The sequence below is a fragment of the Aquarana catesbeiana genome, linkage group LG10 (assembly GCF_042186555.1).
Source record: "Aquarana catesbeiana isolate 2022-GZ linkage group LG10, ASM4218655v1, whole genome shotgun sequence".
Taxonomy (NCBI): domain Eukaryota; kingdom Metazoa; phylum Chordata; class Amphibia; order Anura; family Ranidae; genus Aquarana; species Aquarana catesbeiana.
Window position 1 is genome coordinate 124,172,861 of NC_133333.1, and position 576,716 is coordinate 124,749,576.

Sequence of the window (576,716 nt, forward strand, 5' to 3'; positions counted from 1 at the left end):
TTATCTACACTATATTGCCTAAAGCAGTGATGGCGAACCTTGGCACTCCAGGTGTTTTGGAACTACATTTCCCATGATGCTCATGCACTCTGCAGTATTGTTGAGCATCATGGTGTAGTATGGGTCTATATTCATATAATAACTTTAGTTATTGAATTACAAGAAACTTAGTAATAGTTTTATAAGTAATAACTTCTATCTATATACAACATGTTTAATGCATGAGACATCTGCTTCATTATGCTATGGGAAGTTGGGAACCTTTGACGTTTTCTTTATTACACATGGGAAATGTAGTTCCAAAACATCTGGAGTGCCAAGGTTCACCATCACTGGTCTAAAGTATTGGGACACCCCTCCAAATCATTTGATTCAGGTGTTCCAATCACCTCCATGGCCATAGGTGTATAAAATCAAGCACCTAGGTATACAGACTGCTTCTCCAACATTTATGAAGGACAGGGTCACTTTCAGGAGCTCAGTGAATTCAAGCGTGGTACCGTGATGGGTTGCCACTTATGCAATATGTCCATCCGTGAAATCTCCTTGCAACTAAATATTCCACGCTCAACTGTTAGTGGTATTATAACAAAGTGGAAGCAACTGGGAACAAGAGCAACTCAGCCATGAAGTGGTAGGCCACGTAAAATGACAGAGCGGGGTCAGTGCATGCTGAAGTGCACAGAAGTCGCCAACTGTCTGTAGAGTCAATACACTTCATGTGGCCTTCAGATCAGCACAGCAACAGCGCGCAGAGAGCTTAATGGAATGGGTTTCCATGGCCAAGCAGCTACATCCAAGCCCTACATCACCAAGTGCAATGCAAAGTGTCGGGTGCAGTGGTGTAAATCATGAAGTGATGAATCACACCTCTCTAACTGGCAATCTGATGGACGTTTTTGGGTTTGGTGGTTGCCAAGAGAACGGTACTTCTAACCCATCATTACTTCAAAAATAAAGAAAAAACAAAAATCCTTGGCTTTAGATACACTTTAACCAACCACTAGTGATACTGCAGCTATCCTCAAAGTGGTTCTAAAGACAAAGGGTTCTTTACCTAATGCATGCTCTGTATTAAGGTAAAACCTTTCAATAGCAGCTCTCCCAGACTCCCCCCTCAATAAACTAACATGAGTCTCCTGTAGGAGCATGCCCACCTGATTGCCCTCATAGAAAGTGACTTTCTATGCTGGCACTTAGAGAAGAGGTGCTGAGAGCTCAGGGGGATTGAGGGGGGAGGTTTGAGGTTGGAATCCCTGACCCCTGAAGAGGAGGTAGGGGGCTGCTCTGTGCAATACCATTTAGGCTCCTAGGTGTTTTTGGGTGTTTTTCTGCTGTAAGCCTCAGCTCTAAAAACGCCCAACAAGACAAATCCCATTCATTTCAATAGCCCCTGTTCACATCTGAGCGTTCTGTCGCCTGAAGCAAAACGGCCATCACTCAAAGTACAGGAGCTTCTTTTTAGGCAGATTACAGGCGTTTTTCTGCTTTTTACGTTGGTGACCTTTTGACCTGTACAAGATCGCGGCAAACATTGCGGCAAAATCGCGCGATTTTCTGCCTGAAAACGATACGCTCAGGTATGAATGCAGCCTTAAGAGAGGCCTCAATTATGCATTGGCACCTACTGTATGCACCATTGCTAAGCCATATGATCAATATTGGATAATGGTATAAAAGGTGGCATAAAGCCCTTGTGTTTTTTTTTTTGTTTTTTTTTTTTAATAACGAGATACAGTCTTTACATAGGCTGACCAAGCATCAAGGGTACATCAAGGGTTCATAGAACTCCATCAGGTTACACTTCTGGTAGCTCCTTTCATAGATTCTGGGACATCTCCAACTAGCAGTAGGACGACAGCTAAGTGTAGTATTTTATTGAAAAAACCCAATAAAAAAGACAAGTGGAGAAGTGTGGTTCAAATTTTTTTTAATAAACTTTATTTTTAATACTACACTTCCTTGGAGCCCTTTGGTGTTTGCTTTTCGTACTGAGACACCTCCTGTACTGTTGCATGTATTTTGAATCTTGAGGTCAGAGCCAAAAATGACTAATTGATAGTTGGCCGTACCTTTGCAGTCTAATAATAACTGCACCCCAAAATTTGTAGGTGCCCCATAATCCAAAACCTGTCGTTGAAAGTCCTTATGCAGCATTGCAGACAGACAACAGATGTCTGGACTATGAACAACTCCAGGTAACAAACTTCCTAACAGCTCCAATTCTTGTACTTATATTGTTCAAAGAGACCCTGTCACTAACCCATGCCTATTTAAAGGAACATGTCTAGTTAAATAACTCAAATGAGCTTTATTTGTTTGCCCTTGGTGTGCTGAAGCAGATCATTTATTTTTGAATCCCCTCTGAAGCTACGGAGTCTTTCAGCTCCAGATCCATGGAACTGCTCCCTGTTCCCCGGTCCTAATGTTGGTCAAGGTCCTTGCAGGGTCTGGAGAGGCCCCACACAATTTCCACATAGTGTTAATGCAGATATTAGTCATGAACTAGTTTTCCGATCGCCCTATAGCAGTTTTACTGCTGCAGGGTGGCCGCTCTGCGCAGGATCACGCACAGTGGCGGAACTATAGGGGTCGCTGCAGTCGCACTTGTGACTGGGCCCTGCCATTCTGCCGCTGTGGGGGGGCCCAAGACCCGGCATCTCCCCCTGCACCTCTGGCTTGCCGTTTAGAATGCAGTGGGGGGAGGTGAGAGGCAGCGATCGGCAGATCTATTGTGCCTTTGGGCGGTGGGGTCTTCCTGGAGCTTGTAGTTCTCTTCCCGAGCGTCAGTGTATACAGTGGAGAGAAGAGGGGAGGGGCCTCTGACCCGGGCAGGTATCAGTTTCCCTTTCAGTGAGTCGCTCTGCTTGTACATTGCTGCTGATACATGCCCGGGTCAGAGGCCCCTCCCCTCTCCACTGTATATACTCGGGAGAAGAACTACAAGCCTCATGGAGATTCCCTGCCTGTGGACACCATAGAGCTGCCGATCGCCGCCTCCCACCTCCACCAGCCAGGTACATGGGGAACCTCTTGAAGGAGGGGGGGGGTCAGCTGTCAGGGGACCCTGATGTAAGGGGGGCTCTCTGGGGACCCTGATGTATGGGGGGCTCTCTGGGGACCCTGATGTATGGGGGGGCTCTCTGGGGACCCTGATGTATGGGGGGGCTCTCTGGGGACCCTGATGTATGGGGGGGCTCTCTGGGGACCCTGATGTATGGGGGGGCTCTCTGGGGACCCTGATGTATGGGGGGGCTCTCTGGGGACCCTGATGTAAGGAGGGGCTCTCTGAGGACCCTGATGTAAGGAGGGGCTCTCTGAGGACCCTGATGTAAGGAGGGGCTCTCTGAGGACCCTGATGTAAGGGGGGCTCTCTGGGGACCCTGATGTAAGGAGGGGGAGGGGCAGGACGGAGCTTTCTACACACAGACAGGCAGAGGATTGAACACCGCACCGCACGCCACAGGATTCATCTGTATTGCATGTTTTGGATAGGATGGTGCACTGACGCACCCAAGCATTGTGAGTACCCTCCTGGAGGGATTGTTTTTAGGGCTTTTCAAATAAATTCCTGGCGGTATTATGCTATGAGTCTCCTTTCTTTCATATATGTCACCATTTGAGCGAGATACAGATCATCACCAGCATACCCTGTGTGAGCCCTGGAGTGGCTCTAATGCGTGTTTTGACACTGTTTAGCTACTGTGTCACACGCTCTAAGGTGAACGCATTATCCATTGGGGGTCACTGGAGAGCACTGCAGCATGCCTTAATGTGCACATCTCATAAGAAGAGCATGAGGAATATTTAGCACTTTTCCAAAAAACCAGCATGAGGATTGCCTGCTATTTGTTTGGACACTATTGTGCACTTTGATTTATATACTCTTATGAATGGCTTGAACTGAGATATATTCATTTGTATAAATTGGTTTCGGACACTTTATTTATCAAGTAGCACTTATATATATATATTTTTTTTTTTTTTTAAATCATTTAAAGGATTTTTTTTTTTTTTTCCTCACATTTTTTTGCATGGTGCATGTTACCATTTTTCATAAATTCAATTGTGGATTATAGTCACTTTCTTCTTCTTTTAATATTGTATAGATTTATTATATTCTTTGTTCACGTATTTATAGCCTTTAGCGCATACACATATATTTATTTATTACTGATGTAAGGAGGGGCTCTCTGGGGACCCTGATGTAAGGGGGGCTCTCTGGGGACCCTGATGTATGGGGGGGGCTCTCTGGGGACCCTGATGTATGGGGGGGGCTCTCTGGGGACCCTGATGTATGGGGGGGGCTCTCTGGGGACCCTGATGTATGGGGGGGGGGGGCTCTCTGGGGACCCTGATGTATGGGGGGGGGGGGCTCTCTGGGGACCCTGATGTAAGGAGGGGCTCTCTGGGGACCCTGATGTAAGGAAAGGGGGCTCTGGGGACACAGATGTGGGGAACCTCTTGAAGGGGGGGTCAGCTGTCTGGGGACCCTGATGTGGGGGGGCTTTCTGGGGACATTAATGTAAGGAAGGGGCCCTCTGGGGTCCCTGATGTAAGGGGGGGCTCTCTGGGGACCCTGATGTATGGGGGGGCTCTCTGGGGACCCTGATGTATGGGGGGGCTCTCTGGGGACCCTGATGTATGGGGGGGCTCTCTGGGGACCCTGATGTAAGGAGGGGCTCTCTGGGGACCCTGATGTAAGGAGGGGCTCTCTGGGGAACCTGATGTAGGGGGGGGGCTCTCTGGGGACCCTGATGTGAGGGGGGGCTTTCTGGGGACATTAATGTAAGGAAGGGGCTCTCTGAGGACACTAATGTAAGGGGGGCTCTCTGGGGACACTGATTCAAGGGAGGCTCTCTGGGGACCCTGATGTAAGGGGAGGCTCTCTGGGGACCCTGATGTAATGAGGGGGGATCTGGGGACCCTAATATAAGTAGGGAGGCTCTCTTGAGACCCTGATGTAAGGGGAGGCTCTCTAGGGACCCTAATGTAGGGGGGGGAGCTCTCTGGGGACCCTGATGTAAGGAGGGCTCCCTGGGGACCCTGATTTAAGGGGGGTTCTCTGGGGACCCCGATGTAAGGGGAGGCTCTCTGGGGACCCCGATGTAAGGGGAGGCTCTCTGGGGACCCCGATGTAAGGGGAGGCTCTCTGGGGACCCCGATGTAAGGGGAGGCTCTCTGGGGACCCCGATGTAAGGGGAGGCTCTCTGGGGACCCCGATGTAAGGGGAGGCTCTCTGGGGACCATAATATAGGGGGAGGCTCTCTGGGGACCCTGATGTAAGGGGAGGCTCTCTAAGGACCCTGATGTAAGGAGGGGATCCCTGGGGACCCTGATGTAAGGAGGGATGGCTGTCTAAGGACCCTGATGTAAGGGGGGCTCTCTGGAGACCCTGATGTAGGTGGTGGATCCCTGGGGATCCTGATGTAAGTGGGGGATCCACATTCAGATATGTAACGATAGATAGATAGATAGATAGATAGATAGATAGATAGATAGATAGATAGATAGATAGATATACACACACACACACACACACACACACACATATATATAATATATACATATGTATGCCCGCCAAAGTGTATGACTTTCCTTACTTAGCTGCTATTGGCTCTAGCCCGAGATCTTTTGTAGACCTAGCAACTCCCCTGGTGGGGGCCCTTCATGGTTTCTTGCACCGGGGCCCTGAAGATTCTAGTTACGCCTCTGAGTTGCTGCATATCAAACCTTAGCAGTTTAGTGTGCGGCAGCTGTCCATGCCGGCTGCAGTGGCAGTGTGATGTGTGTTAGACCCCTTTCAGACGAACGGACCATTTAGGTCCTCCTATCAGTTTTTTAAGTGGACCTAAACGGACGCTCCATGCAGGTCTATAGAGTGACGGATGTCAGCGGTGACTAGGGATGAGCTGAACACCCCCCTGTTCAGTTCGCACCAGAACATGCGAACAGGAAAAAAGTTTGTTCGAACACGCGAACACCGTTAAAGTCATGGGACATGAACATGAATAATCAAAAGTGCTAATTTTAAAGGCTTATATGCAAGTTATTGTCATAAAAAGTGTTTGAGGACATGGATCAATGCAAAAAAAAGTTTTAAAAACGGCCGTTTTTTCAGCAGTGATTTTAATAATGCTTAAAGTCAAACAATAAAAGTGTAATATCCCTTTAAATTTCGTAGCTGGGGGGTGTCTATAGTATGCCTGTAAAGGGACGCATGTTTTCCGTGTTTAGAACAGTCTGACAGCAAAATGACATTTCAAAGAAAAAAAGTCATTTAAAAACTACTCGCGGCTATTGCATTGCTGGTCCGACAATACACATAAAAGTTCATTGATAAAAACGGCATGGGAATTCCCCACAGGGTAACCCCGAACCAAAATTAAAAAAAAAAAAAAAAAAAATACATGGGGGTCCCCCTAAATTCCATACCAGACCCTTCAGGTCTGGTATGGATTTTAAGGGGAACCCCGCACCAAAATTAAAAAAAAAAAAAAAAAAAAAAAAAAAAAGGCGCGGGGTTCCCCTAAAAATCCATACCAGACCCTTATCCGAGCACGCAACCTGGCAGGCCGCAGGAAAAGAGGGGGGGGGGGAACGAGAGAGCGCCCCCCCCTCCTGAACCATACCAGGCCACATGCACTCAACATTGGGAGAGTGCTTTGGGGTAGCCCCCCAAAACACCTTGTCCCCATGTTGATGAGGACAAGGGCCTCATCCCCACAACCCTGACCGGTGGTTGTGGGGGTCTGTGGGCGGGGGGCTTATCGGAATCTGGAAGCCCCCTTTAACAAGGGGACCCCCAGATCCCCCCCCCCCCCCTGTGTGAAATAGTAAGGGCATTTCACTAAAAAACTGTCAAAAATGTTAAAAATGACAAGAGACGGTTTTTGACAATTCCTTTGTTTAAATGCTTCTTCTTTCTTCTATCTTCCTTCATTTTCTTCTTCTTCTTCTTCTGGTTCTTCTGGCTCTTCTGGTTCTTCCTCCGGTGTTCTCATCCAGCATCTCCTCCGCGGCGTCTTCTATCTTCTTCTCCTCGGGCCGCTCCGCACCCATGGCATGGGGGGAGGCTCCCGCACTTCTCTTCATCTTCTCTTCTTCATCTTCTTCTCCGGGCCGCTCCGCACCCATGGTGGCATGGTGGGAGGCTCCCGCTGTGTGACGCGTCTCCTCTTCTGACGGTCCGCAGGGAAGTCCCGTCATGTCCCGTGTGTCAGTTATTTAAGAACCGTCAGAAGAGGAGACGCTACCCCAAAGCACCCTCCCAATGTTGAGGGCATGTGGCCTGGTACGGTTCAGGAGGAGGGGGGGGGCGCTCTCTCGTCCCCCCCTCTTTTCCTGCGGCCTGCCAGGTTGCGTGCTCGGATAAGCGTCTGGTATTGATTTTTGGGGGGACCTCACGCTGTTTTTTTTTTTTTTTTATTTTGGCGGGGGTTCCCCTTAATTTCCATACCAGACCTGAAGGGCCTGGTATGGAATTTAGGGGGACCCCCAGGTCCCCAAACACTTTTTATGACAATAACTTGCATATAAGCCTTTAAAATTAGCACTTTTGATTTCTCCCATAGACCTTTTAAAGGGTGCTCCGCGGCATTAGAATTTGCCGCGAACACCCCAAATTGTTTCTCTGTTCAGCGAACTTGCGAACAGCCGATGTTCGAGTCGAACATGAGTTCAACTCGAACTCGAAGCTCATCCCTACCAGTGACCATGTGCGCTGACATCCGATCCACTAAAATCAGACGTATGGCAAATCGGATGAGATCTGATCAAAATGGACATGCTGTCTCTTTTCGTCCGATCCTTCTATAGGAATCGGCGGCGCTCTGACAGGCCCCTCCTCGCTCAGTGAGCAGAGAGGGACCTGTCATCCGCCGTCTCAGCGGAGATCAACGGAGAGATCTCCTGCTGAGCTGGCGGACTCTGCTGAGCGGATCTGCCTCGTGGGAATGAGGCCTTACAGTTCTTTTTTTGACTCAACTTTATTTATAAGTTGTGAACAAAGTGACACTTCATTTATGTCACTGTGCAGCAGACATGTGATCTTGTCCTGTGTGCTGCGATAATGGGCAGCGTGTCTGAATTTTATCACAGCTCACTTTTTTGCACTTCTGGTGTGTCTTGCAGTGTGAATAGGACAGAACTGTCTCAGTGTGTTCTTGCAGTGACTGCCGTTCTCCCCGCGTTGAAAAACGCTGGTCACCACACTTATACGTGAACTGGCCCTAAGGCCTCATTCACACGAGGCGGATCCGTTTAGCGGAGTCCGCCAGCTCAGCAGGAGACCGCTCCATTGATCTCCACTGAGCTGGCGGATGACAGGTCCATCTCTGAGCGGGGAGGGGCCTGTTAGAGCGCCACTGTTTCCTATGGAGAGATCATTTCATCAGATCTCATCCGATCCGCCAAGACAGATGGAGAATGTATCACCATACGCCTGATTTTAGCGGATCGGATGGCAGACGGGTGTCATTGAACACATCTTTGCTGACATCCGTCTCCACATAGGAGTCAATAGATGGGCCGCTCGGATCCACCTGAAAAACGGACAGGCGGATCAGAGCAGGCTTGCCGTGTGAAAAGGGCTTAAGGCTTTATAAAGGTGCCTTTTGTGCTACAACGTATCTCCACGTCAGGAAGTTGATTTGTTTACAACCACCATGAGGTAACAACCTTATGTAACACACAAAAGCAGTCCAACGCCCCCCCCCCAAGACTCATGTGCAGTACAACCCCCCTTCTCAAATTCGGCACCCCACATTTATTTGTAATTAACAAGAAGCAAGAGAGCAGAACACAAAATGGAGCCAACACTGCTTCCCTCAGCGAGCTCACACATCGCACACTCAGCTGGCTGCCGCACAAGTATCGCGAGACTTGCCCTAACCTCTCTCGCTCACTACTCATGCGCCGAAAAACCCCCAGCCGCTCCTGCCGACGTGACCACTGTGCGCAGGCGCCGCTCGCTGCAGTCGAACACCTGAAGACTTCCCGAGCCCAGGAGCGAAGAGCGCACGCGCCGCCGAATCTCGCGTCCCAGGCCACTCGCAAGCTGCGCGAGATTTGCCTACGCATGCGCACTAAGCAGAATGAGTCTTGGAGAGGTGCTGGTACTTAGTACCGGCAGAGCAAAGCCCTTGTTTTGATGGCTTTAAAAGTTTCCTGCCGCAGCCTGTAATTGGTGCTCGAGCTTATGAGCCGCGGCCTGGAGCGGAGATCCCCCCGCGGGGCCCGAGAGCTCACATTTAGCTGGAGATAAAGTACCATGCGAGTGGAGTGAGGTGAGAACTATCCCAGAGGAGCCCAATGAGCGGAACACAGTCTGCGGCCTCGGACAGGTGAGCGAGGGGCACACTGTGCATGTGTCTATGGGACTCCTTCACACACCACACACATGGAGGGTGTCCATCCACTCCACAGCTTTACACAGCTCTGCCTGTCAGGACAGGAGAGCGATTCTTACTCTGCTAGAGGTGAAGCAGAATGACATGAACCCCCTAGGAGCTTTACTCCATAATATTCCAGTGCTGAGCTGTCTGTGTGCCTGCTGGTCACAGGGGGGCGCCATGCCGTCTTCCTTTTGGGTTCACCTACTTAAATGGTCAGCAGTGATGATGTCACTCCCGCGCCTGATCATGGCACAGAGCGGTACTGTAATATACGGTGAGCTGCGCATGTGCGGCGTAGTGTACATTACCGCTGACAGGCGGGGAGAACCTGTTATGACAGAGGTTCAAACACTCTGCCTGTCAGCATTTTTCTTTTTTAGTTCTGTTTAACCCCTTGTGTTCACATTGCTGCAGCTGCGAGTCCGATGTCCCTGCGGCACTTCACAGCGGCTTGTATACCACTTCTTTTAAAATATGTAATATAAAAAAAAAAAAAAAAAAAGTAGTGCAGAAACCTTTTTTCTAAGTCGGAGCGGCTTGAGTCGCACCGATTGGAGCGGTTCTACTGCCGCTAATGGGCTTAACCGTTTCCCGACCAGCGAATATACTGCGGCAGAATTGCTCCACTGGACGAGCCGTCGTAGATGTACGCCGGCGCTTTAAGATGCTGTAGGAGGCGCGCGCACCCGCAGCGTGTCCCCGGAGCCGATGAGAGTGCTTGGCGGGCGCGATGACCACCGGGCATCCACGATCGCTCGTGACAGAGCGAGAACCGGGATCTGTGTGTGTGTGTGTGTGTAAACACACAAATCCTGGTTCTCTTAGGGGAGAAGAGACAGATCGTGTGTCCATACTAAGTATGAACACCGATCTCTCCTCCTAGACAGTCCCATCCCCCTACAGTTAGAACACAGCTAGGGAACACACTTAACCCCTTGATCGCCTCCTAATCTGTGCATTTCTATAGCACCATTTGCTGTATAATTGTCAGTGGTCCCAAAAATGTGTCAAAAGTGTCCAATTTGATCGCCGCAATATCGCAGTCCTGATAAAAACCACAGATCACTGCCATTTCTAGTAAAAATAAAAATGCCATAAATCTATCCCCTATTTTGTAGACGCTATAACTTTTGCGCAAAGCAACCAATATACGCTTATTGCGATTTTTATTTATATATTTTTTATATTTATTTAACAAAAATATGTAGAATACATATCGGCCTAAACTGAGGAAAACATTTGTTTTTTTGAAAAAAAAAAAAATTGGGATATTTATTATAGCAAAAAATAAAAGCTAGTGTTTTTCAAAATTGCTCTTCTTTTGTTTATAACCCAAAAACGAAAACCGCAGAGGCGATCAAATACCACCAAAAGAAAGCTCTATTTGTCTGGAAAAAAAAAAAACGTAAATTTTGTTTGGGTACAACGTCGCACTACCACGCAATTGTCAGTTAAAGCAACACAGTGCTGCATCGCAGTGAACACACTAAACTGTCAGTGAACACAGCTCTGGATTGCTTACAATCATAGAGCTCTGTTCCGTAAATTACTGAGCCAAATCAGTAAGTGCTGGCGGCCAATCATTGGCCGAGACCCACCGATCAGCTTGTGTTGTACAGCCAGGGCGGGCGCTCGTGCCCCCTGCTCTGGCATGTGGATCATGTACTAGGTACGTGATCCAGTGCAGGGAGGCTGCGGCTTCACATCTATGTTAGGCGATCAGCAAGCAGTTAAAGCACTACCACTTCAACATGCTTTTTTGATGCTTCAGTAATGCTTCTTTGAAGCTTTAACCACTTCACCCCTGGAAGATTTGGCTGCTCAATGACTAGGCCATTTTTTGCTATACGGCATTGCAGCGCTTTAACTGACAATTGTGCAGTCGTGCGACGCTGTACCCAAACAAAATTGACATCCTTTTTTTTCCAAGAATAGAGCTTTCTTTCGGTGGTATTTGATCATCACTGCGCTTCCCCCCCCCCCCCCAAAATTGTCACTTTTTTTGTTTATAGCACAAAAAATAAAAAACACAATATTTTGTAATTTTTGCTATAATATTCCCTTCTTTTTTTTTTTAAAGCTAATTTTTTCCTCAGTTTAGGCCGATATGTTTTCTTCTAAATATTTTTGGTAATAAAAATAGCAATAAGCGTCATGGTGGACAGGTTGGACAGTTTTGACACATTTTTTGGGACCATTGGCATTTATAGAGCACTGATTATTGTGTAAATATCACTGGCAGGGAAGGGGTCAACACTAGGGGGTGATCAAGAGGTTAACTATGTTCCCTAGGGAGTGATTCTAACCGTGGGAGGAGGGGACTGAGTGGGTGAGGAGACCAATCGTTGTTCATACTTGGTATGAACAACAGATCAGTCTCCTCTCCCCTGACAGCAGGGAGATCGATCTGTCTGTTTACATTGATAGATCTCCGTTCTGTCTCTGTGTGGAGTGATCACATGGCACGCACGCACCCCCTAGTGGTCAAAAGGCAAACCGACCTACAGTTACGTCGGTTCACCCAGGAGAGCCAACCAGCCGTAGTACAAAGGGGTTAATGAAGCCTGTGTGTGTTGATTTTCTATTTGTTTTAAAAGGGGCCCCAGTAGAACTCCAGCTCAATAGTACCCCTGTTCAGCAGATTCCCAGCTTATTGGTACACTCATTCAGCAGATCCCTTGCTCAAAGTAGTGCTCCCAGCTCTGCTAATCCCCCACTCAGTAGTAACACCCAGCTGTGCTGATCCTCTTCTCTCTCCGGTCCCCGCTCACCTTCTGCTGTATCGTTCTAACGTTTCACACCACGTGTGTCTTCTGTTAGTTGCTCCTCTCTGGTTCGGAGCCTGCTCACCTTCCTGCTGCACACCAGATGTGACATCTGCACCAGACACTTCCAGAATATATACACATGAACCGGAAGTGACTGCTGGTCACTTCCTTCCGGTTCACTTGTTGGTTTCCCAGTGCACCCTGGGATTTCTCATACCTGCAATTCCTCCAAAGCAAAGCTAAAGCCTCTCAGAAGCTGCAGGTGCTTCAAGCAAGCATTATCATAGACTTCTATGGAGGTTTGGAAGCACTAAGAAAGTGACATGGGGTATAATTTTTGAAGCAAATACAATGTGTAAACAGGACTGTACCTTATACTAAATAATACATACCATTGTATTTAGTGACCAGGGACTATGATTAGCATTAGAATGCCTCATTCACTTTGAACACGGCTTTGAAGTTGTGCGACTTCATCTGAAATCGCACAATTTCAAAGCTGCATTGTCTGGTCCGACTTGAAAGACATCTGTGCAGCTTCATGCACATAAATATATTGAAGTCGCACCCAGAATTGGCAAAAGTAGTGTAGGAACTATTTTTGCAAATCGGTGTGGCGCCACAAAGTCAGCATCGCACCGATTGGAATGGTGCCTTTACCAGGAATAGGCTGCGACTTGTATGACAAATCGCTTCAATGTGGATGAGGGCTTAAAAAGTGTGTCCAATGCCACATTTAGAAGTGTAAACAAGCCCTTAGACCCAAAAGCAAATCTCTATTATTTTGCAGCTTACCTATTATTAGATGTGATGGCTTTATTCGTTTTTTTTTTTTTTGTTTTTTTTTTTTTTAGGCTTTCTTTCTTTTATTTTCATCTGGTGATCTGGCCAGTAGGTCTGTTTTTCAAAAGAACAAGCTCTCCAGCAGAATGCATCCGTTACAGGGATGAGACAAACCATATAACACTTTCAGGGATGTTTACAATAATCAGATTTTATATATGTAAAACCTTTATCCCAAAAGGAAAAGAAATTTTTGCTGTAACTGATTATAAAGCGTGAGCTGGAGTTTGGCTTCAATTTGTAGGTGTATCTAAATCTGCTAGTAAATCTATACTCCATTCCCCCTGGCTGACAATGTTACTGTCTGCTGTGCCTCCTGTGCTCCTTCATCCAGAGTGAGGACACTCTAGTACAGGAGGTGTGTAACTGGCCAGATCACTGGGTGAAAACAGAGGAGGAAAAAAAACGAATGCAGCCACCACATTTGATTGGTAAGCTGCAATATATTTCATTTTTGGTTTAATATTGCTTTAAAGTGGAATTCCTGGATAAAGCTAACTATTCAAAACTTTTAAACAACTTTTCAGAATTTCACCAACTGTAAAAAAATGCCCCCTCCTAACACCTGTTCTAACTTAGCTGTGTGAGAAAGATGTATAACTTCCCTATTTTCAGCCTGCTCTGGGTTCAGTTAAGTGATCCGCTCCCCTGTGTCAGCATGTGGTGCCTGCAGGGAAGAGGAGAGATCACAGACAATGAATGGCCCATAGTAAGTTTAAGGTTAGCTTTCGCGCTGCCGCGGCCCCAGTGTGAGCTAGTAAACTAAGTTAAAAAACAAAAACAAAAGTAGCTGGTCCCCTGCAGGTTAATGCCATAGTGTGCCAATATGTACCACATACTTTCAAATGTGGCAAGTGAGCGCTAAGTGCAAAAACAATACTAATAATCAAGCTGCTAGCATTCAAAAGGTGAATATACAATCCTCAGACACGATATAAGAGTGCAGCCCTAGAAAAACTTATAATATGTGAATGTCCAAAGATCAAAAAACAAAACACACAAAAAGCAGTCAACAGTTAGTTAGTGAAAAAAGATTGCTTGTGAATGAGCTTGGTGAATCACTTAAAATAGTTTATCCAGGTATGGAAGTTATCAGGACATATAGTGACCCACAGTAGAACTTAAACCTCCTCTTTAAGGGAAAATAATCCATCACTCTGTGCGATGTAGTAAAACTTTGCGGTGAATACCCATCACCAGTATACATTGCACTCACCAGAAACTGGATGTAAACCAGCCTTGCATAGGTATCCTGTGTCCAAATGATGGTGCCCAATAGATGTGAGTATCCTCAGTCAGCATCCAGGTGGACATGGAATCAGGAAGTTAATCCATCCTCAATACCCCTGGTGGGGTGAGTACTGTGTGGAAAAAAGCTCACCAGGAGCCGAGGAGAAGCTAATATGGTGCAGTATTTATTGGATTCCAATTGTAGTACTTGTACAAAATGGCCAGTAAAAACATGCAAAAAAAAGCCGCTCCTAACGCGAGGCTGCGGCAATGAAAATGTCAGTGTGTAGGACTCTTTGACGCGTTTCATGTTCCTGTGTATGTGACTTGTGCACTTGTATGTGATGATGTTGGAGTTCTTTCCATTGAGATCATCTTCTTTCATTGGCCTTTGGGCAGCCTCTGATCTTCTAAGTCACACGCATGCACACTGGAGTTACATGATTCCGACAACCTGTGCACTGCATGTTAGAGTTGCACGATTCTGGCTAAAATGAGAATCACTATTTTTTTTCTTAGAATAAAGATCACGATTCTCGTGGCGTAACATTATACTAAAAAATTGGGCTAACTTTACTGTTCAGTTTTTTTTAATTCATTGTAGTGTGTTTTTTTTTTTTTTTTTTTTTCCAAAAAAATTGAGTTTGAAAGACTGCTGCGCAAAAAAAAAATACTGATTTTTTTACTTGTATGCAACAAGGTTTTTTTTTTTTTTTTTTTTTTTTTTTTCCCTGTAAACACCCATCTATGTTAGCCTGTGTGTCCATGCCCATGTCAGCGACAGGCAGAAAAAAAAATCACTGGCGCATTCAGGAGGGGAACGTTTAAGCAAAAAAAAATGATTGACACGCATAAACGCACATAAATGCTAGACACTTTTAACACCTGAGTGTTAATGGATTCGATTGGCCAGAATATGTTCATATTCTGGCCAATCAAATCCATTACCTCGTTCCATTAATGCGTCAAACGTTTGAGTGTTCATTCATTCCAGCGGCCAGAATATGTTCATATTCTGGCCACTAGAATGAACGAACAATCAAACGTTTGATGCGCCTAAACGTGTGTGGAATATGCGGCTTTGGGCACGTTTTTTTAAGCAGATTTTTGCTGCCAGCAGTAAAAGGCATTCAGAGGAGAGAATCAAATGCCTCGTGTGCACGAGCCCTTACTGATGTTATTCTTTGTAGAAATTGCAACATTAATATGTTTACATTGAAGAGGGATAGTGCATAATTGTTGTAGTTTGTGTTTGTTTTTATATACATAATATCTAATTGGTGTCTGCAGTGCTACTAATTATTACCAATGGTTTTTTTGCTTTTTTTTTTTTTTTTTTTCCCTGTACAGTATATGGGCTGGTTATAGAAGTTTTGCAGGCACAGAATGTAAAGTGCATGGAGGTTCTTGGGTTTGGTTTCTGCATGACAGAAAATTAGTGTTAGTATTAGTTTTCAGCTTCTATGTCTCACTGGCTGTTTTACATATGATAGATGATCTCCATGTCTCACTATCTATGTTCAGGGCCCCATCTGTAACAGAGTTTCTAAAGTGACTTGCACTGTCCCCATGTCTTTCATCATTAGTCTTTTCTGGGTTAGATGGTGCCCACTGTGGTTTAATCTGCTTCGCATGAGCTACCCCCATAGCCCTGGGCCCCCAGGAAAATCCTTCTCTGCAGGATTCAACATCATCCACTGTCACCACAGAAAGAAGAGATGGAGAACCCTGGTACACTGCCAAAGGGATGCCTAGAAAAAAAGTATGTATACAAATAAGGAGGGAAAAATGTGTGGTGCATTGTGATGCCATTCATTTTACCTTGTACCCTAATGCAGTAGTAATGCGGAGGCATAGAGCAGCGGCTTGGGAGTGAGCACGCAGTGGTGCCCCCAGGGCAAGCGGCTTTCTCTAGGGGCACTGCTGGAGGGGGAGGAGCCAGGAGCGCCAACGGGGGTCCTGAAAAGAAGAGGACTGGAGCTGCTCTGTGCAGAATAACTGGTAAGTATAACCTGTTATTTAAAAAAACAAAAAGTAAGCTTTAATACCACTTTAACCCCCAGTGGGAGAAAAGTTTCGCTTTAGTTATACTTTATGCTTTTATTATTAATGCTATTATCATCAAAAAATAAATATATATACAGCAAGTAAAATAAGATATCTTATCTATCTTATCTTATCTATCCTATCTTATCTATCCTATCTTATCTATCCTATCTTATCTATCCATAGAGTGTGTGTGTGTACAGTATTTTACAAAAGTGAGTACACCCCTCACATTTTTGTAAATATTTTATTATATCTTTTCATGTGACAACACTGAGGAAATTACACTTTGCTACAATGTAAAGTAGTGAGTGTACAGCTTGTATAACCATGTCAATTTGCTACCCCCTCAAAATAACTCACACAGCCATTAATGTCTGGCAACAAAAGTGAGTACATCCCTAAGTAAAAATGTCCAAATGGGACCCAAAGTGTCAATATTTTGTATGGCCACCATTATTTTCCAGCACTGCCTTAACCCTCTTGGGCATGGAGTTCACCAGAGCTTCACAGGTTGCCACTGGAGTCATCTTCCACTCCTCCATGATGACATCATGGAGCTAGTGGATGTTGGAGATGCAGTGCGCAGCTTATGGTCTGAGCACTGACAGGCTGACCTCCCACCCCTTCAACCTCTGCAGCAATGCTGGCAGCACTCATACATCTATTTCCCAAAGACAACCTCTGGATATGACGCTGAGCATGTGCACTGAACTTCTTTGGTCGACCATGGCGAGGCCTGTTCTGAGTGGAACCTGTCCTGTTAAACTGCTGTATGGTCTTGGCCACCGTGCTGCAGTTCAGTGTCAGGGTCTTTTCAATCTTCTTATAGCCTAGGCCATCTTTTTGTAGAGCAACAATTCTTTTTTTCAGATCCTCAGAGTTCTTTGCCATGAGGTGCCATGTTGAACTTCTAGTGACCAGTATGAGAGAGTGAGAGCGATAACACCAAATTTAACACACCTGCTCCCCATTCACACCTGAGACCTTGTAACCCTAACGAGTCACATGACCTCGGGGAGGGAAAATGGCTAATTGGGCCCACTTTAGACATTTTCACTTAGGGGTGTACTCACTTTTGTTGCCAGCGGTTTAGACATTAATGGCTGTGTGTTGAGTTATTTTGAGGGGACAGCAAATTTACACTGTTATACAAGCTGTACGCTTACTAGATTACATTGTAGTAAAGTGTCATCTCTTCGGTGTTGTCACATGAAAAGATAGAATAAAATATTTACAAAAATGTGAGGGGTGTATGTATATAAATTGTGCACATTTTAGGAGATTTTTACAGTACCTATAGGTAAGCCTTATTATAGGCTTACCTATAGGTAAAATTCATGTATGGGAGTTTAAGAGAAAAGCAGCTGTGGAGCATATCTGCCTTTATAATTGGCTACACGTCCCTTTTTTTTTTTTTTTTTTTTTTAACTTTTTTTTCTTTAATCATTTTTCATATATTATGTAAAATGTTTTCTTTTATATGGTAATATTCATTAGCTATGCCTGGGCAAGAGGACAGTTGCATGTGAGTAGCAATGAGATGTCATTCAATACATTGTTTCAAATATCCTAAACCAGGGGTACCCAACCAGTGGCCTGGGGGGCCACATGTGACCCGCAGAGCCTTCTGATGTGGCCTTCAATTTCCTTCTCTGGTATGGTGGGTCAGCAAGCCCAGATTGCGGTTTGCCAACCCGCCATTCCAGAGCATCAGTGTTGTGAATGAAGACAGTGGTAGAGGAAGCACGCAGCTGCGCAGCAGAGCCACCTAAGCGTATGCTTCCTGTATAGCGCCGGTTCCTGTCACAAGCAGAGTGATACTAAATGCACTATGTTTTAACCTGCAATTTTGGTGTGCTTTCAGACAGTGCACCATAGGGCTGAAACAACTAATCGATTAATCGACAACTAATCGATTATGAAATTAATCGATTACTATTTTCATAATCGATTAATCGGCCAGTAACATAATGGGGTTAAAAATAATAAAATTAGCCCTGTACAAAAAGAGCAAATAATCGCTACTGTAAATATTACTTTCACAGTTCTACAGTAAAAAAATGAACCCCTTACAGTAGCTATTATTTGCTTTTTTTGTACTATAAAGGGCTCATTTTAGTTTTTTTTTTTTTTTTTTTTTTTTTTTAACTCCATTATGTTACTAAACGTCTTAGACCTGGTTCACATCTTTGTGTTTTTTGTTGCTTTTTGCAGAAACACACTACAGTTCATTTATATGGTTTTCTATGGGACACGTTCACATCTGTGCTTTTTTTCAGCCTCTGCATATTTGGAAAGGGTCACGCAAAACGGTGCTTTTTTGGTTCAATATACTTCAATGGAGAAGCTGCAGAAAAGCATGTAATGCGTTTTTGCAGCAATTTGTATTTTTTAATCTGCCCAACAAAAAATTGGCCAAAAAACTGTATTTCTCTTCTAATAGTGTATACAGTATATCTCCTCTAATAGTGTATATACAGTAAATCTCTTCTGATTGTTATTCTCAGAGTGGATTCAATATTTTTGCTCCCTAACCATATAGTATGTTTATATTTACCACTGCATAGAGATATTTAAGAATAAATTGCTTTTTTTAAAAAAAACTTTACATATTAACTAAATTATCCAGCACACTTTTTTTTTTTTTTTTTTAAGGTTATTAACCAATTAACCAATTAATCGAAACAATAATCGACCAACTAATCGATTATGAAAAAAGCCCTAGCGCACCACACCTGCAGGATATAATAGAAGTCTATGGCAGAGTGCAGCTAACCTGCTGCACCCGCGGTGTGGGTAAACCACAGCGCATCAGTGTGAAAGCAATCTTAGGCCCTTTCACACGATCAGTTTGACCCAATTGGAACCCTCCATTCACCTCTATGAAGCAGCAGATGTAAACAGGCTTGTGCCCAGTTACACCCACCTACCTCCAATCCGATCCACTATAGAACAGAAAGGTGTCTTTCCCCTTACATACGGGTGGATCGGAAGGCCCATATTGTGGCCCACGACCGATTACCAAGTCACTTAAGTGGCCCTCGCTCTTCAAAAGGTTGGGCATCCCTGTCCTAAACTTTGGGTCCCATATTTTCCTCCTCTTGTGAGATTGGTTGCACTCAAAACTTGCACAACCAAAACTACTGTTGTAGAAATGTTTTTGTTTGGTTATACTGATACTGTGTATCCCTTGAGTCAGGGGAATACCCGATGGCTCTGTTTTTTGTAGTTCTGCTCTGTGAAAACCTGATAGAAAAACTGCCTAGCAAAAAGCAGCGGTTTTAACCAGTTCTGAGATGTAGGCAGTCTGGTTGCTTAGATAATGCTGCTTGGCATAGAAACGTTCAAACATGGGAAACCCCAATTTAGATAGACATGCTCTGTTTGTGGCTGTATATTGTGTGTATCCCTGTAGATTGTGTGTGTGTTTTTTTTTTTTTGTTTTTTTTTTTTTGTGAGTTTTTAGCTTCTATGTAGAATTAACTGACTGGCTAATTTACATATGGCATTATTTCTATCTTCAAGTCTCATTGTCTATTATATGTAGTATGGATGCACCGATACCAGTTTTTTAATGCCGAGTACAAGTATCGATACTTTTTTTTTTTTCTCAAGTACTTACTGATGCCATTTTTGTGTTTTTTGTTTTTTGTGTGTCATGTGACAATATTTTTAGGGCTCTCGTTCACACCATTCATGCATGAAAACTGATGAGAAAACCGCACAGATTTCACTTAAAGACATCAGTTTTAATGTGCAATTTCAGTGACTTTTTACAGCCTGTTTTCAGTGCAATTTTGAAAGTCCTTTTTGTGATTTTTAGTCTGGGTTCAGGTGCGATTTCTAATCTCATACATTACAATTCACATTGCAATCACACCTGAACCGCACCTAAAAAAAAAAACGCACTGCAAACCAGCCCTGAAGATATTGGAGTACATGTACTGGTACAAATGCTTAGTATCGGTGCAACTCTAATATGTAGGGTCCCATCTGTAACAGTTTCCAAATGTGACTTGCCATCTCCAGCACTGTCCCCACTGCTCCCACTGAGTCTATTAAGGAGGCAGAGAGAGGGAGCTGCACCGCTGCTCTTGGGCACAGCGCTGGGTAGAGATCAGGTTTAGGTCAGTATTTGTGGGGGCGGGTTTGGGGGGTGCGCTGCTGCACATAAAGTTTTTTTTTTTTTTTACCTTAATGCAGAGGATGCAATAAGGTAGAAATCCTGAAGCCTATACATCAACTGTAACCTTAAAGGGTCAGGCCATTACAAGTCTTATACAGTTGGGTCCATATATGTTTGGACACTTTTATACACAGTCCCTCCATTTTCAGGGGCTCACATGTAATAGGACAAATTAATATAATCACCAATCCTACTTTTTTAATATTTTGTTGAGAATCCTTTACTGGAAATGACTGCATGAAGTCTGGGATCCATGGACATTACCAAAGACTGGGTTTCCTCCTTTCTGATGCTTTGCCAGGCTCTAACTGCAGCTGTCTTCAGTTGTTCTTTGTTTGTGGGTCTTTTTGCTTTTTTGTTTTGCAAGTTTTCCTTCAAGTGAAATGCGTGCTCAATTTGGTTGAGATCAAGTGATTGACTTGGCCGTTTCAGAATATTCCACTTCTTTTCCTTCAAAAGCTCCTGGGTTGCTTTTGCAGTGTGTTTTGGATCATTGTCCATCTGTACTATGAAGTGCCGTCCAATCAACTTTGCTGCATTTGGCTAAATCTGGGCTGACAGTATATCTCTAAACACTGCAGAATTCATCTGGCTGCTTCTGTCACACCAATAACCCAGTGCCACTGGAAGCTATGCATGCCCATGCCCTCACACTGCCTCCACTGTGTTTTACAGAGGACTTTGTGTGCTTTTGGATCATGAGCTGTTCCAAGCCTTCTCCACACTTTTTTTTTTTTTTTTTTTTTTTTTTTTATTCCCGTCATTCTGGAACAGATTAATCTTAGTTTTATCTGTCCAAAGAATGCTTTTTCAGAACTGGTCTGGCTTATTTAGATGTTTTTTGGCAAAGTCTTATCTGGCTTTTCTATTCAGGCTTATGAATGGTTTACATCTTGTGGTGAACCCTCTGTATTTACTCTCGTGAAGTCTTCTCTTGATTGTAGACATTGACAATGATACGCCCACCTCCTGGAGAGTGTCCTTCACTTGATGGATGTTGTGAATGGGTTTTTCTTTACCATAGAGAGGATCTTGCAATCATCCACCACTGTTGTCTTCCATGGACGTCCAGGCCTCTTTAATTTTCTTACAAATCTTTTATTTTTTTAAAGGGAGTGGTCCATGGACCCTTGACATGGAATAAACAACATATCAATGTGTACAGAACATGTGACAATCAGTACAATAAGATAAAGGAAAATGGTAAGACAACAATTTGTCCAGCTCTAGAAGGATTTGCATTGTTCAGTATGGTAAACCCATGTGACCTTCCCTTATCATTTTAACTTTATAACCATAAACATTTGTAACTGTGAAATCACAGAGCACCAAGGAAGAAGAGAGATAGGATAAAAAAGCTGAGAGAACAGAAAGAGTAGATAGAGGGAGAGGCGGCAGTTGGGGTGCAAGGGGAAGGGGGAGGGGGGTGTGAAGGGGATGGAGAAGCAAATACTGGGGGGGGAGGGGCTCAAATCTCCAGAACTTAGTGTCGTACTACTGCTATTTTAGTCTGCGATCATGCTTCCAAATAGAGTGCGACTTTCATCAGAATAGACAAACATGTTCCAAAGTGACCACGTCTTAGAATAACATTCTTGTTGGTGCTGTGCTGTTAGGATTAGGTCTTCAAATTTTATTGATTTGTTCTACTTTTCTGAGCCACATCTCAATAGTCAGAGATTGTGGGGTTTTCCACTTCAGCGGGACGCATGATTTGGCAGCGTCAAGGAGGTGACGAATAAACGTTTTTTTTTTTTTTTTTTGTAGGATTTCACCGGGGCAGCTGAGACGTGGAGGAGGAAGAGGGCAGGGTCATCTGGTATTTGCTGATCTGAGAATTTCTGGGCAATATTTTTGACCTCTGACCAAAATTGTGCTATGATAGGGCATGTCCAAAAGACGTGGAGTAGTGTACTCCGTTCCTCCTGGCATCTCCACCAGGCCTCTTTTTTTTATGTTGCTGTGCTCACCCGTGGGTTCTTCTTTCCTCAGAATGTATCAAACTGTTGATTTGGCCACTCCTAAGGTTGCTGCTATTCTCTGATGGATTTGTTTTGTTTTTGAAGACTACAAATGGCCTGTTTCACTTGCATGAAACTTGCTCCTTTGAACGCATGATGTTGGTTCACAGCAATAGATTCCAAATCCAAATACCACACTTAACCACTTAACCACTTGACAACTGGGCACTTAAACCCCCCTCGTGACCAGACCAATTTTCAGCTTTCAGCACTCTCACACTTTGAATGACAATTACTCAGTCATACAATACTGTACCCAAATGAATTTTTTTGTCCTTTTTTTCATACAAATAGAGCTTTATTTTGGTGGTATTTTGTTTTTTTTTATTTTTTGCGCTATAAATGAAAAAAGACAGAAAATTTTGAAAAAAAAACGCATTTTTCTTTGTTTCTGTGATAAAATTTTGCAAATTAGTAATTTTTCTTCATAAATTTTGGCCACAATTTATATTGCTACATATCTTTGGTAAAAATAACCCAACTTAGTGGATATTATTTGGTCTTTGTGAATGTTAGAGAGTCTACAAGTTATGGTGCAAATCATAAAAAATTGATCACACCTGATGTACTGGCGGCCTATCTCATTTCTTGCGACCCAAACAAGTCAAGAAAGTACAAATACCCCCCAAATGACCCCTTTTTTTGAAAGTAGACATTCCAAGGTATTTAGTAAGATGCATGGTGAGGTTTTTAATGTTGTCATTTTTTCCCACAATTCTTTGCAAAATGAAGATTTTTTTTTTTTTCCCCCACAAAATTGTCATTGTAATAGGTTATTTCTCTCACATGGCATGTATATACCACAAATAACACCCCAAATTACATTCTGCTACTCCTCCTGAGTATTACGATACCACATGTGTGAGACTTTTTCACAGCCTGGCCACATACAGAGACCCAACATGCAGGGAGCACCATCAGGTGTTCTAGGAGCATAAATTTCACATCTAATTTGTTGACTATCTATTACACTTTTGAAGGCCCTGGAGAACCAGGACAATGACATGTGACACTGACGTGGCACTGATGACAAATGGCACTGATACGTGGCACTGATGACAGATGGCACTAATACGTGGCATTGATGACAAATGGCACTGATGACAGATGGCACTAATACGTGGCACTGATGACAGATGGCACTAATACGTGGCACTGATGACAGATGGCACTAATACGTGGCACTGATGACAGATGGCACTAATACGTGGCACTGATGGCACTGATGACAGATGGCACTGATGACAGATGGCACTGATACGTGGCACTGATGACAGATGGCACTTATAAGTGGCAGTGGGGACAGATGGCACTGGGGACATGACGGCAGGGGCATGATGGCAGGGGCATGATGGCAGGGGCAGATAACAGTGCTGACACTTTTTTTTTCGTTTTTTTTTTATTTTTCACTGACCGCTGCAGCGGTTCGCTCTCCCTCCTCACACGCTGTCTCTGTGTGAGGAGGGAGACCCGGCGATGAGAGAGGATCTCATATGTTTACATATGAGATCCTCTCTCATTGGGACCGCCGGTCGTACTGTAAACGGCCGCTTTCATTGGCCGTTTACGGCGATCTGTGACTGGCTGTGTCCAAGGATCACGGCCAGCACAAAACTTCCCCGATGCGCGCCCGCGGGAGCGCGCAACGCAGAAGTAAACCGGAGGATGTCCAGGGACGCCCTCCCGGCAATTGGAGTCAATTCGAGTACAGCAATTGGAGTACAGTGCGGACGCCTAGTGGTTAAGGACTAGCCTCGTTTTGGATTTTAGGTGTTTACATGTTTAAAACAGGTTTTTTTGCTAGAAAATTACTTAGAACCCCCAAACATTATATATTGTTTTCTTTCTAACACCCTAGAGAATAAAATGGCGGTCATTGAAATACTTTTTTTTTGCACCGTATTTGCGCAGCGGTCTTATAAGCGCACTTTTTTTGGAAAAAATTCAGTTTTTTGAATAAAAAAATAAGACTACAGTAAAGTTAGCCCAATTTTTTTTATATTGTGAAATATAATGTTACGCCAAGTAAATTCATACCCAACATGTCACACTTCAAAATTGCGCCCGCTCGTGGAATGGCGTCAAACTGTTACCCTTAAAAATCTCCATAGGCGATGTTTAAAAAAATTCTACAGGTTGCATGTTTTGTGCTACAGAGGAGGTCTAGGGCTAGAATTATTGCTCTCGCTCTACCAGTCGCGGCGATACCTCACATGTGTAGTTTGACCACCGCTTTCATATGCGGGCGCTACTTGCGTATGCGTTTGCTTCTGCGTGCGAGCTCGTCGGGACGGGGGGTTTTAAAATTTTTTTTTTTTTTTTTTTTTTATGTTACAATATTTTATTTATTTTTACACTGTTTAAAAAAAAAAAATGGTGTCACTTTTATTCCTATTACAAGGAATGTAAACATCCCTTGTAATAGAAAAAAGCATGACAGGACCTCTTAAATATGAAATCTGGGGTCAAAAAGTCCTCAGATCTCATATTTGGACTAAAATGCAAAAAAAAAAAAAAAAAAAAAAAAAAAAGTTGTTTGAAAAAATGACATAAAAAAATATGCCTTTAAGAAAAGTGGGCGGAGCTGACGTAATGACGTCGCTTCAGCCGTCCAATGGTATGGAGACAGGTGGCGGCCATCTTAGCCTCACTTGTCTCCATACCCAGGCACAGAAAGGTCCCGATCGCCTCCGCCGCTACCGACGGCTCCGGTAAGTGGCGGCGGGAGGGGGGGTGGCACCTCTCCCACCGCCAATAACGGTGATCTGGCAGCGAACCCGCCGCAGAGACCACCATTATCGTACACAGAACCGGCTCCTGTAAAGATGGATACCTCGGTTGTAGCAGCAGCTTCTGCCGTTACCGAGATATCCATCTTCAAAGTGCCGACGTATATGTACAGGAGCCGGTCGGTAAGTGGTTAAAGCGGAGTTCCACCCAAAAATCTAACTTCCGCTTTTACTGGTTCCTCCCCCCTCTGGTGTCACATTTGGCACCTTTCAGGGGGGAGGGGGAGCAAATACCTGTCTAATACAGGTATTTTGCTCCCACTTCCGGGCATAGATACCCGAGCCACCTGCGGGTATCTACACCACTCCCCCCCCCCCCCCCGCTGTATTTTGGGAGACACACGGGTCCCAGAAAACAGCAGGGACCAGTGACATAGCGCAGCGCAAGTCGCGGATGCGCAGTAGGGAACCAGGAAGTAAAGCCGCATGGCTTCACTTCCTGATTCCCTTACCGAGGATGGCAGATAGATCGGGTTTGGGTGCCGACATCGCGGGCGCCCTGGACAGGTAAGTGTCCATATTTTAGAAGTCAGCAGCTGCAGTCTTTGTGTAGCGGCTGACTTTAAAAAAACAAAAAAACGACGGAACGTCGCTTTAAGGCCCGTACACACGAAACGAAAAGCGGAAGAAAAATTTAGTCTGACGAATGATCTGCCGATTTTCGGATCGTTTAGTATGGTGCTTTCGACTAGCGATCGACCAACTTCGTTTTATGGTGCCGATACGATGCTGATTTTTCAGCCTCTCAGGTTGACAGCCGATATTTATTTATTTATTTATTTATTTATTATTAAAGTATTGATATCGGCCTCACCAATAATCGGTCGATCCCTACTTTCGACAGCTGATTCGGGTTTTTCTTCCGACAAAAGCTGGATGTGCAGACTATAACATTTTTTGTCGTACATGAACTCAACGTCCGATTTTCGTTTAATCAGTGCGGTTTTCGTACGAAAAAAATTGTAAGGGCAAGACTACGCATGCTCAGAAACGAAATAATGCTGTAGTCAATACATTATGTCCCTTCTGAAGTTGTATTCTGTCCTACGAGAATTTCTGTATGGTGAGTAACCTCTTCACTTTCAACATGAAACTAGCATGCAATAAAAAACGGACGGACGGTCGTCCGAAAATCTGAGCCTGTGTACAAGGCTTTAGAAGCAACTCCAGACCTTTTTACCTGCTTAATTGAGGAAGAAATAATGAGTAGCCCACACCTGGCCATGAAACCTGCTTTTGATTCAATTATCCATTTAATTTTGGTCTCTTGAAAAAGGGGGATGGTTATTCTTAAGAGCTGTAATTTTTAAACCTTTCCTCCAATTTGGATGTACATACCCTCAAATTTAAACCTAGGAGTGTGCACTTTCAGCCCATACCCATTTCATAACTATAGCTTCAATATGTTTTGGTAAATACCTGAAAAAATCTAAAATCGTGCCTGTGTCCAAATATATATATATATATATATATATATATATATATATATATATATATATATATATATATATATATATATATATATATATATATATAATCTATCTTACTGTATGTTAGCTATTGTTGGAGCTTTGTGGAGTGTCGCCCCTGGCTTTTAGCGCTATGTTTAGAATAGATTCCTTGCCATGGATTCTGATTTTGTTTCTGCTCACCTTAGTGTGTTTGCACCAATGACCAAAGCAGATGCAGTCAGGTAGAAGTCTAGTTTTGGATACCAGATTGTAAACGGAACATTGGTGTTTTGGAGAGGGCTCAGATGTGGCATCTAAATTAATGAAATGGAAAATCTTATTTGTAGTAAAATATTAGAACACTTGGTTAGGTCTTGTTTAAAAAAAAAAAAAAAAAAAAAATTGCTAAAGGCAACTTAACCACTTAAGGACCAGCCTCGTTTTGGATTTTAGGTGTTTACATGTTTAAAACCGTTTTTTTTTTTTGCTAGAAAATTACTTGGAACCCCCAAACATTATATATGTTTTTTTTTTTCTAACACCCTAAAGAATAAAATGGCGGTCGTTGCAATACTTTTTTTTTGCACCGTATTAGCGCAGCGGTCTTATAAGCTCACTTTTTTTTGGAAAAAATTCACTTTTTTGAATAAAAAAAAATAAGACAACAGTAAAGTTAGCCGAATTTTTTTTTTTATATTTTGAAATATAATGTTACGCCAAGTAAATTGATACCCAGCATGTCACGCTTCAAAATTGCGGCCGCTCGTGGAATGGTGTCAAACTTTTACCCTCAAAAATCTCCATAGGCGATGTTTAAAAAATTCTACAGGTTGCAGGGTTTGCATTACAGAGGAGGTCTAGGGCTCTACCGGTCGCGGCGATACCTCACATGTGTGGTTTGACCACTGTTTTAATATGCGGGCGCTACTCGCGTCCGCTTCTGCGAGCTTGTCGGGAGGGGGTTTCTTTTTTTTTTAAAAAAAATTTATTATTTATTTTATTTTTACACTGTTAAAAAAAAAAAAAAAAAATGTGTCACTTTTATTCCTATTACAAGGGATGTAAACATTCCTTGTAATAGAAAAAAGCATGACAGGACCTCTTAAATATGAGATCTGGGGTCAAAAACACCTCAGATCTCATATTTACACTATAATGCAATAAAAAAAAAAAGTCATTTAAAAAAAAAAATTGACATTGAAAAAAATATGCCTTTTAACAGGCGTGGCCGGAAGTGACGTTTTGACGTCGCTTCCGCCCAGCAGTGTCATGGAGACGAGTGGACACCATCTTAGCCTCACTCGTCTCCAGGGAGAAGGGAGACGGACGCGATCGCCTCCGCCACTACCGACGGCCCCGGTAAGCGGCGGAGGGCATCGGATCGCGGCGGGAGGGGGGGCTGCTCTCCCGCCACCGATAAAAGTGATCTTGCGGCAAATCCGCCGCAGGGACCACTTTTATCAGAAAGCCGGCCGCTGCACGAAAACTGGGATACAGGGGTTATGGCAGCTAGCTGCTGCCATAACGACGATATCCGCCAACAAACTTTGGACGTACCTCGGCGTGCGGCGGTCCGGAAGTGGTTAAACCTGTTCATATTTAATAACCTTGTATACCAAGGACTGCATTAAGCACCAGGATAGGTTTGCTGCATAAAGACGAAGATCAGTTGATAAGCGATTTCTTTACAATATACAAATGGCTGTGTTGTAAAATTTTTTACTATATTTAGTTTCAGTATTTCAACAACTATAATTAATATAATTTATATAATATAATCTGGCTGTTTTGTATGGGCCATGTACTCACAGCTTCAGTATGTGTACATCAAACTTTATACCATGCACATATGTGTAGGGCTGAAACAACTAATCGATTAATCGACAACTAATCGATTATGAAAATAGTTGTCAACTACTTTCATAATCGATTAATCGGCCAGCCGATTATTTGGCCTGCATACAGAATGAATTATTTGTTTACATATCAGGAAATACAGTGCAGCACACATACAGCTCAGTACACCGTCCATACATGTCAGGAAGTGCCTGAGAACTTGTGACTGTGAATGTGTGAGGAGCAATGCCTCATGGAACATGTAGTCCTGGGCAGGAAGTGAGTGGGTCTAAAAGCAGAAGTTTTTTTACCTTGCTATAGGGGCACACTATACTATAATTTGCAGCTTGCTATTGGGGCACTCTAAAGGCAGGAGGAGCCCGAGGCATCGGTGGGGGACCCCAGAAGAGAAGAATCAGGGCTGCTCTGTGCAAAACCATTACACAGAGCAGGTAAGTATACCATGTTTGTTTTAAAAAAAAAAATTACTTTAAAGACTGTGCAGGGAAGATCAGCATCTAAACCCAGAGAAGGTGGAGGCTGATAGACTGGAGGTAATAGAAGGCATTATTATTACATTTAAAGTAAACTTTTACATGGAGGCAAGCCACATTACGTGGGAGCAGGGCACATTTCAAGGAGGCAGGGCATATTACGTGGGAGCAGGGCACATTACATGTGCCCCAGTGTGAATGGGGTCTAAATAAAAAATGTGATCTCTGAGTCTGATGATATTTACCATATTCAACCTCCAATAGTATATACAGTATATCTCTTCTGTCTGTTATTTTCAGAGTGGATTAGAGATTTTGCTCCCTAATCATATAGTTGATTATTTATATTTACCACTGCATATAGATTTTGAAGAATAAATTGCCTTTTTTTAAACTTTACATATTAAATTATACACCACACTTTTTTTAAGGTTATTATCCGATTAATCTAAACAATAATCGGCCAACTATTCAATTATGAAAATAATCGTTAGTTGCAGCCCTAAATATGTGCTTCAGCTTGCATCAGAGCAGTAAGTTCAGCAACTTCCAGCATCAAGCAGCTTTGCTGAAGCCTTTATGCCACCGCTCAGCTCCTAGTTTGGAAAGGTTAAACACAGATCCTAATGGAACTGCAGTTGAGGAACTGAACTCCAAAAACTCTGCCCAAAAAAGCTAGGCAGAGGCAAATGACTAGTCGCTAGTATCGCTCATGGTCTCCCTGCAACTAACTTTCCCCCCATTACTGACTTACCATGCCTTTTTTGCACTGTCACTGTGCAGAGGTGGCCATCTTGGTACAGACCTGGCTTTACTTTGTCATATTAAAGCCTGTCAGAACACTGACCAGCACAACAGTAGCTTCACCAAATCTCTTGGTACTGGCAGTCAGAGGAAAAGTGCCTTAGCTCTTACCATGCATATATACAGCTTTTAAGATGGAGGTACAGGAGAAGCTTTGGCACACTCTGTTGATGTAGTGGCAGATGAGCCCGGAAATGCATTCATTGACTTTGTATGTTCCTCGAATGGCATTGGCAGCAGGAATAGGAGGATGTTCCCCTTTAATCGCAGCAGCTTTCCAATCCAATGAATGAGGCCCGACTTCTATACAGTGACACTCGGTGGCCAACACCATTTCTTTGGCTGTAACTTGTTGGCTTCCCTCATGGTCAGATGCTGAACCCTGAAAAAAACCCCGGTTCTGCAGGTTTTGTCACTTCCACTTGTCTCCTACTTAATCTTGTGAGTGCAAATTGGTGTTTTAATAATGTGTTTTGTTTAACTACACTATGGTGGCCCTTGTGCCTGTTGTTTTCTTTCACCCCTTGTGTGCATCCTAGATGGAGTATCCCCTCCTGATTTGTGGGCTGTAGCATTTATTTGTGTAGTGTTGGCTACCCACTCAACATATTCCATTTGTGTATTAATTATACAGTGGGGACGGAAAGTATAGAGAACCCCTTAAATTTTTCACTCTTTATTATATTGCAGCCATTTGCTAAAATCACTTAAGTTCATTTTTTTCCCTCCATTAATGTACACACAGCACCCCATATTAACAGAAAAAGACAGAATTGTTGACATTTTTGCAGATTTATTAAAAAAGAAAAACAGAAATATCACATGGTCCTAAGTATTCAGACCCTTCGCTGCGACACTCATATATTTAACTCGGGTGCTGTCCATTTCTTCTGATCATCCTTGAGATGGTTCTACACCTTCATTTGAGACCATCTGTGTTTTATTATACTGATTGGACTTGATTAGGAAAGCCACACACCTGTCTATATAAAACCTTACAGCTCACAGTGCATGTCAGAGCACATGAGAATCGTGAGGTCAAAGGAACTGCCTGAAGAGCTTAGAGACAGAATTGTGGCAAGGCACAGATCTGGCCAAGGTTACAAAAAAAATTCTGCTGCACTTAAGGTTCCTAAGAGCACAGTGGCCTCCATAATCCTTAAATGGAAGACATTTGGGACGACCATAACCCTTCCTAGAGCTGGCCGTCCGGCCAATCTGAGCTATCGGGAGAGAAGAACCTTGGTGAGAGAGGTACAGAAGAACCCAAAGATCACTGTGGCTGAGCTCCAGGGATGCAGTCGGGAGATGGGAGAAAGTTGTAGAAAGTCAACCATCACTGCAGCCCTCCACCAGTCGGGACTTTATGGCAGAGTGGCCCGACGGAAGCCTCTCCTCAGTGCAAGACACATAAAAGCCCACATTGAGTTTGCTAAAAAACACCCGAAGGACTCCGAGATGGTGAGAAATAGGATTCTCTGGTCTGATGAGACCAAGAGAACTTTTTGGCCTTAATTCTAAGCGGTATGTTAGGAGAAAACCAGGCACTGCTCATCACCTGTCCAGTACAGTCTCAAAAGTGAAGCATGGTGGGTGGCAGCATCATGCTAAGGGGGTGTTTTTCAGCTGCAGGGACAGGGCGACTGGTTGCAATCAAGGGAAAGATGAATGCGGCCAAGTACAGGGATATCCTGGACTAAAACTTTCTCCAGAGTGCTCAGGACCTCAGACTGGGCCGAAGGTTTACCTTCCAACAAGACAATGACCCTAAGCACACAGCTAAAATAACGAAGGAGTGGCTTCACAACAACTCCGTGACTGTTCTTGAATATTCCAGCCAGAGCCCTGACTTAAACCCAATTGAGCATCTCTGGAGAGACCTAAAAATGTCTGTCCACCAACGTTTACCATCCAACCTGACAGAACTGGAGAGGATCTGCAAGGAGGAATGGCAGAGGATCCCCAAATCCAGGTGTGAAAAACTTGTTGCATCTTTCCCAAAAAGACTCATGGCTGTATTAGATCAAAAGGGTGCTTCTACTAAATACTGAGCAAAGGGTCTGAATACTTAGGACCATGTGATATTTTCAGTTTTTCTTTTTTAATAAATCTGCAAAAATGTGAACAATTCTGTGTTTTTCTGTCAATATGGGGTGCTGTGTGTAAATTAATGAGGAAAAAAATGAACTTAAATGATTTTAACAAATGGCTGCAATATAACAAAGAGTGAAAAATGTAAGGGGGTCTGAATACTTTCCGTCCGCACTGTATATTGATTTGTGGTATCTTATTTCCTTTTTGAGATTATTACGTGGTATACTGCTACTTTGATATCCTATATTAACCATTTTATTTTTTCCATCTTGTTTTCCCCTAACCATTTAGGGGCTGATTTGTGGAGCACTGAAGTCCAAGTGGATTTCCACTGGGCCATTTTTTTGTCATATCGCTGTGCAGAGGTGGCCATCTTTGTACAGATATGGCTTTACTTTGTCATGTCAGATCCCGTTAGAACACTGAGCAGCACAACAGTAACCACACCAAATCTCACTCCAAATCTCCTGGGACTGGCAGTTGGAGGCACAGTTTCATGGATGTATTTTATGTAGTGAAGTAGCGCTAATATAGCACATAAAAAAAAATATATATAAATATATATAAAGGAATTTCTCAGATGCTCATGGCAAATATAAACTCATATAAAAGTGTTCAAAGTCCTAAAAGGTGCATCCCATAATATATATCTGAGCAATAATGCAATAAAATCCAGTAAAGCTAAACTAAAAGTAAATTGTTTCCCAGGAGTAATCAGCATCCAAAAAAAAAAAAAATCAGGTGACTCAGAGAGATGATCCGTTGCAAAGTTAAAAATATAAATCAGAGTAGATAAGGGGGATAAGGAAAGGTGAAAGAGTCCAAATTTAAAAATGTGAGATGGTAAACATGTCTTTCTGCAAACCTCTCATAGTAGTGCTAGCCTCTCACCTTTATAGATAGACCCCAACGGGTCTAATGGGGCAACAGTGAACAACCAGCCTGTTGTTGAAGCTTTCCTCAAAGCTTTCCAATGGATCACTGCAGCTTTTGTCCGGTCTCCACAGTCTTTTCCTAGAAGAATGTTTTCTCCCAAACCTATAGGTGGGACAACAATAAACAACCAGCCTGTTGAAGCTTTCCTCATAAGGTCCAAGGGATCGCTGTAACCTTTTCTCCGGTCTCCATGGTCCTTTCCTAGAAAAAAGTTTCTCACAATCCGCAAGGTAGAGAATAAAGAAGGCTCTCCATAGTGTAGTAGGTTTAAAAGTTCAAAAGTAGTTTATTAAAAAAAAATCTAAAAACTCCTTTACAATAAAAATGGCAACAGCAGGAGGAGTTTTTTTTAGATTTTTTTTTTTTTTTTTTTTTTTTTTAGGACTTCAAACACTTTTATATGAGTTTATCTTTGCCATGAGCATCTGAGAGAGATATAGATATATATCTATATCTCAGATGCTCATGGCAAAAAAAAAAATAAATAAATATATATATAGATATATATAGATATATATATATATCTATATATATCTATATATATATCTATATATCTATATCTATCTATATATATATATATATATATATATATATATATATATATATATATATATATATATATATATATATATATATAGATAATATATATATCATTTTTTTTTTTTTTTTTTTTTAAGATGTAGGCACAGGGGTGCCCGAGCACACTCCCAAGACAAAATGTACATTTTTCAGGGTCTTACATAGGCACAGCTGGCATACCTAGATGTTCTCTATTACAAAGCAGATCTTCATTTGTTTGAGTTCAGAACTACTTTAAGTAGCTGATTATGCAGAAATATAGATAAGTCCTAAGAGTGGTGATCTTGAGATCAGGGCCCTGTGGAGGCCAAACCACCACTTTCAGAACTCCTTGTTCTTCTTTACACTCTCGAGCACTCCCCCAATAAACTTACCAACAATGTTTCTCCTCCTAGGATTTCAAATGAATGCTCCCTTCATAGAAAGCATATAGTCAGACTCATAGTGTAGAAATCCAGGTTAAAATGGAGTAAAATATTGCACTTACATTTTTAAAAAGCTGATATGCATATCAAAAACCACAAACCACTCCACAGCACTCTGCATGGATGATGTCACTTAGACTCCTCCCTACACATTTCGTCATAGTGACAAAATTTGGTGCAGCTCTGCATATAAACCAATCCTCTTCCAGGTATTTTTTTTGAAAGCTTAATTGAGAAAACTAAAATTAAAAGCTGATTTGGCTACAATGCACAGCTGCTTCTGATTTTGCACCCTCCCAGTTTTAGTAAATCCACTCTATTGTTGAAAAGTTTAATGTTAGAGTGCCTCAGATATCATGGCCGTTATTTATTACAGAAGACTCCAGTGATGGTTGTCTGAAAAGCGTTGCTTGACCGCTCCGCTTTTGAGGATCATCTTCATTTGGTAATAATCCTTGTTACTCACCATTGGTGCCTTTTTTTGGAAGAATATTTCTGCACAGGGCATTACTTTGGGGACTTTCTCTTGCCTAGAGTTCTCCTATAATTCTCTCTTTATATAATTTTCACCTACACTGGACTGATTTTTCACTAATTTGACTGGAGTGTTTTTTCTATGGTCACAGCATACTATTACATTTTTTATAATAGTAATTTTTGATAATCCGTTATAAGCCTACTTTTGAAAATTCTCCTTGTGTTTCCCAACTTTCTGGGTTCTCTGCATGCTTTGTAGTGTCTCCTCTGCCGTTACTTTCAATTTCTTAGGACTACATATCTCAAGGTACCTTGCTGCCTGCAATCAGTGATTCCTATACTGACTCCGCCTCCTGAATCTCCTCCTCTCAGCACTTCTGAAGTTCTGAAGGCAGGCTTTGTGAAATGTTTCACAAATATACAAAGAGGTTGACCGCACTCTGCTATACAGGTTTATTGGTGTAAATCCATGATTAAAAAAAAATCACTGCTCAAACAGGCAGGCAGTGTTAATTTTGGCAGCAAATTACGATTTAGTTTAAGTCTTAGGACTAAAATGGCATTTTAGTTTTAGTCCCATTTTAGTCTTCTGCAATTGTTTTTAGTTTTAGTCATATTTAGTCGACTAAATCTCCAGAACATTTAAGTCGACTAAAACTCATTTTAGTCATCTAAAATCTAATGGGTGTAATTAAATTGTAATGCATTAGTTAACATTTCTCTACAATTTCCAAACTCATTTATATACTGCTGGAGTGAAAAATCTCATATATTATTTAAGGTATTGAGGTATGATCTAGGGCTGCAACTAACGATTATTTTCATAATCGATTAGTTGGCCGATTATTATTTCGATTAATCGGTTAATAACCTTTAAAAAAAGCGTGGTGTATAATTTAGTTAATATGTAAAGTTTAAAAAAAAGGCAATTTATTCTTAAATATCTCTATGCAGTGGTAAATATAAATAACCATCTATATGGTTAGGGAGCAAAATATCTAATCCACACTGAGAATAACAGACAGAAGGGATATACTGTATATACTGTATACCGTATTTATCGGCGTATAACACGCACTTTTTATCGTGGGTGCGTGTTATACGCCGATCCCCGCTATTTTGTGATGTGTCGGAGCGATCGCCGCGATCGCCGCCGACATTCACATAGCTTGCATTTTTAAACATGGCGCCGCGCAGTTCGGAGGGACTCGGGGGCGCTCGTTCAGCTGAACGAGCGCCGCCGAGGACACAGTGACTGGGCGGAGCCGAGATACACATAGCCGAGGGTTCTCGGCTTTTCTCGGCGCCGTTCACAGTCACGCCCAGTCCCGCCATTGGACCTCTGTTATGTCCATCATAGGGACTGGGCGTGACTGTGAATGGCGCCGAGAATAGCCGAGAACCCTCGTATATGTGTATCTCGGCTCCGCCCAGTTACTATGTCCTCGGCGGCGCTCGTTCAGCTGAACGAGCGCCCCCGAGTCCCTCCGAACTCCGCGGCGCCATGTTTAAAAATACAAACTAAACGTTTGTATGTCGGCGGCGACAAGGCTGCAGGGACCACTGGGGACAAGGCTGCACTGGGGCAAAGCTGAACTGGGGGCAAAGCTGAACTGGGGACAAAGCTGCACTGGGGACAAAGCTGCACTGGGGACAAAGCTGCACTGGGGACAAGGCTGCACTGGGGCAAGGCTGCACTGGGGACAAGGCTGCACTGGGGACAAGGCTGCACTGGGGACAAGGCTGCACTGGGGACAAGGCTGCACTGGGGACAAGGCTGCACTGGGGACAAGGCTGCACTGGGGACAAGGCTGCACTGGGGACAAGGCTGCACTGGGGACAAGGCTGCACTGGGGACAAGGCTGCACTGGGGACAAGGCTGCACTGGGGCAAAGCTGCACTGGGGCAAAGCTGCACTGACAAGGCTGCACTGGGGCAAAGCTGCACTGACAAGGCTGCACTGGACACTGGGGAAAGGCTGCAGATGAACATTTAAATGTAAGTTTTTTTTTCCTTATACTTCCCTCCTAAAAGTTTTTTTCCTTAAAATTCCCTCCTAAACTTGGGGTGCGTGTTATACGCCGATAAATACGGTATATACTATTAGGGGAGAGATAGTATATACAGTATATTAAAGAGTGGATCTGGTAAATATCATCAGACTCAGAGATCAAATTTTTTTTATTTAAAAAAAAATGTCATTTTAAGAACGTTCGTTCAATTTTCTAATCATTAGTGGGGTCAAATCGACATTCATTTTCTACCACAGTGATGGGAAAATTTGGAAATAATAGAAAACTTCTTGGTCAAAGGAACTTTCAGACAGTGTATGTGGTTTTCGTTCAGAAGTTACATTCATTTTAAAAACAGACTATTAAAAACAAGTGAAAATTTCATGAAATGAAAAATTCTGTCATTCAGCGAATGTACAAAGATTTTTCGTATGAATATTCTGGTCTGAAAATTGATCGGTGTGGCCAGCATAAGGCTCAGTACACACCTATGCAATTTGCTTTTGATCTGTTTCTGCTGTGCTTTTTGCTGTGCGTTTTGATTTTTTGCGCACATGATTTTGCATTTTTTTTTTTGGACAATTTGTTGTTGGGCAGAATAAAAAACACAAATTGCTGCAAAAACGCATTGCATGTTTTTCTGCAGCTTCTCCATTGAAGTATATTGAACCAAAAAAGCACAGTTTTGTGTAAAAAAAAAAAAAAAAAAAAAAAAAAAAGTCCCTGACCCTTTTCAAATATGCAGCAGCTGAAAAAAGCATAGTTACAGTAGCGATTATTTGCTCTTTTTGTATTATAAAGGGCTCAGTTTTTTTTAACCCTGTTATGTTACTGGCCGATTTTAATCGATTATGAAAATAGTAATCGATTAATTTAATAATCGATTAGTTGTCGATTCATCGATTAGTTGTTTCAGCCCTAGTATGATCATGCACTGCAGACCAGTGTTAATTTTGAAGTCAAATTTCAAATTAGTTTTAGTCTTAGTCTTTTGACTAAAATGCCATTTTAGTTTTAGTTGTATTTTAGTCATCTCAATTGTTTTAGTTGACAAAATGAACACTACAGGCAGGGAACACAATGTATATGAGTTTCATGCAGTATGTATGCGCTTGACCGTAATTGGTTATGATTAAGCGCATACTACGTGAAGCACGTTAACATCTTGTTTCCTGCCTGTTTGAGCTGTGTTTTTTAGCATGGATTTAGACCAATAAACTGTTAGATTCCATGTAAATCTGAGTGGGTCAACCTCTTTGTATATTTGTGGAGTACTTGATGTACGTGAACCGGACCTGCACCCGTCTGCACGGTTTAGGGGCTATATAAGTGGGCAGACCTGGAGCAGTGTTTTGTCTATTTGCTATCTGTGAAAAGTTTGACACAGCATTGCCTAGTAGCTGGGCATAGCGAATACATCACAGAATTCAATGAAATAATTGTGAGATTCTTCATAAAGTTTGTTTACAGACTTCAAGATGGTTCATATTAATAGAAGAAAGTTAGAAGTAATTGAACTACAATGCAGAAATGAATATTCGATTCTACATTTTGGCCATAGGTACACTTTTAACCATTAAAAAAGAGTTTAAAGCAGTAACTGTGAAAGCATCTTTGGTTTTATTTTGGATAGAGTGTGAGTGGTTGGAACCACTTTTAGGTTTTCACTGACATAAAAAAGAAAAAAGTTGTTTGAACCTTCCCCCCTACTCCAAAATAAAAATATAAAGATTTGGCTTTACTATACTATTACTATACTATTACTATTAGGTTACTATGCTAACCTATACTATTTTTAAATTCTACATTAGTTGTTTATGAGGAAGTGTGTAAATTGCTTTAGAGAACTACATACTGGGCCACTTCTTTTTGTGTGTTTCTGCTTACTTCCTTCTAATGAAAGCTGGCTTCTTAGTAAACATATCTTTCCTAAAGTATAACTATCGGCAAAACTTTTATTATTTTTTTTTTTTTTTTTGGATAGAGCAAGGGAGGGTTCCAAACTTTATCGGATTTTTTTTTTTTTTTTTTTGCCATTTGTGTCCCACTGCGGATATTTTCCTTCATTTCCTGTCCCATAGCCAAAAAGGAAGTGAGAGGAACTTATTAATATTATTATACAGGATTTATATAGCACCAACAGTTTACGCAGAGCTTTACAATATAAAGGGGACAGTACAATTAAATACAAAAGAAATAGGAGGGCCTTGCTTATGGAGCTTACAATCTAAAGTAATTCCCTGCAAATTAAGGTAATTCCTCTGGGACCCACTGGAAGATTTCCCTTTTTATAAATTTTTCTAGGGACAACCCAAAATTTGGGATTTTCTTCAATGCTGATGGTAAACAGGACAAATAAAGAAGGTGAATTTTCTTAACCACTTGCGGACTGCCCACTGCAGCTGTACTGCGGCAGGTCGGCTCTATTGCACGAAAAGATGTACCTGTACGTCATTTCGTGCAATAGCCACTGGGAGGCGTACGCGCCACCGGAGGCATGATCCCGCGCTGATTGGACACAGGGGATGCCAATGAGCGGGCCCGGCAGACCTGATGTGTCTGCCAGGCACCCACGATCATTCCGAGGAGAGGCAGAATGGCGATCTGCCTATGTAAACCAGGCAGATCGGTATTCTGCCAGGGGAGAAGATGGAGATCTTGTTTTCCTGCTAAGCAGGAACACCTATCTCTGTCTTCACCCAGCCAAAGCAACCCCCACACAGTTATCAAGCACCCCTAGGAACACACTTAACCCTTTGATCGCCCCTGGTGTTAACCCCTTCCCTGCCAGTGTCAGTGCAGTAACTATGCATATTTTTAGCACTGATCACTGTAATAATGTCACTGGTCCACAAAAATTGTCAATGTCAGTTAGGTGCCCGATTTGTCCACCTCAGTGTCGCAGTCCCTCTAAAAATCGCTGATCGCCGCCATTACTAGTAAAAAAATAAATTAATTAAAATCGATTTTTTTTCCCCATCCCTACTTAGTTGCCCCTCTTTGTATTCGCTCCATTTCCAGTACATCCTTCCTGAGGACTGGTTCCCAGAACTGGACAGCATACTCTAGGTGCGGCCAGACCAGAGTCTTGTAGAGCGGGAGAATTATCATTTTATCTCTGGAATTGATCCCTTTTTAATGCATGCCAATATTCTGTTTGCTTTGGTAGCAGCAGCTTGGCATTGCATGTCATTGCTGAGCCTATCATCTACTAGGACCCCCAGGTACTTTTCCATCCTAGATTCCCCCAGAGGTCCCCCCCCCCCCCAGTGTATAATTTGCATTCATATTTTTGCCACCCAAATGCATAATTTTACATTTTTCTACATTAAACCTCATTTGCCATGTAATTGCCCACCCCATTAATTTGTTCAGATCTTTTTGCAATGTTTCCACATCCTGCAGAGAAGTTATTGCCCTGCTTTGCTTAGTATCATCCTCAAATGCAGAGATCGAACTGTTTTCCCCCATCCTCCAGGTAGTTTATGAGCAAAATAAATAAGATTGGTCCCAGCACAGAACCCTGGGGGACCCCACCTCTGACCATTCCGAGAACTCCCCATTTATCATCACCCTCTGAGCTCGCCCTTGTAGCCAATTTTCAATCCATGTGCTCAGCCTATGGTCCATGCCAACGGACCCTATTTTGTACAGTAAACGTTTATGGGGAACTGTGTCAAATGCTTTTGCAAAATCCAGATACACCTAGTCTACGGGCCTTCCTTTATCTAAATGGCAACTCACCTCCTCCCATAGAAGGTTAATAGATTGGTTTGGCAAGAACGATTCTTCATGAATCCATGCTGATTACTGCTAATGATACCGTTCTCGGTACTAAAATCTTGTATATAGTCCCTGATCATCCCCTCCAAGAGCTTGCATACTATTGATGTTAGGCTGACTGGTCTGTAATTCCCAGGGATGTATTTTGGGCCCATTTTAAAGATTGGCGCTACGTTGGCTTTTCTCCAATCACCTGGTACCATTCCAGTCAATAGACTGTCAGTAAAAATTAGGAACAATGGTCTGGCAATTACTTGACTGAGTTTCCTAAGTACCCTTGGATGCAAGCCACCTGGTCCCGGTGATTTATTAATGTTAAGTTTCCCAAGTCTAATTTTAATTCTGTCCTCTGTTAACCATGGAGGTGTCACCTGTGATGTGTCCTAAGGATAAACACTGCAGTTTTGGTTACTGAAGCCCTCCGATTCCCTTGTGAAGACTGAGGAGAAGAATAAATTCAATACCTTCGCCATCTCCCCATCCTTTGTAACCAGATGTCCTTCCTCATTCTTTATGGGACCAATATGGTCTGTCCTCCCTTTTTTTTACTGTTTACATACTTAAAGAATTTCTTGGGATTTTTTTTTTTGCTCTCCTCTATGTGTCTTTCGTGTTCTATCTTAGCTGCCCTAATTACACCCTTAGATTTCTTGTTGCATTCTTTATAAAGTCTGAATGCTGATGATGATCCCTCAACCTTGTATTTTTTAAAGGCCTTCTCCTTTGCTTTTATATGCATTTTTACATTGAAGTTAAGCCATCCAGGACTTTTTTGTTTGCTTTTTTTTTTTTTTAAATAATTTTTAAATTTATTACCCAATGGGATACATTGGCTAATGCCCTTATTTAATATGCTCTTAAAGCAAACCCATCTCTCCTCTGTGTTCTTTGTTCCTAAGATTTTATCCCAATTCATGCCTTCTAACAAGGTTTGTAGTTTAGGGAAGTTGGCTCTTTTGAAATTCAGTGTCTTTGTATTCCCCTTATATTTCCTATTTGTGTGATTTATACTGAAGCCAATTGACCTGTGATCGCTGTTTCTTAAATTGCCCCGTATTTCCACATCCGTGATCAGGTCTGTATTGTTGGTTATCAGTAGATCCAGTAATGCTTTATTTCCAGTTGGTGCGTCTACCATCTGAACCATGAAATTGTCCTGCAAGACATTTAGGAACTGGCGAGACTTATGCCCCGTACACACGGTCGGACTTTGTTCGGACATTCCGACAACAAAATACACACGGTCACACAAAGTTGTCGTAAAATCAGATCGTTCTAAACGCGGTGACGTAAAACACGTACGTCGGGACTATAAACGGGGCAGTGGCCAATAGCTTTCATCTCTTTATTTATTCTGAGCATGCGTGGCACTTTGTCCGTCGGATTTGTGTACACACGATCGGAATTTCCGACAACGGATTTTGTTGTCGGAAAATTTTATCTCCTGCTCTCCAACTTTGTGTGTCGGAAAATCCGATGGAAAATGTCCGATGGAGCCCACACACAGTCGGAATTTCCGACAACACGCTCCGATCAGACATTTTCCATCGGAAAATACGACCGTGTGTATGGGGCATTAGACAAATGTGTGGTTCCCTCCGCCCAGTCTGTCTGGATAGTTAAAATTCCCCATTATGATAACACTTCCCATCCTTGCTGCTAATCCAACTTGTGATAGGAGATCAGTCTCCCCCCTCTTTCCTCAGGTTAGGGGGCCTATAGCAGTTAAGTTAAGAAATGATTTATCTTTGTGTTATTTTTTTTTTTGCATCACAGAAACCTGACATTTTAACAGGGGTGTGTAGACTTTTTATATCCACTAAGGGGAAGAGAAGGAAGTGCCAGCTCAGTGCAGAGGTTTAGCAATCCATTTATTTGTAGGTTAAAATGCACTTACACAATGCAAGTGGGTATTCAGCTCAGTAGATGGAGGGTCAGTGGAGGGGAGATCTGTCCCAGTCAGTTCATCGATGTGGCACCATCCGTGGGGATGTATCTTCTGATATTCGGCTCCATGGACGTCCTGTGGCCCCCAGGAGGTGGAACGCGGGCGGAAATGACGTCACCGGATGGACGGGATCAGAGAGGCAATACAGGCCATTAAAATGGATATTAAAAAAAGGTAGTATTCTGGCGCAAGATCAGTAGCTATGTGAACATACAGGAAAACCCATTAAAAAATGTAATATATATCACATGAATTAGGTTTCATTTTTTTTAACGGGATTTCCTGTATCTTCACACAGCTACTGATCTTTCCCCAGAATACTACCTCTTTTTTATATCCACTAGATTTGTTGTTTTTAAAAAAAAAGTGTTTACAATATTTATGTTTACCTGCATTAGTATGTAGCTGGTTAACTTGCCAATAACTATTTTGCATACCTAAAATGGTTCAGATTTTACATTTTTTTTTTTTTTTTTTACATTTTTTTTTACATGTTTTTAAGGACTTTTAAGGTTTTTAATTAGTACACTGTTTTAATACTTTTTTGCTCATGTTCATATAGTAAGACTATGGCCACATTTTTACTATTGTGCATTAATGAGCACATGTAATTCCTGATGAAGCCCCAATAGTAGCAAAAACATGTTTTAGTTGTTGTTTCTTTGGGTGAAGATGTGAATTTTCGGTTAGGATATGCCAAAAAAGGAAAAATGAAATAAAATATTAGAAATAGGGAACCTATGGAGATTTGCAAGAATAAAGATAAAGGTTTCAAAGGAGAGATAGAAACATTAAATGGAATGTCGAAGTCGGAAAATACGACTTAAAGTTTATATAAGCCATACCAAAACAGGAATTTTAGAGACCACTAGCTAGGCTCTATAAAGGAGGAAACTGATGAAAAGGGGAATTGAAATGTGGCATCTTGTTCTAAATAGGAGTGAACTGCACATAAGAAAAATAATAAAGACATCTGATAAAAATTGGAAAATAATTTTAATAACAATAGGTTGGGTTTTAGTTCCCTTTGGTGAAGTGAATATGCTATTGTTACAAATTGGATGTAAAAACTTATTACCCATTGTATGAATTATTTGAAACTCCAATTACATTTTATATAAAAAAAAAAAAAAATAATTTATAAGAGACTAAACGATTCCATAGAGCATCATTTTTAGTTGGAGCTTTTATTAACTGTGCCCATTAAATGTCTTTTATTTAAGTTTATACCTTTTCAACCTTCATGTGCTGCACCAGCAGTGTCATTACACCAGTTAGTTCTAAAGTTGAGTGATTATATTATGGCTTTATTTGAGTAAAATGTTAAAGTAAATAGGCCTTTATGTTTTTTAAAGGATCACTAAAGATATTTTTTTTAAATAACAAACCTCCCACTGTGCAGCTCGTTTTGCACAAAGTGGCCCCGAACCTGGTCTTCTGGGGTCCCTCGGCGGCTGTCTCGGCTCCCCCCCGCAAGGACTCAACACCTTCATGCGAGCTCCCTCGCATGGTGTTGAGTGCTTGCGGGAGCGCTCCCATGATACAGCCGGAGGCCATAGCCGCTGACTGTATCACTCGGCCCCGCCCCCTGGCGCTCCACGTCATTGGATGTGATTGACAGCAGCGCGAGCCAATGGCTGCGCTGCTTTCAATCCATCCACTCTAGCCAATTAATGGCTAGGCTGAGCTGTGAAGAGGATGTCGGGGGCGAGCGCGGGACTTTCGAGGGGTCAGGTAAGTAAAACGGGGGGGGGGGGGGGGCTTAATTGTCGGATGTTTTTTCACCTTAATGCATAGAATGCATTAAGGTGAAAAAACGTTTAAATTTACAACCTCTTTAAGTCAATAACATTCTGTAAACTAACCAGAAAATGTTTTTATTAATACAACCTTAATTCTAAAAAAGTTGGGATGCTGTGTAAAATCTATATAAAACAGAATGCAATGGTTTGCAAATCTCATAAACTCATATTTTATTAACAATAGAAAACCTAACAAATGTTTAACCACTGCCCGCCATATAGCAAAATGATGGCCGGAAAGTGGTTAAGGTAGTTGTAAACCCTTACAGACCACTTTTTGCTACAGATATGCCTATAATGAGGGTTTAAGAGATATCCCCTGTATTTCCTTGTGCCGACGTCATCAGCACGTGCGCACTGAAGCAATGGCACGTACGTGCCGTTTGCTTCAGTAAATGTCGTTACCGGCAGCTCCCGCGGGAGTGACGTCATCGCGGCTCTGGCCAATCACAGCGCCTGAGCTGCGATACTCAGAAGTAACCCCCGGGAGTGATGTCGCCGGCCGGTGCTGTGTATGGGCACAGCTCATTATGCCTTTGTCTTGCAGGTGTTAGGTTTTTTTTTCAAAGTGGGTTTACAACCACTTTAAGTTATCTTGACTGGATGTCAGCTTTAAGCCTCCAGTCTAATTCAGTTCCTCCAATCCTTACACAATATAATGCTAAAAAAAAAAAAAAAAAAAAACTGAATAAAATGCCCTTTATCTTTTATTTTTTTTTTTTGTGTAAAAATAGTATTCGTGTAAAAATAGTGTTTTTGCACATTAAAATGTGTGCATTTTATTCCGTTATTCGTCCTGTTTAAAATTACACTAAAATTATGATTCTAATACAAAGCACTGCAAAGTTATTTACAAATGAAATAAAGTGTGGTTTTTATTTAATTTTTTCAGTTTTGTGCTTCTTTAAAAGAAAAATGTGTAAATCTATGTTAAAAATAAAAATATAAAACCATAAACTAAAAGGTTTAAATATTAATAGTTAAAAAAAAAAAAATAGAAACCAACCAAAAATAATTCAGCAGGAAAAAAGTTGCAGGGAGAAGGAGAATAAGTAGTTAAATAGGGATGATTAGTATAAACTAAGGGTTAATAAAGAGGTTAAAGTGGAAGTAAAGGCAATGATTTTATACCTACAGGTAAGCCTGTAATAGGTACAGTAAATATCTCCTAAACATTCACCATGTAGGAGATATTTACTTTAGCGTGCCGGTAATTCCAGTGGCACATGCGCTCTCAATGAATGGCGTGCCGTCCATAGAGAGTTGTGCCACTGCTGTGACTTTTGCGCACATGCACGGTAGTGACGTCATCGTGCCGCAGCCTGGAAGGAAGACCAGGTGAAGATGAAACCCCCAGGGGAGCCGTGACAGCGCTCTGCTGGAGGGCTTTGTTTTCAGGTAAGACCTTTATAATGTCCTTGCATGCGATGCATACTAGCACATTATGCTCTTAACTTGCTGGGATGAAAGTTTCTTTGTTTTTGTTTTGTTTTTTCTCCGTTTACTACTGCTTTAAATTGAGAAACCTTTTGTTAAAAAAAAAAAAAAAAAAAAAAGCATTATTTTTAATTTTTTGTCAGATTGCTTTGCCTAACATCTTTCACAGAGCTAAGTTCATTTCTTTTGATCTGCAGATGAATGAACAAAGTCATACAAAAGTAACATTATCCACTTGCCGACTGCCCTATAGCACATTCACTGCTACAGGGGAAGGCCACGCTGTGCAGGATCACAATTATACACACACACACCACTGCCACCGGAGTTAAATTAAAACGAAACAATCCAAATTAATTTGAAGTGCAGACTTTCAGCTTTAATTCAAGGGGTTGAACATGAATATCAAGTACAGATTTTAGGAACTGCAACTATTTTTATATACCCCCCACCCCATTTTCAGGGTCTTACATTTTATTGGACAAAAATATATAATCACAAATAAAATGTTTATTTTTAATATTTTGTTGAATTCTTTACTGGCAATGACTGCCTGAAGACTGGAACCCAACTGTCTTCAGTTGTTCCTTGTTTGTGGGTCTTTCTGCCTTTTTAGTTTTGCCTTCGGCAAGTGAAATGCATGCTCAATTGGGTTGAGATCTGTTTTGCTTGCGTCTATCTAGCAAGGTTACTCTGTGGTATAAGCAAGGAAGCTGAGATTTCTGCAGTGTGTAAATGTGCTTTTTACTATACAAAGATGCTGTACATACAAAACTATTACAATCTTAGGAATACAATACAAGACTGACAGATATCTATAACAAGCATAAAGCCTATCAAATGAACAGCCTATAGTCTATATCGGTACAAATACACTTAAAAGTTACTTATCTTCTGTTACTGTATGTTCGTGATCTCCACTGGCAACGATGCTTCTTGGACACCAGGCAGTGTTCTTGTATCATGAGTGGCAGCTTCTGATCTTCAAAGCATGATGGTGTGTGTGTGTGTGTGTGTGTGTGTGTGTCCCTACTCACCCCTTTTATGTGTCAGGCTGTTTACCATAATTACCAAACAACAGAAAACATGCCTGTTTACTGTAGCTGTAGAAACAACGGACTGTTACAAACTGTCAATTGAATACAAAAATGATATCTACGTGCCATTGTCTAATCAAGCCAACACCTGACGGTAATCTAACAGTCATTCTTTAAGTTTGAGAGCTGAAAAAGACGTCAAACAACTAAATCTTTCTTGTGTACTGTACCAATAGAGACAATAGCCTGTTGAAAACTGTAACAATGATATCTACCCCATTGTATAAAACAGCATTTGTTTGAGAATACTACTCAAGCCAAAAACTGGCAATATCTCTATGACCAACCACTATTGTATAATGTTATGTCCCATGTATTGTAAGTCAGATTAAATAAAAAAAATCATATTGTAACAAACGCAACACAAGATCAGGCGATTGACTCGGCCATTGAAGAATATTCCACTTCTTTTCCTTCAAAAACTCCTGGGTTGCTTTTGCAGTGTGTTTTGGATGATTGTCCATCTGTACTGTGAGGTGCCGTCCAATCAACTTTGCTGCATTTGGCTGAATGTGGGCTGACAGTATATCTCTAAACACTGCGGAATTCATCCTGCTGCTTCTGTCTTCTGTCACATCATCAATAAACACCAATGACCCAGTGCCATGCATACCCATGCCCCATGACACTGCCTCCACCATTTTACAGATGACGTTGTGTGCTTTGGATCATGAGCTGTTCCAAGCCTTCTCCACACTTTTTTTTTTTTTCTTCCCATCATTCTGGTACAGATTAATTGTAGTTTCATCTGTCCAACGAATGCTTTTCTAACACTGGTCTGGCTTTTTTAGATGTTTTTTTGGCAAAGTCTAATCTGGCTTTTCTATTCTTCAGGCTTATGAATGGTTTGCACCTTGTGGTGAACCTTTTGTATTTGCTCTCTTGAAGTCTTCTCTTGATTGTAGACTTTGACAATGATACGCCCACCTCCTGGAGAGTGTCCTTCACTTGTCTGGATGTTGTGAATGGATTTTTCTTTACCATAGAGAGGATCCTGTGATCATCCACCACTGTTGTCTTCTGTGCATGTCCAGGCCTTTTTATGCTACAGAGCTTACTGGTGCATTCTTCTTTCCTCCAGAATGTACCAAACTGTTGATTTGGCCACTCCTAATGTTGCTGCTATCTCTCTGATGGATTTATTTAGTTTTTGAAACCTTACAATGGCTGGTTTCACTTGCATGAACAGCTCTTTTGAATGCATGATGTAGGTTCACAGCAAATGCCACACTTCGAATCAACTGCAGACCTTTTACCTGCTTAATTGATGAAGAAATAACGAAGGAGTAGCCCACACCTGGCCATTTCACTGGTCCCCAAAAAAGTGTCAGTGTCTGATTTGTCCGCTGCAATATCGCAGTCCCGCTATAAGTCGCTGATCGCCGCCATTACGAGTAAAAAATAAAATAAAATTTCCATAAATATATCCTATAGTTTATAGATGTTATAACTTTTACGCAAACCAATCAGTATACGTTTTATTGGGGTTTTTTTTTTTACCAAAAACATGTACATTCATGAAGAAATTAGTTTTTTTACATTTTTTTTTTTTTTTTTTTAATTGGAAGTGTTTTACAGCAGAAAGAAGGGGGAAAATAGATATAGATACAGTTGTGCTCAAAAGTTTGCATACCCTAGCAGAATTTGATTTCTTGGCCATTTTTCAGAGAATATGAATAACACAAAAAACATTTATTTCACTCATGGTTAGTGTTTGGCTGAAGCCATTTATTATCAATCAACTGTGTTTACTCTTTTTAAATCATAATGGCAACAGAAACTACCCAAATGACCCTGATCAAAAGTTTACATACCCTGGTGATTTTGGCCTGATAACATGCACACAAGTTGACACAAAGGGGTTTGATTGGCTATTAAAGGTAACCATCCTCAACTGTAATCTGTTTGCCTGTGATTAGTGTGTGTATAAAAAGTCAAAGTGTTTCCAGACTCCTGACAGACCCTTGCATCTTTCATCCAGTGCTGCACTGACGTTTTTGGATTCTGAGTCATGGGCAAAACAAAAGAATTGTCAAAGGATTTGCCAGGAAAGGTAGTTGAACTGTATAAAACAGGAAAGGGATATAAAAAGAGATCCAAGGAATTGAGAATGCCAATCAGCAGTGTTCACAACTCAACTCTAATCGAGAAGTGGAAAATGAGGGGTGTGACGGATCCTATCCCACACTCCACTGAGTGCCTCCGTCAATAACACCGCTTACTCCAGTATGACCATCAGACAGATATAATATTATAGCTGCAGTAAATACAAGTCTAGTCGATAATAGCTTGTAGAATCTTGACTGCTTTATTGGACAGAATACAGCCTTTTTATACACATTTAACACAAGGGGTTAGATAACGAGGTAGGGCTGACTCATGGACACTCCCCCCTCCCCTCTAGCAAAAACTTAAAAGACAATAATATAATTAACATGTTAATTAACACAACACTTAAGGTAGACCTGGTGACCAGACAGTTCGTCTCTGCAGGTTAATGTGATCAGCTCTTTCAAGAATCATGTATTGGGCAAGTTCAAAAAAAATAAAAGATTAATATAGAAATACCAAATAACAGGGTGAATGTGGACAGAAAAAGGTCCTTGCAGCCAGTGTCCGCGACAGTGCCCCCCCTGTCCCATAGTCCGGCAGACCCAACTAGATCCACCACGGGTCAGCTTGGGGCTGTCCGGGAGAGTTTTATAGTTCCGTTTGCCGGGAAAGTCCATCAGCATTCCCATTCTGCTTTCCTGGCCGATACTGTATGGTAAAATTGTAGGGCTGCAGTGCCAAGCTCCATCGTAACAAACGTCCATTATCCCCGGAGACCCGATTAAGCCAGATTAATGGATTGTGGTCGGTGAGCACCGTAAAAGATCGTCCGTAGAGATAAGGTTGGAATTTCTTGAGAGCCCACAACAGCGCCAAACACTCCTTCTCCACGGCTGCATAACCGACTTCCCTGGGTAGCAGCTTCCGACTGATGTAGGCCACTGGGTGCTCACCGCCATCAGGTCCTACTTGGCTCAGTACTGCCCCCAGACCGAATGTAGAGGCATCTGTGTGGACACAAAAACGTTTGGTTGGGTCAGGGGCAGCTAGAACAGGAGCTGAAGTTAGTGCATTCTTTAATCGTTGGAAGGCAGCTTCACACTCGGGGGACCACAGTACCTGTCGGGGAAGGTGCTTCTTAGTCAGGTCTGTCAGGGGCTTAGCGATGGAACTATATTGCGGGACAAATTTCCTATAGTACCCAGCTGTGCCGAGGAACGCCAGGACCTGGGTTTTAGTACGGGGGGTTGGCCACTTGGCAACGGCCTCAATCTTAGCAGGCTCAGGTCGTTGTTGTCCACTGCCTACTCGATGTCCAAGGTACTGTACCTCGGACATCCCTATGCTGCATTTCTCTGGCTTAAGGGTTAGTCCTGCAGCCTTGATGCGGTCTAGCACGACACCCAGATGAACCAGATGGTCCTCCCAGGTATCACTGTAGATCGCAATGTCGTCCAGATATGCACAAGCATAGTCCTGGAGGCCATCGAGGAGTTGGTCTACCATCCTCTGGAAAGTCGCCGGTGCAGTCTTCATCCCAAATGGCATTACTTTAGACTGGTATAAGCCAAATGGGGTAATGAACGCCGATTTCGGAATAGATTCCGCATCCAGAGGAATTTGCCAGTATCCTTTGCATAGGTCAAGGGTTGTCAGGAATTTTCCCCGAGCAATGCGATCTAACAGATCATCGACCCGGGGCATAGGGTAAGCATCAGTGGTGGTGCACTCATTTAATCTGCGGTAGTCTACACAGAAGCGAGTTGTGCCATCCCGCTTCGGTACAAGGACCACCGGGGAAGCCCAGGGGCTGCTGGATGGCTCAATGACTCCCAATTCAAGCATCTCCTTAATCTCATGACGCATCCCCTCTCTCACTGCGTCAGGTATCCGGTAAGCTGCCTGTCTTAGTGGCAGTTGTCCCGGGGTCTCCACACGGTGCACTGCCATAGTAGTGTACCCAGGGACTGTGGAGAACATTTCCCTTCTCTGACTAAAGACCTGTCTAGCTTGTTCTCTCTGCGTCGGCCCTAGCTGGTCGTCAAGCTTTATCATCTCTATCCCTGCAGTAATTCTATTTAGCTCCGGGAGCACCAGCAGGGGAAGATTCTCAGAATCTTCCACAGCTGGAGCACATAAAGCGGCTACCTCTCCTGATCTTTCCCAGTATGCTTTCAACATGTTCACATGAAAGGTCCGTCCGACTCTTTCATCCGAACATTTAGCCACTAGGTAGGTTGTGTCACAGAGCTTTGCCACAACCCGGTAAGGTCCCTGCCAAGTGGCCTGTAACTTGTCCTGCTTGGTTGGTCTGAGGGCAAGAACCTTCTGCCCAACCTCCAGAGTGCGGTTCCGAGCAGTACGATCGTACCATCGTTTCTGCCGCCTTTGGGCAGCCCGAAGGTTCTCCTGGACAGTGTCCGTGAGCTCCTTCAGTCTGTCCCTAAACTCAAGAACGTATGCTACGATAGAGGACCCTTGGGGATCAAATCCCCCTTCCCAGTGGGCTCTGACTAGATCTAGGGGCCCCCTCACCCGCCTCCCATACAGTAACTCAAATGGGGAGAACCCCGTAGATTCCTGCGGCACCTCCCGATAAGCGAAGAGAAGGTGTGGCAGATATCTCTCCCAATCCCTGTGAGAGGTTGCAAATGTCCTAAGCAGCTGTTTCAGTGTTCCATTGAACCTCTCACACAGTCCGTTGGTCTGGGGGTGATAGGGAGAGCTCTGTAGGGGCTTTATCCCACACAGCCTCCATAACTGCTGAGTGAGCTCAGCAGTGAACTGGGTCCCCTGGTCAGAGATGATTTCCCGAGGGAAACCCACCCTGGCAAAGATCCGGAGCAAAGCATCAGCCACAGTTTCTGCATGGATATTTGCCAGGGGAATGGCCTCCGGGTACCGGGTGGCATAATCCACCACAGTAAGGATATATCTCTTCCCAGAAGGACTAGGTCTGGGCAATGGTCCAACCAGGTCTACGGCAACACGGCTAAAGGGTTCATCAATGATCGGTAAAGGGTGTAGGGGAGCTTTCAGCGGGCCCCCATGCTTACCCACCCGCTGGCATGTGTCACAGGTCCGGCAATACTGTCGGACATCCCCTGTAATCCCCGGCCAAAAAAACGACTGAGTCAGACGGTGGAGGGTCCGGGACATCCCCAGGTGTCCGGCTAAGGGTATGTCATGCCCAATGCGCAGCAGGTCATGACGATATTTCTGCGGCACAACCAGCTGCCGCTTGGGTGGATGGGAGGCTGTCTTTCCCTCAGTAACCCGATAGAGTAATCCCTGGACCCACTCTATTCGCTCCCTCTCCAACCCCCCAGGGTCCAATCCTGATCTTTCCCTATAGCTAGCTAAGGAAGGGTCGCTAAGAGTTGCCTGAGCAAATTCTTGGGGAGAAGCCCAAGTCGGGATAGGGTTAGTTGGGGTAGTACAGTCTAGGTCAGGGGTGACAGGTCTTACCTGGGTCCCGTCCTCGAGGGAGCGCACCTCCATCCGGGCTTGCTGGCGGGTGGTAACAGGATAGGCTTCCGGGGATACATCCAGGGAGAAGGCTGAATTTAAACATCCCAAATCGTTGCCCAACAAAACCTCTGCAGGTAAGTTCTGCATTATTCCCACTTCCACTTCTTTGGCCCCCGAACCCCAATCAAGGTGAACCCTGGCAGTGGGGACCCGCATAACATTTCCCCCGGCCACCCGCACAGCCACAGACCGTCCCGTCTGCTCTGCCGGGTTTATCATTCGGGACTGTATCAGGGTAATAGTAGCTCCCGTGTCCCGCAGTCCCTGGGCAGCCCGACCATTAATCCACACGGCTTGTCGATGGTGCAAACGATTATCTGTAGTGGCAGCTTGCACAGGGTCTGCCTCATGTAGAATTCCAATATTCTCCTCACTTGGGTAAGTCACATCATCTCTCTCCAGACAGTGTGCAGCAGCCCGGGCAGGTCCAAGGGGCCTGTTGTTCCGCGCGTCCTGGGAAACATTCTGCGGACAATACCTCCTAACATGCCCTGATTGGTTGCATCTGTAGCAGAGGTCCCCTTTTCCTCGTGAAGATGGTAGCTGAGTGGGGCCGGGGATTGACGGCTGGTGTGGAGGGGCAACGCTCCGTGGAATGTTGGGGACAGGCCGAGCTGGGGTCTTAGGCTCTGGTTGTACAGTCCGCCTTGAATCCACGTATTGGTCAGCTAGGGTGGCAGCTTCATCTACTGTGACTGGCCGCCGATCCTTTACCCAGTCTCTAACTTCATGTGGGGTATGATCATAGAATTGTTCCAGGAGGATTAGCTGGAGCGCATCTGCCATGGTAACAGCTTGGCGCCCGGTCATCCAACTCTCCGCTGCTCGGGTCATTTGATGAGCCCATTCTGTGTAAGGCTCTCTCTCCTTTCGGCGGAGGTTGCGAAACCTCAAATGGTGTGCCTCTGGAGTAATGCCGAAGCGAGCCAATAGTCTTTCTTTTACCCGGTCATAGTCCTGGCTGATCTCATCAGGGACATTATTGTACGCCTCTGCAGCCCTTCCTGTGAGACGGCTGACCAGGAGCGTGACCCAATCTGCTTTATTGACACCTTGGAGACCGCATTGACGCTCAAACATTTGCAGGTAAACATCCATCTCATCTTCACCATCTTGAAACATGCGGAAGGCGGCATAGGGTAGCTTTTTGCGGGCCGCTGGAGCTTCCCGGTTGAACATAACTGACGCTCCTTGGTCCCGCTGGAGTTCAGCCATTCGCAGCTGGGACACCTCTGTTAACACTTGACTGATAACCTCCTGCGGGGGGTGAGTACCATACAAGGCCAGTCGCCACTGGACGTCACGCTGGAACTTTGCCGCCTCTGAGGTGTCTGCTGGTGGGTTACTGGCCTGGTCAATCTCCATTAGTTCGGTGATGAGAGTCGCTTTGGATTTGTTGCTGGAGACTTTTCCACGGGCTTCCAAGAGATCCTTCAAGGTGCTGCGCTTGAGTCTGGCGTAGTGATGTTCCATCTGCTGTTAGGAGCAGGGGGTCCCGGTGGTGATTTGGGTGTGCCTAGGCAAGAGGAGCATCCCAGAGCTTGCCACCAATTGTGACGGATCCTATCCCACACTCCACTGAGTGCCTCCGTCAATAACACCGCTTACTCCAGTATGACCATCAGACAGATATAATATTATAGCTGCAGTAAATACAAGTCTAGTCGATAATAGCTTGTAGAATCTTGACTGCTTTATTGGACAGAATACAGCCTTTTTATACACATTTAACACAAGGGGTTAGATAACGAGGTAGGGCTGACTCATGGACACTCCCCCCTCCCCTCTAGCAAAAACTTAAAAGACAATAATATAATTAACATGTTAATTAACACAACACTTAAGGTAGACCTGGTGACCAGACAGTTCGTCTCTGCAGGTTAATGTGATCAGCTCTTTCAAGAATCATGTATTGGGCAAGTTCAAAAAAAATAAAAGATTAATATAGAAATACCAAATAACAGGGTGAATGTGGACAGAAAAAGGTCCTTGCAGCCAGTGTCCGCGACAAGGGGTTCTGTTGAAACCAAACCACAGTCTGGTAGACCAACTAAAATTTCAGCCACAACTGCCATGAAAATTGTTCGGGATTAGAACTGCGCGATTAATCGTCAAGAATTGTTCTCGCGTTCTTGACTAAAGTGTTTCCCGATTCTTTCTATGCAGAGAATTCTCTCTGCTCTTCTGAAGCCACAGCTGTCGAAAGGAAGGAAAAAACCGGGCAGTCTGCCAAGAATCAAAACATTCTTTATCAGTTGAACTTAAGTATAAACATTTGTCAATGGAATAGACTTCGCGTGTAAGTGAAAAATGTTTAAACACTAAACCTTTTTCTGACATTTGTTGGTTATGAGTTAAAATATTTTTTTTTTTTGCTAGAAAATTACCCCCCCCAATTTTTTTTTAATGTATTATAATATTAGTAGACACCCTAGAGAATAAAATGGTGGTTGTTGCAATATTTTATGTCACACTGTATTTGCGCAGCGGTCTTTCAAATGCATTTTTTTTGGAAAAAAACACTTTAATGAATTAAAAAAAAAAACAAACTAACCAGTAAAATTAGCCCCCCTTTTTTTTTTTTGTATAATGTGAATGATTTTACGTCGTGAGAATCGTGATCTTTTTATTTTAAGCAAAAAAATGGCGATTCTCATTTTGGCCAGAATCGTGCAGCTTTATTCTGGATGCAAGGAAAAATCCACAAATAACTTCAGGTGAAATACAGGACTCTCTGAAAACATGTGGTGTGGCTGTTTCAAGATGCTCAATAAGGAGGCACTTAAAGACAGATGGGCTGCATGGTCGGGTCACCAGAAGAAAGCCATTACTAAGTAAATGCCACAAAGTATCCTGCTTACAATACGCCAAACAGCACAGAGACAAGCCTCAAACCTTCTGGCACAAAGTCATTTCGAGTGATGAGACAAAAATTGAACTTTTTGGCCACAACCATAAATGCTGCATTTGGAGAGGAGTCAACAAAGCCTATGATAAAAGGTACGGAAGTGGATCGCTGATGTTTTGGAGATGTGTGAGCTACAAAGACACAGCAAATTTGGTCAAAATTGTTGGCAAGATGAATGCAATATGTTATCAAAAAATACTGGAGGAACATTTGCATTCATCAGCCGGGAAGCTGCACATGGGAGGTACTTGGACATTCCAACATGACAATGATCCAAAACACAAGGCCAAGTCGACCTGTCATTGGCTACAGCAGAATAAAGTGAAGGTTCTGGAGTGGCCATCTCAGTCACCTGACCTCAGCATCATTGAGCAACATGAGTTCATGCAAGACAGTCCAAGAATTTACAGGAACTGGATCCTTTTGCCAAGAGTAATGGGCAGCTTTACCTGCTGAGAAGATAAAGAGCCTCATCCACAAATACCACAAAAGACTTCAAGCTGTCATTGATGTTAAAAGGGGCAATACACGGTATTAAGAAGTGGGGTATGTAAACTTTTGATCAGGGTAATTTGGGTAGTTTCTGTTGCCATTATGAATTAAAAAGAGTAAACACAGTTGATTGATAATTAATGGCTTCAGCCAAACGCTATCCATGAGTGAAAAAAGTTTTTGTTATCATTCATATTCTCTGAAAAATGGCCAAGAAATTCTGTCAGAGTACGTACACCTATGAGCACAACTGTATGTATAGATATTTTTTTATTTCAAAATTGTTGGTTGTTTTATGTTTATAGCGCAAAAAAACTGCAGAGGTGATTAAATACCACCAAAAGATAGCTCTATTTGTGGGGAAAAAAAGGACATTTTATTTGGGTACAGTGTTGCATGACCGCGCAATTGTCAGTTAAAGTAACGCAGTGCCGTATTGCAAAAAATGGTCCTGTCAGTATGTATACTGATTCAGACTGCTGTTTTGGCAGCTGCCTAAATCTTCTCTGAATATACAGTGATCCCGGCTTTGAATAATCAAAGCCGACAATTGCTCTATACTAGGGGTGGGGGGGGTGGGGGGGCGGCAGCAGAGCAGAGAGATTGAACTGACTGCACATGTCCTGTGTACAATGATGGAGTTTTTTGGTCTGAAACTAGTTAAACATTTGTTTTCTATTGTGAATAAAACATGGCTTTGAGTTTTGTAAATTTATTGCATTCTGTTTTCGTGCAGATTTTACAGAGTCCTAACTTTTTTGTAATTTTGGGTTGTATGGTTGCACTAAACTGCCACAAGTTGACTTCTGTTTGCGTTCTTAGATCATTGCTTTTGCATAAAGAGTGTATGTTTTTTCAAGTGCCCATATAATTATTACCAGAACTGGGTGACTTCTATTGGATTAGACAGTGATCTTCATATGTCTGGATAACAACAGACATCTCTAGCCAATTGGGAACTAGCGGTTGGCCGGATTAAAATTTTTGGCTGACATCTTAATAGGCCAGCACAAGAGGTGTTTAGTTGCTCTCCTCTGTTCTGTATCTGTAGATATGAACGTTAGACTTTTTTAATTTCATTTTTAGAATGTTCAATTGGAATTTTAGTCTGCTACTGTCTTTATGTCTGTGGCTGGCTTTTGATTTGTAGTTTTATCTTTTTCATAAAAGCGTTTGTAGTGGAGAAATCTTGTTCTTTCTTTCTGATCTAAGCTGGTGTTCTTAAAACAATGTGCACTTAAGTGTAACATATTTCCCTGACACCACCCAAAACCTGCTTACAAACTATGAAATAACTCAATATCCATAACAAGACACATTCTGCTTATACATAATTATTTCTGAGACTGGAATTTGTACATTTTTGTCATTTGCACAACATGAGTGATGAGATATCTTACAGTTTTGTAAGGCTGGAAGTGATTTTCTGGTCTATGAAGGATGAAGTTTTAATAAAAATTTGTTTGGTTATGTGGAGATGTAATCTGGCTTGGTGTGTGTTTTGTAAAGAATGTTGATATGACACTTATTTTGCACTTCTTGGTTCTAAGCTAAATTGAACCGTGCATAGGTGTGCAAGGTCTGCCTAGCCCCCCATTTAAATAAACACAAAAACATTAAAGGACCAGTATATCCAAAGCTTTTTTTAGCCATACCTCTGTGGTGGGGGCCAGCAACCCTTCGATCGAGATTGACCTGTGGACCGCATGTGGGTGACAGGTAGATTGTCAACACGCCTCTGCTTTGCCGACCCCCGCGCCAGTCTTCCCTTCAGTTTCCTCTACTGCATTTATCTCTCCTCACAGCAAGCACAGCAGAAATCGGCAGGCAGCACAGCTCAAAACAGTGGGCGGGAGCTGGCCAAGTTAACTTTTTACGTTAACCTGCAGGTGATTGGTTGCTAGGCGGTCCTAGCAACCAATCACCAGCTTGTTTAATATGGAAGGTTATCTCGGACATCTCCAGCTACCGCCCTCTGTTCAGAGCTGTGTCCTGCTTCTGATCTGTGTACACCTGTTTAGGTAGGAGAATTATGCCACTGCTGTACTGACATCGACACTGCTATGTGTTGGGCTTGGGGGAGTCGGGGTAGTAGTAAGTGATGTAAAGAGGCAGAGCACATTGGGGGGGGGGGGGGGGGCAGCAGAGGGCACTACTGTGGTGGAAGGGGTGATGTAAAATGGGCACCATTCACTGCTCTACTGCCACTGTCACCTGCCCTACTGACACTATCCACTTTTAAGGTAGGCTAAGTTTTTATATTTTTACTGTGAAATTTGTTTCATTATATCTTTTAGCCGTGGTTCACATTGATGCGATTTGACATGTCAAATCGCATGCCAAATCGGCAGCTATTGCCTGCAATGGAACCGTCCGAATCGGTGTGACGCCGCATCGATTTCCAAAAGTAGTTTCTGTACTACTTTTGATGATTTTTCAGTTGCGATTTCAATAGACATCTGTGCAGGAAACCACACAGATGGCTCTGAAATCGTCGGACTGACATGTGGGAATGAAATTGTGTGAGTTCAATCCCACATAAATGTGAACCAGGGCCTTGCTAATGTTGGGGGTGGCGAACACCGGTGATCTTTGCTCTCTTTATGTTCAGGTAGATCTCCAACTCTCAAAGGTTGCCTACCCCTGCTCTATATATTACAGGTGTGCAGTGACCCATTTTCAGCCAACAGCTGGCTAAAGTCTGCTGTCAAATGACGTCATACAGACGTGGACTGGCAGCTGGCTCATCCTCTCAGAGATCCACTGAGAGACTGAGCCAGCCCCTCCCATCCCCTCCACAGCCCAGCACACCAGTGAGCGCTAGAGGGGCTGAGCCAGTGACTGACAGTTACTGCTTTCTGCTCAGAGAGGAGGGGGAAACTGAGCAATCAGTGGTGTTTGATCGCTTACTTCTGGATGTAGAGCTGGCGGGGGGACAGATGCAGCTGGCATCAGTGCTGCAGCCATCTAGATGAGTGTGAATTATTTTTTCCCCCATTCCCGCGCTTCTCTTTTAAACAAATTAAACGTTAGAGAAAAAAATATCTGATTTCCATCTTGGCATTTGGCGGTGATGTTTTTAGGCTTTCTATCAAAATTCTGAGAGAGTTGAGTATTCCATATCTTGTGAGAATCTAGTCATGCATAGTTTTGGAGCGTCTTCTCATGATTCTCATCTTTCTAAGGACAATTGATGTCACCACCTCCTTTACGAGGAGCACCAAAACCTAGGGTTGTAAAGTATTTCTTCATTAGTTTTCTCCTAATGTTTAATTTTCCAAATGTTTTTGTATGTGAAGGGGTGGAGTGCTAGGCACCTTCCTTTTTTGTGCTTTAAAAGATGATTTCTTGCAGTGCTGGAGTCCTGGGTTCAATTCTGGTTAGGAACATTGCTTGCATTAGTTGTGTAGACTCACCCCATATTTTGTTTTTACTCTAGGCTCTTTGGTTTTTAGATAAAATCACGTTTTGGATAGTCTAGTCACAGTATCCAAAGTGTGTGTGTGTGTGTGTGTGTGTGTGTGTGTGTATGTGTGTATGCTCAAATGCAAAAAGCATCAAACGCATTAGTGTGAATCCAGCCTAATGCCCTGTACACACGGTCGGATTTTCCGACGGAAAATGTGTGATAGGACCTTGTTGTCGGAAATTCCGATCATGTGTAGGCTCCATCACACATTTTCTATCGGAATTTCCGACACACAAAGTTTGAGAGCTTGCTATTAAATTTTCCAACAACAAAATCCGTTGTCGGAAATTCCGATCGTGTGTACACAAATCTGACGCACAAAGTGCCACGCATGCTCAGAATAATTTGAGACGAAAGCTTTTGGCTACTGCCCCGTTTATAGTCCCGACGTACGTGTTTTACGTCACCGCGTTTAGAACGATTGGATTTTACAACAACTTTGTGTGACCATGTGTATGCAAGACAAGTTTGAGCCAACATCCGTTGGAAAAAATCCATGGATTTTGTTGTCGGAATGTCCGATCAATGTCCGACCGTGTGTGCGGGGCATTAGACTGGCCATACACCTAACGATTATCTGCAGATTTTCTATGGTCAGATGGAAAAAGTGGAACAGATTCCTCCATCTACGCTGAACTGTGTGGATGGAAGAATCTCCCGCTGGCCCAAGCTTCCATATCTTGCTAGTCGGCCCTGCTTGGCTCTCACAATACCTGAAGATTCTGATTGGGTGCAGGCATTGTTTAGGTTGAGAGCCAGTGGGGCTGACTAGCAAGATACTAAAGCTTGGCCCAGTGGGGGGATTTCTCCATCCACACAGTTTAGCATACATGGAGAAATCTGTTGCACTTTTTTCCATCTAACCATAGAAAATCTGCAGATAATCTATAGGTGTATGGCCAGCTTTAGGGACATTAGGTTGTAAGTTCCTTTGGGGCAGGTGCTGGTTCATTAGCAGGTACTCTGGAAAATACCGTGCAATATATTACTGTTATGTAGGTAAAATAAATACATTTTTTGATAGGTAGTTATATCATTCCTAGCACAGTTATTTTTGTGCCAGACAAACAATGCATAAAGCCACTTTTTGCTTTTTGGGCAGCATTTTATTCTAATTCTTAGTTGTATTTTTAATGTGAAATATTTTAACAGTACAAAAGATTGTTTACCCAAGAATAGAAAATGGAAAATTTTTAGACAGCAAGCAATTGGGTTTTTGTTTTCTTCTAGTACAAACATAGAGAGATGCCCTATCTGGCACTTTGCCAGTGTACTTTGCAGTTCTAATCTATCTTCAGAAGTAGTCTGAGCAGGTTTTTCTACTATTAGCAGTGCATATCTTTAGTAAATGTCATTTTCTAGGCCTTGCAAAATGCCTCTCCTGTATTTGCTTGTAGATGCAGGAAATGAAAACTTCCTGCTCTTAGAGTGCTAAAGGGCATTGTCCTACACATGGCAGACTTTTGTCCAGTGATTGCACAACAGAAAGCCTCCATAGATTAAATACACTTCGGCTGAGTTCACACTGATACGACAAATGCTCCGACATTGGGAGCACATGTCACATGATGTGGATAAATCAATGGTTCCCTATGAGAGCCATCTTAACTGGTCCGACACAAGTCGGTCCGACTTTGAAAAAGGTTCCTGCACTACTTTGGTCCGACTTTGATTCTATTGAATATCATTTAAAGTCGGATCATCATCTTAACTGATCCAACTTAGGCATGTGACTTGTGCTCTGAGAAACTTTAGGGGAACCCCCCGCCAAATAAAAAAAACAGGCCCATCGTGCCTTGGGTAGTGATGTCACAAGGGGGTGGGGCATCCGATTGAGGTCACTGGGTGGCTACGCCCCTTGGCTATATAAGTAATGGCACACGGCGGACCCAGCATTATAGCGGGAGAGAGCTTCAGGAGAACACAGGGAGAAGACAGCGGAGGGAGGAGAACCAGCAGCAGAGGTAGAAGATGTCATCAGTGGAGGGAGAAGAACCTGGAGGATGAAGACATCGCTGGAGGGAGAAGAAATTAGAAGGAGAAGGGACGCCGGAGCTGCTTTAATAAATTACTTTGTTAAAAACCTGCTGTTTTTTTTATTTTTGAGACTTTTTTTTTTTAAATGGGTAGGGGTACAATGGGTGGGTGGCTGGGATCTGGGGGCCCCCTTGTTAACCGCTAGCCGACCAGCTGCCGCAGTTATACTGAAACAGGTTGGCATGGCTGCGCAAATGGCCTTAGCCGTACGTCACTTATCTATGACGTCACAGCAGGCGTTCGTGCCTGCTGCGTGTCTCCGGGGCCGATGCACGTGCCCAGCGGGCATGATGACCACCGGGCACCCGCGATCGCTCGTGACAGAACGAGAACCCGGGATCTGTGTGTAACCACATAAATCCCGGTTCTCTCAGGGGTGAGGAGAGATAGTATGAACACACAAAGTATGGACACCGATCTCTCTCCTCCCCTAGTCAGTCTCAGCCCCCCTACAGTTAGAACACACCTAGGGAAAGCAGCTAACTCCTTGATCACCCCCCCTAGTGTTAATCCCTTTCCTACCAGTGACATTTATACAGTAATCAATGGCTATTTTTAGCTCTGATGGCTGTATAAATGTCAATGGTCCCAAAATACTGTCAAAAGTGTCTGATCTGTCCGCCGCAATGTCGCAGTCCTGATAAAAATCGCAGCTCGCTGCCATTACTAGTAAAAAAAAAAAAAATAAATAAAAATTACATAAATCTATCCCCTATTTTGTAGACGCTATAACTTTTGCGCAAACCAATCAATATACGCTTATTGCGATTTTTTTTTTTTTAAATTTAGTTTTTTTTTTTTTTTTTTTTTAAATAATTTTGTGATATTTATTATAGCAAAAACTACAAAGTATTGTGGTTTTTATTTTTTCAAAATCGTCGCTTTTTTTTTTTGTTTTGTTTATAGCGCAAAAAATAAAAACTACAGAGGTGATCAAATACCGCCGGAAGAAAGCTCTATTTGTGGGGAAAAAAGGACATATTTTGTTTCAGTACAAGGTCGCACGACCGCGCAATTGTCAGTTAAAGCAACGCAGTGCCGTATTGCAAAAAATGGCCTGGTCAGGAAGGGGGCAAATCCTTCAGGGGCTGAAGAGGGCTTCCAGATTCCGATGAGATCCCTGCCCACAGACCTCGACAATCACCAGCCAGGGTTGTTGGGAAGAGGCCCTAGTCCCCAAGGTGCTTTGGGGTGGGGGGCGCAGGGCCCCCCGCCCCAAAGCACCCATCCCCCCCCCCCATGTTGAGGACATGTGACCCGGTATGGTTCAGGGTTGGGGGGGGGGTGCTCACTCGTCCCTATCCCCTTTCCTGACCTGCCGGGCTGCATGCTCGGATAAGGGTCTGGTATGAATTTTGGCGTGGGGGTATGGTCTTGGAGGGGGAACCCTATGCCGTGTTTTTTTTTTTTTTTTTCATTTTTGCATGGAGTTTCCCCTCAAGATTCATACCAGACACAAAGGGCCTGGTATTGTTGGGATCAAAGTTGGATCCCGTTCATGAAAGTCGAACTTTAAGTCGCAGGGCGAAGTCAGGTCCACTGTCGTACGACTGTCATGCCATACAAGTGTGAACCCAGCCTTAGGGGGTGATTTGCTAAAACTGGAGACTGCAAAATATGGTATAGCTTGTGTATGGTAGCCAATCGGCTTCTAACTTCAGCTTGTTCTATAAGCTTTGAAAAAACTGGAAGCTGTTTTTTATGCAGAGCTGCACCCAATTTTGCACTCCAGTTTTAATAAATAACCTCACAGTATCCTGTGCGCCTCGTTTGTTCTCTAGTTGTCAATATCATCAAACACTTATCAAAAAAGAGAAGAGCACAAGGATGCTTGTGTGCAAACAACATAGTTTGAAATCTCTGGTAGCTTACAGAGAAATGCTTCCCATGCATATATGTTTTGCTTCCAAAACGAAAAGGAAGCTTGTGGTTTAGTTTAACTGGTAATTTTGTAATTTAAAGTCCTTTTTAGTGACCATATTTACATGACATCTAACCATTTATTTCTCCCAGCTATGTTATCGGTATCTAATCCTGTTAGGGGTTGGAGAGGTTGGTTATTATAATATAATAATCTGATGATTTGACTGCTTTTACAGTGTATATATACAGTCTTTTACAAATCAACATGACAAAGGATTGGCAAAGGTAGCACTATTTTATTTTGAACTGTAAACTACACCACCCAGTAAAGGGAAGAATCACTGTAATAAGTAGCATTGCACCGTTATTGGTGCCGGTACTAAGCATTTGCTCAAGTACTTGTCCTCAGATACTAAAACCAATAACTTAACATATGTTCACATTTGTGTGGCCAGTTTGCAGTGCAGTTTCAAGCCCCGTCCAGTGCAGCTTCATTCAGCGGTTCAGGTGCGAATTGTTAGTGTATGACATTGGAAATCGCACCTGATTGGGCTAAAAAATCGTACTGGGCTCTTTTTTTTTTTTTTTTTTTTTTAATTGCACTGCGGCTGGCCTGCACATATATGAACTGGCTCCTTAGACAAGCCTTTTGGTTCACGTCATGTTAATGGGATGCGGTTCAAAACAAATCCAATTTAACCGGGGCTGAAAATATCCACCAGTACTTGGGGAAAAGTATCGGTACTCGTACTCAGTCTTTAAAAAAACTGATATCGTTGCAGCCCTAGAGATGAGTGATTTGTGTGTAAAGTTCAGTTTTGGTTTGATGTCTGATAACTGTCAGTTCACAGCAGGCGGTAAAGTGTTTGTGGTTAGCACTTATGTAAGCCGCGATGGGGTTCCTCTGTATCTTGGCCAGGGCACTATCTGCCTGTGCTCCTCATGCTTGCCTGGGTTTTCTCCGGGTACTCCAGTTTCCTCCCACACTCCTAAGAAATGCTAGTAATTGGCCCTAGTGCGTGCACAAGGCTAAATTACCAACTGAAGGCTCCTATGGCAGAACCTGTTAACACTTTTTGTTGAAGTTCTGTTGAGTGGCTAGTGCAGCTCTGGTACATATTTTCAGGCATTGAGCCACAGTATGGTTCCACGGTCAGAAGTGCACGTAAAGCATTTAGGAATGGGGTAGAATGTACAAAAATTGGTATACATTCACTTTAGAGGTTTGAAAACTCAGGACCTGGCAAGTGACATGACCATGGATTTAGGGCCTTTAGCTTAGGTTTTTTTATGTTTGTAATCGCTGTTCGCATCTAGCGTGTTTTTAATCTCAAGTCTTAAAGCAGAGTTCCACATGTTTGTTAGTTTATTAAAAGTCAGCAGCTACAAAAGTGTAGCTGCTGACTTTTAATAAGCAGACACTCACCTGTCCCACGGTCCAGCGATGCGGCCGTCCGGAGCCTCATTCCACCCCGCTGGTGCTGTCATAGCAACACACGGGCGTGACAGCTTTCGGGTTCACAGCTGGGCGCGCACTGCACATGCGTGAGTGCGTGGCGCTCTGCTAGTGGCCAGGATATCTTCTGGGACCTGTGACATGTCCCAGAAGAATGCAGAGAGGGAGGGGCCGTCTGGGGGGGGGGGGGAGTAGTCGCTTAGGCGGCCAAGAGCAGGAAGGAGGAAGTGGGACAGGAAGTCCCACTCTAAACTAAGTACCCACCCCTCCAAAAAAATGACATGCCAAATGTCGCATGTCGGGGCGAGAAGTGCTTAAAGCGAAAGTTCCATTTTTGGGTGGAACTCAGCTTTAAAATGCTGCCAAAGCTTCATTCACCCCCCTACAATAATAAAGGTTATACTTACCTGTACTTACCTGCTTTGTGCTCTGTACTTACCTGCTGCTGATATTATGCCTGCTTTTTTTTCTACCTGTTAGCAGATTCATTTTCTAAATTAACTTGCCAGGGAGGATGGCGTCTTGACAGACCAGCTTCCCAACAGGACAACACAGGAAGATGGAGCAGACCATATATATTTTTTTTCTGACTGTATATCCAAAGGACCAAGTAGAGCCATATAATAGCCCATATTGTGATAACCATCAAATCTACCAGACACGCCTGTCCTTGTTCTCCTACACAATCTGTGATTTGCGACCAATTCAGTGTGGGGACCTCTGTGGGACACCCTGTTTTTGGCCCTTTTGGGCGGTGTCGTAGATCTCCATTTGATGCCATCCTATGCAGTGATCCTTGTGATTTCCCACTTGCATAGCTCATAGAACATTGCACCATTGCCTGTCTTATCCAATTTTGACTAATATTTGAATATATATTCTCCTATCTAATACCCCTGATGAAAGGCTTGAACCTGAAACGCGTCGGGTACTGAAGAGTTGTTTTCGGACATTGGAGCATACCACTATCTATAGTACTATTTTGTATGCTTGCAATGAATCTATCATTTGTATACCTGCACCGTTTTTAATTAGATCATCACTTCTGTGACTGATCCATTTTATATGTATCAATAAGCTTTTCTTTTTAAATATATATCAGTGTTGTGTTTGCGGTTAAAATCCCAATTAGGGAGTATTCCTTTTTTCTTTTTCCCATTTTCTAAATGTGACACAATCTTTTATAGAGGAACATCCCCCCCCCCCAAACATATTTTTTATTTCAATCTTTTTTGGGGGTTAACCACAATACATACTTGCATGCTGGCAAATCCAATGGTGTTCTGTATCGATCAGTTGTTACACATCCAGGACCGTGCCGCCATCTTCTCTGATGTCTATTAGACTTGGCTACTTTATCTGGGTTCATCAGAGTGCTGGCTGAAAAAAAAACGGAAGAAACAGACTTTACTGCAGTGCGTGCATTGTAGAGTACCCTGATTCCTCTTATGATAAATTTTGTGAGCATCCCAGAAGGCTATGGGCATTCTTGCCTAAATAAGAATCCTGTAAATGTGCGGGGTTCCCTCACATAATTATAAAAAATGTGTCATTGTTGGGAAGGAAGGGGGGTGGGGGTAGTGGTGAAGTGATGAATAATGGGAAGGTCCGCTTCAAAGTGGTCACCTTTAGACCCCTTTCACACTGGGGCGGTTTGCAAAACGGTTTGCACCAACATGAGGCACCATTTCTCCCACTAAAACCAATAATGGGGCACTAGTCCTCCAAATAATGGCAATGATGGGGGTACTATTCCTTTCCCTAACACCAAATGTGGCCATGTTTACGCCAATTGATGCCAGGAAAAGTTTCATTCCCGCTGGCCACAGTCTGAAGGACAATAAACTGGCCCTTTGTTTAGAAAGTTAGGAGACCTCTGCACTATATGATTGAACCATATATTAAATTTTACATTGAAACGCTGCAAATATTATTGTGTAAATGTGACCTAACACTGGACAATCCCCACCCAGTCATCGCTTTACGTACCGCCAGCAATCCTCAGCTGTCGTGGCTCCCACAGCCAATCCTCCAGGTCTCTCTCTTCTCTGTCCTGTGCTGCCAGGACAGACTGGATAGATTCTCATTGGTCAGCACCATCACATGGCGTTAGACCACCTCCTACAGTTTTTCTGTAAAGATGAACTAACGCTTTAGGCATATAGATGTCTTGAAAACAAAAAATGTAATTCCCTAGAATTAAAAAAGAAAAAAGAGGGGCGGGGGGACGGGAAAATGTGGGACTTTAAATGAGACGCAGGAAAACTTACATCTCCATCCCTAATGAAATGTAAATAAGCAGCAAATTGGGACTTCAAATGAGGCATGTTCAATGTGGCCAAAAATTTAGTCAATAATAAAAATATATATGAATTTATTATCTGGACAGTGGAAAACTGTCTCATACTGAATATAGCAATTGATAAACATACAAAAAATATATACATTAACTGCTGGCTAGCCGTCGCAGTTATACTGCGGCAAGTTGGCACAGCTGCGCAAATCGCCGTAGCTTTACGTCGCTCCTTTCAGACGTCATAGCAGGCGCGCGTGTGCCCGTTGGGCGCAATGTCTGCCGGGCACCCACGATCTCTCGTGAAAGAACGGGGATGTGTGTGTGTGTGTGTGTGTGTGTGTGTGTGTGTGTGTGTGTGTGTGTGTATACACACAAATTCCAGTTCTCTCAGGGGGGAGGAGACCGATAGTGTGTTCCGACTAAGTAGGAACACCGATCGGTCTCCTCCCTAGGCAGTCCCATCCCCCCTACAGTTAGAACACAACTAGGAAACACAGGTAACCCCTTGATCGCCCCCTAGTGTTAACCCTTTCCCTGCCAGTGACATTTATACAGTAATCAGTGGCTATATTTAGCTCTGATCGCTGTATAAATGTCAGTGGTCCCAAAATGGTGTCAAAAGTGTCCGTTCTGCCCGCCGTAATGTCGCAGTCCTGATAAAAAAAACGCAGATCTTCGCCATTACTAGTAAAAAAAAAAAAAGAATAATAATATAAATACCATAAATCTATCCCCTATTTTGTAGACGCTATAACTTTTGCGCAAACCAATCAATATACACTTATTCCAAAAATATGTAGAAGAATATATATCAGCTTAAACTGAACATTTTTTTTTTTTTTTTGGGATATTTATTATAGCAAAAAGTACAAAATATTGTGTGTTTTTTTTTTTTTTTTTTTTTTTTTTTTTTCAAAATTGTCGCTCTTTTTTTGTTTATAGTGCAAAAAATAACCGCAGGTCATCAAATAACACCAAAAGAAAGCTCTATTTGTGGGGGAAAAAGGACATACGTTTTGTTTAGGTACAACTTCGCACGACCGCACAATTATCAGTTAAAGTGACGCAGTGCCATATCGCAAAAAATGGGGCATATCCTTCCGGGGCTGAAGTGGTTAACCACTTCAATACCAGGCACTTTCGCCCCTTCCTACCCAGGACAATTTTTGGCTTTCAGCATTGTCGCATTCTGAATGACAATTGCGCGGTCATGCAACACTGTACCCAAACTAAATTTTTATCATTTTCTTCCCACAAATAGAGCTTTCTTTTGGTGGTATTTGATCACCTGGGGTTTTTATTTTTTTTCTAAACAAACTAAAAAAGACCTACATTTAAAAAAAAAAAAAAAAATTTTTCTTAGTTTGCCATAAAATTTTGTTTTCTCCTTCACTGACGGGCACTGATTGGCACCGATAAGGAGGCACTGATATGTAAAATTGATGGGCACTGATAGGCGCACTGATGGGCACTGACAGGTGGCATTGGGCAGCACTGATGAGGTACTGACAGGTGTTACTGCTGGGCACTGATTGACACTGTGGTGGGCTCTGGCACTGTGTGGGCACTGACAAACTTTATTATTGGGGCACTGCTGGCAGCTGTTGGGCACTAATTGGCAGCTAATGGGCACATCTGATAGGGTCTGTGCTGATTATCCGATCGGCTCTCCCTGTCAGAGGGAATGAAGGAATATCGTTTACCGTCACTTCCTGGTTCACGCGATGATCAGCTGTGATTGGTCACAGCTGATCACTTGGTAAGAAGCCTCTGACAGAGGCTCCTTACCACGATTGGAGACACGCCACACTAGCGATTGCCCCGCTGCACGCCAGCATGTTATCCTGCTGGACATCATATGACGCTCAGTCAGGATAACAGATCCAATGCCCGGCCGTCAATATGTTATAGGCCGGGGCGGGAAGTGGTTAAAGACCATTGTCCTAGAAATGGATCATAGCATAAAATATCGTCCTCCATGTTTGTGACTTTCAAACAGAGTGGTATAATAATAAATCCAACTGAGCTAAAATCAAATAGACCGTCTATATAAGACGCATCCAGAGATATGCCCCTCTCTGGATGCATATTATGTCTTTTATATAGACGGTCTATTTGATTTTAGCTCAGTTGGATTCATTATTATTATTATACCACTCTGTTCAAAAGTCACAAACATGAAGGACGATATTTTATGCCATATTGTGTAGTGTACTTTTATGCTTTGATCCATTTCTAGGACAATGGTCTTTGATGTATATATATTTTTTGTATGTTTATCAATTGCTGTATTCAATATGAGACAGTTTTTCGCTATCCAGCTAATAAATACATATTTTTATTATTGACTCATTTTCTGGCCATATTGAACATGCCTCATTTAAAGTCCCATTTTGCTGCTATTTTTATAGTTCCCTAGAATTGCTAAACAAAATTACTTTTAAAAAGGTTGAGGTAAACGATGTATTATGACTTGAATATAGTTAGAGAGCACTTTGAACACCTGAGTGTGGAGTTAGTTTTGCCTTGTTCATGTACTGCAACTCGAGCTTGAAATCATATGAGGAAGGCATTCAAAGTAAGAGAATGTTATCTAATAAAGTACATATTTCCTACAATGTTGTCAGGTCTGGTATGTGTGCGTGCGTCTAGCAATGCCAGACAACAGTTTAAAAATTCTTATACTAATATTTGAAGAACTTGTATGTACAGAGGGTGGACAAAATAACAGTGATACCATATGGAAAAAGAGTTTAACTTTAAAAAAACTAAATCACAACGGCAAGGGTGAGCCCCAGAATGTTGATTGACAATATTGGCTTATTGCTTTAAAAGTTCCACAGATTTCAAGTGACATCGATATTACAGGTGCATTTGTCTGAGTAACTGCAGAGAAGTCCATTTCAAGTAGAGCCATCTCAGATATTTTCTTCCTTATGCTGAACATGGACAAAAATGTGTCAGAGGAGGAAGCTTCCCTTTCTTAATACGAATGCCAGATTGTCAGCAGCAAGAATAGTTCCTGAAATGTTCTTTTTGTAGAGTCTGGCTCTTACTATTTGTTGTCCTAATCATACTACTAGTGGGAGTGAGCAAACAGCTCTATGACCACCTATTACTAACTCTTGTGTATATATATTAATAATTAATATATATATATATTAATTTTTTTTTTGAAAAAATAAATTTTTAATGAATTGCAAAGCAAAAAAAAAACATGATATATAACCCTATTTTTTGGTGAAATATCAAAGCTCTTATGCCGAGTAAATGGGTACCTAACATGTCACGCTTTAAAATTGCACATGCTCATGGAATGGTGGCAAACTCCAATACTTAAAAATCTTCATAGGTGACACTTTAAAACATTTTTACAGGTTGCCTGTTTAGAGAGAGTGCTAGAATTATTGCTCTTGTTCTCACGTACGCAGCGAAACCTCACATGTGTGGCGCAAATACAGTTTACGTATGCATGCGCGACTTGTATATGCACAAACATAGAGTGATGGGGTGCTTAATTTTTTTTTTTTTTTTTTTTTTCTTATTTTATTTTACTTTTTTTTTTTTTTTTTTTCACTTTTATTGCTGTTACAAGGAATGTACACCTTTCTTGTAATAGAAATAAGGGATGACAGATCTATAAGACCCCAAAATCTCTCCTCTACCTTTTAAAAGAAAAAGATCAAAAAAAGAAAATTGATTTGTTTAAAAAAAAAAAAGTTTACTTCTGCCTCATGATGTCATCCGGTCCTTCCAGAGCCATAGAGGTGATCAGAGACTATCTGGTCCCTGTTCACCTCTATGGCCAGTCGCACAAACCGTCGGATCCTTTCCCAGGCTTGCCGCTTTTACAATGACCCCTCCCGCCGCTTCTGAAAGCGATCCAGAGGCTAAATAGCTGTTGAGACCGTATTCATAAGCGAAAATACTAGGGTTATGACTGTTGGCTTCAGCCACAACCCCGGTAAACCACTTCCAAGCCGGAACGTCTATATAGGTATTGCGGCCAGCATATGGTTAAAGCAGTATTAAATTGCAAATCATCAATATGAACCTACATGACGTACACACAAAGGTAGGGATAATAATTATGGAAAAATTGGGGTCTAACACTAGTCCAATAAGCAAAGATTTGACGTAGATGCAGTAGCGCAGTGTCAAAGTTAACCACGAGATGTCACTATGTGGGCACACAGAACCAGTGAATTATAGGGGATACACTGTACATTGTTTTTGTGAGCTGATTGGTTTTTCTCCCATCTTGCTTGTCACTTTCACACTTTCCCATCGTCTGAGTACTTTTATAGCTATCCAGATGTTTTCATTTAGTTCAGAATGTGCTTTCTGCTAAATGTGTCATAGATTAATTGCAGCATTACATAGTTTGTGTTGTAGGAAAACACAGTAGTGTTACAGCTGCTCAGTTTTGTTACTTTAGCAGAAAAAAACACTGATTTATGTAAATATTCACAGAATGTTCTATAACCTTCTAATTCTGTCTGGCACTCCTCTACAGCTGCAGGCCTGTAGTAGCAGACAGTTTGATGGTTACAAAGGCTTGCTGCACCGTTGAGCCTGTCACTGTGATGTGTTTCCTCCTATGCTTGTGTTTGTGATTTCTTATGCATCCTACTCCTAAATAAGCTTAAAGTGATTGTAAAGTCTCGTTTAAAAATAAAAGGACAAAAACATTATACTCGCCTCCTCTGTGCAGTTGGATTTGCACAGGGCAGCCCGGATCCTCCTCTTCTCGTGTCCCTCTTCTGCTCTCCTAGCCCCTCCCTCTGGTGAGTGCCCCCTCAGCCAACAGCTTGCTACAGGGTCACCCAAGCTGAGTCAGAGCTCCGTGTATCCATTCAGACATGGAGCCCCGACCTGGCCCTGCCCTATCTCTCCCCTGATTGGCTGACCAATTTTGATTGACAGCTGCGGGAGTCAGTGGCACCACTGCTGTGTCTCAGCCAATCAGGAGCAGTGTCTGTGACAGCCTAGACACTCGTGGACATCGCTTCAGAGAGAAGGGGCTCAGGTAAGTGATTTGGGGGGGGGGGAGGGGGGCGCTGCTACACACAGAAGGTTTTTTATCTTAATGCATAGTATGCATTAAGATAAAAAAAATCTTCTGCCTTTACAACTCCTTCAAGGTGAGCTTGTACTTTGCCCAATACGGGTAAAGTAACTGGTTATCATTACTGGAGGTATTGTCAGCAGCATTTACTTTCCATCTGTACTGTTCCCCAACACCCTAATCTGCTTCAAGGGAACCCAAAGTCTGGTGCAAATTTCTACTTTTTGAAAGCATGCAGATAACCCAATCTGATTCTACTTTTACTCCCATAGGGGGGTATTGCAATCTGTACTAATATGGGGGAAATTATTTTACTTATTTAGGCGGAACCTGATGTGTTGAGTACCCAGCTGTCTGTTGAGGTTTCAAGTGGTGAGCTGCCTCCAGCATAGTTCACAGCTTACGTCTGCCCACCTTGGAATTCTGTGCTTCACCTGTCCTTCAGTTACATTACCTATAACCTCAAATTAGAGAACCAACAGGGAGAATGAAATGCCACTATAATTGCTGCATCAGCTTTGTAGTCCTTTTGAACTGACTTTAGGAGTCCCTGAGAAATATTATAAACATAGGGGGCTAAACAGTAAAATGTAGCAAGAACTGATATGTCTACATTTTCTGAGGACTGACAGACACTAGTTATTTCTGTACCAGTAATAAGTATAATGAATTTCTCCTTTTAACGTAATTCAGAGAACCATGATTTTGTATTGGCAGATAGCGGCCAATCAGTTGAACGTTAATTCTTATTAGGTGCTATGCAATATTTTATTTATCACATCGCTTTTTGCTCTAACATAAGCTGGCTAATAAGTGTTTTCAAGTATGTACATATGTAATCAGATGTTTGTCTTTTTTTTTTTTTTTTTTCATTTCATGCACCTTTTAAAGTGGCTCTAAAGGCATAAAGTGATTGTAAACCCTCACCTTGTAAAATGACCTATTCAGTTTAAAATAGGGTTGAAAGGCTCGTTTTGGCTTGACTTCTCCTATGGGTCACAGGAGTGCAATTAGTTTTGCATCCCTGTTACCCGTTTTCAGCAGAGAGCGGACAGATGCTCACATCACCCATATCAGTCCAGGCACTGTGTCATCCTGACAATGGAAGTCTGGATCCGCCAGGTGCCTGGACTTATAGCCCTCTCAGCAAGCCGCTGAGACACCCGCTCCCCGCCCCTCCACAGCTCAGCGCTCCAGTGAGTGTGGAGGACAGGCAGCAGCTCTCTGCTCGGAGAGCCGAGAGAACCGAGCCATGTTCAATCACTGGGTTCTCAGTGTAGAGGCGCTTCTCCTTTTAAGTGGTTAAACTGACCTAATTTACAGACTGAAGTTCATTCATTTGATCAAAGAGAACAGAAGATGCAATGTTTCTCTTTATGTTCTGATTAGTGTTGTCACTTTTTAATAGGACAGCAGAGTGACTGGCGGGAACACTAGGGATTTCACACAAATGAAGCAATACAAAAAGAAAAGAATACTTTTTCATACATTCAAGTACATGGCACAGTAGGCACATATCAGGATTGTGAATGTGTGCGATAGCATTGGATCTCTCAGCTTTCTGCCTCCTCCCAGTACAGATCGATAGTAGTGGGAACCGTTCGCTTTGTTAGTCAAATCCTCTGATGAGGGGACGGGGCCGAGCTGTGCTGTCTGTGTTTATAGACAAAGACAGTGTGGTTCAGAAATGAGCCCACACAAGTGCCTCCATAGAAAGTGACTTTTTATGGGTCCGCTCATCAATGAGGTAATGCCAGAAGCACTGGCGGGGACCCCAGAAGAGGAAAATCGGGGCTGCTCTGTGCAAAACCATTTCACAGAGTAGGTAAGTATTGACATGTTTGTTTAAAAAAATAAAAAAATAAGGTTTACAAATTTATTTTTGGACTTGTGGATGTAATTTTATTATAGATTAAAATTGTTTTGTTTGCTTTTTTTTTGCAGGTTTCATGCAAGAAAACCAACCAGGTAATTCAAAAATGTTATTAGTTAATGTGGTTTTTTTTTTTGTTTGTTTTTTTTTTAAATGTTGATTCATTATATACAAAGTTGAGGGTAAAAACTGAAGGGGCAGTGAGCTCACCCTAGTTTGTTTAGACACAATTCCTCCCAATTTATTTTTTTTAATTTTCTGCTGAAAAAAATAGGAGGCTGACATTACTGAATTCTAGATGCCTGTCTGTCATGGTGGTCCTTTAGCTGCAATAATTTGAGCCACTAACACAGAAAATGTATGCATAAATTCTTATTCCTCTGTATGATACATACCTGTTCTTGATCAGTGACTCAATGTAATGATAGCTTTTTTTCTCATTGCTTTCATTTTCTCCACAATCGCTCCAAACACAAACACCTAGAAATGAGCTCTTTAAAGAATTCATTCTGGGTGGCATTTTCCTTTAAAGTGTTGGATAAAGTTGTGAGGGCTTAGCAGACCTGTTAGGTTATTATTGCTGCCTATGGCTATTCTAAGGAGACTCACTCTCACAATTTCTTTTTTCCCAGTAATCACTTGCGTCCTGGCGCCTGGGCATTTGTCAGCCCCAGTGGAATAGCCCGGTGGGGGAGGGGCAGCCGGGCACAATGGGAGTCAAGGAATGGACGACAGACTTGTCATAGCCAGGCGGCCGGTAGGCAGGTGTCACTGTGCCTCATGTGCGCATGAGGCCAGGGGTGGCGCTGTGAGGGTGGGTTAAAGGAGGAGAGGGGTAGGACTGTAAACAGCGGAGCCCCTGGCAGGAAGTGTACCCTGTGTGACTCTGTGACACCATGGCAGTGTCTCTTCCTACAGAAACACTGGGTGCGGGTCCAGGCTGAGCTGTTCTGAGAGACTCGGCCTCACCTCGGAGAAGGAACCTGCAGCGCTAATTGCACTCTGCAATCCCTTAGCCAGACATGCCCACTCAGGGGACCCCCCCCCCCCCGGGCGCTGGCCAGCCCACCACACCCTGGACAGCCCAGAGCCAGTGTGGCCAGCTATTTAGCAAAAAAATTAAAAAACCCAGTGGTGATTAAATACCAGCAAAAGAGCTTGATTTGTGTGAAAAAAGTTATAAAAATTTCATATGGGTACAGTGTTGCATGACCATGCATGGCTCCTAACTTTTTTTAGACTGGATCCTAGATTCTGACAAATGTCACTTCCTATTGTGTTTCCACAAGTGAAGGGAATGCCCCCCAATACTTGGGAACCCCCCAAAGTCCTAATGGGATTTTAACCCTTCCCTACAGTACCCACATTAAGTATAGTGTTTGGGTGCATTTCTATGGCATTGTTATCCAAGACCATGGCTGTTGGTAGGATTATATATTTTATACAAGATTTTATTCATGTACTGTAAGATAGTATATTAATACAAACTGGGTTCTTTTCAGGCAGGGGAGCATTTTGAGCAGCGAAACATCAGCAGACAAGAAACAGAAGTTTGAGCGAAGTGTCAGCTCATCCCATGACGTTTTATCGCATGACTTTGATCCTACAGGTAGGACCTCTCTTTTCACTACCATTTTACTTTTAAATCAATTCTGCTAAAGTCAGACAGGGTACTATGAAGATAAAAGCATGTTTAATGATAATTTCCATGCTAGTCTTGGGTATAAATTAAATTGAGATGGTGAAACCACACTATCAAAAAGTAAAGCACCATAAACCAAGCAGTTTGATTTGAATAATTTATTAATGAATTCTGTGTAAATGACAAACTTCCTGTAGCCTTGGGTATATCCAAAGTTACTTATACTGTGTTTTAAAATCTACGACTAAATTTTAGATTCATATTACTGAACAATGGAAGGATGTTATAAAGGATGCCTTACAGAAAAGTGTCTGTGTCTCCTATAAGAAGCACTTAGATCCAAACTGAAAAGTAGATCCTGGTGGTTACGATCAACTCCTTTTTCTATTAGACATTGTACCTACTGTGTTTTCTTTTATGGAGATGGTTTAGTACATTTGCACACATATAGAGATATAACACCTATAGGTACTGTAAATATCTAATAAGCGTGCACTGTTTAGGAGACATTTACTGTACAAGCAGCCGGTGACATCACAGGCACATGCATTTGGAATGAACGGCCACCCAGGCAGTTTCTTCGGAGTCTGGTGCCGTAGATGGCGGCTCTAGCGGGAATGACGTCATTGCGGCTCTGGCCACTCCCACAGATCGGTCCCCTTCTTTCACAGTCCCCAATCCATTTCATGATAGAACAGAGCCTTTGGGGACACTCTGTACATGCTCAGTTTGGTGTGTATTGCTAGAGAGTTTTTTTTTTGGAAAGGGTGCATGTGATACGCACAGGGCCAATCAACACTGTCCAGACAGAGGATCAGGGGTCCTGCAGCCTCATAGAACAGTTAAAGGAGAATGAAAACTCCTACAAGCTTTTAACCAGTGCTCAGCCGGACACTGATAGAAATCACAAGACTGCTATATACTGCTGATGAATAAAGGTATTTAGCAGTTTATATTTACTAAAATATTGCATTTTCATGTTCTGTGTACTGTGGGAGGCCAGATATGGTGAATGCAGGGTCCTGGGTTTAGTAACACTTTTAGATTCAACAGTGAGACACGCCCCATGTACTGTGCTGCAATCAGTAATGCTGCTCAGGGAGCATTAATGTTATTGATTGTAGAATGGGAAGGGAACATGTTGTACCAAGAGATCCAAAGCAGAAAGATGTAGACACCAGTCCACCACACTCTAGCCCCGCTTCCCCATGAACAGGTGCTGGTCCAGTTCGCAGCCGTGAAATGTAGAGCAACATTTTGCCTGTTGTGTTTTTACATATGGATTTTCTTCAATAAAGCTGCTGGATTTCCCATTAAATAGCATGCGGTCACCTTCCTCATCTTGTCCGTTGTACCAAGACTCAGAGTATGGAACTGTGTGTGGGAGCATTGGTCCAGATCTCCAGTGTGCTGACACAGGGCAGCTTCATTTAGCATGAACACATAATACCTGACTACATAACAGGAAAAGAATTAAAATTGTAAAGTCAAGTCTTTGGGATTTAAACCTATTTTATTTCTCAAACTCTTATAGTATGCAGTTTTCAGGGTTGAATCGAAGGACATAAACCTGCAAAAAGAATTGAGACTCTTGCTTTTAGATTAATACAGTATTCTTGTAGTAATATTGCGGGTTTTCAATTTGAGAGCTGTTTTGGTTCCCTTTTTCGCTAAATAACAGCCCCCACTTGTAATACTTTTGCACCATGCAGCAGGCTGTTGGGTTACTCAGAGAGATTAGCTTTGCTCCCCCCCCCCCCCCGCCCAAACGCCTCCATAATTCATTGAACATTAAAGCCCCAGTGCTCTTTTAGGGTGCTATTAAAGCTTTATTTTTTATTTTATTTGAATTACTGGTGGGTTGGGGATTACATGATGATAGAAATTCCAGGAATTTCACATAAAAATGGTAGTAGTAACTTTTTTTTTTGTCAAGCCAAAATAAAGCCGTGCCAGAGTAACCTGGCCTTATATTTAAATTTAAAGTGATATTAAAGTCTTGTCTTCTTTCTTTTAAAATAACAAACATGTTATACTTACCTGCTCTGTGCAGTGGTTTTGCACAGAGCAGCCCAGATCCTCTTCTTGGGTGCCTCGCTAGCATTCCTGGACCCTCCCTTCTGCTGTGTTCACCCCCCACAGCAAGCAGCTTGCTATGGGGGCACCTGAGCCGAGTTGCTGCTCTGCGTGTCTATTCAGACACAGAGCCATAGCTCGGGCCCACCCCCTCTCTCTCCTCATTGGTTCAGTGACTCTGACAGCATGGGAGCCAATGGTGCCCACTGCTGTGTCTCAGCCAATCAGGAGGGAGAGTCTCTTATGCAACATCGCTGGATCGAGATGGGGGGAGGTTGCTGCAGTCAGAAGGTTTTTTTAGCTTAATGCCTAGAATGCATTAGGCTAAAAACCTTCTGCCTGTACAACCACTTTAAGAATAGTTATCTTGAATTCAGGTGAAAATTACAATGAAGCCACTTACTGAATGGGAGAAGACTAAAATTTGTTCTACCACAGTGGCAGCAGATATTTTTCAGTCATTATCCAGCAGGTCATGAGAGATGGAGGCAGGTTGGAATTTTCATCTTGTCACAGAATATTTTGTAACTTGGACAACAAGGGACTTGGAATGTTCACCATCTACTTCATCAGTACTTATTTCTTCAGCAATCGGAGGACCCTGTGGAGCTTAAAGGAATTGGATACCCTGATCATGATTATCTAATTTTTGTGCTGTCCAGCATTGATACATTCCTCTCATCCTAAGAGCACTTCTGCTCAACACTTTGAAGAGCGAGGGCCACTTAAGCGGTTTGATTTTGTAACCGGTTGTGGGACACAACTGACGTCAGTGGGGGAATCTCGACCCGGCCCGCTGCATCTGTCAGAAGGGAGAGGAGAGAGGCGGCGGGTCACGTGAGTGCCGATCAGCACTCTGAGATAAGGTAAAGAACAGCTTTTTTTAATAAAACGCACACACACAGGGGGACATATCCTTAGGAGATGAGGAGGATTATATAATGAATAATATGAAATGTGGGTTAACAACCACTTTAACTTATTGAGAAAACACAGTTGAGTGTGCAAACTAAGTGTAGATGTTACACGATTTATTAAAAAAATGACTATTCGCACCTCGCATAAGGATGAATGTAAATTGCTTGCCCTCAGTCAGGAAGGGATCTCGTACAGAAGGGGCATCAGTGAATAGGTGGAACAGGAACACTGGCAGGAGAAACACCTGTAGAAACTGGAAAGATAGCAAGAAGGTGCCAATCTTAGTGCAGTGGGTAAGGAAAGTAAATTCACACAAAGCAATTGGCAACTCGCTCTTTTAGTTAAAAGATTGCTTGTATGTAGTGTTATGAAGGTTTTGTCCCGGTTTAGTTTGCCGCTGTAGTTTTTCATTCCAGTGGTTGATAATGTCACTGGGAAGTGGTGGTATAGTGTCCTGGTAGACCAGGCAGCTTTGGGGAGGAAGCACCATGCTGAGATTGGTGGTGTGTACCCAAAACCAAAAGTGACAAAATCGTCTGGCTTGAGAAAGGCAGGAAACGCCTCAAAACTATAGCCATGCCCACCCCTGCATTTCTGTTGACAGGTATTGTACATCCATCCTTATGTGAATTGCTATTTGTCTGTTTTAATACATTTTTTTTTTAACCGGTGCTGTGCGAAGTGTAATGGATTTATGACACCATGGACTTGATATTCTAAGAACTTGCCCAGAGGACTTGTTTTCCATTAACTTTCTGCCCCTATCTATTGAATCCTCTTCTTGCCAACTACACTTCTGCCCTATATTACTACCAATTTACTAATTAACTTATTGAAGTTTTGGTATGTCTGCTAGACTGTGCTGTCACTGACACCTCTGTTCTAATCTTAGTAATAGACTGCCAATCTGATTTGTACCAGAACATGTGATTACTATGATGACCAATCGTAATGGTCACATGGGTCCGTTTACAAATAAACCTATAGGCTCAGCTGCAATGCCTTCTAAAGAGTGAGGCACTCTGATAGCTGATTGTGGCTGTTAAATTGAAAAACAGAAGAGAAAATGTTTAAAAAAAAAAGTGAAACATGTATAATCCAATTTAGTTTTATTTATTATTGTGAGGTGTTAAATGAAAAAGTGTTTTTTTGTTAAATTAAAGCGGAGTTACACGCAAAAGTGGAACTTCCACTTTGACTCCTAACCCCCTGACATGTCACATTCGGCATGTAATTTTTTGGGGGGGAGCACCTATTTTTGACAGGTACCCAGCTCCCACTTATGCTCCGGCCACCTAGGCGACTGGAGCGGAAATTCTCCCCATCCCTCCGTGCAATCTTCTGGGACACGTCACAGGTTTCAGATAATTGCCCGGTCATTGAGAAGGCGCAGCGAGACTCGCACATGGCGCAAGCTGTCGCAGCCGGGTGCCTACACTTGTGATGCTGGCGCCGGAGAGAACCGAGGGTTCGGGCGGCCGCATCGCTGGACCGTGGGACAGGTGAGTGTGTGTTAAGTCAGCAACTCCACTTTAAGCAGGGAATTTCTTTGTCCTTACACAATGTAAAAATTATTAAGGTAGCAAAATTGGTTAGCGTTAATATCAAGTTAAAGTTTTGACCTAAAAAAAAATAAAGATCCTGTTCCTTTAAAGCATGTTATACAGCACAGCACTTGTGCTGTGTCATTTGGCCCCCTGTAACAGCTGACATACCTGGCTGATTCGGCCTGGTTCTGCCCTTTGTAAACTGACCTCGGTGTATCATGGCTGCTAAACCCTGACACCGTGGTCAATTTACGTGCCTCCGTCATCCACAGCTCTCCTCTGTCCTCCTCTGTGCTCCCCTCCATCCTCTCCCCCTTCCCTCCCTGCCTGTCAGCTCCATATATGTTACTGCCCCCTCCACTCCTGCTGCTCAAATTATCGTTATTTTTTTTTATAACATCCTCTGTTTATTCATGTAATCTGCCCTGTTTCGGTGCCTTATAGAAAAATAAATGCAGCTATATACCTCCATTTCAGAGTGCCGATCGGCGCTCACGTGACCCACCGCCCCTCTCCTCCTGACTGACATCAGTGGGGGATCCTCAGCCCTGCCCACTGCAGCTGTCAGGCTAAGAGAGGGGAGAGGTGGTGGGTGACGTCTTTGGCGATCAGCGCTCTGAAATGAGGTATATAGCTGCATTATTTTTATACGGCACAGACACGGGGCAGATTACATTATTAAACAGAGGATAGTGTAATTTTTACTTGGTGGGTTAATAACCACTTTAGCCAACACATACGGACACTGCTAACTTTGGTTAGGGCATCAGCCTTCAATGGTCTCCTGTAGGGTTATTGACTTCTGAGTGTTGCATCATTTCCATCACTTAAAGTCTGTCTTAAAGTGGTTGTAAACTCTGTACAACCACTTTTTCTACAGGTAAACCTCAATATAGGCTTACCTGTAGGTGCTGGAAATATCTCCTAAACTGCACGTTTAGGAGATATTTGCAATATACACATGCGCTGACTACATGATTGTGCCGTTTCTAAAGGGATCGTGCCGTGACTAGTGGCTCCCGCGCGCATGTGTGGGAGTGACATCACGTGACTCTGGCCAGTCACAAAGCCAGAGTCCGCGGCCCCGGAAGGAAGAGGGAAGAAGGTGGACGCTTCCGGCCAGCGGGGACAGTGATTACATAGCAGGCTTCGTTTTCAGGTAAGAGACACATAATGGACTATTTGCGATACATAGTAGCCCATTATGCTTTACCTTTGCAGGGAAATAAAGAGGAAGTAAAGCCCATCAGGGGTTACTTCCTCTTTAAGGTGAAAACAGACCTGAGAAAATGTTTGCAGGCAAACTAAAATCTTTTTCTGTACAAATGATGAACTCTTAGGCCTCACTCACACTGGCCATGACAAAAGTACATATGATTATAGGACATTTCTAAATACATGTACAACATAAATGCATGTAATGAATTAAAATAGTATAATTCACACTGAACATTTACCCGTGTTTAAGTGCATTGAGTTTAGTTGCGTCCAGAGAAAATAGAATTCTGCGCATCCAGGGCATACTACTATGGCTGCATCCAAATGCATGTAAACACATGTAATGCAGGAGAACCTGAACCTCCAGGAAGAAAAAAAAATTGTTGTTTTCAATATAATTTCTGCATTTAAATAAACCAAACACAGGAGACCATTGTGAAATATAGCCTTTAGATATTGAAACACCTGTCCTTATTTTTATTATTAATTTTGTGTTTATCCCCTTCCCGCCGACCGAACGCACATATGCGTCCTCGGCTTTCCGGGGTTATACCGGGATGATGCCCGCAGCTGCAGGCATTATCCCGGTACCGTTGTTTTCAGCGGGCGATCGGCTACCCGAATATAACAACCGATGCGGCTAAAAGCCGCTCGGCTGTTATACCGGAGGAGCGGGAGGGGACATCCCCCCCCTCCCGCCGCCTCCCGCCGCTGTTACCGGGCCTCCCGTGCGATCGGGAGGCCCGGTGTCCATTCGGGAATCTCCGGCGGCTGGGGGCGGGCTGGAACGAAGCTGTGAGCTGCTTCGTTCCAGCCTTCTAATTGTAAACGCGGAAGCGACGTCATGACGTCACTTCCCGTTTACTCGGCTGCCAATGGCGCCGAATTTAAAAAAGTACACAGTATTCAGAATCGCCGTTTTCGGCGATCTGAATACTTTGAAGTGTAAAGGAGGGATGGGGGGTCTTTTAGACCCCCCATCCCTCCATAAAGAGTACCTGTCACCACATATTACTGTCACAAGGGATGTTTACATTGCTTGTGACAGCAATAAAAGTAAAAAAAAAAAAAAAAATTTTTAAACACAATTTATAAAAGTACAAAAATAAATAAAATAAATAAATAAAAAAAAAATAAAAAATTTTAAAGCGCCCCCGTCCCCGCGAGCTCGCGCAGCGAAGAAAACGCATACGGAAGTCGCGCCCGGATATGTAAACGGTGTTCAAACCACACATGTGAGGTATCGGCGCGATCATCAGAGCGAGAGCAATAATTCTAGCCCTAGACCTCTGTAGCTCAAACCTGGTAACCGTAAAAATTTTTTAACCACTTAAAGACCAGCCTCGTTTTGGATTTTAGGTGTTTACAAGTTTAAAACAGGTTTTTTTGCTAGAAAATTACTTAGAACCCCCAAACATTATATATTGTTTTTTTTCTAACATCCTAGAGAATACAATAGCGGTCATTGCAATACTTTTTTTTGCACCGTATTTGCGCAGCGGTCTTCTAAGCGCACTTTTTTTGGAAAAAATTCACTTTTTTGAAAAAAAAAATAAGACAACAGTAAAGTTAGCCCAATTTTTTTTTATATTGTGAAATATAATGTTACGCCAAGTAAATTGATACCCAACATGTCACGCTTCAAAATTGCGCCCGCTCGTGGAATAGCGTCAAACTTTTACCCTTAAAAATCTCCATAGGCGACGTTTAAAAAATTCTACAGATTGCATGTTTTGCGTTACAGAGGAGGTCTAGGGCTAGAATTATTGCTCTCACTCTACCGGTCGCGGCGATACCTAACATGTGTGGTTTGACCACCGTTTTCATATGCGGGCGCTACTCACGTATGCGTTCGCTTCTGCGTGCGAGCTCGTCGGGACAGGGCGCTTTAAAAAAATTTTTTTTTTTTTTTTATTATTTATTTTATTTTATTTTATTTTATTTATTTTTTCACTATTTTTAAAAAAAAAAAAAATTTGGATCACTTTTATTCCTATTACAAGGAATGTAAACATCCCTTGTAATAGAAAAAAGCATGACAGGTCCTCTTAAATATGAGATCTGGGGTCAAAAAGTCCTCAGATCTCATATTTAGACTAAAATGCAAAAAAAAAAAAAAAAAAAAAAGTCGTTTAAAAAAATGACACTAAAAAAATTTGTGCCTTTAAGAGAGTGGGCGGAGCCGTCGTAATGACGTCGCTCCGGCCGTCACATGGTATGGAGACGGGTAGGCGCCATCTTGGCCTCACTTGTCTCCATACCTCAGCAGGGAAAGGACCCGATCGCCTCCGCCGCTACCGACGGCTCCGGTAAGCGGCGGAGGGTGTGGGAGAGCGGCGGGAGGGGGGGTGGCACCTCTCCCGCCGCCGATAACGGTGATCTCGCGGCGAACCCGCCGCTGAGACCACCATTATCGTGTACAGAATCGCTCACTGAAAAGATGGATATCTCTGTTGTGGCAGCAGCTGCTGCCGTTACCGAGATATCCATCTTCAAAAAAATGACGTATATATACAGTGAGCGGGGCTGAAGTGATTAAAGCGTCGCCTATGGAAATTCATAGGTACCGTAGTTCGTCGCCATTCCACGAGTGCGTGCAATTATAAAGGGTGACATGTTTGGTATCTATTTACTCGGCGTAACATCATCTTTCACATTATACAAAAAAATTGGGGTAACTTTACTGTTTGGATTTTTTAAAATTCATGAAAGTGTCACTTTTCCAAAAATTTGCGTTTAAAACACCGCTGCACAAATACCGTGTGATAAAAAATATTGCAACAATCGCCATTTTATTCTTTAGACTCTCTTCTAAAAAAATATATATAATGTTTGGGGGTTCTAAGTAATTTTCTAGCAAAAAATACGGATTTTAACTTGTAAACACCAAATTTCAAAAATAGGCTTAGTCATGAAAGGGTTATCAGAGATCTTCCAGCATCATCATTGTCCTCAGATATTCTTAGAACAATCTAATGGGTCTGTGATTTCAGAAATTGACTCGGTCACTTCCCATGACAAATCTAGATACTGGTTCACATTGGTAGAAGACTACCCACAAGACACGTGTGGGTATCGAATGCCTGTGTGTCCTGCCATGTATTGTGGCTCCTTCTGCTGGCCCGTTTCACTACCGAGTCCTTTAGTGATGTATAGAAATGAACCAAGGAAGACTCTGGCATTTGACTCTCCTGGAAGTGTCAAAAGTTGAAGACTGCCGGCAGCGCTGGGAAACGGAGCAGATCATATTCCTCACTCAGTGCAGAATCCTCTTTTTGTATTGGATCTGTAAATCTGATGACCTGACTGACATGAAAAATCAGTTTTCCAAAAGGGTACTGTATACATAATCTTATTGTTAACTTAAAGTGGTACTAAACACTAGAGCTGCACAATTAATCGTTAAAAAATCGTGATCTCGATTCAACTCCCCTGACGATCTCTCCTGCAGAGGTTGCCGATTCTTTCATATAAACAAGTGGAGAGATTATCTGCTCACTCAGCTGTCAAAAGAAAGCATCCGGGCAGTCTGCCAAGTTTAGAACTTGAAACATTGTAACTAACTTCCTTCTTAGATCAAAGGGATAGAACTTCTCTGTGTAAACAAATAACCCGGGCAATCTGCCAAGTTTTTTAAACAATGTGTAAATGCAGGAAGTTCAACCACTTAAAGTCTAAATCTTTTTCTGACACTTCTTTCTTAAGTTAAAATCAATATTTTTTTCTAAAAAAAAGGGACGTACTAAACTGCATATTGGGATGATGGGATGATTGGATTATTGGCTGCAATACTGAGAACTCTCACTAGATGTCAGTGTACCATATACACATATATATGGTAATGACTCTGTTGTTTCTCAAAATATGTTATTCTTTACTGCAGTGCTTGATACAATGTTGCAAGAAGCAGTTGCTAATGTTTAACTCTTCACTTGCTGATATATATGCAGCTGTACAACAGTTGCTGATATATATGCAGCTGTACAACAGGATACAGAAGTAATATAAAAATTACATTTGACCTGTTTTTGATGGGAATATGGGTAGAATTATTATTGCTCATGGGGATTATTGGAGGAATATCATGTTAACACCCGACAATGAACATATTTAATTAACAATAATAATGTGCATATACTTTTTCTACATAGGGATTATGGGTGGAATATTGTAGTTAGACATACATAGGAATATATTAAACCTAATTCTGATATAAATATGTATATAATTATTTTTCTACATAGGGATTATTGGTGGAATATTGTTTAAAAATATACATAGCAACATATTAAACCCATTTCTAATGAGAATATGCATATAATTATATTTCTACATGTGGATTATTGGTGGAATATTGTTTATAAATATACATAGCAACATATTAAACCCATTTCTAAAGAGAATATGCATATAATTATTTTTCTACATGGGGATTATTGGTGGAATATTGTTTATAAATATACATAGCAACATATTAAACCCATTTCTGATGAGAAAATGCATATCATTATTTTTCTACATGGGGATTATTGGTGGAATATTGTTTAAAAATATACATAGCAACATATTAAACCCATTTCTAATGAGAATATGCATATAATTATATTTCCACATGTGGATTATTGGTGGAATATTGTTTATAAATATACATAGCAACATATTAAAATCATTTCTAATGAGAATATGCATATAATTATATATTTCTACATGTGGATTATTGGTGGAATATTGTTTATAAATATACATAGCTACATAATAAACCCATTTCTGATGAGAAAATGCATATAATTATTTTTCTACATGGGGATTATTGGTGGAATATTGTTTAAAAATATACATAGCAACATATTAAACCCATTTCCGATGAGAAAATGCATATAATTATTTTTCTACATGGGGATTATTGGTGGAATATTGTTTAAAAATATACATAGCAACATATTAAACCCATTTCTAATGAGAATATGCATATAATTATATTTCTACATGTGGATTATTGGTGGAATATTGTTTATGAATATACATAGCAACATATTAAACCCATTTATGATATGAATATGCATGTAATTATTTTTCTACATGGGGATTATTGGTGGAATATTTTTTATAAATATACATAGCAACATATCAAACCCATTTCTGATGAGAATATGCATATATGTTGCTATGTATATTTATAAACAATATTCCACCAATAATCCCCATGTAGAAAAATAATTACATGCATTTTCATATCAGAAATAGGTTTAATATGTTGCTATGTATATTTATAAACAATATTCTACCAATAATCCCCATGTAGAAATATAATTATATGCATATTCTTATCAGAAATGGGTTTACTATGTTGCTATGTATATTTATGAACAATATTCCACCAATAATCCCCATGTAGAAATATAATTATATGCATATTCTCATTAGAAATTGGTTTAATATGTTGCTATGTATATTTTTAAACAATATTCCACCAATAATTGCCATGTAGAAAAATAATTATATGCATATTCTCTTTAGAAATGGGTTTAATATGTTGCTATGTATATTTATAAACAATATTCCACCAATAATCCCCATGTAGAATTATAATTCTATGCATATTCTCATCAGAAATGGGTTTACTATGTTGCTATGTATATTTATAAACAATATTCCACCAATAATCCCCATGTAGAAAAATCATTATATGCATATTCTCTTTAGAAATGGGTTTAATATGTTGCTATGTATATTTATAAACAATATTCCACCAATAATCCCCTTGTAGAAATATAATTATATGCATATTCTCATTGGAAATGGGTTTAATATGTTGCTATATATATTTTTAAACAATATTCCACCAATAATCCCCATGTAGAAAAATAATTACATGCATCTTCATATCATAAATGGGTTAAATATGTTGCTATGTATATTTATAAGCAATATTCCACCAATAATCCCCATGTAGAATTTTAATTATATGCATATTCTCATCAGAAATGGGTTTAATATGCTGCTATGTATATTTATAAACAATATTCCACCAATAATCCCCATGTAGAAAAATAATTATATACATATTTATATCAGAAATAGGTTTAATATATTCCTATGTGTTTTCACCTGTACCCTGACGGATGCTGCATCTTGTGTGATCACAATTATAAGGCGATTTTTGACCCTCTGTAATTAAAGGGTCCATTCCCCCAGGTGAGAGGCCATCTTATCCTTTGGTGGAGGGCTGCCTGAACCACTTCTCTACCTACGGGTGTTCGTTCGCACTTGAAGACATTTTATCTCCTGTATGGACTGAATTTATGTTTTTACATGTTGTATTTGGATTTTAGCGCTGCACTATCTGATATTATATTCCTATGTATGTCTAACTACAATATTCCACCCATAATCCCTATGTAGAAAAAGTATATGCATATTATTATTGTTAATTAAATATGTTCATTGTCGGGTGTTAACATGATATTCCTCCAATAATCCCCATGAGCAATAATAATTCTACCCATATTCCCATCAAAAACAGGTCAAATGTAATTTTTATTCTACTTCTGTATCCTGTTTTACAGCTGCATATATATCAGCAACTGTTGTACAGCTGCATATATATCAGCAAGTGAAGAGTTAAACATTAGCAACTGCTTCTTGCAACATTGTATCTAGCACTGCAGTAAAGAATAACATATTTTGAGAAACAACAGAGTCATTACCATATATATGTGTATATGGTACACTGACATCTAGTGAGAGTTCTCAGTATTGCAGCCAATAATCCAATCATCCCATCATCCCATCATCCCAATATGCAGTTTAGTACGTCCCTAAAAAAAATGACTTGGAACCCCCAAACATTAGATAGATAGATAGAGCGCTCTATCTATCTATCTATCTATCTATCTATCTATCTATCTATCTATCTATCTATCTATCTATCTATCTATCTATCTATCTATTTTTAGCAGAGACCCTAGGGAATAAAATGGCAATTGCTGCAATATTTTATGTCACACTGTATTTGCCCAGCTTTCAAATGCAAGTTTTTGGGAAAAAATACACTTCAATAAATAAAAACGAAACAGTAAAGTTAGCACAAATTTTTTTTGTTTTAATGTTAAAGATGATGTTACGCCGAGAGAATCGTGATCTATCCTCTAAGCAAAAAAATTGTGATTCTCATTTTTGCCAGAATCGTGCAGCTCTACTAAACACACACTGTTTAATTTACAGTATCCCTTTTATTTCTGTATGTGGATGATGGCACTGTAGTTATTTTAATCCAAAAAACTATCTACGTAACTTTTTTCCCAATCAATAAACAGCTGTCACATGACCCAGCTCTTTCCCAGCCTGTCCGCAGGGAAACAGGAGGAGCTTCTAGTTCCCTTCTGCAAGTCACAAACAGCCTTGGAATACAGTGTAAAAATAAGTAATACCAATAAACTTTTTTTTTATTATCATGCAAATATATATTTGAAATCCAATCTCTATTTATTATTTTTGGCAGTAATATGATGCGTGCAGATTTCTGCCAGTCTCAGGCTGTGCACAGCCCTCCAGCCTGTGTCTTAAAATAAGGGGTGAAGCCACCATTAATCTACTTTTTATATCTTACCCTTATTGTGTTTAGCCGATTAGTGGGCATGGAGGAGGGAGGGAGTGGGCAGTCATTTACCACTGTGTATACGCCCACATGTGTGACTCTAGAGTCACATGGACTGCTCAGATGTGATGGGGAGGAAATGCTCAGCATAGAAACTCGCTGAAAAATGGAGCATGTGCACTAGCTGCCAACACTGCTTTGCAAAATCCCCAACTGCAGTGGGAACATGGACAGAAATTGGAGATGGAGAACAGCAGCATCATCCTATTTTTGCAGAATACAGAAAACTAATCTCGTAGTGCCGGTGTATGAACAGCATGTAATACGCCATTTATTGATAGTTTTTAAAGTGGATGTAACCCCACTCTCATAATTTCTAAATTACTTATATAGTGCAGATCTATAAGGATATACATGCCACCTGTATGTATCCTTACCTGTCAAATATCTCCCCTTTAGCTGTTTGGAGCCCTGCAATACTCCAGATTCTGTGGGCAAGTCGGTTAGCCAGGGCTCGGTGGGTGGCGTCGTGATGTCAGTAGACTCCCCACCCACCTCTACACTCCCCTTGGCCAGGCATTGATATTTCTTACACTTAACTTCTGCTGGTCTCGTGGATTATGCCCTATGATCACTAACATCCAGTCAGGGAAGTCACCACATGACTTCAGTATGCCCAATCATGCTGAGGTGTGGAGCAGCCAATCCTGGGAGAGCTGGAGAAGAAAGGAGAGGGGGTGTGTGAAGTACACAGAATGCCTCTCTCACATAAGGAAATCACCTGTCACTAACAGCAAGGGGGAAGAAACACACACCTATTTCTCTGTGTGTCAATTTTTGTCTTACTGAAGAAAGATAAGAGGATTGCTCAGAGCTGGATTTAACTATTTGTGGTAAGACTGGGCACAGATGAAATAACATCCTCTGTTGTAACAGATATGAGTCTTAATTAAAAAAAAAATTGGGGTATACATCTACTTTAATGATGGGTTTATGACACTTTGAATGTCACATTGTCTGATTTTCTACAATAAATGCTTAGTATGTGTTTTTTTTTTTTTTTTTTTTAACCAGTTCCCGAGCAGCCACTGCAGTTATACTGGGCGAGCCGTTGTAGCTGTACGTCAGCCCTTTAAGACGCTGTAGGAGGCGCACGTGTCCCCAGAGCCAATGCGAGTGCCCGACGGGTGCGGTGACTGCCGGGCACCCGCGATCGGTCGTGACAGTCCGAGAACCGGGATCTGTGTGTAGACACACAAATCCTGGTTCTGTCAGGGGAGAGGAGACCAATCGTGTGTAAATACTTAGTATGAACATCGATCGGTCTCTTCTCCTAGTCAGTCCCCCCCAGAGTTAGAGCAAACCTAGGGAACACAGTTAACCCCTTGAACGCTCCCTAGTGTTAACCACTTTCTTGCCAGTGACATTTATACAGTAGTCAGTGCATTTTTATAGCACTGATCGCTGTATAAATGTCACTGGTGCCAAAAAGTGTCTGATTTGTCTGCTGCAATATTGCAGTACCGCTAAAAATTGCAGGTCGCCGCCATTACTAGTAAAAAAAAAAAATACTAAAAATGCCATAAATCTATCCCCTATTTTGTAGCCGCAAAGTCCAGAAATCAAGGAAGGGAAGGAAAGGGTGTCACCGCCCCAGGTGGGTCTAACAAAAGTAAACCTCTTCACCAGTTTAGAAGCCACAGGTGCTGACAATGCATATAGCAATAGATAGAAAGTAGTTCTGGACTGCCGCACTCCAAAAAAAAAATTTGCCTTTTTTTCAAAATGCAAGATCAAAAATACATGTCACAGCAACAGACAGAAGAGCTGATGCGTTTCACACTACAAACAGTGCTTAGTCATAGCTTAAGCACTGTTTGTAGTGTGAAACGCGTCAGACAAATTTTTTTTTGGAGTGCAGCAGTCCAGAACTACTTTCTATCTATCCCTATTTTGTAGATGCTATAACTTTTGCGCAAAGCAATCAATATCTGCTTTATTGCGATTTTTTTTTTTTTTTTTTTTTTTTTCTTTTTACCAAAAATATGTAGAAGAATACATATCAGCCTAAACTGAGGAATGCAGGGAATCCCAGGACATCATATGACGCCCGCCTGGAGGGGCAAAGGGTTCCTGCGGGCGTCATTTGACAATAGAGCGGTAGGGAAGTGGTTAAAGGCACATTGGATGATATTGGATAAAAAAAATGTTCTATTTTATTGATAACAATTCATTGTGCAAACAGAGCAAAAAAGTAGAGAGTTAAAAAAATAAAACACACATTGAACATGAATACATGGTGCAGAGAGCATGTATGCACCGTAAAAGCAACAGTGAGCCTCTATGCGTCAACGCGTTTCACTGTTTTGCTTCATCAGTACACATTCAGGGGTTCTTGGAAGAAAAAGGTCTCGCTATCTAAGATAAAACTCATAGGTAGTTCTTTGTATGATAACATATGCATAAAAGCATGAACCATTGTCCTAGCCGAGTGACATGTACAACACACATACAACTACCTTGTCAAAAAATCTGCAGAAGATAATCTCCCCACTGGGCATCAAACATCACCATATAGATAAGGTATCATAGTGTTTAGATATTTGTGACCATATGGTAAGCTAGAATAATTTACCTGATGCACATTAACATCAAAGCAAAACCATATTCCGTATTTAGTTAGAGTGGAAGCGATGTGGGTGTACTTATTGACTCAAGATGTCACTCCAAGCAGATATATTAAACACATATCCACAGAAGCATTAATAAATGCAGGTACATTCCACAGACCAAAAAGTGGCTAATAATACATCCAAACAAAGGCATAATTAACAGCTTCAATCTATGGGATTAGGCAGCAAAGTGTAGCCCACATGCTACCCAGATATGACAAAAAAGTCTCAGGGAAAAAAATGATTTGCTCGATGCCATCATTGCTTCATAATAAATTGATACATATTATTGTCGTCCAAAAACGTATACTACAACATATTCGATGATTTATACGCTAGATTTTTATTGAACTATCGACCTATTTATTTCATATATAATGATAATGTAATTAATAACTTACTAAATTGAAGTGGACCCAAACAAGGCAAAACAACAATAGGAGGACTACAAGGAGAGATAAACCAAACCTGGAAAAAAAAAATATATATATATGTGTATATAAAGATATGCTCCCAACTTGGTAACTACAAAAATGATCTAAAACTCCAAACCTCGTTTAAACCTGGGAATGATGTAGCATGTAAATCATATACCCATTTGGTTTCTCTTTGTACAACTTTTTGGTCAAAGTTGCAAAGTGGCTCATTGTTGCTCTTACGGTGCATGCATTCTTTTTGCATCGTATGTTATGTTTTTAACTCTTTACTTTTTTGCTCTGTTTGCACAATATATATATTTTTTATCCAATATTGTCTAACCCAGGGCTGTTCTTTGCCTATTTTCTTTTCAATAATTCTAGCACTAGACCTCCTCTGTAACTCTAAACTGGTAACCGTTAAAAATCTACATAGGCGAGGCTTTAAAGAATTTTAAGTACTGTAGTTTGTCGCCATTCCACATATGTGTGCAATTTGAAAGTATGACATGTTGGGTATCTATTTACTCGGCGTAACTTAATCTTTCACATTCTGCAATACAGTGTGACAAAAAATATTGTAACAATCACCATTTTGTTCTCTAGGGTCTCTACTAAAATATAATGCGTTTGGGGGTTCGAAGTAATTTTCTTGCAAAAAATAAAAATTTTAACCACTTCCGGACCGCCGCACACCGACATACGCCCTTATTTTGCCGGGAGATATCATTATTTTGGCAGCAGCTAGCTGTCATAAACCCGATATCCTCTTGTTTGGCCGGCAGTCCGCTTCAAGATAAAAGCGGTCTTTGCTGGGGATTCGCCACGCAATCATTTTTATCGGCGGAGGGAGAGGGCCCCCCTCCCGCCACGCTGCTCCGGTGCTTTCTGCCGCTTACCATAGCCGTCGGCAGTGGCAGAGGCAATCGGATGTTCCTCCTTCCTTCCTTCTTTGGCATGGAAACGAGTGAGGGGAAGATGACCAAAACGTCACTTCCGCCCATAGCTCTTAAAGGGCCATTTTTTAAAATTAAATTACTTTTTTTTTTATTGCATTTTAGTGTAAATATGAGATCTTTTTGACCCCAGATCTCATATTTAAGAGGTCCTGTCATGCTTTTTTTCTATTACAAGGGATGTTTACATTCCTTTGTAATAGGAATAAGTGTCACAATTTTATTTTATTTTTTTTAAAAAAACAATGTACAAATAAAAGGTAAAATAAATGAGAAAAAAATAGAACTGTTTTAAACATGCCCCGTCCCGCCGAGCTCGTGTGCAGAAGCAAATGCATACGTGAGTAGCACCTCTAATTGTTGCCTATGGAGATTTTTAAGGGTAAAAGTTTGTCGCCATTCCACGAGCGGGCGTAATTTTGAAGTGTAACATGTTGGGTATCAATTTACTTTACTTAACATTATCTTTCACAATATTAAAAAGATTGGCCTTACTTTACTGTTGTCTTATTTTTTAATTCAAAAAAGTGTATTTTTTCCAAAAAAAGTGCGCTTGTAAGACCGTTGCGCAAATACGGTGTGACAGAAAGTATTGCAATGACCGCCATTTTATTCTCTAGGGTGTTATAAAAAAAATGTATAATGTTTGGGGGTTCTTTAGTAATTTTAGTAATTAGTAATTTTCTAGCAAGAAAAAAGTTTTTTAACTTGTATACAACACATCTGAAAAATCTAGACCTATGGTTATTGAATTGAGTCTGCTCGCCTGGAATTAAACGTCTGCCTTACAACGAAGGAGGGATAACAACTGCGTTGGACTCAGGAAAAATTTTATTCCCAATTGGGTAAACCAGGTAAACTTTTATCGACAAGACTGGCCCCCATGCGCCCCCCTCCTCATGTCCCTAAGATCAGGAAATCTGACAGTTCCTTCACTCAAAATCCTAAATCAGTTCTGCAGGGATTCCAAACTTTCTACAAAAATTTTTATAACGATGACAAGGTCACAGGCCAGCAGGAGTTCGATGAGTTTGTCGAACACTTAACCATTCCGACCTTACAAGATGAATATAGAGCCTTTCTAGATAAAGATACCACTGTGGAAGAGGTTGTGGCTGCTATAAAACAGACCCCAATAGGCAAAGCACCGGGCCCGCATGGGTTCACAACCCTATATTACAAACAATTCTCAACGCTACTGGCCCCCTCCCTAGCACACTTTTTTAGGGACATGCAGAAAGGCGGTCCAATAGACACTGATTCCAACAGAGCCTTCATCACTTCTTCCCAAACACAAAGATCACAGTGATGTAGCCAACTACCGACCCATATCCTTAATTCGTACGGATCTGAAGCTATTCACGAAAATCTCGGCAAACAGGATGTTGATGTGTTTTGGCTGACTACATTCACTCCGATCAGGTGGGCTTCCTGCCATACAGACAGGCTGCTGATCAGGTCAGGAGAGCGATTGACCTTATATTTTTATTACACTCATCATGGGATGGTGGACCACATAGAAAGGGAATGTTGTTATCTATTGATATCTGCAAAGCATTTGATTCGCTATCATGGCCTTTCCTCTTTCGGGTGTTGGCTAGGTGGAATTTCGGTCCTACGTTTTTGGCCTCGCTGCATTCAATATATAGCTCACCCTCGGCTCAGATACTCTTAAGGGGTCATAGGTCAGACTCCATATCCATCTCATCGGGCACTCGACAGGGATGCCCATTCTCTCCTATACTATTTGTGATATCCATTGAAACCCTGGCGACAGCGATCCACCACTCTTAGGAATAGAAAGTGGGGGGTGGGGGGAAGAGTCATAAGTATGCTTTATTTGAAGACGATCTTCTGTTGTTTATCACGTCCGCCCATACCTCATTACCAAATCTTCTGGCCCTATTAAACCGATTCGGAAAAATTTCTGGCCTGTTAGTCAACCATGATGCATCAGAGGCGCTGAATGTCAGTTTACCAACTTCAACACTTCAGAGTATCAAATCTCAATTCCCTTTTTCGTGGCAACAGTCGTCCCTCTCTTATTTGGGTATCCAACTGACTTCTGATGAAACCTCACTATACAAAGCCAATTACCCGCCCTTGTTTGCTTGTTTATTGGAAGAAGTGAGGGCATGGTCTGATGCAAGTCTGTTTTGGATGGGTAGAATCGCATCAGTTAAAATGACAGTTCCTCTAAGGTTACTATATTATTTTCGAACTCTGCCTATCCAAGTCCATCGGAGCCATATGCTGCTTCCAATCTAAAATCCTCCATTACATCTGGGGTACTAAGGGTCCTAGAATAGCCCGAGCTTCACTGTATGCTCCCAAAGACCTGGGGGGTATGGGTGTGCCCGATTTTCAAAAGTACTATATAGCCGCACAGTTGGCCCAATTACTCCAACTTCACAGCTGTCACTATTGCCCTGAGTGGGTGCCACTGGAGTCTCAGGCTTGCACTCCACTAGCAATAAACCTTATCCTTTTGGACTTCCCCAAAGCACCATAAAGCTGTTTTGAGTCCGGCGCTCTATCATTCCATAAGCATCTGGGATGTGAGTTGTAGAAGATGGTCTCTACGGTCTGCACACACCCCAGTGGCCCCGCTTTTTGGCAATCCTCTGTTCCCCCAGGCAAACAACCCAATAGATTTAGTTGGTGGGTGAACAAGGGACTGTACCGTATAGGCGACTACCTAGATCAGAGGAATACGTCCCTCCTCACATTACACAGACCGTTTGGAGATGCCCCTCCCCGCGGAGAGCTTCCCCCTACAACAAATTCAACATTTCCTTCAATCTGTATGGAAAGACGGTCTGACCTGGTAGTGCGCACCATGTTTGAGAACAGGTGCGTGCAGGATGCTGCTCTCTGGTGGGGGGCAGCATCTCCGTGCTCTACAAATAGTTCACTTTCCCTCTAGCCAGACTAGCACACAAATCCACAAAGGCATCCTCAATGTTGCCCTGATTTGAGGCGGGGGGTGTATAAAGTATATACCAGGTGGTACCTGGTACCAGAGTGCCTCTCCAAAATGTATTCAGAAACCTCGGCCTTCTTCTTCAGGGGTTGTAGATAGGTGGGTTCACCACTTCATATATGGTGGACATGCCCCAAGATTCGTCGTTTCTGGATGAGGGTTCATTCATATTTTCGATTACAGTGGTCGGTATTGTTAGACGCTTGTGTCGCTCTCCTGAACAAACCAGTTGAAAATATCCCTACATACTCAGACGTTAATATATTTTATATTCTTGGCGGCAAAAATTGCCATTGCGTCAGCTTGGAAAAGCCCTATTATAGACGTAGCATTGATGAAAAGCAAACTAACTTGGATCATGTTGAATGAAAAAATAGTGCGCATTCTGCATGACAAACAACCTCTTTTCGAGAAAATATGGTCCCCCTGGCTCACATACCTACAGGCCCCTGATGCATAAAGTTGCTTACTTGGATGACCGACCACAGATTCCCGGATGGACTCGCCTTTGTTTCTTCTCTCTATTTCCTTTTCTTCTACCATATCTTTATTTCATGCTTACACCTGGAATTGTGTTTCTATAATTTTCTCGCTTCTCTTCGGTTAACCCGGACACTCCTGGGTATATTGTTGGGGATAGGGTCCCCTATAGGGGACAGTTATGTCAAACAATTGCTGAAAGAATCTTACTAGAGAGTAGAGTACAGGTAGATTCAACTTTCTGCCAGTATCTTGGTTACTGTCCTGCCTCACATTCTAGTTAAAATATGTTGGGGGGGGCCACATAACCTACCTAACCTGCGTGTCGGGTCTTCACTTGTCTGCATTAAGCCCCACATTTGTTTATTTGGCTGTTTGTTCTCTTGTTCATCTGTTTATTTGATACACTTGAAGCAAGCGAGGGTTGTTCACTGTTCTACCGACTGTTCTTTATTGTTTTACCAAAAAAATTAATAAAAACCATTGAAACAGAAAAAGCTCAGTACAGCTTTTTTATTATTATTATTATTATTATTATTATTATTATTATTATTTTTTAATGAGCTAAACTACAGACCATTAATTGTAATGTGCCTATGCACACAGACACGTAAACGAGCCGCGCATTCTTCATTAAAAATAAAAATGGAAAAATCTGCATTTCTGGTCAGTAATTTACGCCTCATGTGCGTAAATATGTGCAATTGCTTGCAAAATGTGTGCAAATGGGAATTTATATATTGTGTAGAACAAAAATGCGAGAACAAATTTTCGTGCATGTGCGAATTTACGTGAAAATTGCGTGGAAACGGCGCAAACACATAGAAAGAAAAAGTCTAAAAAAATAGATGCTCAGACAGGAGTATCGTGTGCAAGAGGCCTAATGCAGGGAATTGCATTAAGGTAAAAAAACTCTGTCCTTTACAGCTACATTAAGATTGAATGGAGCTGGTGTTTCTTGTTTGCTGCTTGGTCACAAGATCAGTGATCGAGATCCATGCGTTATCCGTCTAACACTGGCACTATAGCAGAATAATTGAAGTGAGGCTATATTACATAAAGCAACCACCCAAAGATATAACTGCGATAACCAGTTTGGTTTACAATTGATCAGTGTATGTGTAAAGACTGAAGAAATTAAATGTTCAGACAGATTATTCCCCACTAGCAACAGATTTAACTTGTCAGTGTCCAATAAATAACTGTGTTGGGTGGACTAATCCTTTTATTTGTTTTTAAACTGTGACCAAAGATGCTTTTTTTTTTTTTTTTTTCCCCTCAAATATGTTTGAAGATAAATAGGATAATAAATGACTCTTGTCAAAGAGGTTTTGCAGATATTTATTTGTTCTTTTTATGCCGCGTACACACGACCGGACTTTCCGGCAGAAAAGGTCAGACGGAATCATTCCATCTGATATTCCGATCGTGTGTTGGTTTCATCTGACCTTTTATTTCGAAAATTCTGACGGACCTAGAAATAGAACATGTTTTAAATCTTTCCGACGGAATCAATTCCTATCGGGAAAACCGTTCGTCTGTATGCTATTCCGATGGACCAAAAACGACGCAAGGGCAGCTATTGACTACTGGCTATTGAACTTCCTTTTTCTAGTCCCGTTGTACGTTATCGCATTCTAAACGATCTGACTTTGGTGTGATCGTGTGTAGGCAAGTCCGTTTCAGCGGAACTCCGTCGGAAAAAACGTCAGTTTATTCTGATGGAAAAAACGGTCATGTATACGCAGCATTAGCCTTTTATGTGCTATTTTATGTTGCCTGCTGTTTTTGAGCATGTGTGTTTGGGAGTATTGTCATCTTAACTGAATGTTAAGTTTGGATCAGCTGAATATATTCTAGATGCATCAAAACAAAATCTGTGCAATGTCTTAAGCCAGCCATACATGGATTGAAATTCGGTCAGTTCAGCAGGGACCGGCTGAATTTTGATCCATGTATGGGCAGGCTGATTGTACCCAAGTTGATCCATTCATCGACTTAAGTTCAACCAGCCTGTCAAATTTTTCTACATATGCTTACTGTCAGCGGCTATAGCCACTAGCAGTAACCATTGTATTCTGCTGGCCGGGAATGCTCCCTGCCGTCCCCCACTGGCAGAATACAATAGCGCTGTGGGAGGTGTCAGTCAGCTTTGATGGGGGAATATAGTGACTTTTCAGCTAGGGTGGAAGGCAAGAAAATTGTGTCATCACTTTTTGGAAAAGTTTCCTGTACTGCTTTGGTGCCATTCCAACATGATTTTGGTTCCATGGACTTTTTTACAGCACTGTTGCAGATTTAAACTGAAAGTTCAGGTGGGCTTTAATATGCCAGGTAATATATTTTCCTGTGAATACTGTGAATATTTTTAATTGTATTAAACACTGTTAACTGCTATTTTTGCCCATAATAAAGGTTTTTTTAAATGCATACTGTATGTATACATTTCATAAAAACTTGTCTTTCTGTTAAAAAAAACAAAAAAAAGGAGTGATGATGTTGGGTGAGTTTCAGAAAAAAACAGGCGTTTAGAGCAGTTACCTTTTTTAAAATTGATCGAATCCAGCAGGGGACTAAGCAAAAAAGCTAAAATCCTTCTTCTCTTTTTTTTCCATTTTGGATAGACCAGGAAAAACTTCTATCCTGTGTTTTTTTTTTTTTTTTTCCCTCATCTGTTCAGGAGATTTCCCTTTTACTACCTGTCTTATGGACAGCAGAAAGTGAGAGGAGAAATGTGAGGTCAACTCGGTTGCTACTGGAACAGTTGATCCTATTGGAAGATTTTTGCTCTCCTCCTGTTCTGGTGACAACTTGGTGACAACTTGGTATTTAAAATTTTACTTAATTTTTATTTCCAGTGACAGTGGTCACTAGGAGGATTAAATAAGAACAAATCTCCCTAGCTGGGACAAAGACCTGGCACGTGATTGGGTTCTGACCTCTAATGACTCTATAGGGGAAAAAATAGTTGTGGCCTCCTATATTTAAAGCTGCACTCTAGGCAGACATACTGTAGACACCCATGATTTAAAGCAGTATTAAACTCAAAACCAAAAATGCAAAATATTGCAGCTTACCATCTCACACTTTATTAGCAGTTACAGCAAACCAATTAGTTCCTTTTATGGGATAAACGTTTTACATAATTAAATAAAAACTGATAGTTTTAAGCTCCCCTGCCAGTGTTAAATGTTTTGTCTCATCCCTGTAAGCTTGAGAGAGTTTGTGCTTTTGAAACCAGACTTACTGGCTGGATCACCAGATGAAAACAGAAGAAAGCGTGAGCCTATAGACAACGAATACAGCCATCCCATCTAAGCATTGGTAATCTACAATATAAGACATGTTTGATTTTGGGTTTAAAGGTTAAGTTCACCTTTACAGAAAATCTGTAAGGTGAACTTGCACGTGACCCTCTCCCCATCTCCCCTTGGTCCTGCTGATCTTGAGTGCCACGATCTCCCACTGTAAGACATCGTATAGCCACTTTAGCGGTCTGGGGATTTGAAATCTCTGCGGCTTTTTCTCCTCTACTCCCCACTGACAGGGCGGGCTGCACAGGTTCTGATTGGTCGGCGCCATCCATGCAATGGTGCTGACCAATTGGAATGCCTAATACATAGCTTTACGGGGTACGTTTAGGAGGTTAAGCGGAAGGGATTTCAATCTCCTAAACGTACTTTATACTTTGCCAACCAATCAGAACCCACGTAGCCAGTCCTGTCAGCGGGGAGAGTAGAGTAGAGTAGAGTAGAGTAGAGTAGAGTAGAGTAGAGTAGAGTAGAGTAGAGTAGAGTAGAGTAGAGTAGAGTAGAGTAGAGTAGAGTAGAGTAGAGTAGAGTAGAGTAGAGTAGAGTAGAGTGCAGAGATTTCAAATCCCCAGACCGGTAAAGCGGCTATACCATGTGTCAAAGCGGGAGATCGCGGCACTCAAGATCAGCGGGACCAGGGGAGATGGGGGAGGGGGTCCAGTGTAAGTTCACCTTTCAGATTTTCTGTAAAAGTGAACTTAATACCTTAAAGTGGTTGTAAAGGCTGAAGGTTTTTTACCTTTCTGCATGAAGGCAAAAAAACCTTCAGTATGCAGCTTCCCCCGCAGCCCTCCCTAATGCTTGAGCCTGATCGCCATCCAGTGATGTGCATGAGAGTGGCTGCTTTCCCGGGTGTCTGCCTCATGATTGGCTGAGAGACTGCCATTGGCTCCCGCTGTTGTCAATCACAGCCAGTGGGAAGGGAGCATGGGGCAAGGCCGAACCCCAGGTCTGTATGTCTTATGGACACGCACAGCAGGGCTTGGGAGAAGAGGAGGGGGAGCACCAGCAGGGGACCTGAAAAGAGTAGGATCTGGGTTGCTCTGTGCAAAACCATTACACAGAGCAGGTAAGTATAAAATGTTCGTAATTTAAAAAAAATACCATTTAATATGACGTTAATATTACTTTAAGTAATGCACTTGTTACAATAAAATAACAGTGACCTGCCCCGGCAGCTGGATAGGTAAGTATTTAACTGTGTTTTTTTTTTTTTTTTTTTTTGCTTTTTTTAAATAATAGGTACTTAGATGTGTAGTTATGTCTTATTACTACTAACATTTTTTTCACTGGGGTAGATGTTTGTCTTTTGTCTTGGGATCTTGCTAGAATGGTTGTGCCATCTGTGACATGCTTTTTAATAGTACCTAATTTATGTTGTGATTGCTGTTACTGTTTTGTTTACATTTTACCTGTGTTGTCTCCACATCTTCATATTTCATTCTCTCTCCCGCTATCGTGCAGAGTGTTCATCCAGGAAGACAAAATCTGCTTGGGATGAGAGTAGGCACGAGACCTATGGTAAGATCTTGGTGCCAGCGTGGATCTTTGCCACCTGCACATGCATTGCTGTGTCTTTTACCTGTGTGCATTTGCATGGCATCTTTTGTCTTGGAGTAAGGGACTTTGTGGCTTTGAGTTCTCCTGCTGTCGCTTTACAGCATGCTCTTTTATAATATGCTTTTCTGTGGCGATCACATTCATAGCTTTACAAACTGTCTACTGAAATCATTTGAAACCTAATTGACTTTAATTGATGATTTTTTTTCTGGATCCTGCAACTCTGGCTAAAAGCTTGTAGGGTACTCTGAAAATCCTAATCTTAAAGTGTAACCAAAGGCATAACTTTTTTTGTTTTTGTTTTGAATATAGTGGCATGGATTGATTAGAACTGCTGTCAGTTTTCAATTTAAAAATGTAATCAAATGAGCCCCAACACAATCACCAAATCTCACCAGAAAATATGTATGTGTATCTATGCTGCTGCTGACACTGTTATGTGTTTCTTTTTTAATTATCAAATGTTTTTATTGTGCACAAAGTCAAAATTTATACAATACATTCGATATGAAGTGACGTACAAATCAGAATCGAGGTGTACATTGAACAATTAACCAGCATTAATAAAACATACATATTTCAATGCTTGTACATGTAGGTTCCTGAGTTTTCCGTCTTTATCACTCATTCAGTATATGTGCTTTTTTTTTTAAACCAGAAAAAGAACAAAAACCAGTATAGTACAACCAGTAACTTCTCCCATCCCACCCTCGCCCACCCATAAGTCTGTCTTCGGTAGAACGGCCCATAAGATAAAAAGAACCAAAAAAAAAACCCCTCATCACCCTAAACAGAAGATTTGAGTTCACTATCGCCCACCCTTTGCCTATTCACTTCCTGGGATAGGAACAACCTCCCAGCAAAATATTTATCCCTCGCCTTCCAGGGTATCAGCAGAGTCAACCCAACTAAACCATACTTTATGAAATTTCTTAGAGGCCCCCCTAGCTTCATAAGTCATTTTATACATCAGAGTTAATTACTTTTTTCCACATCCCCAGTGTCAGCAGTTCATCATGTATCCATCTTCTGGCAATAAGCTTTCTTACTCCAGAAAATAAAATTCTCAGAAATAACTTTGTGTGTGCGCTCATTTCTTCTTGTCCAAATACCCCTAAGAGACACCTTAAGGGAGAGCAAATATTGGGCAAGTCAAACTGTTCCGAAATGAATTCTGTTACCTGTGACCATAGTGGTCTTACCTTTTCACATTCCCAAGTCATGTGTAGGAAAGTACCCTCCGCCCCCCTACACTTATGGCATATAGCCGATTCACGTCTATGCATTCGATATAGTCTAGTAGGCGTATAATACTGCTGATGTAGGAACCGAAATTGAATCATTTTATCCGTGGAAGAAACAACAGATATTAAATACGTATCCAACACCTCCTGCCACATTTCCTCCGACAACTCAGGGATAATCGTGACCCAACGTTTCATAGATCTAGAGGTTGTAGTCACCACCCCTGGACCCACTGCCCCATAATATCTAGAAATTTTTTTTTTTGGGTCCGGATCTATCAGAACCTTCTCCAAGTCAGTATTCTGGACTATAATTTCATCCGCGCCAAACTGTGCGAGCGCAGCATGATGTAATTGGACATACCGAAAATACCAGTTCCTCGGAATTCCAAAATTCTCTCTCAACTGTGCAAATGTACAGAAGCGATTGTCCTGATATATATGATGTAGGTATTTTATGCCATGTCTAGCCCAAGAGTTATGTCTGTCTGGTAGTTTCAAAAACTCTGCAAGTGTCTTATTATACCATAGGGGACTATTCGGTGACAACCACAATGGATCATCCTTCCTTCGCTTAGAGCATATATAAAACACTTTCCCCGGTAGTGCCATTACGGATCCCACCTCTCTTCCTGGTATCCCCTTCCTATACAGCATATTTTGAAGTGTTTCCTGCGAGGAGGCAATAGCAGCCTCCAACAGGGCAGTAGCATTGGGTGTTAAAGGGAAGAGTCGCCAGTGCAGAAAGGATAATTGTGACGCCAGAAAGTAAGACCGCAGATCTGGTAGAGCCATCCCACCCATTGTAACTGGCAGTTTTAAAATCGCCAAGGAGACCCTGGGTGCTTTTGAGCCCCAAAGGAAACCCACAATAATGGAATCTATATTTTTAAAAACCTTCAGAGTCACAAAAACCGGAGAGTTCGAAAGAATGTAAAGAAATTTAGGCAGGAAAATCATTTTAAATAAATGTATCCGTCCCAATAGGGTAATCGGTAAATTCTGCCATTTCCGTACCTTCTCCCGAAAGTTTTGTAAAACCGGCATCAAGTTTTTCTCCAAAAACGTAGAGATGGGAAGCTGGATTTCGACCCCTAAATACCTAAAAGAAGTGGAGAGTGGGATGGGACAGTCCCTCGGGATCGCCACCCCCCCATCAATAGGGAAAATAGAGGACTTTTTCCAATTAATCCGGAATCCAGAATAATCACCAAATTCTTGAATCAATCGGAAAGCCTCTGATAGTGAGGGCCCTGGATCCTGTAAATATAGCAACATGTCGTCCGCATAGAGCGATACTCGCTCCTCAAAATCGCCCAGTCTCAGTCCTACCAATTGCGGTGTGGCTCTCAATCTGACTGCTAAAGGCTCAATTGCCAAGGCAAACAGGAGGGGCGAAAGCGGGCACCCCTGCCTGGTACCTCTAAAAATAGGGAAGGAGTCCGAAACTATACCGTTTACCCTTAATCTTACCAGCGGGTCCGTATAAAGTAACTTCACCCAAGAGATAAAACAAGGGCCAAACCCGTATGACTCGAGGAGGTGAAACAGATACGTCCACTCTACGGAGTCAAAGGCTTTCTTTGTATCCAAAGAAGCCACCACTCTAGTCCCTGAGTTGTCATGGGCTGTCTGAAGGTTTATAAAAAGTCTCCTAATATTCATCTGTGCACAGCGGCCTTGTATAAAACCAGTTTGGTCAGCATCCACTAAGTTTAGTATGACTGATTGCAATCTACCTGCTAGTATTTTTGCAAGGATTTTTGTGTCCATATTCATCAATGAAATTGGACGATACGAATCACATTCTCGAGGGTCTTTACCCCCCTTAGGTATTAGTACAATCAAGGCTTCCCTCATAGAAGCAGGAAGTCCACCATCCGATCTAGCTGTATTGAAAACTTTTAATAGGCGTGGGGCCATACCGTATCGAAAAGTATTGTACCATTCCGAAGGAAGGCCACATCCAGTCCTGGTGCCTTCCTAGGCGGAAAGGAGGCAATCGCCTTCTCTACCTCCTCCACCGTACTACCCGCTTCTAGAGCAGTACTGTCTTCTTCTGTCAATTTAGGTAATTCAACATCAGCTATGTAGGTCCCCAATTTCTCCAGTTCCAAGGGAGCACAAGAGCTATATAGTTTTTTATAAAACCGAGCAAAAATATCTAGGATAGCGGTCGAGTCGCATATTTCAATCCCAGAATCATCATACACCGACTTAATATAGACCGGAACATATTCCGGTCTCGCCAAGTATGCCAGAAGCCTGCCATTCTTGTCTCCAAATTCAAATATGCGTCTACGTTGTGCAAGATTTAATTTTGTGGTACGATCTGTGAGGATCGTCTTGTACTCCCTTGTTCTGGTTTGTAAAGTCAGTAGCCTCTCTGTAGTGGTTTCTCTAACATATTCAGCTTCCGCCAGTGTCACCTCAGTCTCTTTGAATTGTACCTCTGAGGCCAGTTGTTTTTTAAACCCTTGGACTTCCGTCATGAACACCCCTCGCAGCGTGGCCTTAAAAGCCTCCCATTGGAGAAGTGTGGATGCGGAGCCATTGTTTTCTGCCCAAAAATGTTTGATCGTCTCTGTACATTTGATTTTAATATATTCCTCCTGGAGCCAACTCGCCTACATTCGCCATAGTTTTAAGCCCGGCTTCGGTCCTAAGTTAAGTTCCAGTAACATAGGGGAATGATCTGATAAAGCTCTGGGCAAATAGGAAACCCCCTGAACCAATTGCATACCGTCTCCCTCAGTCAGGACGGTGTCTATCCTGGACAGCGTCTCATGCGTTTCGGAGTAGCAGGAATATTCCCGCATCCCAGGATGATGGAAACGCCAGGCATCTCTGAAACCATGTGCAGACAACCATCCCCCTAAAGGAGCCGCCGTGCCGGATACCGCCCCAAGTCTATCCAGAGCTGGCTCTGCCACAGTATTGAAATCACCTAATATATAAATCCTCCCCTCCGCTACCTCATAAATTATTTGTAACATATCATTTAAATGAGCTAGCAAAAAAGGAGGAGGTACATATAGATTCACTATCGTTAGAAATGTATTCATCACTTGGACTACTAATACCACAAACCTCCCTTTAATATCAGTCCGAACCGCATGTATTGAAATAGGCATAGCCTTAGTAACCAGAGTGGAAACTCCCCGTGCATACGAAGAGTAAGTAGCATGGTAGGCCCCAGCAATATGTGCTCGTTTTAATGAAAGAACCCTGGAGCCCTGTAGATGCGTTTCCTGGAATAATATTATATGGGGCTTGTATTTCTTAATATAGTCAAAAATCAAAGAGCGCTTGAATTTAGAATTGAGACCTCGCACGTTCCAGGCCAAAATTTTGAGACTAACCGCCATATCTATAATTGTAGTAGTAGGCGGACCTCCCCATTTCACATGACCAATCCAGCCACCCAGATGGGCTCCAGGCCTCTCCCAGTGCTCGCAAAGGGCGATACAAGCATAGCATTGGAAATGGTTTCCTGTAATCATAGCAAACATGAACCATCCTTACCAAAGACAGGCGTGCATTTGTATTCTGCCATCTTTACTCTGATACCCCTAACTAAGATCTAGTGGAACATATTGCCTTCAGAAGTCATCTAATTATTAAATAGAAGCAGAAAAGGTTCTTAAAAGCGCTTAGATCCAGAAATAAATGAATGACTGCAGTTAGCCAACAATTGACAGAGTAAATGCAGTCTCAAATGTATTAAAATTGTCAGGCAAACATAAACAACATGAATCATAGGAAAGCCACTGAAATGATACATACAGTAAAAAATGTCATTACACGTATCATGGTATAAAATGTACATTGCAAAGTACACAGGCATGAAAAGTATCCCAACACGCTTCGCAAGACCATGATCGCTTCATCAGGGGTAGATGCATGTGTAGTACATTTGTAGGGGGTATAATGAACCAAATAAGTATCAACACAGAGATGGTATTGTGATAATTAGTCAAGAGGGTCCAAAACGCATGGCTCTATACTCACCATAGGGTGGATCAGCCTGCCAAATACTGAATACCCAGAGGCGGCAGTAATGAGTATCCGGCTCAGGAGCTGAGGAGGCAAAGGAAAAACCAACCCAACGGAGCACAAACGGGGGGCAGACATGGCCGGGATGGGGGAATGTGTCACCAAAGATCTCCCAGTATCCATTAATAATGTCAACTGAAACATAAATGCATGTGTATCAATAGATGCTGTCATAACAGAATAGAAGTATAGTAGTATATGATATAGGTATGTATATGCATGAACCAATCTGGTTGAATAATGGTATGGGCTTAGAATCTAGGGGACAATAGAGAAGAATAAGTAAATAAATAAACAAATGTATAAATAAAAAAATATGACAAAACCAGTGTGGTAGAGTGTGTGTCCCACATCGCATAGCATGTATCCAAGTCCATTGTATATGTCAGCTAGTATAAGAATATATGTATATCAGTTGGTACTATAGCAACAGAGTTACTATGAAGTATACAATGTAATGAAAAATTATATATATATACACACACACACATGCATACATACATAGATACACACACACACACACACACACACCCCAATGTTGTTCAAAGCTTGATGGGCTTGGAAACTCGGAGACAGTAAAATAAATTAGATGAATGTGTAATGGTGTGTGCATGAATGATCCATGACAGTGAACATAATAATGTGTGAGACAATATATATGGCAGACCATGCTAAAGTTAAGTGCTCAAATGTGAAGGGAGTGAATGGATGATTAGCATCCATTAAGGAATGTGGAATCACTTTTCCTTTTTGTCCACCAATAATTGTTAGGCTGCTGGATGTTTATTGAAAAGATGACCAGCCAAAAGTAATTTTGGCTGGTCATCGCACAAGATAGCTAGAGAAATATCTCCACATGTTTTGGGTGTTTCTTTTTCCAGTTTATTCTTCTCCAGTGAAATAACCTGGATCCGAGGCAAATACTTTCTAGTACTTTAGTGATACCTGTATAGATATAGTCTTGGATAACGTAGGCAAAGAAAATTCAGAGATACAACAAGTGACAGATTATCTCTCCTAATTGAGGGGAGATCACCTCTTTCTGTGGGAAGATTTACTCTCACTTCCCATTCAGATTGAAATGGTAAAATTTTGGACTTCCCATCACTTTCTACCCTGTACCCAGTGAGGGCACAGATAACGACACCAGAGATCCGAGGCAAAGAACCAGCCCAGGTGAACACAGCATTGGACTCCTGGGCTGGTGAGTGGCTATTTATTACATCAGCAGCTACAGTATTTTTTATTTATTTCAGGTACTTATATAGTGCCGTCAATTTACACAGCGCTTTACATATACATTGTACATTCACATCAGTCTCTACCCTCAAGGAGCTTACTATCTAAGGTCCCTAACTCACATTCATACATACTAGGGACAATTTTAGACAGGATCCAATCAACCTACCAGTATTACTAGAGTTCTTCTTTAATAGGGACACAGACAGCAATAAACAAAAAACACTAGTTCTAACCCCTTGTCACATTATCAATATGCTAAAAAAAAAGCACTTTTGCTTTTAGTTGTACTTTAATTTTCAATAAGGGGTTACCATTGCTGATAATCTTCTATTTTGTCTTGTATTTTTTTGATACTCCCAACAGTGAGATCTCCCTGCCATATTTGCATTTCTCGTCCTGTCCTCTTAAGTCCTACTTCCCATTGGGAACTTCAATCTCTGAAATAGTCTCTGGGAAATATTAAAAAAAGTGTTTTAAAGTGGAACTACACTATAGTCGTAAAGGGATGGACAGCAGCAATACTCAGGTAGTCCGTGGCATTTAAAAGATGCTCAATTGGTACTAAGGAGCCCACAGTGTGCCAATAAAATATCCCCAACACCATCTATGCTTTTATGTTGTTTATGCCAAATTCTGACCCTATCATCTGAATGTCACAGCTAAATTCGAGACTCATCAGACCAGGTAACTTTTTTCCAATCTTCTATTGTCCAGATTTGGCAAGCCTGTACGAGTTGTAGCCTCAGTTTCCTGTTCTTAGCTGATAGGAGTGGCACCTGGTGTGCTCTTCTGCTGCTGTAGCCCATTTGCTTCAAGGTTCGATGTGTTGTATGTTCAGAGATGGTATTCTGCATACCTTGGTTGTAACGAGTGGTTAATTTAGTTACTGTTGCTTTTCTCTCATCTCTAACCAGTCTGCCCATTCTCCTCTGACATCAACAAGGCATTCTTGTCCGCACAACAGCCGCTCACTGAATATTTTCTCTTTTTTGGACCATTCTCTGTAAACCCTAGAGATGGTTGTGCATGAAAAAAATCCCAGTAGATCGCAGCCCATCTAGCACCAACAACGATGCCACGTTCAAAATCACTTAAATCTCCTTTCTTCCCCATTCTGATGCTTGGTTTGAACTTCAGCAAGTCTTCATCATTTGTAGATGCCTTAAATGCACTGATTTGCTGCCATGTGATTGGCTAATTAGCAATTTGTGTTACCAAACAATTGAACAGGTGCACCTAATATCTGCAAGTCCTAGTTTTTGTTTTCTTCGCAAGTAAGGTTTTTCTATTGTTTTCAGAAATTGACCCGACATGTTTATTTATATGAGCCAATTTATCAATTTAAAGGAAAAGTACAGCCAGATCTCATTTGGCTGTACTTCTCCTGTGGATCACAGGACTGCAGTTAGTTCTGCACTCCTGTGACCCATTTTCAGCAGACAGTGGGCTGAAGTCACAGAACTGTTCCAGGCTCATGAAGAATCGCGACCATATGATTGGGATCTACCCACATGCCTGGACCGGCACTCGGCTCAGCCTCTCAGCCAGCTGCTCCTGCCCCCACAGCCCAGCTGTCCAGTGAGTGTGTGTGTGTGTGGGGGGGGGGGGGGAGGCGGGCAGAGCAGAGGGCTGTGAGAACTGAGCAAACGGCATCGGACCGATGCTGTATCCACCTAGGTAAGTATGATTCTCTTAAAAAAACCCGAAAAATCCAATACTTCTCTTTTCAAATCACTGTGTATATCCTAGAGTGCACATCCTAAAAGTTTCTTACGTTTAATTAGCACTTGTCAATGTGAATTAGAGCATAACTGAAGTTATAGGAATAGATAGGTGTTAGCATGGAATTATACTTTTACTAACTAGTCACCAAATAACACCTATGCTGACTAACCTCTGTAAGAAGGATGTGTATACTTACAGTGGGGAAAATAATTATTTAACCCCCTGCAGATTTTGTAAGTTTGCCCACTTACAAAGAAATTAAGGATCTATAATTTTTATCATAGGTATATTTTAAATGAAAGAGACGGAATATCAACCAAAAATCCACAAAACTCATGATACAAATGTTAGAAATTTTGTTGAAATTCAGTATTTGAGTATTTGATCCCCAAGCAAAACATGACCTTGTGCTTGCCAACAAGGGTTTTTCCACCAAGTACTGAGGTAAGACGTTTCTTGTAGCTGATTACCAGGTTTGCATATATCTCAGGAGGGATTTAGATCCATTCTTCTTTACAGATCTTTTCTAAATCCTTAAGGTTCCTTGGCTGTCGCTTGACAACCTGAAGTTTTAGCTCCTTTCATACATTTGCTATAGGATTAAGGTCTGGAGACTGGCTAGGCCACTCCATGACCTTAATGTGCTTCTTCTTGAGCCACTCCTTTGTTGCATTAGCAGTATGTTTTGGGTCATTGTCATGCTGGAAAACCCATCCATGACCCATCTTCAGTGTTCTGGTTGAGGGAAGAAGGTTCTCATCCAAGATTTTACAATACATGTCCCCATCCATTGGCCTCTCAATGCGGAAAAGTCAGCCTGTACCCTTTAGCAGAAAAAAGCCCCAAAGCATCATGTTTCCACCTTTTTGTGCTTGACTAAATGTAGGGATGGTGTTCTTGGGTTCATAGTCAGCATTTTTCTTCCTTCAAACGTGGCGAGTCAAGATAATGCCAAAAAGTTCATTTTTGGTCTCGTCTGACTACAACACTTTCTCCCAATCCCTCTCTGAATCATTTAGATGTTAATTCGCAAACTTTAGGCCTGTGCCTTCTTAAGGAGGGGGACCTTGCGGGCACTGCAGAATTTCAATCCATGGTGGTGTATTGTCTTACCAATAGTTTGTTTGGTGAGATCATTCACAAGCTCCTCCTGTGTAGTTTGGGCTGAGCCCTCACTTTTCTCATCATCATCCTTAACCCATGAGGCGAAGTCTTGCAAGTCTTCCAAGCTTCTTGCTGGTGCTCTTGTGGCCCATTCCAGCCCTGTGCAGGTCTACAATCTTGTCCCTGGCAGCTGTCATTTGATTGATATTTGCCTTGCCCATAATGGTGAGGAATGAATGGAAGAAAGATTCTGTGGACAGGTCTTTTTTTACACGAGTTGTTTTTAGGAGCACCTTCTTAAATTGACAGGACTAATCTGTGTACCACATGAGCACATATGTATCCAGTCTGCGGGAGCCATATTTATTGTTTGTTGGTAGGGGATCAAATACTTATTTTACTCACTGAACTGCAACTCAATTTATAACATTTGTATTGTGTTTATTCTGGATTTTTGGTTTATATTCCGTCTCTATCATTTAAAAACACCTATGATAACAATGATAGACCCTTCATTTCTTTGTAAGCGGGCAAACTTACAAAATCTGCAGGGTATCAAATAATTTTCAGCCTGCTCCATTCCAGTCATGTGATCACCAGTGTCAGGCAGCTGCAGGGAAGAGGAGAAGGCACTCAATAATTAGTTAATTCTGCAGCGTTGATGTCACCCATGGGTTTCCAATGGCCCATCTGTACTTTGTTTCCCCCCCACCCACCGCTGACTCATTCATGAGAGCCAAATCATGATTGGACTGGAGTGGGCTGACAATAGGTGACTATATGCATCATTCTTACAAGGGTTAGTCAGATTCAAACTGTGTGTGGGCAGGCTGAATGTACCAAGTTGATCGATTTTAAAATGGGTACAACCAGCCAGCCGGATTCACTTGCAGTTGTCACCAAAGGCTGCTATAATCACGGTGTTCTCCTGGCGGGGACGGCTTCCCCCCGCGTCTCCCACCAGTTGATGGGAGAATCATGAAAATTTCTTTCCTGCAACCCGTGGTAACAGTTTTAGTATCACCCCCTAACTTTCTCTATAATAGAAGTATGTGTGAGGTCTCTTATCCAGAGGGATGTGGCTGTTACTCAGATATGTCAGTGCAGAACTCTGAATGGGGGGGGGGGGGTGTACAGGAGATGCAGCTTTACTGAAAGATGAAGGTATTTTAAAGAAGCATTTCTAAGCATAAATGAACCAAAAATCCTAATATATGGGGGGGGGGGGATGCAGGACAAATGAGTCTATATACCTGATCTATCTGCTTGTTTCACAGCCAACTACACAAACTTTAACTGGCTCCCAACCAGCCGCCGCAGTTACGGAGCCGATGCACGTGCCCGGGGGTTGCAGTGTCCGCCAGGCACCCGCTATAGCTCCTGAGAGAGATAGAATGGAGGTCTGTGAATGTAAAGAGACAGATCTCCATTATGTCAGGGGTGAGGAGACTGATCAGTTGTTCCTAATGTTTAGGAACAACAGTCGGTCTCCTCCCCCAGGCAGTCTTATCCCCCCCAGTTAGAAACACTCCCTAGGTAACACATTTAACCCCTTGATCGCCCCTAGTGTTAACGCCTTCCCTACCAATGACATTTATACAGTAATCAGTGGCTATTTTTAGCTCTGATCGCTGTATGAATGTCAATGGTCCTAAAAAAGTGTCAAAAGTGTCCGATCTGTCCGTCGCAATGTTGCAATCCTAATAAAAATCACAGATCGCCGCAATTACTAGTAAAAAAAGAAAACTAATAATAAAAATGCCATAAACATATCCCCTATTTTGTAGATGCTATAACTTTTGCGCAGACCAATAAATATACACTTATTGCGATATTTTTGGTAAAAATAAAATATAATGTAGAATACATATCGGCCTAAACTGAGGAAGAAATTTGTTTTTTTTTTGTTTTTTTTGGGGGGGGGGAGGGGGGTGTATTTATTATAGCAAAAAGTGAAAAAATATTGATCAAGTGATCAAATACCACCAAAAGAAAGCAGTATTTGTGGGGGAAAAAAAGGAAAATTTTGTTTGGGTACAGCGTCGCACGACAGCGCAATTGTCAGTTAAAGCGATGCAGTGCCATATCGCAAAAAAGTGGAATGTAATCACAAAGTAAATGTTCTTGATCCATGGACACATTCTACCAATTAAATATTTTGCATTTATTTTATTAAAAAAAAATGAGTTTAGTGTCACTTTAGCCCTTTCACTGCCAGATCCGTACGCCGTACAGTCCTAAAAAAGTGCCCGCAAGTGGCCAAGTCCATATGCCGTACGGACCTTATACCTCATTCCTCCCTCTCTTATAAGCCTAAGGTCACTTCAATGGCTATAAACTTATATCAGAATTGTTCAGCAGACTCTAGAACAATTCTATAACTCTGATCGGCGAATTAAAATCCGCAGATCAGAGTTATTAACCTGTGACTGCCCCCCCCACCCATACCGCTTCTCTGCCCCCTGCTTCTCCACCTCCCGTCACTAACTTTCATCTTAAACTGCCCCCCCTCTGCTTTTCTATCACCATTACCCCCTCGCTCCTATATCCACTGACAGCTGATAAATAGTAAACCATTGTTTTACTATGTATCAGACTGTCAAAAAGGGTTCTTCAAAAAGATTCCGCAGTTTAACTTTATTAACCGCTTGCCGACCAGCCGCCGCAGTTGTACTGCGGCAACATAGCTCGGCTGCACGGATCGCTTCATGTTACGTTGGTAACATATTCAGCCACTAGGGGGCGCGTGCGCGCTGCCGGGGGGGGCGCTTGCGCCCTCTGCTCGCCCATGGAGCTGACGCGAGTGCCCGGCGGTCGCGATCACCGCCAGGCTCCTGCGATCGCTTGGGGCACTCCGAGAACCGGGATCTGTGTGTGTAAACACAGTTTCCGGTTCTCTGAGGGGAGAACAGACAGACTGTCTGTTCATACAGAGTATGAACAGCGATCTGTCACCTCCCCCACATAGTCCCCTCCCCCCTTCAGTTAAAACACGATAGGGAACTCATTAACCCCTTCACTGCCAGTGACATTTTTACTGTAATCAATGCATTTTTATAGCACTGATCGCTGTAAAAATGCCAGTGGTCCCAAAAATGTGTCAAAATTGTCCAACGTGTCCGCCATAATGTTGTAGTCCCGATAAAAATCGCAGATCGCCGCCATTACTAGTAAAAAAAAATGTATAATAAAAATGCCATAAAACTATCCCCTATTTTGTAGACGCAATAACTTTTACACAAACCAATCAATATACGCTTATTGCGATTTTTTTTTTTTACCAAAAATATGTAGAAGAATACATATCGACCTAAACTGAGGAAGAAAAAAAATTTTTATACATATTTTTGGGGGATATTTATTATAGCAAAAAATAAAAAATATTGCGTTTTTTTCAAAATTGTCGCTCTTTTTATGTTTATAGCGCAAAAAATAAAAACCGCAGAGGTGATCAAATATCACCAAAAGAAAGCTCTATTTGTGGGAAATAAAGGATGTCAATTTTGTTTGGGTGCAACGTCGCACGCCGTGCAATTGTCAGTTAAAGCAACGCAGTGCCGAATCGCAAAAAATTCTCTGGTCAGGAAGGGGGTAAAATCTTCCGGGGCTGAAGCGGTTAAATATAAAAAAGTGCGGAAACTTTTAGAAGACTTTCTATTTTAACCTACTGGGGATCATTGACTGTGTAGTCAATTTCTTTTAATAGTCGAACATACTTAGTGATGGGACATAAAGGCTATCTCCAACTGGCTGTACTCAAGTGATTTACCTGTAGAAGTTTTCAAAATGTAAAATATTGGCATAAGTAACTGCAAAAAACTACAAAAAACCCTAACTTCAGAAATTCTTAGACTGTGCACCAAGTGTTTGAAAGTCATTGGTTTGTGCACTTGTCTCTCGGCTACACCAGCCCCTTCATAGTAAAGTCCCTTCAAACTTTTGTTGTAAAAGAATGTTTAAGGTCCCTTTTACGCATACGGAATGCTTGTCCATTTTTCATCTATCCGTTGATGGATGAAAAAACAACATCAATGGAAAAACGGGTGATTATCTATTTTCATCCGCTTCCATCATCTTTTTTTTGAACAGATGAAAGCCCTATTTTTCATCCGTCAAAAAGACTGATTGGATGGAAAAAGATGTAAACTGACAAATGGTCAGTTTTTCATTAGATTTTTGCATTGGTTGTTAGTCACCAATTACTGCGGGGGGACGGTTGTGGCAGAGAAAGGCAAGTATATACAGTGAGGGGGCAGTCTGTACAGACAGGCACCCTCACTTCCCGGTGCTGACTGCCACTGTCAGCTTTTGCTTTCCTTAGGTTTTGGAGCTGTCATTTTGTGGGGGGGGCAGTGTTTGCAAGGAGAGGGGGAGAAGCGATATACATATAGTGAGGGGACAGTCTGTACAGACAGGCTCCCTCACTGATTGTCATTGTCAGCTTTTAAATCAAATTTTTTTTTTTTCTATAAACCGCAGAGCCAGAGCTGTAAAAAAAAAAATACACTCCTAAGCACAGAGAGATAATGAAGGGATGCAATGTATCTCTTGGTTCTTAGATCAAAGGAATGAACTTCAGTCTGTAGATTTGGGAAGTTTAACCACGTAACGACTAAACCTTTTCATGACACTTGTTGGTTACAAGTTATTTTTTTTTTTTTTTTTAACAGAGACCCTAGAGAATAAAATGGCGGTTGTTGTCACGCGGTATTTGTACACCATTTTATGGCAAAAAATACACTTCCATGAATTAAAAAAAAAGGAAACCGTAAAGTTAGCCCAATATTTTGTAAAATGTGAAAGATGATGTTACACCGCAAGAATCGTGATCTTTATGCTAAGCAAAAAAATTGTGATTTTCATTTTATCCAAAATCGTGCAGCTCAAAACCAAAAATTTGACTCGAGTGGTTAAGTGGATGTAAAGAACTGATGTTAACTGATCCATTTTTTTCTTTGAACGTGATTGAACTAATGAAACAAACTGAAGGCATGTGTGAAAGGGACCTAAAGCTCTCTGCTTTCCCTACCAGTTACATAGGGTAAGTGTAGTCTGAATGCCCCTAATGTGAGAAAAGCTTGAGAATAAACCAACATGCAGAAGGTAATTTCTCAGCATAAAAACGAGAATTCTAGGAGAAAGCGCTCTCCTCTCTGCTTTGTCACTGCTGTATTCCTTTTTGTCAAACAGCCTCTTCACAGCCAACAGGCCTTATATGAGCATTCACTAGGATACTCTTTACTAAAAACAGTGCTTCTCTTTTGGTCTGGATGTTTGTGGATGGATTTTCAGCAGGCTGGACAGTCTCCTGTGATTGGTCCTTGATCTTTCCCCCTTTTTTTTTTTAACCAGAAACTTCAAGATATGTCTGTCTTTGAAGACCTCGCCATTCTTCCTTTTTTGTTTTTTTTTTTTTTTTTAATCTAAAACCTATACTGTGTTTGTATAGTGTGATAATTATTCCCTTTGTGGCAAATCAAACCTACAGCTTTTTATGTGTTAGTATTTCAAAAACATTGAATATGTATATTGTATCCAGTCTCCGTCTCCTGTTAATGTCTAATAATTTATTTTCAACTTTAACATTTTACAGTTCATACACACTAGGGGCAGAAAAAATAACAGGACCTCTGGCAAAAAAAAAATTGCCCATTTGTGATGGTTTTTTTTTCTGCCTGAAAACGCTCCTCTGCAAATATACCTCTAAACACTCAAATGTGCATGGACACCTAGGCTAACACAGGCTTAAACAGGCTGAAGAATAAAAAAGCTAAAATCCTGTATAAGCAGCTCTGTTTATGCCCAGTGTGCATGAACCCTTATAGTGCTCACTTATTTTCCATATTTTACCCGTTTAAGTAGATTTGAATATTGTCTTTTCTGTAATCTGTTTTTTTTTCTGCTCCTCAGGTTTGGTACAGCGATGTGTGATAATTCAACGGGATGAGAATGGCTTTGGGTTAACCGTTAGTGGGGATAACCCTGTTTTTGTTCAGTCTGTTAAAGAAGGTAAGTCTGCACTTTATTCACCATGAAACGCATTGTACAACTCCTCAGCTTCTGTCTGGATTTTTTTTTTAAGCTCTAGGTATTTGTGAGTTATTGTATGTCAGGGCAAAATAAAAAAAAAAAAAAAAGAAAACATATACAGTACATCTCTGCAGTGCCTGCAAAATTGTTCATGTTTTATGCCTTTAATGACTCAATTACAGAAAATACCTGTTGATCTGTACTAAATGCATATTCAGCTCCTAACATTAGTTGTGAACTGACAACACACATCATTTTGAGGACTGTGTGGTGTTGACGCTGCTCAGTTTTGCTTTGCTAAGCCACTCAAACATTCCCACTATCCCATCTCTACAACTAAAGCCCTGTACACACGGGCAGAATGTCAGGAGCCATTTGTGGGTACAAAAAATACTGGCTGATATTTTGTGTATGTCGGTCTGTCTAACAGAAGCCAGCTTCTGTCAGACATGAATGCAGGAAAACCAGCAGCCGACTGACTCCCGATCAGGGCTCTCTGCCAATGGCAGAGAACTTTGATTGGAGTGTTCTGGCGGAGGGGCCGCCCCCCTGTCAGAATACAACAGCTCAGCGGGGGGAGATTGCTGGACTAACCTTGCATGTTTAGTACAGTGGCTCCCGACTTAGAGCTGGCCAGTTTTTTTTTCGTGCAACCCTGCGGTTGCACTGTAGTGTGTGCTATTCTTCAGTTCCAAGATAATACATAGGAGGGCTAATTACTCCCCTTGAGATGACACTGAAAGTGTGCACAAGACACAGGACAGCTCTACATTTCTGAAATGATCAACAGGTTTCTCTTTATCATCAATTAGGGGTGCAGGAAGTGTGGGCTATACTACTGTCTTCATGAGGTTTAGGAGCAATGTATAACCCGGTTTCCAACCAACATTTTTGCTAGTATCCTAGGATGTTCCTCAGCTCTGCTGAAAAATAACTCTAACACCACTGGACGGAAGATTGTAGGGCTAACTTGAAATGTGACCTTCGGGCGTGGTCTCTGTATTATGAATCTTCCCAGACCTCTCTGTATTGTGCGATTTAGCCACAGAGCACGCTCCAAGTCTTGAGCTGTGGCACAACCCCTGGTGTGTCCAATTCGATGGCTTGCATGGTCAGTAAGGCCAGCCAGGCTGAAGCACTGGGAGCTACCACCATTTTAAAATTCCTGTCACCACCAGTTTACAGCAGTCACTGTTATCACTAAGTGAACTGTACACTGACATTATTTTCTTGGTGAAATGTTTTGCACCTGCATTACTTTTCTCCCACCATTCAGCTTAGAGGAAGCATCTTCCCACTGCTGTCCCTGCTTCTTTTAGGTCCTTCATGAGCTATGCAGCCTCCAGTTCTATTCCACTGCCTGCCTATAGTGAGTTCCTCACCTCCAACCACCTGTGACCCTCATCTTCACCAGCTGCCTGGGATTGTGAGTATGCAAGGCTTTCCCGCCCACTGGTCTACACGATGCAACATGTTATTGCAAAGATGCACAGAGGACTGTCCCGCTGCAATAGGTGATATCCGCCAATACTCCTCTATTGTTGACAGAGGTGACTTTCCAGTATTCCCAGAAGGGGCTGATGGCTGCAACAATAGACTCTTGGACTCCTGTTACTACAGGGCTGTCTTTATCAAAGTCTTTTACAGCTCTACAGCATGAGGCTAAGACTTCAAGAGACAACACATCCTCAAGACCTTTTAATATTCACATTGGAATGGCAGGGGTTCTAGGTGCGCTCCGGTTCCATCTACAACAAAATTCAGTTCTGCTCTCACTGGACCTCTATCTCTTGAGTGCTTGAGTCCCCTATTAATATATGTTGTTCAGATTCTTCACAGTCTTCCACTGAAGTGTCTTTTGTCAGTTCTTGATCCTTTGGATTCTGTGCCTTCTACTCTGCAGTTGGAGGATGAGCCTGCTTTCTCTTTTCTTCATTAACGGACACAGCTCTTCACATTCTTGACCATAGGGTTATATCACCACCCTCAGGAGTAGGACTAGGCAGAAAAAAGAACAAGCACATCACTGCTTATGGACAGTCCTAACTGGTTGTTAACCCCCTCTCTGCTATAGGCAGCTATTCCAGGCATAGGGACTTTTAGAGCTATTGCTACAAAGACCTACTGGAAACAAGCTGTGGAATCGTGGCTTCCTCCTGTCAATGTTAAGGAGCTGTATTTCGCTTATTTGGCTTTTTTTGCTTAGCCTTTCCTTCCACTTTAAGGTTAGGTGTCTCTTCTGCCTTTAAAACAGTTTTCCCTGATGCCTCTAGAGCCCGGGTTACATGCCTGTCTCATTGCAGGAGATCTTGGGATTTGACAGAAGTACCCAATTCTTCTTCTACTGCTATAGTAGTACTTCAAAGACATTCCCAGTCTACCTCATACTCAAACAGCAAATCTGACTGGCAGATGTCCTCTGTCTCATCTGGTCATCCTCAACCTAAATAATACCCCTCCACTTTTGCAAAATGCAGACTATTTGCATGTCCTGCTGGTTCCCTTTCTAAGTTATCTTCTAGTACATTCTCAAGCTTCCCCTTGTAGTTCTACCCTATTTGATTTGAATTAAATCACTACTTTCTTGCTAGTGATCGCTTCACTCTTCAGTGTTTTCTGGAAATGTTTATACTTCTTGCCTGGACCGATCCTCTGCCTGTTTGCTAACCATATCTCTGCCTGTGGCCTGAATTAACCCATTTGTATGTCCGACTGACTATGTTCCTGTGAGACACCAGTCCCAGCCATCCCCTGTGGACTGCTGCACCCCCAGAACTACAGGAACTCTTTCGTTCTTCCTCTCTTCAGCCTTCTGTACTTCATGGCCACTGAACATGGCATTCCTGGGGGCAGCCATGTACAAGTAGGCTAAGCTTACTTGGCTTATAGGAACTTGGAATACTATAGGTGACACTACACTAAGCTATATTCCATGACCACCTATTTAGCGGCAACCATTACAGTACATTTGGTTTGGTTTAGATACAATTGGTTGATTTGTGTCCATACACAAATCAACCAATTGAAGAATGCGTTTTTCGGTGTAATTCTAAGTATTGCAATGCTGTGTGTGAGAAATATTACATTGACAACTTTGTGTAAAAAAAAAAAAAAAAAAAAATCATTTTTATTTTCCTTCTGCACTTTACAAAAACTTGTGGCAAAACAATGAAGTCTTCAAAAGACTCATGATACTGCTTGAATACCCTGGAGTGTTTGCTTTCCAAAATGTGGTCATTTTGTAGGCGTTTCCACTTTCCTGGTGCCCCCCCCAGAAATGTTAATTTATGTTCCTAGACTGTCTGAAGGCGCTCCTTGGATTTTGAGCCCCTCTTTGTGGCTAGGCTGTGAAAAAGCTTCATATATGTGATATCACCATACTCTGTAGGAGTAGACAATCGGAGTTTAATTCTAAATATACCTATATACGTACATATACCTAACTATACCTATGATGTGTGTTAGAAGTATCCTGTTAATTGACATCTTTGTTTTTAAAAAATCATTTTAATGTTCTTTCTTGCATTTTCCAAAAACTTAAAGCAAAAAATGACAATTTCAAAAGACTTGCTGTGCCTTTCAGAAAATACCTTTGCGTGTTTATTTTCCAAAATGGGGTCATTTTGTGGGTGTTTTAACTGCCCTGGTACTCCAGGGCCTCCAGAAATGTAGTCAGGAAGCTATATGTGTAATTACTGCTCCTTGAAAGCCCAAGGGTGCTCCTTGGATTTTGGGCACTTCTGTATCTAGACTTTGAAAAATTCTCACACATGTGGTATCCACATACACTGGAGGCATAGCAGAATGTGTTTTGGGGTGTAATTAAAAGTATGCCTATGTGGTATGTGTGTGAGAGAAAACTGGTTAACATGACAACTTGACCAACAAAAATACATTTAATTTTTTTTTTTTTTAAAGACAGAAAATTTACAGCTTCAAAAAACTTGCTATGCCTCGTACTTTTTCTAGTTTGTGAACACTATAACTTTTCATACAAAGACCCCTCTCACACCGAGGTGCTTTTCAGGCGTTTTAGCGCTAAAAATAGCGCCTGAAAGGGGCTCTCAAGCCACCCCAGTGTAAAAAGTCGAGTGCTTTCACACTGGGGCAGTGCGCTTGCAGGACGGGAAAGTCCTGCAAGCAGCATCTTTGAATGGACAGCTCTGCCGAAACGCCCTTTGTTCGGCCACTAGCGGGGGCTAATAGCTCCCCCTCTAGCGGCGCTTTACCGCTAAGGCTCGCACCGCTCCAGTGTGAAAGGGGTCTAAATAATATACACGGATTTGGGTTATTTATTTTTACCAAAGAAATGTAGCACAATACATTTTGGCCTAAACTTATGAAGAAAAATAAAGTAGTTTTTTTTTTTTTTCTGCCATTTTTTGGCTTGTGTATATAAAAAACCCAGCAGTGATCAAATACAACCAAAAGAAAGCTCTGTCTTTAAAAAATAACAACGTCATTTGGGTAATTCAAAGTGTGAGAGCACTGAAAGCTGAAAAATTGGCCTGGCCAGAAAGGGGTTAAAAGTGTCTGGTCTTGAGGTAGTTTAATTTATTATTGCAATAATGGCTACATATGGAACAGAAAATTGTATCAGAATCTATTGCAGCACATGTGTTTAAAGTGGTTGTAAAGGCAGAAGGGTTTTTTTTTTTTATCTTAATGCAGTTCTATGCATTAGGATAAAAAAAATTCTGTGTGCAGCAACCCTTAGCCCCATCTCTATCCAGTGATGTTTCGTGAGAGACTCGGCTGGCTGAGACTCTTCCTCCTGATTGTCTGAGACAGCTGCGGAGTGTCATTGGCTCCCGATGCTGTAAAACAGTCAGTTAACCAATGAGGGCAGGGAGGGGGTGGGTCCGGGCCGTGGCTCCATGTCTGAATGGACACACACAGCCTCTGCTCGGATGCCCCCATAGCAAGCTACTTGCTGTGGGGAACAGGAGGGAGGGGCCAGAAGTGCTGAAGATGGACCCAAGAAGAGAAGGATCTGGGCTGCTCTGTGCAAAACCACTGCACAGAGGAGAGGTGAGTATAACAAGTATATTTTCAAATGGAAAAAAAGGAGACTTTAGTGTTACTTTATTGAAGGATAATTGGATCAAAGGAATTATTGATAATTTTAGTCCTTTCAATTAAATTTTGTTAAAGAGGAAGTCTCCTTCGCATTGAAAAATGAAACGCTGATCTATGGATCGATTTAAAAATGTTTGTCCATGTTTCAAAGAAATGCTGACTGATTGTAAAGATAATCCCTTCTTTCTTTATAGTACATCATAGGACACAGAGCCTTAAGTATTTACTTAGTGGGTTATAGCTACCTTCAGGTGTTGACACTGGCAGACCCAATACAGGAAGTTGACTATATAACCCCTCCTCCTTCCAGGAGTACCTCAGTTTTTTGTCTAAAGGTGTTGGCACGAGTCAAGATGTGCCAGGAGGGATCCATGCTGGATTTAAAAAGCCTCCACAACTGGATCCATCCCGCCATTGTGGCTCCAGGATGGTACCTGGGCCTCGCATAGAAGAACGAGGTTTTGCCTGTAACGCTCCTCTTTGAGGGCTGGACCCTAGAAACCAGGACTCTTCTTGGTCTTGCTACATTGCCTAAAGCTGTCCTGAGGGGTGCTATACATGGTCAAAAGGAGTGGAACCCCTTTTAAAAGGGCTCCAGTCTTTGAAGGTTTAAACACGCTGCCCGCGGTGATGGGTGAAGTTTGGATCTGTCTGTTTACTCAGCAGTATCCTGAGGAAAAGGTAAGAGGAAAAGCATAGGAACTGCAAAGTCCACCTATGACTTTTCTTTCAATTATATTGTAAAATGCCTTAAAAACTCCTCTAGAGGGAGTAATAGTGTATAGACCCTGTTTAAACCTGTGCTAATACAGCGTGTCTCAGCAGCTGGAGGGGGGGGTCTCCTCTCCCCCTAAATGGGGAAACTGAGTGGATAGAGATACATGTTATGTTTAAACAAGCATAAATCTGAAAAGTTGATAAAAAGGCTGTGTAAATCCCCTCCCCTCTGAGGTGACTGTTGCTGAAGCACAGGAAAGGGTGCGGCACATAGACAATCAGGTTCACACCTGAAAAAGCTTAAAGCTGATACTCTGGGAAACAGACAGTGTCTTTCAGAGCAGCTGAAGCAAGGCTGCCACAGGACACAGAAGCGCTGGTGCACGTGAGGGGTTTACCCAGGCATTTGCAGTACAGGAAAAAACGTTTTGTTTAGCATTAGATCATTCTATGCTACCACTGTTTTTCCTATTATTGTTCAAGTAAATATAACAGTTCTTAGAGTACCTTTTGCTTTTTGTGCTTTGTACTATGGCTTCAAGGCTTACTACTAAGGCATCAAAAGCACCCCCAGGCACTGGGAACTCCAGACATGCTTCCACATTGTCATCCTCTCCTGAGATACCTGACATGGCAAGCCAGGGTGAGTCATTGGAAGCAATTGGTGGTGCAACTGCTTCTCATACTTAAGCCCCTGTATACATGACTGAAGATGCATTTTCCTCTGCCCTGCAGGGCTTAGAAGGAAGATTAGCAGCTTTAATCGCATCGCCCTCCATTAAAGGGGATAAGAAAGGTGCTAGATCCCTCTCTCCCACTCCAAACCCCCTACCAGGGGAACAGTGGGGAAAGGATGAGGTATTACCCTCAAACGATTGGGAAAAACAAACCGATTACTCCTCTGTGGAGGAAACAACAGTTGAAGTTTCAGCTTCACAATCTGAGGTACAAATCCTTACGGACATGGTTTGCTCCACTTTCATGCTACCCCTAACAGAGTCAGCTGAAAGTCTGGTTTCTTCTTTGGGTTCCTTGAAACCTTCACAACCAGTGCATGCGTTTCCAGTCCACACATTACTAGAGAAGCTTATTCATACCTAATGGGATCATCTGGATAAGCATTTTCTCCCTCCAAAGAGATTCTCAGTTCTCTATCCTATGGAGGAAAAAGTTGCCAAAAAATGGAAAGTTCCAGCAGTAGATGCTGCGATTTCCAGTGTGAATAAAAGTTTAACTTGTCCAGTGGACAATGCACAAATGCTAAAGGATCCAGCAGATAAAAAGTTGGAATTCCTGTTAAAATCCTCTTTTTCTTTAGCAGGTACTGTTGCTCAGCCTGCAATTGCAGCCATAGGCATCTGTCAGTCCTTAAAGGACCAGTTCACAGAGGCCCTTAACGAGCTCCCTGCACAACAGGCCAGTGAGTTGGCCGATTTACCAAAAGCATTATGTTTTGCCATAGATGCTATAAAGGATTCTTTTCACCAGGTGTCTCGCCTAGCACTTGTGCTAGTACACATGCGTAGGACCCTTTTGGCTAAAGGGTTGGTCTGCCAAAGCACCCTGCAAAAACCTACTGTCTAGTTTCCCATTTCATGGGGAGCAACTATTTGGCGATGATTTGGATACATATATACAGACAATTTCCAGTGAAAAAAGTACTTTTGCCAGTCAAAAGAAAGTATAAACGTCCTTCATTTAAACGGAATCTCTCTCCTGCGCCAAGCGCATCCGCTTCTAACCAGTGGCTACAGCTTCCACCGTCAGATTCCAGAGGAAAATCGCAAGGACAGGCCCAGGCTCAAAGGAAGACCTGGAGCCGCAAGACTACAAAGCAGAATACTAAGACCTCTTCATGAAGAGGCGTCTCCCCTCACCTAGGTGGGGGAAGACTTCCGCATTTCGCAGAAGTCTGGCAGAGGCAAACTCAGGACAGATGGGCTCTCTCTCCACAGTGACTCTAGGATACAAACTAGAGTTTTGGGAATTTCCACCATCTCACTTTCTGAGATCAAACGTTCCCAAGGATCCAGGGAAAAGACAATCCCTGTTTCAAGCATTAGACCGATTATTGACTCAAGGGGTAATCATACAGATTCCCACAAAAGAACAAGATTTAGGTTTTTTATTCAAACCTGTTTACGGTACCAAAACCGAATGGAGATGTCAGGCCCATTCTGGATCTAAACAATCTAAATCGGTTCCTAAAAATTCGCTCATTTCGAATGGAGTCGATCAGGTCAGTGGTCTCCACCCTACAAGGCGGAGAACTTCTAGCGTCCATCGACATCAGGGATGCATATCTGCCTGTCCCTATATTTCCCGCTCACCAAAGGTTTCTGCGATTCGAAGTAGAACAAAGGCACTTTCAGTTTGCTGCCTTACCCTTCGGGCTAGCCACAGCACCACAGGTATTCACAAAAATACTGGCCCCACCTCTAGCCAGGTTGAGGGCACAGGGCATAACAGTGTTGGCGTACCTAGACGATCTATTGTTAATAGACCAGTCAGTGACTTGCTTAAGGAAAGTCGTACGCATTACAACCAGTTACCTGGAAAGTCTCGGTTGGATCCTCAACCTAGAGAAGTCTTCCTTAAAACCAGTAGGAAGCCTGGATTACTTAGGCCTGATCATAGATACAGCCCAGAAAAGGGTGTTCTTGCCTCCAGCAAAGTTCAGCTCCATACAAGAGCTGGTACGGATGGTCAGGTCAAAAGCAAATCCTTCAATTCGCCTTTGCATGAGGTTGTTAGGAAAGATGGTAGCTTCATTTGAAGCAGTCCCCTATGCCCAGTTCCATTCAAGACTGTTGCAAAACAGAATCCTCTCTGCTTGAAACAAGACGATCCAAGCTTTGGACTTACCAATGCGGCTGTCCCCAAGAGTGTCTCAAAGCCTCAGTTGGTTACGAAGCCAGAATTTGCTGAAGGGGAAATCCTTCAGACCAATAATCTGGAAAGTAGTAACAACAGATGCCAGTCTCTCAGGCTGGGGAGCGGTACTGGAGGAGACGACTGTCCAGGGACAGTGGTCAAAACTCGAAAGAGCCCTGCCCATCAACATCCTAGAGATTCTGGCAGTGTATCTGGCTCTGAAAACCTGGACCTCCAGGTTAAAGAATTGTCCAGTCTGGATTCAATCCGTCAATGCCACGGCTGTGGCCTATATCAATCACCAAGGGGGCACCAAGAGTCTCTCAGCTCAGAGAGAGGTGAACCATATCCTAACATAGGCAGAAAGGAATGTCCCATCCCTATTGGCAGTTTTCATTCCGGGAGTAGAAAATTGGCAGGCGGACTATCTAAGTCGCCAGAAGTTATTCCCAGGGGAATGGTCTCTTCACCCCAAAGTGTTTCGGGCTGTTTGCCAAAGATGGGAGACTCCGGACATAGATCTTCCAGCGTCCAGATTCAACATGAAGTTAATCAACTTTGTGTCCAGAACAAGGGATCCACTCACATACGGAACAGATGCGCTGGTAACTCCATGGGATCAGTTTTCACTGATCTACGCTTTTCTCCCGATTCAGTTGCTGCCTCAACTTTGCAGTCTTGATGTAGTGAGAGCAGTGAAAATCTATTTAAGGAAAACTGCTCAAATTCGTAAGACTGATGTCTTATTTATACTGCCAGAGGGTCCTCAAAAAGGACAGGCAGCGTTGAAATCCACTGTTGCTAAGTGGATTCGGCAAGTTATAATTCAAACTTATGATTTAAGGGGTAAGATTCCCCCTATTCAAGTTAAGGCGCACTCTACCAGAGCGGTTAGTGCTTCTTGGGCAGTGCGTCATCAGGCCTCCTTTGCTCGGATCTGCAAGGCCGCAACTTGGTCTTCAGTCCATACATTCAAAAAATTTTACCAAGTGGATGTAAGAAGGAATGAGGATATCGCCTTCGGGCGCAGTGTACTGCAGGCAGCAGTATAAGTCCTCAAGGTCTGGGGGTGCCCTACGGGTTGTGTCTCCCTCCCCTCAAGTAGCATTGCTATGGGACGTCCCACTAAGTAAATACTTAAGGCTCTGTGTCCTATGATGTATGATAAAGAAAATAGGATTTTTAAAACCGCTTACCTGTAAAATCCTTTTCTTGGAGTACATCATAGGATACAGAGGTCCCGCCCCTCTTTTTATGGGGTGTAAGTATATTGCTTGGCTGCAAAAACAGAGGTACTCCTGGAAGGAAGAGGTGTTTTATAGGGGAGTCAACTTCCTGTATTGGGTGTGCCAGTGTCAACACCTGAAGGTAGTTATAACCCACTAAGTAAATACTTAAGGCTCTGTGTCCTATGATGTACTCCAAGAAAAGGATTTTACAGGTAAGCTGTTTTAAAAATCCTGTTTGCTCTCCAGTCCAGCTGTTGACCATGCTAGCTCTCATTCTACTGCACCAATTGAAATAGGACAAAGTGCTATATCGGTGATGGCGAACCCTGGCACCCCAGATGTTTTGGAACTACATGCATCATGGGAAATGTAGTTCCAAAACATCTGGGGTGCCAAGGTTCGCCATCAGTGTGCTATATTATCTTTGTGCCATGGTGGGCAGGATCAATAAAAGATGTAGGGTAAGAATTTTTCTTTAACTGTTCATCATGGCCATTATATAATAGACAGCATGCTAGATTAATTTAGTTTTAAGGGTCCATACACACAGGCGATTTCCCTGTGAGATTTTTTTGATTTCCAGCAGCAAGAATCTGACAGGTTCACTGGGTATTTGCGGCACTTTGTAGTGGTACTTATCTAATGGGAGATCATAATTCTACTAGAGCCTTTTCCCCCAAACCCTGAGATTTATTTATTTATTTATTTATTTATTTATTTATTTATTTATTTTTTCAGAGATGTCCGTTTTTTTTACTTTTGTAGTCTGCTCTAATATATGATACAATATGGGTATTAATTTGGTGGGAAAATTGGATTTTTTTTTTTTTATCGACATTTTTTACTTGGGTGCAAATTTGATAACTGTTAAGAAAAAAAACAAAACAGAACGGATTTGTGCAGCTCCATATATTTACTCTGAATTATAATAAAGCCATCTGACTAAAATCATACCCCACAGGTTTTTGTGTACCGGTGTAGAATGCTACTACTAAATAATATTTCTCTTGTGATAAGTAATAAGTCATAAGGACAGCTGTACCTCACAAGCAAGTAAGCGCAAATAACTTCTGTAATTTTGCTTTGCTTTTTTTTTTTTTTTTTACCCAAGTTTAGCCAAAAATATTTGTATCATATGTCCGATTAGTATTGCTGTTTGTGTTCCCAATGGGGAGATGTCTTGGCACTTCCAATCTGACCCAAATTTAACTCCCCCCTCACTCCAGTGCATGTGCCAACATGATTTCTTTTTTCTTTTACCTTGTTCCACTTTTATCACTCTGACATCATCACCAGGCGTCCAATGTCTCTTCCTGTTGTAGGCACGCCCCCAAAATGTTATCTTCTAGTTAGTATTTCCCTACGCACAGTATGCGAGAACTCTCTGGATTTAAAGCGGGGTTCCACCCAAATTTTGAACATTATCTCTATGCATTCTCTTCCTTGCCTAGATGCTGACATGCTGTGTAAAAAAATTTAAATCGCCGTAATTACCTTTTTTTTCTAATCTTCTTTGCACTTCCTGGTTTTCCTCCCATGGGAGTAGGCGTGTTTCTAGCCTCTCCCAGACCTCCCACAGTCCCTGGGAGCTAGTCTCAGGCTTCCCAGCATGCATTGTGCAACAGCGTCATCACAACATCTCTGCTCCCAGCATTCACCGCATCCAGGAAATACATGCTTGTGGGCTTCAAATGCCCACAATGAAGATGGAAACCACCTTCAGTGAATTTTAAGTTATTCTTTACAACGAAATCGGACACAGGCGGACTTATTACACAGAACATGTGAGTAGATAATCATGAGAAGAAAAGTTTGTGAATGAACTCCAAAAAAAAAAGACGATAGATAGGTGGACCCCCGCATTAAAGTGTTCACCTTTTCAGAAATAATGAATGCGGGGTGATGCACTGTCAGTGCTCACGCAGCTGGTATAGTGGTCCAGGGATTTAAAATCCCTACTCTTCTCCCGCTTCTCTAGGGCTTTTAAGTCTCCATGGAGACTGGGGGGGAGGGGAGTGTGGGGCTTTATTTTTTTCATTTTTTCTCAAACCCTTTAAGGCAGCAGCATTGCTTTGCTGAGAAAGAATTCAGTATATGCATTTATGCTAGGTTCACATTTAACTCCTTTTCTGCGTGCCGTGTTTAAGTGGTCCCAGCAGCCTAGTCATTTGAATGGACTGCTATACCTGCAGGAAACGCAGGAAAAAGGTCTCTGCAGCTTTTCAAGATTGCAGCCGCTGCATTTTTAGATGAACAAGGGTGCCAATAAGATATAATAGCATCTTTGCACATTTGCTAAAGAACAGAGTATTTTGACTGTAGGTGCAGGAACGCCTGCGATTTAAACGCATACCCACATAAGTGTGAACATAGCCTAAGAGAATATCAGCAATTAGTTTTATAAACAAGCAGGGGAGAACTCGATCATAGCTGAAAACGCTGCTTGGAGTTTCAGTGCAGCAGAGGCAGCGTTGTCAACAAGCTGCAGGAAATTAAAAGCTTATTCAGTATTTTGCAGAATCAAAAAGTTATGTATTTTTTAGCATTTTATCAAATTGATAAAAAATTGCAGAAATGTGCATGTATTACAGAGATGTGCTGCATGTGTTTTTTGCCTAATTAAGCCACTTCACTTTTTTTTTTTTTTAGGAAAAAACTAGATTTTTGGGGCATACATTTTCAAACACTGCCATATTAAAGCACCTCTGCAAAGTGTGGTTTCTAACTCAAAACTACTAAATCTGACCTTCCAACCTGAGGCCCATACTGTATATAGCAATAGTCAAACTTGTCAAATAAAATGGCAGCCACTCACACACCATATATCACTAGCATAGGAAAGGTGTACATGGGCAGGACAGAACATTGAACTTTGCAAACATCCCCAGCACTTCATTCAGCTAGTTGGCAAACATTTTTCACATTTAGGTGAAGAACAAAGATTTGTGCTGCATACAGACTGGTGTCAGATAGAACAAGAAAGGAGGAATGTGAAATGTTGACAGTGATAAAAATCTAACAGCTTTTCTAACCCTTCCCTACACAGTCCAAAACTGGAAAATAAATATTCTGGAGATGTGCTTTTAATTCCAGGATGTGGCTCATAGTGGTCAAATTTTTTCTTTGCTTATAAGTTACAAATTGTTGGGATGTGTTTAGATATTAGTTGTTATTGAACAAGATGACTGTGGGTCAACAAAGACTCTTAAAGTCCCAGTTAGCTGATAATGGGGACTTCCATGGGCTGTGTAAGTTACACATGATAGGCCATAGTTAGTACTGTGTTAATTCCAACAACAAACATTATTAAGGTGCATGTTCACTTTTACTGCTATTAATGTGCTCCTCTTTGCATTAGATGGCGCTGCCATGCGAGCCGGAGTGCAGACTGGTGACCGCATCATCAAGGTACAAAATATTTTGATACTTGAAAAAGTTCTCCTGCTTATTTATGTATTTGAATCCTTCTGACAATGATTGCTCTTTTTTTCTGAAGTAGAGCATCACTGGTTTAAAAAAAAAAAAAAAATCTATTTCAGTATGTATTCTTAAAGGAGTTGTAAAGGCACTGTGTGTAGCAGCCCCCCAGCACCCCCCTAATTACCTACCTGAGTCCCTTCTCTCTCCAGCGATGTCCACGATCCCCTCAACCATCCAGGACACTCCTCCTGATCGGCTGAGACACAGCAGCGGTGCCATTGGCTCCCGCGGCTGTCAAAGTCAGTCTGCCAATCAGGGGAGAGAGGGGGCAGGGCCAGGTCAGGGCTCCGTGTCTGAATGGATACACGGAGCTCTGACTTGGCTTGGGTGCCCCCTGTAGCAAGCTGCTGGCTGAGGTTCACTCAAAGGAGGGAGGGGCTAGGAGCAGCGAAGAGGGACTGGAAAAGAGGAGGATCAAGGTGGCTCTGTGCAAAACCAACTACACAGAAGGAGGTAAGTATAACATGTTATTTAAAAAAAAAAAAAACAAGCCTTTACAATAACTTTAACTCAAAAATGCACTTTCTAGTGCTCTCGGCCGCCTTAAAATCTCTACATTCCTTTTTTTTTTTATTTTGCTACTTTGACCTTCCTGTTAGATGGTGGCTACATTCGTTCCCATTGTCCCACTTTATGTAGGAATGTAGCCACCCTGTAGTGTGCCAAGTAAATGGCAGAAAGGAGGAATAGGAGAGTTTTGGTAGCTTACAGACTTGGTTATAAGGAAACAGAAAAACACAGTAAGAAATGATTTTAAGAAAAATAAATTACAGGACTATTGAGTAGTAAGTGTGTATGGATTTTTTTTTTTTTTGGGGGGGGGGGGGGATACGGATATTGTTTAATGTCATGTTAATGTTCACTGTGCCATACTTGTTGGTTAATGTTTGTGACCTTTTGCCTTTCTTTGCAACTAGGACATGCATCTCATCTCCATCTGTATTTTTTCAGGTTAATGGAACACTGGTCACACATTCTAACCATCTGGAAGTGGTAAAGCTTATAAAGTGTGAGCATCCTTGATTTTCATTTACCGAAATCATTGTCACAATGAAGGTAGTTTCTACAGTGAGGGAACATACGCTGTTAAATTTTGCATACTTTATATACAGCTGCACAGGGGTAGGTAAAGAGAGGCAATCGGGGGAGGTATTAAGGAAGCATGTGTTGGGTATGCAGGATATTAAATCGGTTGAAAAGCCTTGAAAATACCCAGAGAAGTGACTAGCCTTAGGTGATGCACAGAGATGAAAAAGATCCTTCTACAGAAGTTGTGCCGGTTTATTTGCCGCAATTTCTTCTCTTGTGCCAAAGTACACAGATCAAAGGCTATTTCTGAGCTCCAGTAGACAGGGGGCAGAGCTATCATTTCACATACTGCACAGCAGGGAGCTGAGTGTAATCTGAGATCTAAGTGGAGGGAATGAACACAACCCCTCCAAACAGTCCAATAAGGAAACAAGGAAACATACACAGCTGAGGTTGTCAGTTGCCTGCTGTGTGTTGTGGGGGGTGGTCATGGCCTTCTCCCAAGATTGTGTGCATGGCAACCACTCAGCTTCTATCTCCGGTTTGTTCAGTTAAGCATTAAAAAATGAAAGATAGGCACTGATTGGTTGCAATGCACAGCTGCTCTAGATTCTGTCAGCTACAATTTTGATAAATTTCCCTGTGTAGTTCCTGTCAAGGTAACTGCGGCATGCTCACACTACTACATTTGGTTTGAGCATCTACAATGCTGTGAAAATGTATTTGCCCCCTTCCTGATTTTTTTTTCTTTTTATGCATATTTGTCACTCTTAAATGATTTAGATAATCAGAACATTTTTTTTATACAACACAAAGATAACCCGAGTAAATTCAAAATTCAGTTTTTAAACGATGTTTTCATTTATTAGGGGGAAAAAAATGCTGTCCAGATCTGCCTGGCCCTATGTAAAAAAGTAATCCCCCCCCCGATAAATCATTTATGTACCGTGATTAGCCTGTTTAATCAATACATCTGACACAGTGATGCACACTAAAAGATCTCAAAAAGCATCATGTCACGATCTAAAGAAATTCAAGAACAGATGAGAAACAAATTAATGCATGTATCGGCTTGGAAAGGGTTACAAAGCCATTTTTAAGGCTTTGGGACACCTGTGAACCACAGTGAGAGCCATTATCCACAAACGGAGAAAACTTTGAACAGTGTTGGACCATCTCAGGAGTGACCAGCCTAAGAGCACAACCACGACTCATCCAGGAGGTCATAAAAGAACAACATCTAAAGGACTACAGGTCTCAGTTTAAGGTCAGTGTTCGTGATTCAACAATAAACAGATTGGGCAAAAACGGCATCCATGGGAGCGTTCCAAGGGGAAAGCCACTGCTGTCCCCAAATAACACAAAATCTCATCTCACATTTGCCAGAAAACATCTTGATTATCCCCAAGACTTTTGAGCAAACATTCTGTGGACTGATGAGACAAAAGTAAACATTTTTGGAAGATGTGCCGTTACATCTGGCGTAAAACAAACACTGCATTTCATAAAAAGAACATTATGCCAACAATCAAACATGGTGGAGGCAGTGTAATGGTCTGGAGCAGCTTCAGGACCTAGATGACTTGCCATAATTGATGGGACCATGCATTCTACTCTCTACCAGAAATTCCTGAAGGAGAATGTCTGGCCATCAGTTTGTGACTTCAAGCTCAAGCACACTTGGGTCATGCAGCAGGACTATGATCCGAAACACACCAGCAAGTCAACCTCTGAGTGGCTGAAAAAAAAAAAAAAAAATTAAGGTTTTGGAGTGGCCTAGTCAAAGTCCGGGCTTAAGTCTGATTGAGATGCTATGGCATGAGCTTAAACAGTATAAAGTCAAATAATAGTGCGTTAGTTCAACCTGTGAAACGTGAACCTGTGCAAGAAAAAATATGTGAATAACACACTGCTAATTACCATCAATAGCTAGTGCTGATGAATGACTTTATACAGTATGTAACATATAGTAGAAAACGTCACTACCATGATGAAAAAATAAACCACAAAAAATGTAAAAAATATAAAATAAAGTGAAAATGTGAAAAAAATCCCAAACAAATTTTAAAATTCAAGGCAAGAGTCCACTTCTCAGGGAAAACTTGTTCGAATATGTGCCATACAGCAAAAATCCAGTGATTATGTTCACCACCACCTCTAGGTGAATTGCCTGCTCACCTCAGGGGGACCCCCTACAGGTCAATCAAGCCTTGAGTATAAAGATCTTCCAAGATCATAAAACACGCACTGTATCCAGGTGCGCCTGCAGTCCTTGTAGCATACAGTGGAATCTGCTCCTTAAAGATTACTCAAAATACTATAGACAATCTTAGCGCAATACTGCTTCAAAATAATATTATTTATTATAAAATCACCCATTCACATTTACAGCATCTTGTATAATTGCATGTAATAAAAAAACATCAAGAGCTCGCTGCCTCACTGCTTACTTCCTGGTTTACGAGACACCGAAAGTGACGTCACTGGCTCCTCCCAATGCGTTGCATCACTGGTCACGTGGCTTTCTCTTGGGACCATTCCCTGGAGAACGTCACGCGACCAGCGAGGCAAAAATTTGGGAGGAGTCGGTGATGTCCCTTCTGGTGTCTCGTAAACCAGGAAGTAAGTGATGAGGCGAGCTCTTAAAATTTTTTTACAAAATAGAAAAAAAATCTAGCTCAAGGTTTGATCTAAATCAGGTGCTTGGATCAAAGGTCAGGGTCAGTGTTTTTTGGACAGGATTTTTTTTTTTTTTAATTGGTATCGGTGTCAGTCGGTGTGTTTTAGGTAGGATAAAAAAAAAAAAAAACAAAACAGCAAAATGCGCATTATTGTTTCTGGGCTGTACTACGGGTACAAACAAAAACCAACATACACACATGCGCTATCGCTGTGGTTGTCGGGAGCAGGAGAATTTATTTTGGTGGTAGGTTATGGTAGTAGCAAGAATAATGCAGTTACATTTTAAAAAAGGTGTTTTTTTTTTGTTTTTTTTTACTATTTTGGGCCAGTTTCCTTAGATAATAAAAAAAAAAAATTAGGAGATATCCGTAACTGTTTACCACCAAATGAAAGCCCAATTTGTCCTGAAAAAAATCAAGGTATAAATCCACCCGGATGCACAAAGTAGTTGCGATATGTATGGTTTTACTAACTCGTGTCAAAGTTGCAAAATTGAGCTTAGGCATTAAGATTGGTTTTACCTTTAGGCGTGAAGGTGTTAAAATTTGTTAGATGATTTGAATCACTTTAGTGTGACAAATATGCAACAAATAAAAAGATCAGGAAGGGGGCAAATACTTTTTCAGCACTGTAGGTTTCATTTACCTCTGGTCATGAAAGATTTTCTGACCTTATCTGAAAAGCAAGCAGACTTCAATAAGCGTGTAAGGTCCAAGCAGTGCTCATAATTTAATATGTTGTGATAATTATGAACGTATAATGTACTCCCTACATGTGAGGGTAAGTTAACTTTCCCACAGTTGTCATGCTTGCTGGAAAATATTGCATGTAAGCACTTGCAGCTGGTAGTATTGGTGCCGGTACACACAGGGGCGGCTTCAAGTCATTTGACTGTGAAGCCACCCCTTCAGAGCGCAACTACAGCATGGCTTGCTGAACGACTTCTATATAGATGTCAATGCAGGCCGCTCTGAAGTCGCTCCAAAGTAGCACAGGAGCCTTTTTCTAGGTTTGAGCAACTTGAGTTGCTCCTATTAGAACAGTTCCATTGCAATGCATGGAGGGCGACTTGTCAGGCGGCTAAGTCACCTGAAGGGTTGCCCCTGTGTAAAGCCATAGCCCAACTCTGGGTGTAACCCCTCACTGCCAGCATACCTCCATTTTAGATATTGTCCTTAGGAGGATAAACATCTATTTTCAGCTCTGCTGTTTTAAAGACGAACATATATTTCTTGCATTTTATATTTCTTGCATTTTCTTTTCTTCTTCAATCAAGGCTCTACTCTGCACTGCTGCTGGTGTTTCTCACCAACTTGCAGCTATTGGGTGTGTTCATCCTCCGACTGACTTTTTAGACCATACTGCATTGGACCTTGAGCAATTGTCCCTGGCTCCTACTCAACACTTAGCATATCTAAGATCTGGTCCTTAGTACTTCCGAGGCCAGAGTGTTCAGTCCCCAATCCAGAAGTCACCTGAACTTCTGCTTTTATATTAAGGACTTGGTAGCCTCCAATTATTATTATTATTATTATTATAATACAGGTTTTATATAGCGCCAACAGTTTGTGCAGCGCTTTACAACATGAGGGCAGACATTACAGTTACATTACAATTTGGTACAAGAGGAATCAGAGGGCCCTGCTCGTTAGAGCTTACAATCTGAAAAGGAAGGGTCAATTGATACAAAAGGTAATAGCTGTAGGGGGATGAGCTGATGGAGGAAGTCAAACAGTGTTAGTTAGAAGCAGGATAGACTTCTTTGAAGAGAAGGGTTTTCAGGGATCGCCTAAAGATGGATAGATTAGGGGACAGTCGGACAGATTTGGGTAGGGAGTTCCAAAAGATGGGAGAAGCTCTGGAGAAATCCTGAAGGCGAGCATGGGAGGAGGTGACATGGGAGCTAGAGAGTAGGAGGTCTTGGGATGACCGAAGAGATCGGCTTGGTTGGTATTTTGGGACTAGGTTAGTGATGTAGCTGGGGGCAGAGTTATGGATGGCTTTGTAAATTATTGTTAGTACTTTAAATTTTATTTGTTGGGTGAGTGGAAGCCAGTGGAGGGATTGGCAGAGAGGGGTGGAGGACACTGAATGGTTGGTAAGGTGGATGAGTCTTGCAGCGGCATTCCTTATGGACTGAAGGGTGGATAGTCTATGTAAAGGTAACCCAATGAGGAGGGATTTGCAGTAATCAAGGCGAGAGATGACCAGGGAGTGAATTAGAAGCTTGGTGGTGTCATTTAGGTAAAAAGGGGCATATTCTGGAAATGTTGCGGAGGCTAAGGCGGCATGATTTGGACAGGGATTGTATGTGGGCCTGAAAGGACAGTTCAGAGTCTAAGGTTACCCCTAGCACTCTGGCATGCAGGGACGGACTGATAGATGTGCCATTGATCTTGACAGAGAAGTCAGGGGAAGGGCACGTGGGGGAGTAAATATTAAGAGCTCAGTTTTAGATAGATACAGTTTGAGGAAGTGGTTTGACATCCAGGCTGATATGTCTGTTAGTAGATCAGTGATGCGTGAGGAGATTGATGGGGTGAGCTGACGGGCAGAGAGATAGATTTGGGTGTCATCAGCATATAAATGGTAGTGAAAGCCATGGGAGGCTATCAGCTGACCCAGGGAGGATGTGTAGATCGAGAATAGTAGAGGTCCAAGGACAGAACCTTGGGGGACACTGAAGGTGTGATGAGATAGGTAAGACTTGAACCAACGGAGAGTGCAGTCATGAAGACCAAGCAAATTGAGTTTTTTGAGGAGGAGGGGATGGTCAACTGTATCAAAGGCAGCAGAAAGGTCCAAGAGTAAGAGTATGGAATAATGACCATTGGTTTTGGCTGTTAGTAAGTCATTTGTGAGTTTTAGGAGGGCAGTTTCTGTGGGGTGCTGTGGGCGAAATCCAGACTGAAGGGGATCAAGAAGGTTATTCTCATTGAGGTGGTCGCTCAGTCGATTGTAGACTTAAACGTTCAAGGAGTTTGAAGACAAAAGGGAGTAAGGGAGTGACTAGCGCATGTTTTAGATGGTTTAGGAAGATGCCAGTAGAGAGGGAGAGGTTTAAGATATGAGTTAAGGAGTGTAGGATTGAGTCAGATGGTGACCGTAGTATTTGAGAAGGAACAGGGTCCAGGGGGCAGGAGGTTAGGTGGGCATTAGAAAAAAAGTTTAGTGACTTCCTCTTTAGTAGCTGGGTTAAAAGAGGGAAGTATTGATTGTGCAGAAGGACAAGGAGTGTAAGGTGAGGGAGATATCTGTAGAGCGGAGATCTCGATACAAATTGTCTCAATCTTATTTTTGAAGTGATTAGCAATCTCCTGGGCAGTAAGTTAGTGGGTGGGGGTAATGGAGGACGAAGTAGAGTGGTAAAGGTAGAAAAGAGTTGACGGGGACTGCGTGAGAGGGTGTTAATGAGAGTGATAAAGTAGGTCTGTTTGGCAGTGTGGAGGCAGGAATGGTATTTTTGGAGGGCAGACTTCTATTGGCTGAAATTTTGCTGTGACTTAGTTTTACGTCACAGACGCTCAAGAGCGCGGTTATGTTTTTTGAGGCTTCTGGTATTGTCTGTCTGCCAGGGTTGTAGCGGTCGGGGCCTGATTCTGTGTGTAGTGAGGGGGGCGAAGGTATTCAGGGTGGATGACGGTGAACTATTGTAGACAGAAGTGGCCAAGTTGGGGCAGGACAAGGATGAGATTTTGTCGTAGAGACAATATGTAGCAGAAAAAAGAAGAGAAGGGTTAAGATGGTGAAGGTTTCTACGGGTAATGGTTTGGTAGTTGGAAGGCAAGGAGGAGGCAGACAAGGAGAGAGTGAAACTAATAAGGTGGTGATCAGAGAGAGGAAAAGGAATATTGGAGAGGTGATGCGGAGTGCATAGGTAGGAGAATGAGGTCAAGGCAGTTGCCAACAGAGTGAGTAGAAGCGCTTGTCCATTGTTTTAGGTCAAAAGAGGAGGTTAGGCTCAGCAGCTTAGACGTAGCGTGAGTGTTAAGATTAACAGGAATGTTGAAGTCACCAAGAATGATTGTTGGAATTTCAGAAGAGAGAAAGTAGGGTAGCCAGGCAGGGAAGTTGTCAAGGAAGTTTGATACCGGTCCAGGGGGCCAATAGATCACAGCAATTCTCAATGAAACTGGAGAAAATAGACGAATACAGTGAGCTTCAAATGAAGAAAGGGACAGAGAGGGGGGTGGATGAAGAACCTGAAAAGTGCTTTGAGGGGATAGGAGGATTCCAACACCACCTCCTTTCCGTCCACTAGGCCTGGGAGAGTGAGTCCACAGGAGGCCACCATAGGAGAGAGAAGCAGGAGAAGGAAGGTCAGATTCTTGAATTCAGGTCTCAGTAATTGCAAGTTTGTTCAGGGAGTTTGTAACAAACTCATCACCGTCCATGACCTATTTATCACAAACAGAGCGGCATTCCAAAGGGCACAGGAGAAGGGGAGGCTGGTTCTAGGCTGAAGAGGAATATAAATGAGATTGTGTGGATTGCAGCTGCTATCAGAGGATTGGGGGTGCTGGGTATGTTGGCCGAAGGTAAATGATGGCGGTCAATGCAGTTCCTTTTCCAATTCCACTCCAGACATTAGCAACAGAATATTTTGTCATTATGGCATACATTAGTGATGTCTCTGGAGAGACCGATCGGGTTATCTCCCAAGACCAAGGCTGTCCCTGGTGTGTTGGCTCCGGGTTCTGGTGTTGTGTGGGGGAGGTGCTTCTTTTCTTGTTTCTTCTCTTTATATGAAAAATAGATGGTCTTTTTCCTGCCTAGCCCCCACCCTCCAAACAAAACTAGCAACGAGAAAACCTGTAAAAATATAGATTTAAAAAAAAAAAAAAGCTAAAAATACTCCCCTCCTCCTGGCTTCTGGGAGGCATGGAGACATCACCATGCCTTACCACTGCCTCCTGGAAAAGCTGGGCACTTGAAATCTGGCGAGATTGCATTCTAGCCCATTGCAGGAATGTATTCTCGCAGGATTTCAAGTGAGGAGGAGGAATCAGTGAAGGGCGGTGACTTTACCCACACTCCCCAGAAGATAGGATTGAGGTGAGTAGTTATTTTTTGTGAAATCTTTATTGTAAATGTTGTAGTTGAAGTGATATTAAAGGCTTACTCTTTCTTCCTATTATAAAAAAAGCTGTTATAGTCCCTTGCCTCCTCTTCTGGATTCCCCTTCCATCACTGTCCACTCCTCCTGTTCTGTGAGTGCCCCCCGCAGCAAGCCGTGTGCTGAGAGGGCACCGGTGCAGGCATGCTTCCCAGAGGGGCTGTTTGCATCCATAGACACAGCGTGGCTTGGCCATGCCCCCTGCTCCCTCCTCACAGTATTTGACTGACAGCATCAGGAGCCAATGACATTTTGCTACGGAGTTTCCTTTGAAACCAGGAAGAGAGAACAGCGCCATTGCAGGGGGGCACAGCGCTGGATAGAGCGAGGACTAGTTGAAGGTATTTTACCTTAACACTCAAAATGCATTAAGGTAAAAAAAAAACTTTGAATTTAAAACCACTTTAAGGCTTATTTGTTTCAATGGTAGTTGGCTGGCAGGAAAGTAGAACTCTTGATTTTCATGGGGGGGGAATGCATTAAGACTCCCTGTTGATTCGCAAAAGGCTTCAGTATACTGTATATTAAAGCCTGTTATTCAAGCCACTTCTAAAGTTGCTAATATTTTTTTATCTACTTGATTAGGAAGGTTACACTGTCTAGTTGGTGCCCAGGAGTTGGATTTGTATTAGAACATGGATCAATAAACCAATACTCTTAAGTGTTTTACTTAAGAATGTCCTTTTTTATTATATGAATTGAAGGTAACAAGCTAATAATGGTAACTGTAACTTCTGATTATTGATTTGACCTTTTTGTTTGGGTTCAATTCTCGTCTAATCTAGCTTGCAGGCTTTTAAATAGGAACTCTAGATCCAACCAAACTGCAGCATAGATTGTGCTGACATGCAATAAATATGGGTAAAATATATTGCATTATAAACATGTGTTATCTGCTAGATGTCATGGCTTCTCCTTAGGGAGAAAGGGAGTTGTATAAGTTCTAGAAGTTCCAATGTCTCTTGTATTTAATGTTTTTTTCCTTTTTGGTGCTGAAGCTCATATTCTTTCCACAACTAGCACTGCAATCTCCCTTGCTTGAGAAAGGTGCCTTTTAAGTATGCCATTTGAAGGTGAACTTCTCTTTGGGAAATCCCTTGAGGCAGTTAGAGGGGAAAGAGGTTCCTACCCCACTATCTCAAATTTCACGTCCCTATTGAATTGTCATCCTCTTCCTTATGTGTACAGTCTGTTTGCCCCTCCATGCTTCATCTACTGCAGGTTCATCCTCTTGTAGCAGGCCTTTCATCTTTTAAGCTTAGGGAACCTGCTCAGTAAGTGGAGGTGAGAGGGGGACATTGCTGACATTTACTCCAGAGATGCCCCAGAATTGTTTTTATTTTGCAGAGGTACACAAAAAAGTCTCTATTGCTGTTATCTCTGTTCCTTTCTACTGTACGTTCCTACTTGCTTTTTTGCTTTCTTGCTGTCTTTCTACTTCACAAAAAATAAAGCATAAAAATAATTGTGCCTGCGCTGAAAAATAAACTAAAATAACGTGCAAAATCGGTAAATTAATCCACTATAAATAAGTTGTAAAACCATATATGTGTAATATAATAATTGTATATAAAAGTGCAATATATAGCCTCAAAGTGCATATAACATTGTGCAAAAAGCAATATAACCCATTGAAAGTGCACCATACATAAGTGAAAAACAACAACAAGTGCACAGGTATCCTGTGTATTGCAAGTGTCCAGCTCAATCCACGGGTTAAAACCTAAAAAAATGTGTACAAACAGTGTCCATAAAATAGGAGTTCCTCAGAAATCTTCTGAAAGGTGCTCAAATCACAGCAAACAATACGTGCTCTCCCGTGACACCCCACATGTGCTTGCGCTCACCTCTGCTTGTGTGACCCAGTAACTAAACTGTGTCAAACACGCAATGGGGCCACTCCTGGGCTCCCTCAGGATGGAATGATATGAATACAATCCTCACAGGTGCAGTCAGAATCCACATGTATAGGAGAGAAGTAAGAACTCCATAGTGTAATAACGCAGGGATATTTTATTTATTTAAAAGAAAATCCTCCAGGAGGGTACTCACATTGAGTGGGTGCTCCAGTGCACCAAACTTTAACAAGCGTAAAAAACTGCAATTCAAATGGCGTGCGGTGTGGTGTGTAATGTCTCCTCCACTGCTGACAGCTCCGTCCTACCCCTCCCCGACGCGTATTCGGCACAGGGATCACGTGCCTTCCTCTGGAGGATATCATTGCAATGATCCAATGATATCCCCCAGAGGAAGGCACGTGATCCCTGTGCCGAATACGCGTCGGGGAGGGGTAGGACGGAGCTGTCAGCAGTGGAGGAGACATTACACACCACACCGCACGCCATTTGAATTGCAGTTTTTTACGCTTGTTAAAGTTTGGTGCACTGGAGCACCCACTCAATGTGAATACCCTCCTGGAGGATTTTCTTTTAAATAAATAAAATATCCCTGCGTTATTACACTATGGAGTTCTTACTTCTCTCCTATACATGTGGATTCTGACTGCACCTGTGAGGATTGTATTCATATCATTCCATCCTGAGGGAGCCCAGGAGTGGCCCCATTGCGTGTTTGACACAGTTTAGTTACTGGGTCACACAAGCAGAGGTGAGCGCAAGCACATGTGGGGTGTCACGGGAGAGCACGTATTGTTTGCTGTGATTTGAGCACCTTTCAGAAGATTTCTGAGGAACTCCTATTTTATGGACACTGTTTGTACACATTTTTTTAGGTTTTAACCCGTGGATTGAGCTGGACACTTGCAATACACAGGATACCTGTGCACTTGTTGTTGTTTTTCACTTATGTATGGTGCACTTTCAATGGGTTATATTGCTTTTTGCACAATGTTATATGCACTTTGAGGCTATATATTGCACTTTTATATACAATTATTATATTACACATATATGGTTTTACAACTTATTTATAGTGGATTAATTTACCGATTTTGCACGTTATTTTAGTTTATTTTTCAGCGCAGGCACAATTATTTTTATGCTTTATATTACACGGTATGAAACGTGGTTGAGTGTTTGCTGCTAATTAATTAATGATTGTCACCCCTTAGAGGCATTGATCCATTTGTGGCTCGCAGGAAATTTCTATTTTTTGTTTACTTCACAAAAAAGACCATTTCCTTTACTCCTTTCAGATTCAGTTACAAAGGTGATCATCTATTTCCCTGTTTGAGAAGAATTAAAAGAACTTTCTAAATGTTACACAGGGACCCTTGTCCATTATGGATGCATGTCCCATCATGCCTCTAAAACATCTTTACTATTACAGCAGTAGCTGTGGTCCTGCACTGTGTCCTGTATATCTGCCAGTATGTCTACTGCAGTAGCTAGGCTTCTGCCTTGTCTCCTGTACACATTCATTATATCTCTCATATGAAAGATGTTATACCTTTTAATAGCAAACACAGCATGATGGGTTATACGTCCGATTTATTCACACCAATGTAGTCCACATTGAGCTGTTAATTTATTAGACCCTTAAACTCAAGCTTAAACTCAGCCCAAACATTGTTATCCCAGTGTGCCTTGGAGACCATTTCCTACAAGGGTCCATAGCAAAATTCTTTGAGCCATATGCCTAAATTCTGATGCTCACACATTTCTTCTTTTGAATGATTTCACAGCCTTCTAAGGCATCTCCCTGCTTAAGGCCCTTCTCCCAAAGATTTTGGGGTTCTTGGCTTTTTACAGCATCTAGCAGCTGTTCCTTACAAGTTGCATATTCACAACCTTTTTTTCCTTTCATGCTTTAAAAAAATGATAATAAATATAAATGCAGCGCTATTAAGTGGTATATGAAGCGAGGTGATAGCATATCACCCCGGAAGTGATATGAAGTTGCTAATGGCTTGATGGTAAAATACAAGCAACTATAAACGAAAACAAATAAAGTGAAAAAATCAGTCTCCAATTATTAAAAAATAGTGTCCGTGGTAGAATAAGTGTTCTTGAATAAATAGAAAAAATACAAAAAAATATATTTGTCATAGAAAGGGAATATGTGTGAATGATGCCTTTCAACCAATAGGTAAAGCGAAACCGTAGTCCTCATGTGCTCAAGGTCCACATACAGCTATGATGGCAGAAGAAATGGATACGCTTACCAGAAGTGGTGAACACACTCAGCCATACGGTGGTATGTCAATCGGGCATTTGGATCAATCAATCCTCAGGGTGCTTGATGGAAGGCACTGATGGTGGGAGGATGCCTACCAATGGCTTCATCGGGAGAAACCATGGATGGATGGTGATGCTTTGGTTCCCAGCGGATGGATGTGCTCACATTCACAGAGAGCAAACAGCTGGAACATGCAGACTCCACAGCAAAGGATGCCACATCATAAAGGAGAGAAGAGAAAGTCTTGAGTGCATGAATCCAGCATAAAAGGTTTATTAAAAAACGCCAGAAAAAGGAGGATATAAAATCCCCTAAAACAATGAGTACAAATAGTGATTACAAATGGGTAAAAAAATTGCGTGGTGACAGGGCACAAATGGCTCAGCAACCTAGGCTTATTCTACCACGGACACTATTTTTTAATTATTGGAGACTGATTTTTTTCACTTTATTTGTTTTCGTTTATAGTTGCTTGTATTTTACCATCAAGCCATTAGCAACTTTACATCACTTCCGGGGTGATATGCTATCACCTCGCTTCATATACCACTTATTAGCGCTGCATTTATATTTATTTGTATTTTATTGCACGGTTTTCTACACTGTTGATGCTGGCTGCTATCACTTTTATATTTTGTTGTTTTTAGTAGTGCAATTTTGTTTGGTTGTTTTTTTTTTTTTTTTTTTTTAAATGTTGACTACAGTTTGTTTGTTTTTTATTTTCTTGTTGCAGCTGGCTCATATGTGGCTCTCACAGTTCAAGGTCGGCCTCCGGGGTCTCCTCATATTCCCCTCTCAGAGGGGGATCCATTTTCTGCAGCGCTTTTACCTCCTTGCTCACCAATCAGTCATGGGCACCTTGAAAGAATTACTAGCCCTATACCCATGGGGGTAAGTACTTCAGGTTATTATTAGTTTTACTACAAAAAAAAATTAGAATGTCAGATACTTTTCTTTAACTGTATATATTTTGATTTGTAACCTAAAAAATTTTTTTTTTTTCTCTCCTGTTGAGGGAGTCTTAAACCTTAGGGTTATACTACTGTATACAGGAGGACTGGATACTGGTAAACGAAAAAAAAAAACTGTATGCCAGCACAGGATAACCCCCCTATTACAATCATGCCTCAGCTTTTCTGCTAGTATAGAATTTTTTGTAGCATTTTTTTTCCTCTGATTTTGTTCTTAAATTAAAAAAAACAAAAAAAACTCACTGCTGCTGGAGCTTTGTCTCTTTGATTGCAGCTATCCAGCATGGTTATCCTCAGCCTGGCTTTTGGAGTACCCTCATTGGACTGGACATTGCAGGGATAGCCTGGAAGTGACTAAACTCCAGTAAAAGTTTACTGCTGAATGCCTTCTAGGTCCAGAGCTACTGGCATTGCCTTGTCTCTGTGAAGATAGGATGGACATTCTTTTCAACTCTGCTGTTTTAAAGACCAACCTGTGATATTTCCAGCAATTTTTCATCTTCAATCAAAGCTTTTCTCTACACTACTGCTGGTGTTTCCCACCAGCTTGCAGCTATTTGGCACAGTCCTCCTAAGACTGGCTTTAGACCAAAAGAGGTTAACGCTATGGGATGGAGAGCTGACTTAATTGACTGGGTTGAGTGCTGTGCTCTTTCCCGACAATATAGCATTAAGGAACATCTCCCCACTGCTTCTTCTGCTTGCAAGAGCCGAGTAGAGTTTTGATACATACCTGCTGCCCGCCTACAGTGACTTTGTACACCTTCGGTCATCTCACCCTCATCTGCTACATGCTGTTTTTGTTTTGGAAGCACCAGATGCCTTGCCTTTTTGTGTTAAGCCTATACATTGTGTTACTGCCATGTAGTCACGACATGTCTGATTCTAGACATGAGTTCAGCCCCATTGTATGGGTCTCACTTTCTACTAACAGCTCCTGGACTTTTTGCAGTGTGTCCACTGACGGTACCAACGTCTGTAGCCTGGAGGTATGTTGCCCTCTGTACTTGGAGTCTATCCCATCCTTGCACTGCTTTTCAGCTTCATCAGTTGATACCTGCATAATCTGCCCTATCATGCAAGGCCTTCACGAGGGTCATGGAAAACTTTATGGCCAAATCACTCATTTTGCTGACTGTGATTGCAGAGGCCACACTTGCACTACCACACCTTTCCCTGCGACTTGTATATTTTGTCTATGGCTATAGTGGCTTCCAAGCCATTGGCCTCAGAAGCTTTGTCTAATTCTAAGTTGATCCAGTCCTAATGAGCTTGCCCATGAGGAGTCGCAGTCTAATTTGGAAGCATTAGCCGTAAAAGAGACCGTTTTGGCTCCTATTAATAGAGTGTGCACCACTCTGAAACTAGAGGATCAGCCTGTTGCTTTTACCAGTCTTCAGCCTTAGATCAAGTTTCTCTTTATGCCTGCTTTTCCAACTATTTTTCTATGGAGATTGGAAGCATCCTAATAAGTTATTTGCTCCTCCCGAGTGCTTTTAAGCCTTGTATCTGTTCAGTGAGGATTTTGTACCAAAGTGATTCATTCCCACTGTGAATCTGGCCATGTCCTGCCTTAAAGTAGGGGATGTGCCTATGTTCACTGACCCAACTAAAATGAGGCTACAAGCCTTTTCTAAAGTGCAGTTCTCTCAGGTGTACCCTTCTGGTTGAGACTTTATTGTATGATTAATCAAAATCCCTTAAAAGAAATTAACTACTTCTGTAGTTGATCCCTTACTGATTAAATGAGCAGCCTGGCTGTTGCGTTAAACTTCAGCTCTGGTTTGCTGGAAGCCTCTGTTGTGATTTCCTATGTGCGTCTCATGTTGGTTCATATGCGTAGGCACTTGGGCTTAAAGCAATTGTAAAAAAAAAAAAGCACTATAACAAACATGTCTATACTCACCTGCAATGGAATTGCATAGAGTGGCAGCAAACCTCCTCTTCTCGGGTCCCCCCGCCAGCACTCCTGGCCCCTTCTCTCTGTCTAGTGCACTTGTGCGTGCTCACTTCTGGGCATGCCTCTTCTTCCTCATCACTGACATTGGCTCCCAGTGCCCCAGCAAAGCAAAGCCAGCAAGGCCCGAAAGTGAGGGGAGAGAAGAGCTGCAGACATGCATAGCGCTGGATCTGCGTTTGCCCCATCCTGGATCTTGGAGTTCTGAATATCTTCATTTGGGTCCCAAAATTTTGCATGAAATAGGGAAAATCTATCATCACCTCCCTTCTCCAGGGAGGCTTTCTAGCTTCTGTGTACATCAAAGATGCTTACCTTCACCTCCCCAATCTTTCCAGCTCATCAGTGATTCCTATGCTTTTCTGTGGGGACTTTGCACTACCAGTTTGTGCCTTGCCTCGCTTTTGCTCTTTGGTTATTCACTAAGGTGCTTGCCGCAGTATTAGCTCTGCTGTGCTCTCATGGCATCTCTGTTGTGGAATATGTAGACTTCCTGTTGAGGGAACAGTTGGCTCGGGCACTGACGGGCATTTCTTTGACTGAACAGACATTATAACTGATGGATTTTGAGCCTTTAGAAATCATTACTGTAACATACATCGTTTGGAGTATCTGGGTCTAGTCCTGTGTCTCTTTCACAAGAGAAACTTCAGTCTCTTCGGTCTCAGATTTGAACTCTGCAGTTCAAGGATCATCCGACTCTCCACTTTTGCATGGGAGCCCTAGTCATGATTGTACCTTTTGAAGCAGTTCCATTTGCCCAGTTTCTTTCTTGACCTCTGCAATGCAACATTCTGTTGTCGTGGGAAAAGTCAATCATCTGGTTTCTGGACATGGATGGAATAGTTTACCATCAAAGACCAGGATATCCCTGGCTTGCTGGCTCAGGAATTTAGCTAAAATTTCTATGTTACTTCAAGTACAGTGAACATTAAAAAACAAGTTAGGTCAAAATGAAAGAAAACATATTCAGCACAAATCTGTAACACATGCACATTTCCCCATGAGTAAACTTTGAAAAAGGCTCTTGGGAGATCTAGTCCTCGGGGAGTGCCAACGTCTATAGCAACTTGTCTTACAAATGCTGCCCCTGCAGAAATTTTACAAGCCTGGTAATGATGTCACAGGGAGTAATAAAAGCAGTTTCTCATTGTAAGAACACAGTAAAAGAAAAAATACTGGGGTGCTCTAGAGGGAAAGGTATGGAGGTACATATGGGTAATTGCTAGACGATGCATTGTATTCATACTAACAAAATATAAGATCTGGACGACGAAACAAAGATGCAGAACACTGGGGCAAAGAAATTTTTGTTTAGTCACATATTTTACTTCTTAATTTAAATTGTTAATCAGGTTTTGGAGGCCCCTGGCATGCACAAGAAGGGCGAGTCTATGCGTGCACACAACATACTTGCCTTCTCACTTTGCTGCCCCTACATCCATGACTGCAACCAAGAATGCAAAGTCTATATATATAATTTTTAAAGTTATGTACGCGTTTCATAAGTTGACAAAATAATGTATTTTATGTACAGCTTTTTATAAATATAAAAGTCTTTGATCAGTAAAATAAAATGTTATAAACCATACAATTTTTTTTTTTCGAAGTCTGCCAATACCAGGTGATAAAAAAGAAAGTTGCAATCCTATATTTGGAATGTTCTCAGATCTATAATATTGTGTCAGTAACCAGAAGCAGGAGTCAAACTAATTAAGTAGCATATAAACAACAATATAGTGCAGCGCTCTTCTGATTCCTTTTGTGCCAAATTGTAATGTAACTGTAATGTCTGCCTTCATTTTGTTAAGCGCTGCGCAAAGTATTAACACTATATGCAGTTGTGTTCATAAGTTTGCATACCCTGTCAGAATTTATGATTTCTTGGCCATTTTTCAGAGCATATGAATGCTAACACATGAACTTTTCTTTCACTCATGGTTAGTGTTTGGCTGAAGCCATTTATTATCAATCAACTGTGTTTACTCTTTTTAATTCATAGTGACAACAGAAACTAGCCAGATGACCCTGATCAAACGTTTACATACCCTAGTTCTTAATACCATACATTGCCCCCTTTAACATCAATGACAGCTTAAAGTATTTTGTGGTATTTGTGGATGAGGCTCTTTATCTTCTCAGATGATAAAGCTGCCCATTCCTCTTGGCAAAAAGCCTCCAGTTCGTGTAAATCCTTGGGCTGTCTTGCCTGAACTGCACGTTTGGGATCTCCCCAGAGTAGCTCAATGATATTGAGGTCAGGAGACTGAGATGGCCACTCCAGAACCTTCACTTTATTCTGCTGTAGCTAATGACAGGTGGACTGGGCCTTGTGTTTTGGATCATTGTCATGTTGGAATGTCCAAAGACTGTGCAGCTTCCTGGCTGATGAATGCAAATGTTCCTCCAGTATTTTTTGATAACATACTGCATTTATCTTGCCAACAAGTTTGACCAAATTTCCTGTGCCTTTTGTAGCTCACACATCCCCAAAACATCAGCGATTCACCTCCGTACCTTTCATCATAGGCCTTGTTGACTCCTCTCCAAATGTAGCTTTTATGGTTGTGGCCAAAAAGCTCAATTTTGGTCTCATCGCTCCAAATGACTTTGTGCCAGAAGGTTTGAGGCTTGTCTCTGTGCTGTTTGGCCTATTGTAAGCGGGATATTTTGTGGCATTTGCGTAGTAATGGCTTTCTTCTGGCGACTCAACCATGCATCCCATCTTTCTTCAAGTGCCTAATTATTGTGCATCTTGAAACAGCCACACATCACATGTTTTCAGAGAGTCCTGTATTTCACCTAAAGTTATTTGTGGGTTTTTCTTTGTATCCCAAACTATTTTCCTGGCAGTTATGACTGAAATTTTAGTTGGTCTACCTGACCATGGTTTGGTTTCAACAGAACCCTTCATTTTCCACTTCTTGATTACAGTTTGAACACTGCTAATTGGCATTTTCAGTTCCTTGGATATCTTTTTATATCCCTTTCTTGTTTTATACAGTTCAACTACCTTTTCCCGCAGATCCTTTTGACATTTCTTTTGCTTTCCTCATGACTCAGAATCCAGAAACGTCAGTGCAGCACTGGATGAAAGATGCAAGGAGTCCAGAAACTCATTGACCTTTATATATATATATATATATATATATATATATATATATATATATATATATATATATATACACATGCACACATTACAAGCAAACAGATCACAGGTGACGATGGTTACCTTTTTAACTTCTTCAGATCCGCGCTATAGCCGAATGATGGCTACAGCGCGGACCTGCTTTGCCGGGAGTACGTCTATTGACGTCCTCCCATGCCCGAGCGGCATGCGCGCCTCCTGCAGGGCGGGTGCGGTGCACTCTGTGATCGGCGAGTCTGAGACTCGCTGGATCACAGATCGGAGTAAGGGGTCGATCCTGACCCCTTACCACGTGATCAGCTGTCAGCCAGTGACAGCTGATCATGTGATGTAAACAGAGCTGGTAATCGGCTATTTTTTCTCCTCGCGCCGGCAACGTGAGGAGAAAAAAAAAATCTGATCACCAGCAGCCGTGAGGGACATCAGTTCCGACCCTGGAGAGCTGCCACCAGCTCCTCAGTGCCCACCTGTGCCACCTGCTAGTGCCACCTAGCAGTAGACAACAGTGCCACCCATCCGTGCCACCTATCAGTGGCCACAATCAGTGCCTCATCAACAGTGCTGCACATCAGTGCCACCTATCGGTGCCGCCTTAACTGTGCCTATCAGTGCCCACCAGTACCGCCTCATCAGCGCATATCAATGAAGGAGAAAAATGACCTGTTTGCAAAATTTTATAACAAACTATGAAACATGATTTTTTTTTTTTTCTCAAAATTTTCCATCCTTTTTGTTTAGCAAAAAATTAAAATCCCAGCTGTGATTAAATACCACCAAAAGTAAGCTCTATTTGTATGAAAAAAATTATAAAGATTTCATTTGGTTACTTTGTTGTATGACAGCGCAATTGTATTTCAAAGTGCGACAGCACTGAAAGCTGAAATTTGTCTGGGCAGGAGGGGGGTTTAAGTGCCCAGTAAGCAAGTGGTTAATAGCCCTTCAAACCCCTTTGTGTCAACTTGTGTGCATGTTATCCTGCCAAAATCACCAGGGTATGTACACTTTTAATCAGGATCATTTGGGTAGTTTCTGTTGTCATTATGATTTCAAAAGAGTAAACGCAGTTGATTGATAATAAATGGCTTCAGCCAAACATTAAACATGAGTGAAAGAAATGTTTGTGTTATCATTCATATTCCCTGAAAAAGGGCCAAGAAATCATAAATTCTGCCAGGTTATGTAAACTTATGAGCACAACTGTAAATCCTGTATAATAATATAATCTAAAGCACTCCCCAAAATCAGTCATTGTGCTAAACCATATAATCAATCTCAAAAACATGCATTTGAAATGTGCGTTTATACAAGCATAAATATCCTTTGGGCACAACATAAGTTAACTTATGTGTCCATACAGTGTGTAGAAAAAACAAGTTAAAAAAAAAAAAAATTGTGTGTCACACAGGAACTCTGTGAAACGGCAGTGTATTACAAAAAAAAAAAAAAAAAAAAAAAAAAAAACCTCCAACAATGCTATGATTTCATCCACATCAAATTTAACACATCAGGTCACCCAGGGGCACTTTTAGACATGCCCTTACCTATTGCGGTGGACCTCAGTATCAAACAGGAGGCCATATAAAGCTTTAAAAAAAAAAAAGTTTTCCCTCTTGTATTGAGGTGGTCTATTGCCAATCATCAAGTTGGGCGGTCCCTCGGCGATACCAAGGAGTTTTTTTAGCCTGGTAACTGAACTCGAGATTACATTGTGAAAATGTGGGTATGTGTGTATATAGAGCTGCACGATTCTGGCCAAAATGAGAATCACGATTTTTTTGCTTAGAATAAAAAGATCACGATTCTCTCACAATTCTTGCGACTTAAAATCTTTCACATTATACAAAAAAAAAAAAATGGCTAACTTTACTGGTTAGTTTTTTTTTTTTTTTAAATTGCATTTGAAAGACCGCTGCGCAAATACAGTGTGACATAAAATATTGCAACAACCACCATTTTATTCTCTAGGGTGTCTACTAAAAAAAATATAGATAATGTTTGGGGGTTCTAAGTAATTTTCTAGCAAAAAAAAAAAAAAGATTTTAACTTGAAACCAACAAATGTCAGAAAAAGGTTTAGTGTTTAACCACTTGCCGCCCGCCATATAGCAAAATGACGGTGACAAAATGGTTTCAATATCCTGACCGAACGTCATATGACGTGATCAGGATATTAAGCCGCTGCACGCCCCCGGGGGCGCGCATCGCGGCGTTCGTTGTTGCAGTGTGTCAGTCTGACACACCGCAGCTCCGATCTAGGTAAAGAGTCTCTGGCGGAGACTCTTTACCACGTGATCAGCCGTGTCCATAGGAAGAGCCGGTAAATAGGAAGAGCCAGTGATCGGCTTTTCCTCACTCGCGTCTGACAGACGCGAGTAGAGGAGAGCCGATCGGCTGCTCTCCTGACAGGGGGGGTCTGTGCTGATTGTTTATCAGCACAGCCCCCCCTCGGATCCCACCCAGGACCACCAGGGAAGCCGCCCAGTGTCACCAGGGATGCCTATCAGTGCCGCCTATCAGTGCCCAACAGTGCCGCCTATCAGTGCCACCCATAAGAACCCATCTTTGCAGCCTTTCAGTGCCCATCAGTGCCGCCTATCAATGCCCATCAGTGCTGCATATCAGTGCCACCCATCAGTGCCCATCGTCAGTGCCTGCTCATTGGTCCCACCTCATCGGTGCCACCTTATCAGTGCCTCCTTATCAGTGCCCATCAGTGAAAGAGAAAACATACTTATTTACAAAATTTTTTAACAGAAACAAAAGCAAAACTTTAATTTTTTTCCAAATTTTCGGTCTTTTTTTATTTGGTTTAGCAAAAAATAAAAACTGCAGAGGTAATCAAATACCACCAAAAGAAAGCTCTATTTGTGGGAACAAAATTATAAAAAAAATTTAGTTAGGGTACAGTGTAGCATGACCGTGCAATTGTCATTCAAACTGCGACAGCGCTGAAAGCTGAAAATTGGTCTGGGCAGGAAGGTGTATAAGTGCCCTGTATTGAAGTGGTTAAACTTTTTTCACACACACACTATTCCATTGACAAATTGTTACAATGTTTATACTTGACTTCAACTGATAAAGAATGTTTTGATTCTTAGCAGACTGCCCAGTTTTTCTCTTCCTTTCTTTTGAGGGCTGTGGCTTCAGAAGAGCAGAGAGAATTCTTTGCATAGAAAGAATTGTGAAACATTTTATTCAAGATCGCGATAACGATTCTTGACGATTAATTGTGCAGCTCTAGTGTGTGTATGTGTGTATGTATATATATATATGTGTGTGTGTGTGTGTGTGTGTATGTATATATATATATATATATATATATATAAAATATAATATCGTATTTATCTGCGTATAACATGCACCTTAACTTTAAGAGGGAAGTTTCAGAAAAAAACCTTCAATTTTAAAATAAGGGTCAGTGCTCTGCAGCCTCACCAGTACCCATCAATGCAGCCTCAGATATGCCCATCTGCATCCTCTAATGTGCCCATCATTGCAGCCTGTTTAGTACACATCTGCAGACTCGCCTTTGCCGATCATTGCAGCTGCGCCAGTGCTGGATGAGACAGATCCGCGTCACTCACAGTCCCGCCCGGCTCATATGATTAACCGAACAGTGGTCCAATGCTGGGCCAGGGGGGCTGGACTGTGTGTGACTGAGCGCCAGATGCACAGGAGATCGCGCCTGTGTGTAATCCAGCTGCGCTCGTCCCCTCCTTCCACTCCGAGGCAGCGGGGATCGGCTTATAACACGCATACGATTTTACCCTGATTTTCAGGAGGAAAAAGTGCGTGTTATACGCCAATAAATAGTGTGTATATGTGTGGCCCAGCATTGGACCACTGTTCTGTATATATATATATGTGTGTGTGTGTGTGTGTGTGTGTGTATGTGTGTGTATATATATATATAATATGATTAGTGGATATAGAAAGTCTACACACCCCTGTTAAAATGTCAGGTTTCTGTAATGTAAAAAAATGAGACAAAGATAAATAATTTCAGAACTTTTTCCACCCTTAATGTGACCTATAAACTGTACAACTCCATTGGAAAACAAACTGGAATCTTTTAGGGGGGGGGGTAAAAAAACTAAAAGAATGTGGTTGCATAAGTGTGTACACCCTCTTATAACTGGGGATGTAGCTATGTTCAGAATTAAACAATCACAATCAAACTCATGTTAAATAGGAGTCAATACACACCAGCCATCATTTAAAGTGCCTCTGATTAACCCCAAATTTAGTTCAGCTGTTCTAGTAGGTTTTTTATGACATTTTACAGCAAAAGCCATGGTCTGCAGAGAGCTTCCAAAGCATCAGAGGGATCTAATTGTTAAAAGGTATCAGTCAGGAGAAGGGTACAAAAGAATTTCCAAGGCATTAGATATACCATGGAATACAGTGAAGACAGTCCTCATCAAGTAGAGAAAATATGGCACAACATTACCAAGAACTGGACGTCCCTAAAAAATTGATGAAAAGACGAGAAGAAAACTAGTCAGGGAGGCTGCCAAGAGGCCTACAGTAACATTAAAGGATCTGCAGGAATATCTGGCAAGTACTGGCTGTGTGGTACATTTGACAACAATCTCCCGTATTCTTCATATGTCTGAGCTATAGGGTAGAGTGGCAAGGCGGAAGCCTTTTCTTATGAAGAAAAACATCCAAGCCAGGCTAAATTTTGCAAAAACACATCTGAAGTCTCCCAAAAGCATGTGGAAAAAATGTGTTATGGTCTGGTGAAACCAAGGTTGAACTGTTTGGCCATAATTCCAAAAGATATGTTTGGCACAAAACCCTGCACATCACCAAAAGAACACCATACCCACGGTGAAGGATGGTGGTGGCAGCATGATTATTTGGGGTTGTTTTTCTTCAGCTGAAACAGGGGCCTTAGTCAAGGTAGAGGGAATTATGAACAGTTCCAAATACCAGTCAATATTGGCACAAAACCTTCAGGCTTCTGCTAGAAAGCTGAACATAGAGGAACTTCATCTTTCAGCGTGATCACGACCCAAAGCATACATCCAAATCAACAAAGGAATGGCTTTACCAGACGAAGATTAAAGTTTTGAAATGGCCCAGCCGGAGCCCAGACCTGAATCCAATTGAAAATCTGTGGGGTGATCTGAAGAGGGCTGTGCACAGGAGATGCCCTCGCTTTCTGACAGATTTGGAGTGTTTTTGCAAAGAAGAGTGGGCAAATATTGCCAAGTCAAGATGTGCCATGCTGATAGACTTATAACCAAAAAGACTGAGTCCTGTAATTAAATCAAAAAGTGCTTCAACAAAGTATTGGTTTAAGGGTGTGCACACTTATGCAACCATATTATTTTAGTTTGCTATTTTTACTTCCCTCCACCTAAACGATTTCAGTTTGTTGTTCAACTGAGTTGTACAGTTTATAGGTCACATTATAGGTGGAAAAGTTCTGAAATGATCTATCTTCGTAAATTTTTGACATCACAGAAACCTGACATTTTAACAGGGGTGTGTAGACTTTTTATATACTGTATCTTACAAAAGTGAGTACGCCCCTCCACATTTTTGTAAATATTTTATTATATCTTTTCATGTGACAACACTGAAGAGATGACACTGCTACAATGTAAAGTCGTGAGTGTACAGCTTGTATAACAATGTAAATTTGCTGTCCCCTCAAAATAACTCAACACACAGCCATTAATGTCTAAACCGCTGGCAACAAAAGTGAGTACAGCCCAAGTGAAAATGTCCAAGTTGGGCCCAATTAGCCATTTTCCCTCCTCCTGTGTCATGTGACTCGTTAGTGTTACAAAGTCTCAGGTGTGAATAGGGAGCAGGTGTGTTAAATTTGGTGATATCGCTCTCACTCTCTCATACTGGTCATTGGAAGTTCAACATGGCACCTCATGGCAAAGAACTCTCTGAGGATCTAAAAAAAGAATTGTTGCTCTACATAAAGATGGCCTAGGCTATAAGAAGATTGCCAAGACCCTGAAACTGAGCTGCAGCATGGTGGCCAAGACCATACAGCAGTTTAACAGGACAGGTTCCATTCAGAACTGCTCTCGCCATGGTCGACCAAAGAAGTTGTGTGCACATGCTTAGCGTCATATCCAGAGGTTGTCTTTGGAAAATAGACATATGACTGCTGCCAGTATTGCTGCAGAGATTGAAGGGGTGGGGGGGGGTCAGCCTGTCAGTGCTCAGACCATACTCTGCACACTGCATCAAATTGGTCTGCACGGCTGCCGTCTTGTGCATCATCTTCTAAAGATGATGTACAAGAAAGCCTGCAAACAGTTGCTGAAGACATACAGACTAAGGACATGGATTACTGAAACCATGTCCTGTGGTCTGATGAGACCAAGATAAACTTATTTGGTTCAGAAGTTAATCAAGCGTGTGTGGCGGCAACCAGGTGAGGAGCCTAAAGACAAGTGTGTCTTGCCTACAGTCAAGCATGGTGGTGGGGGTGTCATGGTCTGGGGCTGCATGAGTGCTGCTGGCACTGGGGAGCTACAGTTCATTGAGGGAACCATGAACGCCAACATGTACTGTGACATACTGAAGCAGAGCATGATCCCCTCCCTTCGGATACTGGGCCGCAGGACAGTATTCCAATATAACGACCCCAAACACACCTCCAAGACGACCACGGTCTTGCTAAAGAAGCTGAGGGTAAAGGTGATGGACTGGCCACGCATGTCTCCAGACCTAAACCCTATTAAGCATCTGTGGGGCATCCTCAAATGGAAGGTGGAGGATTGCAAGGTCTCAAACATCCACCAGCCATAAAAAATATTGACACTTTGGGCCCAATTTGGACATTTTCACTTAGGGGTGTTCTCACTTTTGTTGCCAGCAGTTAAGACATTAATGGCCGTGTGTTGAGTTATTTTGAGGGGCAGCAAATTTACGCTGTTATACAAGCTGTATACTCACTACTTTACATTGTAGCAAAGTGTAATTTCTTCAGTGTTGTCACATAAAAAGATATAATAAAATATTTACAAAAATGTTTGGGGTGCATTTACTTCTGTGAGATTGTGTATGTGTGTGTATGTATGTATGTGTGTGTATATATATATATATATATATATATATATATATATATATATATATATATATGTATATATATTTAGTATCCCTTTTTTTTTTTTTAAGATGTGTTTTAATAAACAATTAGTGAGCACTATAGAGTCTTTTTATGTTCCCTTGTAATTGTATGAGCTCTCAAACGGCATTAGGAGGACCCAATACAAGAGGGAGACCTGGGGGAACTGTTTTTTTTAAAGCCGTATGTGACCACCTGTCCACAGAAATAGATGAGGGCTCATCTAAAAGTGCACATGGGTGATATGGTGTGTTAAGATTTGGATGGCATCACAACACTGTTGATTTACAGAGTTTTTTTGGAATACACTGCTGTTTGACAGAGTTCCTGTGTGGTCCACGATTAATATATTTGGTCTTTTCAGCTATTTTTCTTTAATCGTACATCATGGGACACAGAGCCATAGTAATTACTATGTGGGTTATAGTCCACCTTCAGGTGCTGGACACTGGCACACGCTAAACGGGAAGTTGCCTCCCTATGTAACCCCTCCCATACCGGGAGCATCTAAGTTTTTTCGCCAGTGTGTTGGTCACGAGTGAAGATGTGCTGTGCTGAGCTCCACTGGAGCAATCCTTGCTGGGTCTAGCTATGCAGCCGGATCCATTCAAAGTGTCTTTTAAGCCAAAATGGTGCCCGGCCCTTGTATCCAGAAACAAGGTTTTGCTTGTAAACTCTTCTTTTTAGAGAGCTGTACCCCAGGATCCAGTACTTTTGGTATTAAGGCCATAAAGTTTTACCGGTGGGGTGCTATTACAGGTCCAGGATTGTGGGTTCCCCGAGGGTCCCCGGTTCCTGAAGGTTTGTTAATGGAACCCACCGTGATGAGTGAAGATTGGGTCTGTTGGTTTTACCACAAAAAACCCTGCGGCGGGAAAGGTAAGTGGAGTTATCTAAGGAATTTTTTAATTTTCTTATGAGATGTCTCCTTTAAAATAAATGTTGTCATGCCTAAGTGTCACCACTGGGGGCTGTATCGAGCACGTACCTTCTCATGCTTCCTCAGAGATCAAGCTGTGTCACAGAAGCAGCAGACTTTTTTTTTCCTCCAGCTAGCAGGCATATTTGGGGGGTTTTGCTTCCTCCAGACACCCCCACCTGGGCTGAACTCTTCCCCCCTTCATGAGGCTGAGTATAAGAGAGAACTGAAAATGATCAGCAATGCCGTTTTCTTTCACCGCCCCTACTCGGCGGCGGCTTCCATGTCTCCTCCTCGCCGTCCCTCCCTCACACACAAGCTGATCCCGTCGGATCGGAGGCCCTTGCTTGCGCTGTAAAACTATTTTTTTGAAAGAGAAAGGAGGGGGGGGGGGCTTATTGCGGCATTGGCGTCCTCCAACACGGGAGTGTATTTTAAAAAAAAAAAACCTCCATTTGTGCTGGCTGCAAAATTGTCGGATAGTCATAAGAGCAAAGAGGAGCATGAAAGAGGTTTTGGTGACACAGACATTTCCTATTTGACACATTTACTATTTGCATCAGGCTGAGCATTAATAGCAGCAGCAGTGGCTGACTATTGCTCAAGCAGTGGATGCGATTTCTTCTGGTAGTACCTCTGCTTTGTGCATCGGGCTAAGGTCAGAAGGGGGGGGTTGAAACACCCTCAAAAAAGAGCTAAAAGGGTCTCCCTCAAGCTCTGGAAAGCCTACTCATCTCTACAAATGGCATCCTCTCCTGAGAGGGGGTGGTTGGTCAGAGTGAGCATCGGGGCCATGAAATATTTGCAACTGTTTTCAACTCTGCAGCCCCTGTTTATTTTACTAAAAAGATCTTTTTTCCTCAGCCATGATAGGTTTAAAAAAAAAAAAAGTTTAGCGACTTTAATCGCATCCCAGTGTGGGTCAAAATGCGACAAGTTCTCTTCCATTATCGAGGACCCTCAAACTGAGGAACTAGGGGTGGGAGAAGATGAATTCCCTCAGGCGACCGCGGTGAGGCTGATGACTCCTCTTCTGAGGTGTCAAATGCTGGAGAATCGGCTGTTTCAATCTTAAGATTGATGGTGCAATTTCTTGCTGAACGATCTGCTCCACATTTATGTACCAATAATTGAGTGTTTGAGTTCGCTAAAGCCTCCTCAAGCTGTGAATGCGTTTTCCTGTCCATTCATTGTTGGAAAAGCTTTTTTTTATCTGAGAGGATCACCCAGATAAGCATTATTTTCCCACTTTATCCTATGGTAGAGGAAATTCACTATGTAGGGTATACCACCAATTAACGCTGCTATATCCTCTGTGAATAAGAGCTTGACTTGTCTGGCAGACAATGCTCAAATGCTTAGGGATCCAACGGATAAAAAGTTGGAATTTCTATTAAAACAAAAAAACACTTTTTTTTTCTCTGGCAGATTGAGTGTCTCAGCCTGCGCTGACAGTAATTGCTTAATCGTTGAGAGACCAGTTTAAACAGGTGTTCAAGGTTTTCCTGCTCAGCAGGCCCAGGATCTGGCAGCTTTATTTTTGCCATAGTTTTATATGAGAGATTCTATCCATCAGGCCTTGCGCCCTTCGCTAAGCACCTTGCAGAAGCTCCTGGCTAGTCTTCCTTTTTGTGGTAAAACAGCTATTTGGGGATGTTTTGGATAATACGTCCAAACAAATTCTAGTGGAAAAAGTACCCCTTTTGCCATTTAAGAAAAGGAGTAAATGTATTTTCGTTTTAAAGCTCCTTCTTTTGTGCCAGGGGCATCAGTCTCCAGGCAGTCACAATGGCTTCCACTGTCATGTTCAAGAGATAACCCCAGGGACAAAAGAGGTCTTGGGGGAGGAAGCCTACAAGATACTGAAGCCTCCTTATGAGGAGGCGCCCCTGCTCGCTCAATAGGGGGAATTCTTCTGCAGTTCTCAAGGATCTGGCAGGAAGAGTGTCAAGACGAATGGGGGACTTCCTCAATAGCTCCAAGGTACAAACTGGAGTTCCAAGAGTTCCTGTCTCCTCGTTTTCTCAGATCAAATGTTCCTAAGGATCCAGAAAAAAAAGTCTTTCTCTCAAGCATTGGACCATCTTTTGGCAAAAAGTGATCATGGTAAGAGCAGAGGTTGGGGTTTGGTTAAATCCAAATGGACATTCTGAATCTCAAAAATTTAAATTCAATTCCTGAATATAACCATTCTTTTTTTGCATGGAGTCAATCCATCAGTTATCTCCATCCTTCAAGGAGGGGAACTTCTGGCGTCATACCTCCATATGCCTATTTCCTCGCACGCTAGTAAAATCTACTTTTCAAAGTGGAAAATTAAAATTCAAAGATTAAGGGCCCAAGGTATAACGATTATGGTTTATCTGGACGATCTGTTCTTGATAGTCCAGTCGGTAGCCCGCTTAGACCAAGGTATGGTCACCACATTCAACTACCTGGAATATCTAGGTCGGATTCTCAACCTAGTGGAAGTCTTCTCTAAATCCATGAAAAAGGCTAAAATACTTGGGTCTGATCATAGATACACCCAGAAAAGGGGTATTCTTGCTCCAGGCAAAGATCAGCGCCATGAAGGAACTGATTTAGGTGGTCGAAGCAAGATGAATTCTTCTATTCAGCTTTGCATGATGTTGTTGGGAAAGATGGTGGCTTCATTCGAGGCCGTTCCTTATGCTCGGTTTCATTCAAGACTGCTGCAAAACAGTATCATATCGGCTTGGAACAAAGGGTTCAAGCTCTAGATTCCCAATGTGTCTGACTCCAAAGCCTACGGCCACATCACCCTGAAAGCGCCCAATCTCTGATTTTGGAGGCTAAGCAGGGTCGGGCCTGGTTAGTACCTGGATGGACCACCTGGAAATACCAGGTGCTGTCGGCTGGGTACGACGGAGCCTCATTTTATGTTAGTATCCAAAATTCTGCAAAGGGGAAAATCCCTCCTTCAGTTACCACGGAAGTGGCCCAGATCAGAAATGGCCTTGCCCATTATCATTCTAGAAATTCAGGCAGAGCACTTGGTTCTGAGGGCCTGAATGTTCAGTTTACGGTATTGTCCTGCCAGGATTCAATCCGTCTATGCCACAGCAATGGCCTATATTAATCACCAAGGGGGCACAAAAAATTGTGCGGCCCAGGGAAAGGTGAATCATAGCCTATCTTGGGCAGAAAACAATGTACTTTGCCTATCGGCGGTCTTCATTCCAGGAATAGAAAATTGGCAGGCGGACTACTTGAGTTGCCAGCAGTTGTTCCCGGGAGAATGGTTCCTTCTCCCCGATATCTTCATGTCAATATGTCAAAGATGGGGGATCCCAGACATAGATCTGTTCATGTCCAGGTTCAACAAAGAAATCAACTTTGTGTCAAGAACAAAGGATCCGCTAGCATGCGGAACAGATGCCTTGCTATTCCCGTGGAATCGGTTCTCACTGATTTATGCATTCCCTCCTATTCTGCCTGTGTCCGTGACTTTTTCGCAGGATCAAGCAGGAAGGGAAGTCGGTGATTCTTGTGGCCCCCAGTGGGGCCCAGGAAATCTTGGTATGCAGAGATCGTAAAGATGACAGTAGGGGACCCATGGACCCTACTGCCACGGCCAGACCTTCTTTCGCAAGGTCCGGTATTCCATCCTAATTTACAAATGCTAAATTTAACAGTTTGGCTATTGAGACCCACACTCTGAATAAACGTGGGCTGTCAGGTTGAGTGGTTTCTATCTTGGTTAATGCAAGGGAGCCGGCCTCCATAATTATATATTATGGAGTCTGGGAAGCACATGTCTCCTGGTGTGAAACCAGGGGTTGCACCCCAGGAAATAGGTCAAAGGTAGAATCCTTGACTTTTTGCAGATGGGGGTGAGAAATAAAGCTGGCCTTGAGTGCTTCTAAGGACAGGTCTCGGCCTTATCTGTATTATTTCAAGGACCACTTGCTTCGCTTTCTTTGGTTCGTAACTTTATTCAGCGGGTAACGCGGCTTAACCGCTTGACATCGGGAGGACGTCATATGACGTCCTCAACGTTCGGGGCTTATATCTGAATGATGTCTGAGGCTACAGACATCATTCAGATACCGGCATTTTCAGCCGGCGATTCCGTACACCATAAGAACGATCATAGCGGCTGTTCCGCCGCTTGATCGTTCTTACGGGCGGCGGGAGGGGACGTCCCCCCCCTCCCGCCGCCCTCCGGTGCTACTACCGACTCACCTCAGCGATCGGTGAGTCAGATAGCGGATCCGCCAGCGCCGGATGTTCACCATAGAGATTTCCGGCGGACCAGATGGTCGCCGGAGTCTGTATGATCGTTCGGAGGCCGGGCGCGATGTTATGACGTCACGCCCGGCCTCTGCATTCAAAAAAACGGCGCCGCTTCAGCTGTGAAGCGGCGATCGTTTTATTTATTTTTTTTTATTTTAGGCTTCCCAGCCTAGAGGTGAGATGTGGGGTCTTATTGACCCCATATCTCACTGTAAAGAGGACTGATCGTGTCATATTCCTATTACAAGGGATGTTTACATTCCTTGTAATAGGAATAAAAGTGATCAAAAAAAAAAAAAAATTTTTTAAAATGTAAAAATAAAAATTTTTAAGTAAAATTAACAATAAAAAAAAAAAAAAAATTTTAAAGCGCCCCTGTCCCCGTGAGCTCGCACGCAGAAGCGAACGCATACGTAAGTCCCGCCCACATATGAAAACGGTGTTCAAACCACATATGTGAGGTATCGCCGTGAACGTTAGAGCGAGAGCAATAATTTTGGCCCTAGACCTCCTCTGTAACTCAAAACATGTAACCAGTAAAAAATGTTAAAGCGTCGCCTATGGGGATTTTTAAGTACCAAAGTTTGGCGCCATTCCACGAGCGTGTGCAATTTTGAAGCGTGACATGTTAGGTATCTATTTACTCGGCGTAACTTCATCTTTCACACAATGCAAAAAAATTTGGCTAACTTTGCTGTTTTGTTTTTTTTTAAAGCATGAAACAGTTTTTTAAAAAAAAAAAACGCGTTTGAAAAATTGCTGCGCAAATACCGTGCAAGATAAAAAGTTGCAATGACTGCCATTGTATTCTCTAGGGTATCTGCTAAAAAAACATATATAATGTTTGGGGGTTCTATCTAATTTTATAGCAAAGAAATGATGATTTTTGACATGTAGGAGCGTAGTGTCAGTGTCAGAAATGGCCTGGATGCGAAGTGGTTAATCCCCGGTTAGGTCACCCCTGAACCCTTGGGACTTGAATTTAGTTTGGGCGGCATTACAAAACAGACTTTTTTTTTTTTTTTTTTTTGACCGATACGACAGATTCCCTTGGTCCTTTTTTGACAAGGAAACTATTTTTTCTGGTAACCATATCTGCTGCAAGAACGGTATCAGAATTGGCTGCTTTTTCTTGTAAAGAGCCATATTATTATTCACAAGGATAAGGTAGTAATTCTAACCTCATCCTAACTTTTTACCAAAGGTAGTATCAGGTTTTTATCTAAACCAGGATATTGTTCTATCTTCATTTTTTCCAGAACCCTGTTCTATGGAAGAAAAATCACTACATTCTCTTGATGTGGTGAGAGCAGTCTACTTAAAGACGACTGCTCAGATTCGGAAAAACTGATGTTTTGATCGGATTGCCTGAAGGTCCTAAAAGAGGACAGGCAGCATGGAAATCTACTATTTTAAATGGAATCGACAAATAATTGTTCTAGCTTATGGTTTAAAGAGGTATTTTCTACCCTCTCAAATCAAAATGCACTCCTCTAGGGCCGTTAGTGCTTCCTGGGCAGTGCATTAGCAAGCCTCCATGGCTCACATCTGCAAGGCCGCAACTTGGTTTTCAATCCATACATTTACCAGATTCTATCAGGTGGATGTAAAAAGACATGAGGATGTCGCCTTTGGGCGCAGTGTACTGCAGGCAGCAGTATAAGTCCTCTGATCTCATGGTACCCTACTTTTGTTGTGTCTCCCTCCCCTCAGTTGGCATTGCTCTGGTACATCACACGTAGTAATTACTATGGCTCTGTGTCCCATGATGTACGATTAAAGAAAATAGGATTTTTATAACAGCTTACCTGTAAAATCCTTTTCTTTTGAAGTACATCACAGGACACAGAGGTCCCGCCCCTCTTTCTAGTATACACATGTATTGCTTTGCTACAAAACTGAGATGCTCCCAGTATGGAAGGAGTTATATAGGGAGGCAACTTCCTGTTTAGGGTGTGCCAGTGTCTAGCACCTGAAGGTGGACTATAACCCACATAGTAATTACTATGGCTCTGAATCCCCTGATGTACTTCAAAAGAAAACGATTTACAGGTAAGCTGTTATAAAAATCCTATTTTTTTTTCTACATATTGCATGGCCACATGAGTTGAATTATGTTGTGCCCACAAGACATGTATTGTTGTATGAATGGACATTTTAAATTGATTATTTGGTTTAGCATAATTGGTTTTGGGGGGGGGGGGGGGGGTTGGCTATTAATACTCTATTACAGTGATGGCGAACCTTTTTGAGCCCGAGTGCCCAAACTGCAACACAAACCGACTTATTTTTTTCAAAGTGCCAACACTGCAATTAAACCTGAATACCGAGGTTTTAGTTTAGAAAAAAACAACTCGTATAGTTGTCCAAATTAATTAACAGCTTTTGTTTAAAAAGAAAAACACAATAACAGAGCTTTCCATTAAACATTTTTTTTTATTGAACAAAAAACTGTACACGTGCATGTATTGGAAAATGCCCAGCCAAGCCATCTTTACCAATGCCCAGCCAAGCCATCTTTACCAATGCCCAGCAAAGGCATCTTTACCAAAGCCCAGCAAAGGAATCTTTACAAATGCCCAGCAAAGGCATCTTTACCAATGCCCAGCAAAGGCATCTTTACCAATGCCCAGCAAAGGCATCTTTACCAATGCCCAGCAAAGGCATCTTTACCAATGCCCAGCCAAGCCATCTTTACCAATGCCCAGCCAAGCCATCTTTACCAATGCCCAGCAAAGGAATCTTTACAAATGCCCAGCAAAGGCATCTTTACCAATGCCCAGCCAAGCCATCTTTACCAATGCCCAGCCAAGCCATCTTTACCAATTCCCAGCCAAGGCATCTTTAAAAATGCCCAGCCAAGGCATCTTTGAAAATGCCCAGCCAAGGCATCTTTGAAAATGCCCAGCCAAGGCATCTTTGAAAATGCCCAGCCAAGGCATCTTTGAAAATGCCCAGCCAAGGCATCTTTGAAAATGCCCAGCCAAGGCATCTTTGAAAATGCCCAGCAAAGGCATCTTTGAAAATGCCCAGCAAAGGCATCTTTGAAAATGCCCAGCAAAGGCATCTTTGAAAATGCCCAGCAAAGGCATCTTTGAAAATGCCCAGCAAAGGCATCTTTGAAAATGCCCAGCAAAAGGCATCTTTGAAAATGCCCAGCAAAAGGCATTTTTAAAGATGCCTTTGCTGGGTATTTTTTAAGATGCCTTGGCTGGGGGCATTGGTAATTAATGTGATCTTTACTGTTGTATGCATGCTGATAACTTCTCAAACCTTGGCTCATACTCTGTTAGTTTGAGAGCAACACATACAGCACTTAGTTCATCTGTTAGTCTATTTCTGGCATCACATTTTATATAATTCAATGCTGAAAACAACTGCTCGCAAGCATAGGATGACCCAAACAAAGAAAGCAAAGGAATTCCAAGTGTTTTCATTGACTTAAAATTATTTGGCAGGGAATTCTACACTTTAAGGATTTCTTTTTCCGAACTAGCAACTGCGCCGTCCTCTGTCATCCCTTCACACTCCATCTTCTCAAGTGTTGCACGCAGGTCATAGAATTTATTTTTCCAGATAGAGCTTTCTTGAAATTCCAGTAGCTCCATTTAAAGATTTTCTAAATCTAACCAGTGTAAGCAGGAAAGATCAAGTTCTTCACACTTGGTTTTATCTGGAGACGTAAGAAAACACAAGGTTGTCTCCATCTTACGGAACTGTAGAAATCTGTTACTAAAATTCTCCTTTGCAACTGCTATAGTGCTCGAAAATTCCTTGTAGATTTCTTGATGATTTGGATTGTCTGTAAATGTTGTAGAATTTTCCAAATGCATTTTTAGATTCGGAAAATATTTCAGCTGCCCACTTTCAAGGTCTCTTTCAAAAACCTGCAGTTTTCTCTCAAATGTTCTGATATCAGAAAACATCCTTTCTGCTGTTTTCCCTAAACCTTGCAGTTTTTTGTTCAGTACATTGAAGTGTATTGTAAAATCGGTAAAAAACATGAGGTTGGTGAGCCAGGTCATATCAGTGAGCTGTGGATATTCCTGCCCCTTTTCATTCATAAACAGCCTAATTTCATCCAAGCAGGCTACAAATCTCTCCAAGACCCGTCCCCTGCTTAGCCACCGTACATTATTGTACATAAGTAAAGTATTATACTGTGCCTGTACCTCATCAAGAAGTGCTTGAAATTGTCGAAAATTAAGAGCACGAGCCATGATGTAATTCACCATTTTTGTGACATCCTTGAGAATATCGTCTAATTTTTTGCTGCTTTCCTTGGCACAAAGCTTCTTGATGTATAATACAATGAAATTGAATGACTGGATGCTTTGCTTCTTTAACAAAAAACTGTATGAAACCAGATGTTACCCCCACCATGGAAGGTGCTCCATCACTAGTAACTGAAACCACTTTTTCTGGCCTTATGTCTTGTGACAAAAACGCCTCCATCACAGCATTGTAGATATCTATCCCTTGTGTTCTTCCAGGCAAAGACACAAGTTTCATGAGCTCTTCTCTCATGGTGTCACCAACAGCATAACGCAAAATTACTGCTAGCCTTGCATGATTATTTATATCTGTGCTTTCATCCAAGCACATGGAGTAACAGGCTGCCTTTTGTAAGTCAGTGGTGAGCTGCTGACTAACATCACTTGCCATACGCAGGACTCTATCTTTAACAGTATTTCTGCTAAGTGGCATTTCAGAGATTCGTTGCTTAATTTTGTCCTTGTTTGGGAAATCATGAAAAAGGGAATTACTCACAGCCAACATGGCCGTTTTGATAAAATCGCCATCAGAGAGGGGCTTACCATGTTTTGCAATGCACAGTGAAATTTCAAAGCTGGCAGTTGCCAGATAATTTGTTTTAGAAAGATAGTTGCAAAAACTACGATACTGGCAGTGATATTTTCTCAATTTCCCATCAAGAAACTTTTCTTTCAGCTTCACCAAGTTCGGCAACACTTTTGTGGTTGGTATCAAAATGACGTCTGACACTTGATGTGCGAGATACAACACTTTCACTACACAGAACACATAACGCTTTCCCATTCCGTCCAATCACTCCAAATGACTGTGTCCAGGCCTCTTGGAATGATCTTCCACTATCTCTTTTAAATTTAGCTTTCTTTGATATACTCATTTTTGTGTGTTCAAATCTACAAAAAACACAAAGTTTACAAAATAAAGACGGATGAAGCACCCAATACAAATCTATCCCTACCTACCTACCTACCTATACCAAAATTATTACTGCAACATTTCACAAAAAAGGTACATAATAAACACAGAATTGTAGAAGAGCAACTCACGATTTTGTCCAATGTCCTGTGAAACCGCCGACACCGCTCTGCTGGGTCCGCTGTAGATACACAGGCCTGGAATAAAAAACATTACTTGTCATTGTTGTCCATAGGCCAGGACACAGGTTCAAAGTACTGCAGACTATGAGCAGAGTATGGACATTTCACAAAAAAAGGTACATAATAAACAAAGATTTGTAGAAGAGCAACTCACGATTTTGTCCAATGTCCTGTGAAACCGCTGTCACCGCTCTGCTGGGTCCGCTGTAGATACAAAGGCCTGGAATAAAAAAACATTACTTGTCATTGTTGTCCATAGGCCAGGACACAGGTTCAAAGTACTGCAGAGTATGGGCAGAGTATGGGCAGAGTATGGGCATTTCACAAAAAAGGTACATAATAAACACAGAATTGTAGAAGAGCAACTCACGATTTTGTCCAATGTACTGTGCAACCGCTGACACCGTTCTGCTGGGTCCGCTGTAGATACACAGGCCTGCAATAAAAAACATTATTTGTCATTGTTGTCCATAGGCCAGGACACAGGTTGAAAGTACTGCAGAGTATGGGCAGAGTATGGGCAGAGTATGGGCATTTCACAAAAAGGTACATAATAAACACAGAATTGTAGAAGAGCAACTCACGATTTTGTCCAATGTCCTGTGAAACCGCTGACACCGCTCTGCTGGGTCCGCTGTAGATACACAGGCCTGGAATAAAAAACATTATTTGTCATTGTTGTCCATAGGCCAGGACACAGGTTCAAAGTACTGCAGAGTATGGGCAGAGTATGGGCATTTCACAAAAAAAGGTACATAATAAACAAAGATTTGTAGAAGAGCAACTCACGATTTTGTCCAATGTCCTGTGAAACCGCTGACACTGCTCTGCTGGGTCCGCTGTAGATACAAAGGCCTGGAATAAAAAACATTACTTGTCATTGTTGTCCATAGGCCAGGACACAGGTTCAAAGTACTGCAGGGTATGGGCAGAGTATGGGCAGAATATGGGCAGAGTACTGCACAGTATGGGCAGAGTACTGCAGAGTATGATCTGTAGTCTACTCTACTGCATACTCTGCAAACGATCTCTCTCCCTCCCCCTCTCCCCTCACACTGTAGGGCGCGCAGGTGCAAGATTCTGGGAGGACGTCCATGGACGCCCTCCCAGAATAAGCCGACCACGCTGTAGCCGTCTTTCGGCTATGGCGGGTCGGAAAGTGGATAATAACTCACTGGGCTGCAGCGTGGGGTCAGTTCCCGGGCGCTCCGGTGCGGCCGATGAAGAGGTGTGTCGGCAGGGAATGTCAGATGAAGAGACGTCAGATAAAAAGAATGGGGGGCGTGTCTTCAGTGCTCTCGTTTGGCGCGCTTGTGTCACGCCCACTGAGACACATCACCGCTAGCCCAGAGAACTATGGGAGATGTAGTTCGCGGGCGCAGTGTAGACGATTTTGACAGTGTAATTCTCAATTGTCACGGTGTGCCCACAGAGGCGGCACGCGTGCCACGTCTTCGCCATCACTGCTCTATTATATTGATTTGGTTCAGGTACTTGGAGGAGTGCTGCACTTTTTTGTTTATTATTTGTTTTTGCACATTAGGGGTAATTGCTATTCAAAGATTTATTTACCTTTTAACGATACGAGTAGTGTGGGGATATTTACTGATTAATTTAGTTATGTAGGATAATTTATAGCATGTCAGTTATTATAACTTTTTATTTTTCTTTATAAGGAGGAAAACAATATTGTGCACAACCAGAAACTAATGATACTAAAGAAAATGTTACAACAGGAAAAAGAACAATTACAGGTCAGTATAGACAATAAAATATAAACCTGCTTTGCCCATGCAGGCAGAATAATCAGTTTCAGTTAATGTTGCCCTTCCCAGGAGTACATACTAACCTCTCCTTCACTTCATTCAGCTGCTGGAAGTGTAGAGAAATTATCCAGTACTTGAGGTAGGTGATTCACTCCCTTTCCTCAGATGTGACAACCTTGGATTCTGATGATTGACCAAGGACTGTCACATAGGTGCAGCGAGACAGTGTGTAAGCCCAAAATTGCTTTAGTCAGAACTTTCAAAGTACTAACTGTCAGCCTACGCCATGTATTTATTCTTGGCCAACTACCACTCCCTCACTTTCCTCACTCTCTATGGCTGAGCCAAAATGATGATGAAGAAAAATCCAGTATGTGCTACTACGGAAGGGCACACTATAGTGAACCTGTTGCTTTGACCTGCAGGGGCTTTGTTCACATGGGCTACAGCTTGTAACATTGACACCGGGGGCAGATTGCATGAACAGAGTGCGATTTCAGAGTGCACTGCATATATGTGAACCAAGCCTTACAGGCTGAAGCTCATGTGAGCAAGGCCTTAAACTATTGTTGCATCGTGCATTTTTTAATTATGCTTTTCTAGACCTCTAGTAAACCAGTTTTTCATTTTAAATAAGCCATGCAACAAGTTCTGGACAAAATAAAGGACATTGCCCCATGTTTTGTAACTGACATGCAAATAAATATGAATTTTAGCTATGCTAGACTTTTATAAATCCGAGAATATTCCTAGAGCTGAGCGATCAGTGTGCATAACATAAAACAGTAGGGCAAAGTTTTTTTTGGTGGGGTTTTCCTGATTTCTGTGCTTTCCTGCTTCGATTAAACTTTACATTTTTTTCAAAATGAGCTCTTCTGTTAGAAAAATTACATTTTTTTGTCTGTTTTGTCTACTCCTGTAGTCTTCCCAGGAGGAGTACAGCAACTCCCCATCCACACGGCTTTACAAGGATATCAAAGACACAAAGAAACACATACAGCAGCTACAGGAGCAGCTGGATAAAACCAAGTCTCCAATGCAGGTGAGTAATAGAGGGAATGACCATGGTAATTAAAGATTATGCTGGCATTCTCGGTGGTTAATTTTTTTATATTAGGACCCTTACACGGTATTGTCATTTCTTAACTTTCAATGTGTTCATCAAAAAAAAAAAAGTGTGCAGAAAAGAAAATTACTTCGGGGTCTAGTTATATTTATAGAGAGTAATCACTGAGCTTAAACTCTAAGGAGCAGCTAGCATAGAATTATAGGTAACAATAATAACACTGAAAAAATGGGTATATGTAATGCTGAAAATGTACAATATATAAAGGTCCGCAAACATTGGCACAAAAGTCCATGTTTCTTTTCTGGAGTGACCCAAAGTGTAAATCAGACAGACTAGAGTGAATAATGATATCCTCCACTGAACGTCAGCACACTGGGCCTCTTACCCCAAATAGTGGACCACTAGATTATAGGTGGTCAAACAGGCATAGTGTATATCCACAGGTTGGTCACGTCTCTACTAAGACAACAAGCAACTGGATCTTATGTAGCCCTCACAAATGGTAGATCCACATGTTCATGTATAGAAATAAGAGAAAATGAGTTCTCGTATATCAAATCATTGTATAATTTTTTCCAAAAAGAATTCCAGAGTACTCGCATTTAAAACGATAAAAACGAGCATGTCATGAGGTATAAAACTAAGAGATTTTTCCAACCCACAAAATGGCCATGCATATAGCGTCTTGACATCAGATCCCAGGCTGTGAGTAAGAGGCCCGGTGTGTTGATGTTCGATGGAGGATATCATTATTCACTCTAGTCTGATATACACTTTGGGTGACTCCAGAAAAGAAACATGGACTTTTGTGCTAATGTTTGCGGACCTTTATAAATTGTACATTTTCAGCATTGCATATACCCATTTTTACAGTCTAGTTATATTTAACCAAAAAAAACAGTGCTGTACTACTAAATAAATATGTCAAAATGTGTATAACATAAATATATCAATTATAAATAAACAAATCCACTACTGCAAAAAAATATTGTATCAAAAGTTTGTGTAAATAATGTTTGAAGACAATCCTGCCGTAAATCAATTCACCCAAAGTAGAGACAAAGATGAGTGCTCTCCACCACCAGTTTCACAGGCTACTCACCTCGTATAAGAGTAAAATCAGCAGTTGTCCCCTTTGGGGAAAGTGACACATGGCATACTATGGATACACAGACCTCCTTAGGTAAATGGCTCCTTAATAGGGTTCCAAGAACCCTGATTGTCTTGCCCGAATGGATTTTATATGTAAAAGAAAAGTAACATCTAGTGCTCTCCATTTCCAGTAATTTAATGATATAAAGGTAATGGATACACTTACAAGTGAAGCACAATCGGCTTGTGCAAACTGCAAGGCATTGCAAACATCCAATTTTCGAGATGGCTGCAGTGTGACATCAATGCCTAAGCTCTGCCCCCTAGATGCATGTCCATCAGGGCGTTGACTTCCTCAGTAAGAGGTGGAGCTACAGCATCACTGCACTGATCTACATACTCCCCTTCACCTAGTACAAACGTGAACAGCTTGTCTGCAATCAATCACGCTACCCGACGTGATATACAGTAGTGTGCACAGGAAGGGGTTACTCAAAATTTGCTGGGGACATGACAGCGCAAGTTGCCTCATACATACTGCCACAAATTGAATACAAACCACAATATACCACACCACAGCCATCTTTACAAATCTATGCAATAATAATGAACCACCAAATATAAAAATTTAATAAATGAATGTGACAATTAAAAAATATATATTAAAATTAAATGAAAAATCAAAAATCAAATTAAATATAAAAATAATGAACAAAGTTATTTAAAATGTATTCTAAACCACAGGAGATATAAATCTAAAATCCTCTATCACTAATAAAGCAATTCAAATCAAAATCAACTTTAAGACCCTTCGGAACAAGGACCTTGGCCTCAAATTAGTTATGTTTATTCGCATTCTTTTCACTCTACAAAATGCAGGACATTTCTTTAAACCCTTGGCGCTGTGCCTGCATTTTAAATTTTAATTATAAACACTCAAGATGCATAACAGCGATGTCCTACGTCATGGTCTTTGCATTCCACAGCAGTGAACACTTGCAGAGGGAGAACAGAGTCATGTGACTGGAGGAGGTCAATCTGCTGCATTTTCTTGAACCATAGCAGCAAAGTCTGTCAACAGTGGAAGTATGAAAGATTGTGGGTATTAGTGTTCTATAGGGCAGCTAAATTTTTGCACTGCTGGGATATGCTGTAATCCAACATCAGTGCAGTAAAGACATATTCCTTTTAATCCAAAGAAAATGAAACAATCTTCAACCACTTACAGTGATTTTTAGCAAGGTTGAAATTGTGTGAGGCAATTTCCAGTCATTGCAGGCACTCAGAATCGCCCTCATGGGACCTCTACGTGGTTATTGCAAGTCATGTGGAAAGCCGGTGATCACTTGCAAAGACTGAGCCATGCATTGGCACCCTTTTATAAATTTTCGTATATACAGTACTGCTCAGCATTGTATGACATGTACTTTTTAGAATTCTGCTTAATTCTGTCCATTTTCTTTACCATGACAACCCTGATAAAAATAGTACTTTGGTTATGAACATTTTGAGATTACTAGGCCCTTTAAGTTTGATTGTGAGTACTATCACAAGGCCATTTCAGTGTGATTTAATTTTCTATCACCGAGAACTTTGTTTAATATGCTGTGTACTTCTTTTTTTTTTTTCTTTATGGTAATGCTTTTTCTTGTTCACACATCACGGGACACAGAGACTTGATAATTACTTAGTGGGTTAGATGGTCACCATCAGGTGTTTGGACACTGGCAAGCCTAATTACAAGGCGAGTTCCTCCGCTATATAACCCCTCCCATATGGAGAGTACCTCAGTTTTTTCGCCAGTGTCTAAGGTGGTTGGTCACGCTAGAAGATGTGCTAAGAAGAAAGCTTTGCTTGATGGTCTCTGTGGGGGGCCTAGGAGCTATACAACCGGATCCATACCTCAGGCCAATATACGCCTAAGATGGATGGTACCCGGGCCTCGTGTGTAGAGAATTGAGGTTTTGCCTGTAATGTCTCTCTTTGAGGACTGGGCTCTGGGATCCAGTGCTTTGGTGCACAAATTAAGTGCATGAAAAGTTTTTCTGGCAGTGTCTTCTACAGGTCCAGGGATGAGGATCCTGTGAGTAGGAACCCAGAACCCTGAAGGTTGGCACAACGCTACCCGCCATGATGAGTGAAGGTTGGATCTGTCTGTTAACAGCAGTCCTGCGGCGGGGATAAGGTAAGTGAAGACAATCCTGAAGTATACACATTATGGATTATCGTCTTTTAAGTAGTTGTATGTCTTACCTGGTTTCCGCCACTAGAGGGAGGAAGGACATACCTGGTGTATACTTGCATGCCATCCAGGATACATACTCAGTGAAGCTGGTATAAGAAGCTGCTCACCTCCTCCGCTGCAGGCTCTGCCACATAATATAGAAGAGGGGGGATCCCACGCTGTCCGGGGGTCCCGCGCAGTTCTCAGGGAATCCCCTTTCTCACCCTCGGCCGCCGCCATGTTAGTCCTACGCGCGCGCAGGGGGCACACTTTTATGGTGATTTTTTGGTGGGGAAGGAGGGGGGGGGGGGCATGATTGCGGAGCCGTGCACACCGTACCAGTGCGCAGGCCTGAAGCGTCTATGTTTAAAGACCAGTATGCCAGAGCTCCTGTAAGCAGTGGGACACAGAGCTGTGGGCAGTAAGCATCTCAGTGGATTCGGATCTAGGCATACCTAAGACACCTACTCGGCGTCAGGTTGTGCAGACTGAGCTAATGTTTATATTGTAAGACCAGGGCACAGCAGTGATTGCATTTGTACTAGTACCTCTGCTTTGCAGCTTAGGGCTATGTCTTCATGTAAGAGTGCTTCAGGGGGAAGTAAAAAAAGGCACTAAAAGATCACTGCCTACTTCTAGGTGTTCTGGGCATGCCTGCAGGATTCCATCCCCCCGAAAGACTGGAGGCAGCCTCACAGGATGAGTCTGTGCCCCTGTCAGGCTTTGCAGCCTCTCCCAATGTTACAGTCCCTGTATATGTCACTGAAGACAATATAAAGGCTGCATTGAATGGTTTGGAAGGTAGGATTACTACTTTTATTACAGCTTCCTTAAAGAGTTGGAGAAAAAGGGGTAGATCCCCTCCCTCTGCTTTAGGTTCCCTATCGGATAAGCATTCTGATGATGAAATATCCCTATCTGCGGATGGGGATCATGAGCAGTCGGGCGATTCAGGGGAAGAGCTCTCTTCTGCCTCCCAGGCCCTCAAAGTACAGGTGCAATACTTTACTGAGTTGGTGCGTACCACATATAGATTGCCCTTTGCTGAGGCTGCCAAATCCTCTGTTTCCTCCCTGGGATCCCGGAAATCCCCACAGGCTGCATATACCTTCCCGTTTCATCCCTTATTGGAGAAATTGTATGACGACTGGGGTCACCCTGATAAACTATTTTCTCCTCCTAAGAGGTTTTTCTATGCTTTATCCGGTGGAGGAAAAATTCACCAAAAAATGGGAGGTGCCAGCAATAGGTGCGGATATTTATTGTGTGAATAAAAGCCTGACCTGTCCTGTGGACAATGCTCAGGGGTTTAAGGATCCAACTGATAAGAAGTTGGAAACTTTTTTTAAAGCCTCCTTTTCTATGGCTGGCACTGTGGTCCAGCCCACGGTTGCAGCAATCGGCATGTGCCAGTTCTTCAAGGAACAAATGAAGCAGGTACTTAACCTCCTCCCCACTGAGGAGGGTGAGGTTTTGCAAACCTTCCTAAGGCCTTATGTTTTGCGGTTGATGCCATTATGGATTCTGTTCAGCAAGCATCCCGCCTTTCCCTCCTGCTTGTACACATGCATAGGGCCCTTTGGCTTAAGCATTGGGCAGCTGAAGCTTTGTGCAAAAGATATTTGACTGCGTTCCCGTTTTATGGGGAACGCCTGTTTGGGGATGACCTGGACAAATACATCCAGAAGATTCCCGCGGGTAAAACCACATTGTTACCGGTCAAAAGAAAGAGTAAACCTCCCACATTTAGACGTTCTCTGTCCCCAGCCCCTGGAGCCTTGTCCTCCAGGCAGTGGCGACGGCCTCCCCAATCAAATACTAGGGGAAAGGTCCAAGGGCAAAAGGAGTCTTGGGGTTCAAGATCTGTTAAGCAGAACCCCAAAACCTCCCTATGAAGGGACGCCCCCCGCTCAGCTGAGTGGGGGGAAGGCTGCTGCAGTTTGCAGGTGCCTGGCGGGAAGAGATTCAGGACAGATGGGTAACCTCCACGGTGTCTCCGGGCTACAAGCTGGAGTTCGGGGAGTTCCCGCCTTCTCGCTTCCTAAGGTCAAGAGTCTCCAAGGATCCAGAAAAAAGAAGACCCTTGTTTCTGGCCTTAGAACGTCTACTATTCCAAGGCGTGATTATAGAGGTGACCCCAGAGGAGCAAGGCTCGGGGTTCTACTCAGACCTCTTTACGTTTCCAAAACCAAACAGGGATGTCAGACCTATTCTAGATCTAAAAGACCTGAATCAGTTTTTAGACATTCATTCTTTCCACATGGAATCCGCTCAGTAGTTTCCACCTTTCAGGGGGGAGAATTCTTGGCATCAATAGACATCAAAGATGCATATTTACATGTGCCAATATTTCCCGCTCACCAAAGATTTCTGAGGTTTGCGGTGGATAAGCGCCACTTCCAATTTGTGGCCCTACCTTTCGGTCTTGCTACAGCACCTCGAGTGTTCACAAAAATTCTAGCCCCACCCTTGGTAAAACTAAAGGCTCAGGGCATAACAGTGACAGCTTATCTCAGGGGTCCTCAAACTTTTTAGAGAGGGGGCCAGTTCACGGTCCCTCAGACTGTTGGGGGGCCGCACTATAGTTTTAAAAAAATATAAACTAATTCCTAAATTCCTATGCACACATCTTTTTTGTAGTGCAAAAGAATAAAAGAATGAATAATAAATAATAATATATATAGGGGATGGACAGGGGGACAGAGGGATGGACAGTGGGATGGACAGAGGGGTGGACAGGGGGACAGGGGGACAGAGGGGTGGACAGGGGGACAGAGGGGTGGACATGGGGACAGTGGGGGTGGACAGGGGGACAGTGGGGGTGGACAGGGGGACAGTGGGGGTGGACAGGGGGACAGTGGGGTGGACAGGGGGACAGTGGGGTGGACAGGGGGACAGTGGGGTGGACAGGGGGACAGTGGGATGGACAGGGGGACAGAGGGGTGGACAGGGGGACGACAGGGGGACAGTGGGGTGGACAGGGGGACAGTGGGGTGGACAGAGGGGGGGACAGTGGGGTGGACAGAGGGGTGGACAGGGGGACAGAGGGATGGACAGGGGGATGGACAGGGGGACAGAGGGATGGACAGGGGGACAGAGGGGTGGACAGGGGGACAGAGGGGTGGACAGGGGGACAGAGGGGTGGACAGGGGGACAGAGGGGTGGACAGGGGGACAGAGGGGTGGACAGGGGGACAGAGGGGTGGACAGGGGGACAGTGGGGTGGACAGTGGGGTGGACAGTGGGGTGGACAGTGGGGTGGACAGTGGGGTGGACAGTGGGACAGTGGGGTGGACAGTGGGACAGTGGGGTGGACAGTGGGACAGTGGGGTGGACAGTGGGACAGTGGGGTGGACAGTGGGACAGTGGGGTGGACAGTGGGACAGAGGGGAGGACAGGGGGACAGTGGGGTGGACAGGGGGACAGTGGGATGGACAGGGGGACAGTGGGGTGGACAGGGGGACAGTGGGATGGACAGTGGGGTGGACAGAGGGGGGGACAGTGGGGTGGACAGGAGGACAGAGGGGTGGACAGGGGGACAGAGGGGTGGACAGTGGGGTGGACAGGGGGACAGTGGGGTGGACAGGGGGACAGTGGGGTGGACAGGGGGACAGTGGGGTGGACAGTGGGGTGGACAGGGGGACAGAGGGGTGGACAGAGGGGGGACAGGGGGACAGTGGGGTGGACAGGGGGACAGAGGGGGGGACAGGGGGACAGAGGGGTGGACAGGGGGACAGAGGGGGGACAGGGAGACAGAGGGACAGAGGGGTGGACAGAGGGGGGACAGGGGGACAGTGGGGTGGACTGGGGGACAGTGGGGTGGACTGGGGGACAGTGGGGTGGACTGGTGGACTGGGGGACAGAGGGGTGGACAGGGGGACAGTGGGGTCCTCACTTGTTCGTAGGCTGTTGCTTGAAGCCTCCGCTCTCTCTGTCACTCTTCGCGCCTCCTGTCTCCGTGCGGGACTGTGCTGGGAACTACACTTCCCAGCATGCAGCGCGGCACACGGAGCACTCCATTACTGGTGTGGGGGAGGCGGCTTGAGCGGAGCGGAGCGGATATGCTCCCTGCCGAAGCCGAGCCAACCTGGCCCCTGCCCGAGCCTGGATTGTCGGGAATCCGGCCCTGAGTGGATTGGGCCGGATAAATGTCCTCGGCGGGCCGCATGTGGCCCGCGGGCAGTAGTTTGAAGACCCCTGGCTTATCTGGACGATTTGCTTCTTGTTGAACAGTCTGTAGCACGCTTAGACCACAGTGTGCTCGGCACAGTGGAGTACTTACAGTACCTAGGCTGGGTCCTCAATCTAGAAACATCTTCCTTAAAGCCCCTAAAAAGGCTGGAGTATCTGGGCATGGTCATAGACACAGTCCAAAGCAGAGTATTTTTACTCTCAATCCATAAAAGATTTGGTCCGGGTAATCATGGCAAGGAAGATTCCATCCATTCGGCTATGTATGAGACTATTAGGGAAGATGGTGGCCCCTTTCGAGGCTGTCCCTTACACTCAGTTTCACTCAAGGCCTTTGCAGAGCAGCATCCTCTCTGCCGGGAGCAAGAGGGTACAAGCCTTGGATCTCCCAATGTGCCTGTCTCCTTGGGTACGCCAGAGCCTAAATTGGTGGCTGCTGACCAAGAATCTGTTAAAAGGAAAATCTTTTGTTCCAGTTACTTTGGAAGTGGTAACCACAGATGCCAGCCTAATAGGCTGGGGAGCGGTTCTGGAAGAAGCTTCCAGCCAAGGAAGATGGTCCAGAGCCGAAAGGCTCTTGCCCATCAACATTCTGGAGATTCAGGCAATTCGACTAGCCCTCAAGGTCTGGACTTGCAGGTTGCAGGGTTGTCCTGTCCAGATACAGTCCGACAATGCTATGGCTGTGGCATATGTCAATTACCAAGGGGGCACCAAGTGTCTGGATGCCCAAAAATCACATTTTTTTTCATGGGCAGAGACATGTTCCTTGCCTGTCTGTGGTCTTCATCCCAGGGGTAGAAAATAGGCAGGCGTATTTCCTGAGTCGCCAGCTGCTGTGCCCAGGAGAATGGTCTCTACACCCCAACATATTTCAGGCCATATGTCAAAAATGGGGTACCCCGGATGTGGACCTGTTGGCCTCCAGGTTCAACTAGAAACTGGACAACTTTGTGTCAAGAACAAAGGATCCACTAGCACAAGGATAAGATGCCTAAACGATTCCATGGGATCAATACTCTCTGATCTATGCGTTCCCTCCAGTTCCACTTCTCCCACGATTCCTTCAGAGGGTCAAAAGGGAAGGAAAGCCGGTTATTCTGGTGGCTCTGGCTTGACCCAGGCGACCTTGGTATGCGGAGATCATAAAGATGGCAGACGGAAGATCTTGGGTTCTTCTGCTCCGCCCAGATCTACTCTCACAGTGTCCAATATTCCATCCTGCCTTACAAAGTCTAAATTTGGCGGTTGAGACCCACATTTTAAAGTGTCATGGCCTCTCGGGGCCAGTCCTGTCCACCCTGGTTAATGCTAGGAAGCCGGCTTCCAGGCTCATCTACTACAGAATCTGGAAGGCATATGTTTCCTGGTGTGAATCCAGAGGGTGGCATCCTAGAAAGTATGCCATTAGCAGAATTCTTGCCTTTCTCCAATTAGGCATAGAAATGAAGCTGGCCTTGAGTACTATCAAGGGCCAGATCTCGGCCTTGTCAGTATTCTTTCAAAAACCGCATGCCCCTCATTCCCTCGTACGGGCCTTTGTTCAGGGAGCACTACGCTTGAATCCACCAGTTAAGCCTCCTGCGTGCCAATGGGATCTGAATTTGGTTTTGTCTGTTTTACAGGAACAACCTCTTGAACCATTGCACCAAGCTTATTTAAATCTATTAACAAAGAAGTTGGTGTTTCTGTTAGCCATATCCTCGGCTAGAAGGGTGTCCGAATTAGCAGCTCTTTCTTGTAAAGAGCCATATTTGATTATACACAAAGACAGGGTGGTGTTGCGCCCTCACCCGACATTTCTGCCTAAAGTGGTTTCAGGATTCCATCCCAATCAAAATGTGGTCCTACCGTCCTTTTTTCCAGATCTGCAGTCCGCGGAAGAAGAGTAGTTACACTCTTTAGATGTTGTGAGAGCAGTCAGTATCTATCTGCAGGCAACCGCTCAGATACGAAAGACTGATTGTCTCTTTATTCTGCCAGAGAGCCCCAAAAAGGGCCAGGCAGCATTGAAATCTACTATCTCTAGCGGATTCGATAGGTTATTATTCAGGTTTATGGTGTAAAGAAGAAAGTTCCTCCTTTTCAGGGTAAAGCGCACTCTACTAGAGCGGTTAGTGCTTCATGGGCAGTGCATCACCAGGCCTCCATGGCTCAGATCTGCAAGGCTGCAACTTGGTCTTCAGTCCATACATTCACTAGATTCTATCAGGTGGATGTAAGAGGGCATGAGGATTCTGCCTTTGGGCGCAGTGTGCTGCAGGCAGCAGTATAGTTCCTCTAGTCCGTTGGCGGTCTGTTTTTTTTCTGATCTGTCTCTTCCTCCCCTCAATTTGGGCATTGCTATAGGACATCCCACTAAGTAATTATCAAGTCTCTGTGTCCCGTGATGTGTGGACAAGAAAATAGGATTTTTTAACTACAGCTTACCTGTAAAATCCTTTTCTTGGGAATACATCACGGGATACAGAGTTCCCGCCCCTTTATTGCTTTGTTACAAAACTGAGGTACTCTCCATATGGGAGGAGTTATATAAGGGAAGAACTCGCCTTGTAATTAGGCTTGCCAATCTAACCCACTAAGTAATTATCAAATCTGTGTCCCATGATGAATTCCCAAGAAAAGTATTTTACAGGTAAGCTGTATTTTAAAAATCCTATTTTTAAAGCATGTTACTGAAGCCAAAACATTTATTTTGGGACTGGCATAGTGTGTGTGTGTACTTATGTATGTTTCGGTAAATGGTTGCGGATGACCCTGCGGGGGATAGAGTGGGGTTTACTTTGCACCCAGTTTGTTTATAAGATACCGGCTTTAGATAGCAGTAAAGGCCTCATGCACATTGTATGCTCTTGATGTTTGTTTTTCTCCTACAGATGTATAGCAGCATCAAAAATGCAGTAAAAAGCAACAGTTTGCATGGGCATTAATCCATGTTCTCACGTTTGGCATTAAAACATTCTTTGTTGGTGGGAGGTGGTGCTGTCTCAAAAGTGGTTGGTAGGTAAATGCTCCCCCCCTTCCTCAGGCATGATGGTGGACTGTGGGTGCTCCTTGGGGCGGTTGGCTTTGCGGGTTCTCCTCCTCCTCTCTAGACTTGGGTTGCTGGGCCCCGTCCTCCCTCCACTCCCACCTCGCATCCTCTTTCCCACCTGCCTGGTGTCCTGGCCTGGGTCAGCAGGGCTCTCACTGGCCCCTGGGCAGGCTTGGGCATTTCCCTGACCAAGTGGCGGAAGTGGCTGGTAGGGAAGTGCAGGGTTCCCCTGTTTTGGCAGGGAACGTGTGGCAGCAATGTTTGTATAGCTGCGTGATGGCCATGTTTGTATAGCTGTGTGACAGTGGCCATTTTTGGGGCCCTAGCACTGGGCATTTAATGTGGGGGTGAGGTTTCCTTTTGGCTTGGACCAACTCGGAGCACTTATAGGAGGTCTTCCTCTGCTATGGCTGTACACAGCACTGCTCTCAGTCGACCTTGGTTTGGTGGCGAGTCCTACTGAGGTCTCCCTCTCTCTGCCACTGCCCCTTAGGGGTGGTTTTCATCTTCCTATTCGTGGATTTTGGTCCTGGTGGTGCCTGGTCTGGGAAGGAATGCCCACACATGGAGTCTAAGGAGCATTTCTTCTATTCCCTTGGGTGCATTTTTGGTGGTCCTTGAGTCATTCGGTCACAAGCAAGTAAGAAACCCCCCCACTCACCCCATCTCCCTCGTATGATTCCAAGCTGGAGTTTGGTTCAGTCGCAGTGAGTCTCAATTTTCCTGTGGAATCATGGGATGCGGTCCCTGATCCTTCTGATAGCGAGAATGATTATTTTGCCTTGGCTGCCACGCAATAAAAGGCATGGCTGTCTGCAGTTATTACTGAGGTGTGGGAAACCTTAAAAATTGAGCATCCTTCTGGGGCAGCCGTGGAGGTGGCAGACCCCTTTCGTACTCGCAAGCTGGCACATTCTGGTAAGGTTTTTCCTTACTCCGCCTATTTTGACAAATTTGTTTTGTCGTCGTTTGGAAGGAGCTGCGGTGCAAGTAGGGTCCCTCCTTTGCGCACAATCGGCTTTTTTGTTAGCCAAGCTTGCCAGCGCACCGCCTCTGCATTGAAGGTTTGCCTCGCCTGTTTCCAGGGTTGGGTGGCCAACTGGGTTCACAAACTGATTCAAAGAGGCCTCGTGGCTTCCTCTACCACTATTTCTCTATTGATCGGGTAGACGGTCGCCCAGGCTAATGCCATTAAAGGTCAGTCTACTCCTTTCCCCATTAGGGCACACACTACCCGAGCGATTTGTGCCTCCTTGGCATTCTAACATCAGGCATCTGTGCCTCAAGTTTACAAGGTGGCTAACTTTGTTGTCTGTGCACACTTTTACCAAGTTTTACGAATTTGATGTTTTGGCATCTTTGAAAGCTTGTTTTGGTTGCAAAGTTTCTTATTCCTCTTTTGGGTGGGTTCTCAATGTTGCTGTGTGCATCTCTTGTCACCCACCCCTCATTAGGGCACTGCTTCCAACCGGTACAGTCATGAATATGGAAGAGCTGTGTCCATCAATCAATGTAAGCAAAAACAGGGTTTTTTTTTTTTTTTTTATAGCTACTCGCCAGTTCATTGACCAACACAGCACCCACTCCCCCCTTTTTTTTTTCTACTTGTACTGCTTTGTGATGCACTGAGCTTCCTATAGCAGAGCAGGGTTTACTACCAGCGAAGACTGCCCATAGGCTGTGCTGTGTAATTTTTCTGCCTATTTCTCTACTCTTGAAGGTGGTGCTATAACTATAGGGTCAAGAGTATGGAAGAGTCCATCAATGAACTTGGAGAAAGGGCTTTTACGGTGAGTAACAAAAAAATCCAGTTTGTGGTATGCTTTCTGTAGCCTATAGTACTGGTTTAAAGGCCCCCTTTACACCATTATAACACACGTGTTAATGTGTGTTTTAATTGGGACAGTCTACTTAAAATGAATGCATCACAGTATCCCCAAAGCCAGGCTAGCCCCCCCCCTTTTTTTTGCACCACATTTGAGCACAAAGATGTTTTCTACTTGTGCATTTTTGGTGCACTACAACACATTGGGGGTTATTTATTAAAATTGGAGAAATCTGGTGCAGCTCTGCAAAAAAAAAATAAATAAAACAATCGGCTTCCAGATTTTATTGTCAAAGCTTAATTGAACAAGCTGAATTTAGAAGCTGATTAGCTATCATGTACATCTGCGCCAGATTCTGAGTGCACCAGTTTTAGTAAATCCCCCCCCCCCCCCCCCAGTTGTGTGCATTTTGACAAGGTGCCTTATAGTGCTATTCAGAATAAATCAGTCTTGCTGCAATGCGATGGTATGAAGCTGGCCTGTTGTGTGTGAGGTTTGTATTTTCTTCCTATTTAGGTATGTTTGCATTATAACTGTCGACTTTTTTTTTCTAACAGATAAATGAACTTGATGCAGATTGCTATGACCAAGAACGTTCTGATTATATCATTGGGGATGGATCATGTCCAAGCATTAATGTTATGGATGTACGTATAGTTACTAGTTTGTGTCTATATCCATGCTCCTCTATCAGATATTCACTTTAAGGCATTGCATATACCACTGCCTGTTTACCATTTATAGCCTGTACTTTTACAGAACATTTTTTCCTCCATCTAATTAGTGCTTGGATAAAGAGGTGGTGGCATTGTCAGGCAATGAAAGCAGTGTCCCATGTAGTTAAGAAAAATTAGAAAAATCAACAGGACAGAGGAGCTTTATGCTTCAATTACAGTGCATCCAGAAAGTATTCACAGCACTTCACTTTTTTCACATTTTGTTATGTTACAACCTTACTCCAAAATGTATTAAATTCATTATTTTCCTCCAAATTCTACAAACAATACTCCATAATGACAACATGAAAGAAGTTTGTATGAAATCTTAGCAAATTTATTAAAATAAAGAAAAAAAAAAATAACATTTACATAAGTATTCACAGCCTTTGCCATGACACTCAGAATTGAGCTCAGGTGCATCCTGTTTCCACTGATCATCCTTGAGATGTTTCTACAATTTGATTGGAGTCCACCTGTGGTAAATTCAGTTGATTGGACATGATTTGGAAAGGGGTACACCTGTCTATATAAAATCCCACAGTTAACAGTGCATTCAGAGCACAAACCAAGCCATGAAATCCAAGGAATTGTCTGTAGACCTCCGAGACAGGATTGTATCGAGGCACAGATCTGGAGAAGGGTAAATAAGCTTGGAACCACCAGGACTCTTCCTAGAGCAGGGTGCCCGGCCAAACTGAGCAATCAGGGGAGAAAGGCCTTAGTGAGGGAGGTGACCAAGGACCCGCTGGTCACTCTGACAGAGCGTTTTTCTGTGGAGAGAGGAGAACCTTCCAAAAGAACAACCATGTCTGCAGCACTCCACCAATCAGGCCTGTAAGGTAGAGTGGCCAAACGGAAGCCCGTCTGGAATTTGCCAAAAGGTACACGAAGGAGACTCAGACAATGAGAAACAAAATTCTCTGGTCTGATGAAACAAAGCTTGAACTCTTACGCCTGAATGGCAAGTGTCATGTCTGCAGGAAACCAGGCACCGCTCATCACCTGGCCAATACCATCTCTACAGTGAAGCATGGTGGTGGTAGCATCATGCTGTGGGGATGTTTTTCAGTGGCAGGATCTGGAAGCCTAGTCAGGATCGAGGGAAAGATGAATGCAGCCATTTACAGAGATATCCTTGATAAAAACCAGCTCCAGAGCGCTCTGGACCTCAGACAGAGGCGAAGGTTCATCTTCCAACAGGACATCGACCCTAAGCACACAGCCAGGATAACAAAGGAGTGGCTACAGGAGAACTCTGTGAATGACCTTGAGTGGCCCAGCCTGAGCCCAGACTTTAACCCAATTGAACATCTCTGGAGAGATCTCAAAATGGCTGTGCATCGACGCTCCTCATCCAAACTGATGGAGCTTGAGAGGTCCTGCAAAGAAGAATGGGAGAAACTGCCCAAAAATGGGTGTGCCAAGCTTGTAGCATCATACTCCAAAAGACTTGAGGCTGTAATTGGTGCCAAAGGTGGTTCAACAAAGTATTGAGCAAAGGCTGTAAATACTTATATGTATTTTTTTTTTTTTTTAATAAATTTGCAAAGATTTCAAACAAACTTCATTCACATTGTCAATATGGGGTATTGTTTGTAGAATTTTGAGGAAAATAATGAATTTTAATCCATGTGGCAGGTGGACTGGCCTGTAACTTTTGATTTTGAGTTTAGTTAGCAACAGGGTGCTATACAGGTCAATACTTGGTCCATTCTTATGTCACCCAGACCTTTTAGACCCCTTCGAGGGTGTGCCCACCATGATGGGCAGAGCCTAGATGAGGACAGGGTAAGACAGGGTTTCCTAGCGATATTGACAAGGAATGATGGAGTATTCTTGTACCCTTATACATACTGGTTCCTGACTTGCCTGTCTATATGGCTCCTGGCAGTGCACTTCCGTCTGCCATTTTCCATTGACAAATGTAAGCTAACGAGACACAGACATTGGAACTTGGTTAACGCCTGGGTTGACTCAATTCCCTCATCAGAAAATCAGAACCCCCTTAATTGACATCCATTTTGTAACCAGCAAGGGAGGACCCTCACTTGGCAAAGGAGGATTACAGGAGGAGGAAAACACATAAGACACACCAGCATAGAGTCTGCCGCAGGCCCCAAGCAAACTCCCAAGTTTTCAGCGGTCACCTTGTTTCAGAGCAATGTCCAACACCAACACCGTTTCAGCCAACTGACTCGGGCTTTCCTTACAGGTGTGCAACATGCGACTTGTCTGACTAAGCTAGAATCTACTGCCACTATATATGTTTATGGGCTAAAAGTATAATTTCCTGACAAACTTGCTGTGGCAAAAAGCAAGAGGGATGCAGACATTCTGGCAGGAGGTGGCTCAAGAATTTTCATAACCACAATATGGAAGTTACTTCATAGGCCTCTAGCCATGTGCTGTCTACTGTGAACTAATTGATCGAGGCAGTGCGTACTAGTCTTTGGATAAATACAGTTGTGCTCATAAGTTTACATACCCTGGCAGAATTTATGATTTCTTGGCCATTTTTTTGAAAATTTGAATGATAACACAAACTTTTCTTTCAATCATGGTTAGTGTTTGGCTGAAGCCATTTATTATCAACTGTGTTTACTCTTTTTAAATCATAATGACAACAGAAACTAGCCAAATTACCCAAAAGTTTACTACATATCCCGGTTCTTAATACCGTGTTGCCCTCTTTAACATCAATGACAGCTTAAAGTCTTTTGTGGTATTTGTGGATGAGGCTCTTTATCTTCTCAGATGGTAAAGCTGCCCATTCCTCCTGGCAAAAAGCCTCCAGTTCCTGTAAATTCTTGGGCCGTCTTGCATGAACTGCACGTTTGAGATCTCCCCAGAGTGGCTCAATGATATTGAGGTCAGGAGACTGAGATGGCCACGCCAGAACCTTCACGTTATTTTGCTGTAGCCAATGACAGGTCAACTTGGCCTTGTGTTTTGGATCATTTGTTGAATGTCCAAGGACATCCCGTGCGCAGCTTCCTGGCTGATTAATGCAAATGTTCCTCCGGTATTTTTTCTTAACATACTGCATTCATCTTGCCATCAATTTTGACCAAATTCCCTCTGCATTTGTTCACACATCCCCAAAACATCAGCGATCCACCTTCGTGTTTTGCAGTAGGAATGGTGTACCTTTTTATCATAGGCCTTGTTGACTCCTCTCCAAATGTAGCGTTTATGGTTGTGGCCAAAAAGCTAAGTTTTGGTCTTATCGCTCCAAATGACTTTGTGCTAGAAGGTTTGAGGCTTGTCTCTGTGCTGTTTGGCGTATTCTAAGCGAGATACTTTGTGGCATTTGCGTAGTAATGGCTTTCTTCTGGCGACCCAACCATGCAGCCCATCTTTCTTCAAGTGCCTCCTTATTGTGCATCTTGATACAGCCACAACACATGTTTTCAGAGAGTCCTGTATTTCATCTGAAATTATTTGTGGGTTTTTCTTTGCATCCCGAACAATTTTCCTGGCAGTTGTGACTGAAATATTACTTGGTCTACCTGACTGTGGTTTGGTTTTGATAGCACCCCTAATTTTCCACTTCTTGATTAGAGTTTGAACATTGATTGTCAGTCTTAATTCCTTGGATATGTTTTTTTATATCCCTTTCCTGTTTTATACAGTTAAACTACCTTTTCCTGCAGATCCTTTGACAATTCTTTTGCTTTCCCCATGACTCAGAATCCAGAAACGTCAGTGCAGCACTAGATGAAAGGTGCAAGGGTCTGTCAGCAGTCCAGAAACTCATTGACCTTTTACACACACACACACACACACACACACACACACACACACACACACACACACACACACACACACACTAATTACAAGCAAACAGATCACAGGTGATGATGGTTACCTTTTAATAGCCATTCAAACCCCTTTGTGTCAACTTGTATGCATGTCATCAGGCCAAAATCACCAGGGTTTTTAAACTTTTGATCAGGGTCATTTGGGTAGTTTGTTGTCATTATGATTTAAAAAGAGTAAACACAGTTGATTGATAATTAATGGCTTCAGCTAAACGCTAACCATGAGTCAAAGAAAAGTTTTTGTGGTGTCATTCATATTTTCTGAAAAATGGCCAAGAAATCATACATTTTGCCTGGGTATGTAAACTTATGAGCACAACTGTATGCTTAGCACCACACGGCCCCCACAAGTTCAAAAAGTGTATTTTATAGAAAGCCCTTTGATACTCTGAATCAGGCCAGTTGGGTATTATACGATTGGCCAAACTCTGAGAAATGAATTATCCCTCCTGACAACTTTCAAGCCTTGTATCCGATAGATGCAGAATTAAAAGATGGTCTATCCCCACAGTGGATCCAGCCATTCTAGCACATTATATATATATATATATATATATATATATATATATATACACATATACACATATACACACACACACTTATAACCATGTTATAAATAGGAAAGTTCAAAATTATGTGCTTGCTTAAAATACACTACCATTTCTTTTTAACCTTTCATAATGGAAGATTATTCAAATATGTACTATCAGTAAGTCGAATATGATATTTTGTATATGCTTAATTAGACCCAAACTTTTGGTCTCCACAGAGTCCATGCAGCAGACAGCAAGAAAAAAATTCTGTAGAAGAAAGCCCAGAAAAAACTGAATATCAGGACACGGTATGTGTGAAGGCTTTTTATTAATAATCTAAAACCATAGCGACTAGACATTTAATTATGTGGGAAAACAGAAATACAAAATGTGAATATATATATATATATATATATATATATATATATATATATATATATATATATAAAGCACCACTCCAACAGATGGGGATAGTTTGATAAGCGCACCAACATATTTTATATTGATTTCATTATGTGGGCCACATCAAATATTTTACAGATATTTTCAGGCCAAAAAAGATGTTTATGAATGCATAAAATTTAAATGAAATAAGCCCCCCTTTCCATACAGGGGTGCCTAGCAGAGTCCCTGTCTTACATCCAGGAGTGCCCAGCAGAGCCCCCATTACCTCAGACAGCAGAGCGGAGGAGGAAGGCCGCTCCTCCTGTAAAAGCTAGGTGCATTGGTCTCTGTAATATTATGATATGCATTTCTTTGATCGTACATCACAGGACACCGAGCCATAGTAGTTACTATGAGGGTTATAGTCCACCTTCAGGTGCTGGACACTGGCACACCCTAAACAGGAAGTTGCCTCCCTATATAACCCCTCCCACTACTGGGAGTATCTCAGTTTTTTCTCCAGTGTCTAAGGTGTTGGTCACGAGTGAAGATGTGCTGTGCTGAGCTTCTCTGGAGCAATCCTTGCTGGGGCTAGCTATGTAGCCGGATCCATTCAGAGTGTCTTTTAGGCCGAATTGTATGGTACCTGGGCCTCGTATCCGAAGAAACGAGGTTTTGCATGTAACACTTCTCTTTTTAGAGAGCTGGATCCCGGGATCCAGTACTATTGGTATTAAGGCCATAAAGTTTTACCGGCGGGGTGCTTTTTACAGGTCCAGGATTGTGGGTTCCCCGAGGGTCCCTGGTTCCTGAAGGTTTGTTAATGGAACCCACCGTGAAGGGTGAAGATTAAGTCTGTTGGTTTTACCACAGAAAACCCTGCGGCGTGAAAGGTAAGTGGAGTTTTTCTAAGGAATTTTAAAATTTTCTTATGAAATGTCTCCTTTAAAATAAATGTTGTCATGCCTAAGTGTCACCACTGGGGGCTGAATCCGAAGGTCCCCGTCTCCTAGGAGCACGTACCTTCTCATGCTTTGCTCAGAGTCACGCTGTGTCACAGAAGCAGCAGACTTTTTTTCCTCCGGCTAGCAGGCAGACCTCTGGTAAGTTTGGGGGGGTTTTGCTTCCTCCAGACACGCCCACCTGACTAAACTCTTCTCCTCTTCAAGAGGCTGAGTATAAAGGAGAACTAAAAATGATCGCCAATGCCATTTTCTTTCACCGCCCCTACACGGTGGCGGCGCCTATGCTTGCCCGTGAAAACTCTTTTTTGAAAGAGAAAGGAGGGGGGGCGCGATGTGATGGTGGGGGCGGGGCTTAGCGCTGCGTTGGTGTCCTCCAGCGCGGGAGTGTATTTTTAAAACAACACCTTTTATTCTGGCTGCAAAATTATCGGAGAGACATAAGAGCAAAGAAAAGCATTAAAGAGGTTTTGGTGCAACTGTTTTTAACACTGCAGCCCCTGTTTATTTTATGATATTTAAAAAAAAGAAAAAAAAAAGTTAAGCTTTTTTTTAATCGCATCCTGTGTGGGTCAAAATGCCACAGGATCTTCCATTACCTAGGACCCTCAAACTGAGGAACTAGGGGCAGGAGAAGACGAATTCCCTCAGGGGACAGTGGTGAGGCTGATGAATCCTCTTCTGAGGTGTTAAATGCGGGAGAATCAGCTGTTCCAATCTTAAGATCGATGGTGCAATTTCTTGTTGAATGATCGCTCCACATTTATGTACCCTTAACTGAGTGTTTGGGTTCATTAAAGCCTCCTCAAGCTGTGCAGGCTTTTTCCTGTCCATTCATTGCTGGAAAAGCTTTTTTGTATCTGAGGGGATCACCCAGATAAGCATTTTTTTTTCCCTCCTAAAAAGTTTTCACACTTTATCCTATGGTGGAGGAAATTCACTAAGTGGGGTATACCAGCAATTAACACTGCTATTTCTGCTGTGAATACGTTTGACTTGTCCGGCAGACAATGCTCAAATGCTTAGGGATCCAGCGGATAAAAAGGTGGAATTCCTATTGGAAAAAAAGAAAAAAAACAAACACTTTTTTTTCTCTGGCAGATTGAGTGTTTTCAGTCTGCACTGACAGTAATTGCTTAATCATTGAGAGACCAGTTTAAACAGGTGTTCAAGGTTACCCTGCTCAGCAGGCCCAGGAATGCAGCTTTGTTTGCAATAGTTGCTATGAGTGAGTCTATCCTTCAGGCCTTGCACCCTTCGCTAAACGCCTTGTAAGAAGCTCCTGGCTAGTCTTTCTTTTTGCGGTGAAACAGCTATTTGGGGATGTTTTGGATAATACATCCAAAGAAATTCTAGTTGAAAGCACCCCTTTTGCCATTTAAGAAAAAGAGTAAATGTATTTTCGTTTTAAAGCTCCTTCTTCTGTGCCAGAGGCATCAACCTCCAGGCAGTCACAGCGGCTGCCACCGTCAGGTTCAATCGAATAGGAGGAATTCTTCTGCAGTTCTCAAGGATCAGGCAGGAAGAGTGTTGAGACGAATAGGGGACTTCCTCAATAGCTCCAGAGTACAAACTGGAGTTCCAAGAGTTCCCGTCTCCTCGTTTTCTCAGATCAAACGTTTCTAAGGATCCAGAGAAAAAAAAAAAAGTGATCATGTGGGTCCCCATGTAAGAACAGAGGTTGGGGTTTGATTCAAACCTCTTTTTTTTTACGATGCCAAATCCGAATGGACATTCTGGATCTCAAAAATCTAAATTAATTTCCTGAATATAACCACTCTTTTTTTCGTATGGAGTCAATCCAAATCAGTTATCTCCATCCTACAAGGAGGAGAACTTCTGGCGTCAATAGACATCAAAGATGCATACCTCCATATGCCTATTTCCTCGCTCACTAGTAATATCTACTTTTCAAGGTGGAAAATCTTCATTTTCATTGTGCAGCTCTGATTTACGGTCCAGCTACTGCACCTTGAGTGTTTACAAAGGTTCTAGCCCCTCTTCTAGCCAGATTAAGGACCCAAGGTATAACGATTATGGTTTACCTAGTCGACCTGTTCTTGATAGACCACTCTGTAGCCCGCTTAGACCAAAATATGGTCACCACATTCAACTACCTGGAATATCTAGGTCGGATTATCAACCTATGGAGAAATCTTCTTTAAAATCACGAAGAAGGTCATAGGTACACCCAGAAAAGGGTATTCTTACCCCAGGCAAAGATCAGCGCCATCAAGAAACTGATTTAGGTGGTCGAAGCAAGATGAATTTCTTCTATTCAACTTTGCATGAGGTTGTTGGGAAAGATGGTGGCTTCATTCGAGGCCGTTCCTTATGCTCAGTTTCATTCGAGGCTGCTGCAAAACAGTATCCTATTGACTTGGAACAAAGGGTTCAAGCTCTACATTCCCAATGTGTCTGACTCCAAAGCCTACGGCCACATCACCCTGATAGCGCCCAATCTCGTCTGATCTTGGAGGCTAAGCAGGGTCGGGCCTAGTTAGTGCCTGGATGAGAGACCACCTGGAAATACCAGGTGCTGTAGGCTGGGTGCGCCGGAGCCTCAGTTTATGGTTAATGCCCAAAAATCTACTAAGGGGAAAATCCTTCCTTCATTTATCTGGGAAGTGGTAACAACATATGCCAACCTTTTTTGTTTAGGTTGGGGAACAGTCCTGGAAGAGGCAACTGTCCAAGAGAAGTGACCCAGATCAGAAATGGACTTGTCCTTTAACATTTTAGAAATTCAGGCAGAGCTCTTGGTCCTGAGGGCCTGAACGTTCAGTTTACAGTATTGTCCTGCCAGGATTCAATCCGACAATGCCTATATTAATCACCAACATGAAGTTGTGCGGCCCAGAGAAAGGTGAATAATATCCTATCTTGGGCAGAAATCAATGTATTTTGCCTGTCGGCAGTCTTCATTCTAGGAATAGAAAATTGGCAGGCGGACTACTTGAGTCGCCAGCAGTTGTTCCCGGGAGAATGGTTCCTTCACTCCGATATCTTCCTGTCAATATGTCAAAAATGGGGGATCCCAGACATAGATCTGTTTGTGTCCAGGTTCAACAAAGAAATCAACAGCTTTGTGTCAAGAACAAAGGATCCGCTAGCATGCGGAACAGATGCCTTGCTATTCCCGTGGAATCGGTTCTCACTGATTTATGCATTCCCTCCTATTCTGCCTGCGTCCACGATTTCTTCGCAGGATCAAGCAGGAAGTGATGTCATTGATTCTTGTGGCCCTCAGCGGCCTTTCTCACCCCTTTCAGCATTTCTGCAGATGGGGGTGAGAAATAAGGCTGGCCTTGAGTGCTTTCTAAGGACAGGTCTCAGCCTTATCGGTATATTTTCAATGACCACTTGCTTTGCATTCTTCGGTTCGTATCCTTATTCAGGGGGTAACACGGCTTAATCTCCGGTTAGGTAACCCCTGAACCCTTGGGACTTGAATTTAGTTTTGTCGGTATTACAAAACAGCCTTTTTTTGGGCTGATACGACATATTCCCCTGGTCTTTTTTTGACAAGGAAACTATTTTTTCTGGTAACCATATCTGCTGCAAGAAGGGTATCAGAATTGTCTGCTCTTTTTTGTAAAGAGCCATATTTTTATTGTTCAAGGATAAGGTAGTATTGCGTCCTCATCCTAACTTTTTACCAAAGGTAATATCAGGTTTTTATCTAAACCAGGATATTGTTCTACCTTCATTTTTCCAGAACCCTGTTCTATGGAAGAAAAATCACTACATTCTCTTGATGTGGTGAGAGCAGTCAAAGTCTACTTAAGGCGACTGCTCAGATTTGGAAAACGGATGTTTTGTTCGTGTTGCCTGAAGGTCCTAAAAGACCTTCATTGAAATCTACTATTTCTAAATAGATTTGACAAGTAGTAGTTCAAGCTTATGGTTTAAAGAGGTAGTTCTACCCTCTCAAATCAAAGCACACTCCTCTAGGGCTGTTAGTGCTTCATGGGCAGTGCATCACCAAGCCTCCATGGCTCAATTCTGCAAGGCCACAACTTGGTCTTCAATCCATACATTTACCAGATTCTATCTGATGGATGTAAAAAGACATGAGGATGTCGCCTTTGGGTGCAGTGTACTGCAGGTAGCAGTATAAATCCTCTGATCTCATGGTGCCCTACTTTGGTTGTGTCTCCCCCCCCTCAGTTGCCATTGCTCTGGGACATCCCACATAGTAATTACTATGGCTCTGTGTCCCGTGATGTACAATTAAAGAAAATAGGATTTTTATAGCGGCTTACCTGTAAAATCCTTTTCTTTTGAAGTACATCATGGGACACAGAGGTCCCGCCCCTCTTTCTAGTATACACGTGTATTGCTTTGCTACAAAACTGAGATACTCCCAGTAGTGGAAGGGGTTATATAGGGAGGCAACTTCCTGTTTAGGGTGTGCCAGTGTCCAGCACCTGAAGGTGGACTATAACCCACATAGTAATTACTATGGCTCTGTGTCCCATGATGTACTTCAAAAGAAAAGGATTTTACAGGTAAGCTGTTATAAAAATCCTATTTTTTGAAAATTAAAAAGCCAATAGTCAACTACTTGCTGTTATACATGGCATAATGTTAATCCCCAACTGTGATTCATGCTGGATGAGGCCTATTGGACTGGAGGATGGATTCCATAGAATTTTGGTAACCCATTTTATTGATCAGAACCAAAAATCACATGACAACTCTTCCCTTACAACGGAACAGGGCCTGATTCGAACACTGGTATCATCTACCATTTCTAACTCTTTTTTCAGGCAGACAACAAGTGGTTTACTTGACTAAAGCAGATTTTTTGCCAACTGTCACAATTTCTCGGACAAATAACGGATTTATTGTGGCTATTACTGCCTATGTCTCAAAAATGCCAGACTCCTTCTCCAGCTCCACTGTCTCTACCTGAGTCGAAATATGATATGCCTGCCCTGGAAGAGCAGATAGTCACCATCCTCGCTCTCTCACAGGGGTATCCCGGTGGGACAGTTCCTCCGTATACAGAGGAACTGCTCCACCAAGGAGGATTACCGCTGCGAATCAGAGTCACTATGTTGCATGTTTCGCGAGCGTGGCTATTCGCTAAAAAGTGCCAAGAGGCTTGCTGGATGGAGGACTAGGGCTGACCTCCTTGTACCCCAGGAAAGAAATACTAGTCATTTGGGAGCGCCAATAAGGTTCATTACTCCTTTTGGGGTGCAGTGGCATCAGGTCAGCTCTATCCTTTTTGACCATTGGCACATCCTCACCTGTTCAGACACTCTAAAGAGAGATTTAGGTGACAGACCCCATATGGTGGCAAAGAGAGCAAGGAATCTGAAGGACGATCTGGTTGAATCTGAATTCAGATGATCTGTAAATAGAAACTGGCTGACGGACATGCCCAGAATAAGGGCATGTTCTCTTGTGGCCACTGTGGCACCTGCAAGTACGTTGATCACTCAAAAACATTCTGTCACTCGAATTCAAAGAATGAATTTGACATTAAATCATTTATTAATTGTGCTGCATCAAAGGTTTTGTACACTCTTAAAATGTCCCTGTCACAAGTTGTATGTTGGCAAAACAAAACGCCAGCTACGTGTCAGATTTGCTGAACATTTAAAAAGTATCAGATTAAAGGAACACACCCCAATGGCTCAGCATTTTCTTGAATTCCATCAGGGCAGTACATGTGGACCTAAGATAAAGGGCTTTTTTACACTTAACCTGTCTGATCGAGGGGAGATTTGGATACTGTGCTCCTGAGGAAAGAAAAATTATGGATTTTCAGGCTTCAGACCCTCCAGCCGAAGGGCCTGAACACGGAGTTAAGCCTGAAAATATTCTTGGAACCCTAGATAGGAATATATTTTATGGAGTCGCAGCAGTGCACTCAGCGCACATAAGAGTGTGTGAGTTTTCTGCATTGTTGTGTACTCCATACAACTAATCATTGATTCATGATCTACTAGTATTCATGCCCTGTACTCTAAATAATTGCCATCTTACCTACATGATGAGCTTTATTATTATTTCTTCCAGGAGGCTGTGATTATTGGTGGCAGTTCTCCTTCCTTCTTTCTCTGGTATTTTGGCTGGTGGTTTTTATGTAGGGAATGGAATGGAGGATGGTTTAAATGTATTGTATGTATGTAATGATCCTTGAAAAAGTCACGTGACCGTGACGCAACGCGTGGGAGGAGCCTAGGACGCACTGTGCAGTCTGTCAGCATCTAGCTGTGTACTGCAGTGACTCTGCTCTCGTCCGTGGCGGCTGACTGCTTATCTTATCTGCATATGCCTTTCTAACATGGGGCGCACGTGAGTGGTTCTCATAGCGAGTTTTTGCTGGTGTACCGTTTGTATAGAGCATTGCGCAATGAAATATTTTTCTTCTTTTCTTGCTTTATATATGATTGCGGATGGAGAATATAACATCTGATGAGGTTGGAGCTGAATAACATTGTCATTCAAGATTGATTAACAAGCACTCCAATTAAGCAATTTTTAAGCGATTTTAGAACTTTTAAATACTGGCACTATTGTGACTGCTCTTTTGTATATTCCTTCTGGACTTGGCTGTCTTAATATTTATTTAATAAGTGTATCAGTAGTGTGACCATTTATTTTATTATCACTCTAATAATTATCTTTAACTGATCTATTTTACACACTGAGACACCAGTTATATATTTTTTACATGTGTGATCAGCATTTTAGTTACAATCCTCTTCCTGCACAACTATTTTAGTTACATTTTTTCGCACAGTATCTTTTCTGCACAATATTTATAATTGCTGAATGATTTGTGTATGGGGGTCTTATGGATTCATGCAATTATCATTGATAACATAGTGAAGCGCATCAATTTCTTAATTTATTTATTTATACATTTGAGTGATTCTGAACACTTTTGGTTGATAGCAGCCTCACATAATTTATTTTTTGATTCATACTTTATTTTTTGATTCTTGATTTGTTTCTTCAATAAGTATCACAGCGCTTTGTGTTTTTATTCACTTTAAATGTATTATCCATTTTTTTGATGATTGGGTGATTGTGTTTAACATGTTAGATCTAATTTTTTGAATTGCCCCTTGATCATGTCGTCCCTACGGCCAACTTGGGATTCTCACCTGGTATTTTTCTTAAATCAACTGTAGTTTTGAGTTGTTACCACAAGATGGCGATATACAATGTATGTGCGATTTTTTTAGATTTAGCTGAGATGCCCTGTTTAAAGACTGTGATTACATATGGACGACGTCCAGATGAAGTGCTTGTTTAAAGCACAAAACACGTTGACGTAGCGATGCCATAGACGCTGGCTGATCCCCTCATTCCTGAGTGATTCCATATCTATGACCGCAAGATGATTCCTTCCGCCTGAACACCAAAGGACAAGTGTTGTTGCAAATTTGGCAGAAAGTATCTCCTACTGGCTACCGTATCTGTGCTCCTTGAATGCTGAACCGGAAGTAATCAGGCTCTCTGCTTCTCACTCTGTTGGGTACACGGAACCTGCTATGCTCCAAGTATTGCAGTCTGTCTCCGCTTGACCTACTGGCACCTGACACGAGGAAGACACCTATACAATGGCTAAGCAGCTACAGTAAGGGAAGGGTAAGAACCCCTTGTGGACCGGTGTCATTCCTTTACATGTACAAATAAGATATTTGGGGGGCACACTCTAAAAAATGCATTAAAGATGGTGCAGCCATAAGACCATACAGTAGAAGAAAATATTACAGCGCACACATGCAAAAAAGACATTTACCTCAAGCAAGGCTAGTTTAAAACACCTAAGCATTTCTAGAAAAACATTATCAAAAAATATGGGGATTTGGTCACACCATATTGCTATATGGTGCTAAGCCCACTTACTGTGACAAAGTACCCCATAATCAGTGGGTCCTACACTATTTATTCCTTTACATGTGTGTCCTCATGAGTGTATATGCCAAGACTGACTGCTGACTTATTGACAAGAGCTTTAGAGGTTCCGGGCTCTATACAACCAGCAACGGTCCCTGCAGCTGGCCACACTATTTGAATTGAACATCCTCTGCTTGAGTGTGTTCCGTTACATTACTGAATAACTGGAGACCCGTATGCTGTATTGTGTATAGACAAATTGACATTTGATTTATATCCACCTTTTGCAGGATTAGCAGTGCTGTCTATATATTTTATTTGATTGCATGAGAACAGCAGTAACGGGAAGCAGCCTCTTGTCTGTTCATAATGACTTCTGACTATTATCATATTCAAGCCCTAGTTAGGGCACAATTTACTCGGGACTAGTGGGAGAGGCTTTTTGTTTAGCGTCTATTTTTAAACAATACAATGTTTCTTTTTCTACAGTTTATAGTGTTTTATAATTGCTAGTAGATATTGTGGAGGACTACGTGTCCTACCCATGCGACCTTTGTGCTGCATTGGTGGGATTACTTTTATATATTCATGCATTCATCAATAAAGTTAACAGCATAAATGATTAGAATACCGTTGTTGATTCTCCCCTTGATTGCTATCCTGGGACTAGCTTTGTTCCAACTCCTTTTTTCTTATACCTGAGAGAGTCATACATAGGAGGGAATGAAGAACACCCAGAGACGGTGCTAGAGGAAGCTTTGCATTTTCACACTTGAATCTCCTCCGTCTAGCCAGGCACTTTCGGTTACAAAGAGACCCACCAAATTAGAAAAGACATTCCCTGTTCTAAAACAAATAAAATGCAATTCTTGGCAGTTGGGTCAATTCAGAAAAGATTTTCAGCCCTCCAATGATCATTACCGAATGCTGTCAAAAGAAAAATTAGTTAGAAAATGCTCTATTCCAGTGGTAAACCCTGCCATCTCTGTCTTAAACTCACTGTACAAATTGAAGATGCTTCTTCTTTCAAAGATTCTGCTGATAAAGTTTGAGCACAACTCCCCCTTCCCCCCACACTACCACTTCTCTCAAATCATTAAAAATCTGCTTAAGGACAGTCAGATTTGAAGAATGTTTAGAACCACCACTTGTAGTGTTGTTTCAGTACCTCTAGACAGGTCCAAAGGCCTGTTCATGGTACCAAAACCCAACAGGGGTATTCTTCTGATCCTAGACCTAAAATCTCTAAACAAATACCTGCAAATTCCAAAATGTTTTAACTGTATCTATAAGATCAGTGATTGCCTCGCTGAGACAAGGTGAATACTTGGCACCTGTAGACATCCAAGATGGCAATCTTCATATTTCCATTTATCCTCCTCATCAGCGCTTTTACACTTTGGTATAGGAGACTATTCTTTCCAGTTTTTTGCACTGCCCTTTAGCCTGTCGTCTACTACCAGAGTATTCACAAAGGTACCTCTTCAGGCCCTTCCAGCCCTTCACAGGCTCTAAATGACTTCTGAAGGATTCATCCCCTTTCCAGCTGTCTGCTAATTTTGCGTGGGTGGTCTAGTTCCAAAAACCTCTTTTTTTCTCCTGGAATATCTGGGCCTGATTCTGGATCCGGCCCAAGTAAAAGTCTTCCTTCCAGGGAACAAACTGCTTTCCCTCAGATCTCACTCTTAGGTCTTGAGGTCAAAGAAACACCCCTTTTGTGAGATTTCTCCAAAATAGTTTTGGGCCTTATGGTGGCCTCCTTTCGAGGCTGTCACATTCACCTAATTTCCTGTGACCTACAGTACACCAGTCACCAAGGAGGTACCAAGAGTCATGTAGCCTTAAAAGAAGCAAGCCAGATATTCTTATGAATGGAGAAATATTGTCCTGCGATCTCTGCTGTCCACATCCCAGGAGTGGACAGTTGGATGGTGGATTACCTCAGCCGTCACTGCCTGGACCAAGGGAAATGGGCCCTCACCCTGACATCTTCAGCTTTGATATGTCAGAGGAGGGGGACTCTAAATGTGGGCATTCTGGCCTACAGATTTAACACCAAGTTACCTCTGTTCGTGGCCTGGCCAAGGATCTTTAGCACTGATATTGGATGCTCAAATAATTTCCTTGACTCCATTCAGTCTAATCTGTGCTTTTCCTCCAATGTGCATTTTAACTCAACTGCTCCACAAAATAGAGCAATAGAGGAAACTGGTGATTCTCAAAGCACCAAACTGGCCCAGAAGAAACTGATACTCAGGCATAATCGGACTTCTAGGAGACGGCCCTTGGCCTCCTTCCAACAGGCCAGACATGATGCCTTAAGGCTTTCTATTCCAACCTGCTTCTCGGTCTCTACTTCCTCATTACATTCTGTGTCTGCCTCGGCTCACGCCCTATGCGTTACGTCACTTTGAAGTCACGTGACCATGACGTAATTCGTAGGGTGTGTGCGGAGGCACACACGGACCAGAAGTGACAACATGCAATAGTAAAATCCGGGATTTTATGTATATAAGCATTTTTTTATGTTTTAAAGTGTAAGTGCATTTCGTTTGTAATAAATATTTACTTTACTAACATACTACATCATAAGAGGCTTGTTGGTATCTTTCCCTCGCATGGGCAAGGCAAATATGGCAGCATGAATAAACAAGAACTTTTAAAGGTACCATACTCCTCTTAAAACCAGAGCCTTCAGGAAGTATATGTGGAGAGCCCCTAGAGGTCTGGAGGTACAGGATGAGCTTGATACTGTCCAAACTTGGGACGATTATCATATACAGGCTATATGACACCAATCTGGAGGTGAGCGTTCTGTGAGCACAGAGGTGACACACATTGTGTAAAGTCTAGAGGCACAGCGCTTATGATATTGGGTGCTTGGATAATCAGAACAAGATTCTTATCACCACTATTGTTTTGATACCACCAACTGTATGGACTGAGCACTTCATTATTTGTAATTGGACTGGATTTTTGGTTATAGATGCACTTTATTGTATGATTTAATCTTTTATGTGATCTTCATCATATTTATTTTCCTTGTAATGTACATGGGGAAAGAAAGGTACACATACAGAACTTCACTTTTGGTGATTTTGTTGTTTTGCTTATGCAATAGAATCTAGCAGCGCAGCATCACACACTTTCATATTTAAACACAGATTTTTAAGGCCTCCACCAGGTCATTTGTTCATACCATCTCAAAGTTTTCCAGGTGGACGTCCAATAGTCTGTGGACCCCTATTGTTGTCCCTTTTGTCAGATATCTGTTTTACTAGTTTGTTGCCCACCTTCTCATTCAGTGGTTTGGGGCGTCCCAGGGTCTATGATTATTCAGCCTGTGTTCTGTAGTGTACGATTAAGAAAAAATGAAATTTGACTTATCTGTAAATTCCATATCTCGGAGTACAGTACAGGACACCGGCCATGATCACTTCTTATCCTGTGTTGCTCTGCATTGCTTGCTAGAATGCTAAGAACTTGTGGAGTTGAATAGTGATATAGGGGGTATGCCCAAGGGGGCATGTCCTCAAAAGCTTGACATTTTCCAATTGCCTGAAGGTACCAGGGCCTATGAATGTTCGGCCTGTGTCCTGTACTCAAAGATATAGAATTTGCACTTTATTCTAATACATTTACACTGAAGTGGGTTTGCACATTTTTATTTTGTATGTGTTTTTTTGGCATCTTGCACACATGCTTTTGTACATTTTCTTATGATTTTATTATAGTTGCACAGAAGATTTGAATGACTTTGTTGATGTTTGCAAAGTGTTTTTTTTTATAGATTTTATGGGCATGCTCTAATATTAAAGTGACTGTAAAGTCTGTTTGTTTTTTCTTTTTTTAGTTAAAAATAACAAATATATCATACTTACCTGCCCTATGCCGTGGATTTGCACAGAGCAGTCTGGATCCTCCTCTTTTTCGGGTCCATCTTTGGCTCTCCTGGCCCCTACCTTCTGGTGAGTGCCTCCACAGCAAGCAGCTTGCTATGAGGGCACCCGAGCCGAGCCAAAGCTCTCTGTGGCCATTCGGACACAGAGCCATGGCCAGGCCCCACCCCCTTTCTCTCCTCATTGGCTGACTGACTTCAACAGCAGCTGGGGGGGGGGGGGGGGGGGGGTGGCAACGATGCAGCGCTGCTATCTCAGCCAATGGGGAGGGGAGTCCCGGGCAGCCGAGACAGTCTTACAACATCACTGGATCTAAATGGGGCTCAGGTATTTATCAGGGGGTTCTGAGGGGGGCTGCTGCACACACAAGGCTTTTTATCTTATTGCATAGAATGCATTAAGATAAAAAAAAACCTTCTGCCTTTACAATCACTTTAATACAACTGTTATTATAGTGCCCAGGACTATTATAGGTCTGAACATTTTGTTGGTGCAGAGGACTTGGTTGTTGAAGACATCTTGTCTCCCAATAAACATCTAAGCATTTCAGGCAATTTGGCTTTCAATTCAGCTTTGGACAACCTATTATAGATCCATCTGATCTGGATTCTGTCAGAGAATGTCACTGTGATAGCATACGTCAGCCATCAGCAAAAGAGGTAGAGTGGAACCTTTCCTAGGCAAAAATGTCATATTTCTGTCTTGTCAGCCATTTCAGGCATGGCCATTGGCAGGCATAATTCCTCAGCCAGCAGCATCTGAGCCAGTAGAGTGGTCTCTACATTCAGAGCTGATCCGGAACCTGTGTCAAAGGTGGACCTCCTTCAAGAATTAATTGCGCATGTTTGTACTGAGGTTCAGGGTCTTCTAGTAAAAGCAGTGGATGCTCTTGATGGTTCTGTGTTATCACTACATTCTGATTTTCTTCCACTGCTTCCCCGACTTCTCTGCAGGATTGCTTTGAAGGGCATTTCAGATCCTCATTGCTTTGGACTACCAAGTGGTTGTGGTATTCTCTCCATTGCTTCTAAGGAAAAGGCGTCATGGTTGATGCTAAGAATTTATGAAGAGTGTCACATTGGCTCTGTCCCCACACAGAGTCTAGCTTTGTCTTAGTAACATACAGTGCAGGAGGGCGGTTTCTGAATTTTTAACTCTTTGCTAAGATAAAGCGTTCAAATGTACTTTACAGCTGATAATAAAGAACTGCATACACAGTACAGACATGGTTAATTAAGTTAAACATTTCTCAATAGCCCCATCCTAAAAATCACAAAGCAGGGGGAGCATCTAAGGATTTTTCAGCAAGTTAATGGTGCTTAAAAAGGTAACCAGCAAATTTTTTTTTTTTTTTCTTTTAATTTGTGCTATGTTAAGGGGAACATGTAACACACACAGTAGGTGTTATCCTAGTTTATCTGCAAAAGTGGAAGTATATTTTAAAGCTAGGAAGTTAATTTCCTGCAAGATCTATCATCAGACATGGAAGGCAGACCTAATTTCATGTAAGTCTATAGGCTTATACTGTCACTAAACCCACATTATGTTGATCCTACTGTTCTCTATCTCCTCCTTCAGTCCATGTCCCCAATTCAGCTGGGGATTTTGCAGCTGTGGTGGCAACTCCTCACATGCTCAGTTTGCAGGAAGTTTCTATGCTGAGTATTTCCTCCCTATCACATTTGAGCAGCCCATGTGACTATAGAGTCTCACATGTTGGCGTATACGCAGTAACAAATGACAACCCACTCCTTCCCTCCTCCTCCATGCCCACTAACCAGCTAAGTACAATGGGGGTGGGGTTTTATATGTAGATTAATGGTGGCTTCACCTCCCTGTTCTAAAACACAAGCTGGGATGGGCGTGACACAGCCTGTGACTGGCAGAAATCTGCCCACATAATATTCCAGAAAATAATAAAGATTTGATTTCAAATATATATTTGTATTCCATATTAAAAATAGTTTATTGATATTAGTAATTTATTTTTACTTCAAAGGCCTTTTTTTTTTTTCTTTTGTGACCAGCAACAGAGAACTAAAAGATCCTCCTGCTTATGTTTCCCTGCAGATGGGCTGGGAAAGAGATTTTTTTTAATTAAAATAATTACAGTGCCATCATCTCCACACCGAGATAGAAGGGACAATTTAAAATAAACAGCGTGTGTTTTAGTATCGCTTTAAACCCCAGTAGCAACTCTGTGGAACAAATCCTCTCTACTCTTTGAGACCTTTTGTCTTTTGGTTCTTCAGAGGAAAATGTCCCACCATTCCTGGATGTGGTTTGGGTTTTATGAGTCTCTTAGCCACTGTTTCTTTCTAAAAAGACAGATTCTGTTTCTTTTTTTGTTTTTGTTTTTTCATGCCGGTGCATCGCTAGAAGGACACCATGGCTTCTTATTCTATCATTTCTGGGTGGCTCTGTCAAACCATTCCAGGATCAGATTACTCTTTTCTGTTAAGACTACTAGGTCTGTGAGTTATCAGGCTTTTCAACCTTGGGCAACTGTTTCCCAGAGTTGTAGGGCTTCTACCTGGACTTCTGATCACACTTTCTCCAAGTCCTGCCAGGTTGATGTTTCGGCCTCATCTGATGCGGTTCACATCATAAGGTCCTTTGACAGCTATTTGATCTGCAGGCAGTCCTCGTTTTTCTTCTGTAAAACATCTCACTATTGAAATTCCCAAAAGATATGGGAAGCCAGTGGGCCATTTCAATCCACCAGCATCTGTCTATAACCAGTCCCTGGTTGGACTTTAAGGGGGGTTTGTTATTGCATGCAAGGACACTACATAGACTGCAAGAATATTCAAAGCAATGCTTTACATACTGCAAATCTCACATTTTGTTCCAACAGACTTTACATATTATTTTATTAACATTGTATTAACATTGTGTATAATGGCATGTTTTCATGACTTGTAATTTGTTTTGTAGGATTCACAGTCTAGCATGGGAAGTCCATCGACTCGTATTTCACACAGCATTATTGGCGCGGAAGATGAGGAATTTGATGCAGAACCAGAACAGGTTAATATATAGTACCAAGTATATGGACAACTGGGCAACGTCTTCATTTGTTAAAAAGGTTCTATAGCCTAAATGAGTTTTTAACTTATGGCATTCCTTGCATTAAGGTAAAAAAATGCTTAGGTAGCAGTATAACCCCCCCCATACTTGAGTCCTCACTCGATCAAGCACTGTGCCCATCTAAAGCAGCTGTCTCCCTTCTCCCTGCTCTCACAAACTTGGCTATTCCTGTCGGTTAAATCCTTTGAGGGGAGTGGGGCTAAGCTGCACTGTTTATGTCTAATCTCTGGCTGCATGGCTCAGGGGCGAGCCTGCAGATGTGCCCCATAACAAACAGCTTACTATGCGGCACACCAAGAAAAGGAGGAGCCAGGAGCACCGGCAGGGGGACCTGAGAAGAGGAGCTTTGGGGCTGCTCTGTGCAATCTCCTTGTATAAGTATAAAAACGTTTGTTTAAACATCTATTTAAACAAAAAAAATAGCGCTTACAAGTACTTTTTTCAAAGGACAGAACAGGTGACAACTTTAGGCAAATCTGTATCTTAAGTTCAGAGCTAAAAAAGGTTTGCTCTTTGCTTTCATTTCTAGTTAATCAGGGGAAATGTGTGTGTGTGTGTGTATATATATATATATATATATATATATATATATTTCCTGGACCTCCCCATGTCAGCCTATTATGGGTCAGCTCCGCCCCCTCTGACCCCTCCAGGACCACCTCTTTCTTAGCTCATAAAGGGCGGCCGTCTGCCCACACCAGTGTTCTTTTTTCGTCCTCGCTCAAGACGCCTTTTAAAGTTTTTTTTTTTTTTTTTTTTTTTTTTTCTTTTCTTTTTTTCTTTTTTTTTTTTTCTCCATCCGCCATCCATCCTGTTCGGGTTCAGCCTCTCCCGGTTCAGAAGATCCCCCCCATATAGGCTGTAAATCTCCTGAGGAGGTGGGTACAGTATAAATGACTGTGTATTACTGGCAAAGGTCACTGGCAGTATAAATGACTGTAAATACCTTCGTTAGGCAGGTGCTGGCACACTCTCCTTCCATGTTTTTATGTGTTCAGGCAGTGGTTTGGCTCGCTGGGACTTGTAGTTCACCACCTCCACATGTATTCCTTTCAGGAAGCTCAGAGTTGAGCAGGTGAGGTCAGAGGCAGCTTCCTCCTTGGGTTGCCTAGCAAACACCAGAATGCTTACTGCTGATTTGCAGCAGGCTCTGTCCTCTAGGCTAATCTCAGCCTCCAGCTGATCAATCTGCTGCTCTGCTCTGGTAAGCTTTCTCCAGGACTCTCATTACTTACTGCTGTGTTATTTGTCTATCAGAGTGTTTTTATTATCCTGTGCCTTATAGGTCTGGGGAATTTTGCCTGCCTAGCTGCCTTAGCACTAAAGATTAGGATGGAGAAGTTTATTTTAATTGTATTTATTTATTTTATTTGTTTTTTTGTTTTATTGTTTTTGTTTTTTTTTTTGTTTTAAAGTTTTAAGTTTTTTTTATTTTTTTTAAAAAGAGAGCACATCCTCTGTGTTTTACAGAGAGAAGGGCCCAGTGCGGGATAAACGCCCTCAAAGAGGTTCCAAATCAGAATTCTAGCCTTAAAGGAGTTAAAAAGACACTAGACATGACAAATCGCAGCGTCGCATGCAGCTGGATAGACGCCTGTTGTCACAGCATTCCAGTTCTCCCTCGCCTTTACCTCACTTTAGTCGTTAGGACCCAAGCCAAGAGAGGTCAAGACATCAGAAAGCCTCTAGAAAGAGCAAATCAGGGGGCAGATACAGAAGAAGATCCAATCCTTCGGATAGGTCTTCATCGCCAGGCAGAAGAAAGATCCTGTTGGGCCTGCTCAACTGAGGTCCTCAGAGGAGAGCGGGTATGCGCATCTTGCTTCAAGGAGGCAGCTCAGGACAATGCTGCGAAAGCACGCCAGGTTAAATCCTACATTAAGCATGCAGTCAAGGAAGAGTTAAAGAGTGTTTCAAGGAATTCTGCTCATCCTGCTGTATCTTCAGCATCTGCAGATTCAGATCATGTGTTTTCAGTGCGTTTTAACTCTGAAGTCGATAGCGATTCTGATCCATCTGATGCTGAGATGGTCTCGGAATCACATACGTTTGATTTTTGCTCTGGTTCCCCCCCCCCCAGTGGAGGCTGTTAAGGATGCGATGAAGTGGCAGGAAGAATCATTGCCTCCAAAGAAACAGGAAAGATACTACCCGTATTTAAAGAAATCGTTACCTTCCTTCCCATTGATTTCTGAAATTAAAGAAGTAATTGACGATGCGTGGGCGGGGCCTTAGAAGAAGTTCAATGTGCATAAGAGAGTATCGAAGCTGTTCCCCTTGGGACACTACGCCTAAGGTGGATGCTTCATTACGTAGATTCCCCCGCCACATTACGCTTCCGCTGGAGGATTCAGTCCCTTTTAGGGATCCTATGGATCGCAGAATAAACACAGACCTAAAAAGGTTGTATAGTTTGGCCGGAGCAGCCTGCAGACCGGTGGTAGCACTCACTTCTGTGGCAGCAGCACTTGGGCTGGATTCGCACCTGTGCGTTTTTGGTGCTTTTTGCGGATTTGCACTACCATCCATTTACCATGGTCTCCTATGGAACACGTTCTGTGGTGCGGGTCTGTGGAATGCTGGGAGCGCATGGGTGTGAATCCAGCCTTAGAGTGCGGGTAGCGGAGCTGGTGGATGGATGTTCGGATGAAAGTCTGGGAAGTGGCAGTTCTTCTCCTTTGCAGTTTTCAAGACTGCTGTAGAGTTTGTGGCTGAAGTGGCTGTCGACCAGGTCAAGATGACATCAAAGATAATGGCTCATTCTGTCACAGCCCGCAGAGCCTTATGGTTGAAGCATTGGTCGGCCGTTAAGGCTTCTAAGCGCAGTCTTTGGTTCCATTTGACGGGAAGCTACTCTTCGGGAAGACTTAGAATCAGCAATTCAGCGGGTTTTCAGCGGCAGATCTGGCCTAAATCCGCAGAAGAGAAAGACAAGACCAGCCCTTTCGGTTTAACAAGAGATCCAATGAAGGATTTAATGAGGCCAGTGCTTACAGACAGTTTTTCAGACAGTTGAAGGGAGCCGGTTCAACCTTCCAGAAACTTTCCAGGCCCAGGTCCAACAAAGCTCCTAAGGCTTCAAATAAGTCCTTCTGAAGGTGTCTCCGCTTAACCCTCTCAAGTAGGAGCAAGACTAGCCCAATTTGGGGGGGTTTGGGCGGACAAATTACAGGATGCCTGGATTGTAGCCGTCATTCGATCACGTTATCGTCTCGAGTTCAGAACAAGGCCCCCTCAGACCTCGTTCGTAGAAACTGGACTTCCTAGGGATTTGGAAAGGAGGCAATGTTTGCAAGGATATATAAGGGAGCTGTTGGCAGCAAGGGCCATCCTTTTGGTTCCAAGGCACGAATTGGGTCAAAGAGTATGTTCCCCTCTGTTTTTGGTCCCAGAGGCTTCATGGGGTTTCGGACCAGTTTTTGACTTCAAAGTCCTGAATTTTTACATGAAGGTGCCACCATTCAAAATGAATTAATTGGAAACGATTATTTCGGTTGTGGAGTCAGGAGACTGGATGGTTTCCATCGATCTGGCGGATGCGTATCTTCATGTTTCCATAGACGCATCTCACCATCGCTTTCTCGGGTTTTCCGTAGAAGGCTCTCATTTTCAATTTTAATGTCTCCCATTCGGTCTCTGCGCGACTCCGAAAACGTTTTCAAAGCTACTGTCTACTGTTGTTGCGACTCTCAGGGTCAAGGGAGTGCAAATATTCCATTATCTAGACAATAGTTCGTGTGAATTTCACTTGCAAAACACTAGCTCCTTTCGGTTGGTTGATCAACTTTCGGAAGAGCCAGATGCATCCGACCCAAATGTTGGAGTGTTTAGGAGTACAATTCGACACGGATCGGGGTCATGTTTCTCTTCCTCAGAGGAAGGTCCAGGAGATCCAGTCTCAGACAAAAGCAGTGATGGCCAGGCCTTCTATGATGGTGAAGGCATGCATGCAGTATCTGGGGGTTCTATCAGCCACAGTTCCAGTAGTCCCGTGGGTCAGGTGGCGCAGAAGGAGGTTTTAATGCAACTTTCTTGTTCAGTGGGATTGTCACTCCTTGTTCCAGAAAATCTATCTGCCAATTCTGATAATCTGTTCCCTGGTTTGGTGGTCAGTAGCTCGCAATCTTTCCCGTTCCGTTGAAAGCCTCAGAACCAATAGTGGTGACGACGAATGCCATTCTGGCAGGTTGCGGGGCACACTGCCTGGGACAGCAGGTTCAAGGCCAATGGAACCTTTGTGGGGTGAAGAGTTTAAATTTCCTGAGATTGGATGCTGTCAGACACGCTCTCTTAGTGTTCCAACCTATGTTGCATGGTCGACCTGTCCAAGATTCTTTTGGACAACAAAACTATGGTGGCTTATGTGTCTCATCAAGGGGGCACAAGAAGTCGCCCTCTCCTTCAGGTGGCATTTCAATCTTCCTATGCGCAGAGAAGAATCTCGGCTCTCTTACAGCATCTCATCTGCCAGGGCCTGGGGATGTTTTAGCAGATCGCTTGAGTCGAGGCTTTGGGGATCACAACGAATGGGGCCTCAACCCCAAGTACCTACGCAAGATCTTCGGGGTCTGGGGGATGCCTTCGATAGATCTTATGGCATTGGAGGAGAATTGTCAACTGCCTTCTTCTCCCGGACCTGGCATCCACAGGCGTTGGGTCAGGGTGCTCTGTCCAGGTCTTGGAACTTCCCCTTGGTGTATGTGTTCCCGCCGCTTCCATTGGCTCTCAAAATCCTGCTGAAGATTCAGTGAGAAAGGGTCACAGCAATAGTAGTCCTACTTAACTGGCTGAGGGAGCCGTGGTTCCCTCTGGCTTGGAGGATAAAGTTGGGCTCACCAATCCCACTGCCTCCTTGTCAAAATCTCCTTCTGTAGAGTGGGGCCTGACACCCGAACCGCAGGAGGATGAAATTAATGACTTGGAAGTGAGAGGGGGCCTTTAACTGGCTTGGGTCTCTCAGGCGGTGTAGTGGAGACATTATTACAGGCTCGTAAGAGGTCCACGAATGTAACCTATAACCGGATCTGGAATACTACAGAAAGGAGTTGGGACCTTGGATCTCCTTCAGTATCTAACATTTTGGAGTTTCTGCAGAGTGGGCTCTAAGGGTTAGCTTATAATTCCCTGAAGGGTCAACTCCCCATCTTGTCGGCTATGTCGTGTCCAAGATATGCTCTACATCCGTTGGTGATCTGATTTTTAGGGGCAGCCATAGAAATCGTTTTTTCCAAAAGAGGACTTAACACTAGTCTTGGGAACATTGCTGGTTCCTCCGTTTGATCAAGCTTTCTCTTGTTCATTATTTCCTTTAACAGTTTTTTGTTTTTGTTTTTTACTAGCCGTTGCCTCTGCCAGAAGAGTCTCCAAGTTGTGTGCCTTCTCATCTAAAGAACCATATTGTTTGGTGCTCCCAGACAAGATAGTCCTTAGGCCGATACCGAGCTTTCTACCTAAGGTGGCCACATAATTTTGTATGAACTGGGAGGTCATTCTCCCAGCCTTTCTGGCGGATACAGCTGATGATGAGTGGAGTAAGTTAGACCTGGTCTCTGCGGTTTCAACCTACCTGAAATGGACTAAAAGCTTTTGAAAACAAAATCAGCTGTAGGTTTTCCCAATGGGGCCTAAAAAGGGTATGCAGCAACATCCAGAGTTGTCTTCCTGGTTTGTTAAGACCATACATATTGCATACAAAACGCTGGGCCTTCCTCCTCCTTCAGAGATCAAAGCACATTTGACGAGGGGTATGGCAGCATCCTGGGCAGCATACGCGAAGGTCGCCCCTGAGGTAATTTGCAGAGCAGCAAGTTGGAGCGCGCCCACCACCTTTTATTAGGCATTACAGGCTTAATTTGGCTTGTCCGCCTGATGAAACATTTGGCTCTACGGTTATTACTGCGGCTGTTGCCCATGAAAAATTTGAGTAGCATTGCATTGAGGGTTTGGCTTATTTTTTATTTTTTGTCTTCCCTCCCTTCTTAATATTGCTTGGTACATCCTATAGTAGGCTGATATGGGGAGGTCCAGGAATAAGGAAAATTGTTATCCATACTTACCGTAATTTTCCTTTCCTGGATCTTCCCTATGTCAGCCGGGGATTTCCACCCGTCGCAAGGCCGAGTTTATCCGTCGCAAGGCCATTTTTTTTTTCTAACACTGGTGTGGGCAGACAGCCGCCCTTTATGGGCTAAGAAAGAGGTGGTCCTGGAGGGGTAAGAGGGGGCGGAGCTGACCCCTAGTAGGCTGACATGGGGAGGATCCAGGAAAGGAAAATTACGGTAAGTACACCCCCAATTGAAAATGTCCAAATTGGTCCCAACGTGTCAATATTTTGTTTGGCCACCATTATTTTCCAGCACTGCCTTAACCCTCTTGGGCATGGAGTTCACCAGAGCTTCATAGGTTGCCACAGATGCTCAATAGACTTTAGGTCTGGAGACATGCTTGGCCAGTCCGTCACATATATAGCTCATAAGTTTACATACCCTTGCAGAATTTATGATTTCTTGGCCTTTTTCAGAGAATATTAATAATGACACAAAAACATTTTACATAGTAGGTGAGGTTGAAAAAAGACAAGTCCATCAAGTCCAACCCATGTGTGTGACTATATGTCAATATTACATTGTATATCCCTGTATGTTGCGGTCGTTCAGGTGCTTATCTAATAGTTTCTTGAAACTATCAATGCCCCCCCCGCTGAGACCACCGCTTGTGGAAGGGAATTCCACATCCTTGCCACTCTTACAGTAATGAACCCTCTACGTAGTTTAAGGTTAAACCTCTTTTCTTCTGTTTTTAATGAGTGGCCACGAGTCTTATTAAACTCCCTTCTGCGAAAAAGTTTTATCCCTATTGTGGGGTCACCAGTATGGTATTTGTATATTGAAATCATATCCCTTCTCAAGCTTCTCTTCTCCAGAGAGAATAAGTTCAGTGCTTGCAACCTTTCCTCATAACCAATATCCTCCAGACCCTTTATTAGCTTTGTTACCCTTCTTTGTACTCGCTCCATTACCAGTACCTCCTTCCTGAGGACTGGTGCCCATAACTGGACAGCATACTCTACGTGCGGCCGGACCAGAGTCTTGTAGAGCTGGAGAAATATTGTTTTATCTCTGGAGTTGATCCCCTTTCAAAAGCATGCCAATATTCTGTTTGCTTTGTTAGCAGCAGCTTGCATGCCTTTGCTGAGCCTATCATCTACTAGGACCCCCAGGTTCTTTTTCATCCTAGATCCCCCAGAGGTTCTCCTCCCAGTGTATAGATTGCATTCATATTTTTGCCACCCAAATGCATTTATTTACATTTTTTAACATTGAACCTCATTTGCCATGTAGTTGCCCACCCCATTAATTTGTTCAGATCTTTTTGCAAGGTTTTCACATCTTGCGGAGAAGTTATTGCCCTGCTTAGCCTAGTATTGTCTGCAAATACCGAGATTGAACTTTTTACCCCATCCTCCAGGTCGTTTATGAACAAATTAAATAGGATTGGTCCCAGCACAGAACCCTGGGGGTCCCCACTACCCACCCCTGACCATTCCGAGTACTCCCCATTTAACCCCCACATCTGAACTCACCCTTGTAGCCAGTTTTCAATCCATGTACTCATCCTATGGTCCATGCCAACAGACCTTATTTTGTACAGTAAACGTTTATGGGGAACTGTGTCAAATGCTTTTGCAAAATCCAGATAGACCACGTCTACGGGCTTTCCTTATCTGGATGGAAACTCACCTCCTCATAGAAGGTTAATAGATTGGTTTGGCAAGAACGATTCTTTATGAATCCGTGCTGATTACTTCTAATGATAACGTTCTCATTACTGAAATCTTGTATATAGTCCCTTATCATCCCCTCCAAGAGTTTACATACTATTGATGTTAGGCTAACTGGTCTGTAATTCCCAGGGATGTATTTTGGGCCCTTTTTAAATATTGGTGCTACATTGGCTTTTCTCCAATCAGCTGGTACCATTCCAGTCAGTAAAAATTAGGAACAATGGTCTGGCAATTACTTGACTGAGTTCCCTAAGTACCCTCGGGTGCAAGCCATTTGGTCCCTTTGATTTATTATTGTTAAGTTTCCCAAGTCTAATTTTAATTCTGTCCTCTGTTAACCATGGAGGTGCTTCCTGTGATGTGTCATGAGGATAAACACTGCAGTTTTGGTTACTGAAGCCCCTCGATTCCCTTGTGAAGACTGAGGAGAAGAATACATTCAATACCTTCGCCATCTCCCCATCCTTTGTAACCAGATGTCCTTCTTCATTCTTTATGGGGCCAATATGGTCTGTCCTCCCTTTTTTACTGTTTACATACTTAAAGAATTTCTTGGGATTTTTTTTTCTCTCCTTCGCTATGTGTCTTTCATGTTCTATCTTAGCCGTCCTTATTGCACTCTTACATTTCTTGTTGCATTCTTTATAAAGTGTGAATGCTGATGATGACCCCTCAACCTTGTATTTTTTGAAGGCCTTCTCCTTTGCTTTTATATGCATTTTTACATTGGAGTTAAGCCATCCAGGACTTTTGTTTGCTCATTTAAATTTATTACCCAATGGGAAGCATTGGCTAATGCCCTTATTTAATATGCTCTTAAAGCAAACCCATCTCTCCTCCATGTTCTTTGTTCCTAAGATTCTATCCCAATTAATGCCTTCTAGCAAGGCTCGTAGTTTAGGTAAGTTGGCTCTTTTGAAATTCAGTGTTCTTTCACTCATGGTTAGTGTTTGGCTGAAGCCATTTATTATCAATCAACTGTGTTAACTCTTTTTAAATCATAACAACAGAAACATACCCTGGTGATTTTGTTGACACAAAGGGGTTTGAATGGCTATTAAAGATAACCATCCTCACCTGTGATCTGTTTGCTTGTGTGTGTGTATAAAAGGTCAATGGGTTTCTGGACTCCTGACAGACCCTTGCATCTTTCATCTAGTGCTGCACTGACGTTTCTGGATTCTGAGTCATGGGGAAAGCAAAATAATTGTCAAATGATCTGAGGGAAAAGGCAGTTGAACTGTATAAAACAGGAAAGGGATATAAAAAGATGTCCAAGGAAATGAGAATGCCAATCAGCAGTGTTCAAACGCTAATCAAGAAGTGGAAAATTAGGGGTTCTGTTGAAACCAAACCACGGCCAGGTAGACCAACTAAAATTTCAGCCACAACTGCCAGGAAAATTGTTTGGGATGCAAAGAAAAACCCACAAATAACTTCAGGTGAAATACAGGACTCTCTGAAAACATGTGGTGTGGCTGTTTCAAGATGCACAATAAGGAGTCACCTGAAGAAAGATGGGCTGCATGGTCGAGTCCCCAGAAGAAAGCCATTACTGCGCAAATGTCACAAAGCATACCGCTTACAGTACTCCAAACAGCACAGAGACAAGCCTCAAACCTTCTGCCACAAAGTCATTTGGAACATTGAGACCAAAATTGAGCTTTTTGGCCACAACCATAAACGCTACATTTGGAGAGAAGTCAACAAGGCCTATGATTAAAGGTACAGAGATGGATCGCTGATGATTTGGGGATGGTGTGAGCTACAAAGGCACAGGAAACTTGGTCAAGATTGATGGCAAGATGAATGCAGTATGTTATCAAAAAATACTGGAGGAACATTTGCATTTATCAGCCAGGAAGCTGCGCATGGGACGTACTCGAACATTCCAACATGACAATGATCCAAAATACAAGGCCAAGTCGACCTGTCATTGGCTACAGCAGAATAAAGTGAAGGTGGCCATCTCAGTCTCCTGACCTCAATATCATTGAGCCACTCTGGGGAGATCTCAAATGTGCAGTTCATGCAAGACAGCCCAAGAATTTATAGGAACTGGAGGACTCTTGCCAAGAGGAATGGGCAGCTTTACCATCTGAGAAATAAAGAGCCTCATCCACAAATACCACAAAAGATTTCAAGCTCTCATTGATGTTAAAGGGGGCAATACATGGTATTAATAACTGGGGTATGTAAACTTTTGATCAGGGTCTTTTGGCTAGTTTCTGTTGTCATAATTTAAAAAGAGTAAACAGTTGATTGATAATAAATGGCTTCAGCCAAACACTAACCATGAGTGAAAGAAATGTTTTTGTGTTATCAATCATATTCTCTGAAAAATGGCTAAGAAATCATAAATTCTGCCATGGTGTGTGTGTGTGTGTATGTATGTATGTGTATATATATATATATATATATATATATATATATATATATATATATATATATATATATATATATATATATATACACACGCACGGGTCTCAAACTGGCAGCCCCCCAGCTGTTGCCAAACTACAAGTCCCATCATGCCTCTGCCTGTGGGAGTCATGATTATAACTGTCAGCCTTGCAATGCCTCATGAGACTTGTAGTTTTGCAACAGCTGGAGGGCCACCAGTTTGAGACCCCTGCACTATATATGTATAATTTCACATTTACTGTTTGTTACCAGCACACTGCTATGTGGAACAGTTCTAAAAACTCATGGGGTTTCATTATAAATATTTTCATGCAAGAGTCACACGATTTTCACCCAGGTTTCACATATGTCTTTTCAACTGAATCAAATTAGAAAATGTGTGAATCTTGTGGGAAAACATTTTAAATAGACCCTATGTATGCCTGCACCTAAATAACAGGAAATCAGATTACACTTGTATAGTCTTATGAGTTGGAGAATGCATACCACCTCACTAGCAGATGACTTGCCTGAAATTTAAATTAGGAAGAAACTGTCAATAAGTTCTGGCTTTCTTATAAAGCTTGGCATGCTAAGCCTTAAAAGAACCTGGTAACATTTTTTTTTTTTCTAGAAATAAAGATTCTATTTAAAAGGTAACTTTTTAAAATGTGTTACCATTGAAACAAATTATTGTAAAATCCACCAGTAACTGTTATTTCCTGAACACACTTTTCCATTGCGTTGTGTTGCACATTAGCGTCCGAACACTGTAAGGCAAAGCAGCTCCAATGCACATGCAGAAAATGGTGCTCGTCCATTTTTTGGATGTTTTGGTGTGTTGCAAGTTGATTTATGTTAATGAACTGACTTGCAGTGTGGGAAAAAACATGCGTTGAAGTGGTTGTAAACCCACAAAAAAAAAACCTGCAAGACAAAGGCATAATGAGCTAGTATGCAATGCATGTGCGCATGAGCCGCCGGTAACGGCACACTAACTGAAGCAACGGCACGTAGGTGTTGTTGCTTCAGTGTGCATGTGCCGATCATGTTGGCACATGCTGATACAGGGGATATCTCCTAAACCGTGCAGGTTTATTATAGGCTTACCTGTAGTCAAAAGTGGATGTAAAGGGTTTACAACCACTTTAATGCAATGCATGAGGATATCAAGGTCTGAATGAGCCCTTAATGGTATTATAAAGGTTCTTATTTTCTTTCAGCAGTTGAACGATCAGTGTAGCTGCTTCCTAAGTATGGATATGTTGAAGACTCATCCTGCTCACCTTGCGGTCTTCATGTTCCATGTGGTTTCACAGTTTGACCCTGCTCCATTGGTATGTTAAGAAAAAACATTTTTTTGGGATGAATTTCTTTGTTTGTGAATGTGACACCATAATGATGTGTTTTGCTCTTCTCTTATTGCTCAGCTCTGCTACTTGTATGGTGACCTTTATAAGCAGACAAACCCTAAGGAGACGCGCAGAGTATTCCTGGAAATCTACCAGTTCTTCCTAGAGAGAACAGCTGTGAGACATATTTTTTCTTTAATATCTCTGTAATTTATGTGTCTTTTTTTTTTGTGATCTGTCTCGATCATTCATTGGTTTGCAAATTATAAAATGTCTCTTAAAATAACAAAAGGGTAAATAAAGTAAATTGGACGTTTTAAACAAAGTCCGCTTTTAGGGGGGGGGTAAACTGAAAACCTCCATCTTGCACTCTTTTAGAGGTGTCCCCTCAGTCTGTGTGTTTCTGTTAGAACCTAACCTTTTTAAGGTTTGGATTGAGGGGAAAGAGATTAGAACACGTCAGGTTTTTATTGCAATCTGTGTGCCAGCTAGGGGTTTAAGTGGTTAGTTCAAGATTCTTCCCCTCTATTCATCCTGTTTACCATTATCACTGAAAATAAAGAGAATCCAAAATTTATGGTTGTTACCAGAACAGCAACAGATAGGAAATCTTCCAATGGGTGCAGTAACTCTGGACTCTGGTGACCACCAGGTATTCCCTCACTTTAGGAGGGTTTTCTTCTCACTTTCTGCTTCGGCAATGGGACAGGAAGTGACGTCTTCTTCTCAATGAGACACAGATGGCAAAAATAAAGCTGATCTGTTATAACGCTCCCTTAAGCCTAGTACACACTATCGTTTTTCTTTTTTTGTTTTTTTTTTCCTTCAAAGCAGTGGGTTGCACGAAAAAAAAACTGACAGCTCAAGTCGGAGCCGCTGTACTAACGATCCGACATTAGTTCAGCCAGCGATCTCCCCTGCTGAACTGTTGTGTTAATCGGCTGAGAGCGCTGATTGGGAGCCGGTCGGCTGCTGGTTTTCCAGCATGCTCATCCAACAAAAGCCGGCCAAATGCCTGGCTTCTGTAGGACTGGCTGCCATACACACAGGCCGAATGTTGGACGGTTTTTATGGAACCGGCTGATGTCGCCCGTCATTCAGCATGTGTGTACTAGGCTTTGCTCTATCCAAAATGACAAGAAAATGTTGCCTTTAGTTTTTTAATCAATAGATGGAGCAGAAGGAGTGGAAAATTACAAATTAGATGTGAAATCTCAGGAAGAATGTAAAATTAATGGTTTAATTTTACTAATTTTACTATGCCATTTTAAGTGTACTTATCTCTTCCAAGAATTAAAATAAAATAAAAGGTTTTCTGTGTTAAGCTAGCCTATTCAATTTTAATAGGGTGGCGGTAGACCTAACGCACTGAATGTCAGATATGCACCTTTGGCATGTGAGTTGTGGACTGCAGTGCAGGTGTATTGCCTGCTATTGTAGAGTGTTAGACCCCTTTCACACCGAGCGAGTTTTGCAGGCGCTATAGCGTTAAAAATAGCGCCTGCAATCCGCCCTCAAACAGCTGCAGTCCTGCCAGTAGCTTCTTTGGAGCGGTGAGGGAGCGGTGTGTTTACTGCTCCTCCCCATTGAAATCAATGGGGCAGCGCTGGGATACCGCCGGCAAAACGCCGCTATTGCGACACATTTCTCGGTCGCTAGCGGGGGGTAAAAGCGCCCCGCTATCGGCCAAAATGCACCGCTAATCCGACGGTAAAACACTGCTAAAAATAGCGGCGTTTTACTGCCAACGCTATGGGCAGCCCGGTGTGAAAGGGCTCTTACAGTAGCACTGCATATCGCTGCAGCGTGGTGCATACATTGCCATGCATTGAGTTAAAATGTACATTTTACCCCATGTTGCTGTAATGAATGCAAATGGATCTTTGCAAGGGAGAACTCTAAGGCCCCATTCACACTGGGGCGGTGGGTGCGTCAGCGTTAAAGCGCGCTTTACCGTCAATTTTGTGGCGCTATTCGGCCGATAGCGGGGCACTTTTACCCCCCGCTAGTGGCCGAGAAAGGGTTAAAACCACCGCAAAGTGCTGCTGCAGCAGCGCTATGCCAGTGGTCTAGCCTCGCTGCCCATGAATGGGCAGGAGCAGTGTATACACTGCTCCAAAAATGCTGCTCGCAGGAGTTTTTTTAACGGCCTGCAAGCGCACCACTCCAGTGTGAAAGCACTCAGGCTTTCACACTGGAGAGACAGGAGCGGCGCTATGCAGGCTCTATTTTTAGCGCTGTAGCGCCTGTAAAGCGCCTCAGTGTGAAAGGGGTCTAAGCATTTCATTTTAGGATCGCACTTCTGCTTCAAACATTACAAAGAGTGTTCTATCAATCCTTAGCAAGATTTGGTATTTTTTTTTTTTTTTACCTATATTGAAAATATTTGCAGATTCTATTAGAATATGAAGTTCTCCCTATCGAATACTGACATTGCTCTTTGTGTTTTTTCTTTTCCAGATGTATGTATGTACTGCTTATTGTTAGTTTTATTTCATGGTTGAGATTATGGCACCTGACACAACCCAGTTTACTTAATTATTGAAACTAAGCTGTCCATACAGAGTTCTTTTTTTTTTTTTTTTTCATTTTGCCCAAAGGCTGAGCAAAATAAATCAATCAGTTCCCTCATCCACGCTAAGAGTGTGATAGAAAGAATCTTCATGATCAGCTATTTTAATCAGGCAGCTTTCTGAATACAGTGGTGCTGCTGAACAGGGACTATATCTGATATGATGCAGTTACTCTTTTTTGCCGATGTTTTCCACCCAGCTCTGACCATTTTTGAATCAGCTTGTTGAACTTGGTGGTGCTTGCAGGGCATTTTGTTATATTGCATCATCTAAGGCCTTTAGCATGCATCCTTTGTATATATTGACTGTACTAGCTTACAGTATATTGCGTAACCAGCTTCAGTCTTTCATCTTTAGGTTGAAGGGAGAACCCAAAGCTCACCCCTTTTATTGCATGTGGATGACTTCCAGTGTGACTGCGAAGAGACATACGCGGAAAAACACATACATTAAACGTAGTGTTTGCTTGTATCCTAGCATAACAATGCAACACAGTACGGCTTCAGAATTGATTTGTATGTTTCGGTGTTTGCAATTATTTTAAAAGTAAATATTTCAAACTATAAAATATATGCAATGTAGGAACAGGCAAAAAAGTTACCTGGATTTACTTTTAACAATTCTTGTGCTCTGAGATTTTAGCAGGTCTTCTTACAGATGAGCGTCTACTGGGACCCTACAATTGCATTGTACAGTGACAGCGGAGTTCAGGCCAGCACTTTGACTTGGAGCTAGTCGATGATTGCAGGCAGCGCACTGTCAGATTAGGTTAACTACGCATGAGCACATAAGAAGCCAGGCTATCAATTAATCGCACATACAGAAATCTCTTAGCTGTTTTTATGAGCTTATATTAGTTATATGGATTTTCCAATGTGTTCAGTTTACATCCTAGTGGCAAGTTTAAATCCTTAAATGAGGGTAATGCTGTGTATATATTGTTGTCCCTTGTACACTTTACACTTTTTTTTTTTTTTTTTTTTATGTGCACTATTCAGATTTTTGTATTTACTTTGTTGTAGAATCTTCGGGTTTCTGTCCCTGAAGACCTTGCACTGGAGTTGGGTAAGTGTCATAGATTCAGTTTACTGTAACATAAAGGACTTCGGTGGCCTTGATCTCAGGAAGCACACCATGCTAAAAGTTTTCTTCACCATTGTAGAAGAATTTTTGTCAGTACAGAGTTAGCTTTTAACGTCACCTAGTGGAGTATAGGAGATTGCGTTTTGGTTTTTACACAGGCCCTTGATATACATCTATATTTACCCCACAATTGAGTATTTTTATAACTTCAAGAAATCCCCTAAAACGAATCTACACTATTTGCATAATTACAGCCTTAAGCTAGGTTCGCATACACTATATTACCAAAAGTATTGTGACACCTGCCTTTACACGCACATGAACTTTAATGGCACCCCAGTCTTAGTCCGTAGGGTTCAATATTGAGCTGGCCCTCCCTTTGCAGCTATAACAGATTCAGCTCTTCTGGGAAGGCTGTCCACAAGGTCTAAGGCAGTGATGGCGAACCTTGGCACCCCAGATGTTTTGAAACTACATTTCCCATGATGCTCATGGGAAATGAGCTTTGTGGGAAATGTAGTTCCAAAACATCTGGGGTGCCAAGGTTCGCCATCACTGGTCTAAGGGAATGTTTGACCATTCTTCCAGAAGTGCATTTGTGAGGTCAGGCACTGATGTTGATGAGAAGGCCTGGCTCACAGTGTTCGCTCAAATTCATCCCAAAGGTGTTTTATCGGGTTGAGGTCAGGACTTTGTGCAGGCCAGTCAAATTCCTCCACCCCAAACTTTGTCATCCATGTCTTTATGGACCTTGCTTTGTGGACTGCTCCAAATCATTTGGTGGAGGGGGGATTATGGTGTGGGCTTGTTTTTCAGGGGTTGGGCTTGGTCCCTTAGTTCCAGTGAAGGGAATTCTTAAGGCATACCAAGACATTTTGGATGATTTCATGCTCCCAACTTTGTGGGAACAGTTTGGGGATGGCCCCTTCCTGTTCCAACATGACTGCACACCAGTGCACAAACAAGGTCCATAAAGAAGGGGAACAAAATGAATAAGGGGACTGGAGGACCTCAATTTACAAAGGAACGGCAAGCACTAAATTTATTCTCCCCAGAGAAGCGATGATTTAGAGGGGACATGATCAGGATTTACAAATGCCTCAATGGTGATGCCAGTGTAGGGAAAAAAATGAATCAGTCTCAGGGAGTGTAAGAGGACACGGGGCCACACAAGGAGATTGGAGGAGAAGCGGTTTAACCTTAAAAGGCTTATAAAGGTTCAGTTTTTTTTTTTATGAAAACAACAAGCATGTCATACTTACCTGCTCTGTGCAAGGGTTTTGCACAGAGCAGCCCGAAACTCCTCTTCTGGGGTGCCCTACTGGCGTTTCTAGCTCCTCCCCTTCATCAGGTGCCCCATGGAGAGCCGCTTTCCACTGGGAAATTGGGACAGCTACAGCAAAGAAGGTTTTTTTTAACCTTATTGAATAGGGGGCGTGGCCGGGATGTGAATCGGGACGGACGTGAGTCTCTGGAGCTCTGTGAGGATCCGAGCTATAATCCTGAATCCCCGCACTGTTGCTCCCTCAAATCGCACGGAGGCTTCCGCGGATACCCTGGACTCCCCTGAGACGGCGATCATGTCTGCAAAGGGCCGGGGTAGGCTCAGCAAGGACCCGAAGCCGCCGCGCTTGGGAAAGGGGCGGGGCGTGAGTTCTCCAGGCGCCATGACTGCATCCTCCTCCACTTCCGTCACACGGAGCGCGCTGGGAGCTATGCAAAGCCCGGGAACCTCTGCAGCCAAGTCCCCTGTCAAGATGTCGGATCCCTCAGCAGTGCAGGAGGTTGAGCCTTCCTCAGCTGCTTTGGAGACAGCACCAGAGGCGATCACCAAACCTATTCTGGCTGCCATAGAGGGGTTCAAAGCTATGATGATGGTCCGCATAGATCATCTGGCGTCTGAGTGCACCTTGATCCGCCATGCTCTAGACAAAATGAGAGGAAGAATCACTGAAGCGGAGGATAGGATTGGCACAGTGGAGGATCAAGGGCACACACACTGCACAATTAGCAGAATTGCAATCGCTGGTGAGTTCCCTTGTACACAAAGTTAATGATGCTGAAAATAGACAGAGACGGAACAATGTTCGTGTCATAGGCCTGCCAGAGGGCGCAGAGGGTCGTGACTCTGCCATCTTTGCTGAATCGTTATTCAAACAATTGCTGAACTTGCCGGATATGCCGCCTACCTATGTAGTTGAAAGGGCACATAGAGTGCCCATGGGGAAGCAGCCAGAAGGGGCACCACCAAGGCCATTCTTGGTGCGACTGTTAAACTACCGCAACAGAGATATATGATACTGGCGGAGGCGAGGAAACATCCAGAATTGCCATATGAGAACACCAAGCTGATGTTGTTTCCGGATTTCTCGGCCGAGGTCCAGAAACGTCGCAGATCCTTCAATCAGGGAAAAGAATATCAAATATGGCATGCTTTATCCCAGCCGGCTGCGGATTCCTCACAAAGGCACCGTCAGATTTTTTGATACACCTGAAGAGGCCAATGATTGGATCGTAACGTTGTAAGGAATGATATATATGACTCTATTCCACAGTGAGTTTTTTTTTTTTTTCTGGGGGACCTTGCTGTTCATGCCCCGGGGGGGGGGGGGGGGGGGGGGGGAGCGGTCTGCATTAAGGGGCTACTCATGCATATTCATTGCCTAGGACTCATACTGTTGGTACTCTTGCATTGGGTGCAATGCCCAGTTTATGCCTCTTGCTACTGTGGTGGGAGGATAGGGGGACTTCCACTCTTCCTTAGTGGCACGGATCGAAAGTGAAGTCAGAACAGATGCTTTTTCCTGCGTTTTTTTTTTTTTTTTGGACTGGTGGTAATGACTTGGACTTCCTTTTTTTTCTCTTTTTTTATAGGTCACGTTCAGTGACTTAGACTTCTTTTTTTGCTCTTTTTAGGTCACGTTCACGTATCAGTTGGGCTTAGTTTTGGGAATACGCTGCGTGTATCGGAGTATGTTTTTACACAGCAGTAGGGAGTTACATGTTTTTCTTGGGAGGGGGGATGGGATGTTTTCAATTGTGCAATGCTCCAGATTCTGTCCAGGGCTACTTGAGACCTGCATTTTATACCAATACTTTAATGCTTACAGGTCGGTAACAGCAATGATAAGGTTATTATGTTTAAAGTATCTTGATGGCGGGTATTGTATTTGATATACTGTCTTGGAACGTTAGAGGCCTAAATGATAAATTTCATCGAGCTCTAATGTTCCAATACTTGAAACCACTTAAGCCCCGCATCGTCTTCTTACAGGAGACGCATCTTGATGGTAATAGAATTCTCACTATGCGACGCTCCTGGATTCAACGTGCAATACATGCTACGTATTCTACATATGCCAGAGGTGTAGCTGTTCTGATCAGCTGTTCTGATCCAGGGGGTCGTTATGCAATTGTCGTGGCTGATATCCATGGTTGTAGGATGGTGCTAGCTAATGTATATGTTCCCCCACCGTTTCAAATTCAAGTACTATACGATTTTCTGGGTAGGTTGGCTCCCTTCATGCATCTGCCTCTCATTGTGGCAGGCGACTTTAATGCTATATTAAACGCAGATCTGGACTCCTCTAACTCTAGGAGAGGGGCGTTGGTAGAATTAGCAGCATGGGTGGAGACGGCTACTCTCACAGAATTCTGGAGGTGGAAAAATCCCACCACAAAAAGTTACTCACATTTATCTAAAACATATAAATCCTCATCTAGGATTCATCTAGCGTTTGCCAATGCCCCCATGTTGCAGTTGGTGAGGGGAGCTAATTACATTGCCGGGGGCCTGTCCGATCATACCCCCCTACGGGTTCATATTGGTATACCCTTGCATGTTAGAGTGGGTGCATGGCGATTAAACCCGGGTTGGTTGGAAATGGAATCAGTCTCTTCCCAAGTGGCACCAACTTTTACCAGTTATTGGGAGGAGAATTTACAGTCAGCCCCGCTGCCGGTGGTATGGGACGCCTTTTAAGGCATGTATGCGAGGTCAGTACATCTCAGCAATCAAACAGGCACGTAAACAATTTAACCTCAAATCCCAAGAACTACAGGATAAAGAGAGAGGGTGTGAGGCGGCCCATGCGGCTGACCAGTCAGAAGTTACATATGCCGCATTGCTTGAGGCCCGCCATATTCTGACGTTGCATTTTACAGAATTAACCTACACTTCCTGGGCGAGGAGGGCTGAGTCCCTCTTTGAACAGGGAGATAAAAATGGGAAGTTTTTAGCTATGCTGGTTGCGGAGCAGCGAGTTCAGACCAGTATACCTTGTGTCAGTAACTCTCAAGCTGCCATAGTGATGGACCCAAGTGATATTCTTGATATCTTTGTAGACTATTACAGTACCCTTTACTCGCCCATCCCGACTTATAATACACAGGATTTTGAATCACTGCTTACTTCCATATCTATACCAAAATTTTCAGAGTCAGATCAAAATAGTCTTGAAGTAGAGATCACCGAAAAGGAAATAGAAACTACTATTAGATCTTTCCCACCACACAAATCACCAGGGTCGGATGGTTTTTGCGTTGAATGGTACAGGTCACACCTCGAGACTCTTGTGCCTAGACTTAAGACGTTATTTACTTTTTGCTTAGAGCATAGGACACTCCCAGACCCTCTCCTGGAAGCTCAGGTGGTCCTGCTGCCGAAACCAACCAAGGACCCCCTGAGCTGCTCCTCGTACAGACCTATAGCTCTCCTCAATCAGGATCTTAAAATTCTCACTAAAATATTGGCCACGAGATTATCGAAGGTAATAACTACACTGGTAGACATAGACCAAACTGGGTTCATACCCAAGAAGTCCACTGATACGAATCTCCGCAAGCTGTTTGCGCACCTACAGATTGATCATACTAACCCCGGAGCCAGGGTGATTGTGTCCTTGGACATGGTTAAAGCCTTCGATTCAGTGGACTGGCATTACATGTCCACTGTGTAAAGGCATATGGGGTTTGGAAAGGTATTCCTTACTTGGATTTCGCTCCTCTATAGCTCACCCAAGGCAACAATAAAGATAGGCACTCAGGTCTCAGCACAGTTTTCAGTGGGGAGAGGAACGCGGCAAGGCTGCCCACTTTCCCCAGCTCTGTTTGCTCTGGCTATAGAGCCGATAGCTATTGCTCTAAGAGCATCCACAGAAGTTAAAGCCCTTCAGGTGGGCGGCATTAGAGAATGCACGGCCCTATACGCAGATGATATGCTCCTTTTCCTAGAGGACCCGGGACCATCCTTAGAGGCAGTATTTGAGATACTAAACATATTTGCAATTTTTTCCAGTATCCTGGCTATTGATGATGGAGCACAGGCGCGGGCATCAAACTTGGTACCTATCGCCTGGGTCCCTGAAATAAAATATTTGGGTGTCCGTGTGTCCCCTAAAGTTACAGATTACTTGACACTTAACTTAATGCCACTGCTCACGAAGACTAAAACACAACTTGAGGCCTGGAAACACCTACCACTCTCCCTAATTGGTAGAGTGAACCTGCTTAAAATGAAGATACTACCAGTGTTCCTCTATTTTTTACGTAATACCCCCATTTGTGTCCCCTGTTCTTTCTTTCGGCGCGTAAACAGCTTGTTTAGTTCATTTCTGTGGGGTTCCAGGCATCCCAGAGTGGGCCTGCGTACATTACAGGAACCATACGGACAGGGAGGATTAGCACTTCCTGACCTGTTCAAGTATTTTATTGCGGGGCAGATGGTATTTGCCAGACGTTGGTTATCAAGAGACAGTGGAGATGCGGCGACAGTACTAGAGGATCTTATGAGAGTCTTTCCTATTTAGTGTACAGAGGGCCACGGGTAGCGGCGCCGCTGACTGGCTCCATGCGCGTTACAATTCGCGCGTGGGACAGGGCGGGGGTGCTCATGCAGTCTGACGTGGCAGCATCACGTCACCGGACACACCGTTATGGCTTAATCCAAGGCTATCCCATTTCAGCGAAATTCCAGATCCAGTAATATGGGCCAGAGTTGGCATCAAACAATTAAAGAACATAATAGAGGAGGAGAAGTTGCTTTCCTTTAATCAACTGAAGGATAGACATGATCTACCAAATTGGTATTTTTTTCGCTACTTGCAGCTAAGGCATGCGTTTGTTGCACAGTTTGGCACAGACGCGGTGATACTTCATTCCTCACCTTTGGAGCAGTTGCTCTGTGATGAGTCTGTACAGGGAACGCTCTCAGAAACATATAAAGAGTTGTTTGCCGAAAGGCCTCCGGCACTTAGTAAATGTAGAGAGAAATGGAGCTCATTAGTCCCTAACTTTCAAGGGGATGACTTGGACGATACGTGAAACCACCCCTTTCAGGTCCTGGTATTAGCCCGTGACAGGTACATACAATTCAAGATACTCCACAGGATATATTATACACCAGCGAGATTGGCCAGCATCTATGGTTTGGATGATGCCTCCTGCTGGACTGTACTGCGGCAGGATTTCGATCATGTATTCTGGCAGTGTCCATTAATACAGGTATTTTGGACTGGAGTTACGGGGTTCATTCAAGGGTTGATTTTGCTACCTGTCCCCATGACAATTTCGGTATGTATGCTGGGCCTGGTAGAGGAGGTAGCACCACTTAGGGCACAAAGAACTATGCTTTCTCTCCCTGTTTTATGCACGCAAAGCCATCCTTTTATGCTGGAAAAAACCTGAAGCCCCATCCTTAGCTTTCTAGAAAGGCCTGGTAAATAAGGCGTTACCCCTATATAAAGCCACTTACTTAAGTAGAGGGTGCCCAAAAAAATATTGAGAAGGTGTGGCAGAGCTGGCTTTCTTCTGATGATACTGTGTGAGTTGCTGGACTACATGTTATATGAAAGGGATCATGCACTGATGGAGGGAACGAGATGGGGCTCATAGATTTCAGATGGTTGTAGTCATTGCCTTAGATTTCATATAAGCATGTATAGTTAGAATGACTCGAGTAGGCCGGAAAAGCATGTGATCTATGTTTTAATGCCTGTTATACTTGAATATTGCACAATAGGGAGGGGGGGGTGGGGAGGTATGTTTTTGTGGGTGTATGTTATTGTTGTTCTGTATTGAAAACTGTGAATAAAAATAATTTTCCAAAAAAACCTTATTGAATAGAATGCACTAAGGTGAAAAGAAGTATGGATATTTTTAAAAGACTCTTGGATGTGCATCTTAAAGAACACAACATACAGGGATATGGGAAATGATTATAGACACTGACACATGTACACTACACAGGTTGAACTGGATGGACTATTGTCTTTTATTCAACCTTACCTAATATGTAACTATGTAATTAGAGCTGAGACTGTGAGGCAGGCCTTCTCTTCCAACATTGGTGCCTGACCTCACTAATGGGCTTCTGGAAGAATGGTCAAACATTCCCATAGACACACTCCTAAACCTTTTGGACAGCCTTCCTAGAAGAGTTGAAGCTGGTATAGCTGTAAAGGGTGGGCTAACTCAATATTGAACCCTACGGATTAAGACAGGGATGTCATTAAAATTCATGTGTCGGTAAAGTCAGGCGTCCCAATACTTTTGGTAATATAGTGTATATGCAGGTGTGGGAATGTGTGTAAATCTCACGCGTCCCTGCACCCTCAGGGAAAACTCGCTGCTTTTTAGCAGAGACATGGTGGTGTCATTAATTCTTAATGGCACTCCCACTCCCACACACCTGAAAATGGCTGCGATTTTTAAAAGGGTGCAAGAGCCATTTTCCTGCCTTTCCCGTAGATACAGCAGCCCGTTCAAATGAATGAGCTGCTGTGCCCACTGCACAAACCGATGTACCTAACTTTACAGTGACCCAGTCACAAAATTTTAAGAATTCGCTAGCTACTAATACAGTAGCTAACAAGTTCTTAATGGACCTACAGTTTGAACACAAAACAAAAATCTGGTGTCCTGTAGAGGGGCAGAATATATCTTACAAGTATAATGCTTCATTCACATGGCCATAAAAAACACTTGTATATGCGTTTTTTTTTTTAAATTTATGGATCTGAATGCAGCTGCACTGTTTTCAATGGATTCATTCACACAGGTGCGTAAACATGAGCTTCTTTCAGATCCATAACACGGAATCCAAAAATCTGCATCTAGGAATATGCACTTCACGCGCTCACATGTATAAACGTATGTGTATACATTTGTTGGAACTTTAAATAAGTCTAAACAAAGGAGCAAAATGATTTATCATAAAAGCAGATTATGTATGCATATGCTTCTATACGTGTTTAAACACAACTATATGCAAGTATTTTACTGATAATTACGCAGCAACTTTTTCTCCTACAAAACAGGTGTAGTAACATCAGTAAAATTTTTACGGCCGTGTGATTGAGACCTAAAACTGAGTGAAGGGAAAACGCTAGTCTTCCGAGAGAGTGTTCTCTTCTTTTAATACTGTTCGCGTCACAGATACCACATACTGGTTGAGTCACTGCTTTGGGGCGGTTATAAATCTGGTGAAGTTAAATTTCCTAATCTGCGTATTTATTTCAGGTCAATGCAATGGAAAGTCTGCGTGACCAACAACTAGCAGTTTATAAGGCGGTCCGTAATAGCCACCTATATCTTTCATCACATTTCCCTTGAAAGGAATAAACCCAAGTAGAAATGTGCTCTTTGTATGGTTATAATGGGAGGGCAGCTGAATGTGATGTACTGCTCTGGAGTTGAGCTGTGAGCACATAAGTAGTTTGAACTTGTCAGGGGGATGGTCTGTCAGTGCTGTAAAGATGGAGTGGGGGCACCTGAACCAGAGGACAGCAGTGACAAAAGGAAAGCTTTATTTCCTGCTGAATAATGGATTTGTGAGATCTTTGGTCACATCACCGCATTCTGATGAACATACAGTATAATAGACTAAGGATTTATAGAGAAGAGGATTGCTGTGGAAATGAGAGCTGAATTAGTCAGAGAATAAAAACTGTTAAACACATCAGACTCTAATTCCAGTGCTCATAACCTGTTGTAAAAATAAACAGTGTCTTTCATATAAATTCAAATAAAAATGTTCAGATTATTGAATAAACGGTTGACATAAAAAAAGCTTTGAGTACATTGTTTCCAAATGGTACTGTTCACTAAAAAGAAATAGATTGTTTATGTATATTAATTGGGGGCAGAAGGGGGACTTTATCTGAAATGTCTGTGCCCTGAATTATATGTTTCCTTTGACAACAGAAAAAAGGCGACCAGAATTAATACCCGAAGATTTGCTTCGACAGTATGTCCACACTGTGCAGGATAAAGTGTACCCAGAAGTACAGAAACTCTTGGAAGACTTCAGGTAACATTGATTATGTGTGACTGAATAAAAAATATAATGTAGAAATAATAAAACTCAGCTCTGAATTCACTTTGTTTGACAGGCAGAAACGTAGCATGGGTCTGACCTTAGCAGAGAGTGAACTTGCCAAACTTGATGCCGAACGCTCCAGAGAACGCCAGACGCTTGAAAAAGAAAGACTATGTGCTGAGCCAATTTTGCAGAAAATTGATGAAATCTTGTAAGTTAACCTCTGTTTTGAGTTGAATCAAACCATTGAATTGAACCACCTGAACACGTCCTCTTCCTGTTTTACCTCTTGATTTATAATACAGGCCTGGACACCTCTTCCAAAATCTAGAAACCCTATCCAAAATGTATGTTGGGTCCAGCAATAATGCAACAATATTATGGTATATGCAGTTCTCCTGCCTCACAACCATATATATGCATTTCTCTCAATTCCTACTGCAGTCATGCATATAGTTCTTAACATAGCAATTAAACACCCCTGCTTTCACTACCTGCCTGTAGTTGCTACACATACCCTGCCCTTTTCCCCACATCTGTTTCCTCACCACCACAGAACCATATATACTGTTTACTCCCTGCAGAAATGAAATATATATTCCACTGCAACCATACTGTAGTCCAACCCCTCCCAGTAATGCCTATCTCTAGTAGGCATCTTGGTGATATGGTGTTTGATAACCCCAGTACCATCACTGGCCAGGCATAGTAGTGGTCATCATTCACAAAGCTTCCCTTCACAGGCATACTTATCAAGTGGGCAAATGCTGCACAATGTCAGGTGGTGAAAACTGGCTTACCCTGCACTCCTACTTTGAAAAAATTGCAATGGACTTTGTAGGCACTGAGCTACACATAGTTAAAAATTAAACATCTTTATTACAAAAAAGTCCTATATAATATCCAAAGCATAGATGGGTCTGAAGCGTCCAGTCCCTTAGTGGCTGCAGTATTTGAATGACTGCATGATATTACCGTTTAAAACACGTCCGCCTGATACATCCTCCGCTCCATAGGCCACCCAGCATGGTGGTGTAAATGACTAACTGTTACACCTTAGAAAGCAAGTGGGTAATGGGACTTTAAATGACGTGCATGATTACATGCACCTCCATCCCTAAATCAGAAATAAGAAAGGGGTTTTTTGACTTTGAGTAAGGCACATGGTAGAAGAAAATATGTAAATTGTTTAATAAAGCATACCTCATAACATGTGATACATGGTTGAACATGAGTGTTTATCTCTATATACAAGACATACGAAAAAGAAGAATTTCCATATATATATGCACGCATCTGAAATCGCGTAGTATAAAAAGCCAAATGCTTATTGGGTAATGGATAAAAATTGGGTTATAGGATACAGATGAATCACAGTTGAGGTCAAGCTATGTGTTGGGAACATAACATTGATATGCTCGACGCGTTTCGTGGCCAGTTGCCACTCATCAGGAGAAAACGCATAGCATATCTGAAAATGATTAAAAAAGGTACCAAATAGGATCTAATGTTTTGCCCAGATAGTGAGAAAGAATGTAGGGACAAGGGGAAACAAGATGTGTATCTCTCTGGAATACTTGCGTATAAATTGTTCTAAATAAGCAGTGTTGCAAGTCAGGATCTGCAAAGTAAGTCCCGGGAGCTGAGGGAATGAACCCACGCAAGAAGCAAGCGCACTGACAAACCCAAGAGCACCCTCCAAACCTAATGGGCAAGGATGAAAAAACTGTTACACCTTGGACACTCACACGACCATTCAGGATATAGTTTTGGCGTAATTGGTGGTGTGATTTATGCATTAGGCAATATCTATACTGTAATTCCTTTTAGAAATGTGTGTCTCTTTTTTTTTTTTTTTTTTGTAGTAAAGATGTTTAATGTTTAAGTGTATCTTAGTGCCTACAAAGCCAATTTCAAAGTAGTATTCTAATCAAGTTAGGACGTGGCACATCTTCACTAACTCTGTATCCACAGTACCACCATATGGTGATACAAATTTTTTTCTAGTACCCTGCACTTCTGTCATGCAACAGGAAGCTAACCATGGGGGACTTATGGGTAGGATGTCTTGGCTTTTTAGTCAGTCTGTTGACCGGACTTTGTCCAGCTTTGTAGTTTATGTATTTAGCAACAGTTCATAAACAGGGCCTTCTTTAAGGCGGACAAAAGGGGCAGCTGCCCTGGGCCCAGTCATTTTTGTGGGGCCCAGGGGTCCTAGCTACGGGGGCCCATGCGGTCTCCCTGTCATTAGTGTAGCCAAGCGATCTCCCCTCCCATGGCTGTACGTGCCACTACGGGTCTCTGATCGATTGTGCCATGACAGGGGAGAGGCGCTGCCTGTCAGCAGCAGGCTCTCTCTAATTGCTGCTTGTTCTTCCCCCTCCGGCTAAGCAGCCAATCAGAAGAGGCTCGAGGGGCATGATGAGACGTAGTCCCAAGGAATAGACTGTTCACTAAAGTCCATGGGGCCTGAACTATACCCTGCATCCTCACCAGGAGAACACAGTGAATATTGCTAGTGGCTATAGCAGCCGCTAGCAATAATCGCATGTAAAATCCTGCAGGCTGGTTGTACCCAAGTTGATCGACTGATCAACTTGGGTACATTTAGCCTGCCCATACGTGGTTCAAATCTTGGCTGGTTCCTGCTGAACTTGCTAAGATTTAAACAATCTATGGTCAGCTTTAGTCAGGCTGCAGAACAGACTGGATACAGGTTATGTGCCATGACAGCTACTGAGTGGACATGATAGATCCCAGGTGAAGCACATGATTAACTCTTTTAATGCTAGAAGATTCCTGCTGGAAATATCATACATTTTCACTAGGGTTCTTCTAGCAAAGAAATGGTTAATCATACATGTCCAACAGATATGAAAGGGGTAATCGTGCACTTACAACTGGGATCTTCTGCCAGCAATAAAAGGGTTAATTGTGTCCAGCTTCCCCACACCTCCCCAGTCCATGGTGTGCAGGCCATGATGAGATGATGTGTTGTAACCTTTAGCAACCAATCAGTGAGCAATAATGTTGTGCAGTAACCTCTAGCAACCAGTTAGCGTTAATGATGTGTGCAGTAACGTCTAGCATCCAGTTAGTAAGCAGTAATGTGCAGTAACCTCTCTGAACCAATCAACAAGTGGTAAGGATGTGCAGTGACCTCTAGCAACCAGTCGGCAAGCAGAAATTATGTGCTTTAACCTCTAGCAACTAATCAGTGAGCCGTAATGTGTACTGTAACTTCTAAGAACCAATCGCAATCGCTGCCTGATCTGCTGTAGTAAACTGATTTTGAGCCTAGCTGGTCTCAGGGCAAGTGGAGAGCGAAATTGCGTGGGGGAAAGGGGGTGGGGATTGGGGAGCCAAGAAAATGTTTGCGCAGGGTCCATTTAATATTAGATGGCCCTGTGTATATACCTGGTAGTAAAACCGTTCAAGGTCTGGTCTGCTCTAGGAGTCCAGGGTAGCTTAAAGAAGCACCAGAGGTCTGGTTCGTGTGAGATCTTTTTCCTGCCTTGCCTGCATCAATGCTTAAATATATGAAGGGAGGTGACGGGAAAGAAGCTTCTCGCTTCCTCCATGGTTGCCCTTCGCAGTGCTTCCATTCAGTGTTCAGTTACCTTCAGTGGCCGCTGGTGCTCAGATTTTTTTGGGGGGCACTAACAAATTGAAAAATACTGGAAAATAAAACCCATCAATTGCAGCCTCACTGTGCCCATCAAATGCAGCCACTTGTGCCCCATCAAATGCAACCACTGTATGCCTGGCACTTACCCCATCTTGGTGGCGGGTCAGGCAGCGGGTGACGTCAGCGAGCTGTGGGATGGCTTCTTTGTCCTACATGCTTCCCCCTTCTCTCTTCTTCCGTTCTGCTAGGTGTCCAATAGGGGCACCTGTACCTTCAGCCGGGTGACGGGTATTAGACCCGCACTTCCTGATTGGCGGAGGGATGGTTCAGTGTTAGAAAAGCAATTATTCAGTTGCTTTTCTAACAAATCTGGGTGGACTCCAAACGCAATGCTCTCCGCGCCGAGTCCACCTTTTTTTAAGCCTATTAGATCCTATGGCTTTAATCAGGTGCTTAAAAAAACACCCTCGCCACTGTAATTCAGGCGCCCGGCGTCTGAAAAGGGGCCGGGCGCCTGAATAAGGAGGTGGCAGCGGCAGCCATAGATAGATTCATGAAATGCATGAATCTATTCATTAGTCATATATGGAGGGGGCGGTGCCCTTCCGCCCTTAATGGATGGGCTGCCCCTGGTTGCCTTACAATAAAGTCTCAAAACTGGTTCACACCACATGTGGTCTAGTGCATTTTTAATATGGATCAAAAACTCATGCACAGTGTTTTCATGTATTTCAGTGGCCCTAGTTCACACCAGTGCAGTGCATTTCAGCGCAGTGCAAAAGTAGAAAATGCTGCATTTTTTTTCCCTATAAAAGGCATCTGGAACGCAGCGAAACGCATCAAAATTGCACTAGAATGCACGTTTTTCATTGAGCTGAAGAAAAAGAGTAAAAAATGCATTGGAACGCACAAAAAATGCAAATGCAGAAAGGCATCTGAAACATGGAAATCGTGGTGTGAAACCAGTCCTGAAAGTGGAAGCTTATGGGTAGGACATCCTGTTTGCCAGGGGACTTTAAGTTGCCACAACAACCTGGTTACTGGAATTTGTCAAGCCTTTGTTTATAAAAATTGCTTCTGTTGTGAGATGTTTTTTGTGTTTTTACCTACAGAGCAAAAGATCTTAATCTGCAGAGTTTTTCTCTCATTTCCTGTTTTGGCTACGGGACAGGAAGTGAAGGAAAATCTCCCTAATGGGATGAAAAAAAAAAATACTAGGGGTTATAAACCTCCCCTATTCTATCCAAAATGAAGAAAAAGTTTTGCAAATAGTTATACTTTAAGTGAACCTGTTGATATGCTTTGCATGGGCAAAACAGGGTTCACCTTTAAAGCGTTTGTTAACCTAAAAAAATAAATAAATGGATCCTGCTCCTTTAAAGCATGTTATACAGCACAGTGCTTGTGCTTTGTAATTTGCCCCCCTGTAACACCTAAAAAACCTGGCTGACCCTGCCAGTTTCTACCCCCCCTCTGTAAACTGACCAGGGTGTATCATGGCTACTGAGCCCTGACACCGTGGTCAGCTTACTTGCCTCCGTCATCTGCAGCCCTGCTCCTGTCTCCTGTGTCCTCCTCCCCTCTCCCCTCCCTGCCTGTCAGCTTTTACCAATATGATCTTAAGTCACGGTAATTTAATTTATGTTTAGTGGCCAGTTGGCTGCTGTTGGTATGTAGAAACAAGTTCTTAACATTTTGAAAATCTGCATCAAATCAGATGTGTCAAACTGGTTATTTGCTGCGTGGCAGTCCATTTTTTTTTTTTTTTTATAACATCTCTTCATTCTCTATTATAGACTCGCATCACAGCCACCTGAGGAAGAAAAATGGTAAGATCCGACGACATCTGTACAAAATAAATTCAGAAATGATTTGCTTTAATATCAGTAGCGCATGGCAACACTTCTCTTTGTTAGCCTGTAGTTGCTAAAAGTCACTCTCCACTACTGTTGACATTTACTTTTTTAATCAACCCGTATAATAGGCTGATCTCAGGTCTATTAATAAGGGACCAGTAAAAAACAGTTTGGCTTAGGATCTATATATCTTTAAATCTCATAAAACATACTGCTCCCTGAGCAAAAGAAAGGAAACAGAACTACATAGAAAAATTGGATGCCCGCAAGGGTAACCACTCTCAATTTATGAATATTCATATTGCTACTATTAGGCTAGGTCTTCTGTCAGGCTTCCCAATGGAGCTCTGATGACCATAAAAAAAAAAAAAAAAAAAAAAAGTTTCTTGCTAAAAGTGATGGTAAAGGCTCAATTTTTTTCCCCTAAAATAGGTTGAAATCAGAATGGTCACATACCTCTGTAGGTTTATACCCATATTGTTTTTTAACCATTTAAATGCCAACCTGTACACTGTTAAAATGTATTTGTGTGCTTTTACTAATACATTTTGTGTAAACGGAGAGCATTAGATGGGATCTTAATTTTATTGAGGGATATATACAACACTATGAAAAGAGAGAATATTGTCCTTTTTGGTTGAAGAGGTAAATGCAGAGGTGAGCATATTGGTATCACAACACAATGTGGTGGTGTTTAAGAACAAAAAGAAAAGCAATAAGATGTCATTTTATCACTTTGGCTTTTTGTAATTTTAAAATAACTGTTTTTGTTGCACAATTTATAAGTAAAACATATTTTTAAAGTAGATTTATGTGCGTTTATATGTTATGTGAATTGTGTTTGTATTAGCGCTCCGCTTATATACAAATCTACATTTACTTGGTTTAGCTGATGGTGTTCGTAGTTCAACCACATTCAAATACTGCAGATAGGTTTGGTATATCTAAACTACAAGCATTATGGGTTTAGATGATGTTGTATCCATAGTCTTAATATTGCTATACATGGATTGAATTTTGATCTATGTGGGGCCTCTTCGGTTGAACAGAAGTTGATCTGCAGATGGAGTTTTGTTCAACCACCCTGTTGGATAAAAGCCACTTGATCAGAGCTGTAAGCAAAAGGCGTCAGCGCTAATCTGTGCATTCTGATGGCAGGGGAGTCTCCCTACTGTCAGAATACAAAAGTGCAGGGGGGGAGAATTCCCCCATCCACCTCGAATGTGTGGATGGGGGAATCTGTTCCGTTTTTTTGTTCAGCCCACTGAAAATTGCACCATGTTTGGCCAGCTTTAATGGGTTACTAAAGGCAATTCTTTCAATTAAAATAATAAACATTTTATACTCAATTGCAATACCATAGCACAGAGCTGCCCCAAACCTCCTCTAATGGAGTCCTCTGCTGGCGATCTTGTCTCCTCCTCTTATCCACGTTCCTCCATAGCAAGCCACTTGCAATGGGGGCACAAGTGCATGCTCTCTCTGAGCTGTGTGTGAGTCTATGGAGCTGCACTCATGCACAAGGCTCTGTTTGTAAACCCCACCCCCCACCAGATAACCCAGTGTACTGGTTAGTTAGCCGCAGAACACTTTACGAGTCCAGAGCCGCATGGCAGCCAGTGGCCTGGCCTGCCTGTGTCTCTGAAGGCTCACTGTAAGTCTGCCCACGTACAGGACTAAGGGTAAACTTGCTGGATTTTAAAGTGCTGCATCACCAGCTCCTGTGTTGCACAGGTGACTCTTAGGGGTTGATTTACTAAAGGGAAAAAGACTGTGCACTTTGCAACATGCAGTTGCCCTCATCAAGAGCAGTTGCTCCAGAGCTTAGTAAATGAGCAGAAGCTCTACTGACTTCTATCATCCAATCACGTACAAGCAAAAATGCTGTTTTTTTTAATTTTCCTTGCATGGGATTGGATACTCTTTGCAAAGTCAAGCCTTACCTCATTTACTAAGCTCTGGGGCAATTGCACTCACAGAGGGCAACTGCGCTCTGCAAAGTGCACAGTCTATTTGCCTTTAGTAAATCAACCCCTTACAATCCCTGTTCTAGTCTTTCAACATGAGGGAGTTCTCCAGTCATTTGCTCTAATTGCAAGGTTCACACTGTTATTGTCATGGTTTATTCTCATTGCTGCCTATGATAACTCAGCCACCACCAGCTGTTTAAATATATCCTGCTCTCAGCAGCTGTTTTTGAGTACCCATGGTATATTCTTGGTGTGTTTTAGGTTGCCTTGTTGTGGACACTCTGGGGTTGATTTACTAAAGGCAAATCCACTTTGCACTGGAAGTGCAATAGCTTTAGATCTGAGGGGAAGATCTGAAATGAGGGGAAGCTCTGCTGATTTTATCATTCAATCATGTACAAGCAAAAATCCTATTTCTTATTTTCATTGCGTGTCCCCCTCAGATATACAGCGACTGCGCTTCCAAGTGTGCTTGCAGTGCACTTGTAGTGCAAAGTGGATTTGCCTTTAATAAATCAACCCCCATGTCTGATTCTTAACACAGAGGAGGCAGCTCTGAGGGTCACTCCAGTTTATTGCCTGTTATAGAATTTTAAGCATTGAGCTCTGCATTTTGCACTTTCCAGCCCCGTGTTATAGCCTCACATGTAATCAAGTGTTTTATGTCTATCAGTGTAGGGGGCCTCTACATGTGACAATAATCCTAGAATATGTCTTTGGACAACTGCATGCTGCCTTAAAGATTTTTAACTGCATTCTCCGAGCCATGAGCCTTTGCCGTGTCACAGTCTCTATATACCCTTTTCCTGTGAAAGAGTAGGTCTTTTGAGATTAACTTATCTTCATATACAACTCTTAAACAGTGGTCTCAGCCTTGTCACCTCTTAGTGGCCTGTGCATCGTTCTCAATGTTTTGCACAGTCCTATCTTGTTTTACAGCTGTGGCACAACCTTCAAATCTGACCCCATATCTCGCTTATTTATTTGATATGACAAGTGGGTTGCAGCAAAGGGGACAATGTGACCGTTTTAGCCACTGGGCACCATTTCCTTGTAAATTCCTTTTATTTATTTATTTATTTTTTTACAGAGGTAATGGTTTCTCTTCACTTTGTACTGGTCTGCCACTAGAGGCAGTGTTAAGCGTGCACACTTTTTTTTTTTTTTTTTTGCCCTTTCCCAATCCTTATCCTTAAAATAAGTCCCTTTCTGTTGCCTTTCTTTGGCACACTTGTGAATCGTCCGGTTTCTGGATTTTTTCCACTGTCTAGCTTCAGTGTTCTAGTCACCTTCATCCAATGACAGCTCTCATCAGTTCCTTCTTTTGGTTTCCCCTGTTCAGTGCACCAATGCTCATAAAAAAAACTCAAGAGGATAATTCCATTGCATCGGGAAACTTTGTCCTATACCCCCCTACTGTTTCAAGGAGCAGATCACTGGTATCTTTCAAATGATCCAATGCCTGTATTTTGCTTCTGTGACCTCTATTTCCATAGTATTTTCCTCATAACAGCTTCTATAGCTACACAGTCTGTCTGAGACTTGCACTGTCTAACAGGCCTCCTGTATCTACTTTGGACTTAGGTCTGTTCTTGTAACCTTATCTAGCAGAATGTCAAACAGCAGTTTATTAGAAGTTGGTTTAATTTTTTTTTTTTTTTTTTTTCAGACTGCGCACATATTTTTGATTATAATTTGTGAGACCTTGTTTCAGTTGTTTATATTCCTTAAGAGGGACTCTCCTAACACAAAGCAAAGACCCTTAAATCTTGCAATGTGTTGAGCATCTTTACGTGGTCCTCCATACAAGTTATGATGGTCATTTAAAGGCATTTAGGGTTGGTATTTCACATGCCTACTTTATTTGTCTAAGCACATAGGTAATTTTGTCTTTGTGCCCGGGACATAGAAGATATGTTTCTCTCCTTAACAGTGCAAAAAACCTGTAGATGGGACAGAAGAATCCTAATATCTTAATCCATACAGACCCCGAGTTGTAGGCTGGTACCTCCCAGTCATTAGTCTTCTGTTTGAAGATACAACCCCTCATTTTTATTGGCGGGCATTAGTTCTTCATCTTTTAGATGGTTACTTCCTTTTGGCTTGGATTCCAGACAGCTAGCCTGTAGATACCATCTTAAGCTTTAAAATTGGGCATGTTTTTTAAATTTCCCTTTCTTACCTTTTTTGGTGTTACTGCACCTCAGTGTGCTTAGTCCCAGGTTGTTTAGGTTCCTCACTTTGGGCCCTATGTTTCCTGTGCTCATAGGACCTTGTTTTAGGCAGTTTCTTTCTTTCTCTTTCAAGGAGCATAAGAAGATTTTACAATAAGTACAACATGCATGTTTCTTCTTTAAATTGCTCTTGGTCTTCTAGCTAGAATGATTTCCCCATCTTCCATGGGCAGAAGGTTAGAAGACAACTCTAATGCCCTGTACACACAGTCGGATTTTCCGCTGGAAAAATGTGTGATAGAACCTTGCCGGAAATTCCGACCATGTGTGGGCTCCATCACACATTTTCCAACTGAATTTCCAACACACAAAGCTTGAGAGCTTGCTATAAAATTTTCCGACAACAAAATCCATTGTCGGAAATTCCGATCGTGTGTACACAAATCCGACGCACAAAGTGCCACGCATGCTCAGAATAAATTAAGAGACGAAAGCTAAGAGACAATAGTTTGAGCCAACATCCGTTGGAAAAAATCCATGGATTTTTTTGTCAGAATGTCCGATCAATGTCCGACTGTGTGTACGGGGCATTAGACTTGTAGACAAAGCAATAAAGATTTGACAGCAGTTTGAGTGTGGACACAGCAATAAAAGTTTACTGGTTCCAATCTTCCCTCTAGCCAAAGACTATCCAAAAAACATCTGCTGCTTAGGATTTTATTTTCAATGTGCAATGAAACTGTCACCACAAGCACTGGAAATCTTTACTAGAACCACATGATCATGAACCACCAACTCTGCCACACCTGCCAGGAGTGACACTTGATAAAATGTTTACAGCGCTTCTTTTGTATGTGATAAAAAATGATCTCTTACAAATGTATTTTTTTTGTCTGTAAGCCCACATTTATGGGGGTTGTCCCACATTCATGGTGGCTGGTTGTGTAGCAATGCTTGAAATATCAATAAAACTGTTAATGGTGTTATAATGTTTTGTACTAACTTTTATCTATGGTGTTGATTCTGCTAGAAAATCTCCTGCTGACAGAGAAGAGTACTAACTTTTGCATCTGGAAGCCTTTATATTTCCAAAGCTGACTCTCCAGTACAAAGTAAAAATCCCCTTGCTGCTACAAGTGTAAATGAGCCTAAATTGTTTTCCATTTTAATATCTGTGTTAAATATTTACAGCAGTATTGAATGAAGTTACCAAATGCAGGAGATATCTCTCGCTAAAGGACCCCATAGATGGCTCAAATTTCAACCGATTCCTGCTGAATTTGCTGAAATTCAAGCTGTGGGTGGCAAGCACCAAATAGCTTCATAAAAGCCGATATAAAAGTCAACTGAAAATTATCGGTAAACACTGCCTGCAACCTATCGGATGCATTCGCTGTTCTGCAGCATCCGTGTATTCAGACAGCCGTAGCCCCTGTCTGTGGGGGCCTTTAGTGAGAGAGATCGCCTGGTAACATGGTAACTACACTTTTGCAGGCTGCAGGTCATTCCTTATTTGCATATACAGAGCTTAACCACTTAAGGACCGAGCCTCTTTCTGAGTTTTGTTTACAAGTTAAAAACAGGGGTTTTTTTGCTAGAAAATTACTTAGAACCCCCAAACATTATACATTTTCTTCCTAACACCCTAGAGAAAAAAATGGTCGTTGCAATACTTTGTCACACCATATTTGCGCAGCGGTCTTACAAGCGCACTTTTTTTTTTAAAATACACTTTTTTGGAATTAAAAAATAAGACAACAGTAAAGTTAGCCCAATTTTTTTTTTTTTTTTTTTACATTGTGAAAGATAATGTTACGCTGAGTAAATGGATACCCAACATGTCACGCTTCAAAATTGCACCTGCTCGTGGAATGACGACAAACTTACCCTTAACAATCTCAGTAGGCAATGTTTAAAAAATTCTACAGGTTGCATGTTTTGAATTACAGAGGAGGTCTAGGGCTACAATTATTGCTCTCGTCTACCGTTCGTGGCGATACCTCACATGTGTGGTTTGAACACTGTTTTCATATGCAGAAGCTACTCACATATGCGTTCGCTTCTACGCGGCAAGCTCGGAGGGACGGGGCGCGTTTAAAAATTGTGTTTTTTTTTTTTCTTTTTCTTATTTATTTTACCTTTTTATTTTTTATTTTTACACTGTTCTTTTAAAAGAACTTTTATTGAATAAATGAATGAATGATTTGTAAAGCGCTGCAAATGCGAACTGAATCGCCTCAAGGCGCTAGATGCGTTCTGTGTTACATCCCTTGTAATAGAAAAAAAACATGACAGGACCTCTTAAATATGAGATCTGGTGTCGAAAAGACCTCAGATCTCATATTTACACTAAAATGCAATTTAAAAAAAAAATGTCATTTGAAAAAAAAAATAAAAATGGCCCTTTCGTTGCTTCCGCCCTGCAATGGTATGGAGACAGGTCGGGACCATCTTCCCCTCACTCATCCCCATACCCCATACCCAGGAAGGTGAAGGATCCAATCACCTCCGCCGCTACCGACAGCTCCGGGGAGGCCCTCTCCCGCCACCGATTAAAAGTGATCTTGCGGCGTATCCACCGCAGAGACCACAATTATCGGAAACCGGACCGCCCGCTAAAGAGGAGGATACCAGGGTTATGGCAGATTGCTGCCAATACGAAGATATCCCTCTTCAAAGTTAGGACGTATATCGGCGTGCGGCTGTCTGGAAGTGGTTAACCACTTGCCGACCGCCGCACGACTATATACGTCGGCAGAATGGCACGGGCAGGCAAAAGGACGTACAGGTACGTCCTTGCCTGCCCGCGGGTGGGGGGTCCGATCGGACCCCCCCCGGTGCCAGCGGCGGTCGGATCGAGGTCAGGGTCGATCGAAGGTGAGGGGGAGGCCACTCATTCGTGGCTCCCCCCTCGCGATCGCTCCTGGCCAATGATGTGCTTCCTCGGCTTCTGTGAATGTAAACAGAAGCGGAGGAAGTGATGTCATCTCTCCTCGAGACGGTCTTTTCGTCCGGCGCCGAGGAGAGAAGACATCCAAGTAAGTGCACCAACACTACACATACAGTAGAACACGCAGGCACACTTGTCACCCCCCTGTCACCCCCCCAGTCACCCCCCGATCACCCCCCTGTACCCCCACACATACTGACACCAATAGCAGGTTTTTTTTTTTTTCTGATTATTGCATTGGTGTCAGTTTGTGTCAGTTATAAGTGTTAGGGCAGTTAGGTTAGCCCCCTTTAGGTCTAGGGTACCCCCCTTAGGTCCAGGGTACCCCCCTAACCCCCCCTAATAAAGTTTTAACCCCGTGATCACCCCCCGTCGCCAGTGTCACTAAGCGATCGTTTTTCTGATCGCTGTATTAGTGACACAGGTGACGCTAGTTAGGGAGGTAAGTATATAGGTTCGCTGTCAGTGTTTTATAGCGACAGGGACCCCCATATACTACCTTCTAAAGGTTTTAACCCCTTGATTGCCCCCTAGTTAACCCTTTCACCAGTGATCACCATATAATTGTTACGGGTGACGCTGGTTAGTTGGTTTGTTTTTTGTAGTTTATTATAGTTTATTACAGTTTATTATAGTTTTAGGGCACCCGCCGTTTATTACCTTATAAAGGTTTAACCCCCTAATTGCCCAGCGGTGATATAAGTTAAGTTTTTAGGGTCAGATAAGGTCTGCGTCGCCCCAGGCAGCATCAGGTTAGCGCCAGTACCGCTAACACCCACGCACGCAGCATACACCTCCCTTAGTGCTATAGTATCTGAGCGGATCGATATCTGATCCGATCAGATCTATACTCCCCAGCAGTTTAGGGTCCCCCAAAAAAACGCAGTGTTAGCGGGATCAGCCCAGATACCTGCTAGCACCTGCGTTTTGCTCCTCGGCCCAGCCCAGCCCACCCAAGTGCAGTATCGATCGATAACTGTCACAAAACACTAAGCACACATAACTGCAGCGTTCGCAGAGTCAGGCCTGATCCCTGCGATCGCTAACAGTTTTTTGGTAGCGTTTTGACTCAGTCGCTGACAGTCAGGAGCTTTTTTGCCTGTGAGTCTCACTAGTGTACCCCTGAATTTAGAGGCCAAAATGGCAAATCGAAGGTACACTAGTGAAGAGGCCTACACGTTTCTGAGTATGACAGATAGTGAAGAGGAAGTCACTCATCTGTCAAGTTCAGGCTCAGAATACGATCCTGTAGAGGACAGCGGCTCCATGACAGATAGCTCTGACGACAGAGTTGTGGTCCCTGCTAGGGTCAGGCGTACCAGACCCCGAACTTCTTCTTCTGTCCTTGAAGTGCAAGAACCGCAGGTCCCTCGTATGGAGCAGAGCAGTACTAGTGCCGCTACTCCTTCTGGTGAACTGGCAAGCACCAGCGGCCTAGTACACCCTGGTCGTACATCCAGCACTGCAGTATCACGTGGTGACGTGGCGAGTCCCATAAGTGCAGTTCAAGCTGGTGAGGTGGCAAGCACTAGTAGGGTCCCGCTGCCACCAAGAAGACAAAGACAGGCCCGTCGTGCCCATAGTGCCCTTCCTGCTGCATTGGCCAATCCGAATTGGGTACCCACCACTTCTGCAGCACCCGTATTGCCCCCATTCACTGGCCAACCCGGAATTCAGGTGGAAACAGTTGATTTTACGCCACTGGATTTTTATTCACTGTTTTTCACCGAAGATCTCTATAGATCTATTGTGGACCAAAGCAATTTGTACGCTGGTCAACACATCGCCACTATTCCCCAGTCCTCCCTTGCCAGAGATTGGAGACCAATTACGGTCTCCGAATTTAAGGTCTTTCTGGGCCTTTCCCTCAACATGGGCATAACCAAAAAGAGTGAGTTGCGGTCATATTGGTCCACTGACCCAATTCACCATATGCCCGTGTTCTCTGCCTCCGTGACCAGGGCACGATACGAGCAGATTTTGCGGTTCATGCACTTCAACGACAATGAACTCTGTCGTCCTCGTGGAGACCCTGAATACGATCGGCTCTACAAAATTCGGCCCCTCGTAAACCACTTCAACCAACGTTTTGCAGACTTGTTTACTCCCCATCAAGTTGTCTGCGTTGATGAGTCCCTGATTAAATTTTCTGGCCGCTTGTCATTCAAACAGTACCTTCCCAGCAAGCGTGCCAGATACGGGGTCAAGATGTATAAGCTCTGTGACAGGGCCACAGGCTATACATGTAGATTTATGGTTTACGAGGGCAAAGATAGTCACGTAGAGCCGACAAACTGCCCTGACTACATAGGAAGCGCTGGCAAGATAGTGTGGGACTTGGTGTCACCCTTATTCGGAAAGGGGTACCACTTGTACGTGGACAATTATTACACGAGCGTGCCACTTTTTAGTCACCTTTTTGATCATCAAATTGGAGCATGTGGCACCGTGCGACCTAATCGCCGGGGCTTTCCTCAGCGGCTTGTAGATTCCCGTCTTAGGCTGGGGGAGAGAGCCTGCTTGCAGTGTATTAATTTGCTCGCTATGAAGTGGAGGGACAATAAGAATGTTTTCGTTCTTACCTCCCTTCATGCAGACACGACGACCCAAATTACTACGGCGACTGGTGTTGTGGAGAAACCCCTCTGTGTCCACGAATATAACCAAAATATGGGAGGGGTGGACCTCAACGACCAGTTGTTGGCGCCGTACCTAATTGCCCGTAAGGCCAGACGCTGGTACAAAAAAGTGTCTGTATACTTATTTCAATTGGCTTTGCTGAACGCTCATGTGCTATACAGAGCTTCAGGACGGACTGGATCCTTCCTTAAATTCCAGGAAGAGATCGTCAGAGCCCTTCTGTTTCCAGACGGTGCTCCACCTCACCTTCCCCAACCAAATGCAGTAGGCCGGCTGCATGAGAGGCATTTTCCTTATGCCATCCCGAGTACCCCTACCCAACAAGCCCCCCAAAGAAAATGTTGTGTCTGCAGAAAGCGCGGATTTAGGCGTGACACCCGGTATTATTGTCCCTCCTGTCCTGGCAATCCTGGTCTTTGCATTGGTGAATGTTTTGAACGCTACCATACACTAGTTGAGTTTTAGCGTAGGGTACAGCACTGCACAGACTAGGACACACTTTCACAGGGTCTCCCAAGATGCCATCGCATTTTGAGAGACCCAAACCTGGAACCGTTACAGTTTTAAAAGTTACAGTTATAAAAAAAAAAAGTAAAAAAAAAATAAAATACACAAAAAAAATATAAAATAAAAAAACCAAAAATAGTTGTCGTTTTTATTGTTCTCTCTCTCTCTATTTTCTCTCTATTGTTCTTCTCTTTTTTACTGTATTCTATTCTGCAATGTTTTATTGTTATGTTTTATCATGTTTGCTTTTCAGGTATGTAATTTTTTTATAGTTTAATGTGTTTTAACCATTTTTTTGTTTTCAGGTACGCCATTCAGCTGCAGTGCGGATTTATTTATCTTGACAGCAACAGCGTTTGCTCCCACGATACATAAAGCCGTGACTCCAGCGCTGTCGGAGGTGATTTCACCACCACAGTTACATACTTCAGCATATATGCCGAAGCGTGGGGGCAGCAGTGGGTGGAGGAGCGATTTGCTCCTGCCTTTTGTGGGAGGATGCCCCCATGCTTCGGCATATATATATTTTAGGTAGGCACAGGTTGCGTTAAATGTTTTATTTTTTACTATGTTTTTTTTTTTTTGTATTTGCTTTGCAGGTATGGTAAGTATTACTGTTATACTGTAATGTTACTTTGTTTTTTGTTAACCATCATTTGCTTAGCAGGTACGCCATTCAGTTGCAGCGTGGATTTATTTATCTTGACAGCAACAGCGTTTGCTCCCACGATACATAAAGCCGTGACTCCAGCGCTGTCGGAGGTGATTTCACCACCACAGTTACATACTTCAGCATATATGCCGAAGCGTGGGGGCAGCAGTGGGTGGAGGAGCGATTTGCTCCTGCCTTTTGCGGGAGGATGCCCCCATGCTTCGGCATATATAAAACGGTGCATGTATGGCCATCATTAGAAGTGGGTGGATGAAGGGAGGTATTCTAATGGTGGGCATACCCACCGATCAAGATCTTTTTTTCGTTCAGCCCACAGGCTGCATGAAAAAAAAGTTTACAATGTATGCCCAACAAGGACCAGCAATGTACTGGTATGTTGCTGGACTTTGAGTGGTTATACCAGAATGATGCCTGCAGGTTTAGGTATCATCTTGGTATCATTCTTTTCAGCCAGCGGTCGGCTTTCATGTAAAAGCAATCCTAGCGGCTAATTAGCCTCTAGACTGCTTTTACAAGCAGTGGGAGGGAATGCCCCCCCCACCGTCTTCCATGTTTTTCTCTGGCTCTCCTGTCCCAACAGGGAACCTGAGAATGCAGCCGGTGATTCAGCCAGCTGACCATAGAGCTGATCAGAGACCAGAATGGCTCCAAACATCTCTATGGCCTAAGAAACCGGAAGCTACGAGCATTTCATGACTTAGATTTCGCCGGATGTAAACAGCGCCATTGGGAAATTGGGAAAGCATTTTATCACACCGATCTTGGTGTGGTCAGATGCTTTGAGGGCAGAGGAGAGATCTAGGGTCTAATAGACCCCAATTTTTTCAAAAAAGAGTACCTGTCACTACCTATTGATATCATAGGGGATATTTACATTCCCTGAGATAACAATAAAAATGATTAAAAAAAAAAAAATGAAAGGAACAGTTTAAAAATAAGATAAAAAAGCAAAAAAATAATAAGGAAAAAAAAAAAAAAAAAAGCACCCCTGTCCCCCCCTGCTCTCGCACAAAGGCGAACGCAAGCGTCGGTCTGGCGTCAAATGTAAACAGCAATTGCACCATGCATGTGAGGTATCACCGTGAAGGTCAGATCGAGGGCAGTAATTTTAGCAGTAGACCTCCTCTGTAAATCTAAAGTGGTAACCTGTAAAGGCTTTTAAAGACTTTTAAAAATGTATTTAGTTTGTCGCCACTGCACGTTTGTGCGCAATTTTAAAGCATGTCATGTTTGGTATCCATGTACTCGGCCTAAGATCATCTTTTTTATTTCATCAAACATTTGGGCAATATAGTGTGTTTTAGTGCATTAAAATGTTAAAAAGTGTGTGTTTTCCCCAAAAAATGCGTTTGAAAAATCGCTGCGCAAATACTGTGTGAAAAAAAAAAAATGAAACACCCACCATTTTAATCTGTAGGGCATTTGCTTTAAAAAAATATATAATGTTTGGGGGTTCAAAGTAATTTTCTTGCAAAAAAAAATAATTTTTTCATGTAAACAAAAAGTGTCAGAAAGGGCTTTGTCTTCAAGTGGTTAGAAGAGTGGGTGATGTGTGACATAAGCTTCTAAATGTTGTGCATAAAATGCCAGGACAGTTCAAAACCCCCCCAAATGACCCCATTTTGGAAAGTAGACACCCCAAGCTATTTGCTGAGAGGCATGTCGAGTCCATGGAATATTTTATATTGTGACACAAGTTGCGGGAAAAAGACACATTTTTTTTTTTTTTTTTGCACAAAGTTGTCACTAAATGATATATTGCTCAAACATGCCATGGGAATATGTGAAATTACACCCCAAAATACATTCTGTTGCTTCTCCTGAATACGGGGATACCCCATGTGTGAGACTTTTTGGGAGCCTAGCCGCGTACGGGACCCCGAAAACCAAGCACCGCCTTCAGGCTTTCTAAGGGCGTAAATTTTTGATTTCACTCTTCACTGCCTATCACAGTTTCGGAGGCCATGGAATGCCCAGATGGCATAAACCCCCCCCAAATGACCCCATTTTGGAAAATAGACACCCAAAGCTATTTGCTGAGAGGTATAGTGAGTATTTTGCAGACCTCACTTTTTGTCACAAACTTTTGAAAATTGAAAAAAGAAAAAAAAAATACGTTTTTCTTGTCTTTCTTCATTTTCAAAAACAAATGAGAGCTGCAAAATACTCGCCATGCCTCTCAGCAAATAGCTTGGGGTGTCTACTTTCCAAAATGGGGTCATTTGGGGGGGGGTTGTGCCATCTTGGCATTTTATGGCCTTCAAAACTGTGATAGGTAGTGAGGAGTGAAATCAAAAATTTATGCCCTTAGAAATCCTGAAGGCGGTGCTTGGTTTTCGGGGCCCCGTACGCGGCTAGGCTCCCAAAAAGTCCCACACATGTGGTATCCCCGTACTCAGGAGAAGCAGCAGAATGTATTTTGGGGTGTAATTCCACATATGCCCATGGCATGTTTGAGCAATATATCATTAAGTGACAACTTTGTGCAAAAAAAAAAAAAAATTGTCACTTTCCCGCAACTTGTGTCAAAAAATAAAATATTCCATGGACTCAACATGCCTCTCAGCAAATAGCTTGGGGTGTCTACTTTCCAAAATGGGGTCATTTGGGGGGGGTTTTGTGCCATCTTGGCATTTTATGGCCTTCAAAACTGTGATAGGTAGTGAGGAGTGAAACCAAAAATTTATGCCCTTAGAAATCCTGAAGGCGGTGCTTGGTTTTCGGGGCCCCGTACGCGGCTAGGCTCCCAAAAAGTCCCACACATGTGGTATCCCCATACTCAGGAGAAGCAGCTAAATGTATTTTGGGGTGCAATTCCATATATGCCCATGGCCTGTGTGAGCAATATATCATTTAGTGACAACTTTGTGCAAAAAAAAAAAAATTGTCACATTCCCGCAACTTGTGTCAAAAAATAAACTATTCCATGGACTCAACATGCCTCTCAGCAAATAGCTTGGGGTGTCTACTTTCCAAAATGGGGTCATTTGGGGGGGTTTTGTGCCATCTTGGCATTTTATGGCCTTCAAAACTGTGATAGGTAGTGAGGAGTGAAATCAAAAATTTATGCCCTTTGAAATCCTGAAGGCGGTGCTTGGTTTTCGGGGCCCCGTACGCGGCTAGGCTCCCAAAAAGTCCCACACATGTGGTATCCCCATACTCAGGAGAAGCAGCTGAATGTATTTTGGGGTGCAATTCCACATATGCCCATGGCTTGTGTGAGCAATATATCATTTAGTGACAACTTTTTGTAATTTTTTTTTTTTTTATTTATTTTTTATTTTTTTGTCATTATTCAATCACTTGGGACAAAAAAAATAAATATTCAATGAGTTCAACATGCCTCTCAGCAATTTCCTTGGGGTGTCTACTTTCCAAAATGGGGTCATTTGGGGGGGTTTTGTACTGCCCTGCCATTTTAGCACCTCATGAAATGACATAGGCAGTCATAAACTAAAAGCTGTGTAAATTCCAGAAAATGTACCCTAGTTTGTAGACGCTATAACTTTTGCGCAAACCAATAAATATACGCTTATTGACATTTTTTTTACCAAAGACATGTGGCCGAATACATTTTGGTCTAAATGTATGACTAAAATTGAGTTTATTGGATTTTTTTTATAACAAAAAGTAGAAAATATCATTTTTTTTCAAAATTTTCGGTCTTTTTCCGTTTATAGCGCAAAAAATAAAAACAGCAGAGGTGATCAAATACCATCAAAAGAAAGCTCTATTTGTGGGAAGAAAAGGACGCAAATTTCGTTTGGTTACAGCATTGCATGACCGCGCAATTAGCAGTTAAAGCGACGCAGTGCCAAATTGTAAAAAGTGCTCTGGTCAGGAAGGGGGTAAATCCTTCCGGGGCTGAAGTGGTTAAAGTAAAACTATCGGCAAAACTTTTTTTTTTTTTTTTTTTCATTTTGGATAGAACAGGAACCCCAATCAGATTTTTATTTTTTTTTTTTTTTTGCCGTCTGTATCCCATTGCAGAGATTTCCCTTCACTTCCTGTCAAATGGCCAAACAGGAATTAAAAGGAAATCTCTACAAATTAAAGGAGTTCCTTGGGGACCCCCAGGTCACCAGAACTAGCATCCCCATTGGAAGATTTCCACTCTTACTTTTCTGGGGCAACCCAAAATTTGGGATTTTCTTTTACTTTTACTTTCAATGGTAATGGTAAACAGGACAGATAGAGCGGATGAATCTCCTTAAGGCTGGGTTCACACTTATGCGAATTGAATGCAAGTTTGGCCGCATCCAATTCACATGACAGGAGAGTAAGTCCGGCTCTCAATGGAGCCGGTTGACACACCTCCAGGGTGGCCATGGTCTGCATTTGGAAAGGGTTCTGTGCTTCTTTGATTCTGATTCAGGTGCAAATTAAGGCAAAATTTCGGGCCCAACTCGCACCTGAATAGTTAAGCAGGGACGCCCTGGACCCCTGCTGTGAGCTGCAGCTGCAACATGTGCTACCTCAGCCTAATGGGGGCAAAGACAGAAATAAAAACCTGACAGGTGTTCTAATCCCTCTGCACTCTATCCAAAACAAAAAAAAAAAGTTTTGCATGTAGTTATTCTGCAATATTAAACCAAAAAGCATACATTTTATAATATTGCAGCCTACCGATTCCTAGATGTGATGACTGCATTAGTTTTCTTTTTTAGGCTTTCTTCTATTTTCATCTGGTGATCCAGCCAGGGAGCCTGTTTTTCAAAAGAACAAGCTTTCTTCCAAATACTGTATATCAGTTTACAGGGATGAGACAAACCATTTACCACTGACAGGGGTGTTTACAATTATCAGCTTTTATTTATGTAAAACCTTTATCCATAAAGGACAAAAGGTTGTTGGTAACTGTGTAACTGTCGTGTGAGCTAAAGTTTGGCTTCAGTGTGTTAGTGTATTTAAATCGGCTAGTACATCCAACACTCCCCTTCCCCCAGACTGACAATGCTGCTGTCTGCTGTGCTCCTGTGCTGTATCATCCAGTGTGGGGCACTTTCATAAAGGAGGTGTATTACTGGCCAAATCACCAAGTAAAAATAGAGGGGTGGGGAGGAGCCTAAAAAATGAAAACTATATTACACCCACCGCATTTAATGATTGGTAAGCTGAAATATATTACTGTTTTTGTTTTGGGTTCAATACCACTTTAAGGTGTCAAACACAAACATTTTTAGAGGTCATTGAAATGAATCGCTTTTGTTGTGACCTCATTGTTTTTGTGAATTACTTATGATCTTATTTTTTTAAAAATACCCTCCCATTTCAGTTTGGCAATGTTAATAAATCTAATCTGCCGTCTTCTGCATTGCAACTCACTCCAAATGCCGCTGTTCTGCCCCTGGAGGCCTATTTAAAAGTTTTTTATTGATTATATTCACAAAGTTGTTCAAATGGGTTTAGATTTATTTGAATTGTATCTCTAGTTAAAACGTTTGTTTTACAAAACCCCTGTCAGTTTTCTATTTTGCTGTGTGTATCCTAATGGGGAGCTTTGCCTTCATCTCCTGTTGCAGAGACACACACTAGGAAGCGAAAGGAAATCTCCTCTGATACATATATCACTAGAACAGATGTTCTCATTGAAAGATTGCCCCTTAAAGTCATGGACTGCCTTAACATTTTGTATCTCCTACCACTTTTTGGCAGGGGGTCTAATGCTTCCACATTATATCAAGATCTTTAAAAAAAAAGTTGTTAGAGATGCACTTTATTATTAAGCTTTTATATTTTTTACTATAACCCAATTCCCAAAAAGTTGGGGCGCTGAGTAAATTTACATAAAAACAGAATGCACTGATTTTCAAATCTCATAAACCCATATTTTATGCACAATAGAAAATAGAAAACATTAAATATTTAAACTGAGTAAATGTACCATTTTAAGAAAAAAGGGTAAATTTTGAAATTGATGGCAGCAACACGTCTCAGAAAAGTTGGGACAGGGCCATGTTTACCACACTGTAACATCCCCTCTTCTTTTAAAGTGGAACTTTAGTCAGAAGAGTCCTGCTAGTTCTAATGTAAAACATTAAAAATAAGTGCCTGTACTGTTTAAAATCCAGTAATATACTGTCTCACCACTGGTGAATTTGTAGAGGCCAATCTGCTAACAGCCTTAAAGCGGAATTAAACCCTCCTATTATTTAAAGCCAATGAAGCTTCTGTTTGATCTGCAACTGCCATGGTGCTTCGCATGTGATCAGTATTAACACCAGCCATTTTGATGGTTTGACATTATGGTTGAGGACACAAGCAAATGTGACAGTTAGCAATCCCGGCATTCCAGGAATGTATCTGTTTTTTGAAACCGTTAAATTGATAGGTTTAGTTCCACTTTATGATTTACTGCTTTTGATGGGCTCTGGGCTTCAGCAAAATGGCAGCCTTCAGCAAGAAGAAACAGGTGCAATGCTGGAGGCAGTTTGCAGCACACACTAATTTTGGTAGAATATTTATTAATGTGGAATGTATGTTTCTTGCTAAAGAACATTATTTTTTTTTTTTAAGTTGTTATGGGTAAAGTTCCACTTTAACAACACTAAACATCTGGGAGCCAATGAGACCAGTTGGTGTTTTGGGAGAGGAATGTTGCCCCTTTCTTGCCTGATGTAGTATTCTAACTGCTCAACAGTCCTGAGTCTGCCTTGTATTTTTTATTTCAAGATGCGTCAAATATTTTCAATTGGTGAAAGGTCTGGACTGCAGCAAGCCAGTTAAAGTGGTTCTAAAACCTCAAGGTTCTTTTTTTACCTTAAAGCATTATATGCATTAAGATAAAAATCCTTCTCTGCTGCAGGATTCCCTCACCCCATTATTCTTACATTGAGCCTGTTCCGATCCAGCGACGTGCACAAGAACATTGATTCTCGCCCGTCTCTCTCCTCATTGGACAGGTTGATAGCAGCGGGAGTTATTGGCTCCTGCTCCTGTCAGTCAATTCCAGTGATGAGGGAGGGAGCGGCGGGGCTTTGACACAGACAGTTCTGCTGTCTGTGTCAATGGACACAGCAGCAGCGCTCGGGAATCTGTTTCCTATTGGGGGCACCAGCAGGAGAGAAGGAACCAGGAGCACCGGTGGGGGACCCGAGAAGAGGAAGATCAGGACCACTCTGTGCAATTCTTTTGCACTGAGCAGGTAAGTATAGACATGTTTAATAAAAAAAAAAAAAAAAAAAATCCTTTACAACCACTTTAAGCACACAGATTCTTCTACGTCATAGATGCAGTTTTTCAGTTTAGCATTGTCCTGCTGAAATATGCAAGGCCATCCCTGAAAAAGATGGTGTCCCCATGGGAGCATATGCTGCTCTAAAACCTTGGTCATATTTCAGCACTGATGGTGCCTTTGCAGAGTTGCCCATTCTATACACAATAATACACCCCATACTATCAGACGTGGAAGCCTTTGAACTGAGCGCTGATAAGAAGCCGGAAGGTCTCTCTCCTCTTTATTCCGAAGGACGCTGCGCCCATGGCTGCCAAAAAAAATTTCAAATTTCTATTTATTTGACCACGGAACTGTTTTTCACATTGCAACAGACCATTTTAAATGAACTTTGGCCCAGAGAAAATGGTGGCGTTTCTGAATCCTGTTCATATATGGCTTTGCAAGCAGGAGCTTTACTTTGCATTTTTGGATGGCATGGCGAACTGTGTTCACAGACAGTTATTTTTTTTTAAGTAATCCTGAGCCTATGCAGTGATGTCCATCACAGAATCTGGCCTGTTTTTAATGCCAGTACAAACAACTGGCCACTGCCCCCACCTATAACTGGCCTTCGCAGCAAGACTCATGTCAAAATCAAAGAAAATTCCCAGCTCAATTTACCAGTCAGCCTGCAACCAACCAAATTCTCCTGTCTACTAATTTACATTAAAAACAGGGGTTTAGTTAGCACATATTTGCGAATATATGCATAAGCTGCAGATCCACTGCACGGCTCCCCAGTATTTGCAGTCCTAACTCTAAATGTATGAGAGCCTCCATAGTAGAAGCACATGCATTCTAATGGATAGATAGTGGGCAGGTGAGCCTGGAGGGAGCCGACCCCTCCTGTTTTTATTGCTGTCTGAGGGCCTGAAGCTAGCAGGCATCCAATATTGCGTTTCAGCCTTGTTCCTTGTGCACAGAGATTTCTCCAGGTTCTTAGAATCTTTCGATAATATGTACTGTAGATTAAGATGTCAAAGTCTTTGCAATTTCACCTTGCGGAATATTATTTGAAAATTTTTAGATGCAGCTTTTCAGACTATTGAACCTCTACCCATCTTTACTTCTGAGACACTCTGACGCTAAGATGCCCTTTTTATACCTAGTCATGCCACTGAACTGTTGCCAATTAACCTACTTCGTTTCAAAATGTACTTCCAGCTCTTCCTTGTTAGTACCACTTTGTCAGCTTGTTGTTGCCCTCTCCCAACTTTTTGGAGACGTGTTGCTGCCATCAATTTTAAAATTACCTTATTCTTTTCTTAAAGGGTTTGTTAACCCATATATATATATATATATATATATATATATATATATATATATATATATATATATATATATTTATAACTATGCCAGCCCCTATTAGGCTGGAGACAGACACAGATGCAAATGACAAGGAGGAGGGTGAGGGGGAGAGAGGGGACACAGGATGATCAGGACGGAGCTACCCTGGTTATCGTGGTCTATTTAGAGAGGGTATAAAGTGCAATATTCAGGGTTTTTTTTACAGTTTAGAGGGGGCAGATTACACAGCACTGCTTTAAGGGACCAGAATTAATTTATTTTTTTTTTTTGATTAACAAACACTTTAAAATGGACTTTTTCTCAGTTTAAACAGTTGATATGTTTTCTATTTTCTATTGTGAATAAAATATGGGTTTATGAGATTGCAGTCTATTTTTATGCAGATTTTACACAGCGTCCCGACTTTTTTGGAATTGGGGTTGTTCTTAAATTTATATAATTCACTCTTTAACAGGTTTAAAACTACATGTCCCGGAAAGGAAACAGTCTTATAAAACCTCTTTTCTCAGTCAGTCCAGTTTTTTTTTTCCTTGTATTATTTACTTTTTTGACAAATTTTCATTTTCTCTCTTTCTCAAAAGTGGCACCATACAGTATGTGATCCTGACCTACATGAAACATCTTGGCGTTAAAGTGAAGGAACCTAGGGTACTTGAACAGAGGCGGGGCCGTATTGGTTTCTTACCGAAAATTAAGGTATTAATCAGTTTAGAGGATATGTTCCCTGTCCTATGAAATTATGAAATCGTTATATCTAAATTTAAATTATGTGTTACCTGTCTTTTGCTTAGTATTAAGAGCAGCTGGGAAACAAATACTAAATCTATCCTATTCTAAAATGAGCCCATTAGGTTTGCCATGGCATCAGGCAGCTGCAATTTCTTACATTGACAGGGACAAAAGGAGAATACTACCAAAGTAGCCAAAATTCGGAGGCTTCTTCAGGACACGATCAAGGTTCAAAGGTGTAACAAAAGAGAAACGGAGAGAAAGTCTCACTGTCTTTGATTTGGTAGGCCTCATATAAGAATTCCCTGTGATGGAAAATATGGAGTATTTAATGTAAGATTATTTTGTATCTTCCAAAATGTATCAAAACAGGGGCCCATGTGTATCTTGTATTACGAAAAGAGAGAAACCATCCAGCTAATGAAGATGAGGTATGTGGCATCATAGAGGAGCATTGCTGGTATATGCCATAACCTCTATTGTTATATAGTGCATGTAGAGGATACCATGGCAGCGTGCCCCTGGGAGACGGCCAGATACTGTACTCGAACCTTGATTGTGTCCTGAAGAAGCCTCACGGCGAAGCGCGTAGACGCACAGGGGCTCACTGTACTGACTGTATCAGTTTTCATGTGTTTTATCTCTTTTTTTTTAACTTTGTATTTGTTTATGAATTTTTCCTAATAAATTATATACATTTTCTCACTTCTACATTGTTTCCATGCCTTAAAAGTCCAAATTTTGGCTACTTTGGTAGTATTCTCCTTTTGTCCCTATATGCTTTGGATGTGGCATTGGTAGTGCCTCTCTCCCTTATTCTTTCTTACAATTACATTGTAAATCTCTCCTACTTAACCACTTTGCGCAAATCGCCATACCTGTACGTCGGTACTAGCTGCCATAACCCCAGTATTTTTGGGAACGGCGTGCATTTTTTCTTTAGGATAAAAGTGTTCTCCGGGGCAGATTCGCCGCAAGATCACTTTTATCGGCGGCGGGAGAGGTGCTCCGGTCGTCTCCAACGCTTACCGGACCCGCCAGTAGAGGCAGAGACTATCGCGTCCTCTCCCATGCTTGGCTGGCTGCAGACTGAGGGGAAGATGGCCCCAAAAGCTTCAAAAGCTTAGTTCAGTTTTAAAAAAAATCAATGCACTATAGTTGAGATGTATTTTTCTTTGGTTTTAATCATTACACTGGAAGTTAAGTACACTGCTTTCGCTATGAATGTCCCTTGTGTGCTCATGTTCATCATGTAGCAAACTAGGAGAGTACAGTGAGCGTTTTATAGTGCGTTGTTTATAGAATGATTGGTGTGCTTCTCAAAAAAAATGGGCAACACAGAGCCTTTTGTTTCATGATTCATCTTATCTTGCTACACAATTTTACTGCATTCACTTTTAGTGGTCAACTGCCATGTCTTTTGCAACTTTTTCTAACAGTGATTAATGTCTGCAAAAGGTTTGTACTGTATCTTTTCCCTCTAGAAAAAAAAAAAAGTAAGAAGGTACAAGTGTGATTCTGATTGTCTATGAATGGCTGATCATATATTAATGATAAAGTAAATTTTTGGTTCCTCCAGTTTTCGTTGATTGAAAAAAAGAAAAAAAAAGTGTGTGCAGTAAATCTCTATAGGGCTCAATTCACACCAGGAGGTGCGACTGAGTGTGCGCAAAAAAGGTGCCTGCACCATTTTAAAACTTGCCCCACACCAAACACATTGAACTGCAGTACCATGCGTTTTGTCTCACGCATTAACAAGATGCGTGGGAGTGCTATTAAGAATTAATGCCAGCCCCAAATGCATGCAAAGGGGGCAGCGTGTTTTACAGCATTACAGGAGAGAAAGTGAGATGACTCTTCTCTCAAAGGCTGGATGTGAGTGGCCACTGTGACTTCACATTTGAGTACAGAATACTTTGGTGTTCACTGACTTTGACGTTTGTGAGGCAGAACTTTGTGTTGAAGTTCTGCTGATGTCTAAGCAGAGAAATTTCAATCTGATGTGCCTCAATTGAAGCCGGGTTACTAAAAACTCTTTCCGGGAATATTACAGTGCCTACAACCAAAAACGTAAATGTATTTTATTTGGATTTTATGTGATAGACTAGCACAAAGTGGAAGGAAAATGATAAATGTTTTTTATTTTTTTTTTTTACACATACAGTGGGGACGGAAAGTATTCAGACCCCCTTAAATTTTTCACTCTGTTATATTGCAGCCATTTGCTAAAATCATTTAAGTTCATTTTTGTTTCCTCGTTAATGTACACACCTCACCCCATATTGACAGAAAAACACAGAATTGTTGACATTTTTGCAGATTTATTAAAAAAGAAAAACTGAAATATCACATGTTCCAAAGCATTCAGACCATGTGCTGTGACACTCATATATTTAACTCGGGTGCTGTCCATTTCTTCTGATCATCCTTGAGATGGTTCTACACCTTCATTTGAGTCCAGCTGTGTTTGATTTTACTGATTGGACTTGATTAGGAAAGCCACACACCTGTCTCTATAAGACCTTACAGCTCACAGTGCATGTCAGAGCAAATGAGAATCATGAGGTCAAAGGAACTGCCTGAAGAGCTTAGAGACAGAATTGTGGCAAGGCACAGATCTGGCCAAGGTTACAAAAAAATTTCTGCTGCACTTAAGATTCCTAAGAGCACAGTGGCCTCCATAATCCTTAAATGGAAGACGTTTGGGACGACCAGGACCCTTCCTAGAGCTGGCCGTCCAGCCAAACTGAGCTATCGGGGGAGAAAGCCTTGGTGAGAGAGGTAAAGAAGAACCCAAAGATCACTGTGGCTGAGCTCCAGAGATGCAGTTGGGAGATGGGAGAAAGTTGTAGAAAGCCAACCATCACTGCAGCCCTCCACCAGTCGGGGCTTTATGGCAGAGTGGCCCGACGGAAGACTCTCCTCAGTGCAAGACACATGAAAGCCCACATGGAGTTTGCTAAAAAAAACACCTGAAGGACTCCAAGATGGTGAGCAATAAGATTCTTTGGTCTGATGAGACCAAGATAGAACTTTTTGGCCTTAATTCTAAGCGATATTTGTGTAGAAAACCAGGCACAGCTTATCACCTGTCCAATACAGTCCCAACAGTGAAGCATGGTGGTGGCAGCATCATGCTGTGGGGGTGTTTTTCAGCTGCAGGGACAGGACGACTGGTTGCAATCGAGGGAAAGATGAATGCAGCCAAGTACAGGGATATCCTGGACGAAAACCTTCTCCAGAGCGCTCAGGACCTCAGACTGGGCCGAAGGTTTACCTTCCAACAATGTAGATAAATCAGTGCAGCGCTAAATTAATAACTAAAAACAATTATTGAATCAAAATACAATAAATGAAAAGTTCATAGGTTCGTGTGTTGAAACTCTTATGTAGATAGAGAGGCACACAGACGTCAATGGTGATAAAGGGTGCTTCATGCAAAAGTTTGGGGTGCTCCTTGATCCGTGCTCACACCATATGTTTAGCCAAACTGCTCACCTTGTTTATTAGACCCCTGAGCTAACAGGAAGGTCATAAGAGCTTTCACCACCCCTGGTGGTAATGGTAAACTTGTGGATGGAAGCTGGGCACCTCTCGAACTCCTGCAGATAAGCCTTTTGATTCTCCCGTAGCAACATATAATATAAAGAAACAATCTAGTGCTCTCTGTATGATTTGTATAAAGGTATCATTTAATATAAAATGGGTACTCACATAAAAAGCACTTAGACCAAGTGCTAGGGTATAAAGCATAAAAGGACTGATGACAGCAAAGCTGATAAGGTGGCCGTAGTGACATGAAGATGAACTCTCGCACGCGTATCGTCCATAGGACTTCCTCAGCGCTGAGGACTATCGCTGAGGAAGTCCTATGGACGATACGCGTGCGAGAGTTCATCTTAATGTCACTACGGCCACCTTATCAGCTTTGCTGTCATCAGTCCTTTTATGCTTTATACCCTAGCACTTGGTCTAAGTGCTTTTTATGTGAGTACCCATTTTATATTAAATGATACCTTTATACAAATCATACAGAGAGCACTAGATTGTTTCTTTATATTATATGTTGCTACGGGAGAATCAAAAGGCTTATCTGCAGGAGTTCGAGAGGTGCCCAGCTTCCATCCACAAGTTTACCATTACCACCAGGGGTGGTGAAAGCTCTTATGACCTTCCTGTTAGCTCAGGGGTCTAATAAACAAGGTGAGCAGTTTGGCTAAACATATGGTGTGAGCACGGATCAAGGAGCACCCCAAACTTTTGCATGAAGCACCCTTTATCACCATTGACGTCTGTGTGCCTCTCTATCTACATAAGAGTTTCAACACACGAACCTATGAACTTTTCATTTATTGTATTTTGATTCAATAATTGTTTTTAGTTATTAATTTAGCGCTGCACTGATTTATCTACATAGTTCTGAAGGGTTTATATATTTGCCTTTAGTGTTCAGCTGCTGTGAGTAGTCATTAAGTTTTGCGCTGACTGTTTGTTTGGTTTTTTTGGTTACCTTCCAACAAGACAATGACCCTAAGCACACAGCTAAAATAACGAAGGAGTGGCTTCACAACAACTCCGTGACTGTACTTGAATGGCCCAGCCCTGACTTAAACCCAATTGAGCATCTCTGGAGAAACCAAAAATGGCTGTCCACCAACGTTTACCATCCAACCTGACAGAACTGGAGAGGATCTGCAAGGCGGAATGGCAGAGGATCCCCAAATCCAGGTGTGAAAAACTTGTTGCATCTTTCCCAAAAAGACTCATGGCTGTATTGGATCAAAAGGGTGCTTCTACTAAATACTGAACAAAGGGTCTGAATACTTAGAACCATGTGATATTTCAGTTTAAAAATCTGCAAAAATGTCAACAATTCTAGCACCAGACCACCAAAAACAATTTGTTTTTCTGTCAATATGGGGTGCTGTGTGTACATTAATGAGGAAAAAAATGAACCTAAATGATTTTAGCAAATTGCTGCAATATAACAAAGAGTGAACAATTTAAGGGGGTCTGAATACTTTCCGTCCCCACTGTATGTGAAAAGTGTGGCGTGCATTTGTATTCAGGCCTCCTTTACTCTGATATCCCTAACTAAAATCTAGTGGAACCAATTGCCTTGAGAAGTCACCTAATTAGTAAATGGAGTCCATCTCTGTATAAATACAGCTGTTCTGTGAAGCCCTCAGAGGTTTGTTAGAGAACCCTGGTGAACAAACAGCAGAATAAAGGCCAAGGAACACACCAGACAGGTCAGGGATAAAGTTATGGAGAAGTTGGAGAAGGGCATGACCGTTCGGTGATGCCATCCAGAGACCCCACGCCCTTGTGACAGCGTGGCCTGGGGCATGATGGGCAGTGACATCACAAGGAGTGGGGTCTCTGGATGACCTCACCGGGTGGCCACGCCCCATAGCTATATAAAAAATGGCAGACAGCAGGAGCCAACACAACAGCGGTATCCAGTGTCGGGAGAAGACATCTGAAGGAGAAGCAGCAGAAGAACCAGAGGAAGAAGATATAAATGGAGGAAGAAGACATGGAGCTACATCGGGGGACAGTCTCCATTTTTAATAAAGGACCGTCAAAAAACCTGTGTACTGTTTATTTCTTTCTCGTACATCATAGGACACAGAGCCTCAAGTAATTACTTATTTGGTTATAGCCTACCTTCAGGTGTTGACACTGGCAATCAATAAAGGAAGTTAACTCCCCTATATAACCCCTCCTCCTTCCAGGAGTCCTCAGTTTTTTGCCAGTGTCTAAAGGTGTTGTCGCGAGTAACATGTGCTCTGTGGAGCTCCAAGAGGGATCCATGCTGGTTTTAAAAAGCCTCCACAAACGGATCCATCCCGCCACTGCGGCTCCAAGATGGTACCGGGCCTCGCATAGAGGAATGAGGTTTTGCCTGTAATGCTCCTCTTTGAGAGCTGGACCCTAGGAACTAGGACTCTTTTTTTTTTTTTTTTTTTTTTTGGTCTTGCTACATTACCTAAAGTTGTCCTGAGGGGTGCTATACATGGCCCAAAGGAGTGGAACCCCTATAAAATGGGCCCCAGTCTTTGAAGGTTTAACCACGCTGCCCGCCCTAATGGGTGAAGTTTGGATCTGTTTACGCAGTATCCTGCAGCGAGGAAAAGGTAAGAGAAAAGCATAGGAACTGCAAACTCTACCTATGACTTTTCTTTAGGATATATTGTAATGCCTTATGTACTCCTCTAGAGGTAGTTTTTAAAAAGAGTGTAAATGCCTGTTTAGAAGTGCTTAAAACAGCGCGTGTCTCAGCAAGTGGAGGGGGGGTTTATTTCCCCCTAATGGGAAAACAAGTGGCGGAGGATATATGTAAACCTTACACTCCCCCCGCTGCTCGCCCGCCCGTCTATGTTGTTGCTATACACAAAATATTACTTGCCGGTAATATGAGACATTGCAGCATGGCTGCAGTCCCCTCTCCTTCTCTGCTATGTATGATGCAAGCCACCGCGCACGTGCGCGAGAAGCTGACGTCAGAGAAAGGAGAGCAAGAAAGGGGCGTGGCTTAAGCGGTTGACGCCTCAGTGTCCTTACAACACACGGTGCACAGTAATCAGGCTCAAACCTGAAAAAACTTAAAAGATTTTAGAGCTGATACTCTGTAACAGACGGTGTCTATCAGAGCAGCAAAAGCAAGGCTGACACACAGACGCGCTGGTGCAGGTGAGAGGTTTACACAGGCATATACAGTACAGGAAAAACTTTCATTCAACATTCTATGCTGCCATTGTTTTTTTCCTACTATTGTTCAAATAAATACAGCAAACTGGGCCTCTGCTTTTGTGCTTTGCACTATGGCTTCAAGGCTTACTACTAGAGTACTAACCACCCCCAGGCGCTGGGAACTCCAGTCATGCCTCCACATTGTCATCCTCTCTGGGGATACCCGGCATGGCAAGCCAGGGAGAGCCGTTGGAACCGGCTGGTGGTGCTACTGCTTACCACACTTCAGTCCCTTTATATGGGACTGAGATGGTATTTTCCTCTGCTGTGCAAGGCTTAGAGGAAGTTTTAGCCGCTTTAATCACATCCTCCATTGAAGGGGATAGGAAGCATGCTAGATCCATCTCTCCCACTCCAGACCCTTAACAGGGGAACAGTGGGGACAGGATGAGGTATTATCTTCAAACGATTGGGAAAAACAAACCGATTATTCCTCTGCAGAGGAAACAACAGCTGATGTTCCAGCTTTACAATCTAGGGTACAAATCCTTACGGACTTGGTGCGTTCCACTTTCATGCCACCCCTAACAGAGTCAGCTGAAAGTCTGGTTCCTTTTTTGGGTTCTTTAAAACCTTCACAACCAGGGCATGCGTTTCCAGTCCACACATTACTAGAGAAGCTTATTTTCTGAAGGCATCCATCCGGATAAGCATTTTTTCCCTCCAAAGAGTTTTATCAGCTCTCTATCCTATGGAGGAGATATTCACCAAAATGGAAAGTTCCAGCAGTAGATGCTGCAATTTCCAGTGTGAATAAGAGTTTATCTTGTCCAGTGGACCATGCACAAAATCCTAAAGGATCCAACAAGTTGGCATTCCTGTTAAAATCTTCCTTTTCCTTAGCAGGTACTGTAGCTCAGACTGCAATTGCAGCCATAGGCATCTGTCAGTCCTTAAAGGACCAGTTTACAGATGCTCCTAACAAGATCCCTGCACAAGAGGCCATGAGTTGCCCGAATTACAAAAGCATATGTTTGCCATAGATGCTATGAAAGACTCTATTTACCAGGCGTCTCGCCTGGCCCTTGTGTTAGCACACATGCGGAAGGGTGGGTCTGCTAAAGCACCCTGCAAACAGCTTCTGTCCAGCTTCCCATTTCATGGGGAGCGACTATTTGGCGATGATTTGGATAAATACATCCAAACAAATTTCCAGTGGAAAGAGTACTTTTTTGCCAGTCTAAGAAAGCTTAAACGTCCTTCGTTCAAACGGACTCTTTCCTGCGCCAAGCGCTTCCACCTCTAGGCAGTGGCGATGGCTTCCACCGTCAAATTCCAGAGGAAAATCGCATGGTCAGACTCATGGAAGACCTGGAGCCGCAAAACTGCAAAGCAGAACATGAAGAGGCATCACCCCTCAAGAAAATGGGAGGAAGGCTTCTGCATTACGCAGAGGTCTGACTAATGGAAACTCGGGACAGATGGGCTCTCTCCACAGTGATTCTAGGATACAACCTAGAGTATCAGGAGTTTCCACCATCTCATGTGATAAGATCAAATGTTCCCATTCTGGATCTAAAAAATCTGAATCGATTCCTGAGAATTCGCTCCTTTCGCATGGAGTCGATCAGGTCAGTTGTCTCCATCCTACTGGAGGAAGAACTTTTGGTATCCATCGACATCAGGATGCATACCTGCATGTCCCTGTATTTCCTGCTCACCAAAGGTTTCTGCGATTCAAAGTAGAACAGCACTTTCAGTTTGCGGCTTTCCCTCCTGGCTAGCCACAACACCACGGGTATTCACAAATACTGGCCCCACCTCTAGCCAGGTTGAGGGCACAGGGCATAACAGTGTGGGTGTACCTAGATGATCTATTATTATAGTCCAGTCAATGATCCGCTTAAAGCAAAGCTTTTGCATTTCAACCAGTTACCTGGAAAATCTCGGTTGGATGCTCAACCTAGAGAAGTCTTCCTTAAAACCAGTAAGAAGGCTGGATTACTTGGGTCTGTTCATAGATGCAGTCCTGAAAGGGATGTCCTGTCTCCAGCAAAGATCAGCTCCATACAAGAGTTGGTACGGATGGTCAGGTCAAAACAAATCCTTCAATTCACCTTTGCATGAGGTTAGGAAGATGGTAGCTTCAATCAAAGCAGTCCCTTATGCCCAGTTCCGTTCAAGACTGTTGCAAAACAGAATCCTCTCGGCCTGGAACAAGACGATCCAAGCTTTGGGCTTATCTATGCAGGCTGACCCCAAGAAGGTCTTAAAACCTCAGTTGGTGGTTACGTGCGGCTTCACTTCCTGGTTCCCTACTGCGCATGTGCGATTTGCGCTGCACGTCCTCTCAGGTCCCTGCTGTGTTCTGTGTCTCACAGAATACAGCGGGGGAGGACGGGGTAGGCGCCGGAAGTGGCATAGGTCACCGCAAGCGCCGTGGTGATCTATGCCAGGAAGTGTGAGCAAATACCTGTATTAGACAGGTATCTGCTCCCTCCACCCCCCTGAAAGGTGCCAAATGTGACACCGAAGGGGGGGGGATCCAAAAAGTGGACGTTCCATTTTTGGGTGGAACTCCACTTTAAGTATTATTAAGGGCCAGGTCTCGGCCTTATCCGTTTTATATCAAAAAACGCTTGCTACGCATGCTCTAGTCCGGGGTTTTTTCTTGCAGGGATTGATGCCGATTAATCCACCAGTTTAATCACCCTTAAAGCCCTTGGGACTTGAATTTAGTTTGTCAGTGTTACAAACAGCCATTTTTAACCTGTACAGTATAGTCCGCTTGTCCTCCTGACTAGGAACCTGATATTTTTTATTGCTATCCTCAGCTAGAAGGGTATCAGATTTGGCTGCTCTTTCTTGTAAGGAGCCATATTTGAATATTTACGAGGACAGAGTGGTGTTGCGCCCTCGTCCAGGCTTTTTGCCAAAAGTGATTTCAGACCTTCATCGGAATGAAGACATTGTCCTGCCATAATTTTTCCCAAGACCATGTTTCAGGGAAGATAAGTCACTACATTGTCTTGATATAGTAAGAGCAGTGAAAATTTATTTAAAGAAGACTGCTCGGATTCGTAAGACTGATGTCTTATTTATTCTGCCAGAGGGTCCTAAGAAAGGACAGGCAGCGTCAAAATCCACTGTTGCTAAGTGGATTTGGCAAGTTATAATTTAAACTTATGATTTAAGGGGTAAGATTCCCCTATTCGGGTTAAGGCGCACTCTACCAAAGCGGTTAGTGTTTCTTAGGCAGTGCGTGACCAGGCCTCCTTTACTCAGATCTGCAAGACTGCAACTTGGTCTTTGGTCCATACATTCACAAATTTTTATCAAGTGGATGTAAGAAAGAATGAGGATGTCGCCTTTGAGCGATGTATGCTGCAGGCAGCAATATAAATCCTCAGGTCTGCGGGAGCCTTATGGGCTGTGTCTCCCTCCCCTCAAGTGGTATTGCTTTGGGACATCCCAATAAGTAATTACTTGAGGCTCTGTGTCCTATGATGTACGATAAAGAAAATAGGATTTTTTATAACAGCTTACCTGTAAAATCCTTTTCTTGGAGTACATCATAGGACACAGAGGTCCCTCCCTTCTGTCTTAGAGTATAACTATATTGCTTGGCTACAAAAACTGAGGACTCCTGGAAGGAGGTGGGGTTTTATAGGGGAGTCAACTTCCTTTATTGATTGCCAGTGTCAACACCTGAAGGTAGGCTATAACCCAATAAGTAATTACTTGAGGCTCGGTGTCCTATGATGTACTCCAAGAAAAGGATTTTACAGGTAAGCTGTTATAAAAAATATTCTTTTTTTTCGACACTTTTTTGGGGGGCAATGAGTAGAAGTACAATGTACCCCATACCCTTTCACATGGGGGGGTGGGATCTGGGAGCCCTCTTGTTTAAAGGGGGCTTCCAGATTCCGATAAGCCCCCCCGCCCGCAGACCCCCACAACTACCAGCCAGGGCTGTGGGGAAGAGGCCCTTGTCCCCATCAACATGGGGACAAGGTGCTTTGGGGTGCACGTTGAGGGCATGTGGCCTGGTATGGTCCAGAAAGAGGGGGTCACTTGCTCATCCTCATTTCCCCCCCCCTTTTCCTGGCCCACCGGTCTGCATGCTCAGATAAGGGTCTGGTATGGATTTCTTTCTCGTACATCACGGGACACAGAGCCTCAGTAATTACTGATGGGTTATAGGGTATCATTAGGTAATTGGACACTGGTCACACCCTAAACAGGAAGTTCAACTCCCCATATAACCCCTCCCTTTCCTGGGGATACCTCAGTTTTTTCGCCAGTGTCTTAGGTGTTGGACGTGTAAAGATGTGCTGTGCTGAGCTCGAAAGGGAATATCCTATATCCTATACTGGGGCAAGCCAGGCGAACCGGATCCATTTCAAAGTGTCCTTTTTAGGCCGAATTGGATGGTACCCGGGCCTCGTGTCCGAAGAAATTAGGTTTTACCTGTAACACTCCTCTTTTTAGAGAGCTGGACCCCGCATTTCAGAATTTGGTTTTTCTAGCCTTATTCTTGCCTGGGTGCTTTACAGGCCCAGAACTGTGGATCCCCCTATCCATAGGGGGCCCCAGTCTCTGAAGGTTTTCGGAGCCCACCGTGAGAGGTGAAGATTGGGTCTGTATAACAGTACCCTGCAACTGGATAAGGTAAGGGAGATTCCACAGATTTTTTAAATTCTAGTAGGTTTCTCCTTTTAGTAAATGTATGCTATGCCTATTGTCGCCACCGGGGACAGCCAAGAGCACATACCTTCACATGCTTGATTGTCTGTCTCCGTGTTCACGATGCATAGCTCCTCCAGCCAAGCTCCAGGTAGGATGGGATGGGTGGCTCTTCCTGCAGGGATATTCCCCCCAAGAATGGGGGGGCCACAGTGGTCTGTGAGGAGGTAGTATACCCCACTATTGCTGCCACCTCCGCCATTACCATGTGGCAGACCCCATCATCTGCCGGCCTCTCTCCTTCCTCCTCCACCCCAGCCTCCCCTCCATGCTGGTCCCGGAGGGTTGGCTTGCGCGGGAAAGCGCATGTTTTTTGAATAAAACGAGGGGGGGTGGTCAGAGGAGGGGGGGGCGGAGCGTCAGCGCGAAGTCCGGCGTGCTTAGACGCCCACATCGCCGGCTGCACAGGCTATAAGAAGCACACTTTTCTGGTGCACACAGCCTATTCAGGGACACAGAGCTGACGGTCGCATGTAAGGTGGGACACAGGCATTCTCCCAGGCAGCATTTACTAAGAAACACTTGACTGGGCATTGGTAGCAGTAGCAAGTTGCTGGACTACATCGCTCAGCAGTCAGTGTTTCATTTGTGTGATACCTCCACCTTGTTGCTTTGCACTATGGGTAGAAGAGGTACAAATACCCCAAAAACCAGAGGCTCTAGGGGATCGCCCTCAGGCTCTGAGGACCCCCCTTCTGCAGTGCCTCCCCCCCCTGAAGGACCTGGGATGGCCGGCCAGGGAGAGCCGTTGGGGTTGGGGGCTGCATCTGCTTCTGGCACTTCAGCCCCTGTATACATTACGCAGGAGGTTTTCTCCTCAACCATTAATGGATTAGAGGAAAGATTAATGGATCTTCACTCAGTGGAAGAAAACGCACTAGGTTTTCCTCTGTTACCCAGGACTCTCAGGCAGAGGAACTCTGGGGAAAAAGGAGAAGAATCACTTTCAGAGGATCGGGATGGGACTGATGATTCCTCCTCTGAGGAATCAAGTGGAGAAGGGCCCTCTTCAGCTTCTCAGGATGAGAAGGTCTTAGTACAGATCCTTGCTGGATTGGTCCGCTCCACATTTAAGTTACCCGTATCTGAGTCAGTTAAAGAACCCTCTTCTTCTTTGGGGTCACTGAAGCCTCCTCAAACAACACATGCTTTTCCTGTTCATAATCTGCTAGAAAAGCTCATTTATTCTGAGTGGGATCACCCAGATAAATGTTTTTTTCCACCTAAAAAGTTTTCAACACTTTATCCTATGGAAGAAAAGTTTATAAAGATGTGGGGGATACCGGCCATTGACGCCGCCATTTCCTCCGTAAATAAAAGTCTGACTTGTCCTGGTGACAATGCTCAGATGCTCAGGGATCCTGTTGATAAGAAAATGGAATCCCTTTTGAAGGATATTTTCTCCTTAGCAGGTTCAGTAGCTCAACCTGCAGTGGCAGCGATTGGAGTCTGTCAATACTTATGAGACCATGTTAAGCAGGTCCTTAAAGTTCTAACTGAACAGCAGGCCCAGGGGTTGGCTAACCTTCCAGCGGCCTTATGTTTTGCTGTTGACGCCATCAGAGATTCTATCATCCAAACCTCTCGTCTTTCACTTGGGTTGGTGCATATGCACAGAATCTTATGGTTGAAAAACTGGTCAGCCGAAGCACCATGTAAGAAACTAATGGCTGGATTTCCATTTTGTGGTGCAAGGCTGTTTGGAGAGGATTTGGACAATTATATCCAAAAGATCTCTAGTGGGAAAAGCACTCTCTTACCTGTTAAGAAAAGAAGTAAGCGTCCCTCTTTCAAACGGGCTCTTTCCCCAGTGCCAGGAGCATCAGCCTCCAGGCAGTCGCGACGGCCTCCTCCGTCAGGGTCTAGAAATAAATTTCAGAGTCGACCCCAGGGACAAAAGAAGTCCTGGGGGAAGAAGCCTACTAGACAAGACGCTAAAGCCTCTTTATGAAGGAGCGCCCCCGCTCGTTCGGGTGGGGGAAGACTGCTACGGTTCTCAAAGCTCTGGCAGGAGGATTTCCAGGACAGATGGGTAATCTCCACGGTAACTCTAGGTTACAAACTGGAGTTCCAAGAAATCCCCTCTTCACGTTTCCTCAGATCAAGTGTCCCCAGAGATCCAGAGCAAAAGCAGTTGCTCCTTCTAGCGTTAGAGCGACTATTGTCGCAAAAAGTCATCATGGTGGTTCCCACAAAAGATCAAGGATTGGGATTTTATTCCAACCTTTTTACGGTACAAAAACCAAATGGAGATGTCAGACCCATTCTGGATCTAAAGGATCTGAATCGATTCCTAAGGATTCGATCCTTTCACATGGAATCAATTCGGTCAGTGGTCTCCATCCTACAGGGAGGAGAATTTCTGGCATCAATAGACATCAGAGGTGCGTATCTGCGTGTACCCATTTTTCCTGCTCATCAAAAGTACTTGCGCTTCGAAATAGAAGGGTGCCATTTTCAGTTTGTGGCTCTGCCTTTGGGGCTAGCCACTGCACCTCGAGTGTTTACAAAGATCTTTGCTCCTCCTATGGCCAGATTAAGGGCTCAAGGTATAACTGTCATAGCATACCCAGACGACCTGCTCTTGATAGACCGGTCGGTAGCCTGTTTGAGCGGAAACTTGATGACCACAGTCAACTACCTGGAACACCTAGGTTGGATTCTCAACCTAGAAAAGTCTTTCTTAAAACCAGTAAGAAGACTGGAGTATTTGGGCCTAGTCATAGATACAAGCCAAGAGAAGGTATTTTTATCTCAGGCAAAGATCACTGCCTTAAGAGAGCTGATTCTGGTAGTCAGGACCAAAAAGGGTCTTCTGTCCACCTTTGTATGAGGCTGCTGGGAAAGATGGTAGCTTCATTCGAAGCAGTTCCCTATGCTCAGTTTCATTCAAGACTACTGCAACACAGTATCCTGTCGGCCTGGAACAAGAAGGTTCAGGCATTAGGTTCTCCGATGCACCTGTCTTGTACAGTGCATCAGAGCCTCAGTTGGTGGTTAATACCCGAAAGCCTGCAGAAAAGGAAATCCTTTTCCTTTCAAGTTGGGGAGCAGTTCTGGAACAGTCTGCGGTCCAAGGGGAATGGTCCAAAACCGAGGACCTTACCCATCAACATTCTGGAGATCCGTGCGGCATATCTAGCCCTCAAGGCCTGGACTACAGGGTTGCCCGGTCAGGATCCAGTCCGACAATGCCACAGCAGTGGCTTATATCAATCATCAAGGAGGCACCAGGAGTCGGGCAGCTCAGAGAGAAGTGAACCAGATTTTAGTCTGGGCAGAAAAGCATGTGCCATGCATATCGTCAGTTTTCATTCCGGGGATAGAGAACTGGCAGGCGGACTATTTGAGTCGCCAGCGATTAGTCCCAGGGGAATGGTCTCTTCACCCCGACGTCTTTTCGGCCATATGCCAAAGATGGGGGGTTCCAGATGTGGATCTCTTTTGCATCCAGATTCAACAAAAAAATCGACAAGTTTGTGGCAAGAACAAAGGATCCTCTTGCATACGGGACAGATGCGTTGGTGATTCTGTGGCATCGGTTCTCACTGATTTATGCATTCCCTCCTATTCTGCTACTGTCACGACTCCTTCGCAGGATCAGGCAGGAAAAGAAGAAAATGAAGCTGGCCTTGAGTACCATCAAGGGCCAGGTCTCGGCCTTATCAGTATTATTTCAACGACCACTTGCTTCACATTCTTTGGTTTGAAGCTTTATGCAGGGGGGGGACGCGTCTTAATCCTCCGGTTAAGGCGCCCCTAAACCCCTGAGAATTGAATTTGGTTCTGTCAGTTTTACAGAAACAGCCTTTTAAACCAATACGTCAAATTCCCTTGGTCTTATTGACAAGAAAGTTAATTTTTCTGGTAGCCATTTCTTCTGCTAGAAGAGTATCAGAATTAGCAGCTCTTTCCTGTAAAGAGCCTTATTTAATCTTACACCAGGATAGAGTGGTATTGCGCCCTCATCCTAGCTTTCTACCGAAAGTGGTTTCAGGTTTTCATCTAAACCAAGATATTGTTCTGCCTTCCTTTTTTCCAGATCCCTGTTCTACAGAAGAAAGGTCACTACATTCTTTGGATGTAGTAAGAGCAGTCAAGGCCTAACTGAAAGCAACTGCTCAAATTCGCAAAACGGATGTTTTGTTCGTACTGCCAGAAGGTCCCAATAGAGGACAGGCAGCGTCAAAGTCTACCATTTCAAAATGGATTCGACAAATGATTATTCAAGCTTACGGTTTGAAACGGAAAATTCCACCTTTTCAAATCAAGGCACACTCCACAAGGGCTATTAGTGCTTCTTGGGCTGTGCATCACCAGGCCCCTATGGCTCAAATCTGCAGGGCCGCAACCTGGTCTTCAGTCCATACATTCACCAGATTTTATCAGGTGGATGTGGGAAGACATGAGGATATCGCCTTTGGGCGTAGTGTGCTGCAGGCAGCAGTACGAGGTCCTCGGGTCTGATTACACCCTACGTGGTGTGGTCCCCTCCCCTCAAATAGCATTGCTCTGGGACATCCCATCAGTAATTACTGAGGCTCTGTGTCCCGTGATGTACGAGAAAGAAAATAGGATTTTTACAACAGCTTACCTGTAAAATCATTTTCTTTTGAGGTACATCACGGGACACAGAGGTCCCACCCCTCTTCTAATACACTTATATTGCTTTGCAACAAAACTGAGGTATCCCCGGGGAGGGGTTATATGGGAAGTTGAACTTCCTGTTTAGAGTGTGACCAGTGTCCAATTACCTAATGATACCCTATAACCCATCAGTAATTACTGAGGCTCTGTGTCCCGTGATGTACCTCAAAAGAAAAGGATTTTACAGGTAAGCTGTTATAAAAATCCTATTTTTTGGGGGGGGGGGCACCCCCTCGCCGTTTTTTTTGGTTTTTATTTATTTTGGCGTGTTGTTCCCCCTCAAGATCCATACTAGACTTAAAGTGGGATCCTGTTAGTTGAAGTTGGACATACGGATCAGAAGTCGTGCAACTTCCGTGTTGGCAGAGTGTAAACATAGCCTAAAACTTGAAATAAACATGTCTCAGGAAATGTCGCATACGATTACACTAAATTTGATACATCATTAATTCCTTCCTTTTGCCCTTCCCATGATGGAGAATGTCGTCGGCTCCTGGAAGGGGTTTCATCATTCACTGCAGGTATTCAGAAAAAAATAGTAAGTACTGTTTGACACTGGCTATTGCTACCACTTCCCATAGATGAAGCCGGTCTAGCACTGCCTAGCCTTTATTTTTACTATTTGGCTACTCTTTTAGTTATTGTACATTGATGGCTTTCCCTCCCTGATGGGAACCCGGCCCTGGACTTGGAGGCGGATATACTTTGCTCCCCGCAAACTGCTCCAATGTATAATACACAGGGGACCGATATCCCCCCGACCCTTACCCAGTCCAAGAGGATGACGGTGAGGGCTTGGATTATGATACCTAGTTCTCATGGGATTTGGTCTCCCAATACCCCCTTTGGAACAATCTCATCCTTCCCCATCTTTCTACTCTCTCAGAACACCCTTATTTTGACAAGAGTAGGTGTTTATACACTGAGGCATATCCTCCAAACAGAAGTACTCCATTCTTTTGACTCAAAGAAGAATTCGGCCTTCCTTACTGGCATTTTTGAGATACCTACAGTTGTGACACACCATTCGCACCTATCCCAAGCACCTATCCTCCAACAAAACGCCTTAGAATCTCTTCTAGAAACTTCTTTTCTTGACAAGCCCCTTTCTTCAATTTATGTCTTACTCATAACTAATCATGGACCATCATAAGACCTCTTTATTGTTAAAGAAGTGGAAAACTGATATACCTACCGCCTCTGAAGAGGAGTGGGACGATGTGGTAGCTCAGTATACTAAACTGATATCTGCTATGGATACATTCATTCAGTTTAAATTTTTAAGTAGGATACAGGCTATTATACCCCTCTGGCATTTTTAATCATATGGTGTGGAGCTTCCCCTTGTTTTTTTGACTGCTTGAAGCAAGTTACATCCCGGTTTTCTAAGGCACTAAACCTATTGCTAGCTTCAGATCCTACTGGTTTTTATTGGTAGGCATTTATGATTCCCTCTCTAATACCCAAGCACAATTTTGCAACTTTGATATGTGTTAGTAAAACTGTACATATCCTTGCAACTACTTTGTGTATCCAGGAGGATTATACCTTGTTTTTTTAGGACAAATTGGGCTTTCTGTTGGTGGTAAATGGTAATGGATATTGCCTGTGTTTTTTGTTTTTTTTTATCATCACAGGAAAACTGGCCTAAAATAGTAAAAAAAAAAAATCACAGCGATAATACATGTATGTGTTATTTGATGTTTGTACCCGTAGTAGGCCCCTACCTAAAATGCACTGACACCGATACTAATTTAAATTTTTTTTTTTAAATCATTCTACCCAAAATATGCTGACCATGACCTTTGACTCCAAACTTGACCTTTGATCTTTACATTGATCCGAACACTAACCCTGGTAAACATTGATCTAGTTATTTTTTTATCCATGACATTTTTTATCACTTTGTCACTTGAATATCACAATAATACCACATTAATAACAATGATTGATTAGAATATTAGGAGTGGAGGAGAGAGAATGCACTTTGATCTGAATGTTTAGATATATACAAAAATGAGAGTAAAGGAGCAAATTAGGCTCCTATATTGGTTACACTTTGCACTAAAATGTTCAAGATTATTGATTTGGTTTGTGAGGTGGGAAAGGTATGGAAAGGTCACGGGTGAACCCCTTATGGGAAGCCCAGTTGGGCAGGAGTGGGGAGATATGGGAGGGGAAAAGGTGGGAGGAGTGGGGAATAAGGGTAGAGTAGGTGATGAAGGTTGCGCACCACAAATACTAATACGATTCAAGACACAAACAGGGATGGGTTATGAGGAGAGAGAAAATGCATAGATGGGAGAAAGTATCTAAGGTGGAGGGGAGTGAAATGGGTTACCGGATGGATCAGGTTCCTATCAATTTATTTGTTTTTTTTCTTTTCCCATACTTGTATTATTTTTATACGTTTCCATGCAAGACAAGACGTTTAGTATAATTTCTTGGAACATCCGAGGTTTAGGGGACCCAATAAAGAGAACTACGGTTCTGTCTGCACTAGAGGGGAGGGGGCCTGGGCTGCTCTGCCTGCAGGAGACGCACTTGACTAAAGACACTATTCCACAACTTCCTAACCAGAAATTTCAAACCCAATACTGTTTTGTCCACTCCTCATATTCAAGGGGGGTGAGTACAATGATTGGGAGAGGAATAGTGTTCTCCTGCTGGGAGAGCTGTATTGATGCACAGGGTCGGTATATTTTCTTGCTCTGCTCGATCGAGAATAAATTATATGTGTTAGCCAACATCTATGTCCCCCCCCCCCCATTTAAATTTGAGGTTCTTCAAGAATTGTTGAAATTTACACTGGACAAAGTTAGAACCCCAATCATTGTGGTGGGGGACTTTAACGAAGTCCTAGATAAGGGTTTAGATAGATTCCCACCAGGAAATAGTCCTAATGGAATAGGGGAGGGCCGGCTATCCCGATTTTTACACAAAGCAGGGCTGAGTAATATATGGTGAACTCAGTACCTGCAGGAACGACAATACTCCTGCTTTTCAAGCTCTTACCTCACCCTATCTAGAATTGACATGGCCTTAGTTAATAGAGAAGCATCAGCGCTGGTAAGGAACATAGAGTATGGCCCAAGAGGAGTCTCCGACCATTCCCCACTTGCGTTGACAATAAATGCAGGGGGTAAAGCCCATGCAAGAGAATGGAAAATTAACCTGGAGAACTGGTGGCCAAACTAAAGGAATTTATTCAAATAAATACAGATATGGCATCAGTGGGAGTGGCCTGGGACTCCTTGAAGGCCTATCTTAGAGGTCTCCTGATCCAACAGGTGGCAAGAGTTAAGGGGAAATCTAGAGAGTGGGAAAGGGAAATCAGAAATGAGGCGATATTGTCAGAGAGGCGGTACATAGAAGAACCAACCCCAGATAGACAGAGGGAATGGCTAAGTAAGCAACAAACTTACAAAATTACCATTATGAGAAAGATAGAGAACAGATGAATATTCCCCCCTGCTGTCTCGGCGGTCAGGACTCCAAGTGGAGAGATCTTTACCAATGCAACAGAGATAACTACTGCATTTAGTGAATATTATAGGACCCTTTACAAGTCCAATAGGGGAATTGGGAGTGAAAAAATGGAAGACTTCCTACAGGGAATAATAATCCCAACCTTGACAGAAAAGGATAAAATGGAGTTAGACACACCAGTGACCTTGGATGAAGAGCGGCGAGCAGTAGCCGGGATGCCCAATCAAAAGTCGCCAGGCCGGGATGGGCTCCCAATAGAAATTTATAAACGATATGGAGAGATATTTCTACCGGAGTTGCTGAAGACATTGGAATGGGCATTAACCAGTGGGAGACTGCCCCCCCTCAATGTCAGAAGCCACTATTGTTGTAATACACAAGGAGGGGAAAGACCAACTGGAAGCCTCCTCTTATCGCCCAATCTCTTTACTATTCACGGACGTAAAAATCTTGGCCAAAATGCTAGCAACCCGTCTAAATGGATGTATTCAAAACCTTATACATCCTGACCAGTCAGGGTTTACTCCGCATAGGTCAATTAATATCAACGATAGAAGAGTCCTTTTAAATATGAAGATTCCAAAAGATAATGGAGGCTCTAGGGCTACATTGGCCCTGGATGCAGCCAAGGCCTTTGATAGCCTGGAATGGGACTACCAATGGAGAGTACTAGAGAGATTCGGGTTTGGCCCCTCTTTTATTAGGTGTGTGAAAATACTCTATACCGAACCAAGAGCAAAAATAAAAATTAACATTGAATATTCTAATCTCTTTCAGTTGGAGAGAGGGACGAGACAGGGCTGTCCCTTCCCCCTTATTATTCTCCCTTGCGATGGAACCACTAGCAATAATGACTAGATCAATGCCGGGTATACAGGGATTTCGGAGACAGACAGAAGAAGATAGGATAGCACTGTTTGCGGATGACATTCTGTTTTTCCTTGGAGATATTCAAACTTTGTTAAAAGCAGTGATACAAATGGTTGGAGAGTTCGGACGGTTTTCTGGTCTGGTTGTCAACTGGGATAAATCTGCCTTACTACCGATTGACCCACTTGGCAACCAGACACTGCCTGGAACCCCCAACCTGAAAGTAGTTGGAAAACTGAAATATCTGGAGTTTTGGATCACTAGCGACATAAACTTATACCTCGATGATAACCTAGCCCCACTACTACTTAAATTAAAGCAAAAGGAGATATTTGGCGCCGTCTTCCATTGTCTGTAGCAGGACGCTGCAATCTAATAAAAGATGATATGGTTACCTCAGATACTATATCTCTTCCACAACTCCCCAGTCTGGATAGGCCAAAGGTGGTTCAAAAGAATAGAATCCCTGTTTAGGGACTTAATCTGGAAAAAGGGCCAATCTAGAATTAGTTTGCAAACTATGCAGCTACCAACCAAAGAAGGGGGTACGGCAGTTCCACACCAGAGGTCATACTTTCTGGCATCTCAGCTTCAACATCTAGGGGGTTGTGGAGCTCTTGGAGGAGGGAACTCCAGGATGATAACGGGGGTCCCGCATACTACATTAATAGAGGTTTTAGAGGCAGACTCATTTATCGATAGATGCCGTACGATAGAATTGGTAAAGTTTGGCAGGCAATGAAAGTATTGCTGGAGTACAGAGGGATATCAGAATATGCCCCCCTATGGAACAATGGAAACCTAGTGGAAGTAAGGGATATAGAGAGGTCCATGGAATGGGTGAGACAGGGCATTAACCGACTAAGCCAATTATATGAGGGCAATGTTATGAAATCATTTTTAGACTTAAAACGGTAATTTAATATATCAAACAATTCATTTTATAAATGTCTCCAAATTAGACACGCTATCCAGGCGCAGTTTAGGTTGCAGATAATTGAATGGACCCAGATCCCCACTCTCGCAAAAATAATTCAGATACATCTAAAGGACTCATTTCCGAGATATATGCCAGATTGGAAACTAGAAGAATAAATAGAACAGTACCTTCTAAGAGTAGAGAGGGATGGGAGAGAGATGTGGGAGCAATGACCACAGAAGAATGGGATAGGATCTTGAAACGAGGAACACTTTTCTCAATCTCCCCCTTACAGAAGGTATCCCACCTGTTCCTAATGCATAGGGTATATCATACCTCTAAAAAAATGTTCAAACTTGGGTGGAGACAAAACGACCACTGCCCCAGGGGCAGGGCATCAGGGGACTTTATCCATATGGTATGGAAATGCCCGAAAATATTTAGATACTGGGTAGAAATAGTAGATAGGATAAATAAAATTTTTAAGACTGTAATAGAACTGACGGCCAAGACCTGTCTACTGGGGGGCATGGAGGGGGGTAGAGTCTCGAATGACACCACTGAAGCAGTGTTAAGATGCCTATTCCAGGTGAGAAAATTAATTGCACAAAAATGGCAGGCACAAAACCCCCCCGGACTGTGGAGAACTGGGTTGAGACTATTAACTCAATAGTTGGTAATGAGAGAGTGACATATATCAGGCAAGGAAATTATGGGAAGTTTGAGGGAATATGGAGACCTTGGCTGGATGAGATGGGGTATCCCCCATAGGGGGAGGGCAGTGAATGTATAGAGATCCCCCCCCGGGTTTTTTTTTTTTTTTTTATCTCTTATCGCTCCCTGCCCTCCTCTCTTGAGGACTTTGAAGGCCTCTCCTTCCGGTATTTTTTCCTGACCTTTTGGAGAGTCTTTGCTTATTGATCCTTGATAGTAATCATTAGAATGTATATATAGCTAAGGACTGTGTGGTGTGTGCATGGGGGGGTGGGTGAGGGTTGGGAAGGAGGGAGTGGGTAAATAAATCAGTAATAGTACTATGCACTCTAAGACAACACACAATATTTTATAATGCTTTATTTCCTAACTTTTTTTTTTAACTGTGTAATAATAACACAACAAATAAATAAAAAGTATTCAATTGGAGTAATTTTTTATCATTTTTTTATTCTTAATTTAAATTTTTTTCTTTTTTTTTTTCCTTTTTTACACTTTTGTTTATATCTTCCTCTCCTGCAAGAAGAGAAAGATACAATTTTTTTTCTTCGTTCAGAATATAAAGTAAACACAGGGACATGCTCACAGTGACTGATTACTGTGATAGCCAACCAGAGTGACAGACGTCCCGATTGTTAGTGAGAGCCCGGTCTCTGGGCTAGGAGCATGCTGTGCGGCGTGCTCCCAGTAAAAAGAGCGATGCCCATATATGTGGCCTCACAGATAGACCCACTTCCGTGAGGCCGCATGAATGCATGCGGTCGTCGGGAAGGAGTTAAGAGCTGAATGCATTTCTGGCAGACTGACAGGTAATTTTCTTTACTTGCAATGTTATTTAAAGGGATAAAACACTGGGAAATGCGCATGTACTGCAGAAATGTAGTTTTTAAAAAAAATGTATTTATTATACTGTGCCTAGAATTAACTAAAATAAATGTTGGGGTTGTTTTACAGATAGACTGTGGCCTTTGCAAGAGCATTTGCACTACTTTTCCCAGAGCTTGGTAAATGTGGTGAAGCTCTGCTCATTTCCACTGTGGCTCCAATAAGTGCAAAAATAGTTTCTAAATAGTCTATCCACACAATTCCACTATTCTGTTGATGGCATTGTGCACCAAAAAAAAAAAAAGACAATGTGCCGACACATTCACTGTCTGCTGTATGCAGTTGTGTCATGTCATTGTCATGAATCAGGTGTAACTAGAACTGCGTGGACAGCAACAAAGGAAACCAAACGCATGTAAAGTGAAAATAGAGTAATTTATTGAAGTAAGTGAAATATAAATACAACACCTCCAATACAACACAGTGCACAACAAACCAACTACCAGACAGAGACCCACGAATAACAGTCAGACAGGTATATACAATAAATGGGGAATACCAGAATTGTAAACGTAGCCAGGCCAGGGTCATCAACGGGAGATCAGCATATGGGGGCAGTGAGCAGGATGGATGGATCAGGCTGCAGGGCAAAGGTAAGGTTACAGGGTCACAAGAGGGACAGGTTCAGGTACCAGGTTCAGAGATCACAGGTTCAGGTCAGGGCGCAAGGACAATACCAAGGCAAGTGTGTTTTTGTGTGTTTGCCGGGTATTAATACACATCTCCTGCAATCAGGCTCAGGTGTCACCTGATTGCAGGAGATGATGTCGGCCCCACACTGCCGGGAAATACCCGCTGGTGGACGCCAGTACTGTGCCCTCATGATCAGTGCCACCAGCAGGCGAAACCTTTCCTGACAGTTCCAGGCTGCCAGCTGACACCCGCTGGTGGACATCAGTATTGCAAGCCAAATGTCTGACAGCGCCACCAGCAGGTGGAACCTTTCCTGACAGTCATGTTGTCATGTGCCTACCTATAGTTCCCCCACCAGCCACTTGAATGCAAAGGTCGTTTGCCTAGTAATCCAAGAGGGAGATTTGTCAGTTTTTGTAAAACTTTTTTTTTCTTATCTGGGGCTTGTATTTTGGCTAAATAAAATGGACATGGAAATAGACGTGTTTGAAGTCCAGCCTGCATGACAACCATGGTTTCCTCCATCTATACAGTAGGGAAAGCTAGTTCTAATAGTCGCACATCACAGCAAAACCCTGTAAGGAAGTGTATGACAGCCCTGGCTCCAACCAGACCACGTCCCCAGCACAATTCGCTCCACCCCCATAGCTTAATCATGGGCAACCAATTATTCCTCCATAGATACTATGCAAAAGTGAGGCAAAGAACGTGTGCTGTTCGCAGGATTACCAGGTAATAGAAATAGGTAAACACCCCTCCCCAAAAAACACATCCACCACATTTAAAGACTGGTAAGCTGTAATGTATTAAATGGCTGTTCTTGAGTTTAGCTAAAGCTAAACCACAATGTAGTTGCTTTAGTCTGTTCTTATGTTTTTAAAAAAATCCAAAATATATATTGGTTTTCTCTTTGTTTAGTTTTTTTGCACTGTGTACCTTCATTTAAATTTTTTAGTGACTTTACATTTGTACATGATTATGCAATATGTGCAAACTGATGGTTTTTTTTTAGTTATTTTTCGGTAGTAAAGCATTTATTTGTACCTGGTCTCTGTATATGTTTGCCATAGCTCTTTGCAATTGGCATTAAACCACCCACATCCAGCACGTCCCCTGAAGATTTTTTGGTACATGAGTCCTTCAGAAACATGGGCACTCGCTGGTGTCAATTAGGACAGAATACAGCTAACTCCTGCTGGGAATGCCAGCAGGAGTTAGCTGTATTCTGTCCTAATTGACACCAGCGAGTGCCCATGTTCCTGTCCTAACCACTTTGCCCCAAATTGAATTCTTTTATAAAACACTAAAGCGGGCCATAGATGGTCTTTTTTTTTTTTTTTTTAACATATTCCTCCACACAAACAAGATGGATGGAAGAAATGCCCACCCCACAGCTTCATCTGCTAGCAATAATCACTGTGTGTACTCCTGGCCAGAACAGCTCCCCCCATTGGGAGAACACAATAGCTCGGCGGGAGGGATTTCCCCATCAACACTGACTGTTGATGGGGGAATTGAGCGATTTTCTTTGAGAAAATCGTGCAATCTATTGGTCGGCTTTATTATTCTGTATTCCCAAGATAATAGCTAGTAGGGATAATTGCCATATATAACAAAACTCTTTCAATGGTATATTTAACAGACCAACGGGTAGCAATTAAGAGATGTTCATTGTTAGTGTTTACATACACTTAGTTACAGACCACCTGGCACCCAGCCTGGGAGCCTATATCAAGATGCAGCTTCTTTTACTCTGGAACAAGGAATAGCTGAATATTGCACCAAAGAACTAGACAACACTAGCTTAGGTGCAAATTGGAACTGACTATTGTAAATTCACACAGAATATATACCACACAAAATCAGGTAAGAGCTTGATCACATTATCCTAAACAATGCAAACAGTAATAGTACATCTAATGAACAGCTAAAATAAACCGTAATCTAATTAAACAGGAAACTAATTAACAACTAGTCACCTAACTGCTAACATAAACACATAAACATCCCACAATAGTTTGGTAACGAGGCGAAAGTGGACACAGTACTAGCAGAAAGACAGAAACAAAAGGTGACTCAATTAACAATAGGGATTCACACCTAGGAGGCACACAATGAGGGATTATACAATGAGAAGAAAGAAAAGCCTTAATAAACAGATTACACATAACAGCAGGAGACACCAGCATCAGGTTGTTTTGAGCTGATTATATTAACCACTTGCCGACCGGGCCATAGCCGAAAGACGGCTGCAGCGCGGTCGGCTAGTTCTGGGTGGACGTCCGTGGGACGTCCTCCCAGAATACTGCTCTCGCGCGCCCCCTGGGGCGCGCACCCGAGAACTTCCGTGACCGCCGGGTCCTGAGGACCCGGCGCATCACGGATCGCGGTAAACGGCCGCTAATCGCGGCCGTTTACCATGTGATCGCTCCGTCAAATGACGGAGCGATCACATGTCAACAGACCGGCGTCATGTCATGACGCCGGTTCCTCCCGCCCCTCTCTGTACCGATCGGTACAGTGCGAGGGGAGAGGGGGAGGGATCGGATGGCAGCACCGCTGTGGGCTGCATGTGTAGTGCTCACAGCGGTGCTCAGTGACAAATACAGTCACATCCATCCATCCCTCCATGCTCAGCCATCCCTGCAATATGCCCAGCAATACTCTGCATAATACCCCAAAATACTCTGCATAATACCCCGCAATACTCTGCATAATACCCCAAAATACTCTGCATTATACCCCGCAATACTCTGCATAATACCCCAAAATACTCTGCATTATACCCCGCAATACTCTGCATTATACCCCGCAATACTCTGCATTATACCCCGCAATACTCTGCATTATACCCCACAATACTCTGCATTATACCCCGCAATACTCTGCATTATACCCTGCAATACTCTGCATTATACAGGGCACTACTCTGCAATATACACGGCACTACTCTGCATAATACCCCGCAATACTCTGCATAATACCCCGCAATACTCTGCATAATACATACAATACTCTGCATAATACCCCGAAATACTCTGCATAATACCCTGCAATAATCTGCATTATACCCCGCAATACTCTGCATTATACACGGCACTACTCTGCAATATACACGGCACTACTCTGCAATATGCCCAGCAATACTCTGCAATATACCCTGCACTACTCCGCAATACTCTGCAATACCCCGCAATTTTTAACCAGTTCCCGCCCACAGTCATATGACGTCCTTGACTTTGAGCGGGGATATCTGAATGATGGGTGCAGCTACAGGCATCATTCAGATATCAGCTTTTTCAGCCGGCGATTCCCTACACCATAAGAATGATCATAGTGGCTGTTACACTGCTTGATCGTTCTTACGGGAGGCGAGAGGGGACGCCCCCCCCCTTCCCGCCACCCTCCGGTGCTTCTACCTACTCACCGCTACGATCGCAGCCAAGATCGTTTTTTTTTTTTTTTTTATTTCAGGCTTCCCAGCCTAGAGGTGAGATGTGAGGTCTTATTGACCCCATATGTCACTGTAAAGAGGACCTGTCATGCCATATTCCTATTACAAGGATGTTTACATTCCTTGTAATAGAAATAAAAGTGATCAAAAATTTTTTTGGGGGGGAAAAAGTGTCAAACTAAAATAAATAAAGTAAAATAAACAATAAAAAAAAAAAAAAAATGTTTAAAGCGCCCATGTCCGTGTGCTCACATGCAGAAGCGAACACATACGTAAGTCCCGCCCACATATGAAAACGGTGTTCAAACCACACATGTGAGGTATCACTGCGAACGTTGGAGCGAGAGCAATGATTTTGGCCCTAGACCTCCTCTGTAACTCAAAACATGTAACCAGTAAAAAATTTTAAAGCATCACCTATGGAGATTTTTAAGTAGCGACGTTTGGCACCATTCCACGAGCGTGTGCAATTTTGAAGGGTGACATGTTAGGTATCTATTTACTCGGCGTAACTTCATCTTTCACATTATGCAAAAACATTGGGCTAACTTTACTGTTTTATTTTTTTTTAAAGCACAAAACTGTTTTTTTTCCAAAAAAAACGCGTTCGAAAAATTGCTGCGCAAATACCATGCGAGATAAAAAGTTGCAACAACCACCATTGTATTCTCTAGGGTCGTTGCTAAAAAAAATATATATAATGTTTTGGGGTTCTATGTAATTTTCTAGCAAATAAATTATTATTTTTACATGTAGGAGAGAAATATAAGAATTGGCCTGGGTGCTCCAGAACGCCTGGAGGTGCTCCGTGCATGTTGGGCCTCTGTATGTGGCCACGCTGTGTAAAAGTCTCACACATGTGGTATCACCATACTCGGGAGTAATAGCAGAATGTGTTTTGGGGTGTAATTTGTGGTATGCATATGCTGTGTGTGAGAAATAACCTTCTAATATGACAATTTTGTAAAAAAAAAAAAAAGAAAAAAAAAAATCTTGATTTTGCAAAGAATTGTGGGAAAAGATGACAATTTCAAAAAACTCACCATGCATCTTTCTAAATACCTTGGAATGTCTTCTTTCCAAATAGGGGTCATTTGGGGGGTATTTGTACTTTTCTGGCATGTTAGGGCCTCAAGAAATTAGATAGGCCGTCAGTACTTCAGGTGTGATCAATTTTCAGATATTGGCACCATAGCATTTGGACTCTCTAACACTCATAAAGACCAAATAATATCCACCAAGTTGTACTTATTTTTACCAAAGATATGTAGCAGTATAAATTTTGGCCAAAATTTACGAAGAAAAATTACTAATTTGCTAAATTTTATAACAGAAACAAAAAAAAGTTCATTTTTTTACCAAATTTTCAGTCTTTTTTCTTTTATAGCGCAAAAAATAAAAAACCCAACGGTGATTAAATACCACCAAAAGAAAGCTCTATTTGTGTGAAAAAAAGGACAAAAATTTTATATGGGTACAGTATTGTATGACTGAGTAATTGTCATTCAAATTGTGAGAGCACCGAAAGCTGAAAATTGGTCTGGTTAGGAAGGGGGTTTAAGTGCCCAGTTGTCAAGTGGTTAACATCAATACTGAGTCTCTCAGTCTAGGAGGGGGGGTGAAGCAGTCATTGCTGGTTTGGGCACAGAGGCCCCAAATCTGTATCCAGGTCCTAAGTTCCCAGAGTCTGTGTGTTTCAGGGAGGAATGGACCCGAATCCAAAGCAAAATTACTCCAAAAGGTCCCTCACGTACACACCTCCAAAGTAGGGCCCCCTCAAAAGCCAGGGCCCAAGTCAGTAGGCAGGAGGCTACCCTGCAGTCCCCTCCAAAAGCCCCTGTCCTGGTTGGGTCTGTCACACACTTTAAATCCAGAACCTGAGAGCTAAAATTTAGCAATACTAACCACTTGGCTACCCTGCATCATTTGACAAGCTCTGGTTGAAAAAAAGGAATTCACAAATTTTTTGTCTCTGGAGGCCCAGTTAAATTTAAAAATGCTATATTATATTAAGATACTAGTGTAATTTTTTAAAAGTTTAAAATATTCTTAATACTGTTCAGTGCCTGGAATGTTTGACATTTTATGTACATTCAGTTTGCAGCTTAATTGGCTATTTTAGGTTAAGGTTTCATAGGCTTTGGCGGAATTCGTAACCTGAATTTTTATTGCTCGTATATTCTGCCCTCCTGAATGCTCTGCTTATAGATTCATCTTATTAATGGCTGTTCTCGATAAGATCAGTTATTACTCGGCTTCTAAAAAAAAAAATATGACTTTGGTATCTTTATAATGATTGTAGCTGAAAAGTTTGTAACTGCATCGCCTTGTTCTACATCTGACGTATTTCTTGTGTGATGGTTTTGTCTTTTTTAGCAGAGCATGAAGAAAGAAAAAGAAGGAGAGGAAAAGTGGAAACGTAGAGGATTTTCCAGCATTTTGGGACCTCCAAGGAGACCCAGCCGGCAAGATAGTAATGCAAGTATGTATGATTTGGTTATTAGACCAGCTCTCCTCAACAGGGGATACGATTTGTGCAAAAAATACATTCAAATAGGGACGCTTTCAGAAATAAGGTTTGGAATGAGAATTTTATCCGTCTGAATGAGAATAGTATAAAATAAAATGTTCAGTTTATCCAAATTTGATTTCTGTTAGCAAATACTACAAAGCTGAATGGACCGTTGTCTAATATGTCTTCTATGGACTCCCCAAATCTAGCCACCTGTTATGACCATTACTAGGCTGGCATGCCCCTACAGTAGCAGAGCTTTTAACAGCAGATAACCATGACATATCTGTAACGCTAAGAGGAAATATTTGCTCCTGCTTGCAACTTTTGCAGGTTTTAGCATACAGTGACAGATTTAATCAATACATAGGCTTCAAAACATTTACACATGAGGGGTAAGCCTAAAATGACCCTTGGAAACAGATGCTCGCAAAGTATGACTTTTTAACAATTTTGGGAAATCATTTTGACTGTCATGTCCTAGTTTATCTGACATCGGTGATCATTTTGTATGTAGAATGTGGCAAAGTGATTCAGAATAATTGAATATTCAGAAATAATTGGTCAGTGTGACCTGGCTCTCGGCCTTCCGTTTACATTTTATTGTCTTATGACAATGCTTTTTTTTTTTTTTTTTAACCCCTTTGCCCTTGTTGGATGGTGAGACAGTTACTCACGAGTAAGTATGTTGCAATCTCTAGGCCTATTGTCAAGGTTAAAGGATACATTCTCCTTTCTCCCTATGTTACACTAATGGTTAGGATGTGACATGAAGGCTGGGTGCATACATGACCCCAGAAATCAGCTTACATTTGCACTCTTACCAGAATCCTAGGATACACCTTCTGTCTCATATCTGTTTGTTTTTAAAATTAGTGCGGCAGTGCATCCCTGCACCTCACATAGCCGCATCGGTCACATGCAAAAACTACACTTCTCATCTGTCATCTCGGCAGATGAGTGTTAGAGTGTGCTCATGTTCCCAGGCATGATCACAGGCTCTATGCACTCTTGCTGGCTCCCACACTGTGTGCAGCCAGTGAGAAGAGGCTTTCTGCGTCTTTCTCTTCTGAAACGGCTGTGAGTGTTCCCAGATGCAGTCTCCTGGAACACTTTTAGCTACCTGTCTCAGGTTGCAGGAGGATTGACTGAATGTAGTATCGTGGTGACCTCATCATTTGTAGTTCAGCCATCCTTCCTAAACTCTTCTAACTGAAAGTTTGTGCATCAAGTATGGACCTCAGTTCAGAAGTAGAGTCTGCAGAAGCCTCAGCATTGCACCTGTGGTGGATTAACCATGATTGCAAAAGCTTTCCAGTAATAGTTACATTTTATAAATGTATATTTCTTTCATACTATTAGTGCATTCATAAATATATAAAATGGTGAACATCTTTAAAGAGACGCTGTTGCCAGGCCATATATTTCAATGAAATATATTTCCATAAGATTATATTTGCATGTAACAAATGTTATGCATGTTATTTGCCTGTAAATCTATCCCTTGTGTAGACATCTGAAAGCCCTGAGAGAGATAATGGGTGTCACCATCTTGGACATGATGATAGCAACTTCAGCAGAACAGAATTGTCACTCTATAGTTTTCCCCTTTGCTCCTGCTTTGATAGCTGCATAATAGATTATGTTGAGAGAGAGGAGCTAGGTCAGCACAGAGATTAGACACTCCTAGAAGAGGAAAGAACTATGACATTGCAATAGAGAAAGGGAACTAGGGCTCTACTATTGAATTGATTCTTCCTGTCACATTTTCTGGCAAATTCAAAGTCACATTGCAAGCAAATAAATAATTTATTAAAAGGCAAAGCATTGGGGGGCGTGGTCTGGAGCTGCATGGAGTGAGACGTGTGCTGTGAGAGCTCCGCTCGGGACTTATCCTATTTACTGATCCTGTAGGGATATACCCTCCACGAACGACTCAATCCTTCTGCCCTGCTCACCTAACCATACTCGGGCATGTCTCCTCCAAAAAGAACCGGCGCTGCGGCCAGGCTGGCTCAATACCGCCACGACGAGCGGGACCCGGGGGAGGAAGATGGCGCAGCTCAATCCCCTGCTCCCGACGAACACACATCCAGCGACACCGCCAAGGTCCTGGAAGCTATCGCTCTCTGCCAGTCTACACTCACCTCTAGAATTGAGGAGGTGAAAATTGATATCTCCTTAATCCGGCAAGATGTTCAGAAACTGCGGGACCGTGTATCTGAAACGGAGCGCCGGGTGGGACACGTGGAGGACGACATACACCCCCTTCAAATCTCCACTGAGCAAATGCAGCATCAGCTGAGTATGGTTCTCTCTAAACAAGACGAAATGGAGAACCGTCTCAGGAGGTGCAACCTCCGTTTTGTGGGGTTACCAGAAAAGTCCGAAGGCACTGACCCCCCTACTTTCCTGGAAAATCTCCTCATCAAAACCTTCGGTAGGGAGGCCTTCTCCTCCACATTTGTGGTCGAGCGAGCCCACCGCCTGGCGGCAAGGCCTCCACCTGTAGGAGCCCCACCGAGAACCTTTATAGCTAAGCTACTGAACTATCGAGACCGGGACGCAGTACTTCGGCTCACCCGGGAAAGAGGCAACATCCCTCTAGGAAATGTCACGGTGGCGGTATACCCGGATTTTTCTGCCGAGGTACAGAAGAAAAGGGCGCGCTTTACCGAGGCGAAACGTCAACTCCGCATACACCACATTAAATATGCGATGCTCTTCCCTGCGCGCCTCCGCGTGATACATGAAGGAAAAGCCCAATTTTTTGAAGACCCTCAAGCTGTTATCTCCTGGCTGGAGCATCAAGGTGAACCCGACACGGACCCGGCTTAAGCAACCCCTAGTGATCTGCACCAAATCTACTGGCTATTTGTACCCGGACATGGCGCTGTACATTCCTCTCACGTTGTACTCCTGCCGCATCCTGTTATCTCCTGGAACTGTGAGTAACAATCTGCATTATCCCACAAGCTCGTTATTGGCATGAACCCCCCTATTGCTACTCCTGGAAATACATTGCCAGTTTTTTGTCCCATCCCCTATTGAGCTCAACCTGATGGTCTCGAGCGGTGCACATGCACCCGACACCCGAGAGCTGGACGGCACCCCCCGCACCACCATGCACTCTTCAGTTTGTTCGCCCCCTCCCGACCTCGTTGGTCGCACCAAGACTGTGGTACACCCGCCACCAGTGTTTTTCACCCCCCTACGAATGTTTCCCTGTCCAGCCTCTGCCTCCCTAGTTTCGTGGGAGAGCAGTGAGTCAAGTCTGCCCTGCTGGATCAGTGTATATGCAGACCCAGTTTTGTTTTATTTTGTTCATTTCTATGTTTTAATTTTTTCTCATCCGTTTAAAGTTAAGTCCACATTGATAAATGACATGTATACTCCTGAAAATTTCTTGTGGTTGAGGTTGGTAATGTTTAATGTGGCCCCCTCCCCATGCCCACGGGCGGGGGGAGATGGTCACCGGCATGCGGCGGCTTCATGGATACAGACGTGGGGCCCCTCTGCTGCTAACTGCGCTCCAGAGGTGCTCCACACTCTAATATATATGACTAGTTATTATTACTGTTTTTTGAGGCTTGCTACGCTGTGCATCTTCTGCAACCTCTTGGGGATCAGGCTGCATTTCCCTGTCTTCACTACAATATATGGCCACGCTTAAAATATTGACCTGGAATGTCCGGGGACTAGGTGATGGAGCCAAACGGACTGCGGTTCTTTCACACTTAAAATCGCAGAGAGCGGAGATTTCAATCCTTGTTAAAACTCACCTCGCAGGCCAGAAACAAATGTGCCTCAAAAAACCGTGGGTGGGCTGGATGTACCAGGCCCCCCACACCTCTAACTCCCGCGGAATTGCAATCCTGGTTGTTAAGACAGTGCAATTTCAGCTCCATCACCTGCAGTCTGACCCGCAGGGTCGCTCACTGTTTTTGCATGTTACTGTGGGGGGGTTGGAATTTCTGCTCCTGGCCTTCTACATCCCTCCCCCATTCCAGTTTACAATACTACAGATGGGCGTAGATTTCATGGCTCAGTACCCTTCAGTCCCCGCAATATGGACAGGGGACTTCAATGCAGTTATAACCCCGCATCTTGACAGGATTAGTCTAGCTAATCCTATGCCTCCTATCACTCACGTCACCAGGTTCGGGAAATTTCTCAGAGAGTTCGCCCTTACAGACACTTGGAGGCACCTACACCCTACACAACAACGCTTCTCATGTTTTACCCCCTCTAAATCATCAATGTCCCGCATAGACTACACTTTCCTTACCCCCTCCCTCCTCCTTCACCTGACAGATGCGGGATTTGATGCCAGGGTGTTATCTGACCACTCTCCCTATTGGATCAAGCTGCAGATGCCGTCTCCTTCCACCACTCGGGTCTGGAGACTAAACCCGTTTTGGCTAACCATCCTCCCTGGATTGGACGATCTCCAGCGCGAGTGGGAGCACTTCTTCCGCACGAACGATGGCACTGCTCTGACTGGGTCCACATGGGAGGCTTTTAAGGTACACGCTCGCATGATTCTCTCCACACGTATTAACCGGCACAAGATCACATCCAGGCATCTTGTGCGTCAGGCGGAGGAACACCTCCAAACTCTAGAGCAGGCTTTCCAAAACAACCCCTCGGCTATGAATGCCTCTCAGGTGCACAAACAGTCCAAACTCACAAACCAGCTACACTTTGAAAAGGCCAAACAAGGCATCTTCTTCAACAAGCAACGTGTTTACGAACACGGAGAGAGAGCTGGTAGGCTCCTTGCTTATATGGCACATCTTGAACACAAAACCCCAGTGGTAGTTTCTCTTCAGTCGGCCTCCGGGGCCACAATTACTGACCCCGATCAGGTCGCCGAGGAGTTTAGGTCTTTTTACTCAAAGGTATACACATCCACTTCCCACCGTACCCAAGCTGAGCTGATGGAATTCCTACAAACCATAGACTTCCCTACACTCTCGCCACCACAAATTGCCCAGCTGGAAGCACCCATAACCGTTGAATGCATTACAGAAGCTTTGTCCCTTCTTCCTACATCCAAAGCCCCTGGCTCCGACGGACTACCCCTTGAGTTTTACAAGCAATTTGCTGACACCCTGATTCCTAGACTAAGTAAACTATACAATCATATATTTGATACCAACACCCTTCCAAAATCCATGAATGAAGCCCTCATAGTCCTTATTCCCAAACCAGGAAAAGACCCCTCACTCCCTGAATCATATAGGCCCATATCCCTTCTCCAACTTGATGTCAAAATTCTTGCTAAAATCCTAGCCCTACGTCTCAACAAGGTTATTTCCAGCCTAATACACCCCGACCAGACAGGCTTTATGCCGGATAAGAACACAGCCTTTAACCTCAGGCGGCTCCATATGAATCTCCAAACCCAGCACACACACATTGGCAGTAGAGCAGTGGTCAGTCTCGACGCTGCTAAAGCGTTCGACTCAGTAGAGTGGAACTATCTGTGGGAATGCCTCACAAGATTTGGCTTCGGCCCAAAGTTTATAAAATGGCTTCAGCTACTTTACTATGCTCCCACAGCACGTATTCAGGTGAATGGCAGAATATCCCCCTCCTTTCCATTATCGCGCGGTACGAGACAGGGCTGTCCTATCTCACCCATGCTATATGCCCTGGCAGTCGAACCCCTTGCGATAACACTTAGGTCCCATCCAAATATCAAGGGTCTTCGCATCGGTGACTTAACTGAGGTGATAAGTCTCTATGCTGATGATATGCTTTTATACCTAGCCGACACCGGTCCCTCACTTCAGGCAGCTCTGCAGGTAATCACAACATTTGGCACATATTCTGGGCTCCAGATAAACTGGGCTAAATCTCAAATCCTCCCTCTAGACCTGGGTGCCCCTACGTCCGAACTGGCCGCCCTCCCACTAGTTAGAGCAAGCGTTATTAAATACTTAGGCATACACATATCCCGCTCTATCACCGATTATATAGTACTCAATATTGAACCACTATTCTGCATTCTTAAACTCAAAACGCAGGTATGGTCCAGGCTCCCCCTTGGGGTCATGGGTCGCATTAATCTCGTAAAAATGATTCTCCTCCCTAAATTACTTTATATATTCTGGCAGTCCCCAGTCCACCTCCCCCAACGCATATTTAAAGCAATGGAGTCTATCCTCAATACTTTTGTATGGGGACCCTCCCGCCACAAATTGTCATGGAAAGTCTTGAAGTGTCCAACTGACCTAGGAGGCACTGCACTCCCCGATCTATACATTTACTACATAGCAGCTCAACTGTCCCACTTTTTTCACATCAATCACTCAGATAACGTCCGATATACCCAAATGGTATGCCCACAGTCCTCTGGCAAGATCTCACACCCTTTTCAAATTCTCTTCTGCGACCCTCGCGACTCAACTCACACCAACACTGGGGGACCAATGCTAGCACATCATAGTAAGGTCTGGCATGCAGCCATGCGCATTGGTCAAGCACCCTCTCCGCATTCCCACACCCCCTTATGGGATAATCCTAACCTCCCTGAACTCACCTCTCTTCCCGACCGCAAACTTTGGGTTTCCAAGGGCATCATATATCTAGCACAAGTTGTAGCTCATGGAATGGTCAAACCCTTCCAAGCACTTAAAGATGAATTTGCCTTACCAAATCGCATGCTCTTTCGTTACTTCCAAATCCGACATGGGCTCAACACGCAGTTCGGCAGCCTCATCCCAGTCCTCGAGATCCCGCTTCCAGTGGATATAATTATGGGAAGGGACTCCAAAAAATTGATTTCCCAATTCTATACCTATCTTATGAGACCTGTTGCTGATGCGGTTGCTCACCAGCTAAAGCTGCGCTGGGAATCAGACCTGGGCGGCCTGACGGATGAGGACTGGGAGGAGGCCCTTGCCAATTGCAAAGCAGTCTCTCCTAAACTTTCTGATCGTCTCTCCCATCTATATATGCTCCATAGATCATACTTAACCCCCAGCCGCATATCTAAATACAAACACGATCACAACCCAAACTGCCCGAACTGTGGACATTGCACAGCTCCCTTCTTTCATCTAATGTGGTCCTGTCCCTCCATGCGCGGGTTCTGGACTCAAGTGGTACAGTTCCTACACGACCGCATGGGATCTCCAATAACCTTATGCCCCCGCCAATGTTTGTTAGGACTCCTTTCGCTCTCTGAAAGTGAAAAATACTTAAATACTCTGCTACAAGAAACGTTATTCCTAGCCAGACTACAGATTGCCAAAACATGGCTAAGGGGGACCCCCCCCACCCTACAACAGTGGATCAGAGCAGTCAATGCTACTTTACCGTATAAAAAGATAATATATATACATAGGGGCTGCCCAGACAAATTTTACAAAATCTGGGATAGATGGATTGAGGACACCTCGACCAGCGTATAAGCTGCTTGGGTTGCTCCCTCCTACCTTTCATCTGGCTCCCTCACTTTTGGACATATCCTACTAAATAACAGGCTACACCAGTCTGTGTAAATTTGACACCTTACATAACCGGCTAACCGCCTAAGTACATTGAAAGTATTATATAATCTTTAATGTTTTGTATGCAATACATGTCATTTGGACTGATCCGTTAATGTAGTGCATGTTGCACTAAACATATCCGTATCTTACTGTATCCTTTCTTATATGCTCAATAAAAGTTACTTTTGATTAAAATAAAAAAAAAGGCAAAGCATTGCAGATAAACATTTAGTATTTGATTTTTTTCCCTGTGCTTTTAGCTGCAATTTCTAGAGTTAGTGACAGGATTTCTTTTTGTCAACTGCACTCTATAATGTTATGATTAATGACTGTACTGTATGTGAGGATGCAGTATCCAGCTATAATTTAAACATTTAACATTTGCTGCAGTTTCCAGGGCTATGCAAATGCAAAAGCACCCCAAGCACTTATCAACATCCTCATCCAGCAGTCCTGAGCCTGCAGAAAGCAGGTTGCGAACCAGTGGAGGCTCTATGGATGGACCTGATGGGTCTTTGAACCTGTTTTCTCCACCACCTAGTACTGGTCAAGGTTACAACTCGCCTGATGGTAGCCGGGAACAGGAGGGAGGTAGGAGGATCCCTCTTCTATATTTTGCTATTTCTTTACTAGAGTCTCTGTTGCTCACATGTTATGTACTGCATCTGTTTTAGGTCCAAAAGTTGCTACAGAAGGAGTTTATTCCACTGATCCTTGTGACGGAAGTTCCAGAACATCTGGCTCTCTCTTTGACTTTCCTTCCTCTCCACTGGATCTTTTACAGGAAGAGAATAAAGACACGGATCGGTGAGAGTGGATGCTGGTTTGCAGTAGTTGACTGACTCTTTACTACTTGACTACCATTTTCAATGTTTTATCTGTTTTTATAGCCAGATTCAAATTTCTCCTTTCTACTACTATCTCTCAATACAAGTCCTCCTTTGACAAACCTTTATATATTGCAATACTTTTTTTATAATCACATCACTACTTCAAGTGTTTATCCACGGTACAGTATAGTACTGAAGCACCACATGGTAATATAATATAAATCATCATTGGCTGATACCAACTGTATACTTTATTGGGTTATACTTTAGGACATACATGTTGTATGCATACAACAGCATTAAGATAATACAGTGTGTTTCAAAAAGAATGACCTGATTTCAAATAGTTATATTTTATAATGAAAATGTGTTAGTTACATCATAAATTACAAACCATTAAGTAAGTCCTCAAGTTTCACTGACCGTGTTATACATGCTCTGTGTCCTCCACCTTCTGCATGGATAACATCAGGACGATTGCTGGATTCATCCCAAACGCATCTGAGATTGTCTTCTTCCACAGAGGTTACTGCAGCCTTGGTTCTGTTTTTGAGCTCATCCAAGTCTGCGGGTAATGTAACTTAACACGTTGTTTTACAGCTCCCCACAAGAAAAGGTCACAAGGTGGAAGGTCTGAAGCTCTTGGGGGGCCAAGAGTGTAATGCCAAGTTTTGGGGTTTCGTGTGACTTATCCACTGTTGAGGCAATGATTTATTTAGAAACCAACAAACTTTGTTGTTCTAATGTGACGGTGCTCCATCTTGCTGAAAAATGAAATCTTCAGAGTCTTCATTAAGTTGTGGGAAAATCCAGTCCTTCAGCATTTCAAGATGGAAATGTCCCGTAACAGGGTTTCCCTCAAAAAAAGAAAGGGCCATAAATCTTTGTAAACTAAACTGCACAAAACTGATTGATTGATGGTGAATCTCACTCATGCTGTAGTTAATGTGCTTCTCAAGTCCCCATATGTGAACAGTGTGATGCAAAACGTTAACACTTAGATAAAACCTTGCTTCATCACTAAAAATCAACTGCAGAAATAATCTGTCATCCTCCATATCATCTAAGAGCATATGACAGAAAATGAAAAGTTTTCTTCTGTCACTTACGCAAAGAGCTTGCACCAGTTGCAATCCATATGGCCTCAAAAGCAACACGCCAGTCGTATAAAGAGATAGCAAGTTGTCTGCTAGTACCTGAGGGGACTAGTGCAAGCTTCACTGAAAAGTCTCTTGAATTCGTTGCACATTTTCCTCTGAAGTGAGTGGTCACCCTGGACTCTTCCCCTTACATAAACACCGCAGTTCTTCAAATGTTGTTAGCCACTTGTGGATCAATCCCAAAACACTGTCGAAAGGCACGTTGCTGCACTGTTATTACGGACTTAGTCTCGCTAAATTGGAGAACATTAAGTGCTCTCTGTTGCATAGACGACTGAGGTTAGCGTCTATTTGAGCTCTAGTAGTGGTATCTACTGTCCATCATTTGGAACTCTAGGCCATGCCCATTCAAGTAGTACAGGTTTCATATATTGGCGGAGAGTGGTTGCACAGATATGAGGTTTTAAAATCGGGTCATTCTTTTTGAAAAAAAATAACAAATGAGAAATAAAAGCAGAAAAACCATGTATATTCCACAATATAAAAAATACTTGAAAACTTTGATAGTGTTCACTGTAAACACACAAAACCATTTTAAGAGCTGAAAATGTGCTTAAAAAATTACACTGCTCCTGAAGAAAAGACAGAATTGAGAAGGGTTAAAACTATTGCCAGCTTTTTACTGCTTCATGCTAGAAAAAAAGGTATGCTATCCCTTTAAATAATAAAATTCATAACAAAGTGCAAAAAAACAACTAAAAAACATGAATCAATACTATCCTATGAAATCACTGATGTGTGCAAAAGAATGTGTAAACAGCTAGATAAACTAACATTCACACTCAACCAATGTGTACAATGTGCAAATTATACATGTAATAGGAAAGTTCCATTATATAAGAAAATTTTATTGGTGCAATATTTCTTAGTAAACATAAAGTCCATCAAAAGCAATCTCTATTGTAATGAAAAATATATATGTGATAAAGGTGAATAAAGTGCTCGTTGCTGAAAAACTTCAGATGATCAGTGCTTATAAGCGCTCAATAAGAAAAAGGGGCCTCTTAGCAAACGATATTGATCTTGAGTTACAGAGATCAGAAAAGGCTTACACTCTTTTTTTCCCAGGTTTATTGGAATTACCAGCAGCAGACTTCTGAGGGTAAGCTCTCACCAGCGGACAGCAAAGACCAGCTTTTGGAAGTAGAAAAAACACACTCCGCACAGGCATACAGTTGCGCTCATAAGTTTACATACCCTGGTAGAATTTTTGATTTCTTGGCCATTTTTCAGAGAATATGAATGATGACACAAAAACTTTTCCTTCACTCATGGTTAGTGTTTGGCTGAATCCATTTATTATCAATCAACTGTTTACTCTTTTTAATTCATAATGGCAACAGAAACTAGCCGAATTACCCTGATCAAAAGTTTGCATACCCCAGTTCTTAATACCGTGTATTGCCCCCTTTAACATCAATGACAGCTTGAAGTCTTTTGTGGTATTTGTGGATGAGGCTTCTCAGATGGTAAAGCTGCCCATTTCTCTTGGCAAAAAGCCTCCAGTTCCTGTAAATTCTTGGGCCGTCTTGCATGAACTGTATGTTTGAGATATCCCGAAAGGTGGCTCAATGATATTGGGGTCAGGAGACTGAGATGGCCACTCCAGAACCTTCACTTTATTCTGCTGTAGCCAATGACAGGTCGACCTGGCCTTGTGTTTTGGATCATTGTCATGTTGGAATGTCCAAGTACTTCCTATGCGCAGCTTCCTGGCTGATGAATGCAAATTATCCTCCAGTATTTTTTGTTTCAATGGTTTTTATTACAAGATTAATCAACATACAGACGTTCAAATAGTTGTCATAAAATCACAACAAGGATGCAAAATCCAATAAAATTTGTGTTCCTGACTAAAATATCATTGAAATATAGCAAACAAGGATATAGCATAGTTGGGAAGTTTTTACTGTCTCCTATTGGCATCCTACCAAAATTTTGCAACACGGCATTACATAACTGGTAACAGGAATATTTAAAGGAAAAAAGAGGAGAAAAGAAGAAGAAAAAAGAAAACAAAATTTAAAAAAGGGGGGGAGGGGAAGAATCAGGAAAGAGTAGAGTTGGGTGAGTCCCTTCACTCCGGGTCTCCCCCCACAAACCTGTCACGCTCCCAAGGAGCCTGGAGATAAGCGATCCAGGGGTTCCACACCTTTTCAAACCTAGTTTGCCTATCCGACGGATGCTAGTCAGTTTTTCATTGATCATGATCCATGAGATCTTGTGTTTCACCAGGGCAATATTTTTTACAGGCGATTTCCGTGCACGTGCAATGGTTATTTTGGCCGCTAGGAGAATGAAAGATATGACAGTGCGCGGATGTCTGGGGATCTCCTCCGGAATATCATTAAACAACCCTGTTTTAGCCCTACTAGGTATATTTTGTCCGGTCACGGAGTAGACTAGGTTAAACATTCTAATCCAGAATCGTCGGACCTTCGGGTAGGACCACCAGACATGGTACATATCTCTCTCCTGTCCGCATCCCTGAAAGCACAGGGAAGAGGTAACAGGGTATATTTTTGCTTGCTTTGTAGGAACAAGGTACCAGTGTGATAATACTTTATAATTCGCCTCCACCAATGAGGTGTTGAGCATTCCTTTGTGCACCATGGTCGACCATTTCGTCCACACCACCTCCTCAATTATCTCCCCTAGGTCCGCCTCCTATGCTGTTTGGTAGGAGGGTTTGGTACCCTGATTGAACATGTTGTATAATTCCGTGATCCCTCCCCATGTTTCCGTCCCTTTCACACAACTGTTCTCAAAGATGGTCACCTGTTCTCAAAGATGGTCCTTGTAGTGATATCTACCCCCTCTCTCTGTAAGGTTTGTAAGAAGTGTATTATTTGGTAGAGACGAAATGTCTCTCTGGGGGGCATTTCTAAGGTTTCCTTAAAGTAATTGGGCTTTCTTACCCCCCTTATGATCTATAAAATGAGCGATTCTGTTTAGCCTCTTGTTGACCCACCAGGTGAATAGGGCAATTTGTTGGCCCGGGATGAAATGAGGATTGTTAAATAGTGGAGCCACTAGCGAGTGGAGTGATTTTAAGGGGTACTGCTTACATGCTGTGTCCCACAAACGCAGGAAGTGGGACAAAGTTGGGCTCAGCACCGTCCGCCGTTCTTTCGCAGGGAGCCACATAAGGAGATCTAGGGGGATGGTGAGGCTGGCTTGTGACTCCAAGTGGACCCAGTCAGGTCTATATCGTACATTAAAAATTTGATATAATTGTACCAATTGTGCCGCTCTATAATATCGTAGGAAATGCGGAACTCTGAGTCCACCTCTCCATTTAGACCTATACAGTGTGGAGCGGGATACCCGGCAGCCCTCTTTGTTTCATATAAATTTGTAGATCAGGGTTTTTAACTTCCAGAAGAAAATAGAAGGAATTGGAATTGGAAGGGATCTAAAATAGTAAAGTATGCGAGGGAGAACTGTCATTTTAACGGCCGCTATTCTACCCATCCAAGAAATATCATGTGTTTTCAGGTCACGCTAGTTTGTCTGATACAATGTAACAATGTCAGAGGTCAGTTTGACTCCGAGATACGGGAGCACCTGCGTACACCATTTGAATGAAAAGAATGGTCGTATAGAGTCTAAAACTGTTTCCGGGATGTTAATATTTAGAGCCTCCGATATCAATTGGTTTACCTTCAGTTCAGAAATAGTTCCAAAGTCGAACATTAAGGCAAATAAATTGGGTAAGGTCGTCAAAGGATCCGATATGAATAGCAACATATCATCGGCAAATAGGCCACATTTGTGCATTTTACCGCCACTTTCGATACCGTGAATATTGGGATTGGATCGGATAGCTATTGCCAATGTCTCAATAGCTATCATAAAGAGGAGAGGTGACAGAGGACAACCTTGTCTGGTTCCTCTCCTGATTTGTAAAGGGGCCTATGTACAACCAAACACAATATTATTAGCCGATGGATTGGAGTATAAAGCACTCATTGGATTAAGAAAATTCGGTCCACAGTTCCATTTCCGCAATATGTGGAACAGAAAAGGCCAGGATATGGTGTCAAAGGCCTTATGAAGGTCCAGTGACAATAGCATTCCCCGTCGATTGTCCCCACCGTCCCAGTTTGAAAGTATCATGGAGACCAGGTCTATGGCCGTTCTAATCTGATCTGCGGCCTGTCTACCGTGAACAAATCCAACCTGGTCAATGTGGATGTATTGTGTTAAAAATGTATTGAATCTGTTCGCGTATATTTTGGTCAGGAGTTTTAGGTCGTTATTGATCAAGGATATTGGGCGACAATTGGCCACGTCAGTATGATCCTTGTCCGGTTTCGGTATCAAACATATGTTAGCTTTGTTAGAGTCAGCTTCAAGGGTTGCACCGTCTATTATTGCCCTAAAGAACTATAGAACATGGGGGACTAACTGAGTGGCAAATTTCTGATAATATGCTGCAGAGAAGCCATCTGGACCTGGGGTTTTAGAGGTCTTGGCCTGTTTAATTACCGTCACCACCTCTTCTGCTGTGATTTCCCCCTCCAAAATCTCCCGGTGAGAGGTCGAGAGGGAAGGGAGGGTGCGATCCTCAATAAAACCATGTATGGCTCCCGTGGACGCAAGCTCCTGTGTTTCTCCAGTATTTTTTGATAACATACTGCATTCACCTTGCCATCAATTTTGACCAAATTTCCTGTGCCTTTGTAGCTCACACATCCCCAAAACATCAGCGAACCACTTGAAACAGCCACACCACATGTTTTCAGAGAGTCCTGTATTTCACCTGAAGCTATTTTTGGGTTTTTCTTTGCATCCCAAACAATTTTCCTGGTAGCTGTGGCTGAAATTTCAGTTGGTCTACCTGACCGTGGTTTGGTTTCAACAGAACCCCTCATTTTCCACTTCTTGATTAGAGTTTGAACACTGCTGATTGACATTCTCAATTCCTTGGATATCTTTTTATATCCCATTCCTGTTTTATACAGTTCAACTACCTTTTCCCGCATATCCTTTGACAATTCTTTTGCTTTCCCCATGACTCAGAATCCAGAAATGTCAGTGCAGCACTGGATGAAAGATGCAAGGGTCTGTCAGGAGTCCAGAAACTCATTGACCTTTTATACACACACACACACACTAATTGTAAACAAACAGATCACAGGTGAGGATGGTTACCTTTTAAAGTGGATGTAAACCCACTGTCATTGTTTCTAATTTAGTAACATAGGGCATATCTAGAAGAATATACATGTCTCCTGCATGTATCCTTACCTGTCATAATTCACCCCTGTAGCTTAGCGGAGCCCCGCAATATTCCCGAATATGTGGGCGGATGTGCTGTCCAGTGCTCGGTGGGTGGAGTCGTGACGTCAGGACTCCTCCGCCCATCACAACACTCCCCTGGCCAGCCAGCATTGCGAGGACAAGCCTCACGCCAGGGGAGACTAAATTGCATGCACAGGATTGGCAGAGCGCGTTCTGTGAAGAAGCAGAGTGCGCTCATGGCCCTATGTCACTCCTGCGCATGTTCACATACTCTGCAGTCTACATAGGACGAAAGGAGGGGGGATGGTAATTACACATAATGCCTCTCTAAGGCTCCTGCATGAGATATGTAAATCACCTGTCACTCACAGCACGGGGAAGAACTGACATATTTCTCTGTCCGTTTTTATCTCACTGAAAAAAGATAAGAGGATTGCTCAGAGCTGGATTAATTCTTTGTGACAAGACTGGGCACAGTTCACATGAAATCCTATACTGTACAAGTTACAAGCCTTTTTAAAAAAAAATGGATTTTTAATACAGCTTACCTGTAAAATCCTTTTCTTGGAGTACATCACGGGACACAGAGCACCATAATAATGACTATTTGGGTTATACGCTACCTTTAGGTGATTGGACACTTGCAACCAATAGTAAGACGGTTCCTCCCATATAACCCCTTATACACAGGAAGTACCCTAGTTTTGCAGCAAGCAATGACGATCCCAGAAAAGAGGGGAGGGACCTCTGTGTCCCATGATGTACTCAAGAAAAGGATTTTATAGGTAAGCTTTATTAAAAATCCATTTTTCTTTATTGTACATCACGGGACACAGAGCACCATAATAATGACTATTTGGGATGTCCTAAATCAATGCACCTGAGGGGGGGGGGGGGGACACACTATCCCTAAGCCCCAATGGGGCCTGAGACTATAAAGCTGCCTGCAACACGCTGTGGCCAAAAACAGTCTCTTTTTGAGATCTAACATCCACCTGGTAAAACTTGGTGAACGTATGAACTGAAGACCAAGCGGCCGCTTTGCAAACCTGAGCCATAGACACTTGTTGGCGTACTGCCCATGATGCACTAATCCCTCTAGTGGAGTGTGCTTTTAAATCCCAAGGTGGAACCTTGCGCCTTAATCCATACACCTGGATAATAGTCTGGCAAATCCACCTAGATATAGTTGAACTTGTTGCCGGCTGTCCTTTCCTAGGACCCTCCGGTAGGACAAAAAGGCAGTCAGTCTTCCGAAAAGAGGCTGACATCTTTAAGTAAACCTTTATCACCCTCACCACATCAAGCGAGTGAAGCAACCTTTCCTCCCTAGTTTTAGGGTTTGGAAAAAAGGAAGGTAAAATGATATCCTGATTCAAATGAAAACCGGAAACCTCCTTTGGTAAAAAATCCGGATGAGGGCGCATGACCAATCTGTCCTGATGAAGAATCAAAAAAGGTTCCTTGCAAGTAAGGGCGGCCAATTCTGACACCCTTCTAGCCGATGTTATAGCCACCAAAAAAAACAATTTCCTGGCCAATAGGACAAAATGAATATGCCTAATAGGTTCAAACAGTTGATTCTGTAAGGCTGACAGAACCAAATTTAGGTCCCAGGGGCATAAAGGCAGTTTAACCGGCGGCCTCAGGTGCGTTACTCCTTTGACAAAAGTTCATACCAAAGAATGGGATGCAATTGGTCTTTGGAAAAAAAATAAGGCCTAAATCTGTCCTTTAATTGTCCCCAAAGCCAGCTTCAGGTCTACTCCCGCTTGAAGAAAAGCAAGAACTCTCACAATCGTATACTTACGAGGGTTCCACTTCCTTGCCTCACACCAGGAAATGTATGACTTCCAGACTCTATAGTAAATGGTTCTAGAAACTGACTTTCTAGCATTTATCAGTGTAGACAAGACTGAACCTGTAATACCACGGTCCTTTAATACTCTGGTCTCAATAGCCATGCCATCAAATTTAGCAACCATAAAAAAGGACGGAATATGGGTCCTTGAGACAACAGGTCTGGACGGCACGGAAGGGCCAATGGGTCCCCCACTGCCAACTTCACAACCTCCGAGTACCAGGATCTCCGGGGCCACGCTGGGGCTACCAGGATCACTGGCTTTCGCTCCTCCTGTATTCTGCGTAGTAAGTGCAGCAGAATTTGAATCGGAGGGAAAGTATATATCAGAGAATACTGATCCCAAGGAACTAATGCGTCTGTCCCGACAGCAAACGGATCCTTGGTTCTGGATACAAACCTGTCCAGTTTGTTATTGAATCTGGATGCCAGCAGATCCACATCTGGGGTCCCCCAGTGTTGGCAGATCTGTAGAAAAACTTCGGGATGCAGGGACCATTCCCCTGGCAACAATTTTTGACGACTTAGGAAGTCTGCCTGCCAATTATCCACCCCTGGTATAAACACTGCCGAAAGAAGCGGCACATGCTTTTCTGCCCAAGTCAATATGTGATTTACTTCTCTTTGGGCTGCCCGGCTTCTGGTACCTCCCTCATGGTTGATATATGCCACTGCCGTGGAGTTGTCGGACTGGACTCAGACAGGAAGACCCCGCAACCTGGATGTCCAGAAGTGTAGAGCCAGATGAGCTGCCCGAATCTTCAATAGATTGATGGGCAAGGTCCTTTCTGCCTGGGACCATACTCCCTGGACAGACGCCTCCTCCAGGACTGCTCCCCAGCCGAGGCGACTGGCTCTGTAGTTACCACTCTCCAGGCCGCTGGTGGAAAAGATTTTCTATTTCTCATATGGAATTGCGTTGAAGGATGACACCATCTTGCCCAGCAACCTCATGCACAGCCGAATAGAAGGTCTTGGTTCTTTTTTCACCCTCTGGACGAGTTCCACTATGGAAATGACTTTTAAGGGGGGTAGAAACACCCTTTCTTGGGCGGTGTCCAAGACCAGACCCAGGTATACCAAGACTTGAGTCGGACAAAGGGCTGACTTGTCCACATTTAGAATCCAATCTAGGCGTTGTAAAACCCGCACTGTTCTTGACATGTTTTGGATCAGGATGGGGCAAGAGCAATCCCTCAGGAGAAGATCGTCCAGATATCCTACCACGGAGATTTTCTGGGACCTTAGGGATGCCAACACCGGGGCCAAAATCTTTGTGAAAACCCTGGGGGCCATGGCTAGACCGAATGGCAGTGCCACAAATTGAAAATGACGGCCCTCTACTGCGAAACGCAGAAAACCTTTGATGTGGACCGAAGATCGGTACATGAAGGTATGCGTCCTTGATATGTATGGACGATAAATAATCTCCTTTTCTCAGAGATTTTATTATTGAACTAGCCGACTCCATACGGAAGGACTGGACGTTTACAAAGCGGTTGAGAGCCTTGAGGTCCAAAATGGGCCTTACTTCCCCATTTGGTTTCAGCACGGTGAAAAGGTTTGAGTAAAACCCCTTGAATCTTTCTTCGTGCGGAACCTGGACAATCACCCCCTGCTTCTGCAGATGCTGCAAAGCTAGGAACAGGCATTTCTTTTTCTCTGGATCCGACGGAACCCTTGAGTACAGAAAATGGTTTGGAGGATTTCCCGGAACTCTATTCTGTAACCCTGTGTTACAGTGGAAATGACCCATCTGTCTTGGACCAGTTCTTCCCAGGCATCCAAAAACTGCCGAAGCCTGCCCCCCACCCGTGAGAGCGGAGGTGCCCCTTCACAAGGTTGGCTTGGAGTTGGACTTGGCTGGCTTTTGGGTCCAGGGCTTCCTCGGACCCTGAGGTTTTTTAAACCCAGATGGCTGAGGCCGTCGATACCGCTTAGGGGAAGAAGCACTAGGCCCTGGAGCATTGGGAATTTTAAAAGAGGGTTGCTTACTTCTCCATTTAGTAGGGAGTAAGGCACTCTTTCCTCCTGAGATCTTTTGGATATATTCATCCAGATCCTCGCCAAACAAGCGTTCTCCATGAAATGGAAAAGCTGCGAGTAGCCTTTTTGCATGGCGTCTCAGCAGACCAGTTCTTTAGCCACAAGACCCTGCACATATGTATTGACAACAATGCAAAACGAGACATCTGCTGGATTGAGTCTTTCGATGCGTCCACTGCAAAACATAAAGCATGAGGAAGCTCCGACAATTCCTCAGTAGGTTCCTCCTGGCAAGGTAGGTTTTTTATCAACCTTTTAAAGCGGTCTTTTAGGGATTGGCCAATCCCAATAGCTGCAACTGCTGGCTGAACTGCTGCACCAGCCACCGCAAAAGAGGCTTTTAATAAGGACTCTAGCTTTTTATCGGCCGGATCCTTAAATACCTGGGCATTATCCACTGGACAGGTTAAACGCTTATTAACTGAAGAAATGGCAGCGTCCACCAAAGGTGTATCCCATTTCTTCCTGAACTTTTCCTCCATAGGATATAAGGTAGAAAACCCTTTTGGAGGTAAGTATATCCTGTCAGGATGATCCCAGTCTGCGTAAATCACCTGCTCCAATAATGGATGCAAAGGGAACGCTTGGGAACCTTGCTGAGCTCGCAAGGATCCCAAAGTATAACAGGAGAGTCCAGACTCCTGAACCGGGGGTAACTTAAACCCAACTTGTACCATCTCAGTCAGGGATTGGATAAACAATTTTTGGGAATGGGAGGCTGAAATTGGCTCCTCTGAACCAGTCCTCAGCTGAGGATTCTTCAGCCTCTCCTTTCTCCCGGTCTTTTAGCGTATAACCCAAATAGTCATTACTATGGTGCTCTGTGTCCCGTGATGTACGATAAAGAAATTGGGGTTTACATCCACTTTAATAGCCATTCAAACACCTTTGTGTCAACTTGTGTGCATATTATCAGGCCAAAATCACTAGGGTATGTAAACTTTTGATCAGGGTAATTTGGCTAGTTTCTGTTATGATTTAATGTAAAAAGAGTAAACACAGTTGATTGGTAATAAATGGCTTCAGCCAAACACTAACCATGAGTGAAAGAAAAGTTTTTGTGTTACCATTCGTATTCTCTGAAAAATGGCCAATAAATCATAAATTCTGCCAGGGTATGTAAACTTATGAGCACAACTGTATATGAAATATAGACAGGGAGAAGCTTCATAGTGCAATACAGTCTGAATGTTTTTATTGATAAAAAAGTTGCACTTTTTGCATTTGCTTGCAAATGTTAGTTTATCCAATTGCTTACACATTCTTTGCATACATTAGGGATTTCATATGATAGTATTAAATCATGGTTTTTAGTTGTTTTTCTTGCACTTTGTTATGAATTGTATTATTTAAAGTGACAGTGCACCTTTTTTCTAGCACAATTCATCTGGCATCTGTGTCCAGGGTTACTTGGGCTGCAGCCATCCAGTATTTACTGTATCTACTTTGGGATGTTGTTTGGCCTTTTTACTGCTTGCATTGGCCCCTTTAGGGAGATTTTCTCTTACTGCCTGTCCTGGTAAAACCCTACGACGATGTACTGAGAGTTACTGGGATAGGAAAGAAGGGAAAATCTCCTCTCTGTGCTGTTCCCCAAAAAAATACCTCTTTCCTGTTTGTATCTCTTCTTGCGTTAACAATGATGGAGCAAAATCTCCCCAAAGCAGACAAAGTAATGTAACCTTGACTGGAGGTTCTAACCCTCTCTCAGTTCTGTCCTGAAAAAAAAATAAAAATTGATTGGATGTTGCAACATATGTTGGAACAAAGTAAAAAAGTTTAACGATGTGCTTGTAAACTCTCTTCTCATCACTAGGTTTAGTGAACTGGGCACACCGAAAGCTTCCCGAAAGTGAGTGTCTGTCAGATTCCGACATAATTGTATAATAATGAATGTCAACCTAAATTTATAGTAGTGCTGGGCGGGAGTTAAGACTCGTTCACATCAGATGCATTAATCTATGTTTATTTGCACACACCACGATGCTGCGTTGAGGTAGGTTGTGGCATGTAGTGTAAAAATACAAACATGCCACTTTGTTTCACACTGCACCACGCTCTTATAGATGATACCAGTGTCATCTTGTGACCTTTCAATACAGTTTTTATTAAAGCAGAGTTCCAATTAAAAAAAAAAAAAATTAAATCAGCAGCTACAAATACTGCAGCTGCTGACTTCGGACACTTACCTGTCCCAGGGTCCAGCTATGCAGGGGAAGCACCGCTCGTCTACCCCTCTTCTCTGAGGTGCCGGCATTGTCACTGTGGGTGCTCGGCTTCGGCTTCACAGCCGGGTACGCACTGCGCATGCGCAAGCCGTGCTGCACGCTGTGACTGGCCGGGCAATCATCTGGGACCTGTGACGTGTCCCAGATGATTGCCGAGAGGGAGGGAGGAGAGGTGATCTTCCTTCCGGTGCCAAGGGTTTCCGCACCCCCCAAAAAAATGACATGCCAAATGTGGCATGTTAGGGGGTCACCTTCCCCTAAAGCGGAAGTTCCATTTTTGAGTGGAACTCGGCTTTAAGAAGTGACCAGTGCCTTGTGTTGTAACAGTGTAGTGCACCGCTGCTACAAAATAGACACCAGCCCACTTGCTAAAACAGTCCTTTTTAGTGTGCGGGCTGGTATAGCCCTTATAGTAATTAGTTGCTTCTAGTTCTGGTACTCTAGAGTTATTTGGTCACGTTTTTCACTCCACTATATTTTTTTGGAATCTGACTGAATGCAGAAAAATTTATGCAAGTAATTTGAACCTAGTTTGTGACTTAGGCAACAGTTTTTGAGCCATGTATAGGTTCATTAGAGTGTGAGAACAATGTTCCTCCAGGCATTGTAAGAGCTTGTTATTGACCACAGACACTGTCATTGTGCAGTTGACTGCCAATTGTTACATTTCTGTGATATAACGATAAGAAAGTGTTCCTAGCCTGTAAAGTACATTTATTGTGTCACCTTTAGCAAAAAGATCTCTGGATCTTAGTGCTTAGGTCTCATATTAATATTTTCGTGTACTGAACCTACATTGATATGCAGTTTATTGTAATGTCCCTAAAAGAAGCTCGCTTAATGATCACCTCCACCCCTTGTAGGATAGAAAGTCTGACTCTTGGAGAAACTCAAAGTGAAGATGAACTGTGCGATCTGGACAGGGAGATGGATCCTCCCAGCTGGCAACAGCTTGTTAGCAGAGACATTCTACAGGGTCTAAAACCACATGAGATTAAACAGCAAGAGGTCATACATGGTAAGAAGAAATTCTAAGCAGCATGGTACACAAGAGGGGGCACACTGCAAAGTGTTGGGTATATGGGGTTAAAAGGGGTCTTTTTAAGATTGTAGCCTTGAACTTGTTTATTATGTAAATATATTTTCCTGCAGTGAGAGTTTGTAAATGCATAGCTAGGCTCTAACATCCTAAGAGAAAGGGATTGGTTTACTGTAGGCAAATAGGCTGTTCACTCTGCAAGGCAATGATTTTACCTTAACTTGGTGCATGTGGTTTGCAAAGAATACCCAACCATTGTAAAATATAAATGTTTTTGCTTGCACATGATTAAAAGATGGAGGACCGCAGAGCCACACCTCTTTCACTAAACTAAGGAAAATTCCTCTGTAAAGTGGAAATTCCCTTGCAAAGTGAACAGCTTACTTGCCTTTAGTAATTCAATTCCAAAATGTAATTCAGGACGCCACAGCATTTTTTCCACACAGCATGTCAAAACTGTAACCATTAAAACCTCTTCTAATAGGTAATCACATAATACAAATGCTTTTATCTGTGTCTGAAGCTGCCAAAACCAGGGCCGTCTTTTAATATCGACTGGATCCTGGGCCCCCTCTTCCATGCCATTTTGCTCTCTCCACATTCTTTGAGACATAGAATAAATAGCAGCTAGACTCCAAATCAGTTTACTGAATCAGATCAGGCAGCGATTGCGATTAGTTCCCAGAGGTTACAGTGTATCATTACCGCTCACTGACTGGCTGCTAGAGGTTACAGCACACATTATGGCCCACTGTTTTCTAGAGGTTACAGCACATGACTTCTGCTTGTTGATTGGTTTCTAGAGATTACTGTACATCAATACTGCTCACTGACTGATTGCTAGAGGTTACTGGACATCTATACCACTCACTAATTGGTTCCTAGAGGTTATGTCATATCCTTACCGCTCAATGATTGGTTGCAAGAGGTTTTTGCACAGCATTACTGCTCACTGATTGGTTGCTAAAGGTTACAGCACATCATCTCCTCAGTGCCTGCACACCATGGACTGGGGAGGTGAGGGCACCCATCAATAGACAGAAAACTCCTAGGAATCCTGGGATCAGTGACAATGCTGGGGGAGGGGGGGTGATCAGTGGCAATGCTGGGGGGGTTGATGGGTTCATTAATAGTGGTGGGGGGATGGGATTCGTTAGGAGGCAGTACACTGGAAAATTCTGAATTATGTAAAGCAAAGCTGGAAATCTTTGACAAGTATATAGTGGGGGATTCTACCAATGTAATGGGGAATTTACAATGACCACCAATGTGAGCGGGAATTTGCACTGACCACCATGTAATGGAGTTTTTTTATACCACCCACCAATAGAAAAGAGGGATTTTTACACTGACACCAAAGAAATAGGAGCATATACAACAACCACCAGTGTAAGGGGGAATATACAATGACCTCCATGTAAGGGGGAATTTGCACTGGCAACCATTGTCAAGTAGATTTGTACTGACCACCAATGTAAGGTGACACTTTTACACCGGCCACCAATGTTAGGGGGGATTTACACTGACCCCCAGTGTAAGGGCAATTCTGAACTTATCACCAATGTAAAGGGAAATGTACACTGATCACCAATGTTATGAAGAATTTACACTGACAATCAATGTAATGGGGGATTTTACATCAACAGACAATAAAGGGGGATTTCTACACTGGCCACCAATGTACGGGGGATTTACACTCACCACCAATATAAAGGGGGCTTATATATGGACCACCAATGTAAGGGAGGATTCGAAACTGACCACAAATGCAAGTTTGGATTTTTTTTTAACGATTACCAATATAAAGAGGAGTTTCTACACTGGCCACCAATGTAATGGGGATTTACACTGACCACTAATGTGATAGGAGCATTCACAGTAACCACCAATGTAAAGAGGGATTTACACTGACCACCAATGTAAGGGGGGCCTTCACACTAGGGGTCGACCGATATATCGGCCGGCCGATATATCGGCCGATATTTGGCGTTATTTACTTAATCGGCATCGGCCGATTGTGCTGATAAAAAAGGCCGATTGTAACTTCAGCCGTGACTTGCAAATGACTTCTGTAATAGAAGTTAATGCAAGTTGCCTTAAGTTATCTGTGAAGTTTTCTTCTCTCCTCCTCTGGGCAGCCTGCCAAGTCTGATAAGAAGATACATTGTATCTTTCAGGTTCTTTTTATCAATAGACTGAACTCCGTGGAGAAGTTCTCAGTTTAACCATTTAAAGACTAAATCTTTTCTGACACTTGTTGCTTACAAGTAAAAATCCTGTATTTTCTGCTAGAAAATCACTTAGAACCCCCAAACATTATATATATTTTTTTAGCAGAGACCCTAGGGAATAAAATGGTGATTGTTGCAATATTTTATGTCACACGGTATTTGCGCAGCGGTCTTTCAAACGCAATTTAAAAAAAAAAAAAATACAGTAATGAATTAAAAAAAAAACCTAAGCAGTAAAGTTAGCCCATTTTTTTTCGTCCAAAAGTTTTGATTACCTGTTTTTGTGTATTTAATATTTTAGTTTTTTTTTTTTTTTTTTTTTCGTTTTCTAAATTATACATACAAGTGAACTGATTGGAGGTTTGTTTTGTTTAATGTTTAAATGAAAAAAAATTTCTGTATTACTTAAGGCTGCTTTCACACTGGAGCGGGCAGGCGTTGATGGTAAAACGCTGCTAGTTTTAGCGGCGCTTTACCGTCATTTTAGAGGCGCTATTCGGCTGCTAGCGGGGCGCTTATAACCCAGCTAGCGGCCGAGGAAGGGGTTAAATGCGCCCCTGAAGCGCCGCTGCCAAAACGCTTTGCAGGCGCTTCGGCAGCGGTGCACATTCATTTCAATGGGCAGGAGTGGTGGAGGAGCGGTATTGCACCGCTCCAAAGATGCCATTTGCAGGACTTTTTTTACATCCTGCCAGCGCATCGCCTCAGTGTGAAAGCACTCGGGATATCACACTGAGACTGCAGGGGAGCCATTTTACAGGCACTTTACAGGCGCTATTTTTAGCCCAAAAGCGCCTGAAAAACGCCCCAGTGTAAAAATCTAACTGTTAGATTTTATGAGATGAAGGGAAAAAAGAAAAAAAAAAAAATCGGCCAAATATATCGGCCCAAAAAAATCGGCATCACATATCGGCCATCGGCCACCGCGATTTCTAAATATCGGCATCGGCATCGGCCAGAGAAAAACCCATATCGGTCGACCTCTACTTCACACTAGTCACTAGTGTGAATGAAAGGATTGTACACCAAGCCCCAATGTAATGAAAAGATTTACACTGACCACCAATGCAACCGAGACATTTAGCCTGCGTTCACATTTGTGTGTGTCGGGAATACATGCAAAATCCCTTTCCTGACACCACAGAAACATGCTATCCTTTATCAGATAAACAGCAGTGTTATTAATTGTTAATGACACCCTCGTGCATCGGCTGAGATGTTCATATTCACATGCACCCAAATTTAGGGTGCTGTGGCGTCATGTTATTTTGCTGCAGAACAGGCTGATGTTAGGCTTAATGACTATAGTTGTATATAGGACTTTCAAGCATGCTCTTTTACCTCCTAAGTGGACAGCATTCAGCAGAAGTGATGATAGATATGACCTTAGGGGGTCATGATATACATATGAATGCCGCCTCTATTTACATATCCATGCCATGGTCCGCAACTCTTTACATATTAATGCCACCACTATTTACATGTCAATGCAGGTTATTTTACATGTAAACACTGGGTCTGCAAGTAAGTTATCTGTACATGGCAATAGGGCAGAGCTGGGCCGCAGCAACAGAACTTTACACTGAGACACAGCACGGGACTAAAGCTTCAAGGGATAAAAAAATTTAGACTAGGATAGTTGGCAAGTATGAGGCAGCTGCTTTGGGGCCCAGGGCAGCTGCCCCTTTTGTCCTGCCTTAAAATTGGTCCTGGCCAAAACAGATCTTTTGAAGGTCTGATAGTGGCTGTACTTGACACCTTGTTGGAAATTAATGTACAAAAGGAAAACAGTTTCTTTATAATCCACAGGAAGTCTTAAACCCTCAAGTTATCCTGCCACCTTTAGGAAGATTCGACACTGGCAAACAAACTGCAGGCCAGCCCATGGTATTACCTTTCCTTTTACCATTGTGCCTTTGTTTTTTTTGCTAGTGTCCTAGACGGATGGACATCTTTATTTCAGTTTTGTTGTTGTAACAAATCACCTATGCTTTCTAGAATTTTTTCCTCTTACGTTTTTTCTTTAATCAAGACTCTTCTCTACATTGTTGTTTGAGGTTTTCTTTAGTGTTGGCAGATATCCAGCACAGCGGTCCTCTCCCTGGAATTTTGAGCATATTCTATCTGGACCCTGCTAGACTGGATGTTCCAGGGCTTTGAGTGCCACATGGGATGGTTTCCAGACTTCTTTCAGGTTAAGTTAGCTGTGGAGTGTTTTCCAGGACCAAAGCTGCTGGCATTGCTTGTACTCTCTTCCCCATTCTCTGAAGACTCCCCTAATGAGTAGGCCTTTTGGGCAGAACACTTGAAGCTCCCTCATTTTCATTGGATGCTTGGCACCATTATTCCCCATCAGCTTTGCCTTGGAAAGGGTTCATCTTGTAGTACTGAGTGCTGACCCTAGGTTGATTGACCATGCTCTTTGCTCTCCCTGCTGGTGCTACTCTTGCAGAAAGCCATATGGAACTTTAAACTTTGATCTGTTCCTACTGACTGCCTACAGTGACCAGTCACCTCCAACCATCAGACCTTTCAATCACTGATTCTTGCTTGCCTGGGGTTTGCATTTCAGGCCTTGCCTTTTATCTTGAGTCTTTACATTGCTTAACATCTTTGTGGTCTGATTCTAGAAATGGGATTGCGATGGAGGATAGTTCCGCTGTACCTGGTGCGTCCAGTTCACACTCTGCTAATGGTATGTGCACTGTTTACAGCGTGCCTACTGATGTCTTCAGCTTGAAGTCTTGAACAACCTGCTGTTACAGTTTATATCATCTTCTGAGTTTATTTTTTCACTTTTTGGGTGTAACTGGGACAACACTGGGTCTGAACAATTTGGGACCCAGCCTCCTGCTCCTGTTTACCTCCAAATCTCCAGATATCCTAGTCTAAAACCATCTGAGCTGTTTAGTCATTGATAACAACCTTCTCAACCCCTTACAGTCTAGTTTTCACCCACAACTCTCCACAGACAATGCCCTAATAAAACTCACTAATGACTTACTAACTGCTAAAACGAATGATCACTATTACATTCTAGAAATGAATGTGACCTGTCTCAACCTTAAACAACAACATCAGCATACCTCCATCCCTAAATGCTATGCGAAATAAAGAGAAGTGGGGTTGGGACTTTACATGAGGTATGTTGATTAAGAATGAGCTCAGGCATGTTCGCAAACAGCATGTGCAGAGCCCGCCAGGAAGTCGGCACTGGGAAGCGCTAATGACAAGCTGTGAGACATTTCCCGATCTCTGCAGCCGTGCATCGGGACAGTGTCTCACTGCTTGTGATTAGTGCAACGCAGTGCCGACTTCCTGGCGGGCTCTGCACGTGCTGTTTGTGAACACGCCTGAGCTCATCCTTAATGTTGATGTGTATAATAATATATGGAATAAATTGAATGTCACAATCCCTTAGGGGTAATCCATAATAATAATAATAAGCATAATAAAACTGATAATGGTGAAACACTTATGATACAGAATGTAGTCATAAAGAATCAATGTATATAATAATACATTTAATAGCGAATAATTAATAAACATGATTTGTGACAGAGTAAATGATAAACGATCAAATATATACAAATAATTGATACATGATTTACATTAAATTAAATTGATAAAAGTTGTTTTCAGTTAATTTTATTAAGATATTTTTCACATAAAAACATTCCATATCATTTCATTTCAAAACCTTATATATAAGCATACTTGACATACATACACATACATAAAAAAAGAGAAAACATATAAACACATAAAAACCACATCAACATAACACATTGATCAATCTCAAAATACATTCCAGAAATGTTAAGGGTATTCCGCCGTATCCCATCCCCTTCCCATCCCCCCCAACAAACAAAGAAAAAAAGGGGGGGGAAGCCTCCAAACTTTATAGTGTACCCCATTTTTTCCCTTGTTTTAGTAACCTCCCCCCATTTTCGTGTTCCCGATCATAGTTGTCCTTTATCCCATTCTGTTTTGTGAATTCACTATAGTGTTAAATACTCTTAGTGACTTCCCCCTTATATATGTGACACTGTAGCTTTTCCAACCCTATTTTTATGAAGAGGAGAAAGTCGCAACTCTCTAACATCATTATATTTCTCTTTAGTGATATAAATGATCCAAAAAAAAATCCCCCACTACTTAACTTGTGTGTGATATACAAACCCTTTATCTATTTTTATTAAATTCTCTAAGTGATTTCCTTTGTATACAAGTGAGAAAAAAAAGAGGGGAGACAGGGAACAGCAGGACCCCTAATTGTTACCCATATAATTCACATAAGCCTGAGTTTGTCTAAATTCCAGCCAACTCTTCCAAATATTGGCATATTTTATTTCAAAGTTATTTTGTCTTATCTATTACTTCTTCCATACGTCTAATTTTATCTATCTCCCTAAACCAATCCTTAATCGTCGGATATTTTTTGACTTTCAATGTTTCGGAATTAGTACCTTTGCGCTGCGTTCAGCAGGAATGGTGTGATTGCTTCTCTATATTTCTTCATTGGTATCCCTGTTACATGAAACAGGCATTGCCAAGGATCAAGTTCAGTTTCAGTCCCACTAATCTTCTTTATCCAATCTACTACTTCCCTCCAATGTGGTTGAATTAGGGGACATTGCCACCATATATGCGCATGAGTTCCCTCCTCCCCACAATCCCTCCAACAGTTGATTTTGTGCAATTTTATTGGAACATAGTACCACTTCATTAGTAATTTATAATTCATTTCTTTCATCCTTGTGTCCATTGAAGACAAGTGAACATAGTCAAAAACTTTACCTCATTAATTCAGGCAGTGGACAATTTAATTCTAGTTCCCAACTCTCCAAAGGACACATGGAGTCCACGTCTGGGGGAGTCATCAACAGCCTATATACACTGGACATCCCTTGTCTATTTTTTTCCCTCTCGGTCAACTAATCTTTCCCATGGATCCAGCCCCCTAGCTGAGCGAAGAGGCTTTGGGAGAGAGCCTACAAAATGTTGAAGTTGTCTATATCTCCATACATCCCAAGGCGTTTCACCATATTGTTCTCGTAGTTCCAATAATGAACAGAGGATATTTCCTTTCAGAACATCTTTTAACCTCAGATGGTCCAAAGAGGTCCATTTTAAATATAATATATTTTCCTTACCTGGAGGGAAATAGTTATTACCTGTAAGGGGCATCAGAGGGCTATAATATTGCCAAGATCTACTTTTAAAGAGCTTATCCCATATTCTAAGTGTCCCTATGGTAATTGGGGCCATATCTCTGGAGAGACCCCTGTGTTGGCTTGGAATTCAGAAAAGTTGTAATATGATACGGATATCAGGGCAAGCTTATACTTGGCACCCATAGATGAACACTCAATGCATTTCATGGCCTGTTGCCAAACGTCAGGAGTTGGATGCATGAATGAGCTAGAAGATAATAGATCAATCATTAAATTGTCTATAGGGATCCACTATTCTCCATAGATGGGAAAAGGCAGAGAAGAGAAAGAAAAAAGAAAAAACACTTTCAGTATTACTTGCAAAGCAGCCCATAAATTATGGCCAGGTCCAGGGAATGGGAGAGAGAACGGAGGTCCGGCACAAATGGTCCCAACTGAGGTTGAGGCGGGAGATCCTAGAAGCAGGACCTGTGGGGAACAGTAGCCAGGGAACAGGTTGGACAGCCATTACACAGTGCCATATGGTGAAATGTGTACATGATTGACATTTGCCGAAAATCTGTGTAAAGATATAAAGTGAAATAATAAGAAGCAGTAAATAAAGATGATGAGTTTCTTGGCTGTGTGTGAATGTGAAGTGAATGTGAGTATGAATGTGTGCAGATATAATTATGTGCAATGACAAGGGATGTGTAAATAATTACATTAATTAAGAGGTATATATATATATATATATATATATATATATATATATATATATATATATATATATATGTATATGTGTACATATGCATGTCAAAAAACAAAAGAATGTGTCATTAGATAATACATATGCAGTTATCATGTATATGAATGTGTCTATATGAGTTTGTGAGTGTGTGTTTTGATGTATATAAATATATATTGTGTGTGTGTGTGTGTATGTTACATAGTTACATAGTGGGTGAGGTTGAAAAAAGACATAAGTCCATCAAGTCCAACCTATGTGTGTGATTATATGTAATATGTCATATATATCCCTGTATGTTGCGGTTGTTCAGGTGCTTATCTAATAGTTTCTTGAAACTATCAATGCCCCCCGCTGAGAACCCTCTACGTAGTTTAAGATTAAACCTCTTTTCTTCTAATTTTAATGAGTGGCCACGAGTCTTGTTAAACTCCTCTATGAAAAAGTTTTAACCCTATTGTGGGGTCACCAGTATGGTATTTGTATTTGAAATCATATCCCCTCTCAATCGTCTCTTCTCCAGAGAGAATAAGTTCAGTGCTCGCAACCTTTCCTCATAACTAATTTCCTCCAGGCCCTTTATTAGCTTTGTTGCCCTTCTTTGTACTTGCTCCATTTCCAGTACATCCTTCCTGAGGACTGGTGCCCAGAACTTGACAGCATACTCTAGGTGCCGCCGGACCAGAGTCTTGTAGAGCTGGAGAATTATCGTTTTATCTCTGGAATTAATCCCATTTTTAATGCATGCCAATATTCTGTTTGCTTTGTTAGCAGCAGCTTGGCATTGCATGCCACTGCTGAGCCTATCATCTACTAGGACCCCCAGGTCCTTTTCCATTACAGATTCCCCCAGAGGTTCTCCCCCCAGTGTATAGATTGCATTCATATTTTTGCCACCCAAATGCATTATTTTACATTTTTCTACATTTAACCTCATTGAGCCATGTAGTTGCCCACCGCATTAATTTGTTCAGATCTTTTTGCAAGGTTTCCACATCCTGCGGAGAAGTTTTTTGCCCTGCTTAGCTTATTATCATCCGTAAATACAGAGATTGAACTGTTTATCCCATCCTCCTGGTCATTTATGAACAAATTTAACAGGATTGGTCTCAGCACAGAACCCTGGGGGACCCCACTACCCACCCCTGACCATTCCGAGTGCTCCCCATTTATCACCACCCTCTGAACTCGCCCTTGTAGCCAGTTTGCAATCCATGTACTCACCCTATGGTCCATGCCAATGGACCTTATTTTGTGCAGTAAATGTTTATGGCGAACCGTGTCAAATGCTTTTGCAAAATCCAGATACATCACGTCTACAAGCCTTCCTTTATCTGGATGGCAACTCGCCTCCTCATAGAAGGTTAATAGATTGGTTTGGCAAGAATGATTATTCATGAATCCATGCTGATTACTGCTAATGATACCGTTCTCATTACTAAAATCTTGTATATAGTCCCTTATCATCCCCTCCAAGATTTTACACACTATTAATGTTAGGCTAACTGGTCTGTAATTCTCAGGGATGTATTTTAGGCCCTTTTTAAATATTGGTGTTATGTATGTTGGTGTGTGTGTGTGTGGTATGTGAAGTGATAAAAAGGGGAATCCCAATTACCTGAATTAAAAATAAGCATATCACAAAAAGGTCTATTCCTCATAGTGCTGGCATGTGGAGTGAGATGCCGGCAAGCCTGAGGTTTCACCCCCCACAGGGGGGGTTAGCAACCACCTCCCCAGCTGACAACGGTATCTTAGGATTCCACCCTCCAGCGCTGTGATACAGTAGTAGGCAGTCCAGACCTGTGGGGCATCTGCTGGCCGCCACCCGAGCTCTTCACCCTCACTGAGAGATCAGAAGAGTATAGCAAGATGGCGGCAAGTGAATCCTCAACGCCAAGCGCATCACTTCCGGGGATGCACTTCCGGTCACGTGGGGCCACAGGCGCCATTCTTTTGGTGGATATCTGTACATGGAGGGGTACAGGAAAACCAGGACCACTGGCAGCAAAAGCGGCACTTACGGCCACGGACGGCAATCGGGACACACTGGATGGAGTCACACGCAGAGGTATGTATCCACCCATACCTCTATCAGGGCATCTACGGTCGGGGCCGGAGAGGAGGCTATAAAAGAGCACCTGACAGGAGGCTCAGTGGGCTAACCATATTGGAAGCTGCATCACCCTGCCCTGAAGATACTGCAAGCCAGGAAAGCTCCAAGATAAGACAGAGCATGCACAGGCCACCTCTGTACTTACTAACCACTATTGCGCATCCTTCTCACTCTGGGTCCTTTTATCTCACTCCACTGACAAAAGTCCAGGTCCAGCAGCAAAACATGTGCTTCATGCGGACACAAACTAGCATCATTTTGGACAAAACCACTGTGATAAAATATCTTAGCAAAGGGGTGTTTTAATGAACTTATGTCAACTTTCAAAAAATAAATGTGGGACACTTTTAACCCCTTGCGCATAGCAATAAAGAAACTTGCAAACTCTGACCAAAGAAGCATTTAGCAGGAAACCTTCCACCAGTCGGGCAGCCACCCCATCCACTAGCAAAGAACAGCCTAACAATTCTGACCAAGAAAAATCATCAGCAACCTCGTCCCCTGACTCCGACATAGGCTTATGTTCGGACTCAGAGGATGAAGAGGAAGACCTCAAAGGTTACTCTTCCCAACAGAGGAACTACTGAGGGCAATCACGGTTACACTAGGAATAAAAGAACAAAGCCAGAGCTGTCACTACACGATAAGATGTACAAAGGACTACAGCCAAAAAAGCCTAGGGCATTCCCTGTACACCAAACCTTAAAAAATATTAGGAAGGAATGGGAGGAACCCGAGAAAATACTTTTTACACCTTCAGCAATAAAACGTAGGTACCCATTTGCTGAAGAAGACACGCAAACCTGGGCTAAATGCCCTAAGGTAGATGCATCACTGGCAAGGATAGCAAACAAGTCGGACCTATCGTTTGAAAACTCTGACATGCTAAAAGATCCCATGGATAAAAAAAGCATAATCGCTGCTAAAAAAGGCATGAGAAGCAGGAGCATCAAACCTCAACCCCGCCATTGCATCCACATGCACGTCAAGAACCCTGCTGCTTTGGCTAAACCAACTGAAAGAACTCCTAGAAGGAGACGCCCCCAGAGAACAGATACTGAAAACCATGCCCACCCTGATGCGGGAAGCTGCCTTCGTAGCAGATGCATCAGCCGAGGCAGTTAAAATCACAGCAAGGATACAGCCTTGATAAATTCAGCCAGGAGGGCACTATGGGTCAAAGAATGGACAGGGGATGGCGCCTCCAAAAACAAATCATGTGGCATCCCCTTCACAGGCAACCTTCTTTTTGGACCAGGCCTGGAACAGGTACTAGACTGGTCAGCAGACAGAAAAAAGGGGTTTACGCAGCCAAAGAAAAGAAAGCAGAACGCCTTTTTATCAGCAGAAACAAATCTACAAGCAAAGGGAAAACGGTAAGGGATGGTCCTTTCAAAGGAGGAAGAATAGGGGAAAACTTCATCCTTAAGCCTTCCAGGGGCAACACCATAAAACAATGATGCCCAGCAGGTGGGGGGCAGGCTTTCAGCATTCATAGACCAGTGGCGAGAAATCACCTCTAACAAGTTTGTCCTCCACACGGTAGAACGAGGGTATTCCATACAATTTTCCAACACCCCACCAACCAGATACTTGATGACAGCACTCCCCAGAGAAAGCAGAGGGATTCCTGCCATCACTAGAAAACCTACTAACACAGAACATCGTCATGGCGGTTCCGCAAGACTAAATAGTCGAGGAGTTTTACTCGCAAAATCTTTGCCAGAAAAAACCCTCCAGGAAGTACAGGCTCATTTTGAACCTAAAACCCCTCAAGAAAATAAAAGCATCCCATTCAGCCCAGCAGGCCTTGGGAGGGCGAGCAGGAGCAGCAAACTTGAGCAAAAAGACTTGCTCTGCCTGAGATTTCACCCCTACAGAGGGGTCTGCAGTCATCCCCCCCAAGCTGGAACAAATGTGCTGACATTTTTTCCCCACACCGCATGCCGGAGGGACCTGCTGCAAACCCGGATGGCTGGTTACAAAAAATGCTAATAGTCATAGTCTAGTGTGCATGGACCCATAGGATAACACTATTTAGCTTTTAGGAGCAGAAAAAAATTGCTAATAGCTTCTAGGAGCTTAAAAAATGCCAGTGTGCATAGAGCCTTATAATCTACTTTTTTGGGTTTTTTTCGAAATTTCCAGTTCACCAGAATCTAGATTACCCTCTTAACAAGTAACAACTGATCTTTACTTTTGGTTCCCTCGCAGGTAAAGGTGGCATTATTCGTACATAGAGAGGGGGATGGAAGGGTACAGTGAGGGGAAAATATTTGATCTCCTGCTGCGTTTGTACCTTTGCCCACTGACAAAGAAATGATCAGTCTATAATTTTAATAGTAGGCTTTTTTTTAACAGTAAGAGACAGAAAAACAAAAATATCCAGAAAAAAATTTCCAAAAAGGTATAAATTGATTTGCATTTTAATGAGTGAAATACGTATTTGACCCCTTCACAAAACATGACTTAGTACGTTGTGGCAAAACCCTTATTGGCAATCAGAGGTCAGACATTTCTTGTAGTTGGTGACCAGGTTTGCACACATCTCAGGAGGGATTTTGTCTCAATTCTCTTTGCAGATCCTCTCCAAGTCATTAAGGTTTTGAGGCTGACGTTTGGTAACTTGAACCTTCAGCTCCCTCCACATATTAGCTATGGGGTTAAGGTCTGGAGACTGTCTAGGCCACTCTGGGACCTTATTGTGCTTTTTCTTGTGCCACTTTTTTGTTGCCTTGGCTGTGTGTTTTGGGTCATTGTCATGCTGGAATACCCATCCACGACCCATTTTCAATGCCCTGGCCAAGGGAAGAAGGTTTTCACCCAAGATTTAACGGTACATGGCCCCATCCATCGTCCCTTTGAAGTTGTCCCGTCTCCTTAGCAAAAAAACACCTCCAAAGCATAATGTTTACACCTCCATATTTGACAGTGGGGATGGTGTTCTTGCGGTCATAGGCAGCATTCCTCCTCTTCCAAACACATTGAGCTGATGCCAGAGAAATCAATTTTGGTCTCATCTGACCACAACACTCTTACCCAGTTCTCATCTGAATCATTCAGATGTTCATTGGTAAACTTCAGATAAGCCTGTACATGTGCTTCCTTGAGCAGGGGGACCTTGCAGGCACTGCAGGATTTCAGTCCTTCACGGCATAGTGGGTTACAAATTGTTTTCCTGGTGACTATGGTCCCAGCTGCCTTGAGATCATTGACAAGATTCTCCCATGTAGTTCTGGGCTGATTGTTCACCGTACTCATGATCATTGAAACTCCACAAAGTGAGATCTTGCATGGAGCCCCAGACCGAGGGAGATTGACAGTTATTTCACTCATTAAAATGCAAATCGGTTTCTAACTTTTTTGAAATGCGTTTTTCTGGATATTTTTGTTGTCCTGTCTCTCACTGTTAAAATAAACCTACCATTAAAATGATTGACTGATCATTTCTTTGTCAGTGGGCAAAATCAGCAGGGGATCAAATACTTTTTTCCCCTCACTGTAGAAGAGGGCAATCTAAAGCATTTATTTTGCTTATCCTAGTTATCATTATCAGATGAAACTACATCTTCATCTTCATTATCCGTGTGTCCTCCTTCCCACAATTCCCTCAATATTTTCAAGGCCTTATACATGCTTTGACTGCGTTGGCATGTAGTTATAACATAAGTAATTGCTTAGTAAATTGGTTTTGTTCTCTAATATACGTTGTAGTTTCATATTTGTCAATATTTGCTATGGGGAAAAACATCAAGCCCTTCTGTATAACTTTCGATTCTCCATCTTAGAATTGACTTGGTGGTAAATTAATCACCTGTAGGTTCTCCTTTACTGCTTCCTTTCGAATGAAAACGAGTTCAAATTGGGATTTTTCCAAAATGGTGCCTGTATTCATATTGTGTGAATTTGTGCTTGAAGTCATTCCCTGAGTGTAAAAGTCCCTTGCGAAATATGCTGTGAAGAAGTGACTGCTAATGAACCCAAAGAGAAACATGTTTTTAGTGATGTGCATCCTGGCAAATGAGGAAAACTCATTTGTAATTTTTGACACGCAATTTAATGCAGATGCATTAACTAATGAGAAAGTAGCAGTAATCGGCATGTTTCGTGTGTTTTTTCCACACTTGTGACAGATAATGTGTCTCCAATGGTGACTCTTTCCTTTTTTTACATTGTGCCGAATGCAACTTCCATCCCATTTATAGGCTCACCATGCCTTATATACTTGCCAGTCCTCCTCAAATATTTGATCCATTTCAAATATTCTTTATTAAGCCTCTCAAGAGAGTTCAAATTTTGTAATTTCACAGAGAAAACTGGGGATTCTTTTACTTTCTCCAAATTATGTATTTATTACTATTTCCAAAATATATTTTGAGTATCTGTCTCTAGCAAAGTTCATTTTGACGTATAAAAAAAATCACAAAGTATAAGCATCATTTTGCTGGCTGCATGATTTTAAATTATTTTCCCATTTTTGTTTCAATTCATCAGTTGTAATTAATGTAATGTCGGGAAAAAATTGACATGCAGATGACATGGAAGATGTTCTCACTGTTATATCTTTCAAAAAATTCTACGTTCCACCACAGTTTATACTTCTTTCATACAGTTTATGTAAATTATGAAAGAGTTGGCTGATTTTTGATTTTTGTTATCTTTATCTTCAGTTTGGGTAGCCTGAATTTTGAAACAGTTGTATCCCATTTATTATCTGACATGACATCTGGGGGAAAAAATGGGGTCACTGGAGACGAATGGGGACATTGGACTGGTTAAACCAGAGAGAAAAGAACTGGGAGGCAAAAAACTGAAAACTTAGAGCCATGTATCATGAATTGACAGGCTATTGCTGTGTATATTGCCTTTCAAAAAATATTATATATGGGGCCAATCGTTTTATTGGCTCACCTCTACACAGCAACATAAATCCACAAAGAAACTGTCAAAAATTCTATTGCAAAATTATTTTCTAAGGACAAGCGAGGCTTTCTTTTCGTGATATTGTCTTGAGACAATGATTTTTTTTTTTCACAATCCTTAGACAAAAAAAAAACTTAACAATACTAAACAAAACACATTCTTCTTTTTTTTTTGATCAGTGCTAGTTTAAAAATAAATAGTGTTACTGCAGATAAAAAGATTCTGTAATTTGTCCTGTATAAAATGACACTATAACTATGATTCCGGTACAAATTATTTTCAGCGTTATTTACAAATCAAAGTATTTTTCTTTCAACTTTCTGTTTTAAATGTAAAATGTGTAAATGTTTAATGTGTAAAAAACAATTAATAAAACAAAAAAATATATACATTTTAATGAGTAATAAAATTAAAACAAAACCAGTCAGCAGGAAAAGAAGAATAAGGGAGTTAATTAGGGCTGATTAGAGTAAACTAAGGGTTAATCAGGAATTAAACAGGAACATTTTATAAAAAAAAATAATAATAATTCTCTTGCTAGGTTGCTTTAACTGATATCATCTGCAGATCGATGTTCATCACTTTGATCTGCAGAAAAATGAATTGAATAGATATGAAAATAACCATGTTAGTTTGTATCTTTCTATCTTCATCTAAACCAGGGGTAGACAACGTTTTGAGCACAGTGTACCGAAAAATGTTTTCAAAGAAGTTGAGCGTGCCGATTTTATAACAAAAAAATGTCAACTTCACACTTTCAATCACGAAAAGGATTTTTTATAACGTAAATGCTGTAAACTACTTTAGTAGTGAGAAATTAACTGCACTCTCACGCCTCAGATCAGCCCCAATTCCTGCAACTCCACACCTCAGATAAGCCCCAATTCATGCACCTTCACACCTCCAATCACTGTCCCCCCGCAAATCTGTTTCACTACTGTACCCCCCTGCTCATCTGCCCCACCACTGTACCATCCTTGTCATCTGTCCCACCACTGTACTACCCTGCACATCTGCCCCACCACTGTACTACCCTGCACAGCTGCCCCACCACTGTACCCCCCCTGCACATCTGCGCCACCACTGTACCCCCCCTGCACATCTGCCCCACCACTGTAACCCCTTGCTGATCTGCCCCACCACTGTAACCCCTTGCTGATCTGCCCCACCACTGTACCCCCTTTCTCATCTGCTCTACCACTGTATTACCCTTCACATCTGCTCCACCGCCGTACCCCCATGCCCTTCTGTCTCACCGCTCAACCATCTTCTCATCTGCCCTACCACTTGTAACCCCTTTTCTCATCTGCCCCACCACTGTACCTCCTGCTCATCTGCCCCACCACTGTACCATCCTGCTCATCTGCCCCACCACTGTAACCCCCTGCACAGCTGCCCAACCACTGTACCCCCCCTGCACAGCTGCCCCACCACTGTACCCCCCCTGCACAGCTGCCCCACCACTGTACCCCCCCTGCTCATCTGCCCAACCACTGTAACCCCTTGCTCATCTGCCCCACCACTGTACCCCCTTTCTCATCTGCTCTACCACTGTATTACCCTTCACATCTGCTCCACCGCCATACCCCCATGCTCTTCTGTCTCACCGCTGAACCATCTTCTCATCTGCCCTACCACTTGTAACCCCTTTTCTCATCTGCCCCACCACTGTACCTCCTGCACATCTGTCCCACCACTGTAACCCCCTGCTCTTCTGCCCCACCACTGTAACCCCCTGGTCATGTGTTCCACCGATGTACCTCCTTTCTCCTCTGCACCCCTCTGCACATCTGTCCCACCAATGTACCTCCTTTCTCCTCTGCCGCAACAATGAACCCCCTGCTCATATTTCCCACCACTGTAACCCCCTTCTCATCTGGCCCAACACTGAACCCCCTCTGCTCATCTGTTCCACCACTGTAACAATTAAAATGAAAATTGAGAATTTAAAAATTAATTTAAATTTTTTAAAAAGCAATTTCAATAATAGATGTGGATGGATGAACATAAGTCTGTCAGTGAAAATTATAGATTTAAATGTCCATATAAACTGGAGAAATGTCCATGGTAATAGTGTAATCCACTAACCACTTTAGAAGGCTGCCCTGATTGGAGAAAAGAAGTAGTCCTCTAGGTGCTGTAAGCAGCATTACCTATATGCTTTTTTAACATGTACTATTGTGAGTACCACCTTTTCTTATTTTGTTTAAATAAATCTTATGGCATTCTGCACTTAGAGTGGCGCCTTGTGTTCTTATGTTACATCATCTGCCCCATCACTGTACCCCCCTGCTTTTCTGTCCCACCGCTGAACCCCCCTTTCACCCCTCCCACCACTGTACCTCCTGCACATCTGCCCAATACTGTAACCCCCCTGCTTATCTGCCCCACCACTGTACCTCCCTGCACATCTGCTCCACTGCCGTATCCCCATGCTCTTCTGTCTCACTACTGAATCACCTTCTCATCTGTCCTAACACTGAACCTATCTGCTCATCTGCTCCACCACTGTAACCCCCTTTCTCATCTGCCCCACCAATGTACCTCCTGCACATCTGTCTCACCTCTGTACCCCCTGCTCATCTGCCCCACTGCTTTACCCCCCTGCTTTTCTGTCCCACCACTGAACCCCCCTGCTTTTCTGTCCCAACACTGAACCCCCCTGCTTTTCTGTCCCAACACTGAACCCCCCTGCTCATCTGGTCCAACACTGAACCCCCCTGCTCATCTGGCCCAACACTGAACCCCCCCTGCTCATCTGACCCAACACTGAACCCCCCTGCTCATCTGGCCCAACACTGAACCCCCCCTGCTCATCTGGCCCAACACTGAACCCCCCCTGCTCATCTGGCCCAACACTGAACCCCCCTGCTCATCTGGCCCAACACTGAACCCCCCTGCTCATCTGGCCCAACACTGAACCCCCCTGCTCATCTGGCCCAACACTGAAACCCCCCCTGCTCATCTGGCCCAACACTGAAACCCCCCCTGCTCATCTGGCCCAACACTGAACCCCCCTGCTCATCTGGCCCAACACTGAACCCCCCCTGCTCATCTGGCCCAACACTGAACCCCCCCCCGCTCATCTGACCCACCTCTGAACTCCTCCTGCTCATTTGCCCCACCACTGTACCCTCTTCTCATCTATGATATACAGAGTGGTGAAAGGAAGCAGAGATAAGATGCATCTACCTGTTCTGGCACACTCATCCTGCTGATCCACCTCTCGCATCCAGCCCACATGCTTATATGTGAATGTCACATACAAGCATCTGGAATGGATGCACAATGATGAGCTCAGGTCAGGGGCATTTTCTGAAAGCAGTGGGTCTGTGTGCGGGATCATAAGTTGGGCCCCTGAGCTGAGAAAAAGTGCGGTGCTCTGCGCCACAGGAAAAGTTGGGTGTGATTTTCATTGCGCTGAATACTGGCTGTGGCTTAAAGGGACACAGAGTGCAAGGGTTCAGTAGTAAGTGACGCAAAGGTTCAGGAATGATTTCAACAAAGTTCCCAAAAGCTCAACAGTAATTCCACAAACTGTCACCTGATTGTGGTTTTCTCAGTCAGTAAAATCCCTTCTTTCTGAGATTGGTAGTGGCAACCAAGTGAGTCATTTTCCCCCAGATGATGGGTGGGGCTAGCAGGACTGTGATTGGCTTTAGCAGTGGCCAAATTACAATCCTCCTGGAAACAGGGACCGCCCCCATAGCAGAAGTGCAGCCAGTCTCTTCCCCATCACAAACGCTGACAATCTCAGCTACAGCAAGGTTAGAGAACCAAACAATGTTTCCCATCTTTTTCAATGTGTAGGGGCACAGTGCCTCCCCCTCAGTGCAGGTGTGGCATGGGGAATTCTGAAATTGGAATGCATTAGTGTCTCACTGACATTTCCCCGTGCTTCTCTGCTGATGGGGAGGGAGTCGTGTGCCGGCAAAAGAGCCTTCGCTTGCGGCACCAGTGCCGGGGGTTGCCTACCCCTGATCTAAACAGTATTGTTAATAAACACTGAATTGGACTCCTTGATGTTTTCTTTCGTCTTGTTTTTTACAGCTGAAGCTGCCGATTGCTGCTCTGTGAACACTCCCAGCTTTGAATAATCAGAGCCAGTAATTGCTGTGTATTTGGAGGGGGGGGGGTTTCGGCAGAAGGACTGGAAGTGCTACACATGTCCTGTGTACATTTATACAATTATGTTTTTTTGGGGTATGCGTAGCACAACTAAAATCTGAAACTAGTTAAAATAAATCTATAGCCAAAACTTTTTAGGGCCTCAGTTTTACTTCTATCTGGGGCTCTGTTTGAGAGATTTTTTACTTCACATTCTGGGGACAATAATTAACCCCTTTACGCAGACCTAACACAAATATGAGGTCCCACTAGACTGTGCTTTTTTCTTTTCATACACCAGGGGACACAGAGCCATAGTAGTTACTATGTGGGTTATAGGCCACCTTCAGGTGATGGACACTGGCACGCCCTAAGACAAGAAAGTGCACTCCATATATAACCCCTCCCACTACTGGGAGTACCTCAGTTTTTTCGCCAGTGTCTAGGTGTTAGTCACGGAGTAAAGATGTGCTGAGCTGAGCTCCTCTGGAGCAATCCTTGCTGGGGCTAGCTATGCAGACGGATCCATTCAAGGTGTCTTTCTGGCTGAATTGAATGGTACCAGGGCCTCATGTCCGAAGAAACGAGGTTTTTGCCTGTGAATGCTTCTCTTTTGAGAGCTGGACCCCGGAATCCAGTACTTTTTGGTATTAAGGCCATAAAGTTTACTGCCGGTGGTGCTATTGCAGGTCCAGGATTGTGGGTTTCCTCCAGGATCCCCAGCTCCTGAAGGTTTAACGGAACCCACCATGAAGGGTTGAAGATTGGGTCTGTTGGTTTACCGTGGGAAAGGTAAGTGGAGTTTTTCTAAGTGATTTTTAAAATTTTCCTATGAATTGTCTCCTTTAAAGTAAATGTTGTTATGCCTAAGTGTCACCACCGGGGGCTGTATGGATCACATACCTTCTCATGCTTTGCTCAGAGATCTTGCTGTGTCACAGAAGCAGCAGACTCTTTTTCTCCAGCCAGCAGGCCATCCACCGGTAAGTTTGGGGGGTTTTTTGCTTCCTCCAGACACCCCCACCTGGGCTGAACTCTTCCCCTCTTCAAGAGGCTGAGTATAAGGGAGAACTGAAAACAATCAGCAATGCCGTTTTATTTCAACACCCCTACACGGGGCGGCTTCCAGGTCTCCTTCCATGCCATCCCTCACTCACAAGCCGATCCCATCGGATCGGAGGCCCGTGCTTGCGCAAGAGAAAGGAGGAGGGCGCGATGCGAGGTGGGGGCGAGGCTTAGTACGCCAATGGCGTCCTCCAACACGGGAGTGTGTTTTTTTTTTTAACCGGTTTAATACAGGGCATTTTCACCCCCTTCCTTCTCAGACCAATTTTTAGTTTTCAGCGCTGTCGCATTTTAAACGACAATTGCGCGGTCGTGTAACGTTGTACCCAAACAAAATTGACGTCCTTTTTTCCCCACAAATAGAGCTTTCTTTTGGTGGTATTTGATCACCTCTGCTGTTTTTATTTTTTGCGCTATAAACAAAAGAAGAGCGACAATTTTGAAAAAAAACACAATATTTTTAACTTTTTGCTATAATAAATTTCCCAATTTAAAAAAAACAAAAAAAAAACAAATTTTTTTCCTCAGTTTCGGCCGATATGTATTCTTCTACATATGTTTGGTAAAAAAAATTGCAATAAGCGTATATTGATTGGTTTGCGCAAAAGTTATAGCGTCTACAAAATACGGGATAGATTTATGGCATTTTTTAAAAAAAATTATTTATTTTTTTTACTAGTAATAGCGGCGATCGCGATTTTTTTTTTTCGTGACTGCGACATTATGGCAGACACATCGGACACTTTTGACACATTTTTGGGACCATTCACATTTATACGGCGATCAGTGCTATAAAATTGCATTGATTACTGTATAAATGTGACAGGCAGGAAAGGGGTTAACCACTAGGGGGAGACAAGGGGTTAAATGTTTCCTAGGGGAGTGATTATAACTGTAGGGGGAGGGGACGCACAAGGGGAGGAGACCGATCAGTGTTCCTCTGTACTGGGAACACAGATCGGTCTCCTCTCAACTGACAGGATGTGGATCTGTGTGTTTACACACACAGATCCACGGTCCGGCCCGGATAACGGGCAATCGCGGGTGCCCGGCGGACATCGCGGCCGCCGGGCACACGCACCGGGCGCGCGTGCCCCCTAGACGGCCGGGAAGCCCAGACCGTCATATGACGTCTACCCAGGATGGGAGATCCCATCTGTGGACGTCATTTTACTATGGCCGGGTAGTGAAGTGGTTAAAAAACAAACTCCATTTGTGCTGGCTGCAAAATTGGTGCAGAGACATGAGAGCAAAAGGAACATGAAAGAGGTTGGTGACACAGGCATTTCCTGCTTAACACATTTACTATTTGCATGAGGCTGAGCATTAATAGCAGCAGCAGTGGCTGGACTATTGCTCAAGCAGTGGATGCGATTTCTTCTGATAGTACCTCTGCTTTGTGCATCGGGCTAAGGTCAGAAGGGGGGTTAAAACACCCCCAAAATAGAGCTAAAAGGGTCCCCCTCAAGCTCTGGAAAGCCTACTCATCTCTACAAATGGCATCCTCCCCTGAGAGGGAGTGGCTGGTCAGAATGAGCATTGGGGCCATGACATATTTGCAACTGTTTTCAACACTGCAGCCCCTGTGTATTTTACCAAAAGATCTTTTTTCCCTCAGCCATGATGGGTTTAAAAAAAGAAGTTTAGCGACTTTAATCACACAGGTTCTCTTCCATTGCCCAGGACCCTCAAACTGAGGAACTAGGGACGGGAGAAGACAAATCCCCTCAGGGGACCGTGGTGAGGCTGACGACTCCTCTTCTGAGGTGTCAAATGTGGGAGAATCAGCTGGTTTCAATCTTAAGATTGATGGTGCAATTTCTTGCAGTATGGTCCGCTCCATATTTATGCTCCCCCAAAGTGTTTGGGTTCGCTAAAGCCTCCTCAAACTGTGCATGCTTTTTCCTGTCCATTTATTGTTGGAGAAGCTTTTTTTGTATCTGAGAGGATCTCCCAGAAAAAAACTTTATTTTTCCTCCTAAAAAAGTTTTTTACACTTTATCCTATGGTGGAGGAAATTCACTAAGAATAGTATACCAGCAATTAACGCTGCTATATCCTCTGTGAATAAGAGCTTTTGTTCGGCAGACAGTGCTCAAATGCTTAGTCATCCAACGGATAAAATGTTGGAATTCCTGTTAAAAAAACAAAAACACTTTTTTTCTCTGGCAAGATTGAGCAGCCTGCGCTGACAGTAATTGCCTAATCATTGTGAGGCCAGTTTAACAGGTGTTCAGGTATCCTGCTCAGCAGGCACAGGATCTGGCAGCTTTATGTTTGCAATAATTGCTTTGTGAGTTTCTATTGTAGAACCTCCTCATGCAGGTGCTTGCTTATAAACTTGCCAAACGCATAACTGCTGAGATGCCTACCGCCACATCACCCTGAAAGTGCCCAATCTCGTCTGATCTCAGAGGCTTAGCAGGGTCAGGCCTGGTTAGTACCTGTATGGGAGACCGCCTGGGAATACCAGGTGCTATACACGGTTCTGTGCACATTGTTGCTAACACAAACCGCTAAATGCATGAGTGCCGGAACGCACGTCAGCGGAGGATAAACTTCCTTTCACCATGCAGAAGCTTCTGGCTAGTCTTCCTTTTGCGGTGAAACAGCTGTTTGAGAATGTTTGGATAATTCATCCAAAGAAATTATAGTGGGAAAAGTACCCCCTTTTGCAATTTAAGTAAAGGAGTAAATATATTTTCATTTTTAAAGCTCCTTTTGGCTTCTGCTTTCAGGTTCAAAAGGTAATCCTCTGAATTAACCCCAGGGACAAAAGAGGTCTTGGGGGAGGAAACCTACAAGATACTAAAGCCTCCTTATGAGGAGGCGCCCCGCACGCTCAATAGAGGGAATTCTTCTGCAGTTCTCAAGGATCTGACAGGAAGACGAATAGGGGACTTCCTCAATAGCTCCAAGGTACAAGCTGGAGTTCCAAGAGTTCCTGTCTCCTCGTTTTTTCTCAGATCAAAACGTTCCTAAGGATCCAGAGAAAAAGAAGTCTTTCAAGCATTGGACCATTTTATTTTGCCAGAAGTTGTCATGGTGGTCCCCATGTAAGAGCAGAGGTTGGGATTTGATTAAATCCAAATGGACATTTTGGATCTCAAAGATCTAAACTCTTCCCCGCTCACCAGAAATTTCTAGGCTTCGAGGTGAAAAATCTTCATTTCCAGTTTGTAGCTCTACCTTTTCGGGCTAGCTATAGCACCTCGAATGTTTATAAAGATCCTGGCTCCTTAAGCCAGGTTAAGGGCTCAAAGTATAACGATGCTAGCCTACTTAGACGATCTACTCTTGATCGATCAATCGGTAGCCCGTTTAAACCAAAGTCTGGTCACCGCAGTCAGCTACCTGGAATACTTTAGGTTGGATCCTCAACCTAGAAAAATCCTCCTTAAAACCATCAAGGAGATTGCAGTATCTAGGGCTGATCATAGATACAGTCCAGAAAAGGGTATTTTTGCCCCAGGAAAGAATTGGTTCCTTAAAGGAACTGATTCGGTTGGTCAAAACAAAGAAGAATCCTTCTATTCATCTTTGCATGAGCTTATTGGGAAAAATGGTGGCTTCTTTCGAGGCCATTCCTTATGCGAAGTTTCATTCAAGATTGCTGCAAAACAGTATCCTGTCAACTTGGAACAAGAAGTTCCAAACTCTGGACTTCCCGATGCATTTATCCGCCAAAGTCCATCAGAGCCTCAATTGGTGGTTAACATCCAAAAATCTTCAAAAAGAAAAATCCTTTCTACCGGTTACCTGGAAAGTAGGAACAACAGATGCCAGCCTTTTGGGCTGGGGAGCAGTCCTGGAAGAAGCGTCTGTCCAAGGGAAGTGGTCCAAATCAGAGTTGACCTTGCCCATCAATATTCTAGAGGTTCGGGCAGTACGCCTGGCTCTAAAAGCCTGGACTCTCAGACTACGGAATTATCCTGTCAGGATTCAATCCGACAATGCCACAGCTGTGGCTTATATCAATCACCAAGGGGGCACGAGAAGTCGTACAGCCCAGAGAGAGGTCAATCATATTCTGTCTTGGGCAGAAAATAACATCCCTTGCCTATCAGCAGTTTTCATTCCAGGGATGGGGAATTGGCAGGCGGACTACTTGAGTCACCAACAATTGTTCCCGGGAGAATGGTCCCTTCACCCCGACATCTTTCTGTCAATATGCCAAAAATGGGGAGTTCCGGACGTGGATCTGTTTGCGTCCAGGTTCAACAACAAGATCAACAACTTTGTGTCAAGGATAAGGGATCCGATGGCATACGGAACAGATGCCTTGGTCTTTCCATGGGATCAGTTTTCACTGATCTAAGCGTTCCCTCCTGTTCTGCTGCTTCGGCGTCTCCTACGCAGGATCAAGCAAGAGGGAAAGGAGATGATTCTGTGGCCCCAGCGTGGCCCAGGAGATCTTGGTTTGCCGAGATCATAAGGATGGCTGTAGGGGACACTTGGAGCCTGCCCCTGTGACCAGACCTTCTCTCGCAAGGTCCAGTGTTCCATCTTACCTTACAAACGCTAAATTTAACGGTTTGGCTATTTGAGACCCACATTCTAAAGGACCATGGGCTGTCAGCTTCAGTAGTTTCTACCTTGGTTAATGCTAGGAAGCCGGCCTCCAGAATCATATAGAGTCTGGAAGGCATATGTCTCCTGGTGTGAATCCAGGGTTTGGCATCCCAGGAAATATATCATAGGTAGGATCCTTGAGTTCCTACAGATGGGATCAGTAATGAAGCTGGCCTTGAGCACTATCAAGGGCCAGGTGTCGGCCTTATCGGTGTTTTTTCAATGACCACTTGCTTCACACTCTCTGGTTCCTAACCTTATCCAGGGAGTAACACGGATTAATCCCCCAGTTAAGTCACCCCTTGGGACTTAAATTTAGTCCTGTCGGCTTTACAAAACAGCCTTTTGAACCGATTCAAGATATTCCCTTGATCCTCCTGACGAGGGAAATAGTTTTCTTGGTTGCCATATCTTCTTCAAGGAGAGAAGATGGGTAGGGGTAAGTGGCGCTACCTATGCCGGGGTACCTGTTATGAATTAATAATTCGTGCTGATGTGTACAGAGCGGTAAGAACCACTCAAAAAAATTTTTAAAAGTGTATATCAACCTATTTAAAATTAATAACCCGTGCTGATGTGTACAGAGCAGTGAAAACACTCATATATAACTTAAAAGTGTAACTAAACCATCCAAGTGTGAATGAAAATCCCCCACCTGTTGCATGGGGAGGGGTCTTATTAGTAGAAATCCCCCCAGCAAGTGGTATAAGGACAATATAGTGATCAATCTGCAAATACCAATAACTAAAATAATATAAATAAATAAGTGCAAACCGTGTCCACCAAGTAAATCAAATATATCACATAGATCCAGAGTCCGTATTAAACCACAGTCCCATCCATACTGCAAAGTGAACGGATATGGGATATAAATCTTAAAATCAAATAATCATATGGTGTGAAACCAAAGAATAAAAAATAAAAGACTATAAAAATAAAGTTCCAGCATAAACAAAGTTCTTGTAAATGGTGACTTTCGTGAGAAAAATAGCTGGTATCCAGTGACTTTGCGGTGCTCCCCCTCAAGGGTCCCCACTCACCAGCTCCTTAAACCCCTGCAGGGGTAATAGACATGTAGTACCAGGCAGTGACTTGGCATCTTAGGTTCCAGTAAAGCTGTCCCCAGGTGCCTCCGCTCCAGATATGATGTGTCCGTCAGTAGTTTAAGCCATCAAGATAATGTAGTGATATCAGGCATATGCATGTAGAAATGTCTTTCAGGATCAGCTTCTGGGGATGGACCTTCGACAGAAAACAGGATGAGCTTCTCTGGGAGGGATTACAGCACCTTCTCCTCTAGACACCAGGGATCAATCAAGTATCAGAGTTGGCTGCTCTTTCCCGTAAAGAGCCATATTTGATTATTCATAATAAGGTTCTATTGCGACCTCATCCTAATTTTCTACCGAAGGTAGTGTCAGGTTTTCATTTAAACCAGGATATTGTTCTGCCTACATTTTTTCCAGAACCTCATTCTGTGGAAGAAAAGTCACTACATTCTCTTTATGTGGTGAGAGCGGTCAAGGTCCATTTAAAAGCGACTGCTCAGATTCGTAAAACAGATGTTTTGTTTGTGTTGCCAGGCAGTCCTAAAAGAGGACAGGCGGCGTCGAAATCTACCATTTCTAAATGAATTTGTCAAGTGATTGTTCAAGCTTACGGTTTAAATCGCATTGCATCACACTCCATCAGGGCTGTTAGTGCTTCTTGGGCAGTGTATTACTAAACCTCCATGGCTCTGATCTGCAAGGCCGCAGCTTGGTCTTCAGTCCATACATTTACCAGATTCTATCAAGTAGATGTAAAAGGTCATGAGGATATCGCCTTTGGGCGCAGTGTACTGCAGGCTGCAGTATGAGTCCTCTAGTCTCTTGGTTTCCCTACTTTTGTTCTGTCTCCCTCCCTTCAGTTGGCATTGCTATAGGACATCCCACATAGTAACTACTATGGCTCTGTGTCCCCTGATGTATGAAAAGAAAATAGGATTTTTAAAACATGTCTCTGCCTGTGAATGAAGGAGAGAGATGCATCATATCTCCCGCTCTCTCCTTGCAGAGAAAAAATAATGATAAAAAAATACCTAGAACCAGGTTTGATTTAGGTCAGTGTCAGAATTAGTATTTGGGTTATTATTATTATTAATATTATTATTATTATATATATTTTTTAATTAGTATCAGTGAAAAGCAAAATGCGCACGTTTTTGGGCCCTACTATGGGTACAAAGAACATACACATATGGTATTGCTGTGATGGTCAGGAGCAGGGTAATTTAATTTGGGTGGTTGTTTGGTGGAAGGTTATGGTAATAGCAAGTAATATACAGCTACATTTTAACCGGTTCCCAACCGGCGCACGCCGACGTACGTTGGCAGAATGGCACGGCTGGGCAAATGGGCGTACCTGTACGTCCCTTTAAATATGCCGCCACTCCATCGCGTGCGCGCCGACCTCCGTGAGTCGGGTCGTGGGTCCTGCAGACTTGATCGCCGCGGGGATACCCGCGATCGCCTCACGGAGAGGAAGAACGGGGAGATGCTAATGTAAACAAGCATCTCCCCGTTCTGCCCAGTGACAGTGTCACTGATCTCTGCTCCCTGTGATTGGGAGCAGAGATCAGTAACGTGTCACACGTAGCCACGCCCCCCCCACAGTTAGAATCACTCTCCAGGGCATACTTAACCCTTACACTGCCCCCTAGTGGTTAACCCCTTCACTGCCAGTGTCATTTACACAGGAATAAGTGCATTTGTATAGCACTGATTGCTGTATAAATGACAATGGTCCCAAAAATGTCCGATGTGTCCGCCATAATGTCGCAGTCACGATAAAAATCGCTGATCGCCACCATTACTAGTAAAAAAAAATTAATAAAAATGCCATAAATCTATCCCCTATTTTGTAAACTCTTTGACTTTTGTGCAAACCAATCAATAAAGCTTATTATATGTAGAAGAATACGTATCGGCCTAAACTGAGGAAAAAAAAATGTTTTTTATATATATTTTGGGGGGATATTTATTATAGCAAAATGTAAAAAATAATGCTTTTTTTTTTTCAAAATTGTTGCTCTTTTTTTGTTTATAGCGCAAAAAATAACCGCAGTGGTGATCAAATACCACCAAAAGAAAGCTCTATTTGTGGGAAAAAAAGGACGTAAATTTTGTTTGGGAGCCACGTCGCACGACCACGCAGTGCCGAATCGCAAAAAGGGCTCTGTTCTTTGGCCAGCAAAATGGTTCGGGGCTTAAGTGGTTAAAATAATAATTTTTTTTACTATTTTTTGGGACAGTTTTCTTTTGATTAAAAAAAAAATCAGGAGATATCCATTACCATTTACAACCAAATGAAAGCCCAATTTGTCCCAAATTCCCAAAATGCGGTATAATCCACATGGATTCACAAATTAGTTGTGATGATATGTAGTTTTACTAATTTTTGTTTAAACATTAAGATTTGTTTTACCCTTAGGCGCAAAGGAGTTAACCAGACATGAGCTGAAATAAAATCTGCAACAGGGAAACCGACCACAATAACAGCCGTTTATCAGATGCAAATTTGCAGAAAAAAATGACACTTATGAATGAACACAAGATAATACCCAATTCTTTTGGTAAAATCTAAAAGATGCTGTTGCGTTGAGTAAATGGATACCAAACACGTCAAGATTTAAAACTGCACACGCCTATGAAATTTTGTAGTATTCTTCTTTTTTTTTTAATAATCTTTCATTTAACTTTATTGCTATCACAAGAGGTGAAAAAAGACCTGGTTTGGATAGTGACTCTTTATGGAGATGTCTCCTCTGTCCTTCAAAACATCTGATAAAACCTATTTGTTTGATCAGATACCTCCCTGGCTGTAACAGCTAAAGAAAAGCCAGCTCTGAAAACGTAAGTGACAAAGTCCTTGTCGCTTCTGGCTTCATTCATCACAGAGGAGATGAGAGAATGGATGTTCCTCCGTCTCCTCTGCAGCCAGCCTACTGGACCATATACAGCAGTCCCAGGGCCCCCAGTGGAAGGTGGAGCCCAAGAACAGTGTTGTGGTGGGGGAGGCTCCACAGCTTTGTGTGCTTTATCAGTTTAGGGATGTGGCAGCTCCATTCTCTTTCCAGTTCTTTGTCATTGCTCTGTTTTGGCTTAGGTGGATGTAGTTCACAGACCTGGTAAGACTTCTAGCAGATGCAGTTTGGGCTCTGCCAGAGTGTCTGGATCTACTAATGCCAAGGGCCAATTTTTCATCCTGCTTTATGGTTATTGGTTTTAACAATGTAGCTGATAAAAGTCCAGGTTATAAGGGGCAGAGGCTATACTTTACTATAATGCTCAAGGCTAGGAGTTAAACTTGCCGCAAGCTCTAGCATCAGATTTAGAAATTTTACCCAAAGGATTTCTTTGTGGGACGAATTCTCTCCATTCTGAGGTTGGGTCTGGACTAGTGTTTGGCTGTCAAGACTATCAAAGAACAAGACTCCGCTTTTCGTTCTGTTTCAATTACCATTGGCCTCTCACTCTTTGATTAAGACCATTGTGCAATATGGTTCCCCAGTGATTGTGATGCCTGTATCTGGTTCTCTCTGTGCTTCAGAAGACGACGTTTCAACCCATTAGAGACGTTCTTTTCTCTCCTTTCTCTCCTTTCTCTACTCTAACTTACAAGGTTGCTTTCCTTGTAGCAATCTCTCTGAGAGACGAGTATCAGAACTGGCGGCTCTATCTCCCCAAAAAACGTTTTGGTCTTGCATAGGGACACGGCATTGAAGCCCAGGATATTCTCTGCATTAAGGTAAAAAAAACCTTATGTGCGCAGGATCCCCACCTTAAATATTTACCTGAGCTAGATCTTGATCTGACATTATGTCTGTGAGCAGCAGCTCTCACTTTCACACTGGACATGGAGGCAGGAGCAATTGGTTCCTGTTGCTATCAATCAAAGCCTGTGAGGAGAGAGTGGGGGCAGGGTCAAGCCTAGGTGTGTGTGTGTGTCGTTGTCAGTATTGAGCCTACAGGAGTGGAGCTAGGGGGGTAATCTGCCTTTTGCCATTTGCCCGAACCAGTCATTGTTCTCCCCGTCTCTCTTGTCTGGCTCAGGTTCATTAAAAGCGGGTTGTATAATTCTTGTCTTTCAACCATTTTCAGAAAAACTGACTCAATTTTTGTCAATTTGGATGGGCCCAGGAAGGCTTCTCATTCTTCCAACTCAGACCATCGTGCACTTCATTTTTTATTTTTTGTGACATAAGCGAAAAAAGAGCGAATATTTTGGAAAAAAAAACAACATTTTCTACTTTCTCTTTTAAAAGAAACCAAAAAAAAAATAATTTTGTCGAAAATTTAGGCAAAAATGTATTTTACCACATGTCTTTGGTAAAAAAAATCCTGATAATTGTATGATCATTGGTTTGTGTGAAAGTTAGAGTTTACAAGCCATGCTACACATTATTGAAAATGTATCAATCCTAATGCACTGATGGCCTAATGCACTGATCTCATTTCTTGAGGCCCTAAAATGTCAGGACAGTACAGTAAGGCCCCTTTCACACGGATGGATAGAATGGTGCTTTTAGCTGTGGATTTTCTAATTTTCTACCGCAGCTAAAAGCACACAATGCTTTCCTATGGCCCCATTCACACACTGCGTTTAGCTGCGAATTAGATACATGAGGTTCTGTGCGGTTAGAAAAAATAGAATTGACTGCGTCCAGGAGCGATTTAGCGCAGCTATCCGCACATAACCGCAGGTAATCGCAGTGCACTGTGTCAGCTGCGGATAACAGCGCCGAGCTGCTCATCGGGAAAGGAAAAATGATTGTTCCTTTTCCAATGAGCAACAAGCACGGGGATCCGACCCGGATCCCCTCCAATGCCCGGCACTGTTTGGTATGAATCTTGAGGGGGAACTCCACGCCAAATTTTAAATAAAAAAATGGCGTGGGTTCCCCCCCAGGGGCATACCAGGCCCTTCGGTCTGGTATGGATTTTAAGAGGAACCCCTACGCCGAAAAACCGGCGTGGGGTCCCCCCCAAAATCCACACCAGACCCTTATCCGAGCACGCAGCCCAGTCGGTCAGGAAAGGGGGTGGGGACGGGCGAGCGCCCCCCCCCCTCCTGAGCCGTACCAGGCCACATGCCCTCAACATGGGGGGTGGGTGCTTTGGGGGAGGGGGCGCCCTGCGGCCCCCCCACCCCAAAGCACCTTGTCCCCATGTTGATGAGGACAAGGGCCTCTTCCCGACAACCCTGGCCGTTGGTTATCGGGGTCTGCGGGCGGGGGGCTTATCAGAATCCGGGAGCCCCCTTTAATAAGGGATCCCCCAGATCCCAGCCCCCCACCCTATGTGAATGAGTATGGGGTACATGGTACCCCTACCCATTCACCTAGGGAAAAAGTGTCAATAAAAAAAAACTACACAGATTTTTAAAGTAATTTATTAGACAGCTCCGGGGGTCTTCTTCCGGCTTCGGGGGTCTTCTTCCGGCTTCGGGGGTCTTCCGGCTTCGGGGGTCTTCCGACTTCGGGGGTCTCTCCGGTTCTTCTCCGTGCTCTCCGGGTCTTCTGCCGGGCTCCTCCGCTATCTTCTGCTGGAATGCACTCTGGGCGCTCCGCTCGCCCAGGGACTGTGACGGCATAAGGGGGCGGGGTCACCGCCTATATAAGTCAGAGCGGAGCGCCCAGAGTGCATTCCAGCTGGAGAGAGCGTCATGTCAACATCAGAAGAAGAGGGCAGAAGGCAGCAGACCGGGCTCCTCCGCTATAGCAAAAGAGCGGGAAAAGAGCAGAAGAACCGGAGAGACCCCTGAAGTCGGAAGAGGACCCCCGAAGTCGGAAGAGGACTCCCAGAGCTGTCTAATAAATTACTTTAAAAATCTGTGTAGTGTTTTTTTTTACACTTTTTCCCTAGGTGAATGGGTAGGGGTACCATGTACCCCATACTCATTCACATAGGGTGGTTGGCCAGGATCTAGGGGCCCCCTAATTAAAGGGGGCTCCCGGATTCCGATAAGCCCCCCGCCCGCAGACCCCCGACAACCAACGGCCAGGGTTGTCGGGAAGAGGCCCTTGTCCTCATCAACATGGGGACAAGGTGCTTTGGGGTGGGGGGGGGCGCAGGGTGTCCCCTCCCCCAAAGCACCCACCCCCCATGTTGAGCTCATGCGGCCTGGTACGGCTCAGGGGGGGGGGGGCGCTCGCCCGTCCCCACCCCCTTTCCTGACCGACCGGGCTGCGTGCTCGGATAAGGGTCTGGTATGGATTTTGGGGGGACCCCACGCCGTTTTTTCCGGCGTAGGGGTTCCTCTTAAAATCCATACCAGACCGAAGAGCCTGGTATGCTCCTGGGGGGGAACCCACGCCATTTTTTTATTTAAAATTTGCCGTGGAGTTCCCCCTCAAGATTCATACCAAACAATGCGAGACGGCACCCTGTCGGGTTTCCATGGAAATGGCAAACCGCAGCCAAACGCGACCGCAGCTAATCGCACCGTGCAAATGCAGCTGATCGCAGTGCCTGGAGTCTTGAACTCTACAGGAAAAAAAACATGCTTTTAACTGCAGCAGAATAGCCGTCCGTGTGAAAGGCGCCTTATCCCCCAAATGACCCCTTTTTGGAAAGAAGACAGTCTGAGGTATTTAGTAAGAGGCATAGTGAATTTTTTGAAGTTGAAATTTTTTCCCCACAATGCTTTGGAAAATTAAGAAATATAGATTTTTTTTTTTCTTCACTAAATTGTCATATTTACAAGTTATTTCTCACACACGGTGCAGGCATAATTGCAATCACACCCCAAAATACATTCTGCTATTCGTCCTGAGTATGGCGATACCCCATGTGTGAGACTTTTCCACAGCCTGGCCACACAGAGGCCCAATATCCATATAGCACCATCAGGCGTTCTAAAGGCATAAATTACACATTTCATTTCCTGAGTACCTAACACATTTTTGAAGGCCCTGGAGCACCAGGACAATGGAATTACCCACAAAATGACCCCATTTTGGAAAGAAAACAACCCAATGTATATTCTATGAGGCATACTGAGTCTTTTGAACATGTCATTTCTTTCCACAAGTTTTTGGAAAATGTGGAAAGAAAATGAAAACCTATTTTTTTCTCACAAAGTTGTCAATGTAGAAGATCTTTCTAACACATAGCATGTACATAGCCAAAATCACACCCCAAAATACATTCTGCTATTCGTCCTGAGTATGGCGATACCCCATGTGTGAGACTTTTCCACTACCTGGCCACATACAGAGGCCCAACATGCAAGTAGCATCTCCATGCTTCTAACACATAGCATGTACACACCAAGAATTACACCCCAAAATACATTCTGCTGAGCAAAAGGTAAAAAAAAAAAAAGCTCACCTGCGGTTTTAGCAGGCAGGAAAACCGTTCCAGAGCAGCCAAAGCATTTGTCCAGACAGCCAAAGGAAATAGGAAATAGGCATAGGCATGGCCAGTCCAGGTGGCAGGCAAAGGCATGGCAAGGTCATGTGGCAGGCAAAGGCATGGCCAGTTCAGGTGGCAGGCAGAGGCATGACCAGTTTAGGTGGCAGCAGGCAGCACTTTGTACATTGTGCCTTGGTCAGGTAAGACCTGAGGACAGGGGTAGAGGCTTCTTCCCACCCAAATCTCTACAAAGCCTCCGAGTCTCCAGACCCTAATCCGAGAAAACTAAAAACCCGGTGAAAAATGTTTTCTCCACTCGAAAAACCTTTTCTGGAGCCCCTCACATATGTGAGACCCCTGTGCTGTACAGTGGCATGGCAAATGATCAGTTCAGGAGGCAGGCAAAAAGCATGGTCATTTAACAGTCCGGGTCAATTCAGGTTGAAGGCAGAAACATGTTTGGCAGAGGCATAGTCGTTAACAGTCCGGGTCATTCACAGAAATGGCAGATAGTGGAAAAAATCATCTTCACTGTTCTAATAGTGTAGTGAAGTATGATAGCTCCGATAGCACGTTCCAATTCAGAGGCCTGGTTGGGAGGGACATTGGGGACAGTAGTATCGGGTGTCGCGGCGAATTCCTCTACTTGCACACACACGACATGTTTTGGGGGTTTGCAACCTGTTTGGGTAAGAGGGAGGATTTCAGGAAAGTGCCTTTCATGGAGTCTGGCTAATGAATCTGAGCGAATTAGTTGAGGGGCTTGGCCTTGGGGATAGAGAAGGGCCGTGACAACGTCTTCTTGGAATTTTAGATAGGTTAGGGAACTTTGGGTGCACTTAGAAAAAATTATATATGAATTAACCCCTTCCCGCCGACCGTACGCAGATATGCGTACTCGGCTTTCGGGGGTTATACCGGGATGATGCCCGCAGCTGCAGTATATACCCGTGTATAACAACCGATGCAGCTAAAAGCCGCTCGGCTGTTATACCGGAGCAGCGGGAGGGGACGTCCCCGCCTCCCGCCGCTCTTACCGAGCCTCCCGGTCGATCCGGAGGCTCGGTGACCGATCCGATGCCTCCGGCAGCTGGGGGCGGGCTGGAACGAAGCTGTGGGCGGCTTCGTTCCAGCCTTCAAATTGTAAACGCGGAAGCGACGTCATGACGTCACTTCCCATTTACTCGGCTGCCAATGGCGCCGGTTTTTAAAAAATACACAGTATTCAGAATCGCCGTTTTCGGCGATCTGAATACTTTGAAGTGTAAAGGAGGGATAGGGGGTCTTTTAGACCCCCGATCTCTCCATAAAGAGTACCTGTCACCACCTATTACTGTCACAAGGAAGGGATTCCTTGTGACAGCAATAAAAGTCATCAAAACATTTTTTTTTTTTTTTAAACACAATTTATGAATTTAAAAATAAATAAAATAAATAAGAAAAAAAATTTAAAATTTTTAAAGCGCCTCCGTCCCCGCGCAGCAAAGAAAGCGCATACGGAAGTCGCGCACGCATATGTAAATGGTGTTCAAATCACATATGTGAGGTATCGCCGTGATCGTCAGAGTGAGAGCAATAATTCTAGCACTAGACCTGTAACTCTAACCTGGTAACCGTAAAAAAAATTTAAAGCGTCGCATATGGAAATTCTTAGGTACCGTAGTTTGTCGCCATTCCACGAGTGCGTGCAATTATAAAGCGTGACATGTTTGGTATCTATTTACTCGGCGTAACATCATCTTTCACATTATACAAAAAAATTGGAGTAACTTTACTGTTTGGATTTTTTAAAATTCATGAAAGTGTCCCTTTTCCAAAAATTTGCGTTTAAAACACCGCTGCACAAATACCGTGTGATATAAAATATTGCAACAATCTCCGTTTTATTCTCTAGATTCTCTGCTAAAAAAAATATACATAATGTTTGGGGGTTCTAAGTAATTTTCTAGCAAAAAATACGGATTTTAACTTGTAAACACCAAATTTCAAAAATAGGCTTAGTCTTGAAAGGGTTAAATAGGGCAAGTTGCATCAAATAAATGGCGACTTTCTTGTACCAAAATAGTGATCTCCTGGTGGCCAAGTAGGGCTGCATCATCTGGTCGTTCATATCCACCCCCCCATGTATAGGTTGTACTCATGCACACATTTTGGCTTCTGTATGGGGCCTCCTCTTCTCTGAAGTTCCACCAAGGTGTTGTCATGTATTGTTGAAAGGATGTAGACATCTCTTTTTTTATCTCTCCACTTCACCGCTAGTACTTCTTCAGTCCGCATACTGGCCATTTCACCCTGCTTCAATTTCTTGGCGACCAATCTTTGTGGGAAGCCTTTGCAGTTGGTCCGTGCTGTCCCACAGGCCACAGTGTTCTTTAGGTACAAATGGCGGAAAAGTGGGAGACTAGTGTAGAAATTGTCTACATATAGGTGGTAGCCTTTCCCAAGTAATGGTTGGATCAGCTGCCAGACAGTTTTGCCACTTGTTCCCATGTAGGTAGGGCATCCAGGGGGGTTTAGCTGTCTGTCTTTTCCCTCATAAATTATAAAGTCATATGTGTAACCCGTGGCCCTGTCACACGCCTTATAAAATTTTACCCCACATCTGGCTCTTTTACTGGGGCGGTATTGTTTTATTCCGAGTCTTCCGGTGAAGTGTACCAGGGATTCATCCACACATATATTTCTATCAGGGGTAAACATCTCCTTGAAGCTGGCGCAAAAAAAAATTGATTTGGGGACAAATTTTGAATAATTTATCGTAACTGGGATGATTTCGAGGGAGGCATTGGGCATTGTTATTGAAGTGTAAAAATCTCATGATCATCTCATAACGGGTTCTGGGCATCAATGACGAATAGACCGGCATGTAGTGGATAGGTTGGGTAGACCAGTAGGAATGGAGTTTTTTTTGTCAGCCCCATGTTGAAGGTTAGGCCAAGGAAAATTTTTAATTCTTCCATGGTGAGGGGTTTCCAAACAAAAGGACGGGCATATGAGGAACTTGGATTGTTGGCTGGTGTATAGATTACATTGCGCCACAATATAGGTTAGGAGATCATTGGTAAAAAATAAATGAAAATAATAAAGTGGGGTTACATTTTCCATCTGCATCTGAGGGCCTGGCTGGGCTGTAAAAAAGGGGTATTACGGGTTCTACTGATGTATCGGGCAGCCATGTTGGATACAGTAGAACATCTGGGAGGCTAGTATGGGCACTGCCTCGTTGATGGGATCCGTTGCTAGCATCTGGCCTATCTTCTAGGAAGGTTGCAGAACTGCTGGTGGATGCCTGCCTATCCCGGAGTGCTGCGCTAGATGTGCCTGATGTTGGCGGGCAGATGTGCCTGATGTTGGCGGGCAGATGTGCCTGATGTTGGCGGGCAGATGTGCCTGATGTTGGCGGGCAGATGTGCCTGATGTTGGCGGGCAGATGTGCCTGATGTTGGCAGGCAGATGTGCCTGATTGTGGGCAGATGGCGGGCGGCAGATGTGCCTGATGGCGGGCGGCAGATGTGCCTGATGGCGGGCGGCAGATGTGCCTGATGGCGGGCGGCAGATGTGCCTGATGGCGGGCGGCAGATGTGCCTGATGGCGGGCGGCAGATATGCCTGATGGCGGGCGGCAGATATGCCTGATGATGGCAGGCAGCAGATATGCCTGATGATGGCAGGCAGATGTGCCAGCTGATGACGGGCTGATGTGCCAGCTGATGACGGGCTGATGTGCCAGCTGGCGGGCGGCAGATGTGCCTGATGATTGGCGGGCAGATGTGTCTGATGACTGGTGGGCAGATGTGTCTGATGACTGGCGGGCAGATGTGCCTGATGATTGGCAGGCGGCAGATGTGCCTGATGGCGGGCGGCAGATGTGCCTGATGGCGGGCGGCAGATGTGCCTGATGGCGGGCGGCAGATGTGCCTGATGGCGGGCGGCAGATGTGCCTGATGGCGGGCGGCAGATGTGCCTGATGGCGGGCGGCAGATATGCCTGATGATGGCAGGCAGCAGATATGCCTGATGATGGCAGGCAGATGTGCCAGCTGATGACGGGCTGATGTGCCAGCTGGCGGGCTGCAGATGTGCCTGATGATTGGCGGGCAGATGTGTCTGATGACTGGCGGGCAGATGTGTCTGATGACTGGCGGGCAGATGTGTCTGATGATTGGCAGGCGGCAGATGTGCCTGATGATTGGCGGGCGGCAGATGTGCCTGATGACTGGCGTGCGGCAGATGTGCCTGATGACTGGCGGGCGGCAGATGTGCCTGATGACTGGCGGGCGGCAGATGTGCCTGATGACTGGCAGGCAGATGTGCCCGCTGTTGGCGGACAGATGTGCTAGTTGTTGATGGGCAGATGTTCACTGACAGGTGTTTTCACTGTTTTGGGGACACTAGCTGGGTGATCAGTGGGTAAACAGCAGACAAACAGCTATAAAACTTACTGATCTCCCGGCTGCAGCACAGATCTCTCTTCCGCTCCTCACTGACAGGCTCTGTGTGAGGAGAGGAAGAGATGAGAGCAGTTACAACGCTTTCTATTTACATTACATGACGACTGTGATTGGACACAGTCGTCATGTGATCAGGAGGGCCAATCACAGGGCCCTCCTGTGTTGTACTGTCTCTGGGGGGCACAGGCAGATCGGGATCGCGCCGCTGTGCGGGCACGTGGCAGCGCGATCTCCTGTCAACTGCCACCCCTCCCCCTTGTTTACCATACAATGGCTGTGATTACACACAGCCATCGTGCGGATCAGGAGGGCAAATCACATTGCCCTCCTGCCGCTCCGAGATGCGGCGTGTCTGAGTGACGCGCGCGCATCGGGATTGCGCGGGAGCGCGCCCGCGTGATCCCGCTCCTTCTGAAGGACGTTCGGGAGCGTCCAGTCAGAAGGAGGGAGCTCCCACCCGGCCGTTTATGTGCAGTGACCGGGTGGGAAGTGGTTAAAAATGGTTCAAACGCTTTTGCGATGGTAAGGAAACGACTACAGATGCGCCACGTTTGGACCGGCCGTCGACCAGCAGAACCCCAGACATGATCGAGCAATTGTGACAAGTGCTGGCACGAGATCGGTGACTGACTCTACGATTCGTGGTGGAGGAATTGGGCATTAGCAAGGACATGGTGCGCACCATCATCTGGGAAGATTTGGGTAAGCAGAAGATCTGTTCCCGGTTTGTGCCGCACAAGCTGACAGAAGAACAGAAAGCAAAAGGAATGGAATCCTCCTGGAGGTTTCATTACCATGTGTACCCAGGATCCATCCTTTCTGTGAACCATTGTCACCAGGGATGAGACAGACGGCAGTTGATGGAATGGCGTTCACCGTCTTCCCCGTGACCCAAAAGGAGTTGCCTGCAAAAGTCCAAGGTCAAGACAATGTTGATCACGGACATGGTGGCAATCCAAGAATGTGTTACAGTGGTTCTGCGATCAATTCCTCAAGAGGCCTTTGCTGATAGTTTCCAGAAGCTTTATGAACGTTGCCAAAAGTGTGTTGTGAAGGATGACGATTTTGAAGGCCAGTAAACGTAATTTGTTTGTATCTTCTGTTTTCTGATACCATTCACCAAACTTTTTAGACACACCTTGTAGTTATAAAAGTAATGTCACCCATATAAACCAAACAGTCACCGCAAAAGAATTACACTAGGCCATCTATGAAAATGCAAAATAGACCTAAACCAGGGGAAAAAAATCCCTGGGTGTAATTCGGGGGCCAACACCTTAAACAAGAAGGGAGAAGGTGATGTCACATTTTTTTTTATGTGACCACATTTGATTTTTACAATGCCGCTACTTTCGTTTTCTATTTCCATAACACAACTGTTGCCTAGGTTTGTAAGGCTGCCACTTGACCTTTCATTTACTTTCCCTGAGTTCCACCATCTTCCGGCATAAGTTCCTTTAGGCAGCTCTTTGAGCTGCAGGCAGTACACCCTTTTCTGTTGTTACTTAGCAATTGTTTGCTGTGTTGCCCGCCTCTCAGTTGGACTGCATTTGTACTTCCCAAACGTTAAAGACTTCCGGTGTTTCTAAATAGGTGAGAAAGAAAATATTTTTTTTATTCGTAGCAAACAATCCCTTTCTTGGAGTCTACTAAGAAACATATTCGATTGCACAATTCCCAATGCACACATTCCTGAAGAAATGGTTGTATGTGTAAGCAGGTGCTGCAGCTACCATGAGCTAGAACCAAAGACAGCCGAAGCAAGAAACATCACCAGCACACCATGAATCTCCAGAATGGATCGAAAGCTTTATTCAGTGATTACATTATTACAGCAGAGGCAATATTTCAGAGCCTCGCAGGACCTCTTCATCAGGCATGTGAATATCACAAGCCTGATGAAGGGGTCCTGCGAGGCTCTGATATATTACCTCTGCTGTAATAATGTAATCCCTGAATAAAGCTTTGGACCCATTCTGTAGAACCATGGTGTGCCTTCTCCTCCCGTATCACTCAATGGACCTTTAAGATTGTACAGTAAGTGCAAAAACTCTATCTTTAAAATGGTAAATTGGGGTTATTGGCCTTTAGCCCCTGTTCACACTGATACAACTTATAATGCAATTTGACTTGTCAAATCGCATGGCACGTCACACCCTATTGTCATCAATGGAACTGCTTAAATCTGTGCGATGCCGACTTTGCGTTTCCGCACCAATTTGAAAAAGTATTTCCTGCACTACTTTTGGCGATTTCAGGTGCGACTTGCATAGCATCACACAGATGTTAGCCATGTTGCACCTGAAGTCCCACTGGCATATGGCTTGGAAATCGTGCGATTTCAAGGGAAATTGCACAATTTTAAAGCCGCATTTAGTGTGAACCTAGGGTTAGGGGATCCTCACAAAAAAAAGTGAAACTACCGCTCATCCACCTCTCTCCCCCCTTTTCTAACATGTTTTTTGTTTTTTTTTCTTCTTCTGGGAGTGGATACCTTCCTCTGTATTCCTAAATGCCACTTTTGGCTATTGCTCAGCCCAATTGTTGATGTAGACCTCTGATTTTACACTAAGTTAAATCAGTAAGTAAAATGCATCCTTTTTATTATCCCTTCAGGTAGGCAATCATTTCCTTGCCTTTGCTATGCATTAACGTTAATGTTTATTGAGTGCAAAGGTTTCATTTTTTATGATACTTTGAGTGGTCTGGGGCTAATTGCAGAGTTAAACAGAAAAGGAAGGTAACCAGGACACATTTCCTGCATAATACTTCCCTAGAGCACATTATATGCAGCATCATGACTCCAAAGCAGTCAAAGTGATTCTACTGCAGCGGCACTCGGAAAATACGACTTCATTCTCTGAAGTTTGTGTAGGGACAGCCTCTCTCTGCTTGAAGAGGAGAATCTGTAATTACAGAAAAATGTCCCTTTTTACATAAATTTGCAAAAAAAATGACTAATTGCTATCCTGATTTTTTTCATTCTAAAACAAATTGAAAAAGTACATAAGGTACACTGAGATAATTACCTAATTTATTTAGTTGTATCCCAATATAGCATATAGCAGATACCAGACTAGTACTAATGCAGAGATAGAGTCCTGTTGTCAACCGTGTTCTCGCATCCTGTTCATTGAAGACCCCTAATTCTAAGTAGGTGCAGGGTTGGGGGAAGTTTGACTTCTGTATGGACTGCAACTCTCTAACAGAAAGCGGCTGCCCTCCCCTGCTTCCTGTGCCTTGGATTTTTGGACAGGTGCTAGAGGTAGGTGATTTAACGCAAATCTCAGAGTAGGACCTTTACACATAGCTTTTTTTTTTTTTATTATTTATCCCAATATATCTTTTAACATTTCAGTTAAACTAAAATTAGGCTTTAAAGGAGTTGTAAAGGCAGAAGTTTTTTTTTTTATCTTAATACATTCTATGCATTAGTATAAAAAATCTTTTGTGTGTGGCAGCCACCCTCAGCCCCCCTAATACTTACCTGAGTCCCATATCTCTCCAGCGATGTCCACGAATATCTACACCATCCAGGACACTCCTCCTGATTGTCAAAGTCAGTCAGCCAATTAGGGGATAGATTGAGCAGGGCCGGGTCGGGACTCTGTGTCTGAATGGACACAGTGAGCTGTGACTCGGCTCCAGTGCCCCCATAGGAAGCTGCTGGCTGTGGGGGCACTCGATAGGAGGGAGGGGCCAGGAGCAGCAAAGAGGGTCCCGAGAAGAGGAGTATCCAGGCTGCTCTGTGCAAAACCAACTTCACAGAGGAGGTAAGTATAACATGTTTGTTTGTTTTTTTTTTTTGTTTTGTTTTTTTAAAACCAGAATTAATCACTTTAAAGCTACCCTCGTCATTTAAAGTATCTTGGTCATGTTGTTTACCTGTAAAAGCCTCCTTCAATAATTTCAACTTTTAAACCTGGTGAGTTACCAGGACAGTAAGTGAAAAGAAAACAGCCCAATATGACAAAGTCACCAATAAAAACTCCTAAACTTGTCTAACATACATAGTAGTTTCATGGTTTTCTACTTTCACAGATACAAATGTTTCATGGTTTACCTTGTTAAAGTTTAAAATTACTCATCAGTTTTCCTGTTCAAGACAAAATGAAAGGGTAACCTAACACCTCCCCGGCAGCATACTGTATACTCCACTTTCATTGCATGTGTGCCAATCTATTGGCCTAGGCCAGTGATGGTGAACCTGTGGCACGCGTGCCACAGCTGGCGCATAGACCCCTCTCTGTGGGCATGCCAGGAAGAAGAGCACACATTTGTCCCGGTCAGAATATGAGCTGTATTGCCTCCACACCACACTCCCCATCGAACTACATCTCCCACAAGTCTGTCTGGGGCCAGTGGTGATGTGTTCGGGGTGAGCGTGGGCGTGGGCAAAAGGAAGCGGCTAGCGGTGACGAGTCCAGGGGGGCGTGGACGAGAGAAAGCAGTTCCCACACCACTCTGGGGCTAGCAGTGACAAGTCTGGGGTAGGCGTGGATGAGAGGAAGAGGCTCCCACGCGGCTCTGGGGCAAGTGGTGATGTGCCCAGGGTGGGCGGGAATGAGCTGCCGGGTTGGGAGTCACACAGACCCTGGATGCCGGAGCCCAGTGGGATTTTTAATGTGGACACATTATACTGCTGGTATCATACCATCTTCTCCACCTCTAACCCCCTCCCCATGGCTGCTAACGTATGCAGAGAGCACCAACAGGTGGCTGCCGCAAGATCAGTAAAGGTGTCTGACATGCATGCTGTGACTTAAAATAAAGTTCCACCCAAAAGTTGCAGCTCAGCTTATCTGCTTCCTCCCCCCCTCTGGTGTCGCAATCGGCACCTTTCGGGGGGGGGGGGGGGGGGGTACCTATTTTTGACAGGTACCCATCCCCACTTACAGGAGACTGCACCACGGCTAAGTCCCTCGGAAGTTTTTCCTCCCTCCGCTGCCGGCCAGGTGAACACGCAGCCTGCTTCGCGCTTGCGCAGTAGGGACCTGGCTGAGAAGCCGAAAGGCTTCACAGCCAGTTTCCCTTAACACAACTGCTGGCGGCAGCACCCGAGAGCCTATATGAAAATCGGCTGGGGTGCGGACATCGCAGTGTTTGTAGCTGCTGACTTTTAATTTTTTTTTCATGGGGGGGTGGAACTCTAAAGTGGTTGTTAAGCCACTGAACTTTCTTTCTACAACCTCCTCTGTTTCAGTAAATGACGTGTCCCAGTGCATGTGTTTGTTTTTTTTGTTTTTTTTACATAAGCCGCTGTATACCTTTTTTATAGACCCGCTCAGGGCTCACGTGACCGGCTGCCTTTAAGTTTAATTGCAGTGTTGGCACTAAATACCAAAAACAAGTTGGTTTTGTGTTGCAGTTTGGGCACTCAGGCTCAAAAAGGTTCTGCATCACTGACCTAGGCCCTAGGGGACCGTGGAAGGAAAGCCCCGTTTTAAGCTCCGAACTGTCTTGTCAGAGCTTCAGTACTATGAATTACTTCAACGCCACAGGTGTCAGCACTGAGCCAATTATGAAGCATCAGGGCTGTCACTAAGGAAAAGGAGTGAGGTATTTGCTCAGATATACCGACAAGTGGCTATTTTAGCTTACACCGGGAGGCTGAAGGGAGCAATAGGGAAAATACAGGACTAAGGGCCTATACAGGACACAGTAAATTAATGAACTCATTAATGAGTTCAGGTCAGGTGATGTCCACCCTTTTCCCATCTTATATATGTTAAAAGTTGTCTATAGATATATATTGGCTTACTTGGATACAGCAGTCAGTAGTTCTGATTCTATTATTGTGCTTATTTACATTCTCTCAAGCTTTGTTCTGATGCAACTCATATAAACATAACCTTATGAAAATGACAACTCATTGTGCACCATTGTGCTGTCAGGGCACTCAAAAGGAGGGAGCGACCAGGAGTGCCAAAGAGGGACCCAAAAAGAGGAGGATCTGGGCTTGTCTGTGCATAACCATTAAACAGAGCAGGTCGTAGCAAGAAAATCGAGAGGCCACACTATACCACTTTTCCTGTAGGGCAGTGGTCATTAACCCTGTCCTCAGGGCCCACCAACAGGCCAGGTTTACAAGATAACTGTAATACATCACAGGTGATATCATTTGCTGCTCAGTGATTGTAGCATTCTAGTCTGCATCTACCCAAGGCAATACATAAAACCTGGCCTGTTAGTGGGCCCTGAGGACCACTGCTGTAGGGGTGGGGGGCACTGGCAAATTTAAGGGGAACTTTCCTGGGGTAACAGACACAGTGGTGCTTATTGGCTCTTTGCCCTCGCAACTGACTTGGGCAATTATTCCAGCAAGAGTCCCTATATATTTGATAGCATGCCTTGTCTCAATCAACAGTAGAGAGGAAGGGATGTTGGGGTTAAGAGGTCCCAAATACCTTCTTTTGGTAGGTAGGAGCCCCCCGTGTAACATAGCTTCTGGGGGTCAGTTTCTTCTGTGCAGCTCTGACTCACTCCACCTATGCGGTATCTCCATGCTCCTCCAGTTCGTTTGTGACAAGGAAGGAATTCTCATCTGCTATCACTAAGGTACAGCAGCCGCTTTCTAGGAATACTTGCTTGTTTGGATCGCTTTGGTGTCAAGTGGAAATGTTCTCTTCTCCTCCTCCATCCCTTTTAAAGGAGGAAGAACCAGTGGAGGACAAGGCAGAGGAAGACCAGAATGTTTCCAGTAGAAGGACATGCTGAACACTTCTCACCTGAGAAATCTATTCCTGAAAAACCCCAAGGTCAGAATTTATCTCTGATCCAAAAGACCTTTCTGAGTTTCCTCTCGGAAGTTGACCGAACTTATTTTAACCACTTCAGCCCTGGAAGATTTGGCTGCTCAATGACCATGTCATTTTTTGGGATACGACACTGCGTCGCTTTAACTGACAATTGCGTGGTCGTGCGACACTGTATCCAAACAAAATTTACATCCTTTTATTATTTTTAGTATTTGATTATCTCTGCAGTTTTTATTTTTTGTGCTATAAACTAAAATAGACCAACAATTTTGAAAAAACACAATATTTTTTCCTTTTTGCTATAATAAATATCCCCAATTTTTTTTAAAAAAAGCAAATTTTTTTCCTCAGTTCGGGCCAATATGTATTCTTCTACATATTTTTGGTAATAAAAATCTCAATAAGCGTATATTGATTGGTTTGTGCAAAAGTTATAGCATCTACAAAATAGGGGATAGATTTATGGCATTTTTATTATTTATTTATTTATTACTAGTAATGGCGATGATCTGCAATTTTTTTCGGGACTGGGACATTATGGCAAACAGGACACTTTTGACACATTTTTGGGACCACTGGCACTTATACAGCGATCAGTGCTATAAAAATGCACTGATTACTGTGTACATGTCACTGGCAGGGAAGGGGTTAACAGTAGGGGGCGATCAAGGGGTTAACTATGTTACTGAAGTGATTCTAACTATGGGAGGATGGGACTGCCTGGGTGAGGAGACCAATTGTTGTTCATACTTAGTATGAACAACAGATCGCTCTCCTCACTCCTGACAGCACGGAGATCTGTCTGTTTACATTGACAGATCTCAGTTCTGTCTCTGTGTGGAGTAAGGATGAGAACGCACAGAGCCCGCCAGGAAGTCGGCACTGTGCAGCACTAATCACAAGCAGTGAGACGTTGTCCTGATGCGCGGCTGCAGAGATTGGGAAATGTCTCACAGCTTGTGATTAGCGGTTCCCAGTGCCGACTTCCTGGCGAGCTCTGCACGTGCTGTTTGCGAACATGCCTGAGCTCATCCTTAGTGTGGAGCGATCGCAGGTGCCTGACGATTATCGCGACCGCCGGGAATACGCATCGGCGTCGCGTGCCCTCTAGTGGTCAAAGGGGTTAAGTTACCATTTCTTGAGTCCTCTTCTTAAAAAGTTACAGAATTTGGATCATGACGTCTGCCACAGTATCCTCAATCATTTCCTGTATATCCTAAATTAAAGAATGTTTTGTACAAGGACTGAGCACATACTAACACGGTGTTTGTGCTGCCAAAGGTTTGCTCAGCAATATCCCATGGAACATGAGTTCACTAAGAAATGGTGTATACCTTCAGTGGATCTGGTAGTCTCTTATCTCAACAGGGTCCCCACGTGACCAGTGGATGAGTTTCTGGTATTTAAGGATGCCTCGGACCAACCCAGAGGCGGAAATATTTAGGCTGACCCTGGATACTGAACGGGCAAGAGTAATCCTCCCTCTGGACATTACAGTATGTCTTGATATGAGGGCTCAGGCAGACTTGCTAAAGACTGTCAAATTCCTCTATTCACTTTTGCATGATGATTCTGCATGGGGCATTCCCTTGCCCCATTTCATTCCCTGCTTCTCCAACAATATGCCTTTAGAAGTATGTAACATGAGAACACTGCTGAAGAGGTTGTTGCCCATCAACATTTGGAATTAAGAGCGATTCGTCTTGTCTTACTGCCATTGGTCGGTGCAGTTGAAGTGCCTTCTTGTAAGGGTCCAGTCAGACAATGCCACGACTGTGGCATACATACAGTTGGGTCCATATTTATTTGGACACAGGCACAATTGTCATACTTTTGGCTCTGTATGCCACCAGAATAAAGTTAAAAGGAAACAATCCAAATTAATTTGAAGTGCAGACTTTCAGTTTTAACCCTTTAGGTGGCCAGGCCATTTTTGCAATTTTTCCATTGCTTTTTTATTTTTCCCATACAGCTTTCAGAGTTTGTGAAAGACCCCCCAAACCATATATTTTCTGAAAGCACATGACCAGTAGAATACAAATAAGGTGCTACTGATTTTTAGGGCACAATGATATTTACGCAAATGTTTATCAAAACAATATTTTCTTTAAAAATACACTAAAATCAATATTGGCAGATAAAAACAGTACATTTTACAAAATTCCTACTAAATATAAAAGCTTAACCACTTCAGCCCCGGAACGATTTGCCTCCCTAAAGACCAGAGCATTTTTTGCGATAGGGCACTGCATCACTTTAACTGACAATTGCGCGGTCGTGCGACGCTGTACCCAAACAAAATTTATGTCCTTTTTTTTTCCACAAATAGATCTTTCTTCTGGTGGTATTTGATCACCTCTACGGTTTTTATTTTTTGCGCTATAAAAAAAAAAGACCAACCATTTTGATAAAAAACAAAAAAAAAAAAAAAACATTTTTTTTTACTTCTGTTATAATACATATCCCCCTAAATATAAAAAAACAAATTTTTTCATCAGTTTAGGATGATATATATTCTTCTACATATTTTTGGTAAAAAAAAAAAATCGCAGTAGGCGTATATTGATTGGTTTGCGCAAAAGTTATCGCATCTACAAACTATGGGATAGATTTAGGGACTTTTATTTATTTTTTTGTTTTTACTGGTAATGGTGGCGATCTGCGTTCTTTTGCAAGACTGCGACATTGCAGCAGACAAATCTGACCCCAAATGACACTTTTTTGGGGACCGATAAAAATGCACTGATGAATGTAAAAATTACACTGGCAGGAAAGGGGCTAAAACTAGGGGGCAATCAAGGGGTTACGTGTGTTCCCTCAGTGTGTTCTAACTAGGGGGGATGGGCTTACTAAAACATGATAGATATCACTGGGAACAGTAGATTCAGTTCACACAGGAGAGCTGACCTGACCTGCCACAGTATATCTGCGTGAGCAGGTTGGCAAGTGGTTAACTTGTATTGAGTTAATAAATAACACATATTTGTAATTTTTAAATTACGCCTTTTTGCAAAATGGTGAAAACTGAATGTATGTGAAATGGTAAATAAACACATTTCTGTAAAAATCTGAGGGTTTTCATTGTTCCCTTACAGCTTTCAGAGTTTGATCCCCAAATCATATATTTTCTGAAAGCATAGGACTAGTAGAATAAAGAAGGGGCTACTGATTTTTAAGGCCCCACGATATTTGCGCGAATGTTTACCAAAGCAATATTTTCGCTTACAATGCACTAAAATCATTATTAGCAAATACAAACACCGCAAATTTTACAAAATTCCTCCAACATTCCCACTAAATATAAAAGCTTTACTTGTATTGTGATAATAAATAACAAATATTTGTACATTTTAAATTGCGCCTTTTTGAGAAATAGTGAAAATTGGACGTATGCAAAAATGTCTTTAAAAATCTGGAGGTTATCTTTTTCACTTACAGCTTTCAGAATTTGTAAAATACCCCCCATACATTTTCTGAAAGCACATGGTCAGTAGAATAAAAAGAATGGATTCATACATGGCAAAATGTACAAAATTCCTCCTAAATTCCTAGTATAAAAGTCAAAACTGTATTGAGTTAATAAATAACAAATATTTGTACATTTTAAATTGCACCTTTTTGTGAAATGGTGAACACAAAACTGTAAATAAAAACAATTTACTCAAAAAATCTGGAGGTTACCATTTTTCACTTACAGCTTTCAGAATTTGAAAAGACCCCCTCAAACTAGAAATTTTCTGAAAGCATATGACCTGTAGGATAAAAAAAAGTGGTACAGATTATTTGGACCCCGCAATAATTGCACAAGTGTTCATCATATCGCTATTTTCACTAAAAATACACTAAAATCATTAATAGTGCACATAAACGCAACACAACTTAAAAAATTCCTGCTAAAATACTACTAAAGCATTGTTCACATGTGGCATACTAAAGTGTACATGGGGGGCCATGTTTACTCGCACGGGGATGCACAGGTGTTCATTTATGTCCATTGGGATGCAATGGCTGCACAGGCATAGCTGCTGTTCCCAAGATGATATCCATGTGGTCAGTGGACAGCAGACAGTGTAAGCTCAGGGACATGCATGTGGACCTACATGGATGTAAAATTGGGAGCAATGGCTCTGTTTGTGCAGTTGCTACATCAATGGGACTGCTTGCACAGAGCTGCACGGAACACCTGTGCATCCCTGTAAACGTACGCAGTGTATGCCTTGTGTGAACAAGGCCTTAGGCCTCTTTCACACAAGCAGACCGATCGGGTCTGCATGTCCGTTTTTCAGGCGGTCCCATTTGGACCACCCATTCATTGCTCTCTATGGAGAGGCTGATGTAAATGGACATGTCCGTTCCATTTCCATTTCCATCCGACCGCCCCATAGGGGCTGTGTCTGTGTCCGCTCTGCATCAGTGGAGAGGACGCGGACCTGTCATCCACCCGCTCAGCAGGGATCAGCAGACGGATCCCCTGCTGAGCAGGCGGATCTGCTTGACAGTCTGCTCCATGTGAAAGGGGTCTTACCAGGAGTGGCTGGTCCATTAGGGGCGTCATCCCCCTGCAGGGCACTGGACTTTTTCTTTTTTAGGCCACATGATTAGAGCCTGAGGCTCTAATTGGCTTGAAAAAGTTTGGGCTCGGGGTGCAGAGCATTGCACCCCGAACTTACCCACTTGTGACAATAGCAAATTAATATTCGCTATTGTCCTGGCCATCAGGACGGATCAGGTTGGCTGGGAGGAGAAGCTGAGAAAGCCGTGCGGGGGGGGGGGTTATTTGCCACCCCCCAAAAAAAGTTTAGCACCAACCGAAACTGGGTCTTGCTATATTTTGGGCGTTTTTTTTGTTTCATTTTTTTTTTTTTTTTACAGTTACTTTTTTCTTCTTTTTTATTTATTTATTTATTTTTGGCTGGGTCTTTGGTGAAATATCAGAGGTCTACAGACCTCCAAATCTCTTTTTTTGAGACAGAGAAAGGAACTGAAGATAGTCCCCTTCTCTGTAGCACTTTACTTGAATGAATGGAATCTCTATAAAGATTCCTTATTCATTCTTAAAGTTACAGCCTGAAACATAGTAACACTCACGGTTTACTATGTATCAGCTGTCAGTGGACATAGGAGCAATCGCTGCCTATGTCCACTGTACTATGGGGGGGGCTTGGTAAACACATGTTTACCAAGCTCCCCCAAGCCACAACTTCACTCCCTTCACCCCCACCACTCTCAGCACGCCGAAGCTCAGTGCAGGCAGAAGCTGCAGGCGACGGGAGGGGAAGGAGGGATGCCGCCAGAGCAACAATAGATTGGGGGTGCGGGGGCAGTAAGGGGGGGTGAACTGACTGGCGCGGGGGGCACATCTGGATCCCCCCAAGCCCCATGCAGCACCTGAAGCCGGCAGGAGTGGAAGAGGTGGGATGTCAGCTTATGATTGTAACTGCAGGGGCTTGGGTTTGCGGGGGTCCGATCGGGTGGGGGGGGAATCAGTGCTGGGGCGGAAGAAGGGGGGTGAAGGGGATAGGAAAGGAGAGTGGGGGGAGTAGTTTTAGGTGGAAGGGAGCGGCGGCATGGGTGGAGTGGGCGGGCAGTCACATTTGAGGTTAATGACTCTGATGAGCGGGTTGATCAGAGTTATGGAACAATTCTGCTATAAGTTTATGGTCATTGAAGTGACCATGAGCTTAAAGGAGAGCAGGGCCGCCATCAGGGGGGTACAGCCGTTACAACTGTAAGGGGCCAGAGGGGCCCGCCCGGGCAAGAAGACGGCAGGATGGGAGGAGGGGATCCGTGCTGTGCAGTACAGAAACAATCTCACAGTTTCTACTGTTCTGGTGTCATTGACTTGGGCATCAAGCACTTTACTGCCACCTCTGGCTACTATGTGCATGTGCACCCCTCGTGTGACAGTGATCTGCCTGTACTATGCTTCTCGCAACATGTCAGCTTTCTGAGAACATGCTGGGGCCAGGTAGGAAGCTACAGTATCTCACAAAAGTGAGTACACCCCTCACATTTTTGTAAATATTTTATTCTATCTTTTCATGTGACAACACTGAAGAAATTACACTTTGCTACAATGTAAAGTAGTGAGTGTACAGCTTGTATAACAGTGTACATTTGCTGTTCCCTCAAAATAACTCAACACACAGCCATTAATGTCTAAACTGCTGGCAACAAAAGTGAGTACACCTCTAAGTGTAAATGGCCAAATTGGGCCGGAAGTGTCAATATTTTGTGTGGCCACCATTATTTTCCAGCACTGCCTTAACCCTCTTGAGCATGGAGTTCACCAGAGCCTCACAAGATGCCACTGGAGTCCTCTTCCACTCCTCCATGACGACATCACGGAGCTGCTGGATGTTAGAGACCTTGCGCTCCTCCACCTTCCATTTGAGGATGCCCCACAGATGCTCAATAGGGTTTAGGTCTGGAGACATGCTTGGCCAGTCCATCACCTTTACCCTCAGCTTCTTTAGCAAGGCAGTGGAGGTGTGTTTGCGGTCGTTATCATGTTGGAATACTGCCCTGCGGCCCAGTCTCTGAAGGGAGGGGATCGTGCTCTGCTTAAGTATGTTACAGTACATGTTGGCATTCATGGTTCCCTAAATGAACTGTAGCTCCCCAGTGCCGGCAGCACTCATGCAGCCCCAGACCATGACACTCCCACTACCATGCTTGACTGTAGGCAAGACACACTTGTCTTTGTACTCCTCACCTGGTTGCCGCCCCACACGCTTGACACCATCTGATCCAAATAAGTTTATCTTGGTCTCATCAGACCACAGGTCTTTCTTGTGCATCATCTTTGGAAGAGGCTTCCTTCTGGGACGACAGCTATGCAGACCAATTTGATGCAGTGTGCGGCGTATGGTATGAGCACTGACAGGCTGACTGTCCACTCCTTCAAACTCTGAAGCAATGCTGGCAGCACCCATACGTATTTCCCAAAGACAACCTCTGGATATGACGCTGAGCACATGCACTGAACTTCTTTGGTCGACCATGCCGAAGCCTGTTCTGAGTGGAACCTGTCCTGTTAAACCACTGTATGGTCTTGGCCACCGTGCTGCAGCTCAGTTTCAGGGTCTTGACAATCTTCTTATAGCCTAGGCCATCTTTATGTACAGCAACAATTCATTTTTTCAGATCCTCAGAGAGTTCTTTGCCATGAGGTGCCTTGTTGAACTTTCAGTGACCAGTATGAGAGAGCGATGAGAGCGATAGCACCAAATGTAACACACCTGCTCCCCGGGAGGGGGGAGGGGGCTGTTTGTGTACAGGGAGGGGCCAGAGGCTTGTATGTGTACAGATTTTGTATGTGGTGGCTGCCAAATAAAACAGGTGGGGAGGGGGGCGCTGACATATATACAGGTGTGTGTGTGTTTGTGGGGGGGGGCCCTGACACATATACAGGTGGGGGGCCCTGACATATATACAGGTGGGGGGGCCCTGACATATATACAGGTGGGGGGGCTCTGACATATATACAGGTTGGGGGGCTCTGACATATATACAGGTGTGTGTGGGGGGGGGCTGACATATATACAGGTGTGTGGGGGGGGCTGACATATATACAGGTGTGTGGGGGGGGGGCTGACATATATACAGGTGTGTGTGGGGGGGCTGACATATATACAGGTGTGTGTGGGGGGGCTGACATATATACAGGTGTGTGTGTGGGGGGGCTGACATATATACAGGTGTGTGTGGGGGGGCTGACATATATACAGGTGTGTGTGGTGGGGCTGACATATATACAGGTGTGTGTGGGGGGGGCTGACATATATACAGGTGTGTGTGTGTGGGAGGCACTGACATATGTATGTTGGTGGTCAGGCTCGGGGGGGCGGGGGCAGGCCTAAAACTGTAAGGGGCCCAAAAATTTCTGATGGCTGCCCTGTAGGACAGTGAAAAATGAGGTCCGTATGAACCTGACCACCTGCAGGCACTTCTGTAGGTCATGGCAATAAAAGGGTTAAAGAGTTTGTTAACCCAAAAAAAAATGGATCCTGTTCATTTAAAGCAGTGCATAGGATGCATTAAGGTGAAAAAACACGAATCTTTACAACCCCTTTTAAACCAGAGTGTGAACTTTCAGCCCATATCCATTATATAACTATAGCTTGAATATGTTTTGGTAAATACCTGGAAAAAAAAATACAATTCTGCCTGTGTCCAAATATATATGGACCTAACTGTAAATCAAGGAGTCACCAGAAGTCATGCTTCTCAGGAGGAGGTGGATCTCACCCTGTCTTGGGCAGAACTCGCCAGAAGTTTCCACATGCCGTCCACAATCCAGGTTTGGAAAATTGGCAGGCATATTTTTGCAGCCGTCAACTTACTCCAGGGGAGTGGACTCTTCACACTTCCTCAGGTGTTTGAGGAAACCTTTCTATCGTGGGGGGCCCCATATCATCTTGCATATCATCAATGCAGAGCTGGACAGGTTCATCTACAGGACCAGGGATCCTCAAGCGTTTGCGGTGATTGCTTTGGTGAAACCGTGGGGCCAGTGCTTCCTCATTTATGCCTTTCCGCTGTTACAGCTTTCACCTCTGTGTTTCACAGGATTCAGGTGATTCTGATCATAACTAAATAAATTGGGATACGGAGAACCCAAAACCTGTATTAGGTTTTGGGAGGGACACGTGATTATGAACTCCCTTGGTGCACAGGAACTAATATAAATTGATTTGTTTCTGCTGTAAAGTGCTACATCAGGGCTCAAAATTTCAAGTCCTGAGCTACTAGCCAGGCTTTAAGGGTTACTTGCCATCAGTTGCCCCACCCAACCCCCACCATGCCCCACCCCTAAACAGGCCCTCATAAATTATCTCATGAAATGACACTTAAATGTTTTATGCAAAATTAAGTTACAAAAATAAATATTAACAACTATATCAGTGCCCATCAGTGCAGCCTGACCTGTGCCCTTCGATGCAGCCTGACCTGTGCCCTTCGATGCAGCCTGACCTGTGCCCTTCGATGCAGCCTGACCTGTGCCCTTCGATGCAGCCTGACCTGTGCCCTTCGATGCAGCCTGACCTGTGCCCTTCGATGCAGCCTGACCTGTGCCCTTCGATGCAGCCTGACCTGTGCCCTTCGATGCAGCCTGACCTGTGCTCATCGATGCAGCATGACCTGTGCCCATCAATGCAACATAACCTGTGCCCATCAATGCAGCCTGACCTGTGCCTCCTGGCCCGAAGCCTTTGATAGGGGTCATGCGTCCCGGCATTGGACCGATGTCCTGTCTATCACAGGCGTCGGGCCAGGAGGCGGGACTGTGTGGCAGTGGGCGCTGGGAACAACGGGCAAATGACAGCTGTTACAGCAGGCAATCCTCGCTCTCTAATGATCCGGCCGGCTCGCTTCTTCCTCTCCTCTCTTTTACCCTGGCTGGGAGAACGGCTCCCATTCAATCCTGCCCCCCCCCCCGAGCAGCCCCACACTCGCTGTCAATCATCTTCCACTCGCAAAATCCGAGTAGGCAAGTGGAAAATTTGAGGGCTGTGCTACATAATATATCAAAGCTATTTTAATAGTGAAATAAATAGAAAGGGATGTTATTTTTCTATAATTAAAGAATTGGTTAAAAATGTAAGGATAATCCGCATACAGCCAATTTCAGAGAGCTTTATTCAAAACATCAGCATATGACAGCAGTTATACCCAAGGTTCATTGATGCATTTTACACAGAGGATCTTACTTAGGAGTATGCTTTCAGATTTTTTTTTCTTTTAATAGTGTTTTGCTGTGGTCTGATAAAGCTTAGGTCTTCAGAATGCACCAACAAGGGTGTGATTAAGTTTTAAGTTTCAACATGGAGTAACAGTGATCCAATTTATTATTAAAGATTTAAGCCAGCCATAGATTGATCGAAACTCATTTTAGCCGGGACCAGATGAATTTCGATCCATCTATGGGCAGGATGTTTGTACAGAAGTCAAATCACTCGATCGACTTCTGTAATCACTCGATCGACTTCAGCTTGTTAGAAAATTTACACTCAAGCAGTGCCACTGACTATAGGCGGCGGTGCTGATGGAGTGGGAAGCCTTACAGCTATTAGAACAATAGCTCTGCAGGAAGGATTCTTCCATCCACCTTTGAGTGTGTGTATGGAGAATCAATTCATTTTCTTTCATTCAAACCACTGGTTGAACGAAAGAAAATAATCATGTATGGGCCTGCCTTAGGTGCCAGTGTCCATTTTGAACATGCTTGATGGTGTTCCATAAGAAGGTTTAAAAGTACAAATAATATTTCTTTCCTTTTCACCTTACAGAACTGTTCTATACAGAGACAGCACATGTGCGGACACTAAATGTCCTTAACCAGGTCTTCCACCAGCGAGTAAAACGTGAAAACCTATTAACACCTGCTGAAACGAGAAGTGTGTTTTCCAACCTAGAGGAGATCCTACAACTTCATGGTGAGTTCTGTAGAACTTGATATTTGATGCTGAGATCCATGAATATGTATAATTCGAACTTCACTAAACACAGATTAAGGACATTTATAGTAGTTAATGTTTTTAGACAGTGCATCTAAACCACTATATGTGCAAAAAAAAAAAGTATATGAACCCCTTGGAATTAAGTGGTTTTCTGCAGTCATTGGCCATAAAATGTGATCTGGTCCTCATCTAAGTCACAACAAACACTATGGGGTTGATTTACTAAAAGCAAATATACTCTGCACTGCAGTGGTGACCTGTGCATTGTGGGCGCTGCCCCCCCCGACACCTACGCCGCCCTCCCTATTCATGTGCCCGGCCCCTTTCAGGACACCGGACACATGAAATACTATGGCGGGGCTGTGTGTATTTTGAAGCACGTGATTAGAGCCAGAGGCTCTAATAGGCTTCAAAATTGAGTGGGCTCGGGGCGCAGAGTACTGCGCCCCGATCCCACCCTGTTGTGTGACATAGCAAATTAATTTTCGCTATTTTCACATTAACGTTCCTCCCTGCCAATCAGGAGGCAGGTCAGTGAGACCTGTCTCCCAATTGGCCAAAGCATTAGGCGATCCTATTGGATGCCTAACGCTTTGGCGGAAGAGGAGACACAGCTGAGGAAGCCGAGTGGACACAGGAGTCGCCGCTTCCTGCCACTGCAGAAGAAGAGGAGGCGAGTCCTCTCCAGGAGAGGAGCCTCGCCACACGAGCAGTAAATGCAGCCGGACTGGCCGCGCGGGCGGGGGATGGGGGGGGTTGGTTAAAGTGACAGCCGGGGGACGCGCCTGGCTGCATATGATGGGCACAGTGGCTGTATTTGCTGGACACACTGGCTGCACATGATGGGCACAGTGGCTTTATTTGGTGGGCACAGTGGCTGTATATGCTGGGCACAGTGGCTGGATTTGATAGGCATAGTGAGGCTGCAATTGATGTTTTTTTAAAAGTATTTTTTCAGAATTTTTCAATTTGTTTGCACCCCCCCTTTGAGCACCAGCCGCCACTGCTGCACTGTGAACTTGCTCCAGAGCTTAGTAAATGAGTTAAAGCTTCACTTTGCAAAGAATACCCAACCACATGCAAGGAAAATTAAAAAAAAAAACATTTTTACTTGCACATGATTGGATGATAGAAATCAGCAGAGCTTCCCCTCAGATCTAGAGCAGATGCGCTTGCAGTGCACAGTCTATTTGCCTTTAGTAAATCAACCTTAATGTTCTTAACCTAACACACAAACAATTCTAAATTCTCATGTCTTTATTGTACCCATCCATTTAACTTTCACTGTGCTGGAGGAAAAAGTAAGTGAGCCCCTGAAGTTAATAGCTGGTACAGCTTCCTTTGGCAGCAATGACTTTAAGCAAGCACTTTCTGTAGCTCTGGATTAGGCTTGCACATCGTTCTTTATTTTTTTTTACCATTCCTCTTCACAAAAATGCACAAGCTCAGAAACTTTTTAAGATGTCTGGTGTGAACGGCTCTCTTGAGGTCTTTCCACAGCACCTCTATAGAGTTAATGTCTGGGCTCTGACTAAGCCACTCCAGAAGGTACATTTTCCATTTCTGAAGCCGGTCTGTGGTGGATTTACTTTGATGCTTAGGGTCATTGTCCTACTGCATCACACAAATTCTAAGCTTCAGCTGGCAGACAGCCACTCTAAAATCCTTTAGGGGGTTTTGGTAAACTTGGGTATTCATTTTCCCCTCAATGATGGCAAGTTGTCTAGGCCCTGAGGCAGCGAAGCAAGCCCAAATCATGATATTCCCTCCACATACTTGACCATTGGGATGATGTTTTGATGTTGGTAAGCTGTGCCCTTTTTGTGCCATACATAATGCTGAATATTCTTTTTAAACAATTCAACTTTTACTCCATCAGTCCACAAAACATTTTCCCAGTAGAGTTGCAGTTTGCCAGGGTGTTCTTGGCAAACTTCAGGAACACAGCAATGTGTTTTTTGGAGAGTAGTATCTTCCTCCATGGTGCTCTGCCGTGGACACCCAGCCTGCTGAAAGACTTGCGTATGGTAGACTCATGAATGATTTTTGGCAGTTTCAGTGATGGTTTCAAGCCTTTTGCTGTTACTCGTGGGTTCTTCTTTACCTAATTGAGGATTCTGGTTGTGCCTTGGGAGTCATCTTGGCTAGGCGCCCACTTCGAGGAAGAGTAGTCACAGTATTAAATTGTCTCTATTTATAGACAATTAGTCTAAAGCTGGATACACACTATACAACTTTTGTTTGATTTCCTTTAGATTTACTTTCAATTTGTATGCAATCAGACAGGCCCTTGCACTACATAGTTGAAAGGGTTGACCCTATATGGTTTTGGTAAATCTAAGGCTGGGTTCACATATGAGCTCCATGCGGCACACAGCAGGCATCCGGTGTGTCCTGGTTCACCGTTTCAGGTCCAATTTCAGCACAAATTTTTGGCTGAATTCGGACCTGAAACAGACCAAAAGACGCACAGCGTTTTTGTGCAAATCGCACCGGATCCGCTGCGGAGATATGTGAACCGGCTCCATAGAGAGCGGGTCAAAATCTCCCGCTATTGCGAACTGGATCCAGGGAATCCGCATCCAATTCGCAATGGTGTGAACCCAGCCTAAAGGAAAAAAATTCTAAAGAAAATTGTATAGTGTATATCCAGCTTTACTGTTGACTGATGGATGCATAAACACTTTGGGATTGCTTTGTATCCATTTTCAGGCTTATGCAAATCAACTACTCTTGATTGTATGTCTTCAGCTCTCCTTTTTGTAAAACATGGCTCACATCAGCTGATGCCTCTTTTGAACAGCAATCCGAAAATGTTTGAGTGTCTTTTTATCAACATAGTTCTAAACCACACCTCCAAACTCATTTAACCACTTCAATACCGCACGCCGTCATATGACGTCCTTGACTTTGTGCGGGGTATCTGATTGATGCCTTCAGCTACAGGCATCATTCAGATATCATTATTTGCAGGTGGTGATTCTGTGCACGATAAGAACGATCATATCGGCAGTTCTACTGCTTTATCGTTCTTATAGGCGACAGGAGGGGACCTCCCGCCGCCATCCGGTGCTTCTCCGGGCTCTCCTGTGCCATCGGGGGCCTGGAGAAAGAATCGGACGCCGCCGGATGACGACCATAGAGATTTCAGGTGACCAGATGGTCACCAGTCATCTCTATGACAGTCGGAGGCCCGGGCGTGACGTTATGACGTCACGCCTGGACCCTGCATGTAAACAAAGCCGTGGTCACGGCTGTCAGCATGAGATCGGTGATTTTTTTTCCAATCTCTTGCTTTACAGCCTCGAGAGATGTGGTGTCTTATTGACCCCGCATCTCTCCATAAAGAGGACCTGTCACAATAGAGTCCTATAACAAGGGATGTTTACATTCCTTGTAATAGGAATAAAAGTGATCAAAAAAAATTAAATGTAAAAACAATCAAGTAATATAATAAAAAAAAAAAATTAAAATGCCCCTGTCCCCCGGTAGCTCGCACTCAGAAGAACACACACGTAAGTCCCACCCATATATGTAATCGCTGTTCAAACCACACGTGAGATATCGCCGAGTGTGTTAGAGCGAGAGCAACAATTCTAGCACTAGACCTCCTCTGTAACTCTAAACTGGTAACCTGTAAACATTTTTAAAGCGTCACCTATGGATAGACCGATTTGGAGCCATTCCATGAGTGTGCGCAATTTTAAAGCGTGACATGTTGAGTATCTATTTACTGGGCGTAACATTATCTTTCACATTATAGAAAAAAAGTGGGCTAACTTTACTGTTTTGTTATTTTTTAATTCATGAAACTGTTTTTTTTTTCCAAAAAAAGGCGGTTGAAAAATGATTGCGCAAATACCGTGCGAGGTAAAAAGTTGCAATGACCGCCATTTTATTCCCTAGGGTGTCTGCTAAAAAAACATATATAATGTTTGGGGGTTCTGAGTAATTTTCTAGCAAAAAAAATTATGATTTTTACATGTAGGAGAGGAGTGCCAGACTAGGCCCGGTATTGAAGTGTTTAATTAATCAGGCTTCAGGTGTGCAAACTACTCACTGCAATTAGCTTGTGTTGAAGTAATTTAGTCTATGGATTCACTTACTTTTTCCTCTGGCACTAAATGTTTAATGGGTGTGTTCACTAAAGACATGAGAAATTAGAATGGTTTGTGTGTTATGAGCTTTAACACATTGCGTTGGCTTATTGTATGCGACTTAAATGAGGATCAGATCAAATTTTATGGCAAATTCCTGCAGAAAGCTAGTCAGCTCCAAGGGATTCACATACTTTTTCTTGCCAGTATATATATATATAGTGTATGTGAAGTCTTATGCTACTACCTTCAGGTGATTGGACACTGGCAAAAGCTTTGCTGTCAACTTCCGAAGTGCACCCCCCGAAAGTGCACCCCACCCACTCCTTGGGACTTCAGTTTTTTCGCTAGTGTCCTAGGCGATGGACTTCTTCTCCTATGGCATTTTGTAGACCTTGTTTTTCTTTACTACTTCGCCTGACACTTTTATTGGGACCCAACTGCTTATTGCCTCAGGGCTCATTAGCAGTTTCTGGATCGGTTACCCTCGATGTACATCCCAGGAACCATATCCAGATCCCGCAGCAAAGAGGCTGGTCTGTAATGTTTCCTTCAGCACTGGGTCTTGCATTCAGTGCTCACCTTGTAATTAGTACTAATGTAGTTGGGCGCAGGGTGCTATATAGAGACAGGGCAGTGGTCCATTCTTATGACACTCTGATCATGAAGACCCCTTTGGGGCTATCCCTGGTGTGATGTGTGAAGTTTGGTCCCCCTCAGGAACATACAGCATAGATAAGGTAAGACAGGGTTTCTTTGTATATGTAACTGGGAGCTGTAGTTCTATGTGGGATGTTATTAACTTTAACCAGTTCCGGACCGCCCACTGTATCTATACACATCATTACTTTGACGTCGTTTACCATTGTTATGGCAGCTTGCTGCCATAACCCCGGTATTTTTTTTTATACAGTGGGCGATCCTCTTTCACATAAAAGTGTTCCTGGAGGTGGATTCGCCATGGGATCCCTTTTATAGGCAGCGGGATGTAAGTCCCCCCCGCCGTTTCCCTCTTCTTGCAATAAAGAGGACCTGTCATGCTTATTTCTATCACAAAGGATGTTTACATTCATTGTAATTGGAATAAAAGTGATCAGAATTTCTTTTTTAAAGGGACAGTGTAAAATAAAAAGGAAAAAAAATTGCGCCCGTCCCTTTGAGTTTGCGTGCAGAAGAAAATGCATATGCAAGTCACGCCCACTTATGTAAACTGTGTTTAAACCACACATGTGAGGTATCGCCGAGATAGAGCAATAACTCTACCACTAGACCTACTCTAACTCTAAACGGGTAACTTTTAAAACTTTTTTTCTTATACATCACGGGACACAGAGCTATAGTAGTTACTATGTGGGTTATAGGCTACCTTCAGATGATGGACACTGGCACACCCTAAGACGAAAGGTGCACTCCCTATATAACCCCTCCCACTACTGGGAGTACCTCAGTTTTTTCGCCAGTGTCTAAGGTATTGGTCATGAGTAAAGATGTGCTGTGCTGAGCTCCACTGGAGCAATCCTTGCTGGGGCTAGCCATGCTGACCGGATCCATTCAAAGTGTCTCTTCTGGCCAGATTGAATGGTACCCGGGCCTCTTATCTGAAGAAACTAGGTTTTTGCCTGTGAATGCTTCTCTTTTTAGAGAGCTGGACCCTGGGATCCAGTACTTTTTGGTAGTAAGGCCATAAAGTTTTACTGGCAGGGCGCTATTGCAGGTCCAGGATAGTTTGTTTCCTCTAGGATCCCCTGCTCCTGAAGGTTTAACAGAACCCACCGTGAAGGGTGAAGATTGGGTCTGTTGGTTTACCACAGAAAACCCTGCGGCGGGAAAGGTAAGTGGAGTTTTTTTTAAATTTTCTTATGAATGTCTCCTTTAACATAAAATGTTGTCATGCCTATGTGTCACCACTGGGGGCTGTATTGAGCACTCACCGCCTCCTGCTGGAAGCAGCGCTGTGTCAGCCGAAATGCTTCCTCCTCCTCCAGCCGAACAGCAGATCCTCTGGTAAGCTTGAGGGGGGTTTTCTCCCCGCTTATCGCCCCCCTATGCTGATAGTCTCCCCCTCGTGGGGAAGAAGCGCTCAGATTTCTTTTAAAAAAAAAAAAAAGACAGGAAGCGCGATCAGCTCGGTGGCTTGTAAACCCTGCCTGCTCCATGCTTCTCTCAGTAGGTCTGAGAGGACCTGTAATAAGTATATATGAACTGCTGCGCTTAGGACAGAAGATAAGGTGTGCAGCCCCCCTAAAGAAGCTTCCCTAAGGAGACTCCACAGAGTGTTTGGAATATATAATGGGGTATGGCGCTACCTTTAGGATAAATGGGATGGTATAATGGGAGGGAGGTTTTATTGTATAGTCCCTTGCTGTCCTGACAGAGGCTAGACTAGAAGCACTTATAACCTGTGTCCCTAGTGGTAATCCAAATTACCACCAGCCCTAATATGTGCCAAAGAGTTCTGATGTGCAAAAGTGCAATTTTCAGTGAATAAATGAAGCAGTTCCAAAGATCATAAATCATACATGTGACCATACAAAAAAGGGGGGTTATGTACTGAACCCCTATTTAGTAATAAATCTTCACCAACAGGCCACCACTAATAGTAATGACTTATTAGCAAAGACATACGGTGCCTTGAGGCACATACATAAATTAACTATTAATAACAGTGATCAAAATCCTTAGTGTACTAAATCATTGATATTCGGCAAATCCTTATATCACATAAACCTCCAGTGTGCACCTGTACTCAATTAATGCAAATGTGTCCAAAGCAGTTAATAATTAATAATCATAGTCCGTATAGTAATAAAAGTCTTCAAAGCAAATGTTCAAAATTATTTCCAGAAAAACTGTGACTGGGGTGCTCTCAGATGATGTTGGTGACTTTTTTGTGCTCCCCCTCAAGGGTCCCCACTCACCGGATCCCGCAACCCCAAACGGGGCAAACAGCATAGGTTATCACGGCCACAGGCTCATCTCCACCACGATCATATGAGGTATCCAAGTTGATCTCCGTTCACCGTGTTGTGTTTACAGTATGTTCCCAATAGGTCCCTCGTGGAAAAAGGAATGAAAGGCTCCCTTAGTGTAGTAGGTAAGAAGTTTATTACAACTCTCTATATGGTTACACCATAAGAATAATAAAATTGACTAAAATAAACAAAACAAACAAATAGACTAAACTAAAAACTAAAAAATATCAAAAATATATATAAAAACCAGCACTGACGTGTCAAAACATCGTCCCAGGGTACATATATCAAATGGACCGTGCCTGAAATCAGGCTGTTATGGATACAGCAGTGTGCGCTGGTAACGAGGTGTTTTCGCTCCACCTGCGTTCCAAACGAAGTCCGTACCCGGAAGCGACGTAGCGTGCGTGGCGCCGTCGTACGCGTTTCGTCATTGACGTCCTCAGCGACGGTGCCAGCACGCCACGCCCCTTTGTAAGAGGCCGTCACCTGAATCACACCCCATTTGTATAGGGTGTCCAATCACACCATAGCGGGGCGGAGTAGGCATCCTCACCTGAATTATAGTGTCAGCAGAGGTGGAACAGTGGCGGTCTTCCCCTCAAACATCATAAGGCTGTATTACATTCCTAGCACAAGGTTCTTGTAAACTTCTTACAAGAACTAAATAACAACAGGTATGGGCTAACCTTTACAGGGAAATGGGATTCCCAAAAAATTGAATATCTTGACTTAGAAATTTTCAAGAAGAATGATGGCCTGTATACAAAAACCTTCTTTAAGGTAACAGATAGAAACGGGTATATCCCTATCACCAGCTGTCATCATCCTCAGTGGAAGGGGACTATCCCCAAAAGGTCAGCTCATGAGACTGCGGAGGAACTGCGTAACCGCCGAAGACTATTCGGAACAAGCAGATATCCTAATAGAGCGGTTCCATGAAAAAGGATACAACCTAGACATGCTGAATAAGCTGAAGAGGGATATAGCAAGCCTGGATCGGAACAACCTGTTAAAAAAAACAAAAAGAAAGAAGAAGAATGAAGAATTGGTGTTTATTACAGGGTTTAACTCCCAATATAAAGAGTTTGAGCAGATATTGAAAAAGTATTGGCCTATCCTAAAAGAGGACAGAACACTAGCAAGTGTATTACCTAAGAAACCTAGGATTGTATATCGAAAAGCGCCCACCTTACGTCATCTGCTGGTGCACAACGTTATAAATCCCCCTAAGACAACCAGGATTTTTCCAGATATGAAAGGGTTCTACAAATGCCAAAAATGCCTACCATGTAGGGTCAGTAAGAAGCAGCCCCGGAAAAGGGAAACTTTTAAATCAAGAACAGATCATAAACAATACTGCATTAGGGAACTTATCACCTGTCAGAGTACACATGTGAATTATGTTATCGAGTGCCCATGTCAATTGCAATATGTGGGGAGAACCACCCGGCCTTTATATGTGAGAATACGTGAACATATAAAAAAACATCAGAAAAGGGTTCCCAAAACATCATCTTTCTCGCCACTTTGATGCAGTACACAAACGGGACCCATCAGGATTGATCTTTTATGGGATCGACTGCGTCAGGGACCATTGGCGAGGGGGTAATAAGACAACCCTTATCTCACAGAACGAAACTGCCTGGATATACAGGTTGGGGTCCCTTGCTCCAAGGGGCCTCAACCTGGATATTGACTTAAATTGCTTTTTAGCTAACCCCTGAGGTGTACATGGTATACACAAGGCAGGGCTGGGGTTTAAGCCTAGGGGCACTTTCTCATGTGATGTCTAGCTTTTGGACGTATGGCCGCAATGATATGTATGGTCAATCACCCATCATATTCCCCCCCCCCCCCTTTCTCTTACCTATGCATGGTAACGCATAACATTCAGTGATATGGACCCCTACCCGTCTCCATCTAGAGACCCACCCTCAGATGGGTACAGATGGGATTTAATATGGTCCCCATTATGTATGGGTAACACCATCCCTCTACTAATGCCCCAATGGATGTTTCGATATGGGGATCTTCCATTCTCCTCCTCCTCCGTTTTCTTTTCTCCTTTTTGCTCTTTTTTACTCCTCCTGGTATATAGATTTTTATGCCCACAGAATTATCCCAAATTATTGCCTTACTACTAGTACCATATTTTTTATTTATTTTATACGCCCACAAATCAATTTCAACTATTGCCTTTATTCGTACCTAGACTTCCTTAGTAGTACTTAAAATTAATACCTTCCCACTGCAAGTACCTTAATTGTACCATAGCAGTACTTAAAATTAAAAATCAACACTCTCTATACTGTATATTTTGTCTATATGACATAATATAATAGGTATAACAAATAATAATGGTAAAGCAATGTTTATGATGGGTGTAGAAAAACTGGGAGCATAAATGGTAATTCGTATGAAGCTCTATGATAGCCCGGTTAGCGAGCTCCTAATTTACATATTGGGACATAATGTATTCTGTAAACAATACTAAATGTGGGGGAAATATAATGAATTCAAGGTCAACCAACTATTACCCTTGTGCTAGGAATGTAATACAGCCTTATGATGTTTGAGGGGAAGACCGCCACTGTTCCACCTCTGCTGACACTATAATTCAGGTGAGGATGCCTACTCCGCCCCACTATGGTGTGATTGGACACCCTATACAAAAGGGGTGTGATTCAGGTGACGGCCTCTTACAAAGGGACGTGGCGTGCTGGCACCGTCGCTGAGGACGTCAATGACGAAACGCATACGACGGCGCCACGCGCGCTACGTCACTTCCAAGTACGGACTTCGTTTGGAACGCAGGTAGAGCGCAAACACCTCGTTACCAGCGCACGCTGCTGTATCCATAACAGCCTGATTTCAGGCACGGTCCATTTGATATATGTACCCTGGGACGATGTTTTGACACGTCAGTGCTGGTTTTTATATATATTTTTGATATTTTTTAGTTTTTAGTTTAGTCTATTTGTTTGTTTTGTTTATTTTAGTCAATTTTATTATTCTTATGGTGTAACCATATAGAGAGTTGTAATAAACTTCTTACCTACTACACTATGGGAGCCGTTCATTCCTTTTTCCACGAGGGACCTATTGGGAACATACTGTAAACACAACACGGTGAACGGAGATCAACTTGGATACCTCATATGATCGTGGTGGAGATGAGCCTGTGGTCGTGATAACCTATGCTGTTTGCCCCGTTTGGGGTTGGGGGAGCACAAAAAAGTCACCAACATCATCTGAGAGCACCCCAGTCACAGTTTTTCTGGAAATAATTTTGAACATTTGCTTTGAAGACTTTTATTACTATACGGACTATGATTATTAATTATTAACTGCTTTGGACACATTTGCATTAATTGAGTACAGGTGCACACTGGAGGTTTATGTGATATAAGGATTTGCCGAATATCAATGATTTAGTACACTAAGGATTTTGATCACTGTTATTAATAGTTAATTTATTTATGTGCCTCAAGGCACCGTATGTCTTTGCTAATAAGTCATTACTATTAGTGGTGGCCTGTTGGTGAAGATTTATCACTAAATAGGGGTTCAGTACATAACCCCCCTTTTTTGTATGGTCACATGTATGATTTATGATCTTTGGAACTGCTTCATTTATTCACTGAAAATTGGACTTTTGCACATTAGAACTCTTTGGCACATATTAGGGCTGGTGGTAATTTGGATTACCACTAGGGGCACAGGTTATAAGTGCTTCTAGTCTAGCCTCTGTCAGGAGAGCAAGGGACTATACAATAAAACCTCCCTCCCATTATACCATCCCATTATCCTAAAGGTAGTGCCACACCCCATTATATATTCTGAGAGGACCTGTAGTCCTGTAGTCCGCCGCTCGCGTGGTAAAACCCTTATTTTAAAATAGGGGGTGGAGCCGTAGGCAACGTGGGGGGGCAGGGCTTGTCGGTGTTCTCCGACGCCAGGACACGAGGAGGCAAGTTTTTAAAAGCACACTGTGTGCTACTGCAGGCTGTGGAGGGACACAAGAGCAAAGAGGTGGCATTAACAGGTTTGGTGACGCGGGCATTTCCTTTGACACATTTTTTACTGCTGCATCAGGCTGGGCATTAATAACAGCAATTGTGCTGGACTATAGACATAGCAGTGTATGCCTTCTGGTAGTGCCTCTGCTTTGTGCATCAGGCTATGAGCAGAAGGGGGACAAGGAACATCTCAAATGGTTCTAGAGATCGATTGTTTTACGGCAACCTAAATCCATGTCTAAAAAAATGACATCCTCTTGCAGCAGCTCTGGACACTTCAGCCCCTACACTTCAGAAGATTTTTTCTTCTACCATTTTAAGTTTGGAACAGAAGATTGATGCTATGTTCGCTTCCCACAGTGGGCCCAAGGGTAGCAGATCCCCGTCCATTGCTCAGGACCCTCATACTGAGGAACAAGGGGCAGGAGATCTTTCAAAGGATCAGGAAGAGGCTGATGACTCCTTTTGAAGATCCTAATATGGGGGAGCAGCCTCACAAGAGAGACTGTTGGTACACTCCCTTACTAAGTTGGTTCGCTCAACTTTTTTACTGCCTGTAGCGCAGTCTATTGATGAGCCCACCTCTGGTTTGGGATCACTAAAGCCTCCCCAATCTATGGATGCCTTTCCTATCCATTCATGGCTAAAAAAGCTGATGTATTCTTAGCGGGAGCACCCAGATAAATGTTTTTTTCCTCCAAAAAAGTTTTCTATACTTTATGCTATGGAGGAGGAATTCTATAAGAAGTGGGGGATTCCAGCAATGGATGCTGCTATATCCCCGGTAAATAAAAACCTGACTTGTCCTGTAGACAATGTGCAAATGTTGAAGGATCCAACAGATAAAAAGTTGGAATTTCTTTATAAAAACAACATTGCTCTTGCAGGTTCAGTTGTGCAGCCGTCTCTTGCGGCGATTGGAGTATCTCAGTCCATAAAGGACCAGATTGTGGAGGTACTCAAGATTATTCCTGATCAGCAGGCCCAGCAATTGGCTGGCATATCAGAGGCACTGTGTTTCACAGTGGATGCTATGAAAGATTCTATTATTCAAGCCTCACGGCTTATGCTAGGGCTGGTACATATGCGCAGAGTCCTATGGTTGAAGAATTGGTCAGCCGAAGCACCATGTAAAAAGCTCTTGGCCAGTTTCCCATTTCATCGTGAACGGTTCTTTGGAGATAATCTGGATAAGTATATCCAAAGAATTTCTAATGGGAAAAGTTCTCTTTTACCAGTAAAGAAAACGTTTAAACGTTTTTTTCTTTAAACGTGCATCTTCTCCAGTGCCAGGAGCATCTGCCTCCAGAAGGTCTCGACGGCCTCCACTGTCGGGTTCAAGAGGAAGACCTCAGGGGCAGTCCCAGGGCCAAAAGAGGACTTGTGGCAGGAAGCCCGCGAAGCAAAATACTAAAGCCTCCTTATGAAGGGGTGCCCCCCGCTTGCTCGGGTGGGGGGAAGGCTTCTACAATTTTCAAAGGTCTGGCAGTAACATTGTCAGGACAGATGGGTGGCTTCCTCAATTTCTCTAGGTTACACACTAGAATTCCGACAATTCCCATCTCCCCGTTTTTTAAATCAAACGTTCCCAGAGATCCAGGGAAAAGGAAGTCTCTCTTTCTGGCTCTGGATCATCTCTTGTCTCAGAAAGTGATATCAGAGGTTCCCACACAAGAGCAGGGATCAGGGTTTTATTCAAACCTCTTCACAGTACCAAAACCAAACGGGGAGGTAAGACCCATTTTAGATTTCAATGATCTAAACCAGCACTTGACAATCCGTTCCTTTCGCATGGAGTCAATCCAATTGGTTGCTTCCATTCTACAAGGAGGAGAATTTTTGGCATCGATCGATATAAAAGATGCCTATCTCCACGTGCCAATTTTTCCCGCTCATCAGAAGTTTCTACGCTTCGAGCTAGAGAATCGCCATTTTCAGTTTGTGGCTCTGCCGTTCAGTCTAGCCACCGCACCGCAAGTGTTCACGAAGATCCTGGCTCCTCCTTTAGCCAGGTTAAAAGCTCAGGGTATAAAAATTCTAGCCTACCAAGAGGATCTGCTTTTAGTAGATCAGTCAGTCACCTGTCTGAACCAAAGTTTATTCTCAGCCGTAAGCTACCTAGAATTCCTAGGCTGGATTCTTAACCTAGAAAAATCCTCCTTAAAACCGTCAAGGAGATTACAGTACTTGGGGCTGATCATAGATACCGTTCAAAAGAAGGTATTCTTACCCCAGGGAAGGATCAGCTCCATAAAGGAACTGATTCGACTTGTCAAAACAAAGAGAAATCCTTCCATTGTGCATGAAATTGTTAGGGCAGATGGTGTCCTCCATCAAGGCCGTTCCTTATGCGCAGTTTTATTCAAGACTGCTGCAAAACTGTATTCTGTCGACCTGGAACAAGAAGATCCAGGCTTTGGACTTTCCAATGCGCTTATCCCCCAAGGTGCGTCAGAGCCTCAATTGGTGGTTGATATCCAGCAACCTTCAACAGGGAAAATTCTTTCTACCACTTACCTGGAAAGTGATAATAATGGATGCCAGCCTTCTAGGCTGAGGAGCAGTCCTGGAAGAGGCTTCTGTCCAGGGGAAGTGGTCTAAGTCACAAAGGACCTTTACCCATCAATATTCTAGAAATTCGGGCGGTACGTCTGGCCCTAGAGGCCTGGATGCTCAGATTACGAAATTGTCCTGTCAGGATTCAATCCGACAATGCCACGGCTGTGGCTTACATCAATCACCAAGGGGGCACGAGAAGTCGTGCAGCCCAAAAGGAGGTGAATCCTATTCTATCTTGGGCAGAAAGCAACATTCCTTGCCCATCGGCAATTTTCATTCCAGGGATAGAAAATTGGCAGGCGGACTACTTGAGTGGCCAATAATTGTCTCCGGGAGAATGGTCCCTTCACCCCGACATCTTTCTGTCGATATGTCAAAGATGGGGTGTTCCGGACGTGGATTCGTCCAGATTCCACAACAAAGTCCACAACTTTGCGTCAAGGACAAGGGATCCGCTGGCATGCGGAACAGACGCCTTGGTCTTTCCATGAGATCATTTTTTACTGATATATGCATTTCCTCCAGTTCTGCTGCTTCGGCGCCTTCTTCACAGGATCAAGCAAGAAGGGAAAGAGGTGATCATGGTGGCCTCAGCGTGGCCCAGAAGATCTTGGTTTGCCGAGATCATAAAGATGGCGGTAGGGGACCCTTGGACCCTGCCACTGTGGCCAGACCTTCTTGCGCAAGGTCTGGTATTCCATCCTACCTTACAAATGCTAAATGTAACGGTTTGGCTGTTGAAACCCACATTCTAAAAGGACCGTGGGTTATCTCCTTTAGTAGTGTAGTAGTGTCTACTTTGGTTAATGCTAGGAAACCGGCCTCCAAAGTCATGTACTATAGAGTCTGGAAGGCATATGTCTCCTGGTGTGGATCCAGGGGTTGGCACCCCAGAAAGTATATCATCGGTAGGATCCTTGAATTCCTTCAGATAGGACTAGAAATTAAGCTGGCCTTGAATACTATCAAGGGCCAGGTCTCGGCCTTATCAGTATTGTTTCAACGGCCTCTTGCTTCTCAATCTCTGGTTCGTAACTTTAGTCAGGGGATAAGGTGGATTTATCCTCCTGTCAGGACACCCCTGAGCCCTTGGGATTTGAATTTAGTCTCATCGGCTTTACAGAAACAGCCTTTTGAGCCTATGCAGGATATTCCCTTGGTTCTTTTGATGAGAAAGATAATCTTTTTGGTTGCCATATCCTCTGCCAGAAGGTTATCGGAATTGGCGGCCTTCTTGTAAAGAGCCATATTTGATTATTCATAAGGATAAGGTGGTATTGCGGCCTCGTCCTGAATTCCTACCAAAGGTAGTGACAGGTTTTCTCCCAGAACCTCGATCTAGGGAAGAGAAGTCACTACATTCCCTTGATGTAGTGAGAGCGGTCAAAGTCATTTTAAAGGAGACAGCTCAGATTCGCAAAACAGATGTTTTGTTTGTGTTGACAGAAGGTCCTAAAAGAGGATAGGCAGCATCAAAATCTACTTTTTCTAAGTGGATTCGTCAAGTGGTTGTTCAAGCTTATGGTCTAAAGAGGAAGATTCCTCCTTTTCATGTTAAAGCACACTCCACCGGTACTGTTAGTGCTTCTTGGGCAGTGCATCACCAGGCCTCCATGGCTCAGATCTGCAAGACCGCAACTTGGTCTAATTGGGCTATCTTTACTGGTTTTTTTTTTTGTTTTTTTTTTTCTAATTCATGAAAATTAATTTTTTCCCAAAAAATTGTGTATGAAAAACCGCCTCACAAATACAGTGTGACATAAAATATTGCAACGATTGCCGTTTTATTCTCTAGGGCAGGGGTCTCAAACTGGCGGCCTTTCAGCTGTTGCAAAACTACAAGCCCCATGAGGCATTGCAAGGCTGACCGTTACAAGCATGACTCCCTCGGGCAGAGGCATGATGGGACTTGTAGTTTCACAACAGCTGGAGGCCCACCAGTTTAAGACCCCTGCTCTAGGGTCTTTGCTAACAAATATGTATATATATGTTTCGGGGTTCTAAGTTATTTTCCAACAAAGAATACAAATTTAAACTTGTGAGAAAAATGTTTGGTCCTTAGGTGGTTAATGTGTTATCTCTTTCTGTAAATGTCTACACTACCCTGGCTGTATGTAAAATAATTACATTTAGACCCCTTTCACACTGAGGCACTTTACAGGCGCTACAGCGCTAAAAATAGCGCCTGCATAGTGCCTGTAAATAGCCTCTCCTGTCTCTCCAGTGTGAAAGCCAGAGGGCTTTCACACTGGAGCGGTGCACTTGCAGGACGGTAAAAAAAGTCCTGCACACCGCTCCTGAAGCGCCCCTGCCCATTGAAAACAATGGCGCTTTGCTGGCGGTTTTATTCCCCGATTTTTGCCCGCTAGCAGGCCGAATAGCACCGCTAAAAATAGCGACGCTTTACCGCTGATGCCCGGGCGCTTTCAGTGTGAAAGGGCTCTTACTTTTAAAAATTTGATGGGTTTTTCCCACGGAGTAGTGCTGCTTGAGTGGTGAAGTCATTGCACTATGCTAACGCACTTCCGCCAGCCATTTTCACAGAAAATGCCAGAAGCATATCCTGTACAATTAAAGTGTTACTAAACCCAGGACCCTGCATTCACTATATCTGGTTTCCCACAGTACCCAGAACATGGAAATGCAGATATTTTAGTAAATATAAACTGATAAATACCTTTTCTTATCAGCATTATATAGCAGTCTTGTGACTTAGCATGTGCAGAGTGTCCCAAGGCTCTGTAGTATCAGGAGATGGACTGGGGACTATGGAAGAAGGGGAGGGTCAGAGATGACAGGCTCAAACAGCCTTTTTATACAATGCGAAGGATTAGCCCCTTAGTTTCCATAGTGAGTATAACAAGCATGCTTTACTGCATATACAGACTGATTTTACTGTTAAGATAATGGGAAACCATTAAATTCCCTATCTTGGAGTACAGTACAAGACACTGGTCTGTTTCAGCTTATTGTTTGCTACAGTCTGGAGTCTCATGAAGTGGGTGGGGTTACATGAGGGTGCACTGGGTGCATTCCCAGCAAAGCTTTTGCCAGTGCCCAATCATCTAAAGGTAGCGGCATATAACCTATGGTCTTTGACTTCCTGCCCTGTGTCCTGTACTGTACTCCAAGTTATACAATATACTGTACTAGTCAAAATTCCATAATTCCATTTTTTTTTAAAGCAGGTCATGTAAGTATCTGGATTTTTATAATTGACCCCATCTCCTCCACAGTAGCTCGTAGGGGAAGAGAGGGCAATGCTAGAAATGGACAAAGTACAGGACACAGGGCAGGAGGTCAAAGACAATAGGTTATATGCCGCTACCTTCAAATGATTGTACATGTGAGGACAGGGAACATGTTAACAGGAGGAGAGAGTAGAGTGATGGCCTCATCAGAGTGCTTCTGCTCTTTCACTACTGATCAGCAAGGTGTAGGTGTTTTTAACCAAGCTAATTCAAGCACAGCAGTGGAGGCAGAGGACCTTACGTAGCTGTGTTGTCTTGCAGGAATACCTGGATAACAGAAATAGAGGCACAGAATAAAAAACCTTTGGCAGTTAAAACACTTCCCAAATATTTTTTTTTTCAACCTCTGTTTAGCATGTTGCCTGGAGTTACATTTTTATGAAAATGCATGCTGTGGGTCTTAAATGTATTAGGTTTTGCATTTTAGGCTAAGCTAGTCCACTCATGTCTGTGACAAAACTGATGACCGCCTCCTGTTTCAAGCCACCCTATGCGCAATGATGTTCCTTTTCTTCTCTTTCAGTGGGGCTTAAAGAGCAGATGAAAGCAGTCAAAAAGCGTTACGGGACCTCTGTCATTGAACAGATTGGAGATGATGTTCTAGGCTGGGTAAGCCATCTCTTCTGTACCACCCTCCACGTTCTCTCATTTTTATGCATGCCTGTACCATGAGAAAAGTTCTTACAAAGTGTCTTTGTGTCTACAGTTCGGCGGACAAGAAGAAGAAGGGTTAAAGCAAGCAGTCGCCACGTTTTGTAGTAATCAGCCCTTTGCCTTGGAGATGATAAAGTCACGGCAGAAGAAAGACCCTAAATTTTTAATGTTTGTTCAGGTCATTAGAATTTCTGACTTTTTTGGATTGCTTTCATTGCACCCTGGCCTGTTTAAATCCATGCAGCCTATATTAGGATGGTTGAGAAAGCCAATTTCTTCCCAACACACTTTCTCTGTTTTTAATGTGAATAAACAAGTATATAAAAAAGCTGTGAACAAATAACACTGGTTTTTAAGTGATATGTGGTTGCACGACTTTAGCTCAGGTCACATGTTTGTTCCAATCCCCCCACCTCATCATACTGATAACATGGTTCATGTAGAAAAATAAAACACTGAATGTGCTCTTGTTTATCTGGCCTTCTTACGGTTAAGTGATCATATACAAGATGTATGAGAATCTTCACATGTATATAGCACTTAAGAGACTTGACATTATTTTACAGAGAAGTTTTTATTTAAATGACTGATTCTAGTGTAGTTCATTTAATAGTTTTTCCACTTTTATACAGGAATTAGAAAACCTCCACATTTGCCTACCTGTTGGTGATTGGAAGGTGTGTTTTAACCAGGGCTACTGCCAATCAGCTTTTCCAACTGATCTCTGAAGCAGCTCCAAAGGCTATCGTATGGACCAGCCTGGCTTTCATAAAAGTTTTTTTTTTTTTTTTTTTTTTTATGGGGTTCTGAGGCTGGACACCCCTGCCAATCAGCAGCATGTGTGGTGGAGGGTGTTTTGAAGGTGGAAGATAGGGAAAATTAATTCAACATGGCATTAAATTAGTACACGTAAGCCACCTAATATATGGCTGTGCCATAATAGATGTGAGATTACATGACCTGTGTATCCTCGGTAACATGAGTGATATGCTGCTCATGAAGTGTAACTGCAGTAACATGAGTTGTTCTTGCTGTGCGTTTTCTCACAGAAGTAGTTTGTAATGATGTTTGAAATAAATTGATGGTGCATGTAATCAGTCTTGTTAACAATGATAAATGTGTACTTGCAGGATGCCGAGAGTAATCCTCTGTGCCGGCGCTTACAGCTAAAGGACATTATCCCTACTGAAATGCAGAGGCTCACTAAATATCCCTTACTTTTGGATAATATTGCCAAGTATTCTGGTAGGTTCCCATATCAATATTCTGCTATTTATTTATTTTAATGCATATTTTAGAAATGTGTTTAAAGAAGCAATTCTTGCCTATGCTAGTAACTTCTATTTGGTATTTTTTTGTATGCATGTTTCTGTATTTGTGCGTGTTTATATGTATGCTTAGCATTAAACTGTTTGACTCTGTTTAACTTTTGTTCAGTCCCTCTTAAGCTTGTATAGGAGCATTGTGTACAGGGAGCTTTTTCAAAGCATTTGCAGAGCTTTTAGCCGTCCAGCTCCAGTTTGGGCATGTTAAAGTAATATTAAAGCCTTGTAAAGTTTTAAAGAGGTTGTAAACCCTAAAAAACAAAAACCTATAAGACAAAGGCATAATGAGCTAGTATGCATTGCATACTAGCTCATTATGAAATATCTTAGAACGATGCTGTTGCAGTGGCGCCCGCACACCACTGGGACTGCTGACATTTTCCCCAGAGTTTCTTCCAGGCTTACGGCTCTAGCATGTGCGTGAGTGCCGCTGGTCATGGCACAGGGCCCTGAAGAAACGGCACTACTGGCCATTCCTTCAGTGCGCATGCGCCAATGGTGACGTATATAGTAAATATCTCCTAAATGGTGCAGGTTTTGGAGTAGTTTACAGTACCTACAGGTAGAGCTGCACGATTCTGGCCAAAATGAGAATCACAATTTTTTTTATTAAATTTATTAAAATCTTTCACATTATACAAAAAAAAAAAGGCTAACTTTACTGGTTAGATTTTTTTTTTAATTCATTAAAGTAATTTTTTCCAAACAAATTGCATTTGAAAGACCGCTGTGCAAATACATTGTGACATAAAATATTGCAACAACCACCATTTTATTCTCTAGGGTGTCTACTAAAAAAATATATATGTTTGGGGGTTCTAAGTAATTTTCTAGCAAAAGAAAAATGATTTTAACTTAAAACCAACAAATGTCAGAAAAAGGTTTAGTGTTTAAGTGGTTAAACTTTTTTTCACTTACACAGGAAGTCTATTCCTTTGACAAATTGTTACAATGTTTATACTTAAGTTCAACTGATAAAGAATGTTTTGTTTCTTGGCAGACTGCCTGGTTTTTCTCTTCCTTTATTTTGAGCGCTGTGGCTTCAGAAGAGCAGAGAGAATTCTTTGCATAGAAAGAATTGTGAAACACTTTAGTCAAGATTGCGATAACGATTCTTGACGATTAATCACGATAACGATTCTTGACGATTATTTGTGCAGCTCTACCTACAGGTAAGCCTTATTATAGGCTTACCTGTAGGTACAATTAAACAGGAATACTTTACTTCCTCTTTAAGCTAAACACATTGCTTTGATGTATTACAGGGCAATACACAATTCCTTACCAAAAGTGTGCATACAGCTGCATCCTCAATTTTCTCTTTGCTACTTACATGTGCTTCCAGTCAGGGAGCATGATCTCTAAACCAGCATAATCCAGGACTACATGTCCTAGCATTAATTGTTCCCCTTCATTAAAGGAGAAGTATGACCAAAGGTTTTTTGGCCATACTTCTATGGAATACAGGAGTGCAGTCCATTCTGCACTCCTATGACCTGTTTTTAGCTAAGACTCACTGACCGTAATGGCTCTCTGCTCAGAGCTGGGGGGAGAACTGAGCGATCAGCGGTGTTTGAGGAAGACAGTTGCATCATCGGATCGATGCTGCATCCACCTAGGTAAGTATTAGTTTTTTTTTGTTTTATTTTTAAAGAAACATACTTCTCTTTTTTTAATGATATACCTGATGTTTGGGCAAAGCCTGAATTGTTGTGGAAAGTAACAGCCCTGCCTCCAGAGCTGGTGTCATCTGCTGGTGTCTTATAGTCCTATCCATTGAAGTGAGCATGATGGGTTGGATTCATTAAACCCTGCAAGATAAAGGAGCCACCCTAAAACCATAAAACACAGACCTCCATGAGGGAGTAATGTGAAACTGAAGGAGAAAAGTTTTATTCAAAGCAGCGGCTGAAATTGCCCAAAAAAAGGAAGGGTTTAATATCACTTTAAACACAGATTTTTTAAGAGCGCTGACTGTCAAGTTAAAGATTCTAGCAGACTTCTGCATTTTTTTTAGCTAGCTTAAGGAAATGCAGAAGTTTGCTAAAGTCTAAGCCAAGTCTGATTGATGTATATTGCATACAATAAAAGAAAGAACAAATTGTGAAAGATTACAAGGTAATATCCATATTCTTGACAACCAGATCCCGCTTAACCCAATTGGGCTCAAACTGTAAGCAGGGATTGGCTACTAAGCTAATAATGCCAACAAGGAAGAAAGAAAAGAATGCTAGATGAGATGCTGCATTAAAATCTTATTATTGGCTAGTTATTTCAAACTTATAGAATGTTAGAGGTTAGAAATATATACATTCATTCTATACCTACGTGGTAGAGCTATGGGGCATAATAGCAGTTACACAGTTGTTTGTGTGCCAGAACATCATTATTGGTTTAGTGTGCATGAGATCCAGTTAGTTCACTTCAACCCCCCCCCCCCCCACCACCACCACCACCACCACCACCACCACCACTACTTGTTCTCAACATGAAACAAGAGGAATTCAGTACAAAGCCCATTCAGAGTCAGCCACAACTCCAGAGCAAGATGTGATTGAAGACCATTTCCCTTATCTAGCACAGTCCTCTGCGAAGCCCCTGATGTCCCATAGCTGTCCTACTCTGGGGGGCTAAGAGAAAATATAGTGTCTGTAGAGTCATCAGATCATTACCTGGGGCACCTCAGAGATCCAGAATGGGCTCTGATGTGAGGGCCCATAAGACAGTGACCTAAGGGGGGGTTTCTATATAAAGGAAAAAGTGATATACATTTAAACAGTTGTATGATAAAAAGATTTCCCCACCAACATAAAAAAATATATATACACACCCACATATAACTGAGCTATATGCACATATGAGACACAGACTAGCACAAAACTTTGAATCTTGTACATACATTTGAGGTCGCTGTATGTTTTTAATGTTTTAGAATGGGGATTTTATTTTGTAGCAAAAATTTGAAGACTTTTTTTATTGTAAGCTGTTTCTTTTATAATGTGCTCATTTTTTTTTTTATTTTTAGCTAACTAAGATGCACAATTTTAAATTTAGACGCATGTGTTTATTGTTCTGTAATAAAATAATGACATCTATGTATTTTAACTTTTTACGGTTAAAAGCGTTACTGGTACCACTGTATAATTGTTTAGATTTTTAAGTGAACCTTCACATTTTTGATAAAAACAACCCTAATTTTATATTTTGAGGTCATTAGGTAGTAGTGCTATATATAATAATGCAAGATTATGCTGATGAATATTCATCTTTAATGTTTGCTTACAGTTTTAATTTTCTCTAGTGTTTGCATGGCAGAGTTTGGTAATTACTAAAACACAAAATGCATCTCTTTTTCTCACTGATGACTCATTTGTCTAGTACAGGAACAGGGTGTTAGATGTAGAGATACATTTTAATGAAAACTAGATTTTTTTGTTTGTTTCCTTTAAGCTTCTCATTAGTCAGTTGGAATGTAAAATGTAAAAATACTTATGTTTGGTGACTTATTCAGAACCCAGTTGTGATTCTTTTTATTTTCGAATAGACCAACCAGAAGAAAAGAAAAAGGTAAAAAAGGCTGCAGAGCATTGTCGGGCAATTTTGAATCATGTTAATCAAGCTGTACAAGAAGCTGAGAACAAGCAGGTAAGCCTTAACCATAACCATATGTGAATCAAAATTCAGACGGTTCAGCGGGGACTGGGTGGATTTCAATCCGTGTATAGGCACTGAGATTGTACAGAAGCCTATCTACCTATCGATTTCTGTACAACCTCCTTGTCAGATTTTCCACACCGCCTGCAACACTGATCAGTGTATTCTAACAGTGGGGAAATCTCCAGGCTGTCAGAATACAATAACACAACAGGAAAAATTCAGGTTTTTTTTTCTTTTTTCATTCAACCTGCTTGTTAAGAGAAAAAAACGACTTGTGTATGAGCTGCCTTAATGGTAGGTTCTGTCTTCAATTTCTTGCATTTATGTTGTCAGTATCATTTAAATGGAACATATTTGGCCTAGGTTTTTTTAGAGACCTTTTTGATGCTTTTCATGCTGCATGTGTTTTTTGTAGGAGAAGGAGACTGGTTGGTTGTTAAAACAAAATCCTGCCCAAAATGCACCAAAAATGCATGTATATGTCTTTCCATGCACTGCCATTGAAGTCTATGGGGCCAAAAAATGTATTCTGCTGCAACAAATTAAGCACCTGCATTTTTCCAAAAATTGCACTGCACCATGTTGCTTTGATGTGAACGGGCACCATAGAGAATAATGTGATTTCTATTGTGGTGTATTGCAGCATGTCGACAGACGCAGAAGAAATCACAGTAGTGTGAACAGGGCCTTACTCTGACCTGCAGTTATCTGCTCTATATTTTCTATATATTTATATATTTGCCATCTGTGCCAGATTTTGATAATAGTGTTTGTTTTCTCTGGTGTTTAATATAAACCTTAGAAGCATAGGACGGATCCAACTAGAGCTTCATAATGTGTTTTCATCATTGCAGAGGCTAGAAGATTACCAACGAAGACTTGACTTGTCCTACCTGAAGCCAGGAGAGTGCCCTATGATTGATGAGCTTAGAGTAAGCAAAATAATAATAAATCTATATATCTAAATCTTTAGCATTTTCCATATCGGTTCAAGCGAACTGATACCTATTGCATTAAATTAGAGGATTGTTGTCCAATACTTTTTCTTAAATCCTTAACCAACAGCTATTGTTCAAATGATTTTGTGTCTTTGAGATATCCTTGATTCTGTCGGATAACTTAAGGAAAATCCTTTTAGTGTAAAAAAGGCTATTTAAAGGGGTTGTAAACCGTCATGTTTTTTCACCGTAATGCATCCTATGCATTACGGTGAAAAAACACCTGGCAGTCACCGGCCCCCCAGCCCTCCCGTTTTACTTGCCTGAGCCCCTTCATCTCTTCGGCAGGGATGTGCTGTCCCTCTCTTCACAGGGTCCCGGCTCTTGATTGGATAGATTGATAGCAGTGCAGCCATTGGCTCCTGCTGCTGTCAATCAAATCCGGTGATGCGGAGGGCGGGGCTGAGTCCGGCATTCGTGTCTGTGGATGCAAATGCTTGATTCGGGAGCGTGCCTGCAAAGGTAACCCCCTCGGGAGAGAGCTTCTCCCAGGGGGTTATTTGATGTGGGGAGGAGCCGCTGGGGGACCCCAGAAGAGGATGTTCCGAGCTGCACAGTGGAGGTAAGTATGACATGTTTGTTGTTTCAAAAAAAAATTTTAAAAAATAAAAAAAAGACCCTTTAATAATAAGCTAGCATATTTGGCTGAAAGCTTGTTGTTCCTCTTAAGGAACAAGCATAATAATATACTCTTGTTTTATAAAAATAAGAGTTCCAGACTATTCTTTAGGCACCAGAAAGTTTGTTGTGTATTTCATTACCCAGATATTATCTCATTTCGGTATTAACCACTTGCTTACTGGGCACTTAAACCCCTCTCCTGTCCAGACCAATTTTCAGCTTTCAGAGCTGTCGCACTTTGAATGACGATTGCGCGGTCATACCCAAATGAAATTTTTATCATTTTTTTCCCACAAATAGAGCTTTCTTTTGGTGGTATTTGATCACCTCTGCGGTTTTTATATTTTGTTAAATTTAAAAAGATCGAATTTAAAAAAAAAAAAATTATATTTTTTTCTTATTTTGTTATAAAATTTTGCAAACAGGTAATTTTTCATTCATTCATTGATGTACGCTGATGAGGCTGCACTGATGGGCACTGATAAGCGACACTGGTGTGCACTGATAGGCAGCACTGGTGGGCACTGAGAAGTGAGACAGAAGAGGTGACACTGATGGGTGGCACTGAAGGGCATTGATAGGTGGCACTGAGAAGTGGCACTGAGAGGTGGCAGTGATGGGCACTGATTGGCACTGGTAGGTTACACTGATAGGCAGCACTGCTAGTGCTAGATGGCACTGATGAGGCACTGATTGGCTCCACTTGTGGGAATTGATAGGTGGCAATGGTGGGCACTGGCAGGGGGTACTGATTGGCACAGATATGGCAGATGTGCCTCCTTCCTCTTCGGGACCGATGTCCCTTGCACATGATTCAGTGATCGGCTTTTTTTTCTCCTCACGCTGTCAGCATGAGGAGACAAAAAAAGCCAATTACCGAGCTTTTGTTTACACACGTGATCAGCTGTCATTGGCTGACAGCTGATCACGTGGTAAGGGGCCGGGGTCGCCCCCCTACTCGGATCTGCGATCACCCGAGTCTCGGTGATCACAGCGCGCGCGCTCTGGACACCAAATGCAGAGGGCAGACATTTTTTTTCCACCCCTGCATTTACTTAGGAATGATTCCATGTTTAGTGTGGCTGGTGACGTCACGAGTAAGACAGAGCACTCTGGCAGGAAAAGAGGAAAGATGCCTGGCGCCACACATCCACGGAATCCTATGATGATATGAGAAAGACAACCTCAGCCTGGGCTCCCACCATGCCACACCCCCCCCCCCCCCGAGCACTCTGAGAGCGGCCATCTTGGAACATCAATGCAGGCATGGCAGGATTGCCTGTCGCAGCAGGACACCTTTGTTTAATGGGACTACAGGGCGCAGCAGTTGCTTTGTTGGACTCGCAGCAGAGCTGTTCCTTGTGGGACTACAGGTCGCTGCAAATATTAAGTGGCCATCCTTTTCCTTTTGAGGGCATTGGAGCACTAGCAGATTTAGCAAACAAATTCCTGGGGTAACCAGAGCACTGGTGCTTATTTGTAGTGTGCTTTTGGTTGACTCTAATCACTGTTTCCAGCAGGGTTCCTATATACTGCAATGTATCTACTAGGGTTCATTGTGTTCCATGCAGCTCTGATTCCCTCCACCTGGTATCTCCGCAACTTCTGGGTCACCTTCCTCCAGTTCCTTTGTGGCAAAGAAGGAATTCTCATCTTTTATAGCCTGTTTAAACCAGCAGCTTTCCAGAATACTTGCTGGATTGAATCACAAGCGGAAGTGTTCCCTCTTTCCTCACCCCTCCTATTAACGGGGGAGGAATCAGTGGAGGACGAGGTAGAAGACTAGAACATTCTAGTAGAAGGAGAGGCAGAAGAATTCTCATCCGAGGAATCTTCTGAAGAACCCCAGGGTCAGGGTTTATCTCGGACCCAAAAGGCCTTTGTGAGTTTCCTCACAAAAGGTTTTCAGAATTATTTTAAAGTGGATGTAAACCTGAAAAAAACATTTTTAATGAAGATTTCTACCTGGTACAGTAGAGAATGTCAAGTTATCCTTGCCCAGTCTTGCCACAAACAGTTAATCTAGCTCTGAGCAATCCTCTTGTCTTTTTGTAGTAAGATCAAAAACGCCACATCCCCCACTGCTGTGACTGACATCTGATTTCTTTATCTCATGAACGGCATGAGAGAGAGAGAGTGTTACGATTCCAGCTTCACATTCCCCTCCTTTCTTCTCCAGCTCTCCCAGGATTGGCTGCTCCACACCTCAGTATGATTGGGCATGCTAAAGTCATGTGGTGCTTTTCCTGCGTTTTGACTGGATGTTACTCAAAACTCAGGAATAGGAGAGTGTAGAGGTGGGCAGGGAGTCTTATGAGATCACGACTCCGCCCACCGAGCTCTGGCAAAGAGACCCATTCACCGATTCCAGAGTTATGCAGGGCTCCTACTGCTGAAGGGGGTGACATTTGCAAGGTAGGAATACATTCAGGAGGCTTGCATGTATATACTGTATACATTAATACTGTACCATTAGATTATACTGGGTGAGTGGTGGGTTTACATTTACTTTAAGTTACCACTTTCCGAGTCCAACTCCAAAGGTTACAGGATTTGGATTGTGGCATTCACTGCAACATCCTCAATCCTTTCATGTACATCCTCATTTAAAGGATGTTCTTGTATGCAGAGTGGGTAAAATTTGCTCTTTGAGAATTTGCTAAGAATTGAAAATATGCCTTCAAAGGATCCAGCAGTTTCTTATTTTAATAAGACCCTCAAGTTTGCAGTGGATAAAATCCCAGTATTTAACACTTTGGACAAATGCCTTGAGGTCTTATTTAAAGCCTTATTTGCTCTGGTGGGGGCAGTGTTACAGCTGGCAATTACGGTTGTAGGTGTGTGCCTAAGCTCAGGGCACCATCAAATGATGAGAGAGAGGGATCCTACTATTGGAGATACTCAAGCAAGCAGAAACCTGAAGGATTTCACCACATATTCATGTACAGGAAATACAAACAAAATCTATTTTTTCACCAAGTTGTGAGCCAGGAGACAGAAATCTGTGCAAAACATCTATGGATACAAATTAGTGCACACAAAGACTATTGCTTTTAACAGACACTGCCACATTAGCTATTAATGATCTTTAAGCCACCCCTTTTCAGCTCAGAGTTAAAAGAAAAAAATGCAGATGACTATAATCTGGTATTATCAATTATTTTTGCATCTGGGTTCTTCTTAAAACATTACCTTTTTGTTATTTCCTGAATATTATTCTGGTGTACTATACTGTGTTAATGATGAGCTCAGGTGTGTTCGCAACGCACGTGCAGAGCCCACCAGGAAATCGGCACTGCACAGCACTTATCACAAGCAGTGAGACATTTTCCCGATCCACGGCTGCAGAGATTTGGAAATGTCTCACTGCCTGTGAGAAGCGCTGTGCAGTGCCGACTTCCTGGCGGGCTTTGCACGTGCGGTTGCGAACACGCCTGAACTCATCCTTATACAATATTACAGTGTATCATAACATGCGTGCGCATACAAGCAATTAATCATATCTCTCATATCTTCTGTCTAACTGTCAAATCCACATTTGGAATTTTGTTGTTGATTTTGCTGTTCATGCACAGTGATGTTGACTATGCGTTTTGTTTTGCAGAATCTAGATTTGACTAAAAGGAAGATGTTTCATGAGGGGCCTTTGGCTTGGAAGGTGAATCGAGACAAGATCATTGGTGGGTAGAATCTCTGGAAACTTTGGCATTTTAAGGGAACATAAAGTGAAGTGATTTGTACTGAAGCATTTTTACTGTGAAATATACAAAGTGCATGTAGCAAAGAAACAACCAATCGGCCCATCACAACCAAGCAGAATTTGGCTTTCACTTATTTCACTAGAGAGCCAAGTTTATTCAGTTTACATTATATGGATGGTGTATTCAGCAGTAATTTACATTGTCCAAATACTGCAAAGGTTCTTTTTGACAAGATATTGCATAAGGATAAAACATTCAACTCCACATCACGCATCTAAAGATTTAAATAAATGCCTTTCTCTCCTAATGCAAGTGCTTCTCTCCTCTTTACAGATCTCTATACATTGTTGTTAGAGGATATTCTGGTTTTGCTGCAGAAACAGGATGACAAATTGATCCTTAGATGTTACAGTAAGATTCTGACAACCACCTCAGACAGCAAACACATTTTCAGTCCCGTCATCAACCTTAACACCGTGCTAGTACGACAAGTGGCAACAGGTTGGTCAAGTTCTTTATCTGTTGTATAATGGTAGAATAACAGTGATAACTTTATAACTGCAATCATACAGAGCTAAAAGGGTACCATTGGATTCAGTATTTTTCACCATCTGTGTTTTTCTGCACAAGCCTATGAAACATGCTTTGTGACGGTAATCACGTTTTAATGACTATAATGTATTTAATCTCATAATGTTTCTGATATGCTGCATGAGTTCAACAGGGCTAAGGGCAAGTTTACACTAGTATTGCTCTGTGTAGAGCTGAACGTGACAGCAGGGTTTTTTTTTTTGCTGTGCCTTGATAATTGTTGCCATGCTACAATGCTTATTGCATGTATACATCTCCCTCCACTGCCTTTGCAGCATAAGGGAAAGTGTTTGGGCGTTAAAAACATTCAGCGGTGTGTTTTTACTGCCCCACCCCCCACCCTCCAGTTGCATATCGCTGCAGCGTCTAACAATGGTTGGTCAGCATCGATGGATTCCAGTTGTCTTCAAATTGTTTTTCTGTTGTGGCAATGTATTGTTGGATTCTTTCACTATATTCATCACTGACTGCACCTAGATGTTTGTGAAAGAAGTCAAAATGTGAATGCAGAAAATCCTCACTGACATTTTGCACTACACTATAGTCTTGTATGCTATAAGAAATTTGTTTTGTCATTGGCAAGAAAATTCTTAGTTACATCCCTTCAGTGCTTTCCAGGTGGAGGGGCCCGTGTGAAAGGAGCCCAATGGTTAACATGGGGTTGATTTACTAAAACTGGACAGTGCAAAATCTGCATAGCAGATATACCAATCTGCTTCCAGTTTTTTTTGTCAAAGCTTAATTGAACAAGCTGAAGTTAGAAGCCGATTGGCTACCATGCACAGCTGCACCACATTTTGCACTCTCCAGTTTTAGTAAATTAACTCCCATGGGACGTGCTAAAGAACATTATTATACAGATTGCAGGCAGGAAGGGGTTAAATCATACTACAATAATTTGGTCTGTTTAGGATAGGGTAATCTTTTTGTTTTGGATTTATAATTCTGCAACCTTTAGTAATAATGTAGCCCTCCTTAGAAGATGATGGCATTACAATACAAGATGTTAGTTCAAAATGCAGGAAAAAAACAAAAATATGACAGGACAGTCCAAACCCCTACAATTCAGCTTTCACACAAGTTATGTGCTTCCACCTGCATTGGTGGAATCTCTGATTATCCATTGGCTTAAAGGCTAAGTTTACCTCTTTTTTTTTTATATATATATATATATATATATATATATATATATATATATATATATATATATATATATATATATATATATATATAATCCAGCTCCCCTATGCACTAATATACCAGTAATGTACCTCTGTTGCACAAAAAGACAAGTTTTCTTTGGTTTTGAAGACCAGGCCTCACCTCCATCGATGGCTGTAGTTTGCAGATCATTTCAGAAACTTCCTGGTATAAACACAGGACGGACCAGCCAGTATGACACAGGAGAGAGTTTACCAGGTGTCCTCATTACCATACCTTCACACATCAACTAAGTTTTCACAGCACCCCCAGCATTCCTCCATGTGTGAATTTGTGCTGACTTCACCAGCGTTCCTTTCGGACGGGCTTAGGCTGCATGCTAAATTCCCCGGGGCCACATGCGGCCTACGGGACATCCCTGATGTAGTGCAAGTGCCTGCCTGATTGGATAAAGAGTGATTGGATTGATGGTGTCTCCTCCTAATTATATCGTTTTGATAAATCTAAAGGAGTATTGTGAGTACCTGAGTGTCGGGTGGACCGGTGGGATCGTTAGTACTTGTGTATTGCGATTGCACGTGGGTCTGCGAGTACTTTTGTATTGTATGTTGAGAACCTGTGTAGTGTATTGAGTATTAGTGTCAGGAAGCTAGTTGTTAGGTAATTTGGACAGGGTATAATCCCCAATCCTCATTAAACTGGTAGGTACAATGCCCGGCGGGTGTGGAGATGCGACTCTGTGTACATCTTGCGGCATGTATGCGTTCCTTGATTATCTGATCAAGGGCGAATACTGCTGTGCAAGATGTTAGCACATTGTTTCCCTGGAAGCCCAGGTTCTGAATCTAGAGAACCAACTGTCAGCACTGAGAAGACCCACCATACTAAAGGAGAGCCGGTAACGTACCCGACAGGTGCCGGCAGGGGCCAACACAGAGGCGGGTGGAGACAAAGAGGTGCAGGCACCAGAAAAGACTAGATGGGTGACAGGAAGGATAGAGGAGGAGGAGTGCCAGGGAGGCCGATCCAGGGCTGGAGCATCCCAATAGGTACGCTCCATTGAGTGACATTGGTGAAACCAGTAAGGTACCAGCACTGCTGGAGCTGAGGGACTCTCCTAGCTGCCAGGGGAAGGACTCCTTTAGTGAGAGAGGGGGGGGGGGGGGGCAGGGAAAGGATAAACAGATTCTGGTGGTAGGGGAGTCAATTCTTAGAAGGACAGAGAGGGCAATCTGTGACAAAGTCCTGAAGCGCTGAACTGTATGCTGTCTACCGGGCGCTCAGGTTTGGCACATCACCGATCTGGTGGACAGATTACTGGGAGGGGCTGGTAAGACCCGGCTGTCATGGTGCAGGTTGGCACCAATGACAAAGTCAGAGGCAGATAGCGTGTTCTAAGGAATGATTTTAGGGACTTGGGAGCTAAATTGCGGAAAAGGACCTCCAAGGTAGTATTCTCAGGAATACTACTGGTACCTCGAGCCACACCAGAAAGGCAGAGGGAGATTAGGGAAGTAAACAAGTGGCTGAGGAGCTGGTGTAGTAAGGAGGGGTTTGAGTTCCTGAAGGGTTGGGCATAAATCTCAGTCGGTCACCAGTACTATAGAAGGGATGGGCGGCACCTAAATGAGGAGGGTGCAGATCTGCTGGGAGTAAAGAGGGGGAGGGTCCAGAGGTAGAGATAGTCAGTGCAGAACATATTCCAGAGGGTAGTATTGGGGGCATTAGTGGTAGGTTGACTAAAGCACATAAATAAACCCAAGGTAAGTATAGTAACAAGTCCTAGTTGCAATCTTGGAACACCCAATAAGAGGATAGTATGCGACCAGTCTAAACTACGTGGCATGTTCACCAATGCCGGGAGCATCTGGTTCAACAGCTCTCATGATTGGCTGGCAACCATTCAAGGGTATACCCTTTATCGCAGGGATAGAGGGGGTAAAAAAGAGGGAGGGGATATGTCTATATATCAAGATTAATGTACAAGTGAATGTGAGAGATGATATCATTAAGGGAGCTAGGGAGGAGGTGGAATCCTTATGGGTAAAGCTACAAAGGAATGAAGCTAAGGGGAAAATAATACTGGGAGTATGCTATAGGCCCCCTAACCTGAGGGAGGAGGGGGAGATGGACCTCCTATCGCAATTTGGATTAGCAGCAAGGATGGGAAGTGTTATCATAATGGGGGATTTTAATTATCCAGACATAGACTGGGAGGAGGGAACCACGCATTTGTTTAAGGCTCGCCAGTTCCTAAATGTCTTGCAGGACAATTTCATGGGTCAGATGGTAGACGCACCAACTAGAAATAAAGCATTACTAGATCTACTGATTACCAACAATACAGACCTGATCATGGATGTGGAAATAAGGGGCAATTTAGGAAACGGTGATCACAGGTCAATTGGCTTCAGTATAAATCACACAAATAGGAACATGTACAAAGACACTGAATTTCAAACGAGCCAACTTCCCTAAACTACGAACCTTGCTAGAATGCATTAATTGGGATAAAATCTTAAGAACAAAGAACACGGAGGAGAGATGGGTTTGCTTTAAGAGCATATTGAATAAGGGCATTAGCCAGTGCATCCAATTGGGTAATAAATTTAACTGAGCTAACAAAAGTCCCCATGGCTTAACTCCAATGTAAAAATGCACATAAAAGCAAAGGAGAAGGCCTCAACATGGTTGAGGGATCATCATCAGCATTCAGACTTTATAAAGACTGCAACAAGAAATGTAAGGGTGCAATTAGGGCAGCTAAGATAGAACACGAAAGACACATAGCGGAGGAGCGCAAAAAAATCCAAAGAAATTCTTTAAGTATATAAACAGATTGAGGAAGGACATCTGATTACAAAGGATGGGGAGATGGCGAAGGTATTGAACTTATTCTTCTCCTCAGTCTTCACGAAGGAATCGGGGGGCTTTAGTAACCAAAACTGCAGTGTTTATCCTCATGACGCATCACAGGAAGCACCCTCATGGCTAACAGAGGACAGAATTAGATTTAGACTTGGGAAACTTAACATTAATAAATCACCAGGACCGGATGGCTTGCACTCAAGGATTCTTAGGGAACTCAGTCAAGTAATTGCCAGACCATTGTTCTTAATTTTTATTGACCGTCTACTGACTGGAACGGTACCAGCGGATTGGAGAAAAGCCAATGTAGCACCAATATTTAAAAAGGGCCCAAAATACATCCCTGGGAATTACAGACCAGTTAGCCTAACATCAATAGTACACAAGCTCTTGGGGGGGGGGGGGGTGATATGGGACTATATACAAGATTTTAGTAATGAAAACTGTATCATTAGCAGTAATCATCATGGATTCATAAAGAATCATTCTTGCCAAACCAATCTATTAATCTTCTATGAGGAGGTGAGTTGCCATCTAGATAAAGGAAGGCCCGTAGACATGGTGTATCTGGATTTTGCAAAAGCATTTGACACAGTTCCCCATAAACATTGACTGTACAAAATAAGACCCGTTGGCATGGACCATAGGGTGAGTATATGGATTGAAACCTGGCTACAAGGACGAGTTCAGAGGGTGGTGATGAATGGGGATAACTCGGAAATGTCAGAAGTGGGTAGTGGGGTCCCCCAGGGTTCTGTGCTGGGACCAATCCTATTTAATTTGTTCATAAATGACCTGGAGGATGGGGGTAAACAGTTCAATCTCTGTATTTGCGGAAGATACTAAGCTAAGCAGGGCATTAACTTCTCCGCAGGATGTGGAAACCTTGCAAGAAGATCTGAACAAATTAATGGGGGTGAGCAACTACATGGCAAATGAAGTTTAATGTAGAAAAATGTAAAATAATGCATTTGGGTGGCAAAAATATGATTGCAATCTATACACTGGGGGGAGAACCTCTGGGGGAATCTAGGATGGGAAAAGGACCTGGGGGTCCTAGTAGATGATAGGCTTAGCAATGGCATGCAATGCCAAGCGGCTGCTAACAAATTAAACAGAATATTGGCAAGCATTAAAAAAGGGATTAATTCAAGGGATAAAACGATAATTCTCCCACTCTACAAGACTCTGGTCCGGCCACACCTGGGGAATGCTGTCCAGTTACGGGCACTAGTCCTCAGGAAGGATGTACTGGAAATGGAGCGAGTACAAAGAAGGGCAACAAAGCTAATAATCCTCCAGAGAGGATATTGGTTATAAAGAAAGGTTGTGAGCCCTGAACTTATTCTCTCTGGAGAAGAGACACTTGAGAGGGGACATGATTTCAATTTACAAATACCGTACTGGTGACCCCACAATAGGGATAAAACTTTTTTGCGGAAGGGAGTTTAACGAGACACGTGGCCACTCATTAAAAATAGAAGAAAAGAGGTTTAACCATAAACTACGTAGAGGGTTCTTTACTGTAGGAGCCTCAAGGATGTGGAATTCCCTTCCACAGGCGGTGGTCTCAGCGGGGGGGAGGCACCGATAGTTTAAAAAAAACTATTCAATAATAAGGATGAGCTCAGGCGTGTTTGCACAGCCCACGTGCAGAGCCCGCAAGGAAGTCGGCACTGCGCTGTGCTAATCACCGGCAGTGAGACATTGTCCTGATGCGCGGCTGCAGAGATCGGGAAATGTCTCACTGCCTCTGATTAGTGCAGTGCCGACTTCCTGTCGGGCTCTGCAGGTGGGTTGTGCGAAGACGCCAGAGCTCATCCTTATTAGATAAGCACCTGAACAACCACAACATACAGGAATGTACAAGGTAATACTGACATATAATCGCACACATAAGTTGGACTTGTGTCTTTTTTTCAACCTCACCTACTATGTAACTATTGTAAAGAGATTGTAAAATCCGATTGTATAGTGTATGGCCACATTATACACCTAAAATTACCTAGTTGCACTTTCAGTGTCATTAATTGTTAATGGCACACCAAACACATAAGAAAACCCACATTTTGCCACATAAAAACAGGGGACAAATGCAGTAACAAATTTACAAAAATGTCCTATGAGCTACTTTGTTAGGTGGAGCGCAGCCCATTGCAATCGACTGGCTGCCCTATGTGTGTGTCACTGGAAAAACAAGCCAAAAACATGCACTCCCACAACTCTAGTGGGGCCTGAATGTGAAATTGGTGCGTTTACAGAAGAACAATGAGGCTCCATTCACATCTGTGTGTTTCCAAACGCAAAGTGCACAGAAAATGTGTGCTTTGCCATGCGTTTCATAAATGCTGCAAATGTGCATTGTGTTTGTGTTGTCATCACATGTTAAAGGATCCCCAAGTGCGGCAAACACACTGAAAGCTGCAGTAACGCACCATGCGCCACTCCAAAAATAGTTCTGGAGCTTCTCTGGGGCGATTGATGCGCGTAGGGCAGTCTATTCAAGTGAATGAGCTGCCCTATGCGTGACGAGTGAACACACAAAACAAACGCATGCAGGAATATGTGTTTTTGTTAGGTGGAGATGTGAATGAGGCCTCATGACTGAGTGTCTCCGTCCACTCCCTCCAGTGTACTTGTATAAAGATGCCATACACTATGCAAATTGATTGTACAATCTCTGTACAATTTGCTTTAGATTTACCAGAACTATGGAATAGAGGACACACCTGAACAATCCATTCAGTTGGTAGCAAATCAGACCGGCCCTTGTACTACATAGCTGATGGGAGATCTAAAGGAGATTGTACAATCAGATTGTATAGGAAGTGGGTGCAAGGCGGTATTGTAATGAGGGAGGTGTGGTCCAGAGTGGTGAACACACCCTATCACGTCCTCTTCTGTGATGCAACAATGAAGTGATGGCTTCTGGGAGATGACTTAACAGGAAGTGAATGCTAATACTAGCTACAGAAATTTATGTAATATGAAAATCCATTCAAAGATACAACAAGACTGACAAGATTCTAAATATCATGTGAATGAGGTAAGTGAGAGAAAAGCACATTGGGATGGCTGGGCCAGGAATGGCATTGGAAAACACTTCTATTTATTATGAAAAGTGATATTCTGCCCGAAAAGGTGAATTTATCCTTTAAATTCCTTGGAGAGTTTGCAAGCAACTCGAGTGTTAAGTGGCTACAGTAGCATAGCTTGTCAATTACTCACTAGGACTTTGCTTGTTCTCTCATGTAGTACATGAAGCAGGTAATACCGCCACCCAAGTGTACTTCAGGTATTGCAGGATAACTTTCAGTGACCCCCGGATCCGTGAGAAATCAAATGAGACACAGAAACAGATTTGAGTGTGTTCATAAGATCTCTGAACTTTACTGAATTCTACCGTGGCTTATATGCAAAAGAAAGAAGGCAGGGGCTGTGTTTTAATGCATATGTTTATAAAAGTTATACAAACTCAGTACTTTTCTTATCATGATTTAAACTTCTGACTTTAGTTAACAAGAACTAGCTGATCATTTTGCTTACACAACAGGCTGCTCCGTGAATCAGCTTAACCACAATGACTTCCAGGGTGTGTTTCTATGCAAACTGTTAGTTAAGCTGATTACAGTATGTCAAAACACATATATTCAAAAATGAATTTCTACTTAAATAAAATGGAGTCATTTATACATTCTATTACAATCCCCTCTTTTATCACAAACCCTGAAGCCCTCGACATTCACCTGGACTTCTTTCCCATAAATGTATCATTATCCTAAGCTTGTAAAAATAGAGAACAATAACCACATAATCTCAGCTGCATAGCAATTGTCCATGAAATACAAAGGGGGAAGGGGTGTGACAGTCTTTAAAAGCAAGTGGGAGGGGCATGACAGCCTTTAGGCCAAATAAATAATAGTCCCAAAGAAAAGCACAAAAAAAGGTCTCTTGTATGGCTTCTGAATGTCCAATAAATTAATGAAAGGGAAGGAAAAGAAAATGTCCACATTATAATTCTCATTCTCCTAAACTTTTCCCAAAACTTTTGGTTCCGTTCTGTGTTCATCCATATTTTACAGAGATCCTTCTACCCCAAAACCCTGCCTCTTTGTAAGGATAGAACTGGATATCCACAGACAGACTGGAACTGATGCATTGGGCTAGACCTGTGTCTTCGGGCTATCGTATCTGGATCTCTCCCTTGTGATGCTCACTGGAATTTCATAGACCTTGGGCGTTCATCATTTGGCTAACCCTCAAGGTGTCATTCCAGGAACATTTTCCAGTAGGAGTCTACCTTTACTCATCTCAGCACCTCCCATGGCATTTGAACAACAAAGATGAACAACGAAGATTTCCATGTAAAAGCTGTAGACATCTCGTCATCCGGATAGGGTATAGGGTTGAGTATGAATGGGGTGGGCATTTCTTCATGTGCATGGGACTGGGGTTGAAAACTGGCTGGTTGGGGCGGATATTCCTCATCCAACATGAATAATCACAGAATCTATCTGATCAATTCAGGCCTTAACCTTTTGGAGGTATTAAAAACAATATATTCCTCATTAACTCAAACATAGGTAAAGCATGTAGAAATAAAAAATGTTTCTCAGCAACAGTCTTCATTATATAGATTCAATTTATTTAACTAAACACTTTTTTTCAAATCCAGTATTACAGCAGGACTTCAACAAAACTTAAACCCCTTTAGTTTCTTCTGTCCCCGGGACCCAAATGGACCCAAGGGTCTCAGAACAGAACATTTTATCCAAACACATATTCTTACTCAGATGTCAGCCTCCCAACTTTGCAAATTTATCTGATCATCGGCAACAAACAAAACATTGATGGATAAACATTACATCATTAACACTTCACGATTGAAACTCTGGGAATTCAAAAGGTAAATATCCAGAATAGTCACTCTTATGCCCTGTACACACGGTCGGATTTTCCGACGGAAAATGTGTGATAGGAACTTGTTGTCGGAAATTCCGACCGTGTGTAGGCTCCATCACACATTTTCCATCGGAATTTCCGACACACAAAGTTTGAGAGCTTGCTATAAAATTTTCCGACAACAAAATCCGTTGTCGGAAATTCTGATCGTGTGTACACAAATCCGACGCACAAAGTGCCACGCATGCTCAGAATAAATTAAGAGACAAAAGCTATTGGCTACTGCCCCGTTTATAGTCCCGATGTACGTGTTTTACGTCACCGCGTTTAGAACGATAGGATTTTCTGACAACTTTGTGTGACCGTGTGTATGCAAGACAAGTTTGAGCCAACATCCGTCGGAAAAAAATCAATGGATTTTGTTGTTGGAATGTCCGACCGTGTGTACAGGGCATTACTGTTATTCAAACAAACTTTCCCATCATATTTTAGTACCTCATGGACTCAATATATGCAGCAATTTATTTCGATCCTGGTTACTTAATTTCAGTAACTCTTCAAACATTTTCGTTTTGGTTTCACCCTTTTTTACCAAAATCCCATTATCCATTTTAATTTAACCCCAAACTTTTAGGGAAATATATATTATCAGGAACATGGTCCTAATAACCTCTACTCCCAGAACAAGAAAACACAATATGAGACAACTCTTTGTGTACATTTTAAACAAACTCTTAAGATACTTTACTAATCAAATAATATCTTGTGCATTCATTAAACACAATACAACCACTTTCTCCTTTTATTCACATTCATTTGGCCACTCCATTCATTCTTCATTTAGAAATGTTTTCCATATTTGCCATTTGAATACCTTTAAACACCTTTACTCCCTTTTTTATTTTTTATTTTGTTTTTTGTTTTTTTATCCATATCTCTCATATTTTTCCCTAGTGCATAGGATTACACAAACCTTAAGTTACTTCCTTTTTTTTTTACCAACCACAATTCCTCTGGCGTAGCGCCTGGAACACATAACTTCCTTGAATGAGGCTGGTTCACACACCAGCAGTGCATTCACACTCCCAACTGCCCAAAAAACGTGTGCGTTTTCTAGGCAGTGCGGTCCGACTTGCGTGCAAATTAAGGTCCATTGACTTCTATGGGAACACTTCTGAATCGCACATGTCATTCAGTTGTGAACAGTATAAAATCCTGACCTGATACTGATCAAAAACTGACATGAAACGCTGAACAACTACTTTGTCAATTAGCTGTGAAAACAGAGCTCAAATTCGCACCACATATGTGTGAACCCAGCCCTAAACGTGTATTTAACCGAAAAAAAATAAAATCAATCATTTTAAAATCCCCAATCATTGTTAATACAGCCTAAACACAATTAAAACCATTTGCACAAATAACCATTCCCTAGTCTTGTAACAGGCAATGCCCTTATACAATGCAAAGTTCTCATTTTTCCTTCTCAACATCAGCAAAACTATAATGCCATTTACTGAACACCGCGGAGCCCAGGGCAATTATATCAATCTGAAATATAGCAAATTTGTTGATACTGAAAAAAAAACCAAAACACCTTTTAACTTCAATAACGCAAGTATTGGCAATTACTCAATTAAAACAGTCCTTAAAGTCATAATACACGGAAAAAAACGCGCTAGGTGAGACCAGTACAGAATAGGTACTATATACCTTAAATATAAGGTTCAAATACCTGAGTAAAATTGATATATTATCAGTGTATATAACTCTAAAAACATGTACAATAATCGCATCACAAGATAAGAGATGGATCACATCTTAAAATGGAGTACATAAGGAGGTTATTATATATCAAGGAGACGTAAGCTGGTAGTGTAGTAAATCACATTATAGGAAAAGTCTCTTCTTCTTATAATACAGTGACTTCAAACTTGAAAAACACCATAGAAAGTAGTGATGTGAGATAGAAAAGTCCTTTCACCTGTAAAATCACAGCCTCTTACCAGCTGCCCAGATCTCTTATCAGGAGATCAATTCCGCTCTTAGGCTTATGACCCAGCTACAGTCTCTTGATAAACCGATGGAATAACGCCTTTCCTCCTCTCCAGTATTTCCCAAGTTTCTCTCAGACAGCCATTGTGGAACCTAAGGGGTTAATCCTCTGCATTGTATATAAAGGCTGTGTGATCCTGTCTCTCTGGTCCTCCTCTTCTTCCACTGACTCCAGACCATTTCCTTAGATAAGGTAAGATATAGGTTCACATGGCATCCTGGAACATCAAGGGGGTGTATCCTGCTAGCCCAGGAGTAGAGTCAGTATTTTATATATATGTGTTCCAACTCGGAACATGCACAAAAATGCCAGGATGGCAATAAACAGGATAGCAACAGAGTGTACAGGGTGCGAGCAGAACGGCCGCACTGAAGGAGGGGAAATTCAATGTAGGGGCACCCCCTAGTGGGCACCATCGGTTTATCAAGAGACTGTGGCTTGGTCATAAGCCTAAGAGCGGAATTGATCTCCTGATTAGAGATCTGGGCAGCTGGTAAGAGGCTGTGATTTTCCAGGTGGAAGGACTTTTCTATCTCACATCACTACTTTCTATGGTGTTTTTCAAGTTTGAAGTCACTGTTTTATATGAAGAAGAGACTTTTCCTATAATGTGATCTATTACACTACCAGCTTACGTCTCCTTGATATATAATAACCTCCTCATGTACTCCATTTTAAGATGTGATCCATCTCTTATCTTGTGATGCAATTATTGTACATGTTTTTAGAGTTATATACACTGATAATATATCAATTTTACTCAGGTATTTGAACCTTATATTTAAGGTATATAGTACCTATTCTATACTGGTCTCACCTAGCGTGTTTTTTTCATGTATTATTATATTGATTGTGGGTATCTCACAGTTTTAACTGCAGCAAGACCGTTTTATTATTATTATTTTTATTTATATTTGTATCGGCCAGAGTAGACAGGTGATTGCTGTCTTGTCTCCCCTGGAAGTTCCTTTTAGCTAGCGCTGTATGTTTTATAATTTTTATAGTCCTTAAAGTCAGACTCTAAGGCTCTGTTTCCACTACTGCGAGTTGCTGTGCGACTTGACACATGTGAAGTCGCATGACAAGTCAAAACCCATGTATTTCAATGGCCCCCGTTTTAATTGGTGCGACTCAAGTCGCGGTAACTCCAAAAAAGGTTCTTGCACTACTTTGTTCCTGCTTCGGTGCAACTTGTTCTCACATGTTTTTCACTGGTTGCATGACATTGCATCAAAAATCGCATTGCAAAGTCGCATTGGGGTTGCTGGGGTTGCAATAGTGGAAACTAACTGACTGAGCCTAACTGAAATAATCAAAATACCCCATGTATAAATTGAATCTGATCTGATCAGATTCCTCAAAAAAAAACAGTTGGTACCAGCGCATACAAGTAATTTATCAGTGATATGTCACATTCCCCTTTTAATGTTTCCAATTAGCTATGTGTGGGGCATGGGCTTAATATGTGCCAAACATATTTCATGAATAGACAATAGTTGCAACATTTTAACAATAAACATGTATTTTTAATCTATATAGATAACTTTTCTGAATTAAATCCTTCTTTAACATTCACTCTCCACCTCAGCAAGTCTCTCGGACTCGCTGAATATGGAATGCAAATATAGCCGTATGCTTTGCGCAAAAGTGGTGGCGAAGGCCTGGTCGGTGATTTGATCTCCTTTTTCACTTGAAGCAAAATAGCAGATTTATGCAAGCGGGTATGTACCTCTGTGTACTGTGCTAAACAATACTTTGGATAGGAGGAATCACTCGAATAGTAATTTGTCCTTGTCCAAATCCGCGATTCAATTCTCTTAAAGCACCACACACAGATGAGCATCCTACTCTGTCCCTCTCACCTGCCCACTTTAGCAACGCTCTCCTACTTGGCAGGATCATAGGACATATATCGACTACTCAACAATCCGTTTGCATTCAGAATAAAAAAAACAACTTATACTCTAAATTGGATTTCCAAGACAACCTCAAACAAAATAAAATGTAAGCATTTCTCTCTGAGCAAAAGGAAGAGAATTCCCTATACTAACAACAACTTTACCTTAACTAATAACCGGTAATTCACCTTTTAATCATTTAACACTACCATAGTATGCTAATAGGCAAGTTTCCCCTTTCTTAGTTTTAATACTAACACATATAGGCTCACACAGATCTATCTACTGCTAGCTTGAAACTGGCTGTAAAAATTTTACTTTTTCATTTTAAACAAACTTTTTTTTTTTTTTTTTTTTAACTGCTTAAAACCTTGGCTTGTATAGCATAGCTTTGTCCCATCTGCACCACAGCAACTACATTTATAAATATACATACAAAACTACTTGCCACTCTCACGACATTTGGATATAAGCAAGGGAGATTTCGAATTACTTTGTCCCTATTTCTGACTAAAATTCCTGATTGATCACCTTTTTTTTCCCAGGAGCACCAAGCTTTCAATGGGCGTGTACACTTTTCTGCAGCGTTCCCAAAACGCTTCTACAGCATTCCCAAAACGCTTAAAGCCAACCTCGGCATAACATTATAGAAACCCTAAGCTGCTACAAAACATGCAAATAATCTAGCAATACCAACCAGCAATCATAAGTTATGTTACCAGTGTAGCAATACTAATCTGCACACACTTCCTACACTGAGGCGTTTATCCTATAAGGATAAAGGATTTGGACCCATAATGAAAAATACTGTAGACCACTTTGACTGTCCTACCTTACAGTCAGTGTATCTACACAACAAATTATCTTATTACTTCTATGCGAGAGAAAAGCAAAAGTAGGTTGGGTCACCGAAGTATAATCCTCATTAACCATTTCAGCTCCTTCCCAAAAGAACTGTACAGTACTGTATTATTAATTAGGACCTTCTCAGAGGTACTTTCAAAAAAAAATTCCCTATACACCAAGGCGTGGTTCGTATCCCTCTTCTACATAAATTTAGTTTGAGATGAAATATAAATCAGAGCTAAGGCAAGAGAAAACAGTCTGTCTAAAAGACAAAAAGATCCTTCTTACCAAAGGTGATTATTTCATCCCACCGCTGCCACCATCTGAAGCAGGTAATACGCCACCCAGGTATACTTCAGATAATGCAGGAAGAGCTTCAGTAACCCCCGAATTCCTGAGAGACCAAATAAAACACAGGGAAACAGATTTGAGTGTGTTCATAAGGTCTCTGACCTTTACTGAATACTACCGTGGCTTATATGCAAAAGAAAGAACGGAGGGGCAGTGTTTTAATGCATATGTTTTTAATAGTTATACAAACTCAGTACTTTTCTTATCATGATTTAAACTTCTGACTTTAGTTAACAAGAACTAGCTGATAATTCTGCTTACACAACAGGCTGCTCCATGAATCAGCTTAACCACAATGACTTGCAGGGTGTGTTTCTATGCAAACTGTTAGTTAAGCTAATTATGTCAAAACACTTACCGTATATACTCGAGTATAAGTCGAGGCCCTAATTTACCACCAAAAAATGGGAAAAATTATTGACCCGAGTATAAGACGAGGGTGAGAAATGCAGCAGCTACTGTAAGTGAAAAAAGAGGGTCAACAGCGCCTATCTGCAGCTGTATACCTCCCTGTGTCCTGTGTATATGTGTCATGTACCTGTGTCATGTGTCATGTACCTGTGTCATGTACCTGTATCCTGTGTATATGTGCATGTGTCATGTACCTGTGTCCTGTGTATATGTGCATGTGTCATGTACCTGTGTATATGTGTCATGTGTCCCGTATATGTGCATGTGTCATGTGTCCCATACCTGTGTCCTGTGTATATGTGCATGTGTCCTGTACCTGTGTCATGTGTATATGTACCTGTGTATATGTGCATGTGTCATGTACCTGTGTCCTGTGTATATGTGCATGTGTCCTCTACCTGTGTCCTGTGTATACGTGCATGTGCATGTATCCTGTACCTGTGTCCTGTGTATATGTGCATGTATCCTGTACCTGTGTCATGTGTATATGTACCTGTGTATGTGTGCATGTGTCATGTGTATATGGTCCTGTCTCTGTGCATCCTACCTGTGTCCTGTGCATGCCTCCGTGTGCCGCTCTGCACCGATTAGCGTGTGTTATTCCTATTCGGCAGCCATTCACTGTTCAAAAGCCGCGCCTCCTTGTCGTCAATGATAGGCAGAAAACTCCATTTCCCAGCGGTCAGCCTATGACGGGCATTCTCTCATCCTCATACCACGGACAAGGATGAGAGAATGTCCTTGATAGGCTGTACACTGACTGCCTATCACAGACGAGGAGGCGCAGCTTTTGAACTGTGAGAACCAAGAGCCGCTGCTCAGTGCTATGTAGCATACGCTGGCCGTCGTCTGCCTGCATAACACGCTGATCATGTAGGCAGACGGCGGTGACCCGTGTATAAGTCGAGGGGGGCACTTTCAGCCCCAAAAAAGGGGCTGAAAAATTTGACTTATATACGGCATATATAAAAATTCATTTCTACTTAAATAAAATGGAGTCATTTATACATTCTATTACAGTACAAATGATTAAAAACACAGAAGATACATAAATATCACTAAAGTACATAATATTGCATAGCTTTATAGTAGTGTATATGTAATGTATAAGGGCATATCCATTGTTTCTTTATATTCCATTTTTAGTAAGCTAACTCAAATGATTTTCCTCTGTGCATATTTTGGGGGGGTTATTTTTTTACCTTTTCCTCTACCTTCAGTGTGTTTTTCTTCTTTCATAGATAACAGGGCACTCTTCGTAATTTCAATGTCTGACAACGGGGCACAAATTTACGAGATCGTCGCCAGCACAGTCTCCGAGAAAAATGTGTATGTGTTTATAATACTTAATTGCTAGTGATCTTTCATAAACAAATCTGAATCTCCTGTGTAATGGATGCACTTAAAATGGAATTTTGTTTTTTGTGGACATTTTTTTTTTTATTCCTTTTAGTTAATCTATTTAGGTAACATCGAAAAGGATGTAAGGGCACAGGTTTAAAAATGTTGTGTCATTTATGATGTGATTGTAGTGTGTATGATGTGCAATTCAGTTTGAGCGGTTCACACTGTTGAAGCACAAATGAAAACGAATGAAACAGATATGCAATATTCTTTGCAGCGCCAATATTACAAACCTTACATTCAGCAGTCTTAGCCCCCCTGCACATGGGATGTCTAGCTCCTGTGCGTGTAATCCCAGTATTTGTTTACTTGGGCGTACCGGTGCAGAATCCTGCCCTGCTACCCGCAGCCTGTCAAAGTCTATGGCAGGTTGAAATGCATTGTCGCTAGACCAGCCTTTCTCAACCATTTTACCCCAGGGGCACACTTAAAGTAATTTTCAGGTCTCGGGAACCCCTGATAAAACCCATTAATTGGGGGGTCAGTGGGAACAATGCCCCTTACTTTGGTGGTCAATGAGAAGAATACCCTTTTTTACAGTTGTGGTAAGAATGGCCCCCTTACAGAGAGCTTTAAATATCATTGATGTCATACCACTGGCTCCTCCAAGTGGCTTTGGCTCAAAACTATGTAGGCACTATCAAATAGGTGGTAAATCAGCCACAGCTCAAGGAACCCCTAGCCACCTCTGGAGGAGACCTAGGGTTCCACGGAACCCTGGTTGAGAGTGGCTGCTCTAGACAAAGCTGAACACTGTACTGAGTGCTACTTACTTTTAGGGTTCTATGCTAAATGCCCTGTGTGCAAGGGGCCTTGTAAGGGATAAGTCACTGCTCAGATAACTCATTGAAGTTTTGGAAGCGCACTTGAAAAGTTAATTTGTTAATGATGTGGTCTAGCATGCTATTTGCTGGATGGAAAGATGGCTACGTAATTTAAATATGCAATATTTCATGATTACCAGACTATAAAAGGAGAAAAAATATTTCTGCCCATAATAAAAAAAAAAAAAGTTTAACACGAAGATTTGAGATTTAACATTGATATTTAGTTTGTTCACACATTTGTTCCCTGACTCACCATGTAGCTATGGTACAGATCTGATTGATGCAAATGATGTGTTAATGTATCTTTAGAAGTACAGTACCTACATTTTATGATGGGCATAATCTTTTGGTATTTAACTAGGAACCAGAACCCCTGTGATTTTTTTTTTCCTTTTTTGTTTAACAGTTGGCAGGACTTAATAACCAGGATGGCGGCTTCATGTAAAGGAGAGGAGGGTCACAGACCTGCAATTCCTTTGGATCAACCAGGAATTACACATGAGTAAGTATGAGCAAGAAACAGGGAAAGTAAAACAATCTTTTCTTTATCGTACATCACAGGACACCGAGCCGGTTATTATAATAACTACTTGGGTTATACACCCAAGTAGTTCATTATTATAATAACACTGGTAAATCAATCAAACAGGAAGTCCTCCCCTATATAACCCCTCCTTCAAAGGAAGCACATCATTTTTTGTGCCAGTGTCTGTAAGGTGGTGGTCACTGATGCATGTGCTCTTGGAGCATACTTGGAGGTCTGGACAGTTCTATTAAGAATCATGGACTTCAATCTGATCCATTCGAAAAAAGCTATTAGCCAAAATGGATGGTACCCAGTCCTCATTGGAAGGTGAGATTCCTTGAGGTTTTGACTATAATGCAGCCTTATGGCGCTGGACCCTGCGTAATGGAGCCCTGTGCAGTGTTTGTTCTGCCCAAGGTGCTTTCCTACAGGGTGCTATACAGGTCCAGGGCAGTGGACCCCACATTAAGGGGGACCCAGTTTCTGAAGGTCTTTTATGACAAAGCTCGCCGTGATGTGTGAAGATTGGACTCCTGTTATGTTCAGAGTCCTGCAGCAGGAATTGTAAGTCTACATTTTTGCAGTTTCTCTTTTTTTGGAACAAAAAAAGAGATCTGACAGTCTGTTCTTCTGGTGGCCACTGGGAGCAGTGTGCTGTTTAATCATGCTATGTACTTCTTTGTCAAGTGGGCTGCGGTTTCTCCTCCAGCCACTAGAGGGCGCAGGCTCGCTCAGTATGGCCTATTTTTATATAGGCAGGAAGTGGAAGGGCAGCCATGATACCATGTGGCAACAGGTTCAGTAGGGCCTCTGAAAACATAGCAGCAGCCCATGGATACTAACTATGGGAGAACTGTGTGGACAAGTCATGATTATATGCTGCATATTTGCTGCTTAATCCGGGGGGGACTGTTCAACTGTAAGTCGATACACCCCTTTAAAGTGTTTTTTACTGCTCGGAAGGCAGGTGCAGCGTAGTATACATGCTTCCAAACTTGTTGCTTAAAGGCATGTTTAAATATACACACGTTTGGAAAGACATGGGCATGGGAGCACTTTAAGAAATTGTGTCTCCAGTATAGTGTGCGTTTGGTCTTTTTTCGCTGTTCTGAAAAAGTATAGAGGTTGCATTGGATGTATATGTGCTTGGCTAAGTCCTGCAGGACTAGTATGTGACCAACTGCAGTTAAGCAGGTTTATGCTTGCAAACCTGCTAAAACGCACGATTGCTGAAATGCACGGTTGCTGGGACGCACGGTTGCTGAAGATACATGTTATGCATGTTCGCATAAAGATACATGTCTGCACAAAGATGCATGTTTATACATGTTTGCATAAAAATAAATGGTTATACATGTTTGCATAAGGATACATGGTTGCTTAACCACTTCCCGCCCACCGGCCGTCATATAATGTCCTTGATTTTGTGCAGGTATATCTGAATGATGTCTGCAGCTACAGGCATAATTTAGATATCGGCTTTTTCAGCCAGCGATTCCCTACACCATAAGAACAATCATAGCGCCTGTTCCGCCACTTGATTGTTCTTACTGGCAGCGAGGAGACTCCCGTCCCCCTCCGGTGCTTCTACCGACTAACTGCTGCCATCGGTGAGTCGGAGACAGGATCCGCCGGCCCCGGATGTTAATCATAGATTTCTGGCGGACCAGATGGTCTCCGGAGTCTCTATGATCGTTCGGAGGCCGGGCGCGATGTTATGACGCCACGTCCGGCCTCTGCATTCAACAAATAGCGCCGCCTCAGCTGGTAAGCCGAAATCGTGGGTTTTTTTATCATTTATTTTTATTTCAGGCTTCCCAGCCTAGAGGTGAGATGCGGGGTTCTTTTGACCCCATATCTCACTGTAAAGAGGACTGATCATGCCATATTCCTATTACAAGGGATGTTTACATTCCTTGTAATAGGAAAAAAAGTGATCAAAATTATTTTTTTTTAATTGTCAAACTAAAAAAAATAAAATAAAATTAACAATAAAAAAAAAAAAATTTAAAATGTCCCTGTCCCCGTGTGCTCGCACACATAAGCGAACGCATACGTAAGTCCCACCCACATATGAAAATGGTGTTCAATCCACACATGTGAGGTATCGCCGCAAACGTTAGATCGAGAGCAATAGTTCTAGCCCTAGACCTCCTCTGTAACTCAAAACATGTAACCAGTAAAAAAAAAAAATTTAAGTGTTGCCTATGGGGATTTTTAAGTACCGAAGTTTGGCGTCATTCTACAAGCGTGTGCAGTTTTGACGCGTGACATGTTGGGTATCTATTTACTTGGCGTAACTTCATCTTGCACATTATGCAAAAAATTGGGCTAACTTTAATGTTTTTTTGTTTTGTTTTTTTTAAAGTGGATGTAAACCCTAAAATGTTTTTTTTATCATACTGTAGAGTATAAGATTTGCTATCATTTGAGCCCAGTCTTGCCACACAGAGTTAATCCATCTCTGAGCAATCCCCTTTTTTCTTTCTCGAACATCACGGGACACAGAGCCACAGTAATTACTGATGGGTTATATAGGGTATCACTGGTGATTGGACACTGGCACACCCTATCAGGAAGTTCAACCCCCTATATAATCCCTCCCCTTGCAGGGATACCTCAGTTTTTACGCCAGTGTCTTAGGTGATGGACGTGTAAAGATGTCCTGTGCTGAGCTCCAAAGGGAATATCCTATATCCTATACTGGGGCAAGCCAGGCAAACCGGATCCATTCAAAGTGTCCTTTTTTAGGCCGAATTGGATGGTACCCGGGCCTCATGTCCGAAGAAACGAGGTTTTACCTGTAATGCTTCTCTTTTTAGAGAGCTGGACCCCACATATTAGAAAATGGTTTTCTAGCCTAATTTCTAGCCAGGTGCTTTACGGGCCCAGAACTGCAGGATCCCCCTATTCGTAGGGGGCCCCAGTCTCTGACGTTTTTTTCAAACGGAGCCCACCGTGAGAGGTGAAGATTGGGTCTGTGTAAACTGAACCCTGCAGCTGGATAAGGTAAGAGGAGATTCCACAGAATTTTCTAATTCTAGTAGGTTTCTCCTTTAAGGTAAATGCATGCTATGCCTATTGTGACCACCGGGGGCTGCCAAGAGCACAAACCCTTCACATGCTGGATTGTCTGTCTCGGTGTTTATGCTGCACATGTTTTTCACAGCGTCTCAGGCCGGCTGCAAAGGTAGGATGGATGGGGGGATTTCTCATGTTTGAATGTTCCCCCCCAGGCTAGAGAGAGGCCACAGGGGTCTAGAAGGTGGTTATACTGCTCGGGCACCACTGCCTCGGCTGCCAATTCCGACCATTGCCATTTTTTAGGCAGGTCTTCACTACCAGCTTCTCTCCCTCCTCCCCCTCCCCCAGCATTACAGGAGAGTCGGCCAGCGCAGGAAGCGCTAGTTTTTTTTTTCAAAATTCGAGGGGGGGGGGGGGCGGGACGTCAGCACAGGTGCTTAGACTCCCACTCAGGCCAGCTGCATTCTATTAAGGCACTCTGTACAGGTGCACACAGCCTTTGGAGAGACACAGAGCTGACGGTCGCATGTAAGGTGGGACACAGGCATTCTCCTAGGCAGCATTTACTGAAATAACACCACACTGAGCATTGGGTAGCAAGGCTTTTAGCCAGACTACATCGCTCAGCAGTCAGTGTTCATTTGTATACCTCACACCTTGTTGCTTTGCACTATGGGTAGAAGAGGTTCAAGCACCCCAAGAACCAGAGACACTAGGGGATCTTGTTCAGGTTCTGAGGTCCCCCTGTCAGCAGCATCCTCTCCCCATGATGGGCCAGGGACGGCTAGCCAGGGAGAGCCGTTGGGGTCAGGGGCTACACCTGTTTCTGGCACTTCAGCCCCTGTACACATTACACAAGAGGTTTTTTCCTCAACCATTAATGGTCTAGAGGAAAGATTAATGGCCGTGATTACGTCTTCACTCAGTAGAAGAAAACGCACTAGGCCTTCCTCTGTTCCCCAAGACCCTCAGGAAGAGGAGTTCTGGGATAAAGGAGATGAATCCCTTTCAGAGGATCAGGATGGGACGGATGATTCCTCTTTGGAGGAATCAGGTGGAGAGGGGCCCTCTGCGACTTCCCAAGAGGAGAACGTCTTAGTGCAGATCCTTACTGGATTGGTCCGCACCACATTTAAGTTGCCTGTACCTGAAACTGCTAAAGAATCCTCTTCTGCTTTGGGGTCACTGAAACCTTTCCAAGCAGCACAGGCTTTTCCTGTTCATAATTGAAAAGCTCATTTATTCTGAGTGGGATCTCCCAGACAAACGTTTTTTTCCGCCGAGAAAGTTTTCAACACTTTATCCGATGGAAGAAAAGTTTATTAAAATGTGGGGAATACAGGCCATTGATGCCACCATTTCCTCTGTAAATAATAGTCTGACTTGTCCTGTAGACAACGCTCAGATGCTCAGGGATCCTGTAGAAGATGGAATCCCTATTAAAGGATGTTTTTTCCTTAGCAGGTTCAGTGGCTCAACCTGCAGTAGCAGCGATTGGAGTCTGTCAATACTTAAGAGACCATGTTAAGCAGGTCATCAAAGTATTACCTGAACAACAGGCCCAGGGGTTTGCTAACCTTCCAGCGGCCTTATGCTTTGTGGTTGACGCCATTAGAGATTCTATTGTGCAAACCTCCCGTCTTTCACTGGGGTTGGTGCATATACGTAGAATCCTATGGTTGAAAAATTGGTCAGCCGAAGCACCATGTAAGAAGCTGCTGGCTGGGTTTCCATTTCGTGGTGCAAGGTTGTTTGGAGAAGACTTTGATAACTATATCAAGAGAATCTCTTGTGGGAAAAGCACTCTTACCTGTCAAAAAGAAGAGTAAGCGTCCCTCTTTCAAACGGACTCTTTCCCCAGCGCCGGGGGCTTCAGCCTCCAGGCAGTCTCGAGGGCCACCTCCATCTGGGTCCAGAGACAAGAGTCAACCCCAGGGACAAAAGAAGTCCTGGGGGAAGAAGCCTAATAGGCAAAACACTAAGACCTCTGCATGAGGGGGCGCCCCCGCTCACTCGAGTGGAGGGAAGACTGCGACAGTTCTCAGGGCTCTGGCAGGAGGATTTCCAGGACAGATGGATAATCTCCACGGTAACCTTAGGGTACAAGCTGGAGTTTCAGGAATTTCCCTCTCCTCGGTTCCTCAGATCAAGTGTCCCCAGAGACCCAGAGAAGAAGCCGTCGCTCCTTCTAGCGTTAGAGCGACTTTTGTCGCAGGAGGTCATTATGATAGTTCCCGCAAAGGACCAGGGATTGGGCTTCTATTCCAACCTTTTTACGGTCCAAAAGCCAAATGGGGATGTCAGACCCATTCTGGATTTAAGGGATCTGAACCGATTCCTAAGGATTCAATACTTCCGCATGGAATCAATTTGGACAGTAGTTCCCACCCTGCAGGGAGGAGAATTTCTGGCATCGATAGACATCAGAGATGCATATCTGCATGTGCTCATTTTTCCTGCTCATCAGAAGTTTCTGCGCTTCGAGGTAGGAGGGTGCAATTTCCAGTTTGTGGCTCTGCCTTTCGGGATAGCCACTGCACCTCGAGTGTTCACAAAGATCTTGGCTCCTCCTCTGGCCAGATTAAGGGCTCAGGGTATAGCTGTCATAGCATACCTAGACGACCTGCTCTTGATAGACCGGTCGATAGCCTCTTTGAATGGAAACTTGAGGACCACAGTCAGGTATCTAGAAAAGTCTTTCCTAAGACCAGTAAGAAGACTGGAGTATTTAGGTCTGATTATAGATACAAGCCAGGAGAACATATTTCTACCCCAGGCAAAGATCGCTGCTTTAAGAGAGCTGATTCTGGCCATCAGGACCAAGAAGGGTCCCTCTGTCCGCCTTTGTATGAGGCTACTAGGGAAGATGGTGGCTTCATTCGAAGCAGTTCCCTATGCTCAGTTTCATTCAAGAATGCTGCAACACAGAATTCTGTCGACCTGGAACAAGAAGGTTCAGGAATTGGACTTTCCGATGCACCTGTCGCATGCGGTGCGTCAGAGCCTCAATTGGTGGCTCATACCCGAAAACCTGCAGAAGGGGAAATCCTTTCTACCAGTTACCTGGACGGTGGTAACAAAAGATGCCAGTCTGTCAGGTTGGGGAGCAGTTCTGGAACAGTCTGCGGTTCAGGGGATATGGTCCAAGACCGAGAGGACCTTACTCATCAACATTCTGGAGATCCGGACAATATATCTAGCCCTAAAAGCCTGGACTATCAGGCTACAGGGTTGTCCGGTCAGGATCCAGTCTGACAATGCCACAGCAGTGGCTTATGTCAATCATCAGGGAGGCACCCGGAGCCGAGCTGCTCAAAAGGAGGTGAACCAGATCTTAGTCTGGGCAGAGATGCATGTGCCATGCATATCGGCAGTTTTCATCCCGGGAATAGAGAACTGGCAGGCGGACTATCTAAGTCGCCAGCAGTTACTTCCAGGGGAATGGTCTCTGCATCCCGACGTCTTTTGGGCCATATGCCAAGGATGGGGGGGTTCCAGATGTAGATCTCTTTGCATCCCGATTCAACAAAAAGATAGACAGATTTGTGGCAAGGACAAAAGATCCTCTTGCATGCGGGACGGATGCGTTGGTGATTCCGTGGCATCAGTTCTCACTGATTTACGCATTCCCGCCTATTCTGCTACTACCACAACTCCTTCGCAGGATCAGGCAGGAAAGGAAGTCGGTACTTCTGGTGGCCCCCGCTTGGCCCAGAAGGACTTGGTATGCAGAAATAGTAAGGATGACGGTGGGTTCCCTGTGGACCCTACCGGTACGCCCAGACCTGTTATCTCAAGGTCCAGTGTTCCATCCTGCCTTACAAACGCTAAATTTGACGGTTTGGCTATTGAGACCCACGTTCTGAAGAGTCGTGGGCTCTCAGGTCCTGTCATATCTACCTTGATTAATGCAAGGAAGCCAGCTTCCAGGATGATTTATCATAGAGTCTGGGTCTTATGTATCCTGGTGTGAATCCAGAGGTTGGCATCCCAGGAAATATGTCATAGGTAGAATTCTTGATTTTCTACAATTAGGATTAGAGATGAAGCTGGCCTTGAGTACCATCAAGGGCCAGGTCTCTGCTTTATCAGTATTATTTCAGCGGCCACTTGCTTCGCATTCTTTGGTCCCAAACTTTATGCAGGGAGTGACGCGCCTTAATCCTCCGGTTAAAGCGCCCCTAAACCCCTGGGACTTGAACTTGGTCCTGGCTGTGTTACAGAAACAGCCTTTTGAACCAATAAGTCAGATTCCTTTGGTCTTGTTGACAAGGAAGTTAATTTTTCTGGTGGCCATCTCTTCTGCTAGAAGAATTTCAGAATTAGCTGCCCTTTCCTGTAAGGAGCCTTATTTGATTATACACAAGGATTGAGTGGTACTGCGCCCTCATCCTAGTTTTTTACCGAAGGTGGTTTCTGATTTTCATTTAAACCAAGACATTTTTTCCAGATCCCTGTTCTCCGGAAGAGAGATCTCTACATTCGTTGGATGTAGTAAGAGCAGTTAAGGCCTATCTCGGGGCAACTGCTCAGATCCGCAAGACGCATGTTTTGTTTGTGCTGCCAGAGGGTCCCAATAGAGGACAGGCAGCGTCAAAAGTTACCATTTCTAAATGGATTCGACAATTGATCATTCAATCTTACGGTTTGAAACAGAGGATTCCTCCATTTCAGATCAGGGCACATTCCACAAGGGCTATTGGTGCTTCTTGGGCAGTGCATCACCGGGCCTCTATGGCTCAAATCTGCAAGGCCGCAACCTGGTCTTCAGTTCATACATTCACCAGATTCTATCAGGTGGATGTGAGAAGGCATGAGGATATCGCCTTTGGGCGTAGTGTGCTGCAGGCAGCGGTACAGGGTCCTCAGGTCTGATTGCACCCTACTTGGTCGTGGTTCCCCCCCCTCAGGTAGCATTGCTCTGGGACATCCCATTAGTAATTACTGTGGCTCTGTGTCCCATGATGTTCGAGAAAGAAAATAGGATTTTTTAAAACAGCTTACCTGTAAAATCCTTTTCTTTCTAAGGACATCACGGGACACAGGGGTCCCACCCCTCTTCTAATACACTATATTGCTTGGCTACAAAACTGAGGTATCCCTGCAAGGGGAGGGATTATATAGGGGGTTGAACTTCCTGATAGGGTGTGCCAGTGTCCAATCACCAGTGATACCCTATATAACCCATCAGTAATTACTGTGGCTCTGTGTCCCGTGATGTCCTTCGAAAGAAAAGGATTTTACAGGTAAGCTGTTTTAAAAAATCCTATTATTGTTCAGTGAGACAATTCTTGACAAACTGAGAAAAACTTTGTCAAATACTCCCCCTTGCTTTATGTGACAGGTGATTTACATCTCATGCATTAGCCTAAGAGACATGCAGTATTTTTAAATTCCCTCCCCCACACCTTTCTTCAGCAGCTCTGCAAGGATTGGCTGTTCCACACCTCAGCATGGTTTGGCATGCTGAAGTCATGTGGTTACTTTCCTGTCTTTTCACTGGATGTTAGAGATCATAGCAGAAGTTCAGCAGAAGTTCAGTGTTAGAAATACACAGAGAAAATGCATATTGACAAGGGGAGTGTAGAGTTGGGCGGCGAGTCTACGAACATCACGACTCCACCCACCGAGCTCCAGACAACAGACCCACCCACAGAATATGCAGTTTTTCAGGTCTCATAACAGACAGAGGGGAGACATTTGACAGGTAAGGATACATGCAGGAGGCATGTATATCCTTATAGATAACCCCTATGGCAGTAGTAGTTTACAAGTTTGCATAAATATACATGGTTATACATGTTTGCATAAAGATAGATGGTTGCACAAAGATGCATGTTTATACAAGTGTGCATAAATATACATGATTGCATAAAGATATATGGTCACCTAAAGATACATGGTTGCATACATGGTTGCATAAGGATAGATGTCTGCATATAGATACATGTCTGCATAAAGATGCATGTTTATACATGTCTGCGTAGATGCGTGTTGTTGCATAATGTTGCATAAACACGTTTCATAAACGAATGCTTGCTTGTTGCATAAATGCATGTTTCCATGGGCACGTATTGTATAAGTGCGTGTTTACAGGGACACGCGCTTTCATGTTTTGACTAAATGCATAGTTGCATAAGCGCATGCTTCCATAGATGCATGTTGCTTAAACACATGCTGGCATGTTTTCATTTGTACTGTATATGTTTATTTACATTAAGCTGTATACATATGTGCTCATTTGCCTAGGACTACATAAATATGTGCTTATTTGCCTGGGGCTACATGCACATGTGCTTATTTGCCTGGGGCTACATGCATATGTGCTTATTTGCCTGGGGCTACATGCATATGTGCTTATTGGGCGGCACAGTGGTGTGGTGGTAGCACTCTCGCCTAGCAGTAAGAAGGGTCGCTGGTTCGAATCCCAACCACGACACTACCTGCCTGGAGTTTGCATGTTCTCCCTGTGCCTGCGTGGGTTTCTTCCGGGTACTCCGGTTTCCTCCCACACTCCAAAGACATGCTGGAAGGTTAATTGGATCCTGTCTAAATTGTCCCTAGTATGTATGTGAGTTAGGGACCTTAGATTGTAAGCTCCTTGAGGGTAGGGACTGATGTGAATGTACAATGTATATGTAAAGCACTGCTTAAATTGACGGCGCTATATAAGTACCTGAAATAAATAAATAAATAAATTTGCCTGGGGCTACATGCATATGTGCTTATTTGCCTGGGGCTACATGCATATGTGCTTATTTGCCTGGGACTACATGCATATGTGCTTATTTGCCTGCGACGACATGCATATGTGCTGATTTGCGTGGGATAATGTGCATATGTGCTCGTTTGCCTGAGGGTACATGCGTATGTGCTTATTTAGCTTGGGATACATGCGTATGTGCTTATTGGCCTTGAACTGCGTACATAAATGCAAGAATACTTGTATACCTGCACGTTTACAAGAGTTAAATTTCGGGGTCCAAAATCATCTGTAAACGCATGTCTTCATGTGGCGGTTTGTCTCCAGGCTCATCAGGGATTTCTGTATTTGCAGTGGAAAGAAGTTTTTTTTGTGTATCCTCCCTTTGGGTTGTCCGTAGCTCCGGAGGGTTCACAAAGCGTCTAGCCCCAGTGCTGGGCTTGCTGAAGACACCTCAATACTCATTACCGCACTAATCTTTGCTCAGGAAGCAGTCAATTCCAGGGGTTCCTTCAATATATTTCTAAAGGAGGAAGATGTCCTACTCCAGGTCTTGGTAGAGGATCATTCTCTCTGTCTGGAACTTGAAGATCCAGGCATTGGATTGCCGGAAGTAAAAATTGGTGGTTGATATTCTTACTTTTCAGGAATTTAGGGAATAACCACTGATGCCAGTCTCTCCAAGTTAATTTGAGGCTGGCTGCAGTTCAGGGGGCTTGGTCTCCACATGAGAGAATATTGTCCATCAATATCTTGGAATTTTTGGTCAGTACGCCTTGCTCTGGATTATAAGACAAACCAGTTGTAGGTTCAATCTGGAAATGCCTCTGCAGGCATATATATCAACCAACAGGGCAGCACCAGAGGTCATGTGACTCAGGGAGGTGTACCACATTCTGTCTGGGAAAGTACTAGTGCTGTCTCTATCGCCAATACATATTCCAGGTATAGGATAGTGGCAAGGGTAACTCTGCAGGGGAATCTACTAGATTCTAAGTTCTGCAACAGGTTGGGGCAGGTGTGTCCGAGACAAGAGTCCAGGGGTAGATGTACTGGTAACAACTTAAGGATCGCTTCTCCCTTATTTGACATTTTTTTTTCCCATGTTTTGGCTTCAGCCACATCTTTTGCGAAGAATCTGGGAGGTGGTAACACTGATATTAGTGTTGGCCGAATTAGCCCAGGAGGGCTTGGTATAGCGAGTATTACGAGGGTTGCTCCTTGGACACTCCTCCCAGTCCAGCGAGACCTAATGATCTTGAGTCCTGTATCTCAGCACTGTTGAGCCCCTGGAAGCCAGCTTCGGGGAACTTCAATTACAGGATTTGAAAATATTTTTTTTTTTTGGCCTGGGGTGAAGCCAGGAAGTGGCACGCGCAGAAATATGTGAGTTGGAGATTTTCTAATTCTTTCTCTAATCAATAGGGGAAAGGAGATTGGCCTTAAGTACCATTTAAGGGTCAGAGTTCGTCCCTATCCATTCTTTTCCAGAGTCCGTTGTTTCTCACTCCTTGTTTCATATCTCATTCAGCATGTAACTTGGATAGTTCCGCCTGTCAGGCCATTCTTGTGTCCTTTGGAACTTGAATTTGATCCTTGCAGAGGCCACTTTTTGACCCATTCGGGGGATTCTGTTGGTCCTTTTATCTCGGAGGGTGGCTTCTTTGGTTGCTATCTCTTCACTCAGTGGAGGGTCAGAGTTGACGGCTCTTTCATGCGAGGAGCAGTTCTTGGTCTCGCATCATAGGGTGATGTTGCGTCCTCATCCACTTTTATTGCCTAAAGGGGTTCCTAGTTTTCACTTGAATCAGGACAGTGTCTTGCCTTTTTTTTTTTCTCCTAATTCACAGGCAGCAGGAGAAAGATCGCTACGTACTCCAGAGGTTGTTCAGGTGATCGGGATCTACTTGAATTGTCGGTACAGGTCAGGAATTCTGGTTTGTGCTGCCAGAAGAGCCCAGGATGGGCAGGCGGCATCCAGGTCAAATTATTTAGCAGTGTATCTGCCAGTTTATCAATGATGCCTATGGTTTAAATGGCAAAAACCCATTTTTTCTGGGGAGAGATTCTCTACCAAGTGTGGGGAAGTATTTTGGGCCATCCGTCATCGAGTGTCGGTGGCCCAGGTGTGCAAGACCACTATTGGTCTTTGGTTTATACATCTACAGGATTTTTACCAGGTGGATGTCAATCACGTAGAAGATACTGAGTTTGGCCTCAGCGTATTACAAATAGCAGAGCAGGTTCTTCTTTGGTGGCAGTTTCTATGATGGTGTCTCCCTCCCCTGAAGGATATTGCTTTGGGACGTCCCAAGTAGTTATTATAATAACCGGCTCTGTGTCCTATTATGTACGATAAAGAAGATAGGATTTTTCCCACAGCTTACCTGTAAAATCCTTTTCTTGGAGTATATCACAGCACACAGAGGTCTGTCCCCTCTTTTGGGAATTTATTGCTTGCTACTAAACTGATGTGCTTCCTGTGAAGATGGGGTTATTTAGCGGTGTACTTCCTGTTTGATTGACCTACCAGTGTCCATTCACCTATAGATGGCGTATAACCCAAGTAGTTATAACCGGCTCTGTGTCCTGTGATGTACTCCAAGAAAAGGATTTTACAGGTAAGCTGTAGGAAAAATCATATTTTTTTTAAAGAATCAATCTAAAGGTTGAACGCCAACTCTTTTTTGGGGAAGGGGGGTAAAATACTCCTGTCCAATTTTTGTTGCTCTCAGTGACCATTTCAAAGTGATTTTGCCTCACTTCCTGTCCCTGTGACAGCAGGACAAAAAAAATAAGAGAAGCATTTGTGAACAGGATAGTAATAACATCAGAGAGATTTTAATCTTGCCCATTTCCTGAAAAAAAAATGGGGGTTTTCTTGCAGTGTGTCCTCACTAGAAAGATTCCAGTAGAGACAAAGGAAGTGAATAAATGCTAGTGAGAGGTTTTGTTTTGGAAGAATTAGACTTTAAGAAATAAAAGCTGTACAAAATCTTTATTAGAATGTGACTTGCAAAACAAAGTGAGTATTTTCACGTAATGAAAGTGTATGTAAACCCCAACAATAAACATATTTACTCTTGTTTTGTACAAATATAAAATTAAACATTTTATAATATCAGTTTGATAAGTGCAACAACTTCTAGCAGACCCTGCCAGAAATCTAGTGAAGTTTTATGCATTCTGCAATGTACAATCTTATTAGAAAGTGTGTTAAAGCTACAGAACTCCGAACCCCATGGAGAAGAGCAGGGGAAGTGTTACACACTGATCCTGAGTGAGCACCAAAGTGTTTTACTAGCATGGCTACAAGGTAAAAAGAATGTAAAAAATCCTAAAAAAAAAAAAAACTTAATGCAGCCACCACACCTAATGACTGTTATCTGCAGTTTATTACATGTTTGTTCTTGGGTCTAGATATATTTTATGCAGCCTTTCTTAAACATTTCCTATTTATATGGTAAGTATGGGAGAAGGCTATTTTTCATAGAGAAAGTTAGAAACTCATATCCCGATATTCACTGGTTAGACTTTTTTCATTAACCTAAATGATCATTGCTCTATAGGCAGAGACCAAGTCGAACTTGGCTTATTAGGAAGCCCACACAGTGCCTGCAACAGATTGCCTTTTCTTTCTGCGTGTTTGATGCTGATGATTTGGCACATTATGTGCTGGCACGAAGATTTATAGAATAATTTCATTTTTTCATGTGTAAATTTCTTTGACATTGGATGTTCCTTCACCCAATTTATATTGCCAAAAATAATCTTTCTGCTCATGTTTTCACCATGTAAGTGTGCCCTCTTGCCATATTATCCATTAGTCTTCATCAGCCGGGGCTCCACAGAAACCTGCAGACATGCGGCCAGAGATTGCAGCTGCTCATTTGGTCACTGTTTTTGTTTTGTTTTTTCACTATTCTGTTACACCCAACCCCCCCCCCCCCCCCCCCCCATTCACTTCTCCATTCATTTTTATTGAACCCTCACCATCCACATCAATTTTGTTCTCAATTCACTACAATGGGTTCATTTGTAATACCATTTATTATTTTATCTCTTGATCATTTTTTTTCTAGAAAATTTTCAGATTAGTTGATAAAGTAACATTCATATGCTGCAAAGCATGCAGGAAATCCAGGAAGTTGTGAAAAGAGATGGCCAGCAGACAGGCAGAACTCACATTATGAAATTAGATTTTCCACTAAGCTTATATTGAATTATAATATATAACTATTTTCCTCCAAAAGAAACCACACAATTGTGCAACAGTGTATGCATAATACGTAACTCAGTCCATATGCAAAATAAATGACATGTATAGTGTCGTAAGAATTGTGCAAATCAGCAAATGCGTGCAATAAATAATGTCCAATCAAATAGTGTACATCCACAGGAATGAAGATTTACACAACTCCAACTATGATGTTTTTAGTTCACAGGCCCAATATCAAACATATAAAATTGTCAATAATTTATTAAAAAATCTATGATCACAAAAGGGTTCAACTGCAGCTTTATCAAGGTCTGGCTTTTCTAGAAATGGACCTTGATGATTAACAGTGATAGCAGTACCCTCCTCTGTCCTGAGCCCATATTTGTTTTCTACTCTATTCCCCGATAAGTCCCAATGCAGAAACACATGCAATATCTCTGCACATTGAAGCAAGTATTTTCCAGTTTTTGTTCCAGAAACGTATTTAACTACTTGCCGACCAGCCGCCGCAGTTGTACTGCGGCAGAATGGCACAGGCAGGCGAATTGCCGTTATGTTACGTTTGTTCCTAAGGCGGCCACTAGGGATGCGCACCCACTGCTCGCCCCCAGAAGCGATGCAAGTGCCCGGGGGTCTCGATGACCACCGGGCTCCCGCGATCGCTCGTAACACAGCGAGAAGGTAAAATGCGTTTGTCGCCAAAAGTGCGCCAGATAACAACAGATGCCAGCCTTTTAGGTTGAGGAGCAGTCCTGGAAGAAGCGTCTGTCCAAAGGAAATGGTCCAGAACCGAAAAGACCTTACCCATCAACATTCTAGAGATTCGGGCAGCGTGTCTAGCCCTAAAGGCCTGGACATTCAGGTTGCAGAATTCTCCTGTCAGGATTCAATCCAATAATGCCACAGCAGTGTCTTTCATCAAACACCAAGGGGGCACCAGAAGTCAGGCAGCCCAGGCAGAGGTAAACCATATCCTAACCTGGGCAGAAGAACATGTGCCGTGCATTTCGTCAATCTTCATTCCAGGTGTAGAGAACTGGCAGGCAGACTACTTAAGTCACCAGCAGTTGTTCCCGAGGGAATGGTCCCTTCACCCCGACATCTTCTTGGCTATATGCCAACTATGAGGGATCCCGGATGTAGATCTGTTTGCGTCCAGGTTCAACAACAAAGTCAACAAATTTGTGTCAAGAACAAGGGATCCACTCGCATGCGGAACAGATGCGTTGGTGACTCCGTGGGATCAGTTCTCACTGATTTATGCGTTCCCTCCTATTCTGCTGCTACCGACTTCTTTGCAGGATCAATCGGGAAAGGAAGTCGGTAGTTCTTGTGGCCCCAGCGTGGCCCAGAAGATCTTGGTATGCAGAAATAGTAAAGATGGCGGTAGGAAACCCATGGACCCTACCACCACCACGTCCAGACCTGTTATCGCAGGGACCAGTGTTCCATCCTACTTTACAAACGCTAAATTTAACGGTTTGGCTATTGAAACCCGCATTCTAAGGAATCGTGGGCTTTCAGGCTCAGTGATACCTACCTTGATTAATGCAAGGAAGCCAGCTTCCAGAGTAATTTATTATAGAGTCTGGAAGGCATGTTTCTTGGTGTGAATCCAGGGGTTGGCATCCTAGGAAGTATGTCATAGGTAGAATTCTTGCCTTTCTGCAAATGGGGCTAAAGATGAAGCTGGCCTTGAGTACTATCAAGGGCCAGGTCTCGGCCTTATCAGTGTTGTTTCAACGTCCGTTGGCTTTGCATTCTTTGATCCAAAGCTTTATACAGGGGGGTAGCTTGGCTTAATCCTCCGGTTAAAGCACCCCTGAACCCTTGGGACTTGAATTTAGTTCTGTCGGCATTACAGAAACAGCCTTTTGCGCTGATACGACATGTTCCTTTGGTCCTTTTGACAAGGAAACTAGTTTTTCTGGTAGCCATTTCTTCTGCAAGAAGGGTATCAGAGCTGGCGGCTCTTTCTTGCAAAGAGCCATATTTAATCGTTCACAAGGATATAGTGGTATTGCATCTTCATCCTAGCTTTCTGCCAAAGGTGGTTTTAGGTTTTCACCTAAACCAGGATATTGTTTTACCTTCATTTTTTCCAGAACCCTGTTCTAAAGAAGAAAAGTCACTACACTCTTTGGATGTAGTGAGAGTGGTCAAGATCTATTTAAAGGCAACTGCTCAGATTCGGAAACAGATGTTTTGTTAGTGTTGCCGGAAGGTCCTAGGAAAGAACAGGCAGCATCGAAATCCACCATTGCCAAATGGATTCGGCAGGTAATTATTCAAGCTTATGGCTTGAAGAGGAAGGTTCCACCTTTTCAGGTCAAAGCGCACTCCACCAGGGCTGTTAGTGCTTTGTGGGCAGTGCATCACCAAGCCTCCATGGCTCAAATCTGCAAGGCCGCAACCTGGTCTTCAGTCCATACATTCACCAGATTCTATCAGGTGGATGTAAGAAGGCATGAGGATGTCGCCTTTGGGCGCAGTGTGCTGCAGGCTGCAGTATAGATCCTCAGGTCTGATTTGCACCCAACTTTTGTTGTGTCCCCTCTCCTCAGGTGCCATTGCTCTGGGACATCCCAGACAGTAATTACTGTGGCTCTGTGTCCCGTGATGTACGATAATGAAAATAGTATTTTTATGACCGCTTACCTGTAAAATCCTTTTCTTGGAGTACATCACGGGACACAGAGGTCCCTCCTCTCTTTCTGGTTACACGTGTATTGCTTTGCTACAAAACTGAGATACTCCCGGTAAGGGGAGGGGTTATATGGGGAATTGAACTTCCTGTTTAGGGTGTGCCAGTGTCCATTACCTAAAGGCGGTGCCATATAACCCAGACAGTAATTACTGTGGCTCTGTAAAGGATTTTACAGGTATGCTGTTATAAAAATCCTATTATTTTTATCAGTTGTTACTGATTGTATTTGCACCTAGAATGCTACAGTTTTGTTTCTGTTTTAAATATTCATCAAATCCTCATGAAACTTTCTGTAAGACTGGCCATGCAGTAAGCAGTTTTTCTTTCCTTCAACCACGGTTTGAAGGAAAGCAAATCGCTTGATTTTCCCTGCCAATGCTTATGGAGGAATCCCTCCCACTGCGACAACCGGCGGCAGAAATCATATGAAAAAAAACCCAACATGCTGGTTGTACTGAAGTGGATTGGTAGAGCCACTGTTATACTTGCCTCCTCTGTGTAGTGGTTTTGCACAGAGCAGCCCAGATCATCATCTTCTTGGGTACCTCTTCAGCTCTTCTGGCCCCTCCCTCCTGTTGAGTGCCTCCACAGCAAGCAGATTGCTATGGGGCACCTGAGCTGAGCCACAGCTCCCTGTGTCCATTCAGACACAGAGCCCCGGCCCGGTCCCCCCTCTTTCTCTCCTTATTGGCTAACTGACTTTGAGTGACAGCAGCGTGAGCCAGTGGTGCTGCACTGCTGTCTTGGCCAATGAGGGGGGGAGTCCCCGAAGGCCGAGACACTCCTACAACATTGCTGGATTTAGGGGGGCTGAGGGGGCTGCTGCACACCAAAGGCTTTTTATCTTAATGCATTAAGGTAAAAAAAAAACCTCTGCTTTACAATCACTTTAAATTTGCCCATCCTGTTTCCTTACCTTTTTTTATTTATTTTTTTTATACCATTTATTCTTTAAATTAAATGTAAGAAAAACTGCCAAGGAAAAGCTCTTGAAAAATACAATGATATGGGATGTGATTTTGCGCACTGAGAATATTTAGATGCCTTTTTGTTTTGCACCTTTGCAGAGAGGAACACGAAAATGGAGAAAAATGGAACACGAAAATGGAGAAAAAACAGAAGGGGGACCATGAACAACAAGGACAAGATGTGCCTAGTTCAGGTGAGTTTAGTGAGTGTAACAATTCAGCTCAACATCCCATAATAATTCAGGATACAATTTTATCGCCAGCACATGCAATACGTTTTTTTTTGCATGTGGGAAGTCTTAGGGAACATGTCAAAAATATGATATTTGGTTTCTGCTATATAATAATAATAATAATAATAATAATATCTTTCTTACACCACATTTTGGGGAATGCGAATCCCAAATCTCACAAGAAGATGCTCTAGCACTGCTTACAAGCTGCTTTCTATGACATTTGGGATCCTCTGAATCGCTTAACATTTTACTGGAAGGTCTGTGACATCATTCCCACCTAAGGTTCGAAAGTATATTTTTTGCGTTTTCTTCTAGTGTGTGTGTGTCTGTTTTTTGTTTGAATTTGTTTAATGCTACATTTTTATATGGGGGGGGGGTTCTGACTAATTGGTGTTTCTTGTATTGTATTTCAGGCATTGTACACATTCCTGCCTACACCTTGCCTTTTTTATCTGCATAGAATGTGCACTGATCATGTTATTGCATCTTGTAATTTTTTGCCCTATACACGCAGCCTATAATAGAGTAAATCTTCACATTTCTGTGTCAACAGTTTTTTTTTGTGTAGGAACAATTCAGTATTTGGCATGGCTCCACTCAGGTTAATGCATGCCCTCTGTCTTTAGTGTGAGAAATGAAATTTACTTTGAAGAAACTAGATATCCCACAATCCCTGAGTCTCTGTCTAGTGCTGATGCGGAAGAGAGCTATATAGTAATTAGATCTGACATAGACACATGCAGGCAGAGCATTCATAGACACACACAGAGCTCACCATGCAGATAGAAGACATTTTTTTCATTACATTGGCATTCTCACATTTGTGATGTGATACAGAGCAGATGGCAGGCATGCATTGGATGCTGTGTGCCCCGTAACATGAAGTTGTTTTTTTCCCTTTGGTGCCTAAAGACAGGCTGGCTAAAGCAGTACATGCACATAGGAGAATCAATCAGCCATGACACTACAAACTGCAGCCATAGCATGTGAGCCCTTCATTACAAGGTACGGCATACTAACTGCGTTGAGAATTTAACAACACTAAGGCAACCCATAGACGAGTCAGTTTTTTTCGCTCAATGTGGATGGGGGAATTCTCGCAGCTGAGCTATTGTATTCTGACAGCAGGGAAAACCTCCCCAGCATCAGAATACATTGCTCAGCACAGAAGGCTATAGCCTTATAGAGCTTAAGCTATATAAAAATGAACACAAACAGTGCAACGTTTATAAACCCAGATTGATGAAGCATAAATTGATAGGGCTCCTTCACACGGACGTGTCCGTGTACGGAGCCCGCTCTGCTCAGCGGGGGATCGTTCCGCCGAGCAGGCAGATGACAGGTCCGTCACTGCACAATGTGCAGCGACGGACCTGTCAGAGCGCCGCTCTCCCCTATGGGGGATTGGATGATGACGGACCGTAGAGTCCGTCGTCACCCAATCCGATCCGAAAACAGATGAAAAAGTAGGTTTTTCCTCCATTACGCTTTTTCGGATCGGAGCGGGTCGGATGTCAGCGGACATGTCACCGCTGACATCCAACGCTCCATAGAGATCTATGGAGGGTCCGTTCAGGTCCGCCTAAAAAACTGACAGGCGGACCTGAACGGATCGTCAGTGTGAAAGAGGCCATATTAGTAGTTTTGTGGTAATGCATTTTCCTCTGCCTTATTGGGTAGGCCTAATGTCTAAAGATATTTGATGTTTTTCTTGCACTTAGCGCATGTAAATTGTATGATATTTTACTAATCCAACTGAAATATGGTAGAGAGCTGCTAAACATTTTACCATTTTCTCATTTCTCGGAAATGAACTCCAGGCAAGCTGCTAAATACATAGTTGAAATACATATAGCGGACCTGGTTTACTTGCCTAAGGCTTTGTATTTCTGTCCATCCTATCCCAGGATTTGCACTACCTTGCCATAGAACACAGTTGAGTTGGTGATCTGACTTTGCTTTTCTTTAGTTAAGGAAGACCGCTATGTCACATTCCCACCCCCACCCTGTGATTGGTCAGTTAAGGAGCATCAGTCGAGCTAACATCTCTGCTTACTCTGCTCTCACCCCCTATGAACATGTTTCTTGTCAACACGGCACTCCACATCTAGACGGCTCCTGTTGCCATCTTTATCTCCCCCAGTCTGTGAGCTTCTGTGCAGGGCATTACAAGAGGCTGATACAAAGTCAAATTCAGGTGCCTAAACCAATTAACTGCTCCGCATCCTGCCATAGTACATAAAGAGCCGAACAGGAGCAGCGCTGATGCAATTGGAGGTAACAGTATGTCCCCCCCGCATCAGTGGTTTGTGCCTTGGAGCACACAGCTGTGTAGTCTGTGCCCACTGTGTCCACTGAACACAGCAGAACACTGATTGTTGTACTGAGCCACTGTGCGCAGCCCTGGTACCATGTGAACACTGTAGCCAGTTGGCGATCACATGGACAGTAGTAAACACTATATCATTTCCTAGCATCATTGTTTACTATTCCGTGAACTATAAGATCGGTCACAGAGATCACATAGTATAGGCCAATCACAGCAGTCCTGTGCCATGTGATAGCTGTGGCCAGTCATAGCTATCACAGTATTTCTCAATGGCTGCATGATTTCATCCAGAGAGAGAGAAATGATTGCTCTTACAGCCATTATTGTTGTGAAAGCAATCACTGTAAAAAAAAAAATATTTCATGATCGCTTACCTCCTCCCATCTTCCCCCACTACCACCACATCAGTCCCAGTGTCCTAATCACCGATGTGTCCTCGCAGTGTCCTAATCACCGCCACCCACTAAGTGTCACTAATCACTGCTGCACCACTCACAATGTTTATGATCATTGCCACTCCATTCCAAGTGCACATCCTGCTGACTGTGTTCCTGTGAGACACCAAAATGTCTCTCCAAAATGTGGTAATTTTTTGGGGATTTCCACTGTCTTGGGGATCCAGGGCCTCCAACATTGTAAAAGTCAGGAGATGTAAAAGTTATGCTCCTAGAAAGCTTGAAGGTGCTCCTTGGATTTGGGCCCCTCTGTGTGGCTCCATGGGTGCTCAAACTGTGGCCCTCCAGCTGTTGCAGAACTACAAGTCCCAAGGGGCATTGCAAGCCACTGGCAGTTACAAGCATGACTCCCAAAGGCAGAGGCATGATGGGACTTGTAAATCCACAACAGCTAGAGGGCCACTGGTTGAGCATCCATGGGCTAGGCTGTGAAAAAGTCTCATGCATGGGGTATCGTCACACTTGGGAGAAGTAGCAGAATGTGTTTTGTGGTGTATGTCTAAGTATGCCTATGATGTGTGTTAGAAATATCCTATTAATTGACATTTTTCAAAAGACCCACTGTACCTTTCGAACAAAACCTTGGAGTGTTTTCTTTCCAAAATAGGGTCATTTTGTGGCCATTTCCACTGTCCATGTGCTCCAGGACCTCCAAAAATGTGATGGGTAGTCAGGAAGTTAGATCCTTGGATTTTGGGCCCCTCTATGTATCTAGGTTCTGAAAAAGTCTCACACGTGGTATCTTCATACTCAAGGGGCGCAGCAGAATATGTTTTGTGTGTAATTGTAAGTATGCCTATGCCATGTGTGAGAAATAACTTTGTAAAAAAAAATTATATTTAATTTCTTAATTTTCAAAAAAAATAACAAAAAGATTACAACTTCAAAACAAACTGTCTACTTTCCAAAAAAGGGGTAATTTGTACAGCCCTGGCATTTTAGGGCTTCAAGAAATTAGACCGTCAGTACATCAGGACTGATCAATTTCAAATATGCTGTATATACCATAGTTTGTAGATTCTATAGCTTTCACACAGACTAAATAATATATATACTGATTTGGGTTATTTTAACCAAAGATATATGGCAGAATATATGTTGGCCTAAAGTTATGAAGAAAGAGTATTTATTTGCAAAAGTTTAAAAGAGAAACTTTTTTTTTTATTATTATTCAAAATGTTCAGTGTTTTTTTCGTTTATGTAGCAAAAAGTAAATAAAACCCAGTGGTGATTAAATACCACCATATGAAAGCTCTATCTGGCTCAAAACATAGCAATTTCATTTGGGTACAGTGTTGCATGACTAATTGTCCTTCAAAGTATGACCGTGCTGAAAGCTGCAAAATGGCCCGTACTGGAGGTGGTTAAATTGAAAAACAGGCAGAGTAATTTTAATTAATGCACAACTAAATTTACTTGTGTGTTTTTTTTTTTCTGCCTTTGCAGTTTAGTTCATCTATAAAGGCTTCTCCAGGGATTCTATGAAAATATACAGTTCTATAACATTTTCATTAGCAATATAATCATGCCAGGCAGTGCTCCGTAAGGGCAAGAATGTTTCTCATATTTTTATACCTCTTTAAAAAAATTTTAGGCTTATGAAACAAATAATCATTGTCATCCCAGCACCTTTTTTGCATTTTATTATAAAGTGCAGACTGTGTCCAAGGACTGGACAGAACAATACAAATCCTTGTAAAAAAAAAAAAAAAAAAAAAAGAAGCTACCTCATACAGTATGTATTTAAGCTTGTATTTAGCTGTTTGTCTGGAGTTCAGATTTCAATTACCTACTAATGGATAAGAGTGTTTTAAAATTGTGTGTCATGTTGCAGAACATTATGGCTAGTACCATCAGATATTTTGTGGGTGCTCCTCTGTAATATGTCAAGTTAGATGTTCTTTCAGTATTCCTCTCTCTTTTTAAATGTGTTATGATGGATTTGGGATTTTGCATGCATTTTCCTTCAAAATGACTGTGCTTTCACCATTTCTGTGGCTTTTTCCACAGACAAAGACCCAGAAACTGAAGGCACAGCTTTGCCCATGTCTGCTCCCCATGCTGGGGATGATGGTATCCTGCAGCCTCAACAAAGGACAGTTTACAATCCAGTTTCCACATCGACCTCGAGCCCCATCTCTTATGACACACCTCTGGAGCACACTTGGGCCCTGGATGCACTCAGAAACTGTAAGAATCAAAGGGGGTCCTTGTCATATTTGGCATAAAGATACATATTTCACTATTTTCAGTATAAGCGCATAATAGCTGTGTGAGGAATTCTCAATATGCATTGCATATAAGTAAAAGCTGACTCAAAAATGGAAAGAAAATCAGCTTGGGCTGGAGTTGTAAGAAACAAAGAAAGGAGGCGCCTCTGGGTGCAGACTTAAAAACAATTTTAATAAAAAGAGCAGCAACAGAGATTGCACTCACATTTGTGTTGAGTTAAAAAGGCATATGAGAGTCCCAGATGTAACTGGAGGGGTCCGTGAGGTCGATCATCCCTGCCATGGATGTGTAATCAGACTGGTCTTTCAGATGCACTGTGTCCACCGGCCGGCAATGATGGAGGAATACCAGAATGAGACTTGGAAGGCAAACAGCAATCCAGGCGAGGGGCAATGACATCACACACATGCAACGCGTTTCCTGAGTCAGCAAGCCGTGAATGGCATGAGGGCTGCACTCCTTTGTCAAGCTAGTTACTATGGGACTAATGCAGAGTATATATGGGAGGAAGTGAGGGGAGTGGTCATGAGAAGAAGCTGTATGGAGTAGGGGGAAGTGATCATGAGAGGAAGCTGTATAGAGTAGTGTCAGCAATGAAGGACGTGTGAGGAAAAAAAAAAAAAAAGCTAGTTACTATGGGACTAGTTGAGAGAATACATGGGAGGAAGTAAGGGGAGTGGTCATGAGAGGAAGCTGTATGGAGTAGGGGGGAGTGGTCATGAGAGGAAGCTGTATGGAATAGTGTCAGCAATGAAGGACGTGTCAGGAAAAAAAAAAGAAAAAAAAAAAAAAGCTAGTTGCTATGGGACTAGTTGAGAGAATATATGGGAGGAAGCTGTATGGAGTAGGGGGAGTGGTCATGAGAGGAAGCTGTATGGAGTAGTGTCAGCAATGAAGGATGTGTGAGAGAAAAAAAAAAGAAGACTGTCATGGGATGTAGAGTATAATATATTATATAGTCCAGAAAGAGAATATAGTGACTATAGTGACTATCCTTCTAAAATGATGTAATATATGGGATATGGGAGAACAGTCATTTGAAAAGGGGGGAAAGAGGGGGGGGGGGACAAAAAGAAAGGGGGGGGAACACAAAATGGGGGGGTTATGGAAATAGGAAAAAAGGGGGGGGGGGTGAGAAGGTATGAGGAGGGGAAGGGAAAGAAAGAAGAAAGCACATGTGTACACACTCCATGTGCAAACTGATATAACATGATAAACTGGTGATATGATCATGAAAAAAACACACACATAAGCAAATATATGCACGCAGCCATCGCAGAATGGCAGATGTTTCAATGCACTCATTGATGCCTCCAGGTGAGAGGACATCCAGACGATAGATCCAATAGGTCTCCTTTGCGCACAATTTCTTGAACCTTTCGGCAGGTGAGAGAGACCTAGGGAACTGTTCTATAACCCAAACAGATAACCCCAGAGTGGAACTCTGTGAACTGTGGCAAAATGTCTGGGCACACTGTGGGGGTCTGTACCACCCTCAGTGTACCTCCTATGCTCCCCAAAACACTGTCTGAGGGGCCGAATGGTGCGGCCAACGTATATGAGGCCACAGGGGCAGGTCAGACCATATACCACATGATCCGATGAACAATTGAAAAAATATTTCAGAAAATAAGTGTGGCCTTTGGTGGAGAAAGATTTTTGACCGTGCTGAACAAAATGGCACGTTTTGCAAAGTTTCTTGCAGCATTGGTACATCCCTACCAAAGGAATGAGCGGCGTGATGGGCGGGAAGTTAGGGGTGGTTTTCAATTTGCTAGGAGCAATTTTGTTTTTAAGGTTTGGAGCCCTGCGGTAAGTGACACGTGGGTGTGTGGGGAGGATGGATTTGAGGTGAGGGTCCTGCTGAAGAATGTCCCAATATTTCAGCAGAATCCTCTCTATCTTTTTATGTTGAGAATGAAAAGTCGTGATGAATCGGATGGGACAGTCTGTAGAAGGAGGATTAGGGCGTGAGGGTTTCTCATGGAGATATAGTTCATAAGCTTTTTCTACTATATCTGCAGGGTATTCCTTCTCAGAAAATTTGTTTTTGAGGTTTACACTGGATTCGATATAGTCAACATCCCTAGTGCAATTCTGTCTGAGTCGACAAAATTGACCTTTGGGAATGTTTTTGATCCATGGTGGGTAATGACAGCTTTTGTAATGAAGATATGAGTTGCCACTGGTCGGCTTAGTATAATTTCTGGCATATATGACATGGTCCTCATGTTGAAGTTCCAAATCCAATAAAGCTAGGGAGATCTGATCACCACCCCTACCTTCCCGCTCATCACTCCACTCATTCCTTTGGTAAGGATGTACCAATGCCGCAAAAAACTTTTGAAAAACGTGCCATTTTGTTCAGCACGGTCAAAAAAGGCCACACTTATTTTCTGAAAGATTTTTTCATGCTCATCGGATCATGTGGTATATGTGTCTGACCTGCCCCTGTGGCCTCATATACATTGGCTGCACCATTCGGCCCCTCAGACAGCGTTTTGGGGAGCATAGGATGTTCATTGAGGGTGGTACAGACCCCCACAGTGTGCCCAGACATTTTGCCACAGTTCACAAGGGTTCCACTCTGGGGTTATCTGTTTGGGTTATAGAACAGATCCCTAAGTCTCTCTCGCCTGCCGAAAGGTTCAAGAAATTGTGAAAGGGAGACCTATTGGATCTATCGTCTGGATGTCCTCTCACCTGGAGGCATCAATGAGTGCATTGAAACATCTGCCATTCTGTGATGCCTGCGTGCATATATTTGCTTATGTGTGTGTTTTTTTCATGATCATATCACCAGTTTATCATGTTATATCAGTTTGCACATGGAGTGTTTACACATGTCCTTCTTTCTTTTTTCTTTACCTTCCCCTCCTCATTCCTTCTCACCTCCCCTTCCCCCCCCCCTTTTTTCCTATTTCCATAACCCCCCCATTTTTTGTTTCCCTCCCCCCCCCTCCCCTTTCTTTCTGTCCTCCCCCCCCCCCCCCTTTCCCTCCTTTTCAAATGACTGTTCTCCCATATATTACATAATTTTAGAGGGATAGTCACTATAGTCTCTTTCTGGACTATATCATATATTATACTCTACATCCCATGACATTCTTCTTTTTTTTCTCTCACACGTCCTTCTTTGCTGACACTACTCCATACAGCTTCCTCTCATGACCACTCCCCTCCCCCCTACTCCATACAGCTTCCTCTCATGACCACTCCCCTTACTTCCTCCCATGTATTCTCTCAACTAGTCCCATAGTAACTAGCTTTTTTTTTATCTTTTTTTTTTTTTTGTTTTTCTCACACGTCCTTTATTGCTGACACTACTCCATACAGCTTCAACTCATGACCACTCCCCTCCCCCCTACTCCATACAGCTTCCTCTCATGACCACTCCCCTCCCCCCTACTCCATACAGCTTCCTCTCATGACCACTCCCCTCCCCCCTACTCCATACAGCTTCCTCTCATGACCACTCCCCTCACTTCCTCCCATATATTCTCCCAACTAGTCCCATAGTAACTACCCTTTTTTTTTTTCTCACACGTCCTTCATTGCTGACACTACTCCATACACCTTCCTCTCATGACCACTTCCCCCTGCTCCATACAACTTCTTCTCATGACCACTTCCCCTCACTTCCTCCCATATATTCTCTGCATTAGTCCTATAGTAACTAGCTTGACAAAGGAGTGCAGCGCTCATGCCATTCACGGCTTGCTGACTCAGGAAACGCGTCGCATGGGTGTGATGTCATCGCCCCTCACCTGGATTGCTGTTTGCCTTCCAAGTCTCATTCTGTATTCCTCCATCATTGCCGGCCGGTGGACACAGTGCATCTGAAAGACCAGTCTGATTACACATCCATGGCAGGGATGATCAACCTCACGGACCCCTCCAGTTACATCTGGGACTCTCATATGCCTTTTTAACTCAACACCAGGGTCCTCAAACTACGCCCGCGGGCCACATGCGGCCCGCCGAGGACATTTATCCGGCCCACCCCACCCAGGGCTGGATTCCCGATAGGCCAGGCTCGGGCCGGGACCAGGTCGGCTCGGCTTGGGCAGGTCCACTCTGCTTCGGCAGGGGAGCATATCCGCTCCGCTCAAGCCGCCTCCCCCACCCCAGTCATTGATGGAGGGCTCCGTGTGCCGCGCTGCATGCTGGGAAGTGTAGTTTTCCAGCACAGTCCCGCGCGGATTCACGTCTTCCTCACGTGGCAGGCAGGAGGCGCGGAGGGTGACAGCGAGAAAGGAGGCGCGAAGAGTGACAGCGAGAGCGGAGGCTTCAGGCAACAGCCTACTAACAAGTGAGGACCCCTGTCCACCCCCACTGTCCCCCTGTCCACCCCACTGTCCACCCCCCTGTCCACCCCACTGGTCCACCCCACTGTCCTGTCCCCTGTCCACCCCACTGTCCCCTGTCCACCCCACTGTCCCCCTGTCCACCCCACTGTCCCCCTGTCCACCCCTCTGTCCCCCTGTCCACCCACTGTCCACCCCTCTGTCCCCCTGTCCACCCCTCTGTCCCCCTGTCCACCCCCCTGTCCATCCCTCTGTCCCCCTGTCCATCCCACTGTCCATCCCTCTGTCCCCCTGTCCACCCCCCTGTCCCCCTCTGTCCATCCCACTGTCCCTCTGTCCACCCCACTGTCCCCCTGTCCACCCAACTGTCCCCCCCCTCTGTCCCCCTGTCCACCCCTCTGTCCACCCCTCTGTCCATCCCACTGCCCCCCTGTCCATCCCACTGTCCCCCTGTCCACCCCACTGTCCCCCTGTCCACCCCACTGTCCCCCTGTCCATCCCCTGTCCATCCCCCTGTCCACCCCTCTGTCCATCCCACTCTCCCCCTGGCCCATCCCTCTGTCCCCTGTCCATCCCACAGTCCCTCTGTCCCCCTGTCCATCCTCTGTCCCCCTGTCCATCCCTCTGTCCATCCATCAGTTCCCCTGTCCATCCCACAGTCCCCCTGTCCATCCCTCTGTCCATCCATCTGTCCATCCCACAGTCCCCCTGTCCATCCCACAGCCCCCCTGTCCATCCCACAGCCCCCTGTCCATCCCACAGCCCCCTGTCCCATCCCACAGTCCCTCTGTCCCCCTGTCCATCCAGAGTCCCTCTGTCCCCCTGTCCACCCCTCTGTCCATCTCACAGTCCACCCTGTCCATCCCTCTGTCCCCCTGTCCATCCCACAGTCCCCCCTGTCCATCCCACAGTCCCCCTGTCCATCCCACAGTCCCCCTCTCCATCCCACAGTCCCCCTCTCCATCCTACTTTCCCCTGTCCATCCCACTGTTCCCCTCTCCATCCCACTGTCCCCCCCTCTCCTTCCCACTGTCCCCCCTCTCCTTCCCACTGTCCCCCTGTCCATCCACTGTTCTCCTGTGCATCCCACTGTCCTTCTGACCACTCTGCAGCCCCCCCCTCCACCCCACTGCCCTCCCCTGTGCATCCTGCTAGTGTGGGGTCTTTGGGGTGCTGTGGTTAGGGTGGTCCACTTTGGGGTGCCTTAGATATGATAGACTGATTTGGAGTGTTGAGATAGAATGAGCCACAAGCTGGTCTAGGTAGGAGGAGGGCGGGACTTTTATCACAGCGCGTCCGAACTATAGTCCGGCCCTCTAACAGTCTGACCGATAGTGAACTGGCCCCCTGTTTAAAGAGTTTGAGGACCCCTGCTCAACACAAATGTGAGTGCAATCTCTGTTGCTGCTCTTTTTATTAAAATTGTTTTTAAGTCTGCACCCAGAGGCGCCTCCTTTCTTTGTTTCTTACAGTGCTTTTTGGGAATATGGTTTTATACCCATTGGAAGGCTGCTGTGAATGTGGGCTTTATACCTCATCATCGACTTTATGCACACCATAATGGACTACTATTATCTTTTCTTATCCCTTGTTCCAGTTCATCATTTATATGCATAATATTGTCATTTATGTGGATTATTGCTTTTAACCTTTGCGCCAAACACTTGTTATAATTGGGCTGGAGTTGGGCTTTGCATATTCACTATGTATACATGATGTACTTTTCCCAATCTTATTCTGATTTTAGTTTTGGCTAGAATAAAATTTGTGTAGAACTATGCACTAATAGTGCAATATTATCCCCAATTTTATTTTGATTTCAGTTTATTCTTTATTTTAGTGGCATTACTTAAGCAGTTACTATTGCAACAAGTTAAGCTTCTTCAAAAAGAGGAATCCGAAAACTTCCAGCGTTTCTGCAGTCGCAGTTCCCAGGAGCACACTGCAGAGAGTGACCGGCAGCCAGTGCCTTTGGGCCTTAACCACCTGCGAAAGAAAAGCAGAGAGAGCTATTCTAATAGACAATCCTTAAGACAGAAATCTGAAGAAAGATGCTCTGATCGTGGAAGACTAAGCTCAGAGATGACTGATGAATCTGTGGAAGAGAGCATAGAACAGTACTTTGATGCTCAGGAGCTTCACAGCGAGGAGCATTCTAAGGAATACAGCAAAGAGAGAGGCTTGGACGAGATGCAATATCGGATATCAGGTGACAGGCTTGCTTATATTAGGGAAGTGGGCAATACTGTTTGGTTTAGTTAAAGATAACTTACTTGATATCCTTTATATAGGGCGGTACTTGATCCTGGATGGTTATGAGAGCATACAGGAAAGTTCCACAGACGAAGATTACATCTGTCCTGAGTCTTCTACCCAGTGCACATTTTCTGACCAGCAAGCCAAGAGCAACTCCTCCTCTGCAACAGAGAGGCTAAGTGCACCCATCACTGAGCTTTTTGAGCCTACACCACCATCTGAGACATTCAAACGGATGTTCCATTGTATTAAAAATATTGAGACTGACTTACAACAGCTCAAGGTGAGCACTGATACCGACTTATAGCCGCTCAAGGTGAACTGAAGAAATAACACTGCTAATATAAGAGTACCACATTTCTGGTGAAATAAAATGAACATATTGGTTTACATTGTGAAAGTGGAAACTCCTGCGCTGCCGGGGGGGGGGGGTGGCTATGCTAAAAGGACACTGCTGCAACACCTAAGTACTGATCCAAGGCAGGACAAATGGGACAAAAGTGGGGGAAGATGGTAGTTGCGCTGTGATGAAGGGGGGGGGGGGGAAGCTACAAAGATGACTAAAGTGGCAAAGTGAACTAAAAAAGCAGAAACGGGCCAATGCATGAATAGATCCTACATGCTAAAAGAACATGGTGGGGATGCAGTGCAGTGCAACGTAGCTGATCAACATGACATGTTGCAGGCAGACAAAGCCTAATATATAAAGGTAATCGTGAAACAGTGACTGCTTGAATATAGCAAAACAAAAATGCATATACCAACACAAATAGGGTGAATAATGACACAATGCAAAAAAAAATATATATATATATAATGCAAGAAAAATATATGTGGGCTAGTGCCCCATTAGCAAAAACGTGCCAGATCCTGGTGAACTACAAGTGACAAATCCCTAGGACAAACATGAATATTAGTTCTATCATCCAGTCCAAAAAGCAAAAACACGTGATGAGAAACACAAAAAACACAAAACAAGTCCAATCGTGAAGGGAGGGGGGATCTTCAGTGAGGACACCTCCGTGTTTGCAAGCCGCTTACCTTACAGCTGTAAGGTGCACAGCCTGTGTTGCAAATGACCCGCAGGTGTAGACGTTCCGTGTATACAGGCAGTGACAATGATGAACATGCCAAGCGAAATATAAAAAATAAAAAGTATACAGCATGTAAAATAACTCTGCAACGACCACAGTGGAGGGGGGGGCAAGACACACACAGGGGGAGGTTGCACTCACTTTCATGAAGTGAGTGTGGGCATCAATCCACGAGCGCCGAGCTCGTATGCCTCCAGGAGTGTCACCAATCTGGAATCTGTCCCCGTGCCTGGAAACTGGAATATGTCCCCGTGCCTCTCTCCTCAGTGTTCGTCAGGTAGAGTAGTGATGTACAGTGTGAGGGGGAAAGAGACGCACAACAGGAGACGAGCTCGGCGCTCGTAGTTACTACACACTGCAGCATTGTTTTAAATGTAAGTTGATTGGACTTGTTTTATTAAATAAATATACCTTTTATATGGGATCACGCTATGTGCGTCTCTTTCCCCCTCACACTGTACATCACTACTCTACCTGACGAACACTGAGGAGAGAGGCACGGGGACATATTCCAGTTTCCAGGCACGGGGACAGATTCCAGATTGATGACACTCCTGGAGGCATACGAGCTCGGCGCTCGTGGATTGATGCCCACACTCACTTCATGAAAGTGAGTGCAACCTCCCCCTGTGTGTGTCTTGCCCCCCCCTCCACTGTGGTCGTTGCAGAGTTATTTTACATGCTGTATACTTTTTATTTTTTATATTTCGCTTGGCATGTTCATCATTGTCACTGCCTGTATACACGGAACGTCTACACCTGCGGGTCATTTGCAACACAGGCTGTACACCTTACAGCTGTAAGGTAAGCGGCTTGCAAACACGGAGGTGTCCTCACTGAAGATCCCCCCTCCCTTCACGATTGGACTTGTTTTGTGTTTCTCATCACATGTTTTTGCTTTTTGGACTGGATGATAGAACTAATATTCATGTTTGTCCTAGGGATTTGTCACTTGTAGTTCACCAGGATCTGGCACATTTTTGCTAATGGGGCACTAGCCCACATATATTTTTCTTGCATTATATATATATATATATTTTTTTTTGCATTGTGTCATTATTCACCCTATTTGTGTTGGTATATGCATTTTTGTTTTGCTATATTCAAGCAGTCACTGTTTCACGATTACCTTTATATATTAGGCTTTGTCTGCCCGCAACATGTCATGTTGATCAGCTACGTTGCACTGCACTGCATCCCCACCATGTTCTTTTAGCATGTAGGATCTATTCATGCATTGGCCCGTTTCTGCTTTTTTAGTTCACTTTGCCACTTTAGTCATCTTTGTAGCTTCCCTCCCCCCCCCTTCATCACAGCGCAACTACCATCTTCCCCCAATATTGGTTTACATGTTTTCCTTTTTTAAGGGGCCAAGGGCTGATATGATTAACTTTTTTGAAATCATGACCAGAATAATTTACTTGCTCCCAACTTGCATTACTTCAACATAAAGTAGCAGATTGTCCTCTTTCCTCCCTCTTCTGCCTGTTTTAAAGGGTGCAGGTGCCTATTTCTTCCACTTCAGCCCAAACACCCCCACGCAGAGCCTCCTGGGACACATGACCCATCCCAGGAGACTGCGGGTCCATACACAAAGCGCAGTACGTCTCACGTATGGACAGTGGGGAGCCAACTGTGAAGCATCAGGAAGTCACAGACGACCTCCCACAATCAAGATGGCGGTGCTGGGGACCCAAAGACCAGCAGATAACTGGCCTGGGTGAAGACGAGGCTGAATCATTGGGCTGGTAGGTGTCTGTATATAAAATTCAGCAGCTACAGTATTTGTGGCTGCTGACTTTCAATTTTTTTTCTAACCACTTCAATACCAGGCACTTTCACCCCCTTCCTGCCCAGGCCAGTTTTCCACTTTCAGCGATGTCGCACATGAATGACGATTGTGCGGTCATGCAACACTGTACCCGTATGACATTTTTAGAATTTTTTTTTCCCGCAGAAATAGAACTTTCTTTTTAGTGGTATTTACTCACCATAGGGTTTTTATTTTTTCCGTTTTTTTCTTTTTTTGCTAATTTTGGAAAGTAGACAGTCCAAGGTATTTAATAAAAGGCATGGCGAGTTTGTTGAAGTTGTCAATTTTTTTGTCACGATTTTTGGGAAAATGAAGAAATTACACAAAAAATGGCGTTGCCATATAACTGTTGTGGCGGTGACCAGAGACACTGGTGATGGTACGTTAAAAAAAAATTAAAAATCTATTTTTTTAAATTTGATTTTTTTTCTTGCGCTTTTTTTAACATGCTGTGACCAGAGCAATACAGTGTTTCACTGTTATAAGCAACCATTTTTACTGAATGAAATTGATCCCATTCAGTGTTACCTATTGTGGTTGACTGTGATTGGCCACAGCTAATCACATGTTACAGATGGGCTGTGATTAGCCCTGTCTGTACCATGTGATCACTGTGAGCAATCAGAGAGATTACCACAATACTACATAATGGATGGCATGAATGAAAAAAGCTATCCATTGTGTACAATTGTCATGTGATCTGCTGTGATTGGTCATTGCAAACACATGGTACCAGCATTGGACAGTACACTGATCAGTCATCTGCTGTGGCCAGTGGCCATAGCAGGTGACAGCGCCGCAGCTCAGCCTGTTCTAGGAGGATGTCCTATTGCCTCCATCCGATTCAATACTGGGCACTTTTACCCCCTTCCTGCCCAGGCCAATTTTCAGCTTTCAGCACTGTCGCACTTTCAATGACAATTGTGCGGTCATGCAATGCTGTACCCAAACAACATGTTATCATTCTTTTGAGACAGCTAGAGCTTACTTTTGCTGGTATTCAATCGCCACTGTGTTTTGTTTTGGGGTTTTCTTCCCTAAAAAATAACAGAAAAAGGTTATCTTAGTTTCTGAAAGAACCTTTTGTTAGAAGTAATTTTTCTTCAATGATGTGCGCTGATGAGACTGCACTGATAGGCTGCACTGATGAGGCAGGACTGCTGGGACGACACTGAAGGGCACTGATGAGGTGGCACTAATATGCAGCACTGATGGGCGGCACTGAAAGGCACCACTGATTGCCATTACTGATGGTCACTCATTGGCATTACTGATGGTCACTCATTGGCATTACTGATGGTCACTCATTGGCATTACTGATGGTCACTCATTGGCATTACTGATGGTCACTCATGGCGTCACTGATTGGCGTCACTGATTGACATAATTTATGGGCACTGACTGGCAACACTGATGGGCACTGTTGGTGCTCTGATTATCTGTGCAGGTCTCACCTCACTTGCTGTCAGTGTAAGGAGAGGAAAGTCGATAACTTGCATTTCCTTGTTTACATGTGATCAGCTGTGATTGGACACAGCTGATCACATGGGTAAAGAGGCGCATTATCAACTCTTTACTGGGATCAGGGATGCACGCAGCATGGCGAGAGTGGAACGACGCCAAATGACATCATCCCAGAACAATAGAACCACCCCGCACCTGCATTTCCCTATACAGTGGGTGGGAGGTGGTTAAAGAATGTCAGTTACTTTACCTATTTTAAAGCAAACCTGTGCCTCTCTATTCTACTTTTGAGTCTTTTAAGCATGTAATTTCCAAGTTATATACAGTAAGAACGAGATCAGAAGATTTAATTCTGGATAAGTAGGTAGACCAATAAATTCTAAATTTCATTGTGACCTGTGCCGATATTTGGCCTTTACAGTAAGTAATTAGTAGCAAAAGGTATTCTGGTCATTGCATTATGATTATCAGGAATCCATGAAAGAAACTTTTACCTCTAAATTTGTTTTTTAGGGTAACTTTATTAATCATGATGTGAGGCCATACAGTGACAAGTGTGCTCTACTTAAAGTGGAGTTCCACACAAAAATGGAACTTCCACTTTTCGGAACCCTCCCCCCCCTCCGGTGTCACATTTGGCACCTTTCAGGGGGGAGGGGGGTGCAGACAGGTATTTGCACCCACTTCCCATGGGAGTCTACGCCACTTCCCGTCCCTCCGCGCTGTCTCCTGGGAATCACACAGCTCCAGGAGAGAGCGGGGACCACTCGGGACGTGCAGCGCGACTCGCGCATGCGCAGTAGGGAACCGGGAAGTGAAGCCGCAACGCTTCACTTCCTGATTCCCTCACCCAGGATGGCGGCGGCAACTGCCGAGAACCCGAGCGGGTTCTCAGCGTCCCCTGCTGACATCGCTGGACCCTGGGACAGGTAAGTGGCCATGTATTAAAAGTCAGCAGCTGCAGTATTTGTAGCTGCTGGCTTTGTAATATTTTTTTTTTTTGGCGGTGTGGGTGGACCCCCGCTTTAATAGTCCCATTGGTACCAAATCAGGGAAATTGAACCAGTCAGCTAAAATTTTCTCAAATTTAATAAGTGTTCCTCCTAAGGAAGGCATGTTAACCTTTCCAACATGTCACATTGGGGTAGCAGTTGGGTGACAGTGTTATATCCGGTGTCTTGCTGAGAAGTTCCCTCGGCGGATAAGTTTCCCCCCCCCGTGCGCCTGCGCAGTACGGACTACTGTCAGCCGCCGGAGATAGCCGAAGCTCAAACGCTTCAATCAGCTGTACACGGCGCCTGCGCCCTAGGTCCAGGTTCCTTCCCTACCATCCAAGTGGACCTAGAGGGGGAATCTAAAAGAGCCAAGCGAAGCGAGGCCATGCCCGAAGCGTGGCGAGGGAAGCGTGCCCGCGAGGGGCCCTCTTACAGCGCGCCGTGTACAGCTGATTTTCAGCTATTCCGCTTCGGCTATTTCCGCCGGATCCTACTGCGCAGGCGCAGCGCCTGCGCAGTGGAGGGGGAACTTAGCCGCCGAGCGGAACTTTCTCGGCAGAACACCGGCACCTCATCCCTATTGAGTATATATGAGCAACGGGGTATTGTGTGGGATTATAGCGATGCCAAAAGTCATAGAAAACCACATTACATATAAAACAAATGAAGTTCATTCACAAAAAGTAAAAAAATGGGTTCAATGAAAATACTAAAGTTATTTTATTGAATACTAAAGTATTTTTATTGAACCCCATTTTTTAACTTTTTGTGAATAAACATCATTTGTTTTATATGTAATGTGGTTTTCTATGACTTTTGGCACCACTATAACCCCACACAATACCCTGTTGCTCCATACTTTCCAACATGTATGACAGAGATCATCTTTTTTGCCTATATGGATAGGAGGGCAGTACTTTCTGGCCAATAATAGTGTTTTAAATATAGTTAGATCGGTCTCTTTTATCAAGTTTGAGTAGATACTACAGCCCAAGATGCAGGACAAAGGATGTCAAGTATGGTTAACCTTAATATTGATCATTTAATTTTCTCCCTCCAATATCAGTTTGGGACATCTCGAACAAAAGTGGACAGAGATCGCCTGAATCCTGCCCACAGGAAATCCAGCACAGGTTTTGTCTGATACTTGCATAGAAGGTTAAATAGAGGTTAGGTCACAATAAAAGTAGTTAATGATATTGATAATATATTCTGTTGGGTGACACATATGGCCAAATTTACAGAATTGCATTTGCAAAAGCGGAAGATTTTAGTTCACTAATGTAACTGTGTAGTATATAGGTGGGAATAGCTTTAATCATTATTTTGTTCCTATAGAAACCGTTTATTCACAGTATTAACATGTATAGAGAAAAATAATTTGTTCTAGCTGCGTTCTAACACATGCAGGTAATGATTCATTTGGAATCAAGCAGCTGCTGTGTGATAAGAATATGTTAAACACCTTTTTCTCAGTACCATAGTTATTACATTTCCTCATCTCATTTCTTACACGTCTGCTTTCTTGCACTTAGAAAGGTTTGGGGACAACATATTTATATGCTTTTGGCCAGAGTACAAAATTTATTGACGTGCTAGAATCTTTTCTTCCTAAACCTGATCTCTTTACATTGTTCTGTTATCTGTTCCAGGGACTTGAAAATTATTATCATGCACTCCGAAACAAACTGGCTGCATCAGGCCTTCTGGAGGAAGATCCAGGTATGATATGACAAAAGTTAACTGCACCTTTTTGTTTTTGCTTTTTTTTTTTTTTTTATCTTCTACATCAAGGACAACTTTTTTTTTTTTTTTAAAAAAAGGTTTCAGAACGTTGATGGAACCAATACATTTTTGCGTTAGCTTATTAAAGAAACAAAACATTATCTAGGTCATAAAATGTTTGGATTTCTGTAGTATTTATTAACCCTTATCTAGAAGCAGTGTGTGGTTTATTCTTTTATTTGTATACATATTATTGGTTATATAGACTATTGGCAGAAAATCTAATAAGGGGGTCCATCCAGTGCTGTATTTTGGCCTAGGCCAGGACTTTGGGGGGGGGGGGGGGGGGGGGGGGGGGGGGGGGGGGGGGGGGGATGGGGGCAGCAAAAAAATGCCCCCCCCCACACGAAAAAAAAGCACCGACTCCCGCACGCAGGGCCGCCATCCGGGGAGGTACATCTGAATGACATCGCTATGGGGAGGGAGGGCGGACTGCACCCAGGTGACACCAGGAAGCAGTTGTAGTGGGTGCAGTGGCCCCCCCAATCGGCAAAGCGATGATCACTTAAGCAGCAGCACTGTGACAGGGAGAGGAGAGCCGTGTACGCAGTGTATGTATTTCCCCCTTTGCCCCCCCCCTCCTTTCTCCTGTGAGCTGAATTTGAACAGGAGAAGAGAGCGGCTCTAATCGTGTTCCCCTTAGCCCCGCCGGCTTCCTGCACGCTCTGATTCCCTCCCCATTGGTCAGAACACATGGGGGGATGGGCATCATGGGAAACGTAGTCCCGGAAGATTGGTGGCCCCAGTGTGTTTACAGACAGCAGGCTACAGTCCCCCAGCATACATTCCAGGGGGGGGCTGGAACCCGGCAAAACAGCAGCATGCTACAGGAGAAGAAAAAGAGGACTGTTCTGGGGGAGGCCAGATAGAGCCACGCTGTACCCACACCACCAGAGAGGGAGCCGCGCTGTACCGGCCCCGCCAGAGAGTATGTAACCTCCCATTTTGCAGAAATCTTCTATTCAGAACAGGCTTGGACGAAGCCTTAGAAAGAACAGCGGACAGGAAGAAAGCCTTCCTGGTAGAGAAACGCAAACCTCCACAAAAGAGAAGACAAGAAAGAGTACCCAAAAAAGCACTGTGCGGGTCACAAGGGGAAGCCAAAGAGTAATGTCCTCTTTGGCTCTTCTAATCGAGCCCCAAAACAATGACGATAGAACGCCAGTAGGGGGGAGGCTGGCTACCTTCCTACCTCAATGGCAGAAGACAACAGCCAATCAATTCATTCTAGACATCATCGCTTTTGTGATCAAAATACCTTCCAGGAAATTTTGATTGATATTAAATTTAAAACTCCTGAACCAAGCGATACAATACAAAAAAGTTTGCATGGAATCCATATTTTCAGTCAAAAATATCCTTCAACCAGGAACTTTCATGGCGAGCATAGATCTCAGGGATGCCTACCTCCACATTCCCATACGAGAAGAATCCCAGAGATATCCAAGGTTGGCAGTGGAGATAGAGGGGAAGGAGTATCATTTCCAAAGCAGGGCTCTTCCTTTCGGAGTATCCTTGTCACCGAGGATATTTACCAAAGTCCTAGCAGAAGCCCTGACCCCTCTGAGGTTGAAGAAGATGACCGTAGTACCGTACCTAGACGACCTACTATCTGCAGCATCGTCAGAAGTACAGCTGGTAAAAGACCTGGCAGAAAAGAAGACCTAGCGCTATTGTTGGTGATGGCTGCAATATAAGCCCTACCCACCAAATAAGCCCTAGTTAAAGTTCTTGTAGGTCTTATTTTCTGGGTAGGGCTTATTTTCAGGGGAAACGGGGTAGGGCTTATATTGCCGCCATCACTGACAATCACGCTAGGTCTTATTTTCGGGGAAACAGGGTATGGCTAAAGTCACTGGGCTGGATTTTAAACATCAAAAAATCCAACCTGTGTCCCACTCTGAACGTTTGGTTTCTGGGATATCTGCTCAACTCCATAGAGCAGAAGACATCCCTACCAGAGGAGAAGATTCAAGGCCTCATCAAGAGTAAGTATGGCAATAGCCAAAGCAATAGAACACTTCCAAGGCCAACTAAGAAGCCATCACACCCTGATACTGTCAGACAACGCCACGGCAGTAGCTTATGTGAACAAACAAGGGGGCATGAGGAGCCCCCCTTAAGCCACATCTTCAACCAGATCTGTCGATGGGCAGAACGGAATCTACTGTTGCTGGAAGCGGTCCACCTAAAGGGGGAAAACAATCAAGTGGCTGACTTACTCAGCCGCCAAGAGATCTCCCAAGAGAAATGGGTATTACACCCAGAGGTGTTCAGGGAAATTACAGCCTGCTGGGGAGTACCAAATATAGATCTATTTGCATCCCGAAAAAACACCCAGGTGAAGCGTTTCTTCTCGCTAAACCCGCAAAACGGCCTCTAGGAATAGACGCACTCCACAACCGTGGAGTTTCAAAAGGTGCTATGCCTTCCCTCCGGAACATCTGATTCCTCGGGTGGTAAAGAAATTCCTACAAGAGCAAACAAAGCTCATACTGATAGCACTATACTGGCCCAAGAGAGCCTGGTTCTCTCAGCAGAAGAGCCGTGGCTACTTCCTCTCAGGGACGACCTGATGTGTCAGGGACCCCTAACAAGCCTAAGACAAGAAAGCTTCAAATGAGCGGCCTGGTTACTGAGGAAGACATCCTGAGATCAAAAGGACTCTTAGATAAAGTGGTTGTGACGCTTCTGAGTGCCAGGAAGCCGAACACCAGGGCCGAAAAAAATTCAACAACTAGTGCGCAGAAAATAACAGACAAAAGATTGATACACCAACTATTCTTGAGTTCCTACAGCAGGGTGCTGATAAAGTTCTAGCGCTTAGTACGCTGAAGGTCCGCATAGCAGCGCTGTTGGTGTATCTAGAACTGACACTACAAGAAGAACCGTTGGTCTCTTGCTTTTGCAGGGCGTTGACAAAATACAGACCACCCAAGACACAAAAATGTCCCACGTGGGATCTGTCGGCGGTACTGAGGTGGATCATCAAAAGTTCCTTTGAGCCACTACAAGAAACATCTTTACGCCTGCTGACACTCAAACGTTTTCCTTGTGGCTATCACTACAGCACGTAGGATAGGGGAAATCCAGGCTCTGTCTGTCAGAGAGCCTTTTCTCAAAATCCACGATGATAGAATCGTCCTTCAAACAGATCAGGGATTTACACCAAAAGTGACGTCAACTTTTCATAAATCCCAGGATATACTACTACCTTCATTTTGTAGTTCACTGGCTAATAGCAAAGAGCAAGAACTAAGCCTTCTAGATGTCTCCTTCAGTAGCTTGAAGTCACCAATGAGTTTAGAGCATCAGATGCTCTATTTGTCCTGTACACTGGCAAACAAAAAGGTAAACAATTGTCCAAGAAAACGCTAGCCAGATGGATCAAGGCAGCTATACTGGAATGCTACGGAGTTATGGAGATAACACCGCCAAAAGATCTAAGGGCTCATTCAACAAGGGCTTCAGCAGCCTCATGGGCAGAGAAGGCGGGAGCCACTCCGAAGCAAAATGGCAGGGCAGCAACTTGGTCAAGATTCTCGACCTTTGTTCAGCATTACAGGCTGGATCTGATATCCAGCCAGGACCAGGCTTTTGGTAGGAAAGTCCTCCAAGCTGTTGTCCCACCCTAGTGAGTACTTGGTTATCCTCTCATGGGCTGACCTGGAAGACAACTGGGGGAAAAGCAGAGTTAGTTCTTACCGGTAACTCTGTTTCCAGTAGTCTTCCAGGACAGCACAATCCCACCCTAATGTCTAACCTTGTGGGGTTGTGTTGTGTGATTCTCTTGGATGACTGACCAGGGACCTGAGGGGGACTGCCTTTTTAAAGAAATTACTGGCAATGTGTTTTCTGTGTGTCAGGAGAAGCTCCATCTCTCAAGGGCCGCCCCGGAAGACTACTGGAAACCGAGTTATCGGTAAGAACCAACTCTGCTTTGTTGCACTTATCAGTGTATTACCACTATATATTTCATCTGATGTCAGTGAGTGCTGATTCAATTACTTTTAATTGGGGTTTGTTTGCATGTGTTTTCTTCCACATGTTTGCTGTGTTCCCCACAAGGCTTCTTGCAAACTGCACACAGGACCTCTTATGGCTTTCTTTCAACAATGGCTTTCTTCTTGCCACTCTTTCATACATGGCCATCCATAGATTTGTGGAGTGCATGACTAATAGTTGTCCTGTGGACGGATTCTCTCACCTGAGCTGTGGATCTCTGCATCTCCTCCAGCGTTACAATGGGCCTCTGGCCTACTTCTCTGATTAATGTTCTCCTTGCCCAGCCTGTCAATTTAGATGGACGGCCCTATCTTGGTAGGTTTGCATTTGCCATTCTCTTATTTTAGGATGATGGATTGAACAGTTCTCCGTGAGATGTTCAAAGCTTGGGATATTTTTTTTATAACCTAACCCTCCTTTAAACTTCTCCACAACTTTATCCCTGACCTGTCTGGTGTGTTTCTTCTTTTGTAATGCTGTTTGTTCACTAAGCTTCTCTAACAAACCTCTGAGGGCTTCACAAAACAGCTGTATTTATACTGAGATTGAATTACACACAGATGGGCTCTATTTACTAATTAAGGTGACTTCTGAAGGCAATTGGTTCCACTAGATTTTAGTTATTATCAGAGCTGAATACAAATAAACGCCACACTTTTCAGATTTTTTTTAATTGAAAACCATTTATCAGTTTCCTTCCACTTCACATTTATGTGCCACTATGTTTTTGTTTTTTTCGATCACATAAAATCACAATTTGGTTGTAACATGACAAAATGTAGAAAATTTCAAGGGGTATGAATACTTTTTCAAGACACTGTATATTGTAGCCTTGGTGTATAATGCCAGCAGAGGGTGAGCCTTCATTCATTTCCTGTGTTGCTCTATTACTAGGATAACGCACATTGTGACTTCTTTATTAATGTTTTTATACATTTAGGTAAATGATTGAGGCCATTTGTAAACTTGGTCTGTCAATGATTTAGTTTAACGTGGGGATATCGTTCTGCAGAGTTAAATTGCACTGATACTTCACTTACAGAATTGTATCTATGCGTGATGTCCATTAGGCAGTAGCTAAAGCAAACAAATATAAATGGAGCAAAGCAAACTGACAATAAGTGGTAGGAGGCATCCCTCTGAACCTCAACATCCCATACTTACAGCCTAAAACCCACCCACAGAAACTAAGCCATGTCTACCTTCTGTCCCCCTTTTCAGTGAGAGTACCCTGGTTTGCCATTTAAAGTAACTCAAGTGGAAAAATGCCCATCAATAGCATGCACCACCCTCAGATCACTATAATCAAATTGGATTTACACCGATCAGCCATAACATTATGAGCACCAACCATAACCCATTGAGTCATGGACTTTACTAGACCTCTATAGGTATGCTGTGGTACCTGGCATCAAGCTGTCATTCGCAAATCCCTAAGTCCTGTAATTTGCGAGGTGGGGCCTCCATTGAACTGACTTGTTTTTCCTGCACATCCTACAGATGCTCGATTGGACTGAAATCTGAAGAATTTGGAGATAAAGTCAACACTTTAAACTCCTGGCTCCTCAAACCATTCTTGAATTCATAAGACCAGGCTGCCTTCTTTCATTGTCCCATTGTCCAATTCTGATGTTCACATGGCCATTGTAGGCAATTTTGGTTGTGGACATGGATCATCATGGGCACCCTGACCAGTCTACTGGTACACAGCCCCATACAGAGCAAACTGCGATGCAATGTGTTCTGACACATTTCTATCAGAACTATCATTACTTTTACAGCAATTTGAGCAACCATAGCTCTTCTCTTAGATCAGACTACATGGGCCAGCCTTCGCTCCCCACGTGCATCAATATGACTGGCCACCCATGACCTGTCGCCAGGCTCGTTGCCTAGACCCCTAATGGTAGGTCCTGACCACTACACACTGGGAACATCCCACAAGAGCTGCAGTTTTTTTGGTTGCTCTGATGCAGTCGTCTAGCCATACAATTGGGCCCCCTGTTAAAGGCTAGGTTCATCCTTACATATAAAAAAAAAACGCACATCTTTTTGCAGGTAAAAAAAAAAATGTGTATTTATTATTTTTTAAAATAGGAGTCTGGAAAAAATTGCGCCTGCGATCGCCAAGTGTCAGGCTCCAGCACACTGTCTACAGTTTTGTTGACTGTATTGGGGGGGGGCTGCTTGTACTTATCCTTAAAAGCAGAAAACTGAAGGACTTGAGTAACTTTAATCACATCAGCTTGCCTAATATATCCCACCCATTTTCAGGTTCCATTGTAGCAAGATAATTAATTTTATTCACTTAACCTGTTAAATTAGGTCACCTCTAGGTTTAAGGGCAGGGACTGTGCTTATGTCTGTGTCTTTTAATGAGTATACCATTTGGCATCAACAGAGCACACCCTGAGCTTTGTATTGTGACAAACCACACAAACATATATTCTGAAAATTAATAAATTATTATAAGATGCTCTACTCCAGCCCTTTCTCAACCTTTTTTTTAACATGGAGGAACCCTTGAAATAACAGATCTGGTTTGACGTACCCCCACCCCTTCTTTTCAGTACAAATCTGTGTGAGGAAGCTTGTGCTGAGGGGTGTGGCTGTTGCTCAGCTCTGCCAGTATAGAGCATTGGAGAGAAGTGCAGGAAGCAGCCATTTGAAGGCCAGTTCACACTGCTACGTGGTGAGAGATTGCATGTGATTCGCACCGGACTGCAAATTGCATGCAATGTTGATGCGATTTTAGCCATACAGATAGTATGGCTGATATCGCATCACATTCGGACTATGCTCGCACAGGGCCCTTTTTTTGGTCCGCACCAGAATCGGATCGCATGAGTGTTCACACCTATGTGATCTGATTCATGTCTGAATTGTCAGTTCGCAGTGCAATATGCAAGCCGAAATGGGGGCGTCATTAGCAATTTATTGTCACATAGTTTGCATATGGCAGTGTGAACTGCCGTGCGGGTCGGGTATGATGCGGGAACGCGTAGTGGATTTGCAGGGTTCCCGCATCGCACATGTGTGAACCGCCCCTTAATAACCAGGAAAAAAAAATTATATATAGGATTATAAAGCGATCAAATGGCATGAGGTTTTAATTCGGTTTTAATGCCCCTCACCTTAGCACATACTCGCCTTTCCTTTGCTTCATTGCTAAAGGTCTTCAATTATTCTCTCAATTGCTTTTTTGTAAGATCATATAATATATTAGGCTCCATTCATACAGGAGTCCAGAAAAATTCTAATGGTTCGCCCTCTTTCACAGCTGTGTGTGTGTGTGTGTTTTTAGATAGGTGTGCTGTTTAATGTATGCATTTTAATATTTTAAGCAGCTTATATCATTTTACTTATTCAATAATTATGTTTTATACTTCTGTCCACAGATATCACAATGCTTCCTACAGACAAAGGTTGAACCTGAAGTCTCCTGAGCTCTGGTCCATGAGATTCCAGCTGAATGGAGGGATCTGCCTGCAGCCCACTAACATCTCACAAATACTTATAGCTTGGGCACCCCCTGCAGATAAAGACAGCCAGTCCTCCCCTATCTCATGATCATCACATATGCTAAATATACACATGTAGGTACACAGGGTACACATTATTTGGCTTATAAAATGCAGCAGTAAAAGAAAAATAGCTGACATCTTTATGTAAGGCGAATTTGGATTACTTGCTGATAGTGTTATATAACTACAAAGACAGACGTGAGATTAAAGCATCCTTTTCTAAAGCTATATCTGCTAAATTTGTACGTTGGATGTAAAGAAGGAAAATTGCTCATCTTTTATGAACCTGACAAATTGCCAACATCATGTCAGTAATGGTCTTCTTCATGTTTCCTCATCTACATGAGGAAATAAGCCATAAATAAATGATAGGTATGCGCCATATGGTGTTTAGATTCTTGTTCTCCAAAAACATTAATGCAGGTTGCCAAAAACACTACTGAGCTAGCAATGCACACTTGAGGCAGACACCAGTAAAACAAATAATATTTAGGGCCAGTAATAATGTTGCCTGTGTGTCTGCCTCTGTATTTGCACTGACGGTGCTGAGATCTTTATGTATACACAAGCCCCCTCTCCCATATTTCCCCTTGCATGTAAGGACCAGAGCTTCAGAACCTCAGCTTGCTGTGTTTTCCAGCTGTACTGCCACCTTACTGAGACTGCCACACTGTTCCTCTAAAAGCTCTCCTAAAACTTCCCGCATGACCAAAGTGTTGGAGATTGGGAAGCCTGCATCTTCTCGCTAGTGGAGGGTGTTCTGTGCTGGTCTTCACTACTAATCAGTGTTCTGTGCCAATTACTGACAGATTTTTTGCTGCTCTAAACAAGACTTCCTTCAATAGATCACCAATCAACCATACTTTACACCATGTGGACTGTTTTATGTAGACAATCGTTTAACTCTGGTGCCAGCATGAACATGCAGCTTGTTCAGACCGTAAATGCGAGCCTGCAATCACATTATTTTGCATTTGAATCCATTCATTGCACCAGCACAAATGAACAAAGCTTCATAATAAGTATGTGGTTTTTTTTTGGTTTTTTTTGTTTTTTTTTATCTGGGCATGAAGATCTCCACCAACTACGCCCTTTCATTACCAGCCAGTTGTATAGCAATGGTGGTGCTTTTGTCCACATACCATTGCCTATTTACACTAACTCTCTGTAGAAAGCTCTGTTGTTCTTCCCCATTGACATTGCTGGATCAGGAAGCAATCTAGGGATGCGCCTTTGCACTTTTAGGACAGGTTAATCACAGCTCTTTTTAAGCTGTGTTCCCATTAAAGGGAGTTTTCTGCATCCTTTTCTGTATGTATTTGTATTTAAAAAAAAAAGAAAGAAAAAAAAAGAAAATTCTTCCAGATATATTCCTATTGTACATGAGTAATTTTCTCTTAACATTGGTTTAAGACAAGATTTGGGAGTATTATTTTCAAGTAAGGCCATATTAACATTCATACTCTGTGTTTTAATGATTGTGGATGGGTGTGTAAACTATATAATTATCCAAATGTATGTATTTGACTTAGTTATTTTATGAATTATAGCTCCTAAATTTTTATGATTCTGGATTGGAATATTTCTTGGACATCTCACATTGAGGATGTGGGATGGGAGCATGGGACTTATGGTAATATTCTGATAATAAACAAGCTTACAGAATCATGGCTACAACTTTTTCATGTCTTTTATTTCAAGTCTGTTTTTTTCACTAAATTTACCTTTTATTTCAATTGCATCTCTTTCTAAAGAAAGACCTGTAACAAAACATTCACAATAGCACTTTTAAAATAAATGTGTACTGTTCAAACCCACAACTTCAATTACAATTTATTATTATTATTATTATACAGGATTTATATAGCGCAAACAGTTTGCACAACACTTTACAACATGAGGGCAGACAGTACACTTACAATACAAATCAATACAGGAAGAATCAGAGGGCCCTGCTCATTAGAGCTTACAATCCAGAAGGGAGGGTCAAGTGGAAACAAAAGGTAATAACTGTGGGGGGTTAGTTGATGGAAAAAATGAAAATACAGTCGTTAGGTGTGGGTAGGCTTCTCTGAAGAGAAGGGTTTTCAGGGATCGTCTAAAAGCTAATAGAGTAGGAGATAAGCGGACAGATTGGGGTAGGGCTTTCCATAGATTTGGAGAGGCTTTGGAAAAGTCCTGGAGGCGAGCATGGGAGGAGGTGATGAGGGAGCTAGAGAACAGGAAGTCTTGAGAGGAACGAAGATTTTATACAAAGAATTTACCAAAAAGAGAGGTTACGGAAATCGGCTCTGGCAGGGAGAAATATATATATATATTTATATCTTGTTGCTGCCTGCCCACCGTCATATGACGTGAAGGACTTTGAGCGGGGATATCTGAATGTTGCCTGTAGCTACAGACATCATTCAGATATTGCTGCTTTCAGCCGGCGATTCCCTACACCATAAAAATGGTTATAGCGGCTGTTCCGTCGCTTGATCGTTCTTACGGGAGGCAAGAGGGTACGTCTCCCGCCACCCTCCGGTGCTTCTACCGACACACCGCTACGATCGGTGAATCGGAGACAGGATCCGCTGGTCCCGGATGTTGATCATAGAGATTTCCGGTGGACCAGATGGTCGCCGGAGTCTCTATGATCATCGGAGGCCGGGCACGATGTTATTACATCACGCCTGGCCTCTGCATTCAGATAAATGGCGCCACCTCGGCTAGGAAGCTGTGATCTTTTTTTTTTTTTGTTTTTTTTTGTTTTTTTTAATTTCAGGGTTCCCAGCCTAGTGGTGAGATGTGGGGTCTTATTGACCTCATATCTCACTTTAAAGAAGACCTGTCATGTCATATTCCTATTACAAGTGATGCTTACATTCCTTGTAATAGGAATAAAAGTGATCAAAATGGTTTTTTTTTCCAAAAAAAGTGTCAAACTAAAAAAAAAAGAAAGTAAAATTAACAATAAAAAAAAAAAAATTAAAGCGCCCCTGTCCCCGTGTCTTTGCACGCAGAAGCGGAATGTAAGTCCAGCCCACATATGAAAACGGTGTTCAAACCATACATGTGAGGTATCGACGTGAATGTTGGAGCAAGAGCAATAATTTTGTCCCTAGACCTCCTCTGTAACTCAAAACATGTAACCAGTGAAAAAAATTTCAAGCGTCGCCTATGGGGATTTTTAAGTACTGAACTTTGGCGCCATTCCACGAGCATGTGCAATTTTGATGCGTGCCATGTTAGGTATCTATTTACTCGATGTAACTTCATTTTTCACAATATGAAAAAACATTCGGTTAACTTTACTGTTTTTTTTTTTTTTTTAAAGCACTAAACTGTTTTTTTCCCAAAAAAGAAGCGTTAGAAAAACTGCTGTGCAAATACCGTGTGAGATAAAAAGTTGCAACAACCGCCATCGTGTTCTCTAGGTTCTTCGCTAAATGTCGCATATAAAATGTTTGGTTCTATGTCATTTTCTAGCAAAAAAATGATTTTTACAGGCGAAAAGGGTATTTGGTAATGCTGATGATGGGGGAGATTTACTAAAACTGAAGCAATCGGAATCTGGTGCAGCTGTGCATGGTAGCCAATCAACTTCTAACCTCAGCTTATTCAATTAATCTTTGATAATAAAACCTGGAAGCTCTGCTATGCAGAGCTGCACCAGATTTTGCACTCTTAAGTTTTTGAAAATATCCCCCATTGTGTCCTATTGATGCGTATAATTAGTGATGTTAGTCTGTCACTGTTGTGTCCCGTAGTGATTTGGGGGCTGGTGAATAGAACCATGTGCAATGCAGGACGAGACATTCAGCACATCTGGAAGTATTGGATGATCAATACTTTAGCCCGCTTAGCTCGTGAAGATCTGAGGGACTGCCCACCAAAGAGGTGGGTAAAATTCCTCTTCTGATGGGGACCGAGTTTGTTTTTATTTCTTCTGCAGGGAGCTACTTTTGGGCCACTTTTCGCACCCTGGGCTTAAACAAAAAACAGTTCCCTTGGCAAAAAAAAACGCCCATATAGAGAGCATATTTGTACTCGAGTTTAGGTGAACTAAGAAGAGTTTAGGAGCATTCAGGGTATTTTTCTGCCAGTAAACGCTGAGCTTAAAATACTGTATGCCTCCAAATGTCCTAATGTGCATGGACACACACAGGCTGACATTAAGCTGCTTCTACAGGTAAAACCCAAAACTCATGTAGAAGCAGCGATTTTTAAAGCCAGTGTGCATGGACCCTTAAATGCTAAGTTCACCCTTTTTTTTTTTTTCTAAAATCCAGCTCCTCTATGTACCAATATACCATTAATGTACCTCGGTTGTAGAAAAGTACAAGCTTTCTATTATTTTGAGAACAGGGTCTACCTTAGCCCTTGCTTTATTTCTTAGAACGCTTCAGAGACTCCCTGGTATAGATTTGAGACAGAGGCACCAGTAAGACACATTAAGAAGTTTACCAGCTGACCTCATTAGCACACACCCTTCACCTATCAACTATGTCTTCACAGCATCCCTGGCATTTCTCCACGTGTGCATTTGCCTGGCTTCCCCAGGGTCCCTTCAGATGGGCCCAGGCTGCATGCTCAACTCCATGGGGCCATATGCAGCCCACGGGACACCCCTGATGTAGTGCAAGGGCTGCCTGAGTGGATAGATGGTGTGTCGTCCTATTATTATATAGGTTTGGTAAATCTAAAGGAGATTGTACAATTATATTGTGTAGTGTTTGGCCACATTTATACACCTAAATTACCTAGTTTTGCTTTCATTGTCATTATTTGTTAAGGGCATTCCAAACACAAAAGCAAACACATTAAAGGCACTCCAAGTACAGCAAACGCACCAAAAACTACGGTAACGCACCATGCTCTGTGCCAAAATAAGTTCTGGAGCTTCTCTTGTGCGATTGTTGCATTTAGGGCAGCCCATTTTAGTGAATGGCCTGCCCTATGCGTGACGAGTGAAAATGTATCAAAATACCCAAACACATGAGTCTTATATACACAGGAGAAGATTACTCTAACAATACAAACGTAACCTAATTAACATGAGCTAATTATCTAATCCTTTATACAGCCTAGGTGACTGAGACATGACCTTTCGCCCAGACTTGTGGTCACCGAGCTTCACACAGTTATAGCAGTCCTCCCGTCTCCTACATTGTATAGAGGACAATGTCATTAGCTCATTCAATTAACATAAACACAGGTTGATAACACCAGCATCTCCTCACAGGATGTGTCCCAACAGATTGAATCCATTGAAAATCCAGGGCCCATAATCAAAAGGCAACAGGCTTGCATACAGTCCTCTCCAACAGCCTCTGTTCTGGCTAGGTCTGTGACAAAAGGTAAATAATTTCAGAACTTTTTCCACCTTTAATGTGACCTATAAACTTAAATCTTTTAGGGAGGGGAAGTAAAAATAAAAAAACTAAAATAATGTGGTTGCATAAGTGTGCACACCCTCTTATAACTGGGGATGTAGCTGTGTTCAGAATTAAGCAATCACATTCAAACTTATGTTAAATAGGAGTCAGTACACACCTGCCATCATTTAAAGTGCCTCTGATTAACTCCAAATAAAGTTCAGCTGTTCAGCTAGTAGGTCTTTCCTGAAATTTTGTTGCATCCTACAGAAAAAGCCATGGTCCGCAGAGAGGTTCCAAAGCATCAGAGGGATCTCATCATTAAAAGGCATCAATCAGGCGAAGGGTACAAAAGAATTTCCAAGGCATTAGATATACCATGGAACACAATGAAGACAGTCATCAAGTGGAGAAAATATGGCAAAACAGTGAAATTACCAAGAAGTGGACGTCTCTCCAAAATTGATGAAAAGTTGAGAAGAAAACTTGTCAGGGAAGCTGCCAAGACTACAGCAACATTGACCACTTGTTGCCCGCCCACCATCAAATGATGGCTGGGCGGTGTGGCTCTCGTTCTGGGTGGAAGTCATACGACGGCCTCCCAGAAAGAACGCTCTTTTGCTAGGACACGGCACAACCCCGATCTGTGTAAAGAGTTGCAGCTCTTTAACCATGTGATTGTCTGTGTCCAATCACAGCCAGTCACATGTATACAAGGAGATGCCGGTAATCGGCGCTCCTCGCCTCACACTGACAGAGTGTGAGGAGAGTAGAGCTGATTAGCGGCATCTCCTCACAGGGGACAGCTAGGTATGTAATCAGGGCACTGATTATTAGGCGTAAACAGAAACGAGGTAGCCAGGGAGGCAGTAGAGGTAAGTGGATATAGCGATTTAGCGCGCTGCCAAAGCTTGCGCATGAGCGACATTGGTCCCAGCAGTTGCAACGCACCGAGCGGTATGTCCACACTGCAAAGCAAGGAATTTGGGTGAGTGGGGGCCAACCACAGCTTCTCAATTTGTGCCCATCGATTGTGTACATGAAGGGTACACCAAGAGGCTAAAGGACGCAACTGGGCTGTTAAATAATACTTGGCTACATTAGGGAACGCAAGACCGCCTTGGCTACGGGAAGCATAGAGGATTGTTCTAGCGAGTTTTATGGTTCCATAAAAATTAAGCAAATCGCCCTGAAGGGACCTAAAGTGTGAAGCTGGGATGGGGATGGGCAATGTCTCAAAGTTTAGGTAGAATCGCCATCTCAATGGTCGCCAAGCGACCAAAGAGATGGCTTTTGGGATTTCCACTTGGCCAGGGAGGCCCTAATGGAAGTATATAGTGGGGGGAAGTTAGCCTTAGGAGTGTCATAGGAGGGTGTGAGATGAACACCTAGGTCAGTGATGGCGAACCTTGGCACCCCAGATGTTTTGGAACTACATTTCTCATGATACTCATGCACTCTGCAGTGTAGTTGAGCATCATGGGAAATGTAGTTTTGGAACTACATTTCCCATGATGCTCAACTACACTGCAGAGTGCATGAGTATCATGAGAAATGTAGTTCCAAAACATCTGGGGTGCCAAGGTTCGCCATCACAGACCTAGGTATTTTAAAGTGGAAGTTTTCCACAAGTAGTTAAATGATAGGGAGAAGGAAGATAATGTCTGATGAGGTATGTTGAGGGGGAGGGCTTCCATCTTAGAGATGTTATTTTGTAACCAGAGAGCGTGCTATTAAGGATGAGCCGAACACCCCCCGGTTCAGTTCGCACCAGAACATGCAAACCGGCAAAAAATTTGGACGAGCGCAGGAACACTGTTAAAGTCTATGGGACACTAACAGGAAAAACCAAAATTGCTCTTTTTAACCCCTTCCTGCCGAGCATACGCAGATGTGCGTACTCTGCTTTCGGGGGTTATACCGGGATGATACCCGCAGCTGCAGGCATGCCGGTATTTTTTTTTAGAGCCGGCGATCGGCTTTCAAGGGATAACAATCGATGCGGTTAAAAGCCGCTCAGCTGTTATACCTCCCCCTCCCGCCGCTCTTACCGGGCCTCCCGTTCCACCGGGAGGCCTGATCAATATTCCGCCGCCTCCAGCGGCTTGGGACAGACTGGAAAGAATCCGTAAGCGGCTTAGTTCCAGTCTACTAATTGTAAACACGGAAGCAACATCATGACGTCACTTCCCGTTTACTCGGCTGCCAATGGCGCCGGTTTTAAAAAATATACAGTATTCAGAATCACCGATCTGAATACTTTGAAGTGCAAAGGAGGGATCGGGGGTCTTTTAGGCAGCTTCCAAAGCTTCCATTGCCAATTGGTCATTCATACCTTTAGGGTGAGAGCTCATTCTACCAGGGGTGTAGGAATCTCCTGGGATTTTCGCCATCAGGTATCTGTGGCTCAGATTTGTAAGGCTGCTACCTGGTCTTCAGTGCATGTGTTCATGAAATTTAATGAAGTGGATGTTCGAGCAGCCGAGGATTCGGCTTTGGGCCGCAGTGTACTGCGGGCTGCCGTATAAGTTCTGATGGCTATTGTTTGGCAGTGTGTCTCCCTCCCCTCAAGGCTATTGCTCTGGTACGTCCCAGCAGGTAATGAATATTAGCCAGACTCTGTGTCCAATGATATATGAAAAAGAAAATAGGATTTTTACGTCATACTTACCTGTAAAATCCTTTTTTTTTTTAGTACATCGTGAGACACAGAGATCCCTCCCCTCTTTTTAGAGGATTCAGCGCTTGCTACAAAACTGAAGTGCTTCTTGTAAGGGATCACTTCCTGTCTAAAGAACTTTGGTCTACCAGTGTTTATTCACCTAACGATGATAAAGTATAACTCAGCAGATAATGAATATTAGCCTGACTCTATGTCCCATGATGTACTCAAAAGGGTTTTACAATCGAGCATGTTTTTTCTTTTCACCAAGGGCTTGCATACTTGTGCCATATGAGAACAGGAACATGTCTTTTTGTTATTACAAATACTAAAGTTGAAGTTGCCAATAAATGTAGTGGTTACATCTTTTGAGTTGTATTTCAAAATATATCTATATAAAATTGAAAAACCTAAAAAGGTGGTGTATCTTGTTTGGATGTGTAATTTTTGTATAGAAGGATTCTTTCTAGTGTGTGGGATCACCTTCAACATGCAGAATTAAACCCTACATCTGCAGCTCTCCCCCGCTTAGTCCTTGTAGAATAAATTGTGCCATTATGATTGGCAGCTCATACTGGTGCTTTAATTTGCTGCAGTGTGTAGCCTGTACTGATGTTTGCATTTGATTGCTAATTTGAAAGCCAGGCACAATTTGAGAAACAGTGGTTTAAATGACAGATTACAATTGGGGGAAAAAAGTTATAACTGCAGTACAAATAAACTGAATTCTCTTTACAGGTATTCAGAAACATGAAAGAGCAGTCAGGCAGCCATGGTTACTTGCTAGTGGATTACCAAATGTTCATGATTAGTTTGCCTGAATTTATATTTAACAAATGGAGAGAGCAGGAGCAAGAGGCAGCACCAGAGGTACAGTGGTGGCAGGACAAGGTTTTCAAACTGGGCCAGTCAGTCTTTCTCTCAGAGTACCAGATTATGGAATCATCACTTGATCCTGTTGAACATGACTGGATGAGGTGATTGATTTCTTTAGTTATAAGTAAGCACTAAGGCTCCTTTCCCACGGGGTGAAAAAAAAACAGGCAGTAGAGCCATGGTTTTACCTCCCACCTAAATTCTACCATTGCAGACACAGAGGTCTATAGCATAGACAACAACAAACAATAAGCCTAGTGCGCAAAAACCACACTCTCTAATAGACACGGGAAGCTGCCAACATAGAGTATACTCGCGAAACTCAAAGCAAATCTAAAATGAATAAATATGTGGCGCTACCTCATCTAAAATATAATGACAGGTAAAAATGTGTACTAGAAATGATCCAAAGTCAAATACGATAGACTGAAAAATCTTCAAAATATCATATAGAAAATAATAACAATAGCATAAATATATGCACAATGATGATAAATACCGGGACCTCACTATACAAAAGCGCATAGGTGCATAAAATAAACAATAAAATTGTGGAGTAATAAGATCAATAGTGATAACATCAATGCATGTGCAACACCATACATAGTAACGTGACCTCATTGGTAAAAGTGCATGGTGCATAAATGCCAAAAATAAAAAAAATCACAAAAAAACTTCAATTTTGAAAAAATAAATATTTATGCTTTTTGCTATAATAAATATCCAAACGAAAAATGTAAAAAAAATTTTGGTAAAAAACGCAATAAGCGTATATTGATAGGTTTGCACAAAAGTTATAGCGTCTACAAAATAGGAAATAGATGTATGGCATTTTTATTATTTTTTTTTTTTTATTTTACTAGTAATGGCAGCAATCTGTGATTTTTAGCGGGACTGCGACATTGCAGCGGACATATCGGACACTTTTGACACATTTTTGGGACCATTAACATCTATACAGCGATTAGTGCTATATAAATGCAATGTTTACTGTGTAAATGTCACTGGTAGAGAGGGGTTAACATCAGGGGGCGATCAAGGGGTTAAATGTGTTCCCTCGTATGTGTTTCTAACTGTGGGGGGGTGTCACTGACTAGAGGAGGAGACCTATCGCTGTTCCTAATTAGTAGGAACAGATGATCTGTCTCTCCTCTCCTGTCAGAACAGGGATGTGTGTGTTTACACACACACACATCCCCGTTCTGGCTCTCGCGACCGTGATATAGCAGTCTTGTGACTCGTTAAAGCTTGTAGGAGGAGCTTTCATTCTCCCCTGTCTTATGAGGATGCAGGACCCCTGACCCTTTGTCTGGACAGTGCTGATTGGCCCTGTGCTGATCACATGCACCCTCCCAAGAGAAAAACTCTAGCAATACACACCAAACTGAGCATGTGCAGCTTGTCCCTTGGCCTCTGTACTATCAGGGGATGGATTGGGGACAGTGGAAGAAGGGGAGGTTAAGAGAAGACTCAAACAGGAATCGAACAGCCTTTTTTACACAATGCAGAGGATTAACCCCTTAGGCCCCACAGTGAGAATAACAAGCTTGCTTTACTGCATATACACACTCAGATTTTACTGTTGTGGGTTTAGTAACACTTTACTTTTGAAGTACATGGCGTGTTTTTTTTTTTTTTTACTTTGTATTGTTGAATTAAAGTGTTACTAAACCCACAACAGTAAAATCAGTCTGTATATGCAGTAAAGCATGCTTGTTATACTGTGGAACCTATAGGGGTTAATCCTTTGTATTGTGTAAAAAGGCTATTTGACCCCATCTTCCCTGATCGTACCCTTCTTTCACTGTCCCCAATCCATCTCCTGATGGTACAGAACCTTGGGGGTACTCTGCACATGTTCAGTTTGATGTATATTGCTAGTGCTTTTTTTTCATCTTGAGAGGGTGCATGTGATCAGCACTGGCCAATCAGCACTGTCCAGACTGACAGGGGTCCTGCAGCCTCATAGGACAGTCAGAGTGGAAAGAAAACTCCTCCTACAAGCTTTAACCAGACACTGATAGAAGTCACAAGACTTCTATATACTGCTGATGAGAAAAGGCATTTAGCAGTTTATATTTACTAAAATAATTGTATTTCTGTGTACTGTGGGAGACCGGAAGTTATTTCTTTCTCATCCATTGGGGGACACGGTCCTTTTAACCTTCAAGTTGTTCTGCCACCTACAGGAGGGCTATACATTAACAAATAAAGAAGCTGTAGGTCATACCAGGATTACTCTCCTACTACCAGCATGCTTCAGTTTTTTTCTAGTGTCCTAGGATAGGGACACCCTCTTTTCCACTCTGCTATTTAAGACCAACACATTTTTACTAGCACTTTTTATTCTTCATTCTTGTCTTCAATCAAGATTCTTCTCTACATTGATGCAGGAATTTTATCTCCAATTGCAGCTATCTGACACAATCATTCTCAGCCCGTCTTTCATTTTCATACATCATGAGACAAAGAGTTAGGCTAATCATTACCTACTGGGTTATACACCATCTCTAGGTGAATGGACACTGGTAGACAAAGTCTTAGACAGGAAGTGATCCCCTATATAACCCCTCCCATACAGGAAGTACATCAGTTTTTTTTACCAGTGTCTGCAAGGTGGATGGGCACGTTTGTTTGAGCTTACTGAGCTCCAGGTCTCTAGTCCCACAAACGGTCCCTAAATGAATCAAGGGATTGACCGATCAGATCCATTTGACACAGGCTCTATATGCTTAGATAAATGGTACCTGAGCCTCACAAAGCAGACACAAGAACCTTCAAGGTTTTGCCTGTAATGTGACCTCCAGGCGCTGGACCCTGCAAAGTGGAATCCTGGACAGCACAATGCTAAGGCAGCATTTCTCAACTCCAGTCCTCAAGGCGCCCCCACATGTCATGTTTTCAGGCTCTCCATTATTTTGCACAGGTGATTTGATCAGTTTCACTGCCTTAGTAATTACCACAGCCATTTCATCTGTGGGAAATCCTGAAAACATGACCTGATGGGGCGCCTTGAGGACTGGAGTTGAGAAACACTGTGCTAAGGCATTGCTGCAGGGTGCTGTACAGGTCCAAGGGAGTGGACCCAAAACATGAAAAGGGTACCCAGTCCTTGAAGGTCCTCAATTGACAGGAACCCGCCGTGATGGGTGAACATCCTGACAGGATTTTTGTTCCTCCTAAGAGGTTTTCCATTTTATATCCCATGGATGAAAAGTTGATGAAAAGTTCATTAAGGAAGTGGAGTATGCCAGTCATAGATGCAGCAGTCTCTTCCTTAAACAAGAACTTAACTTGTCCGGTGGATAATGCACAGAGCTTGAAAGACCCTGTTGACAAGAAACTGGAGTCATTATTAAAGGCTTCCTTTTTTTTGGCCCGTTCAGCTATTCAGCTAGCTGTTGCAGCAATTGGTATCTGTCAGTCCGTAAAGGATCAGGTCAGACGGCTTGAGAGGCCTAACCAGGAGGATGATCTTGCTGAAAATAAGACAGATATTCCTTGAGCGCTGTGTTTTGTTGATGCCTTAAAGGATTCAATACAGCAGGTTTTCTCGTTTGGCTCCCTTGTCTGTACACATGCACAGACTTTTGTGGTTTAAGAACTGGTCAGCCGAGCTTCCTTGTAAGAAGTTATTGGCAGGTTTCCCCTTTCATGGGGAACATTTGGTGATGATTTGGAAAAATATATCCAAAAGATTTCCGGAGGGAAGAGCTCTCTACTTCCTGTAATGAGAAGCACCATGTGTCCCCCATTTAAAACCTCAGGGACTGCTTCCTCAGGTGTCTCAGCGCCAAGGCAGTTCCCCCATCAACAGGGCGCTAGAGTCAGGGCAAGCCGCAATGCCGGGGCCAGAAAAAGCCCTGGCTCCTTTTGAGGGGACGCCCTCACTCTATTGGGTGGGGGGAAGGCTGCTGCACTTTGCGGACTCGTTTGGCGAACAGTGGTTCAGGACGAGTGGGTCACCTCGACTATATCCCGCAGTTACAAGTTGAAGTTACGTGGGGGTTCCCCTCAGATGTTTCTAAGATCCAGTGTTCCCTCAGATCCTCCAAGAAGGAATTTACTGTTTCAGGCACTTCATCATTTAGTGCATCAAGGAGTGATTGTACAGGTTCCTGTATCCGAATGGAGAGCAGGGTTTTATTCGAACCTGTTTGTGATTCAAAAACCAAACGGGGACACAAGGCCCATTTTGGATCTCCAGATGGGAGACTTTCTACCCTCCATCAATATAAAGGAAATGTATTTACACATACCTATCTTGCAGCCTCATCAGAGGTTCCTGCGATTTGCAGTAGAGGAACGTCATTTTCAGTTTGTGGCTCTAACCTTCAGGCTTGCCACAGCTCCCCGGGTGTTCACAAAGGTGCTAGCACCAGTACTGGGTCTTTTAAGTGCCCAAGGGATCTTGGTGCTCAGGTATCTGGACGACCTCCTGCTTAGAGATTACTCACTACAGGCTCTAGAGCAGAGCATAACCTGCACAGTGCGGTATTTGGAAAGCTTAGGCTGGGTCATAAATACCGAAAAGTCAGCCTTAGGACTAGCTCAAAGTCTGAAGTATTTAGGTCTGATCCTAGATACGATCCAAGCAAGGGTATTTTTGCCACCCGTAAGGATCTGTGCCCTGAAGGATCAGGTGCGTCAGATAAGGGGCATCAGACAACCCTCCATTCAGGTCTGTATTAATCTTCTAGGAAGGATGGTCTCCTCCTTCGAGGCAGTGCCCTATGCCCAGTTCCATTCCCAGCCTTTACAACAAGACATCTTGTTGGCTTGGAACAGGAGAGGACAAGCCCTGGATTATTCAATGTTCTTATCTCCTCGGGCACGCTTAAGCCTAAACTGGTGGTTGTAAGATCAGAATCTGCAAGGGAAGATCCTTCCTCCCATTAACTTGGAGAGTACTGACCACAGATGCCAGCTTCTCAGGCTGGGAAGCAACCCTAGAGGGGCTCACAGCTCAGGGTAAATGGTCAAGGACAGAACAGATCCTGCCCATTAACATCCTGGAGTTACGGGCTGTACGTCTGGCCCTACGGTCCTGGACGGTGGAGCTTCATGACTGCCCTATCAGGGTTTAGTCCGACAATGCCACTGCAGTGGCCTATATAAACCACCAAGGCGGTACCAGGAGTCGTTCAGCTCCTGAAGGAGGTGAACCACATACTAGCCTGGGCAGAGGGACATCTGCCATTTCATTCGGCAGTCCATATGCCAGGAGTAGAGAACTGGAAGGCAGATTATTTCAGCCGCCAGCAGATCTGCCTGGGGGAATGGTCCCTACACCCAGGGGTGTTCCCGGAAATTTGCCAGCATTGGGGATGGCCAGAGGTTGACCTATTGGCATCCAGGTTCAACAACAAGCTACAGCAGTTTGTGTCCCGGACAAGGGATTCTCTGCAAGTCGGAGCAGATGCTCTGGTAGTTCCATGGAGCCAGTACTCCCTGGTTTATGCTTTCCCCCCAGTCCCTCTCTTTCCACATTTGTTGCACAGGATTCGGAGAGAGGGGGTTACAGTCATTCTGGTGGCACCAGCCTGGCCCAGAAGACCCTGGTTCCCCGAGATTGTGGGAGTGGCAATAGACGGGCCTTGGACGCTTCCACCCTGCCCCGATCTATTGCCTCGAGGTCCTGTATTCCACCCCAATTTACAGTCTCTAAATTTGACGGCATGGCTATTGAAGCCAGAGTGTTGAAGGACCGTGGCATCTCGGGACCAGTAGTGTCTACCCTAGTGAATGCTAGAAAAGCTGTCACTAGGAAGATCTATCATAAGGTCTGGGAGACTTATATTGCTTGGTGTGAAGCCAGAAAATGGCATTCTCGGAAATACCTAATTGGAAGAATTCTCTTTTCTACAGTCAGCTGTGGAAATCAGATTGGCTTTGAGTACAATCAGAGGTCAGATTTCGGCCGTCAGTATTCTTCCAAAGGCCTTTAGCCTCCTATTCGCTGGTCCAAACCTTTATGAAGGGGGCTTCCCCCCCATTAGGTCACCTATGTGTCCTTGGGACTTGAACTTGGTGCTGCCTGTGTTACAGAAACAACCATTTGAGCCTATTAAGGAAATTCCATTAGACTTGCTGTCACGCAAGCCAGCCTTCCGGATGGCCATCACCTCGGCTGGAAGGGTTTCAGAGTTGGCAGCCCTTTCGTGCAGGGAACCATAATTGATCCTTCACCACGACAGGGTCGTGTTACGACCTGTTCCATCCTTTTTGCCAAAAGTGGTGTCAGCCTTTCATTTGAATCAGGACATTATTTTACCTTCTTTTTCTCTCAGCCTCGTTCGGCGGAAGAGAGACGACTGCATTCCTTGGACGTTGTCCGGGCAGTCAAGGTTTATTTGTCTAGATCTGCGGAGATCCGAGGATCAGACTTCTTTTTTGTTTTACCAAAAGGACCCAGGAAGGGGCAGGCAGCTTCCAAAGCTTCCATTGCCAATTGGGTCCGTCAATTGGTTATTCAGGCCTATGGTCTGAAATGTAAAGATCCCCCGTTTAGGGTGAGAGCTCATTCTACCAGGGGTATAGGAACCTCCTGGGCTTTTGGCCATCAGGTATCTGTGGCTCAGATTTGTAAGGCTGCTACCTGGTCTTCAGTGCATACATTCACAAAATTTTATGAAGTGGAGGTTCGAGCAGCCGAGGATTTGCCTTTCGGCCGCAGTGTACTGCAGGCTGCCGTATCAGGTCTGATGGCTATTGTTAGGCAAGGTGTCTCTCTCCCCTCAAGGCTATTGCTCTGGGACATCCCAGTAGGTAATGAATATTAGCCTAACTCTGTGTCCCATGATGTATGAAAAAAAAATGGTATCTTTTCGTCGTACTTACCTGTAAAATATAAACAGAAAAGTCAGTGCTACTACCCATACACCACATAGATAGCAGAGCTCCCAGGTGGTCGATCCACAGTCGCTGGCTGAGTAATGTAGAAAAATGATCCGCACTCCGGTTGTTGCTCTTAAAATTTCTTCATTTTATTGAATAGCCACAGTGAACAAATGCAGATTAAATCAGTTGACTCGTTTCAGCCTATAAGGCCTTAGTCATAACGACTCCCTAACCAGGGAGATTTTCTGGCCTTTGTTGACATAAAGGATATTTACAGTGTCCCCATCTCTCCAGCACTATAATTTCTACACTTTGCTGTGGAGTTCCTACACTACCAACATGGTGCAAAAATACCCGTCCTTCCGGAATCACATGGGGCGCGATGACGTCAGCGACCGACATGTTTCATCATATGTGACGTCTTTCAAGGGCACGTGCACGATCATTATGTGCATATGATGTTTAATCCTCTAAGTAAGAGTTTATTCTGCTTGCCCATGTTACTCAAGCATGTTACTAATTTGTTGCAAAATGTTCTTACAGCTCTTCCTTGTTAGTATTTCCTATTTTGCCAGCTTTTTGTTGCCGTGTCCCAACATTTTTTGAGACATTGCTGCCATCAATTTCAAAATTACCTTATTTTTTTCTTAAAATGGTACATTTTCTCAGTTTTAAACATTTGATACATTTTCTATTGTGAATAAAATATGGGTTTATGAGATGTTCAAATCATTGCACTCTGTTTTTAATATAGATTTTACACACGTCCCAACTTTTTTTGTAACTGGGGTTGCATTTTTGAATGAATACAAGGCTTCTACCAATCAGAGGAAGCCTTGTGTTCATTCATAAAAAGCTTTTTATGAATGGCTGAGCCCAACTTGATTTTGTTCCAGAAAAGGGATGGGAAGTCCTTGTACAAACTATTTTAAAGTGAAAGGTTAGGCTTTAACTTTTCTTATTTGGTCCATTTTGGTCTGTCATATATACAATTAAAAAGTTTTTATTATAGCTGTTCAAAGAAATACCTGTTGATCTAGCCCCAAATCTTGTGGACTGATGGCTTTCTTTGCTCTCTGCCTTAAAGAGATTTTCAAAAGTTTAAAGATGAATGAATTGTACAGGCTTGTCTAACCAGTAAGGCCCCTTTCACACTTGTGCGACTTTTCCGGCAACTTTGGACAGAGTCGCATGACAAGTCGTACCCTATGATTCCCAATGAAAACTATTCATATCTGTGCGACTTCGAGTCACACTAACTTCAAAGTAGTGCCTGTACTACTTTGGTTCAACTTTGATGCGAGTTGCGGTCCATAGTCCTCAAGTTTACATGGGCATTCCCTGAAATCACATCAAAATTGCGCAACTTTCAAGTCGCAGCAGTGTGAAAGGGGCCTTACACTACAACCAGGGCTTTTTTTTCTCAGAGAATAGGTGCAGGAACTCTCCCTTCCCAGTCAACTACCTGCCCCCCACCCCACCTTCCTTGGGGTTTGAGAAGTAAAGCAGCTCCAAATAATGGCATTAAGTTAAGGCTATGAACTGCATATCGCACAAGGTTCAGGAATGTGTAACATACAAAGTACAGGACTCGGAAGTGCATAACACAGGGTTCAGGAGTGTGTATTGTGCTGTGGTGAGGAGTGCATATCACACAGGGCACATAAAAAAAAATCAGCAAAAGGGACAATACTTACATTCTGAATATACAGCATATAGCCCTGTGTGCAGGGGTCAGGAATATGTAACTTAGAACCCAACACCCCCATCTTTCACCTCTGCATCCCTTTCCCCCACAGCTCTCACCTCTGCACAACCTGCTCCCCCTCCACAGCTCTCACTTTACACAACCTGGCTTCTGCCCCCTGCAGCTCTCACCTCTGCACATATCTCCCCCTTTCCCGGTTTTCCTCTTGGCACAAACCCCCCCCCGGCTCTCCTCTCTGAACAATTCCCCCCCCAGCTCTCCTCTCTGCACAAACACCCCCCAGCTCTCCTCTCTGCACAAACACCCCCCCAACTCTCCTCTCTGCACAAACACCCCCCCCCCAGCTCTCCTCTCTGCACAAACACCCCTCAGCTCTCCTCTCTGCACAAATCCCCCCCAGCTCTCCTCTCTGCACAATGTCCCCCCACCCTGGCTCTCCCCTCTGCACAAATCCCCCCCAGCTCTCCTCTCTGCACCCCCCAGCTTTCCTCTATTTACAACCCCCCAACTCTCCTCTCTTTACAAACCCCCCCAACTCTCCTCTCAGCACAAATCCCCCCAGCTCTCTTCTATGCACAAATCCCCCCACTTTCTCAGTTCTCATTTCTGCACAACCCCCCCCCTCAGCTCTCCTCTCTGTATGAATCCCCCCCAGCTCTCCTCTCTGCATGAAGTTCCCCCACCTCAGCTCTCCTCTCTGCACCACCCAGCTCTGCTCTCTGCACAAATCCCCCTAGCTCTTCTCTCTGCACAAATCCCACCCCAACTCTCCTCTCTGCACAATGTCCCCCCACCCTGGTTCTCCTCTCTGCACAAATTCTCCACAGCTCCCCTCTCTGCACCCCCCCCAGCTTTCCTCTTTTTACAACCCCCCCTAACTCTCCTCTTTACAAACCTCACCTAACTCTCCTCTCAGCACAAATCCCCCCACAGCTCTCTTCTCTGCACAAATCCCCCCACAGCTCTCTTCTCTGCACAAATCCCCCACACTTTCTCAGCTCTCATTTCTGCACAACCCCCAGCTCTCCTCTCTGTACAAATCTCCTCCAGCTCTCCTCTCTGTACAAATCCCCCCCAGCTCTCATCTCTGCATGAAGTACCCCTACCGCGGCTCTCCTCTCTCCACAAATTCCCCCCAGTTCTCCTCTCAGCGCCCCCCCAGCTCTGCTCCCTGCACAAATCCCCCCCCCCCAGCTCTCCTCCCTGCACAAATTCCACCCCTACTCTCCTCTCTGCACAAATTCCACCCCAACTCTCCTCTCTGCACAAATTCCACCCCAACTCTCCTCTCTGCACAAATTCCACCCCAACTCTCCTCTCTGCACAAATTCCACCCCAACTCTCCTCTCTGCACAAATTCCACCCCAACTCTCCTCTCTGCACAAATTCCACCCCAACTCTCCTCTCTGCACAAATTCCACCCCAACTCTCCTCTCTGCACAAATCCAACCCCAACTCTCCTCTCTGCACACTGTCCCCCCAGCTCTCCTCTCTGCACAATGTCCCCCCACCGTGGCTCTCCTCTCTGCGCAAAATTCCCCCCAGTTCTCCTCTCTGCACTCCCCCAGCTTTCCTCTTTTTACAAACCCCCCCAACTCTCCTCTCTGAACAAATCCCCCCCCCCACTTTCTCAGCTCTTATTACTGCACAAACACCACCGCTCTCCTCTCTGTACAAATCCCCCCCAGCTCTCCTCTCTGCACGAAGTCCTCCCATCTCGGCTCTCCTCTCTGCACAAATCCTCCCCAGCTCTCCTCTCAGCACCCCCTCAGCTCTGCTCTCTGCACAAACCCCCCCCCCAGTTCTGCTCTCTGCACAAATCCCCCCTAGCTTTGCTCCTCACCTCTTTTTTTAATTTCAACACAGTACAGTGTGACTGGAGAGCTCCACCTATCAGAACTGTAGCATAGAGCCCATGAGGAGTTTCAGAGCTCTTCACTCAGCTCCATGCTACAGTGACCGAGTAGCCGCAGCCAGGGACAGAAGCTGCCTTCCAGATCACCACAGGCAGCTGCAGTTGCGGTGCTGGAACCCGAGGTGCTCATGATCGCTGGAGGGTAGGAGCCTGGTTTCCCAGTGCTAGTACAGAGAAGCCGATAGAGAAAGTGAGCTGTGCAGAAAACTTCCTCTACCGCCTTCTCTGTTAGGTGAGAGATTGGAGAGGAGAGGGCTGCCAGAGGTTCCAGAACTATGTTTCATTTATTAGTATTTGCGTCTAAGAGTGACATGGTCATTTTAATATTAGTATTTCTATAAAATATTCATTTTGTTCTACAGTTTTTCCCATTTGTCATGGCACTAAAATTGTATTAATGGTACAAAGCATGGCAACGTTATAAACAAATTCATTTTAATTGTGCATTTTTTTTTTAATGCTAATAAAGGAACCACAAAAAACAAAACTTTTTCAAACACTATATGAGTGGAATAAACTAAAGGTGAAAAAAAATAGGATTTTTTACTTACTGTAAAATCCGTTTCTCTGAGTTCATTGACAGACACAGCCTTCTTTATTCCTAACGATAGGGTTATATTGCCTCCGCAGGAGTAGGACTAGGCAGAACAAAAAAACAAAACACTTGGCCGCTCCGATGGGCCGTCCTCAGTCCATATATAACCCCCTCCCTGCTCTAGGTATTCAGTGTAGTAGCAAGCAATAATAGAAGTATAAAAAAAAAAAAAAACTCCATAGAGGGGTGTTTTCTGTGTCTGTCAATGAACTCAGAGAAACAGATTTTACGGTAAGTAGAAAATCCTATTTTCTCAGTCGTTCATTGACAGACACAGCCTTCTTTATTCCTAACAATAGGGATGTCCCAAAGCAGTGCCAACATGAGAGGTGGGAAAACAAAAAATCCCAAGGCTATAAAAGAGCCAACCAGCTAACAGGAGCTTCACCCAGGACAAGCTGGAACCCCACCTGAACGATACCCCTTCAAGAGGGAATAGACCCTCTAAACAGCGGCCTGCAAAAAAACCTGCGGCCAAAAGAGGCATCCGCAGATGCCAAATCATCCACTTCGTAGAACTTGAAAGTGTACATCGACTATCAGTGGCCGCCTTGCCAACTTGCGCAACAGGCACTTGATGACAGAAGGCCCAAGAAGCACTAAGTGCCCGAGAAAAATGCCCAATAACCGGGAAAGGAGGAAACCGATCCCTGACAGGATAGCCCAGAGACATCATCTGTCCAATCCATCCAGACCAACAGACTCCGTGGCTGTCAAATACATCCGAGTCCCCCAAAACACATCCAGTCCAGATAAAGCCAATTCCTTGGGATGTGCTGACCAGGGACACAAGAAGCCAACCCAATGTCCTTATTCAAATGGAAATCCAAGGACAGAACTATGTAAAAAAGGGCGAAGCATCACCTTAACCTGGGTAAGGTGAATGACAAGATAACGCCACCATTCACGACACCTTGCGAGTAGAGGTGATGGCCACCACGAGGCCTCCTTCCGCGACAGAGTAAGCAGTGGAACCTCCCGAATAGAGAAAGATAGGCCTTTGGAGAACCAAAAACACCAAGTTCAAATCCCACGGCGGTGGAAGAAACTGCCCCGGTGGAAACAGACGTCTAACCGCTTGAACAAAAAGGCACGCACCAGGGACTGCGAGACCAGGAGATGCTGAAGAAGACCGCCCAGGCCAACACCTGGCCCTCTATGGTACTCAAGGCCTATTCCTGCTCAATCCTCCGTAAATGGAGGTCAGAAACGGAGCCACCTAAAATGAACAAGGACAAATAGCCTAACTAACTGAGGTATCCGTCTGACAATGTTCCACTCCTGGAATGCGTACGTCGGAAAAGGGTCGGAACTAGATGTTCTGCTCACCGGAGGAGGATACTGGCAACAGCCAGGGTCACCAACAGCCTTTTTGGTCCACCCTGGTGAGGGGCATAAGCCACCGTTATTGCCTTGTCCGACTGGATCCGTACTGGGAGCCCCCAAATTCGAGCTGTCCGTAATCCAGTCCTAGTCTGATCAATTGAAGTCCCGGGATATTACATGGTAGCCCGGATTCCACCAATGTCCAATGACCCCGAGCCAAGCTCCCTCCCAGGACATCTTCCCACCTGGACAGACTGGTATTGGTGGTCACCCTGTTCAATACAAGGGGAGAAAGGATCTTCCCTACTGAAGAACCTGGAGAACGAAGCCACCAGACTAGGGAACCTCTGGTTTCCTGACTCATCCAAATTCGATTGTTCAGAGACCTTGGGCATTTGTCCCATTATGCCAGGATCTCCCCAAAGGGAGCCCACATGGAACTGTGCAAAAAAAGGGTAGATACCATCAGACCCAACACCCACATGTAGATCCGCAGAGGCGCCCACCTGCCGGATAGTAAATGAAAAACGCTGCATGCCACTTCTGAAGTCTGTCCAGGGGAAGAAACACACTGGCCAGAGCTGAAGCCCGGTCAGGCTCAGATAAACCAACGTTCCGGCAGGGCCAAAGCAGGCTTCCGATAGTATAGACACCAACTGAAATCAGAGGAAGTCTGTATAGGAACTACATTGCTCCTCGGGGTAATCGAGAAGTCGGCACAGAAGATCACCCAGGCAGTCCAGGACCATCAACCCCCACTGACTTAACCATATGAGATCCGGGGCCAACACCTCGTGAACACCCGAGACATGGTGGCCAGATCAAAGGACGACACCACGCGCCGATAATACTCCGCACCCACAACAAGACATAGGAAGTGCTGGAGTCGGGCAAAAAACAGAATGCTTAAGCATTCGTGATGTCGTAGAAGTCAGAAAGACCCCATGATGGAGTGCCACCACTGCGTGGATGGACTCCATGCTGAACTCCTGTTCTCACACAAGGCAGGTCAGGGCCTTAAGGTCCAGAATTAGATGTACCCTGCCCTCCATCTTTTAGACTGAGAACAGGCTAAAATAAAACCCCTGACACTGTTCCCAGCACAGGAACCGGGACAATCACACTCTGCCACAACGGGGCTTGCACAGCCCCCCACGGAGAACAGCAAGCGCTCTGGCAACAGACGATCATTGGAAGCAACAAACTGGAGGAACACAGCCGGAAAACTATCTTAAAACCAGACAAACTCAAGACTCAACATGAAATCATTCAGAGTAGCCCCCCAAAATACATTTCTAAGCACCACTGAGGCAACAGACTCAGCAACCAGGGGAACTGCGGCCAAGAGGCATAGCGGACAAACCGCAGCACCTACCCAATAGGTCCCCAAGCAGCAAAGGCAGGGGGATTCTGCTCCCCCTCCAGGTATGCCAGCTGGGCCCTTAGAAGTCAGAGATTCCTCTATTGGAGCCATGGTTGCCTCGAGCAGCCTAGAGACAGAGGGGTTCACTACAGGTGTAACAGTCCCCTTCTGAAGGGGGGACACCCCAAAGGGGTACTTTCCAGCAAATGTTTGTGGAAACACAAAACGCACTTTGGACACTCCTAGTCTTCATGGACAAATTTTGTCAAAATAAGAGACAGAAGGGAACGCTTTTGTCACACAAGACGACTTATCCAAGAGGTTACCGGCCCTCCACCACTGCATCCCCCATCTTGAAAGGTTCCCCCATAGATGTAGGATTGTTCAATAGGGGAGGGCAGGAGTGCCCTATACTAGGCTATCTGCCTAAGCGCTACACCAAAAAGTCGTGGGGGGGCGGGACCCACCGGGACCCCCCCTCCGAAGTCCTCATAGGGGATGTTGACTGAGGCCCCTCACAGAGGGCATCAACCGTGGCCCCTCACAGAGGGCACCGACCGTGGCCCCTCACAGGGGGCACAAACCGTGGCCCCTCACAGGGGGCACAAACCGTGGCCCCTCACAAGGGGCACAAACCGTGGTCCCTCATAGGGGGCACAGACCGGACCCCTCACAGGAGCACCACCGTGGCCCCTCACAGAGGGCACAACCATAGCCCCTCACGGGGCACAGACCGGAGCCCCTCACAAGGGGCACAAATCCCCACAGTGCCACCCCTCAGGAAAGGGGGCCGCCACGAGGCCTAGCAGGCCACCGAAGCTGCGGCCTAAATTGCTGGCCGCGAGCACACGGGTGCGTAGCAAGCGGAGAGACCGGACCGACGAGAGCCAGTAGGGCACAAAAGCTGCCCGCCGCAAGCACGCGGCCCGTGGGGGGTCGGACCGACCCCAAACAGACACTCGGCTGGAAGGCCACCAAACAGCGGCCTAAATTTTTTGCACGCTGGCCACGCAGGGGGGACTCCCAATCACCCGCCTCCCAGGTCTAACCACCAGATACCGCCCCAATACAACCTGGGGGTAGAAAAAGGGCCGTGGTCCCAAAAAGTCCCCGGGCCTCACCCGGGAATAGGTGGGGGGAGGGGGGGTGAAGGAGAACCCCAGAGGGACCGACCACACCAGGGAATACCCACGTTCCACACTACTCCGGGGAAGGAGAGGAGGGGGCTACTTACCTCTCCAGCCAAATGCATGGGTAACGCTCCCGTACAGATCCTCCTTGCCACCAAAGTAGGGGGCTGTCGGCCATGAGGAACGCTGCGACACAGGCCGAAACCCGGTTGTATGCGACCTCGCAAGACGTTTATCTCGCAGGGCCAGCCCCTGCCCAGTGGGGTTATGTCACGGCCGACCTAGCTGCGGTCTGCACGCGCTCGCTCGCCAGACTGGGGTGACCCCTGGACCAAGTGTCCAGTCCGTCGCCCAGCCTGGCAGTTGATTGGAGATCTCACTGGAAAAAATCCAGGAAAAACAAAAAATAACAAACAAAAAATTCCCAGGACTAGCAATCCCAGCAGGGAACTAAATCCTTACTCCTGACTAGGCAGAAAAAAACTGAACACCTAGAGCAGGGAGGGGGTTATATATGGACTGAGGATCAAGCACAGCGATGGTTCATAAATGAGCTGCTGTGAAAAAAGTTACATTTTGAGGACCCATCCCCTCTTCCTTCATCCTCCATTGAGAAAGGTTTTTTCATTGCTTTCACTGCCTGTAATATTATCTCTGAATAAGGGGAGTCTGATGAGTCAAATAATTCTCTCCCCCATTCAGAGGTTGTGTTACAGGCAGTAAAAACCACTTTTCACAGCATCTAAGCTTGTAGCCTGAAGCTATTACACTCTGCAGTGTCAGAAATTTAAAGTGGAAACTGGAAGAGGGCGGGGCATTCCTGCAGTGAAAATCTCTACAGGATCCAGCTTCCTGCTCAATGTGTCGCATATTTCATTGCTGGTAAATAATGTGACTAAGGCTGTGAAAAAAATACTTTCTTTATCTTGCAACGCGGGACACAGAGTCACCATATTATTCCTTACTGATAGGGTTATGCACCACCTGTGGGTTATGCACCACCTGTAGGTGAGTGGACACTGGTAAAAAAAAAAGACAGGAAGTCCTCCTCCCCTATATAACCTCTCCCATACAGGAAGTACCTCAGTTTTTTCACCAGTGTCTAAAGGTGATGCTCACTGATGTGCAGCTCTGAACAAACACCAAATGCTCAGATGGTTTCAGTGGGGATCAAAAGATTGGTGCTATCTGGATATATTCTCACAGCTATTATGCTTAAATACATGGTACCTGGATCCTGCTGCGATAGAAGTAATGTAGACACGGGGATGGCCAGTAATGTGATTGTTTGGCACTGGACCTTGCGTATATGGAACCCTGTACAGTAATAACTGACCAAAGCGTCTCCAGTAGGGTGCTATACAGGTCCAGGGCAGTGGACCCTGAGAGAGGGGGATTGAGTCCCTGATGGTCAGGTTAGACATTGCCTGCCATAAAGAGTGAAGATTGGACCCTTAGCATTAAAGTGATAGGTCCTGCAGTGAGATAGTAAGTGCCTTGGTAGCCTTCTGGTACTCGTAGATTATGGGGCCCTCCTCTTCAGAGTCTTGTTTGCCTGTGTGTGCTTCTATGATATTCAGTTAGTGTTAGCTGTTGTGGTTCGGGCAGAACTGTCTGTTCTATGTACTGCTGTAGGTAATGGTATTACTGTGCATGACCTTGTAAGAGTCCAGTCAGACAATACCACAGCTGTGGTGCATATCAGTCATCGGGTGCACCAGAAGCCGTGCTGCCAAATAAGTGGTGTGACTCATCCTGTTGTGAGCAGTCCCAGTCTTTTTCTGGGAATGGAAGATTGGTAGGCATATTTTTTTTCAGTCTTCAGCACTTGTCATCAGGGGAGTGGTGGTTCCACCTAGGGGTGTGCACAGCACTTTGTCAGTGATGGGCCACACCAGATTTGTATCTATTTGTATCCAATGCAAAATTTAATAGATTGTTTCCAGGACCAAGGATCAGCAGGATTTTGGGGTCATCAAATGATACACTTAATACTCTTGTGAGATTGTGGGACCCCAGTTCTCTTTATGTATTCAATCCAATTCAGCTTCTTCCACGTCTGTTGCCCAGAATTCATGTGGAGAAATTACCGGTGATTCTGATTGCAACGGCTTGGGCCAGGAGAAAATATTATCCCATCATTGTGGTCTTGTCAGTGGATGTTTCCTGGTCTCTTCCAGCTCAGTAGGGCCTCCTGGCATATGGCCTGATCCTTCAATCTTCTTTATGGTCACTGGCTTTATCGGCTTGGCAATTGAAGGATAGAGGGGTGTCTGATGCAGCCTTTCCTGCATTATTAAAGAGCCAGAAAGACTACTTGCAGTAAGATTTTCCACAGGTCCTGGAAATCTTAGGTGCCATTGTGGAGGCTAGGAAGTTCCATCCTTGCAAGTACAGTATTTTGTGGGCCGGATCTTGGCTTCCTCCAATCCGGAGTTGATTTAAAACAAGGGACAGATTTTACCTTTTTTTTTTTCAAAGGCATTTGTTAATGCATGTCTTTGTCCAAGGAGTCACACATTTGGTTCCTCTGGTCAGGTCACTCTGGGACCTTATTTTGGTGTTTCCTGTTTTACAAAGACCACTGTTTGAACCGATTTGTGATTCAGAAGGTTGTGTTTTTACTTACTTCAGCAATAAGGGTGTCAGAGTTGGTGGCTCCAACTGCCCCCATTAGGGATGGGTCAGACTCGAACATTGGATATCCGTAGAACAAACTAACATATGGGGCACTCACGGGATGTTCACCCACCGACGAGCACCCCATAATGCACTGCGAGATTGTAGTGCATTGAAGGCTGCTGATTGGCCAAAGCATGCACCTGACCTGTATGCTTTGGCCAATCACAGCGCAATGTACTTTGAGAGCCATGATTGGCCAAAGGCAGGGTGCTTTTGGCCAATCATGGCTCAGGGGCTAAGTTCCTGCCCCACACTATATAAGGCTGCTTACACGGCAGCCATATGTAGTGTGTATTAGTGGAGAGAGATTAGGCAGGTTAGCTAGTGTACTGTGCATTCAGTCAGTGTAGTGCAGTGTATAATACAGTGTAGTGCAGTCAATGTATATAACACAGTGTAGTGCAATCAGTGTGTATAACACAGTGTGGTGTAGTGTATAATACAGTGCAGCATGGTGTATATAAAACAGTGTAGTGCGTGTGAATAACACAGTGTAGTGCGGTGCATATAACACAGTGTAGTGCGGTGTGTATAATACAGTGTAGTGTTGTGGTGCTACTGAAGTGTTGGTGTGTACAACACTTCAGTGTCACCACTGATCCCATTCTTTTTTTCATTTTTTTTTCATTTATTTTTTTATGCAGTATTAGGTTCTGTTGCTGCATTATTGGTACTTTTTTTGGGGCGATGCAGCAGCGCGAAGAATATTTAAGGCATAATTGCTGTTCCCCCTTCTGCGGCACAGCTGTTCCTCTTTCTGCGTTAGAGGTGGTTTCCTTTTTTTATTTTTTTTTACGCAGCAGCACTAAGAATATTTAGGGCATAATTGCTGCCCCCCCCCCCCTTCTGCATCTCAGGTGTTCCTCTTTCTGCATCAGAAGTGGTTCCCTTTTTTTTGGGCAGCAGCAAAAACAAATTTCTCCGTAATTGCTTTTCCTTCTTCTGAGTTACAGGTGGACTTCCCTCTGTGTCGCCACTGTTTGTTTTTTGGACTGTCTTAATTTTTTTTTTATATTTATTTTATTTTATTTTTTTTGCAGCAGCAGTAAAAAAAAAAAAAAAATCTCCACAATTACTGCACCCTTATTTTCTTTATTAAAAAAGAAACTATAATAAAATGGTTTATAGTGCATCAAGCACAAAAGTATTGCACCCAAGCACCATATCCCACACACTATAATAAAATATTATAAAACCCACCCCCAAAAAATAAAAAACAATAATAAAACGGTTTATAGTGCACCAAGTACAAAAGTATTTCCACCCCACACTCTATAATAAAAAGTTATAAAAATCCCCCCAAAAAATCGCCATCATGTCCGAAAGGCCAATAAGGAGAGACAGACACTCACAGGCCACTAAAAGAGGGCAAGCAGCCTCTGTATCTACAGTGAAAAGTGGTGGTCGCGGACATGGTGCATCCTCTGCAGGCGGGGCACGCTTGTCCTTTTTTTCCGCTGCTGGCTGTGTTATCGAGCTGCAACATGCAGAAATGTTGGTGGAGTGGATAACTAAGCCGTCTTCATCCTCCGTCACCCAGGCTCATAGTAGTTTGCCTTCCACAGCAGCTGCCAAAGCGGCCTATTCCACCGGCTCCTTGTCCACAGCTAGTCCTTCCATAGCCCCACCATCATGCACAGAGGAGTCACCTGAATTCTTCAATCATAGTGTCAGTTACATGGTGCTGGAGGATGTGCAGCAATTTGAATACTCCAATGTTGGTTACCAGGTTGAGGAAGGGTGTAACGTGAGCCTAGAGAGAGGGGGTGCCAATGACGGACAAGAAACTAGTCGTGTTCTCCCAGCTGCAGCACACTGCCAAGTTTGCTCCAGTGACGAGGAGGGAGAGGATGATGACTGAGGACTGACTGTACTTGGGTGCCTGAAAGAACAGAGGAGGAAAGTGAAGAGGAGGAGGCACAACTCCAACGAAGCAGGATGTCCTCCAGGGGCCATCTTAAGGGCAGCCACCCTATTGCATCACACCACAGAGCTCCACAGGTGCAGGGTGCTGCTGACTCCCCGCTGACTTCCAAAAGTTCATTGGTGTGGGCTTTTTTCAACATGTGCAGCAGACCTGTTTGCAATCTCTGTCTGAAGTGGATCAAGCGTGGCCAGAACACCAGCCGCTTGGGCACCACATACTTGACAAGACATATGACAACCTGCCATGCAGTCCGTTGGCAACAGCACCTGAAAGACCCACATCATAAAAAAATGCAGACTTCTCCTTGCTCCTCATCTGGGATCTCTACCAGTGGCGGCCCTTACATTAAGGGCGCACGCGCACCACCCCCTCTCTCCTACCACCCCCTCTGTGCACTATGAATAGATTCATGCATTGCATGAATCTATCCATGGCTGCCATGGCCACCCCCCATTCAGGCGTCCGGCCCCTTTTCGGGCGCCTGAATTACAGCAGCAGGGGGTGTTTTTGAAGCACATGATTAGAGCCATAGGCTCTAATAGGCGTCAAAAACGGTGACCTGCGAGTGCCATGCTTGGCACTCACAGTTTACTCAACTGTGTTAGGAAAGCAAATGAATATTCACTTTGCTAACACTGAACTGTCTCTCCGCCAATCAGGTGCTCTTGTCTCCCATTTCCTCCAGATACAGGGGGTAGCGATGGGGATTTGCTGTGCCCCATTGTATGCCAACCTGTGTCTGGGGGAATGGGAGAACACCTTTTTGTCCCTGGATAACCCCTTTGTAGACCAAATACTAACCTGGTATAGGTTCATAGATGATATTTTCTTTATATGGAACGGATCGCTGGACGACCTGAATGACTGTGTGACAGCCATGGGCACCAATGACCTTAACCTCAAATTCACCATGACATGTGACGTCCAGAAAATCACATTTCTTGACGTCACCATTTTCAAAAACCTAGAAGGTCGATTGTCCAGTACGCTCTATCGCAAGGAAACAGCCGGCAACACCATTCTACATGCAACCAGTTTTCATCCAGCACCACTCATCAAATCCATCCCCTACACACAGTATCTTTGGATCCGTAGTAATTGCTCCGATGAGAACATGTTTCTCATCGAAGCCAAAAAATTACAAACCAGATTGCTCCAACGTGGATATTCCCCCACGGGTCTAAAAAAAGCTTTTAGAAGGGTCAGAGAAAAAAACAGACACAAGCTACTCTTTGACAAACCACAGAAAGGACCCGTTAATTCTCAACACACACAAACCAAGATTATTACTACTTTCAGCAAAGAACACAAAGCCCTCAGAAAATTTCTACAGAAACACTGGCACATCCTCCTCATCGACCCCACACTGAATCAATTTATAACAAAGGATCCCCTAATTACCTTTAAACGCACTAGATCCCTTAGGGACAAACTAGTAACTAGCGAATACACGGGGGAATTTAGAGGGGATCCCTGTAAACGCTGGGGCACTTTTACCTGTGGGGGATGTTCCAAGTGTCAATTCATTAACACTAATAAAAACATAATTTTACCCAATGGAAAAAGGTATAGACCCTCCCATTTTGCAAACTGCTGAACATGTGGGGTGGTGTACTTGCTGACATGCCCTTGCGGCTGTTTCTACGTAGGGAAAACAAAACTGGAATTAGGTAAAAGAATGGGCAGGCATATCAAAAGTATGCGCACCTGTAACCCTGATTTACCCCTGGGCAGACATGCCTGAGATATACATAAGGGTATTTTTCCAAAAATCTACCGTATTTATCGGCGTATAACACGCACCGGCGTATAACACGCACCCCAGTTTAGGAGGGAATTTTAAGGAAAAAAAAACTTTTAGGAGGGAAGTTGAAGGGAAAAAAACTTACATTTAAATGCCCATCATTGCAGCCTTCTCAGTGCAGCCTTGTCAGTGCAGCCTTCCCCAGTGCAGCCTTGTCAGTGCAGCCTTCCCCAGTGCAGCCTTGTCAGTGCGGCCTTCCCCAGTGCAGCCTTCCCCAGTGCAGCCTTGCCCCAGTGCAGCCTTCAATCCCCTGTCCCTGCTTCCTGGGCTTCAAAATCGCCGACCGCGATTTGAAAATGGCGCCGCCGGCGCCGAAATACACAGAGCCGGTCCTCAGCTCTTTCTGGCGGCTCTCGTTTACTTTCGGCTCCACTCGTAGTCCCGAGCGGAGCTATCCGAGTAGGTTCGGATAGCTCCGCTCAGGACTACGAGTGGAGCCGAAAGTAAACGAGAGCCGCCGGAAAGAGCCGAGGACCGGCTCTGTGTATTTCGGCGCCGGCGGCGCCATTTTCAAATCGCGGTCGGCGATTTTTAAGTTTTGACAGCTCGGGATCGCAGGGGATCGGCGTATAACACGCACCTGCGACTTTCCCCTGATTTTAAGGGGAAAAAAGTGCGTGTTATACGCCGATAAATACGGGTAATTCTTGGTACTCGACCGAGTACACCCTACAACAGAGGGGGCGACTGGGACAAAATCCTACTGCAAAAAGAGACCTTTCTTGGAGGGACTCACATCTGGCACGTGGGAGGGTCTAGGATGAACAATATGCCTAGGATTTACACAATGGGGTTTTCTTCCCTCTTCTCTTCTTTTTTCTTTTCTCCCCCCTCCCCCCCCCCTTTCCTCATTCACACCATGGTCCTAGTCCTCGGGGTGGGTCGACATGTACAATACACTTTGTCATGACTATCCATTACAATCACCCCTTTTCTTTGACCCAGTAATTATAAACATTTATGTTTTGAAAATTTACTCTAGATTTGGACCGTAGACGATACATGATCTGCAACCCATAAGAGCGTGTTTTCTCTCCCGTTTTAATTTTGACACATCACATAGTAAACATGCGGACTACCTGTCACACACCCACAAACTTTACCCTGAGTATTTTTATTGACCCACTACTGGGTACCCATGAAATTATCTAGGTATATTTAGTGAGTATGGCAGCTACTTATTTCAACAAGACTTTTATGATTCACCAGTCTTTGTGCACTATTACCATATGAGATGACTATGTGTTCTATTAGCATAATGTTTTTTATTGTATCACCACTTTGTCACCACTAGATGGCGCTAGACCAATGACGTATTTTGGGCCCCACACATATGCTTTATATTTGTCTCTATTCCGTTCTGATTCTCCTGCCTAAGCATCTAACTTCACCAATAGCTCTTCTATCCCACACAGGTCATGGGTGGTGGTTTGTATGGGCAAGTGGATGGGATATTGTGGTCCGCTCGGATGTGACCTAATGCTGCATGTACGCTGCGCTCCACCGACATCAATGTCAGGGGGCGTGGCTATCTAACTACTGGCAAATTGTCAAATTTTTCACACATGCGCAGTGCAGTTCCATCCCGTGTGCGCAGGCGCTGGCGCTCGGCGCCAATGTATAAAAACAAAGGGACATGTAGGTCCCTGTGAGCACTGATACTTGGAAGGCACCCCATACCGGACCTGGACATCCAGAGGTAGGTCTTTACCATGCGGAAATACAGTACCTGACCGCGAGATTGTGTTTCCAGCGCGATCCCACCCCCTTTCCTGACCGTCCAGGCTGCGTGATCGGATAAAGGTCTGGTATGGATTTGGGGGGACCCCCACGACGATTTTTCGGCGTAGGGGGTTCCCCTTACAATCCATACCAGACCTAAGGGCCTGGTATGCCCCTGGGGGGGAACCCACGCCGTTTTTTTCATTTAAAATTTGGTGCGGCGTTCCCCCTCATGATTCATACCAGACACCTGTCGGCACTGCTTGTCGCTCATCGCGAAAGGAAAAAAAAGTTTTACTTTCCCGATCAGCCCTGGCTCCCGAGACGGGGCTCGCAGGTGTCAAATCTTGCCGATAAATGCAGCAAGATTGACACAATATCGCAGTCACCTACTGTACATCCCTAGACTTATGCCTCTTCCTCCCCCTGATACCTTATTTATTAATTTAAATCTTGTTTGTATGGTTACACTTAGGAGATAGCCAGTGCGGGACCATCTTGGATACTGATCCACCTGTTAGGCAGCCTCTATTACACAGGCTCTAACGATTGCTGGTCCCAATTAGACTTGTTGAACACATTCTGGTAAATATAGTATCCTTTCAAATACTTCTGTCATTACAATTCTGTTGGTGCTTTGGTACATCTGTTTCCTCTACCCTGCTTACGCACGATCAGCCCTTTGGGTGACATCACTGTGATATGCAGTTTCTCCCAATAACTCTTTTCATACTCCCCATTAGGGTCCCATGCCAGTTGAAGGGGATTTTTCTCACAGCAATATAGGGCTCTATACTAGTGCTACCTCTTTATGCTACCTCTCTATCTCTCATACTTTTCTGCACCGTTTATTTTTTTCATATTTTCCACCCCCTTTTTTCTCTGTTTGCCTAGTGTGGGAGTACTATAACCATTCAACTTATATATTTTTTTCATAGACATTGGAAACATAATACACATCTAGTTTCTCCAGTACCTGGGCCTGGTGTCCATGAAACATTTCATTTGACCTTGAGGTCCTAAGTGCTACCTGAACACATGTCACTGGGTATGTGTCACCTTAACTTGTATTCTCTCACTTATAACCCAGATTTAGTCCTTTTTCATGTTTCGCATGTTTATTGTGTTTTTTTTAATTGTTTTTTTAGTTATTTTTTTAGTCATTTGCTTATTATATACATTCTTTTCATATACGTCTATCCAATGAATGTCCCCGCTCATTTGGCCCCAGGATTTTTTCACTGTTCACCTCTATAATGTGATGCTCTTTTTCTGATGTGCCGCTTTGTATATTTCTAGAACCTATACATTTGTAAAATATATGCAACTCTCAAACCCCTGATGAAGGTATCAAAATACTGGAAACGTGTCGGGCATCGGGGTATACCACCCCTAGGAGAGTACATATAAATATTATCATTTGTATACCTCTTGTTCTGATTCTGTATGGAATGCATTTTTTGTACTTTTGTATGTTACAGATGTTTTCACGTCTTTTTATAGTATACCATAATAAAATACATTTTTTTATCATAAGAGTTGGTGGTCTATTAAAGTCCCACTAAGGGGGGCATTTTTTGGTCTCTTGTCTGTTACCTGTCAACTGATTGGCTGAAATGACAGGCGCTGCTTTTGGACACCTATCAGGAGGAGAGGACGGGAGTCGGGAGATGAGGACGTCAGGAGACGCTGGCTTGAAGGACCCTGCTTGTCACCATCACCCACTACCCCACCAAGACAGGGTAAGTGCCAGGCAGACGGCGGGCAGGGGGGTCACACTGGTGGCATTCGATGGCACAGTGGCAGCATTTAATGGGCACACTGGCTGCAATTGATGGGCACACTGGCAGCATTTAATGGGCACACTGGCAGCGATTGATGGGCAAACTGGCTGCAATTGATGGGCACACTGGCAGCATTTAATGGGCACACTGGCAGCATTTGATGGGCACAGTGGCTCGTTTGATGGCACAGTGGCTGCAATTGATGGCACAGTGGCTCATTTGATGGTACAGTGGCTGCAATTGTTTTTTTTATTGAATTCTTCAGTTTGTTTGCGCCCGCCCAAAAATTTAGAGCACCAGCCGCCACTCATCTCCACTATACCTCAAGTCTTCTTAAAAACCTCCACTGAGAGGAATGTTGGTATAGCAATGGATGCCGCAGGTACATGCACCCAATCTGCCAGCAGTACACCACTTGTTGATGTTAGCAGGCAAATTTCGCTACCCAGTTGTTGAACCATAAAAAAAAATACTGTCCTACCCTTGCTAGCACTATAACTGCTGCCTCTTAATCTGGTAGACTCTGCTCCCATTCGTGAATTTGCGGGACATGTTGTACCACGGTGGCAGGTTCCAAAAATACATTTATTTTCATGTAAAGCTATTCCAGCTCTGTACCGTCATGTGGAAGGAAATGTTTTGGCCTCGTTGGACAGGGCGGTCAGCAGCAAGGTTCACATTACTGCTGAATCATGGTCCAGCAGGCATGGTCAGGGACGTTACATTTCCTTCACGGTGCACTGGGTAACTCAGCTGGGAAGGATGCAGGGACAGGGTTCAGCACTGGAACTTGTTCCGCCACCATGCCTCCAAAAAGCTGGTGGTGATTCTGCCACATATGTCTTCTCCACCCCCTCCTCTTCTTCTTCCTCTATGGCCTCTTCTGCAGAATTGTCCTCTGAACCAGCAGTGCTTCCTAAGCGTTCAAGGGGTTTTGTAAGCAGTCAGGCTAAAAGATGCCATGCGGTGCTTCAGTTGTTCTGTCTAGGGGACAGAAGCCACACACCAGGGCAGAGATTCTGTCAGCTCTGCAGCGCAAGGCTTCGAGGTGGTTGACACCACAGCAGCTTGAGCCAGGAATGGTTGTATGCCACAATGGCACCAACCTTCTCTCCGCCCTCCGACAGGGACACTTGACACATGTTCCATGCTTGGCACATGTCCTGGTGGTGCAGCGTTTCTTGGACAGGTACCCAGGCTTACAAAATCTTCTGAGGCAGGCCAAAAAAGTCTGTGGCCATTTCTGGCAGTCATACGGTGCCAGTACTCGGCTGGCTGACATTAAATGGGAATTCAACCTGCCCACCAACCATCTCATTTGTGACATGCCCACCCAGTGGAACTCAATATTGGCATTGCTGCAGTGGCTCCACATGCAGCAGAGGGCCATCAATGAGTACCTGTGTGAGTATGGCACAAGGACAGGCTCAGGGGAGCTTGGCTTCTTTTTGCTACGCCAGTGGCTACTGATAAAGGATGCATGCACTGTCCTGTCACCATTTGAGGAGGCCACAAGGATAGTGAGCTGTGACAATGCATGCATCAGTGACACTGGCCCTCTAGTCTTCTGCTGGAGCACACGCTTCGTGGAATCATGGACAGGGCACTAGAGGCAGAACAGCAGGAGGAAGAGGAGGGCTTCCTTTCCTCTCAAGGCCCCCCTTATGCAGATACCATTCCTGTGGGGCTGCCAAACACACAGGAGGAGGAGGAGGATTGTGTCAGCATAGATGTAGAGTATAACATACAGCAGTCTTCAAGGGGTGGTTTTCAGTCCCCTGAAACCCAAGGAGTTGTACGTGGCTGGGAGGAGGTAGTTCTTGACAATGTCATCCTTAGTGACCCAAGGACTCCGAATCTCATGTCTCCTTAAACTTACGCTGCATGGGCTCCCTGTTTCTGCAAAGCCTGCGAAAGGGCCCAAAGATTCGTGGTATCAAGGAGAGGGATCATTACTGGCTGGCAAGCCTTCTTGATCAACGTTACAAGGGTAAAGTTGCAGAGCTCATCTTGCCTTTGCAGAGGGAGCATAGGATGAAACATCTTCAGGAGGCCTTGAAGAAAAATTTGTGTAACACCTTTCCAGACACTGGGAGGTTACCATTTCCTGGAAAGTGTGTTTCTGAGGCTTTGTTCAGTCAGAGGAAGAACGGTGGAAAAGGCGGCCGGCTGACCAATGCAATCGAGCTACTTGCCTGTCCTGCATCCAGTGTGCTTTCTGAACAAACATTCAGTGCTACTGGAGGGTTTGTGATGGATAAAAGAGTGCACCTGTCTACAGACCCCATTGACAGGCTGACATTTATGAAAATTAATCAGTTCTGGATCAACAGCAGTTACCAAGCCCCTGATGCTGATGTAACTGATTGAATTTGCTAGGGATCTGGGATCTTGAAGACTGCCTATGCTACCTATCCTATGTCTGAATCTTGATTATGCTAGCTTTCAACAATATTTTTGGTTTAGGGCACCACCAACACCTAAGGCCCAATTTTTCTGCACCCGTTTGACAGGTGCATGTAATTTAATTTTTTTTTTCTAATTTTTAACAGCAGGGCCTGCGCCCCACAAGAGTAACTGTGAGGGGTTACAGTGTTCACGCACCACTAGGGACGGGCGAACAGTTTGGGCCGAGCATAAGTTTGGCCTAAACATCGCCCATTCAGGTACTCGCCTAACACCCAAAATTTCTGGGCACTTAGTGGGATGTTCGCCTGCCGAGCGCACAGTCAATAGGTTGCTAAGGCTTCCCTGCTGAGAGCTAAATTTAAAAAAAAGAATTGTAAAAAAAAAAGAATGTAATTTTTTAAGAATGGCGTGGCGAACCCTCTGGGTCTGGTATGGATTTTAACCACTTCCCTAGTGGCGCATTGTAAAATGACGCCAGCAGGAACACTCCCTCCCTCCTGTAGCCCATCAGAGTACCCGAGTACCTATTTCCAGCCCATTAGACTACCTGAGTACCTATCTGCAGCCCATCAGAGTACTCGAGTACCTATCTGCAGCCCATGCCTCATAGAATATACGTTGGGGTGTTTTTTGTCCAAAATGGGGTCATTTTGTGGGTAATACCACTGTACTGGCCTCAAAAGTGTAATAGGTAGGAATGAAATTAGATGTGTAATTTCTGCTCCTAGAATGGGACATCAGGTGATGTCAGAAGGGGGCGGTGCCACCGGGTGACGCAACCAGGTGGCCCGTCCCTTGTCTATAAAAGAGCTGTCAAAGCAGAGAGAAGTCAGCTGGCGTGGTGGCCGTTGGCCTCCAAAGGGATGACAGTGGGATTTTTTTTTCTTATATTTTTCGGGCCGCAGGCAACGTGATTGACCATGGATTACATCGAGGGACATTATTTTTTTTTTTTCTTTTCTTATAAAGGACTTGTCAAAAACTGTTTACTGTGTTTCTCACTTTTTGACACTTTTTTGGTGAATGGGTTAGGTATACAATGTACCCGATGCCCATTCACATCAGGGGGGGGCCGGATCTGGGGGGCCACTTGTTAAAGAGGGCTTCCAGATTCCGATAAACCCCCCACCCGCAGCCCCTGACAACCACAGCCCAGGATTGTCGGGAAGAGGGCCTTGTCCCCAAAAGGAGGGAGGTCTGGTGGGAGGGTCTAATCATTTTTTAATAACCCTATCACCGAAGCTGGGTGCTTTTCTCTAAATAAATTTGGGAACAGGAGGGAGTACAGTATTGAGCTTTTTATCTAAGGGTAACACACGCCAGTGTTCCTTAAAAATGGATTCCACTTCTCTAAACTGTGAATGAAACCCCGAGATAAAGCCCCACTCTTGACTGTGATTCTGTTTATTTGGGGCTGTTTCCCTTATACAATCCTCTCTGGGTATTGTTAGTACTTCCTCTACCATGTTGTCTAGGAACTGTGGGTTATAACCCTTAGCATCAAACCTGTCTGTCAATACCTTTTCACTTTCATGATCTGACCCTTGGGGATGTTCTTTAACCAGAGTGGATGGTAACTATTGCGATCTGTTTAAAAAAAAAGCTTAAAATAGACTTTTGTCTCTAATTTGTCATTCTGGCGATATACATTGAAATCTAAAAAATTGATCTCCTCTCTACTCCACTGAGTTGTGAGCTTAATATTATTGTTGTTCACATTTAGTTTCTGAATAAACTGTTGGAGATTCTGTTGGTCCTGCCCAGATGAAAAACAGGTAATTGATGTATCATTTATAGAAAATTAATTCTTCTCTTTTTACACTAAAAATTACCTTATCCTCCCATTCTCCCATGAAAAGGTTTGCAATACTGGGCACGAATTTTGCGCCCACAGCAACACCTCTTTGTTGGGAGAAAAAATGATTCCCGTACCAGAAATAATTATGAGATAAGCAGAAGTCTAGAACATTTCTCAAAAAAACTTTTTGGTTGGGTGGAAGATCATCTCTCTGACTTAAAGCCCAATTCTAGGCCAAAAGTGCATCATCATGCTGTATTATTGTGTAAAGATTATTGTGTCATTGACAGACACAGCCTTCTTTATTCAGAACCATAAGGTTATATCGCCCCCTACAGGAGTGGGACACTAGGCAGAAAAAAGACTTGGCTATGCCAATGGGCAGTCCTAGGTGATATACACCCCCCTCTCTGCTATAGGCCTTCAATTTTTTTCTGCCTAGTCAGGAGTAAAGACCTAGTTCCCTGCTGGGATTTCTTGTCCTGGCAATTTTTATTTTTTATTTTTGTTGTTTTTTTCCTGGATTTTTCCAGAGGAGATCTACAGTCAACTGCCAGGCTGGGCGATGGGCTGGACATTTGATTCAGCTACACACTAGGTCGGCCACGACATAGCCCCACTGGACGGGGCTAGCCCTTCAAGTTAAACGTCTTGCGAGGTCGCTTACGACCGGGTCTCGGCTAGAGTCACAGTGTCCCTCATGGCTGATAGCCCCCTCTTCGGTGGTGAGGAGGTTCTGTCTGGAACGGTGCCCGCTTGGTCCTGGCATGGTGAGTAAATGCCCCCCTCTCCCCTTAGGGGGTTTTTGTGGCGGACGCGGACCCCTCCCCGGGTCAGTTGGTCCTGCGGGTCCGCTCTGTCCCTGCACCCTCTTTTCCTGGCCCTGGAGGTCCCTTGGTAACCACCCTTTTTCCCCCTCCCCCTCCATATGGGGTAGTGTGCCTGTGATGGGTCCTGGGGCATGGGGTTGAGTACTGGTGGGTGGGGCAGCGCTCCGCCTAGGTGCTGTGCTTACTGGGGGGAGGCACTGGGTCCGGTGCCCAGATCCTCCCTCTCCCTCTCTCACTCTCTCTCTCTTTCTCTCTCTCTCGTTCTCATCCTGGGAGGCTACAGGGTTCTCCTGCATCTGTGGTAGTCTCGTGTAGCACGGCCGGTGGCCATTTTGCCGTAGCCAACATCCTTTTCCCTAGTGCCTGATGACTTCCTATGGCCAGCGGCCATGTTTGTGTAGCTCGGCGGCCATTTTATAGTGGATTTTGGCTCAGGCAACGGTGGCCATTACTGTGTAGCCCAGGATGGCATTTTGGCAGGCGGAAGCTCCTTCTTTTTAACCCAGCACTGAATCATGTGTTTTCTTCTTTTGACACCACGTGTGTGCAGGTCTACATCTGAGGCAGCAAGCACTTCGCTGGTGGGGTGGTGAATCTGGGGGATCCCTCCTCTCTCTGCTGCAGGCTGTGGGGTGTTCTGGTGGTCCGGTACCACTACCTAGTGTGGGGGGTGTCCCATTGTAGTGGTCACTCTTGGTGTGGGGCCCTCTTTTTTCTCTCCTATGGAGTCTCAGGAGCATGTTTCCCCACCTGACCCCCTGTCAGAGGCTGCAGGTCCCTCTGGGTCCCAGTCAACCGTTGACATACTGACGGCGGCCCTGGAGTCTTTTGTGTCCCGGGTGGAGGTGGCTCTTGGACGGCGGACTAGCAAGAAGCATCCCGCCTTCCCCTGCTTCATCTGTCTCGTCAGATCCTGAATCTGATTCGGCTGCCGTGGACGGAGCCCACCCAGCGGGGTCTGTGGCCACGCTCCTAGATCTTTCGGACAGTGAGGATGATTCCTCTGCCTCAGTGGCTGCACACTACAAAGCGCTGGTGGACGCACTGATTGCTTCTGTGCGGGAAACTTTAAAAATGGAGGATGAAGCCACGGCTGTGGTGGAGGTGCCGGTCCCCTTTGGCACCCACAAGCTGCCTCGCACAGCAAAAGTGTTCCCTGATCCCTCCTTCTTTGACAAATTTGTCTATAAAGAATGGGAGCGTCCAAAATGCCCCTTTGTGATCCCAAAGTGTTTCACTGTGCGTTATCCCTTTGAGGAGAGTCTGCTCAAAAAATGGACAACTCCACCTGTGGTGGATCCCCTGGTTTCTCGGTTGAACAAAACCACTATAATTCCGGTTGAGGACTCTCTGGCCTTTAAAGACCTGGCTGACAGGAAGACACTATGTTCTCTATTGCGGGTTCGGTGCTTTGGCCGGTTTTGGCTATTGCGCTGACAGAATGGGCAAAGCTGTTGTGCTGTTACCTGGAAGGTGACCAGTTACCTCCTGCCTTCATGAAATTCGCAGACCAACTGGTCCAGGGGCTGCAGTTTGTCTGCGATGCCTCTTTGGACGCAGCTCCCTTGCTTTCTAAGCTATCTGTTTCAGCGGTAGTGCTTTGACAGGTATTGTGGCTAAAAAGGCCCTAGCTGATCGGCCTTTTAAGGCAATTGTTTGTTTGGGGCCACTCTGGATGATATCATTAAGAGTGTCACGAGGTAGCAGTACTTTTCTTCCACAGTCAAAGAAGGGGAAGGAGCCAAGTCGTAAGTGTGGCCCTTCCTCCTCAGCACACAGAAAGTTTTTTCGTCCCTCAGAGTCCACTGAAAAAAGGCTCAAAGTCTTTCGAGCCCCCCTCAGGAGGTCCCAAGCGGCCCTGGTCGGGCAAACCATGAGCAGGTATATTAGACATATACAGGAAGGAATTGAAATGTTGGAAAAAAGAAAGGAGATAATTATAAGACCTGCAGACAAAGGAGGAGGAGTGGTTATTTTGTCAAAGGACTTCTATCATGGTCAAATTTGAAACATGAAATCTCTATTGTGTGTATATGATGGTCAGAGTCCATGTGACGCATCCTTGATGTAGATTGACACATTGACATTTAAAATAATTAGGTCCAATGAGAAGATGTTTTGTTATGGAATTTTCGGAGGATATTCCTATTGGGTTTCTTCTGAGTGTTCATTGCAAAACAACTTTCCAAAAAAAAAATATATATATATATCTTTTAACAGATTCATTTTAAAATTATTTTAATCTTTTTCATTTTCTTAATTTTCTTATTAGTGCATATACCAAAAGGTATACCTAATGTATTTCAGCCGTCTTTTGAAAGTTTTCTTTTGGCTTGCTATTGATTCAGTAGCTGGATATTACTGCTTTGACAGACATGTATATTTATTTGTCTATGCAGATTTGTTAAACAACGTATGGTATTAGTATTGTCACCGAATGATGACGTTCTTACATTGTTGCTATATCTGGTGAGTGTATACCCTAAGGAAAGTCTTACTCACGTAGTGGCGTTCTGCGTATGTGGTGCACGATTGACAACAACTAGGATCACCATAACGAGAGCTTCACCTACTTAAAGAAGTCACTTCACCGTTTTTTCTTATATGTGAAATCATATAAAAGCTTGTCACATGTGGATGAACTGACATGAGCGCTGCTATGGTATTTTTTTTTTTTTTTCAATAACATTTTATTTTATTTTGTTATCAAATTTTACATTACATAAAAAAAAGGGAGATGTAATGAAAGAATACAATTCGTGATATAAGGCAGACAGACACATATATATGGAATATTTTCCTTAATGTATTTTAAAGTAGTTGCGGTTTCTTGGCTAACATGGTTGCATCTGCATGTCGATATCACACATTAAGAATAAACTTCTCATACAAGATAACAAAAGTAACGTAAGTAATGAGAAAAAGAGGTAAAGAAATAGAAAAGATAGGGGAAAGAAGAGGGGTAAAGTCACCTGAGTGGGTCAATGACCCGTTTATAAAGAGTCCTCCCGGAGGTGCCACAACTCCCAGACCTTATCATGGGCTTCCAATCTGTCCTGCATCCTGGCCGTCATCTTCTCCATCAACTCCACATCTTTAATTCTCGCATACAGTGCCTCGGGGGTAGGGGAGGATCTCTTTTTCCAATTCAATGCAATGAGACATCGTGCGACCGTTAAAATATGGCGCACTAATTGTTTTTATTGGTTTTGGAGATCTTTAGTGGGGATAAACCTAGTAGGAAAAATGTAGGGGTCATGGGGATTGGTTTTCCCAGGAGATTAGTCAATAACTGCTGGACTTTTTTCCAAAAGGTAGAGCTTAAAGGGCACTGCCAGTAAATATGGAGAAGGGTACCCCTAATTCCCAAGCATCTCCAGCAGCGGTCTGAGCTGGTAGGGTAAATGGCATGTACATCTGGGGTCATGTACCAGAAGAAAATTATTTTGTATGCATTTTCTTTATACAATGTGCAGATAGAGCTTTTCGCTGCCTGAGACCATATCACCCGCCATTGTTCCATGGGGATCTCCTCCGTGAGGGCTTTCTCCCACTTAATCATATAGAGGTGCTTACCTTGCGCCTCCATTGAGTCAGCATTCAGGATTTTATAGATATCAGAGATTAATCCCCTCTGGGTCAAACCCGCCAAAACCAGGTTTTCAAAAGGGGTTAGGGGGGAAAATTGCAGGTCGGGCGCTATGGTCAGGGCATAATGGCGGATTTGTAGGTAGCTATAAAATGCTTGGCGAGGTATATCATACTTAGTTTGGAGTTCAGAGAAGGGTAACAGTTTACGTATTCTAGGGTCTATTATGTTTCCAAAGTGAAACAAATTCCGCGAGGACCATGGGTAGGACATTTGGTGTGTGAGGCTATCTGGCACTTTGGGGTTGCAAATGAAGGAAGTCAAGAGCGATTTTTCGGAAGAAAGGCCATGTAGGGACACATAATGCAAATAGCAGGGGTGAGAGAGGACACCCCTGTCGTGTGCCATTATTTTTTGAGAATGGGGTGGAGAAGGCAAAAGGAGTTCTGACCTGGGCAGTGGGGCGTGAGTAAAGGTGCTGTATCGCTCGCAGGAAGGGGCCTTTTAACCCTATATGTTGCAGCGTGGCGAACAGGAAGGGCCACCCAAGATGGTCGAAGGCTTTTTCAGCGTCCAAGCTAAGAAGCAAAGACGCCGAATCCCCCCTGTTTGCCACATCTACCAGGTCAATCACTTTCCTTGTGTTATCTCCTGCTTGTCTAAGCGGGACGAAACCCACCTGGTCCTTATGTATAAGAGAAGGGAGGACTACATTCAGATGAATTGAGAGTAGTTTCGTAAAGATTTTTAAGTCTGAATTTAAGAGAGCAATGGGTCGATAGTTAGCGCATAATACGGGATCTTTATCCGGTTTGGGAATCAGGGTAATGAACGATCGCTGCATATCTGCCGGGACAGAAGTGTCCCGGAGAAAGGTATTAAAAAGTCTGCTCATATATGGGAGTAGAAAAGGGAGAAAGGTCTTATAGTATTCGTATGGTAAGCCATCTGGACCCGGGGATTTACGAGATGGTAGTGATTTAATGGTGAGCTCTATTTCTTCCTCTGTAATTGGTGCGTTTAGGGCCTCTAAGTCTGTGGCTTGTACACGGGGGACTCCACTTTGCTCTAGGTAACGATGCAATCTAAGTGAGAGCTCTGGGAGGGAGGATTGCTTGGGATGTCGGGGTTATTGTAGAGGTCTGTATAGAAGTCTGCGAAAGCATGTGCAATATCTTTGGGGTGGGATAGTAAACAACCTGTTTTATTCTTAATTTGGTGGGGTGTTGAGTTAAGGGAGTCTTCTAGTAATTTTTTTACTGATAAAGAATGCGCTTTGTTTCCCTTATCATAGTATACTTGCTTTAGCCTAAGCAGAGCTTTTTCTACTTGTCCCAGTGTAAAATCCCTCAAAGTCGCCCGGAGTTTAATGACCTTCCTGAGAAGGGGTACAGTAGGGGATGCTTGAAGCCGTGTTTCTAGGGCCTTTAGTTCCCTCTCAGTTCGGTATTTTTTGGCTAGTGCATCTTTTTTCATGGCCAATGACAAAGCTATGCATTTACCCCTGATGACCGCCTTATGGGCTTTCCATAGCGTTGTGGGAGAGATGTCAGGGGTGTTGTTTTCCTTAAAGTAGAATTTCAAAGGAAGAGGTTAATTCCATGATTGACGGGGGGTGTTGGAGGAGAAAAGTGTTTAGCCTTCAGTTGTAGGGCCTGGGATTGGGGGATCCTATGTCCAAGGTGAGCATAATCGGGGCGTGGTCAGACCAGGAGATTGGGAGAATTCGGGCTTCACAAACTATTCTAAGAGTAGAATTATTAACAAAAAAGTAATCGATCCTGGAGTGGGTTTTATGGGGAGCTGAGTAGAAAGTGTATTGCCGATCCCCTGGGTGGAGAACCCTCCAAGCATCAAACAGAGCATGTCTTCTAAAGAGTTGGCGGAAGAGCTTCGAGTCTCTAAGGGCTCGAGCCGACGGTGCCTGGGGGCTCACCACATGGCGATCGGCAGTTACGGAATGGGTTAGGTTAAAGTCTCCCCCCACCACTAGAGTCCCATGATCCGAGCGAAAAAGGCGTGTGAACATTTTAGAAAGGAATCTATGTTGTTTAACATTAGGCGTATACAAAGCACACAGGGTGATCTCCCGGGACTGCCACAAGCCCCTAACAATGACAAAATGACCGTGTGGATCACTATAGTGACTCACTTATACAAACGGGGATCCCTGTTTAATGAGTATGGCCACCCCTGCTCGTTTATGTGGTCCTGAGGAAAAATAGCTTTGTGGGAATTGCCTGGATGCAAAAGCGAAGGTGCCCCCCCTGTCAAAGTGCGTCTCCTGGACAAATATGATATCAGCGCCTGACTGTTTAAATTCCCTCAGTGCCAGATGCCTCTTTTTATTAGAATTTAAGCCATGAACATTTAAAGAAAAAATCCTAGCCATGGTATCTAGTTGGGGGGAGAGCACATATTACCTGATATGAAGACGGCGGCCTCGGAGCCTGGAACTAGGAGCGGGCAACCTTCGGTGGAGGATCTGGACATGTCCCGTGGTCCATGTAGAGAGTCACTCAGGGACAGGGAAGAGACAAAGAAAGAAGAGGAAGCTGGAAAAAAGAAACAAAGGTTAATGCTAGACAAAGCAAAACAGATCCAAAAAGATCTTTTCATCTGACCTTGAGAGGTTGTTGGACCTTTGTCAGTATGGTTTCCCAAGGATCCACCCAACCCCACCCCAATAGGGTGGGTCAGGTGGATGCAGGGGAGCCCTAAGTTGGTCATGTAACAAGTTATTGTCAAAACTACTGTGATTGTCATCACTTAACTGGGGGAGGGGTTGGTGAGCATAGAATCACCTACTCTCTCTAGTCTCAACAGAGACACGCCCATAAAGTAGAGCAAAAACAAAAGTGGAAAAAACTGAGCCAAAAAAAGGGGGGACTAAATAAACAAAATGTCCAGGACAGATCTATCAGCCTAGTGGAATGGCCGAGCATCTATATGGTAGAACACCCAAGAGAATATTGCATGTCCAGCTCAGCCATTTCTGGATTTGGCGCTCTTGCGAGGGGTACCGTCCTTCCGGGTACGATTAGAAGGGGGGACCTTCTGCCAAACTGTAGGCGGTGGGGGTGGGGCAGCTACCAAGTCCCAATCCGGAAGTTGAGGGGGAGTAATCCCCAAAGTGTCACAAAAGTTATTTAGCTCCTCTGGGTAACGAAGAACAGCAGATCTGCCTTGATTCTTGGCTGTAAGGGTAAAGGGAAATCCCCACCGGTAAGGGATATTTTTTTCTTGAAGTGTACGTAGAAGAGGTTGCAGGAGTCTGCATTTCTGTAGAGTTATCCATGAAAGATCTGGAAATAGCTGCAGCTGGGCATCCTGGAAGGTTACTTTACGTGTCAGGCGAGCTTGCCATGTGATGTCTTCCTTCAAAGAATATGAGCTAATTCTGCAAATAATGTCCCTTGGTTTAGAGGTGAGATTCTTGGGATGAAGAGCCCGATGTGCTCTATCCATATCAATGCGGTTGGTTAGAGGCTAGCCTAGGAGGTTGTTAAATATGTGTTGTAATTTGTTGTGAATGTCCTCTGGGCCGTCTGTCCCCGGGACTCTTCTCACCCGAATATTGTTTCTGCGCCCCCTATTACTAAGTCCTCAATGTGGCGCTGCATTTCCCTTAACAGGGTATGGTGATCCGCTCCTTGGAGCTGAGTCCTGTGGACCGCTAATTTAGTCTTTTTCTCTTTCTTCGCCCATTTCCACCCTGTCCGCCAGATGTTTAAGGCCTGTTTGTAGTATCTGTATTTCCGAGTGACAGGTAGATTTCACATCTGCTATCAACTGTTTAAAATCTTCTTTGGTGGGCATCGCCTGCAAATAGGAGTACCACTCCCTAGGAAGTGAGTGGTGTTGGGCTGGTGGCAGGGGTTGCTGCAGTGGCAGTTGATGAGATGGCTGCTGTTGCAATTGCAGTGCAGCTTCATCCTGTGTGGCATGCATAGGTTTTGGGGATACAGTCCATGAATTTCCCCAGAGCTGCGCCTGGGTACGCGTGGGGGCCTCCGCATCCTCCAGAGCATAGTGTTGAAGGATAGGTGTTAATTCCTTCCGTGCAGAGTTAGCAGGATGTGCGGCCTGTTCTCTGGGGATGCCCAATGCCTGTGAGAATGATAGTCTCTGAGCTTTGGGTGGAGTTGAGTCAGGCGTGAGGGCTCTGAGGGCCGCTGTGGTGTCATCAGGTCCAGGGGGGGTATTGGTGGCCGGATATCTCGGCCTGATAAATCGGAAAATGGCAGAGATCCCGGAGCGTCCCCCGGCAGGCAGGGATCCAAGGCTGTCCGCAGCAGGCGCGGGAAGGCCTCCGAGCATTGGGTGTAGTGGGAGGGAGGGGGGGCCAAACATAGTGGCCTGAGAGTCACGTGGCGAGGTCCCGGCCAAGGCAGGGCAAAGCGAACTCACCGCTCCTGAAGGAGAGAAGATGCCCATGGTGTGCTGCTGGGCCGGCGATGTGCCTTCCATGGTTTGGCTCATGTCCTGGTGCGGCCGGGAGAGCTGCGTGGAGTGCCTGGAGCGATCCGCCGAGGCCTCTGGCATTGTCTGTGCCGCCAGGAGGAGCATCTGTCTGCGGGAAGAAGGACCGGAGGTCCGACGAGGATCCGGGTGGTGGTTGTGACGATCCCCGGGCTTTAGCGGATCGGGTGGCCTTAGATCTGCCCATGTAGCTGTGGTGGAGCATCCCCAATTAAGCCTTTAGTTGCGGGCTAAGAGAGAGCAGATGAGTCAAGCGTCCATCGAGGTCGGCTTCCGGTCACGCCCCCCCGCTATGGTATTTTAAGGACATAGCATGTGTTGGACTTTTCAATGCTATTTTTTACATATGACACCAGACCGACGCTTACGTTCGCCTTTACACGTGAGAACGGGGGGACAGGGTTTTTTTTTTTTTTTATTTATTTTGCTTTTTTATTTTATTTTTAAACTGTTCCTTTCATTTTTGTTTTTTTTTTCTTTTTTATAATTTTTATTTTTATCTCAGGGAATGTAAATATCCCCTATGATAGTAATAGGTAGTGACAGGTACTCTTTTTTGACAAAATTGGGGTCTATTAGACCCTAGATTTCTCCTCTGCCCTCAAAGCAACTGACCACACCAAGATCGGTGTGATAAAATACTTTCCCAATTTCCCAATGGCGCTGTTTATATCCGGAGAAACCAAAGGGAAAGTTATGAAATGCTTGTAGCTCCCAGTTTCTTAGGTCATAGAGATGATTGGAGCCATGCTGGTCTCTGGTCAGCTGGCAGAACCACCGGCTGCATTCTTGGGTTCCCTGTTGGGACAGGAGAGCCTGAGAAAAGCATGGAAGACGGTGGGAGGGAGGGACGTTCCCTCCCACTGCTTGTAAAAGCAGTCTAGAGGCTAATTAACTGCTAGGATTGCTTTTACATGAAAGCCGACCGCTGGCTGAAAAGAATGATACCAAGATGATACCTAGACCTGCAGGCATCGTTCTGGTGTAACCACTCAGGGTCCAGCAACATACCAGTACATTGCTGGTCCTTGTTGGGTATATATTGTAATGTTCTTTTTTTCCATGCAGCCTGTGGGCTTAATGAAAAAAAGAGATTGATCGGTGGGTATGCCCACCATTAGAATACCTCCCTTCATCCACCCACTTCTAATGATAGGCATACATGCACCATTTATTTTTTAACTGTGGTGGTGAAATCACCTCCTACATTGCTGGAGTCGCTGATTTACGTATCGTGAGAGCAAACGCTGTTGCTGTCAAGAAAAATATCTGTGCTGCAGCTGAATGGCATACCTGAAAAGCAAACAATGGTAACAATAAAACATTAACTCAATAAAACAACAATCCACCCCTAATGTTAGGAGCAAATCGCTCCTCCACCTCTGCCCCCATGCTTCGGCATATATGCTCTTTTTTTTAATTGTGGTGGTGAAATCACCTCCTACAGCGCTGGAGTCATGGCTTTACATATCATGGGAGCAAACGCTGTTGCTGTCAGAATAAATAAACCCGTGCTGCAGCTGAATGGCGTACCTGCTAAGCAAATGATGGTTAACAATAAAACAAAGTAACATTACAGTATAACAGTAAGACATACCATACCTGCAAAGCAAATACAATAAAACATAGCAAAAATAAAACATTACAGTTCTAAAATACAGTAACAATAGAAAGCTGTCAGAAACTATCAATCAGAAGGAGACAGAAGTACAGTTAAATCTCGCTTGTTTAATAATAATAAAAAAGTAAACGTAGTCAAAACATAGCCAGAGTTCAGAAACCGGAACGGATAGTCAGACAAGCCAAAACGTCAGGGAGCCAGAGATGAGCGTATTAGAACAGCAACTGGAGTCCTGGAGCCAGAAGGAATGTCAGCCAAGCAAGTCTTTAAAGGGGTTGTAAAGGTAATTTTTTTATTTTTTAAAAATAACAAACATGTTATACTTACCTTCACTGTGCAGCTCGTTCTGCACAGAGTGGCCCCGAACCTGCTTTTCTGGGGTCCCTCGGCGGCTGTTTCAGCTCCTCCCCACAAGAACTAACCACCTCAATGCGAGCTCCCTCGCATGGTGGTTAGTTGTTGCGGGCGCGCTCCCGTGATACAGCCGGCGGCTATAGCCACTCGCTGTATCACTCGGCCCAGCCCCCCAGCGCGCCGCGTCATTGGATGTGATTGACAGCAGCGCGAGCCAATGGCTGCGCTGCTTCCAATCCATCCACTGTAGCCAATCAGCGGCCAGGCTGAGCAGCGGAATGGATGTCGGGAATGAGCAGCCAACTTTCGAGGGGTCAGGTAAGTAAAACGGGAGGGCTGGGGGCGGCGGTATTGTCAGTAGTTTTTTCACCTTAATGCATTAATGTGAAAAAATTTTTACCTTTACAACCCCTTTAACAGCAACACAGGAGAGCGTCTCTAGAGATAACCAAGCCGAAGGCAGAGATCATCTGGGCTGGACGGCTTAAGTAGGCAAGACTGACGAGCAGGATGTCATCAACAGGTGATTCACTGTGGAGAGATAGGAGCTGGCAATTATCCGACAGCTGAGCGTCCAGGAAGGGCTGAGCCCAGCCCTGACAAGAGTGGACAATAGAGAGAGAAGAAAAATAAATCCAAAACTATTTTTCTTTATCATTCATCACGGGACACAGAGCCATAGTAGTTACTATGTGGGTTATAGGCCACCTTCAGGTGATGGACACTAGCACACCCTAAGATAGGAAGTCCACTCCCTATTAGAGCTGCACAATTAATCATTAAAAAAAGTGATCTCGATTCAACCCCCCTGACGATCTCTATTGCGGTGTTTGCCGATTCTTTCATACAAGTGGAGAGACTTTTCTGCTCACTCAGCTGTCAAAAGAAAACATCTGGGCAGTCTGCCAAGTTTTTAACATGAAACATTGTAACTAACTCTTCCTTCTTAGATCAAAGGAATAAACTTCTGTGTGAAAAAATATCCAGGCAGTCTGCCAAGTTTTTTAAACAACGTGTAAATGCAGGAAGTTTAACCACTTAAAGTCTAAATCTTTTTCTGACACTTGTTTCTTAAGTTAAAATCAATATTTTTTGCTAGAAAATTACTTGGAACTCCCAAACATTATATATATTTTAGCAGAGACCCTAGGGAATAAAATGTCAATTGCTGCAATATTTTATGTCACACTGTATTTGTCCAGCGGTCTTTCAAACGCAATTTTTTGGGAAAACACTTCAATGAATAAAAAAACAAACAGAACAGTAAAGTTAGCCCAATTTTTTTTGTTTTAATGTGAAAGATGATGTTACGCCGCGAGAATCGTGAGAGAATCGTGATCTACAGTATCTTCTAAGCAAAAAAATCCTGATTCTTATTTTAGCCAGAATCGTGAAGCTCTACTCCCTATATAACCCCTCCGACTACTGGGAGTACCTCAGTTTTTTGGCCAGTGTCTTGGGAGTTGGTAACAAGTAAAGATTTGCTATGCTGAGCTCCACTGGAATATTCCTTGCTGGGGCAAGCTATGCGACCGGATCCAGTCAAAGTGTCTTCTTAGGCCGAATTGAATGGTACCCAGGCCTTGTGGTGGAAGAAACGAGGTTTAGACTGTAACGCTTCTCTTTTAGAAAACTGGACCCCGGGATCCAGTGCTTTGGTTTTTTCAGCCATAAAGTTTTCTGGCGGGGTGCTTTACGGGTCCAGGAGTGTGGATCCCCTGATAAAAAGGGGCCCTGGTTCCTGAAGGTTTTTTGACGGAACCCACCGCGAGGGGTGAACATTGGGTCTGATTGGTTTTACCACAGAATCCCTGCGGCAGGAAAGGTAAGTGAAGATTTTTAAGGAATTTTAAATTCTCTTATGAATGGTCTCCTTTAAAAGTAAATGTCATGCCTAAAAGTTACCACTGGGGGCTGTATAGAGCACGTACCTTATCATGCTTTCCTGAGATCACTCTGTCTCAGCAGAAGCTGCAGATCTTCCTCCGGCTAGCAGTCCCAGGCCTCCGGTGAGATGTTGGGGGGGATTTTTTTTTCTAAAAACACCCCCCAGCTGGACAGAAGCTCTCCCCCTCTCCCTGGATTGAGGGGGGAGCCAGGACAGTTGGTGGATGCCGCTCCGTTCCCCACCGCCTCTGCATGGCGGTTTTGTCAGCTCTCCTCCTCGCGCCCACACACACGCGCTGATCCCATCGGATCGGAGGGCCGCGTTTCCGTGGGAAAAATGCTTTTTTTAAAAAAGAAGAGGGGGGTGCAGTGGAAATACAGAGGGGGCATGGCTTAGCGTGGCGTTGGCGTCCAGCACGGGAGTACATTTAAAAAGCTCCATTTTGCTGACTGCAAGCTGTTGGAGGGACACAAGAGCAAAAAGGGGGCATGAAAGTGGTGACACAGCCATTCCCTTGGCACATTTACTAAAGCACCAGGCTGAGCACTAATAGCAGTGGCAGTTGCTGGACTATTTGCTCAAGCAGTGGGTGCAATTTCTTCTGGTAGTACCTCAGCATTTTGTGCATCGAGCTATGGCCAGAAGGGTAGGTAGAAACACCCCAAAAAAGGTCTCAAAAGGGACTCCCTCAAGCTCTAAAAAGCCTAAACTCATCTCTGCAATGGCATCCTCCCCTGAGAGATTTGAGGTGGCTGGTCAGAGTGAGCCATCAGGGCTGGCAAATGTTGCAACTGTTTCCACTGCAACCCCTGTCTATATTACTGAAGAGCTTTTTTCCTCAGCCATGATAGGTTTGGAAGAAAGGTTAGCGACTTTAATTTGCATCCTAGTGTGGAACAAAATGCGACAGGTCCCGTCCATTACCCAGGGCCCTCAAACTGAGGAACTATACGATCCTACAAGGGGGAGAACTTCTGGCATCAATCAACATCAAGGATGCATACCTCCATGTGCCTATTTTCCCCGCTCACCAGAAATATCTACGTTTCGAGGTAGAAAATCTTAATTTTCTGTCTGTAGCTCTGCCTGTCGGTCTAGCTACTGCACCTCGAGCATTTACAAAGGTCCTGGCCCTTCCTCTAGCCAGATTAAGGGCCCAAGGTATAACGATTATAGCTTACCTAGAAGATCTGCTCTTGATAGACCAGTTGGTAGCCCGCTTAGACCAAAGTAAGATCACCACAGTCAACTACCTGGAATACCAAGGTTGGGTTCTCAACCTAGAGAAATCCTCCTTAAAACCATTAGAGAGATTAGAATACTTGGGTCTGATCATAGATACAGCCCAGAAAAGGGTATTCTTGCCCCAGGCAAAGATCAGTGCCATAAAGGAGCCAATTCAGGTGGTCAAGGCAAAGAAGAATCCTTCTATGTGACTATGCATGAGGTGGTTGGGAAAGATGTTGGCTTCATTCGAGGCCTTTCCTTATGCTCAGTTTAATTCGAGGCTGCTGCAAAACAGTATCCTATTGGCTTGGAACAAAGAAGGTTCAAGCTCTAGTTTTTCCCAATGTGTCTGTCTCCAAGGGTGCGCTGGAGCCTCAGTTGTTGGTTGATAACCAAGAATCTGCAGAAGGTAAAATCCTTCCTACCAGTTACCTGAAAGGTGGTAACAACAGATGCCAGCCTTTCAGGTTGGGGAGCAGTCCTGGAAGAGGCGACTATCCAAGGGAAATGGTCCAGATCAAAAATGACCTTACCCATCAACATTCTAGAAATTCAGGCAGCGTGCTTGGCCCTGAGGGCCTGGACATTCAGGTTGCGGAATTCTTCTGTCAGGCTCCAATCCGGCAATGCCACAGCAGTGGCCTATATCAATCACCACACACAGAACCCCATATTGACAGAAAAACACAGAATTGTTGACATTTTTGCAGATTTATTAAAAAAGAAAAACTGAAATTTCACATGGTCCTATGTATTCAGACCCTTTGCTGTGACACTCATATATTTAACTCAGGTGCTGTCCGTTTCTTCTGATCATCCTTGAGATGGTTCTACACCTTCATTTGAGTCCAGCCGTATTTGATTATACTGATTGGACTTGATTAGGAAAGACACACACCTGTCTATATAAGACCTTACAGCTCACAGTGCATGTCAGAGCAAATGAGAATCATGAGGTTAAAGGAACTGCCTGAAGAGCTCAGAGACAGAATTGTGGCAAGACACAGATTTGGCCAAGGTTAGAAACATTTTTCTGCTGCACTTAAAGTTCCTAAGAGCACAGTGGCCTCCATAATCCTTAAATGGAAGATGTTTGGGACTACCAGAACCCTTCCTACAGCTGGCCGTACGGCCAAACTGAGCTATCGGGGGAGAAGAGCCTTGGTGAGAAAGTAGAAAGTCAACCATCACTGCAGCCCTCCACCAGTCGGGGCTTTATGGCAGAGTGGCCCGACAGAAGCCTCTCTTCAGTGCAAGACACATGAAAGCCCGCATGGAGTTTGCTAAAAAAACCACCTGAAGGACTCCAAGATGGTGAAAAATAAGATTCTCTGGTCTGATGAGACCAAGATAGAACTTTTTGGCCTTAATTCTAAGCAGTATGTGTGGAGAAAACCAGGCACTGCTCATCACCTGTCCAATACATTCCCAACAGTGAAGCATGGTGGTGGCAGCATCATGCTGTGGGGGTGTTTTTCAGCTGCAGGGACAGGACGACTGGTTGCAATCGAGGGAAAGATGAATGTGGCCAAGAACAGGGATATCCTGGACAAAAACCTTCTCCAGAGTGCTCAGGACCTCAGACTGGGCCGAAGGTTTACCTTCCAACAAGACAATGACCCTAAGCACACAGCTAAAATAACGAAGGAGTGGCTTCATAACAACTCCTTGACTGTTCTTGAATGGCCCAGCCAGAGCCCTGACTTAAACCCAATTGAGCATCTCTGGAGAGACCTAAAAATGTCTGTCCCTCAACGTTTACCATCCAACCTGACAGAACTGGAGAGGATCTACAAGGAGGAATGGCAGAGGATCCCCAAATCCAGGTGTGAAAAACTTGTTGCATCTTTCCCAAAAAGACTCATGGCTGTATTAGACCAAAAGAGTGCTTCTACTAAATACTGAGCAAAGGGTCTGAATACTTAGAACCATGTGATATTTCACTTTTTCTTTTTTAATAAATCTGCAAAAAATGTCAACAATTCTGTGTTTTTCTGTCAATAGGGGGTGCTGTGTGTACATTAATAAGGAAAGAAATTAACTTAAATGATTTTAGCAAATGGCTGCAATATAACAAAGAGTAAAAAATTTAAGCGGGTCTGAATACTTTCCGTCCCCACTGTATGTCATAGGTAGAATCCTTGACTTTCTGCAGATGGAGTTAGAAATGAAGCTGGCCTTGAGTACTGTCTCTACAGGTACTACATGACTCTGTTAAAAGTCATACACAATTCGATAAGAAATGGCAGGAATTAAAGGAATATCTTAATAGATTGAACAAGGACATTATTTCTAAAAAACAAACTAAAATGTTCAGAGACAAAACAGCTTTTTTGGAGGGATATGCTTACCGCTGGCACTTGATGCCACAGAACAAAGAACTAGGCAAGGCCCCAAATCTAGTAACAACAGTTCGAGCTACTCTTCCAAGGAGGAGGATACCGAATCCAATTCCTCCTTCGCTTCTTCTTCCACACGCCCCTCTTCCCAATCCACTAACACACGTTCCAATTCTAATTCTGGTCCACGCAAAAGAGGATTGATGGGGAACCAACCCTACACTCCGCACCCTAAAAAACGACCTGATGACACCACTAAACATCACCCACCTATACCTAAAACACACCCACAATGTCCACTTTCGGGCCCGATTGTGGGTGCCATGGGAGGTACCCACACAACCACGCATCTGGGCCATTTAGCGACACAGGCACTCATATATAACAGAATTCACCTGGACCCAATGTCAACCCCACTCCTATCAATGGCCCCAATTTTCCAAACGTAACTACACGCTCTGTCACTAACACAACACCACTCTTACTAAACTCTACAGCACCTGCACTGATTCCCACGAAACAAAGCACATTGGATGCTCATGTAACCTCTACATTAACACCTTCTACAAATTTTCCCTCATCCCTGACCCTACCCCCTCCCACGTAGAACGAGACATTGTCAGTCTTACTCCTTATTCCTTTTCTCAAGCAGATGTTGATCTCTTGAGACTTGGATTGAGTTTCTGTCCCACACCCCAGCTGGATAAGTATGATTCTATTAAAGACCTCTATCTTTTTTGCAGAAAGTTAACTTATAAATTTCTCTTTGATGATCAACATTTTCGTTCTAAACGCGACAAGGAACTCTCTGAAAGTATCAAACATTTCACCATGGATGAATTCAGGGCCTTCAGAGATCTTATTCTTCTGCTAGAAGAAAACGAGAAGGCCGAGTTGGTGACACCTACCAATGATACTACACACACATCAACCCCTCCATTGTCTAAATCCAGCAAGAAATTCAAACCTAAGTCCAAAAAGTTCCCAGACCTTACGAGCAACCCCCATATTTGGGCCTTCTTGACAGCCACTATAGGGGACTTGAGGCGCCTCACACTAGATCCTATGCCCAAAAATGTACTGCCTGATCAATTACAATCTCTTACTAAATTACGCAATTGTCCTGATTTAGTCATAAAACAGGCAGACAAAGGGGGCAATATTGTATTAATGACTGACCAGCAGTATTTAAGAATGTGCATGAGTATCTTGAACAATAAATCCTGGTACTGCAAAATTGCGGTGAGTGTTACCCATCGCTTTGTTAATGAATACAAATCACTCATAGGAGAGGCGTACCACCTGGGCCTGATCGATCAGGACACTCATGCCTATTTGGACAATAAATTCCCCCGTATGGCTACATTCTATGCGTTACCAAAGATCCATAAGAACTTAGAGGCCCCTCCTGGTCGGCCCATAGTCTCCGCGATAGGTTCACTGACTGAAAATGCGAGCAAATTTGTTGACTTTTTTCTGACTCCCCACGTTTTACGTCTGCCCTCCCACGTCCGTGATACTTTAGATCTCCTTAAACAAATTGAGGGGTCGCGGTCCCTCCTGACGCCCTGCTTGTGACTCTGGATGTTGAGGCTTTATACTCCAGCATCCCTCACGAGCAGGGCGTTGGGATGGTTCGCTCCTTCCTCATGGAGGAAGATCATCATTTATGGCCTTTCAACGAGTTTCTATTGAGACTACTTTTCTTTATTTTGACACACAATTGTTTTACTTTCGATGGTTCCCACTACCTCCAGGTACAGGGCGTAGCCATGGGCACATGTTGTGCACCGGCTTACGCCAACCTGTACCTGGGGGGGTGGGAACGTGACATCTTCTCAAATGATCAACTTAGTAATTACACCAATGAGGTGTTGTTGTGGCTAAGATATATCGACGATATCTTTATTATCTGGGTTGGTTCCCAGCAAGCATTATCTTCTTTTGTTAGCCACCTGAACAGCAACACCTATAATTTGAAGTTCACAGTCAATAGCGATAGACACAAAATCTCTTTTCTCGATCTTGTAATATATAAAGATCTCAATGACTGTTTGGCCACTACACTTTACCGCATGGAAAAGGCGGGCAATACGATCCTGCACGCTTCCAGGGCTCATCCCTCCACACTGGTGTGAAATATCCCCTACGCACAATACATCCGGCTCAGAAGGAACTGTACTGTTGACAGTGACTTCAAACATCATGCGGACCTACTTAGGGAACGACTTCTCCAACGTGGTTATTCCAAATCACTTCTTCGTGAAAACCTTTAATAAAGCTTGTGACCAACCTAGAAATACACTGCTCTTCAAAAAGAGCACTCGACGGTAAAATTTATTACACACTACTCGTATCAACAATATCAATTGCGCAATGTATTGCAGCAGCATTGGCATATCCTCTATGAGGACCCTATTTTGAGCAAATACGTCAGCGACCACCCAGAGATTGTGTTTAAAAGAGCATCCTCCTTACGTGACAAGCTTACCAAAAGTAAATTTCAACCAAGTGGGCATGTATATCTGTGGTCATTGCTCTTTTCGTCCCTGGGTCTCTACTGGTCGGAGATTTAAATTACCTAATGGCGAGATGTTTTACCCACATTTTCGGGCTGACTGTAGCACCCAGGGGGTTGTTTATTTGATGACTTGCAAATGTGGAGTCTTTTATGTTGGCAAGACCATTCGCCAATTCTGGCAAAGAATACGCGACCACGTTTATTACTCATCCAATGGGAAGATGCTCAGCCCCATTAGTAGACATCTTGATCTCTGTCATAGATTTGACACTTCTGTTGCGACTTTCATTGCTTTGGCAGTGATCCTACAGGACCCAAGAGGTGGTGACTGGGATAGGAGGATACTTCAACAAGAGGCAAAGTGGATTGAACGTTTGAATGCCACACGGTGGCCAGGTATCAATGAAGTACAATCTTATAAATCATTCCTTTAATAACGACCTCTGTCGGTTCTAATAAGGAATTATCTTTGAATTATTACAGTAAGCTTTCACTATCAATATATATTATCAGCCCACTTTGCCTCTTACTAGGTTGTGGTTCCCTCTGTCCCCTCCCCTTCTTTTGGTGTCCCTGCCATGCAGATGCTATTGAACATACTGTGATTGTTGTAATGTCTGCTATTCAGATGTCCTCCTCACTCTCATTCTCTTGGAAGGTCAGGAAATTCCAATTCCAGTCACACTTTATTTCGCAAAACGTTTATAGATTTGTTTCTATATTTATTGTTGGTTTGCTTTATCATTATTATTTTTTATACAATATGAAAGAAGAGATTTCATCCTTTTTTCAGATGTACTACTGTGTATCCGTACTGACTGGCCCTGCGTCTTGGGCTTGCATGGAGGATCCGGTTTTTGCCAGCCTTTGGACCTTGCCTACTTGCAGGTGTACTTAACCACATGTGCGGCCGGGTAGCCGCAATCCGACCCTTACAGGAGCTGGATTTTGCGGCTCTTGGTCCAGGCCTGTGTATCTCCCCCTATGTGTGCCTTTAGGACCTCCCCGTTAGTTGCTATACCATCCCTAGGCTTTCCCTATCTGCCTTTACAGCGCCCTCAGCGCCAGTATCGAGGAGGAGCCACTAGAGGGAGCTTCCAGTCCTGTTACCTCCTGGACTGCGCTCCCTCCACACGTCCGTGTCTATGGCAGTCGGTTTATCTGTACTGCGCATGTGCGGCCCTAAGTGGGTGCGCGCGCAGCCCTGCCCGGCCGAGTCAGGTGTTGCAATTTATGCACACCTGATTGGGGCGTGTACTTAAGGCTAGTATCCTAGCCTACTACCACACCATTCCTTACATGGTGCTTTGGTCTCTGGGTGTCATCCATACAACCGCAATTTGTCTGGTAAGAACCTTTTATGGCTTTATCCTTAGTTAAGGTATACTTAACCCTGGCGTTAACACTCCATAGATTGTGGCTTATTGGTTACACTTAGTTCTGTTTTTGTATTTTAGATGGCCCCCCCCTTTTTACTGCTGCCAAGCTGCTTATATTGGCTTATTTAAAATCTTAGTACAGCCCTGCCTGCTGCTCCGCTATTGTTGGTTGGTTTTCAGCTGAACAGCTTGTGATCTTTTCCACAAGATTTGTTCGGCTTGCTTTACCTCTAACAAGGTGAGACTCTGTCATACACATTTATTTGGCTCTATCTATATTGCCTTTACGCTCGGTTGGCCATGCAACTCTTGGATGAGTTGTCTACCTCTACCCCTGCTGTATATATGTATGTGGTTTCATGTGTATATATATATATATATATATATATATATATATATATATATATATATTTATATCAAACTCTTTTTTAATATTATAGACGTACTTTTACCCTTTATAATTAGTGGTATTGTTTATCCAATGCAGTTTGGCTATCTGGAAGCCGTTTATGGCAATATACATCTTTCAGCTACTGGCAGTTTTAATTCCTTTTTGAGGTAGGCTTAATTGCACCTACCTGTATATCATCACTAGTCTCTTTATTCTATTGTTCGTTCACCTACCTTTCCATCTCTTCTTCCCTCTTTTTTGCTTCCCCTTTCCCCCCCCCTTCCCCTCCCTCCTCTCCCTCCCCCCCCCCTTTTTCCTTTCCCTCCTCCTTCCCCCCCTCCCCCCCTCTCTTCTTCCTTGTGTCCCCCCCTTCTCTTTTTTCTTTCTCTCTTTTTTCCCTCTTTCCTCCCCCCCCTTTCCCCCCCCCTTCCCCCCCCTCTTGTTTTTCCCTATACATGGAGTGTCACCATAAGTTTACCACTTTCAAGCTTGACTTGGCTTTATATTATCTTTTCTTGCTAGCCGGGACTATTTATTTTACCACTTCCCCGGTTCCTACATCTTTTACAGCCTTTTCTACCAGACACGTCCCCGCATGTGATTGTTTGTCACCTTATGCTTGTTGGCTATCAGGTCCACTGGTTGGTTTCTTCATGGTGCTCACGGATACTGATTGAGACGCGTCACTAACAAGATTTAAAGTGAATATTAATAATCTGTATTACTTTGTTGTCTGTCTTCTCTCTCTTTTTCCCTATCACAGGTGACTCAAACGGACTCCTGAAGAAGCATTCAATTGCGAAACATGTAGAGCTGTATTAGTTTGTTGTCTCATAGGTTGAACAGAGGGCCATATCTACCCCTTTGTTAAGGGAAACCCATCTGTAGGCTATGACCTATGTTTGAGAGAGTACCAGCTAGTGCTCTGCAATTTATTGCAATGTTTTAATTTGTCTATGTTTTTGGCTCTATGTACTTTTTGTATAATAAAATATTTATATTTGTTTTTATGACTGGTGCCTACAAAGTCCATTTTTCCATTTCCTTTGATTCTTTGAGTATTTGTAGATGTAGGACGTTGGCACTGCCCTATCTCTGAAATCTCCACAGTCCATCCTGTGGTGAGATTTGGTATTCCGTTTTTTGTTCTAAAGGCCGGGTCTCGGCCTTATCGGTATTATTTCAACGACCACTTGCTTCGCATTCTTTGATCCGTAGCTTTATTCAGGGGGTAACGGGGCTTAATCCTCCACTTGGGTCACCCCTGAACCCTTGGGACTTGAATTTAGTTCTATCGGCATTACAAAAACAGCCTTTTGAGCCGATACGGCATATTCCCTTGGTCCTTTTGACAAGGAAACTAATTTTTCTGGTAATCATATCTTCTGCAAGAAGTTGGCTGCTCTTTCTTGTAAAGAGCCATATTTAATTATTCACAAGGATAAGGTGGTATTGCGTCCTCATCCTAACTTTCTACCGAAGGTAGTGTTAGGTTTTCATTTAAACCAGGATGTTTTACCTTCATTTTTTAAAGAACTCTGTTCTACGGAAGAGAAGTCACTACTTTGACTTTCATTGAAACAGCACAGAGAAAGAAGCCTTGTGATGCTGTGCTCTCATCCTCTCCTTCCTGGTTCTCCCCCTTGTGACTGTATAAGACGTCACACGGGGGGAGTGAACCAGAGCAGCACAGAGAGTGATTTGCCGTCATCAATGGCTGAGCTCGGTTGCTGTAGTAATGGCAATCGAGATAGAGGCTTGGTTTAGACTTGGACAGGAAAACAAAGTAAGGGCAGAAATGACGTCCACAAAAGATTCATCAATCAGTAGTAATGATGGCGCGGTCAATACCCGGAAGAAACTAAATTTAAAAAAAACTTAATTTTACAACCTCATTTTTGTCATATTTAAATGTGTATGGCTTACCAATACATTCCAGGATCATTATATTTAAAAAAAAAAAAAAAACGTACGGGGTTTACTTCTCTTTAAAATGAGGGCTTTTGATTTTCTTGTTTGTGTCCTAAAGACTTTAATAGAGTTTGCATGTTCGCTAGAACTTTTTGCCTATACGAGATGTTCTGGTGCGAACCAAACCGAGGGGTGTTTGTCCCATCCCTAGCCCCCATTACTAGTTTGAGTAGGTATGCTGGGATGACCATGATACCTCTCTACAGATGGACACCACAGATGCTCTCGAATGTGCTGTCTATGGGGCTGCAACCGCTCTGGTAGAGTGCGCCAATGACGGAGGTTCGCAACCCCTTGTCCTATATGCACAACCAAGCCTGCTAGAGTCCAGGCAGTAACCTCTTTTCCATGATTTCCAGCTGGTCCTAGCAACACGGCGCGGCCGCATTCACCACGCTGCGCGCCCCCGATCGTTCTGGGAGGCCATCATATGACGTCCACCTAGAATGAGAGCCGCACCGCCCAGCCGTTATTTGATGGCCGGCGGGCGGGAAGTGGTTAAAGTTCTGAAAATAACCAGTTCGTGTGACTTTCCTGTGTGATGCTCTGGAAAGTTAGGCAATGTCCACATGTCTGTTAAATAGAGGGCTGTTGCTACTTTTGATGCAAGGTGATCTACAAGAGACCCAACTTTACTCCTTCTGGAAAGAAAACTATATATATATATATATATATATATATATATATATTTGGGGTTTTTTTTGTTTTTCTTTTCTTTGAAGCTCCAAGAGCTTGAATCTCAGGAAACCTTCTGCTTAAAGTTCTTGCAATAGATACTGCCTTGTAGGTAATGTCTCGAACCGAACACTGCTCTGTTGAAACAAACGATTGAACTGACATGAGATCCAGCAACACCAATAGATCTTTTTCTTTTCATACATCAGGGGACACAGAGCCATAGATGTTACTATGTGGGTTATAGGCCACCCTTAGGTGATGGACACTGGCACGCCCTAAGACAAGAAGTGCACTCCCTATATAACCCCTTCCACTACTGGGAGTACCTCAGTTTTTCCGCCAGTGTCTAAGGTGTTGGTCACGATTAAAGATGTGCTGTGCTGAGCTCCACTGGAGCAATCCTTGCTGGGGCTAGCCATGCTGACCGGATCCATTCAAAGTGTCTTTTTTTGGGCCAAATTGAATGGTACCCGGACCTCGTATCCAAAGAAACAAGGTTTTGCCTGCAAATGCTTCTCTTTTTAGAGAGCTGGACCCTGGGATCCACTACTTTTTGGTAGTAAGGCCATAAAGTTTTACTGGCAGGGTGCTGTTGCAGGTCCAGGATTGTGGGTTACCTCTAGGTTCCCCTGCTCCTGAAGGTCTACGGAGCCCACCGTGAAGGGTGAAGATTGGGTCTCTTGGTTTACCACAGAAAACCCTGCGGCGGGAAAAGGTAAGTGGAGCTCTCTAAGAAATATTTTTGAATTTTCTTATGAATGTCTCCTTTAAGTAAATAATGTTGTCATGCCTATGTGTCACCACTGGGGGCTGTATTGACCACTCACCGCCTCATGCTGGTAACAGCGCTGTGTCAGGATCCGATCACTTCCTCTTTCTCCTCCAGCCAAAGCAGCAGATCCTCCGGTAAGCAAAGGGAGGACTTGTCTCCCCGCCTGTGGCCTCCCTATGCTGGGATTCCTCGGGGGGTTTAAGAGCCCGGATTTATTTTAAAAAATAAAAATAAAAAACGCAGCGGCCGCTCGACGGCTTTTTATACCCCGCCATGCTAGCTCTGGGTCCGAGGATACCTGTAGTCCGCCGCTCGCGCGGTAAAACACGTCCTTTTAAAAACGGGGGTGGAGCCGTAGGCAACGAGGGGGGTGGGGTTAATGGCGTCGGCATTCTCCGACGCCAGGTGCACATGGAGGAAGCTTTTAAAAGCACACTGTGGCTGCTGCTGGATGTGTAGGGACATAAGAGCAAAGAGGTGGCATTACTTCAGGTTTGGTGACACAGGCATTTTCCTTGACACATTATTACTGCTTCAGGCTGGGCATTAATAGCAGCATTATATTGCTGGACTATAGCCTAGCAGTGTATGCATTCTTTCTGGTAGTGCCTCTGCTTTGTGCATCAGGCTATGAGTGGAAGAGGGACCAGGAACTTCTCAAAGGGTTCTAGGGGTTTGATTGTTTTACAACAACCTAAATCCATGTCCAAAAGAATGTCACTCTCCTCTGAGAGTGATGCGGCCGGTCATAGTGAGCCGTCAGGGGAGACTGGTGTTGCAGCAGCGCTGGACACTTAAGTCCCTATATATATGACACAGGAGGTTTTTTTCTTCTACCATTTCTAGTTTGGAAAAGAAGATTGATGCTATGATCACTCTCCATAATGGGTCCAAAGGTAGCAGATCCCCATCCAGTGCTCAGGACCCTCATCCTGAGGAACAAGGGACAGGAGATCAGGAAGGTCTTCCAAAAAATCTGGAAGATACTAATATATCCTCTTCCGAGGATCCTAATATGGAGGGAGTAATCTCAGAAGAAAGTTTGCTGGTACACTCCCTTACTAAATTGGTTCGCTCAACCTGTAGCGCAGTCTATTGATCAGCCCACCTCTGGTTGGGATCACTAAAGCCTCCCTCTTCTGGGGATGCTTTTCCTATCCATTCATGGCTAAAAAAGCTGATATATTCAGAATGGGAACACCCAGATAAGCAGTTTTTTCCTCCAAAAAAGTTTTCTACACTGTATCCTATGGAGGAAGAATTCTATAAGAAATGGGGGGTTCCAGCAATTGATGCTGCAATCTCCTCGGTAAATAAAAAATCTCACTTGTCCGGGAGACAATGCGCAGATGTTAAAGGATCCAACAGATAAAAAGTTGGAATTTCTTTTTAAGAATAACATGTCTCTGGCAAGTTCAGTAGCGCAGCCGGTTCTTGCGGCAATTGGTGTATCTCAGTCCATAAAGGATCAGTTTGTAGAGATACTTAAGATTCTTCCTGATCAGCAGGCCCAGCAATGGGCTGGCGTATCAGATGCACTATGTTTTACGGTGGATGCTATGAAAGATTCTATCATTCAAGCCTCAGGGTTTATGCTAGGGCTAGTGCATACACGCAGAGTCCTGTGGCTAAAGAATTGGTCAGCCGAAGCACCATGTAAGAAGCTCTTGGCCAGTTTTCCTTTTCATGGTGAATGGTTATTTGGAGACGATCTAGATAAATATATCCAAAGGATCTCTAATGGGAAAAGTTCTCTTTTTCCGGTAAAGAAGAAGTTTAAAAATTTCTCCTTTAAGCGTGCTTCCTCTCCAGTACCAGGAGCATCTGCCTCTAGGCAGTCTCGACGGCCTCCACCATCAAGCTCAAGAGGTAGACCTCAGGGGCAGTCCCAGGACCAAAAGAGGACTTGGGGCAGAAAGCCTGCAAAACAAAATGCTAAAGCCTCCTTATTAAGGGGCACCCCCGCTCGCTCGGGTGGGGGGAAGGCTTCTGCAATTTTTAAATATCTGGCAGGAACAATGTCTAGACAGATGGGTGGCTTCCTCAGTTTCTCTAGGTTACAAACTAGAGTTCCGAGAATTCCCGTCTCCTCGTTTTCTAAAATCAAATGTTCCCAGAGATCCAGAGAAAAGGAAGTCTCTCTTTCTAGCTCTGGATCATCTCTTATCCCAGGAGGTGATATCAGAGGTTTCCTTAGAGGAGCAGGGTTCAGGGTTTTATTCAAACCTTTTCACGGTTCCAAAACCAAACGGGGAGGTAAGACCCATTCTAGATTTTAAAGATCTGAACCGGAACTTAAATATCCGGTCCTTTCGCATGGAGTCAATCCGATCGGTTGTTACCATTTTGCAAGGAGGGGAGTTTTGGCATCGATCGATTATCAAGGATGCATATCTCCATGTGCCGATATTTCCCGCTCATCAGAAATTTCTACGCTTCGAAGTAGAAAATCATTATTTTCAGTTTGTGGCTCTGCCATTCGGTCTAGCCACTGCACCGCGTGTGTTCACAAAGATCCTGGCACCTCCTTTAGCCAGGTTAAGGGCTCAGGGCATAACTGTCCTAGCCTATTTAGACAATCTGCTTTTAGTAGATCAATCAGTCTCTGGTCTAAACCAAAGTTTAATCTCATCTGTAAGCTACCTGGAATTCCTGGGTTGGATACTCAACCTAGAAAAGTCCTCCTTAAAACCATCAAGGAGATTACAGTACTTGGGGCTGGTCATAGATACTGTACAAAAGAAGGTATTCCTACCCCAGGCAAGAATCGGCTCCATAAAAGAACTGATTCAGCTTGTCAAAGCAAAGAGAAATCCTTCCATTCGGCTGTGCATGAAATTGTTAGGGAAGATGGTGGCCTCCTTCGAGGACATCCCTTATGCGCAGTTTCATTCAAGACTGCTACAAAACACCATTCTGTCGGTCTGGAACAAGAAGGTTCAGGCTTTGGACTTTCCAATGCACTTATCCCCCGAGGTGCCTCTGAGCCTCAATTGGTGGTTTATATCCAGCAACCTCCAAAAGGGGAAATCCTTTTTACCAGTATCCTGGAAAGTGGTAACAACGGATGCCAGCCTTCTAGGTTGGGGAGCAGTCCTGGCAGAAGCTTCTGTCCAGGGGAAATGGTCCAAGTCAGAAAGGACCTTGTCCATCAACGTTCTAGAGGTTCGGGCAGTACGTCTGGCCCTAGAATCCTGGATGCTCAGGCTGCGGAATTGTCCTGTCAGGATTCAATCCAACAATGCCACGGCTGTGGCCTACATCAATCACCAGGGAGGCACGAGAAGTCGTGCAGCCCAAAAAGAGGTGAATCATGTTCTAGCTTGGACAGAAAGCAACATTCGTTGCCTATCAGCGATTTTCATTCCAGGGATAGAGAATTGGCAGGCGGGCTACTTGAGTCGCCAACAATTGTTTCCGGGAAAATGGTCCCTTCACCCCGACATCTTCCTGTCGATATGTCAAAGATGGGGTATTCCGGACGTGGATATGTTCGCATCCAGATTCAACAACAAAGTTCGCAACTTTGTGTCAAGGACGAACGGTCCACTAGCATGCGGAACAGACGCCTTGGTCTTCCCATGGGATCAGTTTTCACTGATCTATGCGTTTCCTCCGGTTCTGCTACTTCCGTGGCTTCTCCGCAGGATCAAGCAGGAACAGAAAGAGGTGATTCTGGTGGCCCCAGCATGGCCCAGAAGATCTTGGTTTGCCGAGATCATAAAGATGGCGGTAGGAGTCCCTTGGACCCTGCCATTGTGGCCAGACCTTCTCGCTCAAGGTCCGGTATTCCATCCTACCTTACAAACGCTAAATTTAACGGTTTGGCTATTGAAACCCACATTCTTAAGGATCGTGGGTTATCCCCTTCAGTAGTTTCTACTTTGGTTAATGCTAGGAAGCCGGCCTCCAGAATCATTTACTATAGAGTCTGGATAGCATATGTTTCCTGGTGTGGATCCAGGGGTTGGCACCCCAGGAAGTATGTCATAGGTAGATTCCTTGAATTCCTGCAAATGGGATTGGAAATGAAACTGGCCTTGAGTACTATCAAGGGCCAGGTCTAGGCCTTATCGGTATTTTTTCAACGGCCTCTTGCTTCTCACTCTCTGTTGCGTAGTTTTATTCAGGGGTAACGCAAATGAATCCTCCTGTCAGGGCACCTCTAAATCCTTGGGATTTGAATTTAGTCTTGTCGGCTTTACAGAATCAGCCTTTTGAGCCTATACGGGAAATTCCCTTGGTTCTTTTGACAAGAAAAATAGTCTTTTTGGTTGCCATATCCTCTGCCAGAAGAGTATCGGAATTGGCGGGTCTGTCTTGTAAAGAGCCATATTTATTCATGCATAAGGATAAGGTGGTATTGCAGCCTCATCCTGAATTCCTACCGAAGGTGGTGACAGATTTTCATTTGAACCAGGATATTATTCTGCCTTCTTTCTTCCCAGAGCCTTGATCTAGGGAAGAGAAGGCACTACATTTCCTTGATATAGTAAGAGCGGTCAAGGTCTATTTAAAGGAGACCGCTCAGGTTCGCAAAACAGATGTTTTGTTTGTACTGCCAGTAGGGCCTAAAAGTGAACAAGCAGCATCGAAATCTACTATTTCCAAATGGATTCGTCAAGTGATTGTTCAAGCTTATGGTCTAAAGAAGAAAATTCCTCCTTTTCATGTTAAAGCGCACTCCACCAGGGTTATTAGTGCCTCTTGGGTGGTGCATAACCAGGCCTCTATGGCTCAGATCTGCAAGGCCGCGACTTGGTCTTCAGTCCATACATTTACCAGATTCTATCAAATCGATGTTAAAGGTCATGAGGATATTGCCTTTGGGCGTAGTGTACTGCAGCCTGCAGTATAAGTCCTCTAGCCTCTTAATGACCTGCCTTTTTTGTTGTGTCTCCCTCCCTTCAGTTGCCATTGCTATGGGACATCCCACATAGTAACTACTATGGCTCTGTGTCCCCTGATGTATGAAAAGAAAACAGGATTTTTAAAACAGCTTACCTGTAAAATCCTTTTCTTTGAAGTACATCGCGACACAGAGGTCCCTCCCTTCTTGGTATACATATGTATTGCTTGGCTACAAAACTGAGGTACTCCCAGTAGTGGGAGGGGTTATATAGGGAGTGCACTTCTTGTCTTAGGGCGTGCCAGTGTCCATCACCTAAAGGTGGCCTATAACCCACATAGTAACTACTATGGCTCTGTGTCCCCTGATGTACTTCAAAGAAAAGGACTTTACAGGTAAGCTGTTTTCCTTGGTGACCGAATCCTCACGACTGCTTCAAAAGTTGTGCAAACTGAAGGATTCTTGGCCCATTTAAATTTGTTATTGCCGATATAGCCGACACTTGCAAGCTCAATGAGGATAGGCTAAGGCTCATGTCCAATACGGCCTAGAGGAAGTATAGAACATCTGTCACCGGAGGGGCAGTAGGATCAATGTCTCGAGCTACAGAGATAACGCAAACTTGTTCCAGATTTAGGAATAGATGTTGTAAGTAGAGTGCCTTCTCACACACAACAAAGTAAAGATCACTCTGGAGCGAATCTGGAGCAACCTGAGTTGCCCAGCCTCCGCTTTTAGCGCCCCTGCTTCCAGCCCCAGTCTGCGTATGTTGTGGAGGGGAAATGTCTTCTGTATCCTGAAATGAATGGCCAGGGAAAACCGAGGGCTTCCTGGCCAATATGGAGGTTTGGCTATGACAACCATGTTCTCCCTTGACAGACTCAAGAGGAATCTCATTATGAGAGATGTTGGGGGAAAAATATATAGGCTAGATTGCAGCCCCAAGGAGAGACCAGAGCATGTGCCCCTTGCGCCTTGGGGTGCGGAAACAAGGTCAGACATACCCAAAGTTTGTGATTACTGTGGGAAGCGAAGAGGTCTGTCTGTGGTAGGCCTCACCTTTGGACCTGGGACGTGACCCATTCGTTGTGCTCTGGGAAGCTTGCACGTTAGTCTGCCTGTGTGTTCAAAAATCCGCTGGGAGGTAAACTGCTTCTGGAATTTTCTGGTGATCTTCCGTCCCAGATGTTATGGGTTTCACCTCTCTCAATAGCATATTGCTGTGAGTTCCTCCTTGCAGCTAAATATAGGCAACTGCTGCCCTGTTGCTCAACTGCAAGGAGACTGGTCTTCCCTTGATTCTGTGTAGCAAAACCAAAGTGCTAAAAGAGCTGTTTGAACTTCCAGCGCAATCGAGACTACCCTCCTTGGCTGGGAATCTCCGCTTGCCTTGACCTACAGTCCCTCGGAGTGTACCTTCCAGGCTGTCTTGCAGACATGATTCGTAACAATTATCCAGTCTAACAGGCCGTGACTTCCTCATGGTCTTTCCATCACAGCGGACCACTACTCATACTGAGTGACACTGTTATTAACTGTGCTAGATCCTGTTTCCTCCCTTGTGCTAAGAATCCAAGTTGAAACTTGTGCAGGTGCCCATGCGCCCAAGGAATCATCAGTATGCATGGCGACGACGTGCCCAGATGACTGAGGTGCTGAGAAGCCATCAAACAAGCGGAAGTATCTGTCCTCAGAATTCTGTTTCTGACTGTCACCACTTTCTCTGATGGAAGCAAAACAGAGGAACCCCAGGTACACTAACTGTTGGGTTGGAGAAAGTTGGCTTTGCTTTCCCTTTTTTTTTTTTTTTCGGAAGTTGATAACCCAGCCATATCTTTGCAGGATATATATATATATATATATATATATATGAGGACCTCTTGGTGCAACAGCAATTGTTCCAGTCTTCTGGATAGAAGAAAAATGACATCCAGGTAGTGGCGAACCTGTTCTCTGAGTGGAGCTGAGAGGGCACTGAGACCCTTGCAAACATTCTTAGAGATATTTATAAGCCAAAAGGTAGGCTGTTAAAGTGGAGATGAGTCTAACCGATCACCAAACTTACTTATTTTGGAAAGAAAAGGAAAGAAAACATTTTTGACTGTGAGGATAGGCATCCTGACGATTCAGCAGTAGCATCCAGCCGTCTGGTTGTACTGTTTGAATGGAACTCTAAGAGGGCCAAAAAGATTCAACCTCTTCCAATCTGCAACTGGATGCTAGCCACCCCATCCCCTGTGAACTACAGACAGGGTTGGGTAGAAAACATGCAATCTTTCCTGTGAATGGGACCAGAATGAGGACCGCCTGAGTCTGAAGTGTCTGTAAATATTGTAGCAGCCCACCTGCTTTTGCGGTGGATTTGGCAGCTCTGTGGGAGAGAAAAGGTCCTGAGGAGGAGCAGTGGATTTCAGTGATGCTATATCCGTTCTCTGACGGATAAAACTTGTAAAGACAATCAAACGAGAAACTCTCTCCGGACTTTGCCATCCCTCTGATTAAATTTCTTCCATAAACAGAGAAGGGATTGCCATTTTGAAGAAAGGGTAAATATGAGTTTGTCTCCTTACCCATGTAAAGGCCTACATGGCCACCTGGATACACTGTTCCACAAAGGAAAAAAACTGAAACCAAGCAGCTCCGGCTCTTCCTCTGATGAAGAGGTGCTACTATTATCTGCAGGCTGCCCACTCGCCAGAACTGAGTGGTTAAGCGCCACATGCCAAGGTGCCAGGTTGCTCTTCTAGTAGCAACTGGGAGGGGGCTGCCTGGCCTGGATAATTGAAGTGAGTTCAAAATAGAATCTCGCACCATAAATAATAAAGACATTTGGTGCTACCTGTTAACTGCAAACTCCTCTGGGCAGTCTTTGCTCACCAACCTATTGGGTACAGGCGCTGTGCCACAGGCCCTGCAGGACTTTTGCTTGGGCTCTTCTGGGGAAGAGGCGATAAGACGTCTTTCTTGGAACGTTTTCCCTTGAGTGGGTGCGGCATCTAGGGCTACGCTTTTCCAAAGACCGTCCGCCTTTCCCTGGCTCTTAATCTTTGAGAGCATGAGGGGCTGAAAAAACTCAAATCAATTCGCATAAGGAAGAACTCTTTTCCTGCAAACTTACCAACACGGTGGTCCTGTACCTTTGAATTTGAAGGTCTTTTTGCATAAGCGGTGACTGACTCATGGCTTGAGGACAAATAGGACGGCCAGCTGAAATGAGGATAGCCAGAAAGGAAAATGGCACTAGAGAGAGAAGGGCTTTTGACATGAAAGAGAGAGGAGAAAAAATAAAATATGCCTTCATAAAAATCAGAAAATACATCTATTTTTTATTTTTGTTTTTTAAACCGGAAGTAAATAAATTATATATATATATATATATATATATATATATATATATATATATACTTTTTTAAAAAAAAAAAACAAAAGAAATTAATATATATGCATTTCGCTTTTTCTCTTTCTCTTTTTTTGCTGGCAAGAGGGAGCTTTTGCCCATAAACAAGATGGTGGTTGGAACTCCCAATGGCCGGCACAGCCCGATGTCATCAAGGACGCCCTGGCCAAAGAAAAACAGCACTGGGCGGCCATTCTTTCCCTATAGGGAGGCCTGGGATGCTCTAGGCAGCATGGTCTAGATCCCCACATGGGCAAACAAGAGGGGAACAGAACACTAACAAAAATGGAGACATGGGAGGCACTCAAAAGAGAAACTGACCAAGGTAAGGGAGAACACATATGAGGAGACAGAGAGAATAAAAGGGATAGGCAGCCCTGTATGGTGCAAGGAACCAAAAAGGAAAAGGTATGAACTAGCTGCCCCCCCCCCCCCCCCCAAGCCTCAGCCCACAGGCGCTTACATGATGGCAGATTTCGTTCCTAATGAGGAAACACTGCAGGGCCCCATCAAGACCCACAGAAGGGGTTCCCAGGCTATTAGTGCATTTAGCAGCTTGAGTGCTGGGACTTCACGCTGGGAGAGGCTAAACCCAGACGGCTACTGCACTGAGGCAGAGGTGGGGACATAGAACTGCTTACTCTTCACTGGTGCTTGGAGGTATGAGGAAAAAAAGAACAATGGGGGGGTGGCTAACTAGTCTTTTTTTATGCTATTCACTGGTCCCTAGGGAGTGGTCAAGAGGCGGAGCTCTATCACTAGCATGCTGGCATGGTTTGGCGTCAGGAAATTAGATTTTTAAAATTTTTGTATCGATATGTTTTATAGTAGAAAGTGAAAACATTTTTTTTCAAGATTTTTGGTATTTTTTTTGTTTATATAATAAAAAAATGCAGTGGTGATCAAATGCCACCAAAAGACAGCTCTATTTGTGTGAAAAAATGATATGAATTTTATTTTGGTACAGTTTTGCATGACTGCGCAATTGCCAGTAGCGCAGTGCCGAATAGCAAAAAGTGGCCTGGTCATAAAGAATGTAAAATCTTCAGGAGCTGAAGTGGTCAAACAGCACATGGGAGGATACTTTCACTGAATGAGAAGTGTGCCTTGTGCCGGTGGCTGCTCTCTGTTTAAATCTTCTGTCCTCTGCCCCCTGCATAGCTTCACCGCTGCGATCTTGTGGACCTGTCATATGCACTTGTCAAGACTGCTGGCTATGCCCACCCTTTCCTCCCCCTTCTCCAATCATAGAAAGCTGTACTATAGCTTCCAGCAATGAAATGCCATATATGAATGTAGGACAGGTGGATGTAGGACTGCCATCAGGGGGGTACAGCCATTACAAGTGTAAAAGGCCCCAGGGCCCGAGGGGCCCGCCCGGGCCAGAAGAAAGCAGGACGGGTGAAGGGGATCCATGCTGTGTAGTATAGAAATGATCTCACAGTTTCTGCTGTTCTCGTGTCATTGACTCAGACATCGTGCTCTTTACTGCCACATCTGGCTACTATGTACATGTGCACCCCTCGTATGACAATGATCTGCCTGTACTATGCTTCTCAGCAACATGTCTGCTTTGTGAAAACAACCTGGGACCAGGTAGAAAGTTACAAGTAGGGGCTGTGAAGGAAAGGGAGGGGGCTGTTTGTGTACAGGGAGGGGCCAGAGGCTTGTGTGTGTACAGATTTGTGTATGTGGGGCTGCGATATATACAGGTGTGTGTGGGGGCACTGACATATATACAGTTGTGTGTGGGGGCACTGACATATATACAGGTGTGTGTGGGGGGTTGACATATATACAGGTGTGTGTGTGGGGGGGGCTGACATATATACAGGTGTGTGTGGGGGGCTGCCATATATACAGGTGTGTGTGTGTGGGGGGCGCTGACATATATACAGGTGTGTGGGGGGGCTGACATATATACAGGTGTGTGTGTGTGGGGGTCTGACATATATACAGGATTGAGGGGGGAACTGAGTGCGTACAGGTGAGGTGGCCGGTGTGTGGATTCGGTAGGATGGCCCATAGGCAAGCCCTGGGGAATGTTGGTGGTCAGACTCGGGGGGGGGGGGGGGGGGGGGCGGTGGGCCCAGGCCTAAAGCTGTGTAAGGGGCCCAAAAATTTCTGATGGCTGTCCTGGGTGGATGAATGAAAAGTCTACCACCTCCATTCATTGTGGGAGGTGATAGTACAGCTTTTATGAATGAAGGAGGGCAGAAAGGGCAGGTGTAGTCGGCACAAGAGTGACAAGTGCCTATGACAGGTCTATAGACTTATATTACCTTCCACTTTGAAAGTTTTAAGCTTTTATATATTTTCACATTCATGTTGTCCAGCAAAGTTAACCATGATGAGGGTCTCTGTTTTGGCCATGTGACCGCCATTTTCAAATCATATTGGATTTATTTGAAAATAACTTACTTTTATGCAAATAAGGACCCTTATCCTGGTGCATCACTTTTGAGGCCAAATAAATCATTTTTTAGTCTCATCTGACCACCTAAAATGCACCTTGAAGATTCCGAGGTCACATGGAAAAAGGTGTTATGGTCAGATTATAATTATAGGTGGGTGTAGTGGCCAGTTGTTTGTTACTGATGTAATATTGGTGAGGGGACACACTGGGCACCTTTGCTGCCATTGTGCTATGGGCTGAGTGTCCAGTGTGCCCCTGTGCCTCCAAGTTGGACTGGGATACCTTCCTGCTCACCTGCCCTCTATCTTTCCATTAGAATACATGTGCTTCCATTTTAGAGGCTTTCATAAATTTACAAGGGTTAGGACTGCAGAAATATTGGGGTGCCTTGAAGCGTCTCTGCAGCTTACTCATGTATGTGCAAATGTGTGCTAACTAAACCCCTGTTTTTAATGCAAAAACTATTAGGATAATTTAGTTGGTAGCAGATTGGCTGGCAAATTTTCTTTGGTTTTGTTTTGTTATGGTCAGATGAGACTAAAATTAAATTATTTGTCCTCAACACCAAAAAATGTGTCTGGCGGAAATCCAATACAGCTCACCATCCAAATAACACCATTCCTACAATAACGCATGGAGGTGGTAAAATCCCATTATGGGGTGTTTCTCTGCAGCAGGGACTGGAGCACTTGTCAGGATAGAAGGAAAAATGGATGGGGCAAAAAAATTTCAAATTCTTGAGGAAAATCTGCTGCCCTCTGCCAGAAAGTTGGCAATGGGAAGAAGGTATACCTTCCAACATGACAATGACCCATAGCACACAGCAAAAATTACCACAGTGGTTGAAAGAGAAAAAGGTGAATGGCCTAGTCAGAGCACAGACTTATAAACCACATTGAAAATCTGTGGAATGATTTGAAGACTGCAGTCCGCAAACGGTCACCATCAAATTGAACTGAACTTGAGCAGTTCTGTAAAGACGAGTGGGCAAATATTGCAAAGTCTAGATGTGCAAAGTTAGTAGAAACATATCCCAACAGACTAAAGGCTGTAATTAAAGCAAAAGGTAGTTACTGACCTAAGGGGGTGATACTTTTTCCAACTCAGTGATTCTGTTTTTTGATTTTTTTTCTGATATATTGATGTTATATCTTTCAGTTGGATGTTATAAGTTGCACTAATAAATACAGCCGGATAAAACAAAAATTGTGTCTGTCTTAATTTCAGGCTGCATAGACGTTTGTCAATTCATGAACTTTGAGGAAAAAAGGTGTGAATTAACCACTTCAGCCCCAAACCTTTTTGAGATTTGTTGTTTACACGTTAAAATCATTTTTTTTTTTGCTAGAAAATTACTTGGAACCCCCAAACATTATATATATATTTTTTAGCAAACATTATATATATTTTATATTTTTTTCTAACACCCTAGAGAATAAAATGGCAGACATTGCAATACTTTGTCACACCGTATTTGTGCGGCGGTCTTGCAAGCGCAATTTTTAAAAAAAAATTACACTTTTTTGAGTTAAAAAATAAAACCGTAAAGTTAGCCCAATTTTTTTCTATACTGTGAAAGATAATGTTATGCTGAGTAAATTGATACCCAACATGCCTCACTTCAAAATTGCGCCCGCTCGTGGAATGGCGATAAACTTTGGAACTTAAAAATCTCCATTGACAACGTTTAAAAATTTCTATAGGTTACCAGTTTTGAGTTACAGAGGATGTCTAGTGCTAGAATTATTGCTCTCGCTCTAACAATTGCGGCATTACCTCACGTGTGATTTGAACAACGTTTTCATATGCGACTTACATATGCGTTTGCTTCTGCGTGCGAGCTCAGCAGGACGGTGTACTTTAAAAAAAAAAAATGTTTCTTATGTATTTTACCTTTTTATTTTTTATTTTTACACTGTCCAAAAAAAAATGGGTCACTTTTATTCCTATTACAAGGAATGTAAACATCCCTTGTAATAGAAAAAAAGCGTGACAGAACCTCTTAAATGTGAGATCTGGGGTCAAAAAGACCTCAGATCTAATTTTTACACTAAAATGCAATTTAAAAAAAAAATGTATCAAATGTAATTTAACCACTTAAGGACCGCCTAACGCCGATTTACGTCGGCAAGGCGGCACGGGCAGGCAAAATCACGTACATGTACGTGATTTGCCTCTCGCGGGTGGGGGGTCCGATCGGACCCCCCCCCGGTGCCCGAAGCGGTCCCGTTCTGTTCCCCGGCGATCCGAGATGAGGGGGAGGCCATCCGTTCGTGGCCCCCCCCTCGCGATCGCCGCCGGCCAATGGGAACACTCCTTTGCTGCTGTATGCTAAACAGCAGCAAAGGAAATGATGTCATCTCCCCTCGGCTCGGTAGTTTCCGTTCCAGCGCCGAGGGGAGAAGACATCAATGTGAGTGCACAACACACACACACACAGTAGAACATGCCAGGCATACAAAACACCCCGATCCCCCCCCCGATCGCCCCCCGATCCCCCCCCCAATCACCCCCCCCCCCCCGTCACAAACTGACACCAGCAGGTTTTTTTTTTTTTTTTCTGATTACTGCATAGTGTCAGTTTGTGACAGTTACAGTGTTGGGACAGTGAGTATTACCCCCCTTTAGGTCTAGGATACCCCCCTAACCCCCCCTAATAAAGTTTTAACCCCTTGATCACCCCCCATCGCCAGTGTCGCTAAGCGATCATTTTTCTGATCGCTGTATTAGTGTCGCTGGTGACGCTAGTTAGTGAGGTAAATATTTAGGTTCACCGTCAGCGTTTTATAGTGACAGGGACCCCCATATACTACCTAATAAATGTTTTAACCCCTTGATTGCCCCCTAGTTAACCCTTTCACCACTGTTCACCGTATAACCGTTACGGGTGACGCAGGTTAGTTCGTTTATTTTTTATAGTGTCAGGGCACCCGCCGTTTATTACCGAATAAAGGTTTAGCCCCCTGATCGCCCGGCGGTGATATGCGTCGCCCCAGGCAGCGTCAGATTAGCGCCAGTACCGCTAACACCCACGCACGCAGCATGCGCCTCCCTTAGTGGTATAGTATCTGATCGGATCAATATCTGATCCGATCAGATCTATACTGGCGTCCCCAGCAGTTTAGGGTTCCCAAAAACACAGTGTTAGCGGGATCAGCCCAGATACCCGCTAGCACCTGCGTTTTGCCCCTCCGCCCAGCCCACCCAAGTGCAGTATCGATCGATCACTGTCACTTACAAAACACTAAACGCATAACTGCAGCGTTCGCAGAGTCAGGCCTGATCCCTACGATCGCTAACAGTTTTTTTGGTAGCATTTTGGTGAACTAGCAAGCACCGGCCCCAGGCAGCGTCAGGTTAGCGCCAGTACCACTAACACCCACGCACGCAGCATACGCCTCCTTTAGTGGTATAGTATCTGAACGGATCAATATCTGATCCGATCAGATCTATACTAGCGTCCCCAGCAGTTTAGGGTTCCCAAAAACGCAGTGTTAGCGGGATCAGCCCAGATACCTGCTAGCACCTGCGTTTTGCCCCTCCGCCCGGCCCAGTCCAGCCCACCCAAGTGCAGTATCGATCGATCACTGACACTTACAAAACACTAAACGCATAACTGCAGCGTTCGCAGAGTCAGACCTGATCCCTGCGATCGCTAACAGTTTTTTTGGAAGCTTTTTATTGAACTGGCAAGCACCAGCGGCCTAGTATACCCCGGTCGTAGTCAAACCAGCGCTGCAGTAACACTTGGTGACGTGGCGAGTCCCATAAGTGCAGTTCAAGCTGGTGAGGTGGCAAGCACAAGTAGTGTCCCGCTGCCACCAAAAAGACAAACACAGGCCCGTCGTGCCCATAGTGCCCTTCCTGCTGCATTCGCCAATCCTAATTGGGAACCCACCGCTTCTGCAGCACCCGTACTTCCCCCATTCACATCCCCAACCAAATGCAGTCGGCTGCATGAGAGGCATTTTTATGTGCTCCCGAGTACCCCTACCCAACGAACCCCCCCAAAAAGATGTGTCTGCAGCAAACGCGGATATAGGCGTGACACCCGCTATTATTGTCCCTCCTGTCCTGACAATCCTGGTCTTTGCATTGGTGAATGTTTTGAACGCTACCATTCACTAGTTGAGTATTAGCGTAGGGTACAGCATTGCACAGACTAGGCACACTTTCACAGGGTCTCCCAAGATGCCATCGCATTTTGAGAGACCCGAACCTGGAACCGGTTACCGTTATAAAAGTTAGTTACAAAAAAAGTGTAAAAAAAAAAATATATATATATAAAATAAAAAAAAATAGTTGTCGTTTTATTGTTCTCTCTCTCTATTCTCTCTCTCTATTGTTCTGCTCTTTTTTTACTGTATTCTATTCTGCAGTGTTTTATTGTTATTGTTATTGTTATTATGTTTTATCATGTTTGTTTTTCAGGTATGTAATTATTTATACTTTACTGTTTACTGTGCTTTATTGTTAACCATTTTTTTGTCTTCAGGTACGCCATTCACAACTTTGAGTGGTTATACCAGAATGATGCCTGCAGGTTTAGGTATCATCTTGGTATCATTCTTTTCAGCCAGCGGTCGGCTTTCATGTAAAAGCAATCCTAGCGGCTAATTAGCCTCTAGACTGCCTTTACAAGCCGTGGGAGGGAATGCCCCCCCCCCCACCGTCTTCCGTGTTTTTCTCTGGCTCTCCTGTCTCAACAGGGAACCTGAGAATGCAGCCGGTGATTCAGCCAGCTGACCATAGAGCTGATCAGAGACAAGAGTGGCTCCAAACATCTCTATGGCCTAAGAAACCGGAAGCTACGAGCATTTTATGACTTAGATTTCACCGGATGTAAATAGCGCCATTGGGAAATTGGGGAAGCATTTTATCACACCGATCTTGGTGTGGTCAGATGCTTTGAAGGCAGAGGAGAGATCTAGGGTCTAATAGACCCCAATTTTTTCAAAAAAGAGTACCTGTCACTACCTATTGCTATCATAGGGGATATTTACATTCCCCGAGATAACAATAAAAATGATTTAAAAAAAAAAAAATGAAAGGAACAGTTTAAAAATAAGATAAAAAAGCAAAAAAATAATAAAGAAAAAAAAAAAAAAGCACCCCTGTCGCCCCCTGCTCTTGCGCTAAGGCGAACGCAAGCGGCGGTCTGTCGTCAAACGTAAACAGCAATTGCACCATGCATGTGAGGTATCGCCGCGAAGGTCAGATCGAGGGCAGTAATTTTTGCAGTAGACCTCCTCTGCAAATCTAAAGTGGTAACCTGTAAAGGCTTTTAAAGGCTTTTAAAAATGTATTTATTTTGTTGCCACTGCACGTTTGTGCGCAATTGTAAAGCATGTCATGTTTGGTATCCATGTACTCGGTCTAAGATCATCTTTTTTATTTCATCAAACATTTGGGCAATATAGTGTGTTTTAGTGCATTAAAATTTAAAAAAGTGTGTTTTTTCCCCAAAAAATGCGTTTGAAAAATCGCTGCGCAAATACTGTGTGAAAAAAAAAAATGAAACACCCACCATTTTAATCTGTAGGGCATTTGCTTTAAAAAAATATATAATGTTTGGGGGTTCAAAGTAATTTTCTTGCAAAAAAAAAAAAACTTTTTCATGTAAAAAATAAGTGTCAGAAAGGGCTTTGTCTTCAAGTGGTTAGAAGAGTGGGTGATGTGTGACATAAGCTTCTAAATGTTGTGCATAAAATGCCAGGACAGTTCAAAACCCCCCCCAAATGACCCCATTTTGGAAAGTAGACACCCCAAGCTATTTGCTGAGAGGCATGTCGAGTCCATGGAATATTTTATATTGCGACACAAGTTGCGGGAAAGAGACAAATTTTTTTTTTTTTTTTTTTTTTTTGCACAAAGTTGTCACTAAATGATATATTGCTCAAACATGCCATGGGAATATGTGAAATTACACCCCAAAATACATTCTGCTGCTTCTCCTGAGTACGGGGATACCACATGTGTGAGACTTTTTGGGAGCCTAGCCGTGTACGGGACCCCGAAAACCAAGCACCGCCTTCAGGCTTTCTAAGGGCGTGAATTTTTGATTTCACTCTTCACTGCCTATCACAGTTTCGGAGGCCATGGAATGCCCAGGTGGCACAAAACCCCCCCAAATGACCCCATTTTGGAAAGTAGACACCCCAAGCTATTTGCTGAGAGGTATAGTGAGTATTTTGCAGACCTCACTTTTTGTCACAAAGTTTTGAAATTTGAAAAAAGAAAAAAAAAAAAGTTTTTTCTTGTCTTTCTTCATTTTCAAAAACAAATGAGAGCTGCAAAATACTCACCATGCCTCTCAGCAAATAGCTTGGGGTGTCTACTTTCCAAAATGGGGTCATTTGGGGGGGTTTTGTGCCACCTGGGCATTCCATGGCCTCCGAAACGGTGTTAGGCAGTGAAGAGTAAAATCAAAAATTCACGCCCTTAAAAACGCTGAAGGCGGTGATTGGTTTTCGGGGCCCCGTACGCGGCTAGGCTCCCAAAAAGTCCCACACATGTGGTATCCCTATACTCAGGAGAAGCAGCTAAATGTATTTTGGGGTGCAATTCCACATAGGCCCATGGCCTGTGTGAGCAATATATCATTTAGTGACAACTTTGTGCAAAAAAAAAAAAAAAAAAAAAAAAAAGTGTCACTTTCCCGCAACTTGTGTCAAAATATAAAATATTCCATGGACTCAATATGCCTCTCAGCAAATAGCTTGGGGTGTCTACTTTCCAAAATGGGGTCATTTGGGGGGGGGTTGTGCCACCTGGGCATTCCATGGCCTCCGAAACTGTGATAGGCAGTGAAGAGTGAAATCAAAAAGTTACACCCTTAGAAATCCTGAAGGCGGTGATTGGTTTTCGGGGTCCCATACGCGGCTAGGCTCCCAAAAAGTCCCACACATGTGGTATCCCCGTACTCAGGAGAAGTAGCTGAATATATTTTGGGGTGCAATTCCACATAGGCCCATGGCCTGTGTGAGCAATATATCATTTAGTGACAACTTTTTGTAAATATTTTTTTTTTTTTTTTTTTTTGTCATTATTCAATCACTTGGGACAAAAAAAATAAATATTCAATGGGTTCAACATGCCTATCAGCAATTTCCTTGGGGTGTCTACTTTCCAAAATGGGGTCATTTGGGGGGGTTTTGTACTGCCCTGCCATTTTAGCACCTCAAGAAATGACATAGGCAGTCATAAACTAAAAGCTGTGTAAATTCCAGAAAATGTACCCTAGTTTGTAGACGCTATAACTTTTGCGCAAACCAATAAATATACGCTTATTGACATTTTTTTTACCAAAGACATGTGGCCGAATACATTTTGGCCTAAATGTATGACTAAAATTGAGTTTATTGGATTTTTTTTATAACAAAAAGTAGAAAATATCATTTTTTTTCAAAATTTTCGGTCTTTTTCCGTTTATAGCGCAAAAAATAAAAACTGCAGAGGTGATCAAATACCATCAAAAGAAAGCTCTATTTGTGGGAAGAAAAGGACGCAAATTTCGTTTGGGTACAGCATTGCATGACCGCGCAATTAGCAGTTAAAGCGACGCAGTGCCAAATTGGAAAAAGACCTCTGGTCCTTAGGCAGCATAATGGTCCGGGGCTCAAGTGGTTAACCGGGGGGCGTGGCTGGATGGTGAAGAGAGCAGTCGCATAGACACACAGCTCCGGCTCTCAACGACCATCCTACACTTATCCTTGGTCCTAACTCCTCGTGGAAGGTATCGTTTTGCTCCCCACGGCTGTGGGCACCTACCAGGATGGCAGACATGGTGAAATACGGGCTGCCGCGGCCCTCACACACGACGGAACAGTTGGCGCGGTTCCGGAGGCAAAATGGCGCTGGGACACATGCAGAGTGCACAGACGCTCTGCAGGCCTCCTCCTCTGCTATCCAGGACTCTGTAACAGGGGTGAGTGCATCAATTCCTGCTATATTCCTCACACATACAGAACCCCTGCAGACACAGGAATCGCAGCAATCTGCTGAGTTTAGCCAGGCTGTGGATTCTCCCCCTGCTGAGCCTACATTATCTACCATTATGCTGGCTATCCAGGATTGCAAGGCCTCCCTCTCCACTCAAATAGCTTCTATCCGTATGGACTTTTCTTTATTGAAACAAGATGTCCAGAACCTCCGGGACCGCACAGGGGACGCTGAGGAACAGATCAGTACCTTAGAAGATACTATGCACCCCATGTCTGTTACCATATGAGATACTACTTGCGAGATGGCGGCACTGCACGCCAAAATTGACGATTTGAAAAATCGCTCTCGCAGGAACATTCTCAGATTTGTGGGATTTCCGGAACGCGCGGAAGGCTCCCATCCTGAAAAGTTTCTTTATTCATGGCTGCGGGTCATTTTTGGTAAAGACGCACCCTCATTCTCCAATGTTATAGAGCATGCACACCGCACTCCTCCTCGTCCTCCTCCAGTGGGTGCCCCACCACGTTCCATCATTGCACGGATCCTCAATTTTCAGCATAAAGTGGCCATCCTACGCCTGGCACGAGAAAAAGGCCCGCTTACATTTAATGGCAATAATATTTCTGTTTATCCGGACTTTTCTGCTGAAGTTCAACGCCAATGGATCTCCTTCTCGGCAGTGTAATCTCGATTGCGCACGGAAGGCCTCTCCTACGCTATGCTCTTCCCTGCCAAATTGCGCATTATTCATGATGGCAAGGCCCATTTCTATACCAACCCCAAGGAGGCCATGAAGTGGCTGAATGATCATTATGGAGCAGCACACAGAAGCAGAGGAGATTGAAGTCGCCATCAACCTGCAATGTCAGTCAATGATTACCCTACTATAGGCCCCGTACGTCTCTGTATGATTCGGTGATTGTATAGCCATAATTCTACAATGTCTGAAGATTTGGTCATCTGGCCCCTTTTTTTCTTTTTTTTTTTTTATCAGGAGAGATTTACACCCTGCTATGCAAGATACGGTGTCAATACTCTGCATGCTCCTTCATTTTCCCTTGACCTTCATCTCTACGTTCTCTCCTGCACTGGTACTGTTTACAACCCATGGTAACTTGCATACCAGAGTAATCACCATGACAATTTCTTCCACACGAACAAACAGCTCATGCATCCTTCATCAGGACACGATCACTGGGGAATTTTTGTTTTTTTTCTCTGTCATTAGTTGGGAGCCTCACCAGACCCCATGTTACCCCCTTACCAGCTTGTGGCGAGGCCGCGGTATAGTTTTTGACTTCCGCAGTTTTCTAGTTAGGAAGGACTTTCAGTTTAGGGATCCAAAGCTTGCTATGTTTGGGATGGCTGAGCGGGGTGGGAGGCAAAAAGGTTTAAAGGGAGCTGTTGATGTTTTTTTTTTTCATGTTTTTTTTGTTTTTTTACTTTTTATTTCTTTTTCAACACATCTCTACCATTTGTCAATAGAGAGTCATCGATGGCCTATCAGGTCACCGCTTATAGTGGTTTGTTAATGCCTCTGTTTTTATCTATATTTTTTTTTTTTTTTCTAAAACAAAAAAATTTTTTTGGTCCATATCACCATACAAGCAGATCCATGCACTTTTTTGTCATGTGCTTGTATGTGCTTCAGGTGGCGCGGCCTATCCGCTTATATTGGTACTAATTCAAAGGTTTACCTATGCTTCTTTATTACTACATTTTCTAATATGGCACAGTCCCTTAGGATAGTCTCCTGGAACACTAGAGGCCTGAATGTACCTCAGAAGAGATCGTTGTTTTTTTCTGTATTAAAAAAATGTCACCCTCACATTATTTGCCTCCAGGAGACTCACTTGACGGGCTCTAAGACAAGGGCCCTAAAGCGCCCATGGTTACATAAGCTATACAAAGCTACTCACACTAACTATTCAAGGGGAGTATCTATCCTTCTGGCTAAATCTCTCCCAGCTGAGATGATCAGCGTTAAAACAGACCCAGAAGGGAGGTTTATTGTTCTTACTTTACAAATTTCCACCATAACCTTCACGCTGGTGAATATTTATATCCCCCCCCCCCCCCATTTTCAGTGGAAGTACTCTCTAAATTATCCCTCCAACTAATTATCGCTTCTCGGCCTTTTGGCTAAGATCAAGTGTAGTATCTGTTCTTATCAGTTGCCAGAGGAGGCGATGTTGGCCCGACCAATAGTGGGAAGGGCGCATGCAAATCCGATGGTGTAATTGGACCTGGACAGACGGTTGAGGGAAAGTCATCACCTGTTGCCCATGGGGGCTTCAGTGGGCCTACCCAACCAGTCTAGAAAGGACCTCCTGGTAGGGATGGGTGCTGCACATGGGTCTGGCCGGAGGGTCGGGTCCCTGGCCTTCTGGCCTGGATTGTGGTAGCTCTAGCTACGGACAGTTATTTGGGAGAGAACGCTTACTACCCCTTTGAGGGGGGGGGGGTGGCTAGTATCTCCCGAATGTAATTAGGTAGGAGTGATGGGAGCGACGGTGGAGCCTGATGGTAAAGGGCTCTCACCAAGCTTCTGGATCTCCACGCCTTTCTGCCTGTGGTGGGGGCTGCTGTGGTCTGGGCTGTGGGTCGGGGTTGAACTTGAAAGCCTATGGAGTAGTGCCCCTGGAGTGGCAGGCCAGGGGTGCCATAGAATCACTGTGTGTGGCAGACACTTTGATTTTGGGCACCAAGGTCACTACACCATATACACGCTTTTTAAGCACCTGCCTCTTGGGCCGGGCCTTTTGGCTAGGACCAGAGGAATTTTTTATTCCTGGCCGGAGGGCCTGGTCATTGTGTTACACAATGGCCACTTCTCACTCTCCTCCACTATCCCTTTCCCCCACTTTTTATTTATTTTGAAACCCTATGTTTGTCACGTCTTGTCTTTCACGTTTTTGCACGTTTGATTAGTAAGGATGCGGGTCCTCGGGCCAGCCCTGAACGTCTTGGGTGGGGGTGGACATGGCCTTTTGGCTTAGTTCGCCCTCTCTCATGGGGTCTCCCTTCGGGGGAGCCTCACCTAGTACTTGGGTGGGTCCTGTTTCGGCAGGCCCTCCAGAGAACGGGGTCTGTCTGGTTTCGGCCGGATAGACCATTGTAAGTACCTTTGTCCCCGCAGGAGCCTAACGCCCCGGGGGATCAGGGAATTGGCACGTCTGTGTACCCGTGGCACTTTTTTGTGAGCACTCTTTATGTGTGTGCACATTTTTTATGCACCGGGTGAAGTTTTTGGGGTGTGTTTTGCACGCCATAGGCTTTCAATTAAAAAAAAAAAAAAAAAAAAAAAATAGGCCCCCCGGCCCTTTGCTTTATGTAGGGGATTTTAACGCGGTCCTGGATCCAACAGTGGACCGCCTGGGAGGGGGAGGTAGGTCTTTCCCCTCTTTTGTAGATTGGGCCCAGGTCCATGATCTGACAGAGGTGTGGCGCTGGAAGCATCCGGATGAACGCCAATTTTCCTGTCATTCGGATTCTTTCCATACTATGTCTAGACTGGACATGGCATTTGTTTCATACCTGCCCAGGGGAGTTTCAGATCATGCCCCTCTGTCTGTGTCCCTCCTCCTCCTCCCAGGCTCGGGACATGCTCTATGGCGCCTAAACTCGTACTGGTTGGAGGATGAGGTGGTACGGGGAGAGTGTAGGATGAGCATTTCTAACTACTGGAAACATAATTTAGATAAAGTGGACCCCTCCACGGAGTGGGACGCATTCAAGTCTACATTGAGAGGTACCTTTATGTCTATTACAGGGATTTTACGAAAAAATAATCAGATGCTCACTGAGGAATTAGAAACTGCTATGGTACGCGCGGAGTCTGATTATGCCTCTAACCCTGCCTCTGACACTAGGGAGACATGGTTACAGAGCCGTAGGGAATATGAACTCCGCCTGCTAGATCTCACACAAAAACGCATGTTGCATGTATCCCAAAAGTCGTTTGAATATGGTAATAAAGCAGGACGTCTCTTGGCATAGGCATACCTGACCAGACCTGACCACTCCCCCATCTCTATACCACGTATCATTACTGCTCAAGGTACTATTAGTGATAACCCGGGAGATATCCTAGATTCTTTTCTGTGCTTTTACAGAAAGCTGTATACTTCCAAGGTTGATTATGATGACCCCCAGCTGTCTGACTATTTGGCTAACATATCTCTTCCCTCCTTGTCGGATGAGGGACGGGACATGTTGGAGGCACCTATTTCAGTCGAGGAGATTGCTGCAGCAATCTCCCAAATGCCCGCACATAAGACCCCTGGACCTGATGGTTTCCCGACTGAATGGTATGTTAAGTTTAAGGACCTTCTATCCCCTTTCCTTCTGCGGACTTATAACAAAGCCCTAGAGACTGGGATCCTCCCCCCAACGATGTGGGAGGCTTTGATAGTACTCCTATTAAAGCCCCGAAAGGACCCACTTACCTGTGAATCTTATCGTCCAATTTCTCTCATAAATGTGGACGTTAAGATTCTGGCCAAAATATTAGCAAATCGACTAAATACTGTGGTCACATCCTTGGTTAATAGTGACCAGGGTGGTTTTATCCCTGGTAGGTCTACTAGAATGAACATTCGCTGATTGTTTCACAACCTGCAATATCCACATGACTGCCCTCCTACACGCGCCATTGTGTCCTTAGACACCTGTAAAGCATTTGACAGTGTGGAATGGCCGTACCTTTTTCAGGTGTTACAGAAATATGGCTTCGGCCCCCATGTGGTAGCATGGATAAAACTTCTGTACACTTCCCCAACAGCTTGGATACGGGTTAACTCATCTATCACTGATCCCTTCCCGATCACCAGGGGCACTCGACAGGGGTGCCCATTGTCGCCCCTGTTGTTTGCCCTGGCAATGGAGCCACTTGCAGTTTCGCATTCACTCCTTCCCCACAATTAAAGGACTCCCAATTGCAAATATAGAGGAGCGCATTTCCCTTTACGCAGATGACACACTGATGTACCTGGCAGATGCAAATGAATCTCTGCAGGCTTTGCTGGAGGAGATCAATACCTTTGGGGACTACTCTGGATTCCGGGTTAATTGGGACAAATCCAGCCTTTTCCCCTTAGATGTAAATGACCCTCCTCAGATACACCCGGCCTCCAAGCTCCAGGTGGTGTCCTCCTTTAGATACCTTGGAGTATTGGTTCAGGCTCCCTTATCTCTATATGCCACTAATAATCTCGACCCTTTGCTGGCCCGCCTCCAGGAACAAACTAAACAGTGGATGGATTTACCTTTAGACCTCATGGGAAGGGCCAATATTCTTAAAATGATTTATTTACCTAGATTGCTTTATATCCTTACTAATTCCCCATGTAAAATACCAAAAGCTACCGTCAAACGCATAGATATGATATGTACTACTTTCCTGTGGAAGGGTGGATACCCCAAAGTGGCACTTGAGACACTGAGACTGCTAGCTCATCTGGCGGGTCTAGCGTTCCCTAACTTCTTCCTTTACTATATGGCATCCCAACTGGTGCACATACATGACTGGATGAATCCAGATCCAGCCAATGCCTGTACAACCACGGAGGGGGCTATCGCATCTTCCCTTGAAACTCTGCATAACATAATATATAGAGGCCGGGTCCCTGACCGCCCTGGAACCTCTCTACTCTCCACCTCCCCTTCATTGTTTAAATATATTACCATGAAAATTTCAAAACATTCTTGACTGAAATCCCCTAATAACCCCTTGTGGTTTAATCCCAATCTGCAAGAATTGTACTCTCTTCCAGATGCCAACCGATGGTATTCCAAGGGGGTTAAATATCTATGTCATTTATATACTACACAGGGCTTTAAAACTTTCTCTCAGTTACGCAGGGACTTTGACTTACCAAGATCACACTTATTTTATTATTATCAGCTCAGACATGCCATACATGCCCAATTTGGTACCTTAGATGATATCACTGATCTACCCCCGCTGGAAAGACTACTCAGGCAACCAGAACCCTCTAAATTAGTATCCACTTACTATGCAACCTTAATGACTGATTTTAACCCTAGGTTTCACAAAGCGCAAGAGAAGTGGGATTCAATGAATATCTCTATGGTAAATGAGGATTGGTCAGAATTTAGTGACACATATAAAACTTCTGTCATTTCCTCCCGAGACCGCATCATACAAGCTAAAATCTTTCATCAGACCCACCTCACCCCAGCCAGACTGCATAAAATGGGTCTTTTACCATCGGCTGTCTGTTTCCGAGGCTGCGGCCAAGAGGCAGACTTCTTACATTGCTTTTGGTCATGCCCGATAGTTAGTGACTTCTGGGAGGAAGTGGGTGCCTTTTTATCGACTGTGCTGGACCTTCCTAACATAATTCACCCTAAGAATTGCCTGTTGGGAGTATTTGGTGACTTACACATATCATCACATGCCAAGAGATTGCTCCGTATACTTTATTTTTATGTTAAAAAATATATTCTACTGTCCTGGAAAGGTGCACAGACCTCTTTGAAATCCCTCTGGTTAAAATTTATCAATGACTCTATTCCATTATATAAATTAACCTTTGAAATTCGAAAAAGGAATAAAACCTTTCATAAAACTTGGGGTAAATGGTTGGCTAGTCCGTTAACTCTCTCTCAACATTGAACACAATTGATCATTGATGGTCCGTGCCACAGAGACCTTCAATACAAGGTCCTTTAATATGGTTATGTCATACAAATGTGCCTATATCTGATATTCTTATTATTACCAATATCTCAGACCTTTTGCAACGATTTTTGTCTACAATGACTTGTGTGATCTAATTGCATGTTGGATACTACTTCTGTATGATTAGTGGATCAGATACTCGTGTGTGTTTTTTTTTTTTCTTTTCTTCTCTTTATTTGTGATTATTTTGTGTTTGTTGGTTTGTGTTGAACCTAAAACCAATAAAAATATCTTTAAAAAAAAAAAATGTAATTTAACCACTTAAAGGCCGAGCCTCTTTTTTACACTTTACACTACACGTTTACAAATTAAAATCATTTTTTTTTTGCTAGAAAATTACTTAGAACCCCAAACAGATATTTTTTTCTCTAACACCCTAGAGAATAAAATGGCGGTCTTTGCAATATTTTGTCACACCGTATTTGCGGAGCGGTCTTACAAGTGCACTTTTTTTGGAAAAAATACACTTTTTTGAATTAAAACAATAAGTAAACAGTAAAGTTAGCCCATTTTTTTTAATATTGTGAAAGATAATGTTACACCAAATAAATTGATACCCAAAATGTCACGCTTTAAAATTGCGCCCGCTCGTGGAATAGCGACAAACTTTTACCCTTAAAAATCTCCATAGGTGGCGTTTAAAAAATTGTACAGGTTGCATGTTTTGAGTTACAGAGGAGATCTAGGGCTAGAATTATTGCTCTCGCTCTACCGATTATGGAGATACCTCACATGTGTGGTTTGAACACCATTGTCATATGTTGGCGCTGATCACGTATGCATTCGCTTCTGCACGCTAGCTCGGTGGGACGGAGCATGTTTAAAAAAAAAAAATTTTCTTATTTATTTTACCTTTTTATTTTTACACTGTTCTTTTTAAAAAAAAAATGTAATAGAAAAAAAAAGCATGACAGGACCTCTTAAATATGAGCTCTGGGGTCAAAAAGAACTCAGATCTCATATTTACACTAAAATGCAATTAATAAATAAATAAATAAATAAAATGTAATTTAAAAAAAAAAAAAATGTTGCTTTAAGAGCTATGGGAGCTATGGGAGCTATGGGCAGAAGTGACATTTCGACGTCCCTTCCACCCTGCAATGGTATGGAGACAGGTGGGGGCCATCTTCCCCTCACTCGTCTCCATACCAAGCCAGGAAGAGGACCAAATTGCCTCTGATGCTACCGACGGCTCCGGTAAGCGGCGGAGGGCACCGGAGTGCGGCAGGAGGGGGCCTCCCTCCTGCCACCGATAAGTGATTTTGCGTCAAATCCGCCACAGAGACCACTTTTATCAGAAACCGGACCACTCACTGAAGAAGAGGATACCGGGGTTATGGTAGCTAGCTGCTGCCATAACAACGCTATCCCCCCATCAAAATGCCGATGCATATCGGTGTGAGCCGGTCCAGAAGTGGTTAAATATGAGATCTGGGGTCAAAAAGACTTCAGATCTTATATTTACACTAAAATGCAATAAAAAATATTCTCCTTTCAGAGCTATGGGTGAAAGTGACATTTGATGTCGCTTCCGCCCTCCTATGCCATGGAGCTGAGCAGGGACCATCTTCCCCTCAGTCAGCAGCCAGGCATCCACGGGAGAAGACGCATGGCGTGAGGGGGGTGGGCACCTCTTCCGCCGCCGATCAAAGTGATCTCACGGCGAATCTGCTGCAGAGACCACTTTTATCTCAAACAGAAATGCACAGCGTTCCCGAAAATACCGGGGTTATGGCAGCTAGCTGCTGCCATAACCCCGGTATTTAGCAGCAAAGCACTGACGTACAGGTACATCATTTTGCGTGAAGTGGTAAAAAGAAAATTCCCCTTTAAGAGCATTTGGGCAGGAGTGACGTTTGATGTAACGATGGGCAATCAAAGGGTTAAATGTGTCCCTAGGAGTGCTTTCTAACTGTGAAGCATGGTGGAGTTTTCTTGCAAATTTGGGGTGGCATTTCTGCAAATGGAGTTGAAGTTTTGGTTGGGACCAATGGCCTCCTCAATGGTGAGAACAGGCAGTTACTTATCCATCATGCCATACCATCAGGGAGGTGTGTTATTGGCCCCAAATTTATTCCGCAGCAGGGCAACAACCCCAAACATACAGCCAATGTCACTAAAAACTATCTTCAGCCTAAAGAAGAACAAGGAGTCCTGGAAGCGATGGTTTGGCCCCCACACGTGCCCTGATCTCAACATCATTGAGTCTGTCTGGGATTACATGAAGAGACAGGAGGATTTTAGGCAGCCTACATACAGAAGCTCTGTGGTTAGTTACTCAATATATATTTTTTTTCAAGGTGCACGCAGTACTGAAAGCTTGTCCTGAAAATGTGGATGTTTTATGCAAATAAAAAGGTGTTGCAGACAATACACAATTGTTTTTGTTGCAAGTGTACTAAAATGGCTATAATCACCTCAAGTGTAGTCCTTTTAAAAACCTTTCTTCTCCCAGTGAAAGTGCTGCATTCTTCCCTCACATGTCATTGCTCTATATTGGCAGAGCAGAGTAACAGCCACACTGCTCTACACAAAAACAAAAAAAGTCATACAGCGCCTGCTAGCTCGATATTATGGAAGGTGTATAAACCATGGGCTGTGGGAACTAGGATAAGTCCACAGCTCTCAGCACCTGGAACCCAGTGTTTTAACTGCTCTACACAAGCTTCTTCCCACAGACTTGTTTTACAAAGAAAGGGAAGGTGCATGTCAGATCAAATCTGTGTGTAACTTTGGTGTCTGTTGGGCTGAACAGTCCTATTTAGACACCTTGCACAACTTCCATAACAGAAGTTGAGATGGGACCAGGAAAATAAAAGTTGATAGTAAATAGTCAGTCTGATTGCATACCTTTTTCTGTGAATTCAAATGAGCTGAAACTCACAGAATGAAACTATTTATTATCAACCTAGAAGTCCAATGGTTGGTGGACATGCCAGTCATTATCTAGGGTAAACCTTGTAATTTTGTCAGCATGAAGGATGACAATAACACTCACGTTAGTTTTCAATGTTGAGTATTCAATACAAAAAAATAAAATAAATTGATTGTGTAATTAGATTTAATAGAGCATAGTCCACTATTTCATTCCGTGTTGTTTTTTTGTTTTTTTTGTGGTTATTGCTCAAAGGGTCAGTGTACAAGGATGCTCATTTTCAATTTTGCTTTCTTTTTACCTTGAAATAAAAGCATTGTCTACAAACGTATATCTTTAGATACAGGCTCATGAGGGCTCATTGGACTGATAAAAAAATATTATAGTATAAAGGGGAGAGACAAAAATCTATCACTTTTGTGAACAGACCCTATAGGTTCTTTACAAATGATGAATAATTAATTCAAACTGCATTTGTGTATAGTGTCTTAACAGTTATGGCACAATTTAGCAGGCAAATGTTGTTAGCTGGTCCGGTTAAATAATTACATTCCCCCATATTGACATGAAAGCCTTACACTATAATAAATTATCTTTTTTGGAAACAGCACATTGATATCTGAATGTTAATGCAGCATTTAAAGATGACGTTTATTTATTTATTTTTTTTTTTTAATCTACAGTTTGTGACATACTTTACTCTTAATTATGTCCTATGTTGTACAGGCAGCTTTCTTTTTACCTTGAAATAAAAGCATTGTCTACAAACGTATATCTTTAGATACAGGCTCATGAGGGCTCATTGGACTGATAAAAAAATATTATAGTATAAAGGGGAGAGGCAAAAATCTATCACTTTTGTGAACAGACCCTATAGGTTCTTTACAAATGATGAATAATTAATTCAAACTGCATTTGTGTATAGTGTCTTAACAGTTATGACACAATTTAGCAGGCAAATGTTACCTGGTACGGTTAAATAATTACATTCCCCCATATTGACATGAAAGCCTTACACTATAATAAATTATCTTTTTTGGAAACAGCACATTGATATCTGAATGTTAATGCAGCATTTAAAGATGACGTTTAGTTTTTTTTTAAATCTACAGTTTGTGACATACTTTACTCTTAATTATGTCCTATGTTGTACAGGCAGCTGGTTCCTAAAGAAATCTTCACTCCAGGGCTACCCCATCCTCTTTCTGTGGATAAACTTCCAGTGAATAGGAGGTTAATATTTTCAGGCTCTGGACTGAGCAGCTGTAAAAAAAAGCTCCCAACAAGGACCCATCCCTCCTCTCTGTGCTGGAAATTCAGCCACAGGAAGAGGATGAGGCACCCTTGTAGTCAAGATTTCTCCAGGATCCAGCTGTCGGTGCCTTGAAAAAGTATTCATACTCCTTGACATTTTCCACATTTTGTCATGTTACAACCAAAAAAGTAAATGTATTTTATGTGATAGACCAACACAAAGTGGAACATCATTGTGAAGTGGAAGGAAAATAATAAATGGTTTTCAACATTTTTAACAAATAATTATGTGAAAAGTGTGGCGTGCATTTATATTCAGTCCCCTTTACTCTGATACCCCTAACTAAAATCTAGTGGAACCAATTGCCTTCAGAAGTCGCCTAATAAGTAAATAGAGTCCACCAGTGTGTAATTTAATCTCAGTATGAATACAGATGTTCTTTGAAGCCCTCAGAGGATTGTTAGAGAACCTTAGTGAACAGCTGCATGAAGGCCAAGGAACACACCAGACAGGTCAAGGATAAAGTTGTGGAGAAGTTTAAAGCAGGTTATAAAAAAATATCCCAAGCTTTGAATTTCTCACAGAGCACTGTTCAATCCATCATCTGAAAATGGAAAGTGTATGGCACAACTGCAAACCTACTGAGATGTGGCTGTCCATCTAAACTGACAGGCCGGGCAAGGAGAGCATTCATCAGAGAAGCAGCAAAGTCGCCCATGGTAACTCTGGAGGAGCTGCAGAGATCCACAGCTCAGGTGGGAGAATCTGTCCACAGGACAACTATTAGTCGTGTACTCCACAAATCTGGCCTTTATGGAAGAGTGGCAAGAAGAAAGCCATTGTTTAAAGAAAGTCGTAAGAAGTCCCATTTGCAGTCTGCAAGGAACCATGTACGGGGCACAGCAAACATGTGGAAGAAGGTGCTTTGGTCAGATAAGACCAAAATTGAACGTTTTTTCTAAAAGCAAAATGCTATGTGTAGCGGAAAACTAACAATGCACATCACCCTGACCACACCTTTCCCACCGTGAAACATGGTGGTGGCAGCATCATGTTGTGGGGATGTCTTTCTTCAGAAGGGACAGGGAAGCTGCTCAGAGTTGATGGGAAGATGGATGGAGCCAAATCCAGAGCAATCTTAGAAGAAAACCCGTTAAGAGTCTGCCTTGAGACTGGGACGGAGGTTCACCTTCCAAAAGGAAAACGGCCCTAAACATACAGTCAGAGCTACAATGGAATGGTTTAGATCAAAGCATATTCATTTGTTAGTGAAACAAAAATGTAAATACAAATAAATGGCAAGCTAAAAGTCCATATGTGATAAATCCCAACACCACATTTTGATGCTCAAAATAGGATTCCTAGTTCTTCACCACAAGTGCTCAAGAGATGGGTGGCCACTCACCAGAGAATTATGACCCCTTTTTACAGGAAAGTCAAACAGCGCTTTTGGAATACCAATTGATTCCACTGACAGCACAGTTCCACTCCACTGGCCTCTCGAGATGAAACTAGAATGGGAAAAATGACTCCACAAGAGACATAGAGGAAGGTGTCCTAGTGTAGTATTTTTAATAAATAAAAGCAAATGACAACAACAAATGGCGATTACACTCACATGTTACAGTGCCAATCCGGGCACCAGGCGTAATCAGCATGTGAAAGCCGACTAGTCCTAAAGGGATAGCGTGAAGTCCGCGTCTCTCCTAAGGCCAAGCCTCGATAGGATACGGGATCAGAACCTGGAATGGTGGCTCCGACATATGTTTCGCTGTATTAGCGTCTTCAGGAAGTGATGTCACAGCACTCCTAGCTTGCTTAAAAGTGAATGGGAAGAGTGCTATTGATGAGACTCCTCCAAAATGGAGGAGAAGACAAAAATGTAATGCAAAATCTCCCTCTACAGGATGACGACTTACACACACTGTTCCCACCATACAGCATAAACCAACCTGATATCAACATGTAAAAACTCGAAAGACACAATAAAAAGTTGCAAATTGATAAAATATCATAGCTTCATCACATAAAGAAAATAGTGACATGATAAAAAAATATAATAAACAGGAGCCATGTAAACTGGCACCATCTAGTGGTCAGGCATAATAAATGTGGAACCTTGATGCGTGCAACATAGCCTATAATGAAAAAAAGCCACAGAGCAGCGCCATCTAGTGGCCAAGATCTAAAAAGGCCTGAAACTAAATGTATACATGACCAAAACTGATATAAATTGGAAAAATAACATTTTCTATAAAAAATATATATTTTATAAAATAATATAAATTTATGTGTACAAGCTAGATGAACTAGCAAAAAAGAAAAAAAGAAGAAGAAGAAGTAAACCCGGAAAGAGTCACCCCATATAAATAGATTTTAAAAGAAAAATTCTACACTCCACCTACCAAAAATGTGGTGGATGGCCCATAGTAGAACAGTCCTCAATAGTCAGTCAAAAAACACTTCAGATCAATATCATTATTCAACCCCCTAGGCTGTAAAGATTGGAGTCTAAACATTCATTGCGTCTCCATTTGGGACACCTTCTTTGCCATGTCTGTACCATGTCTGTACCTCCGTCCAATGCTGGCGAACCCTATCAATACCCAAAAATCTGAGTAGGGAGGGGTCTTAAGTGGAACCTAAAGTGGTTGGACACACTATGGTACTTAAACTTTTTTTTTTTTTTATATATGCTCTCCCACCCTTATAGCCATGGTCCTGGTGGTTCTGCCCACATATTGGAAATTACAGGGGCACATCAAGAGGTAGGTGACATATCTCGTGTCACAGGTGAAGAACTGACAAATATCATATTCACCCCCTGTGACCACCGATGGAAAACTGGTGGCCTTCCTAGTTGTATCCCTAGTGGTTCTGCATGCTTTACATCTCCTGCACTTAAAGAATCCTGTACAATCCAAAAAGGTAGGAGGTCTCTTGGGGGGTCAGATAACATTTTTGGCCAACATATTGCGCAACCCTGGAGCCCTCCTATATATAAACTTTGGTTTACTAGGAAGAATCTTTCTTTAAGGTAGGGTCCTCACACAGTAATGGCCAATGTGTCTTGATTATTCTCTCAACTTCTTTATATTGAAGATTAAAGCCAGATACAAAAGCAAAATCAAACTGATCTTGTCCTGGATTTTAGGCTCCAAAAGGGTTGAACGATCAGTTAATCTGACTTATTCCCTCGTAGCTTCCAATTGCCTTTTATTATATCCCTTTTCCAAAAACCTGCCAATGAGCATATCAGTCTGAACCATGAAGTCTCCTTCACTTTGGTCTGTGTGGTGGCAACTCCGAGTGTAAATGTAGCCATTCCAATCGGCCTCTTTGAAGTGGGTTCATGTCTCTAGACAGGAACCCACATTAAGGATTTCAAGATCCAGGAACTGTATACTTGATTGATGCTAAGTGCTAGTGAACTTGATATGATAATCATTACAATTTATGTATGATAAGAACCATTCCAATTCCTCTTGCGGACCATCCCACACAATGAAAATATCATCTATGTATCGTCGGTACATTTGTAGTTGTGGTCACTGGTTGGTAAAGATACATTCCTCCTCCCAGGTGTTTAGAAATATATTTGTAATGTTCGGAGCATACCTAGCCCCATAGCCACCCCCTTGATTTTGTTGTAGAAATCTCCCGCGTGCCAAAAATAATTATTATTCATTGCCATGTCGAGAGCCTCCGCAAGAAATTTGGCTTGGGGCTTTTTAAAGTGGGAGAATTTTTGCAACGCCCATAGGGCAGCATCAAGAGCATCTTGTTGGACAATGTTGGTATATAGGGACTCAACGCCCACTGTACCAGCAACGTATGGTCTCCCACCACAGTTGTCTTAGTCATGTTGATAACCATAAAGAAAGTTGTTGTGCCCCCAAAGGAGAAAACACAAGGGACTTTACCGGCAACTATAATAATTGAAAAGTATAGATGTATGTAGAAAAATATACATTTTGTTTATTAAAGAATTCTTAAAAACACAGGTGCATCTATCACTGTATATAGTATAGATAAAAACATAAGTACGTTGATACAATTAGAGTTGTTGATCTTCTGTAATCTCGCCTGATAAATTTCAGTATTAATCCCTTCATCAGGGAGATTTGTTTCAGAAGATATCAAGGCAAATGACAATCTATAATAGAACATAGCAAAGAGTTGAGCGCATGAACATCAATGGACAAAAAATGAGCATCGAGGGAGACGGAGAGAGATTTACTCACCGTTCAATTGGATACTGTATTTAGAAGCTGCCAGTAATAGAGTACATGTTGTAGTAGTGTGGTACCCCACCAGTGTATTGATGCAGGACTCTCAACCAGGCAGGTTGAGGGGCTCCAGTGTATTTACTTATTTTGGAGGAAACTGGCTTTTCAGTTTCCTCATTATTTAGTAAAGTCTACTTTGGGACCTGGAGCCGGGGATTTCTTAGAGATCCGGACCCAATCCTGGGTCTGAGTTTTGAAACTCACCAGCACACTGATTGTTCAGGTGTGTGTGGGCCTGATAGTAGAGTCAAGACCAGCGTTCTGGGCTCCACCCTCCCGAGGAGTCCAGGCTTGCAAGAGAGAACCCAGAGAGTGCAGGTGTACACTGGAGTAGCCAGAGAGTGCAGGCGGCACAGTAAAAGCCAGAGACCCGAGCCTGAGGTCGCTGACAGGAGGCAGGAGGGCTCCGTATGGGAGCCTGAGCAGTGGTGCTGCTGCTGAAGAGAGCCAGGTGGCTTGGCATTTTTCACTTATGTTGTTGCTGTGGAAAGCTGAAACCCCCGCATGGGCAACTGTTCTGTTACTGGACTTATTTTTCCTTTAATAAAAGAGTGCTAACAAGCCCTTAAATAGCACAACTGGTGTGGACTCAGCTCACTGGAAGCTCTACCCTTAAGCTAAAACAACCCCCAACTTTACAATGTATATACATAAATATATACAGGTGTAGAAAAAAGAACTCATGCAGGGAAGTAGAAGATCAAACAAGTGACCCTGCTGTGGTCCCAGGAACAACCAGATCTGGAGCTCATTGGTATGGTGATGTGCGGAAATTCAAAAGAGCGTGCCAGAGCTTCAGGGGATCATCTGGTGACCGTAAGCTTGCTGATGGAGTGTGATACATAGGAACGGACAAACTCCTCCAGGCAGACCCATTGTTAGTGAGATAGATTCCCTATTCTCAAGGCTAGGTGAATATATTGATTTTTTGTGCAACCTATAGCCATGAAGGGTAAAGCATACCTCAAGGATAGCAGGGATCTTATCAACATGACTAATCATTTAAAGTAGATTCACCTAAGAAGACCTAGTTGTTGCCAACATCCCAAAAGTGGATAACCATAAATAAAATTGTAGTGCCTCCCAAAGGGGAAAAAAAGGGACTTTACCGGCAACTATAATAATTGAAAAATATAGATGTATGTAGAAGAATACAAATTTTGTTTATTAAAGGGTTCTTAAAAACATAGGTGCATAGATCACCGTATATAGCATAGATAAAAACATAAGTACAGTTGATACAGTTAGAGTTGTTGATCCTCTGTAATCTCACCCGACGCGTTTCAGGAATTCAGTATTAATCCCTTCATCAGGGTCATTTGTTTCAGAAGATATCAAAACAAATGGCATTCTATAAAAGAACGTAGCAAAGAGTTGAGCACATGAACATCAATGGACAAAAAATGAGCATTAAGGGAGACGGAGAGAGATTCACTTACCGATCAATTGAATACTGTATTTAGAAACTGCCAGTAATAGAGTATATGTATATACATAAATATATACAGGTGTAGATAAAAAACTCATGCAGGGAAGTAGATCAAACAAGTGACCCTGCTGTGGTCCCAGGAAAAATCAGATCTGGAGCTCATTGGAATGGTGCCTAGATGTGTGGAAATTCAAAAGAGCATGTCAGAGCTTCAGGGGATCATCTGGTGACCGTAAGCCTGCTGATGGTGTGTGGTAGCCATAAATAGAACGACAAGATGCACTCGAGTACTAGAGAGATCTGAAATGATACAAGTATATACATATAGATAATGGTCATGCCTATAATGATATTATACAATGCCATATAAAGGAAATTAATTTTGTTAGGGATTATAACGGTGCCATATATAAACAGGTACAGATATTTCTTAAAAAGTATAAATTTTATTACAAAAGTACATTACAAAGAGATAAGGTGCATAAAGGAAACAGCAGAGTATATATATTAACTGATACTGGCCATAGTATCAAATTTTTATGAAATGGTCACTGATGCATATGCATCCTACATGTTTCGCCAACATTGGCTTCCTCAGGGGATTGTATGGTCACTAGTGTAAACAATGGCTCTAGTGGTAATAGATACATAAACAAGAATCAGTGGTCAGGTAATAAACAACAAAATACACAATACAAATCGTGTGTCATGGTTTAAAGCCCTCCCAGTCCAAACCAACTTACCAAAGGGAGCCTGGTAGGATGCACATACCCGGGCCAATCCAGTAAACGTGACAGGGAGGGGCTTTCTGTGCGGCCACAGGGGGCATACAAGGGCCAGGCTGTATCAGAGATTGAAAGACTATTTTTAGAAAATGAATACAATTGGACATAACATTGCTAACATAGCCTCAGAGATACTTACATAAACTCTGCTTAGAGGAAGGTATGGGTGCAGGGGCATATTAAAAAAAAACGTGAGAGGGACATGGTATAAGGGGGCCAGGGAAAAGAAGGTATCATATTTTGGGTCTTCGTCCGAAGATTGTCTAGCAGTGAATAGATACTTAGCAAAAACGGTGAAGGTTCTGTTGTTACCGTACTGTCATGATAGTATATTGTTTGGCAATGAAAGGATACTTAGCAAAACAGTGAAAATTCTATTGTTACCCTAGAGTCATAGTAGTATATTAATAGTCTGTCAGTGTAACCACAGTATATTACAGCGTGGTGCAGTGCTGGACAGACAGAAGTGGTCACAAGTGACCTACATAGCAAGTGTAAATAAATGCAGTGCAGGCAATACCTAGTAGGTGATGTAAAAAATACTGACCTCACAGGTGATTGTTGCAGGAATCAAACGTGTGCCAAGTACTAACTGGCAATTGCAACAAAAAACAGTCAGAAAAGTTCATTTCATGGACAAAAGACGCCGGCGTCTGCGCACTTGTCAGGGCTGGGCTAAGCCCTTTCTTCCTCTGTGCTGGCCGCTCATCTGTGAGCTAATTGCCAGCTCCTATCCTTCCATAGTAACTCACCTGTTGATATCCTGCTCGTCAGTCCTGCCTACTTAAGCCGAGATGATCTCTGCCTTCGTCTTGGTGAACATCACAGAGACTGCATTCCTGTTAAAGACTTGCTTGGCTGAATTCCTTCTGGCTCCATATCCTGCTTGCTGCTCAACTACGCTGATCTCTGGCTTCCTGACTTTCTGGCTTGTATGACTATCTGTTCCGGTTACCAAACTTTGGCTATGTTTTAACTACGTTTGTTTTATTTACTTTTATTATTAAACAAGTGTGATTTAACTGTACATCTGTCTCAGTCTGATTCATGGTTTCTGACAGTAGGTGAAGGCCATGAATTCAGAAGATGCAGTCAATCCACTTGTTTAATATGTTTTCCAGATTGGATGAGCAGGATCACCGCATGGATCAGTTTGCCATGGCGTTACAGACGCTCCCGAGTTGCACTGCTCACCTGAAATCTCCCACTGTGGCTGCTCTGGTACAACCTGTGTTGCAGGCCATCCCTGCTGCTGCTTCAGTCTCTGTGCAGGCACCCGCCTCAAGTATTACCTCTATAAGAGGTATATCTGGTTCTGCTCCGCTTCCTCAGCGATTTGGGGGTGATCCAGTCTAATGCAGAGGGTTTCTCAACCAGGTTGGGATATACTTTGAGATGCTGCCCCAGACGTTTCCCATGGACAGAAGCAAAGTAGGTTTTGTGATATCTTTGCTTTCTGAGAGAGCCTTGGCCTGAGCAAACCCTCTATGGGAGAACAAAAACCTGTTGTCTTGAGGTACCCAGAGTTTGTGGCTTCTTTTAAAAGGGTATTTGACGTTCCCGCATGCTCTGCTTCTGCTGCCAAGTGCCTCATGTTTATCAAACAGAGTACAAGGACCGTTGCAGATTACGCCATTGAATTCCGTATGCTGGCAACAGAGATTGCTTGGAACAATGAGGCCCTCGTGGCTGTTTTTTCTCATGGTCTCTCAGATACCATCAAGGATGAGATAGCAGCCCGAGATATACCCACTGAGCTGTAGAAGTTGATCTCGTTTGCCATCCTCATTGACTCCAGTCTCAGAGAAAGACTTTCTTTTAAGGAGCACTTGCGGAAGCCTCCTGTACATTGTCTCCAAGCTTTGCAGTCCCACCCTTGCCTCCCTCACCTCCCATGCCTCCTGATACCTAGTCGATCAGTGAAGGTAAACCCATGCACTTGGGCTTCACGTGTGTCTCTGCGGATGAGAGAACCCTTAGGAGGATGGAGAGATTGTGTCTTTATTGTGGCCAGGTAGGTCACTTTTTGAAGTCTTGTCCTACCCGTCCAGGGAACGCCCGAACCTTGAGGTCCTGTCACGGACAGACCTTAGGTGGCAGCGTTTTATCCCCAGTTATCCAGAAGGATAAGCCCCTGGTTTCGGTTACCCTTTCTTGGGCTGAGTCGTCTGCTGAGATACAGGCTCTAATCGACCCTGGGGCTGCAGGCCTGTTCATTGATGCTGCCTTTGTATCGAAAGCACTCGATTCCGCTGCAGCTGCGTGACACTCCACTTGCCATTGAGGCTCTTGATGGGAGACCTCTACAGCCTGCCCATGTGACTCATGAGACTTTTCCCTTGTCCATGGCCATAGGGGCTCTTCACCATGAGATAATCCAATTCCAAGTTATTTCCTCACTAAGTTTCCGCTGGTTTTTGGTTATCCTTGGTTACAGAGCACAACCCCTCTTTTGATTGGCTCCATCCTGAGGTTCTCTCCTGGTCACCACAATGCAGTGAGACATGCTTCCAGAAGGTAGCCAAGGTCCTGTGCACCTCTTCACTCTCCTCCCTGCCGGAGGAGTACCGGGATTTTAGCGATGTCTTTGACAAAGGTCAAGTCGGTAGTTTGCCTCCACACTGGTCGTATGATTGTGCAATTGACCTTCAACCTTGTGCCATACCCCCTCGTGGCCGGGTTTACCCTTTGTCAGTCTTGGAGGATAAGGCCATGGAGGAGTATGTTGCAAACGCACTTTCTCGAGGTTTCATCCACAAATCCTCGTCTCCTGCTGGTGCGGGTTTCTTCTTTATGAAGAAGAAGAGTGGTGAACGGAGACCTTGTATTGATTATAGAGGTCTCAATCGTTTCACAATTAAGAATGTCTATCCGATTCCGTTGATTATAGAGTTATTTGACTGCCTCAAGGGAGCAACGGTTTCACGAAGCTTGATTTGAGAGGGGTACAATCTCGTGAGGCTTAGGGAGGGCGACGACTGGAAAACTGTGTTTAATACCAGAACAGGCCATTATGAGTACCTCGTAATGCCTTTTGGCCTTTATAATGCCCTGGCAGTTTTCCAGGAATTTATTAACGATGTCCTGCAAGATTTGTTGCAGTTATGTGTGGTGGTTTATCTCGCCGATATTCTCATATTTTCCAAGTCCCTGGAGAGCCACCACACAGAAGTCTGTTGTGTGCTTCAGAAACTAAGAGAGAATTGGTACTACGCAGTACCAGGTCGCCCATCTGCGGTGGATACCAATTCAAACAATATCTCAGTTATTTCTAGACATGCCACATCTAAACACAGAATTCTAGGGACTTTTCCCTTACTAATGACGTGGAAGGGCTCATTTGCTAAGGCTTGAGAGGCAGAGACACTCAAAGAGACCTCCACCTCAGAGGCAACTGACAAAACTTGCGGCTCCCCATGAGCACTGCAAAACGCATGTGTCACACTCATCCTCTCATTTTCAGCAACACTGACCCCTTCCAAGTCTTTATTCATTATCCCACCATCCTGACATTCAACATTACTCATCTCTTTTGCTGTGGACAAAACCTCTGCTATGTATGCGCCCTTTTGAGATTTTTCCAACTGGAGAGGGTTAACTTCTGCAAAAGCCAACGCACCTGTGTCTACTGGCCCTGCAGCCCCTCCATTCGTCTCAGCAGCAATAGTGTCCACCTTACTATTACCTTCAGAAATTTCTTTCCACCACGCTAGCACCTTTATGGCGAGAGTATAGCAGTCTATCCTGTCTGTGCTCCAGCCACCAGCACGTCGTAGTACTGCTTCCTCTGCCCATGGAGACACAGGTGGACAGAGTGGTTTTGGAGCAGGCATCCTGCACCAGTCACTGTCAACCACATCAGATTGTGATAATTCATGCTCCATAATTTGAGCTATTTTCCCATTGTGTTCCACCTGAGCAGTATCAGAGCTGTCCTGGAGCCACGCCGGCTCCAACACAGGGAGTCCTCGTGAGATTTGCAGGGACAAATCCACGGCGCTGCCTGTGGTTGCCATGGGAAACATTTTCAGAAATACATTCCTCATTATCATTCCTAGATCTCATAGGCTGTCCCAGCTCATTACCAGCTTGAGCCTGTGGGATATTTATTATATCACTTTTTGCTTTATAAGACACTCTCTCACTCGCCGGGGTGGCTACACAGTCATCACCTGTCATGGTTGCAATGGGCAAGGTCACCCCTGACATATATATTTCAGCACTCTGCTAAATCAGTCCTGTCCTTGGCACATAACCATTTTCCCTTTTAAACACCAACATAGAGGGAAATGTATCACCATTTTCAGAATTGTTATTACACACCACATCATTAGGTTTAGCTTTAACCCTTGTCTCTCTGCTACAAAGGGCATTGCATGGAGACAAGTCCTTAACAGTCCTCAAGCTTGCTGCAGTTTCAGCTTCAAAGTGTGCTTTGCTACTAGACAGGGTATTAATTTGCATCAAGTCTCTGATTTCAGATTTTCTCACTGGACTTACTCCCACTTCACAGGGAATAGTCCCATGACCAGTCTCTCTCACATTTGTAACAGTCTTGCCATTCCAGTTGACAGGTGTGGAAAGCTTCAATTGAGGGCAGTGTCCCCTCTTTGCTGTGCTCTCACAAGCTAATGCCCCCACATGGACACAGGGCAACATTGCATCCTTCTTATATTTTCCATCATCCCCTGCAGGCCAAACAGGTTTCCTGTTGCCAGGGGTAACAGCAGACCCACACACGGTCATACCACTTTACAGGATGCTGGATACTGTGCCCTCTTCTCTGGGCTGACCACTTCACACAAGCAGCCATAACTTGAAACCAATGGTTTCTTGTGCTCGTCATCACCCCTTGCAGGCTGAACTAAATTTCCTTCACGGTTACCAGGGGTGACAACAGACACTTTTGCACAAACCTCTTCTCTCAGAATTTGAGCCACATCTCGGCTGTAGCTCCTCCTTTATGCAAACAGATTTTCTCCGGTTGCTATGGTAGACCACATCCTCCTGTTGAATTTTTCCAGCGCTCTCTAGATTAGATTGCTCCCAGGTAGGGATGGGCTTTATGTTCGGGTCAAACATGAGATCGACTCGACCACTGGCTGTTCGCCCGTTCGCCTAACAGAGAACAATTTGGGGAGTTTGCGGCAAATTCGAAAGCCGCAGAACACCCTTTAAAAGTCTATGGGGGGGGTGTGGCCTAGCACATGGAGTAACAGGACGTGTCTGACTAGAGCTCCTGCACACGTCGGCACAAACGAGGCTCACAGCACCTACAAGACCCTGCAAACAGGTCGGTAATGGGGAGGAAAGGAGGGGGGGAGAGACACCGCACTCCCGAGCCACATAACGAGGGTGATATAGACCGCTTTTTCACTCGTTTGGGACAGACACAGCGTGATCCCCCCCCTCATCCAAGATGGCGACGGCCCGGACCTCAGGCACACACGTGGCTTCACAGGGAGCTGCTTCACAGCGCTCCACATCGCATATGAAAACCAGACAACGTGCCAGGTCCCCTCCAGATTCTGATAACGGCTCAGTCCGTTCGGCCTGCCAATCCCCAGACTCACACAGATCTTACGGTGGCTGGGACATGGAAGCCTATATTAAGGCCCTCCTCACCAAGCATGATTTTGAAACCTATGTGCAGAGACCTGAACGTTCATACAAACAGGAGATTACTGAGCTCCGCAAGGATGTAACAAGCAGGCTGGAAGAGATAGAACATGAGGTAGAAGAGAACACCTCCACACTTCAAGCGCATGAAGCTATTCTACATGACCACACACTACAGATCCAACAACTAATGTACCACCAGGACGACCAGGAAAACAGAGCCAGACGCAACAACATACGCATTCGCGGCCTACCAGAGTCGGTAGAAACCACAGATCTGGCCTCTGCGGTCATCGCCATATTTAATGATCTGCTCCACAAAGAGAAAGATGCACCCCTGGAGTCAGACCGTGTTCACAGAGCTCTTGGCCCTAAGAACCCTAATCTGGAGCACCCCAGAGATGTCATTTGTAGAGTACACTTTTATGCGATTAAAGACGCAATTATGAAAGCAGCAAGAACCCAAGACACCATTTACTTCAATGGGACTCCAGTGTCACTACTCCCTGACGTCTCCAAACTGACACTCGACATGAGGAGAGCCTTGAAACCCCTCACAAGTGCCCTTCAAGCAAAACAAATAAAATATCGCTGGGGCTTTCCTTTCAATCTTTTTGCATCCCATGACGGAAAGTCAGCGACATTCCGCACTCTTGGAGACCTCCCAAAATTTCTGGGAACATTTGAACTGCCACAAATTCCCATACCAGACTGGCCTCTTCATGCTGCCACCCCAGGCTTCCAGACCACCACAGGTTGGCAAACGAAGACCAAGAAGAACAAACGTCCCAAATCGCATGCTTCCAGAGCAACTGACGGATGACCAGTTGTTCTCTATTCCTGCCTTAACCACACTTTTCCTTCACAGGTTCCGGACCAGTGAAGATGTTCCTGTTTACAGTTTGCAATTATGTTGGGACGTTGTATTGTATTGTTGATCCAAGCTTGATCTTCCGTACACGAATCTCACCTTTTTGCAGTGGGATACGTGTGGTTTTTTTTCTTTTCTCTTCTACAGAAGTAACTTAAATGCTTTTTGATGCATTCCTCCCCCCCAGCCTTATTGCAGAAGAATGTTATATTTAAAAGCTGTGAATGATCCCCTGTAGGCTAATAAGTTTATGATGTTGGATGTCCTTTTGACATCCCATTGACAGTTTATTTTATTCTCTTTCTCATGTCAGGCAATGCAAGGCCTGAGCCTCCTAATATTTAGATAACATTTATTGAAAATGTCCGACGTGTGCGGACCTCTCTATGCTCTGACCGCGACCCCCACACTTAGGATTTACAGCACCCATTGCGGTTTTAGCTGTTATGTTGTTTTCAACATTGTTAGTTCGGCCATCTTGGCCTCTGCTTTCTACTGTTTTTTCTACCACTCTCCTTCTCTCCCCTGTCTTTCCCACTTACCTTTTTTTCTCTTTCCCACAAGTCATCACTTCCTCCCCCCCTCTCCTAACCTCCTATTGCCCCTGGGATAGTGGGCCTCGGCCAAACCTCCTCTTGCTAACCCCCTAAACCGAGCTTGCAATGTCGACCCCAACTTCCCTTAAAATTTCCTCTTTAAATTGTAGGGGCTTCAACACCCCTGAGAAGAGAAGACATATACTCTATCACTTTCATAAATTACGCTCCCAAATCCTTCTCATACAGGAAACCCATTTTAGGTCGGATGCGATTCCACAATTGCTCCACAAACAATATCCCACTTGGTTTCATAGCACTAACCCTGCAGCAAAGTCGAAAGGAGTCTCCATTGCTTTTCATGCCACATTCACACCAGACGTTCTTGATTCTTATATTGATCCATTAGGCCGATATATATTTCTTAAATTGTCATACATGAACATGATTTACACCATAATTAATGTTTATTCTCCAAATCAGGAGCAGCATCGTTTTCTTTCCTCCGTGGTTTCTCGTTTGAAGAGATTCACTACAACTAACGTGATCCTTGGAGGGGACCTCAATGCCACCTTGATACCCCGCCTCGACGCTTCTTCTGGTAAGTCCTCACTCTCTCCGGCTTCTCTGACCAAAATGCACACAATCTTATCTGACCTTTCCGTGTGGACGTGTGGAGAATATTACACCCCTCCGCTAAGGATTACACATACTATTCTTCAGCACACTCTTCTTATAGCAGACTGGACTATTTTTTCATATCCCAATCCCTACTGGACTACTCCCCCCTCTCCTCCATAGGTCTCACTCTATGGTCTGATCATGCTCCTATACGTATGACATTAGGTAACATCCCCCTGCAAAAGAAACAGACATCCTGGAGGTTGAATGACAATCTTCTATCTGACATAGTCTGTTCACAGGATGTTGTACAGACCATTAAACACTTCATAGCTGATCACGCCCACGATACCACCAACCCACTGACGAAATGGGAGGCACTTAAATGTGTGCTTAGGGGTAAATTTATTCAACACGGTGCCCGACTTAAACATGCACGCACAGACGACATTAAGCGCCTTTTAGCTAACATATCCACTTTAGAGGAATCACACAAAAAAAACCCTGACACCTCGGTGCTACTAGAACTTACCAATGTTAGGAGGGATCTTTTGCAAATTTTCTCAGAACGTTCCTTGTTGGCGAGGAATAAGGGACGATTTGTCCATTACTCTCAGGCCAATAAATGCGGTAGACATCTGGCAAATACACTTCAACCCCGACAAACCTGTAAATCAATTCAACTCATTAATTCCCCTACTAAAGGTAAAATACTGAACAATTCAGCCATAGCCGAAGAATTCCGTCACTACTACTCCACCTTATATAATCTCTCCTCACAATCCTCATCGCCCTCATCTCACTCACAAGACCTCCCGTCATATATACAGGAAACGGCACTCCCATCTTTCCCAACATCCGACACTGAGGAGTTGGAGTCCGCTCTTACCGAGGCGGACTTTCTCTCCGCCATTAAAAATCTTAAAAATGGAAAGAGCCCCGGCCCTGATGGGTTTTCTTCACGTTTTTACAAAACGTTCACTTCCCAATTAGCCCCTCTTTTAGCCAAAGCATTCAACACCATTGACGGTAATCTTGCCCCCTCTACTACTTTGCTCCAAGCCCAAATAGTTGTTATCCCAAAACCAGGTAAAGACCCCCCCTATGCCCCAATTATAGACCAAGTTCCCTTTTAAATATAGACCTGAAACTATATGCAAAAATCCTCGCAAATCGCCTCTCTCCCTTACTGCCCAACACGATCCATAAAGATCAGGTGGGATTTGTCCCTGGACGTGAAGCCAGGGACAATACCACCAAAACTATACACCTTATGACATATATTCAACGTAACCACATACCGACCTGTCTACTTTCATGCGACGCAGAAAAAGCCTTCGACATGGTCAGCTGGCCCTTTTTATCAGCAACCCTCTCTCAGTTAGGCCTAGGCCCAAGAATGCTAGCCTGCATAATGTTCTTATACTCCAAACCCTCAGCTACAGTCCTAGTAAATGGCACCCAATTGGAGAAATTCACGATCGCCAACGGCACCAGGCAAGGCTGTCCCCTTTCCCCACTCTTGTTTGCCTTGGTGATTGAACATCTAGCCCAAGCAATTAGAGCTAATCCCAACATACACGGTATTGAAACCCCCTCCTCCCACTGTAAACTCTCCCTTTATGCAGACGACCTACTACTTTATGTAACCCAACCACATATTACTATACCGTCTTTATTAGCTGAGATTGATCGGTTTGGCTGTCTTAGCAACTATAAATTGAACATCACCAAAACGGAGGCTCTAAATTTGTCCCTGTCACAGACCACTTTTGCCTCTCTTAAAACCAACTTCTCCTTTCAATGGCAGACAAGCTCCATATCATATCTAGGAACAGCCATTCCGAAACATTCATCAGAAATATACGCCCTCAACTTCAGCCCATTATTGACAAAACTGAGACGCCTCACTGATACCCGTATGGACTTGCCACTATCTTGGTTCGGTCGTATGAATGTATTAAAAATGGATATTCTCCCCAAATTACTCTATTTATACCAGGCCCTCCCAATCGCTCTCCCAGCAGCATTCTTCCGCACCCTACGATCCATGGCAATTAAATTTGTCTGGCAGGGAAATCACCCTAGATTGAAACATAAGCTTCTGTGCTCCCCTTCTGCCAAAGGAGGAGCTGATCTACCAGATTTTGAACTTTATCACACTTCGACAGTGCTCTCACGTATCCTGGAGTGGTTCCCCCGCCCCCTGGTCAAGGCTTCCACTTTAGTGGAACAAGACCTGTCCTCAATTGATCTTCACGCTCTCTTATGGGGCTACGGTCATACATACAAAAATCTAACAGGGATATCCCCTCTTACTAGGGATGCCTTGATAATCTGGTATCGTAAGCGGGAGAGTAATGCCCCGTACACACGGCCGGACTTTGTTCGGACATTCCGACAACAAAATCCTAGGATTTTTTCCAACGGCTGTTGGTTCAAACTTGTCTTGCATACACACGGTCACACAAAGTTGTCGGAAAATCCGATCGTTCTAAACGCGGTGACGTAAAACACGTACATCGGGACTATAAACGGGGCAGTGGCCAATAGCTTTCATCTCTTTATTTATTCTGAGCATGCGTGGCACTTTGTCCGTCGGATTTGTGTACACACGATCGGAATTTCCGACAACGGATTTTGTTGTCGGAAAATTTTATAGCAAGCTCTCAAACTTTGTGTGTCGGAAAATCCGATGGAAAATGTGTGATGGAGCCTACACACGGTCAGAATTTCCGACAACAAGGTCCTATCACACATTTTCCATCGGAAAATCTGACCGTGTGTACGGGGCATTACTCTCTAACCTCTGAACCGAGCCCACTCACTCCCCTATTTGACAATCCTATCTTTCCCGAAGGCAGCTTGGCCCTAACCAATTTGTGCACAACACTCTAGGCAATTATGTCAAAGACCGAGTCACTTTATCACCTAAGGTATCATGGCTTACACGTCTTCACCTGGATTCCTTCTGTAAACAACTCCATAATTCTAAACAAATTCATAGACCCCTGACTGGATTCGAGCAACTTTGCACGCTCCCGGAAACTCCTAGACACACTTTATCATTGCTATACCAAATAGTTTCGGAACATGTGCATACATCTTTACCTAAATATACTAAAACTTGGTCTGAGGAACTCGGGAGAGACATAACAGAAGCCGAATGGGAGAAAGCCTTCCTTTTTACTCATAAATCGGCCATCTCGAGCTACACTCGGGAAAAAAACTACAAACTGGTATCAAGGTGGTATCGGGTCCCAGCCACCCTCAGGGTTATGTATCCTTCAGCATCCGACACATGTTGGAGATGCAACTCAGCGAAAGGTACGTACATACATATCTGGTTGGGAATGCGATGTGCTTCTCCCTTTTTGGACACAAATTTTTCAAATATACACGGAAATATACGACAAACCACTCATACCATCTCCTGCCATTGCTCTCCTTTCTATACTCCCTGGTACAATTAAATCACAAAAGCATAATCTCCTGAAATTTTTTCTCAGTGCAGGCAGACAGTTGATCCCAAGACATTGGAAAACCACCGTTTCCCCTTCCCTTGTGGAATGGGTAAATGAGATAAACGATGTAATGCTCATGGAAGAAATGCAGGCAGAGGTACTAGATACACAATCAAAATTTTCTTTTATTTGGAGCATTTGGAGGCATTACTCTGCTTCAGACAAATTAAAGCGTAGGCTTTCAACAATCAAAGTGACCTGAGATTCTAAATTATAATATAACAGCATTTCTATAGACCCAAAAAGATGCTAATATTAGGCCGAGGCCCACTGTCCCCCCCCCCTCCCTCCCCAAACCTCCTTAACCTCCTTTACTTTAAACTTCCCTTTTCTCTTCGGCTACTTTCAACACATTCCAACCTATTTTCTTGGTCTCTCTTGACCTCACCAAGGAATTACTAGTATTCTGGATTCTTTATTTGTTATGAGTTCTTTCATTATTCAGGAGAACTGGAATTAATTTTTTACTGTTACCATACCAAGTGTATATGCCTTATTAACAGTGTCTCAAACCCTGGACGCAGCAGATCCCCGTTGGGGCATCCAGAATTTACAACAGAGCATTAATATTTGGAGATGGACTACTGTTTATATGTTAATTTAACAAACATTATCTCCGGCAACCTTTATACATGTAACAGAATACATCACACGGTATTGTCATATATAATTATCTGTACTTGGTTAACCGGATTGCCTATTGGTAGGCCCCGGTCTTATTCTTGCTTTTTTTCTGTCTAAACTTGTATTAAAACAATAAAATTTTATTGAACCTAAAAGTCTATGCCTTTAAAAGTGCTAATTTTAAAGGCTTATATGCATGGTATTGTCATAAAAAGCCTTTGGGGACCTGGGTCCTGCCCCAGGGGACATGTATCAATGCAAAAAAAAGTTTTAAAAACGGCCGTTTTTTCGGGAGCAGTGATTATAATAATGCTTAAAGTGAAACAATAAAAGTGTAATATTCCTTTAAATTTCGTTCCCGGGGGGTGTCTATAGTATGCCTGTAAAGGGGCGCATGCTTCCTGTGTTTAGAACAGTCTGACAGCAAAATGACACATAAAAGTTCATTGATAAAAACGCCATGAAATTTCCTCACAGGGGAACCCCGAACCAAAATTTAAAAAAAAATGCGTGGGGGTCCCCCTAAATTCCATACCAGGCCCTTCAGGTCTGGTATGGGTATTAAGGGGAACCCCGTGCCAAAATTTTTAAAAAAATGGCGTGGGGTCCCCCCAAAAATCCATCCCAGACCCTTATCCGAGCACACAACCTGGCAGGCCGCAGGACGAGAGAGCGCCCCCCCCTCCTGAACCGTACCAGGCCACATGCCCTCAACATTGGGAGGGTGCTTTGGGGTAGCCCCCCAAAGCACCTTGTCCCCATGTTGATGGGGAGAAGGGCCTCATCCCCACAACCCTTGCTCGGTGGTTGTGGGGGTCTGCAGGCAGGGGGCTTATTGGAATCTGGAAACCCCCTTTAACAAGGGGACCCCCAGATCCTGCACCCCATGTGAATTGGTAATGGGGTACAAATATACCCCTACCATTTCACAAAAAAGTGTCAAAAAGGTTAAAAAACACAAGAGACAGTTATTGACAAGTCCTTTATTAATTTCATCTTCTTCCATCTTCTTTCTTCTGGTCTTCCTTCGGTGTTCTTCTTCTTCCTCTATTTTCTTCTTCTCCATCTCCTTCTTCTCCATCTTCTTCTTCCTCCGCTCTTCTCGTCCCGCATCTTCCCCCGGCTTCTTCTCCGTTCCGTCTGCACGAACTGCCTCAGTTGGAGTCTTCCGCCGTGGGACGCTTCGGTTTTTCTGAAACTTCAAATATAACAGAGGGCGGAGCCACCTGGTGACCCCGCCCTCCTCTGACGCATGGGGACTACACAGGGACTTCCCTATGGCTTTCCCCGTGTTGTCAGAGGGGGGCAGGGTCACCCGTTTACGTAACCGGGAGTTGTCAAAAACCGTCTCTTGTGTTTTTTAACCTTTTTGACACTTTTTTTGTGAAATGGTAGGGGTACACTCGTACCCCATTACCAATTCACACAGGGGGGGCTGGGATCTGGGGGTCCCCTTGTTAAAGGGGGCTTCCAGATTCCGATAAGCCCCCCCGCCCGGAGACCCCCACAACCACCGGGCAAGGGTTGTGGGGATGAGGCTGTTCTCCCCATCAACATGGGGACAAGGTGCTTTGGGGGGCTACCCCAAAGCACCCTCCCAATGTTGAGGGCATGTGGCCTGGTACGGTTCAGGAGGGGGGGCGCTCTCTCTCGTCCCCCCCTCTTTTCCTGTGGCCTGCCAGGTTGCATGCTTGGATAAGGGTCTGGTATGGATTTTTGGGGGGACCCCACACCATTTTTTTTTTTATTTTGGCGCGGGGTTCCCCTTAATATCCATACCAGGGGTGCGGGGTTCCCCTGTGGGGAAATTCCATGCCGTTTTTATCAATGAACTTTTATGTGTATTGCCGGACCGACAATTCATTATAGCCGGCGCTAGCGATAGTAGTTTTACATGACTTTTTTCCTTTAGAAATGTAATTTTGGTGTCTGACTGTTCTAAACACGGGAAACATGCGCCCCTTTACAGGCATACTATAGACACCCCGGGTAGGAAATTTAAAGGAATATTACACTTTTATTGTTTCACTTTAAGCATTATTAAAATCACTGCTCCCGAAAAAAACATCCGTTTTTAAAACTTCTTTTTGCATTGATACATGTCCCCTGGGACAGGACCCAGGTCCCCAAACACTTTTTATGACAATAACTTGCATATAAGCCTTAAATGAGCACTATTGATTATTTATGCTCGTGTGCCATAGACTTTATTGGTGTTCGCGTGTTCAAACTAATTTTTTGCCTGTTCGCATGTTCTGGATGCGAACTGAACCGGGGGTGTTCGGCTCAACCCTACTCCCAGGAAATTGTCGTAGTCGTCTCGTTATCCAGCGGTACACCTCTTGGTACTCTTGCATCAGAAAAGGTTGCACCAATTCAGCCCAGCGGATTCTGGGCCAACCCTGGGAGGAAGCAATCATCGCAAATTCAGCCAAAAAGTCTTCAACAAGTGCAGAAGGCAACATAGGCCATATGAAGTCAGCTGTATGGATTTCTGCTTTGTTGCCATGGGCAACCGCACCCATCTGCTCACTCTTTGCACTAAGTGATGGCTTGCTTTCCTTTTTCCTTTGCTCCAGTGCAGCTAAGAGCATCTTGCACCAGTCTGGGGCTTGTTCTGTTGGTAACAACCCCTCCAGCCACAGGGTTCTGTTTCTCATCTCAGCAAACATTGCTTCCTTTTTGCGTTTTGACCGCCCCATCTCTGAAGTCAGGCCCACAACGCTTTTTAACACAGTTCCTTTTAACACAGGAAAATTTGGTGTACTGTCTCTTTAAGACTTGCAAGCAGCACACTTTCACATGCAGACTCCACTAGTTCACATTAGTTGATCCTCACAGCATTGCTGCAAAGCACACAGTTTCTTCCTGCTCACTGTTTTTGGTATGCGAGGATCGGGAACTCTTCTGTCATGCCCGCATTCGAACACCACTTGTGGTATTGGGGGTGATTTAGCTTCAGTGTAGAGCTTACCAGCGAGCTAAGTTTATGCCAGATATGCAGTTTAAGGGCTTTTTTGGCCCATTTTTATTGAAGTAAAAGAAAAACAGTCCATCCAGGATACCCACGCAGGGGTTTCTTCCACAAAGCAATAATGCAACAAATGGAAAATACCGAGTCACCTGGCTCTCTGGTGAGCACTGCTGTTCAGGCGTTGACCTAGGTCCTCTTGACCCTGTTACTGTGTCCCTGTTTGGTACCTACACTGTACCTCTGGTGACACTCTCACTTACAGTTTGTTATTGCCACACGGCTGCTTCAGGCCTGTAGCCTAGGTCTTAGGTCTGCTCCTTAGAACAAAAGGGTTTCCTTGAGTTAAGCTCTCTCCTAGCTTACTCCTGATCAGCGCCTTGCTGCTCTGTCACAAAGCACATCTGCCTCCTGCAGACATGCATGCTCTGGCTGCACCCATGCAGTCTCTGACTCCTGCAGAGGAATGGGAGTCCACCTGACTCCCATGCACAGACTTCCTGTCTGTCGGGTGGGGCTCTGAGCCATAGCCAGGTCACAACTAAATAGCCCAGCACACAGCTGTGCAATCAGCGTGCCTTTCTCTCCAAATTCTGGTGTAAACCAGCAATATTCCAGGTAGCACAGGGTCCCAATGCCACACTGGGATATGTCATTTCCACTGCTGGTTTTTCGATGGACCCAGAGAAACTTTCATCAGTCCTACAGTGGCCCTGACCCATGGGTTTATGTCCTCTGCAGCGTTTTCTTGGCTTTGCCAACTATTATCGGAAGTTTATTCGTAACTTCTCGTCTCTGGTCAAGCCCCTGACTGATATGACCAGAAAGGATGGTAAACCAAAGAGTTGGTCTCCGGAGTCCATTAAGGCCTTTGAGAGTCTCAAGACAGCCTTTGTTTCTGCTCTTGTGTTGGCACATCCTGATCCTAAGTTATCTTTAATCCTTGAGGTTGGTACTTCTGAGACTGGAGTTGGCGCCCTTCTGTCTCGACGTCCTACCTCTGATAACGCTATGCATCCTTGTGGCTACTTTTCCAAGAAATTGTCACTCGCGGAGTGCAATTACAAGGTTGGTGACAGAGAGCTGTTAGCGATCATTTTAGCCCTGAAAGAATGGAGACACCTCCTCGAAGGTACCACTGTGCCGGTTCTCATTCTTACTGACCATAAGAATCTCACATTCTTGTCTGAGGCTAAACGCCTCTCTCCCAGAAGGGCGTGATGGGCTCTTTTCTTGTCAAGTTTCAATTACATTGTCTCATTCTTACCCGGTACTAAGAATGTAAGAGCTGACACTTTGTCATGACAATTTTCCTCCACTTCCAAGATGGAGTCGGTTTTGGTACATGTGATTCCTCCTGATTAGGGATGAGCTTCGTGTTTGAGTCGAACCCATGTTCGACTCGAACATCGTCTGTTCGCCCGTTCACCGAATTGCGAACGATATGGGCCGTTCGCGCCAAATTCGTGTGGCGCGTCATGGCCCATAATTCACTGCGGCATCGCAGTGCATTGCTGGCTGATGATTGGCCAAGCATGCACTATGACCCGCATGCTTGGCCAATCACAGCGCCGTCTGAACAGAGAGCCGTAATTGGCCAAAGCCAAGGAGGCTTTGGCCAATTATGGCTCAGGGGATTTAGTACACGCCCCACACTATATAAGGCCGCCTGCACGGCGGCCCTGTGTAGTGTGTGTTCCGGCGTTGAAAGAGATAGACAGACAGTGTCATTTGATTTGAGTTAGATAGATTAGGCAGAACAGTCAGTCAGTTTAGCTGCACTTACAGTGTATTGTGTATATATATGCATCCCAGGTGTTGCATATATATATATATACACTGTATTCAGTTTAGCTAGATCCGTTCCTGTTATCTTCCTACTTACAGGCAGGCTTGTCTTGTTACAGTATTTACAGCTACCTGAAGAAAATTGCTGGTGTTCTTTTGATCCTATTAGTACCACAGTCAGGCAGCTAGACTACAGTTAGTGCAGTGCGTCCTGCTCACAATGTTCAGCTAGATCCGTTCCTGTTATCTTCCTACTGACAGGCAGGCTTGTCTTGTTACAGTATATACAGCTACCTGAAGAAAATTACTGGTGTTCTTTTGATCCTATTAGTACCACAGTCAGGCAGCAAGACTATTTACATTTAGAGCAGTGCGTCCTGCTGACAGTGTTCAGCTAAACCTACAAGTTAGTGGGGTGCGTCCTGCTCACAGTGTTCAGCTAAACCTACAAGTTAGTGTGGTGCGTCCACCTCACAGTGTTCAGCTAAACCTACAAGTTAGTGCAGTGCGTCCTGCTCACAGTGTTCAGCTAAAACTACACGTTAGTGGGGTGCGTCCTGCTCACAGTGTTCAGCTAAACCTACAAGTTAGTGGGGTGCGTCCTGCTCACAGTGTTCAGCTAAACCTACTAGTTAGTGGGGTGCGTCCTGCTCACAGTGTTCAGCTAAACCTACAAGTTGGTGTAGTGAGACCTCTGCACAGTGTTCATCTAAAGCTACAAGTTAGTGCAGTGCGTCCTGCTCACAGTGTTCAGCTAGATCCGTTCCTGTTATCTTCTTACTGACAGGCAGGCTTGTCTTGTTACAGTATTTACAGCTACCTGAATAAAATTGCTGGTGTTCTTTTGATCCTATTAGTACCACAGTCAGGCAACTAGACTATTTACAGTTAGTGCAGTGCGTCCTGCTCACAGTGTTCAGCTAAACCTACAAGTTGGTGTAGTGAGACCTCTGTACAGTGTTCATCTAAAGCTACAAGTTAGTGCAGTGCGTCCTGCTCACAGTGTTCAGCTAAACCTACAAGTTGGTGTCGTGAGACCTCTGCACAGTGTTCATCTCAAGCTACAAGTTAGTGCAGTGCGTCCTGCTCACAGTGTTTATCTAAAACTATAAGTTAGTGCTGTGCGTCCTGCTCACAGTGTTCAGCTAAAACTACAAGTTAGTGCTGTGCGTCCTGCTCACAGTGTTCAGATAAATCTACAAGTTGGTGTAGTGAGACCTCTGCACAGTGTTCATCTAAAGCTACAAGTTAGTGCAGTGCGTCCTGCTCACAGTGTTCAGCTAGATCCGTTCCTGTTATCTTCTTACTGACAGGCAGGCTTGTCTTGTTACAGTATTTACAGCTACCTGAATAAAATTGCTGGTGTTATTTTGATCCTATTAGTACCACAGTCAGGCAGCTAGACTATTTACAGTTAGTGCAGTGCGTCCTGCTCACAGTGTTCAGCTAAACCTACAAGTTAGTGGGGTGCGTCCTGCTCACAGTGTTCAGCTAAAACTACAAGTTAGTGCTGTGCGTCCTGCTCACAGTGTTCAGCTAAAACTACAAGTTAGTGTGGTGCGTCCACCTCACAGTGTTCAGCTAAACCTACAAGTTATTTTTTTGCGAGCTCTGCACAGTGTTCACCTAAAGCTACCTGTAGAAGGTTGGTGGTGTTTTCCTGATCCTATCACTACTGCAGGCAGCTAAAAAAGCTACAAGTTAGTTTTTTGCGAACTCTGCACAGTGTTCAGCTAAAGCTACCTGTAGAAGGTTGGTGGTGTTCTCATACTACAGGCAGGCAGTTGATTTTGCTAGCTGCAGTATCAGTACATATATATATATATATATATATATATATATATATATATATATATATATATATATATCCCAGCTTAGTGCAGCTACAGACCATTAGTATGTCTGGAAGGCCAAGAAGGAGAGGCAGACAGTCACAGGCCAATAAGAGAGGGCAAGCAGGCTCTGTGTCTAGTGCCGGTCGTGGAGACGGTGCATCCTCATCAGCACGTGGCCGTGGGACACGCTTGGCCTTTTTTTCGACAGCTGGCCGTGTTGAGCCGCAACATGCGGAAGACTTGGTCGAGTGGATTACCAAGCCGTCCTCATCCTCCTCATCCTCTCTCACCCATGCCCAGGGTACTTTGTCTGGCAAAGCAGCGGCCTCCTCCCTCGGCTCAATGTCATCAGTGACTCCTTCCCTAGCCCCACCATGTCCTCCTGAGGAGTCCCTCGAACTGTTTGACCACAGTGTTGGGTACATGCTCCAGGAGGATGCCCAGCGTTTGGAAGGCTCTGATGATGATACTGAGCTCGATGAAGGCAGTAACATGAGCACGGACAGAGGGGGTGCCCAAGAAGGACAGCAATCTGGCAGTCATGCTTCCCCTGCTGCAGCATACTGCCAGGTTTGCTCCAGTGATGAGGAGGAAAGGGATGATGAGGTCACTGACTCAATGTGGGTGCCTGATAGGAGAGAGGAAGAGGAGGAGGAGGAGGAGGCGGCACATCACCAACGAGGCAGGATGCCCTCCAGGGGCCAGCCTAAGGGCAGCACATTGACTGCATCACACCCCAAAGCTCCACATGTGCATGGCGCTGCAGTCTCTGCGCGTTATTCAAAAAGTTCTTTGGTGTGGGCCTTTTTTTAGACGAGTGCATCAGATCACACCGCTGCTATTTGCAACATATGTCTCAAGCGTATCTCGCGTGGCCAAAACATCTCCCGCTTGGGTACCACATGCTTGACCAGACATATGTTGACCTGCCATGCAGTTCGTTGGCAAGCGTATCTAAAAGACCCACACCAAAGAACAAAGAGGACCTCTCCTTGCTCCTCATCAGCTGAGATCTCCAACCCCACTATACCTTCAGTCCTCTCTGAGACCTGCACTGAGAGGAATGAAGGTGTAGAATTAGGTGTGTCACAGCCAAGTACTTGTGGGCAATCTGCTTTTGGTACACCGACGTCAGATTGTACCAGGCAAATTTCCCCGCCCCAGCTGCTGCACCGCCGAAAGAAGTTTGCTCCCAGCCATCCACATGCGCAGCGGTTGAATGCTAGCTTGGCAAAATTGCTAGCACTTCAACTGCTGCCTTTTCAGTTGGTAGACTCTGCCCCCTTCCGTGAGTTTGTGGAATGTGCGATTCCTCAGTGGCAGGTACCCAAACGCCACTTTTTCTCACGGAAGGCGATTCCGGCTCTCTACCGCCATGTGGAAGGCAATGTCCATGCCTCGCTGGACAGAGCGGTCAGCGGTAAAGTGCATATTACCGCTGACTCATGGTCCAGCAGGCATGGACAGGGACGTTACCTAAGTTTCACGGCGCATTGGGTGACTCTGCTGGCAGCTGGGAAGGATGCAGGACAAGGTGCAGTAGTGTTGGAGGTTGTTCCGCCACCACGCCTCCAAATTCTAATGATTGTGACACACCTCTCTCCTCCACCCCCTCCTCCTCTTCTTCTTCCTCCATGGCCTCTTCCTGTGCTTTGTCCTCGGAACCAGCGGTGCTCCGTAGCCGTTCAAGGGGCTACGCAAGTACGCAGGCCAAAAGATGCCATGCGGTGCTTGAGCTGGTGTGCTTGGGGGACAGGAGTCACACTGGGGCAGAGGTTCTGTCAGCTCTGCAGGGGCAGGTTCAGAGGTGGTTGACGCCACGCCAGCTTAAGGCAGGAATGGTGGTTTGCGACAATGGCACCAACCTCCTCTCTGCCCTCCGACAGGGACAAATGACCCATGTGCCCTGTTTGGCTCACGTCCTTAACTTGGTGGTGCAGCGGTTCTTGGGCAGTTACCCGGGCTTACAGGATGTCCTGAGGCAGGCCAGGAAAGTCTGTGTGCATTTCCGCCGGTCATATAATGCCAGCGCTCGGCTGACAGACCTCCAAAAGGAGTTTAACCTGCTCAAGAACCGCCTAATCTGTGACATGCCCACCAGGTGGAACTCAACGTTGGCCATGCTGCAGCGGCTGCACACGCAGCAGAGGGCCATCAATGAGTACCTGTGCGACTATGGCACCAGGACAGGGTCAGGGGAGCTTGGTTTTTTTTCCCCACGCCAGTGGGCCATGATCAGGGATGCATGCACTGTCCTGTCACCATTTGAGGAGGCCACGAGGATGGTGAGCAGTGACAGTGCATGCATCAGTGACACTGTCCCCCTTGTCCACCTGTTGGAGCACACACTGCGTGGAATAATGGACAGGGCACTTGAGGCAGAACAGAGGCAGGAAGAGGAGGACTTCCTTAGCTCTCAAGGCCCCCTTTATCCAAACAGTGTTCCTGTATGCCCGCCGATCACACAGGAAGAGGACGAGGAGGAGGAGGAAGATTGTGTCAGTATGGAGGTGGAGCCTAGCACTCAGCATCAGCAGCAGTCTTTAAGGGATCAGTCCCAAGAAACACATGGACTTGTACGTGGCTGGGAGGAGGTGGCTGCGGACCATGTCGTCCTTAGTTACCCAGAGGACTCCGGACCGAATGCCTCAGCAAACCTACGCTGCATGGCCTCCCTGATCCTGCAAAGCCTGCGTAAGGATCCTCGTATTCGTGGTATCAAGGAGAAGGACCAATACTGGCTGGCAACCCTCCTTGATCCACGTTACAAGGGTAAGGTTGCTTATCTTGCCATCACAGAGGGAGCAGAGGATGAAACATCTTCGGGAGGCCTTGCAGAAAGGTCTGTGCAACGTGTTCCCAGAGACTGGGAGGTTACAAACTCCTGTTTCTGGACAACGTGTTGCTGAGGCTTCGGGCAGTCAAAGAAGGAGCGGTGGAGAAGGTGGCCGTCTGACCGATGCGTTCAGACAATTTTTTGGTCCGCAGCCCCAAGGTATGATCGGTTCCAGCAACCATCGCCAGCGTCTGTTTTACATGGTGCAGGAATACCTAGGGGCAAGATCTGACTTGGACACCTTTCCCACCGAAAATCCTCTGGGTTACTGGGTCTTGAGGATGGATCACTGGCCAGAGCTTGCACAGTATGCAATTGAGCTACTGGCCTGTCCTGCATCCAGCATTCTTTCGGAACGCACATTCAGTGCTGCTGGAGGCTTTGTAACCGATCACAGGGTGCGTCTGTCCACCGACTCCGTCGGTCGACTGACCTTCATAAAAATGAATCAGTCTTGGATCACAACCGGCTACCAAGCACCTGATGCTGATGTAACCGAATAATTTTTTTGAAATCTCAGATCCCTTCAAAGACTGCCTATACTGATGCTGAGTGACTATCCCTGAGAAATTATCCTCTTCCTCCTCAATCATCACGCTGATAGCTTGTAAGAACATTTTTGGTTCTGGGCGCCACCACCAGTGACTAAGGCACAATTTTTCAGCCCCTGTTTAACAGGGGCGTGTAATTACAATTTTTGATGCAATACCTTGCAGCAGGGCTCGTTTCTGCGTTACAACTAGAGTATCTGTGAGGGGTTGCAGTGTTGTTGCACCAGTGCCCAAGGCCCAATTTTTCAGCCCTTGTTTAACAGGGGAGTGTAATTACAATTTTTGATGCAATACTTTGCAGCAGGGCTCGTTTCTGCATTACAACTAGAGTATCTGTGAGAGGTTGCAGTGTTGTTGCACCAGCACCAGTGCCTAAGGCCCAATTTTTCAGCCCTTGTTTAACAGGGGCGTGTAATTACAATTTTTGATGCAATACTTTGCAGCAGGGCTCATTTCAGCATTCCAACTAGAGTATCTGTGAGGGGTTGCAGTGTTGTGGCACCAGCACCAGTGCCTAAGGCCCAATTTTTCAGCCCTTGTTTAACAGGGGCGTGTAATTACAATTTTTGATGCAATACTTTGCAGCAGGGCTCATTTCAGCATTCCAACTAGAGAATCTGTGAGGGGTTGCAGTGTTGTGGCACCAGCACCAGTGCCTAAGGCCCAATTTTTCTGCCCCTGTTTAACAGGGGCGTGTAATTACAATTTTTGATGCAATACTTTGCAGCAGGGCTCGTTACTGCGTTCCAACTAAAGTGTCTGTGAGGGGTTGCAGTGTTGTGGCACCAGCACCAGTGCCTAAGGTCTAATTTTTCAGCCCCTGTTCAACAGGGGCATGTAATTGCAATTCTTGATCTAATATTTCACAGCAGGGCCCATTTCTGCACCCACCAAGAGCGAGTGAGGACTTACAGTGTTGTGGCACCAGCACCACCACCACCAAAGGCCCAATTTTTCTGCCCCTGTTCAACGGGCATGTAATTACAACTCTTGATCTAATATTTCACAGCAGGGCCCTGTGAGGGCTTACAGTGTTGTGGCCACAACAACACCTAAGGCCCACATTTCTGCTGATTATATAGGGCAGGCCCCTACTTTCAAACATCTAACTTACGACTCCTACTTGCAAACGGAAGGAGACAACAGGAAGTGAGATGAAATCTACCCCTAGGAAGGGAAATTCTCTCCTGTAAGAGTTAAAATGGGAAAAACATTTCTCATTTCCACTGATGCTTTCCAATCCTTGTTCCACAAAAAAACCCACATTTTCAAAAAACATTTGTCATTGGGACAAAAAGTGAGGTGAAATCTTCTGAAGAGGAGGAAAGACAGCAAAACAAATGTCACAGGGGTGATAACCCTTCCCTATGTTTTCCAAAAAGCTTAAAAAAGATTTTTTGGCTGGAGCTAAACACGTTAAAAATGTACCCATTCAAAATTACAAACAGATTCTACTTAACAACAAACCTACAGTCCCTGTCTTGTTTGCACCGCCTGTATACTGCTGTTCAGAGTATATAGGGCCTGGTGGCCCCACACCTTTCCTTATTTTAATTTGGGTGCAGGGTTTAAGACCCAAAGGGCCTGGTAATGGACTGGGGGGTACCCATGCCATTTGTCTCACTGATTTTCATCCATATTGCCAGGACCGGACATTATATTAAACCCGCAAGCAGTTTTAAATTAGATTTTTTCCTTTAAAAATGACATTTGGTGCAGGGACTGTTCTAAACACGGGAAACACGCGCCACTTTATAGGCATACTATAGACACCCCCCAGGTACGATATTTAAAGGAATATTTCACTTTTTTTTTTTTTTTACTTTAAGCATCATTAAAATCACTGCTCCCGAAAAACGGCCGTTTTTAAAAGTTTTTTTTGCATTGATACATGTCCCCTGGGGAAGGACCCGGGTCCCCAAACCCTTTTTAGGACAATACCATGCAATTTAGCCTTTAAAATGAGCACTTTTGATTTTGAACGTTCGAGTCCCATAGACGTCAATGGGGTTCTAACGTTCGTGCGAATTTTCGGTCCGTTCGCAGGTTCTGGTGCGAACCGAACCGGGGGGTGTTCGGCTCATCCCTACTCCTGATCGTATTCTGGCTATGTTTCGCACCAGTCTAACTTCTCCTTTGGGTGACCTTGCTGCTCAGGTCCATACTCCTCCTGAGAAACCTTGTGACCGCTGCTTTGTCCCAGAGAGTCTCCATACTGCCGTGCTCCAGACTTACCATTCTCCCAAGGCTGCTGGCCACCCTGGGAAGAATCAACTCTTTTGGGCCATTTCCCAATAATTCTGGTGGCCTAGTCTACATGCTGATGTAACCGCCTTCGTAGCTGCCTGTTCCGTGTGTGCTCAGAATAAGACTCCACGACACCTTCCAGTGGGCCTCCTACAACCCATACCCAATGGAGAGAGGCCCTGGACCCACCTGTCTATGGATTTCATTGTGGAGTTACCCAACTCCCAGGGCAACACAGTTATCCTTATGGTGGTTGACCGCTTCTCGAAAATATCTCATTGTATTCCACTTAAGAAGTTGCTCACTTCTAAGGAACTGGCTTTCATTTTTGCTCGGGAGATCTTTCCCTTACATGGGCTACCCAAAGTGATTGTCTTGGACAGCAGTTGTCAGTTTGTGTCCCAGTTCTGGCGAGCCTTTTCTGCACAGTTGGGAATTCAGCTTGCTTTCTCCTCTGCATATCACCCGCAGTCTAATGGGACCGCAGATCGAGCCAGTCGGTCCTTGGAGCAATTCCTACATTGATATATTTCTGACCATCATAACAACTGGTCAGACTCCTTACTATAGTCGGAGTTTGCTCACAATAGTGCTGTCAGAAGAGCTCTTTCCTGCAAGTATTCTGTCACTTTTGGGCCGCAGTACTGGCGTCCACCAGTGGAGGAATCCTGGCAATATGGAGCAGGTATTCCCCTCTGCAGACAGGTGTCACCTGACCTTAATTAGCAGAGCTGCAGTATAACTACCCGGCAATTGCACACTTATGTTGCCCTGGTATTGTCCTTGAGCCCTGACCTGCATCCTGTTACTCTGATTCCAGATGCCTGAACCTGAAACATGAATCCGAAGCCTGAGTCCTGGAACCTGTTGATCCTGTTTCCTGTCTGTTACCTGAACCCTGGACCCTGGACCCTGAGCCTTGTACCTGACCTGTCCCTCCTGTGATCTATCCATCCTCTCTTGTCCTGTTTATCTCCCTTCCCAGCTACTGATTCCCTGTTTATGACCCCGGCCTGGCTTGACTACGATTCTGGTACTCCCTCTTGCTACATATGCTGGTTGGTTTAATATCACTGTTTGGTTGTTCACTCTGTATTGGTGGTGTGTTCACATATGCATTTTCCTTAATAAACTTACTTTCACCTATTTATGTCTGGTTCACTCTGTCGCAGTCACACAGTTCTGGTCACATCTGGTTTATGACAGAATACCAGGGCCATCCCTGACCGGAAGTGGCTGCACAGGGGAACCATTTTTGACTCAGTTTGGTTGCAAACATGAATGCCGATGAGGTTATTTATTTTTCTCTGCTGGCATCTGAAAGTGGTGATTATTGCCGCCAGGCTTTGAAAGGATGGTCTAGTGACCAGTTGTTTGCAACTATACGTTTGGCTCACTCCCTGGTCGATCAGGGTTATATATTGTTTGGGGAGGTACAGCCTTTGATCAAGATATGTACTGAGCTGGCCCTGCCCTGTATTCCAGAGGGCCGTGATGATTTCACTCCTCCTTTTGATATGAATCAGGTTGTATCCCTATTATGGCTTTTTGAAGATGATCCAGCCGATTTTTGTGAGCACTACTCAGCCTGTTCCCCACAGGTGATTGCTGAGTGCATTGTGTCTGCTCAGTCTTTTGTTAGACAGGGAGTTTTAAAAGCACAATTTGTACAACCTATACTTTCAGCATGGTCTGACATGGTGCAAGCAGCTCCAGTCAAACAAACCACCTCTGCCACCAAACACCAGCCTACCCAAATGTATGTTTCCCCATCACCCATGTCAACCTCAGTTGCAGCTCAGTATACGCTGCTCCCAACCAAATACTCATATCCGGTCTCTGCTCCCTGTACCTACCATGCATTCAATCCACCTGCCGCTTCTCAGCTGCCTATAGACCCACAGGAACTTCCCCCAGCTACTGTTACCTCTTCTCTACCATATCCCAATCCTCCTCTCCAATCTGCTGCACCCCTCACCTACAGAGCTTCAGTGGCTAAGCCAAAGAAAAAACAAAAGTTTTTTCCAACCAAGACGATCCTGCCAGTAACCCAACCTGCCTCCGCACCAGCTAATCCAATCCAGTCTGATGTCCCAGTTCCTGTTATCCAGTTCGATGTCCTGGTACCCCGCCTTCCAGCCTGAGGGGCCAGTGCTCCAGCCTGAGGGGCCAGTGCTCCAGCCTGAGGGGCCAGTGCTCCAGCCTGAGGGGCCAGTGGTCCATCCTGAGGGGCCAGTGTTCCAGCCAAGGGTGCCAGTGTTCCAGCCGGAGGTGCCAGTGTTCCAGCCGGAGGTGCCGGTGCCTACTTTCCAGCCTGATGAGCCTGCTCTCCAGCCTGATGTGCCCGCTCTCCAGCCTAATGAGCCCGCTTTCCAGCCTGATGTGCCACTGTCTGCTGCCCAGCCTGATGCCCCGAAGCTTGCTGCCCAGCCTGATGACCCGAAGCTTGCTGCCCAGCCTGATGACCCGGAGCTTGCTGCCCAGCCTGATGACCCGGAGCTTGCTGCCCAGCCTGATGACCCAGAACTTGCTGCCCAGCCTGTGCCCATGCCCGCTGCCCAGCATGAAGTGCCCGTGCCTGCTGCTCAGTCTGATGTGCATGCTGCCCAGCTTGAAGTGCCTGTGCCTGCTGCCCAACTTGAACTGCCTGCTGCCCAGCTTGAAGTCCCTGTACCTGCTGCCCAGCTTGAAGTGCCTGCTGCCCAGCTTGAAGTGCCTGTACCTGCTGCTCCGCTTGATGTGCCCGTGCCTGCTGCCCAGCTTGATGTGCATGTTCCTGCTGTCCCGCTTGATGGGCCTGCTACCCCACTTGATGTGCCTGCCGCCCAGCTTGAAGTGTCTGTGCCTGCTGCCCAGTTTGAAGTGCCTGCTGCCCAGCTTGAAGTGCCCGTGCCTGCTGCCCAGCTTGAAGTGCCCGTGCCTGCTGCCCAGCTTGAAGTGCCCATGCCTGCTACCCAGCCTGATGTGCCTGCTGCCCAGCTTGAAGTGCCCGTGCCTGCTGCCCAGCTTGAAGCGCCCGTGCCTGCTGCCCAGCTTGAAGTGCCCATGCCTGCTGCCCAGCTTGAAGTGCCTGCTGCCCAGCTTGAAGTGCACGTGCCTGCTGCCCAGCTTGAAGTGCACATGCCTGCTGCCCAGCTTGAAGTGCACGTGCCTGCTGCCCAGCTTGAAGTGGCCGTGCCTGCTGCCCAGCTTGAAGTGCCTGTGCCTGCTGCCCAGCCTGATGTGCCTGCTGCCCAGCTTGAAGTGCCCGTGCCTGCTGCCCAGCTTGAAGATCCCGTGCCTGCTGCCCAGCTTGAAGTACCCGTGCCTGCTGCCCAGCTTGAAGTGCCCATGCCTGCTGCCCAGCCTGATGTGCCTGCTGCCCAGCTTGAAGTGCCCGTGCCTGCTGCCCAGCTTGAAGTGCCCGTGCCTGCTGCCCAGCTTGAAGTGCCCATGCCTGCTGCCCAGCCTGATGTGCCTGCTGCCCAGCTTGAAGTGCCTGCTGCCTGCTGCCCAGCTTGAAGTGCCTGCTGCCTGTTGCCCAGCTTGAAGTGCCTGCTGCCTGCTGCCCAGCTTGAAGTGCCTGCTGCCTGCTGCCCAGCTTGAAGTGCCTGCTGCCTGCTGCCCAGCTTGAAGTGCCTGCTGCCTGCTGCCCAGCTTGAAGTGCCTGCTGCCCAGCTTGAAGTGTTCCTGTCCACTGCTCAGCTTGAAGTGTTCCTGTCCGCTGCTCAGCTTGAAGTGTTCCTGTTTGCTGCCCAGCTTGAAGTGTTCCTGTCCGCTGCCCAGCTTGAAGTGTTCCTGTCCGCTGCCCAGCTTGAAGTGTTCCTGTCCGCTGCCCAGCTTGAAGTGTTCCTGTCCGCTGCCCAGCTTGAAGTGTTCCTGTCCGCTGCCCAGCTTGAAGTGTTCCTGTCCGCTGCCCAGCTTGAAGTGTTCCTGTCCGCTGCCCAGCCTGGTGTGTTCCTGTCCGCTGCCCAGCCTGGTGTGTTCCTGTCCGCTGCCCAGCCTGGTGTGTTCCTGTCCGCTGCCCAGCCTGGTGTGTTCCTGTCCGCTGCCCAGCCTGGTGTGTTCCTGTCTGCTGCCCAGCCTGGTGTGTTCCTGTCCGCTGCCCAGCCTGGTGTGTTCCTGTCCGCTGCCCAGCCTGGTGTGTTCCTGTCTGCTGCCCAGCCTGGTGTGTTCCTGTCCGCTGTCCAGCCTGGTGTGTTTCTGTCCGTTGCCCAGTGTTAGATTTTGAGGCAATACAATAGGGTACTGGTCTGCAAAAAGGGATAGAGTAGACGGTGTTTTTTTTTTATCTGTAAAGGAAAAGGGGGGGAAGAGGAGAAAGGGGGGAAAAAGAAGAAAAAAAAAGAGGGAAAACAGAATGTTGTGGATAAAAAGATAATTGTTCAAAGTTCCCTTTCGCAGACCCCAGAGACAAAGCCTTCTAAAAACGGTCTGTAGCTAAGTTAAAACCTGGTGGATTGGTGACCTCTAACTCCATAATCCAGCGAGTTTCTCGCTGGAGAAGGAGTTTGTTCCAGTCTCCACCCCTGTTATTGGGATGAACATGGTCCAGGATCAAAAAACTAATTTTAGGGTTTTTCCCTTTGTGGTAATCCCTCACGTGTCTCCCAAGAGGCAGCTTGGGATTGGCCGTCATAATGCTTGTAATGTGCCTCCCCGCTCTTTTACAGAACTCTAATTTAGTTTTTTCAATATAAAAACACTCACATTGACATGTTAGCATATATATGACACCTGCAGACTTGCAGTTAGCAAAATGTTGGGGCTTGAATATTTGCCCATTTGGAAGTATGATGTTTGGCTTTGTGTTCATATATTGACATATGGTGCAACCACCGCATGTAAATGTGCCTACATGTTTGCAGGGATCTTTTGTATATGATCCCAAGTATTCACTTTGGACAAGTTTATCCTTAATGGAAGTTGCCTTCTGGTAAGTGATAGCGGGATATGCTGGTATATGAGCAGAGAGCGTTGGATCAATTTCCAGAATCTGCCAATGCTTTTTTAATATCCTGCGGACATCTCTGTGTTGGTTTAGACATTTTGTAATCAGTCGAGTATGTTGATGTTTGGTGGTTTTAACCGTGTTTTTTTGGAAAAAAGGAGCTCATGTCTTGATTAAAGGCTCTCCTGAAAGTCTTTTTGAGACAGGAATGGGAATATCCACGGCTGAGGAGATTAGCCTCAAGGTGGAAACCCTCATTTGTGGAGCAGTTCCTTCTCAATCTGAGGTACTGGCTGTATGGAATGGATTGAACTAGAGGTAGAGGATGTGCACTGGATGCATGCAAGATGGTGTTCCCCCAGTGGTCTTACAGAAAAGCCCACTGGAGAGATGACCATCTGCATTCTTGTGAATTTTGACATCTAGAAATGTAATTGCAGTGTCACTGTAGGACATGATAAACTTTAAATTGAAGTCATTTTAATTGATGGCTAACATGAATGCATTCAGCATATCAACTGAGCCTTCCCAAATGATGAATATATCATCGATATATCGATACCAAGTGGCAATGTGGCATATTAGTGATGACAGTTCCTCATCATCCAGCAGAGACCGCT

The 576,716-nt window shown here is 43.6% G+C and overlaps 1 protein-coding gene and 3 pseudogenes across 1 annotated transcript; all 4 read left to right on the top strand.

Annotated features, from left to right (window-relative positions):
* The first annotated feature begins 9,050 nt into the window (after positions 1-9,050).
* On the top strand, positions 9,051-450,932 carry ARHGEF12 (Rho guanine nucleotide exchange factor 12). Its single transcript, XM_073602566.1, has 41 exons — positions 9,051-9,344; positions 73,573-73,596; positions 75,004-75,110; positions 100,782-100,838; positions 116,159-116,257; positions 129,536-129,585; positions 130,609-130,666; positions 143,355-143,512; positions 168,020-168,097; positions 169,032-169,151; positions 182,102-182,191; positions 186,854-186,925; positions 202,666-202,758; positions 214,228-214,341; positions 214,435-214,533; positions 217,952-217,994; positions 227,214-227,319; positions 227,402-227,539; positions 232,753-232,785; positions 252,832-252,946; positions 282,409-282,514; positions 290,437-290,637; positions 290,721-290,853; positions 303,007-303,042; positions 304,282-304,436; positions 359,271-359,417; positions 376,866-376,951; positions 377,049-377,174; positions 378,127-378,241; positions 381,866-381,966; positions 382,833-382,910; positions 387,202-387,277; positions 387,632-387,799; positions 403,624-403,711; positions 405,020-405,115; positions 422,860-422,954; positions 427,791-427,970; positions 434,160-434,528; positions 434,611-434,858; positions 441,594-441,663; positions 449,130-450,932. Exons 1-41 carry the CDS (start codon positions 9,313-9,315, stop codon positions 449,159-449,161), a joined length of 4,392 nt encoding a protein of 1,463 aa, XP_073458667.1. The 5' UTR covers positions 9,051-9,312; the 3' UTR covers positions 449,162-450,932.
* LOC141111580 (5S ribosomal RNA) lies at positions 159,483-159,595 on the top strand (annotated as a pseudogene).
* On the top strand, positions 190,393-190,511 carry LOC141111534 (5S ribosomal RNA; annotated as a pseudogene).
* An 80,994-nt stretch (positions 450,933-531,926) lies between the features above and the next one.
* LOC141111598 (U2 spliceosomal RNA) lies at positions 531,927-532,037 on the top strand (annotated as a pseudogene).
* The last annotated feature ends 44,679 nt before the right edge of the window (positions 532,038-576,716 follow it).

Bases quoted from the DNA above. Each gene is read 5' to 3' on its own strand.
- ARHGEF12 (XM_073602566.1), top strand. From the start codon at position 9,313: ATGAGCGGAACACAGTCTGCGGCCTCGGACAG. The intron at 73,597-75,003 runs GTAATTCAAAAA...GGTTCTTTTCAG, and splicing joins CATGCAAGAAAACCAACCAG to GCAGGGGAGCATTTTGAGCA. The intron at 359,418-376,865 runs GTGAGTTCTGTA...CTTCTCTTTCAG, and splicing joins GGAGATCCTACAACTTCATG to TGGGGCTTAAAGAGCAGATG.